This window comes from Mesoplodon densirostris, chromosome 10 (assembly GCF_025265405.1).
Source record: "Mesoplodon densirostris isolate mMesDen1 chromosome 10, mMesDen1 primary haplotype, whole genome shotgun sequence".
Taxonomy (NCBI): domain Eukaryota; kingdom Metazoa; phylum Chordata; class Mammalia; order Artiodactyla; family Ziphiidae; genus Mesoplodon; species Mesoplodon densirostris.
In genome coordinates, this window is record NC_082670.1 from 108,587,478 (window position 1) to 109,007,853 (window position 420,376).

A 420,376-nucleotide genomic window follows, 5' to 3' on the forward strand; every position below is an offset into this window, starting at 1 on the left:
AGGCAGCCTTCTTGCTCCCAGTTCCCACCCCACTCGGCCGACAGCGGGCTGACCCCTGCTCAGCAGCTCCTGGCCCGTCCAGGCCAGCGTCCTTCCCCTCCAGGACCAGGCTCAGTCTCCGCGGCTGGAAGGGCCAGCAGCCCTGCCCGACCCGCCTCCTGGGGCTGCCTGGCAAGGTCTGACTTCCTGCTCTGCGTCCAGGCCTGCCTGGGAGGGTTCAACTCAGACCAGGTGCTGGGATGGAAGGCAGGGAGCCCGATTGCAGCTGTGCGGCACCTCTGGGCTCCCAGGGGCCCTGGGCTGTGTCTCCCTGATGTGGCCTCGCCCATGGCTCTGAGAGCAGCTGATTTCCTGGGGCCCCACACTAGGGCGGGGGGCCTGCAGGGCTGAACTGGGCTGATGGGAGGGACTGGGATTGGCTTAGGAAGACCACCTGCTCCCCCAGTCCAGTCCCTGTGCTCCTCTGAGCTGCACCCAGAGAACGGTGCTGCTTCCAAGGGCCCCAGTGATCCTGGTCCCCCGCTGTCTAACCTCAGTGCCCAGCGTACGCAGAGGCCCTTAGAGTGGGTGGGCCCAGACCCAGGCCTGCCGGGGCCTCTCCTTTTCTGTGTGGGAAACTCTCTAAGCTGGACTGGGAGCGGCGGGGGAGCTGGCACTCTGAACGTGGCACGAAGGATCTCTGCAAGTGGGGTGGGACACGGTGGGCTCAGGGGCGCGAGCGTTTACTTTTCCCTTAAATGTCCACACTCCTATCTCATTCCCACTACCCCCCAGCTTCTGAGAGCCAGAGCTAAAGGATTCACTGCTTTTGCAACCTGAGTGGCAAAACTTTGGGCCCCAAGCCAGCAGACGAGCGCTGTGGGCCGTGACCCACCGTCGTCCCGGTGAAAACAAGAAGCTCCATGGAAATGGGAGAGGGAGGCCCCGCTGAGGCAGGAGCCGGCCCCGGGCACCCGGGAGCTGAGAGCTGGCCGTGAAGGAAGGAGGGGGGTAGGGACCCCCCGGGACGGAGCTCAGGACTGACTCTGCTGGGCCATTGCTCCTGCACAGGAGGCCCTGGAATGCCCTGGGTGGACCCGGAGCTCCGGCCACATCCCTGGAAAGCAACACCCTGCTGCGGCCTCGGGTGTGAAACGGTCCCAACCAGGCAAACACGTGGACCAGGAGGCCCACTCCCAGCCCCTGGGCCGAGGTCCACACCGCTGGGCTCGGGCCAGTCCTGGGACATGCCGCGTGCGGCGGGGACAGCAGCTGGCTGGCAGGAAGGGCCCCACACCCTACCCTGTGCCAACAGGGCCTCCCCGGGAGGAATCCTGCTTCTTCCTTCCTGGAGAGCAGTGCTCCCATCAAGCATCCAGGCCACAGGCGGGGTAATTCCAGGCCTTTATCTGGCTGGCACCCTGGAGGCCAGCTCTGGAGGGCTGGGTGAGGAGGCCCCAGGGCGGGAGGAGGTGAGGCGGCCCCGCCTGCCTGCCCTGCACCCCGGTCAGCACCCGCAGCCCCAGCTCTCTCCGACGTCCTTGCTGTCCAGCTGGATGTGGTCAGTGCCCTTCTCGCTGAGCAGAGGGCCCCCGTGCCGCATGACCAGCTCCGTGGCCACCCTCACGAAGGCCTCCTCCACGTTGCTCGAGTCCTTGGCCGACGTCTCGATGGCGCACAGGATGTCGTGGTGCTCCGCCAGGCTCTGCGCCTCGGCCAGCGGCACCTCCCTCAGCTCCCTGAGGTCCGACTTGTTCCCTGCGGGGAGGTGGGGCAATGCTGAGGCCCAGGGCCCAGGTGGGCGTGGCTACAGCTAAAGGCAGCGAGCCAGAGAGTCTATCTTTAATGCTCTTATCCCATCCTTTTGCCCCTCATCTCATCTCTTCCTATCTTTGCCAGGGGCTTGTGCATTTTATTGCTTTTTCCTAAAAAATAGAAGCAGGAAGGTCTGGTGAAAAGAACAGGGTGCTTAGAGCTGGAAGAAGACCTGGGTAGAGACGCCAGCTTCCTGTCACCCGCTGGGTGACGCTCGGGTAACACACTCCATCTCTGAGTGTCAGCCTCCCCATCTACGACACCACCTTCTGCAGAGCAGGGATTAAAGGACACAGTGGACACGAGCTAGCACCTAGCGGGCCCCCCACCAATGCTGAAGTTAAAGAAATCTGGCCTTGCTATTTTTTTTTGGCTAAAACTTTGTCATTTTTCTGATTATTTATGCTCTCCTATTTTCCTTTGGAATTTTTAAATTCTCTGTAAGATTGTGGGGTTTGATTATTTTGCTTTTCTGATAATGAGAGCACAGACTACAGCTGCCCCTGAGAACACACCTTTGCTTCTCCCATGAGGTATGAGGTGTTTCATTATGTTTTAAATAATCTGGTCAATTGCTCCTTGGTCCAATTTCTACAAGAATTTTTTTTAAGTCTCTAAGTGATTGACTTTTACAATGTGATTATAGGGACAAAAAAAAAAATAGATAAGCATCTATAGGGACTTCCCTGGCGGTCTAGTGGTTATGGCTTGTTGCTTTCACTGCCAGGGCCCAGGTTCAATCCCTCGTCGGGGATCTAAGATCCCCGCAAGCCACGTGGAATGGCCCAAAAAAAAGAAAAAAAAATTCTAAAATTTCTTTGGTAAACTTAAACAATGCAGCAACCAGTTTCAATGTTTGGAACTTATTTGGATCCTGATTTCAACACACTGGAAAGAAAAGCACGTGTGATATTTATGAGCAATTATAAATCTGACCACAGATCAGCTAACTTGATTGTATTAGGAGATGTCAGTAGGTTTTAAATGTGAAAAGCGTACTGTTATTACATATTTTTAAGTGTTTGTATCTTTTATAGATTCATGCTGGAACATTTGCAAATGAAATCATTTGGTGTTGGGATTTGCCTCAAAATAATGAGGTCGGGGGAGGGGCCGAGAGCTGAAATGAACGTGCACAGGACTTGCCGGCTCTGCTGAATCTGGGGTTTGCTAACGCTATTCCTTTTATGTCCTTGTGTAGCGTGCTCTATGATAGAATGTTTTATTTTAAAAGTCCTGGATTGGGAATTCCCTGGCGGTCCAGTGGTTAGGATTCCACGCTTCCACTGCAGGGGGCCCCGGTTCGATCCCTGGTCAGGGAACTAAGATCCTGCAAGCCGAGTGGCGTGGCCAAAAAAAAAAAAAAAAAAAACTAAAAAAATTAAAATAAAAGTCCTGGATGAAAGGGGAGCATCAGGCCACGTAGGGAGAACTCCCTTCCTTCCCTGGGAGATCAATCCACCTAGAGCACCCACACCCCAGTCCAGGCCCATCTGCACTTGCTCACCTTAGAGGAATCAGCCTGACTGTTGGGACGAGCACGCCAGGGACCAAACACATGGTCCAAAGCTTCTTGAATCCAGGCCCGAGAAGTTTATGCCGGAGGAAAAGGTAAAATGGAGGTCATGGCATCCCCTGCAGCACTGGTTCTCAAAGTGGGATCACTGTGCCACCTGGGAACTTGTTAGAAATGCACATGCATGGGTCCCCCCAGTGCTCCCGAATCAGATGCTCTGCAGGTGGTGCCGGCGTCTGCCCTCCACCAAGACTTCAGAGTGGCTGGGGGGAGTGTGGACACCTGAGAAGCACCCCCTGCAGGGTGGCCGACAGGGCAGGCCACTGAATCACGATGGGCCACGTTTACATGCTCACAGGCTATGTGGACACGATAAATGACTTCACTTTTCTGACCCTCGGCCCCGTCCCTGACACATGGGGAGCAGGCAGGGTTATGAGAACACACATGATGAAGACCGAACTAGCCTGGACCAAGGTGCGGCCACGTGGCGACCGCTTCCTGGCCTGCAGTCATCTCATTTCCACTTTGACTATAACTTTACAAGTGATTAGCAGGATCCGAAGTTTCTTTTTTTTCTGGCTGCGCCTCGTGGCATGTGGGATCTTAGTCCCCTGACCAGAGATCAAACCCATGCCCCCTGCAGTGGAAGCTCAGAGTCTTAACCACCGGACCAACAGGGAAGTCCCCAAATGTTCTAGATCATGGTCCTGGCTCCGCTCCTACCTGGCCAAGCTCAGCCCTCTCTGTGCTCTGTTTGCTCTTTGTTTAGAAAGGAGAGAGAGACTGAGACAGACAGACAGACGGGTGGAGCGCAGGGGCCCCCGCTCACCGATGAGCAGCTGCACGATGTTGGAGCCCGCGTACTTCCTCACGTCCTCGATCCAGTGAGGCACCGACAGGAAGGAGCTCCTCTTGGTGATGTCATAGGCCAGGATGGCCCCGTTGGCGCTGCGGTAGTAGCTCTGGGTGATGGTGCGGAAGCGCTCCTGGCCAGCTGTGTCCCAGATCTGCAGCTAAAGGAACAGGGGTCCCGTGAACCCGGGGGTGCAGCCGAGCGCAGGGGACGGGGAGGCCGAGCCCCCAGACCCACCCCCACCCCCAAAGCGCTGCTTCCGGGGGCAGGCCACCAGCCACACCTCGGCAGGCACCACGCAGGACGGGCCAGAAGGTGGACGGAGCAGAGAGGCCTTCTGAGCCCTTGGAAGGCAACTCAGCGGCCTGAGCAGGACGGGGGCAGCAAAGTGCAGGCGGGCAGCCCCGTTTCCACCTCCAGGGTCCCAGGACAAGGGGGTGGGTTCTGCACGGTGGCGGGAAGCACACTGGACCCCGAATCCTCTCTGCCCTGGACACCAGGCTCACTGCTGGCACTGTGTCCAGTGCCTGCCCCTCTGGGCCGTGAGTGCCCGCCACCCCCGCCGTCGGGAGGCCCCCAGCACTCAGGCTCTCTGTTCTGCCTCAGCGGCGCCGGGGAAGATGCTCACGCTGGGCAGCGACGGCCCGGGGAGGCTCCTCTCAGGCGGCCTCTGCCATCAGCTGGCGCAGCCTGCTAACCCTAACCCCGGTCCCAACCCTCCTCCCGCCCAGGTCCTCACTTCACCAGCACCCATCAGGGCCACTGCCGGGCCTGCCTGGATGGGCGCCCGGGGGGGCGGGAGCATCCCTGGCTTCCAGCGGCAGCAGCAGGATGGCGGCAGAGACGCCAGGTAGGGCGGCGGAGGCTGGGCCAGGGGCCGACCTGGACGGTCACTGTGCCCGGGCCAGGAGGCTGAGCCACAGAGGGCACCAGAATGGGCAGGTCCAGGGCTCTCAGCGGCTCAGGGCCTGCCTTCCTGCTGCACAGACCACAGGTCCTCGGGGCCCTGAAGATGACATCCTGAGCCGCAGGCCATCCACCCTCCTCCACTGGCACAAGCACTCTGGGTGCCTCTTTATCCCGTTCTCAAGGGGCGTCCGGGGTGGAGACAGACCCAGAGGCCTCAGACAGTTCCTGCAGGCAGGGCTTCTGGCCCTGGCACTGTGGAGGTGACCACCTCTTCCTGGGCCTCACAAGAGGGGTCCACCAGTTGATGTGTTCTGAGCCACGACTCGCCAAACCAAACCCCCGGCCTGAGATGTCCCATTTGCTCTGCAGGGTGAGAGGCTCCAGGAAGCAGGCCCCGGGGCACAGCTCGCACAGGGGTGACGTGAAAGGCGGGACCTCAGCACCACGCCAGCCTGGGATCCAGACGACCTAGGACTCCCCTGAACACCCCAGAGGGGAGCGTCAAACACAGAGGCCAAGCAGACACGGGAAAAGGCAACTTGGCGGAAATAGAAACTAGGCATTTTCTCAAAACAATCTCCAAAATAATCATCAGTGTTTTCAGAGATAAGAAAAGGTCCATGAAATGATAGAAGAACACTCTTATTTTAAGTAGAGGGAACATTCGGAAAGGAAAAACGAGCTCTTGGAAATTAAAAATATAACATAAATGAAAAATGCAACATAAGGGTTGGAAGATAAACTTGAAAAATTTCCAAGTAGGGGGAAAAAATGCAAAGAGATGGAAAAGAGAGAAAAGGAATTGGGGAACCAGCCTAGAAGGTCCACCATCAGGATAGTAAGAGTTTTGGAAAAAAAGAATAGTAAAATCAAAGAAATGCTTCAAGAAAATTCCCCAGAACTGAGTGAAAAGGCCCATTAAGTACACAATGGAGGAAAACAGACCCACACAAGACACTTGGCCGTGGGAACTCCAGAAGAGTAAGGAAGAAGAAAGGACCCTAAAAAGTTGCAGGGGAAGAAAAAGAGAGAAAGGAAGAACAGGTTTGAAGCCTTCACAGAAAAGATCCATATCGCATTAGACATTCAATGAAACGATGCCTAAAATTACAAGGGAGAGCTTCCCTGGTGGTACAGTGGTTGAGAGTCCGCCTGCCGATGCAGGGAACACGGGTTCGTGCCCCGGTCCAGGAGGATCCCACATGCCACGGAGCGGCTGGGCCCGTGAGCCATGGCCGCTGAGCCTGTGCGTCCGCAGCCTGTCCTCCGCAACCGGAGAGGCCACAACAGTGAGAGGCCCGCGTACCGCAAAAAAAAAAAAAAAAAAATTACAAGGGAAAATAATTTCCAGCCTAGAATTCTCCACCTAATCACTATGAGTCAAGTGCGATGGTTTAACAAAGGCATTTGCAGACATAGGGGCCTCGAAAAATTTACCTTCTTGCCACCCATTCTAAGGAAGCTGCTGAAATCAACCAACATGAAGAAAATGGGGGATCCAGAAAGAGAACTCAACTCAAAAGAGAGGCGAAGGGAAACCCTGGGGTGGTAGGGAGATCCCAAGACAGCAGCCAAGCCGCAAGCCAGGATGCGGGCCAGTCGGGAGCCTCCAGTTCTGGCAGAATATTTAGTGGCCGTCGAGACCTCCCTCCTTAAACAACCGGGAGACTGAGAAAAACATGGGAGGCTACTGTTTTCAGGATGTAAACAACACAGCACGAGACCCTAATCCTTGAAAGAAGCAAAACTCATGGAAGGCGCCTCATGATTGCCAGCAGTCTGCAGGGGACGGTTTCCTTACCACAGGACAGGGGGCTAGATTCCAAGCAGGGCATGGAGCCTGGAGCAGCTGGTGTGACCGGGACGAGGAGCGATGTGGGGGAGTCCCTGGTGGGTCCTGGCACAGGGTGGGGCTCCCAGGTTCTAACCAGAAAGCGGCTCCTCCGGGGGTGAGGACACACCAGAGGTGGAGGCTGAGCAGTGCTGGGGGATATTCCAACCCAGCCACGGGGAAGAGGCCTCCTTAGCACCTCGCGAAGGACCCAGATATTGAGCTGAGACATCAGGAAGGCTGTGCCCCACGAGTGAGGACCACGGCAAGAGGCAGGCCTCCCGACACCTGCCCAAGAAACCCTAAACCAAGCTCTCAGGTTTGGAGGCCGCGTTCTGTCAAGGTGAAAGGCTAGAGAAACACTGTCAGACTTGCATCTCTGCCCTAACAGAACATGAAGACAAGCCACACAGGTTCGAGGTGATCAGCCAGTCACTGAATTGACTACTAGAACATGAATCAGTGCACTTCAAACATGTTCCAGAGTCACTACCCAGTATCAACCAGTATTTCCAGTATACAATTTAAAAATTGCTAAACATGCAAAAAAAAAAAAAAAGACAATTTAACCTCAAGAGAGAAAAGCAGTCAATAGAAAATGATGCCAAAATGGCCCAAATATTGGATTTAGTAGACAAAGACTTTAAAGCAGTTATTTTAAATATGATCAGAGAATTAAAGGAAAATATGTTTGAAGAACTGAAGCAAAATATCACTCTAAGTGGGCAAATAGGGGATTTCAGTTAGAGAAGTGGAAATTATTTCTAAAAACATATTTTAAAAGGGTCAAAATTCTAGAACTTAAAAGTACAGTAAGTGAAGTGGAAAATTCATTTGATGAGCTTAACAGCAGAATGGAGACAGAAAAAAAGAATCAGTGAACTTGAAGAAAAATCAATACCAAGTATTTAATCTTTGATTAAATAAGATCTTAAATCTTAAGATAAGCCTCAATAAATCTCAAAAGATTGTATTCTTACAGAATATTCCTCTAGCCACAGAAAATCTAAAACAGAAATTAAGAATGCTCTGGGAGAGACTTCTTCAAGAAGATGGAAGAGGGCTTCCCTGGTGGCGCAGTGGTTGGGAATCCGCCTCCCGATGCAGGGGACACGGGTTCGTGCCCCGGTCCAGGAAGATCCCACATGCCACGGAGCGGCTGGGCCCGTGAGCCATGGCCGCTGAGCCTGCGCGTCCGGAGCCTGTGCTCCGCAACGGGAGAGGCCACAGCAGTGAGAGGCCCGCGTGCCGCAAAAAAAAAAAAAAAAAAAGAAGATGGAACTGAGAGGCAGCAAGATGTTGTGGGGACAATTACACAGTACGTGGGGTAGATGGAGAGGGTGAGTGTGCCAATTAGGGGAGGATTTGGAGCTGAGTTAATGGTAAATACATAGACCCCATGCAGAAACAAGATAATCACTACCGCCAGGAAAAACTAGGGAGCACGGGGAATGAAAGACAGTGCTACATGGCTCAGCCGTGAACAGCTCTTACTAACCAACATGTGTTCATTCAGCCATTTCAACAGCGCTTACTGGACACCTGCTCTATGTTCTAGGTACCAGAGAAAGCAGAGGAAACAGATTCAAATTCCTGGGCTCAAGCTTACAGTCTAGTGCAGGAGACAGATGCTAAGTAAGATAATAATAAGTAATATGGATATATATTTGTTTATATGGAAATACAGAATATAAATAAAATATTTATCATAAAATAAGTAATACAGTAATCAGTATGCTAGATAGTGATAAGATGGAAAAAACAAGCAGAGGAAGAAGTGATCAAGTACGGTGAGGAATGACGTTTTAGATAGGAAGGCCTCATTGAGATAACAGTTGGGTAAAGATCTGAAAAAAGTTAGCTAGCTGTGCCGATGCCTGCGAGACAAGCATTCCAGGGAGAGAGAGAGCAAGTGCAAAGGCCCTGAGGCAGAGACATGACTGGTGCACGAAGATCAGTGTGTTGGGAGCAGAGTGAAAAGGGAGAGAGAAATGAGGGATGACCGAGGAATTGGGCCAGATCATGCAGTGGTGCCCTGGAGACCACAGCAAGAACTTTGTCCTTCACTGTGAGTGAACGGGAAGCCAGGGAGTTTCGAGCCAATCAAATTTACTTTTAAACAGGATCACTCTGACTACCGTATGGACAACAGATCAAAAGAGAGCAAGGACAGGGAATTCCCTGGTGATCCAGTAGTTAGGATTCCATGGGTTCACTGCTGAGGGCGCGGGTTCAATCCCTGGTCGGGGAGCTAGGATCCCGCAAGCCGTGCAGCCAAAACAAAAAAGAGGAGGGACAGAAACAGGGAGCCCAGTTAGACGGTTGTGGCCATAATCCAGGGAAAAGACCACAGTCGTAGCAGTGAAGTTAGGGAGAAGTGATCAAATTGGGGCTCTGTTTTGCGAATAGAACTGAAAGGAACTTAATGCTGATCTAATCAACATTACCACACACCTCTACTGGGAGGGTGCAAAGTGTGTGTGTGTGTGTGTGTGTGTGTGTGCACGTGCATGCGTGCATGTGTGTGATGGGGGCTAGGGTAGTGCTGAGAGAGTTAAACCCTCATCTTCCAAAGCAGGAAGTCAATAGATGATGCGTGTACCTGGGGAGGAGGGGTAGCAACACAAGCAAGAGAAGGAGAAACAGAAGAGGCGGAAGTGGTTGCCCCTAGAGGCTGGGGGCAGAGGGGAGTGTCCGGAGACCGTCCGGTAACAAGCCTTGTTGAACCATCATACACAAGTGTAACCGATAACAATGAAAAATAAAAACCCAACACAATAGCTACAGATTACGGTATCTGGGTCAACCAACTCGTGAAATCTGGGCAGTAATGGAGGAAATATTTTTGGAAAGTAGGTCCTTCTCATGACCGGTAATACTCTAATCCTACTTCCCCACATCAGAGCCAGGGGAAGAGAAAGAGCAGGGTCAGTGCTCGGGCCCGGCAGCCTGAGATCCTGGACGAATCCCGTCACTTCCCACCTTGGTGTCTGCAGGCTAAAACCTAATTCAGTTTTCATCTGTCAAAAAAGGTGCCGTAAGGGTCAATGATCGACTCAGAATGCTCAGAGCCGAGTGCAGAGAAGGGGCTGGATAAAGGCGTCCACTTAACAGTGTCACTGAGCTGACATCACTTGGGGCTGGCGTTTGTAATACACGCCAAGGAGCTTTAATGCAAAGTCGAACACGTAAAGGGCTCAAAGAAAGGCACACCGGGCTGTGTGCACGACCACACATTTGTTCATTCAGCACGAACCGAGCGTCAGCCATGTCCTAGCCCCTGTTGGAAGGACTGGCCACGTTGCAGGGGGTGAAACAGGAACAGAGCTCCCTTTCTAGTAAAAAGGAGGCCGACGAGAAGGCCAGTGGGATACTTGCAGAGAGGGGGGATGAGCACCCTAAAGAAAGCAAACGTAACAGGAGGGCCTCCCCGGATGGCACCTCCGAGGGTGGTCACAGAAGGTGGCCCCTGGGCTGAGGCTCCTGCCAGTCGTGGGAACAGTGTTCAGGCGCAGGGGACAAAGGTGCAGAGGCAGGACAGAGCCTGCCACGAGGAAACACAGCCAGAGCAGTGTGGCCAGATGGCAGCAAAGCAGCACCCCGGAAGGCGAGGCCGTCGGCGGTACCGGAGCCAGAGCCTGAGGGTGGGTGTTACTTCACTGTGGTGGGAGACGGCGACAGATCGTCCGAAGCAGGGGATGTGTATCAGACGCCTCTCATTCCGCTTTGCACGTCTTAGCAGCACCCTGTGCTCCAGCCATTGCTGCAGCAACCACCCTCGCACAGAAACAGCCTTCGAGCCTCCCTGATCCTAGCCCGGGAGGCCTGCTGGAAACCACCAAACACTCGGGACTTGTGACCCAGATGAGAGGGACCCGCCAGCCTATGGACTGACATTCAGCCAGTGCAGGGCAGGGGATGCCGGGCCTGATCAAGCCCCACTTGCCCACAGAGGGACCCACATGAGAATGCAGCCTACACAGCCTTTCCTCCCTTCTCTGTTCTAGAAACAGATGAGCTCCACGCACGCTCTTGCCTACGGCTGTCCTCAGGGAACCCAGGCAAAGCCGGGACGTGCCCCGACTTATGTCTGTAAAGCTGCCGGCTGCTGGGTGGAGGACGGTCCTACAGAGGCGGCCCTATGGCTTGGCCCGAATGCCCCCTGTGTTCCAAGAGCTGGGTGAAGCCAGGCTGGGAGCGGCCCCGCTTTCCGGGCAGCCCAGCACAGCTCCGCCACCAGGCAGGGCCCTGGGGAGGCTGGTGAGAAAGTTAATGAGGCTGATCAGCCACCTGAGCTACCAGAGACCCAGGCGAGCAGAGCAGCATCGTCCCGAGCCATCTCCGGGGCAGCACAGGCCCGGGCTCTGCCTTAGAAACCAGAGCAGGGACTCCCCTGGTGGCGCAGTGTTTAGGAGTCCGCCTGCCATTGCGGGGGACACGGGTTCGATCCCTGGTCCGGGAAGATCCCACATGCCGTGGAGCAACTAGGCCCATGCACCACAACTACTCAGCCAAAAACTTAAAAAAAAAAAAAAAAAAATAGAAACCAGCGCAGAAGCGCCGCGTGGATGCTGTGGGGACCTGTGCAGGGGTAGTGTGGGGACCCGCGGGGGGTGCCGGCCTCGCTCGGGGTCTCCCGGGGCTGTGGGCAGAGACCGTGAGCCCCACATCACAGAGGAGAAAGCCGGCTCTGGAGATGCAGTGATTGGCCGAGGAAGGCATCTCGGCATCGTGCTGGGTCCGAGCCCATCTGCCTGCCTGCCTGCTCCCCGGCACAGACCTCGGCAGGGGACCGGCGCCCAGGAAATCACGGGTGTGGAGGCCCCTCTGCTCTGCGGTTCCCGCTCCTTCACACGCATCACCGCCAAGCCGGCGCCAGGCTCCCTGCGGACGGGCTCCACCCGCCCAGCACCCGGCCCACGCCCGCACAGCAGCCACTGTGGAGCCGCCAGAACCCAGCTGAGATCCTGCAGCCCCTCCGATCTCCGGCCTCCGCCCTCAAGTGCATCCCTCGAGCCCTCCGCATCGCCTGCAGGCCCCACAGGCCCCGACTTCCTGCAGTCGCCCACCCCGCGTGTCCAGCTCCCGGGAGGCCACATCAAGGCCCGTGCCTGAAATGCTCTTGTCCCAGAGCCTCGCCATCCCAGCCCCGCACCCCAGGGCCCCGCCTCAGCCTCTCCACCGCCTGGCTGGACACAGGCGTGCACGCACACTTCTTAAATGTTTACTGTCCCTCCCTCACGTGGGACGCTTGAGGGCAGGGGCTGTGTCTGGCAGGCTTTCTGCATAAGCCCACCAGCCAGCACAGCACCTGGCAGGTAGAAGGTGCTCGATGAATACACGGTCCATCGGCTGGATGTGCACCTGCCTGCCAAATTGAAGCCACCACCCCCGCCCACCTCCTTCCCCACCTGGAAGTCCTCCACCTGCACTCACTGGACAGACAGACGGGGGCCTTGTTCACGGATCACACCCGAGCCCCCTCCCCAACGCCCGCCTGCCACCCACCTCCCACCAGGCACATCGCCAGTTTCTCCAACCTTCCCAGCCAGGCTCTCTCATCTGACAGTTGACTTTGGGGGAAGTTCTCTGGCCTGCTGATACCCAGAGTGAAGTCCGGAAGCATCTTCGGGGCACAGAGGGTAGGACTGAGGCCCGGCCAGGATGGAAAAGGGCTCCCAGAGCACGGATGCTCGGGAGAGGGGAGCTGCCCCCTCCAGCTCTGCAGGGGTCAGTCAGGTGAGTTTCAAACAGGTGGGGTGGGTATTTCAAGGGGAAGTATGGTATCAAGGTGAGGAATGAGGCTATTTTCCCTCCTAAGCTCCACACCTAACAACTCCCAGTTCACACTGTCCCTCTGGGTCCCCACACCCATGAAGGGTGTTATCATTTTGTCATTATCTCCTTTTCTAGGATAGACTGCATTCCTCTTGACCTTTTGGTGAACTCCTACCTAACCGTCAGGGCCCCAGTTCAAGGTCACCTGGTCAGTGGAGCTTCCCTGACGCACACACCTGGGCCCCACACCAAGCGGACTCAGCTTTCTTTTCCTCGTGGTCCACAGCCCTTTACTCTTGCCTCTATGACAGCATACACCACAGAGGATGTCAACTGTTCCAAACTTGGGTGCCTCTGGGGGCCAGGAAGGGAACATAAAATGCAGCAAGGTGACAGAAAAGGATATTCTGCCTAAAGCAAATTCAATAAAAAACAAACCAGCAAATCACCACTGAGCAGGCCAAACGAAACGGTTCACGGTGGGAACTGGCCCAGAGCTGTATGTGCGGGGCTCCTGGTTTGTAACTCTGCCTCTCGCCATCAAGAACAGGCTCTGGGGACTTCCCTGGTGGCGCAGTGGTTAAGAACCCACCTGCCAATGCACGGGACACAGGTTCAATCCCTGGTCCGGGAAGATCCCACATGCCACGGAGCAACTAAGCCTGTGAGCCACAACTACTGAGCCTGTGCTCTAGAGCCCGTGTGCCACAACTACTGAAGCCCGCACGCTACAACTACTGAAGCCCATGCGCCACAACTACTGAAGCCTGCGTGCCACAACTACTGAAGCCCGCGCGCCTAGAGCCCGTGCTCCGCAAAAAGAGAAGCCACCGCAATGAGAACTCCACGCACTGCAACAAAGACTAGGCCCCGCTCACCAACCAGAGAAAGCCCCGCGGGCAGAAACGAAGACCCAACACAGCCAAAAGTTAAAAAACAAATAAAACAAAAAAACAAAAAATAGGCTCTGGTGGGGACAGACCCGACCTCATTCCTTTGCAACCTGGCGCAGAGCAGGCGCCTGACCAGGAAGGAAGCCCTCTGAGAGCAGGTCCTGCGGTCAGGCCAGTGGGAGTGAGATGAGGCTGGCGGGGCAAGGGCTGCTCTCCAGGGAGGGTTCCCATGTGCCCCGGTGGGAAGTCAATTCTGCTTAGTAGGTTAAATAAACCTAATAAATAAAATCAACTGCACCGTTGGCGATTCAGGTCCCAGAACCTTTGTCCAGCACCATCCCTCCCAATGGAAACAGAAGAGGATTTTATCTGAACAGCCTTTCTCCCACAGGATGAGGCCGGCAGTGGGAAGTTCCTTGCTTCTTCACAGCAGAAAGGGACCTTGGAAAAATTAGTTCTCAAGACAAAACTCCAAAAACTGCTTGGAGAGACCCAAATACGAGGCCCCATGCTGCTGTTCATCGTGTCTCGGAATGTGGGGAGTCTGAACCAGGAGGTGGTCTGCAAGCTACTCCCCGGCCAGCCGCGGTCACTTCTGCCTCAGTCTTCAGGGAAGAGCTCAGCCCCGGGCTTGAAAATAAGCCTCGGCCGAGAGGCATGTGCACTGCTGCAAGCGACGGTAAGACCCTGCAAAACCTCCAATGTGTTAGCGGGTGAGACAGGCAGGAGGGGATGGAGGCTAAGCGAGGAGAACCGGGGCAGCGACACCGGCCGGGGGGCCGCGCGGACCTGACACAGACGCGCCCCCCAGCGGCTGACAAGGGCTGCGGACGGGTTCCGGGGCCCACGTTCCTCCCGCCCCCGAAACACGACTGCTCAGGATCCCAGCGTCAGAGGCAACCTTCTGTGTCCCTTGTCACCATGCAGCTCTCCCTGTAGAGCCACCACCACTGGAAGAAGGCAGGCGGGACCCCTGGTTCCCCGCCCTGCTCTGCCAGCCGGGGGACCAAGCGTGATCAGGTGGCTTCCTGGCATCTGCGTTTCACCTCCAGCATCTTGGCAACAGTGGTGGGAACCCGGGTGATGAAGGTGACAGACGCGCTGTGAGCCCCTCCAGGCTGACTCTGCCGGAGCTCCCTGTCTCGGTACATTCCATCCTCAGGCAGCCCTGCAGGTGCACCTCAGCGCCTTTTACAAGATGGGTCCCAGGGCACAGGAGAGGAGAGCTCAGTCTGACTCCGAAACCTGTGCCCTTCGCTGTGGGCACGGCGCCTCCACAGACCATGTCCTGTGCTCTTTTCGTCAAACCCCCTCCTCCTGCAGGAATCAGTCAGCCTGTCCTTAAGTCCTGGTGGGAAGAAAGGCCCAGCCTCCGCCCATGGGGGATGTGGGCAGCCTGAGCTCCCGGTGCAGCGAGGAGCTCTGGGGAGCTGGTGGCCCTGTGCTGGTGACCACGGTGGGACTCACAGGTGGCCTCTTACCTGCCTGTAGCCCCTTCAGGCACAATGGGGTACATGGGGACGAAACCCAGGCAGGACGCCAGGCAGCAGTCTGTGCCCCCCAGGGAGGTCAAGAGCAGGGGCCGCAGCACCTGGACCAGGACTTGCGGCTGGGCCGCCACCCAGCACCAGACAAAGCCAACCCATTCGCTCCTTGGCCCAGAGCATACCTTCCAGCATGACCGGAAGGCGGATCCCACGGCCCACGGGGCCCCACTTCCCCTGACTGGATGAACACCAGGCCCTCTCCTGCTTCCAGGGCTGCAAATGAACACGGCCCTGGAGCACAGCCCGTCTTTCCTCACTGGGAACTGTCCTCCTTCAACGCCCAGCTCCAAGCCCGGGAAGAGGACTGCGCATCGTCTGTGTCCTGGGCACCACGCAAGCAGCCCCGTGACAGCATGGCACCCGAGCAGGAACAGTCCGAATTTCTGATATCTCGTCCTGCTGTGGCCACAGTAAACACACGTATGCTTGTAAGGCCGCAAGATTCGGTTCCTGGTTTGGCAGTTCAGTCCCTGCAGCAGCAGTATGGACAACACTCATGCTACTTAGGTGCTTGCACGTCTGTCCCCCAAGCCAGACATGAGCTCCGAGGCACAGGGACGCATCTCATGTGTCTTCCTTTTGTAGGTACTCAGAACAGCACCCGGGAGAGAGGAGGTACTCACAGAACAAACCCTGAACCCACTGACGAGCAGTTTCTGTCCTGGGTGTCACATGGAAGCTTCCAGCCAACAACCACAGTTAAGCTCGACAGAGCACCTTCTAACTTTCAGGTGTTTTTCCCTTTTCATCTCACTTAACTTGTCTGTTGCTCCAGACAGAAGAGGCCAGCTCAAGGCCCTGGCTCTTAAATTATAACCCAAGAAACAAAGGAAAATGGAGCAAAAGGAATCTTTAACAATAAATGTGAGTGGAGATCAAACTTGGCCTCACCTCCAGCAGCGGACCTTCATCACGTCCCACCTGCCGTGGGGCAGTGTGGGTGCAGACATTACCCGTGGGTCATTCTCGCCAAAACTCTTCCACCGAGTATCTCTGAACCTCTAAACTCAACCTCCAGTTTACAGAAAATACAAAGGAGAGAGGAACAAGGGAAAAGACACCAGGAGGGAAATGAGAGACAAATCCAGAAAGCGACTCTTAAAAAACATCAGTCATCAAAACAGAAGTGAGGCATCGTTCTGGACTAAACCCACACTGGACTCCAGCTCAAGGGGGAAAACTCTATACAAGACATTTTGGAGGAAGTTGGGGAAACTTAAAAATGGACTAAGTAGATGCTTATAGAAACAATGATTTGCTTAGGTATGATAACACACTGTGCTTACTTTTAAAAGCTGTATGTCAAGGTATCCAGGGGTGAAGTATCATGCTACCTGCAACTTACTTTCAAATAAAAAAATTTATATTACACATACAAAAAGATACGACAAATTCAGCAAAACATGAGCAACTGTTAAATCTATGTAGAGCATATATGGGGCTCACTATGTTATTCTTCCAACTTTTCTATATTTTTTAACTTTTTCATAGTGAAAAATTGGGAAAAATAGAGGTATTAATAATATCCTGAGAATGAAAATATTACTGATAGGAGAAAGTACCAACTGGAGATCTTGGAAATGAAAAACGTAATTGTCAGAATACAGAAACTAAAAGATGAAATGAACATCGGGGGCTTCCCTGGTGGCGCAGTGGTTGAGAGTCCACCTGCTGATGCAGGGGACACGGGTTCGTGCCCCGGTCCGGGGAGATCCCACATGCCGCGGAGCAGCTGGGCCCGTGAGCCATGGCCGCTGAGCCTGCGCATCCGGAGCCTGTGCTCTGCAACTGGAGAGGCCACAGCAGTGAGAGGCCCGCGTACCACAAAAAAAAAAAAAAAAAAAAAAAAAAGAACATCGGAATAGAGGCAGCTGAAAAGTAAATCAGGGATCTGGAAGGTGGGGCACGGGCTGCCAGAACACAGCACAGCAGAACACACTGTCACTACAGAGGCCAGACCCTAAGCCCAGCTCCCGCCCTGCGCAGCCTCCAGAGGAGAACAGGGAGAATGACAAGAAGGAATGAATCGAAGCAATACAAGCAAATCCCATAGAGCTTCAGGAACATGGGACTTTTCATATTGATTATACCTACTGAGCTCAGAGAGGACGCATGGGAATATCCCATCACCTGGAGAGAGTGCTTTACTCACCTGCCAGGACACACGGGGAAGGCACAGTGTCAGGTGCAGATGCACGGAACGACACGGTGACCGTGACTTGGGGGGTGGGTGGAGTGCTAGGAAGAAAAACCAAGCAGGGCGAGGAAGGGATGAAAAGTAGCTCAGACCTCAAAAACATGACCCAAGGACCCCGCGACAGTGTGTGGTTCCATGTACACGTGTGTCCAGAAGCGGCAGCTCCACAGAAATGGGCTGGGGGAGAGTGGAACAGGCATGACTGCTGAGAGCTACCAGGTTCCTGTCTGGGTGATGAAAATATCCTAAAGTTGACCCTGGTGAGTATTCAGAACAACAGGAAAAAACACTGAATTGCACACTTTAAATGGGGGAATTCACAGTATATGAATTTTATCTCAATAAAGATTTTTTTTAAAAGGAACTTGGTGGAGTACTACTTTGGACAGGATGGTCAGGTAAGGCTGACTTACGTAAAGCAAAACAATAATGTGTTGATGTACATACACACGTACACACACACAGAGCAAACTGCCCCAGGCATCCTAGCACACGGGGCCTTCCATCTCCTCGGCTCTTGCATGGACCACACTCTGCAAGCTGAGGTTCCAGACCCACCTCCGGCGCAGACATGCCCCTCCGCCTCTCCCCACCCCACCCCCCCGCCCTCTCCCTCACTCGCTCCTTCATTCAGCCAATACTGGTCAAGGGCTTATTCTGGGGAAAATAACCTGATGCAAACCGCAGAGCTGGAGTTTACATTGAGGTATTTACCTTGTGATTTCAATATTAAGGTTAATTTTTCCCATGCATTTCATCTGTAATGCAAACATGGCAGATACTGACAATTCATAGCTGGCAAACTGAAGTTTATCCTGTGATCCATTTTTTCATCATGAAATCATCCACTGTTCGTGTCCCCACTACAGATTTAAAACCCGAGAGTAAAAAACAAGTCAAACCAAAAAATCAAAGTGTTTCACTGAAAAATATAAACAGAATATTTTTAATTTTAAAAAAAATCTGGGGCCTCCCTGGTGGCGCAGTGGTTGAGAGTCCGCCTGCCGATGCAGGGGATACGGGTTCGTGCCCCGGTCTGGGAGGATCCCATATGCCGCGGAGCGGCTGGGCCCGTGAGCCATGGCCGCTGGGCCTGCGCATCCGGAGCCTGTGCTCCGCAACGGGAGAGGCCACAACAGTGAGAGGCCCGCATACCGCAAAAAAAAGAAAAAAAGAAAAAAAAAATCTGATTTTTACACTTCTCAGACATAAAAAAAGGCAGAGGTGGGGACTACCTGGCTTGAAACTACAAGGAACTTTCCTCAAGGAAAATGGAATCCCTCAGTGATCGTGGTCCAGCCTCCTCATATGGCGCCCAAGGAAACTGACATGTGGAAGGGAAATGACCCGCCGACTGTCCGCTGTGAGGTGGAGGCCACCTCTGCAGGCCTCTGGGATCAGGATGAACTTTGTTGCCCATACATGGCGACTGCGCTCAGGCAAGGCCCGGCCTGCCGTGAGCGTGGACTCTGCTTTCACAGTCAGACCTCACCTGGGACCAAAGGCCTCCTGACAGCGTGGCAGGCTCTGCTCCGGTGTCCTCTGACCCTTCTGAGTCATCAAACCCACCCTGTGATCCAACATCCGGAAATACTTGTGCAATTTCCCAAGGAGACCACTTTGAGAGGGACAGGTCCTAGCGAGACATCTAAGCTCCAGGTTGTTACCTTTTAAACAACCTGTGTGGAAAGTCACGTACCTGGTCTAGGGCTACTCTGACCTCTTCCTGGGGTAGGAGAGGGAGGCCTGCAAGGCCAAGCAGGGCAGGTAAGAAGGGAGGGGATGCGTGTGTAACCCACGGAGAAGGGCGCTGCTAGTCACTAACGGTCCTGACTCACTACATCCCCAGAGCAGGTTGCAGGCGCCTCTACCTACCAGCACTGGCTGTACGTTCAATAAAACAGCATTACGGGGCTTCCCTGGTGGTGCAGTGGTTAAGAATCCGCCTGCCAATGCAGGAGACACGGGTTCGAGCCCTGGTCCAGGAAGATCCCACATACTGTGGAGCAACTAAGCCAGTGCGCCACAACTACTGAGCCTGTACTCCAGAGCCCACAAGCCACAACTACTGAAGCCCGTGCGCCTAGAGCCCGTGCTCCACAACAAGAGAAGCCACCACAATGAGAAGCCCGTGCACCGCAACCAAGAGTAGGCCCTGCTCGCCGCAAGTAGAGAAAGCCCGCACACAGCAACGGAGACCCAACACAGCCAGAAATAAATAAATAAATTTATTAAGAAAAAAACAACCCAGCATTACGTAGGCCATTCTAGAAGGCAGGTGCTTTCTTTTGTTCACACTGGCCATAAGCACCACTTCTGCTAATTAATCTGAATGAATAAGGATTTGTTTAACAAGCGGATGGCATTAGTATGTTGATGTGACACCGCTAATCAAAGTGTAAGAAAATGTAAAATGCAAGTGATAAACGACGGCCCAGATTTCACACTGGTCCCAAACCTTTCCGTGTGTGTGTTCATGCACGCGTGTCTGTGTGTGCGTGCGTGCACATGAGCTCACACATGTGCGTGTGGCAGCTGGCAGTGGTAGAGGGCGTGCACAGCAATGAGGAAAAGGCGCCACACGAGGAGCTGGCAGGCAAGGTTCTGGCTCAGACCTGCCACACGTGGCCTTCATCTCCCTGTCTGTGAAATGGGGTCTCACCGGGTGGCTGCAAGGACCAGGCAGAACAGAGCACGAGAACAGTGGTGAAAACTCGGGAGATGATTATAAAGCAGAAACTAATTTAAAAAATAATAATAAAATAAAATATATTCTAAAAGAAAACAAAACAAAACTCGGGAGATGGGGGACTCAGGGAGGGAGGGCTGCCCCCTTACTACTAAGCTTTACGATCCCTCACGCCCAAAGCCTCTCTGCAAGGGCCACACAGGGCTGACGGAAGGAAGGAAAACGCAAACAGGCCAAAACACCAAAGGGATGGAAGCAAAAAAAGGAGGCAGGTGGAGGCCCTGAGCTGTGAGAAGGCCCGGTCTGGGCGATGCCGCCCCCTGTGACCGCAGTGGGCTCGCCTTTTCATACACAGCGGGCCCTCCATGGCACGGACATGGGGATTCTGCCTTCACTTCATCGCTGGGGAAGCAGATCAGTGCACAAGGGCAGCTGGGCAGCCAGGCTGAGAAGCTGAGCCTCCGGAGCCCCAGGCCACCAACTCTCTCAGGGGACCCACGCTCGTGTCAGCTCCCACCTGCTGCTGCTCTGCTGTGCGTCAGGTCCCTAAGCTCGGGGCTGACAGGTGAACAGATCAGGAGCGGTGATGCCACGTGCCCCAGGCGGCAAAGCCAAGATTGTGACCTGGGTCCCGAGGCTCTACCACGGGCCCCCTTTCCACCATCTTCCCACAGCATGTGCTGCCCCGGAACTTGCAGAAACCTCAGGAGGCAGGTTCGTTTTGCCATGAGGATGATTGTCACCTGCATCAAGAACAGATTTCTTGGGCTTCCCTGGTGGCGCAGTGGTTGAGAGTCCACCTGCCAATGCAGGGGACACGGGTTCGTGCCCCGGTCCGGGAAGAGCCCACATGCCGCGGAGCGGCTGGGCCGGTGAGCCATGGCCACTGGGCCTGTGCGTCCGGAGCCTGTGCTCCACAGGCTCCACAACGGGAGAGGCCACAACAGTGAGAGGCCCGTGTACCGCAAAAAAAGAAAAAAAAAAGGAACAGATTTCTTCAGACAACCAGCGTGACCCAGAACTTATCTCTTATCTAGAGATCCTTTTGCTATCTCTGATCAAAATCGGAAGAGTCAAACCAATTTTATCCAAATAGGAAAAGCACATGAGCAAGGCCACACCCCCAGCTGGAAAGGCTAAGGATGCAAACTTTAAAAAGAAGCACTTTCGCACCAGGAGAGCGATGGAGCGCAAGGTCCCGGAACGTGGGGCCCAGGGCCCAGGGCAGAGACTGAGCTCTGTGTGGGAGGACCCTGGCTGCCTTCCCAGCATGGGGACAGTGACCCCGACAGAAGGCCGAATAAAGGGGCGCAGCTGTCCAGGGCCGACCCGTGTGCGCGTCCCCTGTGAGGTGCACAGACCAGTTTACATAACAGGCCTTTGTGTCGTCCCAGATAAGGGTGTGTGAGCAGCACTCGGATGTGCTCAGGATTTAGAACCGGCTGAGATTTCCTGGGGGATGGTGAGGTGGGGAGGGGCAGGTTAAGAAATAATCCTAATAATAATCCCTGGGGAGGAAAATGCTAACAACAGCAACCATCAAATAATCCCTTATGTTTGTAACTCCTTGGTTTTATTCACAATAGCACTTTCAAGATAGACAAGAGGGGGGTAGCATTGTCTGCCTTTTCTTACACGGTGTCAGAAATGGAAAGGACGGCTGTTGTTTTTTTTTTACAGTACGCCCTTTTATGTCTTTGAAATTTTGAAATTCTGAACCATGTGGATGAATTATCCAAAAACATACAAGGGGAATTTTTAACTATTTTGAGCGTATCCATAGCCGTCCAACAACCCTGAGAAGTAGGCAGAGCAAAGATCGTTTGTTCCATTTCACAAAGGAGGAAGCCCGGGGCTCCAAGAGGGGACAAGGAACCGGCCAGGGCTAGGATGAGGCTGCACAGACCTTTGGACACCTAGTCCAGGGTTCTCCTGCAGAGACATCACCGCTGAGAGGCCAGCAGCTCCCAGAGTTGCCCCCAGCTTCAGCCTGCACAGCTAGAGCCCAGTGAACTCACACAGGGCCGCCCGGGGACCGGCGCCACGGCCAGAGCCTTGCCACCAGCAGGGCTGCTACGGGAGCTGCCCAGGGCTGCCTGATGCTCTGTTAGCAGACAGCACCCTGAAACTCCTTGGGGTTTCCACCCTCCTTCCTGAAAATCTAGAAAATGCCCAAGTCCATACGCTTCTCTCCAAGTGCGGTGACCACAGTTGTCTTTTCACTAGAGTCACTAACGTACAGAATCTCAGGGTCATCGGTACGAACTGAGTGGGACTCAGAAGGGTAGTCAAGTGTAAAAATAGGCGCTGCAACTCGGAGCCAGGGAGACCCTGGGTTCAAAGCCTGGTTTTGCCACTGACTTGTGTGGGGCCTTGGGAGTGTCGGTCACTTCCTTTATTGTGGCCTCAGCTTCCTCCCTATAAATAAAAAGCAATGAACACAAAGGTAGTGAGCACCGTGTGTCTGACACTATTGTAGGTGCGGGGATTCACAGGTACGCAAGGCGGTGTCCACTTTCAAGGAGCGGACACTGTACGGGAGAGACCCACACACAAGGGAATGTCAAGTCCTGGTAAATGCTATGAACCTACCCTGTAATGGGACGGAGGGCCTAGGAGGCCAGGGAAGGCCTCTCTGAAGAGGTGGCCTGTGCAGTGACAGCCGAATGATGAAGCAGCTGTTACACGGGGATCTGGGGGTGGAATGTGGCAGGCAGGACAGCAGAGGCAAAGGGCCTGAGGCAGGCATGTTGGAAGGACAGAAAGGGCCGGCGAGGCTGGGGACTGCGTGTGGGGCAGAGGCAGGGAGATGAAGTGGCCGAGGCAGACAGGGGCCCAGCTCTCCAGGTCAGGTGTTGGGATGTCATTCTGGTCGCAAGAGGAAGTGACTATAGAAATAAAAGGATTTAATTCAATCTGTGATGTTCCCGACTTTTTATTTTTTTAGCAGCAGAACTCTTCAGTCAAAGACAAGCGGAACCTCAATATATAACTGGATAAAAGTAAGCTAGTTAAGGCCCTTCTGACCCTGCGGTCTCTCAGCCTCCCTCCTTCAGTCTGCAGCTCCCCAAGTACAGAGCAGCTGGAAAAGCGCTAGGTGATCTCTCTCTGAGCTTCCTCAAGAGCCAACAAGAGCCAGCAAGCACAGGAGAGGCGGCTTTGAGATCCTGCTGGATGCTTGCTGGACCCCAAACAGGCCTGGGAAGGTTTTAAACTAAATCCCTGATGTGGACATGCTTTCTGCAGAAACAACAACGATAAACTCTGGCTCCTCAAAGGTTCCAGTTAAAAACCACAGTGTTGAAACTATAGGGACAGAAAAGAGATCATGGTTGCCAGGGCCTGGGGTGAAGGGAGGATGCTGACACAAAGGGACACAGGAGAACTTTCCGGGTTGATGGAAGGAATCTATACTCTGAATGTGGTGGTGGTGAGAGGACTGCATAGGTTTGTCAAGATTCACAGAACTTGACACCTGAAATGAGGCCCATTTACTGTGTGTAAGCTGAACTTCAATAAACTTGATTTTTAAAAAAATCACCTTGCTGGAAGACACCCCAGAGATAGTTTATGGGTGAGGAAAAATGACCTGCCCCCGCTGAGTCCCGAGAGCCCAGCACCCGGGGCCAGGGAGGCTGTCCTCTCACCCCACCCACCCAACTGCAATTCACAGCCTCTTCAGTGCCTGAGCCTCAGGATTCTCTGGTTGCAAGATCAGGAGGTAAATGCTTGCACAGGCTTTCCCACTCCACGCAATCAGAAGCAGCAGTCTGGTGTAGGGAAAGACCCCAACGCCCTGGAGTCCGAAAAGCTGGAAGAAAACTCGCACGTCTGTCACTTCCCAGCTGTGTGCCTGGGGAAGCCTGCCCCGTGTGAGGCGGGGTTAATCACAAGAACACATCTGTAAGACAGCTGGCACACATCAGAGTCTTGAGAGGGGTGGCCGCTGTTAACTCTTAGGGGGGTTACCACGCCTACACTGCTCTCCTGGTCCCAGAACCACCCGGCTGCCTCCCAAGTAGAACAATCTGAAGGTGACCAACAGGAAAAGAAATCTCGAAGTGCCTGCCCTGCATTGCATAACCTGTGCTCGGTACACAGTGCACCCAGGGCTCCGCACAGGTTATCTCGCCAGGTAAACAGGAACACCCAGCCCCTCCTTGACCACCGTCAGCACCGGGAGAGGGGAGAGGGGAGGGCAGGGGGAGGGGAAGGGAGGAGACGGAGAAGGGGAGGGGAGGGGACGGGGGAGGGGAGGGGGAAGGGGAGGGGAGGGGAGGGGAAAGGGAGGGGAGAGGGAAGGGGAGGGGGAAGGGGAGGGGAGGAGAGGGGAAGGGAGGGGAGCCGGAGCAGGCCGCCCGCTTGTTTACGCCTATCCTTCAACTCGCCGCTTCCCCGTGGCTGCTGGCAGCGTCCCAGGGCACAGACTCATCCGCGGACCCCATCCCACAGCCTTCCCTCGCAACCTGCTCCAGAGGGTGGTCCCGAATAATGACTCAAAGCTGCCTGCCACACCTTGTTCTTTTTTCCTATCCTAAGGAGACTCAAAACACACAGAAACCCAAAAGACTGTTAAAAAAAGAAAAGAAAAAAAAAAGCAACCCTTCTGGCAGGGAGCTTCTGCTTCCCCTGTCACATCAACTCCAGAGGCACCGTGTGCATGGAAAGGCTCTTGGCTGACTTTTTCTCCATGCTGGGTCGGGAGGAAGAAATTATCCCAATTTTGCAGAAACAAAGAGCTAAGCATCCTGCCGAAAGCCAACCGGTAGCAGGCCCACAGCAGCCCAGGGAGGCCGGGCGCCACAGTATCGAGGCTCACGGGACTCAATCACCCGGCTCCACCTGAAAACGCGGAGATACCAGGAGATGCCTTGGCCCTGGGCTGCCCCGCCCAGGGCTCTTAGGAGCCATCCCGGAACCGGTGGGAACTCAAAACCACCAAAGAGGGGAAAGGATTTCCGTCCGGCGCAGTTCAGGCAAGTTCCCGAGTAAGAACAATGGTGTCTCGCTGCGTTCGGGAGGGCTGACACCCAGGTTAAGAAACTGATTCACTAATCACAAATGTTAGTTCTCAGACCACTGCCAGGACTCTGTGGCAGCCACATCCTGCCGGTCTAGTGCGGAGCCACTGCCAAAGCTCGGTCCTCTCCCCCACCTTCCGGGGCCCGTGAAGTTTTCAGTTCCTATCGGGCTGCAGCTGGGGGAGGGGACCCGGGCCGCCCCGGCCGAGTAAAGTTCCACCACCAGGTCCACAAAGAGACTGCAGGGAGGCGTGGCCAGGCCGGAAATTCTGACAAAAAGTTTTGGCCCTCCGGTCCTAGAAGAAAAACTACTTCCTGGTCCCTCCTAGTCGTGGGGGTGTCCCTTTCTGCCTGGGGTCCCCTCCCGAGGGCCGAGCTGGGGCCTTCGACCGCGGTGGAGCAGCGGTAGGCCGGCCAGGCGGCCCCCGTGCCCGCACCCGAGGCGCTCAGCCGCCGGGCACCGGAGACGCTATTCTAGAGCAAAGTCCCCCAGGGTGTAGCTCGGAGGGCAGGGCCTCTCCTCCGCACTCCCCCCAGCACGCGCACCCCAGCGCCCCGAGGCCCGCGCTCTGCGCCCAGAGGCCGGCCCCAACGCCCAGGCCCAGGCCTGCTCGGACAGGGGGCCAGAGGGGACCCCAGCCCCCGCGGACCAGTCGGGTGCTCGCCGCGGCCCCCGACCCCGACCCCTCCGGGGAGACCCTCCAGGGCCCTGGCCGACCACTAGCGCCATGGGGCCCGGCTGCACGGCGACCCCGGGCCGGGCCTCCCACCTTGACCCGCTGGCCCTGGATCTCCAGCGTCTTCATGGTGAAGTCCACGCCGATGGTGCTGCCCTGGCGCTCGGAGAAGACGCCTGTCTTGAAGCGCTGCACCACGCACGTCTTGCCCACGCTCGCGTCGCCCACCAGCACCAGCTTGAACAGGAAATCGTACTGCTCGTCCGGGTCCCCCGGGCCCGGCCCCGCCATGGCCGCGGGAGCCCAAGGGCCGGCGCTCCGGACGCTGGGGCGGCCTGGGCTCGCGCAAGCCGCGGGCCGCCTGGCGACGTGGAAGCGCCGCAACACCTGGGGAAGGGGCGCCACCGCCCGCCGGCCGCCCCGCCCCGGCCCGCCCGGCCGGCCAGACACCGCGGCCGCGGCTCCGCCCCGTAGTCGCCTGGCCCGGCCCACCGCGCCGCGCCAGGCCAGTCCGGCCCTCAGGGCCGCCCTGGGCACCGCCCCGGGCCCGCCCCCGACCGTACTCTTCCAGCGCTGTCCTCGGGCCCGCCCCCAGGCCTACTGGGCCCTCGGCACTGCCTCTGGCCCGCCTCCAATGAGACTCCGCCCTCAGACTTGACCCAATCAGAATCCACCTTCAGACCCGCCCCGGCCGGACTCCGCCCCCAGCGCTGCTCCCGACCCCGTCCCCATCCCGACTGCGCCCTCAGGGCTGCCCTCAGCCCGTTAACACTCCTCGGCTCCGCCCTTAAGCCCGCCCACAGCGACCGTACCCGCCACGCCCCCCACCGCCAATTTATCCTCTGCCTCCGCCTCCTCCCCCCTCCCCCCCGACCCCGCACCTCCCGCTCACTCAGGACTAGCCAGCTGCCTGGGCTCTTCTACCAACCTGGGTTCTCCTACCTGGTCTCTCCCAGACCCACAGAAAGGAGTGGGCTCGAGGGAAGGGTGGCCTGTTAACCCAGCTCTTGGGCCCAGAATGGCCTCCTTTAGAATGGATCTCTGGGGAAGGGAGACCACTGGGTCATCTCGGTGCTCACACCAAAGGGGCTGCAGAATCCCTCTAACAGAGGATGGGAGAGACGGTAGCATTTTTCCTGTACTGAAGAAGGGAAAGGCCTGGCGCACACTGCAAGGAGGAAAAGAGAAGGCTTCCATGAGGCCAGAAACTAAGCTGGCTACAGAACTGGGGAGGAGGCCAGAATCCTTGTGGGGCTGTGTGCTCAAGGTGGCCGCCCCAGGATTCTGGGAGAGTGGAATTAGGGAACCCCGTTTGGTGGGAGGCTAGGTTTGGGGGATTCCAAAGCCCAAAAGGCAGCCTAGCAGTGGTGGAAGCAGCTGCCCATCCTGTCTCAGGATGGGCTGGCTCAGTTGGGGATTTGGGTCCAGTTGGGGGAACTGACCCACCTGATAAGACTGACCTGAGCTGAGGAACAAGGACGGTTCACGGGGAGTTCTGTGTTAGGGCAGACCCGCTCCCCAGGTGGCCTGGTGAACCAGGGCTCCTCAGAGAAACGAGACCCAAATGTCTCTCAGGAGCTTAAAATAGATCAAATAGGACCGATTCCCCAAAGTCTCCCCCGTTACCCAGATGGAAGGGAATTGGAAACACCCCTGCCCTCTTCAGACAGTACCCTTACAAAGGGGCCGCAGAACTTCAATTCCGTGCAATTTTAAAATTCGATTAATGCCTGCTATGGGTCAGGTACTGTTCTAAGGCCTTGAAATCCATCAGTGAACAGCACAGAGAAAAATCCATATCCTCTCCAGTAGAAAAGGGAAGATGGCATTCCTGTAGCTTAAGGAGACCACAGAAAGCAAGTTCACCAGGACTAGGAACCCCAAGGACCCTGACCAGCTTTACTGGCCAAGTGGGGAAGAGACTGGACCAGGAGGCAAACGCAGACCCACGGGGATGGGGGAAGAGTTACTGATCTCCACTCCCATGAGAATCACCCAACAGCACCAGACAGGAGCTCCCCAAGTGCCAGGGAAAGCAGGTGTGGGAGCCCAGCTTTGTTACATCACGTTGGAGCCAAGGACATAGCCTCCATCCAAGGCAGAAGTAGGCTGAAGGACATGGGATGGAAGGCTTCCCCCTGCTGGGCTGGCTCTGGGAAGCGGGGACACGTCAAAGCCCAGGACCCCAGAAAACAACGTCTGTCCCAGTGGCTACCCACAGCACCAGGTGGAGAGGAGGAGGGGAAAGGTGGTTCCAGGAGGGGCCAAAGTCCCACCATCCACAGGGACGGGGAGAGGGAGGAGGCTTGGGCAGCTGTGAGGGTGCTGGGCAAGTGGCTGGCCAGCTGAACTGGCCTCTCCACTGGCCTTGCCTGGGACTGGTTTGCAGTGGGGAGTGTTGGCCTGGGTGTGGACTTTTCCAGAAAACACAACCACCATTTGCATTTGTGGGGTGATGGCATCGTTCTAAAACTGGACTGTCGTGAGGGCTGCATGACCTAGAAGATTTATTAAAATCATTAAGTTGTACACTCGCAGTAGGTTTTTATGGTATGTCAAGTATATCTCAGGAATGCTGTTAAAAAATATCTGCATTTCCTCTCTTTGGTGGTAAATTCTTGGATAGCACAGTGGCATTTTATCTGAAAATGAATTATGCGCCTTTGAAATGGAGTCATTAAAAAATGTTTATGATGTCTCACTTAATGTCCCCCCGTTTTTCCCCCCCTTTGGTTGCACCACATGGTGTGCGGGATCCTAGTTCCCCGACCGACCAGGGATCAAATCTGCACCCCCTGCATTGGAAGAGCGGAGTCTTAACCACTGGACTGCCAGGGAAGTCCAAGGCCCCACATTTTAAATAACGCACCTCCCAAAATCTTTTAAATGTGTCAAGAATTTAACATTCTTAAAGCTAACGTTGGGTGAGCTGAACGAATTTTCAGTTTGTGCTATTGCCACACGGTGGCACCATCCTAGCTCACAGACGGAAGCACCTGCGGTGACCCCAGCGTTGCGTGGATCAGAACTCCTCCAAGTGGTGAGAGAGAGACTTTCTGCCCCTCCCTTCCTTCTTTTTTCATCTTTTCCTTTCCTTCTACAGTCACCATTATTAAAATATATAGCCTCTAACGATATCATCCGAGTTTTCTTTCTTTGGAAGAGCCCAGGTCAGAAACAAAGGTGGAAAACACCACGAAGACCAGACACCAGCCATGACGCCCTGGGTTCTTCATACAGAAGAGTGCTTGCTGCAAAATGTTAAAAAGCTGAAAGCAGCAAGAATGCAAAAATATGCCACAGCAGCTGTAGACTTAGGTGCTCTGGGCTGGTGCTGGCTGAGGGCTGGGAGGACTCCTCGGGGCAGCCGCCTGGTGGCCAGAGAAACGTCAGACGTCTGCTCTCCCCTCCAGTGCCCCCAAACCTCCTAACGGAGGCCAAAGGAGCCCTGCTTCATTCCAAGGTACCAGTCGCACACAGGAGGCTCTGACTGGAAACACAGGGTCACCGGGCTCAGCACCTCCGCCCCAACCTCCGCCAGCCCCGCGGTGCCCTCCCACGCCAGGCGCTGTGCCCGCCCTGGAGGGGTGCCCTGGCTTCCTCCCCTCACAGCTTCCCACTGGCCCCCAGCCCCCCTGCCCACATCAAGTGGGCCTGCTAGACAGACACCAGGGACAAGCCCCGGCCCCTCGGGAAGCCCCTCTCACCTCTCCCACTGCCTCTGGTCCCCTGCCCTGAGGCTCGTCCCCTAGTTCCCAGACCCTCACACTTGCTAGTTTTCACACAGTCCTACCCGGCCCCACCAGAGGGACCTGGGGCACAGCTCATCTCCCTGGGGCGAAATGCAGGCTCGAAAAGCGCCAGGGGCAGCCCTACAGGAGACCCTTCCTCTATAGTCTGCCTTCTTCTGCGGGGGAGAGTGCGAGAGGGTGAGGCAGGAGGGGAGCAGATGTGAAAATCCGCCACCCCCACCGTGGACCTGCCTGCTCTTCAGTGGACCTGATGCCCCCCCGGCTGGATTCTGCTGTCACCGCTTCCATTAGTATGAGCAGGGGCTTTGGGAGGAAGCAGTGAGATGCTGATGGTAGCAGAGGATGGGGTGGGCATGGGGGGGTCTGGGAGGAAACGAAATGGGCCCCCCCACCCTGAAAGGTTCGAATCTCGTCCAGGTTTACAAATTACCCGAGCCAGAGCACGTGGGCAGAGTGCACAGGGCTGGGGTGCGGGGGAGAAGGGCGCTGCGGGGCCCAGGTGGGGCTGGCGTAGGAGTCTTAAGGCGTGACAGGAGATAGGTGTTTCAGACTCACTAGCCGGGCCGGTGGGGGAGAGGGGAGAGGGAAAGGGAGCGAAGTCCCGGGACATGTGTATCTATGTTTGGGAAACTGTGGGCAGAGCGAAAGCTGGTATAAACCATGAAACAGACTTTGTCAAAGTTTCCATGGAGCTGGGCCATGGAGACCACACCCCCACCAGTGGCCACACTCCCCTGCTGTTCCAGGCCTGGGGGGAGCCCTGCAGAGACCTCCTCTCCAGCCCCGGGCAAGACAAATAACCGGGGCCTGCAGTACAGGAAGAAGCCTGGGGTTTGGCCCATCTCTGCCAGGAACACCTGTGCATCATCAGCAGAGCCCCAGTTTCCTCAGACGCCAGACACTGATTCCTGTGCTGCCCGCATCCCATCTGGGGAAGCCACCGCGAGACCCTGGGGGGCCGTCGGGAGGAGACTCGGGGGACTGTCCAGGTGGGCCGAGCCCCACGCACCTGCCAACCATCTTTCCAGGGACGAGAAACACCTGTCGTTTGACCCGCCTGCTCTCACTGAAAGCGAGGATCCCCACCCGAGTGGCCCTTGGACGTCAACCCTGTAACTGGGCCATCTGAGCTGGGCCCTCCAAACGCTCCCCAGGGGCTGGCTGTCCCAAGGCCCCCACCTGCCTCTGCCCACCCCATGGGACTGCCCAGACCCGGGGGGAACTCAGAGGGCACCAGGTCCAGTCCTGGCCTTTAAGACAGGGAACCTGAGGCCGGTCCTGCTCCAAGTGCCCACTGAGTTTGCTCCTGAGCCCCTGCCGGGGGCCAGCCCTGGGCTGGGTGTGGGTCCCAGGGCTGAGTCTGACCCTGCCCGGCCCCCGGGGCTCCCAGCGCTCCAGCCCTGACCCTCTCTGCTCCCGGCACACACTCGCCCAGGGGCTCGGCCGAGGGGCCCCTCCAGCCCTGCCTCCAGGGAAGGGAAGCCCCCGGCCCAGTCCTGTGCCCTCCCCTCCCCTCCCCCTCACAGCTCTGAAGCCCCAGGTCACCTTCCCCACGGCCACTCCCCACCCTGCCCAGCCTCTGCCTGACCCCCTCCACCCTGGCTCGGGAACATCCTAAGGCAGGTCACACGCTGACGGTCACCCCCTCACTCAGGCTGGCACTGCTCCGCTACCTCCAGTCTCCTTCGGGAGGCCCGCCGGGACCGCGGCAGCTACACGGTTCTGCTGACACGCCCAGGACCCCTCCTGAGGGTGGGGAGCCCCCCAACTCTGCCCGGAGCTGTGGCCTCTGCTGTGGGTTCTCCCCACTGGGAGGGAAAGACTTGGCCGGGATGGCGGGTTTGGACCGACTCCTGGGCATCCTCTGTGTGCTCCCCACAGGCCGGCGCCGCAGGCCCTGCCGCTTCAGCCCTGATCCGCAGCCGTGGGTGCGGGGGCCACGCGAGGACGGCCCCGCCACCTCCTCAGCTCCCAGACGGGCCGCCGCTGGTCCCAGCCCTCACACACCAGGGCTGCGTGTTTAGGGACCCCGTCCCCTGCAGTGACTGTGAACCTCACTCAGGTCCCAGTGCAGACACGGCCTCAAGACAGGCAGCCCAGACCCAGAGGGTGCCTTTCACACAAAAATCTTTAATAAAAATAGCTCCCTGCAGAACCAGTCCTAGACAGCAGTGGCAAACTCAAACTCCTGCCACCTGGGCACGAAGGAGCAAGGCCAGCTGAGGGGTCTGAACTGAGGGCAGGGCTGCCCCGAAGGCGGAGCTCCGCAGGCTGCGACGTGTGGGATGTGGGCTCGGGGCCCACACACCTTCTCATTCTTCCAGAGGAGTTACAAACACGGCTGCGTTTTTTAGGAGTGTCACTAACTGGTCGCCCTCCCCACCAAATGACAGGAGGAGGCTACGTGAGACACTCAAAGGCTGACAGGGAGCAGCGTGTCCTACACACTCAAGACAGAAGTAAGTGGGGTCACACGTCAGCAAAACACCGGGACGAGGTGACACCGGGCATCCGGCAGGCGAACGGCCCTCGGTCAGCACACAGGCGAGAGCCGGGGAGGGAGGAGGAGAAGCGGCAGGCAGCCCGGGCTGCCCACCTCCCACGGCGCTGGGCGGCGGCCCCGGCTCGGCCTTAGTAGCCCAGGAGCCGCCTGGCCTCCTCGCTCTGGGCCTGCAGCGTCTCGCTGGTGTACTTCTGCAGGAGCTCCATCTTCTTCCTCCGCACGAGCGCCTCCTCGATCTGTGGGCGGGAGAGCGGAGGGCTCAGGCCACAGGCCCCGCAAGGCCAACACGCCGCCTGGGCCCGGCCGGGAGCCCAGCACCCCGCGTCTGAGGGCCCCGATCTCCGCCGGGGGAGCAGGGGAGCGACGGAGGGAACGCTGCCTCGTCTGGACGCCTCGCCCTGACCTGAGCCCAGGGACCAACACTCTGTGGAGGGAGTGAGAGCCGCCAAAGGGACAGGAAGGACCAAGAAAACCACGCAGCGCCCCGTGGGGCCCCTCGGAGGCCAGGCGGCCCGCAGCCTGTCCTACCTCTTGCTGCGACGGCACCGGGACGTGAGCGATGAACTTCTGCTGCCCGTCCTCCCCTCCTTTCTCCTGGCCGCCCTCCTCATCAGACTGCAAAAGAGTACAACCAGAGGCCGCGCAGAGGAGACCGTTAGTAAGTGCTGGCACCGCCATAACGTGCACCATGCAGCCATTTAAAAGGAAAAACAGCGACGAGGAAGCTCTGTTCTCAGACAAAGAGACACCCAAGACACAGCGTTAAGTACAAGCAGCAACAGAACACTGTGTATTGCGCGACCTCTTGTACGAGGAAGAAAAGAGAAGCCAGTGATGTCAGTGAGAGCCAGCGGACAGAGGACAGGGCTGCGAAAGACAAGCCGTGTTGAATCTCTGTATGCTTTTTGTGTTTTGGGTCTTGTGAATACATTATCTATTTTTTTAATTAAACTTGAAAAAAGCATATATAGAAGAAAGCATCACTCAGAGGCTGCCTGTGAGTCAGCAGAGATCACTCATAACCTAAGGAATGACGCAGCCCTGGAGGCGTGAGGAGAGAGGAGGCCTGTGTGGACGCAGGTCCGCTGCCCGCAGGTCTCTGGGCCGGACCCTGACCCCATCCCCCGCCCCAGGTCACCAGCTGCCAGGAAACCCGCGCCGCTGGTAGCAGAAACTGGTCCTAGGGCTCTGGGAAAGTCGGGCTGCATCCACCGAGGCGAGACCACGGGTGGAAGCTCCACTCCTCAGGGCAGACTCCAACAAGGAAGGCTGTCGTAGCCCCAGAGAATCCACACGTGATGAAAGACACAGCACTGCCCACACGCGTCACACCACGTCAGGTCCCTCGGTGGACACTGCACTGTCACTGTGCAAGCCACTGGGGACACTGGGTGAAGAACCACACAGGACCCTCGGCAGCAGCTGTGCAACTTCCCGTAAATGTTAAGCATTTCAGGATAAACAATGTTTACCTCCTCTGATGGCTTTCCATCGCTCTCACGGTAAAGGAAGATGCTTCCCCAGGGGAGCCGGGGCCCTTGCTCGGCCCCCCTCCTCTCCCCCAGCCTCCACTCTGCCCTCCGGCCACCGGCCCGTCCTCTGTCCCCCGCGCTCCCATGGGGTCGTCCGCTCACACTGTTCCCTGCTGCCCCTTCACTTGTGTCCAGATCTCAGCTGAACGGTCACGTCCCCAGCAAAGCCTTCACTGGCCCTGCCTTCACCATGTCGCTACCCAGAGCTCCTATCACAGCTGCCATTTCCCACGGTGTCTGCTGACCGGACTGTCCCCCCGGGCTTCAAGCTACAAGCAAAGCATGTTTGCTGTCCTGCCCCTCGAGTGGGCCTCACAGTAGCCACTCATTAAACAAACATCCCTTGAAAGAGCAAATGGATTATTTGCATCTAGAGAAAATCTTCCTAGGGCACGCTGCCACCCTGTTTCAAATGCCTGCCTCAGGGCACGAACCTCAGGTCTGCTAGATCCTGTGTGATGGTGACTAAGTCACTAAGCCTCTCTGAGCCTGCTTCCTTGCCACTGACATCATGGCAAGCCATGTGACGTCACACAGGGCCTGACCCATAGTCCAGGCATGGGTGCTTCCCCTCTCCTTGCTCAGTCGAGCAAATCAGTTCCATCCTGGACCTGCCCAGGGAGCAAGGCCTGCAGGGGTGCTGGGAGCGAGGGGGCTCTGCCTGAGGGATCACAGTTCCATCGCCAACCGGGACCACCTGAGGAAGTCTCTTCTGTGCTCTGGGCTGGTTTCCAGCTGTAGCAGGCGGTGGTTAAGACTACAAAAGTTACTGACGCTGTCATCTGAGCAGAAACAATGAGGTCATGGGCTAAAACACACTGGCTTCAAATGTGTTTATAAATCCGATTCCAGCATGTTCGAGAGGGCCTGTCTCTGAGATGCAAGGAAGTCATCCCTGGTGTAAAGCAGTTTAGCAAGTGCCCTCACAGCCATTCCTCTCTGGAACCCTCCCTGTGAACCCGGAAGGTGACCTTCATCCCCACCATCTAGGAGAGAAGGCCGAAGCCTCAGATGGTGGCAGGGGCAAGAGCCGGGCCTTGACCCTGACCCCTCGTCTGTGCTTCCTGCTACCGCTCCCCCATCCTCCGCGGCACAGAGAAGGCGGTGAGTGCAGGGGGTCCCTCGCCGCCCCCCCAGTACCTCCTCGTCGGCGACGGCGTAGATGTCAGCCTCGGCCTCCTCCTCCTCCTCCTCCTCCTCCTCCTCCCCTCTTGCCAGCCGGGCCTCTCTCTCTGCTTTCCACTTGTCCACTAACTCGGCTCTGACTGCAGACAAGGGAGAGCGGGCGTTACTCACTCTGGCCTCTGAGAAAGCATCAAGCCCCACGCAGGGCGAGGCCAAGGCCTCCCTGCTGGAAAGGGTCACCTGCATCCTGCCCCGGTGGGCAGGAATCAGACAGGAATCAGACGGGCGGGCAGCTTTTAGGGGACACACCCAGATCCTCCCCAGTTCAGCACCCTGAGGTTCTCAAAAAACTAAAACTAGAACTACCATGTGATCCAGCAATTCCATTCCCGGGTATATATCTGAAAACAACAAAAACACTAATACGAAAAGATACAGGCACCCCAATGTTCACAGCAGTATTATTTACAGTTGCCAAGATATGGAAGTAAACTAAGTGCCCATCAACAGATGGATGGGTAAATAAGATGTGGTGTATACACACACAGACACAGACACACACACACACACACACATGCATATACACAATGGGATCCTACTCAGCCATAAAAAAGAATGAAATAATGCCATTTGCAGCAACATGGATGGACCTACAGATTATCATACTAAGTGAAGTAAGTCAGATGGAGAAAGACAAATACTGTATATCATCACTTATATGTGGAATCTAAAAAATACAGCAAAGTAGTGAATATAACAAAGAAGAAGGAGACTCACAGATATAGAGAACAAACTAGTGGTTACCAGTGGAGAGACGGAAGGGGGGAGAGGCAATTTAGCGGTAGGGGATTAAGAGGTACAAACTATTAAGATAAAATAAGCTGGGGCTTCCCTGGTGGCGCAGTGGTTGAGAATCTGCCTGCCAATGCAGGGGACACGGGTTCGAGCCCTGGTCTGGGAAGATCCCACATGCCGCGGAGCAACTAGGCTCGTGAGCCACAACTACTGAGCCTGCGCGTCTGGAGCTTGTGCTCCGCAATAAGAGAGGCTGTGATAGTGAGAGGCCTGCGCACCGCGATGAAGAGTGGCCCCGGCTTGCCGCAACTAGAGAAAGCCCACGCACAGAAACGAAGACCCAACACAGCCATAAATAAATAAACAAACAAACAAATAAATAAAATTTTAAGTTGGATGAAAAAAGATAAAATAAGCTATACAAGGATGTATTATACAACATGGGGAATACAGCCAATATTTTATAATAACTGCTAATGGAATATACCTTTAAAAATTGTGAATCTCTATACTGTACACCTGTAACTTACGTAATATTGTACATCAACTACTTCAATTTTTTTAAAAGCCCTAAAAAAACAATGTTCCTTATAAAAATAAAAATAAAACCCCGTTTTCAAGGGAGAGAAAAGAAACCAAATGCCAGCAGCAATGAAATGAAATGCCCGCAGACCTACGTTTCTTTTCATATTCCTGTTCCAAAGGCACAATAACACCATCGTCTTCATCTAGGTAACCGTAGTATTCAAAATCGATCGCCTTCATGAGCTCAGCGCGTGTCTTTCTTGGAGGAGGAAGAGCTAAAAGAAAGAATTCACCAGCTTAGCTGAATTCCCCATCATAATCTCACTCAAGCCTTCTCCTCATACAATGTTACGCAGGCATATAGTAGGTGTGTTCATGAAAATATCATGAAATAGGCACTTCTCTACACTAGTAATGGGATTATATACGTGGTACCACCCCTTTTTTTGTGTGTGTGGTATGCGGGCCTCTCACTGTTGTGGCCTCTCCCATTGCGGAGCTCTGGACGCACAGGCTCAGCGGCCATGGCTCACGGGCCCAGCCGCTCCGCAGCATGTGGGATCCTCCCAGACCAGGGCACGAACCCGCGTCCCCTGCATCCGCAGGCAGACTCTCAACCATTGCGCCACCAGGGAAGCCCGGTACCACCCTTTTGAAAATCAGTGTTGAGGGCTTCCCCGGTGGCGCAGTGGTTAAGAATCCACCTGCCAATGCAGGGGACACAGGTTCAAGCCCTGGTCCCGGAAGATCCCACATACCGCGGACAGCAACTAAGCCCTTGTGCCACAGCTACTGAGCCACAACTACTGAGCGCACGAGCCACAACTACCAAAAGCCTGCACGCCTAGAGCCTGTGCTCCACAACAAGAGAAGCTACCACGATGAGAAGCCTGTGCACTGCAACGAAGAGTAGCCCCTGCTCGTTGCAACTAGAGAACGCCTGCGTGCAGCAACACAGACCCAATGCAGCCAAAAATAAATAAATAAAATAAATTTAAAATAAATAAATAAAATAAATAAAATCAGTGTTGAAATCTTTGACCCAATTAGTCCATTTAGAAGGAATCTATCCTAATTTAAAAAACAGAAACAAAACCTGGCAAAGCTTTATGGACAGAGGTGTGCATCACAGCATTATTTATACAACAGTGAAAACTTGGACACCCAAGGACTATGATCTGCAATTCAAGCATGGCGGAGGGGAGGGGATCCTGCAGCTCCAGTAATGCTGCTTCACAGGGTACTTTAACAACACAGGAAATGCCATAATATTTAATGAAAAAACTAAGAATACAGATAAAACAAAAGAAACTACAAACAAAAAAGATAAATGAGAAATTCCTGAGGAAAATACTTTCACATTAAGACTTACTATTCAGAATATTTAGTAATACTTGAAAATCAAAAGGGAAATGACAACCCAACAGATTAGTCAAAGAATAAAACCTGATAATTGAAGAAGAAAAAACTCTTATGTATGAAAATTTCATTTAGTAACTGAATTCGATTGTCAATTTCATTAGTAATGGGGGGGAAACAAAAAAATAAAAATAATACATTGTTTCAAGCACCAGATCAGCAAAAATGTTATAATTATAAACATCTAGAAATAACTAAGTACCAAAGGAGGGATGGTCACACCAAGTACGGTTAATCCCTGAGACTCTAATCCGTCACATCACTTGGCATTCTAAGGAGAACCATGAGAGGACATGGAAGGACTGAACACACAACCCTGTCCACCCCTCCACCACGTGGGCTTGCTGCATCCAGGACAGGGCTGAAACCTAGCAGGCTCAGAGCACTGCACGCATTCCGGCCACAGGATGGAGCTGTGATCCAACCAAAGCCAACCAGACTCAATTCTGGGAATTCTGCTTGAACTGTTAGGGGGACAAAAATCTGTTGCTGAGAGAGAACAAAATTTAAGTCGATAACGGACAACGAGCCACCACAAGAGGAGAGTGAGACAGACAAAAAAGCTCACAGGATGGAAGCCAAAACTGCAAAACGGAGCAATGTGACCTGGAACCGGCCATTCCCGAAGGCAAACTTGTCAGTTACGTGAGCCAATAAATTTATAGACTTTCCTGCCTAAAGTAATTGGGGTTGAGTCATCTGTCACTTATGCTGATGTAATTTAGTTGATGAAATAAGCATGGAAGTGCATGGAAAAGGCTGGAAGGGAACATTCCAAACAGATAATAACAGTGACGGGTCATCTCTAGCAGGGCACTGGGATGGGGGTCAAGGGGACTGTGCTACTATTTTTATTTTTATTTTTTTGCCGTGCAACATTCGGGATATTAGTTTCCGGACCAGGGTTTAAACCCGTGCCCCCTGTAGTGGAGGCATGGAGTCTTAACCACTGGACCACCAGGGAAGTCCCTGTGCTACTATTTCCATTATATGCATTAAGACTAAGTTGTGCACTTTCTTGGTTAAAAAAAAAAAAAAAAAAAAAAACACTCTATGACTGGAATAAATAAATAAATTTAGAAACAATGTAAAAGCAAAAAAAAAAAAGTAACATACACAGCATACCCTCATTTTAGGAGCCTTAAAAAACTGGAAGGGGATACACCCCAACATGTCAACAACCATCATCTATAAGTTGTGAAAATGTGGGTGTTTTTTCTGATTTTCTGTATTTTACAACTTGTCTATAATAAAATTATACTGCATTCATAATAAACAGCATGATATTTAAACTCTGAATTCTTTTAAGTGATGTCAATCACGCACGCAAAACCAGTGTGTGCATAATGAATTTAAGAATGAGGGCTTCCCTGGTGGCGCAGTGGTTGAGAATCTGCCTGCCAATGCAGGGGACATGGGTTCGAGCCCTGGTCTGGGAAGATCCCACGTGCCGCGGAGCAGCTGGGCCCGTGAGCCACAATTACTGAGCCTGCGCGTCTGGAGCCTGTGCTCCGCAACAAGAGAGGCCGCGATAGTGAGAGGCCCGCGCACCGCGATGAAGAGTGGCTCCCGCTTGCCACAACTAGAGAAAGCCCTCGCAGAGAAACGAAGACCCAACACAGCCATAAATAAATAAAACAAACAAACAAAACAAAAAAAAAGAATGAGCAGAACTGTATTTTTAAACAAATAGGAAAACTGACTGGAAGGAAACAGCAGAACGCCAGCAGCGGGAGGAATCCCGGTCTCATCCCTCTCTACTTTCCACACTGCTTTCTATAAAATGCTTGGACTGCTTTTTGAAAAGTCAAAATTAAGATACACAGAAATTCCAGACCAGCGGTTTACAACAGCATTTTGGAGGCCTCCCAGGGCTGTGGAGGGGCGGGCAGGAGCAGAGAGGGTACCCGGCTTGGATTCACTCTCCTCCACTTGTGCATCTCGGGGTTCGGCCCAAGGTGTCATGTGTCCTTCAGTTAAGAGTTTTTTCAACTAAACACGTAACTGAAAATGAAGCTGACTGAACTGCAAACAGGGAGACTCCTCGCTCACATTCAGACAGGTGTGGGCAGAGCCTACAATGTGACACCTGTCAGTTCTGGGTTCCCGTTCTCGCCCCAACTGTGTGCCCACCTGAGAACGATAATCCTCTGAGGACACGGGGCTGCTGTGCGGCTAAGAAATGGCACAGGAAGAGTGCCCTGCAGACGGCATGTCTACTGTTACAAGCAGGACCAAGAAGTCCAGGCTAACGCCCCGGCGAACACCAGTTACTTACGTTCTCTCTCAAACAGTTCTCTGACGCCAGGCAAGTCTTTCGCTGCTCCGAAGTACTTGTAACCTCGATTTCCTGGGACTTCTTTCCCTTCATGATCCAGCATTTTAGGGCCAACTTTCTTATTGGGAAGGAAAAAGAGAAAATGGATCTGATCCTTAAGCCCAGTATTTCCATGTTTGCAAACAGATTTAAGGTAATAATGCTAAAGGTAGAAAATATTAATGTACAACAGAAATATATTCAGGTACTTTTTTTAATCCCTTAAAAATCAACCTAAATACCTAACAGTAAGAGGATGATTTAAGTAAATTATAGCATATTCAGGATGGAATATATCCTATAGCTTAAAAATGATGGTTCATATGGAACTCTTTTATTGACTTAGAAAAACACAATATAATGTTAAGTGAAAAAAGCTTTAAGAAATTGCGAGAAACCTAAATGACAAGCAGTAGAAGACAAATGAAATATCCAGAAGATGGAATTCTCTCCACTAAAAATGATGATGTTGACAACTGCATACAGTATGCGACCCTGGACAAGGCTCTGTACTATAAGGGGAAAGGTCATAAAGGATGAAAATCAATAAAACAGCCAGATGATTGGATCAAAGTTAAATGTCTTAAACTCTACCATGGTTATATAAGGGAACATTCTTATTCTTAGGAAATACACACAGAAGTATTTCTTAGTCAGCAGGCGGACTCTCAACCACTGCGCCACCAGGGAAGCCCTCAGAAATGCTTTTTGAAACGATTATATAAATGATTATTTACTGACATGAACATATGCATCTGATAAACTGTTAAGTGAACAAAGCATATAGTTAGAATAATGAACCATTATCTGTAAAAGTAAATATATATATGTATAGAAGAAATTCTAGAAAGATAAGTAGAAAATGTTAATAGCAGTCATTTCTGTGTGGTAGGAAAATATATAATGCAGTCTGTATCACACATAGAATATATAAAATTTTTTTATATTTTAGAATTTTTATATTTTTTGTTATGTATTCTCTTTTTTTGACATAAAAGTAGGTACTCTTTATACAATCAAAGTTACCATTTTGAAAAGAAGTATACAACCTAGAACCAAAACTGTACATACATGAGTATGACCTCAGTTACAGGACTCATGGAAAAACAATGGACGGAAATATTCCACAAGTTGCTCCTAGTTCAAAGCAGCATGACTGCATGGTGCCCTGCTCTATACTTTTCGGAACTTAATAACAACATATTACTTTTTCTCTTATTTCTGTACTAAAATACAAGTAACAAAAAATTTTCCATCTTAACCATTTTTAAGTGTCCAGGTCAGTGGTATTAGTACATTCATAGCGTCATGCAACCATCACCACCATCTTGTAAAACAAACTCTGAACGTGTCACTTTTTTTTTTCAGCTGCGCTGAGCGGCTTGCAGGATCTTAGTTCCCCGACGAGGGACAGAACCTGGGCCACGGCAGTTAAAGTGCTGAGTCCTAACCACTGGACCACCAGGGAATGCCCTAAATGTTACTTTTGTACATAGAAAATGAAAATAAAATTCTTTAGCATTAAAAAGACGCTAGGGCTTCCCTGATGGCGCAGTGGTTAAGAATCCGCCTGCCAATGCAGGGGACACGGGTTCGAGCCCCGGTCCGGGAAGATCCCACATGCCACGGAGCAACTAAGCCCATGCGCCACAACTACTGAGCCTGTGTTCTAGAGCCTGCGAGACACAACTACTGAAGCCCACGTGCCTAGAGCCCATGCTCCGCAACAAGAGAAGCCACGGCAAGAAGAAGCCCACGCACCGCAATGAAGAGTAGCCCCCGCTCGCCGCAACTAGAGAAAGCCCATGCACAGCAACGAAGACCCACCGCAGCCAACAAATAAAAGAAATAAATTTTTTTAAAAAAGACTCTAGAAGGAAATACATAAAAACATTACTGGTGACTCTGGGTGGTGGAACTTAAGAATATTGTACATATTAATTTTGTAACCCTTCCAGGAAGGGTAATAAACCTCTGCACTAAAGCAGTCTGACAGGGAGCAAAATCACCATCACAGAACTACTGAAGATGCATTGAGAACGTTCCTAGCACAGGTACCCCAGGAGTGGAAGTGCCTTTCCTTCTGCAACAAGAATAAATGCCTTATTTTTAGGCCAGGTACTAACATGAGAACTGTGGTTTTGCATTAAATACATAGAAAAACTGCACATATTCCTTACATAACGTACTACAGTCCACTGACTAGATACTATTGGTTCAAATGACCTGGGTAAATGGGGCAGGGCCTGGGGCAGCATTTTTCAAAGTTGACACCCACTGGAGGGTCATGAAATCCATTACATGGGTCATAATCATCCTTTTTTTTTTTTTTTTTTTTTTTGCGTTACGCGGGCATCTCACTGTTGTGGCCTCTCCCATTGCGGAGCACAGGCTCCGGACGCGCAGACTCAGCGGCCATGGCTCACGGGCCCAGCCGCTCCGCGGCATGTGGGATCTTCCCGGACCGGGGCACGAACCCGTGTCCCCTGCATCGGCAGGCGGACTCTCAACCACTGCGCCACCAGGGAAGCCCAATCATCCATTTTTTAAAAATCAAGATAGAACAGAATAGAAAATATCAAAGTACAGCAACATATACCAAGTATTTTTTCAGTACTGTGTTGTGATATAGTGAGTGAGAGTGTGTGTGTGTGTGTGTGTGTGTGTGTGTGTGTTTATTTTAGAGTGGGTCATGGGCCTAAAAGCTTGAAAGTCACTGTTCTAGAATACTGCATTTAAAGAATCCAGAGAAAGGAAACACAGCCATGTCCCCAGGGTCCCCTTGAGTACAGAAGCCGACAATGGAATGGTTGTCCCAATTCTCAAGGAGTTCAGAGAAGACTGTGAGGGGCCAAGGTCATTTCAAACAAGAGGCCCAGGGAGCCCGAGTGGCTCACTCTGGAACACCTGGCCAGTACACGTACCGAGGCCTGCGCTGTGGACCTTTAAGCACCACTGGCCCGTGCTTTCACGTTTCCTGTCCACACGCAACAGGCACTTCCAAGCCTCCTTTCATCTCTCCAGTGCCTACTCTATGGCAGGGCTGCGGGGACAGCAGGAGCCACCCTGCAGGCAGACAGCACCCGAGCTCGGCCCCCAGGGCCGCGGCTTGCTTACCCCATAGTCAGGACCACCCAGCTCCTTGATCCGGGCCTCCCAGTGTCCCTTCTCTCTTAGCAGCTTGTTAATTTCATCATTCAGGTCGCGAATTCGGAATTCACCCAGACCAGCTAGAAAACAAAAATGTCCTATCGTTTCTTGAAAATACCACTCGATGTCGTAGCCTTAAGAGTGAATGTCAACACCTAAAAAGGTGCATAACACAAAGATACTATTTCAATTTGTAAGAAAACCCACCCACACCGAAATCATGGAAGGGCAACAATCATGCAGAGTTTCAGCAGCGCTGGGGAGAAAAAACGTCCTCCTCATTAGCAACCACAGAAATACACACTGAAGCAATCCTGCAGCTCCATTTATACCACCACTGAAACAGCAAACTCTTAGAGGTGGGGACACAGCGTCCAATCAATGTCGGCCAAGATGCAGCGAGGCAGTGTCATCATCAGGGCTGGCGGCAGTCTGTGTGAGTCTAGTTCTTTCAGGAAAGGACTTGTTCCCACCTTGCTAAGGGGGAACATCTCTGACAAAGACTAGGGCCTGAGAACTGAGCCTAAGGGACAGATTTATAGTCTTTATTTTTTACTTATTTATTTTTTGGCCGCACTGCGCAGCACACCGTATCTTACTTCCCCGACCAGGGATCGAACCCGTGCCCCCTGCAGTGGAAGCACGGGTTCTTAACCACTGGGCGGCCAGGGAAGTCCCTAAGGGATGGATTTAAAGGGATGACGACAGGGAGTTTGCTGAGGTGTTGTCGTTGGCGGCTGGGAGCCGGGAGCAGTTGGGGCTATTCCAAGGGAGAAGCCCTCCCTTTCTCCACTGAATTGCTTTTGTACCTTTGTCAAGTCAACTGACCACATACGTGTGCCCCTATTTCTGGACTTCTTACTCTGTTCAATTGGTCTGTGTGTCTATTTTTCACCAATATCCAATTGTCTTGAATACCTTTAGCTTTACATTAAATCATGAAATTAGGTGTCATGAATACTCCAACTTTTTTCTTTTTCAAAACTGTTTTGGCTATTCTAGTTCCTTTGCCTTTCCATTTAAATTTTAGAAACAGTTCGTCAACATAAACCAAAAACCACTGCTGGGATTTTGACTGTGATAGATTTTGAAAAGAAAAAGACACCTTTCCTTGACACCTTTCCTATATTGAGTCTTCCCATCCACAAACACTGTCTATGTCTCCATTTGATTGGTTGACTCTTTCATCACTGTTTTATAGTTTTCAGCATACAGATCATACATATATTTTGTTAGATTTATACCTAAATATTTCGTTTTGATGCTTCTGTAAATAACACTTTAATAAAAGTTCTAGTTCCAAATGTTCAATGCTAGTACAAAGAAATAGAATTGATTTTTGTGTATTGACTTTCTATTCTGTGATCTTGCTAAACTCATTTATTCATTTAAGAAATCTTTCTGTAGATTCCTTGGGATTTTCTACATAGAAAATTATGTCATCTCAGAATAGAGCATTTTTCTTCCCTTCCAATCTTTGGGCCTTTTATTTCCTTTTCTTGCTTTACTGTACTGGAAAGGAATTCCAGTACAATACTGAATAGAAGCGGTGAGAAGGGATATCTCCACCTTGTTCCTGATCTTAGGAGGAAAGCATTCAACCTATAGCTGGCCATAGGTTTTCTGGTTGAAGTGCCTTATCAGGAAAGAAAAAAAAAAAAGTTCCCTTCAATTCCCAGTTAGCTGAGGGTTTTTTTTTTTTTTTTTTGGTTTGGGTTTTTAATTTTATTTATTTATTTATTTATGCCTGCATTGGGTCTTTGTTGCTGCACGCAGGCTTTCGGTGCAGCGCTTGTTGCGGCACGTGTTGCGGCACGTGTGCTCTTCTTTGTGGTGTGCGGAGTTCTCTCTTGTTGCAGCGTGCGGCCTTTCTCTCTCCAGTTGTGGCATGCAGGCTCCAGGGAGCATGGGCTCTGTAGTTTGTGGCACACGGGCTTAGTTGCCCTGCAGTATGTGGGATTTTAGTTCCCCGACCAGGGATTGAACCTGTGTCCCCTGCACTGGAAGGCAGACTCTATACCGCTGGACCACCAGGGAAGTCCCATGTGTCTTCGTTTTTTCTTGATCAGTCTGACTGACTGTCTGACTGAAGTTTATCGATTTTACTGATCTTTTTATTTTTATTTTTTAAATTTTATTTTATTTATTTTTGGCTGCGCTGGTCAGTCTGACTGAAGTTTATCGATTTTACTGATCTTTCTATTTTTATTTTTTAAATTTTATTTTATTTATTTTTGGCTGCGCTGGGTCTCTGTTGCTGCTGCGTGTGGCACGTGGGCCCCTGCATTGGCTGGCGGATTCTTAACCACTGCGCCACCAGGTAAGTTCTGATCTTTTTAAAGAACCCGCTTTTGTTCTATTTTCTCTATTCATCTTCTGTTTTCAATTTCATTGATTTCTTCTCTTTATTATTTCCTTCCTTCTGCTTACTTTGGAATTAATTTGCTCTTCCTTTTTAGTTTCTTAGGGTAGAAGCTTAGATCACTGACTTGAGACCTTTCTTATTTTCTTTTATTTTAATGCTATAAATTTTTTTGTCCCCTGAATTCTGACATGTTTTCATTCTCATTCAATTCAAAATATTTTCTAATCTCCTTGAGGTTTCCTCTTAGATATATGGGTTGTTTAGATGTTTAATTTCTAAATAGTTAGGAATTTTCCAGGTATCATTTTGTTATCGATTTCTACGTTAACTGTGTTATAATCAGTGAACATACTTTTCAAAATTTTAATTATTTTAAGTTTGCTAACATTCATATTATAACCTAAAATATGCTTTATTTTGGCGAATATTCCATTTGTTCTTAAGAAAATGTACTCTTTTCTGTGAGGTGGAGTGTTCCATAAAGGTCAACTAGGTCAAACTGATGGACAGTATTGTTCAATTCTTCTATGTTCTTACTCATTTTGTACCTACTTGTTCTATTGATTATTGAGAGAGGAGGCTGACGTCCCCAAGGCTAATTGTGGATTTGAGAATCGAGCACTTTAAACAGACGAGCTAGCTTACCATTCTGAATCTGAGCCACTTTTTTTGAGATCTCTCCAATGATCTGTGAAAAAAATAAAAGGCAATATATTTTTATGACTTTTGAGTAAGTCTGAAAGAAAAAGAAATATATAATTCAAAATGAGTAATTAAAAATTCTTAGAATTCTGGTTGAAGAGTCATGTAGGTACAAAAGCCATCAGAGACCCGTTCTCCTGTAAGATCAGGTTCACCCAGCACGTACCTGTCGTCTCCACTTCTCGGCTTTGGGTAGCTCAGTACACTCCGAGGCGAGGAAGGGTCTTCGCTCCTAAGGAAAAGCAAAACACATGCTGCCGCTGCACTGTATGAAATTACAAACTTCGTGCAACATTCGTGACTGACTCAGGCATGAAGCCTGGAATGTCTAACAGGCTAAAGACACCTGCAGCTTCAGGTCCAGGTGCTCTTCTTCAAGCCTGATGGCTCGCGCCGCAGCCTCTCCTTAGAAAAGAACTACACGGGCAGAAACATTCACTGCGTTGTACCTGGTACAGGCAGCCACTGGAAACAACGTAGAAGTCCAGTACACTTGACCCTTGAGCAACATGGGGGTTAACCCAAGTATAACTTACAGTCGGGCTTCAGTATCCGTGTCTCCTCTGCACCCCCAGATTCAACCGAGCACAAACCGTGTAGTTCTGTAGTATTTACCGTTGAAAAAATCCGTGTATAAGTGAACCAATGCAGTTCAAACCCGTGTTCTTCAGGGTCAGTCGTTACAGAGAGATGGCGAAGTACACGGGTTATACCCATTTCATGGCATATGTATGCTACCTTAGGAAATGACAGCTGTCAGTGTTTAGAACAAACATAAACATACATGCGTGTCTGTGTGTATACAGGTGTGTGTGCGGGGGTGTGTATAATTTTAAAAAACAAAACAAAAATATCCAAAACAGTACGTATCACCCCTAACCTGGCTGAGTCTCCATGAGCTAAGGTCGTTACTGGTTTCAGGTTAGAGCTGCTCCTCACAGCACACCCCACTTTGTACTATTCAGTATTAGACAGGGCTGGGATAATGTGGAAACCCAATCGTCATATTACAAGAAGCACAAGTAGTCAGAGCATCACACTGCCCCAGCTACCTGGGATTCAAGTGTACAGACTCATAACACACAGGAAAGCATGGACGAGAAAGAGGAAGATCTGGAGTCTGAAGTCTGTTCAGGAGGCAGTTTTACTGCACTTCTTCTCAATAATTTAAAAATTCATGAGGAAGGTTTACACCAACCTTTACTTTTCCCTCTTCCAGCTGAGCTTGGCGAAATCTTGCTAAGGCCGTCCTGCCGGGAACAGAGAAGACTCCGTTAGATCCTGCTCAGAGATCTCTTACCATCCAAGTTCCTGGATGGGTAAATCTGCTCATGACCATACTGAATGTCATCCATCACTCATAAACATATATACATACTGCAGTCAAGAAACCACAGGGAAGTTATGGGTTTCCATGTTCCAAAAAGTAGGGCTTATAAGGATTTGTGTTCCTTTCACTCATATGGCGTGTAAGGACTGGACTGTGGGAAACTCTACTCATCAGGCCACTGTGGTGAGCCACACATCCAGATGTTAAAAAGACTAATATTATGGGGCTGTCCCTCTAACAGCCCCTGCACCACCCCAGGTGAGCGAATGTTCATCCAGAATAAGTTCTGGGAGCTGTCAGAAAACACTACGGGGGAAACAAATGTATGGGCAAATACTATATGAATACTATTTCAACACAGGTAGAGAAAGAAAGCTGTATCAAAAGACCAAACAGAAATTTACAGACGAAATCGAGTTGATACGTACATGGCCTTTTCCGCATTTCGGGCCTAAAAGGAGAGAGAAGGGAAGAAAAATGTCGATGTTTAAAGAGCTTTTTCTTTTACTTTCTAGAGAAACGTTTCATTTACTTTGTAGAGAAAAGTTTCACAGTGACACAGGCACAAGCAGAATGCCTGAACTAGTACATGAACACGGTAACAATCACAACATCAATCACAAGACGCCCACATCCGGGGCCTTACTTACGCCGCGCTCGCTACCTGAGGTCTTCACTCCTCCACTCCCCCACACCCCTTGCATCCGGCCACTCATCCTTCAGAATCTACCTGTGTTATCACCGTCCCAGACAAGTCTTCTGTGGCCCCTTCATCCCAGCCAGGCTGCCCGCCTTTGTCTGGGTTTATACCTACCACACAATTTCCACCCAGCACCGCAACTGTCTGTTCCCTGCCAGTGAAATTTGAGGAAGGAAAGACTGGCTTTTACAAAGTGAGTTTTATCTAAATACTGTTGCACTAATGTCAAGTCAATTATCCCTGAAACACAGTGTCAGGCACGGAACACATTTTCTGGGTTGTAGTGTAAGTAGAAAGAGTATTGCTGAGTCAAGGACTTGAGTTTCACTCCCGGCTCTCCAACTTACCATCCCTGAGAAGTTGTCTCTCTAAGCCTCAGTTCCCCCACCTTTACAGCAGGGATCACACCTTTTATCTCATAAAGATGTCATGATGATTTAATGAGATAACTACATGAAGTCATCAGATGCTCAGCAAAAGCGAGCTCAGTTTAAATCTTTTTGACTCTCCCTTTCAATGGACACAGAAACAAACTTGTCAAGTTTGTTTGGTAGATAAATGAACACAATATCTACTAAGGAATAAAACAGAGGTTGTCCCAGGAGAAGCCATCATCTTGAGGGCTGAGGCTGTGTCCTACCTATTTCATTAAAGCCTACAGATTCTAAGTATTTAATGTTTCTCAATGCTTACTCCATGCTTGAAACACCACGCTGGGTACTAGGAATTTGGTCACGGTTCTTCCTTTTGAGGGAACTCATAGGAATTTCCCCCCCAAAACCATGAATCTTGTGATTAGGGCATGTACCAGGGGTGATGGAAACCCACAAATATGAATGCGTGTTGGTGACAGTTTGCCAGAAACATCCAGGCCCAGGGATCCTTCTGTCCTGCTAGGGAACGGAGACCGGCAATTCCCTATGTTTGTCAGAGTTCAGAAACAAGAGGCAGAATCAAGAGGCTGAGCCGGCTAGTATGAAGCAGTAATACGGGGCATATCCTCCGAGGGCTGGAGAATAGAAAGGGCTGCTTTTTGTCCATCGGTTTCTCTCGTCCTCCGGATCTTGGGCTCATCAGTCTACAGTGGCATCCATTACACCTTCTACCATTTATTACGGCGTCGTGTGCTTCGCTTAATGAGACCATCATGGTAACCAACATGTAAGAGTATCTTCCTCGTGCCGGCACTCTGCGTGCTCCGTCGTGAGCGCTTCTAGAACAAATGAAGCAGCCGACCACCCGCGCCCGACCACATTGATCACACCCTCCTGCGGTCACACGACGCCGGCCACTCGTCCATCCCTGGACCCCGACAACGCGCCAGACACCGCGTCAGGCTTTAAGGAGGCAGAGGTGGGAAGACCCTGCCCTCGGGAAGCTCCCCGCTGGGGAGCCGGAGAGCAGACACAAGGCAAATAGCGCAGGAACCGCTGCTGGGCCCCCCACGGGACGCGGCGCCGGCCCTGCGCGTCCCAGAGCCTCGGCTTCCCGGTGGGGAACTACAGCGCGCCGTCCGGACTAAGCACGGCCGCGGACGGCGCGGCGGCGCCGAGGCTCAGCTTCCTCCAGCCTCTGGGCTCACGCGGCGCGAAGACCCCCGCGTCCCGCCGCGGATCCTGTAGCCCGCAGGGGTCCTCTGGGCGCCCCGGACCCGGCCCGCCGCTCGCCTCCCTCACTCCCCGCCCCGCTCACCATGGTGCAAGGGAGGGCGCCGCCCTCAGGCCGCGCGGGCCCAGCCCGGGGAGCTTCGCCGCCCCAGGCGCGGCCGACCCGGACGGGAACTGAAGGTTCTAGGTGACCGCACCACCGGCTTCTGAGTCGGAAGGATAACTGGGAAGGACCAGAAGTGAGGGACCGGAAGCGAAATGGAGAATTGACCCGGGGAGGGGAAGAAAACGCAGGCGAACTCCCGTAGGCTGCCCTCCCTCGGCGTCTGGACCTCGCACCGACACGCCCGTACGGAAAAGAGGGGCGCTGGCAGAACCGCGCTTGCGCAGTGGAACCGACGTGCCTCTAACTGGGCGCGGGGCGCTGGTTTTGTTCTCGCGATAACAACGGCGAGACGTCCCGCGGTAACTGTTGGTCCTGCACACGCGGTCCTGCAGTTGTGTGTGAGGCTACCCGAGATGTGTGTGCAATTGTAGGTGCGCATCCCCCGTGCCCTGTCTGGTTCTGTGAGAGCAGACACGCCCTGTGGAAGTTACTCGTCCTCATCCCTCGGAGTGGACGGGGCCGCTGGACTGGGCCCTCCCCCCCGCCTGCGTGCTCTCCAGGGGCAGGAGCTGGCCCGGCCTCGCCAACCCCCACTCGCCTCCCAGGCGTTTACTTGCGGCCTGTGCTTTTTCTGAGATTTTCTCTTCCTGGAATCGAGGGGTCTGTCGGAGCTGGACCTGGGCTTGAGGTCACCCTTTTAAAATAAGAAATGTAAGGTCCAGAGGAGAAAAGGCCACTTATGTAAGGAGAGTGGTGAGAGAGGGACAGTAAGTCGGTGTCTGCTGGGCACGTTGCGGGGATCAGAAGGGCCACAGAGCAGGACCAGAGAGGCAGGGGAGAGGCCACCGGTAGGGATGGTCCTGGTGGCTCCTCCCTCAGGGTGTCAGTGATGGAGCGAGCTGTGGTGTGACATTAAGGCGGGGGCCGGTGGCTACTTCAGCCATTTCCAGAGGCTCCCCCTTTGCAAGCATGGTGCTTCGCCGTGGCGACTTGCTCCGCCACGGGGCCTAACCGATGCCGGGAACTCCGGCTGCAGGCGGGAAGCACAGGCCAGTGGGAGAAGCAGCTGACGTGTGTGATTCAGGATCAGTCAGGACAGACATGTACTTGGGATAGACACCAGGAACTCGTGCCTGAACCATGACAAGTTTTCTCCTTAAAAGTTTAGGCCGTTCTGCTAGACTCCATCGTCCCACCTCCATGACGGCTAGGTGTGGGGTTGCCAGTAAATAATGGCCAATGGGAATTGAATGAAAGGAATGTGTGCCACGTAGGCGGTGCCCTGAAAAGTATGGACGTGCCTTGCCCTTTTCCCCTCTCTGCCAACTGGTGACTGTGGGAGCAGCCACCCTGAAGGAAGAAATGAAGTATTTTGATATTTGGGGGGTTCCCTTCCAGGCTGACAGCCACTTTCAGACTAATCCTTAGTATTTGGTGACATCACTGAGTTGCTGAAAGAGTCTTTGCCTGGAGCCCACTACTCGATCTTCAGTTGTGTGAACCAATGAATTCCCTTTAGTGTTGCAGCCAATAGTCAGCCTTTCTGGTACTTGAAACTCAGAGCATCCTGATCCACTTATCTTGCCACAGTCGGCTACGTGTCCTTCCTCTCTAGGCTCACACCGATCCTGTCTTTGCCCATGTCAGCTGTCCCTGCTGCCTGCAGAACCCTTCTCCTCCATCCAGCCACCTACTCCCCTGTTCATGCCTGCTTATCATTTAAGGCAGTTCAGACAGCCTGGATTCATAACCCGATCCCAATGCTTCTTAGCTCTGTGGCCTCAGATGACATACTCAACCTCTCTGTTTAATTTTTACTCTGCTGTGAAATTGGCCTAGGAGTATTTACCTTCCTGTTCTCATTTTACCTCATCCACGAAATTGGGACATTTGCCTTAAGGAGCTGTTTTTTTGTTTTTTTTTTTTTTTTCTTTTTTTGTGGTACGCGGGCCTCTCACGGTTGTGGCCTCTCCCGTCACGGAGCACAGGCTCCGGACGCGCAGGCCCAGCGGCCAAGGCCCACTGGCCCAGCTGCTCCGCGGCACGCGGGATCTTCCCGGACCGGGGCACGAACCCGCGTCCCCTGCATCGGCAGGCAAACTCTCAACCATTACGCCACCAGGGAAGCCCAGGAGCTGTGGTTTTAAAGGAGACACTACACACAAAAACTGCTCAAAACAGATCTATGTAAAGTTCTGAACTATTTCAAAAACAAAAACCCCAAGCACTGCAGTCAGATCTAGTGTGTGGGCTCACCTAACTCCCATGTACCGTCAGCTGGCCAGGCTCAGGGGCTTGCAGGGCTTTGTAAAAGCTCTCTTAGGGGATTCCCTGGTGGCGCAGTGGTTGAGAGTCCACCTGCCGATGCAGGGGGCACGTGTTCGTGCCCCGGTCCGGGAAGATCCCACATGCTGCAGAGCGGCTGGGCCCGTGAGCCATGTCCGCTGAGCCTGCGCGTCCGGAGCCTGTGCTCTGCGACGGGAGGGGCCACAACGGTGAGAGGCCCTCGTACCACAAAAAAAAAAAAAAAAAAAAAAAAAGCTCTCTTAGCCTTTAAATCACTAGGTTTAAGATCGACAGGCCTGCCTTACTGTAATCCTCTCGTTTTCTATGTCCACCTCCACACCCACCTCAGGCACAGGTCTGACATGGAAGATTTTATGGCTGAATAAAGGGCACGTACAACAAGGCTATGCTTGCTGCCTTCTGTTCGGGCCAACAGTCCCAGCTGATGCTGCTTCCTAGTGACCCTGTGTGCTGTAACAGCATTTTTGTAGTAAGCGTCTCTGTACTCATATCCTAGTATCAACCATCTATATGTCTATGTATTTTCTCTATAGATCCGCAGTAAAACTGTAAAACATGCTAAAATTAGGAGATTCACTATCAAGGGACGTGTGATCTGGAGGAAAAGCCAAGGGTGTGGGTTGCCTGCAGAACCCTTCTCAAAGGACAGATGCCTTTTGGAAGAAATTAGGTGTGTGACTCATGGGTCCCCTCAACCATTTCAGCAGAAGCCAGGAAGAGAGATGGGATTATCCAGAAATGATCCGTGGAGAAACCTCTTGTGTAAGAGTGAATTCCCATGACATACACAGGAGACTCCCTAGGCTAAACATTTTACACCAGCAGAACCGCTGCCAGCTTGGACTTCGAGGGACAGAGAGGGGACAAAAACGAAAGGCTGTTCAACTCCCGAAATTGTAGGGGCAGCAAAACAGACTGATGAAAGTAGGCAACCGTGAACAGGTGCCACCCTTCATGGGAAAGAATGGATGTCTCTGGGGGAGGCAGCTCAAGCAGAGGAAATGCTCAGGCCTTAAAACCTAATACTGTTTGCCCTGCTGGATTCTGTAACTGGTTGAGACCAGTGATGCCTTTTCCTTCCACTGTCTCCCACTGTCAAAGGTGGTGTCCTTTGTCCGACTGCTGGTGCCCTATTGATTTGGGGGAGCAGATAACTTTAAAACAAGTTATAAAACCCCAGACAGGAGTTTTGCCCTGGGATGGATCATACCCAGATCTCACCCATACCTGACTTAAGACAATGAGGTTGGGGACTGTGGAGCCGATGACGTGTAGATGAGACTTGAAGACTGTGGTGGGCTGACACGCTCAGGGACCTTAGGACGAGGTGGATGCACTGTGCATGTGAGACGGCTGTGAATCTTGAGGGAACACAGTGCAGCCTGAGGCAGAAGCACACCCTCCCCCTTTACGTACATGTCCTGATCCCCAAACCCTGTGAAACGCTACCTTATATTGCAAAGGACTTTGTAGATGGGAAAGTAATACAGTGGTTGATTCCTTGTGATCAGAATAGATGTTGGAGCATTCTGTTCTTAGGGGAAAATAAGGATGTGACAATATGAGAAAATAATAATAAAAAGTAATTCATAAAAGGCCATGAGTTTGTGATTTTGCTAAGAAAAGTCAAACGTTTACCAAAAAAGTTATGGATACTTCTGATTATACAGGTGTGTACCTATTTTGCCTGTGAAGAAGTGAACAGAAACATATCAGTCAAACAATCCAGAAAATTTATAAACTATACAAAGAACGAAAAGCATGCTCAACACCTGTGGCCTACTATAAAAACATATTTTAAGAACCCTTCGTTTCTTGAAAAAAGGGTTCCAACATCCAAAATGTCTGAAAGATAGCAATTATAAGAGACTCATCGTGTAGTAATGTATTAAGAGGAACTGTTCTGAAAGAGGATTCAACCTCACTTCTAGAATCTCAGGTTTTAATCGACTTTGGGCTTCTGTGCCCCAACCTAGAGTCAACCAGCCAAAAATACCAGAAACTCCCATGCTCATGATGAGATGGCATTCTCTTGGGTCTCATAGGAGTATTAACATCCAAGAAAAGAATAAAAATGGAGTATGGTAAAATCCTTAGGAAGGGGTATGACTGGAGCATCCCAAAGTTGTAAGAAAAATTTTAGTTATTAACAAAACTTTAATGCATTATATTTATAGTGTTTGTTTCAAATTGTCAAAGCCAAATCGCGTTTCTAACCAAAGTCTAAATTGTGAACTAATTGGGAATCAAGATCTAAATGCCCAAGAAAGACTGATTTTCAAAATGTGGCTCAGGTTTAGCCAAGAATGCATTAAACACACTTTAGAACAGTAGACGGCTCCCCCCGCGCACCCCAGCCCTGGAGAGTGTCTCCGCAGCAGAGCAGAGCCAGGGAGCTGCTGTTGTCCCTGGTGGGACAGGGCTCTTCTCCAGTTCCCTGCAGCACCACCTCCTCCACTTCCCAGCACAGCAGCTTCACCCACATCAGCTATTGCCTTCCAGCCTCCGGAGTCAGCGGCTGCACACTAAGTGTCCCAGAGCTGGCTCAGCCAGTCCCATTTCAGACTTGCTCAGTGCTGACAGGTATTCCTCTCAAGTGGCATGCAATCCGGTGGCACAGCAGGAAGAGTTTGAAAACAAAGCATAGGTACCACTGATTATTCTACCAAGTGCTAGGCCCTTTGCCAACGTCGTCTCACGTCATCCATCATAGTGATTCTTCAGTGTAGGTTTTTTTTTTTCCACTTTACAGATGAGCTTAGAGCTACCGGCTGTTTCAAATACGAGCGAACAACTGACCTAGAGCCGAGATTTCAATGTGGTCCGACACCACAGCCCATGCTGCCTGCACGATGCTACATAGCTTCAAACACGAGCAAGGCCCTGCTGCTAAAACCAGAAGGGTTTTGGAGGCCTGGGTACAGAGGCGCCAATAACCCTTGTGGGAGGTGAGAGATCACTTAGTCCGGTTTTTAGAAGTCACACATAACTCCTGGGGTCTGTGACTGAAAACTCTGACCTCTGTCTTATCTGCTCAGGTTCACATTGTAGAATATTTCACCCAAAATATCAGTGGATAAGCAAATGGTCTCAGCTAGGAGACGAGTGTCACCTCATCTGTGGTAAACGGGCCGTATCATTTGCAGTTTCACTTTCCCAAATTAAAAATACCGCCTGGAGGCAACGAAAGCAATGCCCATCCCTCCGCATCAGCCAGGAATCTTCTCCTGACCTTGAAATGTTCATCCGGGTCTAATCAGCTCTTGGGTCGAAGGCTCCCCAAAGCTCCAGTGACCAAATAAGGCAGCCCCATAAATGGCAGGAACATCACCTAAGCACCAAGTACTGAGAAAATGTGCCTCCTGCATGCATCTCGGTGGCCTGAGCAGGAAATATGAATGTAGGTCAGGTGACACGAGTGCCCCATTCTCCTTTCGGGGAACTGCTGACCACTCCTCCCCACGTGCATCCACCTTAACCGCAGCCAATGACTATCCTGACAGGGGGCACAAGAGGGCAAGCTCACTGCAACTAGTAACATCTAAACGGAACCCGACGGAAGTGGATGCTTACTGTGGGAAGGAAAAGGCACGAGGGAGGACGACTACAAGCGCAGGTAGCCGTGCTTATGAACGAAGTCCATCTCAGTGAACGGGGGACCTCCTACTGAGAGGTCACTGAATTCATTACCTCTGCCACCAAATTATCTTTGCCCAAGCTTGGTGACGTCGTAATGTCCTCTGGGGAGGACAAGAGTAGTCAGGTTCCAGGCCATGGTTCACACTTCACGTTGCAAAGTATCTTCCATGGAAAATGCAATGATGAAAACGGGGAGCCCGGACGGGCGGAAGTGCATGCACACTACTCAGTGCAGCTGCCTTGTGGCCGCCTCAGGCCCACTTAGGAATTTTTTCAAGCGCAAGAGTAGAAATGGAAGTGTGAAAAATACGTTTATGATTTTGAAGACATTACTATGACCATCCTTGCCATCACATACGTATCAGCTAGCTCAGGGGACAGGTCTGACGCCACAACTTGCTACCAAAACCTTTACTAAGAGATTACAAGTAGTTAAACTCCTTGCCAAGGTTTGTAGTGGAGGTGGAAATGGATAGATGGGAAGCAGTTATGTTTAATGAATGCTCTTTCAGTTCTATGGCAAGCAAAAGGGATAATTAGATGTACATAAACCACTGTAATTTACACCATAAGCTCTGGACTGAGCTGTTCTCAAATTCCAACCATGCTACTGAGGCTATGACCTTGCTTCCTTATCCCGGTAGCTGTCAATCCACTGACACCGTAGAATCACCGGGAAGCTTATAAAATACTGCTCAGGACCCACTCTGAGAAATTCAAGCCAAATGCCAACATCTCGTAATTCTAGTAAAGAAGTTCCTTAACACCTACTCCATAAAACTGCTGTTAGGACTGACGCTTTTAAACGGCTTTAGCAGTTACATGCTCTGCATGGCATGCACTTAAAAGTCAGAGATGTAGCCCTTAATACTTCAGGTCACATACAGCAAATGGAACGCCTAATGCTTATTATTACATATCAGAGTCCAATACAAAAACAATGTAGTCAAATTCTTTGGGAGAACTTACACTTTCTTCCAGTTTTAAAATTATGGAGTTAAGGGACTTCCCTGGTGGTGCAGTGATTAAGAATTCTCCTGCTAATGAAGGAGACACGGGTTCGAGCCCTAGTCTGCAAAGATCCCACATGCTGCGGAGTAACTAAGCCTGTGAGCTACAACTACTGAGCCTGTGCTCTAGAGCCCGCGAGCCACAACTACTGAAGCCCGCGCGCCTAGAGGCCGTGCTCCGCAACAAGAGAAGCCACTGCAATAAGAAGCCCGCACATTGCAACAAAGAGTAGCCCTCGCTCACCACAGCTAGAGAAAGCCCACGTGCAGCAAAGACCCAATGCCACCATAAATAAATAAGTAAATAGAAAGATAAATAAATAAAAATTTTAAAAAATATATGAAGTTTAACTTAAGACTGTCGCAACCAGTACTAATTCATATTAAGGCAAACACATCCCGAAACAGGGAATAAGAGACAGATGATAAAAGACAAATATGTGCTAAAAACTTCTTTGACCAAAATTCTCAAGATTTTGCTTCCAACGCTTAGAGTAGACAAGGTTACAAATGTACTTGTAAAAGACAGCATAATCTGAATGTTTTCTGGAAGAGTAAACCACCCCAAAGCCCTGTGCTACTAATCAAAGGTAAACGTGCAGTTTTTTGTTCTGCACTGGACTCCTGAAAACACAAAACACTGTGCACAGGGGCCTCGGATGTCACCAAGTCACTAAGTTCATTCCATCACTGTGGCCTTTCATTGCAATACAGCATACAGGTTCTGCGGGGAGGACTGGAATTCCTGACTTATCTACGGCACGGAAAGGGAAGAATCTTCTCAGTTGCTTTTAAAGTGTTAAAGCAAGAATGCACCAGTCAAATTAGCATTTCTAAAACTTGTTTTGCTAGATAAGAAGTAAGATGCAGGCTCTGTGGTTCTCACAGCTAAAAACTATTAACAGTGTGGCTTTCTTTGCTATGTGTATCTAAATTAGATGGAATAGAGAATTAAATGAGCTACCCACCTGCAGCTAGGTGGACTTGATCTCCTGGGAGACAATGTCTCACTGCCATTAGAAGCCAGGAACCTGACCTCCTGACCCTGGAACTGCTACATGCTAAGGACACACTATTCCATGAATAATTTAACATATAAAATAGTCAAAATAAATGAAGCTCAACAGCTACAATCTTCCCAGACAAAATCCTTCAAGGCACTCTTTTCCCTACAACTTCAACAGAAATTTGACTATTTCTATTAAGAAAATCAACTTTTCCTTAATGGGTAATATTCAGTATTTACCGGGAACCTCAAAACCATGAAGGGCACTGTATCACTCAGTACAACCTGGTTTTGCTGAACCAGGGAGCAACATTCTCCATTTCTCCCAACTGCGTAACAAGTTTATGAACTCAAATCAATATCTGCACGGGGGACACTAAATGCTAAAATCATCAAGTGAATAGATAATGGAGACCAAGATATTCCTAACTATTCAAGGGAAATGCACATCACTACAAAGAAAAAAAAAGAGGCTGCCTTAAATGATCAAGTTCTGTATCAAGAGTAAAACTGATGTAATACAACATTACACACTTTGAAGACATTCTCGCCAGCACAAGTTCAAGCTGACCCTAATCATCAAGCCTGTAGACCAGGAAATAAAGGGGATATAAACCAGTGAAATGACACCAAAGAAAATCAATTAGTAAATATACGACACTCAAGAAAATCGTGCCAGTCTCAAAAAAAAAAAAAACAAGCTTATGAGGCGGGAAAAGTTGGTAACTGTTAGGAGAGACTGAGGAAACGTACCAACCAAATGCAACTTACAAACCCGGACTGGATCCTGGTTTGGGAAAACTGGCTATGCAAGGCTTTTTTGATACAACTGGGGCTATCTCAACAGTTGTGTTAGGGATCAGATGGTACTAGGGAAATAATGTCCAATTCCTTAAGCATGACAGTGGTATCGTGATGCTGAGAGAGGACATCCTAGTTCCCACAAGATGCATGCCAAAACACTCACACCTACAACTTACTCACAAATGCCTCTGGACAACTGTTCGCTGTTAAATCTAGGGGTGGGGGCACGTAAGTGTTCACTGTACTGGTTATTCTAAATACCACTTACAAAACCCTTCAAAACAGGCTTGTAGGCAAGAGCTCCTCCTGGTCCACTCACTGAAGTCACTGATCGAGAAGCTTCAAGAAGCCGAGGAGAAATAGCTATTCTACAAGTATGCAAAAGGGAGGCAAACCCTAACAGGTGAAAGATGCTACCTCCAAACAAGCCTCACTTTTGACAAAACCATTCATGTATCAAGGCAATGTTACTATCTGAAAACTGTTTTTAAAAAGTAGCCTTAAGGGGGCCTCCCTGGTGGCGCAGTGGTTAAGAGTCCGCCTGCTGATGCAGGGGATACGGGTTCGTGCCCCGGTCTGGGAGGATCCCATATGCCGCGGAGCGGCTGGGCCCGTGAGCCATGGCCGCTGGGCCTGCGCATCCAGAGCCTGTGCTCCGCAACGGGAGAGGCCACAACAGTGAGAGGCCCACATACCGCAAAAAGAAAAAAAAAAAAAAAAAAAAAAAGTAGCCTTAAGGACTTCCCTGGTTGCACAGTGGTTAAGAATCTGCCTGCCAATGCAGGGGACATGGGTTTGAGCCCTGGTCCGGGAAGATCCCACATGCCACAGAGCAACTAAGCCCACTCGCCACGACTACTGAAGCCTGTGCACTCTAGGGCCCGCTCGCCACAACTACGGAAGCCTGTGCACTCTAGGGCCCATGTGCCGCAACTACTGAACCTGTCTGCTGCAACTACTGAATCACACACGCCTAGCACCCGTACTCCACAACAAGAGAAGCCACCGCAATGAGAACCACACACACCGCGACAGAGTACACCCCGCTCTCGCCAGAACTAGAGAAAAGCCCGCACGCAGCAACCAAGACCCAACATAGCCAAAAAATAAATAGAATTAAAAAGATATCTGAAGAAGCATTTAAAAAAACACAAAGTAGCCTTAAAACCAAGTTTGACAGCAAAGCATTATGCCTACGCAAAGTGCCCACTGGCTCCTAGCAATTAGCTCAATATCCCTGTAAAACACATTTTCTCACTGGATTTGTTCAGTCATCAAGGTCAATGCAATGAAATGCTACCTTATGAAAACACACTTTGTGGTCTGTTTCAAATAGGTCCTTAATTATGTGCATCAAAGGGTCTTGAACAAAAGGCAACTGCTAGGTACTACAAACGTAGCACAAAGGATGGTGCTACGCTGGAACAAAGCAGTTTTAGAACAAAGTAGTTTTAAATATCTTGTTTGCTGTTTTGTTTCCCACTTGAGGTTGGAAACCTTGGGGGAAAATAACCTCATGTGTACTGGCCCCCAACCCTGAATTTAACTGCATGTAACAGTGATGTCTTTGAAAACAGGGCTTCCCTTACACTGTCTCATGCTTGTGCTAGAAACTAAAAAAAAAAATCAAAAAGAAAGTAAGCTTGTACTCATAAGGAAATGAACCCATGTCATGATTTCATTTTCTTGCCTGCTCTGGACTATTAATTTGACCAAGCTGGAATTAGCACAGCACAGCTGAAACACCAAATCTTAACACTACAGTGATACACCAACACAAACTGACCAGACTTTACAAGGAGGGTGAAAAATGCACAAAACATCCAAGGTGAAATCACATGGCAGTATGAAGGGGGAACAAAGGAACTAACCTGGGGAAGCAAGTGCCACTAACTGTATGTAGTTTGGGGTGGGGTGGGGGGACGACAACAAAGTATAGAGGGCATAGGGTAGGAAGCTTACTTTAAGTTCCCGGCTCTAGGCACCCTTCAAGCAAGTTAAGCTTCTAGTAACTCACCTATAAAGTGAGTTCATTAAACCAGATAACTTCTAAGGTCCATCTCAACTCTAGCTCAGACCCTAGGAAAAAAAGAAGGAATCCAACATTTCAGATCCCCGTGAAGCCCTGGAAAAATATGAAATGCTAAAACAGCAATGGTGTTAGAACTGTTCAGAATGAACACAGAGCCAAAGGCCATCATTATAATGAATGGATTAGAACGAATTAAATTTTCTATATCCCTGCAAAACAACTGACGCCAAAGTATATGAAGCCTGGGCTTCCTTGTAACAGCTATTTTTCATTATTGAAGACGTGACTTAGTACAAAAAGAAAAGTCCAAACTGTGAGCTTTCAGTCCTCCACATTCCCCCGTTTAATATGGCATTTGGCACTATATACATTAATGAAAATCTGAAACAAACAGAAAGAACTGTAGTCAAACTCCCCTTCCTCCTCCAGCTTTATTGGATAGTTTAAAATTACATTTCTATTTTCTAGGACTTCAGTTGCTTTTTCCATCTGACTTTTAAAAACTGATTACAGCAAATGAAACACAGTTGTCTAAGTGATATAGTATACAAAAATAACATCTTGATTTCTGTGAAAATGCATTTCTCTGCAATTCCTGAATAGCTCCAAATTATGCTAGCTCTGAGCATAGATGTTTACTCTGGGTTTTAGATTTAGTCTTTGAAAAAATGTGTTCTACACCTTTGCCATCGCCATCTGTTTACCCAGCATCAACGCTGCGGGGAAGTCGTTCCTGTTCAGGCTTTTATCCCAAGTTTTCTCGCACAGCCGTTAACACGCATGTTTGGTTTTTATTTTGTTTACTCCCAGTCAACTGTATGTCCTATGTAGGGCCTGATACAGATGTTACTTGATGTTATTTAACAGCTACTGAGGTCAGACAATCCAAGGCAGTCATTATGCTAAAATTAAAGTTATTTATGGAAGCTCATGGACACTTCCAGGATTGGTTTTTACCTCCTACATGGGAACATATTCGAGAAACCCAGAATGGGCTTAGCGGTCTGACTCAACTCTTCCCATTCATCAATCCCTATTCACCAGTGGCGCGGAAAGGGGGTTCTTTAACAAAGCATTATACATAACACCTCTACCAAACTAAACATAAACTTTTTTTTGTAGTTAAATGCAGGAAGTCGGTTTTTTTCCACCCCTTTCCTCCTTTTACACGGCAAGTAAAGCTCACTGGCCTGGGAGTAGCCTCTATCTGCCAACCTTTGGCCAGTGAAGAGGATTCAATCAGAAAAGGAGGGGCGACAGAGGACAGTAATTAAGCCGTGGCCTCGATCGTGCACTCCCGTGCAAGGTGCCCTGACTCGCCACAGCGGTAACAGTTGACTTCACTCGTCTTGCTGCAGTTGATGGCTACATGACCAGTCTCGCCACACCTAAAGAAAGGAAAGGAGAACAACTTCGTTAACAGCGCTCAGAAAATGCCGAACTGGACTAAAGCAACAGTTACTGCAGAACACAACGCAACAAAAACCAGTACAATTTTGTTTTCCGGACAGTAAGTCTTATTATCCCCTAAACTAAGACCAAAAAGGAGGAATTTGATGGCGAAGCTACCCAATTGTGCAGCCTAAGGCATAAAACCAAAACCTTTGCCATAAGAGTCCAACCAACACCACAACCAAAACACTGGCCAATGTTATAGTTTCATACAAATTAACCCCTAAGGTTTCACAGGTATATACATATCAAAACTTATATAAAATTTGACACTTTCACGTGTACATATTATTATATGAAACAGACAGTCAGAGCCTTCTGGTTTCATAACAAAAGATTTGTGTGTATGAAGTACACGGTTTTCTACAAAGTATCTGAGAACCCCAAATTATTATAACAGAACATTTTTTTTGGCGGTGGGGTGGGGTGGGGGGCGCCCACCCTGCACAGTAGGCGGAATCTTAGTTCCCTGACCAGGGACCAGACCCATGCCCCCTGAAGTGGAAGCACGCACCGAGTCCTGACCACTGGACCGTCAGGGAAGTGCCAACATTCTTATTGAGACCATTAAAAATTCCAAAGTTGTGCTGCATGCTGCCCAGCTGCTATAAACCACCAGGCATCACAGCAGGACACTGCCCAAGGCAGAGAAAGTTGGGCTATGCAGGCCGGAAACCTCTCCTACAGTCGCAGCCACCTCAGGGAATGTACTATCCCCAAGGCCCTCCCATGTATAGTCAACTCACTCTCCAGGAGCCCCTGCAGTGAGCTCGCCGCCAGCAGCAGGCCAGCAACTCACCTATAGCACTTCACTTTGGTGCAGTCTTTCTGAATGTGTCCGAACTCTCCGCAAGAATAGCACTTCTGCTCGTCTGCGTGGTCACAGTCGCGGGCCAGGTGGCCGGGTTTGCCGCAGTTGTAGCAGCACTGCTCTCGCTCCCGCTTGGGCTCCTTGCAGTCCTTGGCAATGTGACCTCCCCGGCCGCAGTTATAGCAGGCTTCAACAATAAGGAAAAGAAGCAGACCAAGACTATAAAACCTTACAGACGCCGCTACGTTTCAAACCATACAGCACACACCCTCACAGGTGGAAAATGTCTTTCAACGCAGCAGGGGATGCTCGCACGAAGAGGAAGTGTTAAATGCTTACCATCCTCCTGAAGATCACAATCCTTGGCAAGGTGACCAGACTCACCACAGCGGTAACAGATGTCTGGAAGAGACGAGGAAACAAACTGGAAACCTATTTGGGGCAGAAACAAAAAGAATTTGGCTAATTAGACCAGTCTTGATACTTATGAATACTGAAGTACTTCAAAATTTTTTATTCGACAAAAATACCTCTATCCGAGGTAAAACCACCTCTGCCACGGCTTCTCATTCCACGACCACGGCCCCCACCAGTGGGGCATTCCCGGGCCCAGTGGCCAGATCGTCCACACTTGAAGCATTCATTACTGCTCATGGCTGCAGCCAGATCTTCAAAACATTAAAAGTGACAACATTGAACCACTTGAAATTACTTTTAGCTTTTATTCCCCGTTTAGTGTATTTCTGGATAATTATTCTGGAGAAAAAAAGCCAACCAATATATTGGTTAGAAAAACAATCACATAACTATATATTTAGGCATTATATATCTATTATGAAATATATTAAAAGTGAAAAACACATTAAAAACATTATACGTTTTCATAAAACTTGTGATCTTTATAATCATTAAGATTATGCATACATGTTAATCCCATCATTAATGAGATGACGGGACTTACAGGGTTAGTATCCATGAATACCCATTATTATAAATAATCAGTAATACCTCACTCCAGGTCCAACTTAATGGACATTTTCATGGTTACAAGCCAGTAAACTTTACTGTGGGCAACTGGAAGTCATTTACTGGTTATAAAATTGGAATAACCCAGTGGAGCTGTAGTATGGATTCTGAGAGAGGATGAAGAAACACTCTCCTCTGCGCCCTTAGCACCTAACACAGTGCCTAATTAAACTGCAGCACTACGTACTGATTCAGTATTTAGAGCAGACACGTTAGAAAAAAGGCAGGCAATTTTGTCTCCTTAAAAATATTAGAAAAATGACAAAGAGGAACACCAAAGTAAAATACCAGTAGCACTGGGACCATTTTTTCCCTCGTCTATTCTCCCATTTCCAAATTTTTCTGTAATTTTACATTTAAAACAAGGTTACTTCGAATTTCATAGTAGACTCCTTTATTGGGTATTGTTTCAAAATAAAAGCAAAACTCCAACTAAAGCAAATGCATTTTATACTTCTTATGTAACAACCTAAAAATAAGCACGGGCTATTCCTAGAATAGAATAGAATGGAATGGAATAGAACAGAATGGAATGTTGCAGGACAAAGTCCCAGTGAAGTGGCCTTTAAAAAACAAACTAGTTAAAAACAATGTAACCTTTACATTTCCACACTTCCATAGCTAGACATTCTTACCCTTAATTCCAGTGTCAAACAATGGTAAACAAAGTTTTTAAAATACGTTGTAGAGAAATCTAGTGACTAAAAATTATGCTCAAGTTTCAAGTCTCCATCATCAAATATTGAAAAGAACTCATTACCTATCCCAACTCTCTGCAATCAGAGCCAGGATAAATCTTCAGAGGCATCTTTCTACCAACTCTTGCCACTTGCTGTATAAACTTATTACCAAAAGGGGATAGGGGAGAGTGCCTGAATGCATAATGCACATTTCTAGTCAGATGAAACCAGTCAGCGAAGATTAAAAACGTATTTTTGCAAAATTACATTTGCCTTCTTATACGGGTGCTGGCATTCTAAGTCATGGGGAGGGCTGGTTTCCACCAGAGAGAATACCCATGATTAAAAAACGAATGGCACATAAAATGATCACAGAAAAACACAGCTTATGGCATGTCGTCCTCCCCCAACCCCATTTTCTTTTGCATCTTCTGTTTACTCGGGACCAATCTGAGCACATTAACTCTTGGTCCCAAGGAGTTCTTTGCACAAACGATCACTTCCTTTCACAAGGTAATCCAGGCAATTTGACAAGTTCTGAGTATTTTATAATTTTTTTATTTCAATAAGATACTTATCTTTTAGAAAAATGACAACCCAATATTCAATATGCACTTTCAAAGCTAAAGAACTGATAGCTCCGGGCAACCCCCCTTTGAGACTCTGCTTTAAAAGGACCTCTTGTTTCATAATGGTAAAGTACAAAGGAAATACGTTACAATGGATCATCAGATGTTTATCAGTGTATTGAATAAAGTCAGCAGTTAAAACTGCAGGTTCACTTTTAGCCTACAAATATTAGCTTTAAAAATGTAGCTACTCAAGAACTGATTGAGCTAAGTGTGGCTTTTCCATGAACTGTGTCTCCCTCTTTGGCCAAGCCGACCTCCGTCAGCTGGTCTACATTTTCACCTGACTCCTCTGTGACAGGGCTCTTTAGTAACATTAACCCAGCTGATTCTCACTATGTTTTTAAGGCCTGCTACTGGTCCTGGTACTCATCTTACATACAAATGTATTTAGTTATAAGGTCTTTAGAGAATGGCATGCCATTATTCCTTAGGAAAACTAGAGGTGGTAAGACAAAGCTGCAAATCTATCATGGCTCCCTGACTCCCACTGCTCTTGGCTGTGGGTGTGAGGCACTGCCCCGCCCCCGCCTCGCCCGCCTGTCACAACCTTTTGCAGCCTTCAAGGGCCAACTCTATAAAAGAACCTGACCACACCACCCAGCCTGGAGCTAGCCTTAATCCCTAGTAAGACCCAGGGCACTCTGCACTACCATTTTGCTTTTTATCATATTCCTTCGGAGCAGACACCAAGTAATTAACCTTTGAATCATAATACCCCATACAATTATCCTTTTGGTAGCAGTATAACTCAGTATTTTTAACCGCTCGGTGGTTGTTGTTTTTTTGGGGGGTGGGGGGGCACCAATAGTCATATGCTGAATGAAACAAACTGTGTTTCTTGTACAGACCCGATCCAATCCAGTAAGTACTGACAATAAAACACCTGAATTCTTGCTATCAAAAGAGGTGCTGCACCATTAATTTAAAGTAGCGATGCTGAGAATTCCCTGGCGGTCCAGTGGTTAGGACTCAGCGCTTTCACTGCTGGGGCCCGGGTTCGAACCAAGATCTCACAAGCCGCGTAGCACCGCCCCCCCCAAAAAAGTTAACGATGTATTTTCAACTACGTACTCAATAAGGATTGACTACAATCACTCTAAATTCAGTATGTATTTCAGATTGTCTAGTAAAATCCCCACGTGTAACTGAGAAATGTTCACTCCAGGTGACTAAAATCAGAAACTGAGCCAGGACCCCTAACTTGCCATCCAGACTTTCAGCAACATTTTATGGAATGCTACAAAACATACATACGAATTTAAAAAACAAATACCATATTTTCACTGTTGCCAGGCAGTAGGAGAGCTTATTTTTCTTCCTTTTGCTGCTAAAAATCATTGTTGCATCTACACCCCTGTATCCTCACACAGTATAAAAAGACTTGGGGACTATAGGGCTAACCACTTAACCCAGCTTAACCACCTGCTGCGTTACCTCAAGACACCTGACCCCTCTCCTGTCTTGAGGAAGATAAAACTGATCTGTAACCAGATTAGTACCAGGTGCCTTGTGCTTAATAGGTGCTCAATTTTAAAAAAGTATGGATTTATGTCCACTGCTTACACAGTTATTCCTGCCTTTCCACTCTTCTCCCAGTTAAGTTGGATTGTAGACAGATAGATGAGCATTCAGTCCAGGGAATTCCCTGGTGGCCCAGTGGTTGGGATTCTGGGCATCCATCCCGCAAACCGCACAACACAGCCAAAACAAACAAACAAACAAACAAAACCAATCTACACAGCAGGCTTGAAGTGGGCCCAACTCTGCTTATACTCAAGCTTCCCATCTCATAAAATCTACTTCCTGAGTGGAATGGATTAGACGTAAGACAAGAAAAAGGGTGAATTCCTAATGACTTCACATTTTCAACAACAGGAATCAGGATCTGTTTCCATTTCGACTGCTGTGTATTGAATTTTCATTGACATAAATCACATGTGAAGATGTGGTAGGAGCACAAGGCATGCCAGCAGCAGGAGAAGTAAGGCAGTCTAGATATGGTTTGCAAAGATCCACCGTGAGGGCCATGGGAGCTAAGCTATGAGGCCTCTTTTACAGACACCGGACTCGTCTAGGCTTTAAGGCTTAAATCCTGGAATTGGTACCAAAACGCAAATGGTAATACAAATGTCTTCGTGAATGTAATTCTACCATATTTTTCATACTAAGAACAAAGCCAGTAAACTACTTAAATCTTCACAGCACACGGTCAAGACTAACAACGCGTTCCAACGAATAAGAGACCATTAACTCTATAAATACATTTAAAATAAGTAGCAACAGGCAAGGGGGGAGTGGGGAACGTGACATAAGGCAGTTGATGAGGATCGGGTGAGACTGTTTTCCTAACGCAGCCATATCGATTCACATTTGCTGCATCCCCAGTCACCTTCCCCAAACTCAGGGTTACCCCTGAACTCATCCACGTTGACCTAAACTGCACTGAGGCCAAGGGGAGCTTCTGCCCCTTGACTGCACTCACCCATTTCTACGCCCTAAAAAGCTGGTTCAGAGTTCCAACATGGTACTGAAACACTTCAAACTGTTGAAATAAAGATAAACTACAGATAGAATGGAAGGAAGCAAGTTATATTGTGTACCACCTGCGTTCTGGCCAGAATACTGTAGCACAGAGTCCAGTCCTGGGAGCAGTGCTACTCACACCCATTTCTGCCTGCCCTGAAGGGTTTTAATCAGTAGCTGAGTACCTACTATAAGTCAAGGATTGATAAACGCATTATCTGTAATTCCTACAACCTTGCTAGTCATGTAATCTTGTCCCCATTTTACAATAAGGAAACTTATTGTATAGGATCTGAGATCAAAGCCACACAACTACTGGGTTGGCCACAAAGTTCACTCGGGTTTTCCCATAACATCTTATTTCTGACCTTTCTGGCTAACCCTACAGAAAGTTCTAGAGTCAGGATTTCAACAGTTGGCTCTCAGTCCTCTGCAGAGGCTTTTGTTAGGGTTAAGTAATACAGTACATGAAAATGCTATCAGAAAAGCACACCAATTTAGAGAAGTCAAAATACAACTAGAATTGGTACGTTTCTAAAAATCCACACCCATGAATGAATTTAACGCCACTTGAGATTTTAACCTTCTTCCTGAGGCAGAATTTAGGAGTGTCACCACAGACCAAAGACTGGCAAGCTGACTTCCCTAGTTAATACCCTCATCTGCAATTATGGAGCCACTCCAGGCGACCACCACGCTGCACGCTCAGTCCTGATTAACAGAGCCCATCCGCTCACAACGTGAATGTTGGTAGCCACAAGCTCTATTTCATTATTCCAGCAGTTTTTTACAACATGAAAATGGTGTACACTTTGCTGTGAATCTCTCCACAGCACGCCCTTACTGCGGCAGCATCTGACACTGCCAGGATAAGAGTTCTATTAAATGAGCCAGTACAGAAAGAGTGTTCTCCACACAGCAGGCCAGGATGCCTTGGCACCAGTCTTCTGCTCTCCACTGACTGTCAGAAGGCTAGGCAGAGGAAAGAAGCCAGCAATTCTTAAAAGAGACTCTCACTCCTGCAAGGGGAAGAAAAAAAAAAGCAAAATCTCTCTTGTGGTCAAGCGTTTAGACAACAGACCAATCGTTCCAATTAGTCAAACTGTGGTTCCACTGCCTTTAAGCACCCATTTTAAGCTTCCATTTAGGTACCACAGACTTCAATTAGATTTTAAGAAAGGTAAAAAGAATCCAATCACAAAACTGTATCACAAAACTCGCTTATAATACCTTAAAAAAGATAGCATTCGGCCTGTTCCAGATGTTCAAATGCAAGTGTAATAAATGCCCCTTAAGTTTTCCACTGATTTGGCTCACAATATTTTAAAGAGACTGCACGTATGAAATACCCAGCTTGTTATCAATATGAAAAGGAATGTGGACCTTTGGTTGCTGAGAAAAACTGACCCAATTTATCTGTGACATATTAGGTAAGTACACAAATATATACTGTTAGCTTTTTTCAAATACTGTTGCCAAGAGTTGCGATTTGGAAAAATTTTAAGTCCTTAATTCAGCCCTTGGGAACCTAATAAATTATTCCTTTTATATTCCAGTACAGAGAGCTCCTTGTAGACAAGAATCAGGCTCAACACACTAAAAACAGCATGAAACTATGTACGCGGCACTTTGTAGGTGTTTGATTAAGCCTCCATCACGGTAATTTTTAAGAAGCATTTGAAAATAACTGCTTTGCAGAGGGGAAAACAAAAAGCCTAAGAGGTAGGAACTTCTTTTCATCCGTCTCTTTAGAACCTCAAAACCTTACACTCAACTTACAGGGCTTGAGCAAAAGAATAACAAAGTTCTTAATTTAAATTAAGGCTGACTCACTGATGCAGAAATTAACTGGTTATGTTTCTCTCCCAAAACTGCGTCAAACAATAGGAAAAAGGGAAAAACCTGTTTTTAAAAACTTGTCATTTGTGGGTACAAGATGAGGACGTAAATTAATCCTCCTGAAAAGAAAAAAAACGAATGCTGACTCCTGGCTTCATAACCCTACCCTTTCCGTGGATACTTCTGAATACTGCCTCAAACACACTATCTGAAGCCACAGATGAAAACTGAGCAATGTTTTCTTTTCCTAAGACCCCCAAAACCAGATGTAGTCACTTCCTTTGGAAGTGCCCTGTGGCTGCGGCCATGTGGCTAACATGTGGCAACAAGCACAAGCTTTACCCATAATAAAATCAACACCCAAACCCAAATGTGGGCCATTATGCCCTTCGAAAGTAGGTTTTCACGTTTGGAAACTCCAAATGGAGACTGGCTAATTAATTTCCTCGCCTCGTTTTTAGATTAAACTGTACTCGTCTCACCTATCCAAGAGATGATGCAAAGGTTACTGCTGCTGCCATGATTGTGGAAGTTTGACAAATTCATGCTTTTTTCTGACAACGGGCTTTTTAAAAAGCCTCCGTAACTTAGTTGACTCAAGAAAAGCGGGCCTTATCTGCCCCTTCCCGAACTGCACAGTAAAACAAGTAACTTAGCATGTCAATGACGATAAAAATTCAAGAAGCGAGAAGCTATCGGGAAGTAGGCAGAGCGAGTCCCTAAGCCTCACGGGCCTTCCGGCGGGGTGTCCCCCCACCCTAAACGGAGAGCTTCTCCAAGGCCCCACCTAAGCCCACAGAGCCCCTGGCACATGGCCCGCGCCAGGCCCAGCCCCCGTGCCCCCCGCCGCTCCAGGGCCCTCCCCCACACACGGCCCCCTCCCCGCACGTTCCCGCCAAATCCACCCCCGCCCTACGTTCCGCGGCCCCGGAGCCCCCGCCTCGGCCCCAAGGACGCGCGGCCTCGTCCGCGGAGAGGCTGCGGCCTTGGCCCGGCGGCCCGATTGCGGCGGCCCCGCGTCCCGGGCTGCAGGGAGGGCGGCCGGCCGCGGGGCGCAGTCCGGGGCCGGACGGCGGCGGCCCGTTTCCCGCCTGACGCAGCAGCGGCGCAGGCCGGAGCGCGGCCGCCATCGCCGCCTCCCTGCTCCCGACCCCTCGCCCGCGGCCCCCGCACTGCGGCCCTCGGCATGCTCGCGGCCTCACCTTCGGCGTCGGAGGGGCCCGCAGTGGCGGAGACTCGGACGCAGGCCGAGAAGGCGGCTCGCGAGGCAGCGGCTGTTTATTTTCAGGGTCCTCGCCTGCGCCACACGCGGGTCTGCACACGGCCCCACACACGCCGCTGCACACGGCTCTCCTCCGCCTCGCCCACGCGGCCAATCAGCGCGCGGGGCTCTGCCGTCCAATTAGGGCCGCCTGTGGGGAGGGCCGCCCCGCCCGACGCGGCGCGGCGGGCGGGGCTCTTCCCGCCGTGCCCCGCGTGCGGCCTTCCCGCTCCGAGATCCGGCCTCTCAGCGTCGGGGATGTCGGGTTCCTGGCTCGGCGACCGTTCTGGCAGCAGCGCCGAGGGGCGCCGAGATGGGGTCTCAGGGAGGCGGCTGTGGTGCGCGTGGGGCCGGGAGGACTCCTCCCGGTGGCGGGCTCCGGAAAGCGTGTGCCCGCGGACCCTGAGCTGGCGCGGCCGGAGCCCGGCCCCACTTCCGGGGCCTCTCGGCTTGGGAAAGTCGGACTGCCCAGTCACGCAGGTGGCCGTGGCTGCGGCCCGCAGCCCTGTGATTCGTTTGGGTTTTTCTGGGGCCCAGGCAGAGCCCCGGAGGCCTCGCAGCTCCCACTTGCAGGACTGATAACACCCCCTTTGAAATAAAAGTCCCTCCCTGGGGAGCGGGCGGGGGTGGAAGGACAGCCCGCGACCTCGGCCCCAACACCCTTGTCACCGGAGGAGCATGTGATGAGTGACGTTCCCTGCTACAGGAGGGCCACCCGGCCTGGGCTGTCACGGTCCCGAAAGGCCTTTAGATTTTCTCCAAAAGACATTGTATATATAGCATAGATACTCTGTGAAGGTGGAATAAAGTCAAACTGTTAAGTGGTAAACTAAGAAGTTACAGAATTTTGTGTCCCATTTGGGAATGGCCTTTATTAAAAACATGAAGAGAAAAAAAAGTAAGAGTCCCAGTCTCTTGAGCCCTAAAAGGCCCTAAAATCACTTCAGCCTCAACTAAACTTGGTGTGCTCTTGAGGTTAGTCTACGGCCCATGTTGGCTGATGCATGCCAGGAGTGTATTTTTCATTCTTTTAATGACTTACACTTGGAAAGTAAGCGCTCCTATCTTTTGTTATTAAGATGTTAAAACTGGGGTGATCAGTCCTTATTTGTAGCGTTAGTTCCACAGGTGTCTGTGTAGACTTGAGCTATTCATTTTCCCCCGATTTCACCTCATTTGAATCCTAGTCGCAAGGCTGTATGGCTTCTTAAATCATGTTGTGAGGAGGTAGTATAGCAGAGTGGTTAAGAGCTCAGATGCTGAGAGGGTTAAACCTGATTCAAATCACTTAATTATTGTAAAGCATTTAGCAGATTGTATTCAACGTAGTGCTCAAGAGAGCAGTATCAGAGTGGATGGACTATTTTAAGGACCAATGATTTTTTTAAAAAACTGTTGTTAAGGCAATTTAAAGTAAAAACATTTTAAAATTAAGTACGAAAAGTCCCCATTTCCAATAAGATTGAATTGCCTGGCACTTTATGCATTAAGTTACAACACCAGAGTGACCAATAATAAGACGGTATTTTGTGCTTACATAGTTTTATTACCAAGAAGCTTATACAGCTTCATGGACTTCCCCTCCCTAACTGTTGAATCTTTATAATATCTTGAGGTAAGGCGTAGTGTGGTAATTGCAGACACAACTAGTGATTTCCTAAGCCCTAACAGTGAGTCAGTGCAACACAAGAGCCTATGTAGGAAGTCCAGCCTGGGTGCCTCCACGCCACACCAGGAGGATGAATTAAAATTGTTGTAGGAACCATAAATTAATATTTTCTGACTTGATTTTTGTTTACCATTCCAACCACAGTGCTACATAAAATATTTGCTATTCATTATAGACGCAGGGACTGAATGTTCCTAATATTTTTTTAAAAACTTTAAAAAAAGGGTGGGTGTGAAATAAAGATATTAGACAATGTTCTTCTATAGGTTTAAAAGACTTAAGTAGAGGAATGGAAACATAATGTGGTCTTTGCTGTTTGGCTCTGGGAGGAACAGCTAATGGCTCTTCTCTACCTGGCGTCCAGCTTTCCGCAATGACTATTATTAATACAGCCAGTCTGGTCATGAGGCATTCTGACTGACCCAGAGAAGGTGTGGGATGGAGCTGAGCTACAGTGACTCGTGTTGCGTGGATATGCGCCTCGGTACACCTGTTTTACTAGCGATGTTTGAAAATAAAGGGCAAAGGCCACCCCACTCAAAAGATAAGCTGCCAAGTGTATTTGAAGGAAGAGACTCCTATTATGTTTCCCTCCCCTGGAGATGTATTTTATCCCCTCCTGCCCTCCAATGTTCAGTCTAACCCAGGGTATTGTGCGCAGCATTGCAGGGGTTACAAAGGTGAGTTAAGACACAGACCATGCCCTTGAAGATCTTGCAGGATGACACGGCCCAAAAGAAAGTATTCAGTGTCCTCAAAGGACCAGCTAAAATGCTGTGATTCAGCATGATTCAGGATTCTTTCAAATGAGTGCCAGTTGAGCAGCAATATCTGCCAACTCCTAATTTCTGCCTAAAATGCCCGACTGTCCAGCACAGGCCTTAGATCCTGCTGTTAAATGGAGATGATACTGTGTATATCCTTCTAAACCCTTCCATGTCTTGTTTTCTCTGCCAACAGGGAAATAGTCTCTAACTTTGCTTGGAAAGTATGCAACTAAGGTTAAGGAGAATAAATTGTTTCCACCTCTCATGTCGGCTTCTAAAGCAGAAACATAGCTTACTAAGCTAGATCCTGAAATAGGAAGCACTTATACAGTACTAATAATAGCTAATAGGTGGGCTTCCCTGGTGGCGCAGTGGTTGAGAATCTGCCTGCCAATGCAGGGGACACAGGCTCAAGCCCTGGTCTGGGAAGATCCCACAGGCCGTGGAGCAACTAGGCCCGTGAGCCACAACTACTGAGCCTGCGTGTCTGGAGCCTGTGCTCCGCAACAAGAGAGGCCGCGATAGTGAGAGGCCCGTGTACCGCGATGAAGAGTGGGCCCTGCTTGCCGCGACTAGAGAAAGCCCTCGCACGGAAACGAAGACCCAACACAGCCATAAATAAATAAATAATAAAAATAAAGGAATTCCCTTAAAAAAAATAGCTAACAGGTAATATAGAGAGAGTTCTTAGTACAGTGCCTGGCATAAAGTAATTACTGTAAAGTATTATCCATCATTATTGTTATTATCTACTGAGTGTTTACTATACACCAGGCACTGTTTATAACCTCTTTGTAAGTTTTCACAAAACCCCTGTGAGATAAGTACTTTTATTATCCCTATGGGGAAATAGGTCCAGAGAATTTAAGTAATCTGCCCAAGGTCAGAGAGTAAATAAATGACTGGGCAGGCTTCAAACATGGGCGGCCGAAGTGCTTCACACAAAGCTTCCAGCCTCCCAGTAGTTATTGAGACCGAATCCTGCAATTCCCCATTGGCTCCTTAAAGCGACAGAGTGGGGAAGGATAGCTGATGACAAGGAGAGTATGAAACACTGACTAATCATTTAGTGAGCTTTCCATTGGTTGGCTTCCTCCTCTGTGACCTTATGTTGAAACTGTCTCTACTTCTGCAAACTAACTGGTAAAAGAAAAACTTTATCTGCAAATAGTTTAAACGTTTCAAAATAAAACCAGCCATCTTTTTTTAATTAATAGAAAAGTAGATGCATTCATTTTTAAAAAGTAATTTCGGGACTTCCCTGGTGGTCCAGTGGTTAAAACTCCGCGCTTCTAATGCAGGGGGCCCGGGTTTGATCCCTGGTCAGGGAATTAGATCCTACATGCCGCGACTAAAAGATCCCACGTGCCACAACTAACAGCCCGCATGCCGCAATGAAGATCCCTCGTGTTGCAACTAAAACCCAGTGCAGCCAAATAAATAAATAAATAAATATTTTAACGTAATTTCATGTCAAGCATCTACATTATTTAAACTTTGAAATAGGTAGTGAATAGCAAGATAATGGTGTGTTTAAACTGTTTCCAGAGAGTATTTTACAAGATGTCTTCCGTTGTGTTTTGAGGAGCATTATACAGTGTAAACTTGGATCATGTAGTTCTCATAATCTATCAGCATCATGTAATTGATTTTTAAAGATTAAATTTAAAAAGAACTATTATATAATTGGGTGAATTAGGATCTAAAACCTAGAAGGACATCTAGTCTAATCTCATAGTATTTAGTCTAATCCTCTCATTTTAAATTTAAGTGTAAAGAAGACCTATAGAGTTGCACAGAGTTCCTACAAGTGCTAAAAAGAACTGATGTTTCTTCGGCCATAAAAAAGAAAGAATGCCATTTGCAGCAACATGGATGGACCTAGAGATTATCATATATGTGAAGTAAGTCAGAAAGAGAAAGACAGATACCCTATGATATCACTTATATGTGGAATCTAAAATATGACACAAATGAACTTACGTACGAAACAGAAATAGACTCACATAGAGAACAGACTTGTGGTTGCCAAGGGGGAGGGGGTTGGGGGAGGGATGGATTGGGAGTTTGGGATTAGCAGCAAACTGGTATAGATAGAATGGATAAACAACAAGGTCCTCCTATACAGCACAGGAAACTATATTCAATATCCTGTGATAAACTATAATGGAAAAGAATGTGTATACACACACACACACACACACACACACACCAGAATCACTTTTCTGTACAGTAGAAATTAACACATTATAAATCAACTATACTTCAATAAAATACATTTTTTTAAATGTGAAAAAAAACTTTTTAATATGAAAACAGGTGCCACCCACATGTCATAAGGGCTGTTAGCTGTGCTTGTGCCCTGATTAGTCCAGTTAACTGCAGTGGAGGTAAGAAAAGGAGGGCCCAAATCTAATACTATCCATTTCTTCATTGTGTCTCCAGCCCTTTTCTGTGGAAATTTACACAAACGGCCATTCTAGTTTATAAATTAGTAACTTATGAGTTTGGCAAGGATGAATCAATAATCAGTTTCTCAATCTTGAGAAATATACTCAGACTTCAATTTAAGAAACATAAACTTTAGACTCTACATTTTCATGAGGACTATGAAAATGTCCTCCAATTATGAATTATATCTACAAAAGAGAATGTTTGAATTTATACCTGGCTGAAGAATGGCTTTTAGGTAATTAAATATTACATACAGTTACAGCCAATGTTCCCTTTAACCATCCCCACCACAAGTCCCACTTCTTTCTCTTCCTTCCAATATCATGCAAACGGTATATATCCTTCTGGTCCATTTTTTTTTTTTTTCTTTTTGCGGTATGTGGGCCTCTCACTGTTGTGGCCTCTCCCGTTGCGGAGCACAGGCTCCGGATGCGCAGGCCCAGCGGCCATGGCTCACGGGCCCAGCCGCTCCGCGGCATATGGGATCCTCCCAGACCGGGGCACGAACCCGTATCCCCTGCATCGGCAGGCGGACTCTTAACCACTGCGCACCAGGGAGGCCCTGGTCCATTTTTTATATTACATAAATAAATGTATGTATACATTAAATGTATAAACTTGGGCAGACTATTTAAATATAAAATTTTTATAAATATGTAAAATTTATAATATATTGTATTATATATTCTGTAATTTATATATTACCATATGTATAAATTATATAAAATTTACATATAATCTATAATATGAATAATTTAATTACATAAATATAGGTTATATATAATTTTTATATATGGTTTATATATATCAAACAACACATACATAGTATCATATCTATCTGCTTACTTGTTTGTGCTCCCTTACAAGAACCTAAGAGCTGCAAGGCAGGGACTTTGTCTTGCTTTGTCTGTTTTCTGCTGTACCTCCAGCTCCTAGAATGGCTCCCTATACATGAAAGGCACTCAAATAGTTGCTGAATGAATAAATATCAATCTTTATCTTGCTTTTTTAATTTGGTATTATGTTTCTGAGATCTGTCTATCCATATAAATGTATATACACACATATATCTGTATTCTTTTCATTATTCTTTCCATTATTTTTTACTGCTGTGTATTATAGACATACTATATTTTATTTATCCATTTCCATATCCATTTCCCTAATGGAGGATCCCCTCCATTATGTTATCTCCACTCTTTTGCTATTATACAATGTTGTAATAAACACCCTTGTGTACAGGTCTCCTCAGGCACATGTGTGAGAGTTTCTCTACAGTATACAAACCCAGAGGAGAGGTGCTGGCAGTGAACAGGCTGTATTTTACGTTTCACTGGTTGCCTGTCATGTGACTCTCAAAGTGGCCATACCAAATTATACTCCCAGCTGCAGTGGCTACGGGTGCCATGTTTCTCAAATCTTTGCCAACATTTTATACTGTGAGATGATTTAATTTTTGCCTATCTGATGGGTGAAACATGGGGTCTCTCTTGTTTGTTTGCTTCTATGGAGATAATTGTAGAGTCACGTGTAGTTGAAAGAAATAATACAGAGAGATCAGATGTACTCTTTACCCAATTTCCCCCAACAGTAAGTAACATCTTGCATAATACAATGTCACAATCAGGATATTGAAGTCGATACTGCCCACTGATTCTGTTCAGCCGTCCTCAATTTTACTTGTTCTGTGTGTGTGTGTGTTGTTTAGTTCTATACAAGTATGTCTCATGCATAGGTCTGTGCATCCATCTCTGCGCTCAAGAGACTGAACGGCTGCAACGTTGAGTTCCTGCAGAACTCAAAGACATGTATGTTATGTATATCTCTTTAGGAGGAACTAGGACTCTATTTTATTGCTGAACTATTGTTTCTTGACTGCTTTTCCTTTATTCCTGCATTCCCTCACTTCCCTTAAGATCCTTAATTACTGAGACCTGTTCAAGGGCAAGCACTGTGGCCAGGCTTCGATCCCAACATGGCTTAGGCCCAAAATGGCTTCTCTTATGTCAAGAAAGCCATGCCTGGTTCTCTTTCTCCAGAGACCACCTGCCCTACCTGGTTACACAATCTTCAAGTATTACAAATAAAGCTGCTGTGAACATCTGTGTAAAGGTTTTTGTGTGCACATGTTTCCACCCGGTATTTTGTCTTTTTCCCACATCACAGTGAGGTTGAACATACTTCATACATTTGTAGGCCATTCAAGTTTCCTCTTGCGAGAAAGGCTGATTTGCTCATTTTTTCTATTTTGTTGTTTGCCATTTTCCTACTGACTTGAAAGAGTTCTTTATATGTTCTGGATACCAATCCTTTGTCAGTTACACGATGTTGTGTTATTGATGGTTTAGTGATCACTGTTTCTCAAAGTGATGTAAAGAGTCGGAATTGATAAAGAATTCCTGAAACTCGCATTTGGATGCAGGGACAGAGGGGTCCCATTCAGGCTGCCCACACTGTGTTTGCGGAGACGGCTTTCCTCTCCCCAACGCTCTGGAGCACCACCTTTGCCTCTGTTATATGCCAACTATATGTTTTAACGGTGGCATGCGGGATGCCAGCCAGACAGCATCAAAGCCTCTGCCTGCTGCAGGGCAAACACCAGGCATCCTTATGTTTGCTTTTTTTTTTTTTTTTTTTCCCCTTTGCGGTACGCGGGCCTCTCACTGTTGTGGCCTCTCCCGTTGCGGAGCACAAGCTCCGGATGCGCAGGCTCAGCGGCCATGGCTCACGGGCCCAGCCGCTCAGCGGCATGTGGGATCTTCCCGGACCGGGGCACGAACCCGTGTCCCCTGCATTGGCAGGCGGACTCTCAACCACTGCACCACCAGGGAAGCCCCTTACATTTGCTTTTAACAAACCCTTTGCCTCATTCAGAGGAGGCATTCAGACGCGTTATTGCATCACACACCCACGCTTCTCAGCATTTCCACCCTCAGAAGCTGTTGACTTCATGATGTACTTTCTTCACGATGATGCCATTTTCCCCAGCGCTGCAGCCAGAATTTAGAATCCTGACTCACCCTCCAGCCAGCCACCGAGAATGCTGATTATTCTGGTATGGTCAGTGCTCTCAAAGTGACTTTGACGGGGGAAATAGCTTCTGGACAACCCAAGCCAGTACAACCTCAGGTAACAGGGAGGTCTTTTCTTTCCTGACTCCCATGCTCAGCCTCTTGTTCTTTCTGCCTTGGCAGATGCAGAAGCCACGCTCCTGCAATCCTGGCCAGAAAGCTGCAGATTGTACGAGCTGGCAGAGCCTGCACTGTCCTTCTGAGCTCAGAGAGTTGTCTTTCCCATCAGCACTGAAGCCCCGGCTGGGGAGGGCAGCATCCACAGTGCAATGGTCTGTAGAACTGAGTTACGATTCCAAATTCAGTTTGCATTTCGATAGATTACCTTATGAAACAGTCACTCACCAAAATGATCTTGATTATCTTTTTTTTTTTTTGTGGTATGCGGGCCTCTCACTGTTGTGGCCTCTCCCGTTGCGGAGCACAGGCTCCGGATGCGCAGGCCCAGCGGCCATGGCTCATGGGCCCAGCCGCTCCGCGGCATATGGGATCCTCCCAGACCGGGGCACGAACCCGTATCCCCTGCATCGGCAGGCGGACTCTCAACCACTGCGCCACCAGGGAGGCCCCTTGATTATCTTTTATGCACATTGCAGTTCCCCAAATTGCCAATGGAGAAACTGATACACAAAGTTTCTTATAATTTCCCCTCAACCCATAGCAAAAACATAAAGGCAGGTAATAGGATTTCGAGGAGCATGAAATTTATACATATAAAGTGTTATACCAAATAAATATTAAAGAAAAGAAGTTTTGGATATTCAAAGGTCTGTGGTGAAGGTCAAATAGTTATAATATATGAAAGTGCTTTGCAAATTCCACACTGTTTTACCAAGGTAAACTGGGATTAAGATCAATTTCTGTTAGCCTGACACATGTCATGAAATTCTTTTTCTAGGGCTTCCCCGGTGACGCAGTGGTTAAGAATCTGCCTGCCGGGCCTCCCTGGTGGCGCAAGTGGTTGAGAGTCCGCCTGCCGATGCAGGGGATACGGGTTCGTGCCCCGGTCTGGGAGGATCCCATATGCCGCGGAGCGGCTGGGCCCGTGAGCCATGGCCGCTGAGCCTGCGCGTCCGGAGCCTGCGCGTCCGGAGCCTGTGCTCCGCAACGGGGGAGGCCACAACAGTGAGAGGCCCGCATACCGCAAAAAAAAAAAAAAAAAAAAAAAGAATCTGCCTGCCAATGCAGGGGACACGGGTTCGAGCCCTGGTCCCAGAAGATCCCACATGCCGCGAAGCAACCAAGCCCGTGCGCCACAACTACTGAGCCTGCGCTCTAGAGCACGTGGGCCACAACTACTGAGCCCACGTGCTGCAACTACTGAAGCCTGCACGCCTGGAGCCTGTGCTCCGCAACAAGAGAAGCCACGACCATGAGAAGCCCGTGCACTGCAACGAAGAGTAGCCCCTGCTCACTGCAACTAGAGAAAGCATGCACACAGCAATGAAGACCCAACACAGTCAAAAATAAATAAATTAATTAATTAATTTTAAAAAAGAAATTTTTTTTCTACACTGATTTATTACAAGTAAAGAAAATATTTTGGACACATGAATAAGCAATCATAGTATTTCTCTTGCATTTGAAGAATGATTGAACGTAATTTTTCCCTTTATTTAGGGGTTGGTTTCCTCATTTAATGCAATAAAAGTTCTCGGGGGACTACAATTGACTCTAAAAGTTACTGGTGCTGCAGATTTATCCAAAATGAAGTCTGCTTTGAGTGGCACAGAATTCAAAGACAGCTCTGGACCAAACTGAAGTGAGTGGTGAATTCAATCTTTTCTGTGCTTCCTCCTTTCTTCCTTTTGGACACTTCAAATCCACATCTAATTTCCTAGGGATTTCCTGAGTTGACCAGGGCCACTTCCTTCTCTCTTCCAGGTTGACTAGCCCCATTCCATCAGGGACTGTCATTTTATCAACCCACGTATGCTACGATAATAATCACCTCATTTACATAGCATTTCATAGTTTGCACATAAAAATTCAGTCAGAATTTATTGTGAGATTATTATGTGCCACACTCTGCTGGGCAGTTCCACCTTTGTTACATTATTTAGTCATTTGTCATCTTATTAGTTGAACCTACGAGGGTTTTTCAAAAAATAAATAAATTTATTTATTTATTTATTTTTGGCTGTGTTGGGTCTTCGTTGATGCACGGGGGCTTTCTCTAGTTGCGGTGAGCGGGGGCTGCTCTTTGTTGCAGTGAGCGGACTTCTCATTGCGGTGGCTTCTCTTGTTGCGGAGCATGGGCTCTAGGCACGTTGGCTTCAGTAGTTGTGGCGTGCAGGCTCAGCAGTCATGGTTCGCGGGCTCCAGAGAGCAGGCTTAGTAGTTGCGGCGCATGGGCTTAGTTGCTCCGCGGCATGTGGGATCTTTCCGGACCAGGGATTGAATCCGTGTCCCCTACGTTAGCAGGCGGGTTCTTAATCACTGTGCCACCAGGGTAGTCCTGAACCTATGAGGTTTAGAAATCTCATGGATTTAAGCACGACCTGTCTAAGTGGAATCTAAATATTTAAGTAGGAGGCATTAGCACCCTAACCTACTGTTTTTCACAGGGAGGGATGCCTGGATGCTTTAGGTGGTATATGACAGGGCATCGAGTCAAATTGCGCCGTATGGTAATAAAGTGTCATCTCAAGGAGAAAGCCTCAGTTTGGTGCTTACCAGCCTTTAACTCCTCTGTGACACGTTACCTACCCTGTGTTGAGTAGCCGTCTTGGATGTTATCAGTTTACTGTGATAACACAATATAGAAGTTATGCTGTTTCCTCACTTGTGCAGTAGGGTCTCCTCTTTTTTTTTTTTTTTTTTGGACATACACACATAGATGTTTTATTTTATGGCTGAACGATCTGAGAGAAAGTCGCAGATTTTGTACATTGTTTTTACAGAGATATAATTGACATATAACATTATATTAGTTTCAGGTATGCACCACAATGATTCCATATTTGTATATATTGCAAAATGATCACCACAAAAGTCTAGTTAGCATCCTTCACCACAGTTACTCCTTTTTTCCTTGTGATGAGAACTTTTAAGACCTATTCTCTCGGAGGGAGAAATCAGGAGTTTGGGATGAACACATACTACTATATATACATTAGATAACCAACAAGGACCTACGGTATAGCACAGGGAACTCTACTCAATATTTTGTAATAACCTATAAGGGAAAGGAATCTGAAAAAATAGATATATATGTGCGTATGACTGAATCACTTTGCTGTATACCTGAAACTAACACAACACTGTAAATCAATTTTATTTCAATAAAAAAAAAACACTTCATACCAAAAAGAAAGACCTGTTCTCTCAACAATTTTCGAAGACGCAATACAGTATCATTAACTATATTCCTCATGCTGTATGCTCTATTCCTAGGACTTATTTATTTTATAACTGGAAGTTTGTACCTTTTGACCCCCTTCCCTGATTTTCACCTACCCAACCCCTCACAACCCAGCAACCACCAATCTGTCCTCTGTTTCTATGAGCTCAATTTTTTTTTAATTCCACATATAAGTGAGATCATATGGTATTAGCCTTTCTCTGGCTTATTTCACTTAGCATAATGCCCTCGAGGTCCTTCCATGTTGTTGTAAATGGCAAGATTTCCTCCTTTTTTACGGCTGAATAATATTCAGTTGTTTATATGTACCAAAATTTCTGTATCCATTCATCTGTCAAAAGACACTTAGGCTGCTTCCAAAAGCTTCCACTTAAAATAAGAATAAAATGTGAGTTAATCTAAAAATAAACATGAAGTAAATAAGAGCAGAGGAAGTACACAAATGTGAAGAGTCAAAGGGACAGGTGGATGGGACAAAAGGGAGTCACGGCTGTGCCAGGGGAGCCAGTGTAGAAACCTAGTGAAATCCAAAGGACTGTCTATCGGCGGAGGAGGAGAAGAAAGTACCGAGGGCAGCATCTTCAGAGCCTGTCTCCTGGCCTGGGGTCTGCCTTTGGGCTCTGATGGGCCTTCAGGGTCCACTGTCAGAGTAATCTGTGTGATAATCAGGGTAGAAGAAAAGAGCCTCAAGAAATACACTATTGCCATTAAACGCAAAACCCAAGATTTTCTTGAATATGGCAAGAAAGCTGTTGAAGAATCAACACAACGGTCAACTATCCTGGAGGACTGACAGTGTTTTAAATTGAGGGGAAAATAAGAGGACAGAACCAAGTTCCTGCCACTTCCGTCTTCTGTGTGCAGAGTCTTCAGACAGAAGAAGCTGGAGCGGGGCTGGCGCTGGGGCACTCGAATGTCTGCAGACTCGCAGGTCCACCGGCTTTTCCTGACGCCTTGCTCTTCAGGGGCAGCTGTCTGCAGGGCTGTTGGGTGGGGGTGGGGAGGGGGTGCAGTGTTAGCAGAAGGGACTTTGAAGAGGTCCAGCCCCTGCATGTCGTGTATGTCTAACAATCCAGTGTAGGTGGTAGGTGGAAGGTCTTTTTAGCCACAGGCGGCATCTCAAGTGCACAGCAACAGTCTCACTCTGTGTGTGTCTGTGTGCATGTTCACACACACACACGCCTGCATGCACCACCTTACACGCCCTTCGTGATTGGAAGACTGGAAGAATAACACAGATGGTAAAACCCCCTCTCAAGATAAACAACCCCAAGTGTGTTGACTGGGCCTCAGGGGGATCTAAGACCCCACTGGAGGTGAAAGTTGTCTTTGGTTTCTGGTTTTTACTTCCTTTTCACTCCCTTTCCCCTTCCTTACTTTTATCTTTCCAGTACTCTTAGGTAGTGGCCCCAGCTGAATAGAGCCAATAAATCACTTTCCCCGGAGAGGTTAGGGGACATTAGCCAACAGTCTTAGATTTTCCAGGGTTTCATCCATGGCTCCTTCCTGGAGACCCCATTAAAGCCTTTGTGGTAGATTTCACGGAGAGGCTAGCAAATACAATCTCCTCAAGGCTGTTCACATCATAACCACAGACCCTTACCTACTTTCTTCTCTTACCATCTTTTAAGACCTTTACACATTCTTCTATAAAGGACAGACTTTGGGTTATTATATAGGGACATAAACAATAAAACTGTAGTTTAAGATCTGCAATAGGGAAAAGAGAATTCCGAAAAGTCAAATCATAGGAAGTTTTGGAAAACACACGGCTTAGTTTCATTACATGATTCTAAACTGTAGAGCCTCCAAGGTCACGGGCAGGCAAGATGTGCCAAAGGTTTACAGTAGCAGCTTCTAGCAGAGGCCTACGGGGGATCGTTACGGAGTGCACGAGGACTGTCCTTGTCCACATCACTCCTGAGATTGCCCAAACTGCCCATGATCCTCAGAGCCAGCATTTCTCAGATCTCACTAGAAAGTTGCTAAGACAAGGCATCTTCCACAGGCTTTTCCTGTTTCCTAAGTACCTTCCAACACCATTCCGGTGACAACGTCATTGGCATGGCTTTTATGTTGCCTTTGCGATGACACAGCAGACAATGTGGAATCTCCAGAATCGATATTAATACAAATAGTTTTTAAATGGAACCACCACACAAAGGGAAGGCTGACACTTACCTCACCAGAGAGGGTTGTGAGTTTAGAATAATGTAGGTCAGAAGCGCTTTTTACACTGTAAAGTGCTATCCATTTATTAGTTATTACTGGAATATCAGAAAACAACCCACGGGACCTTACAAAGAGTCATTATTCCAGGTCATTTTTACTCTCCGTAACAAAGCACTGATTCTCCAACATTTGTGGTCAGTTAATCATTTTGGCAAAAATACCTCAAGACTTTTGCCATCTCGTTCACTCTTAGCATCCAATCCAAGACTTTTATGAGAATAAGTGGGAAGAATAGAGCTATTTTTAATATCCAGATATGCTATAAAAGTCACCCTTTTAGGTCTTCCCTGGTGGTGCAGTGGTTAAGAATCTGCCTGCCAATGCAGGCGACACAGGTTCAATCCCTGGTCCGGGAAGATCCCACATGCCGCGGAGCAACTAAGCCCGTGCGCCACAACTACTGAGCCCGCACGCCTACAGCCCGTGCTCCGCAACAAGAGAAGCCCCACCGCAGTGAGAAGCCCGCGCACCTCAATGAAGAGTAGCCCCTGCTCGCCACAACTAGAGAAAGCCTGTGCGCAGCAATGAGGAGCCAATGCAGCCAAATATAAATAAATAAAATAAATCTAAAAAAAAAAAGTCGCCCTTTTATAGTGTACAGTTCACTGGGTTTCAGGACTTTCACAAAGCCATGCAACCATTACCTAATTCCAGACTTTTTTTTTTAGGGCAGCTTTAGGTTCAGAGCAAAACTGAGTGGAGAGTACAGAGCTCCCACATCCCTGCTCCGGAAACCCTGGCAGCCACCACTCATCTCACTATCTTCCTAGTGCTGCCTTTTCCAGTGTGTCCGAGAGTTGGAATCATACAGTTTGTAGCCTTTTCAGATGGGCTCCTTTCACTTAGTCATATGCATGTCCGTTTTCTCCACAGCTTTTCATGGCTTGATAGCTCCTTGCTTTTTACTGCCAAATAATATTCTGTTGTCTGAATGGACCACAGTTTATGTATCCATTCATTTACCGAAGGGTGTCTTGGTTGCTTCCAAGTTTTGGCAATTATAAATAAATCTGCTATAAATGCCTGTGTGCAGGTTTTTCTGTTGACATAAATTCTCACCTCCTTTGGGTAAATACCAAGGAGTATGATTGCTGGATCATACAGTAAGAGTATGTTTAGTTTTGAGTCTGCCAAACTGTCTTACAAAGTGACTGTACCATTTTGCCTTCCCACCAGCAACAAGTGAGAATTCACGCGGCTTCGTGTCCTCGCCAGTGTTGCCAGTCTTTGGTTTTTGGCCCTCTGACAGGCGTGTAGCGATATCTCGTCACTGTTTTTAATCTGCAGTTCCCTGATGACGTATGACGCTGAGCATCTCTTCACATGTATATTTGCCATCTTTACATCTTCTTTGGTGAGATGCTTGTTCAGCTGTTTTGCTCATTTTTAAATTGAGTTGTTCTTTTTCTTATTGTTGAGTTTTAAGAGTTCTTTGTATATTCACAATATTTAAAAGTTTCTTTGAGATTTCTTCTTTAACCCACATGTTATTTAGAAGTGTGTTGTTTAATCTCCAAGTATCTGGGGGAGCTTTCCAGATCTCTCTCTGTTACTCATTCCTATTTTAATCCCACACGGTCTGGGAGTAGGCTGGCATCATGTGGCCACCCCGTGTTACAGGGCAGAGTCATGGCCCTGAGTACTGACATCACTGAATCTGCAGCATCTGAGCTGAGTCTGACTATAACTTTAATCTGGAAGGATTAATCATCTAAAAAAAAAAAAGTCCAAATCTCCACCCCTCTATGTTTTAAACGGATTTATACAATTTAAAATAAAAGGCTCAGTGTTCAGTAAAGGAAAACTAAGCAGATTTCTGTTTAACAAACCATGGCCTAAATGGACCAAGCCACGCAGATTGGGGGTAGATTCTCCTTCTGAATTTTTTTGTGGTAAAATATACCTAACATACAATTTACCTTCTAAACCATTTTTAAGTGTACAGTTCGGTGGCATTGAGTACACTCACACTTGTGCATCCATGGCCACCATCCAGCTCCAGAACTTTCTCATCTTCCCAAACTGACACTCTGTCCCCACTGAACACTAACTCCCCTCCCCCTCCCCCAGCCCGTGACATTCCCCCACCCCACACACACACCCCGCCCATCCTCCTCTCTGTCTCTATAGATTTGACTGCTCTAGGGACCTCATGCAAGTGAATCATACAGCATTTGTCTTTTTGTGACTGGCAGAATTTCCTTTCTTTTTAAGTCTCCATCTGAATTTTTATTTCTCCATTTTGTTTCAAATTAAAACTACAACAGTACAAATCAGTCCTGATTTAGCAAATGAACGTGCTGTGTGGAGGCGACCTAAAGACAGGGTAACCACCGTCTCCACAGGCTGCTGCCTTTGCAAGGATGGTCATTTGCACAAAGAGCTCAAACCTTTCTATTGACAGTGGCTGAGAAGCAGCAGAGCATTATTTAGTTTTCTTTGCCAAAAGAGAATCTAAATTGTGCTGAATCAGAGCAACTATAAACATTGCTTGCTTTTAGATATTTCACTTTATCAGGCAGGCTCTGAGATAATCAGCCTGTGTCCTGGAACTGTGTTTCTGAGAAACAGATACAAATGAGTTGGCAGAGTCCATAAGCAGAATATTTCAGGCCCTCCTAATCTAGGACAAGCCAACTAACATAAACTGTGGTTTGTATTACACAAATCTTTATAAAAGGTGAGCATTAATTGGTGCAAGGAAATTTCTAGTCTATAGAAAATGGCAACATTATAAAGCAGTTAATGATTTATTCTTGTACTTTAATATTTTACTATATATACTTTTTCATATAATATTTTCTAAGTACTGTAATTTTATCACCTCTTCCTATTGTAAATTTATCAAACTGAAAAGTCAAAGCAATAACTGCTGGTGCATCTAGAAAAAAATCCAACTGCTTTCTTACATTGCATCACCATAAAAAATGTGGTTATAGTCTGTATGTATAAGTATATATACTGCATATTTATACTATTATGAAGAGTGTAAATATATATTTATGTGTGTGTATATATGTAAAATTGCATGGTATTTACTGGTTTTGACCAAATTTAAAAGATGGCCTCCAAGTGTATTAACTGTGACAAATAAAAGCTGCCTTGATGATTTTATCAACATCCACCATAGGAGGAAAATTCAAGACAAGATAAATACTGTTATTTAAAAATGGATACAGCCAGGGTAGGGGAGGGAAGGAATGGGAGTTTGGGATTAGCAGAGGCAAACTATTATATACAGGATGGATAAACAACAAGGTAATACTGTATAGCACAGGGAACTATATTCAATATCCTGTAACAAACCATAATGGAAAGGATATGAAAAAGAATATATATATATATACACATATACGTATAACTGTACACTTCACTGTACAGAAGTTAACACAACATTGTAAATCAACTATACTTCAATAAAATTTTTCAAAAATAAAAATGAATACAAATAATTATAACAATATTTTAACTGTATGTGGAGTGTGAACTTGAATGATTCCATATGAACTGAAATTTTAAAAAAATGTTTAAATATAATTAGGAGCTCAGTTTTAAAAGCTCAACCTGAAACTTGAGAATATCAGAAATATTGTGAAAGTATACTATATAACCATGTTCTTTTATTCCAAGTAGCAAGACAGTCTTCTGAAAAAAATAACTCAGACTTCACACCTCCCAATATCCTCCACAAAGCAACAAGCCCAGAAAACTTCAGCAACTTGCTGATGGTCACAGAGCCAGGACACCAACCCTTTCCTGAAATCCAATATGCTCTAATAGGAAGGTTTTCAAGGACAGGAGAAAATATACAACAAAACAGAAATATTCTGGAATAAGGGAAATCTGTTTTGCTGACCATTTTTATACAGTGAGATGTATTAGGATTAAGGAGAGAGGTAATCACTACAGAGTTAAATACTGACACCAAAAAGAAAAGAAACCCTCAGGTGTGGCACTGAAATAGCCCAGAAATAAGCAGTTTATACAGGAGAAGTGATGTTCTAATCCCTGAAAAATGCTAAAGCAGGCTAGGAGGGAGGTGGCTTGGAGAAGGTTATTTTCTTCACAACACTGGAGTGGCCCTTGTACATTACTCCTGGGAATGTAAAATGGTGCAGCCACTGTGGAAAACAGTTTGATGGTTCCTCAAAAAGTTAAACATAGAACTATTGTATGACCCAGTAATTCCACTCTGATGTATATCCCCAAAGTAATTGAAAACAGGGACTCAAACAGATACTTGTAGGCTATGTTCACTGGAGCATTATTTGCAATAGTCAAAAGGTGGAAATGACCCAAGTGTCCATCAACAGATGATGAATAAATAAAAAGTGATATATACATTCAATGGAATATTACTCTGCCATAAAAAGGAATGAAAACAGAAGATAACAAGTGTTGACAAGGATGTAGAGGAATTGGAACCCGCTTGTATTGCTGGTGGGAAAGTGAAATGGTACAGTCACTGTGGAAAATACTTTAGTGGTTCCTCAAAAAATTGAACATAGAATTACTGTATGATTCAGCAATTCCACTTCTAGGTATAAACCCCCAAAGAATTGAAAGCAGGGAGTTGAATAGACATTTGCACACCGGTGTCCACAGCAGCATTATTCACAGTAGCCAAGGGGTGGAAACAACCCAAATGTCCAACAATGGATGAATGGATAAACAGAATGAGTGGATAAACAAATATTCTACTTTAAAAGTGAATGAAATTCTGGGGACTTCCCTGGCGGTCCAGTGGCTAAGACTTCCCCTTCCAATGCAGGGGCTGCGGGTTTGATCCTGGTTGGGGAACTAAGATCCCACATGCTGCGTGGCATGGCAAAAAAAAAAAAAAAAAAAAAAGAATGAAATTCTGATACATGCTACAACATGTATGAACCTTGAAAGACATTATGCTCAGTGAAATAAGCTGTCATGGAAAGACAAATACTGTATGATTCCACTTAGATGAGGTCCCTAGAGGAGTCAGCTTTACAGAGACAGACAGTAGAATGGGGGTTGGCAGGGCATGGAGCAGGGAGGGGGAAGTTAGTGTTTAATGGGGATAGAGTTTCAGTTTGGGAAGATGAAAAAATTCTGGAGATGGATGGTGATGGTTACACAACAACATGAATGTACTTAATACCACTGAACTGTACACTTAAAAATGGTTAAATGGTAAATTTTATGTTCTGTATATTCTACCAAAATAAAAACAAAAGCATGATATATTCAGCACCAAAAAAGGGGGAAGGGGATGGGGGAATTGAGTTCTGACACATTCTATAACATGGGCAAATCTTTAAAACACTTCTAAGTGAAATAAGCTGGACGCAGAAGGACAAATACTATACAATTCCACTTATATGAAATACCTATCGTGAGAAAATTCATACAGGCACAAAGTGGACGAGAGGTTATCAAGGGTTGGAAGCAAGGGGGAGTGGGGAGCTATTACTTCATGGGGACAGAGTTCCTGTTTGGGGTGATGGAAAAGTTTTGGAAATAGATAGTGGTGATGGCTGCACAACACTGTAATTAATGCCACTGAATGGCACACTTTAAAATGGTGGAAATGGTGAACTATATATATTTTCCCCCACCAAAACAAACAAATAAGCAAAATCAAATGAACAAAAAATGCTTCAGTGGCTCCACAGCTTTTTAGAACTCAAAGTGCGTGCATCCTGGCTGGTGGGCAGGGCCCTTCTCTGCCTTTTCAGGCTCCTCGGCTGGTCCTGGCCGACACCCAGTCCTTCTGGCCCAGCTCAACTGGGCCTTCTCCAATTCCCAGTCTGAGTGTCTCACCCAGTCCAGTGAGTAACTGGCCAATGCTGAACCACCTACTGCCCCACCCTGCCCCCTCCTAAGCCTCAACTCTGAGTCATCTGGGCTCGAACAGGGGCTGTCTGCTCAGTAATCTTAAGAACCCAGAGAGGAAGGAGAGAGAGCAGAGGTAGGGGCTGGCCAAGGTCATGGCTTAGGACACAGTGTGTGCTCCAGCAGAAAGGCCACAGGACTCGGCATCAGAAGACAGAGGTTCCAGGTCCCCTCTGCCACCAGCTAATAGGGTGATGGTGGACCAACCACTGCCCCTCTCTGGACCTGCTTTCTCTTCTGTAAAATGAGAGGGTTGGACTGGGATCTCCAAGAGTGCTTTCAGTTCCAGGCTTTGGGGAATAAACTTGGGCACAGAGTACAGCAAGATAAAAGCAACGCTTTTTCTTTTTTTAATTTGGCTGCGCTGGATCTCAGCTGCGGCATGTGGGCTCTAGTTCCCTGACCAGGGATTGAACCCGGGCCCGCTGCATTGGGAGCATGGAGTCTTAGCTGCTGGACCACCAGGGAAGTACCAGAAGCAACCTTCTTCAAAGGAGAAAGTTTTCCTGAAATTTTCAATTGATGATTTTATTCTCATCAGAGCACCTGGGGCAGACTTGAAGGTTTCTTGAGAGAGAAATGAAAAAAGTTTAATGTGTCCAAGTTAAGAGTTTTGAGGCTGTTACACAATAATTTCAGTTATGCAATAATTTCAGTCCATTACAATATTAGGATTTTTGTAAAAGAAAATTTCCAGAAGAAATAGCAATTATTCTTTCTACTCTTAGCCTACAAATGTAACCCTAAGATGTTGAGTAGAATCTGGATATTAGTAATGCATCGTTGAAGGTAGAAGCAACTAAGAGGAGGCAGTAAAACAGGTGTGGCAGTGGAATACTATACAGCGGTGATTCAGAACTCAGGTGAGTCTCCCAATCATAGATGCTGTACCACTCCCCTCTGTGAAGCGTTCAGAAGTGGGTGAAATTAATTGACCATGCTTTTCCTGATTCCACAGCATTGCAGCATGAGGTAACTTTGGTTTTAAAGATAAAATATGTAACAACTGGAAAATATTTAAGATAAGATTTTATTTAACTCATCAATTTCACTTGTGGGTATTTATCCCAATGAAATATTCAGTGATGTGCACAACTATTAGTTATAGGCATATTCACTGAAGGATTGTTGTTACAGGCTAAATGTTTATGTCCCCCCAAAATTTGTATTGAAACTCTAATCCTCAGTGTGATAGCATTAGGAGGTGGGACCTTTGGAAGGTAATTAGCTCATAAGGGTGGATACCTCATGAAGGGGATTAGTGCCCTTCTAAGAAGAGGTCAGAGAGCGAGCATGCTCCTTTTCTGCCATGTGAGGATACAATGAGGGGACAGCTGTCTGCAAACCAGGAAGCGGACCCTCACTAGATACCAGCTCTGCCAACACCTTGATCTTAGACTTCCCAGCCTCCAGAACTGTGAGAAATAAATGTCTGCTGTTTAAGCCAGCCAGATAATTTGTTATAGCAGCCCAAATAAGACTAAGATAATTGTTTATAATACCGAAAAAGAAGAAACAACCTAAATGCCTTAAGGAATTGGTTTTATATGTATAATACATATATGTATTGATATAACAGCATACATATAAACATATGGCAGTATATACATACGCCATTATATCAATATATCAATTCATATGCCAGAGATATATCACATATACAAGTAAATATAATATAAATTACATGTAAATATATTTGTATTATATCGATATATATTTATTTAACAGATGTCAGTGTATCAATACAGTGGAATGCTATACAGCCATTTAAACTTTTGGAAAAGAATATTTAATCACTTAATGATAGTAACTAACATTTACTCCAATTAAGCATATATATTATCTCATTTAATCCTTACACTATAACTCACTGTGATAAAATACTTGTATTTATAGATGAGAAAACTAACGCATAGGGAGTGAAGTAACTTGCTCAAGACAACCTCGTTAAAAAGTGACAAGCCCAGAAACATATCTATTAATTTTTGCTTAAGTAAAAAATCAGGTATGTAACAATATGTGCAGTATTATCCCATTTTTATTGCTGTAGTTTTTGTTTTAATTTTTTCAAAATATGTGTCTGTGCACCTATGTAAGACATAAGAACAACACACACATAACCTCTACAAAATGCAGTGGTGGAATTATGAGAAATTATGCTTCTCCTTCTTCTGGTTGACATGTGTTGAGTGGGTCTGTCTACGAAATATGGTGCAGGATCTTACCGATTACCAGCCCCTGGGGAATGCCCTACCCGAGGGTGAGTCAACATAACACAATACGCGGGGGTTGCTGTTTGCATGTTCCTAAGACCTACAGCAGGGCCAGAGATGCACCTGTCATCCCTAGGACCAACGTGCCAGGGGTTGCTCATTTGCATGGGGCCTATCAGGTCAGAGGGCCACGCCCCACTCTGGAGTTCAGGATCCCTGAGCATGGTGGCATCTGTACCCAGTGCAGCAGGGCGGCATGCTGTCCTCCACACTCCAACTCTGGAAGTGGGGGGAGTCTCTGGCTGCAGGTTCTGGCCCTCCCTCCGGTGGGGGAGCCCTTGTCCTGGATCCAACCCACAGTGAGCAAAGGCCTAGACAGCTGCAAGGAGGGGCCACCCTAACATGATACCACCTAGAAGTTATGGTACCAGGTATGGCCTCTGACCCTACCTCACAGAAATCTGCCGGTGTGCTGTTGTTCAATAGGATGCTTGGGTAGATTAGATACTTGTATCAATATATTGGACAATTTTTGTTAGGTTGAATAATTTTACAATAAATACAAATCATTTGAAAAGGCTGCCCAAGTTACCACATCACTCTATTAGAGCAAGTGGTGCGACTATAACTCAATTCACTAAATAGCTTTGACAACGTCTATTGTCTAAAGTTTCTTTAATGAAGCATTTTTTCATAAAAACATAATCTGGGGGGAGGAGCAACATAGGGATGGGGGGAGTGGGAGGTACAAGCTATTGGGTGTAAAATAGGCTCAAGGACGTATTGTACAACATGTTGTAATAACTATAAATACAAAGTAACCTTTAAAATTGTATTAAAAATTTAAAAATTTTTCAATAAAAATATTACAAGTATGTTTTCAACATTTTGGAAGCATTCATTCATTTAACAAATACTTGGGAGCTGGCCACAAGGAGAAGACACAAGATTCATATGTTGTGCATTTACGGTGTGCACATGGAAATCTCATTTTCCTCTACACCCCTGACAAGGAAGCCCCTAGATTCTCTGCGTCTGTGTCTCTGGGGTGCAGGCACCCTGCCCTCCCTCTGGCTCTTTTCTGACTCACTCTTATGGCTGCTTGAGGTCAACGGGAGCACTCCCCTCCCTGGGCTAACTTGTAATATTCTGATACCCATGATATCTTATATTTATTGGGTGCTCCGTGTGTGTCAAGCACTTTGCCTTCCCCAGCTCTTACCCCTCCCAACAGCACAGCCAGATGCTCTTCTCACTTTAATGCTGAAAAGCACTCATACACAGAGAGGTCGGGTATCAGCCCAGGCAGACCGGCCCCAGAGCCTGCACCCAGTCTCAAGCCCTTACCTTGATGCCATGTCCACCCCCAAAGCATGTATACAGCCCACCCTGGCTGGCCTGGAAAGTACTCAAGGGAGAAATCCATCTAGGCATTCCCGAATAGCAGCAGACACTACAGTGGCCAAGACTTATTGTTTCAAAATCCAGTTTTTCTCTTGCACTGTTGGTGGGAATGTAAATTGATACAGCCACTATGGAGAACAGTATGGAGGTTCCTTAAAAAACTAAAAATAGAACTACCATATGACCCAGCAATCCCACTACTGGGCTTATACCCTGAGAAAACCATAATTCAAAAAGAGTCATGTACCAAAATGTTCACTGCAGCTCTATTTACAATAGCCAGGACATAGAAGCAACCTAAGTGTCCATCATCAGATGAATGGATAAAGAAAATGTAGCACATATATACAATGGAATATTACTCAGCCATAAAAAGAAACGAAATTGAGTTATTTGTAGTGAGGTGGATGGACCTAGAGTCTGTCATACAGAGTGAAGTAAGTCAGAAAGAGAAAAACAAATACCGTATGCTAACACGTATATATGGAATCTAAGAAAAAAAAAAGGTCACGAAGAACCTAGGGGCGAGACGGGAATAAAGATGCGGACCTACTAGAGAACGGACTTGAGGATGTGGGGAGGGGGAAGGGTAAGCTGTGACAAAGTGAGAGAGTGGCACGGACATATATACACTACCAAACGTAAAACAGCTAGTGGGAAGCAGCCGCAAAGCACAGGGAGATCAGCTCGGTGCTCTGTGACCACCTAGAGGGGTGGGATAGGGAGGGTGGGAGAGAGGGAGACGCAAGAGGGAAGAGATATGGGAACAGATGTATATGTATAACTGATTCACTTAGTTATAAAGCAGATACTAACACACCATTGTAAAGCAATTATACTCCAATAAAGATGTTAAAAAAAAAAATCCAGTTTTTCTCTGCAATCCAGACCCTTCCTTTTCTTTCAGCCCAGCTGCCTCTGCTAGGCCCTCACTGTCGCCAGCCTGCACACAACCACCACTCACTCACGTGCAGTCATATTTAAGCCCCTCCACCGGCTCCATACTGACCCGGGGACAGAGTCCAGCCTGTTGCGTGGCAAGCAAGGCTCTCAGTGACCCAGACCCAGCCAGCCTTCCCAGCTCCATCGCCCACCTCCATCCTGCCACCAAGCTGATCTCACCATGCTGGACCCCTCCTGAGGCTCCACCTGCAAAGGCACTTCCTGCCCTCCTCCAGAGAGACCCACTGGGCCAGAGGAGCCGAGCGTAGTCAGGGGGACTGATGTAAAGGACAAACTAAAATACAGTGTAAATGGTGAGACCATCCCGAGAGAATGAGGGAAGACTGCTCGGAGGAGGAGGTATTTCCCCTGTGTCTTGAAGAATGAGAAGGCATTTACTGGGCTGAGAAAAGCAGGGAGGGAATCCCGTTGTTAAAGGCTGTGAAAGGGCCTTTGTAAACTGTAACGAGATCTGTGCTCTACAAACATTACTTAATTCACGGACACAGCCCGAGGATGAGGCTTTGGAGTCAGTTCAGAGCTGGGATCCAGTCCTGGCTCTACCGGCTCAGCTCGGAGCTTGTTTACGCAGCTGTAAAGAGGAGGTGGGAGCAGGGAGAGGGGAGAGACGGGACCCCTAAATGAGGTATGGGGATGCGTAGAGCAGATAACATCGTTTCTGGTTTTTTTTCTACCACAAACTAGATAGCAGAGGGTTCTAGGCACACATGGGGCTGCTGTGTCATGCCTTGATCCTCTAGGTCTATTATTAGCCCCGTTTTACACTCAAATATGAAATCATGAATGACGCTGTGCCGGTATTTCTCTAGATTACTGATATATTTTATAAAAGACATAATGGGGAATGCCTGGCAGTCCAGTGGTTAGGACTCTGCACTTCCCCTGCCGAGGGCCTGGGTTCAACCCCTGATTGGGGAACTAGGATCCTGCAAGCCGCAAGGCGCAACCAAAAAAAAAAAAAAAAAAAAAAAAATCACATAATACATTCAAAACCTAGGGCGTTACTCTTGGGAATTTATTGAAAGTAATTAAATTAATAACTAGAAAAAGGCATGCACACAAAGATGTTTCACTAAAAAGTGAAAAATCGAGTATCCAAGAGAAGAACAATTTTCATTAATTTATGGGCTATCTCTGGATGCTATCAATATTGTGCAGCCATTAACAATTATAATTTTGAGGGCTGTAATACATGAGAAATGCTTACATCTTAAATGAAGAAACAGAAAACGAAAGTACATAGACATTATGCTTATCAGGGAATCCAGAAGCTATAAAAGCAAAGATAGTCATATTTGACTACTTGAAATTTTAAGTTTTATGACAAAAAACACTTAAAAAGTTAGAAGAGGGCTTCCCTGGTGGCACAGTGGTTGAGAGTCCGCCTGCCGATGCAGGGGACACGGGTTCGTGCCCCGGGAAGATCCCACATGCCGCGGAGCAGCTGGGCCCGTGAGCCATGGCCACTGAGCCTGCGCGTCTGGAGCCTGTGCTCCGCAACGGGAGAGGCCACAACAGTGAGAAGCCCACGTACCGCAAAAAAAAAAAAAAAAAAAGTTGGAAGACAAAGGATAGATCAGGGAAAAAAGGATAATATCTACAACAAAGGTTAACATCTTTAGTAAACAAAGAATTGCTAGAAATCAAAATCCAATAGAAAAATGGGTAAATGATCTGTACAGACAATTCATAAAAGAGGAAATCCAAGAAGCACAAACTCGGCAGTCGGCGAAATGCAAATTCAGGCAATAATGAGATACTCATTTTCATCTGTGGAATTAGCAAAAACTGAAAAGAATGAGAACACCCAGTGCTTGCAAAGATTCAGGGAAAAAGACATTCCTGTTCATTGCTGGGAAGAATGTGGCCAGCTATGACCTTTTTGGCAAGTAACTTGGCTCTCTCAAAATTACACTCGGCAGCAAAAAGGAAGAAACTTCCTAGATGAGCCACGAGGTGGATGAATGTCCAGGTCGTTGGGCCAAGTGAAAGAGCCAAACCCGGGCAGCTACACACTGAGTGATCCCAGGTACATGAAGTCCCAGGAAATGGGAAACTGCATGGGCAGTGGGGGAAAGGCTCTCCTGCGAAGGTGCAAGGAACTTGGGGGGTAGGAAGTTGTGTATCTGGGTTGTGTTGGTGGTGATACTGGTGAAGACGCTTGTCAAAACTCACTGACTCATACACTGAAAAGGGAAGCATTTTATTGCATGAACATGGTATCTGCAAAAAGTTGATTAAAAATTTAAAAATACAAATAAATATGTTTTTTGACCTTGCGAATCCCATTTTGGAAAATCAGGCCCGCAGATATAAAAGTACCAGTATATATATATATTTTTTAAGTCTTTATTGAATTTGTTAAAATATTGTTTCTGTTTTATGTTTTGATTTTTTGGCCGCGAGGCATGTGGGATCTTAGCTCCCCAACCAGGGATTAAACCGGCACCCCTTGCACTGGGAGGTGACATCTTAACCACTTGACCACCAAGGAAGTCCCAAAGTACCAGTATAGAAGAATATATGTAGATGGACGTTTTATTGCAGTATTGTTTTTAGAGGCAAAAAAACTGGAACTGATAGGAATGTTTATCATCAGGAAAATATAATAAATTACAACAGATCCTTAATGTAAAATATTATAAACCCACTTCAAAGAATAAGTTAAACTAGTATCTATTGGCCTTGAGGAATATGCATGCTATGGTAAAACAAAAAGTGAGGTGCCAAGAAATGTGCATAGTATTCCATTTTTGTAAAAAAAAGTGTATATTTTTTGATATATCGTTTATATCTGAAAGATAGAGGAAAAAATATGGATTGAGCACTTCAGGCTGTTAATATTTATTTATTACTTCAGGGGATGGAATTAGAGTAGGGTGTGGGGTAGATATAATTTTTCTTTCACGAAATTTTGAATTATTTCAATTGTAAAAAATAAGCATGAATTACCTTTGTAATTCTTTCAAGTCTTAAAGAAAATTTAAGAAAAAATGATAACGAGTATAAGGAATCATTAAATGTTTTATAATATAAAATAGGATAAAAATATTAAATTGAATTCATGTTTTAATTACAACTGGAAAAATGAAATATGCATGTGGATAAGGACTGGTAAGGAGAACTCAAAACAGGTTTTTAGAGTTTTGTAGAGTGTAGGAGTATGTATTCTTTTTTTTTAAACCTGTGAATGCTTCCGGACAATAACCAGAATAGTTCTATTACGTAAAATATGCAAAATATGGACGCAGTGAACAAAGTATAGATAGAAAATGCAAAAACTGAAGTGGTTCAGTAAAGATGGCAGACTTATGAATAATTTTTTTTCCATTTCCCCAAACTTTATGTAATATTACAGCATCTTAGAATAAAAAGTAACTCCTCCCCTCTGAGAAGCTAGGTACTCTTTTCTGGAATCAATGACATTAGGACAAAAGAAGAAATGTTATCAGCTTTGTCAACATAAACCCCTATATGGACAAGGACGAGAAAGAAGAAGGCTTAGATGGTTGAGGTTTCTAATTTCTATTTCCTTTACTGTATACTGCAAAAAATACACATCAAGAGTAGGGGGGGGATGGGCTTCCCTGGTGGCGCAGTGGTTGAGAGTCCGCCTGCCGATGCAGGGGACACGGGTTCGTGCCCCGATCCCGGAAGATCCCACATGCCGCGGAGCGGCTGGGCCCGCGAGCCATGGCCGCAGAGCCTGTGTGTCCGGAGCCTGTGCTCCGCAACGGGAGAGGCCACAGCAGTGAGAGGCCCGCGTACAGCAAAAAAAAAAAAAAAAAAAGAGTAGGGGGGAAGCCATTCGCAGCAACGTGGATGGACCTAGAGATGATCATACACTAAGTGAAGTAAGCAGACAGAGAAAGACAAATAGCATATGATATCACTTATTTGTGGAACCTATACAAAGGAACTTATATACAAAACAGAAATAGACCCACAGACATAGAAAACAAATTTTTGCTACCAAAGGGGAAAGCAGGGAGAGGGATAAATTAGGAGTTTGGGATTAACATATACACACTACTATATATAAAATAGATAACCAACAAAGACCTACAGTACAGCACAGTGAACTCTACTCAATATTTCGTAATAACCTATAACGGAGAAGAAGCTGAAAAAATAGATATATATGTATGTATAACTGAATCACTTTGCTGTATACCTGAAACTAACACGTAAATCAACTATACTTCAATAAAAATTAATTAATTAAAAAAAAAGAGTAGAGGGAAAAACTTTTACTTTGTGTTTTCCCGGTTGCCAGAGGCTTTATGTTCTTTTTCCAATTATAAAAAGTCTCTGTTTTAAATTCTAGCTGATCGGGTCGTCCCTGAAACACATTACCTCAAGCTGCTGACCTTTGGAAAGCAAATGAGAGACCATGTGGAGATGTGATCCGGCTCCAGCTTCAGTGAGGGTGATCCACCCCCAGTTACAGCCCCGCCCTGGGCAGGGGGGTTGCTGGGTCCGACACATGGAGGGGACACCGGAGCAGGTCTGAAGCTGATGTTCCAGGAAGGAGGCCTGGGACTTCCCTGGCAATCTCCGCCAAGCTCGCGGAGGATGTTTGTGCCATGTCTAAACATGGACTGCAGATTGAACATGACCCAAGCAGGTCACTTTCCCTGCAGTTTTAAAAACAAACTCAATCCAAGACTTAACATGGTTCAAATCAGCTGGATCAGGGGGCCTCTCGGCTTGAGAGAGGCTCCAGCCACTTCTAATTTGGTTTTAGAATATGAAGAAATATCAAATTGGTATTCAAAATCGTGATATATTTTAAATATTTAGATAACACTTTCAACACATTTGCATTTGTAATAGTGCTATCCTAAAGATGACTACAGAAATATATATACATATATATGGATGGAGATACATATATTTCCTTTTTGGAATGTATAGATATATTTTAAATTCAGGATAAAGGATAAGTTTATTTTATTTTTTTGCTTTTTGTTTTTGGCTGTGCCACGCAGCTTGCTTTAAAGCAAGAGCTCCAATTGTTTATTTGAAAAAATACAGTAAATACACAGGGAAATTTTTACACATATTGTGTAATAGTCTCTATATATCTGCTCATGGTATACCACAGGTGTACTGGTTTGATAAAGGAAGACACATTCAGGGTAATACGATAAGCATTTTTTTTTTTGATCCTTCTTTTCATCTCTGACTCACGGAGGCCCTTGTATGGAGATGGAGCTCTTGGAGAATGCACAACCTGGACACCTGCCCAGGGCAGGCCCTGCTAGGAGACAGCAAGAGCTGCAGGGGTGGAGCCTGTGACTCGGCATCAAAGGACTCAGGTTGGAATTGAAGCACTGCTCTTTCTTGTGTGACTCTGAGCCTATATCCTCCACAGCGAGATGGAGATAGTCGTAGAGCCTGCACAGGTTTGTGGGGAAGGTAAACTGAGGTCATGCGCAGAATGGCTTAGCACAAGATTTAGCACAAAAGTTGGTCAAATGTTTACTTCCTTGGACCATCTCCCTCTGGCTGGACGTGAGGATTATGTGGGATGATATATGTGAAAACAAATGTTGGTTATAATTAGAAATGGGCAACAGGGACCCGGAATCTGTGTCAAGACAGCATGTCTGTGTGTAAGATGGTGGTGGCAGGGGGTTTTTGCACTGCCTCTCAATTTCCAGCACAGGGATGCTAGCCCTCAAATGCTAGGATATTTTTTTTAGCTTCCTTCTGAGCTCCCCTGACCTTTTGGCAGTTCCCAGATCTAGCTAGCTTCTTAGAATGCTTCTGGAAATGCAGAGGAGCACAGGAAAGGAGCAGGCCTATGGGCAAGGAACTACAGGTCGCAGCTCCTGACACTCAAGCAATACTTCTGGGCTGCATCCAGAGGCTCAGCAAGGCCTGGCCTCTTCCCTCCGACCTTCCCTCCCCTTTTTTTTTTTTTTTTTCTGTATGTGGGCCTCTCACTGTTGTGGCCTCTCCCGTTGCGGAGCACAGGCTCCGGACGCGCAGGCCCAGCGGCCATGGCTCACGGGCCCAGCCGCTCCGTGGCATGTGGGATCCTCCCGGACCGGGGCACGAACCTGCGTCCCCTGCATCGGCAGGCGGACTCTCAACCACTGCGCCACCAGGGAAGCCCCCTCCCTTCTTTTATGCTCCAGCCACCCTGGCCTTTCTTTTGTCCCTAAAACACGTCAAGCTGAGTCTTGGTCAAGGTGTATTCCTGCTCCTTCCTTTGCCCTTGGTTCCCTCCTCCTAGAACATTCTGACCCAGATCTCCACAAGGCTGGCTCCCCCTCCTCATCTAAGTCTCAGCTAAGCTACCTGCTGCAAGGAAGGCCTCTCCTAACCCCCAGAGCTAAAGCATCCACCCCTCAACCCCTGCTCACTCTCTGTCCTATTGTGCTGTTTTATTTTCTTTACAGCACTTGTCATCATCTGAAATTGTCTTATCTGTGTATAGGTTATTTGATACCCTACAGAAGCAAGAGCTCGCCTAACGTGTCCAAACTGAACCCCCAGAGTCTGCACATTCAAGAAATACTTGTTAAATGAATGAATGAGTGAAATCCTTCATGGCATCTTCATAGCTGAATGGATAGCTTCCTCCTGGGTGATCCATGGCAGTTTATTTACTCCTGTATGCAGTACTCTTCCTGGTTGTGGTGGTCCGATACATCAGTGGTCTCCAATGAACATCAGCCCCTTTGTGGTCCCTCAAGTGTAAATTCCGGGATTGGCCATGTGACTTGCTTTGGCCAATGGTATGGTAGCAAGTGTGCTGGGCAGAGCCTTGATAAGTACTTGAATGCTGGGGTCTGTCCTCTTGGGACACTGTCTCTTAAGGTCTTGAGTTACTCTGTAAAGAGGTCCAGCTACCATGATGAAGAGAAGAGACCACACAGAGGGACGAGTGAGCCCAGCCAGCCCCCTTTTCCAGCCATCCCAGCTGAAGCCCTAGAAATGTGAGAGAAGATGCTCTCTTACTCACCTTCCACCACAGGAGATACCAGGTAGGGTGGAAGAACCACCCAGCTGAGCCCAGCCCAGAGTGCAGAGCCAGGAGAAATATGACATCACTTTAAAAATAAGCTTGACTTGCTTACTTCAGCAGTAAGTAGCTGAAACACCAGCTTACCTTCCATTATGAATGGTCGTGTGTGAGTCTATGACCCAGAGCCCAAGGCAAAGGGCTGCAACATAGCTCCCTTTGTCTTCCGCACTTTGCCCGGCATCCCACACAAATTAAAGTCAACAGTTCCTTCAGAAGTTTATTGAACTCCTCTCCAAGCTAGTCTCTGTGCTGCTTGTGTGTGTGATGGACAGGGTGCCCGTCATTTTCTCCGTGATCTTTAAGGCCATCCCAGAGGTGTCAGTAGGGTCGTTTCCCGGCTTGTCCTTGGTCACAGACTTGTGAAGGGCTGCAGCAGCTGGGCCAGCAGGGGTGAGCTTCGTGCAGACTCTGCAGCTGGGTCACTGCCCTCTGCCTGGGCCTTACGTCCCGCACTCTTTCCCTCAGCAACAATTGCTCTCTGGGAGAGAGAGAGAATGGGGTAGGTCTGCCTAAACTTGGAGTTCATTCATGTCTTAAAAAACAAGAAACAGGGCCTCCCTGGTGGCGCAGTGGTTGAGAGTCCGCCTGCCGATGCAGGGGACACGGGTTCGTGCCCCGGTCCGGGAAGATCCCACATGCCGCGGAGCGGCTGGGCCCGTGAGCCATGGCCGCTGGGCCTGCTCATCCGGAGCCTGTGCTCCGCAACGGGAGAGGCCACAACAGTGAGAGGCCCGCATACCGCAAAAAGAAAAAAAAAAAAAAAAAAAAAAAAACAAGAAACAAACTCTACTCTATACTGCCCCAAACCTATGTTTAATTAGAAAGTCTTATTTCTTCATTTCTTTTTCCCTCTTGGACGAATTAAGTAAATCCAGAGTGATGACACAGTTTTTCTCAGGTAGATTAGAAGCTATGATTGGTGATTTGAAAGTTAAAAAATTAATTTTACAGTTAAAAATAAATACATTAAAAAAATTTAAGGGAGGAAGTGGGGGTTCTTTTACCCCCAAACTTTTTATTATTAAAAAAAGTCGAATATTCAGACTTAAAAGATGCAACAATTGTCATTAAATTGCCATATTCACTTTATATGTGAATGTGTGTGTGTGTGTGTGTTTTCCTCAAAGATTTGGAGGAAACTTCAATTCTCCAAACCACCACAGCATCATCACACCTAAAAAAAGTAACCTCATGAGACAGTCTTCGAACACAGGGCTTGGGGGAAAGAGATAACACCTTTGTCTTCGCTTCTTACCTGAGAGCACAGGCTAGTTGGCCAGGGTGCTGGGCCAAGTGTGGGAGAAGGGAACGAGAGGGCTTTCTGATCCTCAAAGGCCGGGCAAAGGCGTGGACTTGGCGCCCTTCAAAGTTGTGTTTAAAACCATTTATGCGGGGGCTTCCCTGGTGGCGCAGTGGTTGAGAGTCCGCCTGCCGATGCAGGGGACACGGGTTCGTGCCCCGGTCTGGGAAGATCCCACATGCCGCGGAGCGGCTGGGTCCGTGAGCCATGGCCGCTGAGCCTGCGCATCCGGAGCCTGTGCTCCGCAACGGGAGAGGCCACAGCAGTGAGAAGCCCGCGTACCGCAAAAAAAAAAAAAAAAAAACCATTTATGCGAGCGCCCCAGCTCCTGGATTCTGAGCCCGCCTGAGTAACTGCCTTTGCGTTAGCAAGCTCCGGGCTAGCTCACCCATCAGCAGTGTGGAAATGGCATGAAAGATAGAACTGAGTGGGTCTCCGAGAGACGAAACAAACTGTAGCCACAAGTCAAGCACGTGCGGGAAACAGAAAAGATTCAGTGCAAACAATTTCTGCTGTGAATGAACCCAGGTCTTCCCAGCGGGGAGACCTGGGTGGGGACAGTTGGACTGAGGAAGGACATGAGGCTCAGGCAGGAGGAAATTCCTGGTTGTGTTAACTGAGTACGGAATGTGCTGGAGGGGCACCTCGCTCGTCCACCTCTGCTGGCTCGGGGGTGGGGGGGTGCCACAGGGGATGCTTCCTGGCCTGGAAGGTTTTTGCAGAAGCCCTCTGTGCCTCCTCTGCAGCCCTATCTCCATTCCTCCACCCCTCTGGCTCCATCTCCCTCACAGACTGTTTTTCTTTATCTGAGTCCCTAAACGTCCTCATCCCTGTAATGCAGAGGCGATATCTGCTTGCAGGGCAGTTCTCGGGCAGGGCCACATGGGGTGGGGTGGGGTGGGTGACCATGGCTGGCACATTGTCAGGCACCTTAGAACAGGCCTTAAGTAAATGGTGTCTGAGTCATTTCCTGGGGAACCCCCGCCTTGCTCACGGCTGGGTCCAGCCAATGGGAGATGCCAGTGGGGACTGGGCAGGCAGGAGGAAGGAGAAACCAGGGTTCTTCTCCTCTTCTCCCTGGCAGGGGGTAGGGTGGGAGCTGACCCTCCTCTGTCGTCTGGCACCTGCCGACAGCTCTCCCTCTGTGCCCCAGCGCCCAGCAGGCAGCCCCACACCTGAGTCAGCCTCTGGGCTCAGGCAACACCACCCCTTGTCCTGGGGCAGCAGAAGTCTCCCCGTTGCTGCTGCTGGTTTCTGGGTTCCCTGCCTCCTGCGTGGCTTCCCAGCTCTTCAATCACCTGGGAGACCAACTCCTTGTATTAAATTCTGTCAGTTCGAAATACCTACAGTGGTTTCAGTTTTCCTGGCTGGACCCTGGCTGGTACACATGGTAAGTGTTCAGATCAAGTATGCAGTAAAGGGATAACTCAGCAGGCTTGGGTAGCCCAAACCCCGCACATTCCATGGAAAGCACTGCCCTTGACTGGCTCCTGGGAGTTAACCTATAGACTCTTGGTATATCCCGCCTGGTAAGAGTACCTTTGTGTACCTGGAGTCTGGGGCCACGCCAGACAGCTAATGCTAACAATGCGATTTATGGTGAATGCTTATTTTTATTTGCCTGGGGCCTTGGGCCACACTGTTTTAGTTCGACGTGGTTGGGGGGTGGTAGTGGAGACCAAATACCTGTGGTCAGTCATGGGGTTGCTCCCTGCCTACGAGACTGGCCCTCCAAAAAAACCTCAAACTCTGAGGCTCAGATGAACTTCCCTGGTTGGCCACGTTTTGTGCATATTGTCACACATGGTCGCTGGGAAAACTAAGTGCTGTCTGCAGGTCTCCTCTGGGTGAGGACACCCAGACACTCTCACTTGGTTGCCCCTGGACCCCGCTCTGTACATTTTTTCCTTTGCTGATTTTATAAATCTAGTTATTTATTTTTGGCTGCGTTGGGTCTTCGTCGCTGCGCGTGGGCTTTCTCTACTTGCGGCACGTGGGGGTTACTTTTCATTGCGGTGCACAGGCTTCTCGCTGCAGTGGCTTCTCTTGTTGCGGAGCACGGGCTCTAGGCGTGCTCCATACGTCAATAGGCATCTATTGAACTCTTCGACTAAGTGACCACTTGCTAGCCAGGGAGTGACCAGAGTAGTTTTGTGTGGGTGAGGCCACTCTAGCTGCAGAGTGAGGGAGAACCAGGAGTAAAACAGGGCGGAGGCAACTGCAGAAGCCCAGAGAGACAGGCTGGCGTGTGGACCAGGGGGGCTCAGTAGTTGTGGTGCACAGGCTTAGTTGCTCCACCGCACGTGAGATCTTCCTGGACCAGGGCTCGAACCCGTGTCTCCTGCATTGACAAGCGGATTCTTAACCACTGCACCGCCACTTCCAAGGTCCCTCCTTTGCTGATTTTTATCTCTATTCTTCTGCTATAATGAACTGTAACCACGAGTTTAACAGTTTTTCTGAGTTGTATGAGTCCTCCTAGCAAATCACTGAAGCTGAGGGTGGTCCTGGAGACCCCCAACACACTAATTAAACAGGAAACTTTGTTCTTCCCAGAGACAAAATGTCTAGGGTCCCCAGAACTTAAGTAACTTAACTGAACTGGATGCAGGTTCCACTTGACTCCAAAGGCCTGGCCCCCATCACCACACACCATGTACTGCCTCTGGTAAGGACGGAGCAGGGAGTGAGGACTGTGGAAGCAGGAAGACCACTTGACTGAGGAGCTCAAGTAGGGACGGCTGAGGCCCCTCCTGACTCCAACAACTCATAAATCCATAAGCCAATAGGCATCTATTGAACTCTTCGACTAAGCGACAATTTGCTAGCCAGGGAGTGACTGGAGAAGGTTCGTGTAGGTGAGGCCACTGGAGCTGCAGAGCGAGGAAGGACCAGGAGTGAAACAGGGCGGAGGTGACTGCAGAAGCCCAGACAGACAGGCTGGCGCGTGGACCGGGGGTGGCAGTGGGGAGAGAGAGGCAGGGTGGATTCAAGCCACCACGGGAAATGGCTGTTGGGCCTCTCCACTGGGAATCCCCCCCTTCCCCAAACCGGTGGCGTTCCCGGCTTCAGCACTGCGGTAGGTGATACAGGATAATTAGAGTGAGAAACACAGCATCCTCTGGTTCCTTCCTTCCCCTTGCTTCACTCACCCCAGCACACCATGTCATGTCTACTTCTGAAATAGATCTGCGAGGGCCCTCTTTTCTCTCTCTCCACCTCCACCACCAAAGTCCAGACCGGCACCCCCTTTGCCTCTGCACCACCCGCTCTGTCCCGGGATGCTTGCCTGGCTAGTTCCTTCTCATCCCTCTGGCTTCGTGCAAGACGTGGCTCCTCAGAGAAGCTTTCCCTGCCCACCAGGGAGAGGAGGCCACGCTGTCCTCTCCTCCAGCCTCCTCTTTTGTTCTCATTTACAACTTTTCTCACTTTCTCCGACAATCACAGCTAGGACCTGTTGAGAATTTACTGTGTGCCAGACACTGCTCGAAGCATATTACTTCATGTTAGTTCACTTGGTCCTCATTCACCCAATTCCATTTTAAATTAACTTTACAACTAAGGAAACAAGTTTAAAACTACCGCCTCAACAAGCCTGCGGGCACGAGGAGGGCAGGGAGCCTGCCTGTCCAGGTTATCGCTGATCCAGAAGCCACGAACACAGCCTGGTCCATAAGCAGGAACTCTGGATGTATTTGCTGGAGAGAGAGAGAAGCACGCGGATGGACTGGATGTGGGGACGGGGGAAGGGAGGTGTTGAGGATGGATCTCGGTCTCTGGGTGAGGCAACTGGGTGGTACCCTTGGCAGAGGTGCGGAGGTCTGCCGGGTGAGCTGCTGTGCAAACCCCGTGCAAAGCCCTCTCTGAACGTGGGCTGGACCTGATTACTTGATTCTACCAAGTAGGACATGACAAAAGTGATGTGAGGTCACATCTGTAGCTAGATTACAAAAAATTCTGACTTCCATCTCACTAGGAGACTCGCTCTATTGCCCTCCTGGTTTGCACACTCTAAGGAAGTGAGCCGACATGTGGAGAGGACCGCATGGCAAGGGGCCGAGGGCAGCGTCTGGCCAAAGCCATTGAACGACAGAGGCCCTCGGGCCAGTGGCACACAAGGAACTGAATCCTGCCAACAGTGATGCAATTTTGGAAGACCTTTCCCCAGCCTTCAGATGAGACCCCAGCCCCTGTGCAGCCTCGTGAGAGAGCCTGAAGCACAGGACCCGGCTGAGCTGGGCCCAGATTCCTAGCCACACAAACTGTGAGATAAGAAGTAGATGTTTTTTTATTTTTTATTGTGGCAAAAAGCACGTAGCATAAAATTTACCATCTTAGCCATTTGAAGTGTCCTGTTCCGTACTGTTAACTACATGCATGTCGCCCCAGGGCTGAACTTCCTGGGGGTTGCCAAGTCACAGGCCCTTTACAAGCTGCACCAGGGTCACCCTCCAGGGGAATGCCAGTACCAGGCCCCTGCACATGAAATGTGTCCCCGCCTTAGTCACACAGTGTGACTTGTGTACACTCCACGATACCATGCGTGTGTATTTTAGCTGTTCATGCAAAGGCAGACTTGCTCTGGGGCCTTTCTGACTACAAAATCCGCAGAACCACGTACAAGGTTGGTGGGCCCCGTGGGCTGGGTGTAGGGCTCGGAGAGCTCAGCACAGGCACCCCTGTTGGTTCACTGAGCTGTCACTATTCTGTCACTGTCCTCCAGTCTGCTGGCGGGTGGAGATGTGCTCAACCCTTTCTATTCACTGTCACCCGCTCCTGGTGAGTCACTAATAAACAATCCAGCCCCGCCACCCCTCCTGGAGGGTGGGAGCCTGCAGAGGACTGCTTCTCCTCCTACTTGGCAGTGACAGGAAAACTGTCTCTGGGGAACCTCGAAGCTTTGCTGCAGGCCTATCAGGCTTACAGCCACACACCCAGAGAAGAGCAGGATGGGTGTTAATTCTGTTGCTTGGGAACTGAGAAGCCACAAGAAGCTGAGTTGCCTGACACGCCCAGTCCGGGGCTCTCTCACCACACAAAAAGAACACCCTGCATTTGCGTGCCGAGCGGACACTGATTGGACTGCAGATGTTACGTTTTTCTTCTCAGTGAACCAGCAGTGATCAACGTGAAGGAATGTCTTATTGTAGAAAAGGAATCAACATGGGATCGCTCAGAGCAGGGCTGGAGTCTGGGCTCTGTCATTCATTCATCCCACTGCTATTTACTGACCACTTATTATGTGCCAGATGTCAGGAATATGCCAGACAAGGAGCTGCCTTAGCAGCTGAAGGTGGAGAGATGACAGTAAACAAGTGTGATGGTTAACTTTATGTGTCAACTTGACTGGGCCATGGGGCACCCAGATATCTGGTCAAACATTACCCTGGGTATTTCTGTGAGGGTGTTTTTGGATGAGATTACATTTAAACCACTAGACTGAGTAAAGCAAACTGCCCTCCCCAATGTGGGTGGGCCTCACCCAAACAGCTGAGGGCCTGAGTAAAACAAACAAACAAAAAAAACTGAATGAGAGGGAACTAAACCTGCCTAACGGCCTTTCAAACTAAGATATCAGCTTTTTTCCTGCCTTTGGACTCAAACTGAAACATCAGCTCTTCCTGAGTCTTGAGTCTGCCAGTCTTCAGACAGAAACCACTACTCAGCTCTCCTACTCCTCAGCCCTTTGGACTCGGACCAGAACTTAATCATTGGCTCTGCTGGGGCTCACAGTGCCGACTCACCCTGCAGGTCTCAGGACCTGCCCACTCCCATAACTGCATGAGGCAATTCCTTACAGTAAATCTCCACCTCTCTGTCTCTCTGCCTCTATATATACACACACACACAAACATACACATCCTACTATTTCTGTCTTTTTGGAGAATCTTGACTAATACGACAGGCCAACAAATGATCAATTCGGACAGTGATAAATTGCCATGAAGAAAATAAAACAAGATCGTGGAAAAGAGAGGCGGTGGTACTTTAGCCACAGAAGTCAGGAACGCCTCTCTGAGCAGGTGGCCTTTCAGCTGACCACAGCAGGAGAGCAACAGGCACATAAAAGCTGTGGGGGACTGGCTGGGCAGAGGCCTTGCCCACAGGGCAGGGTCATGGAGAGCTGGAGGAACAAGAAGAATCCCAGAGAGGCTGGAGGGGACCATGGCAGGAGAGTGAGGCAGGATGCAGGGTGTTAGGGCCTCACAGGCCACGGGGAGGAGTCTGGATTTTATTCCCAGTGTGAAGGGAATCCTCTGGAAGCTTTTCTACATTTTTTTTGGGGGGTGGGGGGGACCGCACCTCACAGCATGCAGGATCTTAGTTCCCTGACCAGGGATTGAACCCGTGCCCCCCGCAGTGGAAGCACGGAGTCTTAACCATTGGACCACCAGGGAAGTCCTGGAAGCTTTTAAGAAGTTGTTAACCCTCTGGCTGCTTTGTGTCCCTAGCTTGCTGTGTGATCTTGAGCAAATGAATGTACCTCTCTGAGCTTCAGTTTTTGCTGGTGTTGTTGTGACGATCAAATGAGATAGCGTGAGAGAATGAGTTAGCATTCCGTCTGGCGCAAAGAAGCGGCTGTGGAAATGTCAGTTTCTTTTGCTGGTTGTTCAACGGGGGCACTGATTGGTAAATGCTGACACTAGAACTAGCTGGGGAAGTAAAACTGACATGAACTTTCTGGAAACGGGGGCAAAATGTATACCAGAGATGTTTATCACAATGTCGTTTACGTGTGGAGAAACTGGAAACAGCTAAATGCCTGAGAGGAAGAAGCTTTGGTGCATTAAAACTAGAGGTGTGGGGACTTCCCTGGTGGTCCAGTGGTAAAGAATCCACCTTGCAATGCAGGAGACACAGGTTCGATCCCTGGTCAGGGAACTAAGATCCCACGTGCCGCAGGGCAACTAAGCCCATGCGCCACAGCTACTGAGCTCGGGTGCCTCAACGAGAGAGCTCACGTGCCACAAACTACAGAGCCCACGCGTTCTGGAACCCCCGCACCACAACTACAGAGCCCACGCGCCCTGAAGCCTGCACGCCACAACTAGAGAAGAGAAACCCGCATGCCACAACTAGAGAGAAGCCCACGCACCACAACTAAGACCCGACGCAGCCAAAAATAAATAAAATTTAAAAATAATAAATACATCTTTAAAAAAAAAAAACTTGCAGTCAGACAGACTTGGGTTCAAACTTTGGCTCTTCCGCTGCCTCCCCCAGGCAACTTTTGTCAAATCATCAAATTCTGTCAGCTTCAGTGAACTTGGAAAATGGAGATTGTGAGAATTAAATTAGAAAGCTCGTGCAGCCCATAACACAGTACCTGGCACCTGTCAGAGACAATGGGGGAAATGCAAGTACCAAGGTTACCTTTATTTTTTTTAATTAATTTATTTTTTACTTTATTTATTTTTGGCTGTGTTGGGTCTTCGTTGCTGTGCACGGGCTTTCTCTAGTTGCAGTGAGTGGGGGCTACTCCTCATTGCAGTGTGTGTGCTTACTGCAGTGGCTTCTCTTGCTGCGGAGCACAGGCTCTAGGTGCACAGGCTTCAGTAGTTGTGGCATGCGGGCTCAGTAGTTGTGGCTCGCGGGCTCAGTAGTTGTGGTGCATGGGCTTAGTTGCTCCGCAGCATGTGGGATCTTCCCAGACCAGGGCACGAACCCGTGTCCCCTGCATTGGCAGGTGGATTCTTAACCACTGCGCCACCAGGGAAGCCTGATTTAATTCAATTCTAATTAAAATCCCATGGTTTGGGGCTTCCCTGGTGGCGCAGTGGTTGAGAGTCCGCCTGCCGATGCAGGGGACACGGGTTCGTGCCCCGGTCCGGGAAGATCCCACATGCCGCGGAGCGGCTGGGCCCGTGAGCCGTGGCCGCTGAGCCTGAGCGTCCGGAGCCTGTGCTCCGCAATGGGAGAGGCCACAACAGTGAGAGGCCCGCGTACCACAAAAAAAAAAAAAAAAAAATCCCATGGTTTGTCTATGGAACAAGCAGAGGCAAGACATGCTCTGAGAATAAGATGGAAGGACTCGCCTTCCTAGATACTAACATCAACGCTTATCCTGACTATGATGATTAACGCAGTACAGAATTGACACAGGGATAGACAGACTGACAATGATACAGAATAGGAAGCCCAGAAACAGACGCACAGAGATGGCCTTTGATAGATAACATACAAACAGAATATAAATGGAAGTTTGATATGGGGCAAAAATGGCATTGCAAATCAGTATGGAAAGAAAGGATTATTCAATAAAATGTTAGGCAATTGATTATCCAAATGGAAAAAAATGAAATTGACTCCTTACCTCACACCATACAAAAAAAAATTTATGACTTAAGTCAGAACTTAAATGTGAAAGGCAAATTTAAAATCTTTGGAAGATAATATAAAACTGTGCTGTCCGATACAGCTCAATATAAAAAAACCAAACAACTCAATCAAAATATGGGCAGAAGACCTAAATAGACATTTCTACAAAGAAGATACCCAGATGGCCAACAGGCACATGAAAAGATGCTCAACATTGCTAATCGTTAGAGAAATGCAAATCAAAACCACAGTGAGGTATCACCTCACACCAGTCAGAATGGCCATCATCAAAAAGTTTACAAATAATAAATTCTGGAGAGGATGTGGAGAAAAAGGAACTCTCCTACAGTGTGGGTAGGAATGTAAATTGGTGTAACCACTATAGAGAACAGTATGCAGGTTCCTTAAAAAAAATAAAAAATAAAAATAGAACTACCATATGATCCAGCAATACCCATCCTGAGCATATATCAGGAAAAGACGAAAACTCTAATTCAAAAAGATACTTGCGGGTCTTCCCTGGTGGCACAATGGTTAAGAATCCGCCTGCCAATGCAGGGGACACGGGTTCAAGCCCTGGTCCGGGAAGATCCCACATTCAGAGCAACTAAGCCCGTGCACCACAACTAGTGAGCCTGCGCTCTACAGCCCGAGAGCCACAACTACTGAGCCCACACACCACAACTACTGAAGCCCACGCTCCTAGAGCCCGTGCTCCGCAGCAAGAGAAGCCACTGCAATGAGAAGCCCACTAGAATGGCTATAATCAAAAAGTCAATAAATGTTACTGAGGATGTGGAGAAATTGGAAACTTCAATACACTGCTAGTGGGAAAATAAAGTGGGGCAGATGCTTTGGAAACCAGGCAGTTTTGCAAAAAGTTAAACAGGGTTATCATATGACCAGCATTTCTACTCTTATATGCTCAAGAGAAATGAAAACATGTGTCACACAAAAGCTTGTACACCAGTATTCACAGCAGCATTATTCACAAGAGTCAAAAAGTGGAAACAGCCCAAGTGTCCATTAACTGATGAATGTTAAATAAACAAAATGTGTGTGTGTGTGTATATATATATATATATATATATATTCATAAATGCAATATAATTCAGCAATAAAAAAGAATGAAATACTGATTGATGCTGTGACATGAACCTTGAAAACACTATGCTAAGTGAAAGAAGCAGACACACAAAAGGCCACATTGTATGACTCTATTTACATGAAATACCCAGAACAGGCAAATCCACAGAGACAGAAAGTAGATCAATGGCTGGGGCGGGGAGTGAGGGATGGTGAATGACTAGTAATGGAGACAGATTTCTCCATTCAGGATTCTCCATGAGAATGTTCTGGAAGTAGTGGTGATGCAGGCTCAACTGTTTGTTTGTTTGTTTTTGCGGCACGTGGGCCCCTCACCGCTGTGGCCCCTCCCATTGCGGAGCACAGGCTCTGGACGCGCAGGCCCAGGGGCCATGGCTCCGCGGCATGCGGGATCCTTCCGGACCGGGGCACGAACCTGCGTCCCCTGCATCGGCAGGTGGACTCTCAACCACTGCGCCACCAGGGAAGCCCTCAGCTGTTTGAATATACTAAGAACCATTGAAGTGTACACTTAAAAAGGGTGAATTTTAAGGTATGTGGATTATATCTCAATTTTTCAAAACGAGTAAAGTTAATAAAAAAAAATACCACAAGCAGGATATTGATATTGGTACAACCTACTAATCTTATTCAGATTCCCTAATTTCTCCTGTACTTTCAGTATCCTGTGTTTCTACAAAGGACTCAGCAAGTATCATGAAGAATGTATATTACAGGGACTTCCCTAGTGGTCCATTGGGTAAGACTCCGCACTCCCAGGGCAGGGGGCCCCGGGTCCAAAATAAATAATAACTAAAAATTTTTTTAAAAAGGAATGAAGTACTGATACATGCTGTAATATGGATAAACCTTGCAAATATTTCTTTAAAAAAGAATGTATATTACAGTTAAAAAATAATAAAAACCCTACAATTACGTATTAGCTTATACAGAAAGCTGGACTCACAACCCACAATTCTCATTATAAAAATGAGGTATTATAAAAATTGCTCTTGGTATATAGTTCTATAGAATTAATATCATAATATAAAAGGATATTTATCTCAACACACTTTATCTGTACTTCACGGTCTTAACACAACAACGAAAAACTCTGGGGTCCTTTTCTGGCTTTTAACCATGAGGCATACTTATTTCACCTTAATTATGAACACTTTTACACCCTGCTTTTCCCTTTTAACGTCTCATTTTGTTTAAGAAGTTTGGATACTGCCTCCCAAGTCCTCAGAAATATCCCTTTATAAGGTTGTGGAATATTTCATCCGATGGATGCACCACAATCCCCTTAATCATCCCCTTACTGCTGGGCATTTAGGGTGTTTCCAGTTATCTTGCTGCAAACTGCTGCAGTGAGCAACTTGATTCTCTTCCTTTGGATGATTTCCTCCGGATAAGGAAGGGGTGGGGTTACTGGTTGAAGATTTTGCACATCTTTCTGGCTCTTGACAATTTCACATTGGCGCAAGACCCCCGCCCCCACGGCCCCGGGCCCCAGCTTCTGCAAAGCCGGACTGCAGAGGCGGGCCCCTGCGCATCGGGGTCCCAGCGCGTTGCGGTCCACGCTCCCCGCACCTTGGGCACCGCCCGCGCCCTGGCTTACCTGGACTCCTCCCCTCGGGCCAGGGGACTCCGTCTCGGTGTCGCGCAAGTCCTCACCTTGGCCTCGGGGTGTCTTCCCAGGTCCGTGGAGGTAACCCTGGGCGACGTCCGTCTCTCCTTCGCGTCCTTTCCCTCCCCCAGCGCCAGGCGGCGCATCCAGTAGGTGCTCGATAAATACCCACAGATTTAAAGAGCAAGTTGACGTTGCCGCGCCGACCTTTCACTCTAGTCATATCCCTGAAAGTTAACCAAGTACCAAGCAGTTCGCACCCGGAGCGGATGTGAGGGGGGTGGGCAGAGTTGAACTGTAGGAGCCCATTGATGCAACAATTGTCTGAGCACCTACTGTATGTCAACATCATCCACCGCAGGGAATAAAAGACAGTCAAAGCGGTAAAGTAAGAATGTAGTTAGTGTGTCAGACGGCGATTCGAGGTAGGCAGAGAAATCCGGCAGGCGAGGGGCTGAAGTGAGTCGATGCTGGCGGGCCTCTGGGAGGAGGTGACCAGAAGAGGTAGCACCTCGGAGGTGGGCGGCTGCTCGGGCCAGCGTGCTAGGGCCTCGCCTCCGAAAGCACGTTCAAACCCCCGCCACAGGCAGTGAGGCGGGAACGAATGTACCGAGAGGACGGCGTAAGGCGCCGAATTAAGCCCCGGCCCCTCCCGGCAGGGACGGGGTTAATGCCTCACGGGGCGAAGCGTCCCGGGTGTGCGCATGCGCGGAGCGTGGAGTGCGCCTGCGCACAGAGCCGGGCGACGTGGCCGACCGGAAGTGGCTCATGCGGAACCTCCGGAGGACCACCGTCGTCAGTCGGTCAGTCCTGCGCTAGGTGCTGGTTCGCGCCCCCGCTGGCACCACCATGCTGAAGAAATTTGACAAGAAGGACGAGGAATCGGGTGAGGGGGGCGAGGCCTGGGGGAGGCCGGACCACTGCCCAGGCTCTCGGCGCCCTCCCCGGAGGCCTCTGTCCTGACTCGAGGCCCCGGGAGGGACGGGGGCTTGTGCGAGGGGCTGCCGCCGGTCAGTGGCAAGCTCTGGAGAGCCCGAGCAGGCTCCACTGCCCCTCACTCGTAAGCTCGGACCGCGATTCGCTGGGTGACCTTGGGCGGGTCGCACGCCTCTCTGTGCCTCAGTTTCCCCATCTGTCAGGGGAGGGGGCCGCGCGCGATGCTCTTGTGGGGATTCGCTGGGGCTGCGTCGGTGCTGACCAGACTGGGGAGCACAGTGTCCCGTGGCTGAGAACCCTGACTCTCATGCATTTACCCAGTAAATATATATTGAGCGCTTACTGCATGCCAGGCTGTACTGTGCCCTGACACTGCAGTAGAACAAGTGAGACGTTCAGTGCTCGAGCCGGGAATATTAGAGTGGTCGCGACGTAGTGGAAACAGACGTCAGTCAGATACTGAGGTGTGTAACTAATTACATGTGTGATATCTGCCAAGCACAGACCCTAGTCACTGGAAGTGGTGGTCCCGCACGTAGTAGGAACTCAGTTAAGTACCAGCTGCATAAATGAATGCAAGCCGTGACACTCTGAGAGGCACACAAGGACTGTACCAGGGCTACTGGGTGACTGTGAGTCAGTGGCTTGGGATGGAGGGAGCTCCCCTTGCAGGAGGATGGCTGGATCTACTGGCAGGTTGTAGAGCTTTGGTTGTCGTTCAGAGGAGTTGGAGCTTGACTAGGTCGCGCACTGGGACATGTTTCCCTTGGCTACGTCTGAGAGAGTTCCGAAATTCAGGGTCCCAGCCTGTGCTCAGTCCTGCCTGTTCTCTGACTGTAGGTGGAGGCTCCAACCCGTTCCAGCACCTTGAGAAGAGCGCAGTGCTCCAGGAGGCAAGTGTCGTTTGCTCCCGTCTCTTCCATCACGAGTGTTCCTGGTCGGCGTGTGGGCGCGTTCAGAGTGCTGGTTTAAAGGACAGCAGGGGAGAGACCTGCTCCTGGAAAGGCGGGGGCACTTTGTTCCCGGGGAGGGTTCATTAGACCTGTCTTTTTCTTCATCTTCGTTTCTCGTTCTAGTTAATTAATAAGCGTTGCCTGACTATCCGTTAATCACTAAGTCGGCACATCCTCAGCTAATATTCAGGGGAAATTTCAGGAGTTGTTAATAGGTGAAGTAAGAAAAAAGCAAAGCAAGACTCTTTCCTTAGGAAAATAAGGTTGGGCAAGTGTATTTATTTACCCTGGGCCTTCTCGGACCTCGACGTGCTTGAGGGCAGTCAGGGAAGGGAAATAAACTCAGCCAGAAGGTAATATCCTTGGTCGCTTCTTCCTAGGCCCGCGTGTTTAACGAAACTCCTATCAATCCTCGGAAATGTGCCCACATCCTCACCAAGATCCTCTACCTCATAAACCAGGTAACAGGGTGAGGCTTGGGGGTGGGGAAGATGGTACTGGGGTGTGTTGGGGGGAGGGGCACAGCCCCTGTGTAGTTGTAGCCAGAGGCCCAGCTCTGGGTCCCCTCAGCGTCCCACTCCGATGTGTCGCCCTTGACGGCGCCTCTGCAGGGTCCGAGGATCTGGCCTGGGCTGATCGGGCAGGAAGAGCATTCTGGCCCGTCTGTCCCAAGCTGAGCCTTCTTTCTTGATTAAAACAGGGGGAGCACCTGGGGACCACAGAAGCAACCGAGGCCTTCTTTGCCATGACCAAACTCTTTCAGTCCAACGATGTAAGTGTCCCCACCCCAGCCCTCCTCCAGAGGGAGCAGCTCTGACTGGGTGGTGGGAGGGCCTCCGGTCAGCGAGGCTGCCTCATGCTGCGCCAGGGGTCAGAGGGCTTTTCGCATCTCTTGCCCAGCCCACCCTCCGTCGGATGTGCTACTTGACCATCAAGGAGATGTCCTGCATCGCAGAGGATGTCATCATCGTGACCAGCAGGCGAGTCTTGGTCTCTGAATGGTCCACCGACACAGAGCCCATCTTCTCACGAGCACCAGGCGCTCAGACTTTGGCTTACGCGTTGCCTGTGCCCTTTTTTTTTTTTTTTTTAATTTTTAACTCAGTCCTTCCTTCCTTCCTTCCTTCCTTCCTTCCTTCCTTTTCTTTCTTTTCTTTCGTTTTTTGCTGTGTTGGGTCTTTGTTTCTGTGCGAGGGCTTTCTCTAGTTGCAGCAAGCGGGGGCCACTCTTCATCACGGTGCACGGACCTCTCACTATTGCGGCCTATCTTGTTGCGGAGCACAGGCTCCAGACGTGCAGGCTCAGTAGCTGTGGCTCACAGGCCTAGTTGCTCCCCGGCATGTGGGATCTTCCCAGACCAGGGCTCGACCCCGTGTCCCCTGCATAGGCAGGCAGATTCTCAACCACTGCGCCACCAGGGAAGCCCACCCGTGCCCTTTTCTCCTTTGCTCTCCTGTCTGCCTCGTCTTTCAGTTACCCTGCCCACCAGTGGCGGCCTCCAGGGTGGGCGGTTTCCCTTTTAAATCTCTGGCCTGAACTTAGGCACAGAGCCTTCCTTCCCTTGATTCCTCTCAGTCAACTGAGGCAGCCGGAAGTTTCACAAAGACTCTAGCGAGTACTAAGAGAAAGCCCAGGGAGGATTCACGTAGGGGTATATGTACACGGGGAGCACACGCAGACTCGCTCACTAAGGACTGCTTTGCTCACTGAGTGTTAAGGCTGAAGGATTCAGGGGGCAGAGTGGACGGAAATATAATCCCTGGGCTCAGTTCTCTTACTTCTACTTGCCACAGTTTTGGGGGGGACGTTATACATTCGTGTGTAGGTTCGTTTAGACAATATTTATCGTCTGTCAGCCCCCGTGGAACTCTGGGAATAGAGCAGCAAACACGACAGGCGTGGCCTCTGCAGCCCCAGAATTTACCGAGAAGTAACCCAGCAGACAGGCGTTAGGGAAGCGTGACGGCTGTGAGCGCAGGTCAGGAGGACAGCGAACTTGAATGTGGGTCAGGAAAGGCCTCCTGGAACCATCTGGAGTCCTGAGGGCTGAGTGAGAAGTAGCAGGACAGAGGTGGAGATGAGGGGGGCAGTGCGCCCGGCTGAGGGGACGCAGGTGCCAGGGCCTGGGGTGGAGAGCACGGCTTGTTTGGGGATGTCTCTGTGAGGGGCTGATGGCGATGGCAGCAGGAAGCCTCTGGAAGGTTTCAGTCAGAGCAGGGGAGTGACCCGGTCAGTTTTCAGTTTTATGAAAAACCCTCTGGCTGCTGTGTGGTGTGTGGCGGGGAAGGGTTAGCACAGAGAGGACGCCCGTTAGGAGACGGGCGTGGTGACCCGGGGTGGGCAGGGCAGGGCCGGGGTGGGCAGGCCCGGCCCCTGCGTGAGGCCATCGCCTTGTCCCCGCAGCTTGACGAAGGACATGACTGGGAAGGAAGACAGCTACCGGGGCCCGGCCGTGCGCGCCCTGTGCCAGATCACTGATGTGAGTCCCCCTTGGCCATCTTGGTCGCCATGGGGTCTCACCCTTCACATGCTCAGCTCGTCCCCCGGCTCCTGGGAGGGGTGCGGGGACACAGGACGTGAGCCTGCTTCCTCCCTCCTGGCCGTTCCTCCTCCACACCCTGTCTCCTGCACACCTGAGGGTGGCAGGGACTGACCGCCCACCCCTTGTCCCCACAGAGCACCATGCTACAGGCTATCGAGCGCTACATGAAGCAAGCCATCGTGGACAAGGTGCCCAGCGTCTCCAGCTCTGCTCTGGTGTCTTCCCTGGTGTGTAGCCTCAGCAGGGGCCGGCGGGGCTGGGGGCGGGGGCTGGATTGGGAGGCTGAAGAAACATCAAAGTCGCTTTCCAAAAGAAAAGAAAAGCTTTGTATCCCCAGATCTGAGAGTCGCACCCCCTTCTCAGTAAAGAGCTCCCGGGGAACTCTGGGTCAGTTGAGGGGCCAGTTGGACAGCCTTGACCCATCCTTTGGGGTGACAGATTTTTGGAATTTGAGCCTGGCAGGAAGTCTGCCGGGGCAGGGAGAGTGAGGGTGGGAGCTGTCCCGAGTCTGTGTGCTTCTCAGAGGACCCGGACGACAGAGGGGCCCTGAGCTGTGTCTGAGGAAAGACCCAGAGCCAGCTGAACTGTGGCCAGGCCGGAGCATCCTGCCTGCCCACCCCTCAATGTGCCCTGTGCCCCACAGCACCTGCTCAAGTGCAGCTTCGACGTGGTCAAGCGCTGGGTGAATGAGGCCCAGGAGGCGGCATCCAGTGATAACATCATGGTCCAGGTGAGCAGAGCAGTGACATTGAAGGTACTTAGGCTGGTGGCACTGTCCTGGCCAGACAGCGTGGACTCTTACCACGGAGATCCTGGCGGCCCCTGGCTGGAACAGGCTTTAATCGTTTTGTCGTGTGGGGAGACTTGGGGGGTTTGGGGAAAGAATCCAGGGCACCACGTGCAGGGGGGAGTTGGGTTAGAGGCGTTACTAGCTGGTACCAAAATATCGAGTATTTTGATAACCAGAGCGTTGTTTTGGGGTATGCGACATGGCTGACCTGGCCCAGGCAGGCGGAGGGCCTTTGCCCAGCTGGCTTTGTTAGTGATGCATGGAAGCATCCTGGGGGAGCTTTCATGTGCTGATCTCTTCTTCAGTGACTTCAGCCAGGAATCCCTTTGTTTCCATGAGTCTCAGTTTCCTTGTCTGTAAAACAGGAATGAAAGTCCTTGCCTCACAAAGCCGTGAGGATAAAATGAGAGCCTCTGTGGCCTCTGCCCATCTGGCCCCCCTACCTGCAGCCTCCGTGTGTGGGCGTCTGTTCCCTCCCTCTGTGCCCTTTGTGCTGGGTCTCGTCTCCAGGACCAGCTGTGGCCCCTCAAACCCTTCCCAGGGTCACAGAAGCTTCCCACGTAGAAGGCCCTTGAGTGTCACCCTGGTAAGGAATAAGGGAAGAGTGGAGGGGACAGGAGGTAACTCCGTGTGCCTTCCCTCTGCAGACCTGGCCTTGCCGGCAGCAGCCACGAGTCCTGGGGCAGGGCAGTGGGGGCAGAAGTACCTGTCACGCGGGGTCACATGTAAGGTCTGACGCTGTGAGGCCTCACGTCTGCACAGCACCTTACGACACGAGTCCCCCTCGAGGCCTGGCTCCCGCTTTCTCTATCTGGTCAGAGACACCTGGTCTCCTCCTGTTCTTCCATCTGTGGCACCTGTTGTCCCCTCCACACCTGCACTCACGCTGCCTGTCGAGGCCCTTGCTGAAATTGGGGGCGAACGAGGACCGCAGACACCCAGGTGGCTGGTTGGGCATGGTGGCACCCGGGCTCTGGAGGAAGCAACCACGATGCCCATCCCAGAGACGAGGAGGCCGGAGCCCAGAGTGACCGTGACCTCCAGAGCCCCACGGCCAGGGGGCCCGGCCTCACCCGCCCGTGCTCTGCGGCCCTCTCCCGCCCTCTAGTACCACGCGCTGGGGCTCCTGTACCATGTGCGGAAGAACGACCGCCTGGCTGTCAGCAAGATGATCAGCAAGTTCACGCGGCACGGCCTCAAGTCCCCCTTCGCCTACTGCATGATGATCCGCGTGGCCAGCCGGCAGCTGGAGGAGGAGGACGGCAGGTAGTGGCGCCGTTTACCCCCCTTGTGCCACGCGAGGCCTTGCCTGTCTCCCGGCCGGTCCCCCCAGCGTCCCCTTGCCACCTGTCGTCCCGCAGCCGCGACAGCCCGCTGTTCGACTTCATCGAGAGCTGCCTGCGCAACAAGCACGAGCTGGTGGTGTACGAGGCCGCCTCGGCCGTCGTCGGCCTGCCGGGCTGCAGCGCCAAGGAGCTGGCCCCGGCCGTGTCAGGTGACCGGGCGCCCCCCACCCCAGCCCCACTCGGCTGTGCCTGCCGGGAGCTAGGCCCTGGGCCAGGGGGCGCGGGAAGGAAAGGAAATGCCCTCAGGCGGGCCGCAGGCTATGGTGAAGAGCGGGTATCAGCTCCCTGCCGGGCCAGGGCCTCTCACCTGGGCTCTGGTGGGGGGCGGAGGCGAGGTTCAGAGGCGCTCTGCCGCCTACGGGTGGCTGCCGCGGCAGGAGGGCCCGGCGGAGGAAGCCCACGTTTATGAAGCCATGGGCCCGGGCCGTCTCGGGGAGGAGAAAGAGGGCTTGGTCAGAGTCTGGACAGGAGCGTGGGTTGCAGTCCTGGTTCTGTGGCGGGGCAGCTGGGCGAGCCTGGGCGAGCCAGCTGTCCTGTCCACGGGAAGGATAGCAATCGTGCCATTACACGGGCAGCGTGGTGCACGCGGCACCTACGCTCTGGGCGGTCGTGCAGCAGAATCCGCTGGGCTCCCGCTGCTGTCGGGCCAGCTGCTGAGTGATCAGTGCCTTGATCGTGCGGGCCCCTGTGCTGAGCGTTGAGATCTCACTACATTGTCGGGGTAGCAGGCACGTGACAGTGGGCTAAGTGTTCGGTCCTGGAAGGCGGGTGCAGGAGAGAAGGGGCAAGCGTCCCAGAAGGAGAGACCTAGTAATGGAAGCCATGAGGTTCTCCCAGAGAGTTACAGCTGCAGAGGCTGAGGAATGGTTGGCCCTCCTGCTTTTCTCATGTTCTCCAGAATAAGGTTGCCGACCTGTCAGGCAGAGAGATGGGTTCGCATTTGCAGAGAGAAGTCTCTCCTCCTCTTTGGCGACAGAAGCAAAAGAACTAATTCATTCCCTGGTTCGAATGTTTGTTCTTTCTTGTTATATTACTCATGTTCCAGAATAACGAAAGTCAAACAGAGAGAGCTTTTAAAATAAGGGTTGTTTAAGAAAACCGTAAATAAGTGCTGAAAAAGTATAAGAGAATGGAAGCCAAGTTATGAGGAGAGGAGCGTAGACACTGCAGGAAACAGCAGTCACGTTCGCCGCTCCAGCGAGCACACCCGGAGCCTGAGCTTCCTGAGGCCAAGGCGCGGGCTGGGGCGGCCGATGCTCTGCCGGGACCCCGGCTAGGCAGCGGCTCGGGCCCCGGGGCAGGCAGCCCCGGCTGTCAGTCCTGGTTCTGCCGCTTCCTGGCTGCTGGCCTCGTTCCTTCAGTCGCTCTGCCCCTTTGTGCCTTGGCCTCTGTGTCTGTGAAATGGGGAGATACGGGAGCTGCTTTGCAGGCGTGTGGAGACTCGCGGGGACACGGCAGGCAGTGCTCAGCCCTGTGCCCGGCACTGTAGGCTCCCGCGTGTGAACCGCTGGTGGTTGCAAGCGTGCCCACGGGTCCGTGCGAGGCTCAGGTGCCCACGGGGAGGACGGCTGTCTCCTTGGTTGGGGTGGTGGCACCAGCAGGGAGACAGCTGGACGCAGCCTCAGTGCCCTTGCACGTGTGCCCCGCCGCTGTGCCTGGTCCCTGCCCCTCGTGGGGGCCCCTGGGCTTCCCGGCAGCACAGCAGCCGTATCTGTCCCCCCGCAGTGCTCCAGCTGTTCTGCAGCTCCCCCAAGGCCGCGCTCCGTTATGCCGCCGTCCGCACCCTCAACAAGGTGAGTTCGGGGTGGGCGGAGTGGGGCTGGGGGAGCCTCCTGGCCCCCGCCCTGCGGGAGGTGCAGCCCTGGTCCGCCTCTGCCCTCCGGCAGTGACCTGAGCTCACCAGAAGGACCAGCGGAACGGTGGGGGAACTGCTGTACCCCGTCCCTGTCCTCATCTCTTTCCTCCCGAATCAAAACAGGTGGCCATGAAGCATCCATCTGCGGTGACAGCTTGTAATCTGGACCTGGAGAACCTGGTTACAGACTCGAACCGCAGCATCGCCACGCTGGCCATCACCACCCTCCTCAAGACAGGCAGCGAGGGCAGCATCGACCGCCTCATGAAGCAGATCTCCTCCTTCATGTCAGAGATCTCGGACGAGTTCAAGGTCCACAGTCTCCGCCTGCCGCGTCCCCGTTCCGAGCCGGGGTGGAGGTTCTGGGGGGCTGGTGGGGCAGAGGGCTGGCAGAGGTGCGCGCGATGCTGCGTCTGGCTTTTGTCCAGCGAGGCCAGGAGCCTCCCGGACAGCTTGTTAAGTTCTTCAGTGTTTCTTGTGTGCTTGCCATGTGCTAGGCAGAGTTTGGAGAAAGGGGAACAGAGCAGTGGACAGACCAGTCCTGCTCTCCTGGAGCTTGCTTGCTGGGGAGGGGAGGGGGACAGTCAACGAGGCGGGGACACGGTAATTTCACACACGAGTGCAGGGAGGAAACCCCACAGGGTAGAGGTTCCCAGGAGGAGCCGCCCCAGGGAGGTACCTGGGCAGACACGGGAGAAAAGGCAGAAAAGCAAGCGTGTTGGGAACAAGAGGAAAGGACTGAAGTGCTTCGCGGCCAGTGGAGGCCATGAGGTCGGGGCAGGTGGTGGCGAGACCGTGTGAGGCCCCGGGGCTCGTGATAAAGAGTTGTGGTTTTAAGGAAGCTGCTAAAGCGTTTTCTGTAGTGTTCTCTAAACTTTTATTTTCAAACAATTCACGGAAGGTGGTAAAGAAATATACTGAGAATTCCCGTGCCCCCTTCCCCCAGCTGCGTCGTCCTCCAGCACCCGCAGGGCCACAGGACAGTGTCACAGCACAGGCACAGGCCGCAGTTTGCTCACCAGTTACACGTGTGTGTGTGTGTGTGTGTGAAACTGCGTAAGATACAGGATGCTCAACTGCACCACGACCAGGAGACTCCCTGGTGTTCCCTGCATAGCCGCACCCATCCCCTCCTCCCCTCCCTACGCGCTGTTCTCAACTTCTGTAACTATGTTATTTTACAACAGTTACATAAACGTTAGTATATTGTTGGAGAGCTTTAATCAGGGCAGAAGGCAGACAGAGGGCAATGAGAATGACTGAGATAGAGCATGGTGAGTTCTGTAGCAGGAATGACACAAAGTAGGCAGAATAAACTCTGCCTGTGGGTTATAGGAATACTTCGTAGACTGTGGAATGACACAGTGAGACTTGCACGTAGAGAGGTCCTTCCCAAGCTGCTGGAGGGTGAACTGGACTGAGGCTTGGTGGTGGGAGCTGGGCAGGGAGGCGAAGGCAGCCGCAGGCCTGGGAAGCAGGAGGGGGGCTGGTCTCAGAGCCCCTGGGGAACAGAGCCAGGTGTCAGGGCGCCATGTGACAGCTGAGGGCGTGAACGTCCTCAGAGGTGAGTCCGTGTTCTAGTTGGGGTTCATGGTGCTGTGGATGCGTCTGGGGAAGGAGGGAGACGGTCGGGGCAGAGAGGAGGGAAGCGGGGGTAATGGTGGTGATTGCGGCCAAGTTTGGGGTGCCCGTGGGCGCCAGGTGCAGTTGTGTGGTAGACATTGGGAAGCACTGCTCTTGAACTCAGACCAGAGACGAAGGTTTGGGCGTTGGGGGCATAGAAGGGGTGGTTAAAACCACGGGAGGAGGTGAGATTGCCAAAGAGACTGAGAAGAGGAGAGGGCTGGGGCCAGAGCACCCCAAGGGGCAGCCTGAGCTGGAAGGCTCAGGGGTGGGGATGGTGGGGGAGGGGAGAAGCAGGACAGGCGGGATGGAGCGGCTGGCGGACTTTCCTTGAAGTCTGAGTAGAGGGGCCCAGAGTCTGGATCTGGGCCTCGGGACTGCTGTGCATGCCTCCTTGTCTGGGGGGCTCGGGGCTGCGGGCCCCCTGAGGGTGGAGGTGGGGCTCCCCTCGCGTCTTGGCCTGTTGCTCCCAGGGCCCGGCCCTGCCTGAGGAAGGACTCCGCTGGCCCTGGGTGCATGAAGTAACCACCGGGTGGCAGGGCCGCTGCTCACGCATGTCTGTTTGGCCCAGGTGGTGGTGGTCCAGGCCATCAGCGCGCTGTGTCAGAAGTACCCTCGCAAGCACGCCGTGCTCATGAACTTCCTGTTCTCCATGCTGCGTGAGGAGGTAAGCACGGTGTGCTCGGGCACCAGGTCTCCTGTGCGGGTGGTGGCCTGGCCGCTGGCTCCACACCCAACTAGTTCTCGGGTGTACCCAGTCCACCTGCTGCCGGCTGCTTTCCTGGTGCCCGCGGCCCTTGAAACTCCTCGTGGGCTGACAGTGTAAACATGCACCAATCACCGTGATCACGCTAATAACCCTAATGACACACTACCCGGGCTCTAAAGACCTAGCAGATGCCCCAAGGTGATGCTTGTGTAGAAGATGGGAAACCGAGTTCTGTCTGGTGTCATCTCACGTAGAAATATTCCAGCGATTCCAGGAGCTCCAGGGTGCTTTCTTGGGAAACTGAGGCTAGTGATGTGACATTGGTTCTGTTTTTGTTCCTGTCGTGAACTAATGATTCACGTGGGCCACCTTTCTTGGTTGTCTCCACAAAACTGGTCCGTTCAGAGGAGCAGAAGCAGAGTGTTCATGCAGTAGATTTGGTCCCCGGGTATTTGGTGGCCCTTTGCCCCAGTCCCAGATGGGCCCTTGGACCAAGGCAGTAGAGGAACCATTGCCTTGGGTGCCTTCGGGATTCCCGAGAATATGAGAAGGGAACAGGGCTTTGGGTGCCTTCAGCTGACGGCCCAGCGTGGTGGAGACACCACACAGCGTATACGATCTTGTGATCCTCATAACAGGCCTTGTCGTAGACGTTACTTTCTCCCTTTAAAAATCAGGGATCTGGGCCTCCCTGGTGGCGCAGTGGTTGAGAGTCCGCCTGCCGATGCAGGGGATACGGGTTCATGCCCCGGTCCGGGAGGATCCCATATGCCGCGGAGCGGCTGGGCCCGTGAGCCATGGCCGCTGAGCCTGTGCATCCGGAGCCTGTGCTCCGCAATGGGAGAGGCCACAACAGTGAGAGGCCCGCATACCGCAAAAAAAAAAAAAAAAAATCAGGGATCTGAGACCACCTGCCTGTGGCCACCCGGTCAGTAAGTGTCTGGCTCCAGAGCCTGTTTTTTTCTCCCGGACCTCCCTGCTTCCCAGGACAACATGTGGCTCCACGGAAGACGGCGTGAGAGCTTCACTCATTAGAACACAGCAATCAGACACCGAGACCCTGTCTGCTAGGAAAGGGTCTGTCCCTCATCACAGGGCGTGTCAGCCATGAGCCGCTGCACGCGAAGCCCTGCAGTTAACTCTGAGCCTGTCGGTGCCCAGTCAGCGGGCGGGCTGCAGAGCCAGTGTTATAACTAGGGCACCTGCTGACAGAACAGCCTTATTGAAATGTAAGGTGCATGTGAGCGAATTTATTCTTCACAATAATCCATGAGGTCAGTACGCTAATGGTCCTTGTTATGAAGGTGCCTGAGGCTCAGACAAAGAGAGTGACTTATCACGGCCGTAAAACAAACTAATCTGAGAACAGGGGCCAGATTTGACCCACAGACAAGTTCTACTTGGCTTGTGCAGAGTTTTACACATTTTGAATTAGTAGCCGTTATTTAAAAATCAGGAAAACCACCTCGATAGATTTCCAGTTTCTCTTTAAAAACTTCTAAGACCTGGCAACGCTAGGCTGCGTGGTGATTTCGCTCTTTAGATGGGACGGGCACTATGCATGCGCCACCATCCCATCCAGCGTGCTGCACGTTGCCGGGTTACGGCCGGGCACCGAGGGGGTATCTCATTTGCCACTTCTGTTATTAAAGTCTGTAAGAGCCAGAGCATAGATTTGATCCTGGGATCTTTTGTCTCTCTACTGCCCTATTCTGCCTTTTTTCAAACTGTCATAAAATACCCACGACATAGAATTCTATCATCTTACCTGTCTTTAAGTGTAGAGTTCAGTGCTGTGAAGTACATGCACACTGGCGTGCAGTTAGCCACCAGAGCGTATTCATGCTGCAAAACTGAACTCTGTTCCTGTTAAACACTTAACACCCCACTCCTCCTCCAGCGTGCACATCACCCATCCTGCCTTTATCTCACACCTGGAAAGACAATGAAGTCCCAGATATTTCTCTTAAACCATCTACTCTTAGAACAGGCAGGGCCCCAGCGAGCATTCAGCCCGAGCCTTTTGTTTTACACGAAAGGGAGGTAGAGGCTGGGAGAGCCGGGCCCTCGTCCCCAGGTTCAGTGCCTGGACCGCCGTGCCGGGTGCCCGTTAGGCTCTGGAGAGAGCGGCCTCGGTGCTCAGCTCGCCCCTTGCGCTGCAGGGCGGCTTTGAGTACAAGCGGGCCATCGTGGACTGCATCATCAGCATCATCGAGGAGAACTCGGAGAGCAAGGAGACGGGGCTGTCGCACCTGTGCGAGTTCATCGAGGACTGCGAGTTCACCGTGCTGGCCACGCGCATCCTGCACCTCCTGGGCCAGGAGGGGCCCAAGACCAACAACCCCTCCAAGTACATCCGCTTCATCTACAACCGAGTGGTCCTGGAGCATGAGGAGGTCCGGGCAGGTGGGTCAGCAGGGCTGCCCCTGGGCCCTGGGCTTGCCCTGCAGTAGACCCCCCCCCGGCCAAGGGCCCTGAGCCCCTGGGGGACATGGGCACCTGGTGGTGTTGCCTCACAAGCTTGGTGTTTTATAATCTTGTAGCAAGGACCTTAGATGTTTGGGCGTCATCTAGGTAAATGGTTCTTAACCTCTAATTCGCCTTAGTGATTTTTTTGTTCTTAAGTGTCACTATATGTTGTCCTTTAACTTTCTTTCTCTCTTTCTCGCTCCCTTTTTCCTTTCTTTCCTCCTTTCTTTCTTCCTTTCTTTTTGGTGTTTAGTTTTTTATTTTTAATAATAGCTTTGTTGAGATATAATTCACATATGATAAAACTCACTGTTTTAAATGAGTGTGCAATTCAATGTGCAACCATCATATTCTTAATTTTACTTTTAATTTATTGCTCTTTTTTTCTCATGCCCTCTCTGGACAGATATTCCTCTTTCAGCAGCTGTTATTCCTTCAGTAGTAGTTTGTTCTCTTGTTTATGGTCGTGTACTGCTTCACTGTGAGCTGAGGCCGTTTGGATACAGAAGTTGAGGGCAGCTCTCATGGCCTCTTCTTAGTTAATACTGAAAAGGACTCCTGGGACCCAAGAACAGGGCTGCCTTCCCTGTGAGAGGCGAGGAGTTGAGGCCGGGTGGTGCCCACGTGACCGAGGCTCCTTGATTCATGGTGTCGGGTTGGGCCTGCTGGGTCGGGGTTGCTTGGCTCTGGATGGCCCGTTCCGAGCCCTGGCAGTAAATCGTATTTGCTTCATAAACACAGGCGCTGTCAGTGCTCTGGCCAAGTTCGGAGCGCAGAATGAAGAGATGCTGCCCAGTATCTTGGTGTTGCTGAAGAGGTGAGTCCAGGCCATGGGCCTGGTGGACAACAGTGTTCCCTTGGGCCCAGGCGGCTGTCCTTTGTCTCTTTTTAATTGGAAAAGGGGAGAAAAGATACACAACTATTGATTATAGGAAAAAATGGAAACACAGAAAAGTATGGGGTTTCCCTGGGGGTCCAGTGGGTAAGACTCTGCCCTCCCAATGCAAGGGGCCCAGGTTCGATCCCAGGTTGGGGAACTACATCCTGCATGCCACAACTAAGACCCTGCACAACCTAAATTAATTAATTTAAAAAAAAGAACATGAAAAATAATGTCATGCAAAAATCCCTCCACCTAGGCGTTAATTTGAGGTGTTCTCTACTTTAAAAAACAGCTTTATTGAGATATAATTCGAGACCCATACGATGTACCCATTTAAAATGTATAATACAATGGTTTTAGTACATTCAGAGTTGCATAACGATTGCCACAGTCTAAGTTGAAAACTTTTTTTTTGGCCATGTCACGTGGCTTGTGGGATCTTAGTTCCTGGCCAGGGATGGGACCTGTGCCCCCTGCAGTGGAAGTGCAGAGTCCTGACCACTGGACCACTGGGGAAGTCCCGACAGCATTTTTAGCACCCCTGAAAGAAACAGTGTACCGATGAATAGTCATCACAATTCCCCCCAGCCCCCCAGCCCTAGTCAGCCGCTTGCTTGCCTTCTGGCTCTGGATTTGCCCGTTCTGGACGCCTCATATAAACTCAGGCATACAGTGTGTCGCCTTTCATGTGTCTGGCTTCTTCCTGATGTTTTCAGGGTTCATCCGTGTTGTAACATGTGCCAGTACTTCATTCCTTCTTATGGGCAAATAATATTCCATCGCACGAATAGACCACATTTTGTTTGTCCGTGCATCTGTTGATAGGCATCTGGGTTGTTTCCACTTCGTGGCTGTTGTGACTCACGCTGCTGTAAACATTTGTGTGCGACTTTTTATATGACATGTTTTCAGTTCTCTTGTGTGTATACCCAGGAGTGGAACTGTTGGGTCATATTAAATTCTTTTGTGATGTATGCTGTGGATACAGGAGATTGCCTCCTCCACTGGGTGGGCTCTGGGGGGAGGGTCCAGAGAGTATGAATACGGCCACCTCCTAGTTAATTAGAGTCCCGCGGGCCCTTCTGTGCATCTGATGCCTGGGCCCACATCCGAGGACTGAGCTTTAAGAGACCAGCTTCCTCTCACTGACCTCTGCTGAAGCCCTGCAGCATGCCTCCTGCCACCCTGCGGGGCCCTGGTCAGGAGGACCTTGTGTTCTGGCCACAGGTGTGTGATGGACGATGACAACGAAGTAAGGGACCGAGCCACCTTCTATCTCAGTGTCCTGGAGCAGAAGCAGAAGGCCCTCAATGCAGGCTATATCCTAAACGGTGAGTCTTTCCTGGCTGACCCTGACCCAGCCCCATAACGGAGCTGCAGTCTCGCCAAGCAGGGGAATTCGGAGGCACGACGCTCTCGGCTGGGCTTTCATGGCAACTGCTGAGCATCACTGTGATCTCCAGAGACCCAGGGCCCTGCGTTCACAGCCCCGTGGGTGGAAACAGCCCAGTGAATTGAAACACTAGTTAGTCATAAGAGCCCCCACTTGCAGAGTGCTTTACCCTTTATGAGTCCCTCTCCTATGTCCGTTTTCTCCCCACATCAGTCCTGCGAAGGACGATGTCATGAGAAAGTGGGACCTCAGAGGCCTAAGTGGTTTTCTCAAGGTCCTACAACCTCGACCCCAGGACCTCAGTCTCCCACTGACCTCTAGGTCTGACCGTGTCCATCCCTGGTCTGGAGAGGGCTCTGCAGCAGTACACTCTAGAACCATCGGAAAAGCCTTTTGACCTCAAGTCTGTCCCCCTGGCCACCACACCCATGGCAGAGCAGAGAACAGGTAAGTAACACCTGCACTCCTTTCATAGGCCCTCCGGTCCAGGCCTCCGCTGGAGGGTCTGCGTTGGCTGCAAAGTCACTAAACCTGCCCAGGATGGATGGGGCTGTGCTGGGCGGAGGGAGTTATCCCGTCTGCCTCTGGCCGCAGGAAATGAAGACACGTAGGCCCAGACACCCGCTCTCTTTCTCACGTGCTCTGTGCTTCACACTCTCGGGGGTGGGAGTTATAATCCCTGAGTAACAGCACCGTGGTCTGCGCTACCCTGGCCCGTTCCTGGAGTTATGGGTCACCATGCATGTTTGTTCCTGCAGAAAGCACCCCCATCACAGCAGCCAAGCAGCCTGAGAAGGTGGCAGCCACCCGGCAGGAGATCTTCCAAGGTGAGTGGTGGTGCTTGGCAGGGCTTCCCGGGGCCGCGGCTAGGGTAGCGGTTCTTCTCCAGGGAATTAAGAGTAGGAGCTGTCATCGGTTGGGTCTCTCCTGAGTGCTGGGCTCTGAGAGTATTCAGACAGCATGTTGGAACCTCAGGTGGAGGTTATTGGGTCCATGTGGTATTGGAAGATGTGGACGTTCAGCGAGAGACAGTGATTTGCCTAAGTTTGCACAGCAAGGGGGGGCGGTGGGGGGGGCGGTGGGATTAAGATCCAGCTCCAACTGGCTCACAGCTGCCTCGGCCTCGGTTCTGAGGCTCAGTTCCCTGAGGCCCAGGCCAGTTCCGGATGTCTGATGCCATATAGCTGACCCAAGGGACATGGTCCTTTGTCTCGGGTTCCAGAAGTGTTCCGTCCACGTTGTCTTGCAGGGTTTTCTTTTGGTTTTCATCTGTCCCTCTGCATTTTTAAGGGGAGAGGCTGCGCGTCCAGTTGCCAGAGCACGTTATCCACTAGATTCGTACCTTGGAGGCCTAGCACGTGTCCCTCGCCCTTGGCGATGCCCTCCCTGGGCTCCTCTCTTCTCCTCCGCGGTCCTGTGCAGTTCCCCACGTGCTGTCGTCTCTGTTCTCTGTCCCTGCACTTAGCGCCTTCCTTCCTCACAGTAGGCCTCCCGGTTACCATTGAATTAAATTAAATCCCACCTTTTCCATTCCCTTCCCGAACCCTGTCTTCCATCATCATACTGTCTCAGATTCAGCAAAACTAGGATCCTGAGCTGACTGGGATCACTCTAATCCGAAGCTTTCCCTTGCGTGTTAGTTCTTTCTTGCTTCTGTCGCAAGTTACCATGAAGTTGGTGGTTTAACGTAACACAAATTTATTACCTTGTTCTGAGGACAGAAATCCAAAATGGGTTCCACCGTGTTGGCGGGGCCGAGCCCCCTCTGGAGACACTTTCGCAAGGGGTTCGCCTTTCGCAGCCGCCTGCATTCGCTGCCTAGAGCCCCCGTCCTCTGTCTTCAAAGCCAGAAGCACAGCCACAGTCACACCTCTCTGCCTCTGACCCTCCTGCCTCCCTCTCACCAGGACCTTGTGGTCACTTTGGGCTCACCCAGAGAAGTCAGGAGACGCTGCCCAGCTCAAGACCCAACGTAATCTCTGCGAAGTGAGGGAACATGCTCACAGGTTCTGGGCATTAGCTGATGCACATCTTGGGGGCCGCTGTTCTGCCACGCCCCCCAAGGAAGTCTCCTTTGAAGCCTCTTCCAGGGACTCAAGCCCATTTGTAACCAACCTTCCAAATCCTAATGTTTATGGATCACGTGTTAAGTTCCAGGATCTTTGCTAGATCTTGACCCTTATTGCCTCTTTTATCTTCACAACAACCCTGTGGACAAGATTATTGTATCTGTTTGATTGATGAAGAGTGTGAAACTCAGGCGTTAGTTTATAGCTACTAGCAGAGTCCCCCAGGCAGTAAGGGGCAGCATGTCCGCAAACTTGATGCCCAATGAAATAAATTCCCATAGAAAAGCACTCTGGTGGCTGAGGCTCACAGGGGGCCTGAATGTGCCTCCTAATATGTAAGCTGGCTCTTTCTGGGCTTTTTATCGCCTGCACGTTCAGAGGGCTGAAGCAGGCACACAGGCTGCCTCTTTGTCGGGGGAGAAGGCCAAATAATAATAATGCCTTCTTTCTCTCCCTGTCCCTGAAATGTGAATCAAGTACCTGCTCAGGCAGAGTATCAAATCCCTGGCCTCAGGCACAGTACTTTTCCACATGGAGTTCAATTTAACTGGGAAGACAAGTTAAAAATCTTGTGTAGTGGTCTTCAAATATCAGTATACATCAGAGTCATCTGAGGAAACTTGTTAGAAATGCAGATCGGTGGATCCCAAACCCAGAAATTTTGATAGAGCCGATCTGGGATGGGTCCAGGAATCTGCGTTGTTCACAAGCCCTCACCCCCAGGTAATTCTGACACAGGTGATTCATGACCACTCTGGGGAATTGTGCCCCTGCCGTAGAATAGGGGCAGCTGCCAGACGCCTTGTTCACCTGGACTCACCAGGGCTGGAACCTGGCTCTGGGCCACAGGGAGAGGCCTTACCAAACGCCCACCGTCCACACTAAGTTGGGTTTTCTGCAACACTCTGAATCTGCAGCCTCTCCTTTTGGGCCACTGTTTCAACTGCCCCGTGTCTAAGACCAGTTTGTTCTTTCACCTGGTTCGTGGCCATCACAGCATTCAGCTCCTCGTAGCCTTTTCCCAGTCTCCCTCTTTTAAGAATCCTTGCTGAGCTTCTAAGGTTGAGGGAGTCTCCAAATGGATTAGGCCTGGGACGTTGGGCCTAATGTCCATTGGTTGCTCTGGCGTCTTGTGTGGGACAGCGGGGCGGAGTGTTTCATGTGGGTGGCACAAGCTGAGCAGAGTAAGGGAGGTGAGGAAACGCTCGGGTTTGTTCGGGAGATCGGGAGTGCCTACTTCAGTGGGTGGGAGAGCTTGAGGACCAGGCCTGAGGATTTGGTTAGAGACATCACTGAGCAGCTGAGTGAGCGTGTGGCCTGGGGGTTTCAGAGCAGCTCGCGGCAGTGCCGGAGTTCCAGGGGCTGGGGCCCCTCTTCAAGTCCTCGCCTGAGCCCGTGGCCCTCACTGAGTCGGAGACAGAGTACGTGATCCGCTGCACCAAACACACCTTCCCCGAGCACATGGTCTTCCAGGTGAGCCGGAGGGAGGCCCTCCCGCAGGGCCCTGGCACCCCACACCGGTGCTTGGAGCCCAGCCCGATGCCACATCCACGACCAGCTGCTGTGTCCCTCGAGTCCTTAATGCAGGGCCCCTGTGGCTCCTGAGCATCCACGTGCAGACAGGGAGCCTGGGACGGGGGCCTGGGATGGGCGTCGGCGTGGCCGTGGGGTGAGAGGCAGGACCTCCTGGCCGCTCCTGTGCAGCAGGCTTGGGTCCAGGGCAGTGTCTCAGTGCCCGCCCCCGCTCCCTGGTCCAGTTTGACTGCACGAACACGCTCAACGACCAGACTCTGGAGAACGTCACAGTGCAGATGGAGCCCACGGAGGCCTACGAGGTGCTGTGTTACGTGCCCGCCCGGAGCCTGCCCTACAATCAGCCTGGCACCTGCTACACGCTGGTGGCCCTGCCCAAGGATGACCCCACAGCGGGTGAGCCCCTCTGCAGATGCCCTCCTGGCCTTGTGGGAGCCCCTGGTGGTGGGGTGGGTGGCTTGTGCACCAGCTGTTTGTTTCCTGTCAGAGCTTCAGCTCCTTGAGGTCAGTCCCGAGAAGAAGAGAAGGATGGCTAAGTCCTGGGGGCTTTTCACACATCCGCTCATTTCCTCCTCATAGACCCCTGGGGAGCAGGAAAGTAAGACTCGGGTTAAATGGCTTGTCTGAGTTCACGTGGCTGGTAGGACGCAGAGCCCAGGTCTGCCTGGTCCTCAAACCAGGACTCTCTCATTGTACCAGGAGAGAGCACAGAGGAAGGCCCAGAGACAGGCACAAACATGGACTGTCCCAGGTCCACTCCAACCAAAGAAACCAGGTGCTTTTTCCAGTAGCCACCATGCAGCATCTCTGCATTCCTCTCTCTTCCTTCCCTGTGAGGGCAACTCCTGGGGGCTGCAACCTGGCTCTCCTGCCTTCTACAAGCCAGTGCCCTCTGTCCAGATTTGTGGGGCCGGGTGGCATGTGCCACTAGTGCAGATGCAGCTGAGGCCTAAAAGCTAAAAGGCAGGCTGTGGCCGCCCGCCCACAGAGGACCTCACCCGACTGCCCGGCCTTCCCTCCCCGCAGTGGGCTGCACGTTCAGCTGCATGATGAAGTTCACTGTCAAGGACTGCGATCCCACCACCGGGGAGACCGACGACGAAGGCTATGAGGATGAGTATGTGGTAAGAAGCTGGGGCAAGGAGGCTTCAGGAGCTGACAGCCAGTCTTGAAGCATTTCCTTGCTGGTTTTGGTTTTGAAATAATTTTTTTTTTAGCTTAAAAAAAAATACATGTTTGTGTGTAAAAAGAAAACTTGGGAAATACAAAAACAAAGTATACACAAATAGGAAAACATTACCCATAGTCCTTGGGAATGACGGAGGGGGGAGGAGTTGTATCGTTGCGGTTATTCTGTACTTACAGATCTTGCTGTGCTCACTTAGAACCAGAGTGTATTTTCCTGCCATTACAAATACTTCATAAACACAATTTTTAATGACTTTAAGATACTCCCTTATTTTAATATATCCTAACTCACTTGACCTCGTATTCCTTAAACACTTGGCATTTGTGATTCCGAATTTTCACTTTAAAAAAAATTTTTTTTTTTTTTTTTGGCCGCACTGCACGGCTTGTGGGATCTTAGTACCCCAACCAGGCATTGAACCTGGGCCCTAAGCAGTGGAAGCGTGGAGTCCTAACCTCTGGACTGCCAGGGAATTCCCAAATTTTCACTTTTTAAATGCTACATTAACCATCCCTTTGGGTACAAATTTTTATCTGCATTTCAAGTTATCTTCTTAGGACAGATTCCTAGAAGTAGAATAATTAGGTCAAAGGCTAAGTCTGATTTTAAGACTTTTTTGAGGGACTTCCCTGGTGGCGCAGTGGTTAAGAATCCGCCTGCCAATGCAGGGGACGCGGGTTCAAGCCCTGGTCCGGGATGATCCCACATGCCACGGAGGAACTAAGCCCGTGCGCCACAACTACTGAGCCTTTGCTCTAGACCCTGTGTGCCCTAGAGCCCATGCTCCGCAACAAGAGAAGCCACCGCAATGAGAAGCCCGTGCACCACAATGAAGAGTAGCCCCCGCTCGCCGCAACTAGAGAAATCTCGTGCATAGCAGTGAAGACCCAACACAGCGAAAAAAAAAAAAGGACTGATTCATACTGTCAAATTGCTTTCTAGAGAAACTGGATCCATTTGCATCTGCTGGGCAGTCCTTTCATGCGCTGAAACGGCCCTTCCAGTTCCAGCTCTCGGAGCTCGCATGGAACTGAGTGCAGGGTAGTTCTGGGGTTTGCTCAGGTCACAGTGACTCAGTGCCCTCTGAGTGCAGACCCTGATACTAAACCTGGGATGGAGATTTTCAGAGCCCTCATGTCCAGAGGGGCAGTCACCGAATACAGCTGATGGTCACTTGTGTCCTCCTAGGTCCATTGTTGAGGATGGGCCTTCCCTGAGCCAGCAATGACCTGAGGGCGGGAACTGCCCTAGGACAGGAGGGCTGGGTCTGAGGCATAGCTTCTACCGTAGGATCTGAGTCCTACTTGTGAGCACCTTACACGTGCACAGGAGTAGGGGCTCAGTGAAGAGCTGTTGGGTGAATGAATGGGGAACGTTTATGTACAGTTAGCTCAAGGTGGGGGGCAGTACGACGTGTCGGCCCCAGGGGGGACACGGCTGAGTCACAGGATGCAGGCCTCCCTCCCGTCCAGTCTGGCACTTACTCCAGGCTTCAGAGTGCTGCGTTCTCCTAGCTGCCACCCGAGGGGGAGGACAGCAGGCCCTCCATATCTGTTGATTCTGCCTCCATGTGTTCAACCAACAGATAGAAAATATTCAGAATTGCGGTGGGGGATGTTCCAGAAAATTCCAAAAAGCAAAACTTGAGTTTGCCACACAAGGCAACTATTTCCATAGTGTTTGCATTGTACTTACAACTATTTACATAACATTTACATTGTATCAGGTATTAAGTAACCTAGAGGTGATTCAAAGTATAAGGGAGGATGTGTGTAGGTTAAATGCAAATACTGCAGCATTTTATATAAAGGACTTGAGAATCTATGATTTTGGTATCCGAGGGGGTCCTGGAACCAGTCCCCACAGATACTGAGGGACGGCTGTGAACAGGTGAGGCGTTTTCTGCTGAGGGCACACCACTTGGCTGTGAACACCCTGAGGACAGGGAGCCGGTCAGGTGGTGCCTGTCGCCTGACCACAGTGCCTAGCAAGCACCTGTGGCTGCGTGGTGGGAAGGGGCGGGTGGCCAGAGCGGAGCAGAGGCTTGGAGGTGTCTGTCCCCGAGCACTGTGTGTCTAATGCGCCCCTGCATCTCCCCAGCTAGAAGATCTGGAAGTCACGATAGCTGATCACATCCAGAAGGTCATGAAGCTGAACTTTGAAGCAGCCTGGGATGAGGTAGGGGATGAGTTTGAGAAGGAGGAAACATTCACCTTGTCCACCATCAAGACGCTTGAAGGTAAGTCCTGGGGATGCCATTTCCGGCTTGCTTGCCTTACAAGATCCTTGGCTACTGTTGAAGAGGTCCCCCCGTCCCGCGCCCCCACATCCCCAAAGATCCAGGACCATGTCTAGAGCACGTACTTCAGATGCCACTTCATTAAAAACTGCAGAGCGGGGTCGGGATGGGGGAGTGGTGGTGGCACCGGGGGAGGTCGTGGGTTAATAACACTGGGATTTCTACCCACAGAGGCTGTGGGCAATATTGTGAAGTTCTTAGGAATGCACCCTTGTGAGAGGTCAGACAAAGTGCCGGACAACAAGAACACACACACGCTGCTCCTGGCAGGTAAGCGGCATTTCTGGTGGGAAGGGCCTTGATGCCACCACATCCTGGGCTGGGGGCCCCCTCGGGAGCCTGGGAATTCAGAATTCACAGCGTTGAATGTTCACAGGGCATAAAGAGACCTGTGGTGAAATGTCTCCCTCCCAACACTTGCTGCCAGGCATTCAGTTTCCCTTCCACCAGGCAACCAGTGTTATATTATAAAGGATGCTGTATATCCTTCCTGTGATCATAGGGATGTAAAAGCAAATGTGTACGCATTTCCCTTTTTAAACTCAAATGTTTATATACAGGTGGTGTATATGTTGTTCTGCACTTGGTTTTTCACTTGACGGTGCACCTTGGAGAACTTCCCTAGCGATACTCAGAGCTTCCTCTTTTTTTTTTTTTAATGTAACATGAAATTTACCATTTTAACCATTTTTAGGTGTACAGTTCAGTGGCATTAAGTACATTCACATTGTTGGGCAACTATCACACCATCCAACTCCAGAACTTTCTCATCATCCCAGACTGTGTGCTCATTCTTTTTTGTAGTTGATTACTATTCCATTCTATGGATGGACCATATTTTGTAGAACCAGTTCATGTATTGATGAACATTTAGATTGTCCTAGTCTTTTTTTTTTTTAATAAATTTATTTATTTATTTTTGGCTGTATTGGGTCTTCACTGCTGCACGCAGTCTTTCTCTAGTTGCGGCAAGCGGGGGCTACTCTTCGTTGCAGTGCGTGGGCTTCTCATTGCGGTGGCTTCTCACTGGAGCACGGGCGCTAGGCACACGGGCTTCAGTAGTTGCGGCTCACGGGCTCTAGAGCACAGGCTCAGTAGTTGTGGCGCACGGGCTTAGTTGCTCCACGTCATGTGGGATCTTCCCGGACCAGGGATTGAACCCGTGTCCCCTGCATTGGGAGGTGGATTCTCAACCACTGCGCCACCAGGGAAGCCCCTGTTCTAGTCTTTTGCTGTTACAGACTGTGCTGCAGGGAATAATCCCATACATACATGTACACATAAACACTTTATTTTGCCTATGTGCACTGAGGGTATTTGTAGGGTAAGTTTCCCAAGGCTTTACCAGGTTAAAGTGCATTTTTCATTTTGCTAAATATTTCCAGTTGCCTTCCGTAGGAATTGTATTCCTTTTCTCCCACACTTTGGACAGCACAACACGTTATCAAACTTTATGGTCTTTGTCAGGTGTAAAGAATGGTGTCCCCATGTAGGTTTTTTTTTGTGTGTGTGTGTGGTACGCGGGCCTCTCACTGTTGTGGCCTCTCCCATTGCGGAGCACAGGCTCCGGATGCGCAGCCTCAGCAGCCATGGCTCAAGTGCCCAGCCAATCAGCGGCATGTGGGATCTCCCCAGACCGGGGCACGAACCCGTGTGCCCTGCATCGGCAGGCAGACTCAACCACTGCGCCACCAGGGAAGCCCCTCCATGTAGCTTTTTTTGTTTTTGTTTTTTTAATTTATTTATTTTTGTCTGCATTGGGTCTTCATTGCTGCACGCAGGCTTTCTCTAGTTGCGGCGAGCAGGGGCTACTCTTTGTTGCAGAGCACGGGCTCTAGGCGCACAGGCTCAGAAGTTGTGGCTCGTGGGCTCTAGAGCACAGGCTCAGTAGTTGTGGCGCACGGGCTTAGTTGCTCCGCGGCATGTGGGATCTTCCCAGATCAGGGCTCAAACCCGTGTCCCTTAGCATTGTCAGGCGGATTCTTAACCACTGCGCCACCAGGGAAACCCTCCATGTAGTTTTACTTTACATTTCTTGTATATTGAAGGAAGTTAAGTATCTTCTCAAATGCGAAGTGCCATTTGTATTTCCTTTTCTGTGAATTGTTTTCAGATCCTTTGTCTAATTTTCTATTGGGTTGGTTGGTCTTTTCTAATAGGAGTGGGATTTTAAGCACTTATGGGTGGTGCAGTGGTTGAGAGTCCGCCTGCCGATGCAGGGGACACGGGTTCGTGCCCCGGTCCGGGAAGATCCCACATGCCGTGGAGCGGCTGGGCCCGTGAGCCATGGCCGCTGAGCCTGCGCGTCCGGAGCCTGTGCTCCGCAAAGGGAGAGGCCACAACAGTGAGAGGCCCGCGTACCGCAAAAAAAAAAAAAAAAAAAAAAAAGTAATTTTCAAATTTACACAAAAATGGAACCCCCAAGTACTCATCCTCCAGCTGCAACAACAGATAGTGTCTCTACCTATACTCGTTCTCCACCCCCAGATTATTTTAGAGCAAAGTCCATATATAGACATTTCATATGTAAATGTTTCTGATCTGCATGCTTCTCTAAAAGCTAATGACGCTTTGTTTAAAAGGGAGGCAGTACACTGATCACACCTAAAACAATGAACAAAAGGAAATTCTTTTTTCTGAGTGTTTATAAACAGGGTTAGGAAGTAGTTCTGCTTCAGTGCCCTGCTCACAGCTGACAGCCCCCAAGCCCATCATTTCTGACCACAGTGAAGCAACCCAGTCCCCCGGGTTTTGCAGACACCTGTGCTGTGGTTTTGTCATGGCGGGGCTGTCCCTTTGCCTGTGCTCTTAGATTCCGTCAGCGTGTGGGAGCGCCCCTGCGATGTCAGACACAAGCCACATGTGTCCACTAATTCATGTTAGCCTGGCCGAAGCGTGAAGTACAGCTAGTAGAGTGATCTCTACTGAGATCATTGATGATGGATGATGCTGCAGCTCAAGAGGTAAAGGGACGTGCCCAGGGCCTCACGCAGGGATTTCAGCCAGTGCTCCTGGTTGCGGGCCCCTCCCATCTCAAGCCCCAGAGCTGCCTTCGCCAGTTGTTGCAGGTGCCCCTCTCAGCCCAGCTGTGAGCCCCCTTCTGCCTTACACACCTGTCCTTCTCTCTTCTCTTCCAGGCGTATTCCGGGGGGGCCATGACATCCTGGTGCGCTCCCGGCTGCTGCTTTTGGACACAGTAACAATGCAGGTGACAGCCAGAAGTTCGGAGGAGCTTCCAGTGGACATCATCTTGGCGTCTGTGGGCTAAGAGGCCAGCCTGCATAGGACCAAGTCCTACCCTTCCCCCCCCAACACTGTGCAGAAGTCAGGCCTTCCTTATGAACCCAGTGGAAACTCCTTTCCAAGCCAATTGTATTCAAAAACAATTAGGAATCAATGAGGTTTTTTGTTTTTTGTGTTTTTTTAAATTTAACCCCTGCCCCAAAACTCCCTGCTGAGGGTAACTTTTGAAAGAGGGGGATGATTTTAGCTTGTCCTAGAACTTGCTGCCTTGCCTGCCAGGGAAGGGACATCTCAAATGAATAAAGTGCTTGCACCACCTCTTGAATTGATCCCCTAAGGAACCATCTTATCCCTATAAATAAAACAGCATGTATTTATTGAATGACTGCTACTTCTGCAGACTCGTGCTTAGGAGTCCGGCTTCCCTACCCCCAAGAACACCTCTGCGTCCCGTTTGCACCTGCAGCCCTTTGCCACTGTACTTAGCATGAAGCAGGACCCTCTCACTGGCCCCCACCCGAGCCCCATGCCCAGGGGCAGGAGCGGTGCAGGTTTGCTGAGGGAATGAGAGCAGCTGGCAGGCGTTGAGTCTTTGCCCTTAAACCACCCTCCTTTTGTAGGAGATCAGTGAGGCCGGAGGGTCTGGGTGGATTACCCGGCTGTTGCCTAGTGCCAGGTCTGAGGTGGCCGGTGCACTTCTGCGGGAGGAACAGCCCTTACAGAGCAGAAGTCCCTGGTTTCCTCTGCTGGGCTTTTAAACACAGGCGAGGTGTTTTGCCAATTTTGTGGCTGAAATAGACCTGTAAAGCCTATTTTTAAAAAACAGGCCTCAACCCTTAGAGATTCAGGTTTGGCGGGGGGGGGGGGGGGGAAGGTGGGGCCTTGGAAAGTGTTCTGGTGCCCACCGAAGTTTCAGAGTGACTTGTGTGATCCATGGCAGTTTTCCTGATGGTTTTTCAATTTTTGCCCGAAACTATGGGCCGTTAGTAGGACTGCGAAGTAAAGAAAATTTCCCGATTTCACCCCTACGAGAACCTGGTGCCCTGGAGTCGTGGTTCCCGCTGTACGGAGAAGGGGCTGCGGGCCCCCGGGTCGCATCTAGGGCCTCTGCCAGCCTGCACCCTCGGGACCCTTCCCGGCCCATTCCCGACGTTCGCCCTGGGAGGGAGTTAACCCCGCAGGGGAACGGCCCACACGGAGGACGAGTCCCCGAGACAATCAGCGGCTCCTGCTTGGGCTTCAGGAGAGTCAGGTTCCGCAGTCCCAACCCTCTGCAAGATGCGGGAGGGGAAGAAGCCCCAGCGCTAGGCGGAACCGCCGGCCGCTGGGGGGCGGGGCCGGCCTGTTGGGGGCGGGGCCTGGTGCGGGGATCGCGGGCGCGCGGAGAGCGACGCGGCCGCTGCGTCTGAGGTGGAGGTGAGGAGGGGACAGGCGGACGTCCTGGCGGGCCTGAGGGGGAGGCGAAGTGGGACGGACGGGGGCTGAGCGGGGGTGAGCGGGGCCGAGGCGGGATGGGAAGGCGGCGGGCCTGAGGGGGAAGTGAGACCGGACGGGCGGCGGGGGTGGGGGTGGGGCGCGGTCCTCGGGGTCAGCGGTCCCGGAGGGAGCGGGGTGGAGCTGGGAAGGCCGGGGCCGGTTAGGCAGGGGGAGCCCCCGGCTGAGAAGCTTCTTTTCCTCGCCCGGCCGGGCGTCGGGGCGGGAGGTGTCCCTGTGAGCCCGGCGCGCGGGCCTGGGGTGGGGGTAGGGCGGGGCGGGGCGGGGCGCGGAGGGAGACCCTGGGGGCCGAGGTCTGAGGCGCTCGAACCCCGTCCTCGCGTCCAGGGCCGCGGTGTTCGCAGCGCCGAGGATGTGCGGGCGGACGTCCTGCCACCTGTCCAAGGAGGTCCTCTCCCGGGCCTGCGCCTACCGGGACCGGCAGGGCCAGCGGCGGCTCCCAGAGTGGAGGGACCCGGACCGGTACTGCCCGTCGTACAACAAGAGCCCGCAGTCCAGCAGCCCGGTGCTCCTGTCCCGGCTGCACGTGGAGAAGGTGAGCGCTGACCTGCCCTGCGCCTGTGCTGACGCCTCCGGGACGGGTCACTGTTCCTGGGGCCCCAGCTGAGTGCTGCTCTGCACGAGGGGCGCCAGCCCTGGTGCCTGCCCGGTTCATATGCATTTGAAAACACTTCGGTAGCGTCTTTCAGACCTCACTGATCATCAGGGACTTTTCAATATCTTAAAAAAAAAAAAAGGGATTTCCATGCCCCTTATGAGTCCAGCGAAGCCAGAATCTATGGGTTTAGGGCAGGATTAAGACTAGCTAGTCTAAAAACACCTCTGACGTTTCTTGAACGTTTAAGTTTCTATTCTTTCTGCTTGCGTGTTCAGTGTTTTTATGTTTGTCTTTTACTGAAGCTAGGAACAGAGGTATTTGGCTTGGTATTCTGAAGTTTCATTGCATTCTTTATCTTTGTAGAATCTACTTCTCTAGTGTTGGAGTGGCCGATAATTTATAATCATGTTTTGGTTCTTGGCTTTGTCTCCTGAAAGAGAGGGAGTGTGTGTCTGTATGCATGTATACCTGCAGTGTAATAAAAATGCTTCATTCCAGAAATTAGTAATTTTTCCATGTCTTAAATATTTTAAATATCCTTGATATGTTATTTAAAATCCTGATGGTTTCCATCCTGGATTTTTATTCCGTCTGATCCATAATGCTTCAGTCACTTGATACAGTTGATTACACCCCTGCTGCATGCTGTTCAGAACTGTTGTGATAATGTGGTAGTCAAAAAAGGTTCATTTTTCCGTTATGGGGATCAGATTATTTTGAGAAAAAAAAATACCAGGTGACTTTGATCTTTTTGGTTGAATGAAGCCATTTACATGAAATAGTTTATTCTCGAGCCATTTTTAGTGGATGCACACTTGTTGAAACTAAAAAAACTTTTTTTAATGAGAGGCAAATCAAAGTAAAATCAATATCATGGGGAACCTTGACTGGGAAAGGAAAAAATAAAACGTTTCAGAGGGAGGCATAATTTGAAGAGGCAGAAGGATTAACTGTTTGAGGTTTCTTATTTTTTAGCCTCGGTTCTCTTTGTTCCACGTCATTAAAATTATAGAATGAATGTTAGCTGGAAGAAAACTTTAACAGATGTAAAGACAGAAGTGTAGAAAGATTGTGAGTGGTCCTGGGTTACCCAGTCAGTGAGGGAAGAGCTGGTACCGAGGTCCAGTCCACTGTTCCCACTGCAGTGGATACTTCCTGGAAGTAGGAACGGGGAAGGTAGAGCCCCTGAGCACAGCATAGCCCTCCTCTTCAGTCAGTGGTGCCAGTTTGCTGATGGAATGTTCTGACTCCACATCTCTAATAAATTTTATAACGATTGCTAGGGGTTCCCTAATTTTGATAAATATTTGAGGTTTCATTTATCTGAAAATGAAAATAGTAAATTGGAAGCGAAAATAGAACTATTTCAGATCACTAATCCAGTATCATCAATGTCAGCGCATGTGTATAGATGGTAACATTTGCATTTGAAGCCACTGACTTGCAAATTACTTCCTCTTTCATTTATCTACCCCCAGTGCTACTAGCTGTTCAGGTTACAAGTCCAAGAGGGTGGAGGAAAAGATGACTAATATTGAGCAATACTTTCAGTATTTTGGCTTAGAAGCCGCTTTCTAGTCATTGCTCCCAGTATGGGGCAGCCCTGTATTGGGGTTTGGTTTACAGTTGTCCGTTGAACACACTCAGGTTAAAGGCGATCAGTGGAATTTGTACGAGCATGATTTCTCAGCCTTGGCACTATTGACATTTTAAGTGGGATAATCGTTGTGGGAAGCTGACCTGTGCGTTGTAGAATGTTCAGCAGCGTCACTGGCCTCTGCCCAGTAGATGCCAGTTTTCCCGAGGTCATCATAACCAAAACCGTGTCCCGACGTTGCCAAATACCCATTCGATACACCCACTCGATGCCCGTGGGCCAGCCCTCACCCCCGGGCTCGGTGAAGTGGAGGTGGGGGGGGTCAGAATTGCCCCATGTCCAGAACCTCAGATTTGGAGTTTTGTCTTGTAAATTTCTGATGCGAGGTTGTTTAGTTGGCTGTGAGATAATGTTATCTCTTATTTTCGTTTATGTTTTGTACAGGGGCCCTTCTGCTTGGAAGGCACATTTGACACATTTGATTCCGGAAGGGAAACAGGATTTACAAAAGCTCTGTGTTTTCACACATTCTTTCTCTTCCTTCCTTCTCTACCCTACCATTTCTTCCAGGGCCACCTTTTCCTTAGTTATCCTGCGAGCTCATGTATTGGTTTTAAAGGCTGCTTCTGTCTTTAAGGAGGAAGAAACACATATATGTATATATACATACAATTGATCCTCATTCTTCGTAGATTCTGTGTTGGTAAATTTGCCTACTTGCCTACTTTGTAACCCCCAAAATAATACTCATGATGCTTTTGTAGTCAGTCATTCGTGGACATACAGAGTGGTGAAATATTCAAGTTACCCAAATACGTATTCCTCACTGAGATCAAGTAAGATGAAGTTCTACTTTCTTGTTTCACTTTTTATACTATAAACAAGTGTCTTTTGAGATCTGTTTATTGCCATGTTTTTTGCATTTCTATGCTTTTTGTTGGTGATCTTAGTGTTTAAAATTGTCCCCAAGCATAGTGGTAAAGTGCAGGCTAGAATTCCTAAATGCAAGAAGGACATGATATGCCTTTTACAGAGAAAATACATGTGTTAGAGACGCTTCGTTCAGGCTTGAGTTACTGTGGCTGCTGGTCATGAATTGAACATTAATGAACCAACAATATATGTTAAATAAAGTGTAACATATAATAATAAATACGTTAAACAAAAACACACAGAAGACAAGGTTGTATATTGATCAGTTGATGAAAATGTTGTCACTGTAGGTTCCTGGCAACGTAACGGTGTTTCCCCTAAGAGCCGCAGTTCAGTGTTCCCTACTTCAGTGTTCGTGGCAACTTTGTACAACCTACCTGCCATGTATAACAATAATGGCTCTGTGTTTTGTGTGTGTGTGTGTGTGTGTGTGCGCGCGTATGGCAAGGGGATTAACTAATACAGGCAAGATTTTGAAAGAAGTGGGACAGGGTCCTGTGAAGAGCACAGTGGAGGAATTGGCTTTAAACAAAAGGGAAGCCCGGAACTTTCCTGGTGCTCCAGTGGTTAAGACTCCGCAATCCCAGTGGTAGGGTCCCGGGTTCGATCCCTGGTCAGGGAACTAGATCCCGCATGCCGCAGCTAAAGATCCCACGTGCTGCAACTAAGACCCGGTGCAGCCAAATAAATTTAAGAGAAAAAAAAAAAAAAAGGGAAGCCCTTCTAAGGCACTACTACTGACGATTCCCCTCTTGGAATTCCATCCTTTCAACTTTTTTCATCCTGCTTTTATCTCTCTAGGAACTTTTTGTTGGACTGCACTTTTTCCTCATTTCTCCTTTTTGTTTTTGTACCCCCAGGTTTGATCCTGTGATTGATTTGCTCTCTAAGAAACTTTATCCTAATGGCTTTACCAGTCATATTTGTATAGAAGATTTTGCTGTTTCTTTTTCATTGTAACCTCAAAAAATATTAAACTACAATTAGTGTGCCTACTCCATGCCACACATCTAACCTCATAAGTAGCGGAGAAGGGACTTTTGAACCAGGGTCTTCTTACAAAGGCCATATTCTTTCCTTTATACCAGAGGTTGGCAAACCATGGTCCTCAGACCAAATTTGGCTCACTGCCTGTTTTTTATTTATTTATTTACTTATTTTTACAACTTTATTGGAGTATAATTGCTTCACAATGGTGTATTAGTTTCTGCTTTATAACAAAGTGAATCAGTTATACATATACATCTGTTCCCATATCCCTTCCCTCTTGTGTCTCCCTCCCTCCCTCACTGCCTGTTTTTATAAATAAAGTTTTATTAGAATACAGCCATGCTCACTTGTTCTTTGGCTGCTTTCAAACTAGCAACGGTGGCCGAGTTGAGTTGAGTTGCAGCAGAGACTGTGTGGACTCAGAAAGCCAAAAATATTTACTGTCTGGTCCATTACAGAAAAAGTTTGCTGACCCATTCTCTATACCATGCTGCCTCTCTCCTAAGCTTTAACTCCACATGCTTGTTGGACATAGTAAACCTCTGTCTGTGGATTTTATTCTAGAACTAACTCAGAGCAACCTTTATATTATGTTCACCAGTGAGGAATTAGGACAGGGCATTGCAGGTATGGTTTGTCTCTTCCCTGGAGACTGGGGCCTCAGCTCAGCTGAGAAGGCATTGGGGCTAGAATCATCTAGAGCAGGAGGCAGAAAACTAGGGCCCTCTGATCATTTTTGTAAATGAAATTTTATGGGACAGGGTAGCATCCATTTATCTTTTGTCTATGGCTGCTCTGTCCCTATAATGGCGTTTATAACAAAGACTGTGACGTCTACAGTACTTAATATTTAGCCTTTTAGAGAAAAGTGTACCAACATCTGATCTAGAGGCATCTTCACTCTCTTATCTGGCAGTTGATCGTTGGCTCTGAACTGGGGCTTTTGACCAAAGCCCCTACATGTGGCCTCTCCACAAAGCCTGGGCTTTTTCACCAAGGTAGCTGGATTTCTTATATGGCAGCGAAGGCAGTGTCTCAGCAAACAAGGAGGAAGCTGAAAAACCTTTTCTGACTTAGCCTTAGAAAGCATGCAGTGTCACTCGTGCTACATTCTGTTGGATAGAAGCAGGTCACAGGGCCGTCCAGATTCAAGAAAAGGGCACATGGGTCCCCCACACAGCTCTTGATGGGAGAAGCGTCAGAGACTTCGGAACCATTTTTCTAAGCTGCCACAGACTTCCCGCTGTCATCTGAAATTCAACGTGTGATCTTTCCCCACATCAAACCTCTTTTCGGATTTTTCTCTTTTGTTCAATAGCATCATCATTATTTCAGGCTTCTGGGCCTGCAAACTTAATCATCCCTGTTTTCTTTGTCCATTTGACAGCACAATTTCTTTCTTTCTTTTTTTTTCTATCTTTTGAATGTCTTTTATTCTCGCTACTGTCACCAGACGTACTGTACCACCCTAGTAGAAGCTAAAATGCACTGTCTGCTCACTGGTGTCTTCCAACTCAGTGTAGTACACCTTGAGAATAGAGTGTGTGTGTGTGCGTGCATTTTAATCTGTAGATTTCATCAAATTCTCAAGGGGCCAGTTACCCCAAAAGAGTTTAACAACCACGTGTTGAGGGTGATGCCCCAAGACTACCCCCACATTTGGCGATGCGTTGGAAGGACTCAGCATATGACGTGGCTAAGGTTTATTACAGTGAAAGCATACACAATAGAATCAGCAAGGGGAAAGAAACAAGGAGAAATCTGGAGAATTTTATGCACAAGCTTCCTTATAGTCTCTCCTTCCTGTGAGGGGACACACCAAGCATGTTTTCTCTCCAGCAGTGAAAAATGTGGTAACTTTGTGCGCTGTTTCTGCCAGGGAAACCCATTAGAAACTTAGGCCCAAGGGTTTTGTTGGGGGCTGGTCATGTAGGCACTCTGCCTAGCAAGTACCAAAATTCTAGACTCCTAGAAGGAAAGCAGGTGCTCAGCATAAACCTCATTTTTTGCACAAAGTAGGTATAGTGTACCATCCTTATCAGTTAGGGAGAGGTGGAAACACTCAAAATCCAAGTTCTCAGATCCTAACTGAGGGCCAATCCTGTAAGTAGGCCTTCCTAAAAATAGCATCCTCAGGCTGGCTATAACTTGGCTGCACAAAAGCACTTCCTGCACATTCTTGACACGGCCCCTAATTTCGTATCTGGTCTTTCCTCGCATCTCTTCTCTGTCTGATTCCTGTACCTCTTGTGGGAGCCAATCCAAGATCCACCTCACCCTATTCCCTCCCCTTCTGCCCCTCGCAAGGAGCTGATGATACTTCTCCATTCCATCTCTGCAGAGCATTCTCCACTGAACTTTTCCGACACTCCTTGTACCACTTACATGGCCCTTAGCCTATAGTATCTTGTTACTTCATATTTTTAATGTGTGTGCAGCCTCACAAGTTGTAGTGCAAGCCCTTCGAGGTTAAGCACCTTCCATGTGCCCCCATACTACCCTATGTATCCCTCAATCATAGCATGTACCTTTTTGTATGATGGTTGCCTGTAACGTGTGCTTCTTGAGAGCTGGGGCCATGTGAAGTGCAGGGCCTAGGACTATGTCTCTCCTGCAGTAGGCACTAATTAAAAGTTTACAGAAGTTAAACCTCTTTGTATCCCCCATCCTACCCAAGCAGAATGTCATACACTAATAAATATGATTGCTAGAGAACTCAAATTACTCACATCATGATACATCATTATAATTGTTTTCAAGTAGAATCTTTCCCTATTAATAATCCTCTTTGTATTTTGATACTAGTAGTAATGTAATGCATGTACTGAACTAGGTTTTCTAAATTTCACTATGATCTCCTCACTGGATCTTAACCTTTTTCGTGGCAGGGCGCAGACTCATCTGAGCGTGTCATTGCTCCCATGCGGTGGGGCCTGGTTCCATCTTGGTTTAAAGAAGCTGATCCTTCCAAGCTGCAGTTCAACACTAGTAACTGTCGTAGTGATACCATAATGGAGAAACGGTCCTTTAAGGTAGGTAGCTGGTCTAGGGAAAAGGCACATATTCTGTTATTTTATCTAACGGAACTATTAGCGCTTTATATACCTGAGAATAGTTCCAAGTGTGTTCCCAGTTATTAATGTAGAGTGTTGTTCTGTTTATTACTGTATGACAGAGCATGCCAAGACAGCAGTTTATTATTTCTCATAATAAACCATAGGCTGCCTGGGCTCAACTAGACAGTTTTTACTCAACCAGAGGTTCTCATGTAGTTCTAATCAGATGACAGCTGGATGTCCCAGGTGGCTTCTTAACCCATGTGTGACACCTCAGCTGGGATGAGTAGAACAACTGGAGGCCTTTCCATGTGCCTGCTAGGGGGTGTCAGGGTGGTCAGGCATCTCACATGGCATCTGGCTTACCCAGACTTCACCATCCAAGACAGCAGGGCAGGAGCTGCAGGGCTCTGTGACCTTGCCTTGGAAATCATAACAGTGTCACTTCTGCTGCGTTCTGTTGGTCATACAGAGCCAGCCTGACATCACTGAGGGAGGGGACCGCATAGCATGTGAATGTTGGTAGGCGTGGTTCTCCATGAGGCCAGCTTTGGAGACTAGCTACCCCAGTGCCTGTTGCCTGCTATGTACATTATTTAATCTTTTCACCATCTGTGTAAGTGTGACTTTATACATAAGAAATGTGACATACAGAGGAATTAACTGCTCTGAGGTCACACATTGGCAGATCTGAGATTTTAAGTCTGTAAAACATGTTTCTGTCACTAAGACCATATCTTGCTCATGTTTTCCCTCAGGTGCCTCTGGGAAAGGGAAGGCGCTGTGTTGTTTTAGCAGATGGTTTCTATGAGTGGCAGCGATGTCAGAGAACAAACAAGACGCAGCCCTACTTCATCTACTTCCCCCAAATCAAAACAGAAAAGGTATCATCAGCAGTGTGTATCTGTGTCTGTGTCTTCGTGTGTTTGGTATGTTCTCTGAGCTTCTTGGATTTTTGGTTTGATGTCTTTCCTATTTTTTTGAAAATTCTCAGCCATTATCTATTCAACTATTTCTTCTGCCCCATTTTCTCCTCTTTCTGGCATTCTAATTATATATGTGTTAGTTGGATATTGTCCCATAGTTTTTGGATGTTCTCTTCTGTATATTTCATTCTTTTTTCTCTGTTTCAGTTTGAGTGATTTTTATTGACCTGTTTTTAAGTTCATTCTTCCTTCTTATTTCACTGAAATTGCTTATCTGCCTGTTCATGCATGTTGTCTACCTTTTCTATAAGAGCTATAATATATATATATATATATAAAATACATAGCTAATATATATATATATATATATATATAGAGAGAGAGAGAGAGAGAGAGAGAGAGAGTAATTACACTTAAATTCCTGTCTGATAGTTTCAGCATTTGGGAAATGTAATCTCTTGAGTCTGGTCCTGTTGATTTGTATATATCTTGGCAGTTCATTGGTTATTTTTGGCTTTTTGTATGTCTTATAATTTTTTATTGATTGCCAGACATAGTAGATAGGACAGAGACTGAGATCAATAATATTTATGTCTGGAAATGGATATCTTTATTCTTTTTTTTTTTTTTTGGCTGTATTGAGCCTTTGTTGCTGCGGGCGGGCTTTCTCTAGTTGTGGCGAGCGGGGGCTACTCTTCGTTGCGGTGTGCGGGCTTCTCATTGCGGTGGCTTCTCTTGTTGCAGAGCATGGGCTCTAGGCGTGTGGGCTTCAGTAGTTGTGGCTCGCAGACTCAGTAGTTGTGGTGCAAGGGCTTAGTTGCTCTGCTGTATGTGGGATCTTCCCAGACCAGGGATCGAACCCATGTTGCCTGCATTGGCAGGCGGATTCTTAAACCGCACCAGCAGGGAAGTCCCTGTTTATTCTTTTATTAGGCCATTAATGTCCGAGGTTGAGTTGATATTGTCCGGAGCTGAACTGGGTTTGGTTTTGTTGTGCACCCCAGGCTTTAAATATTTCTCTGCTGTCACCTTGTGTTTAGGGTAAAGGTTGGTTTTCCAGAGGGTTTTTCTCAATAGCCCTGTTCCCTGCAGCTGTTGTTACTTCCCTTTGAGCCTGTGCCTTCGAGAGGATCTCTCCATGCTCTTGCCCCTCCCCCGGAAGTAGACTGCTGTTGCTTGTCCTCTGGTGTACAGGGAGGTGGAAAGAGCTCTCCGCTGCCTTGGTTCAGTCTCAGGCTTAAGCAGAACTGTGTCCCCGGCTCTCAGGCTCAGGCTTTCTCAGTGATCCTGCTCCTTCTCCAGGGGCTAAAGGGTTTTTTCTTTTGCCCTTTTCCAGCCTCAGGGGGTCTTTACCTGTATCTTAGGAGGATAGGATTTATCACTTTTCCCCTGGCCCCTTAAGCTTTTTGTTCCTTAGAGGAGAAGTGACCAGGTAAGGCTTCTCACCATCCCTGAGACAAAAGAGCTCCCCGTGTCTAGCACGCATTGGCAAGGAAGGAAGCTTTCTCCAGTCTCCTGCCCCCAGTCTCTCTCGTGAGCACCTGTGGAGGGTGGTCTGCAAGCTGAGGCAAACTTCCCTGATGTCTGCAGCCCCCAGGGGTTCTGTGCCCTCAGGCTAGCCCACACTCTGCATCGAGCCATTTGTTGATGATTTTATCTGAATTCTTACCTGCTGTATGAAGGAGGCCGTGTTTTCCTTCTGTTACCACTGGGAAGCCAGTATTGGTGTCTCATCTCCTCTTGGATGACCCTGTCTTTCCATAAAGTTCAGGCTAATTGGTTGCCCTGTGACCTCAGTTCTCCGATGAGTTTAAGTTACGGTTATTTAGATTCTCTACCTTTTTTTTTTTGTTAGGGTGGAGGTGACACTTTCCAGCTTTCTGTATTCTAGGCCTTGAATGAACGTTAAATGGCAAGTAGGAGTTGGCGTGATGAAAAAGGGAAGGAAAGACCTTTGGGGCAAAGGAAAGTTGCTTCTGCGAGATACAGGGGCATGAGAGTGCATGAGGGCCCCATTTAGAAATAGCTGGGCTTAATTCAAGTTAACATTGTAATTGAGAGCCAGAATGATGATCCAGATCATGGAAGGCCTGAATATCCACTGAAGGTGTTAAACTGTATTGTGAAAGCATTAAGGAGCCATAAATCTATTGCTTCAGTGAGTATCTGCCACCAAGCCTCTTTCCTTCTGCGACAGTGGATCAAGAGGACCCATGCTAAAGGCATGGGCTGAATTACTTCTAAAACGATTGCCATGCTCTCAAGTCTGTTATAGTACCCAACCTGCAGGGGGGAAGGCGGCTGCTGAGTATCTAATCTACCATGGATTTTGCTTCCAGTCAGAGAGCATGGGTGCTGCAGATGGCCCGGAGGACTGGGAGAAAGTCTGGGACAACTGGAGGCCGCTGACAATGGCCGGGCTCTTTGACTGCTGGGAGCCCCCGGAGGGAGGAGACTGCCTGTATTCTTACACCATCATCACAGTGGATTCCTGCAAAGGCTTGAGTGACATCCACCACCGGCAAGTCACACTTCTCATGCCTGGGTCCAAAAGGATTCAGGGCAGGGTTTGTCCTCTTTGCTTTTAGATAGGCAGCTTCTGTACGCACAGATTTAGAGAGTAGGAAACTAAGACAGTTGCTTCACAAAACACAGTCAGTTTGGCTGTAACGTGACATGCGTTCCTAAAAATCACCACACTATGCAAAATTGCACTATGAAAACCATAGGACTTACGGGAAACGTGGGACTAAGGGGACAACACTTAAAAATGTTGTCAGTGACACAGTAAAATAAAAAGAAAATAGGAATCTAGTAAAAACAGTACTATCATTCCATGCATTAAGTGGTTAAGAGGTACGTAGATATTACAATAAATGTGGCACTTTACCTTAGAAAGACCTGAAACTGACTTGTGGAAATGAGTGTCGGAAGAGTTGCAGCTTGTGTTATTGTGCAGTGGTAGAAGGAAGATCCTGCAAAACTATCATCTTTTGCAGTCTTAAATCCTGGGGCATGTTCTTCTGCCTTTGAAACATTGTTCCTTCGAGGCGTGCCTTTATAATAGATACGTATTTAATCAAAACTGAACATTTTGGTCCAATGTCTGGCCTCCTCCAATTAACTTCAGTATCACTGGTGGAAATTCCTTAGCAGCATCTTCATCTGTGCTCATGTCTTCTCCCAACAGCTGAGAGCTCTGGAAATTGCAGCAGGGTTTGAGGCCACCAAAACAGCCATTGCTAGTGCTAAGAGGAGCCACCTCTGTGGTATCTTTGTGGTCTGTGTGTGCAGAGAGGGCATTCTCTTTGTGGGAAGGCTTCCAGTTTTTTAGTTTTTTTACTGTTCGGCTCTCAGTCCACACACTAAATCTTTCCATTGCTCTGTTCCTTCAGACCTGGCTGGTATTGACTTTACAACACTTCTTGCAATTGTTCCAGCCATGGATGTTCCTTTTTTCCCAGCCCTGTTACTGTTGTGGATCCTTTATGTCTGTTGCTCAGGAGATATCACATGTTCTCTTCTTGCTTTCAAGACGCTTTATTATTATTTCAAGCTTCTCGTCAAGACTTACACGTTTTTTGTTTGCGTGCACTGCTTAGCGTGTTTGAGCCAGGAAGCTTAGACATGTCTCAGGTGTTGAATGAATAGTTTTTTTAATATAGAGAAAAGTTTACAAATGCAAAGTAAGAGCAGAACACAACTTTGGAGGATAATATGCAGTGAGCCAAGGTAGCCATCAGTGTTTGAGACGTGTGCATTTTGTGTACTCTTACAAGGCTCAGTTCAGCGGGGTGCAGTTTTCTGTGTTCACTTTGTGTTTCTCACAGACAAAACCGTATATAAGCAAAGGCAAAATTTGCGTTATGTTCTAATAGATCAATCACATTGGAACAGATTTTCATTTTAAAAACAAGCGTTACGGGACCTCCCTGGTGGTCCAGTGGCTAAGACTCTGCGCTCCCAATGCAGGGGGCCCGGGTTCGATACCCGGTCAGGGAACTAGGTCCCACATGCATGCCGCAACTAAGAGTTCGCATGCTGCAGCGAAGATCCTGCACAAGGCAGCAAAGATCCTGTGTGCTGCAACTCAGACCCAACGTAGCCAAATAAATAAATAAGTAAATAGTTTAAAATATATTTAATAAAATAAAAAACGTTAGCAGATCTGACTGTACTTGTGTAACACTTTCACAGTTTTTGCCGGATATGAGTGTCCTCAGAAGTAATTTTATGATCTTTTGCTGAAAAGAATGCAGTGCTGCGCATACTGGATGACCTGTTTTAGCCCTCTTGTCCTAAGCGTCCTGTCTGAAATGATGCTTTCATGGGATATAATAGTTCTAGTTTTTGCTAATTCACCTTAAAATAAATTCCTCTTTCATCTAATCTAAGATTTTGTACCACTATTTTATACATTGTTAAGAAAAATAAAGAGCTGCCAATTATTGCCATTAAACTGTGATACAGTGCAGAGATGCCATTCATCATAAAATGCATCTGGATTTAAAAGATCTTAAAATACCCTTTTAAAAAAATATTTATTGATTTATTTAAATTTATTTGGTTGCCCCAGGTCTTTGTTGTGGCATGCAAACTCTCAGTTGCGGCATGTGTGTGAGATCTAGTTCCCTGACCAGGGATCGAACCTGGGCCCCCTGCATTGGGAGCTTGGAGTCCCAACCACTGCACCACCAGGGACGTCCCTTAAAATACTTTTTAAAAGTACATGTTTGGAGGAATTCCCTGGCGATCCAGTGGTTAGGACTCCGTGCTTCCACTGCTGAGGGCCCGGGTTCGATCTCTGGTCGGGGAACTAAGAATCCCATAAGCCATGCAGTGCAGCCAAAAAAATAAATTAAAATAAAATGTTTGACTTGTTGAAGTAATAATAATTATTAAAATAGATGTTAACGCATTTATCTCCTATCTGTACCACCCACCAATGAAGTGTGTACATTCTTTGCATTGGCCTAGAACATAAAATCGGGGGCTAAACAAGGGATCTTTTCCTAACATCTGCTGGGTACCAGGAGTCATCTGAGGCAGGTTCTTTGCTTTTCTGAGCCATAGTTTCCTTTTGTTCACAATTATGTAAATAGCTCTTTCTTAGATAAATCTGCCATGGGTGATAAGGCTGGAGAGTATTGTTGATAGACAAGTTTTCCAGGGTTTATTTTCCCTTTAAGTCTAGGCTGGAGTGTCGTAAAGGTCACCAGTTTGCTAGCGTGTACACTGGAGTGGATCCACTCATAGCACGGGGTACTGTCTTTGCCGTCTGACTCTCTTAAGCTGGGTCTCCTGGTGTTGAGTTTTGTGCCCATGGGTGGGGGGGTGGGGGGGACACCGGGCAGCAACTGGCACGTGAGGCGCGGAGGGAGGGAGGGTGAGCTGCTGCTTGGGGCAGTTTGCGCTTCAGCTGACCGGGCCTTCCCCCCCACACCCCCTCTCTCCACCACCCCCCACCACCCCCCACCCCCACGGCTCCCAACCACTGTCTTCACCTCACGGGCTAGGATGCCTGCCATATTAGATGGAGAGGAGGCAGTCTCTAAGTGGCTGGACTTTGGGGACGTCTCAGCTCAAGAAGCTCTGAAGTTAATTCACCCCACAGAGAACATCACCTTCCATCCAGTCTCTTCCGTGGTGAACAACTCCCGAAACAACACTCCTGAGTGTCTGCTTCCTGTCGACTCGCTGGTCAAAAAGGTAGGGGCCTGTGACTACGGTAGTCCCTTCTGAGCTTTCTGTCTTCTGTCAGTGTGACCTATTAATTTTATGCCATGACCTTTCACAATCAGAGATTGAATACAAACCACCCCAAAGTCACCTTCCTTGTGCACGGCAAGGTGGACCAGAGCAGTGACTCTCAAAGCTGGCTGTGACCCGGGAGTCCTCAGGAGACCTGCTTCAAAATGTAAATGCCAGCCTCTGTCTAGACCTAGTGCTTCAGTATTCAGGGCTGGGCTTGGGCTTCTGTATCTTTAAGAAGCTGCCTTGGTGGGTCTGATAATAACCCAAGTTTGAGGACTCCTAATCTAGAGGGTGATTGTGAGAAGGACAAAGGAGCCCTTGACCATAACTGTGTCTCTCGCCAACCAGATGTGTGATTTATGTCTGTTTTCTGCACCTCTGTTTTCCCAACTACAAGATGGAGGAATTCCAATCCTCGTTCTCCTTAAGGGGATCTGAGAAGATTCCTGCCGTGAACTTTAACTTCTTAGAATTGGCAGGGATCCAGATGATGTATTTTGAAGGGAAGGTGAACAGGCAAGAGGCCTCAGTGAGAAGGAAGTTCCAGAGCAGAAGCTGGCCCCTGCTGGTACCCGGGGTGAAGGTTTAGGAGTAGCAACTGTTTGTAGGTGGCATAGAGGGACCTGAAGTAAGACATGGGTCTGAGTGTTCCAAAGTAGGCATCTTAGGGTGCCTGAGAAGTGTGAAGGACAATGATGGCTAGAACAGCTGCCCCCTTCCCCACTTTTCTAAAAGTTCATTAAGTGTTCATACTCACCGTCAGTGTCATCTTTTTTCTCTCAGTCTGTCAAACTCCTGCACCCCCGACACTTTTTGTCATTACCCGTCTCTAAAAATGTCACTGTATGTATTCCTTTTGCACTAGACACGGCCCCATTTCTGCCATGGTCTTTCCTCCAGAAGAATTCACATTCTGGAGAGGTGGCATCGTGTGAACTCAGAAGCTTCAATGCGGGGTTGGCAAAGGTGTAGAGGAAGCAGAGGGAGCGGGGCTGGTGGGGGGCTGTGCGGAGGGCAGTGCCGCGGGAGAGAGCTGCGCTCCGGCCCTGCGGCTCCCCGCCCCACCCCACACCGCCTGGTCCTGCTGAAGCACACGCTTTTCCCTGACACGGCTTCATTGTCTGCCCGTGTTTGGAGTGCCCAGCAGCCCTCTTCTCTGGCTGGTCCCACACACCTCTGGGAAGCCGCCTCTGAGAGCTGCTCCCTACTCCTTGCAGCCCTTGGAACACACTCTGCTCCTCTCGTCCCACTCCTGATAAGGGGCCCCATCTGGCCCTTGGTGACATCTTCCATGCCTAGGTCAATACCTAATGCCTCTTTCCCCTCTTTCTTCCCTTGGAGTTGGCCTGTTTCCAAGAGCTTGAGCTGGTGGTTTGAGCTTTTCCTTCTTTCTCCTAGGAGCTCAAGGCAAGTGGCAGCGGCCAGAAGATGTTGCAATGGCTGGCCACAAAGTCCCCCAAAAAGGAAGACACCGAAACACCCCAAAAGGCAGAGTCAGATGTGCCCCAGTGGTCCAGCCAGTTCTTGAGGAAGAGCCGGATCTCCCCCAGGAGAGGCGGCGCTGACCTCCTGGCGCGCTGGCTGAAGCGGGAGAAGGAGGAGGAGCCTGTGGCCAAGCGGCCTCACACCCAGTAGCGCAGGACTTACAGAGGCCAAGGCCAAGGTGTGCTGCGCTGAATACCAAGGTGATGACAGGTTGGGGGGGTGTTGCTTGGAGGAGGTAGCAGTGTTAACAGTGGTGGCTTCTTGGGGGAGTGGCTGTCTTGACTGTGACCGGGAACCCCTAGTGGGGTGGGTGGGCAGCCGGGGAAAAGGGAGAGGTACCACCATCAACTCATGATGGGGGGCAGGGGGACCTTGTGCCCACAGCTGTCTCCTGGTAGCCCGGGGACCTTCCCTCAGAGTCTGACCCTGCCGGCAGTTCTCCGCGTGACCTGGTACTGCTTAGCAGAGGCTGTTTTCTGTTTAGCCTTCGGGCTCTTTCAGTGCTTTGGAATTAAGTTCTTAAAACATTGTATAAGTTCTTAAAACATTGTATTTTTTTCTGAATAAAGTGTTTGATAAACTGTTTACATTTCAGAAAATGCTGCTGGTGGGAGGAACTCTGGATCTCACTGTTTTCTCCTGGCATAGTCCTAGGGAATGGTTTTGTCACAATGTGGGGCACTAGGGTTTTTGTGGACAAAACTGCCTTTCTGGAAACAACAAAAAGGCTTGGTGGGGCGCTCCTTATTGAGTCTCTGTTTACTCTTAATACTTGGAAGTTGCCCGAATCTTTTAGCTTAAAACCAGCCAGAGTGCCTGCCAAACACGAGGGGTTGCAGAGGCCGAGACCCCTGCATGGGGAGCGCAGGATCTGGGTGCGAGCCTTGCCCAGATTCGCGGCCTCTGGGTGGAGCAGGGCACGGAGGGTGACACGGGTTTGGGGGCCGTCCGCCCCAGCCTGGTCAGCGCCCCCGCGGTTTGTTCTGCAGGCTCGTCCCAGGCACCAGTCACTCTAATTAGATGTTTGGGTGGTTGTGACCGTACGCCTCCCCACCCAGATGACTGGGTCCGTGAAGGCACGGACCGCTTTCTGCCCACGTGAACAGGAGGCCTGCAAAGGCGCCTATAATGTAGCTGCGCACTAACTGCGCGCGCAGCCCTCCGGGCTTAACCGGATGCCACGCCTCGAGGGGCGAGGAGCGGGCCGCCCACGTTGGGGGCGCCGAGGCCGAGGGGCCTTCCCAGGGGTCCGGTGACAGCCCCCAGGAGGGCCGCGCCGGGCACGCCCCCTTCCCCCTCCCCCCCACCGCCTCCGGGGGTCCGGGAGACGGAACCAGCCAAACGCGGCCCTGGCGCCGGGATGGATGTGGCGCCTCCGCGCACAGGCTGCCACGCGCAGGCCGCCGCCGGGCCTATGCAAATCAGGGATCGCAACCTCACCAATCAGAGCGGGGCCCCGGCGCTGTTCCTGCCAATGGGGGCGAGCGGCGCTGGCGGGCGGGATCCCCGCCCCAGACCCTAGGCCTGCAAATTCTTCTTCCGGGGGCGGCGGCAGCGGCGGCGGAGTGGCGGGTGGGGTTTGTAGACCAACCCTAGGCGGAGGGGCGCGTGGCGCTTTTCCGGGGCCTGCAGTTTTCTCTGAGCTCTTTGGCACGGGGTTGTAGTGAGAGATCGTACAGATACAGATATCTTACCACCACAATGTTGACTGTTAGGACTTTTGTCGTATTTGCTTCAAGTTTAACGAGCGACAAAAGTAAAATTCCCTTTGTTTCTCCTCGCTGTTCCCCACTCTTTTTCAGGGTTGTCAGTTTGGTGGGGTCTTTTACCAGGAAGAAGAGAGTATCCTCAGGAGCCTGTGTCCTTTTCATTCAGGTTTTTATACTTTAACATAAATGTGATATTAAAAGCGCATTCTTGTATCAAAACATTGTTTTGTGATATTCAGGTTTACATAAATGGTATCATCTTGGGCATTTCCTTCGGCAGTTTTTTCCCCCTAGCTGACTTATCAGCTTTACTAGGTATTGCCAAGTTGCTCTCCAAATTTTCACTAGCTTCAGGGGCATGTGATTACCATTTTCCCACCTTTTGCCAATACTTACTCCTGCTTGTTAGAGCAGCATAGCATATTGTCCTGCCCTTCTTTTTTCTTTTTAATTTATTCATTTTTTATTTTATTTTTATTTTTGGCTGCGTTGGGTCTCCTTTCGTGGTGTGATCTAGTAGACCAGGACCCCAGCTGTTCTCAGGGCAGGAGGTACAGCTCTTGAATGAGGCCGTCTGGCCTCTCAGCTGGGCTCCCAGCTGGCAGGCCCTCCTCACCCGACCCTACCTGCACGATGACCAGGCTTGGCTCCAGGCCTTAGGGACCCTTTCCTGCTCTGAAGTCTTCGAGCAGGCAGAGGGTCCCCTAGACTCTAGATTCCAGTAGACGGGTGTCTCTCCCGCTGCTGTCTGCGGTCCTTCTCGATCCATCTCTTCCTGCAAAGCTTGTGTACCTGAAGCACAGTCCTGCTTTGTATAGAAGCAAGCAGAACAGACGCAGGCAAGGGAGGGCCTTGGCCCACAGCGCACAGCTTGGCATAGGTAAGTTGAGGGCAAATCTGAGGGGCTCCTGGCCTGGGAACGGTGTCTCAAGTTTGGAGAGTTTGGACGAGACCCTGCTTGCTGCCAGGAGAGCCCAGAGGGTAGGTCGGTGGTGGGAACCAGAGAGGGTAATGCGTGGATTCAGACTCTCTCCCTCTTCTCAACCAGAGTGAGGAGCGCTCCGTGATGGGAGGTGTGGAACCTCATTTCTTGAGGAAAGGAGCTTTGGCTCGGGCTGTATGGAAGGGTCCCTAGTACATACAAAACTGACCCAAGTCCTTGGCCCTCTCTGAGACTTGGTTTGCCCGTCTCTGAATCAGGAGAGTGGGTGCTCACAGTTGAACTCCCAGGATCCCACAGCCACAGGCGCTGGTTGTTGGAGACCGAGAACCTACCTCTTGTCACGGTGTCCCTCATGTGGTGATGGGTGAGGGTCCCCCTTGCGTCCCGGGGCTCCAGGGAAGAGAGGCATGCTGCAGGCTCCGCAGGCAACACTCCCAGTGGGCAGCGGAAGCTAAAGCACTGTTTGGAGGAGCTGGGGCTTCAGTGAAAGGGGTTGGATAATCACACTGAATAACACAAAAAGTTTTATAGGGCAGCCAGGCTGGGGCAGGGCCCCAGTGCCACAACTTTTTGCCCCTGAGGGAGGCAGCCAGAAGAAAGCCAGGAGCTGGGAGAGGCAAGAGGAGGTGAGTGAGAATAGGGAAGCACATATGTGAAGGGTGCACTGTGCAAGGCTCTGGGGTCCCAGGAACAGCCCTGTGGGAGGAGGTGGTCACCCTGGTGCAGGCCCTCAGCAGGGGCAGCCTGGTCTCTGCGGTCATCACTGTGTGGCGTCCTTTGGCTCCGGCTCCATCAGGACACCACCATTCGAAGCTTCTTGTCTCGTGAAGCAGCCAGAACAGCCCACGTAGAAGATCAAGCTGAGTGATCGCAAAGGTGGGGACCGAAGGCGACACTGAGTCACACGTGATTTTGCTTGGGCCATACAGTATTTATTTTTAGTTGTGGTAAAATACACAGGACGTAAGATTTACCATCTCAACCATTTTTAAGTGTACAGTTCAGTGGTATTAAATACAATATATTCACATTATTATGCAACCATCACCACCATCCATCCCCAGAACTCTTTTCATCTTGCAAAACTGAAATTCTGATCCCATTAAACACTAACTCTCCATCCCCCGCCAGCCCCTGGCACCCACCGTCCTACTTTCTGTCTCTGTGAAGTTGACTCCTCTAGGGCCCTCATATAAGTGGGATCATACAGTGCTTGTCCCTTTGTGACTGGCTTATTTCACTGAGCACAGTGTCCTCAAGCTTCATTGTGTTGTAGCAGGTGTCAGAACTTTCTTTTAAGACTGAATAATGTTCCATTGTGTGTAGAGACCACACTTTGTTCATCCGTCATCCACTGATGGACACCGGGGTTGCTTCCACCTTTTGGCTGTTGTGAATAGCGTTGCTATGAACATGGGTGTGCGAATCTCTCTTTGAGTCACTGTTTTCAGTGCTTTTGGGTGTGTCCCCAGAAGTAAAATTGCTGGATCAATTCTACGTTTGACTGAGGAACCTCCATACCATTTTCCAACAGCTGCAAGATCTTACATTCCCACCAACAGGGCACAAAGTTCCAATTTCTCCACATCCTCACCAACACTTGTTATTATTATTTTTTTAATGGTAGCCATCCTAATGGTTGTGAGGTGGGGTATTTCTTTTTTTAAGCCCACATTTTAAAAGTGGGAGGTTTCACAAAAAAGTTTATAGTTTCCACATAAAATATTCTCAGGAGGGACTTCCCTGGTGGCGCAGTGGTTAAGAATCCGCCTGCCAATGCAGGGGACACGGGTTCAAGCCCTGGTCCAGGAAGATCCTACATGCCGCGGAGCAACTAAGCCCGTGCGCCACAACTACTGAGCCTGCGCTCTAGAGCCCTTGAGCCACAACTGCTGAGCCTGCACACCTAGAGCCCGTGCTCTGCAACAAGAGAAGCCACCATAATGAGAAGCCCGCGCACGGCAACAAGACCCAACGCAGCCAAAAGAAAGAAAGAATTAAAATAAATTCTGAGGAGATGGCGCTGATGACTGAGCCCCCCCGTGTGGGACCACTGCCGACCGGGGCACCCTCCTGCCAGGCCTCCCTGGATGGCCCACGCCCCTCCATGCCTTGGGAGGGGAAATCAGAAACTTTCCGGAGGTGCTCCTAATAGGTCTGAGAAGGTGGGAAGCTCTGTCCACATTCTGCTGCATTGCTGCCTGGAGACCATCAGCAGGACTGGGTGGTCACTGCCCCTCTTCAGGGGGGGTCTGTGTCCTCCAGTTGGGCAGGCTGTCCTGCCCGGCCTGGGGCCTGTGCACCTCTGTGTCTGAGACCCTGGTGCAGTTCCCACGCACCCATTCTGTAGTGGGGAACCATGATGGCTTCGTACTGTGTCAGTTTGGCTGCACTGCACTACCTCTCCCAGAGCGCCCTCGCTTCTAGGTTTCCCGGTAGGGTGGGCCACAGGCAGATTCTTGCCAGATTTGGAAGGAAGCAACCATTTTGGTCGGTGAGCTGCTGATTTACCTCCTTGTTGGGAAGTAGCACCTGGGCCTGCAATTACTCTACTTTCCCTGGACTCTCCTTCAGTTTTTCTGACTACTGGGCCAGGTGTGGACATGTTGAGCTCTGGATGAAAGGTCTCAGCTTCTGCAGGATACCCTCATCGCCAAGGTCAGAGGCAACATGGACATGGGTTTCAGTCCTGTGCTCAGTGCCAAGCCCTGCCCTGGCAGAGGACAGCTTTAGCTGGGTTGGTCCCCAGCAGTTGAATGGGTGGAGACCCCATCCTTTGGGTCGCTCAGGCTGCTCGACCTGGAAAGGGGCCTTTGCAGTGTGTGCAGAGCTGTCCGGGGCCCAGGGAGAAGTAGGACCCAGGAGCGCAGAGGGTAGACCCGCGATCCTGAGGAGATTCAAGGGAGGCAGGGTCCCAGCCCTGTGAGAGGAAGGAGGTGGCTTCACAGGAGGAGAGGGCGCTACCCCAGGGGTGCGAGAGACCAAAACCTGAGACCCTGGCCAGGGGTAGTGTGTTCAGACCGCCCTGGTCAGCAGCTGAGTGATTAAGAGAAATCTTTTTTGGCTCTGTTTATAGGTGAGGGCACTGAGGCTTGGAGAAAACAGTCTTGCCCCAGAGAAAAGACCATGGTGGACCCAGGCTCAGAACCCTGACCTCATCCTCTGCGGGCCCCCCACCCAAGTCCCCTCCATCAGTGGGTGTGGGCGTGGGCTGTTGCTGTGCCCTATCTTACAGACAAGAAAACCACCTAGTCCTTTGTCTCCTTTGCTGCACAATGGATACCTCCTCCAGGGCCTCACGGTGTCACGTGCCTTCAGTGTTCACCTGGAATTGAGGCCCCTTGAAGCCAAATCCAAGAGACACAGTAAGTAAATGGGCTCCCCCGCTCTGTGCAGGAGCTGAGTGTGGTGTCAGGGCAGAAAATACACCTTCAGCACCAGTCAGGTGAGTGTTGGAACACCTCCCTCGCTGGGCTGTCTTGAGGCTGAGGTCTCTACCCTTCCTTAGAGTGCCTGGCACATGCCGAGTGTTCATTCAACTTCAGGATGTGGGACCCGCCTACAGAGATGCAGCTCGGCTGAAGGGTCTGAGTGAGCAAGATGGGAAGGTGGGGGACCTGTGGGTGGAGGACAGTGGGACCCTAGGAGAGTGGTTTTGAGGAAGACCAATTTGAATAGATGACAAGGTCCAGGATGTGGGCATGGGAGGATAAAGTGAGTTAAAGGAATGAGAGACCAGATTGCAAGTGACGTAAACCCAATTTCAACTAGGTTATGTGAAAAGCATCAGCTCACAGAATAGCCAGGTCTATGTAGCTTCAGACATGGCTGGATCCAGACGCTGCATTAATGTCCTTAGTTCTTGGCTCCACCTTTATGTCTTGGCTCTTTTTTCAGGTGGGTTTTCCCTATGTGTTGACAAAGATGGCCACTGGCACCTCTGGCCCCAGTGTCCCTAACCTTAGTGATCCTGGGTGAGAGAGCACCTCTTTCTCACTAGTTCCAGGAAGTCTCAGGTTTGACTCATTGAACTCACTGGGGTCAAGAACCAGTTTCTCCAATCACTGTGGCCAAGGAACAGACTAAACGCTCAACAGCCAGGTCTTTGGTCGCGTGACCATCCCTGGGACTGGAAGAGTCGGACCCCCCAGAGCCATGTGGCCTGAGAGTAGGGGAGCGGTTTGTCCCCAGAAGAAAATTAAAGTGCTTTTTATTATCAGAAGAATGAGAGATGCTACCTGGAGAAGATAGGCCTTGGCGTGGACAACAGGCCAGAGGCTAAGTCTTCAAAGAATGGAGGGGGGCGGTGGTGACAAGAGGAGGGTGTGGGCTGCAGCATCAGAGCCAGAGGCTGCTGGGAGAGCCAGGTGGTGTGAGCAGTGAAGGGCGGATTTCAGTGGGAAACCTGGAAGGACAGCGTGGAATAAGGCCGACCTGAAGGGCACTTCGGGGCCTTGGAGCTCACGGGATGTCTTCAAAGGATAGAGAGTCAGCAGGGGTGGAGCTTTGGGCAGGGAGGACTCTGGGAAGGGCAGGTGGCTCAGTGTGAAGGGTTGGGCAGGAAGGAGCAGCGTCCACGTGCCCAGGTCCCTGCAGCCCTTCCCAACCCTCTGAACCCCAGGGCAACCTAGGAGAGGGTCAGAAACCCAAGCCCCAGGCCCCAGCCTCAGATGCTGACTTGGACAACTGGGGTGAGCCCAGGTGGCATCTGGGCTTGGGTTTCTGCTTTAGGGAAAGAGGGTGTGGGGTGGGAGGGCTCCCGTTTAGCTGGTCAGGAGCACCATCCCCCAGAACCCTGGGGAGGCTGCGGCCTCTCACTGCTGCTAGCTGCTGGTGGCCTATTGGTTGGCTCTGCAGGCAGCTTGGGACCGGCCAAGGCTGGCACGGTGGTGCTGCAGCAGGGCACTGGGCACACTGTCCCAAAATCAAAACTGCAAAGTAGATGAAGTTGTTACTGATCAGTAAGTGGCCAGGACATGGGCTGGCAAGGTGGGTGGAGTTCCCAGGAATTGAAAACAGTCTTTGCCCTAATCCCAGCCAGATCAGGGCCCCATCTGGCTCCCAAGTGTCTCTCTCCGAGCTTCTGCCTTGAGGACAATGATGTGGTACCCCTGTGACTTGTCTCCCTTCTCCCACACTGGAAGCTTGGGCAGGGCAGGCACCTGTGCTGGTTTGGCCCGCTGCTGTGTCCCCTGGGCCCAGGGCAGGGCAATCACACACTGGCAGCTGGCCTTGCCGTTCCCTGCGGCAGGAAACAGTGGGGAGAGCCTGCAGCTGGGGGGAAAGACTTGAAGTGGGACTGGCTGGCCACTTGCCCAACGTGGGAAGGGTCTGCCCTGTTACCCAGCCTGTGTGCCAGAGGAGGGTAGTGGCTGCCAGGCCATGGTCAGGGTCACTTGCTGGCCAGGGCCTCTTCTCCAGCGGAGATCCCCTGAAGCTCTCTCACCTACTTGCTCAGCCTGGTCTGTGCACATGCACTGTCCTAGAATGTTGTCTGGCCTTCCACTGCTCCAGGGCTCTCCCTGTTTTGCAGGGTTGTCCTTTCATACGAGCATCTGTCAGAATAGGCCTCAAGTCTAGTGCCCAACTACAAGCACAACTATTCCATATGATGGACACAAACTGTATGATAGGGTGTCCCAGGGTTGAGGGTCATTCCTGCCAATTTGTCCGTAACCCTCTGGGTCCCATGTGCACTCCAGATTAACTTACAAGCTCCGGGAGGGTCAGAGCCTTACTCAGACCCCTCCTCAGTTAGTGGGGAGTGAACCAAAACCCGGCTCCACTGTCCCTGTCACAGTAATACGAAGCCTCACTGAATTCGGAGTCAGTAAGCTCTGTGAAGGCCCGGCGTGTGGTGACCTTGTGAGACCTGAGGGTCTCTAACCCGCAGACCCCGCAAAGCCCCCGCTCTCCCACCCCCCAGAAGGTGGACCCAACTGCCCATCTACCAAGGTAAACTCCGCACCTCCTTCGGGGACCAACCGGCCCCCGCTCCTGCCGGGCTCCGGGCCTGAACCTCTAACGGATCCGGGGTGCTGGGGACCCGCCCCCCATCCAGCCCAAGCCCCGAGGCGGCGACGCCGCCCAACCCTCCTCCACTCGGAAGAAAACAAGAGCGGTTCAAAGGTTTAAACAATTTATTGTGCCCCAAAAAAGGCGACGAGAAAAAGAAGCGCCGCGCGGCCCCGCGCCCCGCGCGATTGCTCGGCGCGCGCCCGGAAACAGGGTGGGCGGGGGCGGGAAGGACTGAGCCGCCGTCGCGTCCTCGCGCGCAGGCGCGGCGCGGCCTTCGGGGCCCAGTAACCAAGGCGACACCCGTTGCCAAGGGCGAGAGCCAATAGGAGCATCGCCAGGGCCGTTTCAAAAATCTAAAGCAAACAAAAAAAAAACGCTCCCACGCGGGGGGATGGGCAGGCCGGCGTGGGCCCGGGTCCCCTGAAGTCGGAGCGCGCACGGCGGCCCGGGCCGGTGCCCCGCGCAAAACCTACGTGCAGTCGGGGTGGAAAAGGGGGCGCCGGGACCCCGCGTTCACTTGCGGCCCTTGGGCACTTTGGGCACGCTGGGCTTGGCCGCTTTCTTCACCTTCTTGCCGCCCGCGGCTGCCGCCTTCTTGGCCTTGCTGCCTTTGTCCTTCTTGGAGGCGGCACCCTTCTTGTGCGAGCGCTTCTCGGGCTGCGGGCCCTTGGCGGGCTTCTTGTCCGCGCGCCGCGCAGGGGCCGCGCTCGGGGCCGCCTTCTTGGCCTTGTGCGCAGCAGGCGCCGGGGCGGAGGCGGGCGCCGGGGCTCCGCGCCGCTCCCCGCCGCCCTCCAGCTTCTTGCGGTTGAGCTTGAAGGAGCCGTTGGCGCCGGTGCCCTTCACCTGCAGCAGCGTATCGTTCTGCACCAGCGCCTTGATGGAGTACTTGAGGTAGGTGCGCCCGTTTTGCTGGTCGAACCATGCCACCTTCTTGGCCTCCGCGTAGATCTTGGCCAGCGACGAGCCGTTGCGCTCGCCCAGTCGGCGGATGGTCTCCACCACCAGCTGGCTGTATTTTCCTGGTTGGTTCTTCTTCTTGCTGTTTTTCCTTTTTTTGGAAGGGGACAGCGAGGCCGAGCCGCCGGCCTTGGCCGCCTTCTTGGCCGCCCCCTCGGCGGTCGTCAGCGGCAGGGCCTCCTCCAGCTCCACAGACATGGTGGCGAGCGGATTGGTGGCGGGCGGGGCGCGGAAGCCCGGGGGCCGCGCCGGGAAGAGAAAGGCGAGGGGCCGCGGGGGCGCCGGGGGGCTGGGGGCGCGCGGCGGCTCCAGGCGGGAGCGGCCGCGGCCGTGCCTGGGGCCGGGCGGCAGGGCTGGGGTGGGGGCCGGGCCGGCCGGAGCGGGGGTGGTCGGAGCGCAGGAGTCCGGCACGAGGTAGCCGGAGCGGGGACCGTCTCGGAGCGGATTTAGTCGGCCTCGCGAGCGTCGCCGCCTGCCCCCAGAGCTCGTTGGGCGTGCGCGCTGGGCTCTGGCGAGGAGGGCGCCCCGCTCCGCTTTTATGGCTCTACGGCGGACCACGTTGAGAACAACAACAGCCTGGTCCGGGGCCAGCGCCAACTTGTGCTTCTTGGAGCCCCTTCCCCGGCCGCTGGCTTCCCAGACCGCGCCTCCCCGGCGCCGCCGCGCCCGCCGCCGTGCGCCCCGGACAGGGCCCGAGCCTGCGGCGCGGCAGAGAGGCGGCCCGCGCCCAGGGAGGGCTCGGCAGAGGGGAACGGAGGGGCGCACCCTAGGCTGCGGGAGCGCGAGAGGAGGGGGGCACCCCGTTTAGGGCCGAATAGCGCGGGCCCCCGGGGAGGCCCCGCGGCCCGGAGCTCGGCGGCAGTCAGCCAAGAGTGGTCCACAGGCCCCCAAGCCCAGACCGCGTCCGGGGGGGCCCGGGCCTGCCCGCTGGACGCGCTTTAATTTGTCCGAACTAACACAGGGCACGCCCTCACGCGGTCGGCTAGGGCAGTGTGGAGGGAGCCGGGACGGCTTCGAGGGGGGTCTCCGCCAGAGTGCAAGGGGAGAGCGGATGCTGGCGCCCTCCCCTGCGCGCCCGGTGTCTCCTTACGCCTCGGGGGCCTGGGCAGGACGCGGGAGGCGGCGGCGAAGAGCGCAGGTGCTTCTCTGGGGACATTTCCTAGCCGCCGTCCCGCCCCCGCCCCCGCCGCAGATGCTACAAGTGCCCCCTTTTATGGTGGGTGAAGCAGCCTCCACCATTGCCCCCAAAGCCAAATGGCGGCTCCGGCGGGAGAGAGGGGAAGGCCGCGGACCCCGGACAGTTTCCCGGAGAGGATGGGGGAGGGGAGTTGCTCCTCGTTCCGGGCCACACCCCTCCCCCTCCCGTGTGGGGAGCGCAGTTGAGAGCGGGGGCTCCCTCTCCGGGTACCACGCGGAGGCTTGTGCAAATCTGGTGGCCCTGCCGCTGGGTCCAGTGTTGGAGGTGCGGAGGAGGCGCTGGACAATCTCTCGAAGCCGAAGGAGCCCCCACTTGGGGAGCTGAGGCCACGGGGAGACGCTCCGGGAGGAGGGCGGATCCCTTTGGGGTGAGTGATTTAGGCCCGGATCCTGCGGCCGTGGCCACGGCCACGGCAGGATAAACAGTTCCCTGAGGCGCGAGCATGGAGGAGAGGGGGTGGGACGGGGGGGTTGGACTGGAGCTCCACGGGTGAGGAGAGCTGCAGGCCGTGAAAGCCAAAAAAGCGGGGTGCGTTTCGAGCCTTCTGACCGAGCAGGCCCCCTGAGCGGTCTGTGCTTCCCCCTGTCACAGCGCTTGTCCGGCCCCCATTTGCTTTCCGGCAAGCTGGGGAATAAGCCCCAGGGGAGAAGGAAATTGAGGCTGGTGGGGTGTTTGCAGGGGTCAGCGGCTTGAGCCACAAAAGGGGGCAGAGAGTACATCCCGTAGGAGAGGGAAGATGGATCTCAGCCCGGGCTCCTGCAGAGGCCAAGCCCCTCTCCCAGGGAGGAGGGCCGCTTAGCGAGCCCAGCCCAGGTGACAAAAGACCATCCGAAGTTCTTAACGGGGGTGAGGTGGGGGGACACACGGGTCTGTGAGAGCTGAGCCCTGGGAGGAATGGGTGGGGAACAGTGGCAAGGAGCTTGCAGATACTGATGGCTTGAGCAAAGACCTCGGGTTCCGAAGACGCAGGGTGTGTGCAGGGTGAGAAGCAGCGAGGTGTAGACCCCGTGCCCCCGAGGGGTCTGCCTGGGAGCAGAAGCCCCGGGAGTGAGCAGAGGGTGCGTGTGCTGGGGGTGGGCGTGGCGGCCCTCCCGGGAGGACCAGGGCGCACTGAGGTGGCGTGGGGGCAGGGGCGCCCACGAGAGAGCTGGCCCAGGGCACCCGGGTGACTGGCACGAGGGGCTCCAGCTTGGGTCTCTGAAAGGTCAGAGGGAGAGCAGAGGGTGGTAGCCCCGAAGGACCCCCGACTGAAACCTGTCCAGCCGTCGCCGTGGAGGCGGGGCAGGTCGCTGGAAATGTGAATCTGGAGCTGGTTGCAGCAGCAGGCGGGGTGAGGGCTGTGTCCGCGGGTCATCAGAGGGGAAGGAAGGACGTGGGGTGGCCGGAGAGGGAGGCTGCCCACTGGAGACCGAGGAGGAGCGGTGAGAGAGGAAGGGAGGGCCCAGCGTGGCTGCTGTCCTGGAAGCCGAGGAGGAGAGAGTTTCCAGGAGGAAGGGCCGGTCTGTCCGGTGCAGCTCCCTCAGGAAGCTGCTTGACCCTCAGAGCCGGCTTCTGAGACCCGCTGCCTGGACCCTGCCTGTTTCGTCTGGTGTTTTACTAAGACCTAAATTAGTTCCAGGATTTAAAAATCAGGCGATTTCAGTAAAAATGCAGTCCAGATTTCAGATTTCCCTTTAAAAAATCTCAAGATTTGACCGGGGTGGGTTGTGGGGAGTGGGCATAGGGTGCAGGGCCTGAGTAACCGTTCAGTGAGGGGTGCTGGGAGGCCCTCTTGCCCTGGGGGAGGCCTGGCCGTACCGGGAGGAGAGAAGGAATCAAAGCAAGGAATGGGACACACGCAGGCAGGGCAGTCCACAGGGAGGACACAGCAGACACGGCTCAAGAGTCCACACCGGGGCCTCCCTGGTGGCGCAGTGGTTGAGAGTCCGCCTGCCGATGCAGGGGATACGGGTTCGTGCCCCGGTCTGGGAGGATCCCATATGCCGCGGAGCGGCTGGGCCCGTGAGCCATGGCCGCTGGGCCTGCGCATCCGGAGCCTGTGCTCCGCAACGGGAGAGGCCACAACAGTGAGAGGCCCGCATACCGCAAAAAGAAAAAAAAAAAAAAAAAAAAAAAAAGAGTCCACACCGGCCCTGGTGGGCTCCTTGGCCTGCCCAGAGGGGGTTGCTGCCTGGGGCCCAGGACTCAGGAAGACTCATTCTAGGCTTTGGGAGTGGGCAGGGAGGTCATTTCCTCCCAGTGACCTCATTATACAGGTGAGGACACTGAGGCCTGGGTGGCAGTGAGTAGCTTTATCCAGTTCTCCAGGACTCTAGGCTTTCGGGGATGCCTCTTGAACCGAACGCTCCTGGGTAGCCACTGCCATCCTTCTAAGGACGTCACAGGTGGGGAAGGCCTCACGTGGCCAATGGGAAAATGCCAAAATACGGGAAAAGGAGCACCTGGAGTTGGCCAGGGCCTGGCGGAGAGGGCCACCCCTTCCCCAGGGCCGGGGGTGCCTATTCTGGGCGGGTCCACTCTCCCTAGGCAGGCTTCTCCCATCCTGGGGCTCCAAACACCATCCATACATTGGTGATGCCCATTTCTGTCTCTCTCCCGAGTAACAGACGGCCACGAACTGCCCGCCGCTTCCCCTGGGATGTCTAAAAAGTGTCTCTTCTGTGTCATCGCTGAAACAAAAACTCCCCATTTTCTCTTGCAATCCTGCTCCTCCCCAAACTCGCAGAAAGCAGGGGCCCCTCCTCATCTCTTCTCCCCTCTCCCCTCTCCGCCAACCCGTAGGTGCCCGTGTGCACTCCTCCCCCAGCCGCCGCGCTTGCCGCCCTCCCTCTCCAGGCTTTTTGTTCCTCCCACACACCAGGGGCTCCCACCTTGGGGCCTTCGCACCTGCTGTGTGCCAGCTCCTTTCACCCAGAACCCATTCGGTGCAGCCTCCAGGCCAGCCGGGCCAAGACGCTTCTCTGGGATTCTTGTCTCGTTACCCTGCTTTATTTTCTTCATAGCACTTATGATCATCTGACCCTGTTTTGCCTATTTCTGGGGGGGCTCCGAGAGCGTAGCTGGGTCTCCCTTGCTCCTTGCCGGCCCCCAGCCCCGGGCACACCCTGCTTGGCGACGCAGCAGCAGGAAGGTGGACTCTGGGAGTCAGGAGCTCCCCTCCCCCAAACTCCCTGTGTGACCCACCTGCCTGGGCCCCTGGCGGGCTCAGTGTTGCCATCTGTATAAGGGGTACACGCACAAAAGGGCAAACAGAGCCACCTCCACCTCGGAGTGTTTCTGACAGCCTGGGCAGGGGCCCTGGGCGGGGAGGCCCAGAAGGCTGTGGGGTCGCCAGCCTGCTGTAGGAAAGGCCCAGTCGGCTCTGGCTGGGCTGCTGGGGTAACAGTTAAGAGGCCAAAGGGTCTGTCTCCCCAGAAGGTGTTTTAAACTGAGAGGTTGGCTCCAGCCTTAGCCTGGGCTGGACCCAGTTTGGGGTTTGAAATGTAAATAAGAGGCATTAAGTGCTTTTCAGTATTTAACGGGAGACAAAGGGGAATTCACTAGAAGAGACTGTGGGGAGGTTGCCTTTAAGATGCAAATGTGTATTGTGAAGCCCTGAATGGGGACGTGGTGAAGGCCTCTGGCCCCTCACCCCCAGGGCCGGCGTTGGGGCGGGGGCGGGACCGCCAGGCGGGAGGCTGAGATCAAAGGAGCGGACAAGTAGATGCTGACGCTTAGAGGAGGTGGAACGGGGGACTGAGCTGCCACCGCGTCCTGTCGTGTCCCCGGGGCCCCGGCTGCCCACCACTTCTGCTTCCCCGCAGGGTCCCCTGCTGCAGACGCCCCCAAGGTGCTGCTGTCCTTAACGTGCGGGTTGTCAAGAAGGGACTTAGGTGCTACTCAGTGTGGAAGGAGCCAGACCTCGGCGGGACCCGCCACCGCCTCGCGCTGTGTGTCAGGGTCAGAGCGAGGGAGGCCCCCCCTCTTGGGGACTGAGGACCATGGGTGCCGAGTAAGGACCCCAACCTAGAGACGGGCCTGCAGTGGTGATCAGAGGCGCGGCGTGCAGACTGGAGCCCGTACCCTGGGACGTGAACAGTGGCTCGGCTCCAGGAGGGGTCCTTTCACCTCCCGCTTCCGCTTCTGCCCGAGCTGGGGACCTTCTCCAGGACTTTTACTTTTCTTTTCTTTCCTTTCTTTAAGTGCTGGGTAGTTTTTTCTTGGGGAAGTTATGTGTGGTATAAAACCCAGTGGGAGTAGAAGGATGTGAGGTGAAAACAAAGTCCCCGCCCTTGGCCCCAGCTCGCGAGCTGTGCGCGCACAGGGCTGCGTGTCGCTGACTCTGGACACCGGGTCTGCGTCCAGGTGGCCTGTCCTGAACGGCTGCAGCGCCAGCCGTCTGGTCGTGTCCTCCTGCGGGGCAGGCGGGGCTGTTACTAAGGTGTTTCCGTGACTGTCCTTTGTTCACGAGCCCAGAACTAGCCGCTCCACCAGCCTGGCCTGTGTGTGTCCCCACCTCCCCGCCCCATTTCAGGCACCGCCATCCCCCCGCCCCCATGACCTGGCCGCCTCCTCTGGGCTTCCCGACCCCCCATCTCTTCTGGGCCGCGGCCACCAGCCTTTGGGGGCGTGAAGGGACGTGGCATCCTGCCCCCCTCACAGCCTGGCTCTGCCCTGCCCACCTTCCCCTGCCCTCCCTCCTTTCGGCCTCGGCCCACCCAGCCCAGCCTCCCCAGGGGCCTCCCCTGCGGGGGTCTCTGCCTGGCTGGGTCAGGCCTGGGGGGAGCAGTGGAATTGGGTGGCGTTTGGGCCCTTGTTTCAAGGACAGGGGAGCCGGCGACTCTCCTGGCCCAGGAGACGTGGGCTCCCGGCCCCCCTGTCTGCGGGGCAGGGGTCTCCTGGGACCCAGGCTGCCCGCTCCAGTGCCCCCGGGGAGGGAGCCGGCCCAGTGGGCGAGGCCAGACTTGTCTTCCAGCCTTGGGCTGTGGTAGAGCTTGACATCTTTTCTCCAGAAGGCCCGGGGTTTGAGGCCCGAGGAGCCCGGGCGGGTTTGGAATGGAGAGACTATTTGGGGAGGGGCCCCGGCGACCAGGACAAAACTCGACAAAGAGAGAAACTATCTTCCAGCGTCGCCCTGCGGGGCAGAGGCGCCGACAAGGGAATCTTGGCTTTATCTCCTTTCTTACAAGCAGCCTCAGCTGTGGAGACGCTTCCGCGGGGGCCGGGGCGGGGGGACCCGCAAAGCCCTACAGGGGGTGAGAGCAGCCTGGGCCCAGGCGCCGGGCATCCATTCATCCCGTGCGGCCGGGGCTGCGTTTCTGCCTGCGGTGGGAAACCGGGACCCAGGAGAGACTGGGTAAGGTCCCCGGTGACCCCTGGCCAGGAAGACATGGCAGAGCGTTTGCTGTTTACCTCATTTCAAGGCGCCCCCCCCCCCACTTTCTAGCACTTGGTCTTACACCACCTATTGCTTTCTCATGCCTGCCGCCCCCAGGAGAGCAGGGACCCGGTCAACCCATGCTGCACGAGGCCTGGCACGTAGTAGGTCCTCAACAGATATTCGTTGAATGAATGAGATGGAAGTCAAACCCTGGCGGGCCTCCCGTCGCAGTGCGAGTCTGCGCGGTTCCAGGGCCGAGCCGAGAGCCCGCGGGGCCTGCGAGGCTCACAGACGCTCATGTCAGTGTGACTGGCAATGCGGACACCCTCTCCTGGTCAAGAACAATTCACAGCTGCCCGGAGAGGCTGGGACTCTGCTTCCTGACTGCCGTTGTCCGGGGCGGCTGCCACCCACCAGCCCGGGCCCCCGACCTCCCCGCTCAGGACCCTCCAGGGCTCCCCGACTGTCCTGCAGCACTCGGGCCTGCTGACCTCTTCAGACTTTACGTCCTGGCGCCCCTGCCGTCCCCGCAGCCTCCCGCCCAGAGCCCACTTCCCACCCCTGGTTTGATTTCCGTCGGCTCCTTCAGTCCTGTCATCCTGATTCCTTTTCTCAGAAGTTTTCTGTAGCTGAAGTATCTTTTATTTTAGCATCTGTCCCCCACCCCCAAGACCTTGTCTGTCTTGTGTAGCATTGAATGATGAGAATCTAGAAAGGAATCTAACTCCAAACTCAGGAGTTAGGTCTGTCAGGACTCAGAATTATATTTGTGAAAGGGGGAAACAAAAGCCACCAAACCAACACCTAGTCTAGAGCTTGACATAAACGGCTCTCCAGAAATGAGTTCCCTTACTTTATTTCCCTCTAATCAGATCTTAATGCTTGAATGCTTCGGGACCGTCGATGGATCCAGTGGGAAGGACCCTCAGACCCTGTCTTGTCGTCCTGTCTGCCCTGTCCCCACCTTCCATGAAGAAGCTGAGGTCCAGAGAAGAGGCCGGGCTCACACGGTGCCATGGGATTGCGCTCCCAGCCTGACTCCCAGTGCAGTGCTCCTGCCCTTTCTGACCCTTCACCTGTCCAGTCAGCCAGGGGCGGGGAGGGACGGCAAGGCCAAGGCTAGGTCCCAGGCTGAGGACAGGTGTTCGCCAAGCTCCAGCCTTGTCTGGGTGCAGAAGTCTTTCCATCCGGGCCAGGCCCCGGAGCCAGGGCACGGCGGAAAGGCAGCCGGAGGAGGCCCAAGCGCTCTTCAGGCAGCTAAGCTCACTCTGGACCTGCCTTTTAGGCACCATCTGCCCCGGAAGATTGAGAAAGCCTCGGAGTGGATCTCCCTGTTGCCAGATCTTCACAGAGGCCCAGGTTTTCTCAAAGCCCCCATTGGACCCTGTCAGGTCCTGCCCACCCCTCAGACACGCGGGCGGCTTCCCGTCACTCTTAAAACACAACACGCCTGATGTGGTTTGCCTTCCTGCCCTGCCCTGGACAGCCGGCCAGCCCACGCGGTGTCTTTGCGCTGCTGTCCTGTCCTCCGTGGACTCTCAGGCCCTGTTCCCTCTTGCCAGTCAGGTGAATAACACTTCAGGGAAGCCTTCCCTAAACACCCCGTCTGAAGTTGGGCCACCCCCCCAATCTTTCACCATCACTTTGACAAGTTTTTCTTTAAAGCACTTACCACTACTAGAGCTTTTGCATTTATAGCCTAGTCTCTCCTCCCCACCGGGAGTCAGCTTGTCTGGTGTGTGGGTCACCGAATTCTCCGTACTTAGCATACAGTAGATGCTCAATAAACATTTGTTTGGATAAGTGAGAGAGCCTGGGGGTTAGGGCCAAGATAGCACCTTCCCCTGCCCTGCCCTCCCCGAGCCCCTCGGCCTTGGCCCCAGTGGAGGAACTAGCATTTCAGACGGGAGACAGGTCGGGGCCTTGGGGCAGCTTTCTGTGTGGGGAGCGGGGACAGTTCTTGGGAAGGACAGTCTTCACCCTTAGGGTGAGTAACGACCACGGCCGGGGTCAGTCGCTGTGGAGGGCACTGAACGGAAAGGGTCCCCGGGATGCACGGGAAGGATGCTTATCTCTGTGTCACGGGGAGCGGGGGCCAGCGCCCAGCCTCTGCGTCTTCGGCCGCCCGAGTCCCCTCCGGGCTTCAGGGGCGCACCGCGTGGTCTCACCCGCGTCCCCGGCCCTTCCGTGCCCGCCTCCCTCCCGCCCCGCCGGTGCGGCTAGACTGCCGGGCGGGTAACTGCGCTCGCCGGCGGCGGGCGTTCGGCGCGCGCCCCACCCCGTCTCCATGGAGACCACGCGCCCGCCTCCCAACAGCCCAACGGCTGCGCGGCTTCGGGGACCAGATGCGCGGATCCTAAAGCCCGGAGACGCATGTCAACACGCGGACCCCCAGACCCCCTTCTCGACAGGCCCAGGGAGGGGCGGTGGGGGTGTCTCGTTTAACAAAGGGTCGATCCTGGGACAGGTTTGGGAAAAGAAATTGACCCAAAGCCTGGAGAGCTTGGACCCTTGGGTACTGTTGCTGGTCCAGGGCCTGCACTGGAGCTTTCCTGCCACAGGTCCTCCTGAGGCCTTGCTAAGGTTTCCCTGGGGTGGCGCCGAGGCCAGACCCCAGGACTTCGTCCGGTGGGCACAGATCCCTCTGGTCACTCCCCACGGGGCTGCACTGGAGGAGGCTCTGAGATGAGGTTCTGTGAAGGACGCTACAAGGCTCCCCCCGACGCCGCCGGGCAGCCACCAGGGAAGGTGTCCCGCTGTGGGGACCGCTTGCCCCCGTAGATCCCAGCCAGGCTATGGCAGAAGCTCTGCAAAGCTGACCTTGGTCTTAGACCTCTGCCTGGTAAGCTCAGAGAATAGCCCAGGCCACATCTACGCCCACCAAGGAGACCAACTGCTGGTTTCCTCCCAAGACCACCACCCTGCACAGATATATATGTATGTATGTATGTATGTATATGTATGTGTGTATATATATATATATATATATACACGGGTAGGTAGGTAGGTAGGTATGTATGTATGTAGGTACGCGGGCCTCTCACTGTTGTGGCCTCTCCCGTTGCAGAGCACAGGCTCCGGACGCGTAGGCTCAGCGGCCATGGCTCACGGGCCCAGCCGCTCCACAGCATGTGGGATCCTCCTGGACCGGGGCACGAACCCGTGTGCCCTGCATCGGCAGGCGGACTCTCAACCACTGTGCCACCAGGGAAGCCCTGCACAGATTTTTAGATGTCCACAGCCCCAGTAGAGGACTGGCTAACCTGAAAGCTGACCTCTCCCGGGATATGGCGAAGTGACAGCTGGTACGCACCTGACCTGCCACCGCACTAATCACCAGAGCTGGCTTCCAGGGTGACCTTTTAACTTGTCCTCACTGGCCACTCCTGATGCTGCCTTCAAGGCCTGTACAGTCGGCACCTGCTGGCCTGTGTATGTCAGGAATCCACGCCACCAGCCCCTGTGGTGACACCGAACACTGGGGACCAGAGCTTCGCAGATTTGCCTGATGGTAAACCACCAGAGATCTGTCCTCATATGGAACCACCACACTGCACAGCTCTGTGCCTTTCATGTCCACCTGTCTGGGATGCTTTTCTATTCAAATTTTGTCCCAGGAAACAAAAAAACAAAAGTCCAAACCAAAACAGAAGACAAAAGCATTAATTTTATCTGTCCCGGGGTTCACAGACTTACAGGCCTACCTGGCCAGGTAGAAAATATCAATGAATGAGATGGTTTGCGAGGGACTGGTGACCTGGGGGGCACGGTGGGCCCATAAGGGGGCAATGAGCCCAGCCCCCACTGCTATGCCAGGTAGAAGGCAGGCCCCGGGCTGCAGAATACTCTGAAGAGAAGTGGCAAAACGCTATTTTTTAGTATATAATTTCTTGTTTTGTTCTTTAAACATTATTCAAAATTCAGATTAAAGGACTTCCCTGGTGGCACAGTGGTTAAGAATCCGCCTGCCAATGCAGGGGACACGGGTTCGAGCCCTGGCCCAGGAAGATCCCACATGCCGTGGAGCGGCTGGGCCCGTGAGCCATGGCCGCTGAGCCTGTGCGTCTGAAGCCTGTGCTCCGCAGCGGGAGAGGCCACAACAGTGAGAGGCCCACGTACTGCCAAAAAAAAAAAAAAAAAATTTAGATTAAAGAAAAAATTGTAAGAAGTAAAACAAGGCACGTCTGCAGCTCAGGGTTGGCCTGCCTGGCTTGCTAGCCTGGACTTCAGTGCAGATTCAGCCCTGTCTGCCCGTGATCTTATGAAAACTCCACTTAAGCCTGCTGTGTGCAGACCCCCTGGACACTCTTCTTTGCATGTGCCCGAGCCCCAGAGATCCCTCCGTGTTACTGGCCGGCTGGGGGCTCCTCGGGGGGGGACCCTGCCTGGCCCAGCTACCTCACCTGCTTCTCCCTGAGGAGCAAGGGCTGCCCGAAGATTCTTTACCAAACTGATCCTGCAACCAGTCTAGAAGGAGATGGAGAGGGAGGTGGAGGTCTCTGGGCCTCTCAGCACCAGGTACCATGCCAGCCACAGGGTGCACTCTTCCTGCTTTGAGTTTGGCCCCAGACTTGTGAGCCGACTTTCTCAAAAGCCCCTCCCACCCACTGAACCTAGAGGTCAGGGTGGAAAGAGCAGCACAACAGCTTGGCTTCCAAGGCGGCTTCTGGCAGCATCCGCCCAGTACTGAGATTCCCAAACTCAGCCCTGAAAATATGCACCTCGTTCCTGGCCCCTTTCCGGATGGTTTATGTGCTAACCAGCAACATGCACTTGTGCATAAGCCAGCGCCCTGCTCTGGGGCCCCAGCGGTCAGCTCAGGAGCCCTGTTGCTCCGGGGAGCCCTGGGCTCCTCCAGGTCCAGGTGTGACTTCCCAGGGGGACGGTTCCTGCACACAGTGCGGGGCGTGTGACGGTAGTTCCTCGGGCTTCAGGCCTTGACTGAGAAGGGAAGGAGGTTTCTCTCTTCCCCTTTCCAGAAACGTACAAAACAGAAATAGAAACCAACTGCTCTGCCCTCTAATACTTGTCTGCTGCCAACCCGTCATCTTGCAGGACCACGGACACTGGAACACGATGACCACAGTGACGCCGGCTCCTTTCCTAGTTCCCTAAGGAGCCTTGGGCCACGGCCTCTGCTGACTGGTCACAATCCAGAAGAGTGGTTCTCAACCTGGCTGCACGCTCAGATGACCTGGTGAGCTTTAAAAACTACCAGCGCCTTCTCCCAGGACAGTGAAATCCAAAGTGCCAAAGGTAGAGCCCAGGCATGAGGATTTTTTCTTCCAGTTTTATTGGGATATAATTGACGGCCACTAGGATTTCCGGGGGGATGGGGGGGTGTCTAGGGCATTACCAGAGAAAGAATGCCTGCTTTGGGGCAGTGGAAATGCTTGCCCCGCTCCCAGTGGGAGGAGGTGAGCCCTGGGGCTCCCCGTGGTCCAGGGGCAGGCTTCCCAGCTTCCAGGATGTGGGTGGGTGAGAGCCACTCCAGGGGTGGGGCCTTTCTCGGGGGAGGGAGGGGTGCCTGGGGGGGTGTTCTTTGGCCCCCTCCGCTTCCACCTCCTTCAGGTAGTGAGGCTGGCAGGCCTTGCCCACTGGCTCTTTTAGAGCTTGATGGCCAAAGAAATTAGCCCCACACCACTGCGCCCTCCCACACCTTGGAAGAAGGTTGTGTTCTCTACATACACCGGGGAGTGGCAGCAGAAGTCGAGCTGGCCGAGCTGTCCCGTGTGCGGTGTGGCTTTGCCCACGCACGGGCATTCCTGTTGAGAGGGCACCCCGCGCAGGGACATCACAGAGGATGGAGGATGTTTGCGGGCAGGGGCAGCGGCATCTGGGGTTCTGTGAGGCTGAGCCCTCTTTTCAGGTTTCGGGAGCTGCAGACACTAACTGCCTTTGACTTCTTTAGCTCGGCAGTTTCCTTTTTTCCCTTTTTTTAAAAACAAAAATGAAATGCACGTAACAAACTTTTTACCATTTTAACCATTTTTAAGTATACCGTTCAGTGTCATGACATCTATTCACAATGTTGTGCAACCATCACCACTGTTTATTTCCAGAACGTTTCCATCATTCCTAACAGAAACTCTGTTACCAACTAAAGAGTAACTCTCCATTCCCCGACTGCCCACAACATCTATTCTATTTTCGGTTGATAGGATTTTTCCTATTCTAGCTCCTTCATCTAAGTGAAGTCATACAATATTTATTTTTCTATGTCAGGCTTATTTTACTTAGCAAAATGGCTTCAGCATTATTGCAGCATTATTCAGAATTTGTTCCATTTTGTGGCTGAATAGTATTCCGTTATACATATATAAACCACATTTTGTTTACCCATTATCTGTTGATGGACACTTGGGTTGTTTCCACCTTATACCTATTGCAAATAATGCTCTTGTGAACTTGCTATACGACCACCTCTCTGAGTCCCAGCTTTCAATTCTTTTGGGTAAATACATCGGAGTGGAATTGCTGGCTCATATGGTAACTGTATGTTTAAATTTTTGAGGAATGACCAAACTATTTTCCACTCAGCCGCACCATTTTACATTACTTCCATGTGCACAAAGGTTCCAATTACTCCACATCCTTGGGAACACTTATTTTCTGTTTTTGGGGGGTTTGTTTCTTTGTTTTGTTTTGTTTTGGTTGCGTTGGGTCTTCGTTGCTGCGTGCGGGCTTTCTCTAGTTGTGGCGAGCGGAGGCTACTCTTCCTTGCGGTGCGCGGGCTTCTCATTGCGGTGGCTTCTCTTGTTGCAGAGCACGAGCTCTAGGCACGCGGGCTTCAGTAGTTGTGGCTCGCGGGCTCTAGAGCACAGGGTCAGTAGTTGTGGCGCACGGGCTTAGTTGCTCCAGGGCATGTGGGACCTTCCTGGACCAGGACTTGAACCCACGTCCCCTGCATTGGCCGGCCAATTCTTAACCACTGCACCACCAGGGAAGTCCCTTTTGTTTTGTTCTGAATAATAGCCGTACTACTGGGTGTAAAGTGGCTTTGATTTGCATTTCCCTAATGCCTAGTGACATTGAGCATCTTTTCATGTTCTTATTGGCCACCTGTGTATCTTCTTTGGACAGATATCCAAGTCTTTTGACCATTTTTAAATTGCACTGATTTTTGTTACTGATTGTAGAAGTTCTTTATATATTCGGATATTAACTTTTGCTGCACAAAAGTTCTTAATTTTGATGAAGTCCAACTTACCTATTTATTTCCTTTGTTTCCTGTGCTTTTGCGGTCATATCGAAGAAGTCATTGTCAAATCCAGTGTCATGAAACTTTCCCCTGTGTTGTCTTCTAAGGGTTTTATAGTTTTAGCTATGACAGTTAGACCTTCGATCCATTTCCAGTTAATTTTTGTATATGTGTTAAGGTAAGGGTCCAGCTTCATTCTTTGGTGTGGCTATCCAGTTTCCCCATTGAAAGGTCTTGGCACCCTCGCTGAAAATCAATAGACCACATATATACTATTTCCAAGCGCTCTGTTCTGTTCCATTGGTGTGTATGTCTGTTCTTATACCAGTGCCTCACTGTCTCGATTACAGTGGTTTTGTATTAAGTTTTAAATCAAGAAGTTATTTGTTATCTTAACAATTATTAAGCTTCCAATCCATGAACACAGTATCTTTCCACTTATTTAGTTTTTTGTTTTTTTTTTTTTTTTTGCGGTACGCGGGCCTCTCACTGTTGTGGCCTCTCCCGCTGCGGAGCACAGGCTCCGGACGCGCAGGCTTGGTGGCCATGGCTCACGGGCCCAGCTGCTCCACGGCACGTGGGATCTTCCCGGACCAGGGCACGAACCCGTGTCCCCTGCATCGGCAGGCGGACTCTCAACCATTGCGTCACCAGGGAAGCCCTGTTTTATTATGTTTGATGCTATCGTAAATGGAATTATTTTCTTAATTTTTTTGGATTGTTTATTGTTAGCATATAGAAATGCAGCTGATTTTTGTGTGTTCGTATTTGAATTTTGTGATGTTGCTGAAGTAGTTTATCATCTCTAATTATATTGTGGACTCTTCAGGGTTTTCTACATATAAGACTGTGCCATCTGTGAACAAAGATACTTTTACGTCTTCCTTTCCAATTTGGAGGCCTTTTATTTCTTTTTCTTCCCTGATTGTTCTGGATAGAACTGCTGGTGCTCTGTGGAATGTGGTGATGGAAGGGGGCACCCTTGTCTTGTTCCTGATCTTAGGGAAAAGGCTTTCAGTCTTTAACCGCCGAGTATGATGCTGACTGTGGGGTGTTCATATGTGGGTTTTATTATGTTGAGGCAGGTTCCTCTATTGCTAGTTACCTGGTGTTTGTATCACAAAAAGGGGTTGAAGTTTTAAACACGGAGATATGACTGACACATACCATGCTATTCGTTTCAGGCGTACCGCTATTTGTATGTGCTGTGAAATGGTCACCACGGTAAGTGTAGTCAAACCCGTCACCATACATCGTTACAATATTGTTTTTTCTTCTGATGAGCACTTTTAAGGTCTAGTCTTAGTGAAACTGCAGGGACCGCTTAGTTAAATCCACTTCACCTGTAACCTGCCCTGACTCATCAAGGTGGTTGTAGTCGTTGCTACAAAAAGACCTGCGTGTCCTCCGCGCAGCCTGACAGTGTCCGGAAGCCCAGAGTCAGCTGCAGCTTGTTGGAGCTGAGCCGGTTGAAACTGGTTAGGACGGCCGGCCCTCCAACTGGGCCTGCGCCGCTGTCCCCGGGGCGGCCTTTTGAGGCGGGTAGCCGAGTTCCGGCAGCTCACACCCTTCTTCCATCACTTTGCTCCACGCCCCCCACGCGCAGACCCCGCCCTGCTTCCTCCTTCCTTCTCCCGAGACCACCCGGGCCCCTTGCCTGCCGGCGCGTCCGTTCTCCTGCCTCCTCGCTCGGCTTGCCGACCTCGGCATCTCAGCTCGTGGCCTGCCGCGCGCCAGGTAAGACAGCTTGTTTCAGCAGCTGTGAAATACGCAATCGAGTGTGATGAACCCTGGTCGCCACCCAGGACGTTACATTCCCAGGACCAACGTTGTAACCGGAAGCCTGGCCCTCTTGACCCATTTCACCCCACCCCCACCCCCCGCCAGCTCTGGCAACCTCCAGTCTGTTCTCTGTGTCCGTGGGTTCGGCTTATTTATTTATTTTTAGATTCCACATATCACGGAGATGATACAGTATTTGTCTTTCTCTGACTTTCTTCGCTTAGCCTGATGCCCTGAAGTCCATCCACGATGCCATAAATGTCGGGATTTCCTTCGTTTCTTATGGCTAAGAGTCCGTTGCGTCCGTGGACCACGTCTTCTTTATCCGTTTATCTGTTGATGGACACTCGGGTTGTTTCCATGTCTTGACTGTTGTGAATAGTGCTGTGGTGAACGTGAGGGTGCAGCTGTCTTTCGAGTTGTGTTTTCACTTTCTTCAGATAAATACTGAGCAGTGGAATCGCTGGATGGGTTGATAGTTCTATTTTTTTTATTTACTTGTTTGTTTTACCTTTTCACAAACCCCTGTGTCGAGGGCTGACTTTCAGTAGATCGGGGTGAGGGAGCCGCTCTGCTGCGTTTGAGGCCCGACCCAGAGGCAGCTCGTCTACAGACGGTTCAGCTCCAGGTTCCCCACAAACGTGCGGTGCATGATTCTGTTTTTAATTTCTTGAGGAACCTGCATACTCTCTTCCACTCCCACCAACAGTGCACAAGGGCTCCCTTTTCTCCACATCATTACCAACACTTGTTTTTTCTTGTCTTTGATAGCCATTCTGACAGGTGTGGGGTGTTATCTCATCGTGGTCTTGACTGCTTTCCCTGATGATTAGTGATGATGAACACCTTTTCATATACCCGTTGGCCATCCGTGTGTCTCCTCTGGAAAAATCTCTCTTCAGGTCCTTTGCCCGTTTTTCAATTGGATTGTTTGTTCTTTTGCTTTTGAGTTGTATGAGTTTTGTAATATATTTTGGATATTAAGCGCTTATCAGCTGTATGATTTGCAGATATTTTATCCCATTCAGCACGTAGTCTTTTCATTGTGTTCATGGCTTCCTTTGCAGAGACTTTCTAGTTGAATTTTTTCAAATGCTTTTTCTGCATCTGTTGAGATCATGTTTTTTGGTCTTCATCCTGTAAATGTCGTGTATCGATAGACTTTTGTATGTTGAATCATCCTTGAATTCTAGGAAGAAATTCCACTTGGACATAGTGTATAATCCTTTTAATATTCTTTAGCAGTTTCCTTTTTTACAGCGAGAATAGCCAGAGAATCAGTGACCTGACAGGATTCTGATGATCCCCAGGGTAGCCTGAGTTGATCTCAGAGTTGGAGGATCCTATCCCAGGGCCAGAAATGGGGGATGGCAGGCAGTTTCCCTGTCCTTCCACAACCCCTGAACAAGACAGCCCCCAGACCATCCTTTCCAGGCGTGGAGGGCTGACTGGAGAGACAGCCAGCGTCCTTTTTTTTTTTTTTTTTTTTTTTGATGTGAACCATTTTTTTAAAGTCTTTATTGAATCTGGTACAGTACTGCTTCTGTTTTATGTTTTGGTTTTTGGGCTGTGTGGCATGTGGGATCTTAGCTCCCCCAGGAGGGATCGAACCCACACCCCCTGCATTGGAAGAGGAAGTCTTAACCACTGGACTGCCAGGGAAGGCCCCAGCGTGCTTCTCTGAACGGACAGCCATGCTGGCTTCTCCAAGTAGAAGGAACAGATACACATGCAGACCCCACTTCAGCCAATTGGCCTTTCCTCCCCTAAAGCAAGGGGTTTATTACAGCCCTTACCCTTCCTCCCCTCTGGCCTAAAGTAGGGACTCAAGGTTCCCCCGTGAGCTCGACTAGACCCTAAGTGGTGATGTACTTCCAGCACTGGCTCCTTTCCCTGGAGCTCCGGCAAAATGGCGAGTGGCCAGTGACGGGTGGCTCTAGCCCTGCAGCGCCAACTGAGGCAGGACTCCCGCCAGCGAGCTCGCTTCTCCCCAGACGTCAGGAAACTCGGGAGCCTGAGCCCGCCTGGCAGAGCAGCCCCGACAGCGCCTCGTTCCGCCACACGCCAGGGCTCCGGCAGCACCAGATGCCAGTCACACGCTTCTTGGCCAGCACGTGCAAGTGACACACACAGGGAGAAGGCAGGTGTGCAATGCGCTGGGTCCTCCGCAGCATGTGGGATCCTCCCAGACCAGGGCTCAAAGCCGCGTTCCCTGCATTGGCAGGCCACTTCTTAACCACTGCGCCACCAGGGGAGTCCCATCAGAGAATGTTTTGCCTACGATCTCTTCTAGGAGTTTTATGGTGTCATGTCTTATGTTTAAGTCTTTTAGCCATCTTGAGTTTATTTTTGTGTGTGGTGTGAGGGAGTCTTCTAACTTCATTGATTTACATGCAACTTTTTACATGCAACTGTCCAACTTTCCCAACACCACTTGCTGAAGAGACTGTCTTTTTTCCATTGTATATTTTTGCCTCCTTTGTCAGAGGTTAATTGAGCGTAGGTGTGTGGGTTTATTTCTGGCCTCTCTTTTCTGTTCCATGGATCCGTATGTCTGTTTTTGTACCAATACAAAAACGGTACGCAGGCCTCTCACTGTTCTGGCCTCTCCCGTCGCGGAGCACAGGCTCCGGACGCGCAGGCTCAGCGGCCATGGCTCACGGGCCCAGCCGCTCCGCAGCATGTGGGATCTTCCCGGACCGGGGCACGAACCCGTGTCCCCTGCATCGGCAGGCGGACTCTCAACCACCGCGCCACCAGGGAAGCCCTTTTGGTTCTATTTTAAAAGTGACTTGTTTTTTACATTCCCTTTCTGATATTTCATTATTAGTGTAAAGAAATGCAACCAACTTTTGTTTTGTTTTTTTTGGCCTCACCTCATGGCATGCATAACTTCCCCAATCAGGGATGGAACCCATGCCCCCTGCAGTCGAAGGGTGGAGTCTTAACCACTGGACCACCAGGAAAGTCCCTGCAACTGATTTTTGAATGTTAATCTTGTATTCTGCTACTTTGCTGAATTCATTTACTAGATCTAGTAATTTTTGTGTGGAGTCTTCAGGGTTTTCTGTATATAGTATCATAGCATCTGTATATAATGACAGTTTTACCTCTTCCCTTCCAATTTGGATAACTTTTCTTTTCCTTGTCTGATTGCTGTGGCTAGGACTTCCAATACTATGTTGAATTGAAGTGGTGAGAGTGAGCATCCTTGTCTTGTTTCAGATTTTAGCGGGAAGCCTTTTAGGTTTTTACCACTATTATATTGGCTGCGGGTTTGTCATAAATGGCTTTTATTATGTTGAGATATGTTCCCTCTATTCTAATTTGGTAAGAGGTTTTATCATGAATGGATGCTGAATTTTGTCAAATGCTTTTTCTGCATCTATTGAGATGATCATTTGGTTTTTGACTTTTGTTAATGTGGTATATCACATTGATTTTGCAAATGTTGAACCATCCTTGTGAACTTGGGTTAAATCCCACTTGGATTCAAACTTGGGATCGTGGTGTATGAACTTTTTTTATGTGTTATTGGATTCGGTTTGCTAATATTTTGTTGAGAATTTTTGCATCTGTATTCAAAGATACTGGCCTGTAATGTTCTTTTGTGGAGTGTTCTTTTTTATGGCTGAGTAGTATTCCAGTGTATTTATGTACCACATCTTCTTTATCTGTTTATCTGTCGATGGATATTTAGGTTGTTTCCATGTCTTGGCTATTGTAAACAGTGCTGCAGTGAACATACAGGTGCGTGTATCTTTTTGAATTAGAGTTTTCTCTGGACATACACCCATGAATGGGATTGCCAGCTCATATGGTAGTTCGATTTTTAGTTTCCTGAAGAACCTCCATACTGTTCTCCACAGTGGCTGCACCAACTTACATTCCCACCAACAGTGCAGGAGGGTCCCCTTTTCTCTGCACCCTCTCCAGCATTTGTTATCTGTAGACATTTTTTTTTTTTAAAAAAAACAGCTCTCTTTTTAAATTTTTTAATTTTTTGCCCCGACACATGCAGGATCTTAGTTCCCCGACCAGGGATTGAACCCCCATTCCCCTTGCAGTTGAAGCATGGCGTCCTAACCAGTGGACCACCAGGGAATTCCCGTGGACTTCTTAATGATGGCCATTCTGACTGGTATGAGGTGGTACCTCATTGGTAGTTTTGACTTGCATTTCTCTAATAATTAGTGATATTGAGCATCTTTTCATGTGCTTGTAGGCCATCTGTATGTCTTCTTTGGAGAAATGTCTATTAAGGTCTTCTGCCCATTTTTCTACTGGGTTGTTTTTTTGTTGTTGAGTTGTACAGGGCCACTTTCAAATATGAGGTCAAGTTTTTGCTTATTTGAAATTCAAGGAGGGTTAAGGCCAGGTGATCTTCAGTGCACAGATTCAAGGTGAAGTTCAAGATCAAGCTGAAAAGAGGGAGGCACAGAACACTGGATCAAGGTCAGGTTCCAGGCTAATTTGAAAGCTTACCCAAGGGTGCTTCGAGGGGAGTATGGTCAGGAACATCCCACTATGAAGGACAAGGTTGGGGTTGAGAAGTTCAAGGTTAAAATCAGTTTCTCAATGTGAGACCTTGGCAGTGTGATCTGGACCGGGGTGAGGGTCAATTTCAAGGTCAACTTCAAGACGATCAAATTCAAGGACCAGTTCAGCACTGACTTTGGTTAACGTGCAGCATCAGGAGGGTCATTCCAAGGTTTTAACATAAGGTGACACAGGGTCAGGTTCAGGAGAAGGTAAACATTAGGGCAATTCACAAGGAACATATATCCATAGGGTGAGAGACTGGATCAGGGTCAGGCTCAAGGTCAGTTTCAAGGTAAACATCTGGTTTGAGGCGAAGTAGGAAGTCAACCTAAAATTAGGACATCATGTGGTCAGGTCATTTGGAAGGCAAAGAAGTGCCGACATCATTGTGAGGTCCAGGAAGATCTTTAGGGTCGTGACAAGGCAAGAGGTTCAACCTCAGAGTGTATCTGGCTGAGAATCAGGGTCTGGGTCAGGATTAATGAAACAAGATGAATATACTCAGCAATATACTTTCACCTCAACAGCAAGCTCTTGCTGAGAGCTTGAGCCAGTTAGGATGAGTCTAATTAGTGGTAATGGGGAGAATCCGCATTAGTGTAAGTAAGCAAGCTTAGTCTCAGCCATTGCAGGTCAGCGTAAACCGGGATGGACCTACATTCAGCTCTAGGGCACGTTCATCTAACTAGTGCTACTCGAAAGCACTATGTGCAGACAAGCTCAGCCTCGGGCATTCTTCTCAGAGATACACCCTTATTGCTAGTTGTGTTAACTAACATGAAGGGACGCCATGCGACACACCTTCATCTAAAGGCACCTTCTTGCTGAGACGCAGGAGAGATGAGGACCAATCTGAACAGAGGTTTTGATGAGAATTCCCATCACTGCCACGACATCAGTCCCAGACTCCTTACAGCTTGTTGGAGTGAACTGAAGGCGATGCCCATTCACGGGCGACAGTGGGTCTGGATCAAGCTGAGGAGTACCACTGAGATGAATTTGTATCCGTGCAGCGAATCATTCCCATTCTTCTCAGAAGTAACTTCCTCTTGTTAGAACAAACTGAGATGAATGTAAACACAGCAGCACACGTTCATCTCAATTCACATTCTTACCGGGAGGCACAGCAAATTCAAAGGAACTTAACCGTGTTACTGAAAAGAATTTGCATTAGTACGAACACTCCAAATCCCACTCTCCTCAAAAGCACATCATCTTCCTGCTCGTTAGAGCAAACTTGTTTCTCTCAAAAGCACGTGCTGATGTTGACTCTTAGTAGGAATATGGAAAGAGACGCTGTATTAGTGCAGAGTTCGGTCTCAGCCTTACTTCTTACTGTGGAGAAACCTAGGTAAGCGTAGCTGTATGTATAGCGTTTAGGTAAATAAGGTGAGATCAAGGTCCGCCAGACATTGGGCTGACGGGACATTACATGGATTAGTCTCAGGCTGGGGAGTAAGGTTGTCATGGGAGGTAGGGTTCAGTGTTAACTTCAAAGTTGGAGTATGACAGGGTCAGGAGGAGGGTCAGATTCAAGGTCATTTCAAGGGGGACCATGTTTAGGATGATTGTCAGTGACAAGACGAAGCTGAGAACAGAGTCAAGGTCGGTTGAAAGTCAAATTTTGAATCAGCTAGCTACGGTTCGGATCAGGGCCACGAGGTTATGTTCAAGCTCATTTGAGAATAAAGGAGGTCAGTGTAAGGATGATCATCAGTTTTAGGGCATGGTTGAGGTCAGGGGTCAAAGTCCATTTCCACGTCCCGCTCAGGGTTAGGGCCAGAGGGACCCGGTCTGAGAACGGCAGCCTGGTCCACACAGCAAGGCCCAGCACTGGGCCGCCAGCTGGGAAGGACGCGGCCCCTCTCGAGGCCAAACAACATAGCCACCAAGCCCAGCCCGGGTGCAGGGCCACAGCAGGCTGAGCTCCACCAGCCACGGCGGCACTGTGGCTGTGAGCGCCTGAGGACGCTGCTTTCACACGTGCAGTACGAGCCAGGAGCAGCGGGGAAAGACACCGACTGAGGGGCTTGAGACGTGGACCCAAGTAGAGTCCAAAGGCTAAGTCTGCAAAACCTACACTGTCCTGCTGCGGAAACATGACTAGTCCATACGTTTGCTCTGAGCGGCATCTGCTCAGTCCCGGCCGTTGCTTATCTGTGTTGGAATGTGGGGCCGGTGTTGCTACATCTTCCTGTGAAAAATCAGAAATCCAGAACTATACGATGGCCGACCATCACAGCATTAGCCACCACGCCAGTTAAAGAACAAGACGGCACCGAGGCCGAGTCACACTCACAGGCTGTGCGTGGCCCATGGGTCCCCAGCAGCTCGTGGTTGCTCCTCTAAAGGGACAATGCTCTCTCCATGCAGGGTACCCCCCCCACTACTGTGATTAAAAATGCAAAACACAAAAAAGCCAGGGGCAGGTACTGCAGGGCTGGAAAGGAGAAGGCCTTCCTGCCTCCGAGGCCTGCGGGCCCAGACAAAGCAGCGGCAGTGATTAGCTCACAGGGTCTCTCCTGAGCCCGAGTCTGGACGAGGGAGAAAAGACGGGGCGAAGACAGACGGTCTTTGTTCTTGTTACATTTTATTGGCATCACGTTCATCTCTTTACAGAAGAACTTGGCCCACACCCTAGAATGCAGGCCTCTGGAGAGAGGGAGGTGCTCTGAGAAGCAAGCTACAATGCAGGGCAGGTCCTGGGGCACAGCTGCCTGGCTCCACACCCAGGACACGGGGAAGGCGTGGCGCGCTGTACTGGGAAGAAGGAGAGGTCTGCTCACCTAAGGATGCCACAGCCCCGAAAGGAGCACCTTCCAGAACAAAGGTAAAGTCACTAGGACAGGTCTGGTAGGATTTTCCTTTTCCTTTCCCTCTTGTACGTGGATGCTGATCTAATAGGAGAGTTTCAATGTGTGGAGCAGAGAAAAAAAAAGAAAAATGAGAGTTTTATATTTCTGAAACAGCCGTTTCTCCATTGCACACACCATGGTATTATGCAAATCAACCTCTTGGAAAAATTTAGATACAGAAGGGAACTAGACAGTTTTCCCCCTGGAGGGATGAAAAGCTTTTTGGCTCCTAAGTCTTTGATTAAAAGGCGTACATGATTCTCGTGTCTGCTGTACAGAATACTGCCTCCAGCTGAATTTCTGGAATCTGAGTGGCAGAACAACACTCTGTGATCCAGACAGGCTTCACCCTCCATCTCTACGCCTGCATCACGGGACTTAAACACGTAATCCAAGAATTTCTTACACTAATTTATACATTTTTAATTGGTTGCATATATTAACATGTACTATAAGATTCTTTTCTAAGAAGCATTACATAATAAATGGATACTGTAAAAAGATCTGATTAGTTAAAAGTAACAAGCATTAACAGATACATACAAAACTCAGCCTGATCAGACTGGGTGTGAGCCTGTAAGGAAGCGCAGGGCACCAGCCTTCCCAAGTGGTAGCCTTCACGGGGGTGGGGTGGTGGTGGGGTAAAAAGACCACAAGACAGTTAAAAAAACCAGAACTAATTAGACACAGGTTGACTGTAACAGTTCTCTCTCTCTCCAGTGGACAAAACGAAGCAGCCTCCGAGGCCGACTCCAAACCGGAACGATTTCTACAGCCGGCCCATCCTGCTGCCGTCTGAGGGCTGACGCAGGGACCCCGATGGAGCCGTCACAGGCCTGGGCTGTGGAGTCTGTCTGTGTCGGGGTGGGGTGTGTGTGTGTGCAGGGGAGACTGTGTTTGGGGGTTCTTTTGGCAGCTGGATGTGAGAGATGACTGTTTGTGTGGAGAGGAGAGGGGCTCGTGGTGGAAGGCCTACGTGTGTTCTTGGTTCGCGAAGGACTCTGTGCTCTGCTTGCTCTGCCACTTCAGCAGCTGCAGCTTTCTGCCGAGGCCTTGGCCCGGTCGTTCTTGTCCAGTTTGATGGGCTCAGGGAATTCATTGTACAGCTCCACCTCCGTTTCCTGGGCAGGGAGAGAGAGAGAGGCTGGTTAGTCCAGTCGGGGAGACTCCCGAGCTCAGCCCGGGCAGGTGGGGGGGGGGGCGTGGGCACGGAGCAGGCCCAGCCCTGGCAGAAGGCGCTTGAAGCCAAGTGAGCGGAAGATGGGGCAAGGTGACTCTGAGCGAGCAGGCAGGACAGGGCCCACGCGCCCTCCGTGTGGCGTCAGCCTGGGGGCTCCGAGGCTTCTACCAATGCCTGACAAGAAGGCAGATGCTCCCGTGGCCTGGATTTGGCCGCTCTGAGCCAGCATTTCCACAGGGTTCCTGGGCACTCCTCCAGCCCCCTATCTGCTCTCATCTTTCTGGACTCAGGGTCTAGCTTCCTTTTCTTAGCTCCAAATCTGCACAGGCAGAGCCCAGCCGAGGACGGATCCCTCTGTCTGTGGGGATCACAGGATACAGACTGGGGTCAGTTCAGTGGGACTTGCGCTGATTAGCGTGTTTCCAGTGATCCAGCGAGGAGCAGCTTTCTACCTCCTGACGTAGAAAAGTAACTTGTCACTTAAACACTGAGCACCTGTGCAGCAGGAACTATTCAAGGATTTGGGGAAGCAGGGAATCAGAAGTTCTCTAGGAAAAATCATTCCATTCACAAGTAACAACCTCTAGAAAGGTAACAACCTCTAGGACTACATATTTTAAAAAAAAGCTCTACTGAATACAGCAGTGTGTGTGTGCCGTCTTGTTTAGTATATTCAACAGTTGCCAGCCACCACCACGCCCTGATTCCAGGACACTTCCGTCATCTCCAAAAGAAAGTCTGCACCATCGGCAGCCACCCCGGACCCTATCTGATGCCCTCAGCCATTCACACACACTTAGCTACTTTCTGCCTTAACAGAGAGTCCTCACCGGAGATCGGATTTGCTGGCACCCTGATTATGGACTTCTAGCTCCAGAACTGAGAGAAAATAAAAGTCTGTTGCTTTAGCCACCCAGTCTGTGGTATTAAGACATCCAGAGAGACTCATACAACGGTTGTAGTGCAATTCCAATCAGAATCTCAATAAGGTCTTATTTGGAAGGAGGGTGAGGAAAGAAAAAATTAATAAAATGAACCAAAAATAGCCAAGAAAAAAGATAAAAATAGTGAGGGGAGGCCTGCCTGGTCAGGGGCCAGATGCAGAGGCAGCAAAATCAAGATGGTCCAGGCAAGGAGCAGGCAGACGGCCAGGACAGACCCCAACGTATGTGAATACTGGATACTCAACTAAGAAATTCTCTATGGAAAAAGCCCCTGCAGTAACAGGTGAAGTGAGGTTGACTTCAAAAGCGCCCTTGAGCCCTGCGGGGTCCCGCGAGAGGGCTGTGTATGGGCTCTGCTGCAGAGAGTGTCATCCAGGGCCGGCCCGCAGCGTGCTGGCGGGAACAGAAGGATTACCGCTGTCCCTGGGAAAGCCAGGGGGCACCTGCCCACAAAAGTACACACACCTTTCAATCTAACCATCTCACTCCCGAGATGCCAGCTCGTCACTGTAACGAGGCTCTAGGGACAGCAATATTCAGAGAGAAAAACTCCAACAGTGATGCCAGCCAACAGGGAACTGGTGAAAAACGACTCCTGTACAGCCTGCAGACCAGGTGCCCCGACTGCCGAGAAGCACACCTTCGGTAAACCCACTCCCAGGAGCTGCAGAACCACCCTGCCCTCTGCAGCTGCCACGGGCCCCTTGCCTCCGACCGCCCCCCTCACCTGCCCACTACAGACGACTGACAATGCTGGGACCCGCCTCAACGCACCGGCCCCAGCAGAGCTGCTGAGTCAGAGTCTTCAACTGGCACTTGCCAACAAGAAGCCACTATTATTTCAGGGGAACAGGTGAATAAACAAAGAGAAAATGTAGGAAAACTTTATCCAAGGAGTACAATTCCTAGAGCTTTGGGTTAACCTTTCCGGGGATCATTTAGGAGAATTCCAAGTCAGTGTATCTCATTTAATCTTCACAAGTGCCCCGAAAGCCCACAGTCTCTTACAGCTCAGATATGATTTCAAAAAACAAACGGGGCTTCCCTGGTGGCGCAGTGGTTAAAAATCCACCTGCCAATGCAGCAGACACGGGTTCGAGCCCTGGTCTGGGAAGATCCCACATACTGCGGAGCAACTAAGCCCGTGCGCCACAACTACTGAGCCTGCGCTCTAGAGCCCACACTCCGCAACAGAAGCTACTGCAGTGAGGGGCCCACGCACCATGGCAAAGAGTGGCCCCCACTCGCTGCAATTAGGGCCTGAGCGCAGCAGCAAAGACCCAACACAGCCATACATACATAAATATATTTTTTAAAAAAACCCAAAACAAAAAAACTAGATCCAACGATGGGCAGCAGAGCTGGGTTTCAAATTCAAGTTTATCCCCTCCCCAAAGAGTCAGTGAGGAAAGAAGATTAAGGACAAGGCAGCCAGGCCACACCCACCTGCTTCAGCGCATTCCGGGCAATCGTCTGGAAGGCCTGCTCCACATTGATGGCCTCCTTGGCACTGGTCTCGAAGTAGGGAATGTTGTTTTTGCTGTAGCACCAGGCCTGTGCCCGCTTTGTGGCCACCTGGAAGGAGAGGCAGGGCACGTGTGTGCAGGGAACAGCGGGAATCCCAGCCGGCAAGGACCGTCCCCCCTGCCGCCCCAGTCACCCTGCTGGCTACACACAGCAGAGCCAGGAGCCAAAGCACCCCGCCTGCAACCCACGGCTTCGGACCCTCCGCTGCACTAAGAGTAGAAGCAGCTTCTGAAGGGAGTAAGACGCCGTCCCAGGAAGGAGTAACCGTCCCTCCTGGGACCACAGAGACCCTCAGGACAGGCCTGGCAGCTTCGTCTTAAGCTCCGCAGCCCCTTCTGTTACCACTCACGGCACCTCACCTGGCCGCACACCTAGGCACCAGAGCCCTGAGGCCCTCACCCTGCCTCCCATGTCCCGACGTCTCCCCACCCTAGCCCATTTTCAGGCAAGATAAGGACTAAGTCACTTAGGAAAGGGAGAAAAAGAGACGAGTGGTCAGAAATACACCTAGCTACAATTAAGAGTCTACATTCCCCAGAGAAATGCTATTTGAAAGAGACCTAGAGCAATGTTGCTCAAAGCCCAAAGCATCTCCTGTACACACGGGGGTCAAGGGAGGCCCCTGAGGCGCTGAGAGAACCGTCACACTCGAGTCCCCTCCTTCCCAGCGCAGAAAGCAACGAGGCTCAGAGGCAAAGGTAATAATGACCCAAAGTCACAGCTGCAGGGGCAGCGTGGGGATGTGAACTGGCCTCCTGGGCCCTGGGCCCCAAAGGCAGCTGGCCAGGAGTCAGTCTGGGCTCAGCACAGAACCCTCTAAATTCACACAGTACCCCAGAAGCAGGGGGCTCTCACAGGAGAGGAAAATGCTAGAAAGCTCCTCCTGGGCACCGCAGCCCCAGACGCACTGTCATCTGGCATCTGAGTGTCCTCGTCAGATGAACACAGCATCAGACTCAGGAAGCATCCCCGATCTAAGAGTGCATGAGCCAGACTAAGTGCAAGTCTGCCTTTGCGTCCGAAAGACCAAAATGTCACACGGCCTCAAGGCAAATCCCGTCACCTGGACCAGGAGGGCTGGCCAGTGCAGGTGGCCCCACACGGTGGGCTTCCTGCTTTGTTGCCGTAATTCCCAAGGGAATACCAACCACTGCAGACTTTCGCTGCCCGTCTCCACGGGGAAGCCAGGATGGTAGGTCTTTACAGGGTGCAAGGCCCCATTCCAAGGGCTGGGCAGGTGGCTAGTTAGTTGTCTCCCATGGGGTGCACGCAGCCAGACATGGGGTGCAGATCCCTGCGGCATGTAGTTTTCTATCAGTCAAGTCTAAAAAGGGCACGTGTCAGCCAAACCTTAGCTGCCCTTTCCGAGAAGGCCCTTCCTGTGCCTCAGCAGCCCTACCCCAAGCGAGGGCAGGCTCACAGGTTCTCAAGCCCCACAGTGATGCTCCCCAGCGTCGCTGGCACTTACTTGTCTGTTTTCGAGGTCAATCTTGTTTCCCAGCACAACGAAGGGGAAGTTCTCAGGATCCCGGGGACTGGCCTGGATGAGGAACTCGTCTCTCCAGCTGTCGAGGGTTTTGAACGTGTTTGGGGCAGTCACGTCAAACACCAGGACGCAGCAGTCTGCGCCTCTGTAGAAGGCCACACCCAGAGACTGGAACCTCTCCTGTCCAGCCGTGTCCCAGATCTGCGAGAGACAAAACGGTCGTTCCTTGGGGCGGAGTGCCAGGGGTGGGGTGTGTGGAGGACGCCAGGGCCCCCCCCAGAGGCAAGCACTTCAGGATTCATCAGGGAACAGAAGTCAGCACCCGAGTGTCCAGAGCGCCCCGACAGACAGCAGTGTGAGTGGACGTGTCCCATGACTGGCGGATGCTAGAGAAATGTTTATCTTGATCCAGGTGGTGGTCACATGGGTAGATGTCTATGTAAAATCTGCACTGTAAACGTAAGATTTATGTACCCTGGGAACTTTCTGGGGGTGATGGAAATCTAGGGAGATGATTATTCATTGAATTGTACATTTATTTTTACTTTTGGCCGTGCCGTGCAGCTTGCGGGATCTCAGTTCCTCAACCAGGGACTGAACCCAGGCCACGGCAGTGTAAAAGCACCGAGTCCTAACCACTGCACCACCCAGGAACTCCCAAACTGTTCATTTAAATGTATGCATTTTACTGTATATAAAGTTGACCTAAAAAAACCTCAGTATGTTTTATTTATATTATACCTTAATTAAGAGACAAAGGAAACAAAGTACCAGAAAAGGGGGGGGGCGGGAAGGAGAGAGGGGGAGAAAAATAAAGGGACAAGCAACGCGAGAACACACCATGGAGGACAGATCGAAGTCGCTTCTGATGAAGACCACCAGGTGCTCAGCTCAAAGAACGTCCCACCATTCACGCCACACCAGGTCCAACAGCAAGGATGCATTTCCTCAACGCCCCAGATCCCAACAGGGCCCCCGGTCTGCCTGGAGAGGACTAGTGTTCTCCAGAATGGCCGCACACCCGCAGCGAGCCACGGTGCCGGGGTCCAAAGTGGTTTGCAGTTACTTCCAGCTGACAGGAGTCTTCACCTCTTGGCTCCACTGTCTGTTTGCAGGAAACCACTTAGCTTCAGAGCAACATGAGAATCTGGACCATCCTCGCAACCCAAATAAATTTCAACCTTATATCCAAAGCACCAGCCAATGAGCCGAAGGCCTGCGACTTAGACCAACATGGAGTGTGGACTGAGCCACGACAGTTTCATCTCCAGAAGCAGCTTCTGCAGAAGGAGGGCTGAGCGCCTCCCCAAAGCTCCTCCCAGGCAGCCCACAGCACCCGGGGACACGCCAACTCTACCGCGGCCACAGACCGCTTTCAGTTCAGGTCGGAAGAGCCTCACTGCACAGAAAGTGCACAGGATGCTTGTGCACAGTGAGTGAATACACGTAAGGATAATCCAGCAGAACAGGACAGTATCATGGGATTTGCATTTCTTTAATACTACCAAGCTCAGGATGTTCTAAACCCCACAAAACCTCCCAGAATGTTCTCCAAAAGGAGCCCTGAAACGTAACATGCAAATGCTGAAGGTTGGTTTTCCCATGGGGACGGGCTCAAACAACATCATGGCAGACAGGAGCAGGGCCAGGACTTAAATATCATCTGGAAATATCTAAAGCTGGGAACAGCAGCATTAGAACCCCTTAAAGAAGTTCCCATAAAGCAGTGCAACTACACAGGCTAAACTCTGGCTCACAGACGGGCCAAGGGCAGTGCATGTGGAAGGGGGCTGTTGTGGTCGCCGTCAGTGCAGGTCACAGAGTGCCCACCCAAGCCCAGAGGTTACCCTCCAAGGAGGGCAGCTCTGCAAGGCCCACGCAGCCCTCTCTTCCGAGGTATGGGGCCCTCCACAACCAGCACACGACGCCACAGGTGACCAGACTCCAGGTCACAGCTCTGGCCGCACGCGGCCCGACCATGGCAGCCTACCCCCGCCCACCCGCCCGGGAACCTCCAGCCCACGTGTGCTCCAAACACTCTGGGAAGAACCCTCCTGAAAAGGACACGTCCTAGTGGCCACGGGGGCTCAGCGTGCCTGCAGGCGTGGCGTCAGGAGGCTGTGGTAATGTCCACGCAGGGCCTAGCAGGGCTCACACTACGTGGAAGGAAGCAGCCACTGGAACCAGAAGAAGCAATGATAAGGCTGAAGGGCAGTGAAAGAAGCAAAGCCGAAGAGCCGGCGGCTCTCAGCTCTCAGCGGGCTGGGAAGAGCACCGCCCGCCCCACGTGAGCAGCGGAGCACACGTGCGGACACACGGTCTCTGTGGACAGCGCGGCAGCAGCCGGACCCTGTGAGGGTCACCTCTGTGCTCGCCTGCTGTCCAACGTCCTACCCTGAATGCGTGTCCCTGGGTGGAGAAAAGAGCCTTTTCTCATAAAAGAAGACCAAGGTGGAGGGAGAATCAAGAACTCCGTCACAGCAGGTAAAAACTGACAACTACTTCTATAAAGAGAAACACAGGGGAAAAAAATATATATATAGGCTTGGACAACAACAACAAAATTCCCATTAGAGAAATAACACTGTCACTATGTAAATATCTGGATAAGTAAAGCAAAAGCCAAAAAATGCCCCGAAACTCTTGGCGTCCTCCCACCCAGAGGTCTTCACGAGCACACGTCTTTCTGTAGGTGCCCGCGTGGCAGGGTCACTCACACAGCTGGAATCCCAGTGCACAGGCCACTCCTCTCCACCCCACGAAACACGCAGCGCCCTCCCCGGCGAGAGCGCACATCCTTACCCTGCCCAACGGACTCAGCAAACCACTTCACTCGTTTTAAAAAAATATTGCTGCCAATTTTCCATAATTATAAGTAACTCAGTAACGAGCTTTAACACAGAGTCTTTCCTGTAGTTCAGATTGCTTCTTTAGGACAGGATCCCAAGAGCAGAATTACATAGGAACTTTATGACTCTTGGCGGAACCAAATGGGTATCTGGAACTCAGATACTGAGAAGGCAAAGTAAGGAATTGAAAAGAAAGGTTGGAAAATTGGGGGTTATTCTTAGCAAGTTTCCAAAATTAATTTAACACTTAGAAAAGTCCAGTCTTCTGGCTATGATCTTTCAAAATTTGTAATATTTTAACTGAAATACTTTATTTTCTACCTTCAAAATACACCCAATCTATCTATCTACCCCCAACTCCAAGGTGACAACTGTTAACACTGCCGTTTTGACATCAGTTCTTCAGGAAGAGAGTCAGCCCTTCCTCACAGCCTTCCTTCCCTTCCCTCCCTCCCCAGAAGTAAGCGGCTCCTGAGACCTGTATCACAGAGACAGTGTCTGTAACATAATTACATGTATTATGTACAAGATCCTCTGCATCTTTTTGCTGTTTTTTTCTCCAGATGTTAACAGCTGTACAGTATCCCGGTGCCTTGAAACAGCACCACGGACTCCCTGGATCCGCTACGTTATCCGTAGTTTTTCGTGACTGCACAGAGGCTGCAGTGAGCGTTCTTCCTCACTTCTCATCGGGCCCCCAGTTTCCAGATGCAGAGTGGCTGCTTGTCAGGGATGTGTGTGTGTGACGCTGGAGAGCCCACAGAAGTCTCCATTCGAAAGGCTGCACAGATATATTCCCACCGTCAGTTTGAGGATATTCTACTTCTAGCCAAAACTCGATTTTGTCAGCCTTTTAAATTTGCAATTCCCTGACGTCAGGCCACACACAGGACGTGGTTTCTTCTGAGAGTTGCCTGTCATCCACTAGGTCACTCTGCCGAATGGATACTATTAGGCATTATTAACAGTTTCTCCCAGTCTGTAGTTTGTTACTTAGAATCTTGTTATTCAGATGTTTACTGTGGTCTACTATCAATCTGTAACCTTTTATGATTTGTGCTTTCTCTATTTTAAACACCTAAAGTTAAAAAAAACCAAAACTGTATTTCCGTTTTACAGGTTTTCATTTTGTGCTTTTTCCATTCAGGTCTTGAACACTCTGGCTACTCACCAAATGGAAAGCCACCGGCCCAGGCCTGTTTACAGTATGACTTGTCCTCTGACTTGTCCTTTCCCCATTCTGCAAAGCCACCTGTACCTACCCAGTGTCCAGCTAGGTGTGCCCTGTTTCTGTGCCCTCCGTCCCCTTGATCTGTGGATCTCTGTGACAGTATCATACTGTTTAAATTACTATGGCTTCATAAGTTACCTTTAGGTCTGATGTTTAATACCAGTTGATTTCTAGCTTCTTCCTGAACAATGTAAGAAAATTTAAAAATGCACAACGGTCACTCATCTTTCCCCACACATTAAATTACACAGTTCCAATCTCGGCTTCCTTGTACTAGTTTGAAGCTACATACTCTTACTATTAGGGTCCTAATTCTAAAAACAGATGCATGCGTACAATTAAGTTTATCTCACTTTATCTTATCTCAGACCTTTCCACTTCTGCCTGAAGTGTGTCTCTTAGGATTTCTGCCCCTGAGCCTCAGGAGGCACTCGCTCTCCTTCTTGGAGGCGGGCATGTCCAGGGGCTCAGAACACCCTGCTGACAGCCCCGGGCTCCCACTCCACAGCCTGCCAGTCCCACTGGCAGCCTCACTGCTGCTCCTCCAGGTCATTCTGTTTCCTCTGGCTGCCTTCAGGTTTGTCTTTAAAAAAAGAGTTTTCTCCCCGTATGATTCTTCTAGATTCTTTATTTCTCCTGACTCTGTGGATTTGGTGCTACATCAGTTCTGAAAAATCCTCAGCAAATACCTTTCACCTGTTCGCTCGTCTGAGACTAATTAAAATTAAGTCCGACCTACTCACTGAATCCTGTTTTTACCTCTTTTCCCCATTTCCCACCATTTTTCTTCCTTTCAGCCCTCTTGTGGTGTATCCTATCTGTTGCTAAAAACACTCTCTTTATTTCCAAATTGTGGTTATTGCATTTCATTTTTAGAAGTTCTACTGACCTACACCACCTGCTTAGTTTCTTCTCCACAGATACACAAGATTGCCTGATTTCTTTAAAGACAAAGACCACTCTAAACGGCCAGGGGGGTTTCCACTGGTTCTTGCCTTGTTGTCTTAATTGGGATTATCTTTTTTTGCAAGCTGCTAACGGCCGTGAAAAATAGGTGAGGATTCCTCAAGATCTATAATGATGACGCCTTTGCCCGGAGATGATGGTTTTCATTTAATTCTAGTCTTTTAAACTGGCTGTAGGAGCACAAGGGCCAGCCTTTTGTTTCAACCTGAGGACCACGTTCTTTTTTTCCACCCTTTCCAGACTCTGCTTTGGTGCCCTGGGTTCTCCAGATGGGGTTGACTCCGGGAAACTCCAAGATCCGAGCTCAGGGTACCTGTGGAGCTCTATCAGAATGGCCCCTGAGCCAGGAGGGACTGGGCCTCGCTTCTCAGCAGCCCACCTGGCTGTCAGAACCACAGCGTGGCTCTCCACCTGCTTCTCCTGCTACGGGACACGGGAAACCTTCAGGTGGCATTTGACCCCAGCACCCTGAATACATCCCATTTCCCTTCTGCTTTCTGTTGTAGCCGAGAACTTATCTAACTGCTGTTCCTTTATCTGGAACCTGTCTTCTCTCTCCAGCTGCTTTTAGGATTCTGATTTTTGGCACTCCGGTTTTGAGTTTACCCTTGAGGTAATTTGCTCAGCTTAATCTTGAAGTTTACTGTTTTCTTCAGCTATGTTTAATCTGAGGTTTAACTGTTCAGTTTATTTCAGTGACTATTTTTTCACTTCTTGAAGTTCTGCTAAGCTTCCCGTATCCTCATTTTTCTTAGCGCCCCTTTTCATTTATGGTTCCCATTCCAAGAAATCTCTAGTCATTGTGAGCATTTTCTGCAGGACATTATCTCCCCTTGAGCTCATCCTCTGTCCCTGTAGGGTGGTCTCATCTTTGTTTTTGCCAGGAGTGACAGGGGGTTATGTCAGATCCTCCAGACTAAACTCTCTGTGCCTGGCAGAGCTGAAACTGAGAATCCACACACGGGCACAGTGGGACTGGGAGTCTCCAACCAGGAAGCAAGCAGCAAAGCCCCAGCCTGCACCCCACATGCCAGCTTTGCCACTTCTGTGGGCTGAGGTTTTGGGTCCTGTTTTCACATCTTTCCAAGGTCCTAGATGAGTGTGTGTCTATGTGTGCAGGGGGTTCTGAGTTCTGGGCCCGCACCTTGTGCAGTTCACGCCTCTTGTCCTTGATGACAGAAATCAAGTCCCCACTATAAATTCACATATCACCATGGCAGGAGCCCCTGAGCTTATGATGGGCTTTCAGTCCTCTCTTCTTTCCTGTTATCTGGTAATTTCCTTTTCTCTCAAAAGCCTGGCTTATTCAAACTTTAGTTACACACACACACACTTACTATTAAAGTATAACTGACGTACAATATTATATTAGTTTCAGGTGTACAACACTGATTTTTATATATATATATATATATATATATATATATATATATTTTTTTTTTTTTTTTTTTTTGCAGTGCGCGGGCCTCTCACTGTTGTGGCCTCTCCCCTCGTGGAGCACAGGCTCCGGACGCGCAAGCTCAGCGGCCATGGCTCATGGGCCCAGCCGCTCCGCGGCATGTGGGATCCTCCCAGACCGGGGCACGAACCCACGTCCCCTGCATCGGCACGTGGACTCTCAACCACTGCGCCACCAGGGAAGCCCTGATTTTATATTTTTGTAAGTTACAAAAGGACCACCCCGATGTCTGGCTATCATCTGTCATCACACAGAGTTATTACAATACTGCTGACTATACATTACCTCCCCAGGACTTATTTATTGTATGACTGGATGTTTGTACCTCTTAATCCCCTTGACCTATTTTGCCCACCTCCAGCTGTACACTGAACACCTCTGTGTGTATGCTTGCGGTACGGGGGAGCCACATTAGCCCCATCCTGGAGGTTTGAGTTCCCCTGGGAGCATGTGACAGCTGTCACATGTAAAAACTATCGCAACCTGTACCATCCAAACATTTCAGCGAGCCTGGTGCTCGCTAGGACCCCCATATCTTAGTCTCCCCAGGACATCAGTTAGCAGAGAAAGTAAGGAACAACTGGTGTGGAGGTGGGAGCTTCCAAAGACAACATCTGGGCTGGAAGTTGGCGACTTCAGGATGGGTGCAGCTGTGACCAAAGGGCCGAGCAAGCAGAGACTCGTGCAGCTACAGCTTTGTAAGAGCAGCACATGATTCGGAAGGACTGGCAGGAGATGAAAAAGTGAAGAACAGTTTGCAGCCAGAATGTGAAGGCTTTTAAAGAGCCATGTGAAGAAATCTGTTTCTATCCTAACTGTTGAAAGGGAAGCCCTTGAAATCCGATTAAGCTGATAGGTGAAAAACCAGATTGGCATAATAGAAACACAACTTTAAGGGCTACAGATAGGACAGATCATAAGAAGCCAGAAAAACAGGAAAACTAATTAAACAGCTGCTGTAAGAACCTAGGAGAGACACAAAGACTTTCTTGGCCTAAAGAACTAGACGAGGGTACTAGGAAAGAGACAAGTTACACATTTTGGAGACGTAAGACAGGAACCTGTGGGTTGCCAAATTTACAGCAAAAAAACAATGAAAACCAGGAAGTCCAGTTAAATTTGAACTCTGGGAAAAAATGAAAAATTTTTTGTGTGTCTCACACAGTATTTGGGACATACTTGATGTCTTGCATTTTATCTGGCAATCCTACCTATAAGCCAATTATCCATGAATATAATAGTGAGATCTAAGGAACAGGGAGGGGGAAATGCCTGGGCATGAAAAGGGGTACAGACGGAACGACCAGGCTTGGCTGGCAAAGGTGAGACATGCGCTTACCTGCATCGTAACCAGTCTGTCATCCACCATCACCTCCTTTGTCAGAAAGTCTGCTCCTATTGTGGCTTTGTACTGATTACTGAATTTCTTGTTCACATACTGGTTCATGAGTGATGTCTTACCGACTCTGAAATTGGAGAAAAACCACAAGTATAAGTCAACTAGGAAGGCGCTGAAAACGGACTCTGACGCCTGCCGCTTGGAAGGAACCTGCCCGTCCTGCAGGAGAACAAGGCCCTGCCCACCCCCATCAGAGGAGGACTTCCCAGTTCACTCGCCTGACGACATGCTTTCTCCTGGGACAACACAGGGTGCAGATGCGGCCAGACCTGGAAAGGCTGCTTCTAGGTTCTGGTATAGCTGGTGGAGCCTGGTATTATTTCTCTCCTTCCAGAAGCATGCCAACAAATACGCTCCTTCTAAAAGCAGCCCCAGCAATAAGATCGCTCCACTAGTCCAAAAATATCTCTGCCGCCTTGGGTGTGTCTCCATTTAGTGGTTGCTATTCAGTCCAAGCAAATAATAGCCAGAGGAAGCCACTGGCTCCGAGCAGACATTTACACCAGTTAACCAATCTGCTGCTTCAAAGTTTAAAATCTGAAGCAGAAAGAAGCACCAATATTCCACCAAACCAGAATCTACCTCAAAGTATGCTCCTCCAGAGGTATTTTCCAGTAAGAAAACTCAGCAAGAGACAGTGTGTGATTTTTTTTTTTTGGTGATGAGTTAGTTAGGACAGGCTGAAGACAACGCAAGCCTTCCTCACGGCCAGTAGTACCTTCCTTTTCACAAAGGAACATTCATTTCACATGCAGAGGGGACCTGGAAATACAAACAGCCCAAGGCACTGTTCTCCACCTGGTCCCGTGCACCAGAACTTCCAGGGGGAAAAGACAGGAAATCTGTAATCAAGCAAGTTTGGGTAACACAGGCTAAAAGCAGTACTTTCAATCCTGACAGCATACCAGAGGCACCAGGAGAATGTATGTGAGTGGAAGGGGGGACAGGGAGAGAGGAGGGGGGAGGCGGGGAGAGATGAGTGCGAGCGTATTTAAGCACCGCCAACCAGGTCCCACCCACTGGGCTGGGCAAATGCTAATTGTTAAAAGGCCCCTTGGGTGATTAAAAAACCCAGCCACGGTAGAAAAATCACTGCCTTTTAAAAAGAACTTTGGAATAAGGACGTGCACCTGCATTTATTATCATATTGTTTTTAAAAATATGCAGCCTCCAGTCTAAGTTTTCATGGCTCACTTCAGATGCCAAGTCTGAAAAGCTCCCCCTGGAACCCCCTGAATCTTAACAGTGATGAAAGAACTAGTTAGTTACCCGGTTAGCGGCAGATCTAAGACCCGAACCCAGTTCTCCAGTCCCAGGCTCTACTGACGCAGGCACAGGAGGAGGAGGATGCAGGCATAGCCCACTTTAACGCGCTCTGTGCAAACTGCACTTTTTACAGACTGAATGTCTGTGGCAGCCCTGTGTCAGGCGAGTCTATCGGTGCCACTTTTCCAATGGCATTTGCTCACTTCATGTCTGTGTCACATTTTGTTAGCTCTCGCAATAGTTCAAACTTCTTCATTAGTATATTTGTTACGACGATCAGTGATTTTGATGTTATTGCAAAAATATTACGACTCCCTGAAGGCTGAGACGATGGTTAGCATTTTCTAGCCATAAAAGCATTTAAATTGAGGTGTGTACACTGTTTTCAGACATAAGGCTATTGTACCCTTACGAGACTACAGTGTAGTGCAAACATAACTTTTATACGCCCTGGGAAACCAAAAAGTTGACGTGACTCCCCTTCACTGCGATACCCACTTCGTTGCGGCGGTCCAGAACCAAGCCCACAGTGTCTCTGGGATCTGCGTGTGCTGCACAATGCACCCCAAACCTCCATCTCGTGGACACGGCGCCAACAGCAACAAGCCTACATAAACAGCGCTCCCTAGTCTAACCAGCTTGGGAAAGGGATTCCATGGTTTTTTTTTTTTTTAATATATTTTCTTTGTTTTTGGCTGTGTTGGGTCTTCGTTGCTGTGCACGGGCTTTCTCCAGTTGCGGCGAGCAGAGGCTACTCTTCGTTGTGGTGCATGGGCTTCTCACTGCGGTGGCTTCTCTTGTTGTGGAGCACAGGCTCTAGGTATGTGGGCTTCAGTAGTTGTGGCTCACGGGCTCTAGAGCGCAGGATCAGTAGTTGTGACACACGGGCTTAGGTGCTCCACAGCATGTGGGATCCTCCCAGACCAGGGATCGAACCCGTGTCCCATACATTGGCAAGCGGATCCTCTTTTTTTTTTTTTTTAATGAATTTGTTTGTTTGCTTGTTTATTTATTTATTTATGGCCACGTTGGGCCTTCATTGCTGCGCGCGGGCTTTCTCTAGTTGTGGTGAGCGGGGGCTACTCTTCCTCACGGTGCACAGGCTTCTCATTGCAGTGGCTTCTCTTGTTGCGGAGCACGGGCTCTAGGCATGCAGGCTTCAGCAGCTGTGGCTCGTGGGCTTAGTTGCTCCGCGGCATGTGGGATCTTCCCGGAGCCACGGGGAGGGCTCGAACCCGTGTCCCCTACACTGGCAGGCAGGCTCTTAACCACTGCACCACCAGGGAAGTCAAGTCCCCCATGAAACTATCATTAATTGACTTCAAACAGCCACCCTTGTCCCTAAATCATGCCCCAAATTGGGGAACAAAGGACTACCTGACCAGGGGTCATTCAGATTTTTGCTGTGCTCCTAAGAGCACGGAAACGTAGGGCCTTAATGCCATGGCTATTAGAGATGGAAGCAGCAAATGTCAGCACAGAGGGCATGAGCTCCAAGCGCGTGAAATGTAAACCCAGGCCAGCGTGCTGGCTCAGGTTTAGGAGGGGCACTTACCCAGAATCCCCCAGGATGATAACCTTCAGCAGCACTTTCTTCCTCGAGGTCATCCTTGAAGCTGGAAGAGAGGAGAACGCACGTGAGCAGGATAGGAGCACCAGGGGGACCACCTCCCCGGGCACAGGACGTCTCGGAAGCCCCAAGAGCACTGAGCCTAGGCCCTCCTGCCGGCTGCTCCCCGCCGTCCAGGGCCTTCGACAGAACACAGCATCAGTACTGGAACTCTGGACCCAAGAGCTCGGCCACACAGCGTGCCAGGGCCATCCGCCCCTGGGAGGAGTCTGAAGGAAGGATTCTCCCACTTGGATGCGGGATCAGTGCTCCATTTACTCAACAGCTGGGTCCTGCTTCAGGCAGGTCCCTGCTCACACGTCACCCCTTGGAGGCGACCCCTCTACCTGAAGTAAAGCGGCCCACCCTGTCCCCGTCTGCTGTACCTGAAGTAAAGCGGCCCACCCTGTCCCTGTCTGCTGTACCTGAAGTGAAGCGGCCCACCCTCTCCCCGTCTGCTGTCCATCCTTTACTCTGCCTTATTGTTTCTTCAGAGGACTCACCACTACTGCTGACTCGTGAACATCTCAAGGGTTAGGGGCGCTGACCCTCCACTCAGCTGAAAATCGCTTATAACTTAACAGTTGGCCCTCCGCATCCGCGGTGCCACATCCGCGGTCTCGCATCCACAGTATCAACCAAGCAGGGTCGCGTCATTCGTGCTGTTCAAGGGTCAACTGCACTTGATATTTTAATGTTTTATATTCGTTTCTCTTCTCCCTTTCCTAATAATTTCTGTGAAAACAGTTTTATTCCCCACGGTTTTATTCTCCAGTACCAAGTAGAGAATTATCAAATATTGGGTTAGTGCACAAATTAATATTTGACTTCGCAGCTCTTGAGACCACCTTTCCCCAGAAAGCCTTTCAGGTAGCCTTCCACAGCCTCGACCAGACAATATGTCAGAGGCCTAATCTGCGCTCAACTCTCTGCCACCACGTGACCGCGGGGTCAATTTACTTATCAAGACCGGCCTCCTCTCTTAATTGCCCCTCAGTCCTCAGGGCCTGACCCAGTCACTTTCAGAAGATGAACAACTTTCAAGAAAGCAGGAGTCCTAAATTCTGGACCCCAATGTCAGTGACTTAACTACAAACTGCCGGAGCAGCACTACTCAGGCAGCTGACCCCCAGGAGACAGCTGCAACCTCCCCTAGAATCAGGAAGTTATGATTGCATGTGAGCCTCAGAAATGACACCTGTGCCTTCTGAGAGCCTCTAGCCTTGGCCATTATCCTCAGGAGACAGTGAAATAGCCAGGGCAGGCGACTACCACTAACAGTCACAGGGCAACAGCCGACTCCTACCTTCAGTGGAGCTGGGGGAAATTAAGTGTTTACACTTAAGCAAAGTAGGTAAGGATGTGGATTAAATAAAGCCTGTTATTTTTCCATAGTTTGGGAAAACACGGCAGTCAGGACTGGGTCTGAAAAAAGCTACCTTTACTTTCACCTTTATCCACCTGGCGTCCTGAAGGTGAGGATGACCGCACTGCCTACCTACGGTGGGGGTGACTTAAGCATGCAAATCCCGATCCCATGCTCCTCTGGCGTTGCCACTTTCCAGCTGTGTGACCCGGGGCAAGTCATTTAACCTGTTGGCATAGGGAAAATAGTTCTTATGTCCCATGGGTGATGTGAGGCCTGGATGAGAAAAATGCTCAGGACACTGACTAGGATATAGTAAGTGGTTAGTAAATGTTGGTGCTATGATTTTAATGTGTGCCAAATACCGAGATGAATGAACAACAGAACAGAGTCCAGAAGGCAGTGAGAGAAGCGGTAAGTCACAGAGTCCAGGCAAGTAATTCAGCTACACGCCTCGGTCTCCAGATGCCTGGCCGTCAACTGTTCTCCTTCAGCTGGTGGTATCAAAAGGAAACTGAGAGAAAATATCAGAACCAGCTAGTGCGCCACAGGCTGGATTAGATGGCGAGCCCCACGCACCTGAAAGCGGTGTCTTCCAGGCTTCAGCAGTGGGGTGGGAGCGGGAGTCAAAGCAGAGGCAGTCAGCAGGCACCACGACCCAGCCTGGGCAAGCTGTCTCAGAGTCCCGAGCCTCATGTCTGTGCAGTCTCTGCAGACACCAGCTTCTGTCTATGAAGTGCCCACCAGTGCCAGCTGGGGCGGCGTAAGACAAACCCGAGTTCTGCCTGTTTCCTTTACTCTTCCATCAGATCTAGGGTTGCTGTTGGTTTTTTCTCTCTGCAGTTAGAGGTACACACCCCCGATCACCCACATCACCCACGAGATCCACAGCCCTACCTTCCTCCCTAGGGACCACCTTGACCAAAGTTTAAGAGTCTCACCCCAAGGTCTGGTACCAAATTTTGGGCTAGAGATCACATTATGACAGCTGGGACAAGTTTCAAATCCAAAGGGCAAATTAAGGAAAGGTATGAAAAGAGGGTGAGCTTTGCAAAGAAATTCTTAAAGAATGTTTAAGACACTGATTTTGAGAATGGGAAAAGGGATTTCCATGACCTGGTTTAGTAAGGCTCATGGTGCATCCAGTATTATTTCATAATATTAGAAGGAAATAAGAAACAAACTTCACCCATCCTGTTCCCACACGACAGACCTCACGTTTGTGTCCTCTCAGGTTTCTGCTCACAGCGGTGGCAGGTGGGCCCGTGCGGCCACCTTGACCCTCCTGGGCAGCAGAGCACGACACCTGAGCGTCTTTCCTCACCTGCACACCCAGTCACAGAACCCCCAGAACCCAGCGGAGGGCGAAGCCGGTAAGTCCCGAGTCCCCATCAGAGCTCGCCCAGCCCGGCACACAACCCGGTATTCTGTCTCTCCCATGTTACTATGTATCCTTGTTTTCCAGTACTTGCTTCCATGACAGTCTCAGTGTCTAATATTTCTCTGAGTGAATTATGCATTTTAATAGCCATTCCTACCTTTTGTTTAATATATCAAAAATCTGGGAAAAACAACGCCATAAGAAACAGCTCTGAACTCCCATTTGTGGGGTTATTTTCCTGGGCCGCAGCAATGCCGCTGGGGAAGTCTCTTAGGCTCAAACTCACGCGACTATCGCAGGCCACGCCAGCCCTGAGGAACACGGATCGCTGGCTGACCTCGCGACGGCCCACGCCGCAGACAGCTCAGGCACAGGGAGGCGGCCTGGACTCACCACCCTGGCTCTGAGCCCTCATTCCTGGGGGGCTCCCCACGAGAGACACGTCCAGCGCGAGAGCCACTGTGCTCCAGAGGGGCCTGGGGCCCATTAGGTACTCACAGCCCCTCCCCATCTGTCACATGCAATCACCAACCAGGAGACATTTTATCACAAACCACACTGCCTTTAGTGGGGTTCCAGGGAAACAGCTAGAAAGTTAAACAAAGGGCAAATTCTCACTCACGGGAAAGGGTTTTGTCCACCTTAACCTATGGGTATTGTTTAGGAACGGGGTAACTGAGTCAAAAGTATAAACATTTTCATAACTTTTACTAATTCACTTTCCTGAAGAATTTTCCAAAGTTACACTGCAACCACTGTTGCAGTGATTAACAGCATATAGCATCTAAATGAGAAAAATGACAACTTTACTGAGACAAAGAAAATCTGAATAAATGAAGAGATACTTCCAATAGGAAGCCTTCATGTAAAGATATGAATTTTTCCCTATTTAAACAATTCCAAGGTTTTTTTGGAATCGGATGAAGTGATTATAACTTTACCCATAAAAATAAATGCACAAGAGCCCCTCCCACTCCTCTCAAAGAAAGAGTAATGACAGGGATTTGCCTGACAGTCTTGCAAAGTACGTTATGAAAATACAGTATGAACACCATGGGCCGGAATAAACAGAAGGGACTCCAGAAAGGAACAATTTCGGCATGTCCAGTGTCACAAAATTCAGCAGCAAAAGGACGAACGGTTCACCACGTGGTGAGAGCCAGAATTAACGTGCTTAAACCTCATCTTCCACAACAGATTCCCACAGGAGTAAAGGTGTAAATGTAAGGACGGCTATGTACGAAGCTGAAAGGAATACATACAAGATTAGCAGGTTTTTCCTGGGTGGTGGGAGTCCAAATGATTTCGTTTTCTTTATATTCATGTGAAGAGTGCATTTCTTTTAAACTCAAAAAGCTACTTCCATTTTGGAGGAGTATGTTCACCTGTTGATTTTTCAGGTAAATTTTCTGCTTGCAAGAATATTCCTGTTCGCCATGAGGTGCACCTCAAGGCAGATTTTCCTCTTTGCTCGGTGCCTGTGAACAGTCGGGCTTTTGCAAACAGGGCGCCGGCCCGGAAGAAACCCCCAGCTGGCTTCACCAGGACGCTGACGGCTTCAAACTGGCAGAAGCTAAGAGCTATGTTTTTGTACTTAATGTTCTCCAGGACCAAGAATGGGGCACTTGTTTCTAGAAAAGAGCTAAGAAAAAAAAACCAAATGAAACCTTGAACACAACTCTTGCCACAAGCAGCAGTGGCTTTAAAACCTCCACTGGCAGCTTCTGCTTTCTGTCACCCATTTCCATCACCACCTTCATGAATTTTCGAAGACAGAAATTACTTTTAAAAATCCTACCAAGTGAGAAATTTCTAAGTGGAAAACCATTCTTCAACGCACAGAGCACTTCCTTTTACACTTTTACAGGAGGAAGGGAAGCAGGCAGAGAGAAGGGAAGGAGCTGTATGAGGTCCCTCACCCGTTGCCTGGAAATGAACATTTTAGATAGCATCCATTAATCCAGGAAGCTCTCTAAAAGTCATTCTAGAATAAGATATATTCAGAACACACTTCCTTCCTTCTGCTGTCAAACCAAACTTGATCAGCGTGCTCTGGGGTGCGTTCTTCTAGAACACTAACTGTTCCACACGCTGAATCGATTCTTTCCCTCACGTACAGTGTTTCCCGTGGAATGAATCAAAAACCAGAACTTCCCCCCATCAGCTGGAGTTGCCGCTTTCCTCACTGCTGAAGCACAGCAGCCAGCTGGCCATAAAGGCAGACAAAACAAGGAAGCCCCAAGCAGGTAAAAACGTCAGGAAAACACCGTTCCCAGCTCTGGGCTAGGCAGGGTCAGTGAGGACAGAAGGGGACTGACGGAGAGGGGTCAGCGGAGGGCGGTGAGGACACAGGGCTGGGGAGGGGAAGAGCAGGGCGCTGGGGGTCGGCGGGCCACCGCCAAGTCTGAGTTCCTGGAGGTAGATCGACTTGGCCTGGTGATCAGAAACACGCTGACTATGCTCAAGTGGAGGTGAGGCTCTATAGGGAGATGCAGGGCCAAGGAGGTGAGAGCAAAGTGTCTGCAAAGCCGTCAAGACAACGGTGTAAATCGCAGGGGATGAAACTGAACGAGGTGTCATCACGTCCAAGGTCACACAGCAATCGAGTGGCAGAGCTGGAGTGAACAGGTGTGCAAGTCCAGACCCAACACCTGACGGCCCTGCCACTCAGCAGTACCAGCTTTCCCTGGTTCGCCAGGAACCAGGCACTTAAAAAAGCTCCCTCTGGGGACTGAGGTGCACACACAAGGTTTGGAAAATCATTGACGTGAGGTCAAAAACTGCTGTTCTGGGGCCTCCCTGGTGGCGCAAGTGGTTGAGAGTCCGCCTGCCGATGCAGGGGATACGGGTTCGTGCCCCGGTCTGGGAGGATCCCATATGCCGCGGAGCGGCTGGGCCCGTGAGCCATGGCCGCTGAGCCTGCGCGTCCGGAGCCTGTGCTCCGCAACGGGGGAGGCCACAACAGTGAGAGGCCCGCATACCGCAAAAAAAAAAAAAAACTGCTGTTCTGGTTTACATGTGTGTCTGATACAAAACTAACGATGGCACGAAATATTTGAACAAGTGCTAAAGGTTCAACAAAGCTGGGACAGTTAAACCAATTGATTTTCTGTAGTCCATTAACATCTTTACCTGGTCTGTGTTTCCAAGCTGCCTACCTTTAACAGCTACAGCCTAACCAGACACTTGACTTTTCTGCCCCCATTAAAGTACTGAATTGTACAACATTCAGAAAAGTACAAAAGAATGAAGCAAAGACAAAGGCCAAACACAGTTCCATCTCTTAGAAGCAAGCAATCACTATTAGCATCAGGGTATAAGTCTTTACAGTTTTCCTTCAAACGGCTGAGATCATACTGTTCATAACTTCGCATCCCATTTTGTTCTACATTAAATATCTTCCCACATTATTAAGGCTGATAATACTTCAGCATATGGATAATCCCACTCCTTTGTTATTAAGTGGTTGCTTTTAGTTATAATGAGATGAACCCATGTATACAATCTGATCAGACTCACAAATGAGTTATTACTCAGCTAAATAGTGTAAGTATTTGAAAGGCCCTTGAAATACGTGGACACATTAGTTTCCAGAATAACTTTATTTCCACCCGTGCCAGCAATGAACTAGTATTTCAATGTCACCGCCCCCAGCTATCATTAGCACAAATCACTGCTAATCAGACAGACAGCTACAAACGAGGGTCAACGGGTCCTATTTGTACTCCTTACATTAGTAGAGTCAAACATTTCCACCACCTGTTTCTCAGTTGTCTGATGGTCTCTGCCTACTTTACCTATTAGACTGTGATCTACTGCACACACGGTCTACATGTAACATCGCGAAGGAAGCAACACTGAGACACAGATCTCACAAGCTGTAGGCTTCTGAGCAGAATACAGGTACCATCCTCAGCTTTAACCAGCACCCACTGCCTCCCAAGAGTCTGAACTCTGCTCCTGACCGTTAGAGAAACCAGCAGTCTTCCTGCTCCCCAAACGGAAGGACCTCAAGGCTCGAGAGAGGGAGGCAAGCGATGTCTGCTGATCAACTTTTGAAGAAGGTTACGTGGAGAGACGGGGAAGGCATCTGAACTCACATAATACTACCGTGTTGGTCGTCAAGCTCAACAGTACTGTCTGTTGTAGGCAGACTCTTTTTTTTTAACTTTCCAAACTGAGGAAGCAGACTAGGACCTAAAGAGTGGAAGGGCACAGCCCATGAAACAGCAAGAAGCAAATTCCAGCTAGTGAACTGCACCCCAGGCCTCCGTGAGGTCGTCTACTTAATCCTCAGGACAAGCCCATAGGGTTGAATTCCCAGTTAACAGATGAGGAAACGGAAGCTCCTAAGTGATCACTGCATTTCTAAAAGTATTCAGACATAAGACTGGAGCCCAGGACTGATTACAAAGGCCTTCATCTCAGCCACTACACTGGGTTGATCACCAAGATCATAAAGGCATTTCATGCTTCAAATAACCTACAGGGTGAGACCACATGCACAGCCAAAGACGGGGTGAGATGATAACTGAGGCTGAGTCACTGGTGGGAGGCAGGGAGGTTCATAACACTGGTCTCGTTACTTTTGTAACACCTGAGATTTCCTGTAGTAAAAACTGTAAGTGCAATTCACTTTTTTTTTTTTTTTCTTTTTGCGGTACGTGGGCCTCTCACTGCTGTGGCCTCTCCCGTGGCGGAGCACAGGCTCCGGACGCGCAGGCTCAGCGGCCATGGCTCACGGGCCCAGCCGCTCCGCGGCACGTGGGATCTTCCCGGACCGGGGCACAAACCCGTGTCCCCTGCATCGGCAGGCGGACTCTCAACCACTGCGCCACCAGGGAAGCCCGCAATTCACACTTTTAACACACAAGGAATATCTGGAAGAGAAATCAAGACTTTATACATTTGTTTTCATTAACAAAAATATCTGACGAACTGTTCTGGCAGATGTATCCCCGATTAAGGCTTGGTAATCATCTCGGGCCATCTGTGATCATCAGCCTCTGGTTGCGGCGCAAGCAGGAGTGTTAGTTTTGCCACCGCAGAAATCTGAGGTTAGAAATGTCTAGCAAGGGCTGGTGGCGCAGTGGTTGAGAGTCTGCCTGCCGATGCAGGGGATACGGGTTCGTGCCCCGGTCCGGGAGGATCCCACATGCCGCGGAGCGGCTGGGCCCGTGAGCCATGGCCGCTGAGCCTGCGCGTCCGGAGCCTGTGCTCCGCAACGGGAGAGGCCACAACAGTGAGAGGCCCATGTACCGGAAAAAAAAAAAAAAAAAAAAGAAATGTCTAGCAAAAAATTATGTTAGGGTTTTGATAAGAACAGGTAACTTTTTTTTTATTTCTATTTTTTTTTTTGTTTTTTTTAATTATTATTATTTTTTAACTTTTTTTTAAGATTTATTATTTATTTATTTTATTCATTTTTGGCTGCACTGGGTCTTACTGGTGGCACACAGGATCTTTTGCTGTGGCATGTGGGCTCTTGGTTGTGGTGTGCGGACTTCTCTCTAGTTGTGTCATGTGGGTTTTCTCTTCTCTAGTTGTGGCGCGCAGGTTTTCTCTTTTCTCGTTGTGGTGCACGGGTTTTCTCTTCTCTCGTTGTGGCGCACGGGTTTTCTCTTCTCTTGTTGTGGCGCGCAGGCTCTGTAGTTCGCAGCACGCGGGCTCTAGTTAGGCACAGGAGCTCAGTAGTTGTGGTGCACAGGCTTAGCTGCCCCGTGGCATGTGGGATCTTATTTCCCTGGCCAGGGATCAAACCTGCGTCCCCTGCATTGTAAGGCAGATTCTTTACCACTGGGACACCAGGGAAGTCCCACAGGTAACTTCTTTTAATATCAGTTTGAGAAAGAAAAAGGTAACACAAATATGAATTTGGATTCCGATCCCAGAGGAGCTTAAGAAGAAAAGAGAAAAGTCAGAATGAGATCAGAATTTTCAGCCAATAATACCACCAAGACAACTTCCATTCCAGTGGCTAAAAGGCACTATGCAAGGGTTTTAAAGTATCAGGAAACAGCCATAAAATGTTGTAAGGTGAATAAAAAACGTCTCTCACCAGCACCTCCCAGCCAGGAGGTGGAAGGGAGGAAGGAAGTCATGCTGGTTGCAGAAGGGAGGTCTGCTTGATGGGCCTGGGGAACACAGGTCACAAATCCGTGCAGGAGGACTAGTTACCCAGAGGCCTGAGCTCAAACAAACCACTCTGATGTATGCAGTAAGCTCCCATCACCACCTGCTTCCCCTGCAAGCTCACTACTGACTGTCTCCAGGCTAATGAGCATTTTAACTGCTCATCTCACCTGGGGAAGCAGGAAGGTTGAGACAACTTAGTGTTGTTAAGGGTGACCAGTGTGTCCTTGGGGATGAGAGTTGAAGCGTGGCCACTTTAACGACCCAAGGGTTAGCAAATCTAGGAAATATTCTATACAAGAAAGAGGTAAAAGGACGGGGTGTGACAGACTGGCTTGGGTTAAAAATGAAAATGGCTTCCAAGTTCTAAGCCCAGGGGAGAGGCAAAAGAAAGCATCACTGAATAACATTTTAAAGGCTACAGAACTAAAACTGACGTCATAACTTCGAACAGTAGCAAAAATGTCCCACCAATAAAGGAAGATGGAAACTGGAGATGTTCTGAAACTCCACGATCAGGTGGTGCAGGGACCAAACGCAGGTGCAAGGAAGTGAAGGAGAGAAAAGTGTAGGAGGCCAAAAGCCACTTCTGTGGAATCATCCAGTCATTTCCAGGGCGCTCAGGACAGTGCTGGTGTTCTAGGAATGGAGACATGATTAGACTGGAACACAGAACTTAGCAACTGGTCACGACAATCACTACCTCTGAATGTACAACAGGCATTTAGGCAGTTAGGCGTCCTTTTTACTTGTGACTCGCCTTTGCCTTGTTTGCACCGTTCTCCTCTCCCCTAAGTCATCAGCCTGTCCTAGCACACCTTCTGGGCCCTTCCACTGTCCAGTTCCCAATTTCCCTTCATTCAACACAACTGTTTCAGAATAACCTTAAACCCTTAAATCTTGGTTATAAATCCCCAGGGCACCAGGTTTTGTCTGTGGTGAGCTGTTCCTCACTCCCTTAAGGTCAAATGCCACCTTCACTGAGAAGCTTCCTCTGACCTCCCCAGAGCCCAAGACAGACCCAAGCCTCCCTCCACTGTGTCTGAGACACTCTCCCGTGCTGCCAGGCGAGGATGGGGCTCTCCAGGGCCCTCTGGGTGGAAGAGGTCAACCTTCAGGGCATGGCCCTCTGACCACGTGGAAGCCTGCGGGCAGTGCAGGACAGGACGACAGTCACCTGCAAGACCATCTTCACCTCTGCCGCCGTCCTCGAAAGGCTCTCCGCCCTGGACTGCGGTCCTCTAACCGAGCGCCGCTGCCATGCATGCAGGGGTGCCGTCTGTCCTGAGACACTGGGGTTATACAGCTTGAAATACGTGGTCTGCAGATAATGCATATCCTGTGTGCTCCAAGTAAGACTTCTACCGTAATGATATTAGCGAACAGGCTGCTGGTCTGAGGTTCCATTTAGAACCACCACCTCCACGTGGGAAACTCAGCCAGAAGATGTTACTAGAAGCCTTCAAAAGGACACTGTGAGGGCCCAAGGGGTAGGGAGAGACACTCTTTCATTACATAGTGCATTAAGGAGGTGACCAACTACTTTAAAACACCACCGTGATTGAGACATATTGAATTAATTTTAAGGGTAATTAACTTAGCTGGGAAAGTCAGGGAAGGATTCCTCCAGGAAGATCTGACTGAATCTGGATCGGAAGCAGGAAAAGCACGCCAAAATTTCCCTGGCAGGAAAACCAGCGCATGCAGCATGCAAAGGCCTTGTGGCAGGGAGAAACAAACACCTGGGGGTTGACGGCCAGATCACAGGGGCCCCAGCAGGCCACGGCGGGGCCCTGAAGCACTGAGCAGCCCCCCCTCTACGATTCTGACACAGCAGTGTTCACGCTGTGGAGCCATCAGCTTGCCTGCCGCGGGGTGGGGTGGGGGGGTGGGGGGGTGGGGGGGGGGGCGGGCAGCGTTCAGCAGCGGGAGAGCCCACGGCGCATGTGAAGAGGCTGCATAACCTCCGGGCAAGGGGGCTGCGCCAGAGCTGTGGTGAGACTGAGGTGAACGGAGGTGCTCCCGGGGCCAAGAAAAGAGGGTCAGCACCATGCGCTGAACTGGACTCAGAAGGCAGGACACAAGGGGCGCGCCGCGAAGCGCCCGGGTTCACACGCAACGCAACCCAAAGCATCCTTGGACAGGGAACCCTGAAAAAGAGCCAGGCGTTCTTTGGAAGGGAATTATGTTTGATTTAGACACATGCTAAGTTTGAAGTGACCCTGACATAAAGAAGAGAAGGTCTTTACTCAATTAAGCATATGGTTTGCTTGGTTAATGCTCAAAACGTCTTTAAGTGGCAAATATATAACTGAGTGGAGGACAGACATGGATCAAAATACAGATGTGATAAAGAATCTGAGTGACAGTTACCTTTCACTGTAGGAAAGCCCCACTAAAAGCAGAGATGCTGCCAGTATCTCTGACCAACCCGGAATGGAATCTGCCCGAAGAGGGTGCCCACACCAGGGTCGTAAATGGCTGGGGGCAGTGCGCAGGACATTTCCTGCCTTGCTGAATCAGTCTGTACTCTGCAAAGTTCAAGAGGCACTGCTTTAACTGACTCAAGGATCTGGTAAGGAACAGGTATTCTGAGATTCACATTCACCTACTTCCATGTTATAGTTTACAGGGATTTCCAAGACTATGAAAAACATGAACTCATTTGAATTTTATCATATTCCCCTTTCCTCCAATACTAGAGGGCCTAGGATAATCTTGCAATCAAATCTATTTTTAAAAGATATAGTTGTACATCTTACATCTTAAGTTTCACTGTTAACTGACTGTTAACTGTGCTGGATTTATGACTTCAGTCTACACCCCTGTGCTAACACGGGGACATCAGCGCTCCCTGGACAGGAGTGTGAAGAACAATGCTGGCGGGCCTTGCCTCCTAGAGGCTGCTGCCGGGTGGCAAGAAGACAAACGATACCCAGGGCAGGACAAACATGGACTTCAAGACGAGAGTGGTATAGAAGAGAGAACCCAGCCGCCAGAAATACCGAACATCTTCCAAAGCAGGACTAAACAGACGCACACACGATGCCTCAGAAGGAGCATTCAGTCTGTCCAAACTGTCAGGATGCTTTACTGTCTTCAACTCCTCGTAAGCTTCAGAGACAGTCCCAGGAGGCCCAGGGGAAAGTGCTAGGGGACTGAGATGATAAAGAGCCGGACTGTGGAGCGTCAGGCCTGGGGCCAAGACGGGCGGGACACGGGAGTACAACGTCACCAAGGTGGGAGGCCTGAGCTGCACACGAAGCCCAAGCACAGCCACCTTGCTGCTCCAGGCAACCTTGCTCCAGGCAACCTTTCGAGGGAGCCGCCTCGTCTCCCCTGGCAACACTGCTCCCAACAGGTCTCATCTCCCCCCCAAATGCTCCGTCTCAGGTGCGCCTGCCACTCCCCACGGGGCCCCGCACGTGAGGGCCTGGGGACAACTCGCACGGGGCCCCGCACGGGCCTGGAGAGCACAGCCTTCCCTGGTGGAGACACGGGTCCAGGGGCTGCCCCCGTGAGCGCCTTCTTCTAGGCTTGGCCCACACGGATGATGCTGAGCTTCCGAGCACAAGGCTCGCGCCCATTCACATGAAGACTTTAAGCCTCCTGCCCATCACTCAGCAGGAAAAGCCTGGCTGACCATTCTCACCGGGGCACATTCTCTGGATCCGCCACAGTATTAACTGTCGTCTGTGCTCTCGCTTAAAAGGTGGAGACATTACTTTCTTGTGTGCAGTGATCTGTGATCCTTTAGCAGTAAAGGTTTAAGGGAGTAGGCAAAAATCTAGACGGATTACACAAGACATAAAGAAATGCCTTGGCAGCTCCGTTTCCTCCCCAGGCCTGGATCATTTTCTTTTTAAAAAATATTTATTTATGGCTACGCCGGGTCTTAGTTGCAGAACACTCAATCTTCGTTGTGGCATGTGGGATCTTTTTTTTTTTTTAGTTGCAGCATGCGGACTCTTAGTTGTGGCATGTGGGCTTCTTAGAGGCGGCATACGGGATCTACCTCCACGACCAGGGATCGAACCTGGGTCCCCTGTACTGGGAGCGCAGAGTCTTACCTCCTGGACCACCAGGGAAGTCCCAGGCCTGGATCATTTTTGCGGCTAGCCCCGCCTCTTACCAAGGTCTGCCTGGGCCAAGAGGGGACTTGGTGGCCGCTCGCGCACAGCGCTGCTCCGTTAGAGGCCTCCGCAGCCCTCGGTGCTGCTCCTCAGCTCTAGCCCGGGTAGATTATGTCCAACCATCAGGCAGGTAAAAGGAGGCACACAGCAAGCGTCCCCACCCCTCGGGCACCAGCCTCTGCCACAGGGAGAACTGTCCTGGCATTTGCAATGCTTTTCCATTCCGCTCGGGCTCAAATGGCAGCCTCTCCCTAGAACTCAAGATGTACACACACAGAAGAGTAAGGTAACTTGTCCAAGGCCACACAGCTAGTCATCCGGGAAACAGGATTTTTTTTTTGTATTTATTTATCTATGTATCTGGCTGCGTCGGGTCTTAGTTGTGGCACACGGGATCTTCGTTGCAGCGTGCGGCATCTTTCGTTGTGGTGCGCGGGTTCTAGAGCGCAAGAGCTCAGCAGTTGCGGCGCATGGGCTTAGTTGCTCCGTGGCATGCGGGATCTCAGTTCCCCGACCAGGGATCAAACCCACGTCCCCTGCATTGGAAGGTGGACTCTTAACCACTGGACCACTAGGGAAGTCCCTGGAGCCAGGATTTGAAATGAGGCAGTCTGGCTCCATCGTTCTTCCAACAAGAATCACGGGCTTCTCCAACATTCCAATTTCCACTGTCTAAGTGCAAGGCACCAGGCCAGGTTCTATTTTACAGTTCTGCTCTGACTGTCCCATTCCAATTTGCTTAAGGAACTTGCGATCACAGCCCCACTGAATGATAACCAGAAGCAGGCGCTCCCAAACTCTCAGGGAGACAGATAAATGGTTACACTGAACACCAGGGAGAGAAGGATGCTTAGAAATGGACCAAGCAAGACAGTTTAAAGGCTACCCCTCCACAGGGGAGGTGCAACAGCCATGGGAAGACTATGGGCTTTGGGTCACAACAATGGGATGAAATCCCATCTTGCACATCCAGCTGTGTGAACTTAAATGTGTTTTCATGTGAAAAATGAGCATCCCCTACAAATGAGATAATGCAGAGAAAGCTCTATTTGGCTCATTAAATCTACTCAGTAAGTGGCTATTATGACATGAGGGCTTTTCTCACAGTGAATAAAAACTTACATCTCGTCAATTAGTATTACTTCCCTTTCCAAATCTCACCACTACGGCCTCTCACACTACCTGTTTGACTTTTGCTATGTTCGCCTGTTAACCCACATAACTGTGTCTGAGGTCCTAGTTACCCATCCAAGACAAGTCGCACCTTCACTTACGTGCTTCCTAAAACCACACTGTATACCAGCACTGAGGCCCTGCACCGTACATCAGCAAACACTGCAGTGGAGTCATGTCTGGCCTAAGACCTGTCACTGGAGGAAGATCCATGGCCAATGCCATGGAAGAAAGAGCAGAACTGAGCAGCGGGCACCGGGTCACTAGGTGCCTTACAGTTTGAATCCCTAACCCTGCTCCCACTGCTGTGCGTTCACTGCACAGGCACTGGCACCCGAGGGGGGTGGCGCACTGCTCCCAAGACCCTGACCCATGTCGCTCAGATGACCTCAGACTCAAACATCCCATGTCCTGCAGTCCCGCCTCCATGCTTCAGACTTAAACATGTCCAATCACGTATCCCCATTTTTTTCAGTAACAGTGGTCACTAACCATGACCTAAGGGTAAGCGCACCTAGTTCAGTTCAAACACCTGCTGAGGGCCCAGTAAGGGTCAGTTACTGGGTTGGAGGCTGGGGTTTACCTACAGAAAACTACAAACACTTCTTATTTCAAAAGGAGGCCATCATAATTCTCTGTAAGCTGAACAAAGCATTCTGTTTTGTAGCTTTCAAGTGTTAAACTGGAAACTTCAGTGGCCAAATTCAGCTGGCTATTTCACAACTCCTTGCTGGACAAGGGGTTCTATGTGATTCTAAAAACAGTGAGGGGGCTTCCCTGGTGGCGCAGTGGTTAAGAATCCACCTGCCAATGCATGAGACACGGGTTCGAGCCCTGGTCCGGGAAGATCCCACATGCCGCAGAGCAACTGAGCCCGTGTGCCACAACTACTGAAGCCTGCATGCCTGAGCCCGCAAGCCACAACTACGGAAGCCTGCGCCTAGAGCCCATGCTCCGCAACAAGAGAAGCCACTGCAATGAGAAGCCCGTGCACTGCAATGAAGAGCAGCCCCTGCTCGCCGCAACTAGAGAAAGCCCGCACGCAGCAACGGAAACCCAGTGCAGCCATAAATAAATAAACAGATTGATAGGGAAAAAAAAAACAGTGAGGTCAAGTGTAGAACAAAGCCAAATCACCTTAAACTCAGCCATTATCGGTTCTTAGAAGTCATTTTATCCTGAGCTTTTGTTAGCAGAGACACTTCTTCCGTGGCACCGACACCTCGCCCAGTTCCTGCCTGCACACTCACAGTGACCATGAAGTACATCCTGTGCAGTGTTCCACTGTCAAAGGCTGCAGAGGGATTTAGAGACACTCGACAATCCATCACCAGTGCCAACATCTTTTCTCAACTCCTGTCCATGCAACGTGGCTTCCAGATCACTCAACTTCCCGGTTGCCCACCTCTGACTGGATCAGATTCAGTGTACTTCTTAAAATGCCTGCCTCTTTGTAAAAGTACCGTCCATTACTAACACACGGTGATGCCACAAGGATGTGGAGAATTTTACAAACCACTAAAAACTCACTCAGCTGTGATGTTCTTAACTGCACTCACAGGTACCACCAGCCTCAGCAGTCATTCTAAGTGTTCAGGAAGTGCACTGCCGTTGGGCGAAGCTTCTCGATAATGCCAACCCTTGGTTAGTCCAGGCCACGCATTCCCAGCGGGGGTGTTATTAACAATGGTTTGTGGCCCTCTAGAAGCCGCAATATAAAAGCAAACAGACACAGTACATCCATGGTATTAAAACTTTACTGGGGTAGGGGAGACAATTAGGGGGAAAAATCTAAAAAGGCCTGTGGAGCAGAAGGGAGGTGCGATAATCAAACGTGGTTGAGAAAGTCCGGTCTAGGCCTGTGCTGTCCTACACAGCAGGCACTAGCCATTTAAATGAAATCAAATGCAGCTCCTCAGCCACACCAGCCCCACTTTAAGCGCTCACAAGCCACAGAGCCAGCACCCACCGCACTGGCCGGCGCAGACGGAGAACCTTTCCGTCCTCATGGTAAGTTTTATGGTGTGGAGCTGGTCTAACAACCCTGGGGGATTTCACTAGCATTGGCAGATAGTCCTCAGACATCTCAAATCTCGATTTACGGCCATTAATTACTGATTATCTAGCCCACCTTCTTTCACTCTTGAAAACACAGTAACGATGCTCGCTCCTCAAGAGCCACCTTTAGAAAGTATTAGTTAACACGCGAGCTTTTCGTTAGAACACTACAGCTACAGCAAGATCTTGGCTGCATCACAACCACTTCTAAATATTTGGAGCCACCGGTCCTAGCAGCCTACGAGTGTCCAAACACTACCCGAGGTCCTTGGTAACCCACTGAGACCAAGGTTCAGTTAACTGCTTGAAAGCAAACCATACTGTGAACAGCACAGGAGCATCAAGGACCAGACACAGGTCACACTGATCAACAGGAACAGTTTGCCTGCGTAAGGTAAAATTACGAAAGTGTCAACCACATCTTGAAATCCTCCTTTGATTAGGTGTGAAAGTCTTCTCCTGACAGTGTAGAGAGTTTCATCAGATCCTCTTAGCAGCTGGATGCGATTGCAGAAGGTGGTCACACGTATTTTGTACTCAAGCACCCCTGGAAGAGCCATGGCGACTGAGGTGTCTCACACAGCTAGACTTACACTTCAAAACAATTTCTTCCTGGCCACTTCCTAATCAAGAAGCCAAAAAAAAAAAAAAAATTCAATCAGGTAGGTGATAATCTGTCTCCACACTGGGCAATTTTTAAAGCTCCAAAACAAGTACAGCAAACAGTGCAGAATGTAATACTCCTGGTCTGGTTAGATGCCAACAAGTTAATGCCACCACTCACGGGTCCATGTTCTGGAATCTCAGGCAAGGAAGCCCAGGTCACGTGACACAACATGCCACCAAGACAGAGGGAAAGAAGTCAGAGAGGCAGGCTGAGCTCTATCAGATTTAAAGCAAAGGTGTCCTTTACCCTCCTAGGAGAGGAAAGGTGGAAACCAACGGACGACAGATCCAACCAGAGCCCACAGGAGGGCGAGGTGGAGAGCACCGTTAAGCCAGCAGCCTTCCTCCCCAAGTCAACACAGCGGTGGCCAAAGGCCAGGCTACCAACGTGAAGGTTGCATTCGTGCTACCTCTCCTCCCCAGTGCTCCGGCTAGTCTCCAGTCAACAGACCCCAAACAGGACTCTCCCTGCAGGGCAGCCCACCACTGCTCACATGTAACTGAAGACCTAAGAAGGACTCTCAATGGCCGCTGGCTGTCCAGGGTATGCAAGAGCCCTTTAGTTCCAAAGATTGGTTTGTTTCTTCCGAACAGTGAACTTCAATTTCAACTTTTGCACCGTTGCACCACCAAAATCCCTCCACCTCTCCAAAGAATAAGGTCAAAGGAATACAAAACTGTGGCTACACGGCATTTACCTCTCCGACACTGAAGTGCACAGGTGGAATTACCCCCACGGGAAATGCTAGTTAGAGCAGCAAACTTGCCCAAAGTATAAGGGTCTACAGGCTCGAAACCTTGGGTATTGCTTCCAAGTCAGATACTAGGAATACAGGAGTACCAGGAGTCCCATACCTTGTCACAAGGGCCATCATTCTCAGAACAGATACTTGAAGAAGAAAATGTTCCCAAGTAAATCAGCTTTAAAATAAAGACCATATTTCATATCATGTCATCAAAGTACATTAAACCTAATATGTAACCACTGGGGCTTCAATTCACAAAGCCTCCCCAGCAAAAACACTTTTTTTTTTTTTTTTTGCGGTACACGGGCCTCTCACTGTTGTGGCCTCTCCCATTGCGGAGCACAGGCTCCGGACGCACAGGCTCAGTGGCCATGGCTCACGGGCCCAGCCGCTCCACAGCATGTGGGATCTTCCCGGACCGGGGCACGAACCTGCGTCCCCTGCATCGGCAGGCGGACTCTCAACCACTACGCCACCAGGGAAGCCCAGCAAAAACATTTTTAAAACAAGTGTTCAAAAATTTTAACATGAAAGGAAAGAAGTAGAGAGAATAGCATTATCAACTCATATGCTGTAAGGAAACTTGCAATTAAAAAGAGTATGGGGGGGCTTCCCTGGTGGACCAGTGGTTAAGACTCTGCGCTCCCAATGCAGGGGGCCCGAGTTCAATCCCTGGTCAGGGAACTAGATCCCGCATGCTGCAACTAAAGATCCCGCGTGCTGCAACTAAGACCCAGCACAGCCAAAAAAAACAAAAACAAAAAAAGTATGGGATGCCTCCAATGGGAAATGATGCACTACTTAGACTCTTGATTCTAGATCACTTCCTTGGGCTATTTCACTCTGGGGTCTCACTGCCCTTGACCAACTGTAGGTTGTAGGAATGATGGGAGAACAAATGGCTCTTATCTACACAAACGAATTCTATCTGGACAAACTTCCACCATGGAAAAGCCAGTTTTGTGTCCATCTGCAGGTTCCCTGCAACATTACCAACTTCAATGTATGTCTGTTCTTTGTTCATTTCATATTTAAATGACAGTCATGATCTTACATTTTCTTGAAAATTATCTTTTAACGGTACCCATCACCTAGAGGCTTCCCTGGTGGTCCAGTGGTTAAGACTCCGTGCTTCCACTGCAGCGGGCACAGGTTCGATCCCTGGTCGGGAAACTAATATCCTGCATTCCGCTCGCCCCCCAGCCCCCCAAAACCAAAAACAACAACAAAAGACCCATCACCTAGACTTAAACAGCCAACATTTCCAAAAAAGTTTTAAGCATTTTGGTTCACCTTCAGAGGCAAAAACGCCGTACTCTGAAGAGCACATGAAGAGCGACAAGATCCCTACTAGTCCACAGCGGGTCACACAAAGGCCGGTCAGCACGCTGTGGCTCCAGGGGCACATTCCCAACTCCTTCCCCCCAAGGGGCTCAGATCTGCTCCTCACTCACATGCAGGAGGAACTTGGGAGATGAGAGACCAACCAAGGGCTTGGGACCTGAAGGCTCTGCTTCAAAGCACGGCTCTGCAACTTACTAGCTGTGCAAGTCGAGGCAAGTCATTTGCTCTCCTGGGGCCTTACACTGAATTCCTAACCCTGTAACAGGCGCGTGTGTTCCTGAGAAGATACGAGAATGCAGAGGCAGACGAGCCAGAGACCAACGTGTCTCTACTTCTCACAGTCCCGGAGCTACCGCTGGGTCCTGGTGAAAGTAATCCAGGACAACGTTCTCCAACTCAGTGCGCTGCGGGGCTCCTTGTCCTGTGACGGCTCAATTACAGAACCTATTTTAGTCTCCACCCATCTTCCTGAGATGAGCCCCATGACTTAGGGAATCTTCCACCAAATACAAAACTTAAAAGTAAGATATATCCTTTCTTAACATTTAAAGACACAAGAAACAGCAGCAAGAGTCTAATCAAGAACTAAGCATCTGCAACAAACACACACAGCCCTCAGGGACACCAATAAACCCCAGCTAGTCCACCTGTGCTGAAGTACAACTCCAAATCACACATCCAAACGTGCATCAACCAATGAACAGAGAACAAACTACAAGTAAGCAAAATAATCTGCGCCCCCAAGACTAAAAAGTCAAAAACGGAGAAGAGATGAGAAATCACGAGATGTCTCACCGTCACCATGCTGGGCGGGACATGGATTCCCCAGGTTCTCCTGGGAGGCTGCCAGGAACCCTCCACCCAGTCCACGGGAACCAGGAGCAGTACAGTGATGGCCCTGACCGCACACCAGGCTCCTGCCCGCAGCTTCCCACTTCTCCAGATCCAGTCCCTTTCCAGCGCCCTCGACTCATCTACCTCAGACTCTGCCGTGACGTGTTTTTAACTGGAATGACCTTCTTGCCCCTCCTCACCATCACTGCTTCTCATACCTACTCACCTATCCTGCTTAACCCAACCCAAATAACACCGGAACACCTTCTAACGTGAAGAAATCTCTAGGTTCTCAGCTGGCCCCTCTACCTATACAGACACAAACGCAAAACGTCACATGAACTCTGATGTGCTGCACTGAAAAAAGGCATTCAACCACTGGCAGCCTCAATACACAGTAAACGTGTGCCCAACTGCATTACCCCAGAGGACAGGATCCAGACCAGGGGTTTAACAAACGACTTTGGAATCAAGGAAACTGAATGACCACCAGTTGCTGAATAAAGTAGGATATACCAAGAAGCACTGGGAAAACACTGTCATGGGAAGCAGAAGACAGGGCACTCATCAGGACAGCAAGTGTAAGACTGAACTATATGTATCATATGATTCCTTTCTGCAGTCATGACTTTATAATCAGCTACCAAAAATGTTACAAAGTGTAAATTCTGATGAAAATTATTTCATATAATAATTCCTCACTCTGAAAGCCCATGATTAGAGAAAAACAATTAGTGTATCCTGCCTTCTTAATAGGAATTGTAGGACTTCCCTGGTGGCACAGTGGTTAAGAATCCGCCTGCCAATGCAGGGGACGCGGGTTCAAGCCCTGGTCCGGGAAGATCCCACATGCCGTGGAGCAACTAAGCCCATGTGTCACAACTACTGAGCCTGCACTCTAGCACCTGACAGCCACAAATACTGAGCTCACGCACCTAGAGCCTGTGCTCCACAACGAGAAGCCTGTGCACCACAATGAAGAGCAGCCCCCGATCGCCGCCAACTAGAGACAGCCCGCGTACGGCAATGAAGACCCAACACAGCCAAAAATAAATAAATAAATAAAATAAATTTATGGGGGAAAAAAGGAATTGTACAAGTGGAAAAAAGCTTGCCAGTTGACAAGTGGGAAAAAAATTTTAACACATGAATGCCAGTAGAAGGAATACATGATAAAAAAAAAAAGGACCTATTGTATAGTACAGGGAACTATATTCAGTATCTTGTAATAACCTATAATGGAAAACAATCTGAAATAGAATAGACAGATATATATCTGTATCATTTTGCTGTACACATGAAACTAATATAACATTGTAAATCAACTACTTTAATTTTAAAAAGAGAGTAGGGCTTCCCTGGTGGCGCAGTGGTTGGGAGTCCGCCTGCCGATGCAGGGGACGTGGGTTCGTGCCCTGGTCCGGGGGGATCCCGCATGCCGCAGAGCGGCTGGGTCCGTGAGCCATGGCCGCTGGGCCTGCGCGTCTGGAGCCTGTGCTCCGCAACAGGAGAGGCTGTGGCAGTGAGAGGCCCGCGTACCGCAAAAAAAATAAGTAAGTAAGTAAATAAATAAATAAATAAATAAATAAATAAGAGAGTAGAAGGAATACAGAAGGAATGACTGAAATAGAATTTTAAAAAATCATTTTGGACCTTCCCTGGTGGCGCAGTGGTAAAGAATCCGCCTGCCAATGCAGGGGACACGCGTTCGAGCGCTGGTCCAGGAAGATCCCACATCTCGCAGAGCAACTAAGCCCGTGTGCCACAATTACTGAGCCCGTGTGCTGCAACTACTGAGCCTGCGCTCTAGAGCCCATGCTCCATAACAAGAGAAGCCACCGCAATGAGAGGCCTGCGCACCGCAACGAAGACCCAATGCAGCCCCAAATAAATAAATTTTTTAAAAAATCATTTTGTAATCCTCAATGAAAACAAGAAAAGTCAGGTCAAGATCATCAGTGATGCTAATACCGTACAGGTGAAGGAAGGTGGAAAACTAAAGATCCACATGGTGCCAAAATATTACCTCGCGGATCACTTAGTAGTCACAAACGTTAGGGAGGAAGAGCAGTAATATGGCAGCAACCATTGTAATACAGTGAGTAAACTCATCTTCACTAACAGTGGGACGATCAGACACTATGAAGTATTCTTGTCAAAAATGTATAACCAGGGCTTTCCTGGTGGCGCAGTGGTTGAGAGTCCGCCTGCCGATGCAGGGGGCACAGGTTCGTACCCCGGTCCGGGAAGATCTCACATGCCGCGGAGCGGCTGGGCCCGTGAGCCATGGCCGCTGAGCCTGCACGTCCAGAGTCTGTGCTCTGCAACGGGAGAGGCCACAGCAGTGAGAGGCCCGCGTACCGCACACACACACAAACACACAAAAATTGTATAACCAAATTCACTCAAGCTTTCCGATCTAACTTCCAGCTCACAAGAAGTACCAGGACTAGAGAAACACATTCAACATCAAAGGATGAAACCAGCCAAAGCTAAAGTGTGGAACATTCTGTTAGGACACCTAGCTTGAGCTTGTCAAAGTTAAAGGTAAGGATATAAAAGGGGGGGGGGGAGGAAAGGAGACCACATTCTTTTTTTTTTTTTTGCTGTACGCGGGCCTCTCACTGCTGTGGTCTCTCCCGTTGCGGAGCACAGGCTCCGGACACACAGGCTCCGCGGCCATGGCTCGCGGGCCCAGCCGCTCCGCGGCACGTGGGATCTTCCGGGATCGGGGCACGAACCCGTGTCCCCTGCATCGGCAGGCGGACTCTCAACCACTGCGCCACCAGGGAAGCCCGAGACCACATTCTTGATGAAAAGACTCAAGCATTTATGGGTGAAGTGTCATGATGTCATATACTTTGTATTCGTTCAACCAAATATGCAGATAAAACAGATAAAATGTTAGCTGCTGAAATTTGGTAGGAGTGTGTGCGTTCATGTACTATATGAGTCTATTTACTTTTCATATATTTGGAACTTTTTCATAATCGAACATTTTAAAAACAGACAGCTACCCCACATGAGAGGGGTGGCTCCCTGACACAGCATTACCAGGGCACCATCTCTGGTCAGATCATCCTCTGCTTAAACGGCTTCTAACCCTCGCCCCCAGGACCTGTGAGACCCATCAGGGAAATGCCTCAAGCAGAACCTTCCAAAGAACTTTAGGTGTGCTGCACTAGGAAACACCCCTCCTCAAGCCAGAAAGGCCCTCACTACTAAATCAGATTTCAGTAATCCTTCAGGACACTATATAATTCCCTCCCGTTTCTGTTTCTTGTTTTTAGAGGAGTGTGTGTGGAACACTTCAGAAAGTTAAGAAAAAGTGTGGGAGAGGTCTGTAATAAAGAACAAACGACATGGTTTGCTTAGTTTACTGTGCTGGCGGGAGAAAGGCTTGAAAGGAAATGAACGTTGGTAAACATTCCTTCTAATTCTTGGGGAAGAGTGAACAGAAACCCTTCAAGTGTCCATCTCCCCTCCCCTGTCCCTCCCCCTTAGCCCTCTTCACCTTCAATCTTCACACAGCAAAACGTACCTGCCGTCTAGAACAAACTGACCCGTCACTTTCAGCTCCCAGGTTTTCGAATTTATTAGCATAAAGTTATAGAAAGCATTCTTACTTTATTATAATGTATGTGGTAAACTATACACAACATAAAATTTACCATTTTAACCGTTTTTAAGTGTATAGTCAATGGCATTAAGTACCATGAAGTTTATTTTCAACAAGAAATTTTAAATCTTACCGAAGGTGACCGGCAAAACCTGGGCGTATACGGGCGGCCAAGCGCGGGGAGCGGGGGATACGGCAAGGCAAAGGCCCCGCAGCTGCCGCAAAGCAGGAACACAGTCAGTGTCTGCTCATGAGGACGACGCCATGGGTTGACAGGCATCAACAGAAATGAAATCTTAAATGCCTGACCGCTTTTCAGGCAGTAATTCAGATTATTATTTCAATACACTGAGTTCTGTATACATAGACCCTACTCCTGAAGTTTAACTAAAACTCAAATTATTTTTTAAAACAGGATTGTTGTTTGACAGCTGTTGCTCTAGAGTAGACATGCCCCATTCTTCCAGAAGAGGAATCTACTGTATAGAACCAAGTCTTGAAAATCTAAATAAAGGATTGCTGGCTCAGAGGTCATGTCAATTTGGACAGACAGGCCTTGGTGCATAAGGCCTATTCAGAGTCTGGTGACCCTGGAACAGACTGACTTCTCAAGCGCCTGCACTGAGAGAAATGCTAGAGATACAAAGATGACTGGGCTAGTCTCCATGTCTCGAGCTCGGTTTAACAAGACACTTGGTAAGCAAACAGGAAGATATGTGCTAGGTCACAAGGATATAGTCAAGACTTCTTCCTAAGAGTAGGATATGAGGAGTGTACAGGACACTGACATCATATACATATATATAAAATTCGCCTCCTCTGGAGTTTTAAAATAGCAAGCATATATAATTTTTGTAATCAAAAGAAACTCTCAACACAGAATAAGGGGGTAGGGGTGATGATGAATTTTCACATCTGCACTTCAGTTTCCTTCCTCGTCGTAGGAGGACTTCCTGCCCACCTCCTAGGGCTGTCGGGCTCATCCCATAGGCAAATCGGTAAAGGCACCTTATAAACGAGAAAAGGCTTCACGGAGGTCCGCACCTCACCTGAAGTCACTGTGGGACAGGCAGTGGGGACGACGTGGTTCTGCCTTGCTCCTGCAACAAGGGCTAGACTGGGAATGGTCTCAGAGTTACCGCTAGTCCCGTCTTCTCGCCCCCGTGTTGCCCACAGCTCTCACTGGCTCTTCACTTCTACCTCACACTTCTCCTCTGGTTCCAGGATGAACTTCCCCACTTGGACTCAAAGGACTTACCAATCAAAAAAGCCTGTTGGGGCTTCCCTGGTGGCGCAGTGGTTGAGAGTCCGCCTGCCGATGCAGGGGACGCGGGTTCGTGCCCCGGTCTGGGAGGATCCCAAATGCCGTGGAGCAGCTGGGCCCGTGAGCCATGGCCGCTGAGCCTGCGCGTCCGGAGCCTGTGCTCCGCAATGGGAGAGGCCACAACAGTGAGAGGCCCGCGTGCCGCAAAAAAAAAAAAAAAGCCTGTTGGCTTGGCGACTGCAATGAACTTTTTGCCAGTCAGAGTACATATGGCCATTCTCAAATCAGACTAGGTCCCTGAATTGTAAGAAGTACTTGTGAAGCAGAGGTATGGAAAAGATCAGCATAATGATGCTCTGGGGCTTGTCTCTAGGAAGAGTAACTCTATTAACGCCAGATGTACTAGTTAGGGTTCTCCAGAGAAACAGAAACATTAGGATGAAAGAACAGAGCCTAATGGTTCTGTTGACACCATATACAAGCCCACGTTTTACCAGTTACCTTTAAGTGATATTTAAAATCTGTTGTTAAAAATAAACTTCATTGGGCTTCCCTGGTGGCGCAGTGGTTGAGAATCTGCCTGCCGATACAGGGGACGCGGGTTTGTGCCCCGGTCCGGGAAGATCCCACATGCCGCGAAGCGGCTGGGCCCCTGAGCCATGGCCGCTGAGCCTGCATGTCCGGAGCCTGTGCTCCGCAACGGGAGAGGCCACAGCAGTGAGAGGCCTGCGTACCGCAAAATAATAATAATAATAAAAAAATAATAATAAACTTCATTAAGTCAGAAAGAGATAAACAAATACCGTATGCTAACACATATATGTGGAATCTTAAAAAAAAAAAAAAGGTTCTGAAGAACCTAGGGGCAGGACGGGAATAAAGACAGAGACATAGAGAATGGACTTGAGGACACGGGGAGGGGGAAGGGTAAGCTGGGACAAAGTGAGAGAGTGGCATGGACATATATACACTACCAAATGTAAAACAGATAGCTAGTGGGAAGCAGCTGCATAGCACAGGGAGATCAGCTTGGTGCCTTGTGACCACCTAGAGGGGTGGGATAGGGAGGGTGGGAGGGAGGCTCAAGAGGGAGGGGATATGGGGATATATGTATAGCTGATTCACTTTGTTGTACAGCAACAACTAACACAACACTGTAAAGCAATTATACTCCAAAAAAGATATTAAAAAAAAAGAATGTATACATAAACATATCACTGTCAGTTTGCTGTACAGCAGAAATTTACACAAAATCCAACTACAATAAAATTTTTTTGCTTGTAAAAAAAATAAACTTCATATATATGAGATTATGTTTATGTAACTCTGCATGAGATTATATAATACATACATGAGATTTAGTACTTAGATTTAGTAAGGAAGTTCTCACGTGATTATGGAGGCCGAGATGTCCCACGGTCTGCAGTTTGAAGGCCTGAGAACCAGGCGAGCTGGTGGTGTCAGATCCAGTCTGAGATGGAAGACCAGAGAAAACCTGCAGACAAAGTGAATTCCCTTCCTCAGCCTCTCTTTCTAGTTGGGCCTCCCAGGATTGGATGAGGGCAGTCTGCTTTGCTCAGTCCACACATTCAACTGTGAATCTCATCCAGAAACACGGCAAAGACACCCCCAGAATGATGCTTTAGGCAAATACCTGGGCATCCTTTGCCCGGTCAGGTTGACACACAAAATTAACCATCACACCAGGTAGATGTGAAAACCCAGCAGACTGCAGGGCTCAGGCAAAAGCCCAGCTCCTTAGGCTGAGGAGGAAGTGCTAAAGAACAGGATGTCAGAAGTTTCCAAACACTCTGCTTCCATTTCAAAGGTTACTATCCACAGGTTATTACTGAAGTATAGGTTTAAAGGGACTCAAACTGTGCTGGCAAGATTCTGGCAAAATAAAGATCCACACGTCTCAGAAGATCACCGATGCACAGCCTGCTCCGGATAACATTTAGGAATATCACTGCCAAACACTAACTCAAGGTGGAAACACACCAGTACCACGCTGAAAAGGCAAAGGGCCGAACAGTCTGTAAGTAGGTCAGGTTTGTGTGCTTTTGCACAGGTCCACGCAGTGCTGCTGGACACACTACAAGGTGGTGACGCGTGGTCGACTTAGGACAGCAGCTTTAGAATAGAGGTTCTCAGTTTCCCTACTGCTGTTTACCAACCTTGACGTAACTACAAAATCACATTTCAAGGTCAGAGATCTGTCAGTTAAGATGCTGTCTGGGTTTTATTTGGGAGAAAGAACTTGTTTGAAGAGAAGATACTGATCTTAATTTCTGCGTGTGTTAAGAACATCACCCTGTGGTGCAACCATCACAACTACCTATTTCCAGAACTTTTTCATCAGGGCAAACAGAAACTCTATGCAGATTAAGCAATAACTCCCCATTTCCTGCTTCCCCGGCCTGTGGTAACCTCTATTCTACCTTCTGTCTCTGAATTGGCCTTATCTAAATAGCTTTTTTAAGCGGGGTCATACAGTATTTGTCCTTTCCTGTCTAGCTTATCTCACTTGGCATGCTTTCATTTCAAGATTCATCCACACTGCAGCCCACACCAGAACTTCATTCCTTTATATGGTGAATAATACACCGCTGTATCTAGATACCATATTTGACTTATCCATTTACCACTTGATGAGCACACGGGCACTCTCTACCTGTTGACTGTTGTGAATAATTCTGCCGTGAACAATAGTGTACGAGTATCTGTTTGAGATCCTGATTTCAAATCTTGTGGGTATATACACCTAAGTGCCAGGACATACAGTACTTTTGTTTAATCTTCTAAGGAACCACCACACTGCTTTCCACAACTCCAGCACCATATTACATTCCTACCAGCAATACACGAGGGTCCCAATTTCTCTACATCCTCACCAACACACTTTTTGCATTTTTAAAAATAAGAGCCATCATAATCCGTGTTTTGAATTTCCTAACGACTAGTGATGCTGTGTATTTTTTTTTTTTTTTTTTTTTTTTTTTTTTTGCTGTACGCGGGCCTCTCACTGCTGTGGCCTCTCCCGTTGCGGAGCACAGGCTCCGGACACACAGGCCCCGCGGCCATGGCTCGCGGGCCCAGCCGCTCCGCGGCACGTGGGATCCTCCGGGATCGGGGCACGAACCCGCGTCCCCTGCATCGGCAGGCGGACTCCCAACCACTGCGCCACCAGGGAGGCCCATGCTGTGTATTTTTTGTGTGTGCATCAGCCATTTCTATATCTTCTTTGGAGAAATATCTATTTGGGTCCTGAACACATTTTTCTTTTTTTTTTTTTTTTGGGTACATGGGCCTCTCACTGTTGTGGCCGCTCCCATTGTGGAGCACAGGCTCTGGACGCGCAGGCCCAGCGGCCATGGCTCACGGGCCCAGCCGCTCTGCGGCATGTGGGATCTTCCCGGACCGGGGCACGAACCCGTGTCCCCTGCATCGGCAGGCAGACTGTCAACCACTGCACCACCAGGGAAACCCCTGAACCCATTTTTTTTTTTTTTTTCTTTTTGCGGTATGCGGGCCTCTCACTGTTGTGGCCTCTCCCGTTGCGGAGCACAGGCTCCGGATGCGCAGGCCCAGCGGCCATGGCTCACGGGCCCAGCCGCTCCGCGGCATATGGGATCCTCCCAGACCGGGGCACGAACCCGTATCCCCTGCATCGGCAGGCGGACTCTTAACCACTGCGCCACCAGGGAGGCCCTGAACCCATTTTTAATCAAACTGCTTGTTTGTTGTTGACTTGTAGGAGCTTTAAATATGTATTCTGAATATTAAACCTTATCAGATGTATGATTTATAAACATCTTCTCCCATTCTGTAGGCTAACTTTTTAGTCTCCTAATGCTGTCCTTGGAAACACAGAAGTTTTTAATTGTGATAAAGTCTAATTTACCTTTTTTTTTTTCTGTTGTTGCCTGTGCCTTTGGTATCATATCCACAAAATCACTGCTGAATCCATCTCTTGAAATATCCCCATTTTCAACTCTTTTTTTTTGGCCACACCACGTGGCGTGTAGGATCTTAGTTCCCCAACCAGGGATCAAACCCACACCCCATGCAGTAGAAGTATGGAGTCTTAACACCACTGGACCACCACAGAAGTCCCTCAAAGTTTTCTTTGATATTTAATTATAAGACGTGACACCATAAAACTTCTAAAAGAGAACATAGGCAAAACATTCTCTGATGTAAATCATACCAATGTTTTCTTAGGTCAGTCTCCCAAAGCAACAGAAATAAAACCAAAAATAAACAGATGGGACCTAATCAAACTTACAAGCTTTTGGACAACAAAGAAAACCATAAACAAAATGAAAAGACAGGGCTTCCCTGGTGGCGCAGTGGTTGAGAGTCCGCCTGCTGATGCAGGGGACGCGGGTTCGTGCCCCGGTCCGGGAAGATCCCACATGCCGCGGAGCGGCTGGGCCCGAGCCATGGCCGCTGAGCCTGCGTGTCCGGAGCCTGTGCTCCGCAACCGGAGAGGCCACAACAGTGAGAGGCCCGCGTACCGCAAAAAAAAAAAAAACGAAAAGACAACCTATGGGAGAAAATATTTGCAAACAAAGCAACTGACAAAGGCTTAATTGCCAAAATATACAAACAGCTCACACTACTCAATAACAAAAAAACAACCCAATCAAAAAATGTGCAAAAGACCTAAACAGACATTTCTCCAAAGAAATACAGGTGGCCAACGGGCACATAAAAAGAGGCTCAACATTGCTAATTATTAGAGAAATGCAAGTCAAAATTACAATGAGGAGGATTTCCCTGGTGGTCCAGTGGCTAAGACTCCGCACTCTCAATGCAGGAGGCCTGGGTCCGATCCCCGGTCAGGGAACTAGATCCCACATGCTGCAACTAAAGGATCCTGCATGCCGCAACTAAAGATCCCACATGCTGCGATTAAAGATCTCACATGCCACAACTAAGACCTGGTGCAGCCAAATTAAAAAATAAAATAAAATAAAATACAATGAGGTACCACCTCACACAAGTCAGAATGGCCATCATTAAAAAGTCTACAAGGTGGGGCTTCCCTGGTGGCGCAGTGGTTGAGAGTCCACCTGCCGATGCAGGGGACACGGGTTCGTGCCCTGGTCCGGGAAGATCCCACATGACACGGAGTGGCTGGGCCCGTAAGCCATGGCCGCTGAGCCTGCTCATCCAGAGCCTGTGCTCCGCAACGGGAGAGGCCACAACAGTGAGAGGCCCGCGTACCGCCAAAGAAAAAAAAAAAAAAAAGTCTACAAGGGGGACTTCCCTGGTGGCACAGTGATTAAGAATCCACCTGCCAATGCAGGCGACACGGGTTTGATCCGTGGTCTGGGAAGATCCCACATGTCGCAGAGCAACTAAGCCCATGCGCCACAACTACTGAGCCTGTGCTCTAGAGCCCATGAGCCACAACTACTGAGCCCACGTGCCACAACTACTGAAGCCCGTGTGCTTACAGCCTGTGCTCTGCAACAAGAGAAGCCTGCACACCTCAACGAAGACCCAGTGCAGGCAAAAAAAAAAAAAAAGGCTACAAGGGACTCCCTGGTGATCCAGTGGCTAAGAATCCGCCTTCCAATGCAGGGGACATAGGTTCAATCCCCGGTCGGGGAACTAAGATCCCACGTGCCGTGGGGCAACTAAGCCCACATGCCACAGCTAGAGGGCCCGCATGCCACAACTACTGAGCCTAAGCACTCTGGAGCACACATGCCACAACTAAGATCCTACATGCCGCAACTAAGACCCGACACATCCATATAATTTTCTTAAAGTGTACAAATAATAAATATTGGACAGGGTGTGAAGAAAAGGGAACCCTCCTACACTGTTAGTGGGAATGTAAGTTGGTGCAACCATTATGGAAAACCGTATGGAGGTTCCTCAGAAAACTAAAAATAGAATTACCATATGATCCAGCAATCCCACTGCTGGGCACATACCCAGACAAAACTTTAATTCAAAAAGATACATTCCCCTATGTTCATCACAGCATTATTTACAATAGCCCAGATCTGGAAACAACCTAAATGTCCATCGACAGATGAATGGATAAAGAAGATGTGGGGTGTGTGTGTGTATGTGTGTATATATACATGTATATGTGTGTACACACACACACACACTGGAATATTACTCAGCCATAAAAAGGAATGAAATAATGCCATTTGCAGCAACACAGATGGATCTAGAGATTACCACACTAAGCAAAGTAAGTCAGAAAGACAAATACCATATGATATCACTTACGTGTGGAATCTAAAATACAACATGAATGAACATATCTATGAAACAGAAACAGACTCACGCACATAGAGAACAGATGTGTGGTTGCCAGGGTGGGGGGTAGGGATGGATTGGGAGTTTGGGATTAGTAGATGCAAACTAGTATATATAGAATGGATAAACAACAAAGTCTTACTGTATAGCTCAAAGAACTATATTCAATATTCTGTGATACGCCATAATTGAAAATAATATGAAAAAGAATATGCATAACGAAGTCACTTTGCTGTACAACAGAAATTAACACAACATGGTAAATCAACTATACTTCAATAAATTTTTTTTTTCAAGATTTAGGTCTGGGCTTCCCTGGTGGTACAGTGGTTAAGAATCCGCCTGCCAATGCAAGGAACACAGGTTCGAGCCCTGGTCCAGGAAGGTCCCACATGCCGCAGAGCAACTAAGCCCGTGCTCCACAACTACTGAGCCTGCACTCTAGAGCCCGTGTGCCACAACTACTGGGCCCGCACGCCCAGAGTCCGTGCTCTGCAACAAGAGAAGCCACAACGAGAAGCCCATGCACTGGGACGAAGAGTAGCCCCCGCTCGCCACAACTAGAGAAAGCCTGAGCACAGCAACGAAGACCCAAAGCAGCCAAAAATAAATAAATTAGTTAATTATAAAAGAAAAAGAAAAAGAAATGCAGCTGATTTTTGTGTGTTCACTTTGTATCCTGAAACTTTGTTGAACTAGTTTATAAGCTCTTAGCAGGTTTTAGTTTTTTAATTTTTTGGTATGAAATCTTTAAGGTACTCCACGTATTATACCATGTATCTCTTTGCTTTCCAATTGGATGTTTTATTTCTTTTTCTTGCCAAACTGCTCTGGCTAGAACTTCCAGTAGTGTTTGGAATAGAATGGGGTAAAAGTGGGCATCCTTGCCTTGTTCCTGATCTTAGAAGACAAAGTATTAGTCTTTCACCACTGAGTACAACATTCACTGTGGGTTTTTCATACATGGCTTTTATTATGTTGAAATAATTTCCTTCTATTCCCAGTGTTTCGTTTTCATTGTGAAATGGTGTTGAATTTTGTCAAGGGCTTTTTCTGCATCAACTGAGATGACATGGTTTTTTTCCCTTTCATTCTGTTAGTGCAGTGTATTCATGCTCGCTGTTTGGTTGTGGAACCATCCTAGCATTCCAGGAATAAATCCCACTTGGTCATGGTATATAATCCTTTTAATATGCTGCTGAATTTGATTTGCTGGTATTTTGTTAAGAGCTTTTGCATCACTGTTCATAAGAGATACTACTCTGTGGTTTTCTCTTTTCTGTAATGTTTGTCTGGCTTTAGTATCAGAACAATGCTGGCCTCATAGAATTAGTTAAGAAATCTTCCCCCCTCTTCAATTTTCGGGAAGAATTTGAGAAGAATTGGTGTTATCTTTAAATGTCTGTTAGAATTCACCAGTGAAGCCATTAGATCCAGGGCTTTTCTTTGTCAGGAGGTTTATGATAACTGATTCAATCTCCTACCTCAACAAGTATGATTTTCTATTTTCTATTTAGTTCTGGCAGTTTGTGTGCTTCTAGGAAATTGTCAATTTCATCCAGGCTATCCAATTTGTTGGTGTACAAGTGTTCCTAAGACTCTCTTATAATCCTTTTTTTCATAGAATGGGTAGTAACATCCCCACTTTCATTTCTGATTTTAGTAATATGAGCCTTTTTAAAATTCTTAGTCAATCTAAAGGGTTTTCTGCGCTAATCTTTGTTAGCATTTATAGTTATAAATTTCCCCCCTAGCACTTCTTTGCTGTGTCCCGTAAGTTTTATTTATTTTTATATTTTTATTTATTTATTTTGGTCACACCACACAGCACTCGGGATCTTAGTTCCCGGACCAGGGATCGAACCCATGCCCCCTGCATTGGGAGCACAGTGTGTTAACCACTAGATCGCCAGGGAAGTCCCATGGCCCATAAGCTCTAGTTTGTTGTTTTTATTTTATCTGTCCCTAAAAAACTTTTTTTTCCACATCGCATGTCTTGCGGGGTGTCTTTGTTCCCCAACCAGGGATTGAACCCGGGCCGTGGCAATGAAAGCACCAAGTCCTAACCACTGGACTGCCACTGAATTCCCTGTCCCTAAATATTTTTAAATTTCTCTTGTGATTTCTTCTTTGACCCATTAGTTCTTTAAGAATGTGTTATTTAACATCTACACATCTCTGGATTTTCTAGTTTTCCTCCTGTTACTGATTTCTAAACTTCATCTCTTTGTGGTCACAAAGGTACTCTGTATGACAAGCTACTTTTTAAAACCTACTGAGACTTAAATTATGGCCCAACATATATTCTATCATGGAGAATGACCCATGTCTACTTGAGAATAATGCGTGTTCTGTTGGTGGTGGATAGGGTCGTGCGTGTGTCTGCTGGATCAAATTGGTTTACTGTGTCATTCACGTCCTCCACTTTCCTCACTTATCTTCTGTCTGGGTCACTCAGTATTATTGTCAAACTACTTCTCCCTTCAGTTCCGTTAATTTTTGCTTCATATATTTTGATGGCCTGTCAAATGGTGTGTAAACGTTTTTCACTGTTTTATCTTCTTGCTGTACTTAATCTACTTTACCTCAGATTAGTATAGTCTCTCTCTCTTTTGGTTACTATTTGCATGGATCTTTTCCGCACTCTTTCACATTAAACATTTTTATCGGGCTTCCCTGGTGGCGCAGTGGTTGAGAGTCCGCCTGCCGATGCAGGGGACACGGGTTCGTGCCCCGGTCCGGGAAGATCCACATGCCACGGAGCAGCTAGGCCCATGAGCCATGGCCGCTGAGCCTGCGAATCTGGAGCCTGTGCTCCGCAACGGGAGAGGCCACAACAGCGAGAGGCCCGCGTAACGCAAAAACAAACAAACAAACAAACCCCACAACATTTTTATGTCTTTGACTCTGAAGTGAGTCTCTTGTGGACAGCAAGTAGATAGATGTTTTTCTCTCCAATCTGCCAATCTGTCTTTTGACTGGAGAGTTTAATGCATTTACAGTTAAAGGAATTACTAATAACGAAGTACTTATTTCAGTCATTTTCCTGTTTGTGTTTCATATGCCTTATGGCTTTTTTCCCCTCATTTCCTGCATGGCTATCTTCTTTTGTCCTTAGCTGTTTTTTTTTTTTTTTTTTTTTGCGGTACACAGGCCTCTCACTGTTGTGGCCTCTCCCGTTGCGGAGCACAGGCTCCGGACGCGCAGGCTCAGCGGCCAAGGCTCACGGACCCAGCCGCTCCACGGCATGTGGGATCCTCCTGGACCGGGGCACGAACCCGTCTCCCCTGCATCGGCAGGCGGACTCTCAATCACTGCACCACCAGGGAAGCCCCTTTAGCTGATTTTTTATAGTGAAACATTTTAATTCCCTTCTCATTTCCTTTTTTTGCGTATATTCTATGGCTCTTCTTTTTTTCTGGTTATCATGTAATCATTTGACATCCTAATAACAGTATAAGGCCAATTTATACCAGCTTAACTTCAAAAACATACAAGAGGGCTTCCCTGGTGGCGCAGTCGTTGGGAATCCGCCTGCCAATGCAGGGGACAGGGGTTCGAGCCCTGGTCCAGGAGGATCCCACATGCCACAGAGCAGCTAAGCCCGTGCTCCACAACTACTGAAGCCTGCGCTTTACAGCCCATGCTCCACAACAAGAGAGGCCACTGCAATGAGAAGCCCGCACACCACAGCGAAGAGTAGCCCCTGCTCGCTGCAGCTGGAGAAGGCCCGCGTGCAGCAACGAAGACCCAACGCAGCCGAAAATAATAAAATATATTAATTTAAAAAGAAACATAGGGCCTCCCTGGTGGCGCAGTGGTTGAGAGTCCGCCTGCCGATGCAGGGGATACGGGTTCGTGCCCCGATCTGGGAGGATCCCATATGCCGCGGAGCGGCTGGGCCCGTGAGCCATGGCCGCTGGGCCTGCGCATCCGGAGCCTGTGCTCCGCAACGGGAGAGGCCACAACAGTGAGAGGCCCGCATACCGCAAAAAAAAGAAAAAAAAAAAAAAAAAGAAACATAGAAGAACTGTTCCTAGACAACTCTGACCCACCTCCCTTTCACTTACTGATGTTACAAAATTACATCTTTATGTTGTGTGCCCCCCCAAAAAGGATTAACAACTGGATTTTTAGGTAAGTTACTCTCTTAACACCAGCTACAATAGCACCAGCTTTTGTAGGACGAGCCCCTCGCAGGCAGGTCTGGTGGTAAAGAACTCTCTCAGCTTTGATTTATCTGGGAAGGTCTTAATTCCTCCCTCATTTTTGAAGGACAGTTTTACCAGATATAGGATTCTTGATTGACAGCTTTCCCCTTCAATACTTTGAATACATCAAAACCATGCCATCTGGCCTCCAAGGTTTCTGATGAGAAATCTACCGATAATCTTTATTTGATCTTTAGCTCATTTTTTTCCTTGAAATAAAAAAATTTTATTTATTTAGTTAGTATCATTAGCATAGTTAGTCTTGTTAATATACTTAGTATTGTTACTGTAGTTGATTAGCACAGGTAGTATGCAGGCAGCTCAGATATTGCAGGTTTGGTTCCACACCACTGCAACAAAGTGAATACAGCCACAAATCAAGTCTTTATATGCACACAAACTTTTAGGCATTTTATACGCACACAAACTTTTTGGCGCATATAAAAGTTATATTTACACTATACTGTAGTCTATTAACTGTGCAACAGTGTTACGTCTAAGAAAATGTACATGGCCTTAATTTCAAAATACTTAATTATTAAAACTACCAAACATCCTCTGAGGCTTCAGGGAGTTGTAATCTTTTTGCAACAGTAACATCAAAGATCACTATAACAAATATAATAATAATGAAAAAGTCTGACGTATTTTGAGAATTTTCAAAATGTGACAGAGATCTGAACGGAGCAAATGCTGTTAGAGAAATGGCACTGACAGACTTGCTCGACGCAGGGTTGCCACAAACCTTCAATTTGTAAAAAATGCATATTTGCTGAGCTATTTGTAATGAGGTGGATGGACCTAGAGTCTGTCATACAGAGTGAAGTAAGTCAGAAAGAGAAAAATGAATACTATATACTAACGTACATATATGGAATCTAAAAAAACCCGGTACTGATGAACCTAGTTAGTGGCAGGGCAGGAATAAAGACGCAGACGTACAGAACGGACTTGAGGACACGGTGGGGAAGGGGAAGCTGGGACGAAATGAGAGAGTAGCAGTGACATATATACACTACCAAATGGAAAATAGACAGCTCGTGGGAAGCTGCTGCATAGCCCAGGGAGATCAGCCTGGTGCTCTGTGACCACCTAGAGGGGTGGGATAGAGAGGGTGGGAGGGAGGCTCAAGAGGGAAAGGATATGGGGCTATATGTATACATACAGCTGATTCACGTTGTTATACAGCAGAAACTAACACAACATTGTAAAGCAATTATACTCCAATAAAGATATTAAAAAATGCATGTTTGCTAAGCGCAATAAAGCAAACTGCAATAAAACGAGGTAGTTAGCAACGTTAGCATAGTTAGCATTGCTGGTTAATATTGTGAGTTAGTGTACTTAGCAGGTGACCATGATGCAGGGCCACACTGAAGCCTCCCTGCTGACAAGGCGGCTCGTATGGACTGTTCATAGCTCCTCAAAACCACTGGCCAAGGTAACTTCACTAAAGAGATGCTGGCCCAGGGGGCCATCAAGGTCCTTTAAAAAAAAAAATTAACAGAGCTCCTCCAGCCTCCAGGCACTTTTCCACGAAGTCCACAGCATGAAGGTTTATTTTAAAAATTATTTTATTTCTTAAAGTACAGTTGATTTACAATGTTGTGTTAATTTCTGTTGCACAGTAAAATAATTCAGTTATATATATATATATATACCTTCTTTTTTATATTCTTTTCCATTATGGTTTATCACAGGATATTGAATATATAGTTCCCTGTGCTATACAGAACTTTGTTATTTATACATTTTACATATAGTAGTTTGTACAATATATGTTAATCTCGAAGTCCTAATTTATCCCTCCCCCACTCCCTTTCCCCTTTGGTAACCATGTTTGTTTTCTATGTCTGTGAGTCTCTTTCTGTTTCATAGTTTCATTTGTGTCATATTTTAGATTCCACATGTAAGTGATATCACATGGTATTTTTCTTCCTCTTTCTGACTTCACTTAGTATGATAATCTCTAGTTCCATCCATGTTGCTGCAAATGGCATTATTTCATTCTTTTTTATGGCTGAGTAGTATTCCACTGTATATATGTACCACATCTTCTCTACCCATTCATCTGTCGATGGACATTTAGGTTGCTTCCATGTCCTGGTTATTGTAAATAGTGCTGCTATGAACACTTGGGGTGTACGTATCTTTTTCAATTAGAGTTTTGTCTGGATATATGCCCAGGAATGGGATTGCTAGATCATATGGCAATTCTATTTTTAGTTTTTTGAGGAACCTCCATACTGTTTTCCATAGTGGCTGCACCAATTTACATTCCCACAACAGTGTAGGAGGGTTCCCTTTTCTCCACACCCTCTCCAAAATTCGTTATTTGTAAACTTTCTGATGATGGCCAATCTGACATTATAGTTCTGATTTACATTTCTCTAATAATTGGCGATGAGCATCTTTTCACGTGCCTATTGGCCATCTGTACGTCTTCTTTGGAGAAGCGTCTATTTAGGTCTTTTGCCCACATTTTGATTGGGTTGTTTTTTTGTTATTGAGTTGTGTGAGCTATTTATTCATTTTGGAAATTAAGCCATTGTCAGTCACACTGTTTGCAAATATTTTGTCCCAGTCCGTAACTGTCTTTTCATCTTGTTTATGGTTTCCTTTGCTGTGCAAAAGCTTGTAAGTTTGATTAGGTCCCGTTTGTTTATTTTTGTTTTTATTTCTAAAATAAAACCTTGAAAAAATGACCTAAGAAAACACTGGTATGCTTTATGTCAGAGGATGCAGCCTGTGTTCATTACAAGCAAGAGATTCTTTATAGGATAGCAAAGCACCATGAACCAGCCTGTGGGGGGAGTCAGAGAAGTGATAGGGGGTGTGCCCCCCCAAAGAGGCTTGGGGTCACTTTCCTGTATAGTAGAGTTCCGTGACTATAATACGGGACTTGTATTCTACTGTGATTTATCCTTTTTGTAACAGTGGCATGGAGCAGCCCCTCGAAGAGGCTTGACCAAAGCATGGCCTGTTCAGCAGCTTGAGGTTCTAGGGGAGCTCCGCACGAGCCAGACATCCTGGGGGGTCCACAGGGAGGAGGCTTGATAACACACAGCAGCCCAGAGAGATGGAGGGGATGATGGAAAGGTGCCTTTTAGAAAGCAAGTTCCACATCCCCAGGAACCCGGTATTTCCATTTTAGGTGGTGAATCTGTGTGTCAGATGTCCATCTAGGAGCTCCCGCGTGGGCTCCTGGGAAGCCCAAGGAACGTTGCTCGGCCCCACCAGCGCTGTGTGTACAGCCTTTCAACGCTCAGTGACCCTGCCCGTGAGTCTGCATCTGACCATCAGAGAGGCTCCTGCTTCGTGCCACACCCTGAGAGCACAGCTGGGGAAGCAAGAGGAGGACTGGGACGGGCTGGGGATCTTGCTGCACCCCTTAATCTCCCCAGTTTTGGTTTTTTTTACACTAAGCAGCCCAATGCGCGGTCAACCAGCGCTGCTCTCCTTGAAATTCATCGCCAGCTTTCATCCCCTGCCCGGCGAGTCCCAGTTCCTTACTGGGCTTTTGGGACCCTATGTGACTGGCCCCCTGCAAACCTTTCAGCACCGCCCACGCCTTGCACTTTACTCACTGAACTGCTCGGTTTCCCACAGACACTGTGCATGTGCGGTTTTCTCCCTGGGGTGCCCACAACCCAGGCCAAGCACCATTGGGCTCCCCAAGAGGAATCCGACACAGATCCTGCCTGAAGAGCTCCCAGTCCAGCTGGAGAGGAGACAGGGACCCAACTCCAGTGCAGTCCCCCGTTTACAGGGACCAAGGAGGACACACAGCACAGCCCACGCTCCCCTGCGGTGGGAGGGGTCAGGGCAGCTTCGTGAAGGAGGTGACGTCCAGCTGGGCCCCGAGGCGAGGGTCTGAGCGCAGGAAACGGAGAGCAGGCATCCAGGCGGCGGGAAGCCGGGGTGTCAGGCACACGCAGGACAGAACTGGGGAGCGAGGCTGGGAGGCAGGGGCTGGGCCGGCCCCCCGTGCCTCCAGGACCACCCCCACCGGTGCACCGTGCTCAGCGGCTCCAGCTCGGGGCCTGGAAGCAGGCGGCTGCAAGGACGGAGCGCTCGGCTCTCCGCGCCCTCGAGCCTGGGGCCCGGGCTGGGCCGTGACTGCCTCTTCTCTCCCTCATGGGTGCAGGTTAGACAGGAGAGTTCAATCCACGTACACTCAGGCCGCGCTCCTTCCTCTCCATTCTTCTCCTTCTGTCCCTCACGCTGAGTAACTTCAGTTGTCTTAACGCGCAGCTTGCTGGCTCATTGTGCTCACATCACTCTTAAACCCTTCTAGTAAGTTTCTCCTTTCAGTTACTATACTTTTCTGTTCCAGAACTGTTTGGTTCCTTTTTTTTTTTTTTTTTTTTTTTGCTGTAAGCGGGCCTCTCACTGCCGTGGCCTCTCCCGTTGCGGAGCACAGGCTCCGGACACACAGGCTCCGCGGCCATGGCTCGCGGGCCCAGCTGCTCCGCGGCATGTGGGATCTTCCGGGATCGGGGCACGAACCCGTGTCCCCTGCATCGGCAGGCGGACTCTCAACCACTGCGCCACCAGGGAAGCCCTGGTTCCTTTTTATAATTACTCTTTCTTGACACCCTCATTTTGTTCAGACACTGTATTCCCAATTTCCTTTACTTCTTTGCCCATGGTTTCCTTTGGTTCCTTGAGCATATTTAAGACAGTTGATTTAATGTCTGACTAGTAATCCCAACATCTGTGCCTCCTCTGGGATGGTTTCTGTCAAATTCTTTTTTCTTTTTTTTCCCTGTGAAGGGGCCACACGTTCCTGTTTCTTTGTTATGTTCCGCAATATTTTTTGTTAAGAAATGGACACTCTGAGTATTTTATAGCGTGGAATTCTGGAAATCTGATTCTCCTACTCTCCAAGGATTGCTGACTGTTCAGGGCTAGAACTGTCCACTTGTGAGCCCACCACTCGCTCAGGAAAGACCAGCAGACCATCCCCTCAGGAAGGCTTCATCCAATCAGGTCCCAGAGCTCCAAAACAGCTGATCCCAACCACTCTTTCCAGCTCAACGGCTGACATGGTAGAGGAACCGGCCACTAAAGCTTCCGACTCTGTCATTTTGTGTAACATCACTGTGGTCTACGGTCTTTTAATTTAAACACCAGTGACTCAGTCCAATTTTTAGACCTTGACCAAACTCATTCAAGCCCTTGAATCACTGCTAGTTCTCTCAGCAGAAAATGCCAGGTACCTGCATATTCTTTAAATATAAGGTATGGTTTGTTTTCCAGTTTTGGAAAAGGATCAGGATGCGTCACTCTTCCTTGAATGTAACTCCTTCCTTAAGCCTCTTCTGACCACAGAAGAGCACAGCGAGAGAGACCATGTGTGGCAACAGGCAAAGATCATCTCATCTCACAGCGCAGACCCCCGCATCAACCTAGCTGCTCCAGAGTTTAAGTACTGTTCAAAGCACTAGGGTGGAACGTAGTTATTAAGAGGCGGCTGACAAGGAGCATGACAAAGAATCTACTTCTAGAGTCTTTATTCCGGGGACAACTTCCGAGTGCCTGCGGCTGCAGCTGAAGTTAATACTTCCAACTCCGTGCCCTAACCCCAACCACATTAGGAGCCTGGACATGTGCTAGAACATTTACCTTCTTTTATCTTAGCAGAAACATCTTTCTGGAAGCATAGGTAAGAAAAAATACAAAGAATGCTCTGTGCAGGAGAACTACTTAGCTCTCACCCCAGGAACCTTCTCTAAAACATGCCTTTGGGCTTCCCTGGTGGCACAGTGGTTAAGAATCCGCCTGCCAATGCAGGGGACACGGGTTCAAGCCCTGGTCCAGACATGCCGCGGAGCAACTAAGCCCGTGCGCCACAACTACTGAAGCCCGCGCACCTAGAGCCCGTGCTCCCCAACAAGAGAAGCCACCGCAGTGAGAAGCCCACACACCACAACGAAGACCCAAAACAGCCAAAAATAAATAAATAAAATAAAAATATTTTTAAAAATAAAAAATAAAACACACCATTTTTGAGGCAATTAATTTGTACCAGTGGGTAAGCCGGGAATACGACGTGAAAGACCCATGTGTTAACAGCCAGCAATTCCTACCAAACAAGTTCCTCCAACAATAACAGGAAAACTGCACCAAGAGCTGGCCCTCGGGGGCCCTGAGCATGACGTCATCACCGATTGGCAGCAAGGGGAAGCGGGGAACCTCTGCGCGTCACTGGAAGCTGGTACAGACCAGGGCACCGCAGCACGGAGCACTGCCTGGGCATCTGTGGTCCCTCCTTTCTTTGGGAGCACTTTGCCCTGCTCCCTTCCGTCACCGACTCCACTGCGCGTGCCCCCCCCAGCCCCCAGCTACCCAACACCTGCCCAACAAGCTCTCCTGCTTTCACAGCCACAGCCATCGTCAGGCGCTTCACGCCCCAGCTATTTCGGCTGCAAATCCTTTCACCCAGAATGATCTCCTCTGCGCTTTCTTGTCCTTCCCCTTTCGACATGTAAGTATGGATAGGCTGCCATGACAAAATGTGATTAATGAAGAAATAAGAGAACCGCAAACCTGCTTTTAGCCCCATCACGTACCTGCTACCTGGGCTCTCGAATAACACGGCTGACAAGCGCAAAGCCCACCGCCCCTGAAGTCACGTGCACAGTGCCGCACACGAGGCCCGCTCTCGCACTGCACGCGGTCCCGGTCCTCCCGCCTCGCGTTTGCAAGGCCTACCACCACCTCAGTCCATCAGGCCCGGAATCTCACAGCCTGCTTCCAGGTTCTGCCGCGTCAACATGTTTGGAAGGTCACGGGTCCACTTCTCTCCTCCCCTCCATGCACATCTCTCGGCCAAAAAATGACCCAAGCAGGGAAACTACTCTGCCCCTACTTCAAAATACACATTCAGAACACATTAAATACATACCAGGCAGACTTACATGTATTATTAATGGACCTTCTAAAATGCAGTTAGATTTTTTTAAAAAGGGGTACAGAACAAATTATGCTTCCATTGTGTTTATTAGGTTGAAGCCTACGAAATGTCAGTTTTGAAAGTCAAAACCAAGCAATTAAAGGGTTCATGGTCATCTCTAGGTAGGAGGCACTGAGAGGAGACAGACTGCTTTCCAGGTTTCCTTCTGGACTGATCAAGTGCATCATCGCCTGCTCACCTGTCCGGAAGCCTCCTATCAAATCGGTTTTCATATGATATCATCCCCTTTGTAGGTAGCTCGTCAAGTGTCACACAGCCAAAAGGAGGCCCCCCCCCCAGGACAGGAGCCGCCTCCCCATTGGGCACTTCCCTAGCGTGGCACCGGCCGGGCGCAGCCTTTGCAAGCTCAGCCGTCTACAGACCGCACTTCCACCCCCGCACCACGGGGACAGGAAGCCAAAAACCAACTTAGTTCTCAGATTCAGACACACAGCATTTGATTCTGGCCTGTGAACAGCTACAGGTGAAGTTATTGGTTGACTGTGTGCCCAGAGAGGGGGTACGTGGCAGGACCGGCCCACATGAGCTCCTCCCTCTCCCGCCCCGACCTGCCCCCACCCCCAGGGCTCTTGATTACGCAGCCTCGCCTCTCCACTGGGCTAACAGGGGTCCTGGGCACCAGGCTTCACCCTCCTCCCCTCGCAGACCGTGGGTACCTGCAACACAGGACACCACGGACAGGACTTCATATCACAACTTGCACAAATGACGAGCTACACCTTTAGAAGATAACAAGCAAGAGAAAAAAGAAAGAACTGGTTGACCCAGTGTACTTTTTCTGTCAAAAAGGTAATTGTTTTTCGCAATTCAGATGGCTAACATTTCCTCAAAAGCCGTGAAAATAAAGACTGGCCCAATGGTCTACTCTTTATCTGTGAAAATTAATTAGTAAAAAGAAACATTTTAATGCATGCCAAGCCTGGAACATTTTTATGGAATCTGCTACGAACAACCCTCCACTAAGAAAGACAGAGAAATCTAACTTGTCAAAGTTAGACAACAACAGTTAACAACAAAAACCCATCCAGGGGGCTGCCGGTCCCGTGGTTACAACTCCACACGTCCACTGCAGCGGGCACGGGTACTATCCCCGGTTGGGGAACTAAGATCCAGCACACCACGCGGTATGGCAAGGCCAAAAAATAAGTAACATTTAACAAAAAAATCCATCCAGAGTGCCGATTATGAAGTAACTGTGTATGCTCAAATACTGCAAGAAAGGACCAGAGATGGCAAAACATGACATGCTTAAAAGCATCATGAACAGTTTAAAACCCAATACTTGCTTTCCAACCCATTCACAAGGCAACAGGGATACATACAAGGATGAACAGATACGTACATTGCCGCCCACACCCAAGGCTCTCCGGGGCTCAATGCAGGTTTTCTACTGTTTGTATAACTCCTGCTGTACGGGAGCTTGTGGCGTGGCAGGTGCTCCACAAAACCTGCTGACTGAACGAGCAAGTATATGGTGTTTGTCCCAGATACATGGCAGGTGGGTTGGAGGTAGCTCCTTCCCCCTACCAGGGCATCTTAGAAAAAGGCTTCCTCTAAATTTCCTGATAAATGAATCTGCCTGACAAACTGATCAAGAAAACAGGACAAGCGCAGGAGGAGCACCAATTTAACCAGAAGCAAACAGGTCTTTGAGCACAGCTTCAACAGAGTCTATGAAAGATGGAAAACTGCCTAATTTATGAAAACGTATCATGAAGCAGAGAAGCAAGCAAGACAGCGGCACTGTCCCAGAAACAAAGAATGGAACACAAGTATTCACAAAAGACACATGTAGGTGGGAAATTAGTGTGTGTGATAAAAAAAAAAATTCTAGTCAGTGAGGAAAGGATGACAATACAATGAAACACTGAAGCTACTATGCATTTGGAAACAAAGAGTCTGACATCACATCATACAGAAGAATTCCAAACATGCTAAGTACTAGGAAAAAAATAACCATTGTTTTTATTGTCTTAGGAAAGGAGAAGGCCTAAGTATAATATGAAACCCAGAAAACAAAACAAATTGACAGATGTGACTACAGAAAAGTTTCTATACTATAAAAACACAGCATCAACCAAACCAAGCCAAAAAAACAAGCCAGGAACACTGAGACATGAAAAAGGGTTGATATTCTTCCTATATAAAAAATATTCTTACTATATAAGAAATATCCTTGATATATATATATTTTTTTCTTTTTCTTTTTTTTTGCGGTACTCGGGCCTCTCACTGTTGTGGCCTCTCCCGTTGCGGAGCACAGGCTCCAGACGCGCAGGCTCAGCGGCCATGGCTCATGGGCCCAGCCGCTCAGCGGCATGCGGGACCTTCCCAGACTGGAGCACGAACCCGTGTCCCCTGCATCGGCAGGCGGACTCTCAACCACTGCGCCACCAGGGAAGCCCTGTTTTTGTTTTTAATAAATTTATTTATCTTTTATTTCTGGCTGCGTTGGGTCTTCGTTGCTGCACGCAGGCTTTCTCTACTTGCGGTGCGTGGTCTTCTCATTGCAGTGGCTTCTCTTGTTGCAGAGCACGGGCTTAGCTGCTCCGCGGCATGTGGGATCTTCCCGGACCAGGGCTCAAACCCGTGTCCCCCGCATTGGCAGGCAGATTCTTAACCACTGTGCCAACATGGAAGTCCATTGCTACATATTTTTTTTAAAAACCCTCACCTGAGCTTTCAAGAACAAAAGCCAATTCACAAAAGAAAAATAAATGGCTAATCCTTTTTTTTGAGTTTAATCCATTTATCAAAGAAATGGAAATGTTAAACAATGAGGCACCATTTAAATTTTCCCCACTAGTTAAACTGGCAAACACTAAGAAAATTGACAATTGGCAACGATATAAATAGAATCCTCCAACTACAAATATTAAGTACGCAACCTTCCTGGGGGTACTACAGTAATGAGTACCAAATTTTAAGTATGTATAACCACTACATCTCAGGGAAACTATCAGGTAAGTGGACAAAGATAAACAGTGAATAGCTCTGTGACAGAGAAAAGGCCGAAGGCACCAAGTGTCCACTGAGAGGACGGTTAGCCTATGGCAGCAGCACACAGCCGCGAGCGGCAGCAGGCGCTGACAAGGACGGGGGCTGAGTGAAGTCTTCAACAGGCAAGAGACACAGGGTGTGCACTGCATGACCCCCTTTAAACAGAAAAATGTAAGTCTGGAAGTACGGTCACCCAACTATCGGAAGGATGACAGAAAACCATTCACTTTAAGACTTCCACACTGCTTCTGTAATTTAGAAACAAGTCATGCTAGGAAAAATCTAGCCACCCAGCAGTGAGGTCCCCCTGCTCCTCTAAAGAAGTGAATGAGCAGGGCTCCGCATAGGTGACAGCTGCTCCGTGGCTGAAAGGGTTCTTTACGTTTCCATGACGTCACCATGCCAATTAGGATACTGCAAAAGCCACTGCAGTATGAGCAAGAGCCAAAGAAAATCAGAACAGGAAGGATCCTGTGGGTACTTAGTCCCCCCTTACCCATGGGAGACACGGTCAAAGCCCAGGGGATGCCTGAAACCACAGGGAGCACCCACCCCTGTACATCCTGCTCTTCCTGTACACACACACCTATGATAAAGTTCACCTTTCAGTCAGGCAGGCAAAGAGATTAACAGCAATAACTAGTAACAAAACAGAACAATTGTAACAACACACTGCAATAAAATATGAATGTGGTTTCTCTCAAAATATCTCACTGTACTGTACTCACCCCACCTCTTCTCGTGACGTGAGAGGATAAAACGGCGCTGTGCCACCGCTGGCCTTCTGACTACACATCTAAAGGAGGACCATGGCTTGGAGCGACCCCAGATGGCGGGGCCATGACGGTGTCAAGGCCTGGATGTCTGGAGTGGAGAATGTGGATGGCTGGGGATTCCAGGTGGGAAGGAGCGAGATTTCAGAACAGCACGCAATTTAAAATTACGAACTGTTTACTTCTGGAATTCTCCATTTAATATTTTTGGACCATGGTTGACCGCAGGTAACCGAAACTGCAGAAAGTGAAACTGGGGATAAGGGGGGACCAGTGTACTCTCATTTTCCAGCAGTGGAAACTGAAGCCTAGCAACTCCCTTGAGATCCATCCCGGGCCCTGCTTAAGGAAGCCTCTACAATCCTCCGGTTTCTGGTCCACCAATTTCAAACAAGGTGAGGAATTTTCAGCAGGGAACACAACAGATGTGTGTGTATATGTATCTATCAAAAGCCACTCGGGGAACGTATTTTTAGTTCTTCCTTTCATACGGTTACCTTTGGAGGGAAAACATAAATTAGTCTAGGATCTAGGAGTTCCCTGGTTGCCTCGTGGTTAGGATTCAGGGCTCTCATTGCCGTGGCCTGGGTTCAATCCCTGGTCCGGGAACTGAGATCCCGCAAGCTGCACGGTGCCCGCCCACCGCAAAAGGCTTATTGGTTTAAATAAATAAGTCTGGGTTTACCCTAAGACCCTCTCCCAGAGCAGGCAGAACACCGATAACACGTGTTTAAGACACACATATACAGGTCCCAGGGATTCAGTGAAAGGTGGGAATATGATGGGAAAAACTTAGGAAATGAAGTTGGTGGTGCCTGAGCAAGGCAGGACGCCAACAGACAGAACACAGAGATGAAGGGGAGTGGCAGGAACCAAACTGTAGGAAGCAGGGAACAAAGTGTGGTCAGGAAAAGGTTAAATACAGCCAGTCAGGGCAACACAGGGTCTGCATCAAAAGGACAAAGCCAGGAAGACAAGCTGGAGACAGTTTGTGTAGAAAAACACAGGGTTCTGTGGCCAGGGAAGGAATGGGACCTAAGGACCACTTGAAGACTACCTGGTAGCACTTCACAAGAAGGATGGGGGTGCTGGGTGAAGGTACTGAAAATGTGGAAGGCAAGGGAGGGCTCACACGCAAACGTTCCTTTCACGCCTACTTCCTGCGAAGGATACTGCAAGGCTCTCGAATTGAGATTATCCCACTTCTCATTTAAAAGAAATAGATTTCTTACGATAGGAAGCTGATTTGTGAGAGAAGATTTATGGGCAATTTGGTATCCTTTTTTGCATTTAAATTACTAGCTAACGACGGAACAAGAATCTACAAATGAGGCACCTTCCCCCAACAGCTAGTACCCACGGAAGCCAGCCACTGTAAAACCAGCACCATTTCTCCAACATTTCCAACTCTATGCTTTCCAACTCAAGTGCCTCTTGATCCCTTGTGCACTGTGACTCACTCTAACCAGTGAGCTGTGAGCAGAAGTGACGTGTCATCTCTGGGCTGGAACACTTAATCACGGGAGCAAGACCCTCCAACAGTTCTCCTTTACTTTGCCAAGACAGCCAACAGCGTCCCACACTGTTGTGGCTGCTTCTTCAGCTGGAGTAAGGATGACACAGAGCCCCTGGAAAATCCATACAGAACACACTGTCCTTTTTTTTTTTTTTTTTTTTTTCGGTAAGCGGGCCTCTCACTGTTGTGGCCTCTCCCGTTGCAGAGCACAGGCTCCGGACGCGCAGGCTCAGCAGCCATGGCTCACGGGTCCAGCCGCTCAACGGTATGTGGGATCTTCCCGGACCCAGGCACGAACCTGCGTCCCCTGCATCAGCAGGCGGACTCTCTACCACTGTGCCACCAGGAAAGCCCCCACGCTGGCCATTTTGAGATTATTTGTTACTGCAGAAAAACCCAGCCAATTCAGTCAGATGCTGCTCGAAAACTCACTACCTGGAAATTTACATTTCAAAAGAAACAGAATAGTCAAAGCATCCCTCTTTTCAAAAACACTTTAAAAGAACACTTAAATAAAACCAATCACTAAAGTTTACAAGGGCTATTCTCTTCCATAGAAGGTGCTATTCTGGGCTTCCCTGGTGGCGCAGTGGTTAAGAATACGCCTGCCAATGCAGGGGACACGAGTTTGAGCCCTGGTCTGGGAAGATCCCACAGGCCGCAGAGCAACTAAGCCCGTGAGCCACAACTACTGAAGCTCGTGCGCCTAGAGCCCGTGCTCCGCAAGAGAAGCCACGGCAATGAGAAGCCCGCACACGGCGACGAAGAGTAGTCCCCGCTCACCACAACTAGAGAAAGTCGGCGCGCAGCAACAAAGATCCAATGCAGCTAAAAATAAATTAAAGAAAAAAAAGTACTTATCTTTAAAAAAAAAAAAAAAAAAAAGAGGGCTTCCCTGGTGGCGCAGTGGTTGAGAGTCCGCCTGCCGATGCAGAGGACACGGGTTCGTGTCCAGTCCGTGTCCTCCCAGTCCGGGAGGATACCACATGCCGCGGAGCGGCTGGGCCCATGAGCCATGGCTGCTGAGCCTGAGTGTCCGGAGCCTATGCTCCGCAACGGGAGAGGCCACAACAGTGAGAGGCCTGAGTACCGCAAAAAAAAAAAAGAAGGCGTTATTCTTCTCACCATTCTTGGGGTTAAAGACACATCTGCCAACCTGGAATATGGAGCGCTAGTCAGGATACTGAGCATGTTCTTTCAGGCTGGTTTTGCATCTGAAAGAAGATTCTAACAAGGCAAATGCTGCTGCTTAGTTTGAACTTGGAAGTGAAGCATCAACAAGGTAACCATTAAGCTCTACAAGACGTAAAGAGATTATCTGTGTGTGTGTATATATATACTTTGTTCAAGGTATCACATTCATGTGCGGGGAGCAGAAAAACTAAACCCACTTTCTCAAAGAATCAAGTTCCTTGGAAAGCAATTCTTGTTACGAGGACTGTGCAGCCCCTGGATCAATAGATTCTTGACTGTGATGCTCCCACTGTTCTAAATGCAGGTGCCAAACCAAGAGCTAAGCATCTGTATTAACAGACCACGAGGACAGTGCCTTTTTTTTTTTTTACTTGTTGGTAAGACAGAATGGAAAACAAGAGAGAGTTACACACAACTATTTTTCAATAGTTTGAACGTCTGACATGAACCCTAAATTATCTCAGGCATTTAGCCAATAAAACATTGCCCATAAACTGGTAAGAAGTGTCCACATGGGCTGGCTGGCTCAAGAAGAAAACCAAGCTAACTGCTCTCCTTCTCCAGCCCATCCCCCCAAACCAGCTCTTACTTTTAACCTGTGTTAAAGGCATTTCTGAGCAAGTACCTCTCTGAAGGTTTAAGCATGCCACCTGTATTTCAGTCCTAGCCCCACTCATCCCTTAATGTGTGTTTCTTTAGGTAAACTATAAATCCATAACTGGGACAGCATCAGTCTTGCCCAATAGGATTGTGAGGTTCAAGTGAAAGGATTGCGCCCCATCCTAGCACCACCCAGTGAAGCATCACTTTGTTAAACATAAATCCTTCAACATGGCACTGGAGTTCGTCCCCTCCTCACCCCAGTCTGGCCCCCATACATGCTGCCATTCCCCAACTTGAGGTACCATAGTCCCTCCATCTGCCCTACGTTCCCCCACCTCCATTCGTTTGCTATGCCATTCACTCCAACTACAGTGGCTTTCCCAGTCTCCCCTCCATATCAATTCATCCAAAATCTACTCAGTACCACCTAACCAAGTCATTGAACACTTCCAGCATTTTTGTGTCTCTCATCTGTCTTGTTTTTACAATTATTCCTAAACCTCCAGTGCTTTTTATTTGATACTTCCCACAGCTGTCAGCGGTATTTTCTTACAGTAGACAATAAAACTGTGTCAAATGAACACAGAACACATAATTTATCATTCAGGAAGGCTATCCGTATTAATCACTGGCCCAAAAGCAAAACGTACATGCTACAAATAGTAAAATCGTGTCCAAAGTGAGAACTGGAGAAATATTTTTAAGTTTACTGAATAATATTTCAAGATCCATGCTAGAATAATGATTCATCCCTGCCCTCAAGGAGATCAGCGTGGGGGAAGGGCGGGGGCATGTAATATTATTCCAATCAAACCGAGGTCTACAGTGGATGCACAAAGCTCAAGATCACGCAGCCAGAAAGCAGCTGGTCAAACACCAACTAATATCTAAATGGTCAGTCAGAACATGCAAAACAGACCTATTCCCAGCACGTGTATGAGGGAATCTAATATTTTAAGGATGCAAGTGTCAGACCAAAGAAGAACTTCAGTGGAAGCACTCTCTACCATGGCTAGATTTATACCCTACAGGTGACACTTTGAAGCCATTCCACCCCCAGGAATGAGTCCAGATTATAAATGCAAAAACTAACCCGTAAGGGCAACTAAGGGGGGCTAACGGCTCACTAGACTTAAGTCACTCTGCTTGTCTATCCCCAACGGATTTGAAAAGCACTTACAAGAGGCGGTCTCAAGTTATGAGACACGTGGCTGCAGAAACAACCTCCCCGCCCCTCAAGGACTGCCCGTGCTGGTACTGGAGGGAGACACGGCGCTAGCACCACAAGGGCGCCGTGAAAGTAAGTGTCAGCAAAGATGCGGAATACCTGGAACTCTCACATACCGCTGATGGGAGTGTAAAGCGGTAGACAGCTTGGGAAAGCTGGCAGTGTCTACCGAGGTGCAGCACATACCGTTACGGACTGAATTTTGTCCCCCACCCCACCCCCCCAGAATTTATGAAGTCCTACCCTCTGGTACCTCAAAATGTCAAAATGGGACTGTATTTGGAGACGGAGCTCTCAAAGGGGTGATTAAAGTTAAACGAGGTCGTGAGGGTGGGCCCTCATCAGACCGGTGTCCTTGTAAGAGGAGGTTAGGACACTGGACTCCTACAGAGCAAAGACCATAGGAGGACACAAGGAGAAGACGTCCACCTACAAGCCAAGGAAAGAAGCCTCTAAAGAAACCAACCCTGCCAACACCTCGATCTCGGACTTCTAGGCTCCAGAATCATGAGAAGATAAATTTCTGTTGTTTAAGCCACCCAGTCTGTGGTATCTGTTAGAGCAGCCCTAGCAACATACAGATACACACGCTAAGACTTTCCACTCTTCAGTATTAACTTATGGAAATGTGTGCATACAGTCAACAAAAGACAAACCCAATAATATTCATACAGCATTTTTTTTTGGCCTTACCGCATGGCATGTGGGACTTCCCTGACCAGGGGTTGAACCCGTGCCCCCTGCAGTGGAAGTGTGGAATCTTAACCACTGAACCACCAGGGAAGTCCCGAAACAGCATTATTTTTACCAGCCACAAACTACAAGCTACCCAAATGCCCAACGATAAATTAATAAAAACACTACAGTATATCATATAATCAAACACTACTGAACAATGAAAATGGAGTTACCACTGCACCCAACAGAAAATCTCACAGGCAACAATGACTCAAAGAAACAGATACAAAAGGATACACTGTGTATGAATTACACAAGGTCCAAATCAGACAAAATTAAAATACAGTGTTAAAAATCAGCAGGAGGAGGGACTTCCCTGGTGGTACAGTGGGTAAGACTCCACGTTCCTGATGCAGGGGTCCAGGGTTCGATCCCTGGCTGGGGTACTAGATCCTGCATGCATGCCACGACTAAGACTGAGTGCAGCCTAAATAAATAAATGAATATTAAAAAAAAAAAAAGGTAAATGGAAAACTAGAACATTTAAAAAAAAAAAAGCAGCAGGAGGGGATGACAATGACCTGAAGGAGGCACAAGGCAGCTTCTGAGTTTATGAAAACTCTTGAAGTTGTTCACTTACCTATACGCTTTTCATATGCCCTACTGCAAATTCACAGTTCACTAAAATGGAGAAATGACAAGTTGCAACAACTTACTGATCCATTGTCACCACGGCACAAAAACCTTATTATGGTACTGAACGCATCAGGTTCTTCACCTGTTGCCACTAAACATTTGAAAAATACAGCTAGTCTCCTGATCCCAGCTTCCCGCCACTGAGTGTTTATCTAGAGGGGTCCCACAGGTCAAAGGATCCAAAGAATATCCAGGGCCCTCCAAAGTTCATCTCTCATACCATACTTTAAAAATTCAATCTCATTAAAGGAAGGTATTAAAGTATACATTCATAAGAATAAAATAACCAGTTAACACTCCGGTCTGCCTCGGAGTAGTAAATTGAATTTTTCGTCTTTTTACTTCTGAATTTTCCTAGCTTTTTTTTTTTTTTTTTAAAGAAATGATGTATTTACGGGCCTCCCTGGTGGCGCAAGTGGTTGAGAGTCCGCCTGCCGATGCAGGGGATACGGGTTCGTGCCCCGGTCTGGGAGGATCCCATATGCCGCGGAGCGGCTGGGCCCGTGAGCCATGGCCGCTGAGCCTGCGCGTCCGGAGCCTGCGCGTCCGGAGCCTGTGCTCCGCAACGGGGGAGGCCACAACAGTGAGAGGCCCGCATACCGCAAAAAAAAAAAAAAAAAAAGAAATGATGTATTTAATAATCAGTAAAAGAGAAATGTCATTTTAAATAAAAAATAGTGGAAGAAAGATACGTTTTTATAAGGAGTCAAATGCTGAGTGCTTTACAGCAATCATGAATAATCAAAAAGCCAGGCTGGTGCATCAGAAAGAGCCTCAGCTGTGTTTCAGGAGACCCAGACTAGCATGAGCGTAGCAGGGCCACCTGAGCACCCAGGCTCGGCCACCCTCTTAAGCCTGCAGGGCTGCTGTGAACACCAGCTGAAATCTATGTGAACTGTTAAGCACTAGGCAAACGTTAAAAAAATCACTGAAAGACAAATACCATGTAGGAAAAGTTTCTACAAAACATGAATGCAGACTTCCCTGGTGGCACAGTGATTAACAATCTGCCTGCCAATGCAGGGGACATGGGTTTGAGCCCTGGGCCGGGAAGATCCCACAGGCCGCGGAGCAACTAAGCCCGTGCGCCACAACTACTGAAGCCTGCGTGCCTAGAGCCCGTGCTCCGCAACAAGAGAAGCCACTGCAATGAGAAGCCCGTGCACTGCCACAAAGAGTAGCCCCGGCTCACCACAAGTAGAGAAAGCCAGCGCACAGCAATGAAGACCCAACGCAGCCAAAAATTAATTAATTAATTAATTTAAAAAAAAAAAAAAAAGAAAGCTCTTTAACAACCCTCAACTGAGCAAGACAGGCTGGAAGACTTCAACGTGGCTCCTAACCTGTGGGCTGCCCAAACGACCCAGAGTTACTTCTGGGGCCCCTGGCCTACAAGTACACAGAGAACTGTCGGTAGCCTGACTGAATGACACATGCAAGAGGCATTATTTTTCATAAAGTCTGTGCTGTTACAATCAGGTTTTTTAAAGGTTAATTCACAGTAGCTTTGTTGTGTACTCTCAAACAACTCAAATGGTAATAAATTTTTAAAATTCAAACTGCATACCAAGATTGGAAACCAATGATGTAACTTTTTACTTCACAATGGACATTTTAAGGTATTCCCTAACTGAGCTGAGCTGAAGTCCAGGAAAGGCAGTAGGAAGAGCAAGCCCTCTAGCTGTGAGAGGGTGGGGAGACCAGAGCAGGCGCTTCCCTGCACCTGGGGGCGGGCACTTACGCAAGGCCACTTGAGAGCCCAGCAAGGTCCCTGCCTCCCTTGATGGGCTTGCTCAAACCTGCTCTGTCCGGACAGCAAGCAGTCCTAGACAACCAGGAAATGGACCACAGAAGCAGTTAGACTGATCTCCACAGCAGTGACGACACCACCAAAACACAGAGCCCCGGGCGAGGCCTGAGAGCCCCTGCATTAAGCCCTGCATCTTCAGGGGGATGGACAAGGCCAGTACTGCATGTCACCCCTGGGACCAACGCCCAAGCCCTCTTCCTCTCCCATGGAGACAGTCTGCAAGCAGCTATTCTTAAATTGTTTTTGAAATCACAGCCTGGAGTACTAAAATTGAAACTCGTCGGAGACGGTGCTAAAAAGCCTGTTCTGATTTCCCGCACCGCATCACTTTTACTTTTGATTCACAAATCCCACCAACCACAACCTCCATTATCAAGTTTTAAAATATAAGCGCAAACTATTTGTCTGTGTTTAATGGCATATGCGGGAAGGAGAAAGCAGAACATACAGGGAAGGTGCGAGAGCAAATAACTGAAGAGATCCACACACTGCAGCCAACGGCAGACAGAAGCACACAGATCCAGCAGACGGCAGTCACCGACGCAGGTGTGATCACGCAGAGGAACAAATGCCAGGAATACAGCCGCCACCGTACAGGGGAGACAGGAAGCAGCAGAAAGCCAGAAGCAGCGAAGTGGGGGGAGCTAATTTCCCCAGCTCCAGCCTCCTTCAGGGATGACATCAGTGCCGGGTGAACCACCGTCTGAGCCTCACGCAGGAGGACTCCTCCTGACTTCCCCGGAACACCCGGACTCTAACTCCCAGACCAACAGCCTGGTGAGTTCTCCTTAGCCATATGTGAATTACGTAGATGGAGAGCTAGACAATTCATGACAGTAATAATGGTAAATATTTACGTCAAATCTCAGAGAGAAATGGTGCATAAAACGGCTCTCCCACGTGTGTGGCCTGGGTTTGCTACACCTTTGCATAGAAAGACTAACGCCAAACCTAAGGGCAAGGATGTGCTCAGTGCAGGTCCCTTTGGAAATTTATTAAAAGCTAATCAAACAACCAAAACCTTCTGCTCGCTTAGTGGTAGGGTCAGGAATTGGATTCAAAGCCACACTGTACTATAAAGCAATGCTCTTTGACTTGGGGTTTGGGGCAGGGTAAGGCCTGGTCGGCACCAAGAAATATTTTTGTTCCATGAGGTTGCTAACAATTACCTGAAAAAATGTCCAAATAAAGCTGTTTTAGCTTATCTTCTACATTCCACTCTCCCTCTGTTCGTCTACCCCTGAAATTCTACCACAAATGCAAAACTCACGTCCCCTCTTAAAGAAGGGGAACCAGAGGACTTGTGGGACGTGGGGTGGCGGAGGGTTTTGTCTAGGATGACACTGGTCCTGAGACTGGGAGGCGGCACATGAAACCTTCACTGTCGGCTGAAGCAGCAGCCCCAGCCTGCCAAGTGCACCTCTGCTCAGGCAGCCCCCGAAGCTGACATTCGCACTATAAGATGACAGTGACACCAACCCCCTCTTCGGTGAACAACAAAAGATGCTGGAGAGCAAAAGGTAAAAACAAGTTTAGAGATGAAAACTACCCTTCGAAAAACACGACCCATTTAGGAACTGTGATATTATCTTCTACGAACTCTCTTCAAAAGCAAACCGAATCAAGTGCTGTTGTTAAAATGAACAAAGCTTTCAAGTTACCCACTCTGAATGCACCTGCTGAGATGAAAAATAACTCCTCTTTACAAAACATCTCAAATTCTACCACCAAGCCATTCCACAAGAGAATTCCTGGCCATGATCACTCACCATCTTTAAATTCCTTGAGGATAGGAACCAGGCCTATCTCCCTGAGTCAACAGGCAATGCCTGATACATGGTAGATACTCAAAACACCTGATGAACGGATGAAACGCTGCTCATCATTACACTCCTCTAAATGCAAACAATACTTAAGGCTACCACACTTAACACCCACTTAAGTATATCAGGCTGAGTAACAAAGTTTAAAAAAAAAAAAAAGAAATCAGACTACAACAGGGCTTGGACAGGATCTTCAGGAGAAGTACTCACAACTCACTTTCCAGTTCTTAGACTCAAATCTGAACAAACTCTCCTAAGTCTGAAGAGGGAAGCACACCAATAGGAGACTTTATCAATCCATGGATGAGAAGTCATGTGGGTAATCAGCTGCTTCAGTCACAAGGAAGAGACAAGAGCCTGTTCTTTTGGAATCCAAAGAGAAGATACAGTATTTTCAACAGGAAAGAACCAGCTAGCTGGACACCCATGCACTAAGGCTTCAGGAAAGGTCCACATGGCAGGACTGCCAGCCCAACTCATTTGACAAAAGACGTAGGTAACAAAAACTTTCAAACCTTAATTGAGTATTCTGCTATGATACTAGAGCTCCCAGTTTACTGGCACTACACTATTTAAAAACAAAAAAGTGTGTTAAAACTCACAACTGCAAATGGAATATGTTATGGTTTTAAGGCAGAACTAATGCCACCAGAAAAGGCTTCCGAAATGACATCACTAGAAAGAAAGGAGGCGGAGAGAGACAGATACCAGGTGGCAAAAGATACTTCACAAGCTTCAGGGGCATCAGAAAGTACAACCCAGAGGCCGGGCACAGTGCTCTGGAGTCTGGGTGCCTGGACCCGAATCTCCGCTCCATAACTTATTAGTTCTGCGACCCTGGGCAAATGACTTAACCTCTCCGATCTTCCATTTCCCTATCTATAAGTGGGCACAATAATAGTACTTGAGAAGTCTACTCTGAGAATTAAATACAATAATCGCTGCAGAAATATCGCCACGCTGCCTAACATGCAGTAACCGCTCCAATGTTTGCTACTGTTATTTTCAATTTTCCCAGTTTTGCGAACCATTCCTTTCGGGGAAGCCCGAACTGAACGCCCTAAGAAGGCCCCGCCGCGGTCCGAACCAAACGCAGCTCTGCACCCAGCCACCGTCTCCCCCCCAGCAAGTTTGGAAACTTCTTCCACGCCTCACCGTAACGTCTTTGTGACAGAAAGCTCCCAGTCGCGGGAGCCCGAGGCGCCCGAGGGAGACCGGAGCACGTGACCCGGGTCTCCCCGGACTCGCGGCGTCTGGGACCCTCACCCGCGTCGGTAGGACCGGACGGCGGGCACGCGGCTCTGCCTAGCACCGGGGCAGGGTGGGCGGCGCCCCCGCCGCTGGTCGGTCGGCCCCCGCCCTCGGCCGCCGCCCCAGTGCCGGGCCGCCCAGGCCAGGTCGCCCTGGCCGTCTCGGACCGGACGCCCCGGGAAACGGGCGTGCGCGGCGCCAGCCGGGGTCACACCCGGCGACCTCTGACACCCCCGCGGACGCTCGGCCGGCCTGCCGCCGGGCCCGAAGACACGGAGCTCCCCAAGAGGCCGGGCCGGGCCTGCCCAAGACGCGGACGGCGCGCACCGGCGACCGAGGGCCGGGAGGGGGATGGGGCCGGGCCGCCACTTACCGCGGCCGCTCCGCTGGGCTCCGGGCCGGGCGCGTCGCGAGGGCTCCGCCGAGGAGGAGACGAGGGGACGACAGGAGCGAAGGAAAGTCCAAGCTCCGATTCCGGCGGGCTCCTCGGCCTGTCCAACCTTCCAACGCCGCCGCCGCCGCCGCCTCGGGCTTTATGGCCAAGACTCCGGCTCCGCTCCCACTTCCGCCACCGCCGCCGCCCCGAGCGGAAGTACCTGTCACGAGACGCTCGACGCCAGGGCTGCGGAGGGGGGAGCCCCGCCTCTACCGTGCGTCACGTTCAGCCGCCTCCGGCCCAGGCCTGGGTCACGTGGCCCAAACATGTCTGCCCCCATCGGCTGCGGCCATCTTTGAGGCCCGGCCGTGAGCAGGGTGGCGCCATGCTGGACCCACCCACCTGCCTCAGCCCCTGAACTTAGCACCTAAAGAGAAGCAAAGAAATTGAACCCACTAGAGCCCTGCGGTGGGCGGGGCACCCTACCCAGCTCCAGCTCCACCTGCACACATTAGAATCTACTCAGAACTTTGGCTCCATCTTCAAAAACATGCTCCTTTCATAGCCTTTTCTTACTGGTTCATGCAAACTTCATTCTTTTGGTTGCTGGGTACAAAAACTTTGGAATCATTCTTGATCCCCGTAGTGGGTTGAATAGTGACCCCCCACACACACATCCTGGAACCCGTGGGTGTGACCTGATTTGGAAAAAGGGTATTTGAAGGTGTAATTAAGGATCTGGAGATGAGACCATCCTAGATTACCACGGGGGGGCCCTAAATCCAATGACAAGTGTCCTTATAAGAGACACGGAGAAGAGAAGACCACGTGGAGATGGAGTCAGAGGCTGGAGTGAGTAGCCACAACCCAAAGAATGCCAACAGCGGCGGGGGGGGGGGGGGGGCGGGGAGAAACGGTGTTGAGTTTAGACTTTTGTATTTGAGAGAACATATTTCTGTTGTTTTAACTACCAAGCTTGTGATGATTTGTGACAACAGTTCTAGGAAACTAACTCAACTCCCCTGTTTATCTCTCGGACCCCTCATCCACAAGCTTCAAAAGATATCCGGAATGTGACTCCTTACTATCTCTGCCACTACCCCTTGGTCTGAACCGCCATCATTTCTCACCTGGATTATGGCAACAACCTTGGTTTCCTGCTCGCACCTCATTCCCTATCCAGTCTTAACACAGTAGCCAGAGTAATTGTATAAAAATGTCAAACCATGTCATCCTCCTGCTCAAACTATTCCCATAGGTCAGAATAAAAACTAAAGGCTTTACAAACAAAAGGTCCTATCCTGGGAATTCCCTGGCAGTCCAGTGGTTAGGACTCCGCACTTTCATTGCCAAGAGCCCATGTTGGATCCCTGGTTGGGGAATTAACATCCCGCAAGACGCCAAAAAAAAAAAAAAAAAAAAAAAGTCCTGACCCCTTAGATACTTCTTGGACCTCATCTCCTTCTAACATCCCCTCTGATCAGTCTGCTCAACCTACACTAGTTTAAGAAAAGAGAAGGCACACATGTAACTAAAGCCTTTGCAGTTGTATTTCTTTCGATCTGGACAGTTCTTCCCTCAGATATCTGTATGGCCACTCCCTCACTTTCTTCATGTTTTGACTTAAATGTCATCTTTTCAGTGAGAATGGCCTTCCCTAAATAAAACTGAAGTTCCCCTTCCTATCACACTAGACATAAAACATCCACTTGCTATCTGCCTTCCTTTTTTTTTCTTCATATTGCTTTCTTGTTTGTTTACTGTCCATCTCCCCCACTAGAATGGCAGTTACATAAGGGTATGGATTTTGTCTGTTTCATTCATTGCCATATCCTTGATTAGAACAGTGCTGGGGCACAGTAGATACTCAGTGAGTACCATTTATAGAGTATTCAGGGCAATGGAAGTTGGAAGTGGACTCAGAAGCCAAGAATTACGGTAATTCCACCCCACTCTGCAGCCATTCAAAATGCTAGGCTTAAAGAAACAACTAGAGAACACAGAAAAAGGCAGAGCACAAAAATAAAAAGAGACCTGTGAACCCCCAGCTTTCTAAGAAGCAGACCAAGATGGCTATTCAAATGCAAACATGGCTATTTCTCATGAAAAAGAAAGGACTACTCCGAAGAAACCCATCAGCCAAGAAGGTGGAGTCAGGAGCTGCAGAGAATTATTCCCAAGGAGCAGGATTGGACCCTTATCAGAAAACTGACAACATGTGCCTAACTGGATTTCAAAATTGCTGTGACCCAGTCGTAGCTATGTCACTCCTGTTTTTCCCCTTCTGAACAGAAGGGTCTGCTCTGGTTGTGATATGCTTGTCAACTCTATTTGTTGGCTCTGTGCTGTGGAGAGTAGAAAACATGTCCGTAGCTTACAGGTCTTCAGATCAAGAGAAACATGTTCAAGAAGCTGTTCTTGAGGAATCACAGGAACTTCGTCTTCTGAGGAGCCTCATTTGCACCAGGACCTGATTTACACAGGATCCACTATGAGCAAGTGATGTACTGCGATGAGATTTTTAGGGCCTCTGGGAGGAGGTGAGCATATCTGGCACACAGGAGAACTAGACAAAATCTGTGTCCTGAAGGTAGACCACGGTAGATTTAAAAAGGTGGTAAATTCTTTGTTCCTCCTTCGAGTTGTGGAATCTACTTCCCTTCCTTTTGAATTTGGGTTGGCCTTACTTTTTTTTTTTTTCCTAATAAAGTTATTTATATATTTATGTTTGGCTGTGTTGGGTCTTCGTTGCTGCACGCAGGCTTTCTCTAGCTGTGGTGAGCGGGGGCTGCTCTTCGTTGCGGTGCACAGGCTTCTCACTGTGGTGGCTTCTCTTGTTGCGGAGCATGGGCTCTAGAGCGCAGGCTCAGTAGTTGTGGCTCACAGGCTTACTTGCTCCACGGCATGTGGGATCTTCCCGGACCAGGGCTCAAACCCATGTCCCCTGCATTGGCAGGCGGATTCTTAACCACTGTGCCACCAGGGAAGTCCCTATATTATCTTTAAGTTTTAACTATGGGACTGTATTAACTACCAAATATTTAAATTAGGGACTTCCCCGGTGGTCCAGTGGTTAAGACTCTGCGCTCCCAATGCAGGGAGCCCGCATTCGATCGATCCCTTGTCGGGGAACTAGATCCCCACATGCCGCAACTGAAGATCCTGCACACGGCAACGAAGATGCCGCGTGCCGCAACTAAGACCCGGTGCAGCCAAATAAATAAATTAATTTTTTTAATTAAAAAATATTTAGATTAAAAAAAGAAATCCACAGAGTGATAATTGGGATGCAGGCGATAAGATGGGCTTCTCGGACAGTGAGGGAAGTTGGAGGAGAGGTGATATTCGACACAGGTGGTGAGAAAGTCTCCCTAAGGAGGTGACATTTGAGCAGAGAGACCTGTTGATGAGATGGAGCGACCCTGCTGAGATTACCTGAGCAGAAGGTGTTACGGGACAAGGGAACGGCAGAGGCAATAGCTTTGTGCAGAGACAAGGTGTCCTGTTCAAGGGTGGTTGCAGAATGAGGGAGGAAGAGAGGGAAGAGAGGGGGTGGGGAGACGGGCAGAGCTGGCGGGTCTGAAGCAGAGCATGTGCATGTCCATGTGTGAGGTGTGTCTCCCTTCACAGGCTGCTTCACTGCGGCCCTTCCCCTGTTCCCACGGCGACCCATGGCCCGTCCAGGCCCGCCGCAGCCCAAGGATACTGCTTGCTTGATGTCTGCTGATTCATTCCCTCCTCGTCCGGCCTGGGGACCAGCACCTGCCCTGGCCTGCCTCAATGGCCCAGCACCCGCTGGGTACATGCCTGACCAATTCAATGCCGGGTCATATGTTGAATTTTTCTATGTGATGCAGCCTTGCATAATTTATAAAGTTCTCTGAGATTTTCTATTCAAACATAGATGGCTTGGCTCAAGGGTTCCACCCTTGGCAATTTTCACTAGTCCAGGAGTTAGGCTGGCTGGCCCTCCACCCCTGCTCCAGTCTTCCCTTCTTGGTACTTCCCCTGACCCCAGCACTCAGCCTGAGCCCCTGTGCCTTTCAGGTACTCTCCTGAGCTCCGTGGGCCTCATTGTCCTCGTTCTGAAATGGTGTGGATAAGCCCGCCTCTCTGGGTCATTGTGGGACTCAGATGTGAAAGTGACTTACAAAGTGCTCCATCACATGTGGGGGAGACCAGAGTTACATGTCGGTTTCTGGGTGGTGGCTTCAGGCACTTTTCTTTAAGATGTGGTCACTCATCCATTCATTCAAAAGTAATTAGGGACTGCCACAACTACTGAGCCTGCGCTCTAGAGCCCGAGAGCCACTACTACTGAAGCCCACACGCCTAGAGCCCGTGCTCCACAACAAGACAAGCCACCAAAATGAGAAGCCCACGCACCGCAACGAAGAGTATCCCCTGCTCACCGCAACTAGAGAAAGCCCGCGCGCAGCAACAAAGACCCAACACAGCCAAAAATAAATATATATTTTTTAAAAATGTAATGAGGGACCTCCCTGGCGGTCCAGTGATTAGGACTCTGCACTTCCACTGCAGGGGGTGCGGGTTCGATCCCTGGTCAGGGAACTAAGATCCCACATGCTGCACAGCACAGCCCCCCCCCCAAAAAAAATCAGCTTCCAGGTTGACCACAGGGACACAGAGATGAACCAGCCCAAGTCCCTGAGCGCCAGGAGGTGCCGGTGGGCTGTGTGTGTGTGTGTGGAACGCCCACAAAAAGACAACCACACATCACACTAGACCCTGCTCCTCCGACAACTAGCCACAGGCTGCTTTCCAGAGCCTTCCTGCCCACAAGGCTGCACTGCAGCCCTCTGCCCACAGTGACCCTTTCATGGACGGGCACTCGACCAGCTCCAGAGCATCACGGTCTTTCTTGGGGGGTGCAGGAAGCAGACCTGTTGGGAGAAAGAAGACTTTTTTCCCAGGACAAAGAGTCAGCCAGGCCTAGGCTTGCTGGGGGCTTCCTGTCACCTGGAGAGCAGAGCCCGCGTGAGGTGGCAGGGACGCGTCAGAGGGACACAACCGGGGGCGCTTCATCCAGAGATGCCCGAGTCCTCCCTGCCCCCCAGCCTCTGCCACGTGCTTACTGGGGAGCCCCAGCCGCTCTGGGGCTGGTCTCCATGGAGCTGAGCAGCTGCAGGGCCCAGGTCCTACCTGCCTGGAAGCTCAGAGGCCTCGGCTCCCCTAGTAACCGCAGCCCAGAAACGTAGGTCGTGGACATCCCCACCGGGAAACTGGCCAACAGGACAGACGCAGGAGGTAAGGAGCTCAGAGGAGAGTCTGCTCTCACCTTCCCACCTTCCCCAGTGGCTGCTCCTAACAGCCTTCCTGGAGACGGCGTATGCGAATAAGTTTGCCAGAATTACCAAATAAAAATACTCGCACTAAAACATCATTTGTGTTCATTGAATTCCCACATGGCGGCCGGTCCTCGCTGAGCATCACAGCCAGCACAGTAACACTCACCTCGCACTTCCCTCCCGCTCCGTCCTTGCTCCTTCCCCGGCTGCCTGGTTTGCCAGGTCCTGAACCCGGGATAAAGTAGCAGCACGTGAAGCTGGGCCTCAGCCTCTGTCTTCCGGGGAGCTGAGGTAAGACAAGGCAGTTCAAGTAGATGTTCGTCGCTTGCATCCAAAAGAGGCCTGGTGACAACTCAGCCTCAGTTTCCTCTTCTGTGGCACGAGGATGACAGCTTCCGCCCCACTCACAGCCCAGGATGGACGATCACGCCAACGACCTTAGGAGGGGCAAGGTGGCCAGGCCGGAGCCAAGAGGTCACGGCAGCCACTGCTGGAGAGCTGCCCCACTACCCCAAGCCAACGGGCTGGGAGGCAGGTGCCGTGCCCTCAGCAGCTGTGGCCCTCCCACGTTCTCTCCCATGGGCCGCGTCTCTGCGAGTGCCCCTTCTTGGGGTCACTGCGCCTGACTCTTTCAGACTCTGTGCTTCAGATTAAAAAGCACTGTGGGGACCAGGGGCGCCTGCCTCCACCCGTCGTTCTTCCTACGCTGTGCGTTGAAGCCCTCCTGGGGCTCCATCCTGACAAGCTGTGGGTGTCTCGTCCTGCCTTCACCTGACCAACACGGGCCCCCTGTGTGCACCTTCCATCCCCCAACGGCCTTCAAGGCCCTACATCATCTGGCCTTTGTATCTTTCATTTATTTATTCATTCAACAAATGTAGCTTGAGCACTTACTGGGTGGCGGGCACTGGAGGGACAGCAGAGAACAAAACAGACAAAAATCCCTGCCTTCATGTAACCTATATTCTAGTGGCAGACACGGAACATAAACCATGTAAATAAGTAAGATAGTATATTAGGCACTTCCCTGGTGGTCCAGTGACTAAGACTCTGCCCTCCCAATGCAGGGGGCCCAGGTTCGATCCCTGGTCAGGAAACTAGATCCCACATGCATGCCACAACTAAGAGTTCACATGCCACAACTAAGGAGCCCGCCAGCCGCAACTAAGAACTGGCGCAACCAAAGAAAGAAAGAAAGAAAATATTATGGTACATTACATGGTGATACGTGTGGGGAAGAGAAATAAAGCAGGGCAGTGGGTGGCGAGTGACCCCGGCCCCCCGGCCTCCCTGTCTCCTGGGATCAGGCCCCTCCTGCCGCACCAGCTTCTTCCGGCTCCCAGATACACTGAGCTTGCCCCTGCCACTGCCCATCCAGCTCCGCTGGCCCAGACAGTCCCCCTGCCCCCGTTTCCAAGATCTTCTCGGGGTTGGATCCTTCTTACCACTGAACTCAAAGGACACTGCAGGGAGGCCCTCACGGGTCAATATAACCTTGTTACCTTGTTACATTGTCTCCAAAGCACCTCTCTGAGCAAGGATCCCCTGTAATTATTCATTTCCTTGTTTTATGGGGAAACTCTCCCTCCTCCTAGAATTCCTCCTTCCTGAGAGCAGGGACCTTGTCTACCTGGTTTGATGCTGTGATTCCAACGCCTGGAACAGTGCCTGGGACGTGACAGATACTCAGTGAATATTCACTGAATGACTGATAAATTCATTGCTCTCCCATCCCCCTACTCCTCTCCTTTCACATAAAGAATTCCCCCCTTTCCTTTAAGGCTAGTTCATCAAGAATATATTAGTAGAGACTTCCCTGGTGGTGCAGTGGTTAAGAATCTACCTGCAAACGCAGGGGACACGGGTTTGAGCCCCGGTCTGGGAAGATCCCACACGCCGTGGAGCAACTAAGCCGGTGCACCACAACTACTGAGCCTGCGCTCTAGAGTCCACAAGCCACAACTACGGAGCCCACGTGCCGCAACTACTGAAGCCCGCCCACCTAGAGCCCGTGCTCCACAACAAGAGAAGCCACTGCAATGAGAAGCCCGTGCACCGCAACGAAGGGTAGCCCCGGCTCTCTGCAACTAGAGAAAGCCCGCGTGCAGCAATGAAGACCTGATGTAGCCAAAGATAAATAAATAAATAAGATTTAAAAAAAAAAGAATATATTGGTAAACACACCGTCATAGTACTGTGTTACAGAAGGCAACCCTACCTGCTATAACAAATAGGTCTCCAAATGAGTCAGATATCAAACAAAACAGAAGCAGGCGGCTTTCCCCCACACACTGACGTGGGGACCGGGCTCATTCTCCCCTGTGGCCACACCATTCCCAAGGGGCTTGTCATTGTCTAGATAGAGCTGGTAGCAGGGGCAGACCTTTGTGGAGATGGCACATCTTCTTAATGCCTGGGTGTGCAAGGGACACACGCCACCTCTGCTCATGTTACTTTGGTAAGAGCTAGTCATGCTGCACACCTGGATGCAAGAGGACCTACGAAACAGGGGCCCAGGTGGGGCAACAGCTGTGCACTCCAGAAGAGGGAGAGCAAACCCCGCTGGGGAGCTGTCTGCCTCTGCCACTGATACAGCGTGGTGATCACTGGGTACAGGAAGTGAAGGAGCGAGGGTGGCCCAGGAGAAACACCTGAGGTAGCCTGGGAGACAGAGTAGTCAAGGAGGGCTTCCCAGAGCAGGAGGTGCTGCGGTGACTCATGAAGGATGATTAAGAACCTGCTGGGGGCTTCCCTGGTGGCGCAGTGGTTGAGAATCCGCCTGCCAGTGCAGGGGGCACGGGTTCAAGCCCTGGTCTGGGAAGATCCCACATGCCGCAGAGCAACTAAGCCCATGCACCACAACTACTGAGCCTGCGCTCTAGAGCCTGCAAGCCACAACTACTGAGCCCACGTGCCACAACTACTGAAGCCCGCGCGCCTAGAGCCTGTGCTCTGCAACAAGAGAAGCCACCGCAATGAGAAGCCCACGCACCACAAGAAAGAAAAGCCTCCACTCGTCGCAACTAGAGAAAGCCCGCGTGGAGCAACGAAGACCCAACGCAGCCAAAAATAAATAAAAAATAAATAAATTTATTAAAAAAAAAAAAAAAAAAGAAGAAGAACCTGCTGGGCCAAGAGGAAGGCGACTGCTTGGGAGGGATAGCTGGGTGCGAACGTTTAGAGAAAAGAGAGCGCATGACATAACTCATTCCAGAAATTGCTGACAGCATAGTGTGCCTGGGGAACAGAGTTCAAGGGAAGGAAGCAGGAGCAGTAAGGAAACTCACGCACGAAGACTGGGTCGTGGTGGGTCGTGAATGCCTTTGATCCAGATGTCAACGGGGGGCCTTTTCCCGTTTTCATCGTATTGACAGCCGAGGTCCAAAATTGAGGGCAAAGAGCATGGAGGATCTGACACTTGGGATGACGAGGACATCGGCTGAGACGGGGGCGCACACGCACAGAGAAGCGGCAGGACGGGCCCCGCCACCACGGCTCCCCTCCTCCCCTACCCACACAAGCAGCAGCAGCAGCAGAATCGTGGGCAGACGGGACGGAGGGAATGCTTGCAGCCACAGGGCCGCTGAGCCCAGAGCACTGGGCTCCCCCTCCCCCGCCGTTGCCACGGTGAGGTGTAAAGCTGGGGTGGGGGAGGCAGGACGGACTAGCGTCTCATTTCCCAGGGGAACCTCTGCATCGTGGGCACCAGATGTGTGGATCCTGCCCTCTGCCTTCCTGGCAGGGACAGGACAGGGGCTCAAAGAGCAGGCTGCAGGGCGGCTGCCTGCAAACCTGCGTGGGTATATGGCCACCAGGCAGGCGTCTCCCAGAGTCAAGGGGTTGGTCCAAAGGGCAGAAGACTTGAGCCTCTGTATCAGTGATCTACTGCTACAAAACGAAACACCCCCAAACCTGAGGGCCATAAACTTGGGCTCATTTCTTATCTCATGATTCCTGTGGGCCAGGAGGTCAGACTGAAGATCACGTGCATTGACTTCTCTCTACTCGTGCTGTCTGGGGCCTCAGCTGAGAGCCGTGAAGGCTGGGAGCTAGGGTGATCTGAAGGCTTGCCTGGGGCTCGCTCACACGCTGGCCGACTGGTGCAGCCCAATAAGCTTCTTTCCATAGGGCTGCTTGTGTCCACACAACACGGCAGCTGGCTTCCCCCTGAGAAAACTACCCAAAGGACTGAGGTAGACGCTGTAACGTCGGATAGGACTGAGCCTCCGAAGTCCTATGTCATCACCTCCACAGAACTCAGCTGGTCACACAGGTCAGCTCCCATTCGGTGGGAGAGGGGACCATGGAAGGACGTGAACCCTGGCGGTAAGAACCACGGTGGCCAACGTGGAGGCTGGAGACCACAGCTCTCTCATTGGCTCTGCAGCCAGGAGGGCTGCCCAGGGACAGGGCACCTGAAGAGGATGAGCCAGAGGGGCAGGAAGAGTTCAAACCTGAGTCAGCCCTCCCTCATCACAGACCTGAGCTGTGGGACGGCCCCAAAGGGCTCTGCGGATAACTCACACATGGCCTGTGTGGGATGCAGGCCCAACAGAGATGGCAGTGCTCATGGAGCAGCTGGGACCTGAAAGATCTGTCCACAAGATGGCCCTTTCCCCACTGTCCTCCAGTGTCACCTTGGCCATAAATCGGATGACTGGGTATTTATGGCTCTATTTCTAGACTGTCCTGTTCCACTGATCTGTTTGCCCATCTTTATGGCAGTCCCACACTAGATTAATCACTGTACTTACATTATAGATCCTGATAGCTGGCAGTGTACGTCCTCCAACTTCCTTCCTCCTCTCCTGGATGGTCTTGGCTGTTGTTGGCCTTTTGCATTTCCATGTAAATTTTAGAATCAACTTGTCAATTTCCACCCCAAAAAATTCTGCTAGAATATAGACTGGAATTGCATGGCATTTATACTCCACTTGGGGAGAATTTTATTGAGTTATACACTTACTTATTATTTGAATGCTTTTTCCTATGTATGTTACACTTCAAAAATATTTAATGTCATTAAGAATTCTGCTACCCAGAGCATATTTCATACTTATACTACAAGACATTGAGATTCTTCAACCAACTAACACTAAATTTTTTTGTTTTAATTTTACATTTTTTTCCCAGGGGGTCTGTGTTCCCTCAAATTCCATTGTTTGCATACCATCTTCCCATGCCATCAATACTGCTATTTATGGAAAGGGGGTTGACTTAGAAATTTTTTTAACTTTTTTTTTTTTAAGAAAACCTTTGGGGCTTCCCTGGTGGCGCAGTGGTTGAGAATCCGCCTGCCGATGCAGGAGACACGGGTTCGTGCCCCGGTCCGGGAATATCCCACATGCCGCGGAGTGGCTAGGCTCGTGAGCCATGGCCGCTGAGCCTGTGCACCCGGAGCCTGTGCTCCGCAACGGGAGAGGCCACAACAGTGAGAGGCCCACGTACCGCAAAAAAAAAAAAGAAAGAAAAACTTTGTATCACCATCATAAGGGGATAAGAAGTCTCTCTTGACATATATAGAAGATAACTGGCAAAATAAGCATAATGAAAATAAGCATTATTGAATTATAACTAGATACTGTCTGCTGAAGGAAGCCTGCTCTTTCTTTGTTCAAAATGTGTATTTGCAAGTGTCAGAGAAATGCAACATACGCACTGCTATCATACTTAGAATTTCTCCTTGAGGTATTCAGAAAGATTGGAAAATAACTGGAAAAGGAATAATTTTGTCACTTTTCTCTTTTGGAGCTAATTCTAGATTCACATGTAGGTGTAAGAAATAATCCAGAGACACAGCTTGAACACTTTACCAAATGTCCCCCAAGGGTGACATTTTTGCAAAGCTATAGCTCTTCAGTGCGAGGACACTGACAACTGGTTGTATTCAGAGCTCCTCAGTCTCACTTGTGCTTTCTGCGTGTGTGTGTGCGTGTGCGCGCCCATGTGCGTGCATGCTGTGTGCTATATAACTGAATCCCCTGTGTCGGTCCGTGTGTCCACCACCAGACTGTTTTTTCATTGCGTCCTCACTCGGGAAACCGGGCCGATGGCGCCAGCCTCCAGCACTGCGGACCACCCGCCGCTGTGCTTGTTCCAGGGCGGAAACTCCTGCCCTGCCTCTGCAAGGCCTCTGCCCACGTGTCAAACACGATGCCTCCACTCGTGTGTCCTTAGACAAAGCCTGTCACCTGGTCACAACAACTTCCATGAGGCAGGGAAGCATGATCTTACTATGACCCTGAAAGGAGGATCATCTGAGCACTAATGAACAGCATTGAGTATCTGGACAGTATTTGAATATTAATGACCATCATCATACCGTTTAGACACTTCTCTCCCATTGACGGCACCAGTGAGCAACCTAAAAGGCCAAGACTGTATTCCATTCTTGGAAGAAACAAGGCAAATAGAACACAAACTGTTACGTAAAACTTTCAAAATAACCTAACACAGGTATTCCCCACCTTTTGAAAGTTCGCTTTATGCCACTTCGCTTTTACCAAAAGACCTATGTTAGTACCTGTTTTCACTAACCAAAAGATCTCTAAAGAGGATTTTCACTTTTACGAAAAAAGGCAAAAAGCAGAAATAGTGTTCACCATGTGTTCTGCAGCAAGCTGTCACAGAGGCAGCGCACGTTCTCAGCAGCAGGGGTGGCCCCGCCAAGCTCCTTCCCCCAGGAGCCATACTCAGCAGCTCAGCGTCAAGCCACCACCAGCTTTAAACTGTGTCTGCAAGCATCTTATCCTGATTTATTCTGTGCATCTGTGAGCAAGATGTGTCCTAAGGTAACTGCTCCTTCGCTTGATGCCATTTGGCTTATGAAAGCTTTCTTAGGAACGCTTTCCTTTCGGATCGTGGGGGAAAGCTGTTATTAATAATGCTGGGAGAGTAGCCTCATTTCCCTTCTCCGTGTTCTCTGGAGGTATCTCAAGTGTGGGACAGTTATCTGGATCATCTCTCTCTCTCTCTGCCCTTTCATTAAACCAGGCACCAGGATCCACCCATCTGGTGTCCTGTTCCTCTCCTGGGTTCATCCGTTGTTCCATTCCAACGCCTGACCTTGCATCCCATACAGCACCCACCACGATTCCACCCTCCTACTGGGGCCTGGCCTCCACTCTGCCTCAGGGATCTTTCCTTACTTTCAATGTTTCCGCTGAATGGAACTCAATAATTAAACAGCGTGATAACAATTAATTTGATACTCAAAACAGAGACTCCAAAGAACTAACTGTTTTGAGTTTTCCTTTCCAGGCTTTGTCCAGATGCAGATGGAATTTTTATGCAATAATATCAGTATACTTTTTTTTTTTTTTTTTTTTTTTTGGCTGCACCGCGTGGCTTGTGAGATTTTAGTTCCCCGATCAGGGATGGAACCCAGGCCGCTGGCAATGAGAGCACGGAGTTCTAACCATGGGACTGCCAGGAAGTTCCCTATGGACCATTTTTATACTGCCTATTTTACCTAATGTTATACCAAATGCACTTATGTTACCAAATGGTTCCTAAGCATCCTAAAATCAGCTATCACTTGCACTCTCTCTCTGATTATGTAAACAACGTATGTTCATTACTGAACATTTTAGAAAAATCAGGCATCTGTGAATAGGAAAATGAAGCACCAACAATCATCCCACCTAGAGCCAACTGGTAAAACAACATGTGGAACACATCGTTTGTGTCTCTTGTCTATGTTTGATATAACACACTGCAGTAGTTACCTTCAGAAAATACCAAAATCACCTTAAAACTTAGCAGCCGAAAACGACAAGCCTTTATTATCTCATGGTTTCTGAGGGTCGGGAATCCAGGGGTAACTTGGCTGCGTGTATGTGGCTGCAGCTGACGTGCTGGCTGAAGCTACAGTCACCTCGAGGCTTGACGGGGGAAGGACCCACCTGGATGCTGACTCTCGCGGCTGTTGGCAGGCGTAGGTCTGCACTGGCTTGTCTGAGACGGCAGTTCCTCCCCGCCCGGGAGCTCCACAGAGCCGCTCAGAGCCTGGAGCCACTTCCCCAGAGCGAGGGCTGCGTGTGAGAGGGTGATGGAGAAGCTCCCTCTTTTTAGAACTTAGTATCAAAAGCGACATTCCACCACTTCTGCTGTGTTGTTTGCTACAAGTGAGTCCCTGAATCTGGCCCGCACCAAAGACCAAGGGTTACACAAAGGGATGAAAATCACTGGGGGGCATGTTAGAGGCTGCCTTCGTACCACTTATATGAAACATTATTTTGTAACCTACTTGTTTTTTGTTTATTTGAGATATAGTTCATATTCCACAAAACTTACCATTCACCAATTTTAAAGTGTACAACTCAGTGGTTTTTAGTATATTCACAGGGTTGTGGAAATAGCACCACTTACTCCAGGGCATTTTCACCCCATAAAGAATCTCCATGCCGTTTGTAGCCACTCCCCATTCCCTCTTTCCCAGCCCCGGAGACCAGTGATCTACTTTCTGTCTCTATGGATTTGCCTATTCTGAATACTGCATATAAATACATATATGCAGTATCTGGATATTACATATATGGATACATATGAGTTGCATATATATGCGGCCTTGTGTTTTGGCTTCTGGGCAATAATGTTTTCAAAGTTCTTCCGTGTTGTAGTCTGTCGTCAGTGCTCATTCCTCTCTATGGCCAAGAAAGATTCCACTGTATGGAGAGACACATTTTGTTTATCCATTCATCAGCTGATGGATATCTGTTCTCTTTTTTGGCTATTAGGAATCACACTGCTATTAATACTCACGTACACATTTTTGTGAACCTATGTTTTCAACTCTCTTGGGTACAAACCTGGCTGGTCATACAGTAACTCCACGTATAATTGTTTGAGGAGCTGCCAAACTACTTTCCAAAGCTGCTGCATCATTCTACATGCCCATCAGCGGTGTATGAGAGTTCTGATTTCCTGATATCCTGGACAACGCTTGTCATTGCCCATGTTTCTTTTCCTGTACTCATCCTACAGGTGTGAAGTAGTTTCTCATTGTGGATTTGATTTGCGTTTTCCTAGTGACTGATGAAGTTTATATATTTTCATGTGCTTATTGAACTTTTGTATACCTTCTCTGGAGAAACGCCCATTCAAATCCTTTGTCCATTTTTCAATTGGGTTGTCTTATTATTGTGTTTTTTATATATTCTGGGTAATACATCCTTAGCAGATATATGATTTGCTAATATTTTCTTCCATTCTGTGGATTTTTTCACTTTCTTGACAGTGTTTTTTGACACATGAAAGTTTTAAAATTTGATGAAGTCCCACTAATTGTTTGCCTTGGTTGCTGGCGGTTTAGATGTCATAGCTAAGAAACCATTGTGTACTCTAAGGTTGTAAATATTGACATCTACGTTTTCTTGTTTTCTTGGCCGCGAAGCTTGCAGGATCCCAGCCACCCGACCAGGGACTGAACCTGGGCCCTCAGCAGTGAAAGCGTGGAGTCCCAACCACTGGACTGCCAGGGAATTCCCACATTTTCTTCTAAAAGTTTTACAGTTTTAGCGGTTACATTTGGGCCTTTGATCAATTTGAATTAACTTCTGTATATGGTATCATTAGAGATCCAACTTCATTCTTTTGCAGTGGTCCCAGTACCATTTGTTGAAGAGAATATTCTGATCCCATTCAATGAGCTTGTCACCCTAAGTGAAATCAATTGCCTGTAGATATATGGGTTTATTTCTGGACTCTCTAATCTGTTCCATTAATCCACATGTCTATCCTGATGCCAGTACCACATTGTCTGGATTACTGTTACTATGCAGTAGTTCTGAAATTGGCGAGTGTGAGGTCCTCCAACTTTGTCCTTATTTTCCAAGGTTGTTTTGACTATTCTGGGTCCCCTGCATTTCCAAGAGATTAGGATCAGCTTGTCAGTGTCTGCCAAAAAAAAAAAAAAAAAAGGCAGTTGGGTTTTGATACAAATTGCATTGTATCTATAGATCAGTTTGGAGTAGATTAGTATCTTCACAATATTATGTCTTCCAATCTATGAATACAAGGTGTGTTTCCATTTATTTAGATCTTCTTTAATTTCTTTCAACAATGTCTTGAACTTTTCAGTGTATAAATCTTGCATTTTTGTTAAATTTATTCCTAAGTATTGTATCCTTTTCAATCTATTACAAATGTAATTTTCTTAATTTCATTTTCAGATTCTTCATTGCTAGTGCACAGATATAGAACTTTTCTGTATATTTATCTTGTATCTAGTAACCTTGCTAAGCTTGTATATTAGCACTGTGTGTTGTGTGTGTGTGTATGTATTCCTTAAGAGTTTCTATATGTAAGATCGTGTCATCTTTCTTTCCAATCTGAATGCCTTTTATGTCATTTTCTTGCCTAAATGGCCTTGCAAGAACTTCCAGAACAATGCTGAGAGGATGTAATGAAAGCAGACATCCTTGTCTTATTCCTAATCTCAGGGAAAACTTATTCTTTCACCATTAAATGATGTTAGCCATGGATTTTTCTTAGATGCCCTTTATCCATTTGAGGAAGTGCTCTTCTGTTCTTATTTTGTTAAGTGGTTTTTAAAAATCATAGAGTATTGCATTTTGTCAAATGCTTTTTCTACATCTACTGAGATGCTCATGTGTTTTTTTCCCATTTTGTTCAATTAATATGGTATATTACATTAATTGATTTTCATATGTTCAACCAGCTTTGCATCCTGAGATAAATCCCAGTTGGTCATGGTGTATAATCCTTTTTATATGCTACTGGATTCAGTTTGCTAGTATTTTGTTCAGCACTTCTGTATCTACGATCACAAAACATACTGGCCAGTAGTTTTCTTTTCTTGTGATGTCTTTGTCCGGTTTTGGTGTCAGGGTAATTCTGACTTCAGAAAATGAGTTGGGAAGTGTTCTCATAATTTTTGGTGAAAACTGGACATTTTAAATAATTGAATGTACAGCTCTAGAAATAAGATTTTCTCCGTCCCCAAGGTCTGTTGTCATTACTGCTTGTCGTAGTAGTTGTTAAGTAACTACCCTGAACTAATTCTATAGTGTCTGTATTCTTTGTCACATAAGGTCACTGAAGTTTCCATTAAGTTAATGCTCAGCTAATGATAGGACAGAGATTTCTTTAAATGCCTGGAACAAATAAATCTCCCATTCTTTGCCAAGGGGCTGTGAGTGTGGCTAGGACAGGCTTTCAGGGTGCAGACAGGCAGTTTACAACTCCATCTTAGACTTAATTTCCTGAGTGGGCAATGCTTCAAGGTCAACTAAGGTGAGAGTTTAGGGCTTTCTCAGTTCTTTTCTGAGCAAGTGCACATCCCTGGGCACACAGACCCACACGTGTGCACGACCACCCAGACTTCCCGTAATGCGTCAAAGCTTCCAAAGCCCTTATGGAACTCTATTCCCTAAACTTTTAAGTTTTTTTTTTCCAGGTCTACTGTTTGACCCAACTCTTATCTGCTGCCTCTAACAATCACATAGTTTAAAAAGTTGCCTGCAATTGTTTTTTTTAAAATGTCCCCTAGAGAGAAGACTTTCACACTGAGTGAGCTCCAAGGCAGCCTTGCAACTGAGGGCTTCCAGGGAACCACCAGACTGATCAAATAATGGCATCCATTTGAGAACGTGTCTTTAAAGAGTTCTAGTTCCATTCTTCTTCCTCTGGTAGCTGCCATGCGGCACCAGAAATGCAGGCTGTTATTTCTAAAGGCTACTGTGGACCTGGAGAACAGAGGATGAGTCTAGGGCAAGCTAAAATGTCATAACACTCACTGTTCACCCTTATTCTTTTTTTTTTTGAATTTTATTTATTTTTTTATACAGCAGGTTTTTGTTTTTTTTTTTTGCAGTACATGGGCCTCTCACTGTTGTGGCCTCTCCCGTTGCCGAGCACAGGCTCCGGATGCGCAGGCTCAGTGGCCATGGCTCACGGGCCCAGCCGCTCTGCGGCATGTGGGATCTTCCCAGACCGGGGCACGAACCCGTGTCCCCTGCATCGGCAGGCGGACTCTCAACCACTGCGCCACAAGGGAAGCCCAGCAGGTTCTTATTAGTTACCCATTTTATACATATCAGTGTATACATGTCAACCCCAATCTTCCAATTCATCCTACCACCCCCCCCGCCACTTTCCCCCCGGGTGTCCATACGTTTGTTCTCTACATCTGTGCCTCTATTTCTGCCCTGCAAACCAGTTCATCTGTACCGTTTTTCTAGGTTCCACATATAAGCATTAATATACGATATTTGTTTTTCTCTTTCTGACTTACTTCACTCTGTATGACAGTCTCTAGATCCATCCAAGTCTCTACAAATGACCCAATTTTGTTCTTTTTTATGGCTGAGTAATATCCTACTGTATATATGTACCACATCTTCTTTGTCCATTCGTCTGTCGATGGGCATTTAGGTTGCTTCCATGACCTGGCTATTTATTGTAAATAGTGCTGCAATGAACACTGGGGTGCATGTGTCTTTTTTTTTTTTTTTTCAGTATGCTGGGGTTTTTTTAATATTTTTTTTTTTTTTTTTTTTTTTTTGCGGTATGCGGGCCTCTCACTGCTGTGGCCTCCCCCGTTGCGGAGCACAGGCTCCGGACGCGCAGGCCCAGCGGCCATGGCTCACGGGCCCAGCCGCTCCGCGGCATATGGGATCCTCCCAGACCGGGGCACGAACCCGTATCCCCTGCATCGGCAGGCGGACTCTCAACCACTTGCGCCACCAGGGAGGCCCCAAATTTTTATTTATTTATTTTGGGCTGTGTTGAGTCCTCGTTTCTGTGCGAGGGCTTTCTCCAGTTGCAGCGAGCGGGGGCCACTCTTCATCGCGGTGCGCGGGTCTCTCACTGTCGCGGCCTCTCTTGTTGCGGAGCACAAGCTCCAGACACGCAGGCTCAGTAGTTGTGGCACACGGGCTTAGTTGCTCCACGGCATGTGGGATCTTCCCAGACCAGGGCTTGAACCCTTTCCCCTGCATTGGCAGGCAGATTCTCAACCACTGAGCTACCAGGGAAGCCCCACGTGTCGTTTTGAATTATGGTTTTCTCTGGATATATGCCCAGTAGTGGGATTGCTGGGTCATATGGTAATTCTATTTTCAGTTTTTTAAGGAACCTACGTACGGTTCTCCATAGTGGCTGTATCAATTTACATTGCCATCAACAGTGCAAGAGGGTTCCTTTTTCTCCACACCCTCTCCAGCATTTGTTGTTTGTAGATTTTCTGATGATGTCCATTCTAACTGGTGTGAGGTGATACATCTCATTGTAGTTTTGATTTGCATTTCTCTAATAATTAGTGATGTTGAGCAGCTTTTCATGTGCTTCTTGGCCATCTGTATGTCTTCTTTGGAGAAATGTCTACTCAGGTCTTCTGCCCATTTTTTTATTGGGTTATCTTTTTTTTTAAGATTGAGCTGCATGAGCTGTTTATATATTTTGGAGATTAATCCTTTGTCCGTTGATTTGTTTGTAAATATTTTCTCCCATTCTGAGGGTTGTCTTTTCATCTTGTTTGTAGTTTCCTTTGCTGTGCAAAAGCTTTTAAGTTTCATTAGGTCCCATTTGTTTATTTTTGTTTTTATTTCCATTACTCTAGGAGGTGGATCAAAAAAGATCTTGCTGTCATTTATGTCAAAGAGTGTTCTTCCTATGTTTTCCTCTAAGAGTTTTATCGTGTCCAGTCTTACATTTAGGTCTCTAAGCATTCTGAGTTTATTTTTGTATATGGAGTTAGGGAGTGTTCTAATTTCATTCTTTTAAATGTAGCTGTCCAGTTTTCCCAGCACCACTTATTGAAGAGATTGTCTTTTCTCCATTGTATATCCTTGCCTCCTTTGTCATAGATTAGTTGACCATAGGTGTGTGGGTTTATCTCTGAGCTTTCTATCCTGTTCCACTGATCTATATTTCTGTTTTTGCAGCAGGACCATATTGTCTTGATTACTGTAGCTTTGTAGTATAGTCTGAAGTCAGGGAGTCTGATTCCTCCAGCTCCGTATTTTTCCCTCAAGACTGCTTTGGCTATTCGGGGTCTTTTGTGTCTCCATAAAAATTTTAAGATTTTTTGTGCTAGTTCTGTAAAAAATGCCATTGGTAATTTGAAAGGCATTGCATTGAATCTGTAGTGTTCACCCTTATTCTTTTTTTTTTTTTTTTTTTGCGGTACACGGGCCTCTCACTGTTGTGGCCTCTCCCGTTGCGGAGCACAGGCTCCGGACGCACAGGCTCAGCGGCCATGGCTCATGGGCCCAGCCGCTCCACAGCATGTGGGATCTTCCCAGACCGGGGCATGAACCCGTGTCCCCTGCATCGGCAGACGGACTCTCAACCACTGCACCACCAGGGAAGCCCCCAACATTTTAAATTTTAATCATTGTCTACTTATTTTAAGGTAGAGTAGGAAAATATAACATGTGAAACAAACCCAATTTCATGAGCAGTATTTCTTCAGGACATGTTTAAAAGGCAAGCCAACTGGGGGGATAATTAGGTAAGTAATAGTAAAACTGGCATGAAGATATGGCCAAAATCATGCAGGTGGCATGCCAATTCCTAAGATTTGGAAACCCCACTACCAGATGACATTTGGTCCCTGTGACAACAGTAGGAGTTGCTTAATTTTTGCCTCCACTTTAGAATGGAGAGTGAGGATCAGAAAATTGAAATGACCTGTCAGCGTCACATGGCTGCTAGTGGTCAGTAACAAAGTTGGGATTCATTCTTGGCTGGTATGGTCTTCACCCCACTCCCACCCCCATCTTATACAGACTCCGAAAGCCACCAGTAAGCATAACTTTGGAGAAGTGAAGAACTCTTCCAGTCCACTTCCTCCTGGCGGCTGTGGTCATCCACCAGGTTCCCAGCTCCCCTCTGATGGGGCTGGTGTGCTGCAGGGAGAGCTCAGGAGGTGTGGCCTGGACATCCGAGCAGGCTGCCTCCTCCAGGGTGCAGGCTGGAAGGAAGCAGCTGCCTTCTGGTTCAGGGCAGAGAGGAGGGGGGGGCCCTCACTGGGTCTCTCATGCTTCTTCTTGGCCTCCTCTCTGGGCTGAAGTTGATATGCCAGGAAAACAAACGAGAAAGTGCAGCTGGCATGGTGTTGGGGGGTTGGGATGCTGCCTGGGCACAGGCTGAGAGTCCCTTCTCAAAAGCCGATGATTCGTGTGGCCCAGGTCTCAGGGTCAGAGCTGTTCTAGCCAGCCCTCCTGAGGGGCCAGTGGCCGTCGGTGTGCGTCCTGTGCCCGAGGCTCCAATGCTGTCCCAGGGCACCAGCTGGGGGCCTCAGAAGCCAACCAACAAGGAAGGCGAAGGTCTTCTGGGCACGGCTGCAGCTCACTGCTCTTCTGCAGCCCAAACAACTTCCACTTCATCTGTTTTACACTCTAAAAACAGTTTGAGGGGGAATTCCCTGGTGGTCCAGTGGTTAGGACTCTGTGCTTTCACTGCAGGGGGCCTGGCTTCGATCCCTATTGGGGGAACTAAAGCCGCATGGTGTGACCTAAAAACAAAAGACAACAGTTTGAGAACCACTGCCTTAGCATCTCCTAGGCCTCAGGTTTGAAGAACTGGGCACAGGGCCCGCACTGCCTCTGAAGATATCCAGGGCAGAAATGGATGGGATAGAGGAGGAGTGATGGCAAGTGATGACCGAGGGGCCTGGGGAACCAGGTGAGCAGGAAGGACAGCGGGTTCCAGACGCTGGCCTTTACCAAACCCTCTTCTAAAGTGCTTCCTTGTCATTTCAGCCTAGCTTAAAAATACATGTTGGGAGAATGCCTGGGTAGCTCAGTCGGTAGGGCAACAGACTTTTTTTTTTTAATTGGCCAGCCACGTGGCTTGTGTGATCTTAGTTCCCTCACCAGGGACTGAATCTGGGGCCATGGCAGTGAAAGCACCGAGTCCTAACCACTGGACCACCAGGGAACTCCCCTAGAGCATCAGACTTTTTTTTTTTTTTGAATATTTATTTATTTATTTGGATGTGCTGGGTCTTAGTTGCAGCATGTGGGATCTTTGTTGCTAAGTGTGGGATCTTCTGTTTTAGTTGTGGCATGTGAACTCTTAGTTTCAGTATGTGGGATCTAGTTCCCTGACAAGGGATTGAACCTGGGCCCCCTGCATTGGGAGCATGAAGTCTTAGCCACTGGACCACCAGGGAAGTCTCCTAGAGCATCAGACTTTTAATCTGAGGGCCCAGTGTTCAAGTCCCTGTCCAGGTGCAAAAAAATAAAATAAATAAAATTTTAAAAATAAATAAAAATAAATAACCTATTAAAAAAATAAAATTTATAAACAACCTAAATGCCCACTGACAGATGAATGAATAAAGATGTGGTCGGGACTCCCCTGGCAGTCCAGTGGTTAAGACTCTGCACTTCCACTGCAGGGGGCACGGGTTCAATCCCTGGTTGGGGAACTAAGATCTCACATGCCACGCAGCACAGCCAAATAAATAAATAAATAAATAAATGATGTAGTACATACAGACAATGGAATACTACTCAGCCATCAAAAAGAACAGAATACTGCCATTTGCAGCAACATGGATGCAACTAGAGATTATCATACTAGGTGAAGTAAGTCAGAAAGAGAAAGACTGGTGGACTGCCACTGTAACCAAATCATCGCTTTTAACATTGGCAACATGGGCATAAAGCAATGCCATGGACCTCTTGACAAGATGAACGGAGACGGACCCAATATCACATATAGTATTTCTGTCAAAAATGCAAAGCCTGGATGTAATAAGAAGGAAACATCAGGCAGACCCAAACTGAGGGACAGTCTACAAAATAACTGGCCTATGCTCTTAAAAAACCTCAAGGTCGAAAAGACAAAGAAAGGCTAAGAAACGGTTCCAGATCAAGAGACTTAAGGAACATGAAAACAAAATGCAATGCATTGTCCTGGAATGGATCTTAGACCAGGAAAACACCACCACCACCACCACCATAAAGAGGACATTATTGGGACAATGGAAGAACCTGAATACGGGCTGTAAATTAGATAACAGGATTGTATCAATGCTGAATTTCCAGATTTTGATAGTTGTACTCTGGTTTTGTACCAGAATGCCTCTGAATTTAGGAAATAAACCCTGAAGTTAGAGGTTAAACACAAAGATATTTTCAATTCACTCTCAAGTGATTTAGAGGAGCAAAAATGATAAAGGCAAACAATTTCCGTAAATAATCCATGGTCACGTCAGCAAACAGATCATGGAGGACAGGTGAGGGTTCTGTCCACACCCTTTGCTGCCACCGCCCAGACACAAGCACAATCTTTCACGTATGCCTCTGGGCTCAGAGAATCATCTGTACACAGATGCATGGTTTGCTGGGGTTTAGTCTCTTTTTTATTTATTTTTATTTTTTTATTTTTTATTTTTCTTGCGGTACGCAGGCCTCTCACTGTTGTGGCCTCTCCCGTTGCGGAGCACGGGCTCCGGACGCGCAGGCTCAGCAGCCATGGCTCACGGGCCCAGCTGCTCCGCGGCATGTGGGATCTTCCCGGACCGGGGCACGAACCCGTGTCCCCTGCATCGGCAGGCAGACTCTCAACCACTGCGCCACCAGGGAAGCCCTAGTCTCTTTTTTAAAACAGGGTGATAGATTACATGTTACCCTACAATTTGATTTTTAAAATAGTTTTTAAAGTTTTTTTTTAATCAAAGCAATATATGCATATGGTTAAACATTAATAGTACTGAAGGGCTTAAATAAAAGCCAGCTACTCCATCCCTTCCTGACCCCAAGGCTGCTCCTCAGAGCAGTCACTCTTAACTGTTTGTTTTGCTGGTGCTTACCCCTATAGCTCTAAATAACACACTTATCCTACTATTTGTGGGTATATGAATGGTACATTGACTTCCTGCTTTGCGTGAGGATTTAATTCACTTACACCCTCCTCCACTGTTTCCAAGGGTCTTCATTACTAATTGTAGTCCTTCTTTAATTTCCACTCCGGCCGTATCTGAGCTCCAGCTCTGTACCTTTTCCTTCCCTCACCCTGCCACCTGTCTACTTCTGTTAACTATAACTTTACACGGCCAAACTGATAATGTGTCATGTTGTTCTGTAACCATAATTGACTTCCTTGCTGAGTTGACAGGTGGACTCTCTCAACAAATATTGCTCATATGATTAGCACGATAGAAATATTACCTGCACGACCAAGCAGTGTACTATGGTTACATCTCCTTTCTTGGGCAGCCTTTGATTTTCCTTGCATTCAACTTCTTTTACTTAACAGTATGTCAAAGTTCTTCCGGTTTTTTAAATGACCGTATGGTAATTTGAATAAGCAGATTTAAATTTAAAAAATTAAACTCAGTTTTTATAGTGGTAAAATATACATAAAAAGGCCGTCTGAACCATTTCTAAGTGCACAGGTCAGTGATATTACGACCACTGCCACCATCCGTTGCACAACTTCTTCATCATCCTGCACTGAAACTGTCCCCATTAAACACACACTCCTCAATCCCCGCCCCCACCCCCAGCCCCTGGGGCCACTGCTCTACTGCCATCTCTAAGGCTACTCTAGAGATCTCATACGAAATGGCGTCGCACAATATTTGTCTTTTGTCCTTTTGGCTTACTTCACTTAACGTAATTTCCTCGAAGTTCATCTATGTTGTAGAGTATGTCAGAATTTCCTTGCTTTTTACAGATGAATAATATTCAATTGTAGGTATGGATAGGCAGCATTTTGTTTTCCATTCATTGTCCACTGAAGGATATTTGCAGTGTTTCCACCTTTTGGCTACTGTGAATAATACTGCTGTGTGGGGCTTCCCTGGTGGAGCAGTGGTTAGAATCCTCCTGCCAATGCAGGGGACACAGGTTCGAGCCCTGGTCCGGGAAGATCCCACATGCCGCAGAGCAACTGAGCCTGTGCGCCACAACTACTGAGCCTGTGCTCTAGAGCCCGCAAGCCACAACTACTGAGCCTGTGCTCTAGAGCCCATGCGCCACAACTATTGACCCTGTGCTCTAGAGCCCACAAGCCACAACTACTGAGCCTGCACTCTAGAGCCCACGAGCCACAACTACTGAAGCCCATGCACCTAGAGCCTGTGCGCCACAAGAGAAGCCACCGCAATGAGAAGCCCACGCACCGCAACGAAGAGTAGCCCCCGCTCGCCGCAACTAGAGAAAGCCCGCGCACAGCAACGAAGACCCAACACAGCCAAAAAGAAAAATAAATTTATATAAGAAAAAAATACCGTTGTGAACATTGTTGTACAAATACCTGTTTGAGTACCTGCTTCCAGTTCTTTCGGGAATATGTCCAGAAATGGAATGGCTGGATCATATGGAGATTCTATGTTTTTTTTTCTTTAAAGGAACCTCCATACCGTTTTCCACAGCAGCCACACCATTATACATTCCCACTAGAAGATTGTATAAGGGTTCCAATTTCTGCTTTTTTGATGATTCCTAATGGGTGTGAAGTGTTACCTTATTGTGGTTCTGATTTCTATTCCGCATCTTTTCATGCGTTTATTGGCCATTTGGATAACTCCTCTGGTGAAATATCTTTTCAAGTCCTTTGGGCATTCTATTTAAAATTCATGTTTTAAACTGTGGTAAAATATTCACAACAAAATTAACTATTTTCCAGTGTACCAGTGGCATTAAATACATTCATATTCTTGTGCAACTCTAACCCGTGTTTGCATTGGGTTGTTTGGTACTGCTGAATTTTAGTAGTTCTTTATATATGCTGGGTATCAACTCCTTATCAGATATGTGACGTGCAAATATCTTCTCCCACTCTACACACTGCCGTTGTGCTCTGTTTGTTGAACTCCTTGAGGCACAAACATTTTCCAGGTTGATGAAGTCCTGTGTCTTTGGTGTTACATCCACAAAATCACTGCCAACCCCCACGTCATGAAGCTTTTGCCCTATATTTTGTTCTAACAGTCTTACGGTTTTAGCTCTTACATGTAGGTGTTGGATCCACAGTATGCAGAGTCCGTAACTTGTTAAATCCAAGCGATCTTTAAAATGTCAGTGCCATCGTGCCTGCTCACAGATCTGCAGAGGTTTTCCTCTCACTCGAATTAAGAATGATTACCTTATCCTCGCCTACGGGGCTCCATCTGATGTGATTTACACTCCTCGGATTTCACACAACTCTAGGTGCGCACTGGCCACACCGTGCTGCCCCTCCCACGGGCCGAGCACATTACCACCGCAGGGCATCTGAGCTCGCTGCTCCCTCTTCCGGGAGATCCCTGATGGCACGACTCCTTCTCAGGGAGGTTGCTCCCGACCACCTTCATCTCTACCCCAGCCCCGAGTCTCTTTTCTTATTAGCATGTATCACTGCTATCATTGTTCCTTGTGTTCCCCAGGAGACTATAAACTCTAGGAAGGCAAAGGTCAAGAACACATGGATGCTCAGAATAAAGCTTTAAGCGGTGGTCAGTGGATGAGAGCTTTCTACATAAGGTCCTTAAAATCAGGGTGCACCCCCTTTATCCCTCCCTCCTTCCACCGGCTGGAACCAAATGTGTGGCAACCAGTTTTAGACTATTTAGATGATGGCAACTCCTTAGAGATGACCAAGCAACAAGACAGGTGGAACTTGGGTGCCTGGTGATTTTGGGAAACGGTGCTGTTGAGAAAGCTTGGGCTTCTTTTTTCCTTGTGAGGAAGAGCACACTTTATTGGAAAGAGAGCACTGAATGTGACCAACAGATGAAGGCAGCTCAACAGGCATCCCGACCACCATCCTCGATAAGACACCCAGGGTGCTTTGCTGAAAAAGATCAATGGGAACATGGATTCCTCTGGGCAACCTCCCCAACCTTTTCCCTCCCAGGAGGACTCCCAGCCAGTTCCTCGAAGGCAACCATGGTTCACTAGAGAGAGAGCCCTCAGGGGTGCCTTCTTGTTTATGTTATTTTATTTTTTTAAGGTTTTTTTTTTGATGTGGACCATTTTTTAAAAATCCTTTATTGAATTTGTTACAATTTTTATTTTATGTTTTGGTTTTTTGGTCATGAGGCATGTGGGATCTTAGCTCCCCAACCAGGGATCGAACCTGTACCCCCTGCACTGGAAGGCGAAGTCTTAACCACTGGTCTGCCAGGGAAGTCCCCGCCTTATCTATCTATCTATCTATCTATCTTTGGCTGCATTGGGTCTTTGTTGCTGTGCATGGGCTTTCCCTAGTTGCAGTGAGCAGGTGCTACTCTTCGTTGCAGCGCGCGGGCTTCTCAATGTCGTGGCTTCTCTTGCTGCAGAGCATGGGCTCTAGGCGCGCAGGCTTCAGTAGTTGTGGCATGTGGGCTCAGCACTTGTGGCTTGTGGGCTCTAGAGCGCAGGCTCAGTAGTTGTGGCGCACGGTCTTAGTTGCTCCGTGGCATGTGGGATCTTCCCAGGCCAGGGCTCGAACCCATGTCCCTTGCATTGGCAGGCAGATTCTTAACCACTGCGCCACCAGGGAAGCCCCTGCCTTCTTTTTTATAAAGAAAATTTTCTTCCGATTTAAAAAAAGTCTTCATTTGTTACTTTCATTCTATGTCCTCTCAAGGTCACCAGACTCGCTTTGGTATAGAGTGCCTTGATGTCGGCACCAGACAGGTCACCTTCGGCAACAGTCAGGTGGTCTGGGATTACATCATCGGCCAGCTTCATTCTGTTGTATGAATAGTGCTCCTCAGTTCTTTACTCAGACAGAGGAGCTCGACCCCCTTGTTCACCTGGCCTGGTCTCATCAAGGCCGGATCAAAAGTTTCTATTCAGTTTGTGGCCATGATAACTTTCACATCTCCCCTTGAATCAAATCCATGCAGCTGGTTCAACAGATCCAACTTCGTTTTCTGAATTTCTCTCTCACCACCGGCATTTGAGTCACATCCTCTTGTCCCTATGGCATCACTTTCATCCATGAGGAGGATGGATGGTGCCTATTCTTCAGCCACTTGAAACAATTCCTGGATGAGTTTGGCCCATCACTAGGTGCTTCTGAGTAAGTTCAGAGCCAACTGCCCTCCAGAAAGTGGCGAGGTTTGAGGTACTCTTTCTGCTTTGGCTGGTGAGGTCGCACCTGTGTTGGGCTGACCACACAGAACGACTTCACACTCATCTCCTCTTAAGACGCAGGATGAGAGAGAGGAAGCGCTGCAGACTCCTTAACCTCCTGGATTCGGCTGTCCACCCCCCAGTATCAGTGTAGGTCTGCTGGGGGACCTTTCCCACCTTCACCACTGTGACCTGGGGCTCCGTGTCACCCATCAGCACACCTACCACGGCACGCACCTGTGGGCGGGCAGGACCAAGCAGCCCGGTTTCCGCAGCACCTTGTCTACAAGTGAAAGGAAGCTGTCGCGCTGCTCTGAGCTGACAGGAGCAGGTGCAACGGTGGGATGGTCAACAACCTCCGTTTCCGTGCTTCCTGCTGACACTGCCGTCCCCTCACATCACCCACCTTTGATCTCTCCTCCTCTTGCTTTTCCTCTAAAGGCTTCACTCTTCTCTGAATTCTAAAGAGTTCTTCCACCAGAGAAGATAGTCTTTAATTCTCTCCAACTTGAATAATTTTAACTGGCACTGAGTGTGAGGGGGCACCGGGGACAGTTTGCTGGCAGCATCTGGTCCCCATTTCCTTTTCCTTTTTCCCACTGTCTAGGTACAGGAGGGTCATATTTCTTTTTCTTGTCTTTGTAATCCTTTTGCCACCTACAAGACCACGACCACCACTCTGACTTTGACCCATCATGCTTTGGCCACTGGAGCCACCAAGATTGGACTTTTATGTGGAGACACACTTTCACCTTAACAAAGTCACAGTTATCCTGCATCTCTGTCACAGCAGCTGTATCTATTTCTTAACTCTGAGCTTTCTCACCAGTGCGCCTCGGCGAGGAGAAAGGAGTGTCTCGGGGGTAGTGAGGAGTGCCAACCAAAAGAGGCTACAACCGTGACCAAAGACCTCCCTCTCTTACTCATCTCAGCGTATTCCTCATCCTAGAACGGGGAATGGGAAACAAACACTGCTCTTACTGCTGCATATATGCATATAATTTCAACTATTGATAAAAATACATATACCCGGGACTTCCCTGATGGTGCAGTGGTTAAGAATCTGCCTGCCAATGCAGGGACACAGGTTCGAGCCCTGGTCCCAGAAGATCCCACATGACGCGGAGCAACTAAGCCCGTGCGCCACAACTACTGATCCTGCGCTCTAGAGCCTACAAGCCACAACTACTGAGCCCGTGCGCCACAACTACTGAGCCCATGTGCCACAACTACTGAAGCTCGCGTGCCTAGAGCCTGTGCTCCTCAACGAGAGAAGCCACTGCAACGAGAAGCCTGCGCACCACAACGAAGAGTAGCCCCTGATCGCTGCAACTAGAGAAAACCTGCGTGAAGCAACGAAAACCCAACACAGCCCAAACAAACAAACAAACAAACAAACAAAACCATATACCCATGCACAGAAAAAAGACTAGAAGGAAATACTTCAACACGTTAAGGGTGAGGATTCTGTTGCAAGATTCCAGGGAAGAAACCTAAGTACCATGAAAGAGAAAGGAATACTGAAAATAACCAGAAGCTTTCTAGATTAGGAAACTGAAATGATGCATTTACCATCAAAGTCATTAAAACCGCCACTCTTACTACATGATAGTAAAAAAGATACATTTAACAAATCCATCCTGAATTCAGATATAACTTTTTTGTTTATGGCCGCGCCACACAGCTTGTGGGATTAGTTCCCCGACCAGGGATCAAACCCATGTCCTTGGCAGTGAAAGTGTGGGGTCCCAACCACTGGACTGCCAGGGAAGTCCCCAACTTTTCTTTTAAAGATTTAAAGAGAGACTATGGCTCGTTTTGTGTTTCCTGAAACACATACCATGAAACAATTCCTGAGACATGACCACTGTAAAAAAGGCTCTGTGGACGCACAGTGCTCTCCCTGGAATTTGAGAGGCTCTGAGAAATCCTGAAGTTAGGCAACACAGTTACTGTTGCTTAAGGAAGCTTTTTTTAAAGTGTTTGTTTGCTTGTTCATTCATTCATTCATTTATGGCTGTGTTGGGTCTTCGTTGCTGTGCGCGGGCTTTCTCTAGTTGCGGCGAGCGGGGGCTACTCTTCGTTGCGGTGCGTGGGCTTCTCATCGCGGTGGCCTCTCTTGCTGCGGAGCACGGGCTCTAGGCGCACGGGCTTCAGTAGTTGTGGCACGCAGGCTCAGTAGTTGTGGCTCGTGGGCTCTAGAGCACAGGCTCAGTAGCTGTGGCACACGGGCTTAGTTGTTCCGCAACATGTGGGATCTTCCTGGACCAGGGCTCCAACCCGTGTCCCCTGCACTGGCAGGCGGATTCCTAACCACTGCTCCACCAGGGAGGTCCCAAGGAAGCTTTATTGTGACAGACACCACTGCTCACATGTCCAGTCTCCCCTTGGTTCCTAGAATGTAAGCCTGATTTGTTCAGGGCAACAATGGGCCCAGCTAAAGAACTCTGTTTCTCAGCAGGCCCTGCAGCTAGAGGTGGCCAGGTGACAGGACTCCAGGCAACGAGGGGGAAGCTGCTGGGTGGGGCTTCCCGAGCAGCTCATAACAAGAAAGCTGACTGAGCCGGCGAATATACTTTGCCACCTTCCCTTCCCCTTCATCCTGCCTGGAGTCATCTTGTGACCCTGAGGTGACAAGCATGAGGATGAAAACCACAGGGTAAGGATGAGTGAGCAAAAGGACAAAAGTAGCTTCGGTCTCTGATGGCTTCATGGGTCGAGTGTACTTCTCAGAACTTCTTGCTCCATGAGAAAAGGGAAATCTATGTTCAGCTAAGGCACTATGGGTTGGGTTTTCTATCAAAAGATAGGAGTCTGGGTCCCTGATGGTCCCATGGGGCAGCCACTCTAGCAGAAATCTAAACTTCTTTTACAAAAGAGAAAAAATGAAGACCTAATTTGTGCATCACTTGTAGCAGAGACAAGTAACATGCATTATTTTTGGGTCCTGGGTGAGAAAGGAGAGAAGAGTCACACTTTGGAGATGTTGAGTGTGAGGTGCCGGTGGGATAGACAAACACAGAGAACCAGGAGAGAGCAGGAGGTGTGGGTCTGGAGCTTGGGGAAAAGAGCTGGGCTAGAAAAGGACAGGTCAGGGACTTCCCTGGTGGCACAATGGTTAAGAATCCACCTGTCAATGCAGGGGACACAGGTTCGAGCCCTGGTCTGGGAAGATCCCTCATGCCGCAGAGCAACTAAGCCCGCGCATCACAACTACTGAGCCCGCGCTCTAGAGCCCGTGCTCCGCAACAAGAGAAGCCACCGCAGTGAGAAGCCTGCACACCTCCACGAAGAGTAGCCCCCGCTCGCCACAACTAGAGAAAGCCCACGCACAGCAACAAAGACCCAACACAGCCAAAAGTAAATAAATAAATGATAAATTTTAAAGAAAAAAAAAAAAGATAGGTCCTAAGACTTCAGGGTGGACACTTCAGAGTCCCTCACTGCTGGTCTTGGGTGGGGCACAAACACATTCTGACCGTCTCTGAGGAACACAGCAGGGGTCAGATGTGGACGACAAATAAGGAAGACCTTGTCACAGTCAGAGCCGTCCAAGAAAGGAATAGGCTCCCTGGTCAGGGAGCACCCTGCTCCTTGAGCAGTGCAAGCAGAGACCGGGTGCTGGAGAAGCGGGGGAGAGGTCCAGAGCAGCGGGAAGTGGATTCCATGACTGTGAGCATCTTTCAGACCTTGAGCTGCTGATATTCTAAGCGTCTGATCTGGTTCTGAAGTGTGATGTCATCAGCCTTGGAAAAAGGACCCACCCAACAGTGAGACCAGGAGTCGCAGGGCCCCCATCCTTGCCCTGTTGCTATGGTCTTTCATAGAAGCCAGGGGCCATTTGCATGGTACTCAATTTCATGCAAGGTCTCAGACGTTTCTACTGACAAGTATTAGATAACTACTAGACTCCAGATTTTTATTTAACTACATACTAATGTTTTTCTCTCTATAGTTATTAAACTGATACATGCACAAAACAAAAATAACAGTGACAACAACAAAAAAACTTGGTAAATTCAAGAAAACACCAAGGGAGGGGGAAATATGTAATTCTACCACCCAGAGATAACCACGATTAGCAATTTTAACATAAAAATATCATGTCTTTTTTGTGCACATAAATTTTTCCTCAAAGTTGTGTTTCACTTTACATGCTATTTTGATGTCTTTGTTTTTTTCAACTTATTTTGATATAAACTTACAAAAAAGTTGCAAGGGTAGTAAAAAGAACCCCTGTGAATCCCTGTGTACCCTTCACCCAGATATACTGCTTCCTTTTAATGGCCAGGTGAGCCCTTTATCCACGTGACTCTACTGTCCCCAAAACATACCCTGAGATGAACACTCTCATTATCCATACCTCACACATGAATACATTAGGCCTTAGTTAGGGGCATCCAATATTTCACTTCACAATCCTTTGTTAAAGGTCTTTGATTCCTATCTTTGTGCACCTATTCCTTAGGTTTTCGATGCCATCTCTAAATAAGATTATCCACAAAATCCCCCAAACCCACTGGCAGGGCAGAAGGGAATCCACGATCATCACAGTACCTTAAACCTGTGTCCCATCACTGGGCCACGTCATGGCCCATGATGCACAATGACTAACTACGTCTTTTACATCTTCTAATGACCTTGTAAACAGCTTAATAGTGCATTTTTTTGGATTCAGAATTACTTCGTCAAATGCAACTATATAAAAACACACTCTACTCTCTATAATCCTATCAGATATTACTTCATGTTAAAGTACGTACGCACCCATGTTCACAGCAGCATTATTCACGACAGCCAAAAGGTAGACACAACCCAGGTGTCCACTGACAGATGAAGAAACAAAATGTGGTGTCAGAGTGGAAAAATTTTCTTTCCGCCCTTCTAGGTTCTTTGGCTGGTCTAATGGTTAAACTGACATTAGGCAGATTAACAGGGGAAAAATAGATTTAACTTCATAGGTATGGGAGCCCCATAAAAATGAGACCCAAAGGCAGTCAGGCAATTGAGGCTTGCATCCCTGAACTAGGAAACGGATAGAAGCTGGGGCTGCAGAGGGGAGGAGGGCCATTCACAGCACCTGAGAAGAGCGGATGTCTGGTGATTAGATGTCTGCCCTGCCACGCAGGTTAGTCTTTAACGTAAATAAGTCATCTCTGGTAACTGCTTTCTTTAGGGGCTGGCCCCCTATTTAAATTCTTTTAGGCTGATAAAGAAGAGGTAAAAATTTTTCCTGAAACTGCTGGGTCTTGATAGCCTTTGGCTCAAAATAATTCACAGGACAAGGTGGCACATTTGGGGGGGCGTATTCTGCTCTCCTTCAGTGCTAGACACACACGAGAATATTAATCTGCCTTTAGAGGGAAGGAAATTCTGACACACGCTACAGTGGGTGAGCCTTAAGGACATCATGCTCAGTGAAATAAGCCCGTCACAGAAATATACTCTATGACTCCTCTTATATGAGGTCCCTGGAGTAGTCAACTTCACAGAGACAGACTGCCAGGGACTCAGGGGAGGAAAAAATGGAGAGGTATTATTTAATGGGTACAGAGTTTCATCTTTCTGTAAAATGAAAAGACTTCTGGAGATTGCTTACGCAACAGTGTGAATGTACTTAACGCCACTGAAATGTACACTTAAAAATATTAAGATGCTGAGTTCTACGTTATGTGTACATTGCCACTATTAAACTAAAAGAAAAATTTTAAACATACGTGGTACATGTTCCATATTAAATGAGCAATGAAATATGAGCAATGAGCCGCAGAAACGGAGGCTGATGCCTCTGGAAGGCACTGGAAGACGCTCCGAAGAGGTGCCTGTGAGTTGAACAGTGCAGGTGGCTGTGAGGAAGGAGGCATCTCTGCAAACGGCCTGCAGACCATATCCGCATTCTCCCACTGGAGACGGGAAGCCGGGGGCCCTGAAGCCAGCAGACCTGCTGGCCCCCACTTCTCCTTGCAGGCTTCCTGTGTTAACTGTCACCCTGTGGCCGCCTGCTCCTTACCCTCCGGAGAAATTCTGCTGCTTCTGAGTGCAGTATTAGTTCCTTAACCCTGAGGTTGAAATACTGCAGAACTAGAAACCACTACTGAATGCCTGCTGTATGCCCTGCACAAGGTGCTTTACATACATTGTCTCTAATCATTTTCACGGTGACCCTATGAAAGAGGTTTTGTGATTCTCGTCTTACTCACGAGGAGATTGAAGTCTGGAAAGGTTAAGTAACTTACTCAACAATACACAATACGGAGCTAAATTCTTTGCATTATATGGCCTCTAAGATGATAAAAATAAAAGTAAGATCCATAGGGCAACTAACATATTTTTAAAGCCCCTATAAGGTCCCAGAGGCAAAAATGTATCAAGCAACTCAGGGTTGTCCCCAAATAGTAAATGCTCTTTCCTGAGCATTTAGCACAGCTTAGGAACTTGGCTAACTCTATCTAGTTCCATCACCAGAGCTATGGCATTATGTGTATACCATAGGCCCGAGTGGTACGTGCAAGGGTGCCCACTTGTCCAGCACCGGCACACTGGGAAAGCTCAAGAATGGTCAGTCGCTTCAGGAAGGAGGACGTTGCTCTCACATTGAAATATGTGATTCCCAAAACCAATACCAGTTCTGAAACTGCTACTACTTTATTTTTTAAACATTAAGAAGACATTTCGGGATGATTTTAAGGCAGAACTTGCTTCAGTTTCTAAGTCAAGGCTGCCATTGTGTTCCATGGTACTAACTCTAAAAACACAAGAACATATACCAGCAACTGAACCTACTGAAAATATGTGTGCTTGTAGCAAAAAGGAATTTATTCATTCATTCATTCAACAAACGGGTCTTGAGCGCCTTCTGTTTGCCCGGCTCCTCCTCCCCCCCCTCAAAAACAAAAACAAAAACAAAAACAAAAATCTCGCTTTCAAGACTCAGGTCGTCTCATCGGTTCGAAACCTTTGTAGCAAGTACTGATACTACAGTACTGACCTTTAAAATTTTATCCTCACAAATTCAATCTCATGAATCTATTAACCACCGTGGTTCCAGCTGAAAAAACCTACTTTTTTTTTAAACGTTGCCTTCTCGCTTTATGATGTGATAACCTCATTAAAAGACTTTGTGTATTTAGATCACACACTCAAATATCCCCAAACTTATTTCCCCCACCCCGTCCCCATCCTCCCATCTCTGCTGCCTTCCTCACCGCCCGTTTCAGCCCTTCGGCTGGAACTCTGCCTGTGCGAGCTCGTGGGCATCTCTACCCTCGTGGGCCTTTTTAAAAAAACACCCAAAACCCGCCAACAATGCACATCCTCACACGTTTTTGCGCGCTTTGGTTTTTTCACTTAGTGTCTCCTGGGGTTGGGTCCACGTTACTGTAGGAACCGTCTTGCGGTTTCTAGCGACCGCAGGTCACCTCTGAAAGGAGAGACTAACTCATGTCACCTGGTTATTCCTGGTTTCGTGGTCAAGGCAAGAAGGCCAGCCTTCGCGTCCACGCGAGGCAGCTGAGGGCACCGGCGCCCCGCCCTAAACGGCCGAGAGGGAACCCCTAACGTGGCCGCGGGGCACTGTCGGCCCAAAGCCGAGCTCGGGAAGGGCCGGGAGCCCCAAAGGCCGCCCCACCGCGGCAGACCACGAGCGTCCTGCGCCGGCGGCCGGGCCACGGGCCACGCCGCACGCTTGCCTCTACTTCCGGCCACGCAGAGTGGGGGCCGCCATCTCTTGCTTTCGGCCACCTACCCGACGACAAAGACGCCGGGAAACTCCGCCGGAGCCGTCTTTCGCGAGGAGCCTGCTACAATCCCCGCGTGTCCCAGAAACAGGCCAGCCTCTCAGCGTGCCGTACCGCCACACAGGAAGCCGCCATGTTGTACATCTTGTACGGCAAAGCCTTCCATTTCCGGGACCGGCCGCTGACTTGACCCGTGAGGCGCGAGCCAACAAAGGTGGCGTGAGCGCCCTCTGGCGGCGGCACCGCAGTAGCGCCGCCAGCTTTGACCTGCGGGGGATTCTGCTTCCGGGTCTCCTGGGGGTGGGGTGTTGACAGTGAGCGCCGAGCAGGGTCGCGGCTTGGGGTGGCACCCGAGCGTGCGCAACGGCGATGGTGCGGGGCTGCGGGCGGGGATCTCGTGGGTTGAGGGTCTGCGTGGTCTGTTACCTCGCCCCCTCCTGGGAGGCCCGTGCTGTTGTTACCATTTACGGGTGAGAACACGCGCCCTCCTTGCCCACTCTGCTAAACCCCGGTGAAGATGGCCTGGAGATCCGTCCCCCCTTTTTGTAAAATGGGTAACATGACTTAATCGGGGGGTTATTGCGAGGACTGAGTTTTCGGATGACAGTACCTGGTTCTTAACGTCCGTTTCTTCTCCATAGTGCTAACAACCCCGTGCAGGATGGCCCCTGGGCCGCCCGGGGTCTGCACAGGTCTCCTGGAGGATCCTCCTGGGCAGGAAGCGTTGAAGTGATAAAGGACAGTGGGGGCAGCGTGGTGCACGGGGTGGGTACATTAATGACGGGAGCTGAGGAAGCTTCTGCAGAGGGCCCCCCGCGGAGCAGACGCGGCATGAACATACCTGCTCATTTGAACGAGGCCAGCGACACGTTGGAGGGTGTCCAGGGAGTCCGTGAAGCAGACGGCACGGGCCAGGGAAGCACCATCCCCAGGCCTACCCAGAAGTTGTCCCTTATCTGTGGCTGGTGTTCTGGTAGACCTGGCTATGAGCTCTCTCAGCCCTCGGGGACCTGACTTGTGGGGCAGTGCCCCGGAGGCGGCCCTGGCTGTGTCGCAGGAGTCTGGCAGCCTGGCCTCCCTTGTAGGGCTCCTAGATGTCTTTGGGATTCACACTTCCAAGATGCGTAGCACTTACAGTCTATGTCATAAGTGCAAATACAGTGATCTGAGGACTCTTTAGATAACTACCTGCTCTACCTGCTTCAATCCACCAATCAGACCACCTCCCATTCCATCAGGGTAGCTTGCTGTTTGGATGCATTCCAGGGTTTCAGGAGACCTCTCTTTAAAGTGCAAAAATAACCTTTGTATCTGGTATCAGTTCCCACATAGGTGATGAGTTAGCACCTAAATGGCGGCACGTGTAGTTAAGGGCAAGTCAGAGTTTTCATCCTCATCCTCATCACACTCCTGGGCAAGAGTCCAGGACCCAGGGAAGATGCCGTTTCTGTCCTTGGGAAATAGACAAGATTTGTTAAGCCAGGTGTGCAAATGCACAGGCATTATTGCCTTGTCGTGGAAGAAATGAAGGAAGGAAACCTCACCCTATTTTTCTGTTGAACACTGAAATTGTCAAATACCGTCCTTAATGTTATGAGTGGCATTCATGCTGGACAATACAAACCAAAGCAAACAGGAACATCAGGCCTTTGCACTTGTATCTACATAATGTGTGTAATTAATGATTTATGTAGTCTTTTTTTTTTTTTTTTTTTTGGCTGTGTCCCTTGGCTTGTGAGATCCTAGTTTCCTAACCAGGGATCAAACCTGGGCCCCGCAGTGAAAGCACTGAGTCCTAACCACTGGACCGCCAGGGAATTCTCTATGTAGTTGTCTTTTAAAACAGAATTAAAAAGAAAGAAAGAAAAAAAAAACCCTACAAATAAAAAGTACTTTATATTGTCTTTTATATTTACCCACGTAGTTACCTTGATTGGTACTCTTCCCCCCGCCCCCGCCGTTTGGAATTGAGTTACTGTCTAGTGTCATTTCATTTTAGCCTGAACGATTCCCTTTATTATTTCTTGGAATGCAGGTCTGCTAGCAACAAATTCTCTCAATTTTTGTTTATCTGGGAATCTTCATTTCTCTTTCATTTTTATTTTATTATTATAGTGTATTACTTTAATTGACTTTTGGATGTTAAACCAAGCTCCTATTCTTGGGAAAGCCCACTTGATCATGGTATATAATTCTTTTTATATGTTGCTGGATTTGCTTTGCTAATATGTTGTTGAGAATATTTGCACATATATTCATAAAACACATTGGTCTGGCGGCTTCCCTGGTGGCACAGTGGTTAAGAATCCGCCTGCCAATGCAGGGGACACGGGTTCGAGCCCTGGTCCGGGAAGATGCCACATGCCGCAAAACAACTAAGCCCGTGCGCCAGAACTACTGAGCCTGCGCTCTAGAGCCCGCGAGCCACAACTACTGAGCCCGCGTGCCACAACTACTGAAGCCCGCGTGCCTACAGCCCATGTTCAGCAACAAAAGAAGCCACTGCAATGAGAAGCCCGCGCACCACAACAAACAGTAGCTCCCACTCGCCGCAACTAGAGAAAGCCCGCGTGCAGCAATGAAGACCCAACGCAGCCAAAAATAAATAAAATCAATTTATCGAAGAAAACAAAAAAACCCACATTGGTCTGTAGTTTGATGTCACTTGTGATGTCTTTGGTTTTGAAATCAGGGTAATGATGCCTCGTGGAATGAGTTCCTTCCTCCTTTTTTTTTTTTTTTTTTATTTTGCAGTACGCGGGCCTCTCACTGTTGTGGCCTCTCCCTTTGCGGAGCACAGGCTCCGGACACGCAGGCTCAGCGGTCATGGCTCACGGGACCAGCAGCTCCGCGGCACGTGGGATCTTCCCGGGCCGGGGCACGAACCCGTGTCCCCTGCATCGGCAGGCGGACTCTCAACCACTGCGCCACCAGGGAAGACCCCTCCTCTATTTTTGAGAAGAGCCTGTGCTCCCAGAGTGGGAGGCGTTGAAGAAGCAGACACAGAGAAGCTGGGGATCAGAGCGGGACCCTGGCCGGCTCTGCAGGCCTCCCAGCGCACATGAATCAGTTCTGCAGTTTTCAGGTGTAGTTGCTGCCTTCAGATTCCAGCTTCTGGGAGAGCGAGTCTGGCCTAGATTGGGTCTCATTCCCCCAAACGGAACTAATGCAAGTTCCTCAAAAGGATTGTGGAGTTCTGTGGCCCAGACTGCTCACCGTCTACAAGACATCTTCCCTCTCATTCTTCCACATCCAAAGTATGTTCTCTATTAAAAGGATGTCTTACTGCCTCTCTTTCGGATGGGTATGCAACTTAAAGCTCAATAAATGTTTCTTGAAGTAGTGAAAGGATGAATTAATAAAGAGAATGAAAATGGCTTCATGTTTAACGGAGAATTTGGGGGCAGTACTTTCTAAGCTAAAAAGTAACATACCGTTCACTCATCATCACTTCTTGTGGACAGACGCAGCCGGTGCTCTTCCTTCATCTTTGCCAGTGTTACCTCTGTGGGAGAGCGGTGGGGCGGCCAGGGCGCGCAAGCAGGCGCCCGGCGGGCCGCCCGTTGCCATGGAGACGGGGTCCTCGCTCCTGGGCGCCGCCATCTTGGTGCGCCGGCGGGCCCAATGGGCGGCTGCGCCGTGGCGGACACGGGGTGCACGAGCGGGTGGGCCACCTGCGGCCCAGCTCATTCACGGCCATGGAGGCGCCCGCAGCTCGCCTGCTGCCGCTGCTGCTGCTGATCGGGGCCTGGGCCCCGGCGCCGGGCCGCGCCTCCGCGGATGTGCCGCCGCTGATCAACGAGGACGTGAAGCGCACCGTGGACCTGAGCAGCCACTTGGCCAAGGTGACGGCCGAGGTGGTCCTGGCGCACGCGGGCGGTAGCTCCTCGCCCCGCGTCGCCTCCTTCCTGCTGGCTCTGGAGCCCGAGCTGGAGGCCCAGCTGGCGTACCTCGGCGTGCAGGTGAGCGGCGCCCGGGGACACGGGCCGGCCGGGAGGACCGGCGCCCGTCCCCGCCCCGGACACGTCAGCCCCGGCCGGCGGCGTGGGCGGCTGGGCCCGTGGCCTGCGGGGCGCCGCGCGGTGGTGCGGCCGGAGAGCGGATTCGCCAGGGAGGTGGGCTCCGTCCAGTGCGATCGCAAATGGAGCAGCTCCCCTGCTTCCAAGTTTGGAATCGTTTGAAACCGCTGTTAATATAACGCACTTCTTACGGTTACGAACGGCGGCTTCAAAAAATTTCCTTTTCCTTAAAGTTAGTTTAAAAGCTCGTGCAAGTAATACAGTACAGAAGGGGAAAGTCCAGTTCTCTCCCTCTCCCCGGCCGGTTCTCATTCTTACCGTAACGCAATAAATGCCTCCCAACTTTGCTTCTGTTCTGCCATGCATTTCCGTGATCATTTTTACGCCTCTCAAGGAAACAGTGTTGGCTTTGGGAATAGAGGGAATATACGTATACAGAGGTTTGCCTTCTATTACTGTTTTCCTTAAACACCATCCAGTAAGTGATTACCCAGTTACTGGTTTGGAGAATAGTCATTCCAGTGTCGTATTTCTTCTTAGCATACCTGACTGCTGAATTTGGAGCTATAAAGTTGCCTTTATGGGGATCATGCTTCTGAAATGACTCCTGTTTCCTTCTCATGCTTTGTCCATGATGAAACACGCAGTTTTACTTCAAGGTTTGTGGAAGGATGAATTAAAACTTCATTTGAATGTTCTGAATGTTAAATCCCATTCTTTTATAAAAGCTAATTATCATTTAGTGAGGTTACCACAGTATAACAAGACGACAGCAGAAGCTATCTGGCCACCATGCCGGAGAGCGCTTACAAGCTGGGTTATGGTACTGGTGTCTTATTGAGCATTTACCTGTGTCGGGTATTGTGGTAGGTATTTTAAGTACATTCTCATTTAACTCTCGTAAGAGCCCTTCGAGGTGTGCTGTTTCTGCTGGTGAGGACTGTAGTCTGGGAGGTTAAGTTGTTTAACCTCCTACATGATGTCTTAGAATAAAGAGTCCGGTTAGTTTGTTTCACGCTTTGTGTGTGTGTGTTCTTCACTGTACGACATTGCCTCTTCTGGCCTAGATGGTGTGAGGTAGGGTTCTGTTGGGGTATAAAACCTGTAGTCCCATCACCAGATTTATTCAGAACCATTTTTTGATTTTTAGTCCAAGAGCGAGATGAGTGAAACGGGTGTGTGTGCTCCCTTGTACCCCTGTCCCAATGAGAAACGTAACTGGATGATAAACTTAACCAGGAAGATGTGTATTTTCCAACAACTGACTGGGAGGCTTTGGTGAGGTCGCTAGAAATTGTTTCAGTGAATTATCTTCAACACTACATGTAGAACTTTAGGAACTGGTAGAGGAGGCCGTGATGATTATCGACTAGGAGCCAGTGGTTCCTTGTCTTTTTACTACCAGAGACTCATCGTACTATTTTTGCTTTCATGTGGATCCTATATTTGAAATATTTTGTTTCTCTAACCTTTTATTAGATTACACATTGAATCTAGTAAATATTTAGAAGTGATAATAAATATTTCTTAAGGCAAATCAACATATAACTGAGCGATGAGAGTTCCTGATAAGCACAAGTATACTAGAATGTTCCCACTGTGATAGGATTCTAGTAAAAGTAGTGAAATTTGTTGTTTTTATTAGGCTGTACAACTTTGTTGAGGATGATTGTATGATAACTTTTAGGCTTTTTGAAATATTACAAATAGCTTTCTCATTATAGCTTTGTATACCCTATTGGGAAGCACTGCTCCAGTCTTAAAAGGTGGTCTTAAATTTTTTTTCTTTTGGTGGAGGTTGGGTTGGCAAAGAGATCAGTGCTGTGTGTGTAAGTTTTTTCCTTAGAATCTGTTCCACAATCTCATTCAAGATGCCTACTCTTTCTCAGAAAGACCCTGCAGGCTGCCGGAGTTGGCATCCTTTTCCTGGTTGCACAGCTGGTTGCAATGAAGGATAATAAAAGAGTGTGCCACACAGTGGCCATTGCTTTTGCCACTGTTAACTTCTTTTGCGCAAGTAAAATCAGTTTTGGTTATGCATGAGACTTTTCTTCTACAACAATAAATAGGGACTTCCTTGGTGGTGCAGTGGTTAAGAATCCACCTGCCAGTGCAGGGGACACGGGTTCGAGCCCTGGTCCAGGAATATCCCACATGTCATGGAGCAACTAAGCTCGTGTGCCACAACTACTGAGCCTGTGCTCTACAGCCCTTGAGCCACAACTACTGAGCCCATGCGCCGCAACTACTGAAGCCTGCACCGCACACTCTAGGGCCTGCATGTCGCAGCAAGAGAAGCCACTGCAATGAGAAGCCCCGCGCACCGCAATGAAGAGTAGCCCCTGCTCGCCACAACTAGAGAAAGCCCTTGCGTAGCAACGAAGAGCCAACGCAGCCAAAATAAAAATAATACTGGGAGTTTTTCTATGCATAGCCATATTGGAATGTAAATGAAGAAGAAAACGTCCAGAAAGAAACCTTTCTGGCCTTTCTATTTGGAAGTGTAAACTGTATTTGGAAGCGTAATTTTAATTTGTATGCGTGTATTTGATCATTCAGGAAAATATTATGATTTTCTAGAGCATATCATACAGCTTATTCAGTGCAAAAGTAGGTCTTTTGACAGTGTTCTTGTATCTCACTTGAAAAATTGTTACTGAAACCAGAATTCAATCTTTGCAAAGTTCTGGTGGTTTGAATGTTTTAATGTGGACTTCTGCGGCAGTTAGTTAATTGTTGACTCAAAATTTAGAGACTAAAAGACAAAAAAGAATAACTTCCTTTGTCCTTTTACAGGTGAAGGGAGAGGATGAGGAAGAGAACAATCTGGAAGTACGAGAAACCAAAATTAAGGGTAAAAGGTAAGGTAACTGTCAGAATATCTATCTCTGTCTTGCCTTGTCTGGTTGTAGGTTATCACATCAGGGCTGGAGTCATAACTAGGAGAGCCGCTTAGAATGGGCCCAGCGTGTTAGAGGCTGTCTCAGTTAACAGAGTGTGTGGTAGCAGGCGACAGGTTTCCTGCATTCTGGACCCACTTATGATGTCTTTTCTGAGTCCTAGTGCTGAAATTGGACTGCCCTGAGAGTGGCAGTGTGTTTCACAACAGGAAAGTAGCTACTTCCATGCCAGATCAGGTCTCTAATCTATGGGGGTAGGGATCCCCAGCCAATAGATGGGAAACTGGTGGGTGAGACCTGCAGGCAGTTTGCCTCAGCTGACACCCTCCCATCGCTGCTTGGCTACCGTCCTGTTTCCAAGGGGTAGACAGCCTTACCACACCTCCTCACCAGCCTTCAGGGCACTGAAAGTGATGCCTTTTATTTTATTTTATTTTATTTATTTATTTATTTTTAAATTTTTGGCTGCGTTGGGTCTTTGTTGCTGTGCGGGCTTTCTCTAGTTGCGGTGAGCGGGGGCTGCTCTTCGTTGTGGTGCACGGGCTTCTCATTGCGGTGGCTTCCCTTGTTGCAGAGCACAGGCTCTACGGTGTGCGGGCTTCAGTAGTTGTGGCACGCGGGCTCTAGAGTGCAGGCTCAGTAGTTGTGACACATGGGCTTAGTTGCTCCGCGGCATGTGGGATCTTCCCGGACCAGGGCTCGAACCCGTGTCTCTTGTGTTGGCAGGCAGATTAACCACTGTGCCACCAGGGAAGCCCAAAAGTGATGCTTTTTCGCGGGAGGTAGACTGAGCTCTTTGAACATGAAGCCTGGGTTTGAACTTGCCTTCTTCTCTGCTTTAACCTCAGTACCTAGCAGGGGGCCTGGCACTTGTTATTTATTTTAAAACACTTTACTAAGGATAGTTTTCAAACACACGTTAAAAAGCAGGAAGGGGCTTCCCTGGTGGCGCAGTGGTTAAGAATCCGCCTGCTAATGCAGGGGACACGGGTTCAAGCCCTGGTCCGGGAAGATACCGCATGATGCGGAACAACTAAGCTCGTGCACCACAACTACTGAGCCCGCAAGCCACAACTACTGAGCCCGTGCGCCACAACTACTGAAGCCCGCGCGCCTAAATCCCGTGCCCCGCAACAAGAGAAGCCACCGCAATGAGAAGGCCACGTACTGCAACGAAGAGTGGCCCCCGCTCGCTGCAACTAGAGAAAGCCCGCGTGCAGCAACAAAGATCCAACCCAGCCAAACATAAAATAAATAAATTTTTTTTAAAAGGCTTAAATTAATAGGTTGAAGGTAATCTCTTAGAAGTAACTGCTTTTATCTTGGTACAAAATTTTGCTGTGACTTTAAGCTGCTGCTCTCTTTTCAGTTTCTTGATCTCTCTTGTTTCTCCTCATTCTTGCTCTAGCGGGAGATTCTTCACCGTCAAGCTCCCAGTCGCTCTTGATCCCGGGGCCAAGATTTCAGTCATTGTGGAAGCCGTTTATACCCATGTGCTTCAGCCATATCCAACCCAGATCACCCAGGCGGAGAAACAGTTTGTGGTGTTTGAGGGGAACCATTATTTCTACTCTCCCTACCCGACCAAGACACAGACCATGCGTGTGAAACTCGCCTCCCGAAACGTGGAGAGCTTCACCAAGCTGGGGAACCCCACGCGCTCCGAGGACCTCCTGGATTACGGACCTTTCCGCGATGTCCCTGCCTACAGTCAGGTGGGCCCTTGTGGAGTCCAGGCCACCCCTGTCCGCTGCAGAGCATACCTCCTGTGGGGGTGACTACGCATGGAGGGGCTTGGGTGGGAATCCAAAGCACTATGTCAGATCATCCCCAGAGTTTTAACCTGCCGAGAAGTGACTCCGTGGGGCTCACTGTCCTCATTCTGGGAGTTCAGATACAGGCTGGGGCTTGAGGAGGACTTTTTAAAGGAGGTGGGACTTGGGGGAGCAGGAAACAAGGCATTCTGGGCAGAGGCGACAAAGGGGGGACAAAGGCGCGGGGATGGGAAAATGTGAGCTCTGCTGGCCCTGGTGGCTGGGGTTAGCTGCTGGTGGTGTTGCTGAGCCTAGGGCGTGGGCCTTAAAGGCAGAGGGAGTGATGAAGGCTTAAAAAAGATGTTGTTATTATGGGACGTTTCAAACACACAGAAGTATAGAGTATGGTAAACGACAGCCATCTGTCGCTGAGATTCAGTGGTTGTCAGGCTATTGCTACAATGCTTCAGCTGTCCTTTCTCTATCTTTTCTTTGCTCTGTACTCTCAGGGTAGAGTTTTTGAAGTACAGGTTTTCAAATCAAAGCATATGAACATTTAAAAATCTCTTGCTGAAAAAAAAAAAAAAAATCTCTTGCTGTATTGCCAAATGCTTTTTCAGAAAATTTAGCCAATTTATTATGGCACCAGCACTATGAAACTGCCAGTTTCCCCATACCTGTGCCGGTATTGGCATTAAATGCTGTTAACTACAATTATAATAAAATAACAAAGTAAAATAACCTTATCTTGTCTACTTCTTGGACTTTTGGGAAAGAAACGTGTTTTTCTGGTCCTTTTGTCCTTTTTTTTTTCTTCCACTTTTAATGAGATTAAATTGACATACAGCACTGAGTAAGTTCAAGGAGTACAGTATCATGATTTGACTTATATCATGAAATGATTGTCACAGGGAGCTTAGTGCACATTCATCATCTCATACAGACACAAAATTAAAGAAATAGGTACCTGTTCAGACCTTGGCTCCAGTTTTGGTGCTTCATATATAAATTATATGCGACGAGGGGCTGTGAAATTAAAAGAAAAAAAGTTAAGGAAATAGAAAAAAATTTTTTCCTTGTGATAAGAACTCTTAGGATTTACTCTCTTAGCTTTCATATGTAATGTACAGCAGTGCTAATTATATTTATCACGTTGTACGTCACATCCCTAGTACTTATTTATGTTACAGCTGGAAGTTTGGACCTTTTGACCACTTCCTCCAATTCTCCCTCCGTCCCGCCTCTGCCTCTGGGGGCCACAAATCTGATATCTTTCTCTATGAGTTTGTTTGCTTGGTTCTTGGTTTTCAAAGTGTCATTAACCTACAACACTGTGTTAGTTCCTGTTATACAATATATTGATTCAGTATTTCTGTACATTTCAAAACGAGCACCACAATAAGTGCAGTTACGATATGTCACCATACAAAGATATTACATAGTTATTGACTTCCCCACACTGTACATTTCATACTTGTCTCATTTATTTTGCAACTGGAAGGTTGTACCTCTTAATGTGCCTCACCTATTTCTCTCCTTCCCTGACCCCCCCCCCACCTCTGGCAACCACCTGTTTGTTCTCTATAACTCTGTTTCTATTTTGTTCATTTGTTTTCTAGATTCCACATATAAGTGAAATCATACAGTATTTGTCTTTTTCTGATTTATTTCATTTAGCATAGTACCCTCTAGATCCATCCATGTTGTCACAAATGGCAAGGTTCCATTCTTTTTTATGACTGAGTAGTGTTCCACTGTGTGTGTGTGTGTCTCACATCTTCTTTATCCACTTAGGGCACTTAGGTTGCTTCTGTATCTTGGCTGTTGTAAATGATGCTGCTATGAACTTTGAGGTGCATTCAACTTTTCTAAGGAGTGTTTTTCATTTTGTTTGGATAAATACCAGGAGTAGAATTGCTGGGTCATATGGTAGTTGTATTTTTAATTTTTTAAGGAACCTCCATACTGTTTTCTTTTGTGGCTGCCCCACTTTACATGCCCCGCAACAGTGCGTGAGGTTTCCTTTTTCTCTACATCCTCACTAACACTGGTTATTTATTATCTTTTGATAAGAGCCACTCTGACAGGTGTGAAGTGAGAGTAGCTCCTTGTGGTTTTGATTTGCCTTTGCCTGATGATTAGCGATGTTGAGCATCTTCTCATTTGCCTGTTGGCTCTCTGAATATCTTCCTTGGAAAAATGTCTATTCAGATCCTCTGCCCATTTGTAAATTGGGTCCTTTGTTTTTTGATGTCAGGTTGTAGGAGTTCTTTGTACAGTTTGGATGTTAATCCCCTATTGGCTGTATCATTTGCAAATATCTTCTTCCATTCAGTAGGCAACCTTTTCATTTTGTTGGTAGTTTCCTTAGCTGTACAAAAGCTTTTTAATTTGATGTTTTTCTGGTCTTGTTGTAATTTTACTTTTAAAAAAATTTGTTATTCAGTTTATTTAAATTAAAAAGAAACAAAACAGTTCACCCATTTCTCCCACCCATGCCTCTGGCAACCACCAATCTGTTCTTTGTATCTGTGACCAGAAAGATTTCTTAATAGTAACTGCTGGGCCTCTGGGTTTTTTATTTGTAAAATTGGGGATAAGTAGTAATTACTTCATTGTGATGTTTTGAGGATTAAATGAAATTCTGTGCTTATTCAGAGCTCATAAAGAGTGCCTGATACATACATACATGTCAACTCCATAAATGTTATCTTAAAAAGTCTCTTCTGTGAACTTTTCCAGATGAATTTTCTTCAGGTTAGACCAATCCAGTAATGCTACGTGTCTCCCTCAGTTATGAGTTATTTGTTAGCTCACTGGTGAGAGGTTATGTCTTCATTAGATCTTATATTTATTTCCTAGTTACAGTTTTTCTTTATTTACAGCTTAAGATTTTATTTTATTTTAAAACTGTAAAAATTGGTTTAAAAAGATCAATTTAAAAAGCTCATTTGAAGAAATTTGGAAAACAAGAACTACAAGGAGAAAGTAGAAATAATCTGTAATTCTGTTTCCTATCTGTGTTGAGATTCTCATGTGTCTCAGCTCAGGTTCTGTTTTCTTTTTCTCACATAGTCGCTCTAAAATAAGAAGTATAGACAATTTTGTTTGTAAAACAAATGATGTTTACGTTGGAACCTAAAACAGCTTTGTGTATTGCATCTTTCCCATTAATAATATATCGTGAATACTTCCATGTCATTGCAGTACAGACAGCACAGTTGAACCATTCTGTTGCATACATTACATGTGTCACAGTTTAACCATCCTGGTACTGATGCATAGGTTGATTCCAATCAGTTTGCTTTAAGCTAGTGTTGATTTCTCTGTCACCAGACTTTGAGCTGCTTGTTTCCTTCCTCTCCAGGACACTTTTAAAGTACATTCTGAGAACAACAGCCCTTTCCTGACCATCACCAGCATGACCCGAGTCATCGAGGTCTCCCACTGGGGTAACATTGCTGTGGAGGAAAACGTGGACCTGAAGCACACGGGGGCTGTGCTGAAGGGGCCTTTTTCACGCTATGATTACCAGAGACAGCCAGATAGTGGAGTCTCCTCCATCCGTTCTTTTAAGGTATGGACTGTTGGACTTGGACATCGGGGAAACTATGACTATCACATCTGTCCTTTCTTTTGCTTTTTGAAAGTAGCTAATTATGGACAGTCGTTGGGATTGACTGGTGTTCAGGTAGTTGAGTGACAGTGTTAGAACCAACAGAATGTTAAAAAAAAAAATCGCCCCCAGGAATTCCAGTGGTTAGGACTTGGCATTTTCACTGCTGTGGCCCAGGTTCAATCCCTGGTTGGGGAACTAGCATCAGGGCCCAAAAAAATAAAAGACCCCATTTATATAAGTAAGTCATGTTTTTTAAAGAAAATTTGAATAATGGAAAAAGGAAAAACAAACCCAGGCACTAGTTTTGCTGACACTCTTTTATATATTTCCTTTTTCTTTTATGATACTGTTTTTAAAAAACATTTGATCATATTGCATATACAGTTTTGTATCTTTTTCTGTCTTATAAATGAAATCCTAGAAGCATTTTCACGTACTTAAGTATTACAGAAGCGCTCACTGTGCGAACAAAGGCATTACATTTTCCTCTCGATTATCAAAATATGCTTACAGATTTGGAAATAAATAATTAAAAATAAGTAAAGATTTTTTAAAATTAGGTAAAAATATTAGGTGGAAACCCCTTTCATAAGTAAACCATAAACCACCTAGCGATTTCATGTGATTTCCTCCATCTTTAGTTTGCTTTCCTGCAAAATAACAGATTATTTTTACCTTTGTATTAAGTCTTTAGCATTTGCAAAGGTATTTATGAGTCTGTTATTTACTGTTTAGAAGAATTTGGCTACTTACCAACCTTGATTGAGAAGCAGATGAGGCATCTAGATATTTTGAAGCCTTTCGTGGGAAGTTAGACTCTCCTCAGGTTGTTCACAGTTTGGAGACTATTAAGTAGTTATGTGATGAAGAGCTTGGTGCAGGAAGTCTTTTCTGGACTTAGGATACTTCCTCTGCGTCAGTTTCTGGAATCTTCAGAAGGTATACTCACTCTCTTGCAGACCATCCTTCCTGCTGCTGCACAGGATGTTTATTATCGGGATGAGATTGGCAATGTTTCCACCAGCCACCTTCTTATTTTGGATGATTCTGTAGAGATGGAAATCCGGCCTCGCTTTCCTCTTTTTGGCGGGTGGAAGACCCATTACATCGTCGGCTACAACCTCCCAAGCTATGAGTACCTGTATAATTTGGGTCAGTTTTCAATTGTTAGAGAGTTGAAAAGGGAAAGACTGTCTTTTTCTTTAATTTCCTGTGGGTTTGTTTTGTGTTGTGTCGTGTGTGTGTGTGTGTGTGTGTGTGTGTGTGTGTATGTGTGAGTGTGAGATAATTGCCAGTCCTTTTAGATGGGGAGAGTGTATTCTCTTGTCATTCTTAGGAAGGCTGGGATATCAGCAACAACTTTTCATGGGTGGGTATAAATTACTGTTGTAAAAGTGATACCTGCATATGGTAATCAATTCACATAGGACAGTAAAAAGCTTCTTACCCCCAGTTCTAGCATAAGAAGGAACTGCTTAAATTCTTTACACTTGAAATATTTAAAAAATAAAAAATTCAGAGAATAATAAACACTTTCACACAAGCACCCAGAACTACTGATTATAAACATTTTGTCATATTTCCAAGTCTTTCTTTTTAAAACCTTTTTAATGCAAAATAAAGTAGAGTAAATCACACAAAACTAATGTAAAGCTCAGTAAATTATAAGAGGAACACCTTGTAGCCATCACTCAGGTGATCACTCAAGAAACTGAAATTTGCCAGCCGCTCGGAAGGCCCTCACGTACCTCCTCTTTTCCCCACAACAGTGGTCACCGTCCTGCCTTTTGGGAGCCACTCTCTTGAATGTCTTCATCGTTCTGTCACCCACTTGTATGTCTCTAGATACTCTAGTTCTGCATTTTTCAAAAAAGTTGATTTGTCTTGTCAGCCTCTAGTAATCCATAGTTTCCTCCTCCATCTCTTTTCCTCATGGTTTATCTGTTGAAGAACTTGACCTTATTTGTAGTGTAGCCCATGGTCTGGATTTTGCTGATTGCGGGTCAGAGTGCAGGGCAGCACATTGCTCTGTCTTCCGTATTTCTAGCCCACTGACAGCTGTCTCTGGAGCCTGATCAGACTCAGGTCGATCCTTTCAGCAAGACTCAGCTGATGTGTTTTCATTGAAGGCACACAGTCGGTGGTGGCTGGTGTCTCCTTTTGTGACATTCAGGGCCTAGATTCTAGTACTTTACTTACAAAAAAGACACGCACAAAACCAGTCACAGCTGTGTCTGCTTGACCCTCCAGGAGACCAGTATGCATTGAAGATGAGGCTTGTGGACCACGTGTTTGATGAACAAGTGATAGACTCTCTGACTGTGAAGATCATCCTGCCAGAGGGGGCCAAGTGAGTCTGACCTCCCTTCCTGTCTCCCTTCCTGGTGGTGCCCCTCTTGGCACCTCAGGGGGACGTAGGGTACTAGGGCGCAGAGGGGCTTCCGTTGGAGTTTAAACTGAGACATATGACTCAATGAGGGCACAAGATTCGCTTATGAGCTATCCCAACACAGCCCTTTCTATGACAGGGGCAGGATTCACAGCAGGCCAGAGTGATGGCCTGAGCCCGATGAGGTGACTGGCAAAAGGAAAGAACCGCAGAGTTGAGGCAGCTGGGTGGCCTTGGGCTGTGCTCCTAGGAAGGGGAGGGATAGTGGAGGCGGCTTTGTCTTGTCCTGGGCGTGTCACACCAGGTTCAGAAGGTGGGGGGGGAGGGTGGTCTCAGATGGTACATCAGGTTCCATGGTTATAAACAGAGGGAGCTGGCTTTGGCCAGTTTAAGCAGAAAGGAAGGAATGTGGAAGGGTAAGGGATCTCATCAAATGTTGGCCTAAGTTGAAGAACCAGGCTTGGGGAAGGACAGAGCCACGGCGTCTCTACGAGTCCAGTTGGCAGAAGCCAGTGGACGCTCACAGGGCCACCTGCCCTTGGCATGGGCGACAGAACATTCTCATACTCAGGGCTTTCTGACAGTGGGTCCGCGGTCTCGGGGGGTTGGGTGTTCCCTGTGGTGGGAGGGGAGCAGAGTGGAGTAGAACTCGTGACCCTGGAAGACCCCTTGGGCCTTGGATCCTCACTGTGAACCTGGCGGGTCAGTGCCGTTTGTCTGAGGCTCAGTTTCCTCCCGTCGGCATCTAGGAACATCCAAGTGGACAGTCCCTACGAGATCAGCCGAGCCCCTGATGAGCTGCACTACACCTACCTGGACACGTTTGGCCGCCCCGTGATCGTGGCCCACAAGCAAAACCTGGTGGAACAGCACATTCAGGACATGGTGGTACGCGCTCCACAGCCCTGCCTCCCAGGCCTCCTCCCTGGAGAGTGGCTGCAGGGTCAGGGGCTTGCCACCCTCTCCTCCTTGCCTGGAGTGGTTTGGGCACAGCCGCCTCTGGGGGCGGGGGTGGGGCCGACGGCGGGGGCAGCCCGGACAGTTGTAGGCCTGGCGAGGCCCCTTCGCCCCCAGGTTTCCGAGTCCGGGGGGACCTGTGTGTCAGCGTGTGTTCCTGGCTCCCCCCAGGTGCACTACACCTTCAACAAGGTGCTCATGCTGCAGGAGCCCCTGCTGGTGGTGGCTGCCTTCTACGTCCTGTTCTTCACCGTCATCGTCTACGTCAGGCTGGACTTCTCCATCACAAAGGTACCCAACTCAGCTGCCTGCAGAGTGCGCTTGACTCGCTTTCCCAGCGCCCGGCTGCGTGACATACGCCTCTACCCTGCCTGTAGCCTCAGCTGACCGTTACCCTAGAGACCCCTCCTTTTGTTGCTATGGTCACAGACATGCGCTGTTGAAGGAGACAGGTTGCTGCTGGCGGCTAGTTCCCTGGAGAGAGGCGGTGGGCAGAGCGTGTGCCCAGAAAGGCTCCCGGGGAAGTGACTGGCAGAAGAGGTGGGGCGGGGCCTTTGGCTGGAGGGAGCAGCTTGTGGGACAGCATGGCAGGCTTTTGCTGGGGCCTGTGGGTGGCAGTTGGTACTAATGAGCAAGGACGTTGGTCTGGCTGGTTCCGTAGACCAGTGAGGCTGCCCCGGGGTAGCTGCTGGCCTTGTCACGCAGAAGGGCTGAGTCTAGGTTTTACTGTGACATATCCCCATTTTCTAAGCTATAAAAATTACTTTGGTTTTATTAATTTAAAAAATCCCGAGTTTTAAAATAATTCTGCATTTAGACATTTTGCAAGAATAGTAAAACGAACTCTTGTGCACTCTTCACCTGGACGGAGTGGTTAACATTTGGCCTCGCTGTCGTACATACCCTTCCTGAGCCGTTTAAGTTGCCCACCTCCCTTGAATACTTAGCGCGTGTGCACAGCCTGACCGCAAGGGCCCCGTTTCACACAGCCAGAGCACAGTGATCGAAGTTGGGAATGCGACGTTGCTCTAATAACAACCAGCACCCAGTCCAGGCTCAAATTTTGCTGATCACCCCAAGGGTAACTTTTCATACTTCAGAATTCAGTTGAGGATGATGCATTGCATTTAGTTGTCATTATTTCCTTAGTCTGCTTTAATCTGGGACACTCCTCAGCCTTTGTAGGTAATTTAGCTTTCTTATGTTTCTCCTTGAAAATTCAGATGATGCATGTTTGGCAAGAGCATTATAAAGTGGTGCTCTGTCTGCAGTGCATCGCGTTGGGAGGTACCTGATGTCATTTGGTCCGGGGTTGGTGATACTGACTCTCCTTGGTTGAGTTGGTGCCTTTCTTGGTTTATTCACTGTAAAGTTACTATTTTTCTCTTCGCAATTAATATATAATCTGTTTGAGGCTATATAAGTATCATATATATTCACCCGTTAGTTACAGTATTTATTACTAATTCTTATCTGAATCTGATAGTTGTGGTGGCTGAAAAACTATGGTGCCTTTTACCTTACCAGGTTGTTTTCTATCATTCGTTTGGATTCATGTGTTTTTTTATTGGATTACTGCCCACTGTGCTGTTCCTTTTGATGCTCAAGTGTCCCAGGCTTGATTGTCTGTCTACATCATATTTTTGAGCACTTCCTTATTGTGGTGTGCAGCAATACGTTTCCAGCATATCTTGTACTTTCTCCAAGGAGCTCCGGTTCCTTTCAGTGCAGAATGGTACCTGGAGACCATGATCTGGGAGCTGGTTGTGATCACTGCTTTTGGAGCATCTCTGCTCCTCAGCCCTTTCAGCAGACAGAGCCGGGAGATAAATACATGTGGTATTTGAAATATGAGTTATTCCAGTCTAACACCGAAGAGTTCTTTGCCTGGATCCCAACATCAGTGTGTTTGTTTATTTGCTGAAGTCTGTAAACAAAACAAAACAGTTCCACAGTTGCTGCACTCGTACCACTACAAACACCAAACCTACCAGTAGAGCGCCAAGTTTCTTGGCAGTTGTTTTTGTCTTTATTTTTTTTAATTTATTTATTTATTTTTGGCTGCATTGGGTCTTCGTTGCTGTGTCCAGGCTTTCTCTGGTTGCGGCGAGCGGGGGCTACTCTTCATTGCGGTGCGTGGGCTTCTCATTGTGGTGGCTTCTCTTGTTGTGGAGCACAGGCTCTAGGCTCCTAGGCTTCAGTAGTTGTGGCTCGCAGGCTCCAGAGTGTGGGCTCAGTAGTTGTGGTGCGTGGGCTTAGTTGCTCCGTGGCATGTGGGAACTTCCAATATCGGGGATCAAACCCACGTCCCCTGCATTGGCAGGCGGATTCTCAATCACTGTGCCACTAGGGAAGCCCTTTTTTTTTTTTTTTTTGCGGTACGCGGGCCTCTCACTGTTGTGGCCTCTCCCGTTGCGGAGCACAGGCTCCGGATGCGCAGGCTCCAGATGCGCAGGCTCAGCGGCCATGGTTCATGGGCCCAGCCGCTCCGCGGCATGTGGGATCCTCCTGGACCGGGGCACGAACCCGTGTCCCCTGCATCGGCAGGCGGACTCTCAACCACTGCGCCACCAGGGAAGCCCGGGAAGTCCTCTTTTTGTCTTTAGATTGAGACTATAGTGTCAGAGTAGTGTGATCCCAAGGTAGTTGCTCTGTTCTTCTTTCCCATGTTACTCATTTGAAAGGTAGTTAGGTTCATTTATGCTTGAATTTTATTCTGGTTTCTTCCTCCATCATTGGTAATATTTAATGTTGGTTGTGATACTGTAAAACATTAACCAAGTTCTCAATTGAGAACTTGAAAATGGTGTGGTTTCCTCCATCCTGTACCACCCTGCCTTGTAGGGAACAATTTCATCAGTTCCCTAGGTAGCCTTTCTGATTTGTTTATTTTGCAAAAATAGGCCGATATTTGATTCTTATTTTCTTCTTTTGTACACAAAAGGTAGCAACAGCATATCTATTTTTCACTGTTTTTTTCACTTAACTAACGTATCCTGAAAATCACTCATGTCAGTTCGTAGAGAGCTTTCTTCCTTGTTACTTATTTTTTTATAGCTACAGAGGACTCTCTTGTATGGATGGGTCATGGTTTATTCCACCGATTTCCTGTGTCTACATCTCTGTTTTAAAGCTTTGAAAATTGATTGAGGAAAAAAAACTAATTGTGGGCCAAATCGACCTTCTGCAGGCCAGAGTCAGCCTTTGAGCATGCCCGGTTAGGGCTTCTGCAGTAGCCCACTGGTGAGGGATTCTGGGGAGTACATGGGGTCGTGTCTGAAGGGCCGTGGCTGGCTAAGGAGATGGGGCTTCACCCTTTAGGCCCTGGAAGTCTTCCCCGGCCCGAGATGGAACTTCTCCTCCTTCAGCACCTCACACCCCTCTCACGGTGCACCCTGGCTTTAGTATCCCTTTTATACCAGTCTGTCTGTCCTGCTGGACTTGGATGTGAACGCCTGCTTCATCTTCCTGTCCCGTCCTGCCCGTTGCTGACCCGTTCCAGGGTCAGTGTCGGCAGGCGTGTGATGCTCTGACTTTCCAAGATGGCGGCTTTCCTCGTGCGTGGGCTAGTGGTGGGTGCTCCTTGGGAGGAGGAGGCCGAAGTGGGCTCAGGGCTGATGTCATCACACGCGGTGTCTCTCCCCCAGGATCCGGCTGCAGAAGCCAGGATGAAGGTGGCCTGCATCACAGAGCAGGTCTTGACCCTGGTCAACAAGAGACTAGGTCTCTACCGTCACTTTGACGAGACAGTCAATAGGTACAAACAGTCCCGGGACGTGTCCACCCTCAACAGTGGCAAGAAGAGCCTGGAAACGGAGCACAAGGCCTTGGCCAGCGAGGTGGCGCTGCTGCAGTCCAGGCTGAAGACGGAGGGCTCCGACCTGTGCGACAGAGTAAGTGCCTGCCGCCGCCGAGGCACCCGGCTCGTTCCTGCCTTGCCCAACATGGCTTGCTCGCCGCTGGCCTGTGGGGTGGGCGTGCCCAGTTACGGCCGCGTCGCGTGGCGCCGACCCTTGGGGTGGAACGAGATCTCGGCTTTTGGTTGTGAGCTGGATTTGGAGGAAGCGCTGCTGGCCTCCACAGCACTGGTGTTGAGAGCAGCTGCTTCCTCTCCTGGAGGCCGGACTGGACGAGGCTCCAGGTTGCTCGGGCTGCAGGGAGACGCACGCAGACTTAGAAGTGTGGGTTTGAATCCAGGCCCTGATTCAGACTTTCTGAACCTGAGCAGGTTACCTAACTTGTGTGCCTCAGTTTCCTCATCTCTAAAATGTGGGAACTGTTAATCCTTACTGAGCTCACAGCGGCCATGTGAAATGAGTTAGTGCATGTGAAGCGCCAGGAACCCTGCCTAGGACGTGCTGCATGAGTTCTTGGCGCTTGTAAATGAGGCTAAAAGCCCCCGGGGTGCCCTTCTGGGCCCCCGACCACCCTCTCCACGCGCCCCCACCCACTCCTGCTCCCTCTCCGCACCCTGTGCTGTTTTCTTCCGCACACCCGCCCCTTTGTGAACCCATGTATCCGTGTGCTTAAGTATTTGTTGTGCGTCACTTCCCGAGGGTGAGGTGCCACACCTGTCGTTACTGCTGTTTTCCAGAGCGTAGAGTCGTGCCTGGCTTCATGGCTTACAAGTATTTGTTGAGTGTTGAATCAAGGTGGCTAGAAAAGGCCTCAGCCTGACACCCAGGTGGTGATAACAGGAGTCGCCCGCCCGCTGCCGTTGGCCCTCTGCCCGACCAAGTCCCTGGCCCAGTTTGGCCGTGGGAGGGAAGAGAACAAACGTTCACTGAGTGCCTGCATGTGCCCGGCACTGTGCCGGGCGGTGTTGGTGTCTCCACACTCGATCCTTACAGTCTCTCTACATCTGGGGCCGGGGGTGGTGAAGGGCCTGGCTCACAGGGCCCAGAGCTTGCAGGAACAGGCCTTACAGGGGGTGAAGCTGGCCTCTCCCTGCACAGCAGCCCCTCTGCCCCGGGAGGGGGTGGGTCTGCGGGGCGGGGCCGCGGAGGGCACTCGAGCCCTGCCCTGCTCTTGCCTCGGCCAGGTGAGCGAAATGCAGAAGCTGGACGCGCAGGTCAAGGAGCTGGTACTGAAGTCGGCAGTGGAGGCCGAGCGGCTGGTGGCTGGCAAGCTCAAGAAAGACACGTACATCGAGAACGAGAAGCTCATCTCGGGAAAGCGACAGGAGCTGGTCACCAAGATCGACCACATCCTGGATGCCCTGTAGCCCTGCACTTCCAGAGGGCAGGGTGGGAGTGGAGAACATCAAGGCCAGCAAATGCTGGTTCTGTGTTTTGCAAAAGGCCTTCCAGGAAGAAGGAAGCCAGGCTCTGCTTCAGGCAATACAAGAAGCTTAGTTTTTGTCCCTAAAATGTTCCTTTAAAAAAAAACAAAACCAAAAAAACTTAAATGTCATTAAAAACAGAATATTGTTGTGTTTTGAACAAAGAAATTTGTGAGTTGGTTGTGTTTGTTCTGAAGCCTAGGATATCCTTTCCACCTGTAAGCCCCCTGTTTTATGCCCTTCTGACTCCTGATGTTTGGGTATTTTACAGGCGTGTGTGTATGTTTTTTAAAGCATGTGTGACCAAATGAAAATAAAGCTGGAACGGTGAACATCTCTTCTGTTCTGTTGAAAGTCTCTCGTAACTTATTTCTTAACTTTGAGGATAGTACTTTTATCAAGTGCTTTTTATCCATTAAATAATGGATTCGCTCCTGAGAGCAAGTCTGCATGGCAAGTGTTGGTTACATTTTACATATTAGAACACTGATGCCACAAAGGTAAAGTGGCCTAGGTAAGATCCCACAACAGAGTGGGGGCGTGTCAGAGTGCTTGTGTCCTGGGCTCTTCTGGGCACTAAGGAAACAATGAGCAGAGCAGAGATGGCTCTTGTGGAGAACAGTCACGTGATCAGCACAGACTCAGTCACAAACTGATAGAACCCTGTAAGGAAGAGGGACAGGGTCCTCTGAGGGTAAACACAGGGGAGCACTGGATGGGGATGGGAGTTGGGGAAAGCTTCCCCGAGAAAGTGGCATAGCGTGTGCCAAGGCCCTGGGGCTTGAGGACCTGAAGGGAATCCAGAGAGTGGGGTATAAAGTGTATGACACAGGGCTGCAGAGCTGGAAGAGCCCAGACAAGACAGGGCTTTATAAGTCTGCCCAGGCTTTTGGCTTGACCCTGAAGTCAAGGGAAGATTGACCCGTGTGTGAGAGACATGCTTAGCTTTGATTTTGGCTGAGAATGAACTGAAGGCTATAAGCAGATGTGGGAGAAGGCCTGCGAGCCTGTTGTGACCCAGGCAGAAGATGAAGGCGTGGGCCAGGGCGGTGATGTAGGGACACGGAAGGAGTGGAGAGACTTCTGTGGGGGAATCGGCTGCGGAGTGGTCAGCCCCCTCCAGTCCACTCTCCTCTCCGCCTACGGTGGGCGCCTTATCCTCACCTAGTGAAGTCCTGCTGGTCCTTCCGGGAACAGCTTAGGTACTGCCCCCGGGAAGCCTTCCACGACCTCTGGGACCCATCCTGTTTGCTACCCTGTACCCGTCCTCCACATCGTCCAGCGCGGTCGGGACGCGTGTGATCACTGGACCAGCCCTGCTAAGGCAGAGGTCTCGTCTGATACGCTCACCGTTGTGGTATCAGCTAGATGTTCAGATCAGCGTGTGACACCCAGTGGGTGCCTTACATCTTGGTGGGGAGGGTGGCAGGATGGCTGTGCCATTCACCTAATGTGGGGAAGTCTGCACGAGGCCAGTTTCGAGGAAGACGGTGATGAATTCTGTTTCAGACCTGGTGGGGGGGGGTGTGCCTGAGCCGCCCGGTGGGACCGTCCGTGGGAGCTGGATATTCGGCGTGGAGACGGCTGCGGAACGGCGAGCTGGAGGCTGCGGGTCCGCTGCCGGGGAAGGGTAGGGGTGGTGGAGACCCAGGACTGAGTATTAGGGCCCCAGGGTGCCGGGGCCGCCTGAGGCACGACGCTGCGGCGGGTGCGGCAAGGGAGCGCAGGACTGCGTGGACTCGGGCAGTGTGTGTCTCGGGTCGACCCAGAGGAGGCTGTGGGGTTTCGGAGCGGGTCGTTGAGGGGGTGACTGCAGAGCTGCGTGGCTGGGCGGTGGGGACGGGCGCGGGACCGCGGGGAGGCTTCCCGGTGCAACTGACAGGTTGAGGATGGGCGGGTTCAGGTGTATTAACTGCCATCGCCGAGTGTCCGGCGGGAGGGGGAGGCTGAAGAGGAAATGATGGAGGACGGTGTGAGGGCCTGAGGCAGGCGGCGGGGAGGGTACGGAAGACGCTCGCTCCAGAGCGGGGCTGCACGACTCCCGGCCCCACCGGCACTGTGGTCTCGGGGAGCCTGGGAGACCGACGGGCGGTGTTCGGTTAGCCCTCGGGAGGGAACAGGTGACGGTACCTCGCGGCCGCTCCCTCGGCCTTAATGCTGGCTCCTCCGAAGAGCTTCTGGCCGCGCCGGGTCCTCGGGTACCGCTCTCGAGGCCGCAGGCGGGGCTGCACTCGGCCGGGGTCCCGGGCTGCAGGGCGGGCTCCCCTCAGGCGCTGGCCGCCTCGGCCGGCTGTTAGGCAAGCTTCTCCTCCAGCCTCCCCGCCCGCTTAGTTCGGATAAATCCCACACTTCGGAGCAGGGAAGGGAAGAACCGGGGGCAGAAACCGAGGGTCGTGCCGGCGGGCGCCCTCTGCTGGGCCGGCGGGCCGCGCGCAGGCCGGGGAGCAAGCTGCGCGGCGCCCTCGCGACTCCCGGAAACCCGCCGACACTACACGGGCTGCGCCGGGTGCGCAGGCGCAGAGGGCCCGCCGGGGAGACGCGGCTAGGGGGGCCGCGCATGCGCAAGGCCGCACCCACGGTGAAGCCGAGGGCTCTAGCGGTGGTGCCACCTAGGGGCGGGGGCCGGGAGTCGCCGCCCGGCCTGGACCAGACTTGCGCTGGGCCGGCAGGAGCCCGGGCCTCGTCCATCACCCCAGCGGGGCCCGGGCTAGGCCTGCGTGCCCGCTGCCCCAGCTCTGCACATCCCCAGCTCTGGGGTGCGGGCCCCCCTGTTCCTACCTGGTCCTGGATTCCCCAGTGGCCAGCGGGGCCTGGTTCCCTCTCCTAAGCCCAGGGCGAGGGTGGACTGGCCTGGCCTGGCCCGTGGTGCACGGCGAGGTGCCCCAGACACGGACACGTTCACTGGTCGAGGACCAGCCTCCTCCCTGGGCCCACAGTGGGGAGTGGGCGCTCCTGGGCCACGTGCGGTCTAGGCACCCAGGCCAGCCTGCCGTCCAGCCCATCACCCGACCCCACCGTCCAGCTCATCATCCGACCCCGCTGTCCAGCCCATTTTCCAGCCCCGCTGTCCAGCCCCATCGTCCAGCCTGCCTCCTCCACGGACGGCCCTCGAGCTGCCCACGGCCGCGGGTGGTCAGAGGGAGGAAAAGGTGGCTGAAGAAGAGGGCCGGGTGTCAGTCTCCCCCTCCATTTGTCTTGGAGGCTGACACGGAGAAACCCCAGAGGGCCAAGTGCGCCCTCACAGTTTCACCACAAGTATCCTGGCCGGGCATCTGGCGCCGAGCTGATAGTGCAGCCCGGCCGCAGCCCCGCCGGAAGCGCTGCCAGCGGTTGGGGCCGCGGCCCAGACAGGAAAGGCCCCCGCGCCCGGCCCGCGGCCTCACTACGCCGGCTGCTGCCCCGACGGCAGGGCCAGACTGGAGCCCAGTGGCCAGGGACCGGGACCCGGACCTGGGGACCCACCCGTCACCTGCCTGGAGGTGACACGGAGGGAAGATGGAGCCTGCGACCTGGGCCTGACCTGAGCCAGAGGAAGGGCGGCCTCTCCCTCCCATGGCCGAGCCCTCGTGGTGCCCCCGACCCAGCTGTTTACATTCCCAGCGTCCCTGCCGTCGCTGGTTCCATGGTCACTGTGACAGGCCCAGAACCAACTGCAGGGAAACAGAAGTGAACAGAAGGCCACGGTATTGGCCGTGGGGAAGAGCAGGCCGAATGGGACCCAGTTAAGAGGAGTGGTCAAAGGGCCTGGAGGAGTTGCAGGTGGGGATGGTGGGGAGGGAGGAGCCCAGACTCCAGCCCCCTTTTTGCCTTTCCTTAAGGAGGTGGAATCCAGAAAGATATGTTTTAAGATGAGAAAGACAGGAGCCCCTTTCAATGCTGGAGGGAAGGAAGGAGGTCATGGGGAGGGCAGGGTCGCAGATCCAGGAGAGAAGGCGCCGGTCAAGAGAAGGAGTCCCGAACAGCAGGACTGGACGGGATTGAGGGCTGAACGGGGGTTTCAAGGGAGATCTCTGAGCAGTTGGCCGTGCCTCCCCCCAGCTCCGTGGAGGAAAGCGGGGGAGACCCCGTCCAGCTTTGCCTCCCAGGTGACCTTCCCGATTCCCCAGGTGGCTGGGAGGCCCCTACCTGACACCACTCGGCCCTGCTCTCTGAGGTGCAGCGCCTGCTTGCTGCCCTAGCCCAGGAGCTCCCTCTCTGTGGGGCTGAAGAGGCAGCACGTCGAGGCTGCAACTGATGCGTTTCACACACGTCTGTACTCTGTCTCGGGCACAGTTCCAGACACGGGGGTACAGCGAGTAGGCAAAGTCCTGTGTGACTTTCAGGAGGACCAGAAAGTAGAAAATAAATCACTGCGGGCAGTGCTACTGAGGAAATAAAATAGGGTGATGTGATCAGTGGGGTGAGCCTGCAGGCTTGGGGAGGCTCGCTGGGAGGAGGAAGCAGGCATGGAGAAGGCGGCGGCAGGGTTGGCGCTAGGGCTCAGCGAACCCCCCAAGTCCTGCTGCGTCCTGCGGGCGTCTGCTGTGCTCCACCCAGCCAGGCCCTGGTGGCGGCAGAACCTCCTGCCTCTAAGTCTTCCCTCGGGGTGCCCCCCGCTGCCTGTCCTTGGGCAAGTACCTTCCCCTCCCCGGCCTGAAGTCTTCCTGCACAAGCCCACGTCTGGGGGTCCTCCTGCCCTGACTCTGGGATGGATGCTGGCCCAGCCTCTGTTGAGGAGGGAGGAGACACGGGGCTTTGTTTGTTTTGCCAAATTGTGGGCAGCAGCTGGGCCAGTTGGAAGGGGGAGCCTCAGACCTGCCTGGGGTTGAGTCTTGGTTCTGCAAGTCACTTGGGTCCTTTGCACACATTTCCTGACTCAGGCTACAGACCACATAATACCTGTGTTACGAGGGTGAAAAGTGTGCAAGCAGGCGTCTTGACAGGGCAGTTGTGACTTATTTGTGTGTGTGTCGGGGGAGGGTGTTGGGGCCCTTTCCAGGCCTGTGAATCGCAGGTCCTGGCAGAGCTGGTCTCGAAGGCCCGTCCCAGCGTGGCCGTCCTTTGGTTCTAGGTGCGCAGCCCACCTGTTACTCAGGTCCCAGAGTCACTGCCTGTGGACCTGGCACAGACAGCAGCCCTGTCTCGGGGCTCTGATCTGACAGAGGTGGACACGGGCACCCGGAGACACGGCCGCACCCAGGGCCCACGGTGCAGGCGTGCGTGCACCCTGGTGGAGCATGTGGCGTGTCTCTGCGCGTGTGTGTCCACTCGGCTCTAGAGCTCACTCTGTTTCTTGCTGGTCTCACTTGTGTCAGGTTTTTGGGTCGATTCACGTTGCCGTGTGTACATCTGGGATGTCCTGTCCCGGAGTATCTTGCTGTGTTTCCTCTGCCTCTTGACCACTCAGCCTGCAGTGATGTGCTCCCGCTCTCAGGCTGGGTCCATCTTCCCTCTGCCCACAGGAGGCTGCAGGGGGACGGGGAGCTCACAGGCTCTGCCAGCATGGCCACGGTGTGCCCCCTCCTCAGCCGTGTCCCCCTTACTTTGTGCGGTTTGTATCTGTTGAGTCCCTACAGCAGGCCTGGGTGGGGGGTGTCACTCATTTCCATTTCCAGTGAGAAGAGGACCCCAGGGAGGAGAGGTGGTTCTTCTGGGGCCACACGACCATCAGGCAGGTCAGGCGCCAGGCTGGCAGCAGGGACTTGCAAAATGACCGGTACGTGCCGCTGCCCGCCCAGCGCTGGGAGCTGCGCCTTGCCTGACCCACGACAGGGGCGCCGCTGCAAAGTTCCTGGCTGCTCTGAAGTATCGGGGTCCCCAGAGAGCAGCCATGCCCGCTGTTGGGAAAGAGAGTCTGGGGGTGCAGCACCCGAGTGACATGAAGAAACCCTGGGGCAGTGTGAGTCTCACACCTGGCAACACAGTATCTCTTTACAGCTACTTTTTATTTAGGCAAGTGAAACTGGCTTTCCACTAGGGTACGGATACAAGCTTTCATTTGAAACTAAATTAGGCTAGAGACCCACCGGAGTAAGGAGGCTGCGATATGGCAGAGGGCGCCAGGCAGGCTGCTGGGGTGAATTGCTGGCTTTGCCACCACTTAGCTGTGTGACCAAGGGCAAGGTATTCAACTGCCCTGTGCCTTGATTTCCCCATCTGTAAAATGGGGTAATATTCATTCCTAACTCTGAGACTCATTGTTGCTATGAGGCTCACAGGAGTTGACAGGCTGGGCAGTGGCCAATAGTAAGTGCTGGGTGGGGTCTGTTGTTTATGGGAACGTTTAGACTGGGGGGTGGGAGCACCTGGCACCGCTGTGAAGGGGGAGTCGACTGCTGACCAAATACCCTCTAACTTAGCTGCCATTGCGGAGGGGAACTGGTCCCTTTTGTCGTGTGCCACGCTCCCCTGCACCCTGGGGACACAGGGGCAGCTGAGAGGCGGTTCTCTGGGAGCCTGGCCTCGGAGCCTTGGGTCTCAATCATAGGATGGCATACTCCCAGGATCGCTGTGGGTGCGACAGGGACCCTCTCCTTGACCAGATTCCAGTCGGGGTCCTCTGAACCCTCTTCTCACCTAGGCCCTGACTTTCGGGCTTTTGTGTCCCTCTCTGCACTGTCCCATCTCAGCAAGAATCCTGCTAGGTCAGTTTAGCTGGAATTCCCCCACCCTGGATATCTGATCGGTTCCTCACCCCTCACCTGGTGTCTGATCACCTGGCCCGCCTTCAGCGAGAATCCTGTGAGGTTGGTTTAGCCAGAAACCCGGTCCCTCAGTGTTTCCTCTTGGTCATTTTCTATCCACTGCCCCCACCTGCTCCTTGGCGGTAAATTCCCTTTTCCTTGTTGTGTTCAGGGTCAGGCCCCATCACTCTCCCACTGCAAGACCCCATGGTAGGGGCCTGTTGATAACAGTCTTCCTTACTGTCTTTAACGAGGGCCTTGAATAATTTTTTCCTTGGTAGGGGTCATGGAGGCCATAGTTGTAGAGCATACAGTGGGCTCTCAATAAACGCTGGAGTCTCACTTCACCCCCCAGGCCGGCCGCTGGACACCCATCTGGCTTCCTGTCGTCCTTCCAGGGGCGTGTTCTGTGGCTCTGGACAGAGTTACTGCTCGGTGTTCAGGGCCTGGGTTTCCCCTTTGCAAGGTGGGGCGGCTGGACCCCGACCCCTGAGTGGTGAGCGAGGTTCTGGTAAGGGCTGGACTCGCCTCTCTTTGCTCCAAAGACCCGGCGGGGACTGTGACCTCATGGCCTCCAGAGGGCGCCCCCGCCCAGGAAATCCACGCTTGTGCCCACAGGAGGGCCGAGCAGCCCAGGGCGCAGGGGCCGCGCGTTTTGTGCCGCCGGTGGGGGCTGTGCCCCCCGCCCCCGAGGAGCTCTGTGGGGGGTGCCGGATTCTACTTTGGAGGGTGAAGCAGCGTGGTGCCTGCCCGACGGGTGAGGTGGCGACCGCCGGGCCCTCTCGCACACTCACCAGCTGTGTGCAGCCCTCTCTGCCTTGGTTCCGCACCTGTCACCTAGGATTGTCACCCGAGCTTCCTCACAAGCCTCTGTGCAGGTGGAACGAGCCAATGGTGGTGGAGCCCTTAGGGGGTGGGCGCCGGGTACGTGTCAGCAGTTATTACTGGGCGCCTGTGCCAGGCGAGGTCCTGCAGTGGGAACTCGGATCCTCATACCCCTGGGTCCTCACAGCTGCCCCACGGGCGGAGGGTCCTACCTGGAATCTGGAGGTTAGGGAAAGTCAGCTCGGTGAGTATGGGTCCCATTGGGATTCGGGCCCAGTGACCGGCTCCCAGTTGGGGGCTGGTCATGCCACACTGCTCAGGCCTTTGCAACAACCAATGCTGCCGACCCAGGCTCCCCTGAGAGCCCGGGACACACCTGTGGGCAGAGTGCCCGAGGCGGCCTCCTGGACGCCGGGTGGCAGCTCTGGGCCAGGTCCTGTGGGGACCTAGGGACGTCCTCAGGCTGTGGTTCCTCCTGCTCTGGAACTGCCCTGTGGTAGCTTGGAGCCTCGGTGCTGGAATAGGTGGTCTGGGAGATGGCCTTCCTGGAGCCCAGCTAGAGCCCACAGCCCCTGACATGTGCCAGGCTCATTCCTCCCTCTGTGTCCATGCTTGGTCTGTGCCCACCACGCTGACCGCTCTCATTCAAGTCCTCTGTATCTGCCAAGGTCCCGCCGAAGCCCGCCCCTCCATAAACTCCATGAAACCTTATCTGGTGGCTGATAGCCACTGATTTCCTTGGCCTGCAAGGAAGCTTCCCTCCTTGTCTGCCTGGAAAAACTCCTATTCATTCTCTAAAACCCAGCCGCCAGCATTGCCCCTGGGAAGGCTTAATGCCACTCTCCTCCTCTCTCCTATATGGAGACAGTTTCTGCCTCGCTGGGCTTTCTGTACCTCTGAGTTACAGTGTCACAACAGTATCGCTGCGTTGGTTTGCATTCAGCTTCATTAAAAAACGTATACTGTATTTTAAAAATTGTAAAAGTAATACCCGCTCATGGTAGACATTTAAGCAGATCAGAAGTGTCGAAAGGAAAAGCGAAAGCTCCCACCTTCTTACCAGCCCCCAGGGGCGAACCTCCCTTCCAGGGGAAAACTTTGTTAGCGATTCCTTGTAAATTCCCCAGGAAACGCTCCACGTCCACACAAGAATGTTCACGCTGTTTCACGGCTCTTAAATGATCTGTCTCTGTCCACCATTCCATGCCTACCTCCCGAGGCCTGGGATGGGGGCTGCCTTACGTGGGTGCCCAGGGCTGCTCAGAAGATGCTCAGAAGACGTTGCTAGGGCTGGTTTTGCGTCCTCACGACACCGATTGGCTGTGTGTAGCCTGGGATCTGGTGAATCACCTTGTTGCTGGACGCAGATGTGCTTTCTTTCCTTGTGGAATGTTATTATCACTAAGGAAAGCTGAGTTCAACATCCACATTTAAAAGTCAGGAGATGGGCTTCCCTGGTGGCGCAGTGGTTGGGAGTCCGCCTGCCAATGCGGGGGGGCGCGGGTTTGTGCCCCGGTCCGGGAGGTTCCTGCATGCCGCGGAGCGCCTGGGCCCGTGGGCCGTGGCCACTGGGCCTGCGTGTCTGGAGCCTGTGCTCCCCAGTGGGAGAGGCTGCAGCGGTGAGGGGCCCGCGTACCACACACACACACACAAAAGTCAGGAGATATTCCCTAAAAGTTTGAGGTGGGGCCTGGGGCTCAGAGCTTCCAAAACAAAGCTGGAAATATAACTTAAGAGTGGACTCAAAGATTTAAAGACGGAAACCCAGTTACCCACGTAGCAAACTAAATATACCAGTGGGCCTTCGGTTTGCCATGTCTGATGGCTAGCACCATCTTTTCTTCTGAGAAAAGGTTTTATTCTTTTTTTTCTCTGAAGAGAGGGATACTCCTAATCTCAGAGGACAGGGAGGCCCGTTGCATGAATGCATTTTGCTTTACGGAAAACCCACTGGGTTGCCCTCAGGCTTCTGGTTTCCCGGCGAGGAGAGGAGGTGTCATCGGTCTGAAACCATCGACCGCTGTGAGGGGGGCCCCGACCGTGGTGACCCCAGAGCCACTCCGGGCCTGCCCTTCTCCTGTCAAGTCCAGGCCCGGGGTCGCTGCCCAGCTGCTGAGGTAGAGGGGTGCTTTGCAGCACTGGCAGGGGGACCCAGCCAAGCAGACGCCCCCATCCCCATCCAGCACATTGGCCAAGGAGCTGGCAGGGCCTGGTGGAGCCCCGGTCGGCCTGAGGCCCCAGAGCTGGGCACGGAGGCTCAGGCGTCAACCCAGCCGCGGGAAGCTTCCAGGCCGAGGGGGTGTCTGCCGGCTCCCACCCCTCCCCATGCGCAGTGAGGGCCAGCTGGGCAGCGAACCGGGGCTGCCGTGATGCTCACCCGGCCTCGCACCTTGGCCTCGTCCCACTCGGGGTGCCAGGGCTGGTGCTGCAGGCCGGGTAGCCAGGCCGAGGCTGAGACGTGGGGCAGGTTGGGCCGAGGCCCCGTCTGGCTTTCCTCTCCCGGCGTGCCCCCCACCTGCCCCTGCTCCCATGTGGGGGGCAGCGGGAGGCTGTTGGCAATTTGTGCATTCATCTCTCTGCCTGGGGCCTCCTGGTCAGGTGGTGCTTATCAGGGTTCTGCTCCTGTCAGATGGGCCTTCCGGAGCCCGTGGGCGAAGGGGGGCGGTGGGAGCCCCTACTGCAGGGCCTGGAGGCTGCCTCACCATCCTTGGCCTTCACATCCCCTCACCCCCGCCGCGGGCTGCCTTCTTTACCACATCAGGATACAGAACATTGCATGAATTCCGGTCTCAATGGAATTATTTCAGAATTCTGGTCAACCGCAAACTCGGGGTATTTCACAAACTATCTATCACTGCTGTGTGGTGGGCAGAGCCTGGGCCGGGGGCCGTAACGGATGCAGGGAGGCCCGGTCCACTGCCTGCAGGGGCGGCGAGTCCCCGCCCATCTTGCTGCTCCCCCCCACCACCCAGTGGCACCCGAGGTCCCGCAGGCAGATGTCCCCCGTGTCTGCAGGGGGCTCAGGCCCAGGGTGGGGGCTCAGGAGAGGCAGCCGGGGGCCAGGCCCTGGGATGGGAAGGGTGGACGGGGGAGAGGCGGTAGGGGAAGCAGCCAGGTTTGGGGTCCACTCTGCGATCCACCCCCTGCTGCAGTGGGACCCCGGCCAGTGCTCTGTGAGTCTCCACTGCTGCAGCTGGAAATGGGGTTCTGATGCTCACCCCTCAGTTGGATAGATACTCAGAGACAGTAAGACCCCAGCCCTCGTTAATTCTCTTAACACTTTTAGGACCGTTACGGGGACGCGCCTGTAAAGTGCCTGCCTCGGAGTCCTGCTCAGCGAGCTCTGGTGAGAGTGAGGATAGTACTAGTAACAGTACAGTAGTAACATAGTAACAGTACAGTAGTAACAGGGTCACCGGAGCAATAATTCTGCTAAAGTCCCCCCCCCCGCGACTTGAGATCATGCTTACAACTTGGGGAAATGGAGAGACCCCGCTTTGGGGATGGAAACGCATGGCCTGTACATTCCCGGTTTCCCACTCCATGCCGTGCAGACGTGGCCCACAGATCAGCACTGTGCTCCTTCCTTCAAGCCCGGACAGCGCCTCAGAATCCTCCTCAGCTTAGTGCTCCGCCAGCACTGTCCACCCACCAGACTGCGCCCTTGAGAAGAAGCTTCTTTGTTATTCTGGCCCCAACTGATGGGAGTGAAGGGTGGCAGGGCAAGGGGTCCCCATTCTGCTTCCTGCTCCCCCGAATCCTCTGATAGGTCTCGGCCCCTCTGCCAGTAGGGGGGCCTGAGCACGACAGGGATTGGAGGGCCCATCCCATCTCCTCTGCAGGCTTCCCGCCAACCACGAGTGAAGAGGCCTGGTCTGGGTGGGATGCGATAGAGAGGCCCAGGCTTGGCTGGCACAGGCCACGCTCCCCACAGCGTCCAGGATTCTGGGCCATTTGCTCAGCAAGACTCTCCCAGGCAGCACTGCCCAGGCTAGGCTGGAGCACCGGGGGTTGATGCAAAGGTCCAGAGCCAGGCCCAGGGCCAGCCCTGCCCTCCTCCGTGGGCCCGAGGGGAGGACAGGGCCTATGGGGGCCATGTGGCCGCATGCCCAAACTATGGCAATGCAGTTGGCAAGGCCCAGCTTGGGGTCCCAGCCGGCCACGTCTGGGTCACTGACAGAGAGTGACAGAGGCAGCATTTGAAGTCAGGATGGTCCCAGCAGACCCAGGTCCCATCCTTGTGGCAAGTCCCAAGGGCTAACTAGGCTAAGGCCCACCCCCTTTTCTATCTTCTTGCTGGGGACGACCGCCCCACGCCCACTGCTGCCCTCTGAGTGCTTGCCTAGCTGGTCTGCACATCTTGGGCTCAGATCCATGGCTGTGGATCTTTCCACAAATAACAGAGTGTGCGAACCACACAGCCTGCAGCATCTGACTCCTTTCCTCTGTTTTGGAGAAAATGTAAATGTCGGTTATATAGATGTATTTTTTCCAAAACAAACAGCTTTTTATTGAAGTATAGTTGTTTTACAATGTTGTATTCGTTTCAGGTCTACAGCAAAGTGATTCAGTTATATATATATATTCTTTTTCAGATTCTTTTCCATTACAGGTTATTATAAGGTACTGAATATAGTTCCCTGTGCTGTACAGTAGGTCCTTGTTGCTTATCTATTTTGTATATAGTGGTGTGTATCTGTTCATCCCGAACTCCTAACTTATCCCTTCCCTGCTTTCCCCTTTGGTAACATAAGTTTGTTTTCTATGTCTGTGAGTCTGTTTCTGTTTTGCAAGTAAGTTCATTCGTATCATATTCTAGATTCCACATATAAGTGGTGTCGTATGCTATTTGTCTTTCTCTGTGTGACTAACTTCACTTACTATGATCATCTCTGGGTCCATGGACATTTAGGTTGCTTCCATGTCTTGGTTATTGTGAATAGTGCTGCTGTGAACATAAGTCATGAGGTTGGGGACAGGCTGAGGAAGAGGACGCTCTGAACGGGGTCGGGGGGGCTGGTCGAAGGCAGGGTGTGGGGAGGTGAGGAGGTGGTGCAGGGAGTGGGGAGGGGGCAAAGGGCCCTGCAGGGGGCGGCAGGGGGTGCAGGGCGGCCCTGCGGCACCGGGTCTTCCCTCCTGGGCAGTCACCTGGAGCTGGAGGCCAGTGCTTCGGGCGTTTCATGGGAGAGTTGTGTTTGGGCCACCCTGGGGCTGGAGGATGCCCAGGCTGGTGCTGAGGGGTGATGGGGTTTGGGCAGAGCCGGTGGGTCGGGAACGATGACACAACCCGTTGTTGTCACCGCTGACAGCAGCTGAGAAGGACTTATTTAGCGCCGGTGCCTTCACCTTTCTTAACACACTGGGTGCTAGCAGCACCCTTACAAGGTAGGTACTGGTATCGTGCCCATTTGAAAATAAGGAAACCGAGCCAAAGAGATGTCAGGGACCTTCTGGAGACGCTCGGCCCGGGAGTGGAGGAGCTGCCAGGGGCCTGGGCCATCCAGCTCCGGGGTCCTGCCCTCGGGGACCGTGGGTAGCCTGGAGTCCTTAGGACACATCAGGTTCTAAGGTTGCATCGATTTAGTCTGAATTATCAAACTTACAGAACATTGCAGAAGGTTTTCAAATAGGAGCAAAATGAATAAACAAAATCTTTGCCCACACAACTACATGCCCGCCGTGACCATTGGGCGTGTTTTTGCCCAACGGACGTTTTCATGAATGTAACTTTCCCTCCCTCCCTCTCTCCTCTTTTCCTTTCTTTTTATGCCTTTCTGAGGCCAGATTTCCAGAAATAGGTGAACAAGGCAAGGGGGATGAGTTAAAAAAAGTTTTCCAGGTGGTTCCCGGCAGCTCTCACGCGAAGCCCAGCCTTCAACAAGGGAGTTCCCATTTGTGGAGGCTGCATGTGGGCTGTCACGGATCAGAAGCTGTATCTTAGATCCCTTTTCAGAGGCTGATGGGAAGTGCCGAGGCCGCAGGCCTCATTATCGCTATGGTCATCTGCACTGCGTTATCGGAGGCCGGTTCAGGAAGCGCGAGGGCCCAGCAGAGACCGACACGGCCAGACTCAGCCTTGCCTTGGGATTTCTCGTGAGACAGGTGCGCTCCACGGAGGGCGAGTGTCGAGCACACGGAGAGACAGTCCTAAGCACACGACCGGGGATAGGGGCTGGGACCTGGACCTCTGCCGTGTCGGCCGTGCAGGTCGTGGGCTCCAGGAGCTGCCCTCCGGGCAGACTGTACGGGACGGGCCCCTGGAATGAGCAGTGCACGGTCTTGACAACCTGATGAGGTAGCTCTGGCCGAGCTGGTGATGCACGTGGTGAGCAGGAACAGGACGTGTGCGCAGGCTGACTCCATGTGCATATTCTTCACGTCCGTAAAGGAACACCCATGGTACTTCCTATTTTCCAATTTTTGATGGAGATGTGGGACCACGAACTCTGTCTCCACCATAGGAAGAGCAAGTGTGTAAAGGCTTTTAGAGATGAAAACAGTGTCTCAGCTTCAGTGTCAGGGTGCAACAGGGAGTGGTGGGGACTGTGGCATTGGTGAGCACGTGTACACATGGAGGGTGTGTGGGCCAGGAAGTGTTCCTTAGGGTTAGGAACTGCGGCCCCAGTGAGGCCTCTCCTGTAAAGGGACGTGCTGCTGATGTTCTTAGGTGAACAGTTTTGTCTTTCTGGGTGTTTCCTCCTTAAAGGGAAGGGGCTCTAGGAACCGGCGGGAGGGACGCCCTCAAAGACTACAGGATCCTGCTCCATCAATTTGATTTTCCGAAAGGAAGGAAAATCTGTGAATATTCTTTTTTTCTTTCTTTCTTTCTTTTAAACACAGGTTGATGCACCCTGGACACCCTGTTAACAGCTTTCATTTAATCATTAATCTGTATCACTCTCAATGTCTCACCACGGAGCTCTTTTCCATTCCCTTCCTTTTAAAATCCAAATATGTTTTAAAGGGTAACACATTCATGTGACCTAAGATCCAAAAGGTACAAAAGAACACACGGTGGAAAGCCCCCTCCCCCCACTGTCCCCCAGTTACAGTCCCAGTTACAGAGACAGCCAGCATCACTGGCCCCTGGCGAGTTCTAGAGACAGCTCTCCTAGGAACAAGCGTATGTGTCTATAGGTCCTCTTTTTATTTTATTTAATTTATTTATTTTTTATAAATTTGTTTATTTATTTATTTTTGGCTGCATTGGGTCTTCATTGCTGTGCACGGGCTTTCTCTAGTTGCAGCGAGCAGGCACTACTCTTCCTTGCGGTGTACGGGCTCTAGGCACGTGGGCTTCGGTAGTTGTGGCTCACGGGCTCTAGAGCGCAGGCTCAGCAGTTGTGGCGCACGGGCTTAGTTGCTCTGTAGCATGTGGGATCTTCCTGGAGCAGGGCTCGAACCCGTGTCCCCTGCATTGGCAGGTGGATTCTTAACCACCGCGCCACCAGGGAAGTCCCCTAGATCCTCTTTTTAAATTGAGATGTAATTGACATGCAACATTATATTCATTTCAGGTGTGCAACATAATGATTCGATATATGTATATCTTACGAAATGATCACCGCAGTAAGTCTAGTTAACACCTATCCCCACACATAGTTACAGACTTTTTTTTCTTGGGATCTTTCTTTAAGTTCTACTCTCTTAGCAGCTTTCAAATATGCAGCCCAGTATTATTAACTATAGTCACCATGTTCCACATTACATTCCTAGGACTTATTTATTTTATAACTGGGAGTTTGTCCTTTTTGACCCCCTTCACCTATTTTGCCCACCCTCCCATCCCTCACCTCTGGCAACCACCAATCTCTGTTGCTATGAGTTCAGGTTTTCTGTTTGTTTGTTTGTTTGTTTTTAACATTTTACATATAAGTGAGATCATACAGGCTTTGTCTTTCTCTGGCTTATCTCACTTATCATAACGCCCTCGAGGTCCATCCATGTTGTTGCAAATGGCAGAATTTCCTTCTTTTTTACGGCTGAATACTATTTCTGTCTCCCCGCTTCTTACACCAGGGTTCTGCATCTTGATTTTTTTTCCCTGAACGATGTCTCTTGGAGACCCACCAATAATGAGTTTCTTCCCTCTCTTTTACAGCTGTGTCACGTTCCGTTGTGATGTAGGCACCGTCACTTGTTTGAGCCGTCTCTTATTTGTGTCCGTGTGGGCGGACTCCTGTGTCTCTGTGTGCGTCCCAGAGGAGATCAGAGGCTTCAGTGATGGGATGCTGGGCACAGGACAGGCACCGAGAGAGCACTGGGGGCGGGGCTCCGGGTGCTGCTGGGGGCACAGGTCCCCACAGAGGTCAGGTGCCCGGAGGCCCAGGGGTCTCTGCCCAGTTGTCCGGGGGCGGGGGAGTGGGTATCAGTGTGCTTCCTGCCCGTGACATCTGCAGGTTGGTGACTCAGATGCTCTTCAGTGTTTATCTTACTTCCTTTTTGCTCTTCACTTTTTCCAGCTTCTCCTTCTTACATCCTCCCACCCGGTGATCAGGACCAAACCTGAGGTCCTGTGAGGACCTCCAGGGGCTAATGATTCGAAAAAGTCATCCTGAACCAGGACTGTCGGAATTTAGGTTCCTTATTGGGCTTATTTCTCGGTACCTGGGAGCTGAGGAAATTCGGCTAAGATTTCCGATTTGAGATCTTATGATCAGGGCCTGGTGACGACTTCTGTTCTTCCTGGGGAGGTGGAGATAGAGCCACAGTTCTGCTTTGACAGTTGATGAATTTGTGTGAAATTGGCAACAGCTCAGGCCTGCAGAGACCAGCTGGGCTCCAGCCTGGCATTACATTTACCTCTTTCATTATTTTTGGTGATATGGGTTTTGAGAAGGGAAATCAAATGCCACCAGTTTCGTGGACATCCTTAAAGCGGCCTGTTTTGTCAAGTCAGGGAATATTTACGTGAAGGTTCTCCCTGAAATGCTACCCACCAACTCGGGCCTCAGGAATGGTTTGAATTTGGATTCTGGTTTATGCCCAGGATGCGTGGCATGGGTGAACATAGCAAAATCTGACCCTTGCATTTGGTTATGGGCCCTTTTAGGGTCTGACCTTTGAAAGTACCAGGGATGGCCTCTCCACTCGGTCTCAGCTGACAAGGACACCTTGACAAGGTTTCAGAGCAGCTCGCTAGGGCCTCCTAGTGACAGCATAGGACCCTGGCTCCAGGGTCCTCCGGGCCTGGCAGAGGAAAGTCCCTGTGGATCTGTCTCCAGGACTCCAGCCTCCGGGACTCTGTTTCCCACCCGGCCTCCCTGCCCATCCCAAGTGTCCCCTCATCCCCCCCACCCTCTTACTTCCCTTTCCTCACACTTAGCTTTTTCCTCCAGGCCCAACTCTCCCCTGCGTCCAGTCCCCCACAAGGGAGGAATCTCTGTGCCTCCCTGTGAGGACTAATCTTTCCTCACAGGCCCCTCCCCTCCCCTCAGGGACCACGGGGCATGAGGAGGGCGGGGATCCCACTGATACTGCATGTGGGTGGGTCTCAAACTCAAACTTAAAACATTTTCCCTGAAAGAGGTCAAATACCAAGAGGGTGAGAAGACAAGCCACGGACTGAGGAAAGCTTTGCAAAAGGTTTACGTCTGGTAAAGGGCTGTTGTCCAAAATACACAGAGGGCTCAATAAGAGCCCTCTTCTTCTCAATAAGAAGGCAAACAAGCCAACTTAAAAACGGGCAAGAGGCTTGAACAGGCACCTCACCAGAGAAGACCTACAGATGGCAAATAAGCACATGGAAAGATGCTGCACCTGATATGTCATCAGGGAAAGGCAAATTAAAACAACAGTGAGGTACCACTGCACACCTGTCAGAGTGGTCAAAATCCAGAGCACTGACATCACCAAATGCTGGCAAGGATGTGGAGCAATAGGAACTCTCCTTCATTGCTGGTGGGGATGCAGGATGGTGCAGCCACTCTGGAAGACGGTTTGGCAGATTCTCACAAAACTAAACATACCCTTGCCATACTATCCAGCAATCATGCTCCCTGGTATTTACCCAAAGGAGGTGAAAATTTATGTCCACAAAAACCCTGCATGTGTATGTTTATAGCAGCTTTATTTATAATTATAGAAGCCACCAAGATGTCCTTCGGCAGGTGAATGAATATATAAACTGTGGTCCATTTCACTAAAAGAGAGTGGAGTGTTTGATACAATCAGTGAACCTACACTTCTTTAGTGAAAGAAGCCAATCAGAAAAGACTGCACACTGTGTGATTTCAACTATATTTCATTCTGGAAAATGCAAAACTGTAGAGACAGTGAAAAGGTCAGTAGCTGTCCGCGGTTGCAGGGAGGGAAATATGAACAGGTGAAGCCCAGAGGAATTTAGGGCAATGAAACTATTCTGTATGATACTGTCATGGTGAACACGTGTCCTTATACATTTATCAGAACCCATAGGATGTACGTCACCAAGAATGAGCCTGCATGTACGCTATGGACCCTGGCTGCTTATGATGTGTTAACGTGGGTTCATCAATTGTAACAAATGTGCCATGTTACAATTCTGTACTTCCCACTCAATTTTGCTATGCCTCTAAAACTGCTCAAAAATTAAAGCCATTTAAAAGTTAAAAACAAACAAAAACAAAAACGAGGTTGAACACAATTGCAGAAACCCAGTGACAGGGCTGAAAGAAGATGCTGTTCCTCACTCAGCGTTTCCACTGATTCGTGTTCCACAGTTGCACTCACTCCTTAGAGCGACGCCAGGTTAATATACACGTACTTCGGGACTTCCCTGGTGGTGCAGTGGTTAAGAATCCGCCTGCCAATGCAGGGGACGCGGGTTCGAGCCCGGGTCCGGGAAGATCCCACGTGCCGCAGAGCAACGAAGCTCATGCGCCACAACTACTGAGCCTGCGCTCTAGAGCCCGTGAGCCACAACTACTGAAGCCCGTGTGCCTAGAGCCCGTGCTCTGCAGCAAGAGAAGTCACCGCAATGAGAAGCCTGCACACTGCAACGAAGACCCAACCCAGCCAAAAATAAATTAAAAATTAAAAAAAAAATATATATATACACGTATTTCTGTACATCTTCTCCTTACCTTGTGTGAGCATAATCATGGGGTGGCATGTTTTAATTTTTCCCATAACAGCCGTAGTGAGGTGAAGGGCCCCTGCTCAGTCCCTTTCACAGCCCAGTGTGTCCGGCCCTCGGGCCCTTCTCCCCTGTCTCCTGTCGGCCAGCTTCCCCTGCCCCGGAAATGCCTGGCCGCCCGTGTTTGTCCTCTTGGGGGCAGCCACCGCTCAGGGAAGGGACGGCCCAGCCCCGGTGCAGCTGCTGGCGCCCTGGGCCCCACCTTCTACATCCAGGGCCGGCCTGGTGGCCTTGGAAGGGACAGTGGCTTGGGGATGAGCCTCCCCCCAAAAGGAGAATTCGGTATCACTACACTTGGGCTCGGATCTCTCCCGGCTCTCTGGGGGGTTGTCTGGTGGCTCCGGGCCTGGCCTCAGGGGCACAGCATTAAGTCCTGACGGTCCCCTGTGTACAAGCAGCAAGTGTCCTCTGGGAACCCTGGGAGCTGTGTCCCAAGTCCGCTCCCTCCAGGAGTGAGGGACCTGCTAGAATACTAACAATGAAGACAAGACAGAACAGAGTGTGATGAATTGTTTAAATAACAAAGATGAACGCCCCAGCAAAAAGGCTTCTGTAGGTGGAACCTAATCTGGAGTTAATGTAAAAGAAGTCTAAGCTCGAGGTCCTTTGTGAAAGCAAGACTTCGATAAAAAGGACCCCTAACCTCACGGCCCTGCCCGCTGGGTTCCCACAAGAGCTCTTGTCAGGGGCTCGCGCTGGAGGCTGGGCACTGGACATCCTGCAGGCCTCCTCCCAGGCCCTTCCCCGTACCTGGGATCCCGCAGGGCTGGAGTGGGAGGGAGGAAACCAAGGAAGAAGGATGGCTTCTTGGAGCCTCCTGAGGACGAGGGTCTTGGCCTCCCGGCCTCCCCGCCAGGCATCACGGCTGGAGGACGGTGGATGCAAAGCCACCATCTTCAGACCCCTCTTTCTTCCGCCAGCAAAGAATGCCTTGGAACCCAGCTTGGGAAAGGGTTTAGCTCTTGCTAAACCACAGGGATTGAGAATATACACTTTTAGTTACAAAAGTAATACACACTCAATGTAAAAAATCAAAATATACCCAAGTGCCTATGATAAAAAGTGCAAGTCCCTCAGCCCCCTTCTCCCACTAAATCCTGACTCGGCAGAGGTAACCCCAGGCCATGGTGCGGGGAGAAGCCCCCCATACGCCTTCCATCCACGTGGACACACACAGGTCTGCCTCAGTCTTGAGGGTCCCCAGAGGGGTCCCCAGTTGGGCTCTAGTTCCTCTGTGAATGGACCCTGAGAGGGTCGGTTTTTCACTCCAGTATTGTTATTTGTAGCCTCATTTCCGCATTCTCCCAAGAAAAAAGAAACCACTGTCATTGTCCCCATCGGTTGACATTTAGTGGTGGCCACTGTGGGCAGGACCCTGCGCTTTGATGGGGGACATGGAGCAGAATGCAACAGGACCCTTGCTGTGAGGGCTCGGCTGGGCGGACGGGGTCACACCTGAGCCCCACCTGACGGTGTCCGGGGAGGGGGGAGCAAGGAGGTGGGGTGGTTGACCCGGGTGGTCCTTGTGAAGCAGGAGGGGAGGGGTCACCGGGGCTGGTCTGCAAGTCTGGGCCGGGGGTGGGGAGGGCGCCGGGGTGGGCGGGCCTAACCCTAACCGCGAGAGTCCCAGCAAAGGCAGAACGGAGGCGCCGCGCTTGTTATCTGGCCTTTCTCAGGGCTGCAGGCTCATCCCTGCACCGTGGTGGTATTTTTAATTCTTTCTCTCTGGCGCTCATTTTTTTTTTTTAATAAAAATAACTATGGAGGGTTCAAGACGCCTTTCTTTCACGACATCCCAGCACTTAGGTCCCAGCAGCGCATCGGTGGGAAAGAATGTCCCCTGTCACCGTGGCTGCTTGCCTTTATTTGAAGTGTCTGGCTGAGCTATCTCCCCGTGACATGCTTCTTTCAGAGCGAATTATTCATGCGCCCCGGCCCCCCTCCCGCGCCCCCAGCCGGCTCCATCCTCCTGCAGGTGTGAAGACAGGCCTGGCCTTTGTGCTGAGGGGTGCACCCCCCTCGCACTCCCTCCTGGATCCCCTCCAGGCCTGTCAAGACTCCCTCGCTCCGGGCTGCGTGGCGTGTAGGGCTGACGGCCCCTGTCATCCAGGAGGGCTGCGCGGCCCCCTCACCCGCGCCTGATCTCCCCCTCCACAAAGGGCAGTCCGTCACTCAGGGGAGCGGACGGGCCTGGGGCCGGGCCCGCGGTGCTGCACCCACCCTGCCTCGGGCTGGGGGAGGCCGGGCCAGGGGCAGGGGCTCTGGGCAGAGAACAGGAGCCTGGCGCCATCTCGGGCCACTGGAGTCAGGGAGCTGAGCTTCTGCTGGGCCAGTCCTGGTGGTGCCAGCCGGCGGTTAGTGTGGGCTCTGGGTCCCGGCCTCAGGGCCAGTCCCAGGAACAGGAAAATGACCTACGGAAACAGGTCGGCGTCCCCATCCTCTGCCGGACCCCTAAACTTTCCCCTGTTTCTAGATGGACGTGATGTCCATATGATCAGGCAGGAATGCAGCAAGCAAACCGGGACTGGCCGGGTGCCCGCGGTCAGCTGGTTTGCCTCTTTGGCCTCAGTTTCCTTGTGTGTCTGATAGGGAACCAGCTGCAGGGGGGCATGGAGAGGCCAAGGGACCATGGTGCATACAGTAGGTACACGCTGCTCTCACTGGTACGGCGCACAGGCTTACTCTGACCTACCCAGTGTTTAGTGCCGGTTACTAACATGGGAACGTGGAGATTCCACATAGAAGTCTGGCCACACAGGCCTACCTTGCTTCAGGGTCGCAGCAGGCTCTCCTCACCCACTGCCCTGTGCCTGCCCGCGGCCAGCACCTCCCCATGGGGTGCTTTGCCTGGACCCTGGAGGCATCTGAGTTTGCAGGAGAACCCAGGGCCCTGGACAGACTTGCGCTCGAACCCCAGCACTTCCGTTTACGACCTGGGTAGTGGCCTCTCTGAGCCTCAGTTTCTTCGTCTGTAAAATGGGACACACAATCTCCATCAAGTGAAAAGGGGAGGAGCATGTGTGCGTCACCTAGCCGATCCAGGCACGGGACTGGGTCCTCAGCAGAAGGGAGGACGTGGTCTGTGAGGTTTGGTGGTCCTTGTTCATTCCTGGGCCGGTGTGGCATGTACCCCAGGTGGCTGAACTGTCCCCCGTGGACGGGGGGCTCAACAGCAGCCTCAGCCACAGCCCAGCAGGTCTGGTGGCCCACAGGCCAGCGTGGCAGAGAGGGCAGCCGGTGGGGGGGTCTGGGGAGGCTGTATCTGTGCAGAGGGGGACCCGTCCTGAAGGCCCCCGAGTCCGGAAGTGGGCCTCTCGGTGAGAAAGCAGGCGCTGGCATGCTGAGCCTGAGCCCCCACTGTAACTTATCCACCCGAGCAATCGGGAACGGAGGGTGCTTCCTGTCCCGGCCAGGACAGTGGATAATAAAGGCAGCCAGCCCGCTGGGCCCTGGCCCCTGACCTCAGAGACTTCGGGAATGAGTTTCCAGCACACACACACCTGCACCATGTTGAGCGCTCGGCATTGTTCTAAGCCCGAAGCTGAGCTGGGCCCCTTTCTCTCAGGAGCCTCCAGCTTGATCTGGAACGGAGCCCAAGGAGCCTTCCCTCCACCCGACATGCCATTTCCCGGGGAAGGGGACCCTGGATGAGACGTGTTGAATAAGCTCCCTTTGGCTCAGGTTCCTCTGATGTGCGCTCAGAAAGCCCCTACTGTGCACAGGACCTGGACCCGTGCCAGCAGATCACCCAGATGTTTCTCCTACGAGCTGGTGTCGATGCAGAGCAGAGCTCGCTCCTCCCCGGCACCTAGGTGTAGGCAGGCCCCCAGGTGATATGGCCACAGGCAGGTTCAAACATTCTCACCTCACTGGGAAGCTTAAAGGTGGGTACAGTCTAACATCACCAGCAAGGAAGGGAAAGTCATTCATTACAGTAATTTCTGACCCCAGAGAGAATCATTTCGTAAGCAAGACTCTGGCCTGCATCGTTTTCTTGGGCCACGCAAGCCCCGGAGGGGGCCAGCTCCTTGAAGTGTAGGCTCGAGCCACGCCAGGCACCCCTGTCACTTCCCAGGCTGTTAGCCAGGCCTATAGTTTGACTTTAATAGACAGTTAACTTTGGGAGCACAGGTCTGAGTGCCCGCAGCAGCCACGAAGCTAACCGCCATTCTGCCCTGCTGGGCAGGTACACACTTCGTCTTTTCTGGAAAAATGGCCCAGTGCCATCTTAGAGACGGGGGAGAAGACGGCCCGCGTCCAGCCAGGGGGAGCTGGGAGGTCGGTTCCGAAAGGTTTGGGCAGGAATCGGGCCTAAGGAGCTCTCCCGTTTTTCCTGCAGAAAATCTGAGCTGCGGGTCAGGCCCCGGGGACTGCCCCGAGCCCCAGGACGAGGCAGTGGGCGGACTGGCCTCCTTGGCCCCGGTCAGCCCTGCGGCCGTCCAGCTCCAGGGTGAGCCGTGCTCTGAGACGAGTATGTCCTGGAAGTTCCTCCTTAAACGAGGACCCCGTAGCTGCTGTGGAGCGCAGGTGGGGGCCAGTGAAGCTGGGGGCTCTGTTCCGCTCTCCAGGTGGCGGTCTCACAGCTGGGCTCCTTCCGCTGTCGTCCCTCGGGGGTCCCACGTGAAAGACCGTCCTTCCTGTCCTCCCCGTGACCACTGATGAACCACTCTCTCTCTCTCTTTCCTTTCACCGATTGGCCGTTGGAATCAAAGAGCCCTCTGGTGACTCAGGCGTTTCCCATTGCCCTATTCGAGCATCCTCTACTCTTAGCACTGAGAGTTTTTCACGTCCTATTTGGAACTGATAGGAAACCCTTTCATTGTTTCACTACATGGATATTAGCGCTGATGAAGGAAGCGTTCCATCAGATAATCGGCCACTGCAGGGAGCTGGTTTCCAGCGTGAGTCCCCCTGCATCAATGCGTCCCCGCCCCCCGGTGACCCCGACTCACAGCCTCCAGGGCACCCTTGGCCAGCTGAGAGACACAGGGCTGCGGGGCTGAGTCTGCCCTGGCACCCAGCACCCCTGCCCCCACTACCATCTGAAGTGCCGCCCTCTTCTCCCCTAGAGAGAGAGGAATGACAACGCTGATCCCCGAGTGCCACCCGGGCCAGGACCACTCGGCCACCTGTGGACATTTCCTCCCCTCCCCCCAGCACAGTTGCCAGCCGTGCTCCTAGAAGGCCTGGGGTCCTGGACATACCCGCCCCCAGAGCCCTCCGAGCTGCTTTCCTCTGATCTATTTTCCATGCCCACTTTCTGTGTAAGACCTTATTTGAACAAAGGGTTCTGCTGCTAAAAAGTTGTTGGAAGAACCTTTGCCTAACCACAACTTTCTAAGCTAGATATTTGGTTTTGCAATTAGGTATTTGCAGATGGTTTGACTAAAGCCTGGCTCTTCCACTGGACGGTCCACCGTGAGGACGAGGCTGTGTCTACCGTGTTCACTGTGGTCTCACCCCCTCCGACCACTGCCGCCTCTGCCGCACCCTGGTAGATGCTCAGTAAAAATCTCCTGAATGAATGAATGGTTGTCACCTTCCTCCCCGTAGTAAGAGATGAGGATCTCAGACTCAGAGAGGGTGAGTGATTTGCTCAAAACACACAGCAGGCTCTGAACCCCTGCTGGTGAGCACCCTTGTCTTCCTGGGAGAGGCTGCACCAGGGGTGAGCTTCAGGCAGAGCCAGGTGGCGGGCGGTTTCCCCAGCTCTAGCCTCACCTCTGGTAAGAAGGGATTTCCCCTTGACCACCTCTGTCCCATTTTTCAGAGCTAAAGGGACAAGCCATGTCCAGTCCCTGGTGAAAGGTGCGCCCCCTCCAGGAAGCACCTGTGCACTTCGGGTGGAGCCGTCTGGGAAGGAGCTGCCCTGGGAAAACCCTCTCAGACTCCATCTGTTTCATGCCAGCCAGGGCGGCCTCTCCCAGCTCCTGACTCCCCACTCCAAGTACCAGTTACTGAGCGTGTGTGTGCCCGGCCCCGTGCCGGCACCTTACAGACATTATTGCCAATCCTCAGGATTAGCCCTACACACACAAGCATGTCTGTGCCCAGCGCAGGGATGGGAAACTGAGGCCCAGGGAGGCTGGGTGACCTGCTGGAGTCACGCAGACCTGCTGCCTGCAAACCTGGGTTCTCCCAACCGCCCGGCCGCCAGACACCCCCGCAGGCCAGGCGTCAGAGGGGCTTGGAGAGCGAGTGAGAACTGCCCCCAGGAAGGTGTGTGGTGACCCCACTTTCCAGGCAGGGCCCTCGAGATGGCAGGAAGTTTGCTCAGGGCCACACGTGCAGGAGGTGGCAAAGCCCAGCCGGCCAACTCTTCCGGGACCCCACACCACGCCCACCACCAGGGGCCAGCCTTTGGGTCCAGTTCCCAGCATGGCTGTCCCGGTCTCTCACTGGTGGCTCTGGGGTGGTTCCCGGTGTGGAAAGTCGGCCGTGCTTCCAGGCCGGCGCTTCGCCAAGCAGCCGCGTTGAAGACGAACAAACGTCTTTTCCCCCGACGTCTGCTTTCCCTGCATTGTTTAATGGCTGCGACTGTAACCGGCAGGGTCTGTTCTGTCACCGCAGATGCCTGGTGGTCCATCGGGCGGGGTGGGTTAGCCAGGCTTCGGGGGCCTCCTTGGGCGCCCACAGCCATTTAGAGCTTGTTTATGTGGGAAAGCCGTTCTGCCATCCAAACAACAGCCGTAGGAAAGAATTTTAGGAACACAATTAGTTCATAAATTGGGAACTTCCTGTCTTTGTTGGGGTGGGGGGTTGGGCGCAATAGCTGGTTTTCAGCACTAAAGTGAGATAATACATTCAAAGGCCTGGAGCACGGTGATTAGCGCACCAGACCGACTCAAAAAATTGTCGCCCTTATATTATTATTATTACTGTTCTTGTTGTTTCACATGGAGGCCAAGGCTGTGTGGCTCAGGATGGCAGAGCCGGGATCAGGGAGCTGTAGGTGGTACATTTCTCCTGACGAAAACGCTTCCTAATCCATCGAGGCTCCAAAAATGGAACGCCCGGCAGTGAGCTCCCCGTCACTGAGGGGGTTCAAGCAGAGGCTGTTGAAGGAGGGACCGCACAGCAGCCACTGAAAGAAATACCTGGCCTGGGGTAGGCCCTTGACCCGTGCTGATTCCGGGTCTGACCAAATCCTTCCCACGCGGCGTTACACCTCCCTCGACTTCCCTTTTCTGCCAGCGAAGCTACCATGCACTGAGCACTCACCGTGAGCCAGGCACGGCTTCAGGTGACTGACACACAGTAACCCGTGGATGGCTGTTGTTACCATGGCCGCGGCACAGAGCGGGAAGGAAGGCTCGGAGGGGTGGAGCCACCCACCCAGATACGGAACCAGGCTGTTGTTTGCTCACAAGGGAATCAGTCCGTAGACTCGCAGGTTGCTTGGCTGCCGGGTGCCTGAAGTCCAGCTGCGTCCCCTCTGTGGCGCTGGCGGGTGGCACGGGAGGCCAGGCTGAGGGCTGGCAGGAGCGTAAGGCCCTCACCGGTTCCGGGGTGGGGGGGTCTGACCCTCTCCTTTGCTCTGAGCACACCGTCTTCTGTGTCAGCAGACCCTACTGAAGTAGCCCTGGGAAGTCAGTTCCCCAACCCCGGCGCCCACCGGCCCGGTCCCCGAGCCTTGGGCTGGTAGGAAGTGTTGTGACTGAGGCCGCGTGGACAGCGACGGGAGGCCAGGCAGCAGCTCCCCCGGCCCTGCCTCGGTGGCTGCGACCTTGGGCAGGTCGGTCAGGCTTGAATGTCCCCTTCCTCCTTTCTTAACCTGAAGGGTCACCAGAGATTTCCCAGTAGCAGTTCCAACACCAAGTTTCTCTGGTTGTTAGGACAAGAACTAGAAGGGGTATTTTTATCAGTGGGAAAGTGGGTTAGGACGGTGCCGTCATGAAGAGAGATCCTGAAAGAGGCTGAAGGTAAGGAAGTGGCTAAAATATCCACCAAGATTTCTCCTGAGATCCTAGAGCTTCAAGTGCAAATACACCCCTCCCTTTGGTGAGAGCTAAGGGGTGAGGACGGTGCGGGGCTGAGCTGGGTGCTGGGGAGGGGAGGTGCTGGCCTGGGGCTGTGCTGAGTCTCTCTTCTCCAGGATGTGTCTTCTAGATCATCCCTTCCCTGTCATATTTTGAGGCAGGGGCTTGGCTGTCAAACCTCCTGTAGTGCTGATGTCCTAACCTGTGATTTGATTTTGGACCTTTGGTTCCCATTTAGGTATATTTCCTATAGGTAGGACATGCTGTCACCAAGTGGCTGTGCTATTTCCATCTTGCCTAATTACTCCGGGGTTTAATGGTAGCTGAGGTTTGCAGGAATTGAAGAAATTAGCTTAATAATTTGTGTGTGGAAACAGAATTCTGCATTTAGCATTTTGGCTGGTAGTTGCCAGTTGTGCTCTTAATGCTGTCTGCCTTTAAGAGTCCTACTAGCAAACCTCTTCCCTCCAATATTCACCAGTGGAGATACTCATCATGGAAGAGGACTCTTTGGGATGAAAATAAGGTACTCCTTCTTCTGGGGGATAGGAAGCCATGACTCTTTGCTTTGAAAAATGAGACAAGATTTTTGCTTTTTTTGTAAAGATGACTGAGTGATTGGTACCAACCTTTCCACTGAAGACAATTAGAAAAACCAGGCAAAAGAAAACAAAACAAAACAAAGCAAAATGCCTGCTTGAAGGCACTGGAGAGCTAACGGCATTGTGAGGAATTACTGGGCCAAGAACCTAGTATAAAGTAAAAATTCCAAACATGTGAGTTCCACATTTGGGAACACCTTCTCCTCGAGGCTGTTTGCTGATTTCGGCAGAGGGTGCAGGAGCTGAGCGGTGCCTTTGGCAGTTGGGGGGATGAGGGAGGGAAGAGCTAGTGAAGCTGGTTCAGAACCTTGAAGCAGCACCTCCGGGACCGAGGGTGAGCTGCAGGCAGACCTCCACCAGCCCTGCAGGAGCTGCTACTCAGTCTCACATAATCTCAAACCCCAAGACTTGATTTAGAGTTTAGGGCCTAAAGCACTAGAAAAACCTTTCTGGAGGTACTTAATACCTTTAAATACCTCTCTGAAGGAAGATAACAGCATTCGAGGCCTCATATAATTTCTACCAACAATGTTTAAAAGTTTAATATCAAGCACATGACGGAAGTAACCAGGCCACACAGAGAAAAGACCACACGAACAGAAACTAGGAGGAACAACAGACAACAGAAAACAGACAAGGAGAAATGGCTAAATCCAGAGCTATAGTGGGAGGTATTAATACGCCTCTTACCTCTCTCAGTAACGTGTTGAACAGCAGAAAAAACTCAGTAAGGATATAAAAGATTCAAATAACAGGATCAGTGAACTTGACCTGTTGGACCCGTGTAGTACATTGGACACACAACTACTTTAGAAAACACTCTTTTCAAGCACATGTTGGAAGTTTACCAAAAATGTACTCATACTGGGAAGCAAGTCTCAAAAAGTTTCAGAGAATTGGAATATTACAGGATGTGTTCTTTGAGCACAATAAAGTTAAGTTAGAAATAATGATTTAAAAGAAAACTAAAAAAATCCTTTTTTTAAGAAAAATGAAATGTTACCCATTACGTAGACAGTCATTTAATTGAAATGTTATTAATGCTTACAGTAGAAAAGTTCAAAGTTTTTGCAGTAATAAAACAGTACGTCCTAAAACAATCTAAAGATTATGGAGAAGTATTTGAGTGTGTCTCTTTATTTTTTATTATTTTAATAAATTTATTTATTTATCTATTTTTGGCTGCATCGGGTCTTCGTTGCTGTGCATAGGCTTTCTCTAGTTGCGGAGACTGGGGGCTACTCTTCGTTACGGTGCACGGGCTTCTCTGGTTGTGGAGCACGGGCTCTAGGCATGCGGGCTTCAGTAGTTGTGGCTCATGGGCTCAGCAGCTGTGGCTCGTGGGCTTCAGCTCACAGGCTCTAGAGCGTAGGTTCAGTAGTTGTGGCACATGGGCTTAGTTGCTTCGTGGCATGTGGGATCTTCCCAGACCAGGGATTGAACCCGTGTCCCCTGCGCTGGCAGGCGGATTCTTAACCACTGCGCCACCAGGGAAGTCCCAAGTGTGTCACTTTAAATCTGACTAAAATTTCCAGGTGTTAACTAAGCACAAGATATGAGGAGTAATTCCATCAAAAAGAAAGAAACTGAAGAAAAAAGTGGACCCAGGTAAAAATGAAACAGCCTGGGGTCAAACCATTGTTTCTTTGAATACTTCCTCTTCCTGTCTCTGAATTTAAGAATATTAAGTGATTTTTGCTTAAAAAATTAAGCAAAACAAAAACAAAAAAACAAACCCTAAACCATAAGAGCCAAAGAAAAAACACTATGGCAATAAAAAATATATTTTGAGAGAATGATATATAAAATACCAAACATAAAAATGTGTGGAATGCAGTTAAAGCCATGCCTAGAGGGAAAATTATAGCCTTAATACATATCTTAGAAAAAAGGGGAAAGGTTGAAAATAAATGAGCTAAGCGGTTATTTCTCTTCCCTTCTCTGGTTTTTAAGTCACACTGGGAGAATTTGACTTTACAAGCGGGGTATGAGGTCATGCTATTTTTGCATCTTGCCTGAATGAAGTTTAACATTTTTGTATGACAGAGTGTTCTATACATCGCTGCAGAAGTCCTCATCTAATTTGACATGTCAACAGCATTTAATATGAGGATCACTCTTCCGTTCTTCTGATTCTTTCTTGTGACTCTGTCTTCACTTGGTTTCCAGGCAGTGCTGAGCAGGAGCCAGCTCATATCAGCTTGCCAGTGTTGACCGTGTGCCAACAACCTGCTCAGTGACACCACAGTGGTAGCTTGAAATGAATCGTGATGGGAGTGCTTCACCGTAGAAATGGGAAAACACTACAAGTCAGTACAGCTGTCTGTGGATCTATCTATCATCCATCCATCTATCTATGTCTCTCTCTCTCTATCATCTATCTATCATCTATCCATTATCTATTATCTATCTATCATTTATCCATCTATTATCTATCATCTATCTGTCTATCATCTATCTATCTACTATCTATCATCTATCCATCTATCATCTATCCATCTATTATCTATGTATGTATCTATCATCTATTTATCATGTATCTATCTATCATCTATCATCCATCTATCATCTATCTATCTATCTATCTACTATCTATCATCTATCTATCCACTATCTATCATCTATCTATCATCTACCTATCATCTATCAATCATCTCTCATCTATGTTATCTATCATCTATCTATCACCTATCTATCATCTATCTATCAATCATCTCTCATCTATCTGTTATCTATCATCTATCTATCACCTATCTATCATTTATCTATCATCTGTCTATCATCTGTCTATTGTCTGTCTATCACCTATCTGTCTGTTACCTCCGTTCAGCAGGCAGGCTCACCAGCTCTGGAAGCGCACTCTCTCCTGCCTCTCCTGGCCTTTGCTGGCTGCGCTGAGCCAGGCCCCGAGCCTGGCTCCTCCTCGTCTTGGAAAGCTCAACTTCAGCCCCAGGACTCAGTCCTTAGGCCTCTCCTCCATCTTACTCACTCTCTTGGGAACTCACTCAGTCCCAGGTCTTTAAACACCTGTACACGCTGGTGACTTCCAGTTGAATCATCTCCAGCCCTGATCTCTCCCCTGACGCCAGACTCGTATATCCCACTGCAGACTCCACACTTTGGGGCAGGTGAGATTTGTGGGGCCCAGGTGGGTGTGGGTGACTCCCCTGAGCAATGGGGAAGATGGAGTTGCTGTCAGCCAGGATGGGAGTCCCGAGGGAGGAGCAGGTCGGAAGGTAGGAGAGAGGCGGCTGCACACGGAGCTGTTACGATACCCGGAGGAGGACTGAGCTTCAAGTCACGTGATTTAACGTTGATGGTGTGAGACAGGTACCTCGGGGTGAGGGAGAGGGCTTAGGACGTGGATGTTTGTTTAAGTGTGTCTTAGTGTAAGATTTAAAAAGTGATAGTGACATAAAGGCTTTCTTTTAAAATACTTTCATTTTTAAAAGCAAGCCAGTGGAAAGGATAAATAGTAAGTTATGATAGTACAGGTAGGTGCTGGACGGATGCAGCAACAGTGTGAAGGTGCTGTGACAGTGACCGAGGTTTGGGAGCCCCGGGATGCAGGCACCAGGTAAAGGACATTAGGGAAAAACCAGGGAACTCTGAAAAAGTATGGATTTGAATTAATAATTAATAATAATATAATAGGGCCTCCCTGGTGGCGCAGTGGTTGAGAGTCCACCTGCCGATGCAGGGGATACGGGTTCGTGCCCCGGTCTGGGAGGATCCCATATGCCGCGGAGCGGCTGGGCCCGTGAGCCATGGCCGCTGAGCCTGCGCGTCCAGAGCCTGTGCTCCGCAACGGGAGAGGCCACAACAGTGAGAGGCCCGCGTACCGCAAAAAAATAAAAATAAAAATAAAAAAATAATAATATAATAAGTTAATGATAAAAATAACATCAGTGTTGGGTGGCGAATTGTAACACAGGTGCTGTAGTAACGTAAGATATTACTAACGGGGGACGGGGTGAGGGGTACACGGGAGCTCTCTGGGCCGGCTTCGTGATTTCCCTGGAAGATAAAGAGTTTTTGGGAGGAAGACGACAGAGGTCAGGGGCCTTCTCACCACGTCACATCAAGGGTGCCTGCTGTCACCATGTCGAATCACCGTCGGTGTTGACCTTGACCACAGGGCAAGGCCGTGTTGTCAGGTGTCTCCGTGTGAGTTACTCTTCCCCCTTTCCACGCCCAGCGCTTGGGAAGGATGTCACAGCCCGTGCGCTCCCTCCTTTGGTGTGGGACAGCTTGAGACCTTATTTGAAATTCTCTGCTCTTAGTAATGCACTCAATCATTTACTGGTACCAGTGTGGATATTTATTTTATGTTTGGGCTACTTGACCTTTTTTTATTGTGGTAGAATACATGTAACGTAAAATTTCCCATCTTAGCCATTTTTAAGTGCCCACTTCAGAGCATTAAGAACATTCACGCTGTTGTGCAACCAGCCCCACCGTCATCTACAGAACTCATCTTCCCAAACTGAAGCTCTGTCCCCGTTAAACACCAAGTCCCCCTCCCCCTCCCCCAGCTCCGGCAACCCCCAGTCCATTTTCTGGGTACTTGGCTTTTTAATTACATGAATACATTAGTGGACATCTTCTTGTTGTGCTTGGTCTTCCCAGAAAACAGGATCTGGGAGGACATTTGTGTGCAGGACGTGTCTGGGAATATTCTTAGGGGTGTGAGAGGGGCAGGGCGTGGACGGCAGAATGGTCAGCCCAGGAAGCCGGTGGGATGGCTGGGCAGGGTGGCCGGTCAGAGCAGCGGCCTGTTGGCCAGGATGGGCACTGAAAGGCAGGAGGCCACACCGGGAGAAGGCTGGTGGGAGCTGGAGGGTCTCTTAGACACAGGGCTGGACTTCTTTGGGTGTCAGAGACCAAGGCAGATGGACTGTCTAGGGGCCTGATACCCCAGAGACCAAGGCAGATGGACTGTCAGGGGGCCTGATACGCCACCGACTGGCTGCACACTGGGACAGACAAGGAGTTGCCCTGTGACTCTCACCAGAAGTTTGGAGGCAATTTTCTTGCCTTGAGCTGGAAGAAATCCCCTGGTGTCGTTGTGGGCTGAGTTCTCTCTGGTTCCAGGACGGGGCACACAGTTTGTGGGTGGCTAGAGGCTCACCACCATGGAGCCAGGTGGGCGGGGCCCAGGCTGCCCAGTACCCATCCCCAACCTTCTGCTCCCTTGGAGCCTTCCACTTTGGAGGCGACAAAGCAAAAGACTTCCACAGACTCCACTGTAACCAGAGGTGGTAGTTTTGGCCCATGATATATTAGCAGCTATCTGCAGGGGGTGGGTTTGAGGAAAGTCTTTCTTTCCTGATAAAAAGAGATGAACTCAGCTGGTCCAGCCCTTCCTCTTTCCTCCTTCTCCTTGTCTTGAACATGGATCTATTGGCTGGAGCTACAGCAGTCATCTTGTGACCCTGAGGAAAGAGAATCACAGAGATTTCAGTCCAAGCATGCTTCAGCCATTGAACATTTTGGATTTCTCATTATGTGAGAAAAATCAATCCCTATTTGTTTAAGTTGCTGAGATATTTTTTGTGCCTGAACACAATCCAGGCTGTACCCCAGCCTGTCATCAGCTTAGCCCCCATCATGGTCTTCCTAAAACAGGCATGACTGTGCCCCTCTTCTGCTGGAAACCTGCCCCTTGGGAGATGCCGTTTTCCTCTATCAGATGAACAAGGATGAAGAAGGCAGAGAAGGCTCCACGTCTGTGGAAGGTGTAGGGAGACCGGTCTGAGCGTTCACAGCTGGCAGGACCGTTGTTCATCGGTGCAATGCCTGGGAGGATAATTGACAATGGCTTTCCCGAGTAAAGATGCTCATAAACCCCTTGCCAGCAATCCCACGGGGTCAACGGAGCCCTGTTCCCCAGCCCTGGCCAGGGACGCACGCGCTCGTGCCGGCTGGTGAGGCCGGGCACGCAGGCTGTGGGGTCCGGCCCAGCTGAGGCCTGCGCTGTCGTGACCGCTGCCTGCGGCTTCCACCCAGCTGGACGGGGCTGCAGCTGGGCCCGCCTGACGGTAATGAAGATCATGGCCACCTCGCTCGCCTGCCACAAGCCGGCAGCAGGAAACATTCCAAGAGCACCTGTTTCCTGAGGACCCCGTCAGGGGCTCCCGGGTACCATCTGGGCACTGCCTCACATGTTGTTTGCATTAGGAGTTTAGAAAAACAATTCAGTTTTGACTAATCGCTCTTTAATTTTTTCAGGCGCATCCCAAAGTCTCACTCCCGCCCCCCTCCCTCTTTCTTTGCCAGCTCTTCTCAGGAGTCTCTAGGCTGCCATACACGCACACACACCCCCAACCTCCTATACACACTCACACCCGCCCACATGTCCCCTCAAACACACACACACGAACACACAATGCACTCACAGTACACTCACACACACTCTCACATTTATGCACGGTTACAACTCACACTCAATGCACACTCATGTGCACATTCCCATACACTCAGACGATACACACACACCTACACATCCTCAAACACACACTCACAAGCATACACACACGCACACACGCCTCCCCCTTACACAATTCTGGAGAACGACTTCTTCTTGAAGTGGGGACCTTAGCCCTTGACGCGGGCAGGGGCAGGCCAGCTTAGGGTGTTTGTGGTCCTCAGGACCCAGCATGCGGAGCAGTGTTTATGAGCCAGACCCTGGAGCCAGATGCCAGGGTGGAATCCCAGTTCTGCAGCCTTCCACCTCTGGGCAGCCTGTCCACCTGTCCACGCTTCGGTCTCCTCCTCTGTGAACCGGTGAGGCGTGGCCGCTGCTGGCGCCTCCGTACAGGCCGAGTATGGAGAGTAGTGCCCAGAGCAAAGTGCCGTGCGTGTTTGTTTAAGAACGTTCTGATAAATCCAAGTAACATCAGGACTCGGTGCTGAAATCTGGATTTTCCTCCAGGCTTTTCTGATTGCATAATTGTGAAGCAGTTCCCTGAGGGTGCATGTTTGTCCCCTCGTGGAGCCTGGGGCCTCCCATAAAGCAGAGGAAGCTGGAGCACAGAGAGGTTAAGTTGCTTTCCTGATGTTGCACAGTGCGCTGGAGTTTCCACTGTGAGCCACCCAGGGCAGGTCTCCAGCACAGCGCCCAGGAGGTTGCCATGGCAGGGCGGGGGCAGGAAGGAGGTGCTGGTTATGGCCGGGGTGGGGGACCTAGCGAGGACAGGGGAAGCAGGACACGTGGTCTCCGTTTTAGGCAGTGGGCATGGCTGCAGGAAACAGGGGTGGCCTCAGCGGATCCCACCAGCTGGAATTACACAGCTTGTCCAGCTGGACGGGGCCCAGTTTCCAGGCAGCTCCAGGGAGGGGGTCCCGGGAGCGGGTCCCAGGAGGGGCGGTGGCACCGGAGGGGTGGAGGGTGCCTGATGGTGGGTGGGTGGGCGTCGTGGGGCAGTGCCCAGCCCGTGGCCGGCTGAGGGCTTCCTGGGCCTTGCTCTGGCCAGCCACCCGGACACGGCACAGGCCTCACGGCCCTAGCACGGCTGCCGTCTGAGAACAAAGCGTCCTGCAGGAATTCCGGCCCCCGCCCCACTCCCACCCCACCGGGCCTGTTCCCAGTTTGGGGGCTTGGAAGTCACCATCAGCATGTAAGATGGCAAGGACCCCCTTCCTCGGCCGACCGGCCCCCGGATTCCACAGCTGCTTTGATGCTCACCTCACCTCTTCCCTTCCTGGCCTCAAAACTGTTTGCCTCTGACCCGAAGGCGGGGGAGGGGTGCTTCCTGGCTGGGCCGGACTGCTGGGCCGAGCTGAGACTCCCAGACTGTTAGAGCGGCGAAGATTTCCTTCCTGAAAAACACACTAGCCTCTGCTTTCTGTCCCTCATGTTTCTCTCCAGAGAGAAACACCCCCCGCTCACCCCCGGCTGTGGGCCCAGCCCCGCCCTGGACTCCTGGCCATGGGTTGAGGGGGCAGTTCGCAGTAGCCTGTGGGCCAGCGGGCCGTCCTCGGTGGGCCAGGCAGCGGGACCTGGCCTCTTGCAGACAGGCACGCCACCACCTGCAAATTAGAACCAGGAAGCCCCTTCTGTGGGTGCCGCCACGCCAGGCAGGTGCTGTGACTGCACACAGCCCGCCGTGGTGACTCAGCCCACGGCAAGTTTCTTACGAGCTCGTGCCCCGCTTTTCTCAGCTGCATGTGATTATCTCTTTCTGATTATCTCTTTCCCGCCCCCTCATCCAGTCTGTCTATAAATCCTGCCGGCTCACCTTCCCCAGATGCAGCCCCTCGCCGGACCCCTGCCGCCACCCAGTCTCAGCCCTGCCTGGGCCCCCACCTCCCTCCTCGCCCCGCTTTGTCCCAACCACAACCTCTTCTCCACCCGGCAAGCAGGCTCAGGTGGCAGGATCCTGTTCAAACCAACGTCTCCTTTTTGCTCCAAACCCTCCGAGGCTCCCGTGTTGTTCAAGGGGAGAGCCTTCCCTCCCCTGCCTTCCCCTCTGACCTCAGCCCCCGCCCCAGCCACAGGGGCCTTTCCTGCTCCCCACACCCACAGCAAGGGGCTCAGAGATGGGCATGACCCAGAGTCGACCAGAGACATTCCCGTTTCCTGAAGTAAGGGCTGGAGCTGCTGTAGCCATCTCCACCGGGAGGAGAGCAAAGCCATCGGAGGATGTGAGCAAAGCTGACAGGTGGGAAGAAGCCGAGCGGGGCAACAGTGATGGTGTCTGGAACCCTCTTCGCCTGGACCGAACCCACCTCTGGGTTTTCCAGGTACTTACGTCAGTGGTGCCCATTTTAATTAAGCCAGTTCAGGTTGGGTCGCTGTCACTTGCCACAGAAAAGTCCTGCTTCCTCTAGAACCTGACCTGGAGCCCTCTGGAAGTTTTCTCCCTCACCCCACTCCGTGCCCTCCCCTCCCTATTGTCCGAGAGGCTCCGTTTTGGCCCCTTGGTCTGGCGTTTGGTAACCGGTGGTTCCTGTCTTTGAGTCTGGTCTCCTCCCCGGCTATTTGTCTGGCCCCTGGTGCCAGGTGTGTTTGGTTCCTGCCCTCGTGGAACCAAAGGTCTGAATTTTAACACAGTATTCGCTCATTTGTCAAATTAATGGTCTTGTTAGCGAACGTGGCAGGTGGAGGCTGTGTCTGGTTAATCACAGGTTCTTGTTGTGAGCGTTTCCACGCCCCCTGCAGCCCTCCTCTGGGACCCGTTGCCTCCCGCCTTCCCCCGCTTGCTCCGTCCCGGCCGTCCCGCCTCCGTGCGCACCCTGGACGGTCCTTCCGTCACACCCTCCCGTGGCTGTGTCCTCATCCTTCAGTTCTCAGCTCGGTTGTCAGTTCCAAGAGCCACGGCCTCCCTCACCCCTCCACGGCCCCGGTGGCTCTGGCAGGTGGATCTCGGTCTGGAGGTGGCGTGGCGAGGGCGGGACTCAAGCCGGCAGCCCGCCCACCACGGCTTTGCCCTCGCACCGTCCTCTCACCCATCAGGCCCGGGCGTCCTCGGTGCCCTATCTGGACAGCCGCCCGCTTGGATCGCAGGCAGCAGACAACCAGCCTCGGTGAACATTCCCGCCAGGGCAGCCCTTGCTCCCTGGGGCTCAGACATCAGAGGAGCCAGGCCTTGTGCGCCTCGTGGGCCCCTTTCCTCCTCTGTCGGGTCCTCTCGGTGCAGTTTTCCGCAGTGTGACGAGTGGCCCGCCCTGTCATCCCCCACCCCGGGCCCGCGTTCTCCCAGGTTCGCGTCCTTGGCCTGTGCTGCCTGCCTGAGTCCTGGAGCTGCCCGAGTGGACCAGCTGGACTGGCCTCTCTACCCTGAACCGGTTGCTGGGTGCGCGGAGGACCAGCCTGGAGCCCAGGGTCCCGAGGGGCAGGACCCCGACCGCAGGCTGGGGCTCGGAGGTTTTCACCCAGTGGGTGAGCGGACTCGGGGCTGAACCTCAGGTGCCCAGAGGAGACGGATGGCGGAAGCCAAAGTCTGGACCTCGTGCTCAGGCTGGGGTGCGGGGACCCGGGCCGGGGGACAAGAGGCCACAGGCCACACTGGGGCTGCAGGCGAGCTGGACCGTTTGCCTTCCTGTCATGACGACCCCTGAGCTGGCTTCCCCTCAGTGTTCGGCGGGGGTCTTGTTTGAAGGGAGAAGTTGGCTTGTGTGTGGGCTCGCGTGTTGGGGGTGTGTGGCGGACGCTGCCAGCCGCCCCACAGCTGCTCTGCTATTTCTGGGTGGTAAGAGCTGCAGCGAAGCAGGGGACCACCCTCTGAGGGATGTTACAGCCTTTATCCCTTCAGGTGGGCGTGGCCGCGGGCAGCTTCCGGGCTGTCTCCTGTCCCCCTTCTGAACGGGGGATGGGCGGCGACCTCGCGGGGCTGGGGAGCCGTAGGCAGAGAGAACCAGGTCTCTGACACATGGTGCCACCCTGTCAGCCCCGGAAGGCTTCTGCCCAGGCTGGTCCTGAAAGAGAAACGACCTCTATATTGTTCGCACCTCCCTCATTCTGGATTTCTGTCCTATGTTTTATCTAACTAACATAGGCAGGAGGCACCGCCAGGCCTAGGTGTCATGGGGCACCGGATGGAGAAGGGGTCCTCGGGGAGCAGCTCCTGCCCTCCCGTCAGTGGATTCTCTGCCCAAGGATCTTTCCAACCTGACCCGTGCCCCTGACCAAGCAAAGCCCCCGTGGCCCCCTCTCCACCCCTTCCTATGTCAGGTCCCTCCTGGCTGGAAGTGCAGCTCCTAGGACAGGATAACTTGGGGCGGTGGGGGGGAGGCTCAGAGCGAGGGCCAGGTGCCCCCAGTCACTGCCCCATGAGCCCTCCCACCTTCTCATCTCTGTCCACGGCCACACCTCCTGGAGGCCTGCTGAGGAGCGGCCCCCCACCCCCGTCCTGTCCTCGGGCCCAGAACCTTCTTCCCTCCCTCCCTCATGCCTGGCATGTGCCAGGAAGTGCCAAGGATTCCCCATCTCTGAAAGAAGCCAGCTGCACTGTGTGGTGAGGCCCAGGGCTGCCCTTCCAGAAACTCCCGGCCCCTTCCTGACTGGCTTCCTGCTCAAGCCCTTCCTGGAAACTGGGCCCACCCTGCCCCCCAGCCCAGGGCGCCAATATTTCCATGGGGTGAATCAGCCAACCTCCCCTGGCAGGGCCCCTCCTTTTACTCACAATATTGGAAAGCAACTTGCGGGCAGCGGGAAGGAGAGTCCAGGCCGTGGCCCCAACCCCACCTGCATCCCATCCCACCCATACCCTCGCCCGAGGTCTCCAAAGCAGACGTCAAAGACAAGGGAAGAGAATCAGAGAATTTCTATTTAAGCCTTCATCTAAAAAAAGGAATTAGTGAAGCCTTATTGATACATGAAGTGCAGATAGTGTTGCCAAGTGCATAAGGTGTAAATAAATATATGGATGTCGAGCTGCTTGCTCAAAAGCTTGTACTGATAGGTGCGTAATCCAAGTTTGGTGATGGTCCATATCAGCCCCACACCTGAGCCTGTGTCCCTCTGTGGAACGACCTGGGCCTCCATGGAGGGGGATAGACGGTGGGGGGGGGAGGCAGATATGAAATTATATAAAGTAATAACTGTAGTAACATGATGTTGGGTTAGGGAGGAAAAGGGAGTATGATGTAGGACTAATGTTCCTATATCTCACCGGAATTAAGTTAGTATAAATCTGAAGCTGTTGGAAATACCTCAAAAAGATACAGTGAAAGTATCATTAAAGAAATTTAAACGCCACCTTCACTTAATGCAGATGAAAGCAGTAAAGAAGGAATAGAGGGGGCTTCCCTGGTGGTGCAGTGGTTGAGAGTCCGCCTGCCGATGCAGGGGACACGGGTTTGTGCCCCGGTCCGGGAAGATCCCACATGCCGCGGAGAGGCTGGGCCCGTGAGCCATGGCCGCTGAGCCTGCGCGTCCGGGAGCCTGTGCTCCGCAACGGGAGAGGCCACAACAGTGAGAGGCCCGCGTACCGCAAAAAAAAAAAAAAAAAAAGAAGGAATAGAGGAACTAAAGGACAGGATACACACAGAAAATGTATAATTAGAAAAACAACAGAGACAATCAAAAGCTGGTGCTTTGAAAAATATCAAGAAAATTAGTAGACTTTCAGCTCGATGGACCGAGACAAAATGACAGGAAATTCAAATGACTAGAATCAGAAATGAAAGAGACATTACTACTGACCTTACAGAAATAAAAAGGATTGTAAAGGCATCCCATAAGCAATTGCATGCTAATAAATTAGATAACTCAGATGAAACGAACAAATTCCTAGAAAGACGCAAAATACCATAACTGACTCAAGAATGAATACACAATTTGAATAGGCCTATATAGTAAGTGAAGAGATTAAATTACAATAATAATTTTTAAAAAACTGCCCACAAAGAAAGACAGCCCAGGGCCAGATGGCTTCATTGGTGAATTCCACCAAACATTTAAAGAATAATTAATACCTATTCCTCACAAATGCTTCCAAAAAATAGAAGAGAAGGGAACACTTCCCAACTCATTCTATGAGGCCATCTTCACCCTGATCCCAAAAGCAGACAGAGACATCACATGAAAGGAAAACTACAGACCTATATCTCTCGCGAATATGGATGCAAAAGTCCTTAAAAAAAAAAAAAAAAAGCTAGCAAACTGAATCCAGCAACATATGTAAAAGAATTATACACCATGACCAAGCGGGATTCATCCCAAGAGTGCAAATTCAGTTTAACATCTGAAAATCAGTCAATGGAATGAAGACAAGATACACGTGATCATCTCAATAGATGCAGAAAGCATTTGATACAATGCAACACCCTTTCGAGATAAAAGCACAAAAAAAACTTGGAATAGAAGGGAACTTCCTCCAGCCGGTAAAGGGCATCTACCAAAAAAAAAAACACATCACTGACCTTATAGTTAATGGTGAAACACTGGAAACTTTCCCTTTAACTACAGGAACAAAAGAATGTTCACTCCTGCCACTTCTATTCAGCATTGTTCCAGAGGTTCTATCCAGGGCGATTAGACAATTGAATGAAATAAAATTGCATCCGTATTGGAAAGGAAGAAGTAAAATTATTTCTATGCACAGGTGAAATGATATTGTATATAGAAAATCCTTCGGAAACCACTCAAAGACTATTAGAGCTGATAAACACATTGAGCAAGGTTGCAGGATACAAGCTTAATATACAAAAATCAATTGTATTTCTCTACACTTGGAAAGAACAATCTGAAGATGAAATTGAGAAAACAATTCAGTCACCAATAGCACCAAAAAGAATAAGAGACTCAGCCATACATTTAACAAAACAAGTGCAAAATGTATACTCTGAAAACTACAAAACATTGTCGAAAGAAACTAAATAAAGTCTAGATAAATAGAAAGACATTCCGTATTCATGGATTGGAAAACTTCATGTTGTTTAGGTGACAATACCCTCTAAACTGATCTACAAATTCAACGCAGTCCGCATCAGGATCGCAGATGGCTTCTTTGTAAAAATCGAAAAACTGATTCTAAATTTCACATGGAACTGAAAGGGACCAAGAGTCTCCAAAACAATCCTGAAGGAGCACATAATAGGAGGACTCACACTTTTTGCTTTTGAAAGTTTTTGAGTGAAAAAAGCAAGGTGCAGAATAATATGCAAAGTATAATAACAGCTACTTAATAATCCCCTCTTTGATGGGAGTGCATACATTGAAGTTTCACACAGACTTATAGAGCTCTTAACTTACAGAGCTTCAGTCGTAGCTAGCCTTCCCTAAGAAAAAGGAAAAGGCACCTGAAAGTCTCCAAGGATGCTTTCCCACCTGGTGTCAATTTAAGCCACTTTTGGAGGTGGTGAGCCTTAAGTGTGAGGTTTCAGTCTAAGGGTTTAATGTGGTCAGCTGGTGAGATTGAAATAAATAAAAAAATTAAACAAACTTTCCTTTTCTTGAGAACTAACTGTGTGCCTGGGGTCCCCACGTTCTTCAGCTCATGTAATCCTCAGAGGAGAGGCCGAAGGCTCAGAGAAGGTAAATGGCTTCCCGGGGTCACACAGAGGGTAAGTAGCAGAGCTGGTCCAGGTGCGCTTGATTTCAAAGCCCATCCTGGGGCCACTCCCCGCTGGTGGAGGGGGATGTGGAAGCTCAGGGAAGCCTGCGGGGTCTACTGCTCACCTGGCTTCTCAGGGATGGCCTGTGCGGGCGAGTGGCCCTGGCAGACACTGCTTGGATGACCTCTGTGACGTCCAGCAGGGAGACGTGTGTGGTGGACGCTTTCCTTAGTCACCCCATCCCACCCGAGAGAGCCCTGAACAGGACGTCCATTGACGTAGGGCTGGGATCTGCCTCCCTGGGACTTCTCCACCTGTCCCCCGAATGCCACAGGCTTCCGCCACCTTGGGACGGGACTGAAGAGACTTAGAGGGTGGGTGCCTGGACCTTCTTCAGGCTGAGCCACTTCTGATCCTTACAGGAGGCGTCCCAAGCCTCCTCCCCATTCCAGCTGTGCCCTCCAGCCCCCCTCCCCAGGTCGGCCCCATCCCTCTCTAAGGTGGGACCTCCTGTCTGGGGGTCTGGGGGTCTGAGGGGTCTGTCTTCTGGAGCTTGTGGAGTGTGAAGGAGAGAGGAGCCCCGGGGTCCCTCAGGGGAGGAGATGCCAGCGTCATGGGGTCCTGTGGTCACGTGTACCCAGGACGACTTCAGGGAAGATCCGTCACAGTTCCTGATACCCCCCAGTCTGGGCCCTTCTGGACGGCCAACGCGGACCCCGAGCCTGAGTCTGGCATGGCACAGCCAGGCTCCTGTCCTCACAGGAGCGCCTCGCGGTGGTTTCCGTAAGTTGGTGGCGATTGCATAACTCTTTCACCAACTGCCATGCCGGATATATTTTGCAACCCAGCCCGCTGTGCCACACGTGTCGGCTGGCACTGCCAGGCCCCCCGCAGAGGCCGGAGGAAGTCTGAGAGTGAAGCACACTGACAGCGCTGCCCGGGACCCGTCAGCCGCAGGACCTGCTCGTCTCCGTCCTCAGGGGCGCTCCCAGGGCCCCCCTGTCCTCCGGCCAGAACAGGGAGCTGTCAAGTCCACGGAGCAGCCCCAGCAGGTGTGGACTTCTGAGGAGCCACTGTCACCTACCAAGAGCTCTTCGTGGCGTTCAAGGGAAGATAGGCCCCAAAGTCACACTGGAGGGAGACCCACGCACGTCACCCCGAGGGCAGCATCCTGCAGGCGTTGCTGGGAGAGGCCCCATGTTGCATGAGGTGCGGCACAGCGGAGCAAAGTCTGAGGAAGGGTCGTTCTAAGAGTGGGGAGAGGGGCGTCCGCCGGCTGACGGAGCAAGAGACAGGAAGTCCACCAGGCTGTGCGCCGCTGGCCAAGGACAGCTGCGAGGGCAGACCAGGGCCTTGAGGCTGGCCTCTGCCCACAGCTCTGGGTGCGCTGATGCTCCAGGGGTTGGCAGGTGACCCCGATGGCTTCATGATGCTCCCAAAGCAAAAACCTGCAATCTCTGGGAAAACGGAGCCGAGTGCAGAGAGGACATGGACACTCCCACTTCCTGAAAAGGTTCTCGGCAGAGTCAGGAAGCACAGTGGACACTGCTGGCTGCCAATGGCTCCCAGCTGAGTCCGTCACTTGCAGCTAAAGAGAGCCATCTCTCCCAAGGCCAGACCCCTTCTTGGGAGCAGCCTGCATCCGATGGCTGGCTAGTGCAGGGGTCTAAAGGCCCAGCCCCGCCAACTTCCACTTGGACAGCCCTGAGGACCACCCCGGCTCCAGCTCCCCCCGGCAAGTTGGCTGAGCCTTGGAGCTTCACTCTGCTTGCCTCACGAGATGCTGATTCTCAGGGCTCCCCAACAAACCTCTTGGGGACCCAACCTAGGGGAGTACGCTGAGCCACACAGGAGTCCTGCTGATCCCGAGAGCTTAGACCAAACTAGTTGGAATGTCTGCTGTATCCTTGCTGCTAGTCCACTCCAGCCAATTCTGTTCTCCTGGCCACCCTTGCTGGGGCAGCCTTTGATGGCCTTAAACAAAGAAAGGCACCCTCTACTTGGAAAGAGAATGCAGTTGCCCATTAAAGAGGAGACTTAAAGATGCATCAGTGCCTAGCTGAGACTTTCCAGTGTAAAGGAAACAGTGAACACCAGCTTTGCTTGGGTATAACACTTGCTAATTACTCTACGTTGGAGATCCCTAGAATATTTTGGAACAAGAAAATCACCCGATTGCCTTTAAAAGATATATTTTTTATTTACTTATTTTTATTTTTTTTATTTTGACTGCGCCGGGTCTTAGTTGTGGCATGTGGGATCTTTGTGGCAGCCTGCAGACTTCTTAGTTGCGGCATGCACGTGAGATCTAGTTCCCCGACCAGGGATCGAACCCGGGTCCCCTGCCTTGGGAGCACAGAGTCTGGACCGCCAGGGAAGTCCCCTGATTGCCTTTTAATTCCCACAGCAGAGGTTACCGCTGACTGCACCGGCTCCAGGCAGAGCAAAACCAGGACTCGCCTTCTGCAGCCCTATCCAGCAGGAATGACTTCATACACGTGTACGGGGCTGACCCACTTACCAAGTGTCCTTCTGTGATTCATCAGAGCAGTTGGGGATCCCAAACCTTCCTAAGAAAAAAGAAGGAGGAGGAGGAGATACTGCTCCAAGTAACTGAAAAATCTAAGCATGGTCTTTAGGTATGGCTTGATGCAGGGGCTTAAATTATGTCATTAAAACCCTGTTGGTTTTCTCTCTGAGACTCTGCTCTCAGGCAGGCTTTTGTCTTAGGTGGCAAGTTAGCGGCAACGGTTCCGGACGAACACCTCCAAGTTGAAAAGTTCAGTGGGAAAGTGAATCTTATTTCCAGATGCTTAAACAGAAGTCCTGAGATTCATGTTGCTTGGCCTGATTGACTTTTAGCCATCTGTTTCCCAAAGTGACATACCATTTTGCATCCCCATCAGCAAGGTATGAGAATTCTAGTTGCTCTGTATCATCTTCCACATTTGGTATTGTCAGTCTTCTTAAATTTAGTCATTTTAGTGGGTGTATACTGCCTTTAATTTGCATTTCCTTGATGACAAATGATGTTGAGCATCTTGTCATATTCTTATTGGCCATTTTATGAAGTGGCTGTTCAGATTGTTCACTTTAAAAAATCAGGTAGGTTGTCTTATTATTGAGTTGTAGGAGTTGTCCTAAAAAATAAATTTTGGTTGCAAACCCTTACCAGATATATACATTTTTCTCAGTCTGGGGCTTGATCTAAGTTCCAACCTTAAGAGATTAGAGAAAGAAAAACAAATTAAACCCAAAATGTTGATAAAAGGAAATAAAAAAGAGAAGAAATCAATGAAATGGGAAATTTAAAAAACAATAGATAAAATCAGTGAAAGCAAAATCTGGTTCTTTGAAATGATCAGTAAAATTGATAGGCCTATGATGAACTTGATCAAGAAAAAAGAGAAGACATACAAATTACCAGTATCAAGAATGAAAGAGGGACTTCCCTGGCAGTCCGGTTGTTACAACTCGGTGCTTCCAATGCAAGGGGCATGGGTTTGATCCCTGCTCAGCGAACTAAAATCCCGCATGCCACATGGTGCGGCCAAAAACTAAAAAAAAAAAAAAAAGATAAAAGAGTGAAAGAGGAGACACCACTACAGATCTTACAGATATTTTAAGGATTATAAGGAAATATTATGAACAAGTTCGTGCCAATGAATTTGACAGCCTTGATAAAGCAGACAATTTCCTTGAAAGACACAAATTACCAAAATTGATCCAAGAAGAAATAGAAATTTAGAATAAATCTATATAAATTAAATAAATTAAATTTGTCATTAAAAACCTTCCCACATGGGCTTCCCTGGTGGTGCAGTGGTTGAGAGTCCACCTGCCAATGCAGGGGACACGGGTTCATGCCCCGGTCTGGGAGGATCCCACATGCCGCGGAGCGGTTGGGCCCGTGAGCCATGGCTGCTGAGCCTGCGTGTCCGGAGCCTGTGCTCCGCAGTGGGAGAGGCCACAATGGTGAGAGGCCCATGTACCGCAAAAAACAACAAAAACAAACAAAAACAAACAAACAAAACCTTCCCACAAAGAAAACACTTTAAAAAGATAATATAAATGCTACACAAACTGTTTCAGAAAATAGAAGTAGAAGAAACATTTCTCAACTAATTTTATGATGCCATAAAACAGACAAAAACATCATAAGAAAAGAGGACTATGGACCGAAATCCCTTATGAGCATAGATGCAAAAGTCTTTAACAGAATTTTAACAAATTGAATATAGCAATATACAAAAAGGATAATACATCATTACCACAAGGGGCTTATCCCAGGAATGCAAAGTTGATTTCAAGTCCAAAATCAATTAATATAATCCTCCACATTAGTAAAATAGGAAGGGAAAACCATATGATCATTTGTCAAATAAAGCATTTGACAAAATTTAACACAAGTTCACAACTAAAATTCTTAGCAAACTAAGAATGGAAGAGAACCGCCTCAGTCTGATGAAGTATGTCTGTGAAGAACCTGTGGCTAACATACTCAGTGGTGAAAGATTCAATGCTAAGATTAGGAACAAGGCACAGATGTCTGCTCTCACAACTTCTGGTCAACATTTACACTAAAGATCCTAGCCAGTGTAATGAGGCAAGAAAAAGAGACAAATGGCACAAAGATAGAAATGAAAACTGTCTTTATTTGCAGGCAACATGATTGTATACCCAGAAAACCCTAGGGAATTTTTTTTAAAAAAGCTGCTAGAACTAAAAAGTGAATATAGCAAGTTTTCAGGATAAAAATCAATATACAAAAATGCACTGTATTTCTATATACTAGCAATGAACAATTAAAAATGGAATTTTAAAATTAACTCAATTTACAGCATCATCAAAGACAAAATACGTAGGGATAAATTTAACAAAATATGCGTAAGGCCTATCCACTCAAAACTTCAAAACCTTTATAAAGCAATGTTACCTCGACTTTAAAAAATCTAAAATAAAACTACAAAACCTTATAAATGGAAATTAGAGGTGATCTAACTAAGTGGAGATATATACCATATTCATAAATCAGAAGACCCAATAGTGTTAAGGTGTCAATTATCCTTAAATTGATCTATATATTCAATACGATCCAAATCAAAAGCTTATAGACTTTATTAAAAGAGAAATTGACAACCAAATTTTAAAATTTATATGGAAAGGCAAAGGACCTAGAAGAGCCAAAATAATCTTGATAAAAAGAAAGAGCAGAGTCAGAAGATTTATACAGTCTGATTTCGAGACTTTCTATAAAGCTATAGCAATGAAGACAGTGTGATATTGGTGTAAGGATAAACCTATATATCGATGAAAAAGAAGAGTCCAAAAATAGACCCACACGTGTACGGTCAATTGATTAAAAAATTTTTTTTTATTAGAGCGTGGTTGATTTACAGTGTTGTGTTAGTTTCAGGTGTACAGCAAAGTGAATCAGTTATACATATATCCACTCTTTTTTAGATTCTTTTCCCATATAGGCCATTACAGAGTACTCAGTAGAGTTTCCTGTGCTATACAATAGGTCCTTATTAGTTATCTTTTATATATAGTAGTATATATATGTCAATCCCAATCTCCCAATTTATCCCCCCCCAGTTGATAGGTTTTTTGTTTTTTTTTTTTTTTACAAACGTACCAAAGTAATTCAATGGGGGAAAATACTGCTTTTTAAACATATGGTGGTTGAACAATTAAATATCTTTATGAAAAAAAAAGAGTTCCAACTCTTACCTTGCACCATACTCAAAAACAATCCAGGGCCTCCCTGGTGGCGCAAGTGGTTGAGAGTCCGCCTGCCGATGCAGGGGATACGGGTTCGTGCCCCGGCCTGGGAGGATCCCATATGCCGCGGAGCGGCTGGGCCCGTAAGCCATGGCCGCTGGGCCTCCGCGTCCGGAGCCTGTGCTCCGCAACGGGAGAGGCCACAACAGTGAGAGGCCCACATACCGCAAAAAGAAAAAAAAAAAAAAAAAAAAAAAAAAAAACAATCCAAAAGGGATCAGAGATCTAAACCTAAGAGCTAAAACTTATAAAAGTCTAGGTGGGACTTCCCTGGTGGCGCAGTGGTTAAGAATGTGCCTGCCAATGCAGGGAACATGGGTTCGAGCCCTGGTCCGGGAAGATCCCACATGCCACGAAACAACTGAGCCCGTGTGCCACAACTACTGAGCCCGCGAGCCACAACTACTGAGCCCGTGCGCCTAGAGCCCATGCTCCGCAACAAGAGAAGCCACTGCAATGAGAAGCCGGCACACTGCAAGAAAGAGTAGCCCCCGCTCACCGCAACTGCAGAAAGCCCGTGTGCAGTAACAAAGACCCAACACAGCCATAAATAAATAAATAAATAAATAAATTAAAAGAAAAAAAAGTCTAGGAAAAAACATTTAAAAAAACTTTTGTGACACTGAGTTAGGCAAAGATTTCTTAAATAGAACACAAAAGGCACAATCTATGAAAGAAAAATAATAAAATAGACCTCGTCTTTATTATTTTTAAGTCAGATACTTAGTACACATTCTTTATTAGGTTTTTAAAAGTTCTTTCTTGTTTTTGGATTACAAAAGAAATATATTTGTTATTACAATTCAAACAACGCTGCTCACAGAGAACCTTAAGGAATGTATACACGATTATCATATAGGATTTTTAAAAATACTAATGGGATTATAATATATGTATTATTCTATAACTTGGTTTTCCTCCACTTGAAATAAATTGTGGACAGAGTTACCCATCAGCACACGTATAGCTAACTCATCTATTTAAAAAGCTACATAACAAGCCAAGTAATGGCTGTATCAAAATCTATTTAACCAGTCCATATTTATGGGCATCAAGCTGTTTGCAGTAGTTTTGCTTTACAAATGATGTTGGTACATTTATTTTCTCACGTGCGAGTATTTCTGCATGATCTATTACTAAGCATGTGGCTGTGGGTATGTACACTTTATATTTAGATGGCTTCCAGCTAATTGCTCTTGCAGTAAGGCTGTATCAATTTATATCCCACCAATAGCGGAGGAGAGTGCTTACCTTCCCATGGGCTCGCAGTGAATGGATATTATCACTCTTGTTGCTTGTGTAATTTTTTGTCTGAGTGACCAGTCTGTTAAATGAACAATGGTATCTCATTGTTGTTTTTAATTTTCATTTACTTGATTGCAAATGAGGACATGCTTTCTTTTCATATGTTTATTGACCATGATATTTCTCTTGAGTGAATGGAGTGTTTTTCTATTGAGTTATTTGCCTTTTCCTTCTTGGTTTTTAGGAACACTTTGCATATTACAGATATTGACTGTTACTTCCTTATATGCATTGCAAATACTCTCTCCCAGTCTATTGTTTATCTTTTAAGTTTGTTTATAGCACCTTTAACTATACAGAAGTTGAAACTTTTTTTGTAGTCCAATGAATTAATCCTTTATATTTTCTGCTTTCTGCATGATGCATAGAAAACCCCTCGCTACCTCAAAGTTACAAAAACAAGTTGTTCCTTTTCTTCAAGTATGTAGTGAATTCTTGTGTTTCAACCGTATTGGTGATGTTTTAACACTTCAGCTAGGTGTTGATTACACAGGTATTTTTTATATTATTCAGGTACTTTTGTGTACCTGAAATATTTCACAATATGTGTTTATAAAGAAATAAAGAGGGGAAAACCAAATAAATATTTGATGGGGTTGCAGTGCCAGAAAAAACTCTGAGCCTCATAAAAACAAACTCACAAACAAACAAAACAAGACTACGTGACGTTATCTCTAAGCCTAAACAATCTTTAATGTCTGGAATCAGCACTGTCGGGAACTGGCTACTTACTAAAGAGCTGAAGAACTCCAATGCCCACTGCAGGTGTGGCCATGGCGGGGCGGGCAGAGAGCAGCCTCGCAGGGAGCAGAACTGGGGCAATTGAATTGGCCACCCCAGAAACTCACGGAGAAGTTCCAAACGTGCTACCACTTGGATGGACCTTGACAACAACCTGATAAGTGAAAGAAACCAGTCACAGAAGACAGAGTGTGTGGTTCCACATACATGAAACGCCCATAGCAGAGACAGAAGGCAGATTAGTGGTTGCCAGGGGCTGGGAGGACGGAGAAAGGAGAGTGCTGCTGGATACAGCATTTCTGGGGTGATGCAAATCTTCTCAACTTAGATTGTGGTAACGGTTGCACAACTCTGTGAACAGACTAAAAGCCACTTACCGCTAATCTGCTTTTCCATGTTTTAGCATGTATCAGGCCTTCATTCCTTTTTATGGCCAAGTAATATTCCGTCGTATCGCCAGACCACAGTTCGTTTATCCATTCATCAGCTGATGGGTTGGCATTTGGGTTGTCTCCACTTTGGGGCCATCATGAACATGAGTGTACACGTTTGCGTGTGGACATGTTTTCCTGCGTCTTGGGTGCATACTTAGGAGTTGCGTTGCTCCAATGGCGTAAAGCAGGGGTCCCCAACCCCCGGCCACGAACCGATACTGGTCCACGGCCTGTTAGGAACCGGCTGCACAACAGGAGGTGAGTGGTGGGCAAGTGAGCAAAGCTTCATCTGCCCTCCCCATCGCTCCCGTTACCCCCGGAACCAGCCCCCACCCCCGGCCCGGTCCGTGGAAAAATTGTCTTCCGTGAAACTGGTCCCTGGTGCCAAAAAGGTTGGGGACTGCTGGTGTATAGAATACGGTGATTCTGTCTCACGTTTCCCAGGGTTCTTGCTAGCAGGCCTTCAGATGTGCTGTGGGTCGTGTGCACTGCGTGGTCACCTCCTCTCCCCTTGCCAGGGGTTGGAAGGCCCGATTACTAAGAAGTAGCAGCCATGTTCTCCCCCAGCCTTGCCTTGTTACGTGGTACTGCAGGCCGCCGTGCCCATAGTGAGAGTGGACAGAGGGCAGTGGAGGCAGAAACCAGCCCCGTTTCCACGGCTGTTTCTCGCTCTCCCTCTCTCTCTGTCTTGCAATCTCTGTCTCTCTCTCTCTGGAAAGCCTGTAAGGACCCATCTGCACCCTGGCTGTCACCCACAGCTGGCTTGGCCCCCACCAGGAAGTGGTCTAGGGAGTCTCTCAGGGAGTATGTGAAGAAGCCATGTGGACATCTGAGCAAAAGCAACAGCAAGTGCAAATGTCCTGGGGTGGATGTGTGCCAGGTATGTTTGAGAAGCAGCCAAGAAGCCAGATGGGCTGGATGTGAGCAAGCAAACAGGATGAGATCCAAGGGGCAACGAGGGTCCAGATGGTGTGGTGTCCTCAGAGCGAGGAGGACCAGGCTCACATTTTCACAGGGTCCCTCTGCTGCAGTGGTCTGAGCGGACAGTAGGGAATTTGTAGGCTTCCATCAAGAAAGCTAGTGCAGTAATCCAGGTAAGACGTTGGCAGCTTGGACCAGGGCAGTAGCTGTGTTGACGCTGGGAAATGGCCAGATTTTGGAATAACAGACTGAAGGCGGTTGTGTGTGTGGGGAGGGGGGACGTCCCCGTGACCTTGGCTCACAAGGTGGCAGAATGACTTCCAAAATGCAAATATAACACACCCACCAAGGTAACTCCAGGCCGGTTTTTCCACCTTAATAGTCAATACATTTGTTTCCATGTGATTCAGAAAATATATAACTAGCCCATTGAACCCATCATTTTGTCAGTGATATAAAATTATCTTTTAGTAACCATTTAATTTATAAAGACATGAATTGATTTAAAGAAAAGGATCACCGAACAGCACAGGAGGTGAAGAGGTGTGGCAGAAAGCCCTGAAGATGGCAGTGGATGTGACCGTGCTTTGGGGAGGCTCTGGGCACACCTGGGCCTCTCTCCCTTGCAGCCACGTGGGACAGTGCCTTTTCCAGGAGTGTCTGAGCTCGTCCACCCTCTGGCCTTTGCACTTCCTCTGTCCAGGTCTCACGTGTTGCCCCTGAGATTTTTTTGCAAGATTGCTAGTCATTTATTTTTTCCATTCACATTTTTAATCCATCTGGAATTCGTTTGGATATATCTAAGCGGGGTCCAGTTTCATTTTCTGCCAGATGGAGGTTCACTTGTACCAGCACCATTTATTTCACAATCTACCCTCTTCCCACCGAACTGAAATACTACCTTTGTCGTATATTATGTTCTCATGTACGCTGGAATCTATTTTTGGATTCTCTGTTCTTTTCCATTGTCTGTTCCTCTGCCAATGCCACATTGATTTGATTATAGTGGCTTTATAGTATGTTCTTATTTCCGGTAAGGCAAAAACCCCATGTTACTCTTTTTCCAATTTTCCGTGGTTATTCTTAGGCATTTATTCTGCCACATAATCTTTGAGGTCATTTTATCCAGTTTTTTAAAATTCACCCTGTTGGTATTCTAATTTGAATTATGTTAAATTTGTGCAGAACATTTGGGAGAATTGACATTTTTATGGTATTAAGTTTTCCCATCCGAGAACATGGCCTGGCTTGCTCTCTTCCAGATCTTTTTTTTTTCTTTAATAAATTTATTTATTTTATTTTTGGCTGCATTGGGCCTTTGTTGCTGTGCATGGGCTTTCTCTAGTTGCGGTGAGCAGGGGACTACTCTTTGTTGCAGTGTGTGGGCTTTTCATTGCGGTGGCTTCTCTTGTTGCGGAGCATGGGCTCTAGGTGTGCGGGCTTCAGTAGTCATGGCACACGGGCTCAGTAGTTGGGGCGCACAGGCTTAGTCTCTCCGCGGCATGTGGGATCTTCCCAGACCAGGGCTCGAACCTGTGTTCCCTGCATTGGCAGGTGGATTCTTAACCACTGCACCACCAGGGAAGTTCCTAGGTCTTATTTTGAAATCTTCCAGAAGATTTAATCCCATTTGTGTGTCTATACTTCTACTTCTTGTGCTTCATTTCCATAAAGAATATACAGTTCTGTTTTGTGTTTAAAATTCTGCCAGTTCTTCCTCTGACTGAAGCATTGTGCTTCATATCCATTCACATGTCACCACTGCACAGCGTTCCATCCAAAGTAGGTCCCACTCTTGGTTAATCCATTAGCTCGCATCCAGAGTTTCTTTATAATTTTTTTTTTAACTAATAGTGCCTCATGAATATTGTTGTCCACATCTTTTCTGCTCATGTGGGAGGGTTTCTCAAATGCCTAGAAGAGGAATTCCTGGGTCATGTGCATTTATATCTTCAACTTTACTAGATACAACCAAAGTACTCTGCAAAATACTTGTACCAATTTACATTCCAGCCAAGAGGGCCAGAGAATTCTTGTTTCCCTGTGTTCCAGCCAGTGATGGAATTTTCTCCTCCACTTACCTTCTTGGCAAACTTCTGTTCCTCTCCATCTTTATTTTTTGGTTTTTGAATTTTATTTTATTTATTTTTTTATACAGCAGGTTCTCCATCTTTATTTTTCAATCAAAAAATTTTTTTTTTGTTTTTTAATCTTTATTTTTTATATAGAATATATATATATGTATATATGTGTGTATATCTATCCCTATCTCAATCTCCATCTAACTATCATCTGTGTAATTTCAACAGTGATCAAAGCTTACACAGTAGTCTTTCTCCTCTCTCTATGCCCAGCCCCACAAACCTAGATCCTTTTGTAGGTGCAACCATTGTTAACAGTTTCTTCTGTTTTCCATCCAGAGAAATTCTATAAATATGTACACAAGTCTGTATGTATCTTCTCTCCTTATCCCCATTTTTAATCACAGCATACTTAGGCTTCTGCACCGTTCCACTAATTCTCTCTTGGGATCATTTGATATCCATTACAGAAAGAGCTGCCTTTTTCTTTTCTTTTCTTTTCTTGCCTTCCTTCCTTCCTTCCTTCCTTTCCTTCTCCCTTTCTCCCCTTCTCTCATTCCCTCCTTTTCTTTCTTTCTTCTTTCTTTCCTTCCCCCTTTCTCCCCTTCTCTCCTTCCCTCCAGCCCTCCTTCTCTCTCTGTTTCTTCCTTTCTTCCTTCCTTTTTCTTTCTTTCTCTCTTTCTCCTTCCTTCCTTCTTTCTCCCTCTCTTCAGGAGCATAACACTCCACTGTTTGGCTGTATATTTTTAAGAGTCTGTTCCACGTGAGCATCTTTTGTTTCCAATTGTGCCATAATGTACAAGGCTGCAATGAATTTCCTTACAAATTTCACAAGTGTAAGAGCCTATCTATCAGATAAAGGTCTATAAATGGAATTCCTGGCTCAAAGTGTAAGTGCATTTGTAAATTTGATAGTGTCACATTTCCCACGCCACCCTGAGTGCATCAGTTGACACCCCGCCAGCTTGTCTCCCCCACCCCCTCAGGAACATAATATGTAACCAGAAGTTTTGATACTTGCTAATACTGATAGGTATAAAATGGTATCTCAAAGTGGTTTTTAATTTATTTATTTTTAAGCATCTTTATTGTGGTATAATCTACACACCATAAAGTTAACTTGAGCATACATTTCAGTGAGTTTTAGTAAGTTTATGGAGTTACAGCCATCACCACAATCTAATTTTAGAACATTTCTGTCATCCCAAATCTGTCAACGTATCTTTTTAAAATCAATTTATTTATATATATATATATTTATTTATTTATTTATTGGCTGTGTTGGGTGTTTGTTGCTGCACACAGGCTTTCTCTAGTTGCGGAGAGAGGGGGCTACTCTTTGTTGCGGTGTGCGGGCTTCTCATTGCGGTGGCCTCTCATTGCAGATCATGGGCTCTAGGCACGCGAGCTTCAGTAGTTGCAGCAAGTGGGCTCAGTAGTCGTGGCTTATGGGCTCTAGAGTGCAGGCTCAGTAGTTGTGGCACATGGGCTCAGTTGCTCTGCGGCATGTGGGATCTTCCCGGACCAGGGCTTGAACCCGTGTCCCCTGCATTGGTAGGCAGATTCTTAACCATTGCACCACCAGGGAAGTCCCTGTCAGTGTATTTAAAATTTTCATTTCTCTGACTGAGATTAAGCATGTTTTCATTAAGAGCCCTTTCTATTTCCTTTTCTATGAATTTTCTGTTCATACCTTTGCCCCTTTAAAAAATATATTTATTTAGTTGGCTGTGCTGGGTCTTAGTTGTGGCGTGCCAGATCTTTGGTTATGGAGGGTTCTTATTTGCAACATGAGGGATCTAGTTCCCTGACCAGGGATTGAACCTGGGTCCCCTGCATTGGGAGCATGGAGTCTTAACCACTGGACCACCAGGGAAGTCTCTGCCCATTTTTTAATTGTACTTTTTTCTCATTGATTTGCAGACACTCTTTATATATTATGTTCCCAGACTGGGTTAAGTGCCTTTCCTCAAGCAGGCACCTGGGATTCCAATTCCTGTAGACTAGAATGAGCAGAATCTCTTGATGTGCCTGCATCTCCACCACCCTGTGAGCTGCCTGCACAGAGTGACCATACCTGGTCTCAGTCCACATCCCTGACCTCTCAGCAGAGGACCTGGCCCAGAGTAGGTCTCTGCAAAAAAGCCTGGGTTCAATATTTGTAAATCTGTGGTCTTTCCCCCTTACAGTTCCTATCACAATTTGTGACAATGTATTAATTGATGTCAAGTCGGCTTGCTCCCTGAGGCAATCCATGGATGGGTACCATAGCCATTTTTTTCAACACTGTATACCCAGGGTCCAAAACAGTGTGGCTTAGCACATCATTTTAAAGTGCTGATTGGACTTATTAACAAACCAATTACTAAGTGGTTTACGGTACCTGGAGGGAGAAAGATATTGGAAATACCCCCAAAGCGTGCAGAGAAGGAAGGCCGAAAGCAACACAGCCACAGCACCCAGTATTTCTATGAGGGACACGTCCCTGACCCAGGGGCCTGAATTGGGTGGATGGGGACCCTGGGGCCACCAGGGCAGGCAATACCGACTCCATCATGGCATCACTGTGCAGAATGTGGGCCCAGGGTAGCCAGTTTCTCAAGAGAAGCTGGAAATGAGTCTCTTTATTTGAAATCTCCCACTTCAAAATATTGCTACCAATTAGTTGTTGCATGAGCCCCTGAGACTTGGGCTGCCAGTTTTCAAAGGCTGGGCTACAAAACTCTTTTAAAATACATGCTCATGAGTAATTCTTGTGACAGCCCCGGGGGCCGACCTGAGGCTCAGAGTAGGAAAGCGACTTGCCTTCGGCCACCCAGCCAGGAGGGGTAGTGTGTGCTGGGGAAGTCCTGGCCCTAGATCCTGAGCTACTTACTTCCAGGAGGGAATGGGGGCATTCCTGAGGAGCAGGGAGCTCATTCTCAGAGCCCTGTGGCGGGGTGGGCCTGGCCTGGTGCCCGATTAGCCCCTGCAGAGGGAGGTGGGCAGGCCGAGCTCCACCTGGAAGCCCATCGGGCTGTGGCCTTCTCTTGCTCTAGACCCCGCGCTGTCCGATCCCACGCGCAGCAATTAATCATTGTCGCCTCTTGACAACGCTGGTATAATTACCTTGTATTATGAGTGAAGTCTCGGGGGCTTAGGCCTGGGGAGAGAGGCCGGGCACCCTGAGGACGGAGCTGACTGTCCCTGCCCTCCCAGGCACAGTGGGCGCACATGCTGGAGGTCTCTGTGGTGCTCTCTCCTCAAGCCCCCGACCCCAGACTTTCAGGCTGCGGCAGGTCAGTGGAGCCAGGCACCCCGGGGCCAGGGCGTGGGTGCTGGGATGGTATAACGGTGAAGAGAAGGTGCCGGCTCCGGCCCATCTGCCCTCATTCCCTTGTCCCCAAAGGATTCCAGCCGCTGGGCTGTTGTGAGGAACCAGATAGACCCCCTCCCCCCAGGGAGCAAGCAAAGACAAGACGTTTTTACATCGTGCTAAGTACTCACTATAAAAGAAATATATAGAATAGACAGAAAAGTGAGGCAGAGGAGGGCAACCCTGCTCTGGAGGGTGGGGGGGGGTGACATCTGGGTAGAGGTCCTGGGCTGGGAAAGTTCTGGCCCCAAAGAACAGGAAGGAGGCAAGAGAAAGGGACCGGGTCTGAGGGGTCAGCAAGCCCTGCTTTGTATGTTCCAAAGGAGTTTGGCTCTTACTCTAAGTTCGGAGGGTACTTCTAATACATGATTTCTTGCTGCCAACTAAGCTGCGTGACGTTGACAGTTGGCACGTCTGTAATTTCCTGCTGGTCCATCCATCCTTTCAACAAACGGTTATGGGGCATCTACTGAGGGTCAGCCTGGCCCTGGGGGCACAGCAGTGGCAGAACAAAGCCCCCGCTCTGCAGAGCCCAGCTCGTGGAGGAAGGGACCCCGGCCTACCTCTCCAACTCGCACCCCGGCGGCAGTCTCCCCAGACCCCGGTCGGAGACCCGCGGCCGCCAGGTGGCGCTCTGCGCCTGCGCACCGGCCGCCGCTCTGGGGTCGCCGGGGCCGAGACCAACCCGCGCGGGGGAGGGGCGGCGGGGGGCGGGGGCGGGGCCTGCGCCGCAGGTTGTGTGACTTTGGGTTTGACCTGCCTGGAGAAGAGCTAATCCCGCCTTATAATAGACTCCGGGGAGATAGGGAAAATGGCTGCGGTGCTATCTGCGTCGCCATGGGGATCATCGCATGCGCTCGGGAGCGCGGACACGGGCGGGGCGCGAGCCCGGAAAAATACAGCCTTTGTCGGCGGCGCGTGTCACTCACGGCGCGGGGACCTCTGGCGGCTGGGCTCCGGTCTCTCTTACCCCAGGTGCAGAGCGACGAGGCTCTGGGGCCCCTGGCAGGGCGTCCCACTGAGGCGGGTTGGGACCCCTGGGTGTTGCCAAGCTCTCCGGAAGACCCCTCTCCCTCACACACCCACGCACCCCGTTTGGGTCACAAGCACTCATGTTACACGGCACAAACCACTCCTTCCACTGTGGCGTCTGTCACACCCGCACGCACCATTCTGTCCCTCTGGCGGCGGCCAGTTCGTGTGTCCCGCCCCCAGCCACAAGCAGGCACAGGGACCGGCCCCTGCCCCCTTGCCCCGCTAGCAGCGCCCCGTAGCACACACGACAGATACACAAGGACACAACCACCCTCACGCAGATCTGTGCACACCCCAAGCCACACGCTGGGTGCACACTCCTGGTAGTCACAGGCATGTGAGGATGCACATGCGTAAGAGGGTGCGTGGCCCCAAGCCCCTGTAACACACCCGTGCCTGAAGGTACACATACACCCCCGCCCTGGTGGCAGGCGACACCATCTCCTGTGTGCACCCGTAGACGGCCCTGCGGAGGGCAGACTCATGAAGGCACTCACAGTGCCGCCCCCCACACACACCTGTGCCCACGCGCTTGCACAGCTGCTCTTTCACACACGTGTCTACTCACCCTGAGGGACATGAATGCCCACACGGTCACGTGCAACACACCTTCCTCAAGCAGCCTCACCTGGGCCATCCCCAAACAGCGTGAGCGCTCCACTTGTTCGAAGCACCCGCGTGCACACTAACGCCCTTGCTTGTTCAGTGCCCACTCACTGGCACACCCGCCTGCCCATCCAAACACGCCGGGCACACCCGGGGGCTCACACTCGGGTGCCGCTGGCAGGCAGGCGGCACGGCACCAGACGCCCGAGTGCCCCCCGCAGACGGCTATCTGCCTGCCCATCAACGCGCGCGGATCTGCGGTGGTAAATGATGCATTCGATGGCGGGCGCATTTGTTGTGCGCGCTCTGAAAGGGCTCCGATAATCTGGAAGGCAGAGATAAGGAACACCATTTATTCCAGCGCACTTTGGAAACAATTCCCAGCCCTGTACAACCCCATTCTCGGGCAGCCTCCGGGAGCCGGGCAGATAACGATTGGCTATTCATTATCTTCGCCGGGAACAAAGATTATACGGCCAAGATGAAAAATTACCCCGGACAGTGGCGCAGCCCCGCGCGGACCCCCCTGCCCGCTGCTGCCGCCCCCGCCTTGGTGCCCCGCCCGGCCCGCGGGCTCTGCACTCACGCCCTCCCGGCCCGCCCGTGGGCTCTCGGCGGCGCGGGGCCCCTGGCTGTCCCTCCGTCTCAGTCTGTCCACCCCGCCCAGCCCATCTTTCGTGTCCCCACTTTCCCCTCCTTCTCTCTGGGGCCCTTTCTCCTCCCTCCCTCCACCCACCAAGGTCTCCGAGCCTCCCTGGGTTCTCTTCTCTCTTCTCAGCTCTGTTTTTGTCCTTCCGAGCTCTCTCCTCGCTGTGTGCTCTCTGTTATCTCTCTTGTCTCTCTGTCCGTGTCTCTCTCTGGTTAACACTTTCACTGCTTTTCTTCCCATCTGACCCTTTCTGCCACTTTTTAGTTGTTTCTCTCTGTCCCTGAGTGCCCCCAGCCCACCCCTCCACCCCCTACCAGTTCCTCTACCACTGTTACTTTTAAAAATCTGTCCTGGTGTCTCCCCGTTTCGTCCCCCTTACCTATCTCTCTGAGCCTTTCTATCACAGACTGTCCATGTCTCTCCATCCACCCCAGAGGGCCCCACGTCTCCTGCCCTCTCAAGCTGTGTTCCTGACCGCTGACCAGAGGCTGGGAGGCTCCAGCCAGCTCTCGCTGGCCCAGCCCAGCAGGGAGATGGCAGCTGGGGTGGGGAGTGGGAGACCTGGAACCCCCCTCCAAGGAAACAGAGCACAACTAGGAAAGGCCCTGTAGACACAGCCCCTGCTGGGTTCATGGGGCTGTGCTCCTGTGCCCCAGGACTGGCTCCCCCTCCCCCTCCCCACAAAGAGGCTGGGGTTTTGGGAGCGGGTGGTCCCAGAGGGGCCACCTCATTAGAGCAGTTATTCAGCATGGCGCTGGTGTAGGCAGATAAGCCTTATCAGCTCATCTCCCCCTCCCACAGACAGACAGAAAGTGTCCTCACAAATGGCACCCCGGAGCTCCTCTGGCTGCCTGCCCTGCTGGTTAGGGAAAGTGTGGATGGCAGGCAATCTGGGAAGACACACATACAGTGTCACCCAGGGACACACTCCTCCACAGACCACAGACACAGAGTAACACCGGGTAGAGAAACATACATTGTTCAAAGATATATTCATATACACAGATGCCCACACCCCACATACACAGATACAAACACCCCACCCAACACACATCAATCCCACATGGAGCTATACACAGATATGCAGACACATTTGAATACACTCTCCACCCTCCCACCATCAGTTCTAACATAAAATGATACACACCCATGCCTATGCTGTTAAAGACAGACACGGACCCCAATTCATAGACACAGGATACCCAGAGACACACTGCTACTGACCCGTACAGGGACTGACACCAATTTATAGACAAACACTTGGAAATACCCACTTCCCATCACAAGGTCCATGGACACAGTGACCTCAGATACACAGCCAAAGGGACACACATCCAGTTCCACAGATACTCCCTCCCAAGTGCACTTTCGGGGTCACATTCTGAAACGCCCACACACAATCCACAAACTCTCTGGGACCCACAGTATAGATACACAAACTGTCTGGGACCCACAAGAAGAAATGGACATACTAATAGACTCAGTTTTGCAGACTTCCCTTCCCATGTGCTCACAAATGTACACACACACGGGCACGCAGCCCAGAGCACATGCACAGGCAGTACAGTCACCGCCAGCTTCAAAGAAAAACCCGCACACAGCAGATGCCCGCAGAGAAGGCAGGCTGGACACACCTCCTCTCTGGGCGCACCTGGGCAGGGACTTCCCAGTCTTTCCAAGGCAAAACACTTTGTCTTTGGGCCAAAGGTCCCCACAGCACTTTCACTCTCCCTGGGCAGCTGGGATGGGACTTCAGCTGCCGTGTTGAATCTCCTGGTAGGAACTTTGGAAGTTCAAGAACTAGACTTCCTAGCTCCCAAAGCCAGGAGTTTCTTGGGGTGCAGACTTCCGGGCCCCAACCCCTCCCTCAGCCTCCCAAGGACAAACCCTCTACTCCCTGCCGCCTCCCACTCGAGGGTTGCTTTGGGATGGGCCAGGGAGATGCCTCAAACTCCATTTCTAAAATGCTCTGGTGTGCTCTGGAGTTGGGGAGTTAGGGTGGGGTACAGGTGGGGCAGGGAGAGAGGTTTTGTCTACACTTAGCCAAGTCAGCCTGGAAGTGAGGCAGTTGTGTGTGTGTGTCAAGCTACATTTGAGTGTGTGCATGTGTTCATGTCCGTGTGGCCCAGACCTCCTGCCTGAGGATGTCCACGCGGCCACAGCTGTGTGTGCTAACGCGTGTGCACGGATATGTGTGTGGCCGTGTGAGCGCTCCTGAAGGCGGGTTAGAGGAGGAGGCGCAGGCGTCTGTGTGCGAGCGTGTGTGAGCGCCTGTGCCCACGGCTCTGGAGGTCCCCGGGGAGAGAGTCTCGGAAGAGAGACGCCGGCCTTTCTGAGCGCCCATCCCGGAGAGCAGGGGTGCGCCTGTGTGTGCGCCCCTGCGAGGGCGGGAGTGGTCTGGAGTAGTGGCGAGTGGGGTGTGTGCGCCCTGAGTGCCTACCGCCCCTCGGCCCGCCGCCCGGCGGCTGGACCAGGGAGACGGGGCGCAGAACCCCGGGCACCCTCCTGCCCCCCTGCGGCGCTCCCGCCCCCCTCAAAGTGCTGTCGAAATAAAAGCAGAGGCGCTGCGGCCGAGGGAGGGAGAGGCAGCGGGAACGAGAGGGAGGCGGCGGGGCCCGCGCCGCCAGGGCACGCCGCTCAAGTCTATCTCCCGGCTGCCGTCGCCCCCACCCCAGCCGGCCCCCGTCATCCACCCGGCGAACAAAAGCGGCCCGACGCGCACCATGCGGCTGTTCGCCGCGCCGCCCGGGCCCCCCTGGTAACGCCGTCAGCCCGCGCGGGATCCTGTGGGATCCTGTGGGCCCCGCTCGCTACGCACCGCGCTGTGCGCCCCGCTCCGCCCCGGCCCCGTCCGCCCGGGGGCGCCGCCCGCCGCATCTCGCTCGGTAAGTCGCCCCTTCTCCGCCTGGCCAGGGCCCTTCCAGCCCCCAGGCTCGGCCCAGCTGGCACCCTAATCGCGCGGTCCGCCTGGCCCAGTGGCCCCTGACGTGTGGCCTTCGGGGCTCGCCCTGGCTATACCAGCGCCTGGAACCCCAGGTCATAGGGGCCTAAACCTGAGGGAGCGTTCGGAGAGTTGTGGACAGCAGGCCCGCCTGGGGCCTGCCGCCTTCCCATTTCTCGGACGGAGCCGTAGGCCTCGAGGCCCGGTTATTCCGAGAGACGCAAAGCCCCGCCCCGCCCAGCCCCAGTGCTGGGCCCTTTGTCTGGGCCGCCCCCCACCTCCGGGCCGCGGCGGCGATGCGCCCGAGCCGGGCCGCCGTTCGCCGGCTGCACCTGCCGGCTGGTCCCGTGCGCCGGCTTTGCGCGGCTTAACCCGGCGCGCTCCTGCGTGCGCCCCCGGGCGCCGCGCCCCGCGGCCCTTTATCCTGTGTGGCTGGGGTGCGGGTGGGGGAGAGCACGGGGTCTGGAAGTCTCCCCCCTACCCCGAGCCGGAGTCGGAATCCTTTTAGTGGGATTTCAATAAGAATGGGGCCGCCGCGGTCTCGGGATCTGCCTCCGGGAGGCGGGAGGCGTAGACGGCGGCGGTCTGGTCTGTCTGGACCCAGGGCATTTAGAATCCTTCGGCGGAGGCCAGGCTTGAACTCCAGGTTGCCTCGGCAGCGAGGGGAAAGCTCTGGCGTTCAGGGCCCCCGGATGTGGCGGCCGCTCCTTTCCCGGAAAACACGGAAGGAAATTCGTTGTTTTGGAAAAAGCCACGTCTCCCGGGGTCGGGAACATCTGGCAGGGAGCTCTGGGTCTACGCAGGCACCTCGCGCTGGGACTCGTTCACGAGCAGCAGGATTCGAGAAGCAGGTAGGGCCGGTGCGGCTGCCCAGCGTCTGGGGAGCGTTTCCCAGCCGGGTTGACAAATTGCAAACAAATTGCGTCTAACGAAACGGATTCACCAGTTGTCCCGCTGCCGGGCTGCGGGGCTGCCCGGCCTCCGAGCACACCGTGGCAGTTCACGCAGGAGGGAGAAACGCGGCTCGATTGTCTGCAGGTCTCAGCAGGGCCTCTTGCTGTCGGGCTTGGAGGTGGTGGTTAGAACCTCGTAAGGATATACAGGGTCTCCGAGGAGCCTCCACCCAGGGTGCGGACACGGGTTGGACCCTGGTCTTTACAATTCAAAAAGGCCCGGAAAACCGTTGGGGTGGGAGAATTAGCATGGAGGCGGGAGGAGAGGGAGACTTCAGATTTTGGGGGCTGGAAGTGAACATGAAAGAGCAGGAGGGGCTGTTGGATCCCTGGTCGCCTCACTGGGGAGCCCCTCTGGAGGATGACTGAGGCCCGAGAAGATCTGAGGCCTTGCCTTAGAGGGGACTTCTGAACCCCTCTGGCTAGAGCGGCCCCCACTTCCTCCTCAGTACCCCTCAAGGCACATTGCCAGTGAGGCCGCTGTGTTGCAAATTAAATATCCCTCAGGAAGGCAGCCCCTAAGCAAACGGATTTCTTTAAACACCCCCTCCACTGCTGGCCAATTAGATGCCCATAGGAAAAGGTGAGAATTAGGTTACAGAGAGAGGGCAAACTTATGGTCCCAGAGGGGCCGCCTCAGGTGAGCCAAATTTAAACAAAGGGCAGGGAGCGGAGGGTCGCACAGGATGGGGAAGACCTGGGCAGCTGAGTGCCGGGCCGAGGCCTTGAGGGTCTCTAGAAGCGGGCTTCGGATCTCTGCACCCCCAGCTCCCGAGAAAGCACCCCGGGCGGCTCCGAGCCGCGTTCTGCTAGGGAATCTCCAGTCATTTGGAAAAGGTCGTTAGAAGATTCAGTTTTGCCGCCGCCCTTCCCCGGTCCTTTATAAAATCTTGTTCCCATGTAAGGAGAGTGACAGCTTTAGTGCGACCACAGGGCAGCGGCCCGCATTTGCAACAATACTTGGGAGTGAACAAAAAAAAAAAAAAAAAAAAAAGGAAGGAAAAAAGGAACGTGTCCCTCTAAACGTGTTCTGGAGACCCCAAAGTCCGAAGCTGTAAACTGAAATAAATTCGCCCTCCGAAGCCCCGAAGATGCCCACCCCACTCCATCCTGGGAGCTGACCTGACCCTCCCTGGAGGTTTGTTCCATCCGAAGTGATGAGATGGTCTCGCTGCCCGGTGGGCAAGGCGCCTGGTTATGTCCATCGGTCTGTCTGGCAGACACACTCACCGGCAGCCCCCCCCCATTATGGGCCAGCTAGGGGCCCTGGGGCCTGGTGCCCCGCTTTTCTCTCCCAGACGGGTTAATTTCTGCTGGAGAACGCAGCAGTCCCGCGTCCAACGCAGGAGCTCGAACCAATGTGGAGGCCTCAGCCAAGCCGGCTGCCTGCCTGCCTTTGCAGGGAGGCAACCCCACGGCCTCGAGAGACCCTGGCAGAGTTCCCCTTTCCCTTTTTTTTCTCTAGGCCCGGATTGCGGGAAGGGAGGCTGGTGCAGATCTCCCGAGGCCCCTGCTCAAGCATTGCTTAACTGCCCTGCTAAGCTCCTCTTCGCGGCGATTTTCTGAGCCGCCGATCGGGGTAATTAAATCCCCGCCCGCGCTCCGTGCTGCGCCAGGCCGGCGGGCAGAGCAGGGCTGCCGTTCGGGCAGGGGCCCACCCGGGCGGGTCACCTCCATCCCGGCAGTGGGCAGGGCGCTGCCCCGGAGGGGCTTCAGGCTGCCCCGGAGGAGCTTGAAGCCGAGCTCGCGGTGATGAAACTGCAGACCCACCCAGAACCGGAGATAATTTGAACCGCGCCTTTGAGGGGAAAAAGGCGATTACCTGCTTTCCTGAGGGCTGGGAATGACCACCTCCCTGCGAGCCGAGGCTCCGATCGCGGCGCCGCGGTAAGCTTCCGCTCGGCTCCGGCGTTCACCGCCTCGCGGCCGGCCTGAGGGTCGGGGGCCTCCCGCGCTCGGTCCTGGGGTTTGAGCTCCTGTGGGGCAGCCTTGCCGGACACGGGGGATTGTCCCCGAGGCCGTGTTGTCTTTGAGAAGCTCCTGCTGGGCTCCGAGGCGACGAAACAGGCTGGAGGCTTCGCGGCGATCGCGTTTTACGCGTTGATGAATCGTAAGCTAAAGGCGGGGAGGAGAAACAGACGTACGGAAAGACAGCGGGTCTGGGCCAGACCGCACGCGTTTCGGGGCGCGCGGACAGGGAGGCACGGAGGCCGCTCACCTGCCCGGTCCGGCTGCCGAGGCCCGGCGCCCGCGGCCTCGAGCTCCCGGCCCCGGCGCGCCTTACTCGGCGGGCGCCGGCCTCCTCTCCCGCAGACCGGAGTTTCGAGAAGCCCGGGCCCCGCGCGCCTTGGAGTGGAGCGGAGCGGGAGGCGCGCGGGCGGCCAGGGCAGACGGGCCCCAAGGGCCGGAGACGCGCGGGTTCCCAGCGGGATGGGGCTCTGCACCCCTGTCCCCGCGCCTTTACCTGCGCCAGGGCCTCGGACAGACGAACGGACAGCCGGACGCAGAGGCAGGAGGAGGCCCCCAGCCCGCACTCGCGACCCCTTGGCGCTGCCCAGAGCTGGCCTGGGAGAGGGTGACGGGGGCGCGCCGGCGGAGCCGGGCCTGGCCTGGTGCCCCCCGAGCCGAGGGGACCGAGGGCTTTCCTCCCTCCTCAGATTATTAAAAAGTTCATTTCCTGGCGAATCGGGTGACGTCAGGGGCCCGGCGTCGCGGTGGCGGGGCTGCCCGGCCGGAGAAGCCGCCTCCAGTTACCCAATTACCGACTGTCAATCCCGCCGCCCCTCCCCCCACCCTCCCGGGGGTGGCCAGGGCCCCGGCCCTCCCCCCTGCTGCGGACCCACCTAGCATCCCTCTGGGCTTCTACCCCCGAGAGCCATGGAACAGAGAGGGGAGGGGGTTGAGGATGTCGATTACTCCCCATTACCCCCGCACCTGTCTCTTCATCCCCCCCCCATTTTTTTTTTGTTCCCGACCCCCCTCCTGGGCCGTAGGCTCCCTTCCAGCCTCGGTCTCCTCCGTCTATACAATGGGAGAAAGCAAAGAGATTTGTGCACCCGGCCCACTTCACCCACAGAGCCGGATCTCTGGACTGGAGGCTTGTGGAGAGCAGTTCCAGGTGACTTAGGGGACGGAGTTCTCAGACCACCATCTCCCTCTCTCCAGGGGCCGCCTTAGGGACCCACCCCTCTTCCCGAGGAAAAAAGTGCCTCCTCCTGCCCGGAGGCGTCTCCTTCGAGCCGGCGCCGGCGCCAGTCCGGGTCTGCACGGCCTCGCCCCAGGCAGTTCGGCCCGTTGGTCTGCGAAGGCCACGCCCGGGAAGGGGACGCCCCCTCCCCCTCTCCGGAGCCGCCAGCCAGGCCACCTCCACCAGGTCAGGCCGTCCTAAGCGGCCTCTTGTCCGAGGCCCAGGTGCCCACGGGGACCCTGTAGTTCCTGCTCCTCACCGATCCTGCTGTCCCGCAGCAGTCCTCCCACCCCACCCCTACGCCCCGCTTAGCCAGAGCCCCAGTTGGGGGAGGGAACGGTGTCGGTAGGTAGTTGGACTCCCATGGCCACGTTCAGTGGTTAAAGGAGGTGGGATCCGAGAGAGTGGAAGGGCTGGGGTCCCGGGGAGAGGACACCCAAACACCCAGAGGGTGCGCGGCCCAGGCTCCCGGGGAGGGGGCCCAGTTGGAGGTTAGTTACTGGGAAGAGGGCCTGGAGGTTAGGGTAACCAAGAGTGTCCGCAAGAGGGGGCGCACAGTCGGCCCGCGGGGTGCGGGTCCTGGGGGGAACGTCGGCAGCAGGGGCCGCCGGGAGGGCGCGGGGAGGAGGAGGGCAGGCGCAGGGGGGCAGGCCCGCGGGTCCGTCCGGGAGTCCAGGGGACCGGGAGTTGCGGGCGCAGCCAATGGGGGGCGGAGGCTGGGCGGCGCGCGGCGCTGATTGGCTGGCGCGGGCTTCTTAGGCGTGCGCGGCCCCCGCTTCATGTCTGTGCAGGAGTCGCGAGCTGGCGCCAGGGCGGCCGGAGGATGCCGAGGGGCCGGAGCCGGGCGGGCCGGAGGCCGAGGCGCGCGCTGACCCCCGCTCCCACCCCGTGAACCCCTCCATCCGCCCGACGCGCCGTCCCTGAGCCCGCCGCCCCCCGGGCTCCGGCCCGTGCTGCCCGCTCCGAGGCCGCGCCCCCTCCCGCGGCGCTGCGTGTGTAAGTTTGGGCTTCGAGAGCGGGCCGGGGGCCTGGGGCGCGCCGGGCTCTGAGAGGTCACTGCGGGGGCCTGGGCCCCGCGGGCCAGGCTGCGGGTGACTGCTTTGGTGTGCCTCGGTGAGAGGTCCTGCTCGTGTCGCCGGGGAGTGCGCGCGGGGGGTGGGGGTGGGCTGGCTCTGAGCTCGTGGGGCAGCGTGTGTGTTTGGGGAGGCGAGGTCAGTCCGTGTCAGCGCCAAGTGTAGTTCTGTGCGTGTCGTGTGCCCCCGTGGGTGCTCGGGCGCCTGTCTTCAACTTGCAGTCGGTGTTTATGTGTTTGTGTACGGGGCTGGTGCGAGGGTGGGGGGGCGGTGAGCGTCTGGCTGAAGTGCGACTCTGCGCGTTTGTTGGGGCCGCTGGTGTCGGTGCTTGGCCCCGTGTGTGGCCCCGTGCGCACAAGTGCGTGGCTCCGGGACCCGGGTCACCGTGGGAGCGTGAGTGGCTGAGCCGGCTCCCCCACCCTCCTTTCGTTTTGAGCTTTGGGCTTTCCTCCCAGCCGGGACCCGTCTGCGGCTGAACTCGGCTGGGGCGCAGCGGCTCGCGGGACGCCGTGTGGCGGGGCTTTGGGGGTGTCGGGCCGTGGGGGCGCCCCTCACGCCCCCTTCCGTCGTGCAGGGACGCCGCCACCGCCTCCGCCCAGGTCCAGGGCCTCCGCTGCCGGCCATGGAGGCGGCTCCGGAACAGCCGCGCTGGATGGCGCACCCCGCCGTGCTGAACGCTCAGCACCCAGACCCGCACCACCCGGGACTGGCGCACAGCTACATGGAACCCGCGCAGCTGCTGCCTCCCGACGAGGTGGACGTCTTCTTCAACCACCTCGACTCGCAGGGCAACCCGTACTACGCCAACCCGGCCCACGCGCGGGCGCGCGTCTCCTACAGCCCCGCGCATGGTGAGCCGGGGCCCGCGGGTGACTGGGAGCCCCGACGCCGAGCGCCCGGCGCGGGAGGGGACGAGGCCCGGCTGCCTGCTTCCCGGATATGGGATCCGCAGGAATCGGAGCAGCTGAGAAATCGGGCCGGGAAAGGAGCGGGCAGCGGCCTCTTGGGGAGGGTCTGGGCCCCGTAGGGCTTCTGCCCGTCTCCAGCTGGCCTGTGAGGGTTTCCTCCAGGCTTGTCCGGAGGTCCTTGTGTGCCACTTGTCCTTCCCCTCCGGACGGACATTCCTGACGATTGCTGGTTGGGGTGTTACCTTTCTGGTTTTCTTTGGGGAGGGGCCACTTGGTTGTGGGGAGTTGTGGCCCTGTGTGTCCGTGTCCTGGCTCGGCGCAGCCTCGCGCACCCTGACCCCTCTCCCTCCCCCCGCAGCCCGGCTGACCGGAGGCCAGATGTGCCGCCCACACTTGTTGCACAGCCCGGGGCTGCCCTGGCTGGACGGGGGCAAAGCAGCCCTCTCCGCGGCTGCAGCACATCACCACAACCCCTGGACCGTGAGCCCCTTCTCCAAGACGCCGCTGCACCCCGCGGCTGCCGGAGGCCCCGGAGGCCCCCTCTCTGTGTACCCAGGGGCAGGGGGTGGGAGCGGGGGAGGCACTGGCAGCTCTGTGGCCTCCCTCCCCCCCACTGCAGCCCACTCGGGCTCCCACCTCTTCGGTTTCCCACCCACGCCACCCAAAGAAGTGTCTCCCGATCCCAGCACCACGGGGGCTGCCTCCCCAGCCTCCTCCTCCGCAGGGGGGGGTGCGGCCCGGGGGGAGGACAAGGACGGCGTCAAATACCAGGTGTCACTGACGGAGAGCATGAAGATGGAAAGTGGCAGTCCCCTGCGCCCAGGTCTGGCTGCCATGGGCACCCAGCCTGCCACACACCACCCAATCCCGACCTACCCCTCCTATGTGCCGGCCGCCGCCCACGACTACAGCAGCGGGCTCTTCCACCCTGGAGGCTTCCTGGGTGGCCCGGCCTCCAGCTTCACCCCTAAGCAGCGGAGCAAGGCGCGCTCATGCTCAGGTAAAGGCAGGGCCAGGGACCTAGTGGAAGTGGGGACGGTTTGTGCTTTGCGGGGGAGGGGGCTGTGATAGGGAGATGGGGCAGTGTCGGTGTCCTATATCCGGGATGGGTGACGTCCCTCTCTAATGGCCCCCAGCAGATCTTTGAGACCCCAGACGGGGGACAAGGGACCCTAGAACTTTTGCCCTTAAGTGTTCCTGGTGGCCCCAAAGTTTATTGCCCTTCCCCACTCCTCACCCTCCCCTCCAAGGCTGGCCACTGCCCGACCAGAACACAGAACGGGAATCCCCCCTTCCCCTCCCTGAGTCTTAAGTGAAAATTCGAGCAGCCTCATGACAGCATGTGAGAGAATGCAATGTGCAGGTGAGAGCAGTGAGGCGGTGTATACGTGTGTGTACATGTGTTTGTGAGCGTGTGTGCCTGCTATGGGTGCACTCAGCCCTTCCCAGAGGCTCCAGACCCTTAAGGAATCTGGATCTCTGACTTCATCAGTCCGGTCTTGGGATTTCGATGGCTCCCAATCTTCTTGGGAGAGTCCCCCGCCAGCCCCCAGGCAAAATTCCCAGGACCTGGTCCCGCTCCCTGCACCCTGGCAGGTCCTCACTCTCCCTCCCTGAGGGCTGGAGTGAGGGGAAGGAGCCTCTGCCCCTCTGCTGCGGGAACTGGCTGGGACCGGGCTGGGTTGTCCAGGAATGCGGCTGCAGAGCGGACGCCGCTGTGGCTGGCGTGGGGCTCCTGCTGTCCACACCTCCTTCCAGTCCCTTTGAGACGGGTTAGAGGAGGATTTTTTAAAACTTTTGCTGCTGAGTCCAGAAACCGCCTTTTCTTGCCTGTATGGACTGACAACTTAGTTTAAACTAAATGGGGGAGCAGTGTCCGGCGTAACACCATGCTAAGGCAGCTGTGTGGCTCCACCCTGCCACCACCAGTACCCACTCCGGTCCCACCTCGGGGCCCTGTTTTGCTCAGACCAGCTCGCTTGCCTTTAATTAGTTCTTTCTCCCAAATTTGTTTTACATTCTATCTGAATTCCAGATGGCCCTTTAACAACAACAAAACAAAATACCACCACCACCAGCAGCAGACCAAGGTCACTTAGCCTACTCAGCCTCAAAAAACGAAAGGGCTTATTATTTATTTCATTTTAAAGAACAGCAACTTCCACCCTGGTCCAGGGCCTCGGCGGAAGGCAGGGAGGTGGGGGATTGAGAAGGAAGTGACCGTGGACGGGGGGACGGAGAACAGAAAGACAGGGCTGAGGACACAGGACGGGGAGCGGAGACGCCTCTGGGGAGAAAGGACGGGGACAGAAGAGGAGAGGGACTCGGAAGGGGGCCGAGTCCTCCCCGCCCAGCCAGCTTGAGCCGGCGACTCATGCCCCCACCTTGCTGCCCTCGGCAAAGTTTGCTGTAAATACCCTCTCCGGGCTTGCTGAGGATCCCTGGGGCCCTGGCCGCACTCCTCCATCCCGCCCCATTCCCCTGCCTTAAACTACTCTCCGGATCCCACCTCCGGATCCCACCTCTGGGGTTCCTCTTCCCTCCAGGCTGGAACTAAAAGTCACACCCTGAAGCAGCCTGGCTGGCCCGCCAGCCCCCTCCGGTGACTTTGTCGGTTGAACTGGCTGGTGTCTCCCCCTGTCCCCTTTCAGAAGGCCGGGAGTGTGTCAACTGCGGGGCCACGGCTACCCCCCTCTGGCGGCGGGACGGCACCGGGCACTACCTGTGCAACGCCTGCGGCCTCTACCACAAGATGAACGGGCAGAACCGGCCGCTCATCAAGCCCAAGCGGAGACTGGTAAGAGCGGGCAGCCTGGGCTGGGGGGCTGCTGGGCAGCACCCAGGGGGCGTCGACCTGGGCGGGAGCTGACAGTTAATTACAAAAAAAAAAAACAAACCTTCAAATACAGGTGCTCCGTCGCTTGAACTCTTATCATTAAAATCACTTGGGTGTCAGTTGGGGTTGCCCTGCTTTTAGGCTAGATTTTTTTCAGGCCAGATTTCCCCTCTGCGGCCCACCTGGTACCTTCAGGGATCCCCCAAAGTTGAGCATCCAGGGGCCCAAGTCCGGTCCCCTGGCCTCTTTAAACTCCTTTTAAAAATAGGGCCGTGAAGTAATTTTCCTTGTAGCCCAGGCTGCTCTCCTGGCTTCCCCACACAGTCTCCTCAGGCTTATTTAAATAAAACACACACACCAACCACCAAAAAAAAACCTGCCCTTTATTATTTTTCCATGGAGTCACCTATACTGTGTATTTTCATTTGAGTGATTTAAAAAAAATGCCCTTTCGGATCTCCTGCCGGAGTTTCCTATCCGGACATCTGCAGCCCAAAGATAAGGAAACTTCTCGTATCTGTTTCCGGACTCCGCCAGTTTTCAGTCTCTCCTCGGCTCAGTCCTGCCTCTCGCTGGGCTGTTTTGAAACTTCTAATACCCTCCACTCTGCAAATAATGCGTAAAATGCTAAGAATAATAAATATATTTTTTCAGGGCGAAGTGATTTATGAGGCTTAAATCGCTTGCTGCTTCGGGGGCCCCCTTTTTTTTTTCCCTGGAGCGAGGGCGGGGTGAGGGCCCGGGTGGTGGAGGATGCGGGCTTGGTCCCTGAGTCAGAATTCCAGCTTCAGGCTGCTTACTCACCCTCACCCCTCCCCACCCCCGTGGCTGCAGGCTGGGCCCTCCGGACCAGGCTGGGGCCTGGGGCCACTCCCCGCCTCCCACCCCCCACCCCCCACCCCCACCCCTGCTGCCCGCGGCTCCCTGGGAAGTGCTTTTGTGGGTTTGGAGAGGGCTTTCTGCTTTCTGGGGTAAAGACTCTCTTGCCTCTTCTCTTGGGAGCCTTTAGCTCCCTTCTCCAGAAACCAGACGTTTCCAGGTCACCTCTGCCCTGCATTTCCTGAGGGGCTAGGGGGCAGTTAGAACTCTGGGGATTGGGGTATGGGGTGCTGGACAGATGGACTGGTATTGTCCAATAAAAGCTGTGAAGCTGGACGCTTTGTAGGTCTGCCCCGTCCACTATGGTTGCCTCTAGCTCGTGTTGGGACTAATGATCCTTTGAAATGTGGCTGGTGCAGCTGAAGGAACTGAATTAAACTGTAGTTCGGTTTCATTGAAATGGGCTCAGGGCCAGTGGCTACTGCACTGGACACTGCAGCTGTGCTCCCTGAGCATTTCATACCCCTGCCCTGGGCAGCTGCAGGGCCCCCTCCTCTGGCCTCGGGTTCAGACACGCCCAGGATTGTGGGTTTTGCGGGAGTGCAGCTCCAGACCCAGGTGCTCCAGGGGGCCCAGCCAGCCTTCTAAACCAAAAGACCCCTTCTCAGAGCCTCAGTTTCCCCATCTGTAGTGTCAGATTGTTTGGTGATCGGGGGAGGTGGCTACTTTTTCCTTCCAGCTCTTGCAACCCCTTTGATTCTGAGATCAGGCTTCAGAGAGTCCTTTATTCTAAAGTTCTGTGATGGTTTAGGTCTCAGATTCTAGAATTCCATGGCTCTGAGATGCCTTGATTCCCCTGTGAGATTTGCTGCTCCTGGGCTAAGCTGGCAGGGGCCGGGGTGGCGCGAGGGTCTGGGAGGAGGTGGGGGGGCGTGGGAGCCCAGCCTGCTGACGCCACGTCTCCCGTCCCCTCCCCTTCCAGTCAGCCGCCAGGAGAGCGGGCACCTGTTGTGCAAATTGTCAGACAACAACCACCACCTTATGGCGCCGCAACGCCAACGGGGACCCTGTGTGCAACGCCTGTGGCCTCTACTACAAGCTGCACAATGTGAGTCCGCCTGCCTGGCCCGCCCCGCCTCCCCGGGGACCGCTGCGCTTTGTGCTGCCAGGAGAGGCCTCGGCGGCAATCTCCAGCGTGGCTTGGCTTGGGAAGCTGCCCTGAGCGCCAGAAGGGCTTCCCACAAGGGGGGCAAGCTGGCTGGGAGGATGGGAGGGGCAGGGGCCGGTGGGTCGAGGAAAGCGGTATCTCGGCTTTGGGGTGGGGTTTGGTGGTGTGGCTCGATGGGGGGCGGCGCTGGCATTTCGTAGGCCAGGCCGAACGCCCTGCAGGCTGCCGGGCAGCCCCACGCAGTGAAAGGCGTCTTTCTCAAGATGGCAGCGGTGCTGGCGAGAAGACGGTGGTGGGCCAGTGGGCCTTTGGAAGTGGGGCCCCCCCCCGTGCGAGCTGGGGGTGGGGTTCTTGCTCTGGGAAGGGAGCTCCACCCCCTGAAAGCTCCGTGGTCGCCCCCAGGTGAACAGGCCACTGACCATGAAGAAGGAAGGCATCCAGACTCGGAACCGGAAGATGTCGAACAAGTCCAAGAAGAACAAGAAGGGGGCTGAGTGCTTCGAGGAGCTGTCCAAGTGCATGCAGGAGAAGGCCGCCCCGTTCAGCGCGGCGGCCCTGGCCGGACACATGGCGCCCGTGGGCCACCTCCCGCCCTTCAGCCACGCGGGACACATCTTGCCCACCCCAACGCCCATCCACCCCTCCTCCAGCCTGTCCTTCGGCCACCCGCACCCATCCAGCATGGTGACCGCCATGGGCTAGGGACCGCCCCCACGGACCGACAGACAGATGCCAAGGAAGGCGCTCCCGGGACGGGGGGCGGGGACCAGACCCTCAGCTGCCCGTCCTTCCCCGGAGACTGATGCTGCCCTGCCAGCCCACTGGAGCCCCACGCTGCCTCACCTGTGGGCCTGTCGGCCGTCACTGTGAAGATGCTCCCTGGGCTGGAAGACTGCCTCGGCCTCCCAGGTGGGGCCTCCACCACGGATAACTTTGTCTGGCGAGCAGAAAGGACAACTTTATGAAGACTGGGGGCAAGGGACACACGAAGGAAACCGCGTCGTGGAAGGAAAAGGGAGTAGGCAAAAGTAATTTATTTTGCTCTTGTTTCTCACGAGGACTGGGAGACTTGGGCGGTCTGAGCTGCCCCATGTTTGTGGGGCTTCCTCGGCGCCAGGTGCCACTTGACCGTTCCCCGTGCCCGGCTCTGGGGGCAGGTCTCTGGGGACCTCGGCCTGCACCCTCTCCACTGGCTGCCTCTCTGAAAGCGCTGAACCCAGGCTGGGCTGAGCCAATCGAAAGGGGCCGCGGCCGGGCGCAGAGGGCAGAGACAATCACGGGCGGTCCCACGCAGATTCCCAGGCCGGGGCTGGGTCACAGGAAGGAAACGTTTTCTTGAGAGGGGAAGCGTCTCTCCGATTGCTCCCCTGGCTCTGAGGCTGAGGCTGGGGTGACCCGTGCGCCCTCGACGGCTCTGAGCTACAGCCACCTCCTCTGCCCGGCGGACCCCTGTACATACATCCTCCTTCTGCTAACCCCTAAACCCCCTCCTCTCCAACTCTGAGACAAAAGAAGAAAACGTTAAAAAAAAAAAAAACTACATAAGCTTAACTCGCCGATGAGTTAGTTGTTTTATTTTTAAACTCTTTTTGGGTCCAGTCAATTGTACGTTGCCACGAAAGCCCTTGCTATGGAAAGGAATAAAACCTACAAACCAAGGCTGTAGCTTCGCAGTTATTTTTGGAAAAGTTCTCAGATCTCACGGCCCTAGAATGGGGAGCCAGGGGTGGGGCCTTGCCTGCTCTTGGCTTCCAGGGGGCTGACCTGGCAGGTGGCGAAGGCAGGAGCTGGGGGTGGGTCAGAGCCAGGACCGAGGGAGAGGCCACGACCCTGCTGGGTCCTGGGAGATGCCAGGGTTCTGCTCTGCCTTGCTGTGGCTGTCTGGATCCTTCCCAAGGTACAGCTGTACATAACTGTGTCCGAGCTTAGATTCTGTATGCGGCAGTGGCGGGGTGCGGTGGCCAGCAAGGACCCGGCCCAGGAAGAGGGTTGTGCTGATATAGTCCAAGTGCAATATGGGGGGCACCACAGCCAGAAGTAACTTATTTTGTACTAGTATCCGCATAAGAAAAAGAATCGGCAGTATTTTCTGGTCTTATGTTTTATTTGGCTTGTTTTATTTTGGATTAGTGAACTAAGTTATTGTTAATTATGTACAACATTTATATATTGTCTGTAAAAATTGTATGCTATCTTCCTATTCCTTCAAAGTGAAAACTGTTAAGAGTAATAAAATACTTTTTGTGAATGCCTCTGGCCTGTCTTGTGGGCTCCTGGGGCTCCTGAGTCCCGGCTGCCGAGATCATTAAGACCGAATCAGTCCTACAGCCGGTGATTTGGATGGAAGGGCCCCTGGAATAGGAGAGGGGCCCTGTCTGGCCGGAGTCTGAGATCCTGACCCTCCTCCCCTGAATGGCTCCCGTCTGAATTCTCTCATTACCACCTAGCAGGAGTCCTGGCTGGGTGGATACCGGGGAGACTCAGGAAGGCTCTGGGTTCTGCAGCCTTCAGCCCACGTTCTGACCCTTTTCCTAAGGGCTCACACAGAACCCAGCAAGGACTGATGCCCCTCCCAATGCCATCCTCTTCCTTCCACGTTCATTGACAAACCTGGTCACCAGTGTCTCTGATCACTGATGTCACTGATTGCTGTCCTCTTTAATCAGTGATACTGGTTATTGGAGACAGTCATCATGACTGATATTCCTGATCAATGACATGTCTGATCACTGGAGCCTGTGACCACAGACATCTGATTACTAACAACTGGTCACCAACACGTGATGACCAATATTTCATCAGTGCCCTCTGATCAGTGATGTGTGTGATCACTGACACATCCCCAAAACGTGACCACCAATGTCTCCCGAGACTGACCTTGCTCACCAATAATACGTCTGATCGTGAATATCTCTCACCACCAATGTTCCATACCTCTTCACCAGTATTTCTATCCAGTGTGTCTGGTTGCCAACATCTGGTAACCACCATGTCTGTGATGGTCGGTACCTCTCATCACCCATGTTCCCGATCGCCACTGCACCCTATCACTAACGTCCTAGGTCACCAACAAGTACGATCACCAGTGTCACTGATCAATATTTTTCTGATCAATGACAGATCTGACCACTCATATGGGATCAGCATCGCCAAGCACACAAGTTCTCATCACTGATGTCTTCTCAGCAATGTCCTTGGCCACTTTTCTCCAATCACCGACATATCTGACCAACAATGTACGTGATGGCCAACGCCCCGATCGTGGAATCCTCCTACCGTCAAGTTGTCTGACTACCAACACGGTCACCATGACACTGGTTACTAATAAGCCTGACTGCTCAGGGCTCATCCTCGTGTCCTACTCCGGTGGGTGCTGGGTCTTCTCACCTTCCAAGTCCCTGATGACCAATGTCCCTTATGCCCCGATCGCCAACCTCCCTGGTCATCGGTATCACCAGTCACCTGTGTCTCTGATCACTTGATTCTCTAACCATCCATGCCTTTGATCCCCAGAAGATCACACACCACCAGGATCTCTCGGTGGCTCATCATTGACTCTGACCACTAATATCTCCTCTACCCTTGGTTATCGAATCCATGACACCGATGCTCCCATCACATCCTCACCCCGCCATGTTCCTGGTGTATGATTAATGATATCACCAACCAAAGATCACTCTGATCACCAAGATCTCTGCGCCACGTTTGAATGACAGCGTCTCCCCGTGACGGGTGCCACCATCCCTGAGCCTAATCATCATCGTTTCTGCTCCCCGGGTCCCTGATGGTCTTTGATGGTCAACCTCTTGCTCCTCGCAGCCCTCAAGTCCCCTGTCCAGGAGGCTCCCCTTTCATCCTCCTCATCCCCAGACGGTGTGCCGGCAGGGGGTCGCTCGGGGCTGGGGAGGCGATGGTCCTGTGAAGGCCAGAGACGGGGGAGCATCCCTGGGGCTCCGCCTCAGGACGCCTCCGCCCCTGCTGTGGCACTGCTACCCTGCCCGTGTCCCTTCTGTGGAGAAGGGACACAGAGCAAGCAGGAACCAGCTCAGGTGTGCAGCTGGGTGGGCACTGCCGGCCCATCTCAGAGCGCAGGGGCCCCGGGCCCTCTTAGGCCTCCTCAGCAACTCCCCTTCCGGCCCTACCTCAGCTCACGGCAGCCGTGGCCACGGCGAGGGCAGGGGTGGTCCTGCTCGCCGGTGCCCTGGCTCGTCACTGCAGGTGAGAGCATCTGTCAGATCGTGCGTCCAAGTGCACACACACGCGTGCCCGATGAACACGGAGACGCCAGGCACTGCTCTGGGGGTGGGGACCACACGGCACACGCCACCAGCAAGAGTCTCTGCGCTTGGGCAGCTCACATCCTAGGCCGTGAGCACCGCGGCGACCCAGCGTGGCCTCTGGCAAACAGGCCTACCCACTGGGCCCGAATCCAGAGCCCGGGCCAGAACCTGGAGTCCAGAGCTTAGAGACCCAGACAGTCTGCCCCCCAGAACTCAGGAGCCAGAGCACTGAGCCTCACCCCCAAATCCAGAACTTAGGGCAAGGACTCTGAGCCAGGGGCCCTGAACCTGGACCTCGGAATCCAGATCTCAGAACAGGCAGCCCAAAACCTGGGCCTTGGATATGGACCCCCAAAACCACAGCCTAGAGCTTGGAGCTCAGAACCCAGAACTGAGTACTGAGGATGTGGACCCCAGAGTCTAGAACGTGGCTCAGGACCTCCAGCCAGAATCCAGAGCCCAGAACGACCACACTGACAGCGGCCTCCCCTCATTTCTCTATCACTCCCCGTCTTACTTCTTCCCTCCTGCGGACCAGTGTAACTGGAGGAGCCCAGGCCAGACATCGCGGAAGGCGCTCAGGTCCGGAAGAGCAGGGCAGCGATCGTCTCGTCCCTCTCCCGTCCCCAGAGTCATTCATGGGTTGGCGGTAGGTGCTTCCCACACATCTGTTGAATGAGATACACTCATTTATCCCACGAATGTTTACTGACCCCATTTGTTCTTGGCATTCGGTTGGGGATGAAACATACAAAGATCCTTGCTGGGGCAGCGGGGCAGGGGCTGTTTCTGACAAAGAGCTGGGGAAGGCGGTGGGGGTGGGGATGCTGCTGAGGAGGACGGGCGGCCTCCGGGAGTGGGGGACGCACACTGGCCCTGGAGGCCCAGGAGGCCCAGGTTCAAGGCCCAGCAAGTCACTGCTGAGCAGGAGAACCAGGCTCGGGGCTCCTGCAGCTTCTGTGCCCACCCCAGGAGCGATGAGTCCCGCAGCCCAGAGTCACTGGGTTGGAGACAGTTTCGATTCTGTGGCCTCAGAGCCCCCAGGTAGGGCGGGCGGGAGGCAGGCAGGCCTCTCGGGGCGATGGTGCCCTTCTGGCTCTGTGGGCGGCACCAGGGTGCCCGGGCTGGGTTGGCCTTTGCTCCATCTGTTTGCACCCAGTGGGGCTGGCGGCCCAGGGCCCTTCCTCCCTGCCTCCTTCCCGGGCTGCTTCGTCCCACGTTCAGGAGGAAGAACCCAACCCCCCGCTGTAATTCTTCCAGAGCACCTCTGTCCCCCCCAAAGGCCCTCCTGCCTCCTGCTGACCCACTGCTGGGCACAGGGAAGGGAAAAAGCCTTCCAGTCCCCAGGGCCACAGAACAGACCCCACCCCAGGGGAACCAGGTTTGGGAGGAATGCCTGCATCCACCCCACCTGGGATGAAGGGAAGACGACGAACCACAGCACGGCCGGCACATCAGAAGGCCACTGGGCTTGTTTTGCTTTTAGGCAAAATGACGAAACGATTCCAAACTTTATCTGGAAAAAGTAACAAGACCAGCAGAACAAGTCAGAAAATTAGGGGAAATAGAGCAAGGTGTGTGTGTGTGTGTGTGTGTGTGTGTGTGTGTGTGTGTGTGTGTGTGTGTGTGTGTGTGTGTGTGTGTGTGTGTGTGTGTGTGTGTGTGTGTGTGTGTGTGTGTACGCGCGCGCACGCGCTATGATCACAATTGTTCAAACCTTGTGGATGTGCTGTCAGAATAAGCAGATCAATGGTTCAGGCTCGGGTAAGCCCAGAAGAGCCCCTATTATTTATAAGATAATGGATGATAAAGGAGGTATCCTGATCAATGCAGTGTGGAGGGTTATTCAATCCAGTGGCGTTGGAACACCCAGCGGAACAGCACCTCCCTGGGCGAAGACCTGCTCTGATCTAGGACAGGCAGCCTGATGTTTGATAAAAATATGAATGAATTACAAATGATTTTAAATTAGGAGATTCAGGGACTTCCCTGGCGGTCCAGTGGTTAGGATTCCAGGCTTTCACTGCCATGGCCCAGGTTCAATCCCTCATTGGGGAACTGAGATCCTGTAAGCCGCACAGTGTGGCCAAAAAAAAAAAAAAAAATGAGGAAATTCACTTAAAAATAGGCAGAAGGAGGCCTGGAAGGGACTGTGTGTCTGCAGGGCCATTTCTGCATCTCTCCCCTCAGGAAACCCTGTCTCTATCTCTACCTGGCCCCTCTTGCCCAGGCCTGTCTGGGTCTCAGGGACACTGGGTTTGAGTCCTGATGTCACAGGTATTCTATTCCACATTCCAGATTTCTTAAGGAGTTGGTTTCGAAACTATCCACTGCAACCTACCAGCTGGATCACCCAGGTTGGTTCCCCAACAGATAAAATGGCAAAGGAACACTGCAAACCTCAAGGTTAAGTCTGTCCTTTCTAGGAACCAAAGAGAAAAAAGGAAAAATTGCTGAACACACAAGATGCCAAAGCTTCTGGAGCAGGGAGGGAGTGGTGGGATAATGCCTGGGATCGTGTGTTTGAAATGAGCTCTGAGATCACGATTCCAATTCCAAGACCTGAATGCTGAGTAATCTTCCAAATACCTTTAGCAAGAAGCTCTGACACAGAGATGTTCAGGACATCATTATTTACACAACGGAGAGATTGGATACAACCTAAATACTCAGAAAAAGGGCATGATGAGAGTACACTCACAGAAGACCTAAAGCAGGGACTTGAGCAGGTATTTGCACCTCTGTTCACAGCAGCATTGTTCACAGTAGCCAAAAGGTGGAAGCGACCCAAGTGTCCATCAACAGATGAACAGATAAAGAAGATGTGATCCATCCATACGATGGAATATTATTCAGCCTTAAAAAGAAAGGAAATTCTGACACGTGACAACATGGATGAACCGTGGGGACGTTATGCTCAGTGAAGCGAGTCAGTGACAAAAAGACAAACACTGTGTGATCCCACTCATTTGAGGTCCCAAGAGCACTCAGATTCATAGAGACAGGGAGAGGGGGGATGGGGACAGAGTTTCAGGTTGGGAAGATGAGAAAGTTCTGGAGATGATGGTGGTGATAGCTGCACAACAGCGTGAATGTTCTTAATGCCAGTGAACTGGGCACTTCAAAATGGTTAAAATAGTAAATTTTACGTTATGTGTATTTTACCACAATAAAAAAAGGAGAGAGGTGAGGGAACTATAGGACATCCACTAGGAAGCCTTTAAAATGCCTCCCCAAGGTGACGCTCTGAGAGCCGAGTCACGGGCTACAAGTGTCCAACACGATGACAACAGTCATTGCAGCATCTGGGAAAAGAACTGTCACCAAATGCTAACAAATGGTGACAGCTCTGTGATAGATGATTTCTCCTTTTGCTCCCCATTTTCCAAGTTTTCTGTAACGAGGTTTAATAGCTTTCATGATAAAAAGTAATATTTAAAAATAATCATTGCAGGGCTTCCCTGGTGGCGCAGTGGTTGAGAGTCCGCCTGCCGATGCAGGGGACACGGGTTCGTGCCCCGATCCCGGAAGATCCCACATGCCGCGGAGCGGCTGGGCCCGCGAGCCATGGCCGCGGAGCCTGTGTGTCCGGAGCCTGTGCTCCGCAACGGGAGAGGCCACAGCAGTGAGAGGCCCGCGTACAGCAAAAAAAAAAAATAATAATAAAAAAATAAAAAATAAAAAAATAAAAATAATCATTGCAAAATGGGAGATAATTTTGCAATTATGCAAACACGCAAAACTCAAAATACAAAAATGCAGTACATAATAAAAAGACACCCCCCCACACACACACACGCACACAAGAAAAAGAGAAAACCAGGCCAAGGATACACAGACGGGTCCTTCCTAATAGACATGTACATAAACACCTGATAAACATTTGGACAGGACCTCAACCTCAGGAAGAATCAAGTACATGCACATTTTGCAAGGAGGTACCACTTTTTACCTCTCCTCTCAGAACAATGGAAAGGGCCAGGGCTTCCCTGGTGGTGCAGTGGTTAAGAGTCTGCTTGCCAGTGCAGGGGACATAGGTTCGAACCCTGGTCTGGGAAGATCCCACATGCTACAGAGCGGCTGGGCCCGTGTGCCACAACTACTGAGCCTGTGCTCCAGAGTCCGCAAGCTACAACTACTGAGCCCAAGTGCCACAGCTACTGAAGCCCGTGCACCTAGAGCCCGTGCTCCGCAGCAAGAGAAGCCATGGCAATGAGAAGCCTGCACACAGCAACGAAGAGTAGCCCCCACTCACCACAACTAGAGAAAGCCTGCGTGCAGCAATGAAGACCCAACACAGCCAAAAATAAATGAATAAATAAATAGATAAATTTAAAAAAAAAAGAAAAAGAAAAAAAGAAAAATGGAAAAGGCCTGCCAATAGTAGAAACAGCCACTGGCATGTGCCGTATGTGGGAATGCTGATCGAAATTCCAAGCTCTCCTCAGGTGCACTTCACAGAAACACTAGAAATAAAAGCTAAACTGCAGGGTTCTTTGAGGGGAAAAAAGCAAATTGCAGAACAATATATAATGCATGACTTTTTTGTTTTAAAAATGTTTGTGTATGGGGCTTCCCTGGTGGTTGAGAGTCTGCCTGCCGATGCAGGGGACACAGGTTCGCGCCCCGGTCCGGGAAGATCCCACATGCCGCGGAGCGGCTGGGCCTGTGAGCCGTGGCCGCTGAGCCTGCGCGTCCGGAGCCTGTGCTCCGCAATGGGAGAGGCCACAACAGTGAGAGGCCCGCATACCACAAAAAAAAAAAAAAAAAAGTTTGTGTACATATAGAAAAACCCCGGGAAGACATATGCCTAATGAATAACAGCAGTTACTTCCGGGAAGTATGAGAGAGCAGGGTGGTGAGAGGGTACTTTTCACTTTATAAACTTGGGCTAATATTTTAAGGTGTTATGTGCCACTTTTGTAATGTAGGAAATAATCATCACAAAACCTTTTTTCTTTTCTCTGCCTTGTTCCTGGTTGGTCTCTCTCCCTGGGATGTTCTCCCCTTCACATCTGCCGGGAGAACTTCTCTTCACCCTTCAAAACCCCAGCCAAAGATCCAAGAGGAAGCCTTATCTGAAGTCTCCCTCCCCTCAGCCCCTCAGGGCTCCCCAGTTCCTAACCAATGTCACCGAAGGGCAAGGCCTGGCTGTGGGGCAGACAGAGCTGCCTCTCTCTTGCTGTGCAGCCTTGAGCAAGTGGCTTAGCCTCTCTGAATCCTGACTCCTCACCAGGAAAATAAGACCACACTTTGCAGGGTTGTTACAAGGATAACATGTGGAAGACAAAGGTTCCTCAGGTCTGGAGAGCCCACCCGACAAGGAGGTCGCCTTCTAGTGCCATTTCAGTCCGTGGGCTTCAGGCTGAGCCCTGAGGCCCGTGTCCACGCCTAGAAGCCCAGGGTGTTTGGGGACCTCCTTCTTTTTTTTTTTTATAAATTTATTTATTTTATTTTTGGCTGTGTTGGGTCTTCGTTTCTGTGCGAGGTCTTTCTCTAGTTGCGGGGAGCGGGGGCCACTCTTCATCACGGTGCGCGGGCCTCTCACTGTCGCGGCCTCTCTTGTTGCGGAGCACAGGCTCCAGATGCACAGGCTCAGTAGCTGTGGCTCACGGGCTTAGTTGCTCCGCGGCATGTGGGATCTTCCCAGACCAGGGCTCGAACCTGTGTCCCCTGCATTAGCAGGCAGATTCTCAACCACTGTGCCACCAGGGAAGCCCTGGGGACCTCCTTTTTCTTCCTTCCCCACAGCACCTAAGGCTGCCAGGGATGGGAAGGCCGAAGGGACGGCCCTGGCGGTGCAGCAGGTGCTTTCAGCATTTCCTCCCATCCTGCCCGCAAGCGGGCAGGGTGCCCTCAGGTCAGCCTCCTGTACAGCGGCAGACACTGAGTACAGGCAGGACTGGGGCTCCCACTCCCTGGGATGGCTCCCCCTGGCATGCAGGCTGGAGCGGGGGCGGGGGTCTTCTCCCAGGAGACGGACGTGGTGGACCCAGCCCAGCGGCCTCCTCCTACCACTCCATCTGTCCCCCCAGCCCACACTGCAGGGCTCCCTAGGGGACCCTGGGAAAATGCCGTCCTTATTCCTTCTCCCGGCTCCTCCCCCCGGATTGGGCTGTGCTGACCTGGGGGGAGGGCTGTGATCCGGGTTTCCCAGGCGTGGAGCGGACACTGGGACGGCCCCTCTCCTTCCTCAGAATTAAGGGATGCAGGGGACGTTTCTACACATTCCCTGAGCCCCCTTACACTGCCCAGCTCCACCCTCACCCACAGAGCAGCATGCTGGCCTCCTCTGTGACCCCCCCGGCCTCCAGCTCGTGCTCTGCAATCTGTCTCTTCAGCCATGGGGATCTTTCATAACTTTTTAATTTCAATTATGAAATATTTCAGATAGCCAAAAATATAGCTAACAATACAACACCCTCCCTCCCTGACCCCGTACTGATTTTCTATTCTGTGTAAGAAATCCCCACAGGGACTTCTCTGGTGGCACAGTGGTTAAGAATCCGCCTGCCAATGCAGGGGACATGGGTTCGAGCCCTGGTCCGGGAAGATCCCACATGCCGCAGAGCAACCAAGCCTGTGCGCCACAACTACTGAGCCCGCATGCCACAACTACTGAGCCCACGTGCCACAACTACTGAAGCGCAAGCGCCTAGAGCCCGTGCTCCGCAGCAAGAGAAACCACTGCAATGAGAAACCCGCGCGCGCAACAAAGAGTAGCCACCGCTCGCTGCAACTAGAGAAAACCCGCGTAGCGGCGAAGACCCAACGCAGCCAAAAATGAATACATAAAAAAAAAATATATATATATATATATATATATATATATATATATATATATATATATATATATAAATAAAAGAAAAAAGAAATCCCAACAAACTCAGAAGCTTAGAAGCATACATGTTTCTGTCTCACGGTCTGTGGGTCAGGAGCCCAGGCACGGTGTAGCTTATGGTCCCACACGGCTGCAAGCGAGATGTAGACCAGGGCTGGGTTCTCATCAGAGGCTGGACCAGGGAAACACTGATGGGCTGTCAGGCTCCCTCTGCTTTCGGCAGAATCGATTTTCTTGCAGCTGTAAGATTCTCAGCAGCTTCCTCCTTCAAAGCCAGCCAGAGAAAAGACTCTGCGAGAGGGGCCAACGTGACAGAGTTTATACAACGTCCTGCAGTCCCGGAATGACACCAGGCCCCGCTTCTCCCAGGAGTGGGGGTAAGCCTAGAACTGGAACTACCAAGTCAAGGGACTCAGCACCCTCACACGGACAGGACAAGGCCAAGAATTTCCAAACTTCTTGTCCCAATTAACATTCCCACCAGCAGGTTCTGGGAATTTCGCATCCTCACCACCACTTGGTCATGTCAGCCTTTTACATTTTTACCAGTTTGTTGGGTATGAAACAGTCTCGTTGTGGAGAGATCTTTCTGGAACATGCAACTGATCACATGCCTCTTCCTCCCCCAACTTCAAATCTTCCCAAGGGCTCCCCAGCCCAGGACACATCCAAGCTCTTGGGCCTGGCATCTGAGCCTCTGCAGCCCTCATCCCCTCAGGCCCAGGCAACCCCTCGATGTTTCAAGGTTCTGCCTTTATTAATTTATTAGGAAATAAACAGCCAAACAGGTCACCCTTATGTTTTAAATGTTCACATGAAAGAAGTGAATGCCTTTGGCACACAAAAAGTATAAATGCGGTATAACTGCACATCAAATGATGATTCTCGGGTATAGCCCAGGGTTCTTGGCCTTGCTCTGGTGACACCTGGTCTGTCGTGTGACTGCAGGAGTTTGGCAGTGTCCCTGGCCTCGCCCCACAAGATGCCACAAGCACCCCCTCCAAGTCATGACAATTAAAAATGCCTCCAGGGCTTCCCTGGTGGCGCAGTGGTTAAGAACCCGCCCGCCAATGCAGGGGACATGGGTTCGAGCCCTGGTCCGGGAAGATCCCACATGCTGCAGAGCAACTAAGCCTGTGCACCACAACTACTGAGCCCACGTGCCACAACTACTGAGCCTGCACGCCTAGAGCCCGTGCTCCACAACAAGAGAAGCCACCGCAATGAGAAGCCCACGCAGCGTGACAAAGAGTAGCCCCCGCTCGCCACAACCAGAGAAAAGCCCAGGCGCAGCAACGAAGACCCAACACAGCCAAATAAATACATAAATAAATAATAAAAATAAATAACATTAAATAATAAAATAAATTTATTTAAAAAAAAAGCGCCTCCAGTCATTGCACATGTCCCCTGGGGAGGGAGCACCGTCCCTGTTGGCACCAGCGGTTTAGAAAAAGATGACTTCCTAGTGCAGCCAGGACGGTGCAGACTGAGAACGCAGATGCGTTTACAGTTGCACAGTGAACACCTTCCCACCTGGAAATATTATGTTTTCCATGACTGAGTGCTTTGCATCATCTGGAAAGACATCCGCTGTCTAAATCCAGGGCCCTTCATGTGAGTGAGGCTGAGAGTAGAGGCCAATGCCCCGCCCCTCGCAGCACCCCCAGACCCTGTCAGAACGAACCCCTTCCGGCCCTGCCCAGGTGTCCCCCGCCCCCCCGCAGCCTTCCCAAATGCCCCAAACAGGCGTCGCCTCTCCCTCCAAAGCTTCCTGTGTGTCTCATCCTCTCTCCCACAGCCTGGGGCGGGGGGTCCCTGTGTGGGGTGGGTGAAAGGGAGGTGACTCAGCTGAATTCAGCACCTCTGGGGCCACTGTGCCCCGATGTGCAGCCACGGCAGGGCTGCAGGCCTCGTGGGGGGCTTGTGTGTGCTTGTGTGCATGCGCATACACATGTTTGTGCGTACAGGTGTGCACTGACGTGTGGGGCCCGGGTCTGAGCACATGTGCGGAGGGCGCTGCCTTGTTGACCACCCCACCTGAAAGGGCAGCCCTCTGTCTGCTTTTTCCTCATGGCACCTCTCACCCCCTGACGTTAGATGAAACCTTCACTTGTCATCAGTGTCTTGTATCTTCCCACTGGAGTCAGCTCCATAAGGGCAAGGCTCCATCTAGTGTGTTCACTGGCACGTACACCTGTGGCGCCTAGCAGAGTGCCTGGACCACAGCACAGGCGTGACAGGAATACAAGAAACATGTGGGATGGGTGGGTGGGTGGATGATGGTATGAATGTGTGTGTATGTATGTCGGCCTTAACTCTGAAAGATGCTTCAGGCTTCTCTGTTCTATACTTTCTCTAGGAAGACCTAGGAAGCCCCGCAACTCAGAAGCTGCAGAGGCCTGTGGGTGTTGGGGGAGCCCCTGGGGGTTGAATTCTCCTGGATGCTTAGGACCAGCTGTTGGAATTGGGATCAGAGCCCTTCCCAGGGCTGTCCCCGGCAGTGCTGGGCTGGGGTCTATGGCACTGTCGGCGGGGAGGTGAGAGCTGCTGCCCTGCAGCCTGGCACACGTTGGACCTTGGCGGTGAGGAGGGTGGTGCCACACATGATGGCTTCTCTCAGGCAGTAAACGGCCATTTAAGGCTAAACATGAGCCTCCAGAGACCATGTGGCCCCCCCGCAGCGGGTGTTACCTGGGTGGGGATTGAGGGTAAGGATGCAGGGGACCCAGTGGGCACCTGTCCACTGGCTGGGGGTGTTGGGCTGGAAGTTTTCCTGCAGCTCCTGGGGAGGAAAGGCAGGTCTGAGCCATGTCTGTGTTGGGACCTGAGCTGAGATCGTCCTGTTGTGTTTGGAGAAGACGGACCGCCCCTAACTCCCCTCGCCTGTCTCCACCTGCCCAGTTGCCATCAGCCCACTAGCTTATATGTTCCTCTACCCTTTGCCCATTCTTCCTCGGACCATCTGTCCACCAGTCCTCCCTTCACTCATCTGTCAGTCTGTCCTTCCATCCATCCCCCGACCCCCGTTATCCACACTGCTGTAGTTAATTTACACTAGCAAGCTCTTCCTCTGTTCTAAGCCGTCCTCACAGCAACCCTATGAGGAAAATACTATGATTACCCCCATTTTACAGATGAGATGAGGAGACCAAGGCACAGAGGTTAAGTGACTTTCCCAAGAACACAGAGCTAGTACATGGCCGTGCTGCCTGACCTCCCGGTCTGTCCGTCTGTCCATCCACCCACCCTTGTAGCTGTCTATCACTCAGTCCCTTCACTCACCGGTCACTGTCCATCCAGTGGCCCATCCATCGCTGTCACCCATCCATCCTGAAAGTAATGCAGTTAGAGAACCAGGGGCCCCGAGGGGAGAGAAGGGCTGAACTGCCCATCTGGCTGGGCTGGGGTTGTTTGGGGGGTGGGGTGGGCTGCCCCAGGCTGGGCAGCGCCGCACAGGGCTGGGGGGAATTAGCCAAGTGACTGCCAGGATCAGGGCTGGGGGGAATTAGCCAAGTGACCGCCAGGATCATCTAATTAGGAACACTAGTGATAAGCAGATAGGATCAGGGGTGATTAGAATCCTTTTAAAAAGCCACTCCATTAATTACAGAGACAGAGAGGGGCCTCTGGCTGCTCAGAATACCAAGTGGCTGCCTAATCGGCCACCATCAGCTCACCCCGGGGAGGGTTCCGGGGACCACTGTGTGACCTTGGCTGTGCCCTGCCCTCTCTGGGCCTCCCTGAGCATCAGCTCAGGCTCTGCCTACCATCCCCGCTCACCCAGGGTCCTCTTTCTCTTCCCAGGCCGTGGCTTCAGGGTGGGCCAGGGAGGCTAGGCTGGCTGCCCAGAGGGGAGGAGCCCCCACCCCCACGCCATGGCAAATGAGGTCAGAGAGGCTCAGAGAGTGAAAGTGATGGACAGCCAGCGCGTCAAGAGCGGGGGGTCTGAGCGGAGGTCGTGTCGGCTCAGCCCTGTTCCTCTGCGCGGGCCCTGAGGAGGGACCCCAGAGGCCCTGCCACTCCCACCGGTCTCTGTCAACACTTTCGCTGTAGGGCCTCAGAGGACACTAGTCCAAACCCCTTGCAGAAGGGGAAGTCACCTTGGCATGCAGCCCCCAAATTCCACAGCATCCTTTACGGGGCACTTCCGTTCCCCTCGGGGCCCCGTGGCAGTGAGGAGCTGGGGTCCGCCCTTCCCCGTGAGTCCTAGTGGGTGGCCTGCTCTCTGTGCTCTGGGGGCCCCCCAGCCCGTCTCCATCCCAGCTGCCTCCCGCTGCCCACCCGAGAGGCCTCAGGCTGTGCACAGGACCTGGGGGCAGGGCAGGGAACCTGCTGAGGGGCTCCGGAAGCATCGGTGGGGCGGCCAGGGCAAGGTCTGCGGGAGGCCAGTGGAGGCCAGCATGAGCCTCAGGCAGGGTGGGGAGAGGCAGCATGGGTCGGGGGGAAGCCTCTGTAGGGTGCTTGGGCACCTCAACAGCCTGGATCCCGTCCCGTGTCTTAGCTTGTTGTAACCACCCAGGCACTGCCCTGATTACGTTGCTATGAGGCCCCAGGCTTGTCACCAATATCACACCCCCCATCATTACCAGCACCACAGCATCCAGCACCCCTGCCTCCACCCTCACCCCCCCATCACCGCTGCCGGCAGCACCATCACATCACTGTCGTCACACCACCACTTCCACCACCACCACTACTACGTCCCGGCTCCGACATCACCTCCATCACCTCCACCAGTAGCACCATTACCGTGGCCACCATTCTGCCCTCAGTTACCAGCGCCTTTACCAGCATCATCACCGTCACCACCACTCCCATCTGCACTGCCACCATCCCACCTCTGACATCACCTCCAGCACCACCTCCCTCCCTCCCACCACCGTCACCATCACCACTAACGGCTTCATTCTGTCACCGTCACCCCCGTCACACCGCTGTCTCCACCACAGCCAGTGTCTGTATTACCATGACCAGCAGCACACTCATCCTCTCCATCCCCACCCTCACCGCCGCCATCTTAGCCTCAACAAAAGTCCCAGTGACCACGACCACCATTACTACATCATGACCAAACCGTGATCATCACCACCACCTGCATCACCCGCATTTCCACTGCCACCACCTTCCTCATCCCTGCCGCCATCATCTCGTCTATCACCACGACCACCCCCCCCAACACCACGCTGACACCACACCATCACCACCACCTTCAGCTGACCCACTGTCACCACGACCACGTGGACACAGTTACCGACTGTGTAACGGGTATAAGGACATTTAACACAAATTTCCACAACCACTGGGTGACCTGGGGGTGTAAAGATCAGGGAAGCAAGTCGTCACTGATGGTCTCAGTCTATGGGTCCAAAGCGGTGGATCTCAAGAGCTTGCCTGGAAGCTGCTAGAATCCCATGATATTCTGGGGAGCTCCATCTGAATACCTCAGCCTGCAGCCCTGAAGCAGGGGTTCTCAGAGGGTCACCTAGAAGGAGCTGCAAACCTCGGGGTTGTCATCTGCCTGCAACTGCTTCTTTCGTTTCCACTTTCCAAATCTCATGTCTCTGCAGACTCTCAGCCGGAGCCCCACGGGTAAGGGATTCTCCAGGGTGTGGAGGAGACCACAGCAGAGGGCGGCGGTGACAACGGAGAAGGCCACGTCCGCGGGGCTGTCACCACCAGCCTCAGCACTCCTGCTCCGGCACGGCGTCACTCCTGCCCCGTGTCATTCCCACCGACAGCAGCACCCCAGCCGTCCCCACCATCACCACCCCCACCAGGAGCCACGCCACCCCTGCTTCCACCAGGGCCACCGCTGCACCACGCCGTAGTCACCCGCAGCGAACTGTAGCTGCCCATTCTCTCTTCCAAGAGGACTGTGCCTCTCTGGGTGTTGTCCAGGACGTGCAGAACCTTCTGGAAGGAGTGCCATTCCCATTCCACTGACACTGGCCTTGACCACGCGATGTAAGGCAGAGCGACGTTCGTTACATCCCAAGAGAAGCTCTAAGAGGCAGCCCACGCGGCTACCAGCTCTTACACGCAGCCTCTCCGCCACAAGAGCTGCTCCCCAAGCCTGGGATCCCGGAGGGGAAGATGCGCCTCGGAGCCCTGGAGCCGCCCCAGCGGTGCTAACAAGTAAAGTGGGCAAGAACTAAGTGTCGGTCCCAAGCCTCCTGACCACCACCACCACTGCCAAGCACAACAAGAGCGCCCCTAGCAGCCATTTCCATCCCCTCCCGTCACCTCCGCCATCTGTCAACAGCACCTCTACACTCTCCGGTCCCTCAGTTACGTCGCCTCCTTTGTGGTCATAACCCACCTCCACGAGTGGCCGTCTCCGCCGCAAGCGTGGCTACTGTCCGCACCAACGCCCTCACCACGAGGGTTACCACCACCTCCACCAGCACCATCCCAGGTACCATCCTGCCGTCACCACGGCTCCACCCACCCCCCCGCTGCCCCCATCACTCCTGCTGCCGTACCGACGCCTCATCAGTCACCGCGTACCCCGCACCTTGTCACTCTCCCCCCGGCCGCCACAGCCAACCTGAGCTCCACTGCCGCAGAGAATTGTGTGTGTGGTCGTCTTTCCTCGGCACCAGGGGAGCAGCCTGGGGGGCACAGGTTCTATAGTTACAATCACACAGAACCGTTTCCACCTGCAGCCGCGCCCAGTGGAGTTATTCTGCTTCCTTTCCTCTACCAAGCGATGTGTGAGGTACATCAGCTCGCGTGGGTGGATGGATTGGGGACGGAGGGCAATTCGTGCTTTTGGCCAGGGGTGTGTGGGTGACACCATGTGTCATCTAGGGCAAAGCGTCTCCAGAGTCTGCTTTCGTACCTCCCAGCATTTGGGGTTGGTTAGAACACGCTGTCCCCTGCTCGGTGCCTGGAGCCCAGCAGCCACGAGTATTGACAGAAAAGAAAAAGAGGGAGAATAACAGAAACGGATGAAGATTAGAAAAAGGAGGAAGAGGAAGGGAGGGAGGACGGGGAGCAGGGAGAGGAAAGCTATCTCAGTTAAGACTCGGTGGGCCAAACAGCTAAGTGCCTCACCGGGCAGCGTGTTTTCCATCTCACCTTGGGGGGATGAGGCGAAAGGAGCAACAGGTGTTAATCATGCTTGTTAACTGCTGTTTCTAAATATACTCCAACAACAACAAGAATTAAAGACACAGGAACACCTGGGTACAGCTGGTTACCTCGCACACATTACTAGTTTTCTAGGGCTGCCACGGCAAACTGCCACAAACTGGGCCACTTGAAACAACAGAAATCCATCCCTGCACAGTTCTGGAGGCCGGGGGCCCCCAGTCAAGGGGCCCCGGGGGAGGCCCTACTCGCCCGGTGTCGGGTGGGGTGCGGCTTCTGCGTTCCCGGCGCCGCTTCCCTCCAGTGTCTGCCTCCCTCTTCATGCTCCCAGTGCGTGTGTCTCTCCTAAGGACTGCTTGTCTTTGGATCTAGGACCCACCCAGCTAATCCAGGGCAATCTTACCTCGACATCCTACTTCAACTGTATCAGTAGAGACCATTTACCCTAATAAGAGCACATTCACAGGTGCTATGATTTGCGCAGGGACCTGTCTTCTGGGGGCCACCACTATACTCATTACCAACGCCGCCTATTTTTCTCACCAGGCTTGAGTGCAATGCCTCTTCCAATGTGCTGCCCACCTTGGCCTCAGACAGCCCTGGGTTTGCATCTCCCTCTCTCTCACTGACTTGCTCTGTGACCTTGAGTCTGAGCCTCATTCATTCAACACACGTGTACTGATTGCCAAGCACAGTCCTAGATGCTGAGGAACACCCCTGCCTCCGTGGGGCTCCTCTCAGAGGATCTGACGGGGTCACGGGGCACAAGCAGAATGAACTGAGGCCCCGACCCCACCCCAGCCCGGTCCCCCACCTCGGGCACCTCACTCCACGCCAAGCACCCAGCCGTTGGGCTAAGTGGACACACCCCAGGAGCCCTCACTCCCCTCCCTGACCCCTGGCCCGTGGCCCACCTCACCCAGCTCCTGTGGCTGGTCCTGCCGCTGCCCCCGGGGCTCAGCCGGTAGCCCCAGCGGCCGGAGCTCCGCGTCTGGGCCGCCAAGGCTCGGCCTCCTGTGCTGGGAAATGCCCCGCCCAGGGCTGATGTCACAAAGGGCCAGCCAGCTCTGCCGCTGTGGGGCCTGGTGGCTGGGCCCCAGTGGCAGTGTCCTTCGCTAGACGGAGGTACTGGTACTAGGAAAGGGTAACCCGCCCTGGAGCCAGCCGACTCCAGCCAGGCCCGCGTCTCCTCACCGCCCCCGCCCTCGGCATGCCTAACTACTACGAAGTGCTGGGGGTGCAGGCTAGCGCCTCCCCGGAGGACATCAAGAGGGCCTACCGCAAGCTGGCCTTGTGCTGGCACCCCGACAAGAACCCTGACAACAAGGAGGAGGCCGAGAAGAAGTTCAAGCAGGTGTCCGAGGCCTACGAGGTCCTGTCCGACTCCAAGAAGCGCTTGGTGTACGACCGCGCAGGCTGCGACAGCTGGCGGGCCGGCACCCCCTACAGCAGCCCCTTCGACAGCGGCTACACCTTCCGCAACCCCAAGGACATCTTCCGCGAGTTCTTCGGAGGCCTGGACCCCTTCTCCTTCAACTTCTGGGACACCCCGTTCGGCAGCGCGCACGCGGGCCGGGGCCACAGGCTGCGCGGCGCCCGCTCGGCCGGCTTCGGCGAGTTCCCGGCCCTCGTGGAGGCGTTCTCGGCCTTCAACATCCTGGGCCGCAGCGGCGGCAGCGCCGGCCGTGCCACCTTCCCGTCTGCATCCTTCGCCGGCTCTGGCTCGGGCAGCTTGGGCGTCAAGTCGGTGATGTCGTCCACCGAGATGGTCAACGGACGCAAGATCACCACCAAGCGCATCGTGGAGAACGGGCAGGAGCGCGTGGAGGTGAGGGAGGGAGGGCGGCTCAAGTCGCTGACCGTCAACGGCAAGGAGCAGCTCAAACGGGTGGACAGCAAGTAGGCACCGCCCACTGCCCGTGCCCACCGCCTGGGCGATGCTTAATAAACGTGCCGAGTGAGTTCACAGAGACAGCTGCCCGCTTGGTGGGGGTCGGGCAGCCTGGGCGCACCCGCGAGGCCCGGGGACGTGCCCAGCGCCTGGCGCAGGATGATTTCATGAGGACGCCGCTCAGGCTCGGGGGTTAGGAGCTCCCTGCGCCTGCGCCTGCGCCTGCGTCCTCGGGTAGTCAGAGTCCTGACCGACGCCTGGCCCACCCAGCCCGCGGCTCCACGCCCACCAGCCAGCGAGGGTGCTCCGCCTACCGCCACGCCTGGCTTTAGCCCTTCAGGGGCTCCCGCGGCTCTGAGCATAGACCTCAGGCTTCGTCCTCACCACCAGGCACTGGGGGCCTGGCCACTGCCCACCCTCCCAGACCCTCACCCCCTGAGCCTGGCCACACCGGCCAACCCTCCAGTCCTCCCCGGCACCAAATGCCTTGTGGCCTCTGGGCCTTTGCACAGCCGTGCTCCCTGGTGAAGGCCTCACGTCTCCCTTCCCAGAACCACCAGCTCTGCTTTCTCACGGCCCCTCCCTGCGTCTCCCTGCCCTTCCGCCTTGTCTGTGTGACCACCTGAGAGCCGTGTGCCTCCTCAGCCCTAACTGCAGGTCCCGGGAGCAGGGCCTGTGCCTGCCTCGTTCTTTGCTGTGTCCCCAGAGTCTAGAGCAGTGCCTGGCAGTGAGGGGCAGGGCACAGATTTGTTGGAGGAAAGAATGCTCTTGAGTGTGGTGTGTGTATGTGTGTGTGAAGCATCGGCATGCCGGCAAGTCCCTGTTCCTTGGGGGCTGGAGTGGAGCCAGAAAAGGAGGTGATTCCAGGTTTCGGGGTTCCGGGCTGATTAGTCACAGAGTCCCTGGTTCCCAGGAAGAAAGGAGTGTGGGCCTGGCCAGGAAAGGTGCTGGGAATGCCACCTGGGCTGGCACATGCTCTGACTTTGTTTACCTATGCATCTCAGCTCCGAACCCAGTGCCTGGCATGTAGTAGGTGTCTAATAAATGATGTGACATGAAAGAAGGTGGAAGCACACTGTTCCAGGGAATAGCAAGAACCTGGGGGCATGCTCAGAGGACAAAGCCTGGGAGCTCACAACGGGAGGAGACACTGGGAGGCTGTGAACCTCGCGGGGAGGGTGTGGCCTGGTCACAGACAGACCCGGGGAGGCGGTCATCCCCATTTCCAGATACAGAGCTGGATGAGGAGAAGCCATGGTGGGGGCCGAAAGCCTAGAGGTGGGCCTGGGTGCTGTTCTCCAACGGAAGCCTCCACAGGAAGCCAAGGGGCATCTCCCTAAGATCTCTAGGGGTTTGCAAGGCCACGTGGGTGCTGCAGGTGCCCTGGCCAGGAGGACACAGCAGACGACCTGCCGCACCTCCAGGTTCAGGCCCCCTGGGTCCGGCCTCCCAGAGCCCCTGGGACAGGCCAGCAGCTGGAGGTCCCCTAACCGTGTTACGAGGGGGGCGGAAGAGCCCCGTGGCATACAGAAGGTGGAGCCCCAGCTCCCAGTCCTGCGGTGGGACTAACTTCATCAAAGCCCCCACTACAGCATTAACCACCTGACCTCTGCCCCAGCCGACCTGCTAATTTCACCAATTACTGGCCAAGCACGGCTGCGTCAAGTGGGCCTGCTTAGCCCCGACAGCTGCTGGACAAATCCAATTATGGTCCAGCAGCCTGGGCGGTCGCATGGTCCCGGGGCTGGTGTGCAACAGAGACCTGGGTGCTTGCAAGGCACGGGTGTTCATGGACACCCCAAGGACCCCAGGACCGGGCCCACCTTCGGCCCCTGCCCCTTCTCCAAGCTTCCCACCTGAAGGCGGTGTCTTCCCCCCGAGGCACAGGACGATCGTGGCATTCCCCTGCTCCGGTCCCCCGTGTCGACCAAGCATGGCAGCTGCCGGGCCCGGCTAAGCGGGCGACATGTCCCTCTCTGCATCCTTGTCTCAACCCTTAGCCTCATTTGACAGATGAAGAAACTGAAGCCCAGACACTTGAGGTGCAGCTAGGGGCACACACCCCAGATGAAGTCCTGCTTCCTAGCTGGCATCCGAGGCCCCTGCCATCCTTCCAGCCCCACACTTCACCCACCCCACTGGCACGGCCCGCACCAGACTCTTAGCGGCCGTTTCTTAGGCATGCTGTGCCCCCTGCCCGGGCTACCCTTCCCATCTCCTTTTGGCCTGTTAAATTCATCCTTGGAGGCCCCGCCCCGGGTCAGCACCTTGGGGAGGCCTCAGCAAGCTGCCCTGGGGCAGGACATTCTGGCCAAAGAACTTCACGGAGCCCCTTCTGGGCCTGGCTGTGTGCGGGCGCTGGGGCTGGGGCAGTGAGGAAGCCAGGGCGCCGCCCAGAGCCCCGACAATCCAGAATGAACACCCTGGCTTGGGACTGGCTGCTCGGGTCCGCTCAGGCCCACCTCCCGAGCAGGAGGGCCCTAAGGATGGGGCTGCATTGAGGCCCCTGTGCCACCGGCCCAGCCCCAGAAGGGACCCTGCTCATGAGGGGCGAGGCCCCACCTTCCGAATGTAGGTCCCCACCTCCACTGCTGCCACCGGCCCCTCGGCCGGTCGTCGCTCACCTGGACAGTGCACCAGCCTCCCTGCTTCCCCTCCTCCACCCTGTTCCCACCCCAGCAGCCACAAGGATCTTGTGAAAACCTGAGAGTTTTGTGAGACACTCAAAGGGAAAGCCAACGCCTCCCAGTGGCCCATGAGGCCCCCAAACCTCCCCGGCTTCCCCGACACTCACCCTGCCCCAGCCCCGCGGGCCTCCTCCCTGTCCTGCATACACACTGGGCACGCCTCTGCCTCAGGACCTTTGCACCGGCAGGGCCGCTGCCTGGAACCCTCGTCCCAGATCTTCCTCCCTCAGTCCCCTCTCTCCCTGCCTCCCTTGGGTCTCTGCCCATGTCCCCACCCTTGCCTCACTGTGCTGTGGTGCCCCTCCCCCACTCCTCCTTCCCAAAGTGGGACTTTTGCACAGACTGGCCGGTTCCTGAAACACCCCTCTCCGCCCAGGCCCACCCACTGCGGCCACCACATCCTCAGGCAGACCCCTTAGTACCTCTTCCCCTCCCCACTCCTGGGTCCCCACATCCCTCCAGGGCCCCTGACTGTCTGAAGGGACCCAAATCCTGTGGTCTCTCCATCGCCGGGTGGACACGATGGCATCCCAGCACGTCCCTCGGGCAGGAGGATTCAGTGACACTGGAGCCTTTTATGAACGAGGGCAGCAAAGCCCTGGGGAGGGGTGTGCCGTGGCTCACAGAGGTCTGTAGCCTCCAACCTTGCGTGGTCTGAGTGGCCGCCTGCGACCCCGAGGCCTGGCCAGGGGTTTCCACCAGGGCTCTGGCTTCTCCATGGATGGGGGCAGGCAATGTTCTCAGCCCTACTGAGCCCTCTCCAGGGCTTCTCCTGCACACTCTCCCCAGAGACTCGCACCGACCCCCAAAACAGGGACGGCTATTTGTCCCCATTTTACAGATGGGGAAACTGAGGCTCGGAGGCTTACAGACTTGGACAAGGTCACGCAGCCACACTGGAAGCCCGTCTGCCCTACTCCTCTCCCCCTGCGCCCGGGCCTGGGGTGGGGTGGGTGGGGCCCAGGCAGCCTCCTGCCTGCCCCCCCACCCTGGCCAGTCGATGTTATCGCAGCTGATTTAATTTCAAAGACGGATTGAGCTGTGGCGGGAGGGAGAGCGGCTAATCGCAGCCGCCATCTGCCCCGTTGTCATGGGGATGGGCTCCCAGCAATAGTGCAGGGGCTGGACCCAGATAAGGGCACTGGAGTGGGCTGGAGGGGACTGCAGTGGGCGGGGCGGGGATGGGCAGGAAGATGGGGGGCAAGGAGAGACCCAGAGACCCAAGAGTGGAAGAGGCACAGAGCCACGAGGCGGACAGTTGGAGGGTGCCGAGGTGAGGAGAGATGGGGAGGTGCCGGGGGCAGCTGCGGAAGTGACGCTGAACACGGGGCGGGGCTGGTGCGGGCGACAACGGGCGACGGAGGCGCCTTGCCCCCACTGCCCCTTCCAGAGCCCCGCGGTGGCCTCCACTGCAGCGCTCCCCCAAGGCAGGGCCCGGGGCATGTTCAGACCTCCCCAGTCCGCCCCCTTTGCCACAAAAGGGCCGCAGACCCCAGGGTCCCTCCCTGGCCAGGCAGGGTCCCAAGCTCAGCACAGAGTTGGGAACCAGCTGTTTCCACCAAGCAGCTGCCAGCGCCATTGGTCTGGCCTTTAGGACAATCACATCATCGAAACTTGCCAAGTCAACAATGGCCTCCTCTCGAGGCTGGAGCGGGTGCACTGCGCGCTTTGCCCATCGCACAGCACCCGCGCCTCCCGGCAGCCCTTCCCTTTTGCAGCACGGGAACTTGCAAAGAGCTCCCACTGTAGCTTAGTCAACAAACACTGACCCACCTCCCCTGGGTTCCAGGCCTTGGAAGGCGCAGGGACAAGACGCCTGGGCTCTGCTGCCTGCCCCGATGCCCCAGCCGTCCTGGCTGAGGGCCGGCCTGCCTTAGATCCAAGGCCCCCCGGTGCCCCATCATGGCCGAGGCCCAGCACATCCCACCCTTGGTCTCTGCACCGTCCCAGGTGCTGCCCCTTCCCTGGGAACCCGTCCCTGCCTGATGGGGGAGGGAGCCCCGGCCCTCAGCCACCTGCATGGGCCCCACTGCCCTCCCCACGCTGTCCGCCTCTGCCTCAGGACTTCCGATCTGCCCACCCACTGGGTGCTGGATGCCTCCGGCGGCCCCCAGGCATCTTGCGAGGACCCGGGGAGCTCCGTGCGGCCTGGGAGGCGTGGGAGCCGGGCAGCGCTGGGCCGGGGCCGCCCTGCCTGCCAACCACACTGCGCTGTCACAGCCCCCAAAGCAGGAACCTGGCACCGCCAGCCACTTGGGTCCCCAGGCACCGTGGTTATTCCTGCGGTCACCCAAGCAGCTGGTCAGGAAACCCCTGGGGTCCCGGGGTTCTGGGATGGCAGCAAGGGTCTGCACAAGCCATCTCCTTCTGTAGACGCTTGGTCCACCCTGTGCCATCCCAAACCCGCGACATACCTGCACGGGCATCGCCACCACCACACCTCTGGCCGTGCAGCGTGTCCTTCCAGCTCTTCACCGTCGAGGCCAAGCGGAGCCGTCTTCCTGTGGCCCCGTGTCTCCTTCCTTTGGGACCCCGGGAATCAGCTTCTCGCCACTCGCAGGTTCCTGAGCATCTTCTGCCCGGCATTCGAGACACCAGCTCCTTGAGGGCAGGGCACGGGCGGTGACCGCTGCTGGGTGGAGAAAGCTATCCCTGCGCCTCCAAGACGGGGTGGAGCAGGCCAGGCAGGGGACCCTTCCCCACTCTGCTGGGTCCCGGGTTGCCCTCCCCACCCAAGAGGTCCCAGAGCCTGGGCCTTCGACTGAGTCCCTTTAGGAAAGCAGAGCAAGGGTGTTAATTGCAAGAGACTGGTTCCCATGCTTGTTTTAAATTGATATTTAATTAAAAAGTTAATTATTAATTAGGCTTATCAATTGCCTGCCAGTGGCCGGCTGGGAGAGGCTGGCTTGCGGAAACATCCACCCTGAGTGCGTCTGCGTTTCTCTGTGAGCCCGGTCAGTGGCACCGTCTCTGTTCGCGTTAGTTCAGCCATGAATTTTGCTGCTGGATCTCCTCCCAGCAGGCCCGGCTGGTTCAGGAGGGTGGGTGCTGCCCAGACCGAGGACTATAGCCCGGCACTGCCTCTCCATCTTACTTCTGCCCTGGGCTGCAGCTCGGGAATCCGCTGGGCTGCCTCCTGGACGGCCCACGGATGCTGCTCACTCCTCGTGCTGGACGTGGACTTGGCATCTTCCTCCCCAGGTCTCACCCCCATCCCGGGCCCCTTCTCAGGGGTGGTCCCTCTGGCCACCCGGTTGCCCACCCAGGGTGCGGGGAATCACCCAGAACTCCTCCCTCTCAGACTCCGTGTCCTGTGGATTCTTCCCCTCCGGCGCCCTCTGCCCTGCCCTGGGCTCAGCCTTCACAAGCCCCCTCTCCCGGGAGGAGGTGAGGAAGGTCTGGGGCGAGTGTTCCCTGAAGGGAACTTAGCAAGTGCCCAGGCCCTGAGGCAGCGGCCTCTGCTGAAGGGAGTGGGAAGGAGCTGTGGACAGGCCTGGGTCATCTCCGAGATCTCTGTCCACTCTCTGAGATGGGACGACGGAGCGAGAGGAAATCAAGAACTCAACTGGGGCCTGTTGAGTGTGACGCGCAGGACAGTCAGCCGTGAGCTCGGGTTCAGGAGAAAGGTCAGGACCAGCGGTGAGAAATCAAGATCAATCAGCACATGCAATGGCATTTAAAGGCCTGAGAATGGATGAGATCAGCCAGGTGTCAGCAGAGATGGAGAACGTTCCAAGGACATTCCGGAGCCAGAGAGGAGGAGGCACTGGCCAGGAGAGTGGGGCGGCGCGGGCTCCGTGTCAGCCCACCCCCCTCCCCCCGTTCTGTACCAGTTAGGGTTCTCCGATCACGAGGGACAGAAGTCCATCCCAGCTAATGCGAGCTAAACCCGGGAGGGGCACCACTGGACGGGTACAGCTGGATCAAAGGAGAAAGAAATCCCAACACCTGTGGGCAGGCCAGGAACCCCGGCAGCCCCGAATCGAGGGGTGGACTCTTCCGGTTGCTGCTGTTGGAACGGATCAGCCCTGACGGTGCTCCACCCTCGAGTGGAGCCGCCCAGGTGTCCACCGGCCCAGCACGCGCGGAGGAGGGTGGTCCGTCATCGCCAACAGGATCACCCTCAACTGCCACCACCACCACGTCTACTGTCACCCTGTGGCCACTGCCATCACCGGAGACTCGCCACTCTTCGTTTACTTTACGCAGGAAGGATTTGCGTGCCTGCCGGGCGACAGGCAGAACGGTGGGTTTTGTCAACACCGTGACGAGCAGAGATCATTCCCACCTGCAACGGGAATACAGTCTAGGGGGAGAGAGGCTTTAACCAGTCACCACGGAAACGAAGACTGCAGCTCAGAGGGGCGCCACAGGGGCCAGACCAGACGCGGGGAGGGCATCTAGGCGGATTGCCCCAGATGGGAAGGTGCGAGAAGGCTGGCCCACAGCAGGCAGGCAAGGGGTGGGGTGGGGGGTGCATCAGGCTGAGGGGCTTGCGTGTGCAATGCGCCTGCAGCAGGAGGGGCATGTGAGCGGGGGGGGGGGCGGTGCTGGGAGGGGTCAGTGTGGCGTGGGCCAGAGCTCAAGGCGCGTGGGGTCTGGCATGGGTGCTGTCAGCTTGATCTCAAGAGCAGTGGTGACACAGAAGGGTGTGAAGCAGGAGGGTGACATCCGTGGAGACTGTGCAAAGACCACGTGACAGCCGTGGGGCGAGAGGATGACAAGGGTCCAGCACGGCAGCTGGACCCTCGTGTCCTGCACAATGCTGCCTCAGACCAGGGACCATCTGACCACAAGAAGGTGACAACGGGAACAGAACCACAGGCCCACTGGCCGCACTCTAGTTCACGTCACTCAGAAGCAGCTGATCTAAAAAGGAACAGCCTAGCCCTGGAGCCGTCCTGGGACACCCTGAGGGCTGGGGTCCAGTCCCGTGGATGCGGTGCTGGCCCCATAACCGGAGCACAGCCCGCGGGCGGAGGAAGGAGGCCCGTCCGTCTCGACGTCACCCCCTTGCAGGACTCCTGCCCCCTGCCCCAGCACCGGAGGCTCGGCCGGATCCGAGGTCCTGGTTCGGGGCTGGGCTGGGGATGCGGCAGCTGTCCCGTGAACCTGCAGTCACACCGCACTGGGGAGGGTCAGCTCGGACCTCTGTGAGGAGAGGGCCAGGGACGAGGGTCTCCGGGACTTGACATTCTCTCGGGCTGCTCCTGTCCATCTGAACTGGTGTCAGTGACAACAGGGCAGTTGCAGCAACCACGGCTCGACAGGGGCAAGGCAACGAAGGTCTCAGATCCCTGGAGACACCCCGGTCGCCCCACCAGGAGAACCCAGAGCCGCAGAAGTGCTGGCCGCAGGTGAGGGAAATCCAGAAAGGGTGGTGGAGGCAGCTTCAGCTTCGAAACCAGGTGCAGCAGGAGGGGCTGGTTAAGGCCTGTCCGGGCTCCGGGCCGGCTCCCACCCTGAGCCGGACCCTGGGCCACCCTGGGCCACAGAGGCCACGAGCGGAGCTGAGGTGGGTGAGGGGTGGACTGCAGGAACCGTGTCTTGGGTTTGATGCTCTGACCCTGGAGGGACTGCCCCTCCCAGGACTGCCCGATTCCCGCAGAGTGTAACCCACTGGTCCAAGAGCGTGACTTTCAAATGCAAAGCAACCAATCCAGAAGGCACCTCCTCTATCAGGTTCTCCCCCTTGGGCCACTGTCTCCCTGCCCGAGTCACCCAGGGTCAGGTACCAGGCACCCTGCAGCAGCCTGTCTGTCCCAGAGCCCGTGAAATTACTCAAACCAGCCAGTAGTCAGCCTGCTCGCCCCGCCTCGCCCGTCCCTCCTGCAGAAACCGCAGCAAAGGCTCCTGTGCCCGCTTCCAGGCTCCCCCCGCCTCCTGACCTCCTCGTGCTTCCCCACGTGGCTCGGCGTGGCGTCCCCTCCTCCGGGACTGTGCTTAGAAACGACCTTTCCAACGGCAGCCATCTCCTGACCTGTGGCCTTAGTGAGCCTCAAATTTTCCCTGAATACACGCTATTTTTAACTGTACTGGACACCTCTGCGGCCCACCTCAAGTCCTCCAGGCCGAGCTCAGGCCAGCCACGGCTCTGTGGTGGCCGGCCCATCTGTGCAGAGGCCGGCTGATGGCCCAGCTCGCTCTTGCCCAGAGCTGCTCTGACCCAGCGTGAGGACGCCCGCAGGACCTGCTGGGCACTTGTGTACATGAACCCTAAAGTTTGAAGGCTGGTGGATAAGCCTCACCTTGTCCATGGGGTGGGATGGGAGCCTATGGCTATGTCCCCTTTTGTCCCTGGGGTGGACGGTTCTCAGCACGTCCCTCGAGGTTTCTCAGATGGCCTCGGTGGAGTCTGTACCTCACTGACCGTGGATCCACAGCACCTCCTCTGGCTGCCTTTTCCCCTTGCCCGGCTTCATGCCCCCCACCCCGCCCCTGTTCCCTGGGACCACTTCCCTGAAATACTTCCTGCACGCAAACCCCATTTTTCAGGCAGATCCGAGGGCTGCCTTTCCCAAGGTCTGTGCTGAGATGAGGGAAGTCCTGTCTGTGGGGACTAAGGGCTCCTTCCATGGCCGTCCCCACGGGTCTCCTCCCTAGAAAGTGTGGTGACCACAACTGCTCCCTAGGGCTGTGAGACCCCAGAGGTTTATTGGTCAGGGTCCCGGCAGGAGAGTGATGACACTAAAACCTCTCAGGTGGAAGGGTCTAATGAAGGGACTCTTTGGGGCGTGGCGACTTTACAGATAGCAGGAGCCAGCCCTGGGGCTTCCAGGAGGTCTGACACACAACCAAGCCTGGGCCCACCTGAAACGTGGGGTCCTGAACAAGCTCACGCCCGGGCAACCTCAGTCTGCCTGGCTCTTGGCTCTGGAACCTCGTCATGTGCCCGTACAAACCTTACCTGCAGTACGTCCAGCCTGGGCAACCTTGGGCCTGTACCACCCCTGCCCAGGATCACCTCTTTCTGTGCCACTTCTCACTGCAGGCAGGGGAGGGGGTCCAGAGAGGGCACCCGTGTGGCCCCCAAAAGGTGCCAGCAGCTGGGACAAGACAGGCCCAGACCCCCTGCCACCCTTGAGTCAGGCCAGGCCTGGGCCACCCCCCTGTCTTAGCCCAGCGTGGCTCTTCCGCTCAGCCCAGCCAACCTGCACGGACCTTATCTTGGTCATCTATAGGGCCACCTGGACCAACCAGTCCTGCCAGAAACTGGATCTGGGCATAAAGGCCCCTCCCTGGAGGGGTGTGTGAGATAAACCCTCCACCTTCCACTGGTCTCTCCTGCTTG

At 50.9% G+C, this 420,376-nt stretch overlaps 10 protein-coding genes, 2 long non-coding RNA genes, 1 other non-coding gene and 1 pseudogene across 23 annotated transcripts; 6 read left to right on the forward strand and 8 right to left on the reverse strand.

The window, feature by feature from the left end:
- Positions 1–1,368: 1,368 nt before the first annotated feature.
- RAB43 (RAB43, member RAS oncogene family) lies at positions 1,369–26,106 on the reverse strand. The gene is made up of 3 exons (XM_060109089.1): positions 25,802–26,106; positions 4,143–4,326; positions 1,369–1,737 (listed from the first exon to the last, which is right to left on the reverse strand). The coding sequence occupies exons 1-3, from the start codon at positions 25,997–25,999 to the stop codon at positions 1,487–1,489; spliced, it is 633 nt and encodes a 210-aa protein (XP_059965072.1). The 5' UTR covers positions 26,000–26,106; the 3' UTR covers positions 1,369–1,486.
- Positions 26,107–31,570: 5,464 nt separating this feature from the next.
- ISY1 (ISY1 splicing factor homolog) lies at positions 31,571–49,903 on the reverse strand. The gene is made up of 11 exons (XM_060109088.1): positions 49,616–49,903; positions 47,652–47,674; positions 47,092–47,143; positions 46,060–46,125; positions 45,837–45,879; positions 42,794–42,906; positions 39,638–39,755; positions 36,093–36,215; positions 34,636–34,760; positions 32,492–32,578; positions 31,571–32,199 (listed from the first exon to the last, which is right to left on the reverse strand). Exons 1-11 carry the CDS (start codon positions 49,616–49,618, stop codon positions 32,092–32,094), a joined length of 861 nt encoding a protein of 286 aa, XP_059965071.1. The 5' UTR covers positions 49,619–49,903; the 3' UTR covers positions 31,571–32,091.
- Positions 49,904–60,753: 10,850 nt separating this feature from the next.
- On the reverse strand, positions 60,754–114,251 carry CNBP (CCHC-type zinc finger nucleic acid binding protein). Of its 6 annotated transcripts, XM_060109625.1 has the most exons (6): positions 70,600–70,788; positions 68,456–68,577; positions 63,228–63,365; positions 63,037–63,129; positions 62,686–62,887; positions 60,754–61,822 (listed from the first exon to the last, which is right to left on the reverse strand). In XM_060109625.1, the coding sequence occupies exons 3-6, from the start codon at positions 63,349–63,351 to the stop codon at positions 61,705–61,707; spliced, it is 537 nt and encodes a 178-aa protein (XP_059965608.1). In that variant the 5' UTR covers positions 63,352–63,365; positions 68,456–68,577; positions 70,600–70,788; the 3' UTR covers positions 60,754–61,704. The 6 variants fall into 6 exon arrangements, with proteins under 6 accessions (XP_059965608.1, XP_059965610.1, XP_059965612.1 ...); XM_060109627.1 differs by lacking the exons at positions 68,456–68,577; positions 70,600–70,788 and adding an exon at positions 114,029–114,251; XM_060109629.1 differs by lacking the exon at positions 68,456–68,577 and having other exon boundaries at positions 63,249–63,365.
- A 544-nt stretch (positions 114,252–114,795) lies between these two features.
- Positions 114,796–140,251, forward strand: COPG1 (COPI coat complex subunit gamma 1). Its single transcript, XM_060109623.1, has 24 exons — positions 114,796–114,923; positions 115,814–115,866; positions 116,307–116,387; positions 116,627–116,698; positions 116,827–116,906; positions 118,330–118,405; positions 118,603–118,695; positions 119,112–119,198; positions 120,367–120,524; positions 120,620–120,753; positions 122,330–122,397; positions 122,583–122,771; positions 124,654–124,749; positions 126,954–127,197; positions 128,002–128,077; positions 129,371–129,474; positions 129,858–129,983; positions 130,295–130,363; positions 132,936–133,078; positions 133,363–133,534; positions 134,165–134,262; positions 136,428–136,566; positions 136,798–136,896; positions 139,764–140,251. The coding sequence occupies exons 1-24, from the start codon at positions 114,887–114,889 to the stop codon at positions 139,892–139,894; spliced, it is 2,625 nt and encodes an 874-aa protein (XP_059965606.1). The 5' UTR covers positions 114,796–114,886; the 3' UTR covers positions 139,895–140,251.
- A 970-nt stretch (positions 140,252–141,221) lies between these two features.
- Positions 141,222–157,287, forward strand: HMCES (5-hydroxymethylcytosine binding, ES cell specific). The gene is made up of 7 exons (XM_060111015.1): positions 141,222–141,285; positions 141,691–141,898; positions 148,370–148,513; positions 149,296–149,421; positions 151,803–151,984; positions 154,980–155,172; positions 156,616–157,287. The coding sequence occupies exons 2-7, from the start codon at positions 141,716–141,718 to the stop codon at positions 156,850–156,852; spliced, it is 1,065 nt and encodes a 354-aa protein (XP_059966998.1). The 5' UTR covers positions 141,222–141,285; positions 141,691–141,715; the 3' UTR covers positions 156,853–157,287.
- An 8,189-nt stretch (positions 157,288–165,476) lies between these two features.
- Positions 165,477–166,852, reverse strand: LOC132496999 (histone H1.10). The gene has a single exon (XM_060109818.1). The coding sequence runs from the start codon at positions 166,525–166,527 to the stop codon at positions 165,886–165,888; it is 642 nt and encodes a 213-aa protein (XP_059965801.1). The 5' UTR covers positions 166,528–166,852; the 3' UTR covers positions 165,477–165,885.
- Positions 166,853–173,762: 6,910 nt separating this feature from the next.
- Positions 173,763–189,236, forward strand: LOC132496732 (uncharacterized). Of its 2 annotated transcripts, XR_009533523.1 has the most exons (4): positions 173,763–174,245; positions 175,954–176,191; positions 177,942–178,083; positions 189,031–189,236. It is a non-coding gene; the product is annotated as an uncharacterized LOC132496732 (long non-coding RNA). The 2 variants fall into 2 exon arrangements; XR_009533522.1 differs by lacking the exon at positions 175,954–176,191 and having other exon boundaries at positions 173,763–174,452.
- Positions 188,983–262,530, reverse strand: RAB7A (RAB7A, member RAS oncogene family). 3 transcript variants are annotated; one of them, XM_060109175.1, is made up of 7 exons: positions 262,322–262,530; positions 214,533–214,700; positions 205,129–205,189; positions 202,248–202,374; positions 194,386–194,604; positions 192,837–192,965; positions 188,983–190,387 (listed from the first exon to the last, which is right to left on the reverse strand). In XM_060109175.1, exons 2-7 carry the CDS (start codon positions 214,660–214,662, stop codon positions 190,292–190,294), a joined length of 762 nt encoding a protein of 253 aa, XP_059965158.1. In that variant the 5' UTR covers positions 214,663–214,700; positions 262,322–262,530; the 3' UTR covers positions 188,983–190,291. The 3 variants fall into 3 exon arrangements, with proteins under 3 accessions (XP_059965158.1, XP_059965161.1, XP_059965160.1); XM_060109178.1 differs by lacking the exon at positions 214,533–214,700 and adding an exon at positions 231,289–231,393; XM_060109177.1 differs by lacking the exon at positions 214,533–214,700.
- Positions 262,531–280,354: 17,824 nt separating this feature from the next.
- LOC132497445 (uncharacterized) lies at positions 280,355–297,593 on the reverse strand. The gene is made up of 2 exons (XR_009533598.1): positions 297,400–297,593; positions 280,355–283,114 (listed from the first exon to the last, which is right to left on the reverse strand). It is a non-coding gene; the product is annotated as an uncharacterized LOC132497445 (long non-coding RNA).
- Positions 288,338–290,349, reverse strand: LOC132497263 (26S proteasome regulatory subunit 4-like; annotated as a pseudogene).
- Positions 297,594–301,006: 3,413 nt separating the features above from the next.
- On the forward strand, positions 301,007–318,646 carry RPN1 (ribophorin I). 2 transcript variants are annotated; one of them, XM_060110612.1, is made up of 10 exons: positions 301,007–301,353; positions 304,207–304,271; positions 305,719–306,025; positions 309,432–309,641; positions 310,643–310,835; positions 311,934–312,033; positions 312,822–312,960; positions 313,201–313,320; positions 316,677–316,922; positions 318,071–318,646. In XM_060110612.1, the coding sequence occupies exons 1-10, from the start codon at positions 301,090–301,092 to the stop codon at positions 318,251–318,253; spliced, it is 1,827 nt and encodes a 608-aa protein (XP_059966595.1). In that variant the 5' UTR covers positions 301,007–301,089; the 3' UTR covers positions 318,254–318,646. The 2 variants fall into 2 exon arrangements, with proteins under 2 accessions (XP_059966595.1, XP_059966593.1); XM_060110610.1 differs by having other exon boundaries at positions 301,008–301,236.
- Positions 318,647–372,564: 53,918 nt separating this feature from the next.
- Positions 372,565–372,637, reverse strand: TRNAW-CCA (transfer RNA tryptophan (anticodon CCA)). The gene has a single exon. It is a non-coding gene; the product is annotated as a tRNA-Trp (tRNA).
- Positions 372,638–383,360: 10,723 nt separating this feature from the next.
- GATA2 (GATA binding protein 2) lies at positions 383,361–391,950 on the forward strand. 2 transcript variants are annotated; one of them, XM_060109505.1, is made up of 6 exons: positions 383,361–383,418; positions 385,135–385,411; positions 385,827–386,468; positions 388,120–388,265; positions 390,106–390,231; positions 390,694–391,950. In XM_060109505.1, exons 2-6 carry the CDS (start codon positions 385,183–385,185, stop codon positions 390,991–390,993), a joined length of 1,443 nt encoding a protein of 480 aa, XP_059965488.1. In that variant the 5' UTR covers positions 383,361–383,418; positions 385,135–385,182; the 3' UTR covers positions 390,994–391,950. The 2 variants fall into 2 exon arrangements, with proteins under 2 accessions (XP_059965488.1, XP_059965487.1); XM_060109504.1 differs by lacking the exon at positions 383,361–383,418 and adding an exon at positions 384,283–384,483.
- Positions 391,951–409,717: 17,767 nt separating this feature from the next.
- DNAJB8 (DnaJ heat shock protein family (Hsp40) member B8) lies at positions 409,718–410,410 on the forward strand. The gene has a single exon (XM_060110700.1). The coding sequence runs from the start codon at positions 409,718–409,720 to the stop codon at positions 410,408–410,410; it is 693 nt and encodes a 230-aa protein (XP_059966683.1).
- The last annotated feature ends 9,966 nt before the right edge of the window (positions 410,411–420,376 follow it).

Bases quoted from the DNA above. Each gene is read 5' to 3' on its own strand.
- RAB43 (XM_060109089.1), bottom strand. From the start codon at position 25,999: ATGGCGGGGCCGGGCCCGGGGGACCCGGACGAGCAGTACGATTTCCTG. The intron at 4,327-25,801 runs GTGGGAGGCCCG...CTGTTCCTTTAG, and splicing joins TCCAGGGCCAGCGGGTCAAG to CTGCAGATCTGGGACACAGC. The intron at 1,738-4,142 runs GTGAGCGGGGGC...ACCTCCCCGCAG, and splicing joins CATCGTGCAGCTGCTCATCG to GGAACAAGTCGGACCTCAGG.
- ISY1 (XM_060109088.1), bottom strand. The intron at 42,907-45,836 runs GTAAGCTAGCTC...TTTGTTTTCTAG, and splicing joins AGTGGCTCAGATTCAGAATG to CTGGTCTGGGTGAATTCCGA. The intron at 32,579-34,635 runs GTACTGGGGGGG...ACTCTTTTGCAG, and splicing joins ACGCCGTCGCCGACGAGGAG to TCTGATGAGGAGGGCGGCCA.
- CNBP (XM_060109627.1), bottom strand. From the start codon at position 63,351: ATGAGCAGTAATGAATGCTTCAAGTGTGGACGATCTGGCCACTGGGCC. The intron at 63,130-63,227 runs GTATTTTTGTCG...TGCCCCAAATAG, and splicing joins TGGTTTTACCTCGGATAGAG to GTTTCCAGTTTGTTTCCTCG. The intron at 62,888-63,036 runs GTAAGCATTTAA...TCCTTATTGTTG, and splicing joins TTGTGATCTTCAGGAGGATG to AAGCCTGCTATAACTGCGGC.
- COPG1 (XM_060109623.1), top strand. From the start codon at position 114,887: ATGCTGAAGAAATTTGACAAGAAGGACGAGGAATCGG. The intron at 115,867-116,306 runs GCAAGTGTCGTT...GCTTCTTCCTAG, and splicing joins AGAGCGCAGTGCTCCAGGAG to GCCCGCGTGTTTAACGAAAC. The intron at 136,567-136,797 runs GTAAGTCCTGGG...TTCTACCCACAG, and splicing joins CACCATCAAGACGCTTGAAG to AGGCTGTGGGCAATATTGTG.
- HMCES (XM_060111015.1), top strand. From the start codon at position 141,716: ATGTGCGGGCGGACGTCCTGCCACCTGTCCAAGGAGGTCCTCTCCCGG. The intron at 149,422-151,802 runs GTATCATCAGCA...TTTTGCTTCCAG, and splicing joins CCCAAATCAAAACAGAAAAG to TCAGAGAGCATGGGTGCTGC. The intron at 151,985-154,979 runs GCAAGTCACACT...CTCACGGGCTAG, and splicing joins TTGAGTGACATCCACCACCG to GATGCCTGCCATATTAGATG.
- LOC132496999 (XM_060109818.1), bottom strand. From the start codon at position 166,527: ATGTCTGTGGAGCTGGAGGAGGCCCTGCCGCTGACGACCGCCGAGGGG.
- RAB7A (XM_060109175.1), bottom strand. From the start codon at position 214,662: ATGATTCCACAGAAGTGGCTTTTGGCCTCCTACACTTTTCTCTCCTTC. The intron at 205,190-214,532 runs GTGGGACATTTT...CCTCTCTTCCAG, and splicing joins GTTTCCATCTTCCTTTATTG to CTTCAAGGATGACCTCGAGG. The intron at 192,966-194,385 runs GTAAGTGCCAGC...CTCTCCTTCCAG, and splicing joins TTGACCTCGAAAACAGACAA to GTGGCCACAAAGCGGGCACA.
- RPN1 (XM_060110612.1), top strand. From the start codon at position 301,090: ATGGAGGCGCCCGCAGCTCGCCTGCTGCCGCTGCTGCTGCTGATCGGG. The intron at 310,836-311,933 runs GTCAGTTTTCAA...TTGACCCTCCAG, and splicing joins TGAGTACCTGTATAATTTGG to GAGACCAGTATGCATTGAAG. The intron at 312,034-312,821 runs GTGAGTCTGACC...GTCGGCATCTAG, and splicing joins ATCCTGCCAGAGGGGGCCAA to GAACATCCAAGTGGACAGTC.
- GATA2 (XM_060109505.1), top strand. From the start codon at position 385,183: ATGGAGGCGGCTCCGGAACAGCCGCGCTGGATGGCGCACCCCGCCGTG. The intron at 386,469-388,119 runs GTAAAGGCAGGG...GTCCCCTTTCAG, and splicing joins CAAGGCGCGCTCATGCTCAG to AAGGCCGGGAGTGTGTCAAC. The intron at 390,232-390,693 runs GTGAGTCCGCCT...GGTCGCCCCCAG, and splicing joins TCTACTACAAGCTGCACAAT to GTGAACAGGCCACTGACCAT.
- DNAJB8 (XM_060110700.1), top strand. From the start codon at position 409,718: ATGCCTAACTACTACGAAGTGCTGGGGGTGCAGGCTAGCGCCTCCCCG.